This window comes from Molothrus aeneus, unplaced genomic scaffold (genome assembly GCF_037042795.1).
Source record: "Molothrus aeneus isolate 106 unplaced genomic scaffold, BPBGC_Maene_1.0 scaffold_35, whole genome shotgun sequence".
Classification (NCBI taxonomy): Eukaryota; Metazoa; Chordata; class Aves; order Passeriformes; family Icteridae; genus Molothrus; species Molothrus aeneus.
Window position 1 is genome coordinate 263682 of NW_027099016.1, and position 447764 is coordinate 711445.

General features: G+C 51.0%; 11 protein-coding genes, 1 long non-coding RNA gene and 5 pseudogenes across 24 annotated transcripts; 10 read left to right on the forward strand and 7 right to left on the reverse strand.

Moving 5' to 3' along the window:
* The first annotated feature begins 4242 nt into the window (after positions 1–4242).
* Positions 4243–5255, forward strand: LOC136570678 (zinc finger protein 436-like). Its single transcript, XM_066571146.1, has one exon. The coding sequence runs from the start codon at positions 4573–4575 to the stop codon at positions 5233–5235; it is 663 nt and encodes a 220-aa protein (XP_066427243.1). The 5' UTR covers positions 4243–4572; the 3' UTR covers positions 5236–5255.
* A 5074-nt stretch (positions 5256–10329) lies between these two features.
* LOC136570685 (zinc finger protein 850-like) lies at positions 10330–20007 on the reverse strand. The gene is given in 4 exon segments (XM_066571150.1): positions 10330–11982; positions 11984–13043; positions 18274–19374; positions 19863–20007. Coding segments are annotated over 3 exon segments (2271 nt in total). The 5' UTR covers positions 19365–19374; positions 19863–20007; the 3' UTR covers positions 10330–11862.
* A 19801-nt stretch (positions 20008–39808) lies between these two features.
* Positions 39809–51918, reverse strand: LOC136570583 (zinc finger protein 70-like). The gene is given in 4 exon segments (XM_066571047.1): positions 39809–40327; positions 49393–49737; positions 50872–51031; positions 51740–51918. Coding segments are annotated over 4 exon segments (1203 nt in total).
* Positions 40480–47233, reverse strand: LOC136570697 (uncharacterized). Its single transcript, XR_010785553.1, has 4 exons — positions 47201–47233; positions 46182–46466; positions 40909–41015; positions 40480–40498 (listed from the first exon to the last, which is right to left on the reverse strand). It is a non-coding gene; the product is annotated as an uncharacterized lncRNA (long non-coding RNA).
* A 902-nt stretch (positions 51919–52820) lies between the features above and the next one.
* On the forward strand, positions 52821–60587 carry LOC136570668 (zinc finger protein 70-like; annotated as a pseudogene).
* A 7560-nt stretch (positions 60588–68147) lies between these two features.
* LOC136570645 (zinc finger protein 135-like) lies at positions 68148–242587 on the reverse strand. Of its 6 annotated transcripts, none has more exons than XR_010785542.1 (3): positions 242477–242587; positions 232767–232851; positions 229642–232526 (listed from the first exon to the last, which is right to left on the reverse strand). XR_010785542.1 is itself a non-coding variant. In XM_066571091.1 (2 exons), the coding sequence occupies exon 2, from the start codon at positions 69936–69938 to the stop codon at positions 68778–68780; it is 1161 nt and encodes a 386-aa protein (XP_066427188.1). In that variant the 5' UTR covers positions 69939–69965; positions 242477–242587; the 3' UTR covers positions 68148–68777. The 6 variants fall into 6 exon arrangements, 3 of the variants coding, with proteins under 3 accessions (XP_066427188.1, XP_066427189.1, XP_066427187.1); XR_010785541.1 differs by having other exon boundaries at positions 232767–232855; XR_010785543.1 differs by lacking the exon at positions 242477–242587 and adding an exon at positions 233215–233397.
* LOC136570663 (class I histocompatibility antigen, F10 alpha chain-like) lies at positions 88036–98326 on the forward strand. 5 transcript variants are annotated; one of them, XM_066571132.1, is made up of 8 exons: positions 88036–88120; positions 89647–89910; positions 91162–91437; positions 91830–92100; positions 92157–92263; positions 92362–92397; positions 92517–92549; positions 93046–93281. In XM_066571132.1, exons 1-8 carry the CDS (start codon positions 88051–88053, stop codon positions 93057–93059), a joined length of 1071 nt encoding a protein of 356 aa, XP_066427229.1. In that variant the 5' UTR covers positions 88036–88050; the 3' UTR covers positions 93060–93281. The 5 variants fall into 5 exon arrangements, with proteins under 5 accessions (XP_066427229.1, XP_066427228.1, XP_066427227.1 ...); XM_066571131.1 differs by lacking the exon at positions 93046–93281 and adding an exon at positions 98207–98256 and having other exon boundaries at positions 88079–88116; positions 91830–92102; positions 92244–92263; XM_066571130.1 differs by having other exon boundaries at positions 88079–88116; positions 91830–92102; positions 92244–92263.
* LOC136570660 (zinc finger protein 180-like) lies at positions 101390–111141 on the forward strand (annotated as a pseudogene).
* Positions 146207–150027, forward strand: LOC136570688 (class I histocompatibility antigen, F10 alpha chain-like; annotated as a pseudogene).
* Positions 178341–265120, forward strand: LOC136570621 (uncharacterized). The gene is given in 14 exon segments (XM_066571070.1): positions 178341–178375; positions 178377–178416; positions 178760–178844; positions 181187–181918; positions 182110–182173; positions 183005–183053; positions 184093–184202; positions 184960–185077; positions 185471–185570; positions 185989–186185; positions 187094–187231; positions 190160–190303; positions 190378–190456; positions 264942–265120. Coding segments are annotated over 14 exon segments (2070 nt in total).
* LOC136570541 (zinc finger protein 135-like) lies at positions 190723–199361 on the forward strand (annotated as a pseudogene).
* On the reverse strand, positions 254577–263919 carry LOC136570542 (serine/threonine-protein kinase PAK 3-like). Its single transcript, XM_066571019.1, has 10 exons — positions 263843–263919; positions 260892–261073; positions 260161–260224; positions 259298–259346; positions 258146–258255; positions 257271–257388; positions 256778–256877; positions 256158–256354; positions 255113–255250; positions 254577–254666 (listed from the first exon to the last, which is right to left on the reverse strand). Exons 1-10 carry the CDS (start codon positions 263917–263919, stop codon positions 254577–254579), a joined length of 1125 nt encoding a protein of 374 aa, XP_066427116.1.
* A 779-nt stretch (positions 265121–265899) lies between the features above and the next one.
* On the forward strand, positions 265900–273993 carry LOC136570655 (zinc finger protein 436-like). Of its 4 annotated transcripts, XM_066571116.1 has the most exons (4): positions 265900–265915; positions 266749–266868; positions 272627–273545; positions 273741–273993. In XM_066571116.1, the coding sequence occupies exons 3-4, from the start codon at positions 272641–272643 to the stop codon at positions 273976–273978; spliced, it is 1143 nt and encodes a 380-aa protein (XP_066427213.1). In that variant the 5' UTR covers positions 265900–265915; positions 266749–266868; positions 272627–272640; the 3' UTR covers positions 273979–273993. The 4 variants fall into 4 exon arrangements, with proteins under 4 accessions (XP_066427213.1, XP_066427216.1, XP_066427215.1 ...); XM_066571119.1 differs by lacking the exons at positions 265900–265915; positions 266749–266868 and adding an exon at positions 271216–271466; XM_066571118.1 differs by lacking the exons at positions 265900–265915; positions 266749–266868 and adding an exon at positions 272235–272396.
* Positions 273994–280623: 6630 nt separating this feature from the next.
* LOC136570584 (zinc finger protein 436-like) lies at positions 280624–283612 on the forward strand. The gene is made up of 3 exons (XM_066571048.1): positions 280624–281195; positions 281296–281418; positions 283414–283612. The coding sequence occupies exons 1-3, from the start codon at positions 280624–280626 to the stop codon at positions 283610–283612; spliced, it is 894 nt and encodes a 297-aa protein (XP_066427145.1).
* A 37602-nt stretch (positions 283613–321214) lies between these two features.
* LOC136570586 (uncharacterized) lies at positions 321215–434851 on the reverse strand (annotated as a pseudogene).
* Positions 341329–355239, reverse strand: LOC136570543 (serine/threonine-protein kinase PAK 3-like). The gene is made up of 12 exons (XM_066571020.1): positions 355096–355239; positions 353827–354011; positions 351436–351510; positions 347681–347862; positions 346920–346983; positions 346041–346089; positions 344893–345002; positions 344018–344135; positions 343525–343624; positions 342910–343106; positions 341865–342002; positions 341329–341418 (listed from the first exon to the last, which is right to left on the reverse strand). The coding sequence occupies exons 1-12, from the start codon at positions 355237–355239 to the stop codon at positions 341329–341331; spliced, it is 1452 nt and encodes a 483-aa protein (XP_066427117.1).
* LOC136570665 (zinc finger protein 892-like) lies at positions 404853–407160 on the forward strand. Its single transcript, XM_066571133.1, has one exon. The coding sequence runs from the start codon at positions 405368–405370 to the stop codon at positions 406274–406276; it is 909 nt and encodes a 302-aa protein (XP_066427230.1). The 5' UTR covers positions 404853–405367; the 3' UTR covers positions 406277–407160.
* Positions 434852–447764: the final 12913 nt, after the last annotated feature.

Here is a 447764-nt window from a genome sequence, read left to right on the forward strand (position 1 = left end):
GGATCTTAGAAGCATTTGGTTTCCTATAGGACCCGGATTTCTTTGCTTCTGATGTTAATTAGGTCCACACTCCTGGATTTCCTTCTCAGCCTTTTCCAGACCAGGTGTCGCCAGCTGTGCCGGGGGCAGTGTCTGGGGTAGCTGTTGGTTGCTGTTTGCTGCTGGGCGTTGATGTTTTGTTGCTGGTCGTTATCTCTGTGGGTGTCTTTTGGGCTATTCCCAGTCTGTGGGGATGTTGAACTCATCTCCATTGAGTGCTGTAACACCCCTTAAATAAAACCTTTAAAATTTCTTTCCGCAAGGCAAAGACAAACCAAGCCTCAGTAGAGAAATAAGATTTAGAAGACATAAACTTGCTATATTTTGCAGCAATGCAATCGCAGTCAGCCCAGAGTGTGGGTGTGAGTGAACCCCAGAGTGGAATTGTGCCGTGGTGCTCCCCAGCAGCTGTGGCAGTGCAGGCCCAGCCAGCGCTGAAGCTGCAGCAGTGGCAGCAAGGCTTGGCCGCAGTGGCTGGAGGTGCCAGAGGAGGGTGGCCAGGATTTCCCAGGGTTTGAGCAGAGGATCTGTGGGCAGGCCCAGGGGCTTGGCCCGCTGTGGAGCCCTGGCTGCTGCTGCGTTGCCTTCAGGGCAGGCTCAGGGGCGGCTCCCATGGTCCTGCTGCAGGCGGGAAGTGCAAATCTCCGGGGCTTCAGAGCCCCTGAGGCCAGGCTGAGGGGTCCCCCCGTGTTCAGCTGTGCTGGCGGCTGTTTCTGGCCTCAGGGACACTTGGCATGGGCCCCTTGGCCACCAGTGGTGCTGCTTTGCACTCCTTAGGCAGGAGCCGATGTCCTGGCTGGGTGTTGGCAACAGCAAAGTCCCAAGGTGGATGTGTCTCATCAATCTCTCTCAGCCTGGGTCGGGAGCTCTGTCCCTTGAATGCAGTCCTGGGTTTCTTGCCAGCCCCTCTCCAGGCTGTTCAAACAGGAGGCTGGGTTAAACTCTTCCCCTGTCCTCAGTTCTAAATCCTCCTGGTGCCACTGAACAAGTTTCATACTGTAATAACCGTGCCCTGCTCATCCATTTAGAGGCTCTTTTGGTTATCCAAGCTTTACCTTGATGCCAGACTTGAACAATGAGTTCCTGCTGTTAACAGTTTTCAGGCCTCAGTTCCCAGTGGGGCCGGGGCTGCACAATTGTGCAGACAATGAGGCCACTCTCTGGCCACTGGGTTAAGCGTTTTAGCAGAAGGATTCCTTTGGCACGGCCCTGTTTAACATACAATTCAAATTCTTATTCCCTGTCTGGAAGGCCCAGGCCAGCAGCCTCAGTTAATCTTCACTTTAATACTTGAAAATTCTGTTTTCCTCCTCCTGTCCATCCATCCAGGTTGTTGACTGGCAGGATAGGAGTGTTGTAGGGAGACATCCCTGGCTCCAAAAGCCCTGCCTTGAACAGGGACTCAGTACCAGGCTGTGAGCCCTTCCTTCTTTCCCACCCTTGGAACAGGGTGTTGCTTTTATACACTTCTTGTCCTGGTTGCTTCAAAGTAATTTGGAGAGGCTCCATATTAAATTGTCTGTGTTTTCCTGGGGCTGCCCACACTTCGGGGCTCAGTTTAGCACAGGCCTTGCCACTCATCTGACACCAAGATACATCATTAGCCTCTGTTTTATCTTTTAGAATACAAATCTGTATTTCCACATTAGCCATTGAATCCCTTCCCAGTAAATTATAATCACAATTAGGAGGAAGTAGAAACCCATGCATTTCAAATCTATCTCCCACATCTACTGATAGTGGTTGAAGAAAACACACCTGCTCATCTTTCCCACTTAGCCCCTGAATGATCAAACAACTTTTTGACAATTTTCCTGCCTTGCATCTGAGATTCAGAGTGGATTGAGAGGGCCCCTGTGTCCATCAGGGGAGGCCTCCTCTCAATGCAGACCCACCTGAATGTTCTCAAGGGCTCCAGTGTGGAGGGTCCCTGGTGTGATGGGAGCTGTGACAGCCCTGCCAATCCATGTCCATCAAGGGGTGGACTTGCTGGTCCTGCGGGTGCTGCTGTCTGTGCTTGCAGTGTCCTTGTGCCCTGCAGCTGGAGCCCTGATTCCTTGCCAGGGGCTGTTTGGGTGGGCTGTCCCCTGCCGAGGAGGGCAATGCCTCTGCCGGGTGCTTGTGGCCGAGCCCGTGCCCTGGGTGCTGGGGCCCCCTTGGGCCCTGGGGTTGATCCCTCAGGGGCTGTAGGAACTCTGCCCTGGCCTTTGCCTTCAGCTTGGCCTTTTTCTGCTCCCTTCTTGCATTCACCTGCTGGGCCTTTGTGCCCAAGTGCTGCAGGGCCTTCTTCTGTCCCTCCTGCAGCCCCCCTCAGTGTCTGTGGGTGCTCATCCTCTGAGAGCTGCTGAGCTTTCTGCAAAATCATTCGTTTCTCCAGTGATCCCAACAAAATCCTTAAAAGAAAATCTCGATCCTTCCATGTATAATCCACATTTCCCAGATGTTCCTTGCTCCTCGTCCCTGTGCTCAGGGTGCCCTCCCCAGCCCGTATCCCAGAGCCGCTCCCTGTCCTGCCGCAGTGTCCAAAGGCGCCCCCCGGCGGGCAGGGCCGGCAGCTCCACGGGGCCGGGCAGCGGCCGGGGCGTCCCGCAGCCTCCTGGGGGCCGGGGGCCACTGCCGGCCCTGCCCGGGGCTGGTGGGGTCAGGCAGCGCCCGGCGCTGAGCCCCGGCTGCCCCACAGCCCTGGCCCGGCCCCGCAGCTCCCCCCAGGCCCCCAGCCCGTGCTCCCGGTCCCGCACCTCTGCGCCCGGTGCTGCCGCTGCCCCCCACAGAGAAACCCCCTGAAACCCTGACCTCCTTGTTTTCCTCTCCGGGAAACCGGGGATGCAAATGATCAGCTGGCAAATGTTGAGGGTAAGACCCCGCTGAAAAACATCCCTGTCCTCAGTATTTTTCTCTTCCTCCTCTTTTTCGTCATCATTTTTCTTACCACATTGATTCCTCCTGCAGCTTTTCGCCTTAACCATATTCCTGCACACTCCCCTTCACCCAATCCCTTCCCAGCACACCAACACCATCCATCCCCTGTTGTCCAAATCCCTTCTCCACTTCCCTCATTGCCCCCCTGGGTGTCCGTGTCCTGAATTACCTCTGGGAGAATGTGCAAACCACCTCAACGATCTCCCCTTTTGTATAAAATACAATATTCACGGTTCTGCTAAATCTTTGTTCTCCTCCACAAAGTTCAGGAATTTAGCAGGACCTTGGCTGAGCAGCATTTCCTGTTGATTAATAACAATTTCTGAAACTGATGGTTTCTCCTGTCACTTCCTTATCTACCTCAAAGGAGATTCACACCATATGTTTGTAAAGACACTTTCATTTCATTCTGTTCAACACGATGGGAAAATGGGGGAGAAGCCATAAAAGGGCATTTAGGACACCAGAACTTTGAGGGACAGGGGAGGGTCAGCCCTAAACTGAGCCAGAGGGGAGCTGGGATTTAGAGGGGATGATAGACAAAGGATAGGAGTGGTGGATAGCGGGAGGGGAAACAGCAGGAAAGGGGTTCCTGTGGTGGTCCCTTTGTGTCCCCATCACTCAATCCCTGGAGCAATTCCCCAGGGCTGTGGGAGGGGATGGATCCACACTGGGGGGTTCCCCAAACTCCCTGTCCATCTTCTGGGAGCTCCTTGGGCTGGTTCCCCCCACCCAGCAGCCGGTGATGCTTTTTCAGTGTGGGGCAGAGGGAGGTGGGAAAGGGGGATCTGGGTTGGTCACAGAGGAGGAGGGGAGGGGGAGAGGAGAAGGAGGAGCAGAAGGAGAAGCACAAGTTTCCATCCTGCTGGTGACTAAGGAGGGGGAGCTCACCCCAAATGTATCAGGGAGTCCTCCAGAAGAGAGGTTGTTCTAAGGGAAGTGTTTGGAGTTGGCAGATTCCAGAATCAAGACCCAAATATCTTGGTGGTCCCTGAGAGGGTTTGTTTTTTTGTGGGTATATATGGATCTTGCAGGACCCCAAAGCTGATCCTCCTTTTGGGGATAATTAGGGGTCCTCATGGCAATCACCAGGTACTGGTAGGGAGAGGACATCGGTCTTGGGACCCCCCCAAAAGATCAGTGGAGTGGAACCTCAAGACCTCTGGAGTGGGAAAAGGTGAGAGGGGTGGTTCCAGACTCGGGTGAGACCCAGCAGCCTGAAGGGGGGAGGGAGGGGCCTGGGGTGTGGGGACCCCTGGGATCTGTGGAATCCTGGAGCAGAGAATCAGGGGAGAACGGAGCCCTGGGACCCTCAAAATCCCCTGAGTCATCTGTATGCAAGACTCCAGAGAGGGGGAGCTCCAGGAGCCACGGGACTCCCATCAGCTCAAGGAAGAGAAACCACCAAACCCCAGACTGAAGAGACAAGAGGGGCAGATCTCCTATGAGGGTCATTTTGGGAGCTATATCTTGGTGCTTTGCAGATTTTTTTGAACTCAGAATCCCTGGAGACTTCCAGAGGTGGTCCTCTGCAGGAGGAACCCCCAGCCCAAGGCTCTCACCCCTTGTTTTTTCCCCCCAAACCAGGATTTGTCATTCCCAAGCTGTGGACAGATGGAGAAGAAAAAGCCCCAGAGATCCCGCACGAGGAGGGGCTGCAAACCCAGCCCAGCGAGGTTTGAGGAGGAAGGAGCCCCCCTGAGCCAGGAAGGCGGCCGGAGATCCAGGCAGAGCTCAGAGCTGGTGGAGAAGCCTCAGGCTGGAGAGAGGCCCCACAAGTGCTTGGAATGTGGGAAGGGTTTCAGGTACAGCTCCCATCTGAGGGAGCACCAGGTGATCCACACAGGGGAAAAGCCCTACAAGTGTGGGGAATGTGGGAAGGGCTTCAGCAAGAGCTGCAACCTCATCAGCCACAGCAAGATCCATACTGGGGAACGGCCTCACACCTGCCTGGAATGTGGGAAGAGCTTCGTGCGGAGCTCCAGCCTGAGGGAGCACCAGATGCTGCACGCTGGGGAGAGGCCCTTCGAGTGTCCCCAGTGTGGGAAGAGGTTTCTGAGGCCATCCCGTCTCCTCCTGCACCAGCGCATTCACAGAGAGGAGAGGCCCTTCTGCTGCCCTGACTGTGGGAAGGGCTTCAAGCACAACTCCACCCTCCTGAACTGGCGCCTGCACACTGGGGAGAGGCCCTGGGAGTGCCCCGAGTGTGGGAAGAGCTTAGTGCGCTGTTCCAGCTCCACCCCCCATGGAGCATCCACGGTTGATGATCCCCAGTGACCCCATTTGGGCAGAGCCCTGGTGATCCATGATCCTGATGATCCCTGCTGGGTGTGGGGAAGGTGTTAGAGAGATTTCTTTCCCTTCTCCTTGTGCTGCTGTGATTTGGTTGGTAATAAATTCCCTCCGTGTGCCCAGGCTGGGTCTGTTGTGCCCATGCTGGTGCTCAGGGCAGAATCCCTCCCGTTCCCTCTCAGCCTCCCCAGTGCCCACTTTGGGGCCGGGCCGTGCCCCAGTGCCGGCTCAGGGGCTGCTCCAGGCTGACGTGCAGCCTGGCAGCTGGAGGTGACCCCACACTGAGGGGGGTTTCCAGCAGCACCAGGAGCTGGTAGGTCCAGTCCCCATTGGGGACCACATCAGTAGCCAACACAGAGCTCCTGCTGGCCCTGGAACCACCTCACCTGGATGGCAGCAGGGTAGAAATCCATCACGGAGCAGAGCAGGCAGCCGGGACCGGGCTGGGAGCTCGAAGGGGGCACCAGCGAGATGGACACGCTGGGGGGCACTGGGAGAGAGCAGGGACACACTGGGATCAGCTGGGGGAAACTGGGAGAGAGAGGGGAGGGGTGGAATGGCCTTGAGAGGGACTGGGAGTGCACTTCGAGAACTGTGGAGCACTGAGAGAATGGGTGAAGGTCTCGGAGGGAAATTAGAAGTTCTGGGAATGGACTGGTATTGAACTGGGAAAGAGATGAAAGTGACTGGGAGGGAGTTTGTGGACACTGAGGGGGCGGCACTGGGAGGAACTGGGAATGGCGTGCGCGGCACTGGGAGGCCGAGTCCAGAGCGGGGCACTGGGGGCTGCGGGTGTGCCCGGCAACTGATGAGTCATCAGAGATCCGCGCTCTGATTGGCTGAGGGGCGGCAGCACAACGCGCGGCTGAGACGGACACGCGGGGGGGCACTGGGAGTGACTGGGAATGGACTGGGAGAGCCACGGGAGCCACTGGAACGGAGAGGAGGCCGCGGGGACGGTCACAAGGAAGGCTGAGGGCTCTGGGGTGATTCCCAGGGAGGTTATGAGGGGACATGCTCGGGCCCCTCTCTATGCCCCAGGAGCTGCGGGCAGGAAAATCCAGGAGTGAAGCACCCGACACCCCAGACTGCCGGAGCCCTGCACCCCTGCGCTTCCTAAACGATTTCAGGGCTGTGCCAGAGCCAGCAGCCAGCCCTTTGTCATCTCAGTCACCCTTGGCTGTCACCCCCTGAGAAACCCAAACCCCATCAGTGCCCGGCTCTGATGTGAGTCCATCCCATGGGCAGCACCCCCCTCACCCGACTGCAGCCCCGGGGCCACTGTGCCACAGGGTCAGTCCTGCCAGGACAGGCAGCTCCAGCGGGAGCCCCTCCGGCCACGGGGTTCCCACGGGGTCACAGCCACCTCTCAGGCACCCCCCTGCACCAGGGGGCTGGTCCAGGGACTGTGGGGAGAACTCTGCATCCAGCACCTCCGTCTTTAGAACCACCAGGGAATTGCTCTGCTGGACACTGAGGACACTTCCAGCAGCTTCTCTCAGAGCCCGCCCCACTACCACAACCAGTTCATACAAACGCAATACATTCCAAAAAATGGAGTCCCAGATATCCAAGAACTCGGATGCGCCCCAGAATGGGGATGGAGATGTCCAGGGACTCAGGTGTGCCCATAAATGAGGCCCCAGCTGAGGGCATTCTCTGCTTGGCTGAGTGCTGCCTGAGGGCTGGGGCTGCAGAAGGGGGGACGCCCTCCTCCTGCGGGGGAAGCCCCACAAGCCCCTCGGAACCCCGGAGCTGGGCTGGTCCTGCCAGAATGCCGGGAGCCACCAAAACTGCTCCATCCCTGCCCTCTGCAGCTGCACAGGGAGAGGAAATACAAGGAAAGGCCCAGAAGCTGAGAAGGAATGGGAGAGATCCTGCCCTGAGCACCAGCATGGGCACAAGAGACCCGGCCTGGGCACAGAGAGTGAGTTTATTACCAACCATATCACAGCAGCACAAGGAGAAGGGAAAGATATCTCTCCAACACCTTCTTCCCACTGAACACAGATCCCCAGGATCACAGAACACCAGGGCTCTGCCCAAATGGGGTCACTGGGGATCATCCGACACGGATCCTCCCATGGGGGATGGAGCTGGAGCAGCGCACAAAGCTCTTCCTGCACTCGAGGCACTCACAGGGCTTCCCTTAGTGGCGCCTCCGTTGGTGTTGGGTCAAGTGAGAGCTCTGTGAGAAGCCCTTCCCGCACTCCCCAAGCCTGTAGGGCCTCTCCCCAGTGTGGATCTTGTGGTCCTTAATGCGGTGGGAGTTCTTGCTGAAGCTCTTCCCACATTCCAAGGCCCAGCAGGGATGTTCCTTGGTTTGGATCTCCTGATGCCAGATCAGGTGGGAGCTCTGGCTGTAGCTCATTCCACATTGCAAGCACTTGTAGGGTGTCTCAGCTTGAGAGATGATTTAAAAGAGGACACTCTGGAGTGAGTGTTGTCCCCTCTACAGGGTTCCAATTATCCCTTTCCACCAACAGGATATGAATGCTAATAAGTGAAATTTAAAAAAACAAAAAAAAAACAACCAAACAAAAAAAAAAAAAAAAAAAACCACAACAACTCCGACAGTTTATTAACAAACAGAATGCCCACAAGGCAAGAATATTAATTTTTAAAAGTAAACAACTGCTAGATATTAAATTGTCAGCCCTTAGTCCCCCCACACACTCTGGGATGAAAGACCCAAAATGCCAGAGAAATCACCGCTCGCGACACGGGGTACAGGCGGCACCGGCTTCTCCCGCAGGGGAAAAGCCGACCAGGGGCCGTCCCGAAGGAGATGAAAGCCCGGGGCTCGCCCGGCGTTGGGCTCCTCCCCAGCCGGGCTCCGCGGGCACGGTCCCGGCAGCTGAAGCAGCGGCGCTGCAGCCTCGGGCTGTTTTCTCTCCCGGCTCGGCCCGGCTCGCAGCGGCTTTGGGCGGCAGCGGCGCCGCTCCGCTCCTGCCCGCGCGGAGCCCCCGGGCTGCGGCACAGCCGCTGCTCAGTTCCTCCAGGCACTCCGAGGCTCGCGCTGCAGCCTCTCCCAACCAAGGAAAGGGAAAATCCTTTCTTTGCCTGGCCCAAAAAAGCTTTTCAGCCACACAGAAAACCACGGGGCACAGAGAGAGCCGCGGAAAACCCGAGCAGCGAGGCTTCAAAACGCCCGCGCAGCGAACAAGGAGCCGCTCCCGCCCCGGCCCCACACACGGCCCGTCCCGGCTCCCGGGGGTTAAAGACACAATAACCATTCTTTGGGCACAAAGCATGGAATGTGCCATCACAGCAACTCACTCCGAGACAATTGCATATACAATAATTACAGTTCTCTAGCTATCTATCTATCTATAAAAGCACGTACTGAACTCTGGATACAGCAATGTGCACCAGGACAGGAGTGGAGAGGCTGAACGGACACCAGGGGAGATGGGGAATGTACGGACAGAGCAAACCCTCCAAGGGCTTTAACCTGACTCCCAGCTTTTCCGTGTTTCAAGGGCTTTGACTGCTGGATTTGAAAGAACTGGGATCTCACCGTGAAAAGCAGAGCAGTCTGGAACCAGACACTGCTGTTGGAGTCAAAGTCTGGACTTGTGACATCTCAGTTTTGAAAATACATTGAATAAAAAACTCCATTACCCACAACCTTTCCCAGCCCATCCCTCCGGATATATAACAAAAAGTGATTAATCTCATTTTAAAGGGAGAAAATATTGTAAAATGGATGTAAAAAATGTTCCCTCATAAAAACTCACATTGAGAAAATACAGAATAATGAAGTGTGTCTAGAAAAACGTGCTGTCATTTCTCAGGTGTTCTCAGGCTCAGAGTCAGCTCAGAGCCGGGCTCTGTCTCCCAGGTGCCCGAGTCCCCGGGCCAGCTCTGAGCAGCCTCTCTCGGCTCTCCAGCCCGGCTCTCCCCGGCTGTGCCCCGGGCAGGCACTCGGTGTTTCCGTGCTGCCCCTGCCCCGCTCAGCTCCCCGTGCCCTGCCAAGGCGCCCAGGCTGCGCTCGGTGCCCCCGGGTGTCCCTGAGCGAGGCAGGGCCGAGCGCCGGTGCCCCGGCAGAGCCCTGAGGGACCCCCCTCGGCCCCGGCCTCCCGCGGGACACGGAGCCACTGCCCGCACGGCCCCGGCACGTCCGGCCGGCCAATTCCTGCTCCCCCAACAGCCCGGGCTGCAGCCCCGGGGCTCTGCAGGGCGGGGCTGCGGCTGTCGCTGGCACCGTGGCCAAAGCCTGCCAGGACTCTGGGCACCGCAGGGGCTGCAAGGCCACAGGGCCGGGGCTGCTCCGTGCCCCTTCCAGTCTGTCCCTCTGCTGCTGGGTGCCGGGTGTGGCCCTTTGTGACACGGGCCCGTGTCAGGGCCCTCGGTGATGTGAGACATGGTGGGGCAGTCATGAATCAGAGTTGTAGGAGCGTTGGGGGGTAGGATGGTCAGGACGGATGGAGACGAGAGATCTCTGCAGCCAGGTTGTGGAACTTGTGGTTTATTGCAAAGGGCCTGGGGGCAGGGCCCTGCTTGGAGCTGCCAGCCACAGATCAGAGCAGGCCTGAGAGAAGAGAGGGGTAGAGAGGATGAGACGGTAAGAGAGTAAGAGAGGCAAAAGAGTAAAAGGGGTAAGAGAGTGAGGTTCCTGTTACAATACAATAAATCTTCTTCTGTGTTGAATATTCTGATTCTCACTAACCAATCTAGTACAATATACAAATCCTAGAGCATTTACATACAGCCGATAAGAATCATTACATTACCATAATGTGTTTCCTTTTAAACCCTAAAAACTCCTCTTTGGACCCCTTCTGCCAAGCTGGCAGGGTCTGCTCCGACCCTTGGACCTGTCTGCAAGCAGAGGGTATTGTTTTATCAAAAGGGGATTACCTTCAGCTGGCCACACCATTGTTTTCCCGTTATTCAGTAACTAAGGGATCTCAAAGCTTGCTTTCATTTCAATCTTGCTTACAGTTTCTATATTCTCAAAATCTTTTGCCAGACAATCATATTTATAAGGCTTTCCTGTTTCATCTTCCCCAACTAGAGTGTTTGAGATTGCTTAAAAATCAGTGGCAAGGGCATGAGCAAAAGTCAGATTTCATGTTTAGCAACAAAGCACAATAAATTTATTGGCAAGATTCACTCTACTGCCTACAGGACAGCTAAGGCACAAGGGAAAACAAGTAACAACAAAACCAAACAAAATCCAGTCAATCAAAACAGAAATGCACTGAGAACTCTCTAAGAGAGTATGAGTGGATGTGTGTTGTGTTTAGGTGCATGGGACAAAAGACAGTTTGGGCAGGGATTAAAAGGAACAAGGCCTAAAAGTTAACAACACTGAGCAGCACTTCAAATTCTACCTTAATTTATAACCTAACTTATACCTTACAGCTAGCAATTCAACAGAGCAATAACACTCAGCATTTAACCTAACTTACAGCTATAACTTCCACATTCTATTTAGAAACATAACAGAAAAACAACACTTAACTTATAACTTACATTTAACAACTGAGCAAAAGAACAATACTTAGCAGCATTTAAGTAAGTTCATAACTATAACTGAACCTTGCTTACAGGCCTAACTTAGATATCCAAGGTACTTACACATCTAAGAAAGCATTATTTCTCCCAGATTTCCTATGGCATATGTGCAGGAGCACACACACAAACAGAAACAGTCAGTGCAAGCAAGGTATCTGTGAAAAATTCCCCTCGGAGGTCACAGAAATCCTCCCTTCAGATGCTTTTGCATCTCCCGCTGTGTGAAGGTTGGGGCCTTGAGGAGTGAGGGTGTCAGCCCAGGACACGTTTCAGTGATCCTGCAGGGAGAGCAAACCCAAGGGTTTGCTGGCTCTGAGAGGCCCCCTCAGAGGGAGACTGAGGGTCACAGCCCACAGTGGCCCAGGAGAGCTCAAAGGGTCTCCTTTTGGACCTCTATTGATAGGGCCACAAGAGAGTGGGCTTCAGTCACAAGGATGTTTCATTCCAGCCACAGTTTGGCTTGGCACTTCCTCTAAAAGTGTGAGAAAGGAATGTTGTGCCATTCAGGCAAGAGGAATATTTTCCAAGGCTGGCCATAAGGAAAACAGGAGCCTTTTAGCAGTTCCTGGGAGCGGACAATATTTCTGATAAGCTTGGAAAGAGCAAAACCCAGGTGCTGTTTCCAAGGACAAGACCTAACAAGCATTTCTCAGATCACACTGCAGCCTGGAAAGGAGGAGGGGGCAATGCACCACCACACTGGGATCTCAGGGGTGCCCATGGCCTGGGTGATGCTGCCTGATGTCAGCCACCCACCAAAGCCACTCTGTCCCTGCCTCCCACAGCTGCACAAGGCAGAGAATATTTAACCAAGAATTCCTGTTTAAGACGGGGAGAGATCCCTTACTAAATACCAAAATGGGCATCAGAGACCCAGCCTGGGCACAGGGAGGGAATTTATTACCAACCAAATCACACCAGGACAAGGAGAGGGGAAAGAAATTTCTCCAACACCTTCCCTCCACACAACAGGATCTTGAGGACCATGAATAACCAGAGCTCTGCCCAACGGGGGTCACTGGGCATCATCCAATGCTGCTCCTTCCATGGGGAATGGAGCTGGTGCAGTGCACGAAGCTCTTCCCACACTCAGGGCCTCTCCCTGGCGTGGATGTGCTGGTGCCTCATGAGGTGGAAGTTGCGGTTAAAGCCCTTCCCACATTCCAAGCACCTGTAGGGCCGTTCCCCAGTGTGGGTTGTCTGGTGGTGGATGTGGTCTGGAGCTATGGCTGAAGCTCTTCCCACATTCCCCACATTCATAGGGTCAATCCCCAGTGTGGATTCTCTGGTGCTTAATGAGGTCGGGGCTCCAGCTGAAGCTCTTCCCACATTCCAAGCATTCATACGGCCATTCACGTTTTCCGGTGTGGATCTTTTGGTGGTTGATAATGTGAGAGCTCTGTCTGAAGCTCTTCCCACATTCCTCACATTTGTAGGGCCGTTCCCCAGTGTGGGTCTTGAGGTGTTTGTTGAGGTTGGAGTTCCGGTTGAAGCTCTTCCCACATTCCTCACACTTACCGGGCCGTTTCCCAGTGTGAATGTTCTGGTGCTGGATCAGGTCGGAGCTCATGCTTAAGCTCTTCCCACACTCCCCACACTTGTAGGGCTTCTCCCCGGTGTGGATGCCACGATGGCTGACCAGGTGGGAGCTGCGGCTGAAGCCCTTCCCGCAGTCGGGGCAGTGGAAAGGCCTCTCCCCTGTATGTGTTGGCTGATGTTGCAGGAGTTTCTTGGTGGTCCGAAACCTCTTCCCACACTCGGGACACTCGTAGGGCTTCTCCCCAGTGTGGATGCGCCAGTGGACATTTAGGCTGGAGCTCCGTCTAAAGCTCTTCCCACACTCCAAGCCCTTGTAGGGCCATTCCCCGGTGTGGCAGCACAGGTGCCTGATGAGGTGGAAGTTGCGATTAAAATGCTTCCCACATTTCAAGCACTGGTAGGGCCTTTCCCCAGTGTGGGTTGTTTGGTGCTGGATGAGTCTGGAGCTCAGGCTGAAGCTTTTCCCACATTCCCTACAATCATAGGGCCGTTCCCCAGTGTGGATCTTGTGGTGCTTGTTGAGGTCCGAGCTCCACCTGAAGCTCTTCCCACGTTCCATGCACTCATAGGGCTTTTCCCTACTGTGGATCACCTGGTGCCGAGTCAGGTGGGAGCTCTGTCTGAAGCTCTTCCCACAATCCAAGCAGGTGTAGGGTCGTTCTTCAGTGTGGATCACCTGGTGCCGGATCAGGTTGGAGCTCTGGATGAAACCCTTCCCACATTCCAAGCACCTGTAAGGCTTCTCCCCACCATGAGGCTTCTCCACCAGCTGTGAGCTCTGGCTGGATCTCCGGCCGCCTTCCTGGCTCAGGGAGGCTCTTTCCTCCTCACAGCTCCCTGGGCTGGGTTTGCAGCCCCTCCTCATGTGGAATCTCCAGGGCTTTTCCTCCTCTTCCAGCCGGCCACAGCTTGGGAATGACAAATCCTGGTTTGAGAGGAAAAACAAGGGCTGAGTGCCTTGGCATGGGAGTTTCTACTGCCCAAGTCCATCTCAGGAAGTCACTGGGCATGTTGTGTCCCTAAAACTCTTTAAACTACCAAGATTCAGCCCAAAAAATCCTCCCAGGAGTTCCCCCTCTGTGATCTTCACACTTTGATGTTTCATGGGTCCCCCTTCCTGTGCTGATGGGGGTCCTGTGACTCTTGCTGTCCTCCCTCTCCAGGGTCTCGCTTAGGGATGATCCGGCGATCCCACAGGCCCCTGCCCTCGCTCTGCCTGCAGCGACCACCTGCGCCCCTCCCCATCCCCCAGGAAAAAACCCCAAGCCGCTGTGGACCCCCATTATCCACCAAGGGGCATTTGCGGTTTAGCCTGGGGCTCCTCCAAGGTCCAAATAGCCACAACCCCCAGAAAACCCGCCAAGAACCCCCCGCTATATCTGGGGCGAGCTTCCCCTCCCAACTCGCCCGCAGCATACGGGGGGAGTGGGGACATGCTCCAGGGGCCGAAGCTGCTGCGGACGCAGCGGGCTCTGGGACCGAGAATTCCCGGCTCTTCCTTTTCCGTTTTCTGCTCCTCCTCTTCTTCTCTCCCTCTTCTTCCTCCCGCTGCTCTCCCGTCTCTTTCTCCACTGCTCCTCCCGCTCCTCCTCGTTCGTAACGCCGCCTCAGCGGGGCTGGGGGGACACGGGACCCCCCCAAAGTCAGCGGAGCGGGGACGGAGCGGGGGGTCCCGGCCGGGCCCGAGCCTACGGGGAGGGGCTGCGGCCTCCGCCGGCTCAGGAGCTCTGTGGGCAGAGAAAAGGGGGTGACACCGGGCTGGGGGGAGCACACACACTTTGGGGGATGGGGGACACGACCCCCAGAACCCCCCCTCACCTGCTTGCACAAGTGGAAGCTGAGCCCCAGCGCCAGGAAGACGAAGCCCAACACGGAGACCCCGATCCCCGTCAGCATCTTGGGGGAGCTTTCAGTGACTGCTCGTGGGCAGGATCCCGAAACGGCGGCGGCTGCCCCGAAGGGTCCGGGACGGAATGTGACAGGCTGGGATGGACTGGGGCAGACTGGGACACCAGGATATACCTGGGCCAGGACACCAGGGTATACCAGCGGGACCAGATTTTGGGCACCAGGGATCATACTGGGATATACTGGGACCACATTGAGGGCTACTGCAAACATGCTGAGGGCAACTGGGTGTTTCTGGGATATAGTGGGCATGATTGGGATCATACTGGGACTGACTGGAGCCATAGTAGTGGTGAAAAGGCACAATTGGAGTAATGCAGGAGGCAGCTGGGATCCTATTGGGAGCAGCTGGCCCATGCTGGAGTCATACTGGGACTGACAGGGTCATACTTGGAGTGACTGGTGTAGTACTGAGAGTGTCTGGAACCATAGTAGTGGTGAAAAAGCACAATTGGAATAATGCAGGAGGCAACTGGGATCACACTGGGAGCAACTGGTCCATGTTGTAATAGCGGGACTGACAGTGTCATACTTGGAGTGACTGAAATAATGTATCTGTGATTATCTGGGTGTGACTGGGATCATACTGGGGCTGACTGGACTCACACTGGGATCATGCTAGGAGGAACTGGGGCCATGATGTGGGCAAATGACATTCTAGGAGTGACTGGGACTGACTGGGCTCATACTGGAAGTGACTGGGGCCATACTGGACTCCTACTGGGAGGGACTGAGATTGGAAGGAACTATACAGGGCCAAACTGGGAGAAACTGGGACCATGTTTGGGACAACTGGGATCTTACTAGGAGTGACTGGAAACATAAAAGCTTGAATGGAGTTTCTATCCCGTGACATTCCTGGGGAGCAGTGGCAGCTCCACGCCCCCAGCCTGGGGGGTCAGAGCAGGGGGAACTTCTGGCAGCACCTTCGGGACACAGCTGAGGGCTGGGGGGCTCCTCCCCTGACTTCATTTTCTCTCCCCAATTCAAATCATCCCCTCCCATTCAAATCCCCTCCATTTACATTTTCTCCCCACAATAAAAGTTTCCTCACCCCAGTTAAACTTTTCTGCCTAATTAGGCTCTGAGCCCCCTCCCCACCCCCGGCTCCTCCCAGCAGGACCCGGCTGGGACCTTCTGGAAAGAGTGGAAAGAGTTAAAAAATTCATTATTATTTTCTTGGTTTCTGGGGGATTTTCCTGTGGCTTTCCTGCAAAAAGCCCTTCCTTTCCGGGTGAAGACTAAGGGATCCCCTCAGGCTCCCCTCCCTTTCCAGTCCCTTTTCCAGCTCTTTTCCTCAACTGACCCAAATCTGCAGATTTTGGGGACTGGGAGGGGTCGCTCTGCTCAGGAGTCTTGGAGGTGTCCCCAGGGAGACCCCGAGGCCCCAGCGCAGTTCCCTCCGGCCCCTTGGAGCATTTGGAATCTCCAACTCTCAGCCAGTACTTCCCCTGGGATTCAATCCCCCCTGCAGGGTTTTCCCGCAGACCGGCTTTATTTCCAGAGGGTTTTGTGGTTTCCCTTGGAGCCAGGCCCTGGTGGCACCGGAGCGGCCACGGGTGAGAGGGTAAATAGACAATAAACACGGGATTATAAAAAAAAAAAAAAAGAAAAAGCAAAGAAGTTAAACGTATCTAAAATAAAATAAAATAAAATAAAATAAAATAAAATAAACTCCGAAAAATAAAAAGTAACGGCAGAGCTTTTTCTGCTGGGACTTTGGGTTTTTTGTCCACGTTTCAAGCTGGTTCTGAGCCAGAAACCAGTGACTGGGAGAGACATTGCTGCTGAAGGGCCTGATATTGCCAAAACTAAAGTGCCGAGTATCAAGTAACACCTTGAGATTACGAAAGTCTCAGCATCCACGTTGGATTTCCTCGTTTCAAGATGAAAGCTCAGCTCCACATGGGGCCGGTCCCTGCTCTGTCCAGCGGGGTCCCCCCAGCCCGTGCGGTCCCTCCTGGGCTCGGCCCTGAGGTTCGTGCGGGGCAGGAGCGGCACAAGGAGCGGTGGCAGGGGCTCAATCCCGTCCGGAGGAAGAAGAGGAAGAAGAGGAAGAAGAAGGGGCTGGGGCCGCCTGCGGTGTCCGATCGCCGTGGAACAGCGGCGGGCGGGGCCCTTTGATGCCAATTTCCTGTCACAGCCCCGCCCTGAGGTGCTGACTCAGGGTCTTGTGCTTGATGCCTTGGGGCGGATTCCAGTGAAAGGACTTAGAAGGACTGGTTTGTATAAAACCAGAAATGTTTATAAAAGGCACGAGCCCTGCTGAGCTTTGCAGCCCAGGAAATCCCACTTGGGAGAGTTTTGCTCTCTGTTCATGACGTGGTTTGAGCGCAGCAGAGAGCAGAGCCAGGAAACGTCGCCGCCCATTTGTGCAGGCGGTTGTTGTGCAGCGACAGTGCTTCCACATCCGCCCCCGCTGGCTCCCGCATCCTCCACCTGAGCATCTCTCCCGGCCCCCAGGTCAGAATTTGATGGCTTCCCTCTGACAGATCCAGTGCGAAGCCGAGCCGCAGTCCTGAGGAATGATTCTGTTGTCACTAACCGCCCCACAATCGCCAGGTTGCTCCCTGGGATCCACCTGAAACCTGCAGGTGCAGGAGGGAGCCCGGGTCACCCCTGGGCGTCCCTCGGGGGACAGGAGGGTGCCCCCATTGGCCCCAGCGCTGCCTCCGGTGCTCGCTGGGGCCGGTCCAGGCGGGAGCCGTTCAGCCACGCCCGGCCCGTCCGGCCGCGGGCACTGAGAGCCCGATCCAGAGGTAGCGCAGGGCTTCTGCAGGGTTTCATTCAGGAGTTCCTGGGGGAGAGGAAGAAGTGGTGACACTGATGGGCCATGGATAGTCCCCCCAAAATGGGCTCTGTCATCCACGCCCGGGGCAGCCCCATGGCCCCCACGGCAGCTCCAAGGCTCCTCCAGCCGGGATGGAACGTGGCACGGGGAGCAGGGGAAGGGACGGGGCTGCCGGCGCCAGGGGAACACGAGGGACACCGGGGGCACTTCACAAGCATCTAATGCAAAAGATAAAATCATAAGGAAGGCAAAAGGAACAGCACCTGCGTCACCATAGCACAGGGCCACACGAGGACATGTCCCACTGGAGTGCGGTGACGCTGGCCGGATGCTGGGCACCCACCAAAGCCGCTCTCTCACTGCCCTCCACAGCCGGACAGAGGAGACAAAATGTAACCAAGGGTTCAGGAGTTGAGATAAGGACCGGGAGAGATCCCGCATCAAACATCATCATGGGCAGAACAGGCTCAAAACTGGAGATATGAGTTGAATTTATTGGTTACAAACTGGGGACTAATAGAAGTAGTAGACTAGTAGAAGTAGATGAAAACCCCTTCAAAACACCTTCCCCCACCATTCCCTCCTTCCAGCTCTACCTCCTACTTCAACAGTCCAGGGAGACAGGGAATGGCGCCTTGCTCAGTTCATGCCCCGTGGCTTCTCCCTCTGCTCAGGGACAGGAATCATTTCCCTGCTCACTACTGGAGTGCCTCCCATAGGAAAGTTCCACAGGAACTTCTCCAACCTGAGTCCATCCCATGGGGCACAACCCCCCTCAAACTGCTACAGCGTGGGTCACTGTGCCCCGGGGTCAGTCCTGCCAGGACAGGCTGCTCCAGCGGGGCCCCTCTGGCCACGGGGTCACAGCCTCCTCTCAGACATCCTGGTGCTCCAGGGGGCTGCTCCAAGGGCTGCAGGGGGATCTCTGCATCCCCATGGATCTGCAGGGGCCATCAGTCTGCAATTCCCACTCTCAGTCTGCATCCCAACGGATGTTTCTGCCCCTACATTCATCCAGATGCCCATGAGGAGACAGGAAAATGTGGAGCACCCCCAGCCTGGACCACAGATCACCAGGGCTCTGCCCAACAGGGATCACCGGGGATCATCCAACGCGGATCCTCCCTTGGGGGATGGAGCTGGAGCAGCGCACGAAGCTCTTCCTGCACGTGGGGCACTCGCAGGGCTTCCCTTAGTGGTGCCTCTGTTGGTGTTTGGTCAAGTAAGAGCTCTTGGTGAAGCTCTTCCCACACTCCCCACACTTGTGGGGCTTCTCCCCAGTGTGGATGCGCTGGTGGATGGTGAGGGAGGAGCTGCGTTTGAAACTCTTCCCACAGTCGGGGCAGCAGAAGGGCCTCTCCTCAGTGTGTATTGGCTGATGATGGAGGAGATGGGCCCGGAGCCGAAATCTCTTCCCACACTCAGGACACTCATGGGGCCTCTGCCCGGTGTGGATCCTCTGGTGGCGGCTGAGGTAGGACATGAGCTTGAACCTCTTCCCACAGTCCTCACACTGGTAGGGCCGTTCCTCAGAGTGCAGGCGCTGGTGGTTGATGAGGTTGGAGTAGTCACTGAAGCTCTTCAGACATTTTCTGCACGTGTAGGGCCGTTCCCCTGTGTGAATTATCCGGTGGCGAATCAGACAAAAGCTATCGCTGAAGCTCTTCTCACATTCCAAGCATTTATAGGGCCGTTCCCCAGTATGGACCTTCTGGTGGCTGAGCAGGCTGGACTTGTGGCTGAAGCTCTTCCCACATTCCAAACATTCATAAGGTTGCTCTCCAGTGTGAATTCTCTGGTGGTGAATCAGGGCAAACCTCTCATTGAAGCTTTTCCCACACTCCAAGCACTCATAGGGCTTTTCCCCTCTATGGATCCTCCGGTGCTTGGTCAGATTGGAGCTCCAGCTGAACCTCTGCCCACACTCCAAGCACTCATAGGGCTTTTCCCCAGTGTGGATCCTCTGGTGCTGGAACAGGCTGGAGCTACACTTGAAGCTCTTCCCACACTCCAAGCACTCATAGGGCTTTTCCCCAGTGTGGATCCTCTGGTGCTGGAACAGGCTGGAGCTACACTTGAAGCTCTTCCCACATTCTCCACACTTGTGGGGCCATTCGCTTGTATGGATCACCTGGTGTTTCTTCAGACAGGAGTTGTAGCTGTAGCTCTTCCCACATTCCAAGCACTTGTGGGGCTTCTCCCCACCATGAGGCTTCTCCACCAGCTCTGAGCTCTGGCTGGATCTCCGGCCGCCTTCCTGGCTCAGGGGGACTCTTTCCTCCTCACAGCTCCCTAGGCTGGGTTTGCAGCTCCTCCTCGTGCGGAATCTCCAGGGCTTTTCCTCCTCCTGCATCTGGCCACAGCTTGGGAATAAAAAATCCTGGTTTAGGTGAAAAAACAAGATGAGAGTGCCTTGGGATGGGGGTTTCTACTGCCCAAGAACATCTCAGGAAGTCACTGGGTGTTTTGTGTTCATAGAAGTCTTCAAACTACCAAGATTCAGCCCAAAAACCCCTCCCAGGAGTTCCCCCTCTGTGATCTTCACACTTTGATGTTTCGCGGGTCCCCTTTCCCGTGCTGATGGGGATCCCCTGGCTCCTGCTGTCCCCCCTCTCTAGGGTCTCGCTTAGGGATGATCCGGCGATCCCACAGGCCCCTGCCCGCGCTCTGCCGGCAGCGACCACCTGCGCCCCCTTCCTTCCAAAAACCCCCAACCGGTCGTGGGCCCTCATTATCCACCAACGGGCATTTGCGGTTTACCTTTGGAATTCTCCTCTAAATATCCACCCCCCAAAAAAGCCCGCCAGGAACTCCCCGATATATTTGGGGCAAGCCCCCCCTCCCAGCTCACCTGCGAGATGAAGAGGGGGAGGGAGAGTAGGCGCTCCCGGGGCCTGCAGGGCCGCACACTCAACGGGGAGCACACCTCGAACGTTCTTCTTCTTCCTCCTCCTCTTCCTGCTCCTCCTCTTCCTCTCTCCCTCCTCTTCTCCCCGCTCCTCCCCCATCTTTCCTCCCACTCGTCCTCCTGTTGCTAATCCCGCCTCCTTCTCCTCTTCCTCTAATCCCGGCCCTTCTCAAGCTCCTTTGTCTTCCCGCCTCCTTCTCCTCCATCTCTTCTCGTGCTCCCCCTGGGCCCAGCGCCCGCGCTTTGTCCTCATGTCGGCTTCCACCTGTGCAAGAAGGTGACGGGGGTTTGGTTCCCGGGGGTCGTGTCCCCCCTCCCCGGAGCGTGTGCGCTCCCGCCGGGGCCCCCAGCCCGGTGTCACCCCCTTTTCTCTGCCCACAGAGCTCCTGAGCCGGCGGCGGCCGCAGCCCCTCCCCGTGGGCTCGGGCCCGGCCGGGAGCCCCCGCTCCGTCCCCGCTCTGATTTTGGGGCGTTCGTGTGTCCCCTCAGCCCAGCTGGAGCTCTGCCCCCACCCGGCTGCTCCCAGTGTTCCCAATAAAACTTCCCAGTTAAACCCAGTCCAGTTTTTTGGGGGGACTCGGGGGACCCCGCGGGGACTCGAGATTAGGAGGGGGCAGAACCGACACCGGGATGGATCGGGAATGGGGACCCCCGTGTGTCCCCCTGTGTATCCCCGCTGTGGGGGGCCTTGATAGGAACCCCAGCAGGGCACCCAGCGAACCCCGAAAGGCGCCAAGACCCTCCTAAGTCGCCCCACAGGCCCCAAGGACCCCCAAACCCCACAGAAAAATTCTACCGAAAAAAAAATCTGCGGAAAGCAGTCAGTCAGAGAAGGCGTTGAACATTTTTTTATTAAAACAGGGCGCTGGGCGCTGATGACTCCCCAGATGACAGGCCGGGCCCCAGAGCCCAGCGCTGCCCCAGCCCGACCTGCCCCAGCTCCATCCCGCCTCCTCCCGGGGGAAGCGACGGCGTTGAGATAAGGAGGGGGCAAGGCCCGGCGGGAGCAGGGGAAGGGATGGAGGAGGAGGAGGAAGGCAGAGGAAGGAACGGGAGAAGGACCAGAAAGAAGAGAAGGAGGTGGAATTGGGAAGGAGGGGAAGCGGGAGGAGACGGCGGAGGAGGAGTCCCCATCCCAAGGTGCTAACCCCTTGTTTTTCCTCTCAAATTAGGATTTGTCAATCCCAAACTGTAGCCGGATGGAGGAGGAGGAAAAGCCCCAGAGATCCCGCACAAGGAGTGGCTGCAAACCCAGCCCAGGAAGCTGCAGGGAGGAAAGAGCCCCCCTGAGCCAGGAAGGCAGCCGGAGATCCAGCCAGAGCTCAGAGCTGGTGGAGAAGCCTCATGGCAGGGAGAAGCCACACAAGTGCTTGGAATGTGGGAAGGGTTTCATCCAGAGCTCCCACCTGACACAGCACCAGATGATTCACAGTGGGGAAAAGCCCTATGAGTGCTTGGAATGTGGGAAGAGCTTCAGCTGGAGCCCCGACCTCATTAAGCACCAGAGAATCCACACTGGGGATTGACCCTATGAATGTGGGGAATGTGGGAAGAGCTTCAGCCATAGCTCCAGACCACATCCACCACCAGACAACCCACACTGGGGAACGGCCCTACAGGTGCTTGGAATGTGGGAAGGGCTTTAACCGCAACTTCCACCTCATGAGGCACCAGCACATCCACGCCAGGGAGAGGCCCTGAGTGTGGGAAGAGCTTCGTGCACTGCACCAGCTCCATTCCCCATGGAAGGAGCAGCATTGGATGATGCCCAGTGACCCCCGTTGGGCAGAGCTCTGGTTATTCATGGTCCTCAAGATCCTGTTGTGTGGAGGGAAGGTGTTGGAGAAATTTCTTTCCCCTCTCCTTGTCCTGGTGTGATTTGGTTGGTAATAAATTCCCTCCCTGTGCCCAGGCTGGGTCTCTGATGCCCATTTTGGTATTTAGTAAGGGATCTCTCCCCGTCTTAAACAGGAATTCTTGGTTAAATATTCTCTGCCTTGTGCAGCTGTGGGAGGCAGGGACAGAGTGGCTTTGGTGGGTGGCTGACATCAGGCAGCATCACCCAGGCCATGGGCACCCCTGAGATCCCAGTGTGGTGGTGCATTGCCCCCTCCTCCTTTCCAGGCTGCAGTGTGATCTGAGAAATGCTTGTTAGGTCTTGTCCTTGGAAACAGCACCTGGGTTTTGCTCTTTCCAAGCTTATCAGAAATATTGTCCGCTCCCAGGAACTGCTAAAAGGCTCCTGTTTTCCTTATGGCCAGCCTTGGAAAATATTCCTCTTGCCTGAATGGCACAACATTCCTTTCTCACACTTTTAGAGGAAGTGCCAAGCCAAACTGTGGCTGGAATGAAACATCCTTGTGACTGAAGCCCACTCTCTTGTGGCCCTATCAATAGAGGTCCAAAAGGAGACCCTTTGAGCTCTCCTGGGCCACTGTGGGCTGTGACCCTCAGTCTCCCTCTGAGGGGGCCTCTCAGAGCCAGCAAACCCTTGGGTTTGCTCTCCCTGCAGGATCACTGAAACGTGTCCTGGGCTGACACCCTCACTCCTCAAGGCCCCAACCTTCACACAGCGGGAGATGCAAAAGCATCTGAAGGGAGGATTTCTGTGACCTCCTGAAGCCCCTAAAACAGTTACTTTCAAGAGATGATGGGTTAAAGCATAGAATATAAAGCGGTTACGGGAAATATTCAATGTTAGGAAATCACATAGAGCAATAAATTGGGTAAGGTGTGGAACACAATGACAGGGAAAAGATAAGGACAGACAGTGATAAGTTCAGTGCATTTCAGAGCCAAGAAGAACTGCTGGGTAAGGCACGTTTAGGGCCAACATGTCAAATTGACCCTAAGACCCCTGCCAAGGCCTGGAGGCTAAGCCAACTACACCGGGAATTGACCAAATTTGGGGAGAGGTTCAAAAGTTTAAAGAGGAAGACTCCTCGAAGCTGATGAAGGCCGACCGGAACGACCCCTGAGAAGATCCTCAAAAGAGAAGTCCCCGCCCACGCTCCGCCTACACCACTCCCCATATGTATATGCATGAATATGATGTAATCCCAAACCTAAAATTGTATAAAAAGGTACGCTTTTGCTGTAAAGATTCAGAAATCCCATTTTAGGATTTCTCCGACGTCGTAATAAAATACCTCCTGCTTATTTGACTGAGTCTCTTAAGCAGTAATTTCTCGCCTTTTGGGGCAAAAATCGGCATCATTTCTGGCGACCCAGATGGGACGAAGCAGGGGATCCAGGATCTGAGGAGTCCCCTCGCTGGGTCCGGGGCTGGGACCCTCTGGGCGCCCCTGACGACTTTTTGTCAGAAGAGACTCCCCCTCGGACCAAGCGCTCTTTGGTGGACGAAGAGTTCCCTGCATCTCCTGCTTCTCCTGCTCCAAATTAAAGAGGTATTTTTTATCATTGTTCATTGGTTTTAGGATAAAGCGCTTTATGGGAACACGGGGTCAGACGTGACCACCGGAGGGTAAACCAGAGGACGCTCTGGTAAAGAATCCCTAATTGGTATTTTTGGGTACCTTTTGGTAATTGGTGTCTTTGCTAACCAGTAATTGATGCCTTTGGTGGGTACCTTTTGGTAATTGGTGTCTTTGCTAACCAGTAATTGATGCCTTTGGTGGGTACCTTTTGGTAATTGGTGTCTTTGCTAACCAGTAATTGATGCCTTTGGTGGGTACCTTTTGGTAATTGGTGTCTTTGCTAACCAGTAATTGATGCCTTTGGTGGGTACCTTTTGGTAATTGGTGTCTTTGCTAACCAGTAATTGATGCCTTTGGTGGGTACCTTTTGGTAATTGGTGTCTTTGCTAACCAGTAATTGATGCCTTTGGTGGGTACCTTTTGGTAATTGGTGTCTTTGCTAACCAGTAATTGATGCCTTTGGTGGGTACCTTTTGGTAATTGGAAGAAAAAAAAAAAGAAAAAAAAAAAAGAGGAAAAAAGAAAAAAAAAAAAAAAAAAAAAAGAGAAAAAAAAAAAAAAATAATAATAAGGAGAGTAAGAAAAAAGAGGCAAGACTCTGATGCACTTTTTCTTCTTGCATTGATCTTGTTGGTTTGTTTGAAACTGTGATTTAAGGGTTAAAAAGAGTGGTCAGTTTTTGTTTTTATTTGAACTGAACTAAATTCCGGGACTCGGTCCAATTTTCTCCACTCCCTTGGAGGAACTTGGAAGGAGTGTATATGTTTTATACCTTTGTTTAACCCTGTTGTATGCTTTGATGTATTGACTGTAAGATTTTTGCAAAGGGACGAGTTTAGTGGTTTTTATGTTGTCTGAAATTTGTTGTGATATTATCGGCAAAACCGTACTATTGATTTACAGTTTTGCGAGTGTGTGACGGCCTGGAGCCGACCAATATCGGTATCTTACGGTCTGCCGGCGACATCTTACGGTAAAGCAGTGTATTCTGATAGAACGGAAAGGTAGGACAGTTTGAATGAATTGGCACCGTGTATGAGAGAGCGTGTCTGAGACGCAGCCCGGCTGCGAAGCGAGTGGGAGTCCGGCTCTGCAGTTCCTGTCCCTCGCGAGAGGCCAGGTCAGAAAAGGACGAAGCGCTTGGATATTGTATGAATGAGGTGCTAAGATAAACTGGTATATAGTGCTTGTGGGAAGGAGATTTACTTGGTGGGATAAGAAACACCGACCCAGAAAATAGCAATGGGGAGTCAACCGAGCAAAGATATAAATATGAAAACCCCCTTAGGATGTATTCTGAAGCATTGGAAGGACTTGGGGGGGATTCCAGGAGGAAATATAAGTAAAAAGACACTCCTTAAATACTGCACGCAGTGGTGGCCGTTGTATAAATTGGATGATGGTGAGAAATGGCCACCAGAGGGGACAATTAATTACAATACCATTTTACAACTAATGCTCTTCCTCCGCCGGCTCAATAAATGGGATGAGGTGATGTATGCAGACATGTTCTTCACCCTGAGGAATAAACCTGAGTGGCAAAAGGAGTGTGGAATTAATCCAGCCCCCCAAGACCCTCTGGTACTAGCCCTGGAAAAGGATAAGAAAGGCTCAAAACCTAAAGAACGTTGCTGCGATGCATGTAGCATTGGGCAGCGATGTCTTAAGCTAACAAGGAGGGACAGTGGAAAAGAGAGTGAAATAAGCCTGTGGGAATACCATCCAGGGCCCCTCCCCAAACCAGGAGAGGAACGAGAGGATCCGACCCCATTAAAAGAACTGGAACGATGGTGGAAATCTAAGTTTGAGTGCAGCCCTGATAAGTTAGACAAGAGTTGGGGGAAGGCTAGCCCGTTAAGGTCGGAAGATAACAGGGGAGAAGGCAACCCACAGGGATTGGATAGTCCGCAGGGGTCGGGAAGCTACAGAGATGCTGGAAGCCCACCTAGATTAGAGATTGAGAGAGAGGAAGGCAGTCCGCCGGGAGCAGAGAGCCGAGGGGAGACGCGTAGCCCCCCCGAACTAAGCTTGTATGGGGACGGTAGCACACCCAGGAATGGAGGTGCTCGTAAAATGGAAACCAGCACACCAAAGACTGGGGACGAAAGCAACTCATCGGGAGGTGATGTCCCCAAATTGAGATACGGTGAAGAGAACAGTAATGAGACATGCGAGAGCGAGGCAGGGAGCAACTCACAGAGACTGAACATAGTAATTCAGATAGAGGATAAGAGAAGTGTAAGCGGAGTAGAAGATGAGAGGGACAGCAGCCCGGGACAGGATAAGAGCCGGCAGATACAAAGGAGGCAACAGACGCAGAACGAGAATCGGGTGGATTGTGTAATAGAGATAGGAGAGGAGACTGAAGAGCAGGAAGGGGGAAAAAGAAAAGAGAAGAGAAAGAATCGAGAAGGCACCGAGGTACAGGAAGAAGATCCCGGGGAAGGGATCAGCCACTCGTATTATACCAGATCTGTGGCACGGGAGGAAGCAAAGCAAAGAGAGGGGGGGAACCACACGATAGCTCCCCTCCGACAAGTTGTGCCAATGGTAGGGGAAAGGACAAGAGTAAAGGTGCCGTTCTCGACCAATGACTTAAATAATTGGAGGGATGAGGCAAAGAATTTTAGAAGGAATCCGGAGGGAGTAGCAAAGAGGTTTGAATTAATGGTAAAGAATTTGGATATTGATTGGGAGGATATAGAGGTGATGTTGTCAGAGCTGACAGATACAGAAAGGGAACTCGTATTGGAAGCAGGAAAGCGACATGCTCAACTATTATCGGGGAGACTAGAAGATAATTTTCCCAGCAGCAAACCAGAATGGGACCCGGGCAATGCAGACCACTATCAGCGGTTAGTGCAGTATAGAAAACTGATAGCAATGGGCTTGCGTAACGCGATCCCCAAGGCTATCAATTGGTCAATGCTATATGACATCAGGCAGGGAAAGGATGAGACCCCATCAGAGTTCTTGGATAGACTTAGGGCAGCCATGAGACAATACACACCCCTGGACCCAGCGACGGAAGAAGGGAAACAACACCTGTTAGGATTAATGATGGGACAAAGTAATCCAGACATCAGGAAGAAATTGCAAAAGCTTGAGCATCCAGCAAATAAAAACCTGGAGACACTGCTAAATGAGGCATGGAAGGTGTATAATAATAGGGAAATTGAGGAGAAGAAAAAGGAGGACAGGAGGATAGCTCGAGTGGTGGCTGTAGCCGTGGCAGCTCAGAATACAGGTTACTCGGGACCTGGAACCAGGGGAAGAGGTAGAGGCAATCCGGCAAGAGGGGGGGGGAGACTCCAACCCCATCCAACTAGAGTGGGGCCAAACCAGTGTGCGTACTGCCTGAAAATGGGACACTGGAAGCAGGAATGCCCCCAGTTAAGGGAGAGACTATTGGGCACTACTATGGCCACACAACAGGATAAAGACTGAGGGGGACCGGTGGGCCGTTCCCTAGCAGACCCACTGGTTAAAATGGAGCTAGGGGAAGGTGAAAAGGAATTGGACTTTTTGATTGATACGGGAGCAACCTTTTCGGTTCTAAATCAGGAATTGGTACCTAAAAGTGATGAATTTGTGCAAGTTGTGGGAGCAACAGGCCAACCAGAAAAAGCTTACTTTTTGAAACCCATCAAATACAAAATTGGGAAACAAATGGGAATTCATCAGTTCCTGTATTTACCAAATTCGCCAAAGCCCTTATTGGGGAGAGACCTATTGGAGAATTTGAGAGCCATAATAAAGTTCAACAAAGACAAATTGGAATTCCAAGTAAATGAGGAACAGCTGATCACAGCTCTAAGCCTGACAATCAGCTGTGTGGAACCCAAGCCTGAGAATCACAACATCAGGCGAATCCTAAGTGAAGTATACCCACTAGTATGGGCTACTGATACACCTGGGAAATCAAAACAAGCAACACCTATCATTATTGAACTTATACCTGGAGCAAGGCCGGTGGTTAGGAAACAATACCCACTGAGGTTAGAGGATAGAAAGGGAATCGAGCCCATAATTAAAAGGTTCTTAGAATTAGGATTATTGATAGAATGTGAATCAGATTTTAACACCCCAATTCTGCCAGTAAAGAAACCTAACGGAACTTATAGATTAGTCCAAGACTTGAGAGCAGTAAATGAGATAACCAAGACATTACATCCGGTAGTTGCTAACCCATACACGCTTTTAACTAAACTGAAAGATAGTTTGACATGGTTCACCGTATTGGATTTGAAAGACGCATTCTTCTGCCTTCCTTTAGCTCCTGAGAGTCAAAAGATTTTTGCCTTTGAGTGGGAATTTGTGGATAGAGGAAGAAAGACCCAACTTACGTGGACAGTATTGCCCCAAGGATGGTGTAACTCCCCCACGATTTTCGGGAATCAGTTAGCCAAAGAGTTAGAGCAGTGGGAAAGGCCGCTGGGAGATGGCACTCTCCTACAGTACGTAGACGACCTCCTAATAGCAACAGTGACAGAAGAAGAGTGCATTGCATGGACTATTTCCCTGTTAAACTTTCTGGGTTTAAGTGGATATCGAGTCTCCCAACAGAAAGCGCAGCTGGTGCAAAAAGAAGTGGTGTACCTGGGATACGAAGTCTCCAGAGGACAGCGATCCCTGGGAGCAGCCAGAAAAGAGGCCATCTGCCAGATGCCTAAACCAGAGACGGTGAGAGAACTGCGTGCCTTCCTGGGGATGACAGGTTGGTGTCGGCTATGGATCTACCAGTACGGGATGCTCGCTAAACCGCTGTATGATTTGTTGAAGGAGACCAAGAGTGTCCTAGTTTGGACTCCCGAAGCAGAGGGGGCCTTCAAAAAGCTGAAACAGGAGCTAATGAGAGCACCAGCTTTAGGTCTCCCAGATGTATCAAAACCATTCTGGCTGTTCTCCCACGAGCGACAGGGGATGGCCCTAGGAGTCCTGGCACAGCAGTTAGGACCACGTAAGAGAGCTGTGGCCTACTTCTCCAAACAGTTGGATGAAGTAAGCAAGGGATGGCCTGGCTGCCTGAGAGCGGTGGCCGCAGTAATCATTAATATCGAAGAGGCCAGGAAACTCACGCTCGGCCAAAAGGTAACGGTGCTGGTGTCTCACACCGTCTCAGCTGTGTTGGAGCAGAAAGGTAACCACTGGCTGTCACCTTCCAGATTTTTAAAATACCAGGCCATTTTGGCTGAGTCAGATGACGTGACTATTCAGGTCACTAACATTGTGAACCCAGCTTTATTCCTAGAAGGGAGAGCCCCAGCAGAGCCGATCGAGCACGACTGCCTGGAAACAATTGAGGCCGTCTACTCCAGCCGCCCGGACCTCAAAGAAGAACCATTCGAAGATGCGGACGACTGGTTCACGGATGGAAGCAGCTTCGTGAGGCAGGGAGTGAGAATGGCCGGCTATGCAATTACCACCGCAGAAGAGGTAATTGAGTCGAACCCTTTACCCGCAGGGACTTCAGCCCAGAAGGCAGAACTGATAGCTCTGATTCGAGCCCTGGAATTGGCGGAGAACATGCGGATCAACATATGGACAGACTCTAAGTATGCCTTTTCCGTCGTACATGCTCATGGGGCCATCTGGAAAGAAAGGGGACTGTTAACTGCTCAAGGAAAAACAGTCAAACACGCAAAAGAGGTCCTGCGACTGCTGGAAGCAGTCCAGCTCCCAGCACAGGTGGCCATAATGCATTGTAAGGGACATTTAAAGGGGGACACTATCCCGGAGATAGGGAATAGAAAAGCAGACGCAGAGGCTAAATCAGCTGCTGCAAGAACTGAAGAAATAAAAGTAGCAGCTCTAGTACCAGGTGAGTTAGACACAAATTTTCGGCCAGAATATCAGGAGTCAGATCACAGGTGGATTCAGAGAAATAAAGGTAAAATGTTAGAGAATGGTTGGGGTCAATTGGAAACGGGACAGTTAATAATACCAGGGAATACGATGTGGCAGTTTGTGAAAGCAGAACACGAGAAAGCCCATTGGAGTTTGGACCCGCTATACCAGTATTTGCAGGCTCGGATAGCAGGACCAAAATTGTTCACCACTGTAAAACATGTCACATCCCAGTGTGAGAGGTGCCTGAAGAACAACCCGAATACAGGAACTAAGATACATCCAGGGGCCATAAATCGAGGTAAATTCCCAGGTGAAGTGTGGCAAATTGATTTTTCTGAGCTCCCAAGAAAAGGAGGGTTCCGATATTTGCTAGTATTAACTGATACATTTTCTGGGTGGCCTGAAGCATTCCCTTGCAGAACAAATAAGGAAAGAGAAGTGACCAAAGTACTGTTGAATGAAATCATTCCACGGTTTGGGGTACCGAAGAGCATTTCTTCGGATAGGGGTACACATTTCTGTGCAAAAGTGGTAAGGACAATAAGCAAAGCACTACAAATCAAATGGCAATTACACACGCCCTATCGCCCACAGGCCAGCGGCCAGGTGGAAAAGATGAACCATCTTATTAAGCAGCAGATTGCCAAAATATGCCAGGAGACTAATTTGCATTGGTATCAAGCTTTGCCTATTGCTCTGCTTAGACTGAGGGTCAAGCCAAGATCGAAAGAAAGGCTAAGCCCATTTGAAATTCTGTACGGCAGACCTTATGCTATGCAAACTGTAAATGGGGACGCTGTAGATCAAATAGGTAATCAGTATATTTATGACTATGTGATTATGGTAGGGAAGCAATTTGACAAGAATGCTGCGGTGGTGATTGACCACCAACCTAAACAACCTAACTGTAAGTTGCATCCTTTTAATCCCGGTGATTGGGTGTATGTTAAGAATCTTTCAGGAAAACCCCTACAAGAAAAGTGGGAGGGACCTTTCCAAGTGCTGCTGACCACCTTCACCGCGGTTCGAATTAAGGAGCGACCTACGTGGATCCATTACTCGCGGGTCAAGAAAGCACCGGGGAGTAAACAAGAGGAGTAGACACCGTGACCCGGATTCCACTCCAGACCCCTACTAACCTGATCATCAGACCCTTGGGGTTCCATATGAATGCCAGCCAAGTTCTGTTTGGATCCCAGTTAAATGGATAAGACCTGCCTTGGATGTGGAGCTTTCTGAATCAGCTGACCCCTCGGGATCACGAGAGAATCCAGCACAAACTGACATTAACTTTACCGAAACTTTTGTTTCCCATAGCAGAGTTTAATGCTGAAGCTAGAGCTGCACTAGACAGCGCACCGCTATCGTGGACAACGTGGATTGAAACATACAGTCATCAGGGGCCGGACCCACAGGAACCTGTCTACGACCAACCGTGTTACTGCTGTGGTAAAAAGAATTGTGTTGGACAGATTGGTTTTCTTTGTGGCGGGTGTGATAGGAAATTTTGGAATGTGCAAAGCAATTTAGGGGATCTTCAATGTTATGAATGTATTTCCAAAGAAATAAGAGATGATGATCCTTATTTAGCTTTGGAAAAGTTTGCTAATAAGTCTATTTTGGATGCCAGAGAATTGTATGAAGCCCCTGAACAAGTGGTATTAGGGTGGTGTTTTTGGAAAGCGCAACGCTGGTTTCAAAAGTGTTTAAAGCTTAGTCGCTCTAAAGTATTGACAGCCCGATGTCATGCATCTGTTCCAAAACATTCTTTTACAATTGAACAAATAGGACCATTTAAGAAACAGAGAAATTTGGACTCAGAATTAGAAAAGGTTATTATACGAGTTAACCAAATTTATTTTAGGCAATATAGACGTCAGAATTCAGCACCACCCACACTAAGGAAATACAAATGGTAGGAAGATCAATGGGGGAAACCATACTTATGATAGTTATTTTTCTAACATCCATACAATTCGGGCAGAATGTAGTTTTTCCTCGAAACTCTGCCCCAATAGACCCATGGTCCAATGCACACCAGTGTATTCACCCGGAGTCAGGGATGAAGGGGCCCTATTTCGAGGTTTATGCCTTACGTAACAATCAGCCATACCCAAAAGAGGAATGGGATAAGCGGACATACCTAGTGGCACAGAAGGGAGATCAAATCCAAATTGGGTGCCGGGAACTTGACCCAGTAGAAGGAAAAACAAGGCGGCTGGTATTAACAATCCAACCCTTGATGCCAACTTTTAAACATAATCTGATTACCTTTAGTCCAGTGAAAATGGGCAAGCCCACCGTTTGGATCCAGCAAAAGGGCCCAATTTCATGCCTGTGGAGTGACTTCAGGGAAGACCCACCTGGATCACAACCCCGAAACTCGGTAATTTATAGAGAAGATTCACTTGGGGAACTACATCCTCAAAATATAACCTTTGACCCTCACCCTCTCCTCTTTCCTGTGGGAAAGATCGTAGCATCTAGCGGTCCCGAGGAAGGGAAAGCACAGTGTGAGATGGCATTTAGATTAGATCAGTCGATGACGTTCGCATGTGAAAGGGAGTCGAAAACGCTGGAACAGAGTACTAGTTTCCCCAGACGTGTTACCAGATACGAAGTGGCATCACCGGAAGATGTGATCTCCTTATATCCAAATTTAGACTTGCCCCAAGAAATTACTCCACCAATTGAATGTAGAAAGGCGCATAACTTAACCTTTATCGGGCCCCAGGTAGTAAGGAGGTCAAATGAACTGAAACTGCTGCTAGACCCCACGTACTCTCTGAAAAAGGTGCAGATGAATATTCAGACTAACATTACCCATCTGCAAAAGGACTGTCAACCGTTCATACAACAAAGCCTTAAAGGATGGGAGGCATGGCTAGCTACTAGGTCTTATCACAGGCGGGCGCAAAGGGATATAAGTGGATGGGTCGGCACTGGATTTGGAATACTGAATACCATAGATCAAGAGGTATTGGTTAACAAATTGAGTACTGTCACCACCAACTTAGGAAAACTTAAAGTGCCCCTGAGTTCATCTATGCTTACATTGGCAGAAACACAATCACTGGTAGTTAGGTTACTAACCCTGGTAGCAAATCACACTGCTGAAGATTTTGCTAGAATTGCCGGCTATACAGGAGACATTAGCAAGGAAATTGCGCTTGCTATCCAATGCACACAAACACAACAGTGGGTACAGTCAGTGGCAGCAGGGATAATAAGAGAAGGAACGTCAGGAACGCTGTCCCAGGAAATAAGAGAGACGATACTGAAGGATAGTCGTACTACACAATTTGAAAGGGACCATCAAGCCTGGTGGCAATTAGTAAACTTTACTTATGTACCACAGCATGAGCACATTGAAGCCTATGTTCTTACCATCAGTGCTGCAGAGGAAAGGGCGATTTTCCCTATCCTTACCTTAGGGACCATACATCAGAATGTCCTTGTTAGGCCAGTAGATCATAATGTTTGGGCGAGTTATGATGACGCCAAAAATAAGTGGCAGTCTGTTAGTACAGAAGCATGTATTCCTAGGGGGCAACTAGGATACATATGTGAAAATGCTATAGTAGATACAGAAGATTTATGCTTAGATGCTGAAAATAGTGTATGCACTTTTGAAATGCTTCCACACAATAGAGTACGGTCGCAGGTTTATTATGTAGGGAATGGATGTGCCTGCGTCAGAACAGCTTGCAGTAACGTAACTGTAGATAGTTGCCAAGAGGAAACTAACAATACTAACTTTTGTGTATGTAACTTTACCAAGATTATAGGTTGTGATTTTAACTATACCACTCCTGTAACCACCCAGCAGCTAATTAATGCAGACTACGACCTGTATCATGAGTTGCCAAAATTACAGATAGGTATGGATGTTGAGGTTCTTAAGGCGATGCTCGTGCATCCAGAAGTAAGAAGACTGGTGCAAAAAGTGAACCAAACAGTTAAGCGCATGGTCCTACAGGTGGAGCACAACTCAGAAAGAATAAAAAACATCCTGACTGAAGTAGAACAAGTAGGCCAACATCACTGGTGGGACGTTTTCACAGGATTTTCCCCAACAGCAACACAGGTCTTTCATTACCTGGTACACCCGATACTAATTTTAACTATAGCAATGCTTATACTGACTTTTATGAACCTATGCTTGTGGTGGAGGCTGAAATCCTTGATGAGTAAGATCCAAATGATTTGGGCGATGGTGCGGGCGTATCAACGCCCCGAAGGATTAGAACTTGACGAAAGAATTCGTAAGTTATAAGAAAAGGAGGGAAATGAAGCCCCTAAAACAGTTACTTTCAAGAGATGATGGGTTAAAGCATAGAATATAAAGCGGTTACGGGAAATATTCAATGTTAGGAAATCACATAGAGCAATAAATTGGGTAAGGTGTGGAACACAATGACAGGGAAAAGATAAGGACAGACAGTGATAAGTTCAGTGCATTTCAGAGCCAAGAAGAACTGCTGGGTAAGGCACGTTTAGGGCCAACATGTCAAATTGACCCTAAGACCCCTGCCAAGGCCTGGAGGCTAAGCCAACTACACCGGGAATTGACCAAATTTGGGGAGAGGTTCAAAAGTTTAAAGAGGAAGACTCCTCGAAGCTGATGAAGGCCGACCGGAACGACCCCTGAGAAGATCCTCAAAAGAGAAGTCCCCGCCCACGCTCCGCCTACACCACTCCCCATATGTATATGCATGAATATGATGTAATCCCAAACCTAAAATTGTATAAAAAGGTACGCTTTTGCTGTAAAGATTCAGAAATCCCATTTTAGGATTTCTCCGACGTCGTAATAAAATACCTCCTGCTTATTTGACTGAGTCTCTTAAGCAGTAATTTCTCGCCTTTTGGGGCAAAAATCGGCATCACTCCGAGGGGAATTTTTCACAGATACCTTGCTTGCACTGACTGTTTCTGTTTGTGTGTGTGCTCCTGCACATATGCCATAGGAAATCTGGGAGAAATAATGCTTTCTTAGATGTGTAAGTACCTTGGATATCTAAGTTAGGCCTGTAAGCAAGGTTCAGTTATAGTTATGAACTTACTTAAATGCTGCTAAGTATTGTTCTTTTGCTCAGTTGTTAAATGTAAGTTATAAGTTAAGTGTTGTTTTTCTGTTATGTTTCTAAATAGAATGTGGAAGTTATAGCTGTAAGTTAGGTTAAATGCTGAGTGTTATTGCTCTGTTGAATTGCTAGCTGTAAGGTATAAGTTAGGTTATAAATTAAGGTAGAATTTGAAGTGCTGCTCAGTGTTGTTAACTTTTAGGCCTTGTTCCTTTTAATCCCTGCCCAAACTGTCTTTTGTCCCATGCACCTAAACACAACACACATCCACTCATACTCTCTTAGAGAGTTCTCAGTGCATTTCTGTTTTGATTGACTGGATTTTGTTTGGTTTTGTTGTTACTTGTTTTCCCTTGTGCCTTAGCTGTCCTGTAGGCAGTAGAGTGAATCTTGCCAATAAATTTATTGTGCTTTGTTGCTAAACATGAAATCTGACTTTTGCTCATGCCCTTGCCACTGATTTTTAAGCAATCTCAAACACTCTAGTTGGGGAAGATGAAACAGGAAAGCCTTATAAATATGATTGTCTGGCAAAAGATTTTGAGAATATAGAAACTGTAAGCAAGATTGAAATGAAAGCAAGCTTTGAGATCCCTTAGTTACTGAATAACGGGAAAACAATGGTGTGGCCAGCTGAAGGTAATCCCCTTTTGATAAAACAATACCCTCTGCTTGCAGACAGGTCCAAGGGTCGGAGCAGACCCTGCCAGCTTGGCAGAAGGGGTCCAAAGAGGAGTTTTTAGGGTTTAAAAGGAAACACATTATGGTAATGTAATGATTCTTATCGGCTGTATGTAAATGCTCTAGGATTTGTATATTGTACTAGATTGGTTAGTGAGAATCAGAATATTCAACACAGAAGAAGATTTATTGTATTGTAACAGGAACCTCACTCTCTTACCCCTTTTACTCTTTTGCCTCTCTTACTCTCTTACCGTCTCATCCTCTCTACCCCTCTCTTCTCTCAGGCCTGCTCTGATCTGTGGCTGGCAGCTCCAAGCAGGGCCCTGCCCCCAGGCCCTTTGCAATAAACCACAAGTTCCACAACCTGGCTGCAGAGATCTCTCGTCTCCATCCGTCCTGACCATCCTACCCCCCAACGCTCCTACAACTCTGATTCATGACTGCCCCACCATGTCTCACATCACCGAGGGCCCTGACACGGGCCCGTGTCACAAAGGGCCACACCCGGCACCCAGCAGCAGAGGGACAGACTGGAAGGGGCACGGAGCAGCCCCGGCCCTGTGGCCTTGCAGCCCCTGCGGTGCCCAGAGTCCTGGCAGGCTTTGGCCACGGTGCCAGCAACAGCCGCAGCCCCGCCCTGCAGAGCCCCGGGGCTGCAGCCCGGGCTGTTGGGGGAGCAGGAATTGGCCGGCCGGACGTGCCGGGGCCGTGCGGGCAGTGGCTCCGTGTCCCGCGGGAGGCCGGGGCCGAGGGGGGTCCCTCAGGGCTCTGCCGGGGCACCGGCGCTCGGCCCTGCCTCGCTCAGGGACACCCGGGGGCACCGAGCGCAGCCTGGGCGCCTTGGCAGGGCACGGGGAGCTGAGCGGGGCAGGGGCAGCACGGAAACACCGAGTGCCTGCCCGGGGCACAGCCGGGGAGAGCCGGGCTGGAGAGCCGAGAGAGGCTGCTCAGAGCTGGCCCGGGGACTCGGGCACCTGGGAGACAGAGCCCGGCTCTGAGCTGACTCTGAGCCTGAGAACACCTGAGAAATGACAGCACGTTTTTCTAGACACACTTCATTATTCTGTATTTTCTCAATGTGAGTTTTTATGAGGGAACATTTTTTACATCCATTTTACAATATTTTCTCCCTTTAAAATGAGATTAATCACTTTTTGTTATATATCCGGAGGGATGGGCTGGGAAAGGTTGTGGGTAATGGAGTTTTTTATTCAATGTATTTTCAAAACTGAGATGTCACAAGTCCAGACTTTGACTGCAACAGCAGTGTCTGGTTCCAGACTGCTCTGCTTTTCACGGTGAGATCCCAGTTCTTTCAAATCCAGCAGTCAAAGCCCTTGAAACACGGAAAAGCTGGGAGTCAGGTTAAAGCCCTTGGAGGGTTTGCTCTGTCCGTACATTCCCCATCTCCCCTGGTGTCCGTTCAGCCTCTCCACTCCTGTCCTGGTGCACATTGCTGTATCCAGAGTTCAGTACGTGCTTTTATAGATAGATAGATAGATAGATAGAGAACTGTAATTATTGTATATGCAATTGTCTCGGAGTGAGTTGCTGTGATGGCACATTCCATGCTTTGTGCCCAAAGAATGGTTATTGTGTCTTTAACCCCCGGGAGCCGGGACGGGCCGTGTGTGGGGCCGGGGCGGGAGCGGCTCCTTGTTCGCTGCGCGGGCGTTTTGAAGCCTCGCTGCTCGAGTTTTCCGCGGCTCTCTCTGTGCCCCGTGGTTTTCTGTGTGGCTGAAAAGTTTTTTTGGGCCAGGCAAAGAAAGGATTTTCCCTTTCCTTGGTTGGGAGAGGCTGCAGCGCGAGCCTCGGAGTGCCTGGAGGAACTGAGCAGCGGCTGTGCCGCAGCCCGGGGGCTCCGCGCGGGCAGGAGCGGAGCGGCACCGCTGCCGCCCAAAGCCGCTGCGAGCCGGGCCGAGCCGGGAGAGAAAACAGCCCGAGGCTGCAGCGCCGCTGCTTCAGCTGCCGGGACCGTGCCCGCGGAGCCCGGCTGGGGAGGAGCCCAACGCCGGGCGAGCCCCGGGCTTTCATCTCCTTCGGGACGGCGCCTGGTCGGCTTTTCCCCTGCGGGAGAAGCCGGTGCCGCCTGTACCCCGTGTCGCGAGCGGTGATTTCTCTGGCATTTTGGGTCTTTCATCCCAGAGTGTGTGGGGGGATTAAGGGCTGACAATTTAATATCTAGCAGTTGTTTACTTTTAAAAATTAATATTCTTGCCTTGTGGGCATTCTGTTTGTTAATAAACTGTCGGAGTTGTTTTTTTGGTTTTTTTTTTTTTTTGGTTGTTTTTTTTTTGTTTTTTTAAATTTCACTTATTAGCATTCATATCCTGTTGGTGGAAAGGGATAATTGGAACCCTGTAGAGGGGACAACACTCACTCCAGAGTGTCCTCTTTTAAATCATCTCTCAAGCTGAGACACCCTACAAGTGCTTGCAATGTGGAATGAGCTACAGCCAGAGCTCCCACCTGATCTGGCATCAGGAGATCCAAACCAAGGAACATCCCTGCTGGGCCTTGGAATGTGGGAAGAGCTTCAGCAAGAACTCCCACCGCATTAAGGACCACAAGATCCACACTGGGGAGAGGCCCTACAGGCTTGGGGAGTGCGGGAAGGGCTTCTCACAGAGCTCTCACTTGACCCAACACCAACGGAGGCGCCACTAAGGGAAGCCCTGTGAGTGCCTCGAGTGCAGGAAGAGCTTTGTGCGCTGCTCCAGCTCCATCCCCCATGGGAGGATCCGTGTCGGATGATCCCCAGTGACCCCATTTGGGCAGAGCCCTGGTGTTCTGTGATCCTGGGGATCTGTGTTCAGTGGGAAGAAGGTGTTGGAGAGATATCTTTCCCTTCTCCTTGTGCTGCTGTGATATGGTTGGTAATAAACTCACTCTCTGTGCCCAGGCCGGGTCTCTTGTGCCCATGCTGGTGCTCAGGGCAGGATCTCTCCCATTCCTTCTCAGCTTCTGGGCCTTTCCTTGTATTTCCTCTCCCTGTGCAGCTGCAGAGGGCAGGGATGGAGCAGTTTTGGTGGCTCCTGGCATTCTGGCAGGACCAGCCCAGCTCCGGGGTTCCGAGGGGCTTGTGGGGCTTCCCCCGCAGGAGGAGGGCGTCCCCCCTTCTGCAGCCCCAGCCCTCAGGCAGCACTCAGCCAAGCAGAGAATGCCCTCAGCTGGGGCCTCATTTATGGGCACACCTGAGTCCCTGGACATCTCCATCCCCATTCTGGGGCGCATCCGAGTTCTTGGATATCTGGGACTCCATTTTTTGGAATGTATTGCGTTTGTATGAACTGGTTGTGGTAGTGGGGCGGGCTCTGAGAGAAGCTGCTGGAAGTGTCCTCAGTGTCCAGCAGAGCAATTCCCTGGTGGTTCTAAAGACGGAGGTGCTGGATGCAGAGTTCTCCCCACAGTCCCTGGACCAGCCCCCTGGTGCAGGGGGGTGCCTGAGAGGTGGCTGTGACCCCGTGGGAACCCCGTGGCCGGAGGGGCTCCCGCTGGAGCTGCCTGTCCTGGCAGGACTGACCCTGTGGCACAGTGGCCCCGGGGCTGCAGTCGGGTGAGGGGGGTGCTGCCCATGGGATGGACTCACATCAGAGCCGGGCACTGATGGGGTTTGGGTTTCTCAGGGGGTGACAGCCAAGGGTGACTGAGATGACAAAGGGCTGGCTGCTGGCTCTGGCACAGCCCTGAAATCGTTTAGGAAGCGCAGGGGTGCAGGGCTCCGGCAGTCTGGGGTGTCGGGTGCTTCACTCCTGGATTTTCCTGCCCGCAGCTCCTGGGGCATAGAGAGGGGCCCGAGCATGTCCCCTCATAACCTCCCTGGGAATCACCCCAGAGCCCTCAGCCTTCCTTGTGACCGTCCCCGCGGCCTCCTCTCCGTTCCAGTGGCTCCCGTGGCTCTCCCAGTCCATTCCCAGTCACTCCCAGTGCCCCCCCGCGTGTCCGTCTCAGCCGCGCGTTGTGCTGCCGCCCCTCAGCCAATCAGAGCGCGGATCTCTGATGACTCATCAGTTGCCGGGCACACCCGCAGCCCCCAGTGCCCCGCTCTGGACTCGGCCTCCCAGTGCCGCGCACGCCATTCCCAGTTCCTCCCAGTGCCGCCCCCTCAGTGTCCACAAACTCCCTCCCAGTCACTTTCATCTCTTTCCCAGTTCAATACCAGTCCATTCCCAGTACTTCTAATTTCCCTCCGAGACCTTCACCCATTCTCTCAGTGCTCCACAGTTCTCGAAGTGCACTCCCAGTCCCTCTCAAGGCCATTCCACCCCTCCCCTCTCTCTCCCAGTTTCCCCCAGCTGATCCCAGTGTGTCCCCGCTCTCTCCCAGTGCCCCCCAGCGTGTCCATCTCGCTGGCGCCCCCTTCGAGCTCCCAGCCCGGTCCCGGCTGCCTGCTCTGCTCCGTGATGGATTTCTACCCTGCTGCCATCCAGGTGAGGTGGTTCCAGGGCCAGCAGGAGCTCTTTGTTGGCTACTGATGTGGTCCCCAATGGGGACTGGACCTACCAGCTCCTGGTGCTGCTGGAAACCCCCCTCAGTGTGGGGTCACCTCCAGCTGCCAGGCTGCACGTCAGCCTGGAGCAGCCCCTGAGCCGGCACTGGGGCACGGCCCGGCCCCAAAGTGGGCACTGGGGAGGCTGAGAGGGAACGGGAGGGATTCCGCCCTGAGCACCAGCATGGGCACAACAGACCCAGCCTGGGCACACGGAGGGAATTTATTACCAACCAAATCACAGCAGCACAAGGAGAAGGGAAAGAAATCTCTCTAACACCTTCCCCACACCCAGCAGGGATCATCAGGATCATGGATCACCAGGGCTCTGCCCAAATGGGGTCACTGGGGATCATCAACCGTGGATGCTCCATGGGGCGTGGAGCTGGAACAGCGCACTAAGCTCTTCCCACACTCGGGGCACTCCCAGGGCCTCTCCCCAGTGTGCAGGCGCCAGTTCAGGAGGGTGGAGTTGTGCTTGAAGCCCTTCCCACAGTCAGGGCAGCAGAAGGGCCTCTCCTCTCTGTGAATGCGCTGGTGCAGGAGGAGACGGGATGGCCTCAGAAACCTCTTCCCACACTGGGGACACTCGAAGGGCCTCTCCCCAGCGTGCAGCATCTGGTGCTCCCTCAGGCTGGAGCTCCGCACGAAGCTCTTCCCACATTCCAGGCAGGTGTGAGGCCGTTCCCCAGTATGGATCTTGCTGTGGCTGATGAGGTTGCAGCTCTTGCTGAAGCCCTTCCCACATTCCCCACACTTGTAGGGCTTTTCCCCTGTGTGGATCACCTGGTGCTCCCTCAGATGGGAGCTGTACCTGAAACCCTTCCCACATTCCAAGCACTTGTGGGGCCTCTCTCCAGCCTGAGGCTTCTCCACCAGCTCTGAGCTCTGCCTGGATCTCCGGCCGCCTTCCTGGCTCAGGGGGGCTCCTTCCTCCTCAAACCTCGCTGGGCTGGGTTTGCAGCCCCTCCTCGTGCGGGATCTCTGGGGCTTTTTCTTCTCCATCTGTCCACAGCTTGGGAATGACAAATCCTGGTTTGGGGGGAAAAAACAAGGGGTGAGAGCCTTGGGCTGGGGGTTCCTCCTGCAGAGGACCACCTCTGGAAGTCTCCAGGGATTCTGAGTTCAAAAAAATCTGCAAAGCACCAAGATATAGCTCCCAAAATGACCCTCATAGGAGATCTGCCCCTCTTGTCTCTTCAGTCTGGGGTTTGGTGGTTTCTCTTCCTTGAGCTGATGGGAGTCCCGTGGCTCCTGGAGCTCCCCCTCTCTGGAGTCTTGCATACAGATGACTCAGGGGATTTTGAGGGTCCCAGGGCTCCGTTCTCCCCTGATTCTCTGCTCCAGGATTCCACAGATCCCAGGGGTCCCCACACCCCAGGCCCCTCCCTCCCCCCTTCAGGCTGCTGGGTCTCACCCGAGTCTGGAACCACCCCTCTCACCTTTTCCCACTCCAGAGGTCTTGAGGTTCCACTCCACTGATCTTCTGGGGGGGTCCCAAGACCGATGTCCTCTCCCTACCAGTACCTGGTGATTGCCATGAGGACCCCTAATTATCCCCAAAAGGAGGATCAGCTTTGGGGTCCTGCAAGATCCATATATACCCACAAAAAACCAAACCCTCTCAGGGACCACCAAGATATTTGGGTAATTCCTGAACTTTGTGGAGGAGAACAAAGATTTAGCAGAACCGTGAATATTGTATTTTATACAAAAGGGGAGATCGTTGAGGTGGTTTGCACATTCTCCCAGAGGTAATTCAGGACACGGACACCCAGGGGGGCAATAGGAGAAGTGGAGAAGGGATTTGGACAACAGGGGATGAATGGTGTTGGTGTGCTGGGAAGGGATTGGGTGAAGGGGAGTGTGCAGGAATATGGTTAAGGCGAAAAGCTGCAGGAGGAATCTATGTGGTAAGAAAAATGATGACGAAAAAGAGGAGGAAGAGAAAAATACTGAGGACAGGGATGTTTTTCAGCGGGGTCTTACCCTCAACATTTGCCAGCTGATCATTTGTATCCCCGGTTTCCCGGAGAGGAAAACAAGGAGGTCAGGGTTTCAGGGGGTTTCTCTGTGGGGGGCAGCGGCAGCACCGGGCGCAGAGGTGCGGGACCGGGAGCACGGGCTGGGGGCCTGGGGGGAGCTGCGGGGCCGGGCCGGGGCTGTGGGGCAGCCGGGGCTCAGCGCCGGGCGCTGCCTGACCCCACCAGCCCCGGGCAGGGCCGGCAGTGGCCCCCGGCCCCCAGGAGGCTGCGGGACGCCCCGGCCGCTGCCCGGCCCCGTGGAGCTGCCGGCCCTGCCCGCCGGGGGGCGCCTTTGGACACTGCGGCAGGACAGGGAGCGGCTCTGGGATACGGGCTGGGGAGGGCACCCTGAGCACAGGGACGAGGAGCAAGGAACACCTGGGAAATGTGCATTATACATGGAAGGATCGAGATTTTCTTTTAAGGATTTTGTTGGGATCACTGGAGAAACGAATGATTTTGCAGAAAGCTCAGCAGCTGTCAAGAGGATGAGCACCCACAGACACTGAGGGGGGCTGCAGGAGGGACAGAAGAAGGCCCTGCAGCACTTGGGCACAAAGGCCCAGCAGGTGAATGCAAGAAGGGAGCAGCAAAAGGCCAAGCTGAAGGCAAAGGCCAGGGCAGAGTTCCTACAGCCCCTGAGGGATCAAGCCCAGGGCCCAAGGGGGCCCCAGCACCCAGGGCACGGGCTCAGCCACAAGCACCCGGCAGAGGCATTGCCCTCCTCGGCAGGGGACAGCCCACCCAAACAGCCCCTGGCAAGGAATCAGGGCTCCAGCTGCAGGGCACAAGGACACTGCAAGCACAGACAGCAGCACCCGCAGGACCAGCAAGTCCACCCCTTGATGGACATGGATTGGCAGGGCTGTCACAGCTCCCATCACACCAGGGACCCTCCACACTGGAGCTCTTGAGAACATTCAGGTGGGTCTGCATTGAGAGGAGGCCTCCCCTGATGGACACAGGGGCCCTCTCAATCCACTCTGAATCTCAGATGCAAGGCAGGAAAATTGTCAAAAAGTTGTTTGATCATTCAGGGGCTAAGTGGGAAAGATGAGCAGGTGTGTTTTCTTCAACCACTATCAGTAGATGTGGGAGATAGATTTGAAATGCATGGGTTTCTACTTCCTCCTAATTGTGATTATCATTTACTGGGAAGGGATTCAATGGCTAATGTGGAAATACAGATTTGTATTCTAAAAGATAAAACAGAGGCTAATGATGTATCTTGGTGTCAGATGAGTGGCAAGGCCTGTGCTAAACTGAGCCCTGAAGTGTGGGCAGCCCCAGGAAAACACAGACAATTTAATATGGAGCCTCTCCAAATTACTTTGAAGCAACCAGGACAAGAAGTGTATAAAAGCAACACCCTGTTCCAAGGGTGGGAAAGAAGGAAGGGCTCACAGCCTGGTACTGAGTCCCTGTTCAAGGCAGGGCTTTTGGAGCCAGGGATGTCTCCCTACAACACTCCTATCCTGCCAGTCAACAACCTGGATGGATGGACAGGAGGAGGAAAACAGAATTTTCAAGTATTAAAGTGAAGATTAACTGAGGCTGCTGGCCTGGGCCTTCCAGACAGGGAATAAGAATTTGAATTGTATGTTAAACAGGGCCGTGCCAAAGGAATCCTTCTGCTAAAACGCTTAACCCAGTGGCCAGAGAGTGGCCTCATTGTCTGCACAATTGTGCAGCCCTGGCCCCACTGGGAACTGAGGCCTGAAAACTGATAACAGCAGGAACTCTCATTGTTCAAGTCTGGCATCAAGGTAAAGCTTGGATAACCAAAAGAGCCTCTAAATGGATGAGCAGGGCTCGGTTATTACAGTATGAAACTTGTTCAGTGGCACCAGGAGGATTTAGAACTGAGGACAGGGGAAGAGTTTAACCCAGCCTCCTGTTTGAACAGCCTGGAGAGGGGCTGGCAAGAAACCCAGGACTGCATTCAAGGGACAGAGCTCCCGACCCAGGCTGAGAGAGATTGATGAGACACATCCACCTTGGGACTTTGCTGTTGCCAACACCCAGCCAGGACATCGGCTCCTGCCTAAGGAGTGCAAAGCAGCACCACTGGTGGCCAAGGGGCCCATGCCAAGTGTCCCTGAGGCCAGAAACAGCCGCCAGCACAGCTGAACACGGGGGGACCCCTCAGCCTGGCCTCAGGGGCTCTGAAGCCCCGGAGATTTGCACTTCCCGCCTGCAGCAGGACCATGGGAGCCGCCACTGAGCCTGCCCTGAAGGCAACGCAGCAGCAGCCAGGGCTCCACAGCGGGCCAAGCCCCTGGGCCTGCCCACAGATCCTCTGCTCAAACCCTCGGAAATCCTGGCCACCCTCCTCTGGCACCTCCAGCCACTGCGGCCAAGCCTTGCTGCCACTGCTGCAGCTTCAGCGCTGGCTGGGCCTGCACTGCCACAGCTGCTGGGGAGCACCACGGCACAATTCCACTCTGGGGCTCACTCACACCCACACTCTGGGCTGACTGCGATTGCATTGCTGCAAAATATAGCCAGTTTATGTCTTCTAAATCTTATTTCTCTACTCTGGCTTGGTGTGCTTTTGCCTTGGGGAAAGGAATTTTAAAGGTTTTATTTAAAGGATGTTACACCACTCAACAGAGATGAGTTCAACATCCCCACAGACTGGGAATAGCCCAAAAGACACCCACAGAGATAACGACCAGCAACAAAACATCAACGCCCAGCAGCAAACAGCAACCAACAGCTACCCCAGACACTGCCCCCGGCACAGCTGGAGACACCTGGTCTGGAAAAGGCTGAGAAGGAAATCCAGGAGTGTGGACCTAATTAACATCAGAAGCAAAGAAATCCGGGTCCTATAGGAAACCAAATACTAAGAATGACCCAACTTTGAAGCAATGAATATTAAACCAATGGATTTAGATTGGTTTAAGATTGTAGAAAGTTTAGGGAAAATCGAGTAAAACTCACTCATGGAATGATTTTTTCTGCACAGCCGGGCTATGTGTGAATGAAATGATTTCTGTTGCACATCCTGGCCACAATCAAGTAATGCCTTGATTTTCTAACACTAAAGATATTGTTGGAGAGTTTTTGTTCTTCCTCCAGATTCAGTGCTAAGACTACAACATGGGAATGTTTTTTTCTTAATAATCCTACTTCTATATTGTCAGTTAGGTTTGGGCCAGGGGTATAAAAACCAACTTTTATTCCTAAGGGAAGTAGCAGAAATTTTTATTCCTTTGGGGGGGATTTTGTATATGTGTATGCATAGCCCTTCGTGATGGCAAAATTTTGGTATGGGTTCTGTGATATTCAATTTAGGCTGCATTTTAAGAACCTAGAAGAGCTTTAAAGGTGACCTTTTAACTTGTAAACAGTTAACAGAATATCGTTAAAAAAAAGCAGAAAAATAAAAGCAGTGGAGGGGAGGGAACACATGAGATACCAGATTGCTGCACTGGAACACAAGGTTCACTTTAACACTTCTGGGGCAAAGTGTGGACAATGTACCTGGGTCACTTATGGGGGGGCGGGGGGGGTGGGTGGAGGAGAATTGGGCTGATTCCCTCTGCCCCTCACCCCAAGCCCTGCCTGTTTGCACTGATGGAATTTGCACAGCTAAAGGCAGAGCCCAGGGTGAGGATATCTGACCCTGCAACAGAAACGGGTGAAGCTGCAAAGGGAAACAGCAAAAGGAGAAAGTTGTGAAAACTTCACTAAAATAAGTGCGGGGGAATTATTTCTCTGCCCACTCCAACATGTGCTGTCACTGTCTGTGTTATATAGGGTGTATTAGAGCACTGGGGATTTTTTCCTACCAAAAATTCAGGGAAATCAGTTGGGAATCCAAGTACTTGATGATTTAATTAGAGAAAAGCAGTCAATTGATGAAGTCCTGGCTCCTGAGGAAGTGCCCAAAACTGGGGAAAAGATGAAAAGCTACCAGAACAAATCCTACAACACCATGGACCAGCCCCTGGGAACCCAAACCAATTCATATCAGGAGCCACAGAACCCATTTCTCATTTCAATGGCATCATTAGATTACAAGCTGCCCTCGGAATAACCAACCAGACAGCTCCAGCTCCTGACCTTCCTGGTGAGCAATCCACTGAAATGAGGAACACAACACCTCACCATTGGACGGGATCAGATCATCTGTTAGCAGAAAAAAGACGAGTTTGTGGAAAATTAAATTATTCAAACTGCTGTTTGCAAGGAGATGACAATGGAAAAGTAGAGAAACAGATAACAAAGGAAATAAGAAAGCAGCTCATGCACCAATCCAAACATGGAAAGGATGAGAATGGGATGCATTTTCGTGGCTTCCTGGCAGAGTATGGGTTAAACGAATGCTTTTTTTCCTCTGATGTGCTACAGCAACTCTTATCTTTTTACCATGCTCAACACATTGAGAGTGCAGCTCATTCAGAAGGTGAGCAAGGAGACTGTTATAGATGGGTAATATGACAATTGGCTCTTGGAATTAAGGGATGAATATTTTGTGTATGTTAAGAGAAGTTTTGTTGATGTATGGTTATGTTACTGTAGTTTGTTATTTGGACAGCCTCTGTTCTCCTTGTTGTCCCCTATCCCCTCCTGTACTGCTGCCACTGGAGAGCCTCGGTTGCCTGGGTTGTCGGGGCCACGTGGAGGGAGGGTGGGCACATGTGCCCCTTGCATAGGACAGGTAGAAATGGGGAACACCTCACCTCCAATCGAGTTGCATGAAGTTCTCCACCAATGACGGCAAGGAAGAGTTGACTGGCATTTGGGAGGTGCCAGGGTTGACTGATGAGACACCAGCGTAGAAAAGTGGAGCAGCCATTTAGTGGATCAGCATCTGGCGGACAGCCATGCAGGCACCGCTCTTCCTTTTCCCTTATTCAGTCCTTTGTTGTGTTTGTTTTAGTTTAATAAACCTTTAAAATTTTAAAGTGAGTGGTCGTTCATCACAGGTATCCTGGTGGCAGCCAGGCCTTCTGATCCAGAAACGGCTACAGAAGGACAGGGAATGAGGTAATTGAAAATAATCCCAAAACCAAAGAGGACCCAGTAAGAAAAAATAGTCAATATGAGAATCTGCTGGGAAATAGGGCCAGTGACTTGTAGAAACAGGAGAAACCATCAGTTTCAGAAAATGTTACTAATTAACACAGACTGCTGCTCAGACAAAGTCCCGCTAAATTCCTGAGCCTCGATAAGAAAAAAGACTTAACAGAGCCACGAATATCATATCGGATGCTATATGAGGGGGAGGGTTTACATCTTAAGAGAGACATACTTTGAACCCTCCCAGTACCTCAGCAAGTGGGCAAAGGGAGACGGAGATACTGCTGGGGAAATATAAAGGAGCCTGCATTTAAGAGACACCCGAAGGAAATGCCCCACGGCCTCTCCCTCTGCTCAGCAATAAAGTCACTTGTACAGGACTCCTCTGTCTCCTCGGGGCACAGAAACCTCCGGCCATGTGAATTTCCCCGCACAGCCCCGGGCACGGGGCAGCCGCCTCTGTCCCAGCCACAGGAACCGGGCCGAGCCAGCGCTGCTCCGGCAGCGGCTCCTGCCGAGGCAGCGGCCGCAAGGAGACCGCGGGCAGCCGCTCCCGCAGCGCCCTCACGCCAGCGGCAACACGCGCCGGACACGGCACAACGAACCCGCCTGAGCCCCCTGCCGCCCCCGAGGCCCGCAGCGAGCCCCGAGCCCCCGCACAACCCAGCGCGCCTCCCACCTGCGCTGCGGCCGCCTCCCAGCTCCGCCGCCGCCTCACCGCGCTCCGGCCGCTGCCGCCGCTCCCGGACCCGCACAGACGCTCCGCCAGTGGCGCCGCTGCCGAGCCACGGCCGCCCTCAGGCCGCCACCGGGGCCCTGCCCCGCCCCGCTCCCACCAATCAGCGCGCCAGGACCACGACTGACGGCACCGTCGCCCAATCGCAGCCGGGGGCGGGCTCTGCACACGGCACAGCCTCGCCCCGCGCTCTCAGGGCCCCCCGGGCTGCGTGAGGGCAGAGCCGGAGATAGGGAACAGCCCTGGAACGGGCCCGGGCCCGAGCCCGAGGGGGATTGAGCTGAAAACACAAACAAACTTCTCCGCACCTCCCGCCACGGCTTTCCCGGCACTGCCGCTTCGGTAGCACTGGCTGAGCGGGAAGCCCTGGAGCCTCACTTCTCCTACCCCTAATTAGGAGCATCGGTGCATCGCTTTGATTTCCCCCAAAATGGAAAACTGCCCCAAACCTTGTAGATTAGTGGGGGAGTGGAGAGATTTATGTCAGAAAACTCCCAAAATTTTCTTCCCGAGTCTGGAAAGAAGCAGCCAAACTGAACTGATGTGGAGCCCCCAGCAGCGCCTCTCTGCCGTCCCAGCTGCAGCCCTCGCTGGCTGCTCCAGCCTCAAGGGCAGACCGGGAGCTCTGGGAAGGGGTCTCGGCTCGGGGGGCAGCCCCCGGGGCAGCCCCATGGCCCCCACGGCAGCTCCAAGGCTCCTCCAGCCGGGATGGAACGTGGCACGGGGAGCAGGGGAAGGGACGGGGCTGCCGGCGCCAGGGGAACACGAGGGACACCGGGGGCACTTCACAAGCATCTAATGCAAAAGATAACATCATAAGGAAGGCAAAAGGAACAGCACCTGCGTCACCATAGCACAGGGCCACACGAGGACATGTCCCACTGGAGTGCGGTGACGCTGGCCGGATGCTGGGCACCCACCAAAGCCGCTCTCTCACTGCCCTCCACAGCCGGACAGAGGAGACAAAATGTAACCAAGGGTTCAGGAGTTGAGATAAGGACCGGGAGAGATCCCGCATCAAACATCATCATGGGCAGAACAGGCTCAAAACTGGAGATATGAATTGAATTTTTTGCTAACAAATTCAGAGAAGGACAGTGAAAAGTAAAGGAAAACCCTTCATAACAGTTTCCCCCACTATTCCCTCCTTCCAGCTCTTCCTCCTACTATGACAGTGCTGGAGACAGGGAATGGGGCCGTACTCAGTTCATCTCCCGGTGCTTCTCCCTCTGCTCAGGGACAGGAATCATTTCTCTGCTCAGTACCGGAGTCCCTCCCACAGGAAAGTTCTCCAGGAACTTCTCCAACCTGAGTCCATCCCATGGGGCACAGCCAAGTGCTGCAGCGTGGGTCACTGTGCCATGAGTTCAGTCCTTCCAGGACAGGCTGCTCCAGCAGGGCCCTATGACCATGGGGTGACAGCCCTCTGCTCCAGTGCGGGCTCTTCCGGGGGCTGTGGGGTGATCTCTGTATCCCCGTGAATCTCTGCAGCTGGCACTTCCATCTTTGGAGCCACCAGGAAGATTCCAGCAGCTTCTCTCAGAAACCACACCTGTATGCCCCTCTACCACAACCAGACCAAGTAAACCCCATACAGCTCCAAAAATGGGGCTTCATCTCCAGAAGCTCAATCCCAAAACAGAGATGGAGATGTCCAGAAGCTCAGGTGTGCCCATAAATGAGGCCCCAGGTGAGGGCATCCTCTGCTTTGCTGAGCGCTGCCTGAGGGCTGGGCTGCAGCAAGGGGGGACACTCTCCTCCAGCCGGGATGTCCCGCAAATGGGGCAACCCCCAAAAAATCCCTTGGAACCCTGGGGCTCAGCTGGTCCTGCCAGAATGCCAGGAACCACCAAAACCTCTCTGTCCTTGCCCTGTGCGACTACACAGGGACCGTAAATACAAGGAAATGGCCAGAAAAGCCAAGAAAGACCAGGAGAGATCCCACCCTGAGCACCAGCAGGGGCAAAACAGACCCAGCCAGGGTACAGCGAGAGAATGTATCACCAACCAAATCAGAGCAGGACAAGGAGAAAGGCAGGAAATCTCTCCAACACATTCCTTCCACAAAACACGGATCACCAGGACCACGTATTACCAGGGCTCTGCTCAATGGGGCTCAATGGGGATCATCCAGCGCGGATCCTCCCATGGTGGATGGAGCTGGAGCAGTGCACAAAGCTCTTCCTGCACTCGGCGCACTCACAGGGCCTCTCCCCGGAGTGGATGTGGCAGCGTGCCCTCAGGTCGGAGCTGCTGCTGAAGCTCTTCCCACACTCCCCACACTTGTAGGGCTTTTCCCCAGTGGGGATCTTGAGATGTTTGAAGAGGGGGGAGCTCTGGCTGAAGCTCTTCCCACAAAGTTACCTGCACTCGAAGGGCCATTCCCCAGCGTGGACCACCTGGTGCTGGATCAGGTTGGAGCTGTACCCGAAGCCCTTCCCACATTCCAAACACTTGTGTGGCTTCTCCCCAGCCTGAAGCTTCTCCACCAGCTCAAAGCTCCAGCTGGATCTCTAGCTGCCTGATCCTCCTGGTGAGGGTGGGGGTGTGTGAGTGTGTGTCTTCTCTCCTGATTCTCTGGTTGTCCTAGGGTGACGTTATGATGCTTGTGTCACCAATCTGTGTGTATGTTCTGTTTATGCTGGATATTATATTCTGTGCCTTCAAGACTGGCTCTGAGAGTGAAGGTGGGGAGAAGAAGCAGCACAGAGTTTGTTATCAGCCTGCTCTTGCTCCTCCGCATTCTGCTGGAGCACAGAACTCCACTGTGATGTCTGGGCATGGATGGGGCAGAACATGGTGCTCCTTTGCTTTTTAGTTTAGCTAGCTGAGGCAGAGAAGTTTCCCTGGACTGTTTTTCTTTCCCTTTTCTTGGAACTGTTCAAACCTGCTCCGGACTGGGACCTGGGGAGCACTGAGAGCTTGCACTTTGTGGCCTATGGGGATCTGCTCTGGGCAGCAGCCTTTCCCAGTGCCGGAGGGATTGATAACAGAGCAAGCATTCACAGGAGAGACTTTCTGAATTTGTCATCTTTTCAGAGCGACAAGTGAGTTTTGTCATCTGGTATTGTTCATGTTGTGTGCTGGGGAGTGCTTTGTCTGTAAAATAAACAGGTTCTTTCCACTTCTCTCTGAGGAAATTTTCCCGGATTATTTGGGGGAGGGGGGCATGTGGGTTGGCTTTCTGGGGGGACCCTTTTGGAGGTTTTCACCCAAATTTGCCCTAAAGCAGGACACTGGTCCAGCGTTCCAGGGATCCCAGGGGTCTCCCTTATCCAGGCGCTCCCCTCTCTCCAGGCTGCCGGGGGTTCCCCAGCTCCGGGATCGCCCCTCTCCACTCACCCTGTCCCGGGGCTCCCGGCGTTCCCCTCTGCCACTCTCCCGGGTGGGCCCCAAGATTGATGTCGCCTTCCCAGCCCGGCACTGGGCGATCGCCAGGTGAACCTCTCAAAATATTCCCCAAAGGAGCATTTGCGGCTCAGCTTTGGGGCCCCACAAGATCCAAACATCCCCCTCCACAAAATGAAACCCTCCCCGAGATCCTTAACGACACTTGGGGCTCGTTTCAGGAAGCTGCCAGCTCCAAACACCCCCCAGGGAAAATCGGCACGTACCCTTGGCCCCTCCTTATCCCAACGCCGTCGCTTCCCGTGGGAGGAGCCGGGATGGAGCCGGGGCAGGTCGGGCTGGGGCAGCGCTGGGCTCTGGGCTCGGCCTCCCCAAACAGACCCGGCGGGGGGCGCAGGTGGGGTCTGGGTGGGGAGCGCTGCGGATCTGCCCGGCAACTGGAGAGTCATCAACGGTCCGCGCTCCCATTGGCTGGAGGTTGTATAGCGCATTCTCCGATTGGCTCCTTTTCACGGGTTTATTTTCAGGATAATTATTCTGTGAGGTTTGGGGGCCTTGGGCGCTGTGCGTCGGTGTAGAGGGGTCCCAGCGCCTTTTGGGGTTCGCTGGGTGCCGTGTTGAGGTTCAGACTCTCCCGAGGAGTCTTGAGAACGGAGAGAATGGGGGTGACACACGAGTGTCCCCAGTCCCTATAAATCCCGGAGCCGGGATCCCTTCCCAGAGCTCCCATTCTGCCCATGCAGCCTGGAGCAGCCAGGGAGGGCTTCAGCTGTGACGGCAGAGAGGCGCTGCTGGGGCGTCCCACACCAGCTCGGTTTGGCTGGTTCTTTCCAGCCTGTGGAAAAAACACTTTTGGGAGTTTTCTGCCAGAGATCTCTCCCACTCGTCCAGAGAGGTTTGGGGTGGTTTTCCCTTTTTGGGGGAAATCAAAGCGATGCACCGATGCTCCTAATTAGGGGTAGGAGAAGTGAGGCTCCAGGGCTTCCCGCTCAGCCGGAGCCACCGGAGCCGGAGTGCTGGGAAAGCCGTGGCGGGAGGTGCGGAGAAGTTTGTTTGTGTTTTCAGCTCAATCCCCCTCGGGCCCGGGCCCGGGCCCGTTCCAGGGCTGTTCCCCATCTCCGGCTCTGCCCTCACGCAGCCCGGGGGGCCCTGAGAGCGCGGGGCGAGGCTGTGCCGTGTGCAGAGCCCGCCCCCGGCTGCGATTGGGCGACGGTGCCGTCAGTCGTGGTCCTGGCGCGCTGATTGGTGGGATCGGGGCGGAGCAGGGCCGCGGTGGCGGCCTGAGGGCGGCCGTGGCTCGGCAGCGGCGCCATTGGCGGAGCGTCTGTGCGGGCCCGGGAGCGGCGGCAGCGGCCGGAGCGCGGTGAGGCGGCGGCGGAGCTGGGAGGCGGCCGCAGCGCAGGTGGGAGGCGCGCTGGGTTGTGCGGGGGCTCGGGGCTCGCTGCGGGCCTCGGGGGCGGCAGGGGGCTCAGGCGGGTTCGTTGTGTCGTGTCCGGCGCGTGTTGCCGCTGGCGTGAGGGCGCTGCGGGAGCGGCTGCCCGCGGTCTCCTTGCGGCCGCTGCCTCGGCAGGAGCCGCTGCCGGATCAGCGCTGGCTCGGCCCGGTTGCTGTGGCTGGGACAGAGGCGGCTGCCCCGTGCCCGGGGCTGTGCGGGGAAATTGACGTGGCCGGAGGTTTCTGTGCCCCGAGGAGACAGAGGAGTCCTGTACAAGTGACTTTATTGCTGAGCAGAGGGAGAGGCGCAATTTGCCTTGCGCTCTCTGCCATTGTTGTAGTTCGCAGCTTCCTTTTTATCCTCATTTTCCCGGCCTCATCTCCCTCTCCCTTTGCCCACTGGCTGAGGTACTTGGAAGGTTCAGACTTCCCGATCCGCCAACTGCATGTCCTCGTTACTGTCACCCCCACTTTTGTAGAACAGCCGATATTTTTGTATTTTTGGCTCTGTTAAGTCTTAACTCTTCTGGAAGTTCAGGAATTCAGCGGGACTTTGTCTGAGCAGCAGTCCATGTTAATTAGTAAAATTTTTTAATTTTTTGAAACTGATGGTTTCTCCCTTCCTTATCTACATGTCCCTGACCCAGTCTCCAGGCAGATTCACTCAGTGAATTTTTCTTTTTCTTTTTCTTTTTCTTTTTCTTTTTCTTTTTCTTTTTCTTTTCTTTTCCTTTTTTTTTTTTTTTTTTTTCCTTACTAGGTCTAGGTCTTCTTTGGTTTTGGGATTATTCTCAGTGCCCTCATTCCCTGCCCTTCTGTAGCTGTTTCTGGATCAGGAGGCCTGGCTGCCACCTGCATCCCCTCGCTCAGCTGCTGAATGAGCTGCACTCTCAAGGTGTGGAGCATGGTAAAAAGGTGAGAGTTGCTGTAGCACATCAGAGGAGAAACAGCATTAGTTTAACCCATGGTCTGCCAGGAAACCACAAAACCGTGTCCCATTCCCTCCTTTCCACATTTGGATCGGTGCATGAGCTGCTTTCTTTTTCCTTTGTTACCTGTTTCTCCACTTTTCCATTGTCATCTATTTGCCAACAGCAGTTTGAGTCATTTAATTTTCCAGAAACTCCTCCTTTGTCTGCTAACAGATAATCTGATCCCATCCCATGGTGAAATGTTGTGTTCCTCATTTCAGTGGATTGGTCAGCAGGAAGGTCAGGAGCTGGATCTGTCTGGTTGGTTATTATTTTGAGAACGTCTTCTAATCTAATGATGCCATTTGTAATATATGGTATGGAATAATTCATGCTTATAGAGAGAATGTATTTTATAATACTAATAATATTGTGAAATCCAAACGAGTCTCTGACCACTAGCAGCCCCAGCGACAGATGTCCGCTTCAGAATCCTAAAATTCCTGAAGGCATCAGGACAACAATACCCCCGTTTAATACAGTTTTTTATGCCCAAGGCAGAGGAGTCCCAATTTCTTTTGTAACCCAGCATAGTTTCTTTCACTGTGCAGACCTGGACAATTGCTGTTTCCTGAGTAGTGGCAGGTGCTGATTGGCTGATCATGTCAGGGGAAGTCACATATTCAGATGTATCTTTCTGGCAACATCTGTTATCTTAATAGATGGTGTCAACTGAGTGATGATCACCCTTGGGTGTTTCCTGATTATTTTGGAGGAAGATGGATCATACTAGCCTCATCGAATTATGGGTAAACAGGGGTATTGTTCTGCTGCCTTCAGGAATTTCAAGATTCCGAAGTAGACACCTGTCCCTGGGCTTCTTGTGGTCAGAGACTTGTTTGGATTTCACAATCTTATAAAATACATTCTCTCTTTAAGCACGAATTATTTCATAACATATATTACATTGCTGAACCAGTCAGATTTGCTTTTGCCCCCCTGTTAGGTGCCATGGTGTCAGCAGAAGATATTGAAGCCTTCCTGCTCAGGGCATTTCAGTGCCAGGCTCTTACAAGCACCCAGAGCTCGGCGGGTTGAGCTGAGCATGGGGCGGTGACCTGCGCATTGTCTGATTCCCCTTCCTTCCCTCCCCTGGAACAGGCTGTTGCTTTTAGACACCACTTGTCCTGGTTGCTTCAAAGTAATTTGGAGAGGCTCCATATTCTAATTTTCCATATTTCCCTGGGACTGCCCACACTTCTGGGTTCACTTCAGCACAGGCCTTGCCAGAGGTCTGACACAGTGGTACAACAGAACTAGCCTATGTATCACCTTTTATAAAATTAATTTCCATTCCAAATTTAGCAATGAAATCCCTTCCCTGTAAATTATAATCACAATTAGGAGTAAATCAAAATTCATGCATTTCAAACCCATCTTCCACATCTTCTAATAGTGATTGAATAAAACCACTCTTCTTGCTGACTTATCCCCTGAATAATTAGACAGTTTTGGCAATTTTCACTCTTATGTCTGAGATTCAGAGTGGATTGAGAGGCCCCTGTGTCCATCAGGAAAGGCCTCCTCTCAATGCAGACCCACCTGAATATTCTCAAGGGCTCCAGTGTGGAGGGTCCCTAGTGTGATGGGAGCTGTGACAGCCCTGCCAATCCATGTCCATCAAGGGGTGGACTTGCTGGTCCTGAGGGTGCTGCTGTCTGTGCTTGCAGTGTCCTTGTGCCCTGCAGCTGGAGCCCTGATTCCTTGCCAGGGGCTGTTTGGGTGGGCTGTCCCCTGCCGAGGAGGGCAATGCCTCTGCCGGGTGCTTGTGGCCGAGCCCGTGCCCTGGGTGCTGGGGCCCCCTTGGGCCCTGGGGTTGATCCCTCAGGGGCTGTAGGAGCTCTGCCCTGGCCTTTGCCTTCAGCTTGGCCTTTTGCTGCTCCCTTCTTGCATTCACCTGCTGGGCCTTTGTGCCCAGGTGCTGCAGGGCCTTCTTCTGTCCCTCCTGCAGCCCCCCTCAGTGTCTGTGGGTGCTCATCCTCTGAGAGCTGCTGAGCTTTCTGCAAAATCATTCGTTTCTCCAGTGATCCCAACAAAATCCTTAAAAGAAAATCTCGATCCTTCCATGTATAATGCACATTTCCCAGGTGTTCCTTGCTCCTCGTCCCTGTGCTCAGGGTGCCCTCCCCAGCCCGTATCCCAGAGCCGCTCCCTGTCCTGCCGCAGTGTCCAAAGGCGCCCCCCCGGCGGGCAGGGCCGGCAGCTCCACGGGGCCGGGCAGCGGCCGAGGCGTCCCGCAGCCTCCTGGGGGCCGGGGGCCACTGCCGGCCCTGCCCGGGGCTGGTGGGGTCAGGCAGCGCCCGGCGCTGAGCCCCGGCTGCCCCACAGCCCCGGCCCGGCCCCGCAGCTCCCCCCAGGCCCCCAGCCCGTGCTCCCGGTCCCGCACCTCTGCGCCCGGTGCTGCCGCTGCCCCCCACAGAGAAACCCCCTGAAACCCTGACCTCCTTGTTTTCCTCTCTGGGAAACCGGGGATACAAAAGATCTGAATCAGAAGTTTTGAGGCTAAGACCCCGCTGAAAAACATCCCAATCCTCAGTATTTTTCTCTTCCTCCCCTTTTCCATCATCTTTTTTCTTGCCACATAGATTCCTCCTGCTGCTTCTTGCCTTAACCATATTGCTGCACACTCCCCTTCACCCAATCCCTTCCCAGCACACCAACACCATCCATCCCCTGTTGTCCATATCACTTCTCGACTTTCCCTTATTGCCCCCCCTGGGTGTCCAAGTCCTTAATTGCCTCTGAGGGAGTGTGCAAACTACCTCAACCTTCTCCCAAGGGACCCTTCAGAGATATTTTGGGATCATCATCCCTTTGGCACAGGACCCCTTCTTGGCTTTCCCTTTTCTGTCTCCATGGGTGCCCTGCCGTGCTCACTCCCCAAAGATCCCAGTGCACTCACTGATGAGATTTTCAGTGCTCTCTCCCTGCTGACTCTTCACAGCCCCCCCGATGTGTCACTCGTCTGTCTCCTGTCACTCTCAGGTACCCAATCAGTCCCCGGTGCTGCCGCCCCCAAGGGGGCCGATCACCCAAACTGGGTGAGGCACCTTCAGCTGCACTCACTGCCCGCTGCCCCAGACGGTGGATAGAATTCCAGACGAGTCCCAAGGTGTGTGGAAAAATTGACATCACCAGAGGATTCTGTCCACAAAGCAGACAGAGGAGTCCTGTAAAAGTAATTTCATTCCTCAAAATAGGGAGAGCCATGGGACATTTCCCACAGGGTCTCTCCATTTGTTGGAGGATACAGCTTCCTTTTCATCCTTCTTTTCCTGACCACATCTCCCTCTCCCTTTCCCCACTGGCTGAAGTACTTAAGAGCTACAGTTTTCCCAATCCACCTACTATATACTCCTGCTTTATATGCTCCCCAGTTTTGTATAGCAAATGATATTCATGTCTCTGTGAAGTTGTCACGATCTGTCCTTACAAACGGGTTTCTTGATGGTTCTTAGGGTGATCTCAGGGTGCAAAATCCGACATGGCACAGGGGATTTGCAGTAATAATCAACAAGTGCAACTTTATTGAAATAACCACAGCAGAAATGCGTTGGGGAGGGAACCGGGGAAAAAAGGAGAAAAAGAGGGAGGAAGAAGAGGAGTGGGTTATAGCTACCAAATGTGGTACTGCGTTGTCCTTCGGGGTCCAGCCAATGGAGTCTGCCATGTCACGTCCAGGGAGATCTCGGAGGCACAGTTCATCTGGACCCCAATTATACTCTTTTTCATTGGGGGAAGGGGGAATAAATTCCGTAACCAAAACAAAGGTCTTCAGTGGGGAAGAATAGCACTTAAAAGGGGTGTACACAAAGTCCAAGCTAGGCAGCAGGGGAGAGCCATTGTTTTCGTGGTCCACTGCCTACACCTACAACATCCATCTTGCTTTGGGCAGCTTTCCTTCCCCCCCCACTGCACACCTCCCCCGAATTGGGGGTTTCAGTCCCAGTCTCTGGAAGAAGGTGAGAGGGGGCCTTCGCACATAAGGATTTCATGTCTCAGTCCCTTGATGAAGAGGCTTCTTACATCTCTACTTGTCTGTCAGGATGGTTAAGGATGGGCGAGAGGGGTCTTCTCTTGGAGGAGGGACAACCCTGAAGCTCAAACCAGCCAGGCCGAGAGGTGGGGAGGATTCCAGAGCTATTGTGCAAAAAGGGCAGGGTGCCCTGCGAGCTCAGTGTAGCATATAGCAAACAACACCTGTGGAAAAAAGTAAGCTAGCAATACTTTCAGGCCTCAGGCACATCACATTCCCCCCACACTGGCTCAGCAAAGAGGGGTTTTAATTTTGTGGTGTTCTCTCTCCATGGCAATCGTGAGGCAGATGAAGGATATTTCTGACAGACTCTCACAGAAGTCTTTGTTGTTCTTCTCGAAGTTCATGAATTTAGCAGGACCTTGGCTGAGCAGCAGTCTGTGTCATCAATTAATAGCATTTTCTGAAACTGATGGCTTCTCCTGTCACTTCCTTATCTACAAGTCGCTGGCTCTATCTCTGAGCAGATTCACAGCATCTGTTTGTAAATACACTTTCCTCTTCTTCCTTTCATGGGGTTTCCCCCGTTTGTGGGACATCCCCCCTGGAGCAGGGTGTCCCCCCTTGCTGCAGCCCCAGCCCTCAGGCAGCGCTCAGCCAATCAGAGCACGCGGCTCTGATGACTCAGCAGTTGCCAGGCAGACCCGCAGCTCTCAGCGTTCCCCACCTGCGCCCAGCGCCCCCCTCGGCCCCAGCGCCCCCCTCGAGGGGTATTTGGGGAGGTGGGAGTGGGGCAGCGCCAAGACCGGGCCCCCCCGCGCTGTCCTGGCGGGAGCGGCTGCAGTGGGGACCGAGTGCGGGCGGGAGCGGCCGAGAGCCCAGCGCTGCCCCAGCCCGACCTGCCCCAGCTCCATCCCTGCCCCTGCCGTGGGATGCTGTGGGTTTGGGGGCAAGAGGGAGCCGGCAGCGGGTGCTGGGCCTGGGGCAGGAGGAGAAGGGAAGGAGAAGCAGGGTTGAGGAACAAAATGTTGAAACCCTGCACGTGGGAGGAAAAGGTGGGATTGTGCAGGAGAGGGAGGAATAGCAGAAGGAAGAGGAGTGTGAGGAAGAGCAGGGACACAGAAGGAGGAGGAGCAGGAACAGGAGGCATCACAGGGTTCCACCTCTCCCTGTATCTGCAGCCTCCTCCCCAGCCCCAGGAGCATTGCGCCCCCACGTGCAGCTCCCTGGGGAAGGGGGATCTACGATTTTCATGGTGGTGAATCTTGGTGTTTCTGAGATTTATTGGGCTAAATATTGGTACTTTGATGTTTTGCAGAGGCTGAATCTTTATATTTTGGAGGGGCTTCTGGCTGAACCTTGATGTTTGGCAGCTATTGATCTGTGCCGTGGTGCTTGCAGGATTTTTGTGCTGAATCATGGTGTTTTGGCAGTTCTTAAAGATGCAATATCCCCAATGACTTCCTGAGATGAACTCAGGCAAGGAGCAACCCCCAGCCCAAGGTGCTCTCATTTTTGTTTTTTTTTTTCCCAAACCAGGATTTTTCATTCCGAGGCTGTGGCCAGATGGAGGAGGAGGAAAATCCCTGGAGACGCCGCACAAGGAGGGGCTGCAAGGAGGAAAGAGCCCCCCTGAGCCAGGAAGGCAGCCAGAGATCCAGCCGGAGCTCAGAGCTGGTGGAGCAGCCTCTTGGCAGGGAGAAGCCACAAAAGTGCTTGGAATGGGGGAAGGGCTTCAGCCATAGCTCCAACCTGAGGAAACACGAAAGGATCCACACTGGGGAAAAGCCCTATGAGTGTGTGGAATGTGGGAAGAGCTTCAGCTAGAGCTTCCACCTGAGGGAACACCAGAGAATCCACACTGGGGAAAAGCCCTTTGAGTGTGGGGAATGTGGGAAGACCTCCAGGAAGATCTCTGGTCTGATCCAGCACCAGGTGATCCACACTGGCAAACAGCCTTATGAATGCTTGGAGTGTGGGAAGAGCTTTGGGTGGAGCTATGCCCTGAGAAACCACCACTGGCACATCCACACTGGGGAGAGGCCCTACGAGTGTCCTGAGTGTGGGAAAAGGTTTCAGTCCAGCTCCAATCTCCTCGTACATCAGCAGATTCACACAGATGAGAGGCCCTTCCGCTGCCCCGAGTGCGGGAAGGGCTTCAAGTGCAACTCATACCTCATCCTGCACCAGCGCATCCACACTGGGGAGAGACCTACGAGTGTCCTGAGTGTGGGAAGAGGTTTCAAAGGAGCTCCAATCTCCTCGTACATGAGCGGATTCACACAGAGGAGAGGCCCTTCCACTGCCCTGACTGCAGGAAAGGCTTCAAGCACAACTCTACCCTCATCAAGCACCGGCGCATCCACACTGGGGAGAGGCCCTACGAGTGTGAGGAGTGTGGGAAGAGTTTCTCCAGCAGTTCTAACTTGACCCAACACCAATGGAGGTGCCACTAAGGGAAGCCCTGTGAGTGCCCCAAGTGCCGGAAGAGCTTCGTGCACAGCTCCAGCTCCATTCCTCATGGGAGGATCCACACTGGATGATCCTCAGTGACCCTCGTTGGGGAGAGCCGTGGTGATCCATGGTCCTGGTGATCTGTGTTTGGAAGACACCTGGCTTGGAGGCTCCACATCTTCCTGGCTCCCATGGGCACCTGGATGAATGCAGGGGCAGGAACATCCATTGGGACACAGACCAACAATGTAAATTCCTTGGGGACAGTGGATTTGTCGACTTTCAATCCCAGAAAATCTTTTGCGTTCAGTCATATTTTCTGGTGGCATCAAGGAATACTGAATGGTCTTGGAGGTTTTTAGGTAATATGGAGGGGGAGAAGCACTGGAGACAAAAGCCACTCACTCTGATGTTCATGTTGCAACGGGACTCATTTTTTCCCAAGTCCTCTCTTATAAAGGGCATTGAAAGATCCTGTCTGGATGCCCTCATTGGTTTGAACTCCACACCCCTATGGGTCCTGGCCAGTGAGATGCCTGCAGCCTTGGGAGATATGTGATTGGGCGAGGCCCTTGTCAATCATGGTAACATCTCACCCTTCTTGTCTTTATAAATTTTTGTGAAGTGCTCTCTGTCATCCATCTGCAAGCGCCCTTTGCAAACAGGGCAACAGAAAACAGCATGGATCTAATTTACACTGGAGCTGCAGCATTCACTTCCAGAACCTGTTGGGGGAACTCAGGCCACAGGCATAATGCTTATTGGTTACAAATTACAACTTATCTCTACAAGCAGAAAGCTTAACACATTTAACCCTTAGAGAAAAACCCAACTATTAAAAAACAAGCTGTAACCCTGTTATCCCTTGGAGAAAAAAACAATTCCCAGAAAACAGAAAACAGTTTTTTAAACAGGAAAACAGTTTATAAACATGAGAAAAAATTTGTAAACAAATCAAGTCCTTATATGAACTGTGCATGAGGTAGGTGATCATTTGTGATCTACTATTTTGTTGAGGCGACATACGGATGCCATCTGTGATTTTCAGTGTCCATTGAAATGTAATTTAGGCAGCTGAATATCATAGGGTTATTGTACTGTTGTATTATTTATTGTAAAACATGAGAGAACATGATACTACTTAAAATTCATTGTGGGTGTGTACTTTCCCCCCAACTTTTTTCCCCTTTTTTCTTTGTATAATAAATAAAAATAGGAACACAACATGAAATTTGAATACTATTACTTAGGGAGTTACTGAGGGGGGTCTCTTTTTCACTATCAGGGCTTGAAAAAACCTCTTCCAGATGAGGCTTTCTCATTTATCTCAATGGAAGAAGCGTTTAACTTCTGCAAAGTTTCATCTAGGTTTAATAATATATTTTTCTTTACCAGCCAGGTACATGGCTTGATCAGCACAATAACCTTGGTTGGGAGATGTTTTCTGTATATATGTATTTAAAAACAAGCTTTTATTAATATCTAGTGCAAGAAGAATTTTTAGCATGAATAACAGCGCAAGCAATATACTTTTCCCCCTTTGTTAGAAGTTAGAAATTTTTTAATTGACTTTAATAGATTACTTTTAACGTTTAAAATGATGACAAGTGTCAGAATTTCAGTTCAAAAACTTTGCAAATGAAATTTGCTTATGATAAATTGATGTTCTATTCTTTGAATCTTACCCATTCATCTTGAAGCAATGCAAGGATAGTTACTAGGAGTACTAAGAAAAGACATGTTAACACACATACTCGAGTTTCTTTAGGACACAGTAGTACCTGCCTAAGACAGAACTGTAATATTTTCCAAATAACTTTAGCAGAACTAGCCATCACAGGTTAATCCATTTTGGTTTTAGCAGATGCAAACAATAATTATAAGTATTGTACTATGAACTCTAAGGCAGATTTTACAAACAGTTGTACATTTTTGTAACTCTTGTGTGATAACCCTTCAAGATTTTTACTCTTGGCATATGTTATTAGTTTATTAGGGTCCTTAGAATATGAAAACCTTGATATATATCAGGAGGTAAGGTGGTTGTGAGGCTCTTGAGAGGTGGAAACTTGGTGTTTGTTTGCCTTCTCATCATCCATTTGCAGGGAAAAGCTGGCTTCTCACTGGACTGGGTGAGAGGGCGTGTTGATTTCAGCTGCTGTGAAACAGTTATCTCATGCATCCAGCCCCATCTCTTCGGGCAGATTTGAATGTTTCTGCTTTCACAGCACCAAACCCCCACACATTTCTTCCCATCTTTTTTAGCTGGGCCGGATCCTCTCAGGGGCTTTTCCCATGCTCTCCTTCTGGGAGTGAGGTTTGCAGGAGCTCCTGGTGGTGCCATTCCCAGCCCTGCCCTGGAGGCAGGGTTGGAGGCAGGGCCATTCCCACTGGAGGCACGTCTGCGTTCCACGGAGGCTGCCTTGGGTGCAGGGCCCTACCCCTGTTGCAGGCGGGATTGGGGGTGTAGGCTCATCCTCTGATGCAGGCACAGCCAGGCTCTGCAGAGGCGCAGCTCTGGAGCCCACTCGGTTTCCATGGCCGTGGGAAGTGCGGGTAGCCCCGTCTCAGCGGCATGGCATGGTGTCCTGCCCACCCCATGCTCCGTTCCCCCGATTAGGGCGGCGTGCTGTGCCCACCCGGGTCGGCGATACAGCAGCCCGGGGTGGCTGCTTGGTGATTGCAGCAGTCCTGAGGGGACACGGGGCATCTTGGAGCTGCCAGGTCTGTGGTGGCCGCCATCTCTCCACATGGCTGAATTGAGCAACTGGGTCTGCCGGCTCCCTGGGGAATGTCGGCATCCCCATGTAATATATGTTAGGAATAAATCATGCTATTAAAGAACGTGTTTTATAAAGATTGTGAAATCTGAACGTGTCTCTGACCACACACGGTCTGAGAGCAGACGTCTATTCAGATTCTAAAGATTCCTGTTGACACTTTAGCGTAAGAATGGAGGCTCCCAGCACGATGATCACCAGTATCTCGAGTCTTCGGAAAGCGCCTAAGAGCGATCATTGTCCAGCAGATAACATCAATCAAGATAGCCAGGGACACCAGAGTTATACATGTGAATACATGGCTTCCCCAAAGTCTATCAACACTGACTGTCCATCTGGAGACGATCTTTGTCCAGCTCTGCATGCTGAAAGAAACAGCTATGAATGTGAAGAGTTACAAAAGAAATTTGGACTCCTTCGCCTCGGGCACAATAAACTGTATAAAACCTTGGTGCTAGAAGTGGCTCTCGTGAATAGGGTGGGGGGATTCAATGCAATAGAGGTCAGATCCAGGTTCACCCAGCGCCCACCCCGGGTTCAACGCTGTCTCTTTGGCTGCGGTGGTTTTGAGGACCGTATTTCGGTTGCACAAAAAGAGAAATCTTTTTGCATTTTTGATAATTTGGCTCACAATTGATCATTTATAACATCCGGCTCGGGCAGCCTGTGGATCTCCGTTTGCCAGGATTCCCGCACTCCCCGGGGCTGTGACGCTCCCCACGGTCGCTCCACAGTTCAGCCGCAGTCCCAATGTAGCAGGACACATTTTCACAGTGGCTGGGGCCCGCCGGCTCCTGCACGGCGTTACACAAAGGAGCGGCTGTGCTGCTGCTCTTCCCCCTTTGCCTCTCATATTCCAATTGTTTTAGCAAGTCCATAATTGCTGACCAAGGCTTTATAACACTGATGGCTGTGTCCTCACCATTAGAGGTTGCTGCAAATATATATTGTCCAGCTCCCTCCCAAAAGTGCAAATCTAAAATGGTCCCTTCTGATACATCCAGCTGATGGCTTTCACACCATGTGAACCAAGCTTGTAGGGCTCATTCATTGTAATCAATCCCTCTCCTTTTGAAGAAGAAAATCTACAGAGTTTTCTGGTGCTGACATCCAAGCTCCCATGGTCTCGTAGGTGATTCCACTCCACAAAAACAGGACTCGAAACCTCACAGCACTTTCCAATGTCTACTTAGCAAAGTCCCGGTTTTTCACTGTGCCGGCTTGCCCGCCCGATTCCCAGGTTTACGCTGTATTTATTCTGGTTCTAGCACTGATTCCAGCTCTAGGCCACTCGTAACCCGGTTCTACACTGATTCCCAGCTTTTACACTGCTTGTAACCCAGTTCTACACCAATTCCCAGCTTTACACTGTAATATTCCCAGTTCTAAACACTGTACTGAGTTTTGGCCGTCTGTCTCCTTTGCTCTGTGCCAGGTTATGGCTGAGTCCCGATCACTTGGAGGTCACCAAGTGTTAGGTCATGTGCAATGGGAGAGGGCACAGGAGACAGAGACCACTCACCCCCAATTTCATGTGGCAACAGAAGCGGTTTATTTCCCAAGCCCCCCTTATACAGTGCATTTGAAAGACCCAGTCTGGATGCTCTCATTTGTTTGAACTCCATGCCCCTTCAGGTCCTGGCCACTGAGATGGCTGCAGCCTTGGGAGATATTTTATTGGACAAGACCCTTTTCAATCACAGTCACAAGTGCAGGGGCATGCATACAGACAGAAACAGTCAGTGCAAGCAAGGTATCTGTGAAAAATTCCCCTCGGAGGTCACGGAAATCCTCCCTTCAGACGCTTTTGCATCTCCCGCTGTGTGAAGGTTGGGGCCTTGAGGAGTGAGGGTGTCAGCCCAGGACACGTTTCAGTGATCCTGCAGGCAGAGCAAACCCAAGGGTTTGCTGGCTCTGAGAGGCCCCCTCAGAGGGAGACTGAGGGTCACAGCCCACAGTGGCCCAGGAGAGCTCAAAGGGTCTCCTTTTGGACCTCTATTGATAGGGCCACAAGAGAGTGGGCTTCAGTCACAAGGATGTTTCATCCCAGCCACAGTTTGGCTTGGCACTTCCTCTAAAAGTGTGAGAAAGGAATGTTGTACCATTCAGGCAAGAGGAATATTTTCCAAGGCTGGCCATAAGGAAAACAGGAGCCTTTTAGCAGTTCCTGGGAGCGGACAATATTTCTGATAAGCTTGGAAAGAGCAAAACCCAGGTGCTGTTTCCAAGGACAAGACCTAACAAGCATTTCTCAGATCACACTGCAGCCTGGAAAGGAGGAGGGGGCAATGCACCACCACACTGGGATCTCAGGGGTGCCCATGGCCTGGGTGATGCTGCCTGATGTCAGCCACCCACCAAAGCCACTCTGTCCCTGCCTCCCACAGCTGCACAGGGCAGAGAAAATTTAACCAAGAGTTCCTGGGTTGGGATAAGATGGGGAGAGATCCCTTACTAAATACCAAAATGGGCATCAGAGACCCAGCCTGGGCACAGGGAGGGAATTTATTACCAACCAAATCACACCAGGACAAGGAGAGGGGAAAGAAATTTCTCCAACACCTTCCCTCCACACAACAGGATCTTGAGGACCATGAATAACCAGAGCTCTGCCCAGCAGGGGTCACTGGGGATCATCCAATGCGGATCCTCCCATGGGGGATGGAGTTGGAGCAACTCCAAAGCTCTTTCTGCACTTGGGGCACTCAGAGGACTTCCCTTACCAGTGCCTCCATTGGTGTTGGGTCAAGTGAGAGCTCCTGGAGTAGCTCTTCCCACACTCAGGACACTCGTAGGGCCTCTCCCAGGTGTGGATGCACGGGTGGAGTTGCAGTTAACGCCCTTCCTGCAGGTGGGGCAGAGGAAGGGCCTCTCCTCCTTGTGAATCTGCTCATGTAGGAGGAGATGGGAGCTGGTCCAAATTCTCTTCCCACACTCAGAACACTCGTATGGCACCTCCCCGCTGTGGATCTTGCAGTGATTGATGAGGCTGGAGCTCTGCCCAAAGCCCTTCCCACAGTCCCCACACTCTTAGGGCCACTCCTTCTGTGTGGATCACCTGGTGGTGGATCAGGTTGCAGCTCTGAAGCTCCCTCTGAAGTCCTTCCCACATTCCAAGCACTTTTTGAGGTTCTCCCCACCCTGAGGCTTCTCCACCAGCTCTGAGCTCTGGCTGGATCTCCCTCTGGCCACCTTCCCAGAACAGGAAGAGTCTTTCCTCCTCACAGCTCCTGGGGCCAGGTTTGCAGCCCCTCCTTGTGTGGGATCTCCAGGGCTTTTCCTCCCTGTTGGATTCCTGTGATGTGGAGCCACTCAAAACGGCCTCTTCCATGAGGTTTTGCCATGGGGATTTGTCCTCCCTGGTCTCCCTCTGCAGTTCAGTGCCTGGGGTAAGGAAAGAAAAGGAGAGGAAGGAATGAAGAAGGAAAAAGGACAGAATGAGGAGAGGAAGGAGGGTGGACAAGGAGAGGATGGGATTTACCACTGTACCAGAAGGAAGGGGAAGGAGATCCACCCAGTATATTGTTGTGGTTCGTTTTGCGTTTGTTCTGTTCACCCCCATTGTTCATGTTAAAAGGTCCTGCCCCAATCCCAGTTAACTGTCAATCCCCAGACCCCTCCCCAGTTTCTATGGTTATCATATGTATCCTTTTGTTCTCCACCCCCGGTTGCCTGCCTGTCACTCGGCACCCCTGCCTCCTTTTCCAGAAGCTTCTGGCCAGGGTGTCGGGTGATTGGCTCAGGGGCCGGGGCCCCTCCCTTAGTTGTACATGATTGGTTTTATCATTCTGTCAATCCCCAATGTATCTTTCCCTTCCCTCTCCTGATTTGTTACCCTTCACCCCTCCCACCTTCTTTAAAACCCGAGGTTTTGCTCGCCTGGGGGCTCTTAGCTCTCTGCTCTCATCCCCTGGACCCATTGGGAGTGTTTGGTCCCTTGGGACCTAATAAACCCGATCATACTAAAAGACTGAGAGACGCCTCTTCTTCCTGCAGCTCGGAGTCTTCAGCGGCCAACGTCCGGAAGGCAGTTTAGTGCCTTAGGCGCGGTACCTAGCTTCGTGTTGGGGAAGTGCCCCTTTGGCTGGAGGCGGGCTGGTCATCCTAGCCTGGGCGTGTTTCTACCGGCCACACCGCTCCTGTATATCCCGATCAGGATAGAAGGGGGGATTGTCCTGCAGCTGAGGGCGATCCTGGGCTGGGACATAAAGCAGAGGAGTGGGGGGAAAGTGGCAGTGACTTCCTCCTCACCTGCCTCAGTGTCCCATGCCATCCTCCTTTTTCTCGCAGCCTCCTCCTCCTTCTCCATCTGGACAAAGTTTGGGATTGACAAATCTTGACTTGGGGGAAAAACAATGTGTTAGCACCTTGTTCATCAAGTCCAGCTCCAGAAGTCACTGCCCCATTCACTGTCGGCAGGCCCAGACCCTGCTCATCTCCAGCCTCCCCCACCCCTCCAGGCTGCTGGGATCCCCCAGCTCCAGGATTGTTCCTCCTTGCTCTCCTTACTCCCAGTGAGCCCCAAAACCGACGTCACACCCCTAGCCCTGCTGGTACCAGGCAATCACCACGTGGGTCCTCCAAGACCCCTCCAAGGTGCATTTGTGTCTCAGCTGATGGGTTCTGTGAGATCCAAACATCCCCTCCCTTGCAAAAAGCCCTCCTGGACACTCCCTGAGAGATGTGGGACGAGCTCCCCCTCCCTGCTCACCTGGAGGACGTGGAGGGGGGATCGATGCTGCCAGGACCAGGGGGAGCTGCAGACTCAGTGGGTGGGGAACTGTGTGGTTCTCCTGCTGCTCCTCCTCTTCCTGGTCCTTTTCCTGCTCCTCCTTTTCCTCCTCCTCATCATCTCTCCCTCCTCTTCCTCTTGCTCCTCCTCCCTGCCCACCCCAGACCCTTTCTCCCCACCACCCCTCCCCCACAGTCACAGCACCACCAGCTTTTAGGTGGAGGGAACCCCCCATGAGCCCCCCAGGGATGGGCAGGAAGCTTGGGGACCTGCCCAGTGCAGATCCATTCCCCCCCAGAGCCTCAGGGAATTACTCCAGGGATTGAGTGATGGAGACACAAAGGGATCCCCATGGAACTGCCCTTTTTCTCTGCCATCCCCAACTTTCCCTCCCATCTCAAATCATTCCCCCAACCCAGAGACCCCTCCAAACTCAATCTGGGGGTCCCATCCCTCTCCCGCTCTCTCAGAATCTTCTTTTCCAGGCTTTTCTACCTTTCCCCCAACATCTCGTCAGCCCCAACCCTTGCCTCTGTGCTTGGTTTTGGGGGTTGCAGGCCCCTCCTACTCAGTCTGGGGGGCCCATCTCCCCTTTCCCTCAATTATGGCAGCTCCTAGCTGCTTTTTCCTGGGAGGAATCCCTCAGTTTTGGGACTTTTGGGGTGTAGCTTAGAAGTGTGACAGCTCTGTCTGGCTTTCCCCTCCCTGTTGTTGCCTCTCAGCTGCCCCTGACACCCTGGGGGTGCTGGGATTTCCCTCCTGGGGACAAGGATGTTCATCCCCTTCCAGGAGCCCAATGCCCGGCTGGGGCTCCAGTTCAGGGGGTCCTTGAGCAGTTGCCCCAGAACCTCCCCCAAGGTCTCCCAGCACAGCCAGAGCCACTTGGCCTGGGGTCCCCAAAGGCCTCAGCAAGCCCCAAATCCCTCCCAGGAACCCTCAACTCCCTCAAACCCAGCATCCCCCACATCCCCTGCAAGTTCCCCCCATGGCACCAGCCATGGCCATGTCCCCACGTCACTGCCCATGTCCCACCATGTCCTCACCCATGGCTGTCTCCCCACAATGTTTCCATCCTTATCATTGGCCCCACATCTCCATCCATGCCCATGTCGCCCCATGTCCCCATTCCCATCCATGACCATATGTCCCCATGTTGCTCTCCATGTCTGTATCCTACCATGACCACATGCATATCTTAATTCAATGTCTTTATTTTTACCCCAATATCAGATATTTTAAAGGGATGAAGATAAATGAAAAGAAAATCAAGGCCAAAAGAAAAGGATTTCTGTGTCCATGCTGGCAGAGGACCTATGTGCTTGGTGTGAGGGAAGAACCTTTTTTTGGTGGAGTTTCCACCCCACTGTCTCAAAAGTCTTGGTCTTTTCCCCACTTTTTCACCATTTGGCTGCCAAAGACACCTTTGGGCAATAGGAAATCAAAATCATGGAATCCCTGAAATTGGAAAAGACCTCCAAGACCATTCAGTATTCCTTGATGCCACCAGAAGATAGGATTGAATGCAAAAGATTTTGTGGGGGTGGAAGTCAACAAATCCGCTCTCCCCAAGGAATTCCCATTGTTGGTCTGTGTCCCAATGGATGTTCCTGCCCCTGTATACATCCATGTGCCCACGGGAAGCCAGGAAGATGTGGAGCCACCCAGCCTGGTGTCTTCCCAACACAGAACACCAGGACCATGGATCATCATGGCTCTGCCCAACGAGGGTCACTGGGGACCATCCAATGTGGATTCTCCCATGGGGGATAGAGTTGGAGGAGTGCACGAAGCTCTTCCTGAACTCGGGGTATTCACAGGGCTTCCCTTAGTGGCGCCTCCGTTGGTGTTTGGTCAAGACTGAGCTCGTGGAGAATCTCATCCCACACTCAGGACACTTGTACGGCCTCTCCCCAGTGTGGATGCGCCGGTGGATGGTGAGTTTGGTGTTTTGCTTGAAGCCCTTCCCGCAGTCGGAGCAGCGGAAGGGCCTCTCCTCTGTGTGACTCCGCTGATGTACGAGGAGACTGGAGCTGATCTGAAACCTCTTCCCACACTCAGGACACTTGTAGGGCTTCTCCCCAGAGTGGGTGCGCTGGTGTTTTCTCAGGTCAGAGTGCCACCCATAGCTCTTCCCACATTCCAAGCAGGTGTAGGGCCGTTCCCCCGTGTGGATCACCTGGTGCCGTATCAGGGCCGAGCTTCCTCTGAAGCTCTTCGGACATTCCCCACACTTGTAGGGCTTTTCCCCAGTGTGGATCTTCTGGTGTTCTGTCAGCTGGCACTTGATGCTGAAGCTCTTCTCACACTCCCCACACTCATAGGGTTTTTCCCCAGTGTGGATCCTCTCATGTTTCCTCAGGCCAGAGCTCTGGCTGAAGCTCTTCCCACATTCCCCACACTCAAAGGGCTTCCCTCCAGTGTGGATCCTCTGGTGTTGCATCAGGTGGCCCTTCTGGCTGAAGCTCATCCCACATTCTCCACACTCATAAGGCCGGTCTCCAGTGTGGATCATCTGGTGTTGCTTAAGTTGGCCCCTCTGCCTGAAGCTCTTCCCACATTCCCCACACTCAAAGGGCTTTTCCCCAGTGTGGATCCTCTGGTGTTGCATCAGAACGGAGCTCTGGCTGAAGCTCTTCCCACACTCCTCACACTCAAAGGGCCTCTCCCCAGTGTGGATCACCTGGTGCCGCCTCAGGCTGGAGCTCCAGCTAAAACGCTTCCCACATTCCTCACACTCATAGGGCTGTTCCCCAGTGTGGATCACCTGGTGCTCGGTCAGGTCTAAGCTCCGACTAAAACCCTTCCCACATTCCAAGCACTTGTGTGGCTTCTCCCTGCCATGAGGCTTCTCCACCAGCTCTGAGCTCTGGCTGGATCTCCGGCCGCCTTCCTGGCTCAGGGGGGCTCTTTCCTCCCCGCAGCTCCCTGGGCTGGGTTTGCAGCCCCTCCTTGTGCAGTATTTCCAGGGCTTTTCCTCGTCCTCCATCCAGACACGCCCTGGGAATGAAAAATCCTGGTATGGGTAAAAACAAAATGAGAGCATCTTGGACTGGGAGGTCTTCCTTGCCCAAGTTTATTTCAGAAAGTCATTGGGCATATTGTGTATCTAAGAACCTCCAAAACACCACGATACAGCACAAAAATCCTGCAAACTTCAAGACACAGATTAAAAACTCCAAAAACAGCACGATTCAGCAAAACCCCCCTCCAAAATATAAAGATTCACACTCCAAAATACCCAAAGCAACAACAATTAGCCCAATGAAGCTCGGAAACACCAAGATACAGCACCGTGAAAATTGTGGATTCCCCTTCCCTGGTAACCTGCTGCAAGGTGGGGGAGAATGCTACTGGGGCTGCAGGGAAACTTCATATACAGGGAGAAGTGGAACCTTGTGGTGCCTCCTGTTTCTGCTCCTCCTACGCTTGACACTGACCAGACAGAATCCTTTGTTTGGATGGAATTTATGTATCATGTATGAGATGTATGAATATGCAACGGGCTATGGTTTTTCAGGGTTAATCTTCTGTGTAACGAGCGTCCTTTTTTGGGCTTATTTTGTCCAGAAAAAGGTACCTGGACCGTCCGTAACTCTTTGTTTTCATTGTCTTGTATTGTCCTAAATCCTAATTGTCCAAATTTTTATTACTCTAATTGTATTACTATTTTTATAACCATTTTATTACTATTAAAATTCTAAAAAATTAAAAACAAGTGATTGGCATTTTTCACAATTATGGTAGCAGAGGATGGTTACTAACACCTCACTGCCGGTGCTTTAGGAGAGTCAGAGTGGGGAAGGCGCACCCTGCCCTCTTCGGCAGCCTCACTCTGTTTGCCCTGGGGTGACCGACAGACGCAGGTTACGATCGGTGGACAAAAAGAGACAAAAAACAGAGAGAAGGGAAAAAGGCTCCCTACAACAGTGGTAACTGGCCCCCTAAGACTAGTAGTGCGCAAGAAGAACCCGGGAAGGAAAAGGGATTGGTAAGTACTTTTCAGGGGGGCAGGTATGGGGGGATGAATGTTTGTGAATGAGAGGCGGGCTGGTTGTCCCAGACCTGCCAAGTGAGTGCTGGAGTCTCCCGTGCTTTGTTTCTGACTTTCTGTGCAGAAAGCAGCCAGTAAAGAGACGAAGCGAGTGATAAGAGGAGTGAAAGAACCCCCTGGGGTAACTGGGACTGGGTCTCAGAGAGGGGTTGGACCTCTCAGAGGAAGGGAGCAGAGGAGTTTCCTAGCCCAATCCACTAGGACATGGGACAAAATGGGCCCATAAAAACCTGCTGGATTGAGGGATAAGAGTGCCCAAGACCATCCATAATTAATACCTGCTGGCTTAAGGGATTAACATTCCAAGAGCACCCAGTGTTGAGCAAAATTCTGCTGGATTGAGGATATGCTCAAGAGCATCTGGGATTGGACAACACAGCTGGATTGAGGGATAAAAAAATGCCCAAGTATTGGGGAAGATGAAACAGGAAAGCCTTATAAATATGATTGTCTGGCAAAAGATTTTGAGAATATAGAAACTATAAGCGAGATTGAAATGAAAGCAAGCTTTGAGATCCCTTAGTTACTGAACAACTCGAAAACAATGGTATGGCTGGCTGAAGGTAATCCCCTTTTGATAAAACAATACCCTCTGCTTGCAGACAGGTCCAAGGGTCAGAGCAGACCCTACCAGCTTGGCAGAAGGGGCCCAAAGAGGAGTTTTTAGGGTTTAAAAGGAAACACATTATGGTAATGTAATGATTCTTATAGGCTGTATGTAAATGCTCTAGGTTTTGTATATTGTACTAGATTGGTTAGTGAGAATTAGAATTTTCAACACAGAAGATTTATTGCATTGTAATGGGAACCTCGCTCTCTTACGCTTTTGCTCTCTTACGCTTTTACTCTCTTACCCTCTCATCCTCTCTACCCCTCTCTTCTCTCGGGCCTGCTCCAAGCTGTGGCTGGTAGCTCCAAGCAGGGCCCTGCACCCGGGCCCTTTGCAATAAACCACAAGTTCCACGGCCTGGCTGCAGAGATCTCTCGTCTCCGTCCGTCCCGACCGTCCTACCCCCTGACGCTCCTACACCCAAGACCATCTGGGGTTGGCCAACACAGCTGGGTTGAGGGATATCCAAGAGCACCAGGACTAGCCAGAAACATCTAAAATTGTAATAGGTGATTTGAAAGTAAAAGGTACCTTATTGTTGTCTTTTTTGTGTGTGAGAGTGAGTCACACACAAAATCAGCCTCAGCTTCCCTGGCAGGTGGGAAGGAGGGGCTGTGGAAAGAGGCGTGTGTGACCCACAAATAAGCCATTGTCCCTTTGGGTGGGTGGGGGCTGTGGCTTAAGGTATAGGTGACCTGCAAATGGGCTACTGTCCCCCCGGGCGGGTGGGGGCTGTGGCAGAACATGTGTGTGACCTGCAAACAGGCCATTGTCACCCTGGGTGTGTGAGGGTGCTGTGGCTAAAGAGTGTGAGTGACACACAAATCAGCCTCACAGGTGAACGGACACCTCCCAGGAGACCCAGAGATACTGAGACCCAGAGGCCAACGCCAAGGGGAGGGGGCCACAGGGACCCGCGATTCTCTGTTGACAGGAATCCACTTTCTGTCCTGAGGGTGTGAAAGAATGTGTGGAAGTGAATGAGAAATAGAAGTGAGTGAATGTAGACAAATGAAAGTTTATGTAATGTAGATTGTGTATTTTAAGCTTCACTCTATCTCCTTGGAGGGAGGTGTATTGTATGGAACGTAGTGTGAGAAAAAGGTTTTTTATTTTTGTGTGTTTAGTTGAAAGAAAAGTGGTATTTAGGTTGTTGGTGAAAGTGAAAAACAGAGGCAAAAGATGAATAGATAAGATCTTGAAAAATGAGACAGAAAACCAGTAAGTTGGATACAGGAAAAAAAAAAGAAAAAAAAAAAAGAGGGAATACAAGCATACTAGCAGAGATACCCCAAAATAGTCCTTTGGCAGTTATGTTAGCTAACAGAGATACAACTCCTTGCAAAAGGAGAAAATAGAGTGTAGAGAGCTTTTTGGATAATTAGTTAGCTGAGAAAGGACATTTCAATGTGATACCGATGGATAAGGATAGGGGAAACAAGCTGGGGATTATGTAACCAGTGTCCAATCACTGACAAAGGTCATAGTGACCTTCGCTGAAACGGGAAGACGGGGGAGAAAATTGCTTGCCAGAAAATGTAGATATCCTAGGTAGAGAAGCTAGAAGAATGCAAACATAGAAACAAAATAATCATTAGAGCGTAGAAGTAGGTGTGGTTGATCTAAGTGTGCTTTAACCAATAATGAGCTCAGCTTTTGCAATATGTATAAGCTTCATTAACACCAATATAAATATGTGTGAGCTTTCAATAAACTTTGGGATTTGCCATTCACACATATTGTGTGAGGCATTTCTTCCGCCGTTCGCGACAAATGGTGAACCCCGGACGTTCTTCTTCAACGGTAGCCACGGTCGAGCGGCGTAAGAAGTTCGGGTCCTATCGCAGCTGAGGACGGCAAAAGCACCGCTGAAAAAGGGAAAGTGCAGTGCCCCGGGTGACCTCACAGGAGAGCCCGGCCGAGACGTGCTGCCGGAGTCTGAAAGGGCTGCAAGAAGCGCACTGTTATCTTTAACACGGATAAAGAAAGGCAAGCAGCATATGATTTATTTCCTAGCTTTTTATAAAAGCGTAAGGTTAAGGGTATAGATTTGCAGAAAGAGCTTCATGGGTTGTTAGCTCATGAGTATGCACAAAGACTGTTTTAAAATCCTCACGCAGTGCATAGGTTATCAGACTGCCATATATTTAGGAATAAGTTGTGGCAGGCAGTCATAGATGATGATAAAGCCGCGAGAAAGTTGGGAAACTTATGGCGAGTCGTGCATGATGAATTGTTGAAATACCAGTCAGAGGAAAGAGCTGCCCAGCAGGCTAGTGCAGCCCATGAAAGAAACAGGAATTACGGAGAATGGTTTGGTGCCCCGCTACCCCCTGTTACGTCCACGGTCAATCTGCCGCCGGCATCGCCTTTTGCTCTAAATAGCAGTTCCCCACCCCCATCGGCGCCTGTTTTAAGTGGCACCCCCTCGCCAACTTCGGTTCCTGCCTCATACGGCGGTCCCCTGCGGGCACCGGCATCTACATTAAGCGGCGGCTCCCCGCCGACACTAGCTCCTGCTCTAAACAGCAGCTCCCTGCAGCTATCATCTCCTGCCTCAGGCGGCAGTCCCCCCCCCGCGCGTACTCCAGCCGTGCCGTCCGCGCCGCCTGCCCCGGTGTCGAACCCTACACCTCCTCCGCCTAGTAACGCGCCCATCCCCGGGTCAGAGAGTGACCTAGCAGGGGCCGTTGCACAGCAGCGAAGGGAGGCTCATGCCCACCCCGGCCCTGAGCGGCTTAGCAGCTGCAGCGCGGCCGCCTCCCGCTCCGCTCCGCAGCCGCCCCGACCCCCGAGCCGGGGAGGCGGCAGGACGGACCTCCCCCCCCGTGGGGAAGCGGGCTCCGGTGAGTCCGCCCGCCCCGCGGCTGCCCGGCGCAGTTCTGCTTCCCGGTCACCAGCCGCTGCGCCCGGACACGAGTAGCAGCTGTCACCGCTTCAGCTCAACCTGCCTCCAGCCCGCCACCACCGGGAGCCTCAGATTGGACCTGGCAGCCGTAGCCACAGTAACCCTGCTGTCTACTCACCCAGAAAAGGTTCCAACTGGGGTAAAAGGACCACTCATTATTGATGGATTACCTATGGGAGCTTTGCTTTTAGGATGTTCCTCGGCTACAATGATGGGATTATTTGTTTTATCTGGAATAATGGACGCTGGCTATATAGGGGAGAGTTCTATTATGCTGCATACTCTTTTTCCACCTACGCGAATCGAAAAAGGACAAAGGATAGCTCAATTGATTCCTTTGCAACAGTTGGCTAAAACTATGCCCCCTCGTCAGGCACAGTCGAGAGGAGAGCATGGATTTGGATCCACGGGGGGTCTTATCTTACTCTTTTAACAATGAACTGTTAGATGAACTTCGACCTTTGTTAAAGGGAACTGATCCGGCACAGCCTGTTCATATAACCCCTGAACAGGCTGAGACACTGCAGCAGGTATTGGACTGTGTTACACAAGGCAGTGTTCAGAGATGTGATTTTGATCTTCCTATACAGCTGACAGTTTGGTGTGGACCAAAATTTTTACTGGGTGCACTTACTCAGCATGACAGAAAAACGGGGGAGATATGGGCCTTGGAATGGATATCTCCTCCACTTCAACAACATAAAACCCTTCTTCAGAAAATTGAAATTTTAGCTGATTTGCTCAAAAAGGGTCGTGATAGGACAATGGGGTTGGATTCAATGCCCAAAAAGATCACTAAAGCCCTTATCGGATGCTATAACTGCTTACACAGATGCAGGAAGAAAATCCAAAACTGCTGCAGTGACCTGGCAACAAGAGGGACAATGGCATCATCATATACTCCGAGCTACTGAGTTGGACACTTTGAAAACGATGGAGCTATTGGCTGTTGTATGGGCCATGATGCATTTCTCTGGACCTCTTAACATTGTAACAGATTCTTTGTATGTTGCCCGCGTGTGTGAGCGAATAGAGGATGCCTCTATAAAAGAGGTTCAGAACAGGAGGTTACATGAGCTGTTTATGCAACTGCAGAGAGCAATTAAGCTAAGAAAGCATTCTTTTTGTGTTATCCATATCAGAAGTCACAAATGGGATATTGGTCTGGGAGAAGGTAACATGCGAGCAGATAAATTAGTCTCAATCACACAAGCAACTCCGATTCCCAAACAAACCATAGCCAGAGAGGCACACTCCATGTTCCACCAGAATGCAAAAGGCCTTCATAGAGAATTTCAGATATCTATGGAGGAGGCACGGGCAATAGTCAAAGCCTGTCCTATATGTAGTCATCATAATGGAGGCTGTGGTTTAGGTCTGGGAGTTAACCCAAGAGGGCTGAGCACAAACGAGACCTGGCAGATGGATGTCACACATGTGGCAGAGTTTGGGAGGTTGAAGTACGTACATGTTACCATAGACACTTACAGTCATTTTATATGGGCCACAGCGCATCAAAACGGATAATGGGCCTGCTTACTGTAGCAAAAGAATAAAGCAAGTCATGCAGATGTGGGGGATAGAACACGTAACAGGCATCCCCAATTCTCCTACAGGGAAAGTGATTGTGGAGAGAGCAAATGGTACTTTGAAAAGATACTTGAGTAAATATATGGATACCAGAGAGCCACAAGAAAGATTGTTAAAGTGTTTGTTTGTTTTGAACCACTTATGTGTTTTTGGGGAAAATAAGGTTCCTGCTGTGATTCGTCGCTATGTACAAGAAACAGATGGTGTAAAAAGAGATGTATGGGTGAGATACAGGGATCCCAAAACAGGACAATGGCAAGGTCCTGCTAAGGTGTTATATTGGGGCCGCAGATATCTTTGTGTTTCTACCCCTACAGGATCTCTGTGAGTACCTGCTAAATGGACCCGAGCAGCTGTATTTGATGGAAACTTTATGTTATCGCTTTATTAGTTTTTGCTTCCTTTGTGGACAGTGTAGACCATCAGGCATGGGCCCCATCTCAGCCCAAGACTAACATATGGGTCACCCTGGCAAACTTGACTAAACAGGAGACTATTTGCCTGTCATTATCTTCTCCTGGCAATCCATTCACAACCTGTTTGGTTGGATTACCAGCAGATCCCTGGCCGTGCCCTTCACATGTACCAACTTGTAAGGTCAGCAATGCCAGGACGAGTGTGGATAATTGGGATCAGTGGATTTCCCACTTTCCTATAGCACCACAAGAGCCCCAAGAGTTAGAGTTGTTAGAGTCAGTGATGGCAGATGCATGCATTCATTTTAACCATAGAAGCCTGCTGTCAGTCAAGAACCATTCTAATGTTGTAACTTCTAGCATGGCTGTCTACCAAAATGCATTGGCCTGGTGCAATTATACAACAAAGAGAGTGTCAGTCTCATCAAATGACCCTATTCAATTGCCAGCAGGATATTTCCTGATATGTAGAGACCGTGCTTGGGCCGGTATCCCATCAATGCTGCACGGGGGACCATGTACACTTGGACGGCTGTCTCTACTTACACCCAACACGTCCATGATACTGAACATGAGCCGCCGCCATCATAGAGGCAGACGAATGGCTCATACATTTGCAGCTGACTGCCGGGACAATGTAAAGTTTTGGTCCCCAGCGGCCATAGTTGCAGCATCTTTCTTAGCTCCAGGGGTATCAGCAGCACGTGCTCATGCTATTTTAAATAGGTTAGGGTGTTGGCTTGCTAAACAAACAAATGCAACTTCTTTAGCAATTTCCAGTCTTTTGCTTGATGTTGATTCTATTCGCCATGCGACACTTCAAAATACAGCTGCAATTGATTTTCTCTTACTTGCACAAGGCCATGGTTGTGAAGAATTTGAAGGCATGTGTTGCATGAATCTTTCTGATCATGCACAGTCTGTTCACTCACAGCTCTCTGAGTTACGGAGGTTAACTGGGAACTTACAGGTAGAATCAGGCCTTGGTATTGATGGATGGCTCAAATCTTTAAGCTCAGGGTCATGGTTACGTTCTATTGTTAAGGTTAGCATTGTAGTAGCTATTGTAGCTTTGTTCTTAATATTAATTTTGCCATGTTTTTGTATATGCTTACAGAATATGGTGCGAAAGATGATATCTACCGCATTTAATTAAACCATCCTTGTTCAACAGAAAAACGGGGGAAATGTAGAGAGCTTTTTGGATAATTGGTTAGCTGAGAAAGGACATTTCGATGTGATACCAATGGATAAGGATAGGGGAAACAAGCTGGGGATTATGTAACCAGTGTCCAATCACTGACAAAGGTCATAGTGACCTTCGCTGAAACGGGAAGACGGGGGAGAAAATTGCTTGCCAGAAAATGTAGATATCCTAGGTAGAGAAGCTAGAAGAATGCAAACATAGAAACAAAATAATCATTAGAGCGTAGAAGTAGGTGTGGTTGATCTACGTGTGCTTTAACCAATAATGAGCTCAGCTTTTGCAATATGTATAAGCTTCATTAACACCAATATAAATATGTGTGAGCTTTCAATAAACTTTGGGATTTGCCATTCACGCATATTGTGTGAGGCAATTCTTCCACCGTTCGCGACAATAGAGGGTATGTAGTAGTTGATGGGAAAAACATGCAAACTATGGAAAAAGGGAAATTAACCTTAAACTAGTAAGCTCAAACTTGTGAATTATATACTTTAAAAAGAGCACTAGAATATTTAAGTCAAAATAAAGAACTATATATACTGATTGAAGGTATGCCTTTAGCATAGTACATACCTTTAAAAATTTGGAAAGGAAAAAGAATACTTAATTCAAGAGGAAAAGGTTTAGTACATGAGGAACTTATTTTAGAGGTTTTAGAGGCATTAAAATTACCTAAAACAGATAGCTATAGTACATATTAAGGAACCCCAAAAGGAAAAGACCCCAGAAATAAGAGGAAATAATTTGGCAGATGACGAAGCCAAGGATGCAGCAGAAAGTGGAGCTGAGTGAGTTATGTTAATATTAACTCCAAACGAGGAAAAACTGGAAATTCCAAAGTTTAGGGAAGCCGAGAAAAAAGAATGAAACAAGACAGGAAGTGAACAAGATAAATCAGGGAAATGGAAACTTCTTGATGGAAGACAATTACTTAATAAAATGTGCTTACTAGGAAAATATTAGAAGACATGCATCAGAAAACTGAGGCCTGAAAACTGATGACAACAGGAGGATCTCCTAGAGTTCAAGTCTGGCATCAAGTTAAAGCTCTGACAACCAAAAGAGCCTCTAAATGGATGAGCAGGGCTCGGTTATTACAGTATGAAACTTGTTCAGTGGCACAGGAGGATTCAGAACTGAGGACAGGGCAAGGGTTTAACCCAGCTCCTGTTTGAACAGCCTGGAGAGGGGCTGGCAAGAAACCCAGGACTGCACTCAAGGGACAGAGCTCCAGGCCCAGGCTGGGAGAGATTGATGAGACAATCCCTGGACTGAGGGAGAAAATGTGTTTGTGGATGGCTCTGAGAGGGCAGCAGAAGGGAAAAGAGCTACAAGACAGGCTGTTATTAAGGAAGGGGAATCAGACAAAGCGCAGGTCACCGCCCCATGCTCAGCTCAACCCGCCGAGCTCTGGGTGCTTGTAAGAGCCTGGCACTGAAATGCCCTGGGCAGGAAGGCTTCAATATCTTCTGCTGACACCATGGCACCTAACAGGGGGCAAAAGCAATTCTGACTGCTTCAATCTGACTGATGCAATCACTGCATCACTTATTAGGGTATTTCTGAAATAATTAATTCATAGAGAAGGGATTGTGGAAGAATAGACTCAGAAAGAAGAACTCATTTTACTCAAAAGATCCTTCAGGAGGTTATGGCAGCTTTAGGAATACAATGGGACCTCCATGACCCCTGGCACCCCCAGAGCTCAGGTCAGGAGAAATAAACACTTTTGGAAGCTGGTGATAGAAACCAAGATGCCGTGGGTACAGCTTTTGCCATTGGCTATGGCAAGAAGAAGAACCAAACCCAGGGCAGATATTCAATTATCTCCCTTGGAATTGATGTCTGGAATTCCTTACCCTGGTAATTCGCCACCTTGTGCAGGGTGGAGATAAGGGATGTATGTTTCAAGCAGTCTGTGGCCAGAATCCTGTCTCTTGTGAAATCTCTCCCACAGGAAGCTGGGCTGGCACAGAGCCTGCCCTGGGACTTTGCTGTTGCCAACACCCAGCCAGGACATCGGCTCCTGCCTAAGGAGTGCAAAGCAGCACCACTGGTGGCCAAGGGGCCCATGCCAAGTGTCCCTGAGGCCAGAAACAGCCGCCAGCACAACTGAACACGGGGGGACCCCTCAGCCTGGCCTCAGGGGCTCTGAAGCCCCGGAGATTTGCACTTCCCGCCTGCAGCAGGACCATGGGAGCCGCCCCCGAGCCTGCCCTGAAGGCAACGCAGCAGCAGCCAGGGCTCCACAGCGGGCCAAGCCCCTGGGCCTGCCCACAGATCCTCTGCTCAAACCCTGGGAAATCCTGGCCACCCTCCTCTGGCACCTCCAGCCACTGCGGCCAAGCCTTGCTGCCACTGCTGCAGCTTCAGCGCTGGCTGGGCCTGCACTGCCACAGCTGCTGGGGAGCACCACGGCACAATTCCACTCTGGGGCTCACTCACACCCACACTCTGGGCTGACTGCGACTGCATTGCTGCAAAATGTACCCATTTTGGTTCTTTTAAATCTTCTTTCTCTGCTCAGAATGGTTTCTCTACTCAAAGGTTTGCCTTTGGCTTGGGGAAAGGAATTTTAAAGGTTTTATTTAAGGGCTGTTAACGCCACTCAACAGAGATGAGTTCAACATCTCCACAGACTGGGAATAGCCCAAAAGACACCCACAGAGATAACGACCAGCAACAAAACATCAACGCCCAGCAGCAAACAGCAACCAACAGCTACCCCAGACACTGCCCCCGGCACAGCTGGAGACACCTGGTCTGGAAAAGGCTGAGAAGGAAATCCAGGAGTGTGGACCGAATTCACATCAGAGGCAAAGAAATCCGGGTCCAATAGGAAACCAAATACTAAAAACTACACAACTTGGAAGCAATGAACATTAAACCAATGGATTTAGATTGGTTCAGATTGTAGAAAGTTTAGGAAAAATCTAGTAAAACTCACTGTCATGGAATGATTTTCTCTGCCCACTCGGGCTATGTGTGAAAGAAATGATTTCTGTTGCACATCCTGGCCAAAATCAAGTAATGCCTTGACTCTCTAAGACTAAAGAGATTCTTGTAGAGCTTTTGTTTTCCCTGCAGCTTCAGTGACAAAATTACAACAAGAGAAAAAAATTTTGTAGTATTCCCACTTTATATTGCCAGGTAGGTTTGAGACAAAAGTGTGAGAATCAATTTTTGGTCTGGGTTTTTCCATGTTCACATTTATGTTCATTTTGCAAAATTGAACAGCTTTAAACCTAACACTTTAAACTCGTAAATAGTTAATACTTTTTTTTAAAAAAAGCAGATTCTGGTGGGGGGAGGGAAGGGGCACATATGACTCACCAGATGGCTGCCCTGGAAGAGAAGCTTCATTCCAGGCAGCCTGCAGAGGAGCTTTAGAAATGCAAATGAACACTGCTGGGCAAAGCCTGGACAATGTACCTGGGTCTCTTGCCTGGGGCAGGAATTGGGCTGATTCCCTCTGCCCCTCACCCCAAGCTCTGCCTGCTTGCGCTGATGGAATTTGCACAGCTCAAGGCAGAGCCCAGGGTGAGGATATCTGACCCTGCAACAGAAACGGGCGAAGCTGCAAAGGGAAACAGCAAATGAAGAATGTTGGGAAAACTTCACTAAAAGAACTGGGTGAGGAATCATCCCTCTGCCCACTCCAACATGTGCTGTCACTGTCAGTGTTATACAGGGTGCATTACAGCACGGTGGCTGTTGCTACCACAAGTTCAGGAAAGCAGCTGAGAATCCAAGTATTTGATGTTTAAATGACAAAAAAAAATCGGCCAATTGATGCAGCCCTGGCTCCTGAGGCAGTGCAAACAATGGGAAAAACATCAACGCCCACCAGAACAAATCTTACAACACCATGGACCAGCCCCTGGGAACCCAAACCAATTCATATCAGGAGCCACAGAACCCATTTCTCATTTCAATGGCATCATTAGATTACAAGCTGTCCTTGAAATAACCAACCAGACAGCTCCAGCTCCTGACCTTCCTGCTGACCAATCCACTGAAATGAGGAACACAACATTTCACCATGGGATGGGATCAGATCATCTGTTAGCAGACAAAGGAGGAGTTTCTGGAAAATGAAATAACTCAAACTGTTGTTGGCAAATAGATGAAAAAGGAAAATGGTGAAACAGATAACAAAGGAAATAAAAAAGCAACTCATGTACCGGTCCACACATGGAAAGGATGGGAATGGGACACGGTTTTGAGGCTCCCTGGCAGACCATGGATTTAACTAATGCTGTTTCTCCTCTGATGTGCTACAGCAACTTTCATCTTTTTACCATGCTCCACACCTTGAGAGTGCAGCTCATTCAGCAGGAGAGCGAGAGGATGCAGGTGGCAGCCAGGCCTCCTGATCCAGAAACGGCTACAGAAGGGCAGGGAATGAGGGCACTGAGAATAATCCCAAAACTAAAGAGGACTCAGGAAAAAAAATTTGAGTCAATGGCAATTAATATTTGTAAAGACAAGTATTGAAAAAAAACAATAGGAGGACGGATTGCAAGGAATAAAATGAATGTGTCGTTAGAAAAAGATCGTGTGTATCTGCTTTGAGATTGGGCTGGAGACTTGTAGAGTTTTAAAAGAGTTCTAATTGACACGGACTGCTGCTCAGCCAAGATCCAGCTAAATTCCTGAACTTTAGGGGAAGAACAAAGACTTAATGCAGTTATGAATTTAGGGTGTTATACTAAAGGGTGGGGGGTGCATAGTAAAGAGCACATACAGTAGGTAGATCGAGCAGCCTTGTACCTTCCAAGTACCTCAGCCAGTGGGGAAAGGGAGAGGGAGAAGTGGACAGACAATTAGGATAAAAAACAAGGCTACGTTTTAAAGATCTCCTGGGAAATGCCCCACGGCCTCTCCCTCTGCTCAGCAATAAAGTCACTTGTACAGGACTCCTCTGTCTCCTCGGGGCACAGAAACCTCCGGCCACGTCAATTTCCCCGCACAGCCCCGGGCACGGGGCAGCCGCCTCTGTCCCAGCCACAGGAACCGGGCCGAGCCAGCGCTGCACCGGCAGCGGCTCCTGCCGAGGCAGCGGCCGCAAGGAGACCGCGGGCAGGGGATGCCCGAGAGAGGCCCCGAGCCCCTGGGAAGCCCCTGCAGAGCCATGGAAGCGGCTCCTGGCGGCACCTGTGAGCCCGGGGGGGATCCTCGTGGAGCAGCCCGTTCCCGAGGGACCGTGTCCCGTGGGAGGGACCCCAGGCTGGAGCAGGACGAGGATTCCTGTCCCTGAGGGGAGGCTGGGACATGACCGGGCTGTGACCCCTGTCCCCTGCGCCTCCGGATGGGGAGAAGGGAGAGAATGCAGGATGGAGTTAAGCCCGGGAAGGAGAGAGAAGTGGGGGGAGGATATTTCCGTAGAAATTATTTCAGTTCTCGTTCTCTTGCCCTGCTATGTTTGATAATAAATTCAATTAATTTCCCCAAGTCAAGTGTGAGAGGAATGATGGATTTTGTCCTTACAAACAGGCTGTGGGTCTGCTGGTAGATCAAACCAGCACTGAGAGATAAAAGAAACAATGGGAAAGATTCTACTGATTGATGAACGGGAAAAGATATTTGCTTTTACAAACAAACTTTAGTTTGCTGATAAATGAAATTGAACATTAAAAGATGAAAGAAACAATGAGGGAAAACCCTAAATACCATAAGAATTAAAAATTAAAAGGGACTGTTATACATTAGAGGGAAATCTTCAATATCAGGCCTATCGGAAAGCCTGAACCTCTCAAGTACCTCAGCCAATGGGGAAAGAGAGAAGGGAAATGCGGCCGGGAAACTGGGATAAAAAGGGAGGCTGCGTCCTCCAAAAATTGGAGAGACCCCAGGGGAATGCCTCATGGCCTCTCCCTCTATTCGAATAAAGTAAAAGGACTCCTCTGTCTCCTTTCTGAACATAAACCTCTGATGTTTATGGATTAATTTTCCTGACAAGTGCGCTGTGCCCTTTACCAGTGATTGAATTGTCCTCATCCTTACCCAGACCCTCGAGCCTTTCCTTACGTGCTCTGTTCCCTGCCCAAGGGGAGGAGGGAAGTGACAGAAAGGTTTTGGCCTCTCTCCAGCATCCCCGGCTCCGGCCTGGGCTCCTGCCGGGGCTGCAGGTGGGTCCCTCCTCCGTCCCGCACTCACCCCAGCTCCCAGCGCCCTCACGGCCCGGTCACGCCGAGCTCTCGGCGGTTCGGGGCAGCAGCAGCGGCTCCTTGGCCTCCTGCCCGGGCCGGGCCCAGCGCCAGGCCCGCTCCTCAACCGCGGCTGCCGGGAAATGCCGGAGTTCGGGGAAAGGGAGACGAGGCCGTGCCGTGTGCAGAGCCCGCCCCTCGCTGCGATTGGCTGATTCTGCCGTCACTCCTCGTTCTGGTCTCTGATTGGTCACAGCCGGGCTAAGCACGGCCCCCGGTGCCGCCCTGAGGGCGCCCCTGGCTCGGCAGAGCCACCATCAGCGGAGCGTCCGTGCGGGCCCGGGAGGGGCGCCAGCGGCCGGAGCCTGGTGAGGCGGCGGCGGCGGCGGCGGCGGAGCTCGGAGGCGGCCCCAGCGCAGCCTCCGGGGACGGGGCAGCCTCCTCTGTCCCAGCCACAGGAACCGGGCCGAGCCAGCGCTGCTCCGGCAGCGGCTCCTGCCGAGGCAGCGGCCGCAAGGAGACCGCGGGCAGCCGCTCCCGCAGCGCCCTCGCGCCAGCGGCAACACGCGCCGGACACGGCACAACGAACCCGCCTGAGCCCCCTGCCGCCCCCGAGGCCCGCAGCGAGCCCCGAGCCCCCGCACAACCCAGCGCGCCTCCCACCTGCGCTGCGGCCGCCTCCCAGCTCCGCCGCCGCCTCACCGGTGGGTCCCGGTCACCCCCTGGATGATCCCGGTCACTCCCAGTATGTTCAGAATCACTCCCGGTAGGATCGCAGTTGCCCCCAACACGGTCCCAGTGGTCCCAGTCATGCCCTGTATGGTTCCTTTCACTCTCAGTCCCTCTCAGTAAGAGCCCAGTGGGGCCCCAGATCACTTCAGTATGAGCCCAGTCACACCTTACCCGATGCCATTTGCCCCTGCTGTGGTCCCAGTTGCTCCCAGTATAAGTCCAGTCACCTCCAGTATGATCCCAGTTACTCCCAGTAGTATGCTAGTCACTCCAAGTGTGACCCCGTCAGTCCCAGTATGATCCCAGCATGGGCCAGCTGCTCCCAGTATGATCCCAGTTGCTCCCTGCATTATTCCAGTTTCTCCTCTTCACCCCTACTACAGATCTGATCACTCCCAATATGATTCCAGTCAGTCCCAGGATTATCCAAACCATTCCCAGCCCCTCCCAGTATGTCTCAATTGTCCCCTGCATGTTCCCAGTAGCCCTCAGTGTGGTCCCAGTATATCCCAGTATGATCCCTGGTGTCTCAGTTCTGCTTCCAGTGGGTTCTTTTCCCAGTCTGTCCCAGTCCATCCCAGTCCCTCCCCAGCAGCTGCTGCTGTTTCCCAGATCCTGTCGTCCCCCCTCATCATTCCTGGGCACTGGGATCCCCCTGCACCTGCTTATCCTGCACCAACACCCCCTGCACCCCCTTTCCGGGGTATCCTCCTCTCCCAGCCCCTGGATCCCCCGTTTCCATGACCCCGGGGACACCCGGGCCCCCATTCCCGGCCAGCCCAGGGCACCTCAGCCCCAGCCTCCCTTTGCTGGGAAACCCGGCCTGGGCATGGCTCTGAGATTTATGATCTGCCAAAGGAAAGGGAGAGAACAGCAGAGAGAGAGAGAAGGAGTTACATTTCTGGGCACCGGGAACCCCCTAAACCTCCATTCCCAGTCAGGGAAACCCACCCATACCCCCATTTTGGGTCCTGTGACCCCCCTCAATCCCCTTCCCCAGCACCAGGACCCCCCTGTACCCCCTCATCTGGCACCAGGACCCCCCTGAACCCCCATTTCTGGTCACCGGTGCCCCTGGAACCGCCATTCCAGATACTGGGACCCCCTCGAACCCCGAATTCTGGGAAGGAAACTCCCCCTGAACCCGCATTCCCCGGCACGGGAAGCCCCATTTCTGGGCACTGGGACGCCCCTGCCCCCCCTTATCCAGGACTGGGATTTCCCGCACCCCCACAGTGCTCTGGGACTCCCTGCACCCCCATTCCCAGCCATCCCGCCCTTCCCAGACCCCAGACCCGGCCTTTTCCTCGGCTTTTTCACCCCCAGATCTCCCAAATTTCTGCATCTCCCCATTCTCCATTCCCAGCGCTTCCTGGAAGGGGTTCCAGGGGGTCCCGGAGGGTCTCCCGGGGGTCCCAGGGGGTCTCAGCGAGGATCCAGTGGGATCCAGATGAATTTCCTGGAATTCCCCTTTTCCCCGTCTCACTTTTCCATCTCCCAAGCTGCGTCCCCTTATCCACCCACCTCTCCCAGCCCCAGAGCCCCCTTTCCGTGACCCAGGGACCCCCTGAACCCCCTTTTCTGCCTTTCCCAGCTCCCAGACCCCACTTCCCTCAACACTGGAGACTCCTGGACCCCCTTTGGTGGGCACAGGGACCCCCTGGATCCCCCATCCCGCCTCTCACAGTCCCTTCCTGGAACCTTGGACCCTTCCCGGTTCTCCCGGTTCTGCTTCCCAGCTCTCGGACGCCCCCAGACCGCCCAATCTCTGCGTGCCCCCAGTTCTCCACCCCCTGCGCGTCCTCTGGGGGGTCCTGGCAGGTCCCGGGGGGGTTCAGGGGAATTCCCAGGGTTTGCTCTGTCCCCTCTCCCTCCCCGCGCTGCCCCGGTCACTTTCGCGTCTCCCAAGCTGCGGCACCGGGACCGACCCGCCCGGGGACCGGGGACTGCCCCGGCACCGGGACCCCCCTGAACCGCAATTCCTGGGCACGGGGACCCCCCGAACTTCCATTTCCGGGCGAACTCCCCTTCCTGGGCACAGAGACCGCCTTGAACGCTAATTTCGGGGCACTGGGAGCCTCCCTGTACCCCCTTCCCCAGCCCCGATAATCCCTGCACCCCTTATCTGGAGACTGGAACCCCCTAAATCCCCATTCCCGGGCACGGAAACCGCCCTGAAGCCCCATTTCTGGGCACCGGGACCCCTCCCCCAAACCCCCATTTCTAGGAACTGGAACTCTTCTGAACGTCAATTTTCAGGCACCAGGACCCCTTGAACCCCGAAATCCTGGAAGGGAACCCCCCTGAACCCCATTTCCTGGGCATCCCGTTATCTGGCACCAGGCCCCCTGAACCTCCATTCCACTGCACCAGGACCCCCTCGAGCCCCCCATTTCTGTGAACGTGGACCCCCTGCACCGCTTCCACAGCACCGGATCCCAGCCAGGCCATCATCTGGCACCGGGACCCCCCTGAATCCCGACTTCTAGGAAGGTACTACCCCGGGAACCCTATTTCCTGGGCACCGGGACCCCACTCTATCCCCTTATGCAGAACCGTTACCCCCTGAACCCCCATTCCGCTGCACCAGGACGCCCATTCACGCCCATATCCAGGACTGGAACCCTCCCAAACCCTCCATTCTCAGGCAGAGGGACCCCCCCGCACCCCCTTATCCAGCCCCAATGCCCCCCCCCAAACCCCCTGTCGCAGCCCTCCCCCTCTCAGACACCCCAGCCCCCGCTTTTCCTTGACCGCGGCACCCCCTGCACCCCCACTCCTGCCTTCCCCAGCCCCCACCCACCACCTTCCTCAACACCGGGGGCCCGTGCACCCCCTTTCCTAGGCACAGGGACCCCTTGGAACTTCCATTGCCCTCAGCCCCCTTTCCTTGACCTGGGACCCCCTGAACCTCCGTTCCTGGGCATGGAGACCCCCCTGCACTCCCTAATCCGGGACTGGGACCCCTCCTGGACCCCCCCCCCCACGTGTTCTGGGACCCCCTGCACCCCTCCCCGGCCCTCCCGCCGTTCCCAGACCGCAGACCCGCCCTTTTCCTTCACCTTTGCACCCCAGATCTCCCAAATTTCCCGATCCCCTCAGTTCTCCACTCCCGGCACTTTCTTAAGGGGGTTCCAGGGGGTTCCAGGTGCTTCTCCGAGGGCTCCAGGGTGGTCGCAGCGGGGATCCAGAGGGATCCTGAGGGATTCTCAGGGATTCTCTGGAATTCCCCCGTCCTCTCCCCGCCCTCCTCGGTCCCTTTCGCTTCCGCGTCCCAACCTGCGAGACCGGGATCAGCCCGGCGATCGATGACGTCACTGACAGATCGGGCTGCCATTGGCAGAAAAGAAATAGCGGCGCCAATGGCAAGGCCGGAGGTGGCTCTGGGGGCTGGGTTGGACCGGGCTGTGGGCGGGGCCGCAGCCGAGCAGCGCCATGGCTCCAGCGCTGGGTCTGGGGCTGCTCTTGGGGCTCCTGGGGGACGCGGGGGGCGTGACCAAGGTGAGTGGGAACCCCGAAACCGGGAACTCCCTGAACCGCAATTTCTGGGCACGGGTAACCCCCTGAATTTCCATTTCCGGGAATCGGAACCTCCCTAAAACTCCATTCTCGGGCAGGGGAATACCCCTGAACCTGCATTTTGGGTCCTGTGATCCCCCCCCATCCCCTTCCCTAGAACTGTGACTCCCCTGAACCCCCGTTCCTGGGCACGGGGACCCCGTGAACGTTTTCATGGCAGTAGGACCTCCCCCTGCACCCGCTTATCTGGCCCCGGGACCCACCGGATCTCCCATTCCTGGGGTTCGGGATCCCTTTGAATCCCGAATCTCGGCACGGGAACCCCCCCGAACCCCCATTCCTGGGCACTGGAACACCCCAGAATCTCCATTTCGGGACACTGGGACCCCCCTGCACCCCCTTATCTGGGACTGCGATCCCCCACACCCCTGTCAGTGCTCTGGGACCCTCCTGCTCCCCCTTTTCGAGCATTCCGCTTTTCCCAGATCCCAGACCCTTTGGTCTTTGGACCTCCCAGATCTCCCAACTTTCCGTGTCCCCCCCGTTTTCCACTCCCGTCGCTTCCCGAAACTGGGTCCCATAGGGTCCCAGGGGTCTCACGGGGGTCGCAGCGGGGATCCAGAGGGATCCAGATGAACTCCCTGGAATTCCCCCTTTCCGTCCATCCCCTCCCCCCCGCATTCCCTCGGTCTCTTTCCTGTCTCCCAAGCTGCACCCCCGGGATCCGCCCGCCTCTCCCAGCCCCAGACCCCCCTTTCCCATGACCCAGGGACCCCCTGGATCCCTTATCCTGCCTCTCCCAGTCCCTTCCCTGAGCCTTGGACCCTTCCCGGCTCTCCTGGTTCCAGTTCCTGCCTCCTAGATGCTCCCAGACCCCCCAGTCTCTGCATCCCCCCAGTTCTTCACCCCCTGCTTGTCCTGCAGGGGGTCCCAGGGGGTCCAGGAAGGTCCAAGGAGGGATTCTGGGCCCTGGAAACCCCCTGAATTTCCAGTTCTGGGCACTGGGACCTCCCTGCACCCTCTTATCCAGTACCAATCACCCTGCACCCCATTTCCCATCCATCCTTCCTTCCCCAGTCCCCCTTTTCCTTGTCTCTGAGATCACCTGGACCCCATTCCTGCTTTTCTCAGCCCCCAGCCCCCCCTTTCCTCTGCTTCAAGGTCCCCCAGCCTCCCATTCTGAGGCTCACAAGGTCCCACCTTGTGACCCCTTTCCTTGGCACTGAGGACTCCTGGACCCCCTTTCCTGTGGACAGTGATCCCCTGGAACCCCCATCCGGCCTCTCCCTGTCCCTGCACCCCTCACCCCCTTTCCATAACCCTGGAACCCCCTGAGCCCCCATTCCTGGACACCAGGACCCCCTGCAGGCCCTTTCCTGTCCATCCCACCTCTCCCACCCTGTACATCCTTTCCTTGGCCCCAGGATCCCCAAACCCCTTCCCAGCTCTCCCAGTTCCCCTTTCATTGATCCATGATCTCCTCAATCCCCCCAAATCTCCGTGTCCCCCCAGTTCTCCACTCCCTGCACTATCTGCAAGTGGCGGTGTCAGAGCCCAGCCCGGGGATCCCCCAGTTCATGTCCATTGGGTACCTGGATGGGATCCCCTTTGTGCGCTACAACAGCGAGCGGGGCCGGGTGGAGCCACTGACGCAGTGGATAAAGGATGGAGTCGAGGAGGAATATTGGGACAGGGAGACCCAGATCAATGTGAGGAACCAGCAGGTGGCTGCTGGGCACCTGGATGTACTGCGGGAGTGGTACAACCAGAGCAGGGGTGAGTGGGGGGAGCTGTGGGGCTGGGATGGCATTTGGGGGGGTGAGATGGGACATATGGGCTGGGATGGGATCTATAAGTCTCAGACATGGACTCACAAGGCTCCAGGTGGCTGAAAATGGGGGTCCATTGGGCTGGGATGGGATAGCTTGTCATCCATTGGGTTGGGATGTGGATCCATGGAGCTGGGATGGGATCTGTGGGCTTGGGTTGGGATCCATGGGGCTGGAATGGGAACTGTAGGGCTGGGATGAGGATCCATGGGGCTGGGATGGGTTCTGTGGGGCTGGGATAGAAACTGTAGGACTAAGATGGGGATCCATGGGGTTAGGATGGGGATCCATGGGGCTGGAATGGCATCTGTAGGGCTGGGTTGAGGATCCATAGGACTTGGATGAGGATCTATAAGTCTTAGGTGTGCATTCACAGGGCTCCAAGAGGCTGAAACGGGGATTCATTAGGCTGGGATGGGATCTGTGGGGCTGGAATGAGAACTGTGGGGCTGGGGTGGGGATCCATGGGGCTGGGATGGGAACTGTAGGTCTCAGAGATGGACTCACAGGGCTCCAAGGGGCTGAAAACAGGGATCCATTAGGTTGGGATGGTATATCTTGTGATCCATGGGTTGGGATATGGGTCCATGGGGCTGGGATGGGATCTGTGGGGCTGGGATATGGGTCCATGGGGCTGAGATGGGAACTGTGGGGCTAGGATAGAAACTGTAGGGCTTGGATGGGGATCCAAGGGGCTGAGATGGGAACTGTGGGGCTGGGATGGGATCTATAGGTCTCCAATGTGGATTCACAGGGATCCAAGGGGCTGAAATGGGGATCCATTAGGCTGGTATGGGATAGCTTGTGATCCATGGGGTTGGGAGGGGATGTGTGGGGCTGAGATAAAAACTGTAGGGGTGAGATGGGGATCTGTGGGGCTGGAATGGGACCTGTGGGGCTGGAATGGGGCCTATGGGGCTGGGATGGAAACTGTAGGGCTGGGATCTACAGGTCATGGGGCTCTGAGGGGCTGAAATGGGGGTCCATTAGGCTGAGATGGGATAGCTTGTGATCCATGGGGCTGGGATTGGGTCCATGCAACTGGGATGTGGATCCATGGGGCTAGGATGGGATCCATGGGCTTGGGTTGGGATCCATGGGGTTGGGATGTGGAGCCATGGGACTCCAAGGGGCTGGAATGGGGCTCTGTGGGGCTGGGATGCAATTCCATGGGTCTCTGTGGGTACAATCCCCCCAGGTCCCCACACAAATTTGATAGTTCGTGGCTGTGATCTCCTGTCCGATGGGAGTGTTCGTGGATCTGAGCGGCACAGCTACAATGGACGGGATTTCATCTCCTTTGACCTGGGATCCGGGAGATTTGTGGTGGCCGACAGCGCTGCTGAGATCACCAGGAGGCGCTGGGAACAGGATGGCACCGTGGCTGAGGCACGGATGAATTGCCTGAAGCACGAATGCCCAGAATGGCTCCGGAAATACGTCGGGTACGGGCAGAAGGAGCTGGAGCGCAAAGGTGGGAGCAGAATTCCTGTGGGGATTTGGGATTTGGGAATGGAGGACTTGGGAACATGGTAATTCCTGTGGAAATTCTATGGATAGATCTTATCTCCATCCCATTCCCATAGAATTCCATGGTCAGATCTCACCCCAATCACATTCCTGTAGGAATTCCATGAGTAGATGTCACTCTCATTGCATTCCCATGGAATTCCACAGTCAGATTTCACCCCCATCCAATTCCCATGGAATTTCATGAGCAGATCTCGCCCCCATCCCATTCCCATGGAATTCCATAGGCAGATCTCATCTCCATCCCATTCCAGTGGGAATTCCGTGGGCAGATCTCACTCTCATCCCATTCCAATGGGAATTCCATGGATATTCCTCACCATTATTCCATTCCAGAGCCCTCTGATGTCCATGTGTCCAGAAGAGAGGAACACGGGACGCTGATCCTGTCCTGCCACGTGTACGGATTCTACCCCAACACAATCGCAGTCAGCTGGATGAAGGGGGGTGAAACCTTGGATCAGGAGACGGAGTGGGGCGGGATCGTTCCCAACAGCGATGGCACCTTCCACACCTGGGCCAGGATCGAGGCGCTGCCGGAGGAGCGGGAGCAGTACCGGTGCAGGGTGGAGCATCCCGGAATGCCAGCGCCCAGGATCTTCGCTTGGGGTGAGGCTGGGAATGTGGGGATTGGGAATTTGGAATTCCTAAATGGGGATTCCCCTCCCCCTCCTCACTATCCCATCTCTCCGTGGTGGTCGCTGTGTCTGTCATCGCTGCCATCCTCATCCTCATCTTCATCGGATTCAGTGTCTGGAAGCTCCAATCCGGTAACACACGGGATGGGGGTCAGGAAGGGACACGGATCCACCCGGCACCGTTCTGGGAATCCTGTGACACCGATGCTGATCCCACTTTGTTTCCATAGGGAGGAGGGACAGGAATGGATACAACCCAGCAGCCGGTGAGTTCCAATGGCGGATCCAGCTCTGGATCCCCTCTGTGTGGATCCCAGGATGGATCCTGGGGTTAATCCCAGTGTGTGATCCGTGCTGGAATCTCATGGATCTTCTCTCTCTGCAGGAAAAGATGTGAGAACCAATGGCTTGACCACAGGTACAGAGCAGGATCAGGGTGGGATTCCAGAGAGGGATCAGGGCAGGATGGATGGACTGGGATCAAGGAAGGATTCTGGATCAGAGCAGGGTCCAGAGTGGGATCAGGTGGAATTGTAGAGTGGGATTTGGGCTGGATTGTGGAGTGGGATCAGGAGGGATGGATGGAGCAGGATTGGTGTGGGAGGGATGGAGTGGGATCAGGGCTGGATTCCAGACAACAATCAGGTGGGATGGAATGGAGCAGGATCAGGTTGGGATTCCAGAGAAGGACTGGGGCAGGATGGATGGGCTGGAATGGGGTCGGATGGATGGAGCAGGGCTGGGGCAGAATAGATGGAGTGGGAACAGGTGGGATGGATGGAGCAGGATTGCAGCAGGATTGGTGTGGGATCACGTGGGATTCCAGAGCAGCTCCTGCTCTCCATGGACTCCAGACAGGTCCATCCTGTGGAATGGGGACAGGGTGACACTGTGACCCTCGCTCATTCTGGCAGGAATTACCGCCTGAGCAATCCATGGAGCTGGATCCTGCCCCTTCCCTCTTCCCGGGAAAGCTGAGAGCTGCCAGCAGAGCTCATCTTGCTGCTCCCACCCACCCCACAGCTCTTGCTAATGTATCCATATCCCATTTTCCAATGTTTTAAAGGCAAGAACCACAAATATTCATGATGCTTCACTTCTGGTGTGAAATTATCCTGCTTTGGGCAATAAATCCTGCTTGGGGCAATAAAGCCTCCTTGGGGCAATGTGAGAATCATAAATCAGAGTGTTTTGGGAAAGCTGCAAAAGGCAGGCCTCAGCGACACCAGAACTGTGATTAGAGCTAAGCAGTAGCCATGAGATAGGTCAGCAGTAAAAAGTAGAAAAGTAAGGATAAATAGAACAATGCTCTGTGTATTAATGCTTGTCTAGAATAACTCCCTAATCTACAGAAATGTATATCTAGCAAGATATTAGGAAATTCTAAGCTTAATAATGGAGGTCTGTGCATTGTGGTTTAAGGCTTACAAGTAGGTATTGTATTCAAAATAAGCAAGCATTGTTTTAACTGAAGGTATGTGTGCTTATAGTGGTTGGATAGAACTACTGTCAATATGCTTTTGCTTTGTGTGATTGGTCAAAAAGCTTATAAAGTAAGTTGTAACATTAAGTTCTTGGTCTGCTGCCTGGGATGTGAGCTGCTGGCATCTTCCCATTGTCGTAACCAGTAATGACACTGATGCTGGAAAATAAAACAGCTCAAGGTACATTCCTTGCAGGCCTGTCCTGTTTGTGATTTGTACATAGCCCCTGGCCAGCAATAGTAGAAATCATAGCATATATTTGTCCATTATAGGCTCAGTCAATAACACCAGGGTACACAAAGATACCTTCCATTGTATCACTAGACCTTCCAGTCAATAGTGCACTTAATCCTTTCCCAATAGGTCCTTGTGCTTCAACAGGAATCTTAGGCACCTTTGGGTTGCATATGGTTACTGTGTCAGATGTGAATACATCCATTCCAGCTGCTTCTTGAGTCCTTCCTGTGTGCTGATCACATGAGCCTTCACAGGAAGGTGAGGAAATGCTTTTGTCTTTGTGCATCCCCTCCTCACCTGAGTCATTTGTTTCCCTGGTCCTTGAGAGGATTTGTGGGTTTGCAGGAACTATTTGTTTTCAGATGGCCTTGCTGTTTATATTTACAATACTGAGGTGACACTCTTACAGCAGCCCTATTGAGTTGCCTAGTAAGGTCACATTGTGGGAATGAGAACCTACTTTAGCACAGGCATTTATGAATTCATTTAGTGATGGATTTTCCTTGGGTAATAGTTCTAAGATTTTCTGCAGTCTTCGTTGGTGTTATCTTTTGCTAACTGTAAAATTAGGTGATTTTTGATCTCTACATTAACAATTTGTTTCTGCATTGCATCTTGCCATCTCTCTAACTGCAGATATGGTTCATTAACTCCCTGCTTAATCTTTGAATATGTTTGGGTCGGATTTGCCATATTTGCTACCTTAAATAAAGCTTGCGTACCTAGTCCTTTGACCTGTGCTAGCACCAGTGGGTGTAGCCTAGCCTGGAGTTGTGGATCACCCACTGGTGGCAGCTCCAGGAGCTGAGACCCCTGCCTCATAACGTGGATCTTCATTTAGGAAAATCTAGATTTTTTTAATTGCTGTTTTTCTGCACTGCTTTTCCATGCAGATTCAAACACCATATATTGGACTGTTGAAAACATTAATTTAACAAGCTGCTTTATATCAAATGGAGTTACCGCCTCTGTTGTTAAGAAATGTACCATGTTAGCAACAGCAGGCGAACCTAAACCGTGTTTGGTAACAAGCTGGCACAGCTTGGAAAGAACTGGCCACTGGAAAGGGGCGTACTTATCTAGAGCAGTTCTACTGCCTCTTACCATGGGGAAAACTGCTAATGTCCCGTCCTCTGGCTCCCAGCCCCCAGACATAGGCACATTAATGAGTTCTGCCCCTTTGAAGTCCCTATCTGCAATAGCGACTTGTTTTATCTTCTGCAAAACAGACACTGGATCGAACGATGTTTGTGGCAGTAAGGCAAGGGCAGTGTTATCACGGTGTCCCGCAGATGGATGGGCTGTTCAGAGTCTCTGCCAGTGTCCCTTGCTGGCATACATTCAAGGGCCAGCTCCAGCTCTGGTGAACTCTTGGCAGTGGCAGCGGCAATTTGGGGATTCCCGGACTCTCTGCTGCTTCCGGGCGTGATGTTTGGCTGGGACTCAGGTCTGGGAGGAAGCAGTTCTGGTGTGCTTGGGGTCTTTGCAGGCGTTGCTGGAACTGTGAATTTCTCCATTGCCACGGGAACCGTGCAATCAGCACAACTAAGCGCTGTCTCAGAATACGTGCTTGTGACAGCCACAGAGCTTGGATCCGCCGCAGGCAGGGCTTGGTGGCGCACCTGGCAGCAGGCTTGGGCAGCTCTATAGCAGCCAGGAGTAGTTCTGCAGCCAGGTGCGCCCCAACAGGGGCTGGGCCCTGTTGTGCCAGGGCCAGGCACAGTCTTGCTGCTGCTAGGTACATATGTAGGGGTGTTTTCAAGCACAGCAAAGCACAGAGAGGTAGCTTTGCTGCGGGCAGAGACAGATACAGGGATTTCAACCAGTGCTTCATGGCACAGAGGATCTGGAATCTCTCTGGGGCCAGGTGCCGCTTCTGTTATCTCAGCCAGGGTGGCAGGGTATGGTGGAGCGGTAGCAACCCCTGCTTTGCGGCCATGCACCATCCCACAGGTGCGAGGCATCTTGCAGCAGCGGCGGTTGGGTGCCTTGCAGTGGCTGCAGCAGCAACGCACCTTCCTGTCGCTACCAAGCACCACTTCTGGGGTCTCAGCCGGGTCAGCAGGGCATGGCAGAGCAGCAGAGCACCTCTGCAGCACTGCATCTCTCTGCCCTCTGAATCGACAGCAGTGCGTTCTAGTGACAATGCATGCTGCTCTTGGGCAGTTACGGAAGTTTCTGCCAGCACAGCAGAACTACGGGCATTAGCACAGAGAAGGAAAGTGGCCAGTTGTTTCAGAGGTCTTGGCAGCCGCAGCAGGGCACAGAGGGGCTGTAGAGTGCCCATTTAACACAGCACAGCCGCTTGGGGCGGTTTCGCTGATGGCCTCAGGGACGGGTCCTGGAGGGTGTCAGGGCGCTCCCCGGGTAGGTCACCCTCGCTTGGGGAGGCTCCACAGCTCCGCCCGTAGACCTCCCCGCACGTTGTACTTTCTGTACCCATCCTTTTCCTTCTCGCATCCAGCACAACGTCTGCCTGCCCCACTTCCTCCCTTGGTGCCGTGCTTTTGCCATTCACCTCGGCAGACAGTACCAGTTGTGATTCCTCTGCCGTTCTCACCACCTGCTTGCTCTGCAACATTTTTATCACGTTCATTATGAGTCTCCATGGTTTAATAACATAAATGGCAGAGTCATCTCCTGTGGAGGCAGCTGTAAGGATATGTCAGCCAGCCCGCTCTCAAGTTTTTAAATCTAGGACAGCCCATTCTAATACATCCAGTCCGTGGCTCTCACACCACGTTATGAAGGCTAATAAAGACCATTCCTCATATTTTTCAAATCTTTTCTTTAAAATGGGAAACCATACCTTCAGGAGGGGGTCCTCTGGTGTTGAAGACCATGCTCCCATGCTGGTGGTGTCTTCCACTTACAAAAAGAAAAAAGAAAAAAAGAAAAGAAAAAATAAAGAGGGTCCAGACTAATCACAGCTCTATATGCCGTTCTTCGCAGCTCAGAGGCTGCAAGCAACTCCTCCTGGTTGCCCCGTCTGTCTCCCTGCTCTATTGGCAGCAGCTGTTGCAATCACATCAGGGTCCACCAATTGTCACAGTTTCAGAGACAGACCAGTGACAAGACACACTGAGTTCATGCAGCAACAGTTCACTCTATTCAGATCTTGCTCCCTTATACACCTTAGGAGCCCATGAGGTTAATCCTCATTGGCTGAGCCAATTACTTCCTGGTCAGCCAGCCAACAGAAGCCTGAGTCTCCAATGGCCTGGGCCTGCTGTCAAGGTTTGACGCTGGCGCAATGCCAGTCCCCCCATGAAAATATATTCTCCCTGGTGTCTGCTGTGAGATGTGACCAGGAATAGAGCAAAGCAGGCTCCAATTTAGGAATAAAGGAAAAAAAAAAAAAAAACACTTTATCAACCTACAACTATATCTAAAAAGAAACACACACAGAACTCAGAATGAAAACCCTCCAAAAACATTCCTCCTCCCCCCACCAAATTTCCAATACATCACAGTAAGACCAAAACCTTGGATTCTCAATTCAGTTACCACCCCTCAGATCACTAACTCTCAGTCCATCACCACCCTTTAGATAATCAATTCTCAGTTTATCAAGAAGAGAGGAGTCCCTCTTGTACCATAGGCTTCCCCAGGAAACACAGTTGAAACCTCTTGTGTTTCCATGTCACACATGGCACCGCCTGGAGAACATTTGCCATCATGACATCTTCCTTCCATGCCCAGTGCTCTCACCACTGTACATGGACCAAAGCTGCTTCTGGGGTTCCCCTTTTAAGGATGCTTTGCCCAGTTCCAAAAAAGCCCAGTCTCTCACTTTTGGGACACCTGTCCCCTCCAAATTCACCCCCTGGGGCCGAGGGGTCTCGAGAACAGAGATCTTCTTCACTGAAGATCAAGGGCACCACCACACCCTCCTCACCTGTTGTCTCTGTTCACACACTCCTTCACATAACATCACTGCACTCTCTTGGCTCCAAGCCATTGCCTCCCCCCTTCATGCAGTGTCTGTGTCACAGGAAAAATGGTTCTGTCCATGGCTATACAAGAAAAGTCCAGCCAAAGGCCACTCCATCATCCACCCACCAAGATTCTTCTCAACTTCTCTCGTGGCCCATTTCCTCTTATCTCATCTCTATTTCTCTTCTCATTCAACTCCAGGAGGATCAGCATTTGTAAGGCTTCCATCATCCAAGAAAAGGGTTAAAAATCTCAGGCTCTGCCTGTCCAGAACTCATCCCCCCGCCCTTCTCCTCCGGCGGTGCTATCAAATTTCAAGGTGGCACAGACACAGACACCGACTCTCTCTCTCTCCTGGGGTGGGGGTGGAGTGGCTGCCCGATCCCTCTCAGTGATCCTCTACCCTTCCATCCTGCAGGGGCCTTCACCTCCCTTCTCTGTCCAAGGCCCGGCTCACCTCACCCGGCCACATGGCTTCCCCTCCCGCACCGAGCCCGCAGCCGGGCAGGGCAGCTCTGAACCTTTCACCAACCGGAACCAAGAGAGCTTCCCCTGGGCGTTCTCTGCTTTTAACCCCCGTGTTCTCAGAGGCATATCCACGTCCTCAGCGGCCACACCAGGTGCCAATATTCAAATCTGAGCACCTATTGGTTTGACCACTGCATCCCAAAAAACTTACTTCTTTTTCAAACCTGGACATGTGTTGTGCATTATAATGTTAACTTTTGCAGAAGTAGCTGTAGTTGTCACATAAGAACTAATGCTTTTATTTTTCTAACTAATTGACAATAATGAGAATAACTCAGAGATATTTGTGAAAGAGCTAATGTTGGCTTAAAGGACTTGTGGAAATAGCTAAAACCGTCTGCAGGGTCAGATAACATCTAAGGAAGGGATGTGATGAGGCCCCTGCCATTGACCTTTCCACTGTCAATAACTGTCACCTGCTGAAACCACAGAACAGGGGCCCCTTGTGAGAGAGTGACACACAACCCTCAAAACAACAATCCACGATTCCTGCACGTGCTCTAAAAAGGCGAGCTGGGGGTCAAACCAACCTAAAGAATTCCTGGAACATGTAAATGAGTTCAAAGAAATGTTTGAATATGTACAATCATTATGAATATGTATTTCAACAATACAATGGAAAAAGTAGACAAGAAGAGTTGCTGTGGTTAACCGGTGTGCCTCTGGCCATTGCCAAACACCAGTGCTGTTATTAATTTGTCTTTAATTAGCCGTTGTTAAACTTTAAAAAATTCTAAAGAGTAAGGTTGCTTTCTCACAAAACCCATGGTGTTCACCCCTTGTTGTTCCCCCAAGCCAGAAACTCTCAATCCTAAACTTGGTCTGTGTGGAAGAGAAGGAGGCTGCAAAGAAAAGGATACTACACTGATGTGGAGGCCCAGGGGCTTAACAGCAGTCGCAGCTCTACAGCTGTGGAGGACTGGTCCCAAAGAAGAAGAATAGATTTCAAAGTTATGGTGAGAAGCTTGCTTCTTCCATAGATCTTTGCAGGCACATGCTGATTTATGGAAAGTATGCTCTGTCATTGGCCCATTGGCTAATTACCCTAGTTCAACCCCTATTACCCATCTTTGGTTAGTCCCTAGAATGTTCTCTCTCTCTGTCCCTCCATTGGCCCCAGTTTACTGCATTCCTCTGCCACTGCTTCGCTATTAGCTGTCCTGACCCTTAACCCCTCCTTTGCCCCATTTTCCCCCATATCCATTGGACCCTGACCCTCAGCTCCACCCTCACTACCCCATATAAAAAACCCCTGTGCCCTTGGCTTGCACCCTGTCTTTGTCCCTGGACCCTGTTCAGCTCTGTCCCCTGTTCCTGTACCAATAAACCCAGTTTGCTGAGATCATACCCAGACCCATCCTGCCGACTTTGTCAGCTTTATAAAGCAGCCGTGAGCTCCGGGCTCCTGAGTGCCGGATGCTCCAAGGGCCTCGGCAGCGCCAGGATGCTCCAGACTGGGACAGCCAGGCAGGGCAGGAGGAATCACTGCCCCTTTCCCCTCCCTGCTGCTCCATCTCCCAGCCCAGCATCGCTGCAGGACAGCCTCACTGCCAACGCCATCCTGCCAGGGATGGACTGGGGGGATCTCCTTCCCCTTCCCTCTGGCATGGAGGCAAATCCCATCTTCTCCTTCTCCGCCCTCCTCCCTCTCCCCCTTCTGTCCTTCATCCATCCACGTTCCTTTCCCATCTCCTTCCTCCCTTGTTCCTCCTTCTTCCTTCCTCTCCATCTGCCTTTTCCCCTTTCCCTTCTCCCTGTCTCTTCCTCTCCTTGTCCTTCCTCCTCCAGGAACTGAGCTGCAGACAGAGACCAGGGAGAACAAATCCCTGCCACAGAACCTTGTGGAAGAGGCCATTTGGAACGGCTCCACGGCGCAGGAATCCAACGGGGAAGAAAAGGCCCAGAAATCCCACACAAAGAGGGGCTGCAAACCCAGCTTGGGGAGCTGTGAGGAGGTAAAAGCCTCCCTGTGCCGGGAAGGGTGTGGGGAATGTGAGAAGAGCTTCAGGCAGAGCTCAGGCTATTCCTGGTGCCTCCAAAAACGGCGGTGCCAGATGCAGAGATCCCCCTGCAGATCCATGGGGATGCAGAGATCCCCCTGCAGATCCATGGGGATGCAGAGATCCCCATGCGGATCCATGGGGATGCAGAGATCCCCCTGCAGCCCCCGGAGCAGCCACGCTGGAGCACGGGGATGCCTGAGAGGAGGCTGTGACCCCGTGGCCAGAGGGGCCCCGCTGGAGCAGCCTGTCCTGGCAGGACTGACCCCGGGGCACAGTGACCCACGCTGCAGCACTTGGAGGGGGGCTGTGCCCCGTGGGATGGACTCAGCTTGGAGAAGTTCCTGGAGAAGCCTCCGGTGGGAGAGAGCCCAGGGTGCAGCAGGGGAACGACTCCTGTCCCTGAGCAGAGGGAGAAGCCCCGGGGCATGAAGTGAGCACGGCCCCATTCCCTGTCTCCAGCACTGCCGGGGTAGGAGGTGCAGCTGGAAGGAGGGAGGCGTAGGGGAAAGCGGGATTTAAGGGTCTTCACTTACTTCTCATTATCCTGCTCTGAGTTTTTAGTTTTCTGTCAGAAATCTCTCCCCTCCCCCACTCATCCACAGAGGTTTTGAGCAGTTTTCCCTATTTGAGGGAAATCAAAACGATGCACTGATGCTCCTAATTAGGGGTAGCAGTAGTGAGGCTCCAGGGCTTCCCGCTGAGCCGGAGCCACCGGCGCCGCAGTGCTTCGGGAAAGCCGTGGCGGGAGGTGCGGAGAAGTTTGTTTGTGTTTTCAGCTCAATCCCGCTCGGGCCCGGGCCCGTTCCAGGGCTGTTCCTCATCTCCGGCTCTGCCCTCACGCAGCCCGGGGGGCCCTGAGAGCGCGGGGCGAGGCTGTGCCGTGTGCAGAGCCCGCCCCTGGCTGCGATTGGGCGACGGTGCCGTCAGTCGTGGTTCTGGCGCGCTGATTGGTGGGATCGGGGCGGGGCAGGGCCCCGGTGGCGGCCTGAGAGCGGCCGTGGCTCGGCAGCGGCGCCATTGGCGGAGCGTCTGTGCGGGCCCGGGAGTGGCGGCAGCGGCCGGAGCGCGGTGAGGCGGCGGCGGCGGCGACGGCGGCGGAGCTGGGAGGCGGCCGCAGCGCAGGTGGGAGCCGCGCTGGGTTGTGCGGGGGCTCGGGGCTCGCTGCGGGCCTCGGGGGCGGCAGGGGGCTCAGGCGGGTTCGTTGTGCTGTGTCCGGCCCGTGTTGCCGCTGGCGTGAGGGCGCTGCGGGAGCGGCTGCCCGCGGTCTCCTTGCGGCCGCTGCCTCGGCAGGAGCCGCTGCCGGAGCAGCGCTGGCTCGGCCCGGTTGCTGTGGCTGGGACAGAGGGGGCTGCCCCGTGCCCGGGGCTGTGCGGGGAAATTGACGTGGCCGGAGGTTTCTGTGCCCCGAGGAGACAGAGTCCTGTACAAGTGACTTTATTGCTGAGCAGAGGGAGAGGCCGTGGCGCATTTGCCGTGCGCTCGCTGCCATTGTTGTAGTTCGCAGCCTCCTTTTTATCCTCATTTTCCCGGCCGATTCTCTCTCTCCCTTTGCCCACTGGCTGAGGTACTTGGAAGGTTCAGACTTCCCGATCCGCCAACTGCATGTCCTCGTTAATGTGCACCCCCACTTTTGTAGAACAGCCGATATTCCTGGCTCTGTTAAGTCTTTGTTCTTTTCCTCGAAGTTCATGAATTTAGAGGAATTTTGAGCAGCAGTCCGTGTCAGTTTGTTCTATTGTCTGAAACTGATGTTTTTTCCCGTTACTTCCTTCTCTACAAGTCCCTGGCCCTATCTCCATGCAGATTGACTCATTGACTCTGTTTTTTTTCTTACTGAGTCTTCTTTGGTTTTGGAATTATTCTCAGTGCCCTCATTCCCTGTCCTTCTCTAGGCATTCCTGGATCAGGAGGCCTGGTTGCCACCTGCATCCCCTCGCTCACCTGCTGAATGAGCTGCATCCACAACATTCTCCATTTGCTGTTTCCTTTTGCAGCTGTACCAATTTCTGTTGCAGAGTCAGATATCCTCACCATGGGCTCTGCCTTTAGCTGTGCAAATTCCATCTGTGCAAGCGGGCAGAGGGAATCAGCCCAATTCCTGCCCCGGGTAGGAAGACCCAGGTACATTGTCCAGGCTTTGCCCCAGCAGGGTTAATTTGCATTTCTGAAGCTCCTCTCTAGGCTGCCTGGAATGAAGCTTCTTTTCCAGAGCAGCGATGCAGCCCCCCCCCCCCAATTTGCTTTTTTAGTTGTTGTTGTTTTTGGTTTTGTTTGTTTTTTATTTATTTGTTTGGTTGGTTGGTTTTTTGTTTTGTTATGGTTTTAGGTAGGGGGATGTTTTTTGTTTGTTTTTTAAACAATATTTAAACAAACTATTAACTGTTTCTGAGTTAAATGGTCACCTTTAAAGTAGTTCTAGGTGAACGTTGAAAAACCCATAACAAAACTTGATTCTCACACTTCTGTCCCAAACCTACCTAACCATATAAAGTAGGATTATTTTGAAAAACGATTCTCATGTTGTATTCTTGTCACTGAAACTGCGGGGGAAACAAAAACCCTCCAACAATATCTTTAGTGTTAGAGAGTCAAGGCATTACTTGGTTTTGGCAAAGATATGCAGCACACATCATTCCATCCACACATAGCCCGAGTGTGCAGAGAAGATCATTCCATGACACGTGAGATTTATTAGTTTTTTCCTAAACTTTATGTAGTCTGAACCAATCTAAATCCATTGGTTTAATGTTCATTGCTTCCAAGTGGTGTAGTTTTTAGTATTTGGTTTCCTATTAGATCCGGATTCCTTCCCCTCTGGAGTTAATTAGGTCCACACTCCTGGATGTCCTTCTCAGCCTTTTCCAGAGCAGGTGTCTCCAGCTGTGCCGGGGGCAGTGTCTGGGGTAGCTGTTGGTTGCTGTTTGCTGCTGGGCGTTGATGTTTCATTGCTGGTCGTTATCTCTGTGGGTGTCTTTTGGGCTATTCCCAGTCTGTGGAGATGTTGAACTCATCTCTGTTGAGTGGTGTAACATCCTTTAAATAAAACCTTTAAAATTCCTTTCCCCAAGGCAAAGACAAACGAGCCTGAGAGAAAGAAGATTTAAAAGAAACAAAATGGGTACATTTTGCAGCAATGCAATCCCAGGCAGCCCAGAGTGTGGGTGTGAGTGAGCCCCAGAGTGGAATTGTGCCGTGGTGCTCCCCAGCAGCTGTGGCAGTGCAGGCCCAGCCAGCGCTGAAGCTGCAGCAGTGGCAGCAAGGCTTGGCCGCAGTGGCTGGAGGTGCCAGAGGAGGGTGGCCAGGATTTCCGAGGGTTTGAGCAGAGGATCTGTGGGCAGGCCCAGGGGCTTGGCCCGCTGTGGAGCCCTGGCTGCTGCTGCGTTGCCTTCAGGGCAGGCTCAGTGGGGGCTCCCATGGTCCTGCTGCAGGCGGGAAGTGCAAATCTCCGGGGCTTCAGAGCCCCTGAGGCCAGGCTGAGGGGTCCCCCCGTGTTCAGCTGTGCTGGCGGCTGTTTCTGGCCTCAGGGACACTTGGCATGGGCCCCTTGGCCACCAGTGGTGCTGCTTTGCACTCCTTAGGCAGGAGCCGATGTCCTGGCTGGGTGTTGGCAACAGCAAAGTCCCAGGGCAGGCTCTGTGCCAGCCCAGCTTCCTGTGGGAGAGATTTCACAAGAGACGGGATTCTGGCCACAGACTGCTTGAAACATACATCCCTTATCTCCACCCTGCACAAGGTGGAGAATTACCAGGGTAAGGAATTCCAGACATCAATTCAGAGGGAGATAATTGAATATCTGCCCTGGGTCTGGTTCTTCTTCTTGCCATAGCCAATGGCAAAAGCTGTACCCACGGCATCTTGGTTTCTATTACCAGCTTCCAAAAGTGTTTCTTTATTTCTCCTGACCTGAGCTCTGGGGGTGCCAGGGGTTATGAAGGTCCCATTGTATTCCTAAAGCTGCCATAACCTCCTGAAGGATCTTTTGAGTAAAATGAGTTCTTCTTTCTGAGTCTATTGCTTCCACAATCCCTTCTCTATGAATTAATTATTTTAGAAATACCTTAATAAGTGATGCAGTGGTTGCTGAAGCAGTCAGAATTGCTTTTGCCCCCCTGTTAGGTGCCATGGTGTCAGCAGAAGATATTGAAGCCTTCCTGCTCAGGGCATTTCAGTGCCAGGCTCTTAAAAGCACCCAGAGCTCTGCGGGTTGAGCTGAGCATGGGGCGGTGACCTGCGCTTTGTCTGATTCCCCTTCCTTAATAACAGCCTGTCTTGTAGCTCTTTTCCCTTCTGTTGCCCTTGCAGAGCCATCCAGAAACACATTTTCTCCTGCAGTCCAGGGATTGTCTCATCAATCTCTCCCAGCCTGGGTCTGGAGCTCTGTCCCTTGAATGCAGTCTTGGGTGTCTCGGTCTCTCTGCGAGCCTCTCAGGAACCCCGGGCCAGTCCCGAGTCGGCAGACACCGGGGAGGGCAGCCCCGACACGGCCGACAGCGGGGAGACACTCTCTGTGCCCCGAGGGTACTGAGGGCACCTGGGCTGGTCACCTTCACAGCACAAGAGACCCCAGAGACAGCGGTAGAAGATAAAGGGCCGACTCTTAGCAGGGGTTAATCCAAGGTTTTATTAGGAGTCCCAAAGGAGCTCCTGCACCTCAGGAGGCCTCCTGTCCAGAGCCCAGGAGATGTGCCAAGGTCACATTTAAAGGGAGGTGGAAACCAAAAGCAGATAACATTTTACCAACCTGTAAGTGACCCTAAGGGATGGATGCTGGGGGATAAACATATAGGACAGCGTATGGGGCAAGGCTTGGGGGGCTGACCCCTGGCCTCTGGCTAATCACTCAATGACCTGGACTGAAACTTCTGGATGGAGGGGATGGGATGCTGAGTGATTGACAGAGAGCCAGGGTGGGGGTTTGGGGATGATCTCATCCCGGGAGAGGGATTACACAGGTAAAGGGAGAGGGGTACAGTTTGGGATAAACCATTTGGGAAAAATATGGGGATACAAAACAAAACTACTTCAAAGTATTACAAAGTATAAAAACGCACTACAACACCTGAGTTTCTTGCCAGCCCCTCTCCAGGCTGTTCAAACAGGAGGCTGAGTTAAACCCTTGCCCTGTCCTCAGTTCTGAATCCTCCTGCGCCACTGAACAAGTTTCATACTGTAATAACTGAGCCCTGCTCATCCATTTAGAGGCTCTTTTGGTTGTCAAAGCTGTAATTGATGCCAGATGTGAACAATAGGAGATCCTCCTGTTGTCATCAGTTTTCAGGCCTCAGTTCCTATGAAAGCTGTGGCTGCACAATTCTGCAGACATTGAGGCCACTCTGGCCACTGGGTTAAACATTTTAACACAAGAATTCTTCAGCATGGCCCTGTTTAACATCCCCCTACAATTCAAATTCTTTCTCCCTGTTTAGGAGGGCCAGGCCAGGAGCCTCAGTTAATCTGCTTTTTAACACTTGAAAATTCTGTGATTCCTCCTTGTGTCCATCAATCCAGTTTCTTGACTGGAGTGTTGTAGGGAGAGATCCCTGGCTCCAAAACCCTGCCTTTAAGAGAGAGTCAGTAATAAGCTGTAAGCCCTTCCTTCCCTCTCTTGGAAGAGGGTATTGATTTTAAATCAATACAAGCAACCTCTTGTCCTTGTTGCTTCAAAGTAATTTGGTGAGGCTCCATATCTAATTTTCCCTCTTTCCCTGGACTGTCCACATTTGTGGGTTCACTTCAGCATAGGCCTTGCCAGACATTTGACACATAAGTACAACATCATAAGCCTCTGTATCATCTTTTACAATATAAAAATCCAGCCACCAATTCCTTCCCAGTAAATTGCAATCAAGTAGGAAGAAAAAGAAATTAATTTATTTCAAACGTATCCCCTACATCTCCTAGTAGTGGTTGATGAAATCATACCTGCTCATCTTTCCCACTTATTCCCTTAATAATTAAACCATGCCTTTCCTATTTTGCCCATTAGGTCTAAGATTCAGAGTGGATTGAGAGGCCCCTGTGTCCATCAGGAAAGGCCTCCTCTCAATGCCAACCCACCCTGAATGTTCTCAAGGGCTCCAGTGTGGAGGGTCCCTGGTGTGATGGGAGCTGTGACAGCCCTGCCAATCCATGTCCATCAAGGGGTGGACTTGCTGGTCCTGAGGGTGCTGCTGTCTGTGCTTGCAGTGTCCTTGTGCCCTGCAGCTGGAGCCCTGATTCCTTGCCAGGGGCTGTTTGGGTGGGCTGTCCCCTGCCGAGGAGGGCAATGCCTCTGCCGGGTGCTTGTGGCCGAGCCCGTGCCCTGGGTGCTGGGGCCCCCTTGGGCCCTGGGGTTGATCCCTCAGGGGCTGTAGGAACTCTGCCCTGGCCTTTGCCTTCAGCTTGGCCTTTTGCTGCTCCCTTCTTGCATTCACCTGCTGGGCCTTTGTGCCCAAGTGCTGCAGGGCCTTCTTCTGTCCCTCCTGCAGCCCCCCTCAGTGCCTGTGGGTGCTCATCCTCTGAGAGCTGCTGAGCTTTCTGCAAAATTACTTGTTTTCCAGCGACCCAAACAATGTCTCGATCCTTCCATGTATAATCCACATTTCCCAGGTGTTCCTTGCTCCTCGTCCCTGTGCTCAGGGTGCCCTCCCCAGCCCGTATCCCAGAGCCGCTCCCTGTCCTGCCGCAGTGTCCAAAGGCGCCCCCCCGGCGGGCAGGGCCGGCAGCTCCACGGGGCCGGGCAGCGGCCGGGGCGTCCCGCAGCCTCCTGGGGGCCGGGGGCCACTGCCGGCCCTGCCCGGGGCTGGTGGGGTCAGGCAGCGCCCGGCGCTGAGCCCCGGCTGCCCCACAGCCCCGGCCCGGCCCCGCAGCTCCCCCCAGGCCCCCAGCCCGTGCTCCCGGTCCCGCACCTCTGCGCCCGGTGCTGCCGCTGCCCCCCACAGAGAAACCCCCTGAAACCCTGACCTCCTTGTTTTCCTCTCCGGGAAACCGGGGATGCAAATGATCAGCTGGCAAATTTTGAGGCTAAGACCCTGCTGAAAAAAAAACCCCAATCCTCAGTATTTTTCTCTTCCTCCTCTTTTCTTTTTCTTACCACATAGATTCTTCCTGCTGCTTCCTGCCTTAACCATATTCATGCACACTCCCCTTCACCCAGTCTCTTCCCAGCACACCAATGCCATCCATCCCCTGTTGTCCAAATCCCTTCTCCACTTCTCTTATTGCCCCCCTGGGTGTCCAAGTCCTTAATTGCCTCTGAGGGAGTGTGCAATCTACCTCAACCTTCTCCCAAGGGACCCTTCAGAGATATTTTGGGATCATCATCCCTTTGGCACAGGACCCCTTCCTGGCTTTCCCTTTTCTGTCTCCATGGGTGCCCTGCCATGCTCACTCCCCAAAGATCCCAGTGCACTCACTGATGAGATTTTCAGTGCTCTCTCCCTGCTGACTCTTCACAGCCCTCCCGATGTGTCACTCGTCTGTCTCCTGGTCACTCTCAGGTACCCAATCAGTCCCCGGTGCTGCCGCCCCCAAGGGGGCCGATCACCCAAACTGGGTGAGGCACCTTCAGCTGCACTCACTGCCCGCTGCCCCAGACGGTGGAAGGAATTCCGGACGAGTCCCAAGCTGTGTGGAAAAATTGACATCACCAGAGGATTCTGTCCACAAAGCAGACAGAGGAGTCCTGTAAAAGTAATTTCATTCCTAAAGAAAGGGAGAGGCCATGGGACATTTCCTACAGAGTCTTTCCGGTTGGTGGAGGACACAGCCTCCTGTTCATCCTAATTTTCCCAGCTGCATCTCCCTCTTCCTTTCCTCATTGGGTGGTGTACTTGAGAGGAAGAGACTTCCCAATCCACTTACTACATATCCCCTTGATATGCTCCCTACTTTTGTGTAGCAACCGATATTCATGGCTCTGTGAAGTCTTTGTTCTTCTTGAAGTTCATGAATGTGGCAGGACCTTGGCTGAGCAGCAGTCTGTGTCATCAGTTAACAACATTTTCTTAAACTGATGGCTTCTCCTGTCGCTTCCTTACGTACAAGTTCCTGGGTCTATCTCTCAGCAGATTCACAGCATCTGATTGTAAAGACACTTTCCTCTTCTTCCTTTCATGGGGATCCCGCGTTTGTGGGACATCCCCCCTGGAGCAGGGTGTCCCCCCTTGCTGCAGCCCCAGCCCTCAGGCAGCGCTCAGCCAATCAGAGCACGCGGCTTTGATGACTCAGCAGTTGCCAGGCAGACCCGCAGCTCTCAGCGTTCCCCACCTGCGCCCAGCGCCCCCCTCGGCCCCAGCGCCCCCCTCGAGGGGAATTTGGGGAGGTGGGAGTGGGGCAGCGCCAAGGCCGGGCCCCCCGCGCTGTCCTGGCGGGAGCGGTTGCAGTGGGGACCGAGTGCGGGCGGGAGCGGCCGAGAGCCCAGCGCTGCCCCAGCCCGACCTGCCCCAGCTCCATCCCTGCCCCTGCCATGGGATGCTGTGGGTTTGGGGGCAAGAGGGAGCCGGCAGCGGGTGCTGGGCCTGGGGCAGGAGGAGAAGGGAAGGAGAAGCAGGGTTGAAGAACAAAATGGTGAAACCCTGGACATGGGAGGAAAAGGTGGGATTGTGCAGGAGAAGGAGGAGTTGTAGGAGGAAGAAGAGTGTGAGGAAGAGCAGGAACGGAGGAGGAGGAGCAGAAAGAGGCGGCACCACACGGTTCTGCCTCTCCCTGTATCTGCAGCCTCCCCCCCAGCCCCAGGAGCTTTGTCCGTATGCAGCAGGTGACCAGGGGAGGGGGAATCCATGATTTTCACAGAGGCTGAATCTTGGGGTTTCTGAGCTTTACTGGGCAAATGTTGGTGCTTTTGTTTTTTGTGAGGGCTGAATCTCTGTATTTTGGAGGGGGTTTTTGCTGAATATTGATGTTGGGGAAGTTTTTGATCTGCATCTTGATGTTTAAAGGATTTTTGACTTTCCCAGATGAACTTGGGCATGGAGGCTTTCCCAGTCCAAGCTGCTCTCCTCTTGATTTTTTCTGCAAACCAGGATTTTTAATTCCCAGGGTGTGGCCTGATGGAAGAGGAGGAAAAGACCCGAATGTACCTCATGAAGAGGGGCTGCAAACCGTGCCCAGGGAGTTCTGGGGAGGAAAGAGCCCCTGTGAGCCAGGAATGCATCCTGGGATCCAGCCAGAGCTTGGAGCTGGTGGAGAAGCCTCATGGCAGGGAGAAGCCACACAGGTGCTTGGAATGTGGGAAATGTTTCAGCTGGAGCTCCACCCTGAGGCAGCACCAGGTGATCCACACTGGGGAGAGGCCCTTTGAGTGTGGGGAATGTGGGAGGAGTTTCAGCCACAACTCCATCCTGATCCAACACCAGAGGATCCACACTGGGGAAAAGCCCTTTGAGTGTGGGGAATGTGGGAAGAGCTTCAGGCAGAGGGGCCAACTGATACGACACCAGGTGATCCACACTGGGGAAAAGCCCTATGAGTGTGGGGAGTGTGGGATAAGCTTCAGCCAGAAGGGCTACCTGACGGAACACCAGAAGATCCACACTGGGGAAAAGCCCTTTGAGTGTGGGGAATGTGGGAGGAGCTTCAGAGGAAGCTCAGCCCTAATTCGGCACCAGGTCATCCACACGGGGGAACGGCCCTACACCTGCTTGGAATGTGGGAAGAGCTATGGGTGGAACTCTGACCTGAGAAAACACCAGCGCACCCACTCTGGGGAGAGGCCCTACGAGTGTCCTGAGTGTGGGAAGAGGTTTCACAGGAGCTCCGATCTCCTCAAACATGAGCGGATTCACACAGAGGAGAGGCCCTTCCGCTGCCCCGACTGTGGGAAGGGCTTCAAGCAAAACTGCAAACTCACCATCCACCGGCGCATCCACACTGGAGAGAGGCCCTACGAGTGTCCTGAGTGTGGGATGAGATTCTCACAGAGCTGTCACTTGACAGAACACCAACGGAGGCGCCACTAAGGGAAGCCCTGTGAGTGCCCCAAGTGTAGGAAAAGCTTTGTGTGCTGCTCCAGCTCTGTCCCCCATGAGACGATCCATGTTGAATGATCCCCAGTGAGCGTTGTTGGGCAGAGCCCTGGTGATCCATGGTCCTGGTGATCCGTGTTGGGAAGACACCTGGCTTGGAGGCTCCACATCTTCCTGGTTCCCTGTGGGCAGCTAGATAAACCCAGCAGCAGGAACATCCATTGGGACACAGACCTACAATGGGAATTCCTTGGGGAGGGCAGATTTGTTGACTTTCATCCCCATAAAATCTTTTGCATTCAATCCTATCTTCTGGTGATATCAGGGACTACTGAATGGTGTTGAAGATATGTTCGGAGTGGACTATATGATGTTTGTATCCTCAGTCTGTTCTGTTTATGCTGAATAATAAGTTTTGTAACTTCAAGACCTGTCCTGAGAGTGAAGGGGTAGAGAAGCAGCATGCTGTTTGTTTTCAGAAACTGCACTCACTCCTCCACATTCCTGCTCCTATACTGTGTTGTCTGCGGATGGACAGACAGCGGGACAGAGCTCTCCTTTGCTTTTAGTTAGTTTTAGCTAGCTGAGGCAAAGAAGTTCTCTGGACTGTGGGTTTTTTGCCCTTTTCTTTGGACCTGTTTAAACCTGCTGTGGCCTGAACACCAGAAGAGCACGGGCAGCTCACACCTGTGCCCCACCAGGCCGGGCCTGGGCTGCGGCATTTCCAGCACCAGAGGGACTGATAAGGGACTGAGTGACCTGAGCTACAGCCCACAGAGGGACTTGGTGAGTTTGTCTCTCTTTTAGAGCAGCAAGAGGTTTTATTGTTTAATATTGTTTAGGTTTTATTGTATAATAAACAGTTTTTTCCACTTTTCTTCAAAGAGTTATTTTATTTTTCCTGAAGCAGTTGGGGGAGGGGCTGATTGAATCTGCTTTCTAGAGAAACTCCTTTGGGGGTTCTCTCCCAAATTTGCCCTGAACCAGGACAAGGTCCTTTCTAACTTCAGGGATTACATGATTTTGATTTCCTATTGCCCAAAGGTGTCTTCCGTAGCCAAATGGTGGAAAACTGGGGAAAAGACTAAGATTTTGGAGACAGTGGGATAGAAACTCCACCAGAAAAGGTTCTTGCCTTCTACCCAAGCATGTGGATGCTCAGCCAGCATGGACACTGAAATCCTTTTCTTTTGGTCTTGATTTTCTTTTAATTTCTCTTCATCCCTTTAAAATATGCAGTCTTGGTGTAAAAGTAGACATTGAACTAAGACATGGGTGTAGTCATGGTAGAACACAGATATGGTGGGACAGACATGGAGAGTAACATGGTGACGCATGGACATGGAGGGGGACATAGCCATTCATGGGGATGTGGGTGGACACAGGCATGGATGGAGATGTGGGGAACAATGACAGGGATGGAAACATGGTGGGGAGACAGCCGTGGGTGAGGACATGGTGGGACATGGCCAGTGACATGTGGGGACATGGCCATGGCTGGTGCCATGGGGGGAACTTGCAGGGGATGTGGGGGATGCTGGGTTTGAGGGAGTTGAGGGTTCCTGGGAGGGATTTGGGGCTTGCTGAGGCCTTTGGGGACCCCAGGCCAAGTGGCTCTGGCTGTGCTGGGAGACCCTGGGGGAGGTTCTGGGGCAGCTGCTCAAGGACCCCCTGAACTGGAGCCCCAGCTGGGCATTGGGCTCCTGGAAGGGGATGAACATCTTTGTCCCCAGGAGGGAAATCCCAGCACCCCCAGGGTGTCAGGGGCAGCTGAGAGGCCACAGCAGGGAAGGGAAAGCCAGACAGAGCTGTCACACTCTTAAACTACACCCCAAAAGTCCCAAAACTGAGGGATTCTTCCCAGGAAAAAGCAGCTAGGAGCTGCCAGAATTGAGGGAAAGGGGGGATGTGACCCCCCAGACTGAGCAGGAGGGACCTGCATCCCCCAAAACCAAAAAGGGACGAGAGGTGGAACTGAAGGCACGATGGGAAAGGGGTGGGAGTGCAGGGAAAAAGAGGATTCAGAGTGGGAGAGGGATGGGATCCCCAGATTGAGTTGGGAGGGGTCCTTGGGTTGGGGGAATGATGGGAGAGGGGGGGAAAGTTGGGGATAGGATAGAAAAAGGGTGGTTCCGTGGGGATCCCACTGTGTCCCCATCGCTTGATCCCTGGAGTGATTCCCTGGGGCTCTGGAGGGGAATGGATCTGCACTGGGTGGATTCCCAAGCCCCCTGCCCATCCCTGGGGGGCTCATGGGGGTTTCCCTGGTTCCCTCCACCCAAATGCTGCAGCCATGGGAGAGAGAAGGGTGTGAAAGGAGGATCTGGATTGGGCACAGAGGAGGAGCAATAGGAAGAGGAGGGAGAGAAGAAGCGGAGGATGGGCAAAGGAAGAGCAGGAAGAAGAATAGAAAGAGGAGGAGCCGCAGCAGAACCACGCTGTTTTCCCACTCGCCCGCTGAGTCTGCAGCTCCCCTGGCCCTGGCAGCACCTATCCCCCCAGATCTCACAGGTGAGTGGGGAGGGGGAACTCACCCCAAATCCATTGGAGGATCTCTGGGAGGGTTTGTTTCAGGGGAGGGGATGTTTGGATCTTGCAGGGCCCCAAGGGTGAGACACAGATGCCCCTTTGGAGAACTGTGGAAGGTTCCTGTAGCAAACTGTCTGTACTGGCTGGGGCAGTGGTACCAGCTGGGGGGGACATTGGTGTTGGGACTCTGATTGGCATCAGAGTGGGGAGAGCAACGAAGGCCAATCCTGGAGCTGGGGGATCCTGTCAGCCTGGAGGGGTGGGGGAGGCTGGAGATGAGCAGGGTCTGGGCCCATCCAACTGTGAACAGGGCAGTTACTTTTTGAGCTGGACTTGGGAAGCAGGACCAAGGGCCTCACCTGTTGTTTTTCCCCCAAGCCAGGATTTGTCAATCCCAATCTTTGTCTGGATGGAGCTGGAGGAGGCTGCGAGGAAAAGGAAGATGGCCTGGGACACTGAGGCAGGCAAGGAGGAAGTCACTGCCCCTTTCCCCCTCTCCTCTGTTTCATGTCTCAGCCCAACATTTCCTCTGGCTGCAGGACAACCCCGCTACCAATGCCGTCCTGCCAGGGATGAACTGGGGGGATCTCCTTCCCCTTCCCTCTGGCACAGAGGCAAATCCCATCCTGTCCTTGTCCACAGCTCCTTCCCCTTCTCATTCTGTCCTTCTTCCTTCCTCATTCCTTCCTCTTCTTTCCTTTCCTTCCCCAGGCACTGAGCTGCAGATGGAGACCAGGGAGAGCAAATCCCTGCTGCAGAACCTCATGGAAAAGGCCGTTTTGAGCAGCTCCATGGCATGGGAATCCAATGGGGAGGATAAGCCCTGGAGATCCCACACAAGGAGGGGTTGCAAACCCAGCCCTGGCAGCTGTGAGGAGGAAAGATGCCCCCTGTGTCCAGAAGGCAGCCAGAGATTGATTCAGAACTCAGAGGTGGTGGAGACAACTCGTGGCTGGCAGAAACCCCACAAGTGCTTGGAATGTGGGAAGGGCTTCAGCCGGAGCTCTGGAGCTCAGATGTGATCTGGCTCCAGGTGATCCACATGGGGAAATGGCCCTACAAGTGTGGGGAGTGTGGGAAGGGCTTTGGGTGGAGCTCCAACCTCATCAATCACTGCAAGATCCACACTGGGGAGAGAACCTATGAGTGTCCCGAGTGTAGGAAGTGGTTTCTGAGCAGCTCCAATCTCATCATAATGAGTCAAGGGATCAGCTGGAAATGTATTTACGAAAATTGAAAACTGTGGTAAGTCGAGGAGCTAACTGGGAGTATAAATGAGATAGTAGAAGATTACATATTTTAGTTAAGATTTTAAAATTAGTTAAGAAGGTAAGTTAGCTAGCAAAAATCACATAGGTTAGTGAAAGAGTAACAAATATATTAGAAAGTAAAGCTCGGAGTGACAGGGATAGATGTAGCAATTGCGGAGGAGCAGAGACCATAGAAATATCTTGCCTTAAGAATAATCAGTTTGGAGAGGCTTGGACCATGACCAGCAGATCAAAAAGTCCTGCAAACTCGCCATGGGTGAAGAGTTTACCATGAGGAAGAGAGCTTTCTTCTTCCCATATGCCCATTCCCTTATTTCAAAATCCCACAGACCCAATTAAGGGAGTACAGTTGCACAGCCATATTAGATATTCAGCTGATTATAATACAAAGTAGGCAGGTAATGATTCTATATTATGCATCCTTAGAAACTGCTTGGATATGTAAAACCTTTTCTGTATAAATAGAGAGCAGGAGTCTGCAACTCCTTGCACATCCATTTGGAAATGATTCCTTATATGTCCAGCACTGCGATAAAATACCCTTCTTTTCAACTTTAATTAGTTGAAGAGTTGTCTGTCTGTGCTTCAGTACATCAGCAGATTCACACTGAGGAGAGGCCCTTCCACTGCCCCGACTGCGGGAAGGGCTTCAGGCGCAACTCCACCCTCGTCACCCACAGGCACATCCACACTGGGGAGAGGCCCAATGAGTGTCCTGTGTGTGGGAAGAGATTCTCCAGAAGCTCTCACTTGGGCCAACACAAATGGAGGCACCATTAAGGGAAGCCCTGCCAGTGTCCCCCATCCCGGTGTCACCCCCTTTTTTCTGCCCTCAGAGCTCCTGAGCCAGTGGCAGCTGCAGCCCCTTCCCGTGGCCTTGCACCTGACTGGGACCTCCTGTGATTGCGCAGGGAGGATTGGGGCTGTGACTGAGCAGGGAGGGTGGGGGCCAGGGAACACTGGGTGCTGTGGGTCTGCCCAGCAACTGGTGAGTCATCAGAACTGCTCTCTCTGATTGGCTGATCCTTGTTCATTGCATTCTCTTGTTGCCTGTGGAGAGGCCTGGGAGTTGAGAGAAGGAATGGGACAAATCCCACCCCGAGCACTGGCACAGGGAGAACAGACCCAGCCTGGGCACAGGGAGTGAATTTATTACCGACCAAATCACATCAGGACAAAGAGAAGGGAAAGGAATCTCTCCAACATCTTCCCCCCACCTAGGGGGATTAATGATGATGGAGAGATGGGGACATCTGAGTTTAGATCAGAAGCCAATTTTATTGAGTATGCCAGGGATTTATATGGGGTTTTACTTGTATGGTAGTTATATAGGGCTCCATTTTTTGTAACAATTTCCCATTGGTTATACATTCTTCAGGACATCAGGTCACCTGGTAACATTATCTTATCACTAAGTTTCACATCTTGTTTCTTGGTCCCCTCTTGCCCAGGGAGCCTTAATCTGTGTCTGTCCCTCCCACAGTTTCTTCTCAATCAGGCCTAAGATATCAGGCCCCTTCATCAGTTCCACTGTACTTTTTGTTTTATTCCCCATACCTCCCCCTATCCATTCAAACAAAAATACACTCTTAAGTGACTTGTCTATTAATTTTGTCACGCACTGTAAAATACAAGGAATAACCATAACAATACATAATACAATGCCTAATACATAGAAGCCTATTTTAACTAAATTTTTTATCCATCCACCAAGTCTCCAATCCCCCAGAAGTTTTCCTAGCCCTGTAAACCCTGATACCACTGGGTAATCTTAACCATTTTCCCAAGGACATAAGTCTGTTAGAGGTTAAACAGGCGCTGGTGTGGTGGTGAGGTCCTATTCACAAGGGTTCTCCGCCAATGTTGGTGTTCAAGGTGAATCTTCAGGTGATGCACTCAAAGATTCTTAAAAACGGCTTCACATTCTTTGCTGGAATCCACTCGGGACCATTCTCTGTGGAGACACAAGCAAAACCTCTACCCCAGGTGGCCTAAGGATAAGGCCCCAATATCTTACCAGATTCTGGATCCTTCACTTCTGCAGGGGTTTCTTTCCTTTTGTTGCAATTGTGAATCATGATTAAAATGTCAAACAATCGGTGGGTTGGGGTCCATCAAAGAACAATTCAAAAAGTTGATCACATAAAGGGCTTTCTGCAGTCTCTTGGCAGGGTTGCCATCTCTGACCCCCCTTTGTGTTGTACCAAGAGATGTTTGAGGGAGCCATGAGCCTGTGACAGATTGGCCTGTTGGGGAATGAGGAATACCTGTTTTGTGCATAATTCCCCAGAAGGCAAAAGAGTTAGCAACTCAACAGGAAATATAAACTGGGCCATTGCCTGTCTTCACTTCAGATGTATACCAAGAGTGGCAAAAGCAGCAGTGAAGTGTCTAGAGACATCGTAAGCTGTTTTCCCTGAATGGGCAGATGCAAAAAGAGCACCAGAAAAGGTATCAATAGAGGAATGAATGTATTTTAAATGACCAAATTCAGAAAAATGGGTAACGTCTGATGCCAGACTTTAAGGCTCTGAAGCCCTCTGGGATTAATACTTCCTGCAATAGAGAGAAAAGAACACCTTTGGCAATCAGGACAAACAGCAATAATTCTTGAAGCTTAGGCTTTACTAATGCCAAAGTGCCAAATCAAAGTGACACCATTTTGGTGAAAAAACAAATGGATCAATTTAGGCTGTTCTATCTCATTAGGCAGAACAGATTGTTGTACAGGCATTGTTAAAAGGCCAGCTTGCCTGTTCCCTTCAGCTAAAAATCTGGGACGGTCTGTATGTGAACAAATATGCATAACAAAGTAAGGAAATGTTCAATTTTCTAAGGAAAAAACAAGGAGCTGCAACCAATAAAATTGTTGTGAATTTTCAACTCTTTCTAAACTGATGCTTTGGTTCTCATCACTATTCCTGCAACATAAGCTGAATCTGTAAGCAGATTAAAAGGAACAGAAAATTTTTGAAAAGCTCTGACAACAGCAGCAAGTTCAACAATTGGGGGGGACCACTCAGATATGGATAAATCTGCTCTCCATTAGACCCACTAGAAGAGGGGTCTCTCCATACTACCACAGATTTCTGAGAGTGACCAGAACCATCTGTGAATACTGTTAAGGCTTGAAGTGGAACCTCACTCCTCTTGGGTTTCTCTGTCAATTGAAAAAAATATAAAAGCTTAAAAAAAGCTTTTAAAAGCTGTTAAAACAACTCATGTTTTGGAGGACGTATTGAGATTTGTCCACTGAATTCAGGAAGGGCCATCTGAAGAACCTCTGATTCCTGAAATATCCAATTCAAATAAAAGGTGGTTAAAGGTAGGAAAAGAGTGGAAAATTCCCCTCCTGCAAGAGAAACGAGTCTCTGTCAAGCCTTAACAACCAGTTGGGCCATCATTTCATGTTGGGTACTGATGGTTTTAGTAATTTGGGGTGTAAGTAAATCCATTCAGTGATAAGCAAAGAGTCTGGTGCATTGGGGTCCCATTGAAACATCAAGGCATGGGCTGTTTTGCTGGATGCAAGATTATTAAAAAGAAAAGCAGCTCAGGTGCCCAGTGTGCAGCTTGTTGGTTTATTATGACATCAGCTGGGCATTGCAGCGCCTGCTGAACTTGAAATGTAAGTTGTCTAGGTGATAAAAGGTCTGAATCTCCTTTTAATCATTCAAACAAAGGACTTTTAGCTTTGTATTTGAATTCCCTAACAAGGAGTGCACCCAGTTGATTGTTCCCAAACATTTTTGTGCATCATGTAAGGTGCAAATATTTGTCTGAATTTGAAGAGCTTGGGGAGAAATTGAAGAGACTCCAATGCACCACCCCAAATACCTCCACGAAGGATGTTTTTGTACCTTTTGGGAGCTATGCAAAGCCCTGCCTGATTTACAGCTTTGGTGACAAGGGCTAACTAAGGCTTTCTCCATGACTTCCTGTTGTTCAGCTGTTACAAAAATATCATCCATAGAATGGTGCAAAAGAACATTAGGCATTTGTTGATGAACAGAATTGAGGACCTGGCTGTAAGGCCTCTGTGTCCTCCCTAGCTGCATTATTTTTCAAAGATCATGGAGTAAGCGCCATTTGCCAGTTTGTTTTTTGATAACAAACATGAGAGAATTCCAAGGATGGTTAGAAAGGACAAAATGCTCTTTCTGGAGTTGTTGTTGGAGCAACTCTGTTAATACACAAAGTTTTTGCAGTGGTAGGGGCCATTGATCCACCCAAACAATTTTCCTTGTTTTCCAGGTTAGTTTTAAAGTGTTGCTCTCCAACGGCCCCCTTTAAAAAGCTGATTGAATCCTAAAGCCCCATTGGGAGAGAACATCCCCCACCACAGTACCATTGGTACTGTTAATACAAACAGTATGATTGAGCACGGTGTCCCTCGGGCCCTTTGATCTGTATCCAGTGGTGGGTTTGACAGCTGTGGCTGCTTCCTCCAATGCCTGAAAGTGCCTGGAGCACTTTAGCAAGGGACCACTGTGAGGGCCATTTGGCTTGAGAGATAACTAACTTCAACCCCTGTGTCTATGAGGCTGTCAAGTGTTATCTTTTGCCCTTTTAATGTCAGGGTACACCAGCATGTGGGGTATTGTTCTAGTATAGGTTGTACCCAACATATTTGGGGTGTTCCAGTAGACCCAAATCCCCTTTTTCACATTATGTCTGTAAAAGGTATGCTCATGGTTTGGGGCAATAAAATCAGTTGAGCTATTCAAGTTCCTTGGGGAACAGTGAAAGGCAGTTGGAGTGTCCAGGCCATGATCATAATCTCATTATCAGAGTCTATAACCCCAAGGAGAACAAAAAGTCCCATCAAAGAGGTGGATGACCAACCTAAAAACAATGCATGCATACGCTGCCTGGATGGTCCTAAAACTCCTGTGGGAAGCAAATGAACTGATGACTTAAGTAACGTTAATGTGATGGAGGTTGCCAGGTCCAGTCCGGTGCTCCCTGCTGTGGATGGTTTTAAATTGGCGATGGTCAGGCAAAGGCTGCTTGTGGCAGCTGGGCAGGGGCTTGCTGTGGTCTGCTCTGAGGCATCAGCTGGGGCATTTGTGTCTGTGCATCGTGCCATCCTGCACTTCAGCTCCTGTTTCCCAATATCAAATACTCTTCAAAATCCACGACTTGGAACATTGTTGATTAGCATAATGCCTTCCATTACGGCACCGAGGGCAAATACTAGGAGCTTTGGATCTGGCCTCCCCCTTTCCAAAGCACTCCTTTTTCAAATGCCCAGATTTCCTGACCCTGAAGCACGTTCAGGGGTCCCCTGGCATAGTCTTCAAAGCTGCAAAGGTGTCACTGTCGAGTCAGTCACAACACAAAGCAGAGACTAGAAGCAGTCTCAGATGGCAACTCTTTATTATCGAACATGGCTGACCTTTTATACACTTTCTAATAGTTTATACTACTTCTACCCTAACTATTGGCCACAATAAATCAACATAACATCATTAGTAATAAGTTACAGTGACTTCAGCTTTCTAAAAATACTTAGTCCAGCTGCAAAGTTCTCTTCTTACCTTTCTTCAGTTCCTCACTCCTCTTGGTGTCCTTGGTTACAGCCTTGGAGAGAGCTCCTTATCAGCTTCTTCTTGCTTCTCAGCTTTCTTCTCACTCCTTTAGCTAACAGGCCTTCTGTTAGCCCCTTCCACAATTCCTCCTTTTTTGTTTTTGAACTGTAAATACAACTGCTATGGATTTTTGCAGGGCCCTTTGCAAAAATCCAAGCAGACAGGAGAAACACAAAACAACAATCACAACCATCAACAAAATTAACATTCCCATTCTTAATACAATCATTCCTGTCCTTCATCTATAAGTGTTTTTAAATTTCTTAACTATTTTATCCTATAAAGTTATATGTCTAATACTCAAACCTTAAACTAGAACCACTCCTAAGTTCTCAAAAGGAGATGCAGGAATACTAGAACAAAAATTCCAAAAACCTGCATTGTTCTGATCAGCAAACCAAAATCATACCCTTTAATTACTATGAATGCACACTGATGAAATACATGTCCTGATATATGGCCTTAGCTAGTGTCATCTGCACATTCTGCTTCAGCTACAGAACATCCATCCTGTCCCTTCCTGTGAGCTCCAGATAAGGTTGAACACAGCGAGGAGGAATCCATCGAGGACCATTATCTGTCAAAACACAAGCACAACCCCTTTCCCAGGTTATTAGTTCCTCTGGACCAGACCACATACCAGTAATTAAATCCTTGACCCATACCTTGACATTTCAACAGAAATCTGGTTGCTTAGAATTCAAAGAGGGAAAATGGTAAAAGATTGGAGATAACTGTGAGTCAGGTAGGGGACGCAAAAAGTTTAACACATAAACAGCTTTCTCTAATCTCACTTGAGGTGACTCCTGTTGCATTCCCCCTTTTTGTTTTTGAACCTGATGTTTAAGAAGACCATGAGCCCTTTCAATGATTGCTTGGCCTGTGGGGACGTGTGGAATGCCTGTTGAATGCTCAATGCCCCAAGCACGAAAGAATGTTTGCATTTTCTGTGAAGCATATGCTAGGCCATTTAACGTTTTACATGACATGGAACACCTAGAATAGAAAAGGCATGATAAAAATGACAAATAACATCACGAGTTTTTTCTCCTGTGAATGCTAAAGCAACCATTGCATGAGAAAAGGTATCAACTGTGACATAAATATACTTAAAGTGACCAAATTCTGGCATTTTAGTAACATCAGTTTGCCATTCCTCTAAAGCAGAAAGACCCCTAGGGTTGGTACCATAATACTGAGTGACACGAGTCATGTGACAGTCAGGACAAGAAGAAAGAATTGATTTTGCTTCACCAGCAGACAATTTAAATTGCTGCTGTAAAGCTTGAGCACTCTGATGAAAAATTTGATGAGATAAAATTGTCTGCTGCAACACATTAGGTACAGTCTTGATTGCAGCAGCAACTACAGAGAATCTTCATAGGCATTGCCTTCAACAAAAAATCCAGGTAATGATGTATGCTACAAATATGCATGATGAAGTAAGGATCTTTTCGAGTGCCAATAACTGTCCATAACTTCACTAACATGATAAACAACGGTTTCTCTTTAATATTATTCAAGACTGCTTGATCTAAATGCTTAACCAAATTGGCAAAATAAATGGAATCAGTAACTATATTTACAGAATCAGGAAATAAAGTAAAAGCCAAAAGAACAGCACAAAGTTCAACCAATTGAGGAGATCTTTGATGAATCTTTGTCTCATATCGGCAGCGATCATCCTTTTTCCAGGCCACAGCTGCTTTTCCCGTTTTCCCGGATCCATCTGTAAAAACTATTATACCTTCCACTGGAACAGGGGAACAAATTTGTTTCCCTTCAAAACGAATTCCTTTGGCCAGTTTTAGAACAGGATGAGAAGACAAATGGTATTTTATTTAGCCTGGAAAACAAGATAAGGCAGATTGCAACTCATTATTTTTTTGAAAGCACCATTCAAAATACCACTGTTGTACAGGTATCACAAAGGTCACAGGGTCATGTCCCAAAATCTTATGACAACGCCTGCGGCCTTTGATGATAATATCTGCAAAAAGCTCATAAAGTCCTGGAGCTGTTTTCCGAGATCTGAAAGATCAAAATATCCATTCCAGAATATGCAGTTGATCTTCCCAATTATCACTCCATTGACACGGTATTCCACATGGTATTTCATGGTCCTTCAAAATAAACAATTTAACACCAACATAGGTATCTATTCTGTTAACAAATTTGTGTGCTAAGGCTAATTCAATTTCTTCTAGGGTCTTTTTTGCTGCTGGAGTAAATTGCCTCTCATCAGTAGAGGAAGTGATGCCTGACAGCAAATCAAACAATGGCTGCATCTGATGATTAGTTATGCCTAAATATGAATGAATCCAACCTATTAAACCAACCAATTTCTGTACATCAGTAGCAGTTTTAACATCAATGTCTCACTTCACAGGTTGAGGAATAACTTGAGTGTTAGTCACCAACATGCCTAGATATTTCCAAGGCATGTGTTCCTGCACTTTCTCTGGGGCAATGATCAGACCAAAAGCTTTCAAATTTGTCACAGCACATTGTTTAAGAGCTGATAACTGTTATCAGATGCCAACAAGATATCATCCATGTAATGATAACAGTAGCAGTTTTTAAATTGCTCCCGCACTTTTGACAAGGCCTGTGCCACAAATCATTGGCAAATAGCTGGCGACTTTTCATGTCTTGGGGAAGTACCCTCCATTGATATCTTTTATTGGGTTCAGCATGATTTATGGAAGGCACAGTAAAAGCACATTTTTCTTTGTCTTGCTCAGCCAATGGAATAGTGAAGAAACAATCTTTCAAACCAATGACAACTATTTGCCATTCCTGTGGAATCATTGTAGGTGTAGGAAGGCCTGGTTGTAAAGCTCCCATTGTTGCCATTACAGCACTTATCTGCCGTAAATCATGTAAAAGTCTCCATTTTCCCAATTTCTTTTTTTATTACAAAAACAGAGGTATTCCAGGGGCTGAATGATTCTTCAATATTTCCTGCTTGAAATTGTTCTGTGACTAATTCTTGCAGGGCAGTAAGCTTTTCGGTAGTAAGGGGCCACTGGCCAACCCAGACAGGTTCATCTGTCAACCATATCAAGGCTACAACTGGACGTTCATTGCCCTGCATCACAGTGGCCCCTATTAAAAATCCGTATTTTAACACCCCATTGAGATAAACAATGTCGTCCCCACAAACTTTGAGGAGCATCGGCAACATAGAGTCTGATGTTAGCTTGTTGGCCATCAGGATGTTTCACATTAATTACAATGGCTGACAAACCACCTGTTGTAGCACCACCCAACCCCAGAAGTCCAAAACTTGCATGAGTGAGAGGCCACGATTGAGGCCAGCAAAGTCATGAGAGTATTGTGACATCTGCTCCAGTATCAATCAAGGTTGTTAATGATATGGTTCCTGGATGACATCCACTGGCAGTGAGGATGCATGTCTTTTCTGGACAGCTCTCCGTTACTTTCTCAGCCCAGAACACTTGAGGTACCCCTGTTGATCCAAAACTTCCTGTGCCGCGACTTCGGTCCACTGTATTCAGAACAGAACTCACAAAAGGTACAATTTGAGCAATGCAAGTTCCTTTCTGAATAGTGACAGGAGGGTCATCAATGGATACCATAGCATGAATCTGTCCTAAATAATCAGCATCAATAAGTCCTAGATGCACATGAATAACTTTTAATTATAGTACTTGATCTTCCTATCAAAAACGCACTCAATCCCCGTTCCATTCAACCATAGGCATTGAGGGGCACTTTGCACATTTCTTTTGTCAGAATGGTTACTGTGTCAGCGGTGGGTATATCAATCCCTGCAGACCCACTTGTTGCCCCTGAGTATTGTTCACAAATGTTTGGCTTTGCAGTGCTGGGGAGGCCCATATTTGCTGCTGTAGTTGTTGGGGTATTTGTTTTCCCACATGCCCATTCGCGCTCTTCTTCCTGTTTCCCTGCAATAGCTGACCATTTGCATGATATTTACTCCTGCATTGTTGAGCATAGTGCCCAAATTTAGCACAGCAATTGCACACAACATTGCTGTTTGCGCTTGGCTTAGATGTTATTTTCTGGGTATTACACTGTGCCATTACTTGCCCTTGCTGTCCACAATTATAGCATTTCGATGAAGGTCTTAGAACTGCAGCAAGAGCTGCTATTTTATGCTCTACTGAACCAACTTTTGAGCAAGCAGTAATCATTTGAGGCAATGTGGGTTCTCCAGGTAAACTGTCAATAATCTTTCTGCAGTCTGAGTTTGCATTTTCTTTAGCCAAATGTATACAGAATTTGTGTCGCAAAGATTCATCATCTCCCTGTTTTTCAATGGCTGCAGCAAGCTCTTCCACAAATTGCAAAAATGGTTCTCTCATCTCTTGTTGTATAGTATCATATCTCTGTTTTGGAGCTGCCATTTCCATTGATTTAATTAAAGCACTCGTGCCAATTTGCTGAGCTTGTGCCAAAATTGAAGGATCCCACCTTGCCTGTGAATCTGGGTTAGCAAAAGGTCCAGTGCCCAGTAGGGCATCAACACCCACAGCATGATGAGGGTCGTGTTGAGGCAACTGCATATTTGTTACAGCTGTCTGCTCAGCCACTCGCCTCCAAGTTTCTTGAAATACACCGTATTGTATTGGCTGGAATGAAATAGTAGCAATATGCATGATGTCATAAGGTGCAAGCATATCTGCATTAATTACACATATTAATTGCATTACCTCTGAGGAATTAATGCCATACTGAGCCACTTTGGATTGGAGATCTTGCACAACCTTCCAGGCAAAGACGTGATGACTGTCATCCTGCCCTCTTCCAGGAGCTGCTTTAAAACCTGGAAAAGCCATAGATAGGGTTATCACAGGCAACATTTGCATTAGCACTGTTCTCCTGAGGTACTCTTGGAGCACCTAATCTTTCTATCATGTCCCAATTCTTTTCTTCAGCTGCTTTCTTCCTAACAAATTCCCAAAACTCCTGAGTGTCCAGGTTTAGAGCAAATTTGGGAGAGAATCCCCCAAAGGAGCTCCAGTAGGAAAGCAGATCCAATCTGCTCTTCTCCCCCCAACTGGTCTGGGAGAAAATACCTCCTTGGAGAAAGGTGGAAAAAACCTGTCTATTAAACAATAAAACCTTAACAATATCAAACAATAAAATCTCTTGCCACTCCAAAAGAAATAACAAACTGAGAAAGTCCCTCCCCGGGTTGCGGCTCAGCTCACTCTGTCTCTGATCAGTCCCTCCGGTGCTGGAAATGTTGCAGGCCAGGCCCGGCCTGGTGGGCCACAGATGCAGCTGCCCGTGCTCCCCTGGGTGTTCAGTCCAGAGCAGGTTTCAAGAGCTCCAAGGAAAAGGGAAAAAAACAAAAGTCCCCACAGTAGAGAACTTCTTTGCCTCAGCTAGCTAAAACTAATTTAAAAGCAAAAGAGAGCTCTGTCCCACTGTTTGTCCATCCGCAGACAACAACAGACAAGGAGCAGAAATGTGGAGGAGTGAGTATGGTGTCTGAAAAAAAACTGCTGCTTCTTCTCTCCCGCTGCTTCACTCTCTGGAACACTCTTAAAGGTGCAAAACTTATTATTCAACATCATATAAGGTGCAAAACTTATTATTCAGCATAACATAATTGGGGATAAAAGCGTCATATAGTCAACCCAGGACACTGAGGCTGTCAAGGAAGCCCAGTTACTTGACGTGTGGGCAAAGTCCATGGGGCAGTAGGGCTACAGCTATTAGAAGGTGACCTGTCAATAGTTCCCGGCCCCAACTCTGATGTTACTGCGGGAGACTCATCACTTGATTCGCTGTCGCTGTCACTGTCAGGTAACGGAGGATACGACCTTGCAGATTGTTCAGGCAGCTCAGAGGGGAGCGAGGGGGCAGATGGCTGGGCTAGAGCAGAGGGAAGCAGGGGGGCAGAAGACTGGGTTTGTCTCTCTGCTAAAGACATTTCAGCTACCTGGTGCAGTGGTGTGGTGTATACAGGCACCATTGCGAGCTGCTGCGCAGCTGTGACATAAAGAGGTTTAGGAGTCTGAGAAGGAGATACTATGGCAGTTTGCCCAGAAGCTTTGGCAGCTGTCCCAGAAGCTTTGGCATCCAGCCCAGAAGCTCTGGCAGCTTTCCTGGAAGCTTTGGTAGCCTGCCTGGTAACTTGCATGGCACTTGCACCTTCTTCAAGGATAGATTCACCAAGTTCCCCATCAGAGGCCCCCTCTGCCTCATCCCCTTCATCAGTTTCTGTTATCAACCCCGATTCTTCATCCACGTCCTGCTCTGTTTGTTCTCACTTGCTTTTCCATTCTTTTAATGCCTCAAAAAGCAATCCCCAGGTAACAGCTAGATCAACAACAGTTTTATCTCCCACTCAGATGACTTCCTACAGTCTGTCCCCGACTTTTTCCCATGCTTTAACACTAAATGCTGTGTCAGGATCAGTGCCAAAATCCTGTGATTTAGCCCACAGCAATATACTACGAAGGGCATAGTCTGAAGTATTAATTCCCTTATTTCTTAACAAAACTTTCCATGTAGCCAAACAGTCTCTTCTTCATTAGATAAATTATTTCCCATTATTACTAGTTGGTGGCTCACCTACTTCCAGGTGTCTTGATAGGAGAAAATCAGGTCTGGACTTCCCTGTGGCTTCCACCCGCCATTCTCAGCTGCACCAACGCCGCCTCCCCAATACGTCCCAGTGAGTCACATTTGCCAGTCGCAAGGACCCCGTTTGGGTCCAGATCAAGTATGTTCTTAAGGGTGTTGAATCACATCGGGGTCACCAGATGTCACTGTCAAGGCAGTCATGACACAAGGCAGAGACCACAAGCAGTCTCAGATGGCAACTCTTTATTATCGAACATGGCTGACCTTTTATACACTTTCTAATTGTTTATACTTCTTCTACCCTAACTATTGGCCACAATAAATCAACATAATATCATTGGTAATAAGTTACAGTGACTTTAACTGACTTTCTAAAAATACTTCATCCAGCTGCAGAGTTCTCTTCTTATCTTTCTTCAATTCCTCACTTCTCTTGGTCTCCTTAGTTACAGCCTTGGAGAGAGCTCCTTATCAACTTCTTGCTTCTTACCTTTCTTCTCACTCCTTTAGCTAACAGACCCGCTGTTGGCCCCTTCCACACAAAGGCATTTGCTATTCCAGCCCCCACAGTAAGGTTCATTAGTAACGGTTGCCCTATGCTGAAGGTACACAGGTGGTTACATGCCTCATTTACAGCAGGGTGGGTTCCTCCTTAGACAAGGACTTCAGAAGTTTTTTACAATTCTCATTAGCATTTTCAGCAGCTAATTTTGAAAGCAACACCTCTCTGGCAATGTCATTCTCAATTTGTCTTTTAAGAGCTTGTTTCAAGCAGCCATTGAATTGCATATAAGGCTCCGCCAGTCCTTGTTTTACATAAGTAAATACTTTTTGGGGGGCTCACAGCATCAGGAACCTTTAAAAATGTGCTATGCACAGCTTCAGTAATACCCTCAAGGGCTTCACTAGGAATGTGGGTTTGCCCAACAGGGTCTGAGTGGCTTCCTTCTCCAGCCAGGTGGTCAATCATGAGGGCTGCAATATTCTGGTTTGCATGTCCCACAAATTTCACAAGCAAAGCTTCGAACCCCTTTTTCTACTGAGCGTCTGTGGAGGCCGGTGGGCCTACAGAACAAAGGCCATTATAGACCTTTGGACAGACAGACAGACCCCAAGTTGGAGAAATCTCCCCTGTTCAGGGCAATTGAGCAGACCCTCTTCCAGGATGCTTTGTTGTATATGCAAATGTACCCAGTTCTACCTCCCTGGTTGTACTGTTGGCCTCTCCCTCCCTTTTTCCTTATATTTATGTCCTTGAATGTTCTCCCTTCCCTGCTTATCCATTGGCCCCATATTGCCTCAGTGTCCCACCCTCTTTACCCTATTGGCTGCCACCCCTTGTCTCCCCTCTGTGCTGCCCTGAGCCCTCAGCCCATTGGCGCTGATGCTCTGCTCTGCCCCTCTTTTCCCCTGTATTTAAACCCAGACCTTCCACTGTTCTTTTTGTCTTTGTCCCTGGACCCCTTTGTGCGTGGCTGGAATAAACCTCCTTCTCTGGTGTCCATACAAAGACCCTTCCCATTTCTTTGTCGTTGGTGATTCTACGAGAGAAGTGTGTGCTGCAGTGATTGTGTGTGTGTGTGCCTGTGCCACCGAGCGGCTTCATTACTGGAGACACTTCTGGAAGGTCACGGCTCTGCTGCCTCTCGCTCCACCACCAACGGGCTTGCGGCTTGCGACAGCTGGCAGCCTGAACAGGGACCTGTTCGGAGCATTCCTGGAGGTGTCTTCAGTAGCTTTTTTGCTACTGAAGTTAAGCCATGTTTGGAGCAGCCAATTCCCAGAGGAGACTCCTAAGTTTTATTGGGGGAATCGCACAGGCGACCAGCAATCTTCTTGAGGCGAGAAGATCGGTTGAAGCTGACGGACAACCTGGAGAGGTTTTGTTGACCCACTGTCATGTGAGTACTATATTTGGGGGTCACCCTTTTTTGTCTTTCCTTTGCCTTCTTTTCCTCTTGGATGTTGGGAGGAAGTGTGGGGATGGGAGCCAAACTGATCCACCCACACAGGGAAGTTTATACCCAAGTTAAAGGAATCCTTGTTGGAGAAAATTTTCATTTTTCAAAGGGAGATTTAAAATGTTTTATTCATTGATTGTTCAAGTATTTTCCTGATGTTATGAGGGAATTCATTCTAATGAGTTCTGGGACCATATAGGGAAAAGGTTCTATGTTCTTTGAGTTAAAGGGGATCTTTCAGTGGGGAAATTTTATCCTTTGGCCTTATTGTTACGTCTGTAGAAAATGCTGGGAAACATTCAGGACCCCTGTTTAACACCCCTTCTCCCTGTTCCTCCCCTCGCATCCCTAAACCCTCTTCCCTGCCTCAGGGAGGATCGGGAGATGGATCCTGCCAGCAGGCGCAGGGTTGCTACCATCACCCTGACATCTCCCAGTGTCCTCTGTCCCCTCTCCAGGGCAGCACTGGCCATGCTGCCTTGGGCTCTCTCCTAACCCTCTTACCAATGCCCATGTACCCAGTTCTACTACCCCCAGCTGTTCTCCCAGATGGTGCCAGGAATGTGGCCAGCCCCTCCATCTTGTCTTCTCCCTCTCCAAGTTTTTCTGCCCTTTCTCCACAAAATGGTGCTGACCCCACAAAGGCGATGGCCATTTTGTCACCTCCCTGTTCTGCCAAAAATGACGCCTCTGACCCTCCTCCCACTTTCTCTATTCCTGTAATCGCGCCCTGCCCCTCCCTTCTGTGTCAGGAAGTGTGTCCATGTTGGGACTTCCCCTCTCTATTGGGAATCCTTCCCCATTGTGCACACCCCATCCCTACACCCTCTTCTCTTGACTCCTCTCCTGATGGTCCCTCCCATTCCCATTCCCACAACACTGGAGTCAGAAGTGGTGATGACAGCGACCAGAAGGAGCCCATATTGGCTTCCACAGCCGCCCACAAACAGGCAGATTCTGGCTGCCCCAAGAGGCCCCATGCAGTCATCAAGTGCCCTCCATCCTCCTCGGAGGATGAAAATAGGGATTCTGCAGACCCGGATTCCAGTCCTGAGTCTGAGGATCACTGGGCCAAGCTGCAGAGGGAAGCCACTGGGAGGGCTCAGAGCTCACCAAAAAGATTGTGGGCTTGCCAATTATATGTAAACACAGCAGAAGGGTGACTGCAATCAATTCCTGGGAGCCGATCCACTATGGGGAATTGAAGGAGCTCTGCAAAGTGGCTAAGGAATATGGTTGGGGGTTGCATTTCTTAAAAAACTTTCTGGAAGCCACCTTCTCTGACCGTGTCTTGGTCATGCATGAAAATAAAAATATCATGAATTGCCTACTCTCCCCATGTCACAATCCGTCCTTACGAACGGGTTTCGTGATTGCTCGTGGATTTGATCTCAGGGTGCAAAAAACCGACACGGCACAGGGGGGTTTGCAGTGATAATCAAAACAAATGCACCTTTATTGAATAACCACAGCCAAATGTGTTGGGGAGGAATTGGGGAAAAAAGGGAAAAATAAGGAAAAGAGGGAGGAAGAGAAAGGAAGGTATATAGCTACCAAACATAGAACAGCCAAGTCCTTTGATGTCCAGCCAATGGAGTTCACCAGGTCACGTCTGGGGAGATCTTGAAATCTCTCGCTAACTCAGAGGTTTTTATTATGATAACTCTATTGAAAATTGTGAGGGAGGGGGGGAAACAGATACAATAAAGAATAGATGTAACAGGTAGTCCATGTTCTCAGCAGTAAACGAGAGCCATTGTCTTCTTGGTCCAGCAGTCACAACCTGCAGGCAAACATCTCACTTTGGTCAGCTTGCCTCCCCCACACACCTGCCCCGGGCTGGGGGTTTCCATCCCAGTCCTTGGAAGGCGCAGAGGGGCCTTTTCACATGGGGGTTTCATGTCTCAGTCCTTGATGGAGAGGCTCCTTACATCTCAGTCTGTCTGTCACGGTGGTTGTAAAACAGGTGAGGATCTTCTGTGAGGGACCACCCAAGACTCAGGAGAAGTCCAGCCAGGCTGAGAGGTGGGACAGCTTCCAAGGCTATTGCTGCAAAAAGGCAAGATGCCCCCTTCTTCTTTCATTGGGCTCAGTGCAGCATACAGCAAACAACACCTGTGAACAATAGCTTAGCACTGTGCTCAGGTCTCAGAGCCGTTGGCACCTAACTTTCTCCAACAGGGCCAGAAACTTCAGACAAGGGTCTTTTCTTCAGTGGTCCCCAATGACGATTGTGAGGCAGATGAGAGAAACTTTGGACAGAGACTCACACCCCGGTCGAGTACATGCTGTGGGAGAGGCAGTAAAAAAGGCATCTCAAATCACTGGTGGACACATATTCAAAAGATGCCAACAAACCAAATTTAACCCTTGAACAAATGGCAGGAGAAGGTGACTTCCAGAAGCCACAAGACCAAGCAAAGGATTTACAAGAAGCTGCACTTGGTGACATCACCACTGCTGCAAAGACATCCCTGCTCCTCACTCTCGACAACACCCTACATACACAGAGCTTCACTAACATTAAACAAGGGCAAGTGAAATTTTCATGAAATTTGTAGACAGACTTAAAGTTGCACTTGAGTGACAAATAGAAGGCCCAGAGGCCAAGAAGGAAGTGCTAAATAAAATGGCCTTGGCAAAGGCAAACAATGAGTGCAAAACGATATTAAGACCCAGAACCTACAATCAACCAGATGGATGAGGCCTGCACCAAATTATCTTCCACTGAACACACCGTGGCAAGGGCAATCTCTAAAGGAGAGGGCCTTTTTAACATCCCAAGATGCTGCAAAATGTTTTAATTGTGGGGAACTGGGCCTTTTTTTGAAGGACTGTCCAGAATACAAAATGCCTAAAGACCAGCAGCCACCAAAGGGGTGCCATTCATCACACTGTATGGATTGCAACAGACATTCTAACAACTGTTCTCAGTTTTGTTATCACCAGTAACCTCACCACCACCAGCACCATTATCAGCCAAAAAACTTCCAACAGACTGCAGGGTGGCCCCGTGTGAAGACAGCAAATGGAAAGCTGTTTCACTGTACCCTCCCCACTATTCTGGAGGTCCAATACGTGGGAAATTCCCGTGGAGCTCTTCATACTCCGAACAACAGACCAGAGTCACCAAGGCTTTCCAGCAAGTTCAGGTCAGGACCTGACACCAACTGGTGAGTGCTTTGTCTATACAATTTGATGACTCTGCTTTCTATCGTATTCCCACCAGAAAATATGGACCCCTAGAGGGCCTGAGGGATGTGCTGGTAATAGGTAATGTATTCATGGACCAAATGAAATACATATTATAGTGGAAGTACAAACTGTTGGGCCAACTGACGAAATCACAGTCACTTTCTGCTGCACAAAACCACCACACTTCCTGCACAGAGAGACTGTGATCGCCCAAGCCTTTTTATTGCCATTAAGCATAGACAATATCCTAGAGCACCCAATGGCATTCTGGGTTGAAATCATGGGCCAAGACAAGCCCCTTATAAAGTGCAGTCAGTTGAATAAAGGTAATAACATCCACCTACAAGGGATGCTGGACACAGGGGCCAACGTTACTATCATTACACAACCTCAATGGCCCCTGAACCAGGAGCTGACTCCTGTCACTGGAGTCATCTCAGTGATTGGAGGAGCTGCCATCTCCATGAGGAGCGAGCGTATTATCACAACAGAGGGACTGGAGGGCCAAACTGCCACCATCAGGCCATTTGTAGTCAGGGCACCCACCACCCTGTGGGCCAGGGACCTGTTGTCCCAGTGGGGAGCTTGACTTGATATTCCACCTCTGTCCCGGGATTTCTATTTGGGGCCACTGCAGAGTGCACCACTCCACAATCACCTGGAAGACTGACGCCCCACCGTGGGTGGATCAGTGGCCACTCTCAACAGAGAAATTACATATCCTTGAGCTTCTTGTGGAGGAGCAGCTCTCCAAGGGCCACATCGTACCTTCCAACAGCCCTTAGAACTGCCCTGTCTTTGTTCTTAAAACACCTGGCAAGGACAGGTGGACACTCCTCCATGATCTTTGTAAAATTAACGAGGTCATTGCAGTCTGGCCTCTCTCCCTTCATGCTTCCCCATGATTGGAGACTGGTGGTCATAGATATCAAAGGCCACTTTTTAAACATCCCTCTCTATCCTCGAGATGCTCCCAGATTCTCTTTTTCCATCCCCTCCCTGAACAGGCACATCTGAAGCGGTACCACTGGCGAGTCCCCCCACAAAGTGAGAAAAACTCACCCTCTGTGCCAGTGGTACATGGACAATGTCTTATCTCCCACCCAAAGGACCTTCCCAGATGCCATCATACTACATTATATGGATGACATTCCATCGTGGTTTGAAAAGACAGGTGTCTGCTAAGGAAGGCAGGAGCTTCCTGTGAAATGGAAAATGTAATCTCCCTCCCTCTGAATTATTATAATTTAAATTAAAAAGCTCTCAAGCAAAGATATGGAATAAGAATAACAGTTCTTTGCTAGGAAATCTAAAAATACAAATGCAATAGTACAAACAAAAAACCCCACTGGCAGAGTCAGAATATGACCTGACACCCTGTGGGTCAGTGTCGTTACAGGGTATGACACAGTATAAAAGTACACGACTCCATCAAATGGGTGCAAGAGAGAAATTTATTAAACCAACGTAGCTTTTATAGTTCTTCCAGATATTTACACCCATCTAACACATATACAATGCCCATTGGCCATAAAAGAGAAACAAAGTGCCTAGTAGGCGACCAGGGAGCCACGTCACTCTGCGAGCCAGCCAGAGTCCATATCTCCCAACTTTCTCTCCTTCCTCTGGTCTCCATGGTAATGACCTTGGTTTTCCTTCAGGAGAGATATAGGGCTTGTCCTTATCTTCAGGAGGCCTTGCTAGCTCACAAGGACAGCACAGAATGTCTTTCCCAAAGGGCAGGATGGTGGTAGCAGTCCAATTAAATGGAGGCTGCTGTGCTCCTGGAGTGACAGGTGGGGTTTTGTTGAAGCAGTGATCCTGTAGAAGGGTGGAGTTTTCCTCTGAAGGTCCAGTGGTGGCGTAGATGGGCCTGGACTTCCTCTGGGAATGCAGTGGAAAAGAAAGCTGCTCCTCTGGGAATCCAGTGGGAAAAGGCTGTCTCTCTTCTTCCAAATGTCAAATTATGTCCAGGTAGGAATACTTGGCTCCTCCCTCTGGCCGGAGCATCTCACAATGGGATGATGAATTTTTTATCAGTCATGCAGTGACACTCAAGGGCCCAATAACAGAAGATATCTCCCAGAGGGGGGATTGTTGAGGAAGAGATAAAGTAAACTGTTGTAAGAGACGGTCCAAAGTTTCCCTTATTTGCCTCACGACCGTCACAAGGACAGAGAGGAAGACCCTGAAGACCCTGGCTGGAGTTCTGGCCTGGTTGGGGTGGATGCTCGCCAAGTGATTGTTTGCAGCTGTGCTTGCTGTGCCCCCACGTTACAACTGCTTCGAGCAGGGGCTGACAGGGAGCGGCTTGCTCTGTACACTTACACCTGCTTCACGATCCCCGCTCATCACAATGGCCCATGAATTTCCCCACCTCTTGGCCAGATGCCACTTGCTTTAGACAAGGTAACTTTGGTGATCCCCCCATAGAAGATCCCTCATCTGCCTCACAAGCGCTGTAAGGGAAGCCTCCTCCCAAGGACTGAGACTGAGACCCTTAAAATTCTAACACAGGGGCACTGGCCTGACTGAAGTGGGATGTTTGCCAAGTGTTGCCTGCAGGTGTGTTTGCGGGGCCAAGACTGGTTTCTCATAGACACCAATCCTGAAAACAATGGGTCTCGATCACCGCTGAGATTGATTTGTCTGGTTTTGGAACATGGACTGTCTTACTCATTTTCAATAGACTAATTCTCCATTGTCTTTTATCTGTTCTCTCCTTGGTGGATGACTATAAAAGACCCCTGAGTTAACCAAAGATTTTGAGATTCTCCCCAACGTGACAAGATGGATCTATTGGCTGGACCACGAGGATTTTGTCTCTCCATTGGTAGCTATTCCCACCCCGGTCTTTTTCTCTCTCCCTCTATCCTTTATCTCCTTTCTAATCTTTCTATCGCATTTGCTGTGGGCACTCAATAAAGGTGCATTTCTTTTGATTAAGACTGAAATCCCCTCTGTGTTGTTTTTGCACTCTGAGATCAGTTAATGAACCATCACAACCCCACTTGTATGAGTGGATCGTGACATTAAATTGCCATCATGAACAGGATACTGACAGACAGGGGTTTGCAGGGTTGTGTGTTGTCTGTAACAGGGGAAGGATGTTTCACTCCAGCTGCACCGAGCCTGACACCCTGAAAGGGGTGAGCGGTTGTCTAAAAAGGAAAGGGAGTGACTCAAATTTCCCACAAATTGCACACGCCGAGGTGAAAAGCACCCCCATACTCAATTGAGGGCTCTGTCTTCAGAATTTCACAACAGATCTCTTAGTGCAAAAAGGGAAACTGTTTTTGTGTATGTGTGAATCTGGACTGTCTGGGAAGTGAAGGGACTACTTGAAGTAACTGAGTAGAACCTCCCAGGCACACTTAGTCTTTTCACCCACCCAGGGAAGCAAGGGAAACACAGCAGAGGCTGTGTGGTTGTGTACCTTAAGTCTACACCTCCCTGTCATGGGTTTGGTCCCTTCACAAAATGACGGAAAACCTCAGCGCAAAAGTTAAAGCTGAATTTTATTCTCTCCTAGCCAAACACAATGCCAAACCTTCTCCCGGAGGAGAAGAACGGGCACAAAGTAATTTATTTAATTTGGAAAATGTTATTGATGGAGTATGTTCCTTACAACATGAAATAACTGTCCATTTAAGCTATAATGGACTCCCTTCAAAGCCTAGTTGAAATTTGGAAAAACAATTAAATGAAGAAAGGAATGAGATCCATCTGTTACGAGCTGCCCTTAGAGAGGAACATGTTAAGAATTCACTGAATGCTGATTCCTCAACACAGGCAGAGGAAAAGAAACTCCTCACATTAAACAGATTTATCTCCATAAGGAACTAGAGGCAGTAAAAAAACTGTGGAGAAAATTGCTGCCCTCATTTGAGACCCCTGGATAAAACAGAATATAATTATATTAATGATGAAGATTTTGAACCACATATCACAACTAAACAAATACCATTCAGCAATACCAAATTGGCTAAGCTGAAGAAAGAATTTGGGCACCTCCCACAAGAATCGGAGACAGAATATGTCTTCCAAGTGTCCCTCACTGGTGGAGATCAAATTAAATTAACTGAACAGGAGGCCAGTGGGTACTGGGGACATGGAGTTTTCTTAACAACAGGAGATAAGCGTGACACATGGTCCCTGACACAATGTGTGCCTTTCTGGGCCGGGGGAATTAATCCTTTGGAAAGGGGAGACCCTTTACCTATAGTCAGTACCCCCGACCAGCTTTTCAAAGGTGCTCACAAAGCCACCTGCCTGCAAATGATTCATGAAAAAGGTTGATTTTCAGTCACCAGTGCAATTACCTGTAAAGCCTGAAATTATGACTCCTTTAATTTGAGGGTTTCCTAAACCTACAGCAATTATTTTACAGAAAACCATAATGGCCTTGGGTCCCATAGAGAGACTAGATAGATTCCTTGGTAACCCCACTGACCAAACTGGATCTACTGATCCTGGTTTCACTCCATACTCCATCCCCTCACAGCCCCCAGCTTCTCAATCTGATTCACCTGCCAGTAGCCGTAAAATTTGGACATGGAGTGAGGTTGCAGTAGATTTGATTAATTACAGTAGATGAGATGGACCTGTAAAAACCCTGGAAGAGAAATCAGAAAAAACAAACGGTGTTTGGTTTATCAGGGGTCCTCACAGTGAAAATTTAGGGAAGGGAAACCAGATCTCTAACTGCCAACGTTGGTGGTTGTTGGAAGTTAAAAGGGGGGTCCCCAGAGAGGTGATGGATGGTTTGCCCCTTGATAAATTACAGAAAATAATAACTAATTGGCACTATCAGAAACCGAATTTATCAGTTCAACCCAGTGCACCCCTCCCTTCTCAGAATCCAGCCAGTGAGCCAAAAGAAACCCTCTCCCAGCCTCTCCCTCAGAATTTAGGATGTGAGCCAAAGCAAACACAGAACCAGAGAAACTAGGCTCTCCATCCCTTATAGGTGAGCGAAGGGCTGGAGCATGGATGTATCTGAGAATGCTCACTAAACATAAATCAGGAGATATACTGATCACAGCTATCACAGGCCTCAAACAGGCACTTGTAACCTTTCTGATTGACACTGGGGCACAAATCTCTGCACTAACAAAAAGGATGCCCAGAAGTGTAGAATTGTTCCAACAAAGAAATAATGTTGTGTTTTAAACATCCTAGGAACTACAGAATCTATGAATGTGGCCTTAATAAAACTCACGCTCCATGGAGAGGAGTGTGGGAAAGACATTCTGTGCTGTCCTTGTGAGCTGTCAGGGCCTCCTGAAGATAAGGAGAAGCCCCATATCTCTCCTGAAGGAACACCATGGTCGTTACCATGGAGACCAGAGGAAGGAGAGAAAGTTGGGAGATATGGACTCTGGCTGGCTCCCAGAGTGTCGCGGCTCCCTGGTCGCCTGCTGGGAACTTTGTTTCTCTTTTATCACCAATGGGCATTGTATATGTGTTAGATGGGTGTAAATATCTGGAAGTACTATAAAAGCTATGTTGGTTTAATAAATTTCTCTCTTGCACCCTTTTGATGGAGTCGTGTATTATTGTACTGTGTTGTGCTCTATAACGACAGAGGAGAATGAATTAGTTCTCAAAATGGTAATTGGGGATATTCCAAACAATTAGGGATGGATATTCTTGCTGGGAGGCAGTGGGAAGATTCTGAGGGATTCCTGTGGTCATTTGGTGTGCCACGTCTTAACGTTAGACTGCTCCAAGCTGCATCCTCCTCACTGTCTAGCAAAATTACTCATGTAAAACAATACCCTCCACCTGGTGGTGCCAAAGAGGGCATCAAACCAGTTATACAGGACTTGTGAGACCAATGAGTGATAGTCAATACCCATTCTCTTTTCAACTTGCCAGTGTGGCCAGTTTGGAAACCCAATGAGAAGTGGAGGCTGACAGTAGACTTCTGCAGGCTTAATGCCAACACAGACCCTCTTACAGCAGCGGTCCCAAATTTGGCTGAATTAATGACATCAATTCAAGAAAAAGCTCACTCAATCATGGCAACTATAGATGTCAAAGACATGTTTTTTATGATACCTACACAGCCAGAAGATATGGACCGTTTTTCCTTCACATGGGAAGGACCGCAATACACTTTCACTAGGCTTCCCCAAGGCTACAAACACTCCCCCACTTTGGCCCACCCTACTTTAGCCCAGGAATTAGAAAAAATACCCAAACCTGATCCTGTAGCTGTTTATCAATACATGATGATATCCTTGTGGGAGGAGATTAAATAGAAGCAGTGGGAGATACCCAACAAAAAATAATCTCCCATTTAGAAAGTCTTGGTTTGCAAATTCCCCCAGAGAAAATTCAAAAGCCTTCTCAGGAAGAGAAGTTTTTGGGAATTTGCTGGAAAGGAGGTATGACATGTATTCCACCTGATATCCTAACCTCTTTAGATCAGATCAAAATGCCTGAATCCAGGAAAGATCTCCTGCAAGCTCTAGGATTATTAGTGCTCTGGAGAAAGCATTCCAGATCTTTCAATAATTGCCAGGCCCCTTTATGACTTGCTGAGGAAAGGGGTGAAATGGGATTGGACTCCTTCTCAGGAGGAAGCATTGCAATTGCTGATTTTTGAAGCAACAGCTCACCAAGCACTGGACCCTGTCCATCCCACAGATCCCTTTCAGCTGGAATGGGGATTTGCCTCCTCAGGGCTGTCAGTACACATTTGGCAGCGGGGTCCTTAGGGTCCGATGCGGCCTCCTGGTTTCTATTCCCATGGTTTCAAAGATACTGAGAAAAGATACACTACCTGGGAAAAAGGATTGTTTGTGGTTAGCTTAGCTTTCATAGAAGTGGAAAAAATTGCACGACAACAACCAATTGCCTTGAGAGGCCCTTTCAAAGTTACTAAGACAGTCACTACTGGGACCCCCCACCCCACCCCCAACACGGTGGCCCAAAGTGCCTCAGTTGCAAACTGGTATGCTCAGATTGAACATTACTGTAACATTTTCTCAATAACAGAAGATGCTGTAAAAAATTTAGCGATCCAAGAAACTGAGAACTTGGGCAGTAGCCATGACAAACCTGCCTCTGTAATTAAAACATCCCCTCCTTTCTCCACCAAACGATCAGAAAATTCTTGGTTCCCTGATGCCTCTGCTAAACGGGAGGGGAAGGTGTGGAGATACAGGGCAGCAGCCCTCCACATTTCCTCTGGTGAACGAATCATTACCGAGGGAGAAGGCAGTGCTCAGGTTGGGGAGCTGAGAGCTGTTTGGAGTGCTTTCCAACATGAGGTACAGAATACCTCTCCTGTCTGCATCTACACGGACTCCTATGCTGTGTATAAAGGATGTACTGAGTGGCTTCCTTTTTGCAGCAAAATTATTGGGAAGTTAACAGAATTCCAGTATGGCAAAAGGAAAAGTGGCAAGAAATTTTGAACATCACAAGCCAAGGGAACTTTGTTGGGGTAGGCAGCCTTTCATCAGACAGATGGAAATCCAGCAGGAGAGTGGAACAATAAAGCTGATGATTTAGAAAGACTAAGTCCCCTGAAAAGGAACAAATTACAGACGACTGGGATCAACTATTAGAATGGCTGCATGTAAAGAGACAGCACACAGGTGCGAAAGATTTGTACAAGGAAGCTCTGGCCCAGCGTTGGCCTGTCACCAAGGAAAGGTGTAAAACATGTGTATCAGCCTGTGAGCAATCGCAGACTGGAGACTGGAGAGACATCCTTTGGAAGATGACCCTCTGCATTTCAGAAAGGGTGAAGGCTTATGGGACGCGTGGCAGGTAGACTATATTGGACCCTTTAAGAAGTCAGGAGTTAAACACTTTGTGCTGGTAGGAGTAGAAATTGTATCTGGGATGGTCCAGGCCAATGCTTTTAAAAGAGCTACAGGAGATAATACTGTTAAAGCATTGCAGGGATGGTTTGGAATTTTCCCAAAACCACAGGAAATTCAATCTGATAATGGGTCCCACTTCACTGCTAGAATTGTACAGGATTTGGCAAAAAATGAAGGAATTAAATGGACTTTTCACACCCCTTAGTACCCTCAAGCTAATGGGATCGTGGAAAGGATCAATGTTCTTTTGAAATGACTTTTGAAACCAGAGGAGGGAAATTGGGATGTTCGGTTATGGGAAGCTGTGAAAAGTGTGAATGACAGATGGGGAGTAAATGGGTGTCCCAAAATCACTGTTTTTTGCCCCATAGCTCCAAGCATAATTGCCTCTCTAGGGAGACCAGATGATTTCAAGATTCCAGCACATTACCCTGGACAACCTGTTATGGTGGACCTCCCTACTGTAGGGGAAGTACCACTAGTGCTAAAAACCCCTCTGAATAAACATGCATGGGTAGCCTCTGATGCTCTAGGGAGAGAGCATTGGATAAATACACACTGGATAATTCCATCATTCTAACTTTTTCTGTCCCTTAGTGGCAGGATTCTGTCGTGTTTACTTTTACAGAAGAACCCTGAGGGTCATGAGGATCATCTGAACCATGATAACACTGGTGATACTTTTCTGCATCCTACCACAATTCCGTGGACAGAATCCTGCTGAGTGGTTGTGGTCTGAAGCTACCATCCATCACACTAATGTTCTAGGATCATATCCCAAGGGTCGCCACCTGAACCTAGAGCCTATCGTGCTGCATGACTCTGAGATATATCGCCCAAGTGAGTGGGGATGGGATCAGAAGGACTGGACTAGAACCCTAACTGGAACAATTGGTGAGTCGATTGTGGTAGCGTGCAGAAAAGTGGAAGGATCTCTCTATGAGAAAGCCACCTCCATTGCAGGTGCTGGAAATTTTTTAGAACCAGATGGAAAAAACTATTTGCACATCCCTACAACAGAACTGTGTCCTACGACAAAGTGGCAGTGTACCAAACAAATTCCCCTCACTCTGTGCTGCCGGCAGGAGTACGTTGGTAACTACACTTTAGGCCCCAGAACCAACAATGCAATTACAAAGGATTGTAGAAATGAGTCTACTGCTTGCTGGCATAATTTTACCTTAACCAAACCAACTTATGTGCCAACGCTGTTGGCAAATTACTTGACAAATCCATAAAGTTTAAAAGGCCTGGTTTACAAATTTAAGATAAACACTATAACAAAGTCCACATTGAGTACAGTAGTCACACCCCAGTGGGTAGAAAGGACTGAGAGCACCCTTAGTCAACTTGATACTGAATGGCCTTGGTCCCAGGCTTTTGTTCATTTTTCCAGATCCACAGGAAATGTGAAGGATTTAAAACTATCAACTGTTGTTACGCATGAAAATCAGATATACACTAGGCACGAATGGGAAAACCAAAAAACCTGGCAGCTTCAAGGGATAGTGGGGAAAAAAATTAGTACAGGATCCAAATGATTAACGGAACTACCCAGAGTAACGCAACCTCAATCGGTGTTTTGACAGATCAAACAAATAAGCATGAAAAGGTTTGTACGCACCCAAGCTTACAGGATTGTTGGCACAATTTTACATTGGCACAAACCATAGAAGTGGTTTGTCTTTGGTCCAAAAAATGTAGGCCTGTAGGGCCTACATTTTAAGTTTATAGTAAATGCTATAGCCCAACTTGTTACAATTTACACCACCACCACTCCAGCCCAACCACCGCTTATGCTTAGCCCAAGAATTTTTGAAAATGAACCATATACAATTAGGAAAACAGGACAACAACAAATACTGTTCAATCCGGCATGGTCTCTTAAACAAGTCAAATTGCTGATGCAAAATAATGTCTCAGAAATTCAGCCGGCCTGTTCGCCTTTTTTGCAAACTTCTTTTGAGGGTTGGATGACCTGGTTGCAAAAGCAGAACTCTTTTAAAAGACGGACGCTAAGAGACATAACCGGTGTTGTGGGAACAGGATTGGGAATTCTAAAGAGTATTGATTCAGAAGTATTAATGAATAAAATTGGCTGCTACAACTAGAGATTTGACCAAATTACAACCACCACTGCAGTCATTGGCTTTAGGAACACACCAGTGGTTGCTATCAAACATTTTGCCAAATTGGGAAAAGGTAAATGTAAATGACCACAAATTGGTAAATGATGCACTCGGTGCTACACAAAACAACATTTCTTTGGCTCTCAGCTGTATCCAGGCACAATTGTGGATGCAGTCAGTTGCTGCCTCAATGATAAGAGAAGGTGAAGAAGGCACTTTTCCTACTGAAATTGGGAAAATAATTTGGGACAGTGCCACTATTTTGAAAGAGAATTCCAATCCTGGTGGAACTTAGTGAATTTAACTTACAATCCCATTACAAACACAGCCATGGCTTTTGTGTTAACCATACGTAATGCCTCAATGCATTTGATATTTCCTATGATTGCATTAGGGCTGAATGATGATGGAGCTGTTCTCTATCCTTATGAGCATTGGGAATGGGCCCGTCAAATGGGTGAGAAATGGCAAACTGTTAATTTAGAATCTTGTCTTGTCCGAGAACAACAAGGGCTCATCTGTGAAAGCAATGCAATCATAGCTCAAGACATTTGTTTAGACACAGAGCAAAATATCTCTCATTTTGAAATTCATCCTAATGAGGCTTCTGAAACAGTCCTTGTATATATAGGCAACAGGTGTGCATGCTTCAGAACTGCTTGTGATTTTGTATTCATAGAGAATATTGTAGTAGATACTAAAAATTATTCAAATGTTTGTGCTTGTAACTTTACCAAGATTACAGGATGTGATTTCTTTTATGAAGCTCCAGTTACCTCTCACTACCTATTGCAATCCAACTACACACTGATTCACAAACTGATGCCTACTCCTATCAGGATGAACCTCACTTTGGTAAGTCAAGTGCTGCTCCATCAAGCCTTGGTAGAAATCCTCAAAAAGATAAAGAAAAACGGACAGAAGACCTGGTGACTGTTCATCATAATGTGAGACAGATACACTGTGTTATGGAGAGGGTAAAGAAAGATGCCGAGCACAGGTGGTGGGATACCCTCTTTGGGTGGTCACCTACTGCCACGAGTGTCCTGAACACTGTGTGTCAACCCATCGTTACCCTTTTGATTCTAATTGTGCTTGGTTTTATCTTGTCATCAGTCCCATTCGTTATGAATTGGAGGATGATGAAACGGCTGACAAGATTGATGTCTATAGTCAATGCACACAACTGGGCTGATGTCCTCTACACTGTGGACATCCCCAAGTCAATTGACACAAGGCAATTACGAATTAAGCATTTGCGTTTTAAAGCAATCCTTGATTCCCATTTATGATTTTGTGAGAATTACTTTCAATTTTTACTGAATTGTTTTAGAAAATAATTTTAAAGTTAATGCTTATATTATGATTTGTTTATTGTTTTGCTTTTGATTATTTGTTATTTGTTTCAACCATTTGAAAATTGTTACAAAAATAATACTATTTTAATTAATTAACTATTAGAGTTAATTCCCAATATTGCCGGATGGAACGTGCCTGGGGTCATCTGGCCTTGCTGCTGGACCAAAGGTGGCAGCTGTGGTGGTCTCACCCCAGAGACACCCCTGGCTAGCTGGGTATTGAAGCTGGCGCTTGGGACAAGTCCAGGCAAGCAGGAACTCAGGTTTACCTCTGGTGGAAAGACTTTAGGCGATGGTGAAGGTAAAAGGAGACGGGTCCTGCTGGAGGTTTTGATCCAGAGCTTTATTCCTAAGTCACAGACCTCTGAATGTTGCAACAGCTCCAACAGAACTCAGAGCCACGTGGTCGCTGTGTATTTTAAGCCCGGGGAGAGGGGGAGGGAAGGGGTAGGTATGGCACCAACCAGGTGTGAGGGGGGAAGTCTCAGGGGACAAGTGACACCTGGATAGCCCAATGTTGCCAGGGCTGAGAAGCATCTTTTGAACTTTGCCAATCAGATGATGCCCTTGCTGGAATGTTAAGCTTGACGGACAGCACTTAGCAAGGGGGCAAGGGGGAGGGGAAGGGAGAGGTTGTTGGCACACCTGAGGGAGGAACTGGGATAGCTGAAACAGAGTATTACATCACACTGCAACAATTAAGCATTTTGAAAATTGTTATGAAAATAATACTGTTATAATCAATATTAATTATGTTTGTTTATTGTCTCCCTTTCCCCCCTCTTTTTCCTATCCTTTCTTTTCCTCCTTTTTCTCTCTCTCTCTCTCTTTCTTCTCTCTGTCATACTGTCCCTATTTTTCCGGGTTATACTACCAACGTACGGCCAGTCCTGAAGACTCATCAATGATACTCCAGAGCGCTGCTGATAAAGATCCCTCAAGACAATTGTGAGTCACGGGGTCATGTGAGAGTCTGTCTGAAATATCCCTCATCTGTCTCACGATCGTCATTGCAGGGGGGCACTGAAAAAAAGACCCCTCCTGTGGGATCTCAGCACATCGTTCCCGATGTCCAGAGATGCCAGGAGAACCCTTGGGGGTCTTGAAAATCCTGGAATGTTGCCAAGAGTGTTTGGTGGCTTGATTTTGATCCATCCACAGAAGTGACAAGAATTTGAGGACATGAGAATCACTTTAGAGTGAAGGGTGTAAAAGGGACACATTTAGAGGGTGAAATATAGACTTTAAAGTTTTTGGTACAGGGGGGTTATGGAGACAAGATGGAGGGATCAGGGCGTGTCTCGTCCTTCTTTCTTCTTCTTGTCTTCCATCTCCTGTGGTGATGTTGGCACTTGGGGATTAGTTTATGGTGAAAGTGCACTTGCTAACATGAGTGAAAAGTATTAGAAAATAAAGGTAAATATTATGTACGTAGATTTTAGTATAAAAAGACATGACCGCCCCGTGAGTGGTCAGAGAGTGCCCTTGGCTGCCTTGCAGATCAGACCTCTGTTGGGCAGACAGAAAATTTTGTAGATAAGAAACAATAAACAATCTGAAGATTGAAAAGCTGAAGAGTCCAGACTCGTCCTTTGGAACGCGTGCCACCCAAGAACCACCCTACCCATGTCGGAGCAGAGACAGACAGCCGAACCCGACACCCTCCTGTCTGAAGTTTCTGATCCTGTAGGGGAAAGTCCTATGCCTGAGACCTGAGAGTGTTGCTCAATTATTGTTTTCACAGGTGCATTTGCTATATGCTACCCTGAGCTCAAAGGGCATTTTGCCCTTTTGCACAATAGCTCTGGAATTCTCCCCGCCTCTCGGCCTGGCTGAACTTCTCCTAGGCTTTAGGGTAGTTCCCCCCAAAGAAGATGCCTCTCGCTCGTTCATAACCACCATGACAGACAAACCGAGATGTAAGAAGCCTCTTCATCAAGAGACCAAGACATGAAATCCCCATGTGCGAAGGCCCCCTCTCACCTTCTTCCAGAGACTGGGACTGAAACCCCCAACCTGGGAGAGGTGTGCAGTGGCGGGGGAAGGAAAGCTGCCCAAAGCAAGATGGATGTTGCAGGTGCAGGCAGTCAACCACGAAAACAATGGCTCTCACCTACTGCCAAACATGGACTGTGTTTACCCCTTTCCAAACACCATTCTTTCCCCCTGAAGATACAGTAAACTACCTTTGATTTGGTTGCAAAATCCATCCCCCCTTCCCCCATCAAAAAAGAGTGTAATTGGGGTCCAGATGAACTGCGCCTCTGAGATCTCCCTGGACGCGGCCTGGTGAACTCCATGGGCTGGACATGGAGGGACTTGGCAGTTTGACGTTTGGTAGCTATATACCCATTCTTTTTCCTCCCTCTTTTCCCTTATTTTTTCCTTTTTTCCCTGATTCCTTCCCAAGGCATTTTTGCTGTGGTTATTTCAATAAAGGTGCATTTGTTTTGATTGTCACTGCAAACCCCCTTGTACCATGTCAGTTCTTTTGCACCCTGAGATCAATCCATGAACCATCACGAAACCCATTCATAAGGACGGATCGTGACACACCCAAGCTGCGTCCCCGGCATCCGCCCGCCTCTCCCAGCCCCAGAGCCCCTTTCCGTGACCCAGGGACCCCCTGAACCCCCTTTTCTGCCTTTCCCAGCTCCCAGACCCCACTTCCCTGAACAATGGAGACTCCTGGACCCCTTTTCTGGGCTCAGGGACCCCCTGGATCCCCCAGCCCACCTCTCACAGTCCCTTCCTGGAACCTTGGACCCTTCCCGGCTCTCCCGGTTCTGCTTCCCGGCTCTCGGACGCCCCCAGACCGCCCAATCTCTGCGTGCCCCCAGTTCTCCACCCCCTGTGCGTCCTGCGGGGACGTCCTGGCAGGTCCCGGGGGGGTTCAGGGGAATTCCCAGGGTTTGCTCTGTCCCCTCTCCCTCCCCGCGCTGCCCCGGTCACTTTCGCGTCTCCCCAGCTGCGGCACCGGGACCCGCCCGAGGACCGGGGACTGCCCCGGCACCGGGACCCCCCTGAACCGCAATTCCTGGGCATGGGGACCCCCGAACTTCCATTTCCAGGCGAACCCCCCTTCCTGGGCACAGAGACCGCCTTGAACGTTCATTTCGGGACACTGGGAGCCTCCCTGTACCCCCTTCCCCAGCCCCGATAACCCCTGCACCCCCTTATCTGGAGCCTGGAACCCCCTGAACCCCAAATCCCGGGCATGGAAACCCCCCCGAACCCCCATTTCTGGGCACCGGGACCCCACTGCATCCCCTTATACAGCACTGGGAGTCCTTGACCCCCCCATTCTGCTGCACCAGGACCCCCGTGCACCCCCATATCCAGGACTGGAACCCTCCCAAACCCTCCATTCTCAGGCACAGGGACCCCCCTGCACCCCCTTATCCGGCACCAAAGCCCCCCTGCACCCCCTTTCCTGGCCCTCCCCCATCTCAGACACCCCAGCCCCCGCTTTTCCTTGGGGCGGGGCCAGGGCTGTGGGCGGGGCCGCAGCGGAGCAGCGCCATGGCTCCAGCGCTGGCTCTGGGGCTGCTCTTGGGGCTCCTGGGGGACCCGGGGGGCGCGACCAAAGGTGAGTGGGAACCCCGAAACGGGGAAACTCCTGAAGTTCCATTTCCGGCCACCGGGAACGCCCTAGACTTCCATTCCTGGGCAGGGGAACCCCCCTGTACCCCAATTTTGAGTCTACTGACCCCTCTCAACCCCCTTCGCCAGACCCGGAACCCCATTCCTGGACAGGAAAACCCTCCCGAACCGCCATTCCCAGGCATCAGAATCCACTGAGCCCCCATTCCTGGGCGCCCATGTCCAGGCACCGAGACCCCCCCGTACCCTCTTCCCCGGCACCGGGACCTGCTCGTCCTGCGGGGGGAGGTGTCTCAGGATGTCCAGGAGGGTCCCTGGGGGGATTCTGGGCCCCAGGACCCCCCTGAATTTTCAGTTCTGGGCACTGGGACCCCCCTGCACCCCCTTATCCAGTACCAGTTCCCCCCTGCAACCCCTTTCCCATCCATCCTGCCTTCCCCAGTCCCCAGACCCCTCTTTTCCTTGATCCTGAGACCCCTGGACTTCCATTCCTTCTTTTCTCAGTCCCCAGCCCCCCCCCCCCCCATTTCTCTGCATCAAGGACCCCCAGATTCCTATTCCCAGGTCTCCCCACCCTGTGACCCCTCATTCCTTGGCACTGGGGACCCCTGGATCCCCTTTCCTGGGCACAGGCATCCCCTGGAACCCCCATCCCACTTTCCCAGTCCCTGTACCTCCTCTCCCCCTTTCCATAACCCTGGAACCCCCTGAGCCCCCATTCCTAGACACCAGGACCCCCTGCAGGCCCTTTCCTGTCCATCCCACCTCTCCCACCCTGCACACCCTTTCCTTGGCCCCAGGATCCCCAAACCCCTTCCCAGCTCTCCCAGTTCCCCTTTCATTGATCCATGATCTCCTCAATCCCCCCAAATCTCCGTGTCCCCCCAGTTCTCCACTCCCTGCGTTACCTGCACGTGGTGGTGTCAGAGCCCAGCCCGGGGATCCCCCAGTTCATGTCCATTGGGTACCTGGATGGGATCCCCTTCGTGCACTACGACAGCGAGCGGGGCCGGAAAGTGCCGCTGATGCAGTGGATAAAGGATGGAGTCAAGCCAGAATATTGGATATGGGGACCCAGACCAATGTGAGGAACCAGCACAGTGATGTCAGGAACCTGAAGATACTGCGTGAGCGGTACAACCAGAGCAGCGATGAGTGAGGGGAGCTGTGGGACTGGAATGGGGATCCATAGGGCTGGAATGGGATCTGTAGGGCTGGGATCCATGGGGCTGGGATGGGATCTGTGGGGCTTGAATGGGAACTGTAGGGCTGGGGATTGGATCCATGGGGCTGGAATGGGATCTATAGGTCTCAGATGTGGATTCACAGGGCTCTAAGTGGCTGAAATGGGGATCCATTAGGTTGGAATGGGATATTTTGTGATATACGGGTTGGGATATGGATCCATGGGGCTGGGATGAAATCCATGGGGCTGGGTTGGGATCCATGGCGTTGGGATGGGATCTGTGGGGCTGGAATGGGAACTGTAGGGCTGAGATGGGGATCGATGGGGCTGAGATGGGGATCCATTAGACTGGGATGGGATAGCTTGTCATTCATGGAGCTGGGATGGGATCTGTGCACTTGGGTTGGAATCCATGGGGGTGGGATGTGGATTCATGGGGCTGGGATGGGAACTGTAGATCCCCAATGTGGATTCACAGGACTCCAAGGGACTGAAATGGGGATCCATTAAGCTGGGATGGGATATTTTGTGATCCATGGGTTGGGATATGGATCCATGGGGCTGGGATGGGATCCATGGGGCTGGGATATGAATCCATGGGGCTGGGATGGGATCTGTGGGGCTGGAATGGGATCTGTGGGACTTGGGTACAGATCTATGGGGCTGGGATGGGATCTGTAGATCTTGGATGTGGATTCACAGGGCTCCAAGGGGCTGAAAATGGAGATCCATTAGACTGGGATAGGATAGCTTGTGATCCATAGGGCTGGAATGGGATCTATGGGGCTGGAATGGGAACTGTAGAGCTGGGATGGGATCTGTGGGGCTAGGATAAGAACTGTAGGGCTGAGATGGGGATCCGTGGGGTTAGGATGGGGATCTGTGGGGCTGGGATGGGATCTGTGGGGCTGGAGTGGGGTCTGTAGGTTTGGGGTGAGCATCCATGGGGCTGGGATGGGATCTATAGGTGTCAGATGTGGATTCATAGGGCTCCAAGGGGCTGCAATGGGGATCCATTAGACTGGGATGGAATATCTTGTGATCCATGGGGCTGGGATTGGATCCATGGGGCTGGGATCTGTGGAGCTGGGATGGGATCTGTTGGGTTGACTTCCATGGGGTTGGGATGTGGATCCATGGGGCTCCAAGGGGCTGGGATGAGGCTCTGTGGGTCTCCATCAGACTCTGCGGCTCCAAAGGGCTGGAATGGGGCTCTGTGGGGCTGGGACACAATTCCAGGGGTCTCTGTGGGTACAATCCCCCCAGGTCTCCACACAAGGTTGAGGTCTCCACACAAGGTTGACAGTTTATGGCTGTGACTTCCTGTCCAATGGGAGTGTCCGTGGATCCCACCAGATTGGCTACGATGGGTGGGATCATATCTCCTTTGACCTGGGATTCAGGAGATTCGTGCTGGCCGACGGCGCTGCTGAGAACATCAGGAGACGCTGGGAACAGGAATTGAATGGGGTTGAGATGTGGACAAATTATCTGAACCACATCTGCCCAAAATGGCTCCAGAGGCACATCAGATATGGGCAGAAGGAGCTGGAGTGCAAAGGTGGGAGTAGAATTCCTGTGAGGGATTTGGGAATGGAGGACTTGGGAACACAGTATTTCCAATGGGAATTCTATGGTCAGATCTCATCCCAATCCCATTGCAGTGTGAATTCCATGGTCAGATCTCACCCCGATCCCATTCCACTGGGAATTCCATGGGCAGATGTCACTCTCATGCTATTCCAGTGGGAATTCCATAGGTAGAACTCACCCCAGTCCCGTTCCAATGGGATGTCCCTCACCATTCCATGGATGTCCCTCACCATTATTCCATTCCAGAGTCCCCTGATGTCCACGTGTCCGGAAGAGAGGAACACAGGACGCTGATCCTGTCCTGCCACGTGTACGGATTCTACCCCAACACAATCGCAGTCAGCTGGATGAAGGGGGGTGAAACCTTGGATCAGGAGACGGAGTGGGGCGGGATCATTCCCAACAGCGACAGCACCTTCCACACCTGGGCCAGGATCGAGGCGCTGCCGGAGGAGCGGGAGCAGTACCGGTGCAGGGTGGAGCATCCCGGAATGCCAGAGCCCGGGATCTTCGCTTGGGGTGAGGCTGGGAATGTGGGGATTGGGAATTTGGAATTCCTAAATGGGGATTCCCCTCCCCCTCCTCACTATCCCATCTCTCCGTGATGGTCGCTGTGTCTGTCATCGCTGCCATCCTCATCCTCATCGTTGTCCTCATCAGATTCGGCGTCTGGAAGCTCCAATCTGGTAACACACGGGATGGGGGTCGGGAAGGGACACGGATCCACCCAGCACCGTTCTGGGAATCCTGTGACACCGATGCTGATCCCACTTTGTTTCCACAGGGAGGAGGGACAGGAATGGATACAACCAGGCAGCCGGTGAGTTCCAATGGCGGATCCAGCTCTGGATCCCCTCTGTGCGGATCCCAGGATGGATCCTGGGGTTAATCCCAGTGTGTGATCCGTGCTGGAATCTCATGGATCTTCTCTCTCTGCAGGAAAAGACATGGGAATGAATGGCTCCACTGCAGATACAGCATGGGATCAGGGTGGAATTCCAGAGGGAGATTGGGGCAGGATGGACAGACTGGGATTGGGGAGGGATTTTGGATCAGGGCAGGGGTCTAGAGTGGGATCAGGTGGAATTGTAAAGTGGGATTGGAGCTGGATTCTGGAGCAGTATCAGAAGGGATGGATGGAGCAGGATAGGGGCAGGAGTAATGGAGTGGGATCAGGGAGGGATTCCAGTGCAAGATTGGGTAGAATGGATGGAGCTGGATCAGGTGGGATCGATGGAGCAGGACTGGGACAGGACTGGGGCAGGATCAGGTGGGATAGATGGATGGAGCAGGATTGGGGTGGGGTCAGGTAGGATTCTGGAGCAGCTCCCTCTCCCAAGGGGCTCCAGCCAGGTCCATCCTGTGGAATGGGCACAGGGACAGGGTGACACTGTGACCCTCTCTCATCTGGTAGTAATCACTACCTGAGGGACCCATGGGACTGGATCCGGCCCCTTCCCTCTTCCTGGGAAAGCTGAGAGCTGCCAGCAGAGCTCATCCCACTGCTCCCACCCACCTCGCAGCTCTTGGTAACAGATCCATTTCCCCTTTTCCATGTCCCAGTGTTTTAAAGTCAATAACCACAAATATTCACAATGCTTCAATTCTGGTGTGAAATTATCCTGCTTGGGGCAATAAGTTCTGCCTGGGGCAATGTCCTGGATTGTCAAGCAAATTGTATTCTATTTGCCACCTGTATGGCAGTTGTCTTCTGTTAAGTAGGCAGTTTTCCTTATCTCTTCCACAACTGGGGAGACATCCGTTGATAACAGGCTATTGAATGTCACTGCACAACTGATAAGAACTACAGCATCCCAGTGTGAGATGCTCCACCCAGAGGGGAGAGCCAAGCATTCCTACCTGGATATAATCTTGAGTTTCTGGAACACCAGCATGGCTTTCTCCACTGGATTTCCCAGAGGAAACAGCTGCTCTCTTCCCCTAGAGCTTCAGAGGAAGACTACACGCTTCTACAGGATCCCTGCTCCAACAGAACCCACCTGACACTCTAGGAGGGCTGCAGCCACGATTCCAACTGGACTGCTACCAATACCCTGACCCACAGGGTGTCAGGTTGTGTTCTGACTCTGTCAGTGTTGTTTTAGTTTACTGCATTGTTTATTTTATGTTGCAGTGTGTTTTGTTAAGTTATTAGGTTGGTTTGTTCCAATCCCCTTCTGTCTGAAAATGGTTCTGCCCCAGTTCTCCCTTCCCGCCTTTGGAGCTGTCTGTCTTCCTGGCTCCACCTCAGCCAACAATGTATCCCCTAAACTCCGCCCTGGTTTCCCTGGAAACCCTTGTATTTTTTCTTCTGATCCCTCCCCAGTGCCCCGCCAATCACTCTCACTCCCCACCCTTACTGCTAGAATATTCCAGCAGGGGAGTTCGATGGTTGGCTGAGGAACCGGGGCCCCTCCCCAGAATGTTTCCCGTTGGTGTTGCCCACGTGTCAATCCCTTGGACCCCACTCCCCACTGCACCCCCATTGGCCCAATGCCTGGCACCTCCCTACCCCTTAAAACTTGCTGTCAGCCCCCCCCCCCCCCCCCCCCCCCATCTTCTCCTGTCAGTCCCTCCGGGATTCATTAAAGCCTGGATTAAGCCACAGTTGGAGTCCGCCGTCTTCTTTCCGCTGGTTGCAGCCTTTACTAGACTCCGTCCTGCACAAGGTGTGCCTACAGCCGCAAGCTGGGCACTGCCTTAGGCGCTATCCCGAAGCCAGCTCTCGGGAGAAGTGCCCCCTCGTGCTGCTAGCAGTGCTGGAGCTAGCTGGACGCTGACAATTCAGTCACACTGCTGCAGTTCTTGGCGCCCAACGTGGGGCTCCGAGGACATCGCTGGACCCTGCGGACAGGATTTTTAATTCCACTGGCCGCCGGACTACCCCTGTGGGAGCAGACCCCTTTTTGGTGGGTGGTGCTCCAGGGGACTGGGGACGGCAGCTCCTTGCGCCCGAGGAGTCGTCCCTGCAGCGGAAATCACCACCCTTGGATTTCTTTTAGCCCTCGCCAGGATTGGTGAGCATTTCTCTCTTTTCCCTGTCTTTCTAACTAATTTGTCCCCAAGTGGACTCTCTCTCCTTTTCTCGCTGCGCAGCTCTTTCTCGGCAGGGACCGGTGGGGGGCTCTTTCTTGTTTTCTTTACTCATTCTTCCCGGGTGGTGTGCACTGCGAGCCGCAGATTTTAACATCTTTCACCATGGGTGCACAGTTGTCTGCGGCACAGAAGACAGCTTCTGTCCAAGTTGTGGGGATCCTTTCTGGGAGGGGTTTTGTTGTTCATAAAAAAGTATTAAAAAAGTTAGTGAAGTGGATATTTTCCCAATTTCCTGACGCTTCCCCAGAGCAGTTTTGTGACTCCCGCTTTTGGGACGCAGTTTACAGCAAATTACAAAAGGAAATTAAATCCGGGGATTGCTCTCTAGCTGAGATCAATTATTGGGTATTCCAAATCAGGCTAGTGTTAAGATCTTCGAAATTGGGAAAAGGTTCCACGAGTTCTACTTTGTCCCCTTGTTCTCCCTGCCCTTCCACCCCTAACCCTCCTTCCTCCCCTGCTCTTCCTAAAGCTGGGATCTTGAGAGGAGCAGCTCGCCCCAGCATGGCGCAGGGTGGCCACCATTCCCCTGGCTGCTCTCAAGGCTCCCAATCCCCCTGCCCGAGGAGTCCTGGCCAGACTTCTCGGGGTTCTTCCCACTCCCCTGCTACCCCAGTTCAAAAAACCCCTGTTAAAACCCCTGTTCAAAAAACCCCTGTTAAAACCCCAGTTCAAAAAATCCCTGTTAAAAACTCCTCTGTTCAGTCTCAGCTCCCTCCACAAGATGGCTCCTGTGGAGCCCAAGATGGAGGGGGCCACATGGTCTTTCCCGCCTTTTCTCCTTCTTTCTCCCAGAACCCCCTCCTGTCCCTCAACCCCTCCCAGCTTCCCTCTGCCCCTCCTCCCTTGTCGGTACCTCCCACCCCTCCTCCCTCTTACTTAACCCCGCCCCCTGACTCCTCCCTTGGGGCGGGAACTTTGACATCTGTGTTTCCCGCCCAGCTTGCCCAGTCCTCCGCCCAGTCCTTCAGCCACTCCCCCTCCTCTCTCCCTTCCGGTTCCCACGCTCCCCCTTCTGGTTCCCACGCTTCGGCGTCCAGGGGGAGAGGGGTGGGAACCCCTGAGCCAGAGCCTGCTCCTATTCCATCAGCAGCTCCAGTTACTTACCATCCAGGAGGGGAGAGAGGAGTGGTGGCTCAGTGGACTCCCTTCCCACACCATCAGATTAAAGAGCTCTGTAAGGCCCAAAAGGATTTCTCCTGGGAGAGTGAGTACTTCCGGGGGATCCTGAAGGCCACAATAGCAGGGCCGGAGGTCACCCCTAGTGATCTCCGAACCCTTTTCTCCTGTCTTCTGAACCCAACTGAATTATCTTTATGGGAGACAATATGGAGAAGGGAAGTGGTAGAGGTGCTACCATCATTGTGGGAAAATCCCCGCACTGGGCTTGACTCAAATGGGGAGATGATTTCAATTGATCTTATGTGTGGCGTGGGGAATTGGGCAGACGGGCACACTCAGGCGAGGGTCATCCCTCCTGAGGCATTGCGGGAAAGCAGTAAGGCGGCAGAAAGAGCCTTCCTGAGATTACCATCAACTGCACCCCCCATTTCCTACTCAATAATTAAGCAATGTGCAGATGTTCATTGTATTTGTGGAAAGGCTTCGCAAATCTATTGAGTTGCAGGTGAAAAGCGAGGGAACCAGAGCGGAGCTCTTAAAGGAGGTGGCCCGTACTAACGCCAATCCTGCTTGCAAGGAGGCTATCCTTAGCCTCCCACCAGATCCTCCGCCAACCCTGCAGCAAATGATTGAAGTCTGCGTGCACCGGGTCGCCATAACAGCAGAAGACCCGGACCAGAGGGCCCGCATGCCACCCTGTCAAACAGCTGCTGCTGCTGATACCCTGGATGATTCCTTAGTAGACGCCACTCCTGTCAACGACCACCCAACACCCCGATCTGCCCCGGGACCACATGGGAAGGCAGTCTCTCCGTGCCACCTGTGCAGCAAGCTGGGGCACTGGATGCCAGACTGCCCCCTAAGGTGGGAGTTCATGGATTTTAAAAGGGGGAAATCACAGAGGGGGAATCCCCCACAAAAAAAACTAAAGACTGAGCGCAGTCCCCCCCTGCGCTACGATAAAAATAAGGCGGGTTCAATAACATCTTGCGGGGAGGGGAAAGGGGGAGAACCGCCTGTGCCCAATGCTATTTTCTCACCAGACTTGACCTGTTTAGCCTGTCTTGAGCCACAGCCTATTCTGACCACAACATCTAAATCTGCTCCCTATAGGTTGCAGCTGACTTGACCTCTGCATCTAAGAAACTGATTTCCAGCTGGTGACCGTGTGCCCAGAGTGCCCCGGCCAGTGGAGACGGCTCGGACGTTGTGGGTATGTCGTTGTCAGAGACACAAAATTCACTCCACTCGAGATCAATGTCATCCCGGGCTTGTTGGCAGCTGACCCAGGGAAGTTCTCGATGGGGCTGTACTGTGTCCGCCCTCCCCTCTTCCTCCCCAAAGGCCAAGTGGTGGCACAAGCCATCCCAGTGCCAGAGCTGAAGCTGAGTCCAGAGCTACTTTCACCATCTCAACAGAACACCCCTCCAACAGTAGCCTGGGCTCAAGTCTTGGGGAGAGAAAAGCCCCGAATTACTTGCCAGCTCTCGAGGGGAGGGGACCACAGATCAATCAGAGGTCTCCTGGACACAGGGGCAGATGTGACAATCATTCCCTCTCGGGAATGGCCGTCACATTGGGAACTGCAGGACATGGCTGGGCGTGTACAAGGTGTTGGGGGTATGCAATTGGCCCGACAATCCAAGAGCGTCGTCCAAATTCGGGGTCCGGATGGGCAATTGGCGTCAGTACGCCCATTCATTTTAGACTACACGGAACCCCTGTGGGGGAAAGGTCTCCTCGCCCAATGGGGAGCCAGAATTGATCTCCTGACGGCTCCCCAGATTTTTCGGGCAGTGGCCACTGAAGAGCACTCTACCCAGAAACTGAATTGGAAATCAAATGAACCAGTATGGGTAGAACAGTGGCCGCTCAACAAACAAAAATTGAAAGCGCTCAATGAGCTCGTCCAGGAGCAGTTACTTAAAGGAAACCTGGTGGAGTCCATGTCAGCTTGGAACTCCCCAGTGTTTGTGATAAAAAAACTAATAAAGACAAGTGGCGGCTCCTTCACGACCTCCGCAAAATTAACAACATCATTGAAGACATGGGATCTCTCCAACCAGGGATGCCGTTCTCAGCGATGCTCCCACAAAATTGGAATCTGGCTGTCGTAGATATAAAGGACTGTTTCTTCCAAATTCCCTTACACCCTGATGACGCACCACGTTTTGCCTTCACGGTTCCTTCCATCAACCGTGAAGCCCCAAGGAAACGCTACCATTGGCGTGTTCTTCCACAAGGAACAAAGAACAGCCCTGTCATTTGCCAGTGGTATGTGGCTTCCTTGCTGTCCCCAATTCGTACAGCCGTGGAGGACGTTATCATCTATCACTATATGGATGACATATTAGTTTGTGCTCCGACCGATGACATACTTGCCCATGCGCTTGACCTGACAATCTATGCATTGATTGCTGCAGGGTTCAAGCTCCAACAGGACAAGATTCAGCGGATGCCACCCTGGAAGTACCTGGGTTTGGAAATCACCAAGCGGACCATTGTTCCGCAAAAATTGGCTATTAAAACGAAGGTAAAGACCTTAGCAGATGTCCATCAACTGTCTGGGTCTTTAAATTGGGTGAGGCCTTGGCTAGGCATTCCAACCGAAGACCTAGCCCCCCTTTTCAATTTGTTGAAAGGGGAAGAGGAGCTCAGCTCTCCCAGGTCACTCACCCCAGAGGCCCAGGCAGCATTGGAGAAAATCCAGGAATCCATCTCGGCCAGGCAGGCCCACAGATATCAACCAGGTCTGCCATTCAGGTTCATAGTTTTGGGGAAACTGCCACACTTACATGGTATGATCTTTCAATGGGACAAACCAGTTAGGGGCAAGGACCAAGGCTCGAGAGACCCTCTTCTGATTATAGAGTGGGTTTTTCTCAGTCATCACCGGTCCAAGAGAATGACACAGCCACAGGAGCTGGTGGCAGAACTCGTCTGCAAAGCAAGATCGCGGATCAGGGAGCTTGCAGGCTGTGATTTTGACTGCATTCACATTCCCATTCAATTGCGATCGGGCCAATTCAAAAAGAAAACCCTTGAGAGGCTGCTTGAGGAAAACGAGATGCTACAATTTGCACTGGACAGTTACACCGGTCAAATTGCTGTTGATCGGCCGGCCCATAAATTATTTAATCAGGACGTCCAATTCACATTATCAATAAAAAAGGTTCAGAGTCAAACCCCTCTGAAAGCCCTGACCGTTTTCACTGACGTGTCCGGAGCATCCCATAAGTCTGTAATGACTTGGAAGGATCCTCAAACTCAGCAGTGGGAGGCTGATGTTGCTAAGGTGGAGGGTTCTCCACAAGTATGAGTTGGACGCTGTCGTCAGAGCCTTCGAGAGGTTCTCTGAACCATTCAATTTGGTTACAGATTCTTCATATGTCGCAGGTGTAGTGTCCAGAGCAGAGAATGCAGTCCTTCAAGAGGTGTCTAACATACCTTTGTTTAATTTGCTCTCAAGGTTGATTACTTTAGTCTCCCACCGAGAGCAACCTTTCTTTGTGATGCACGTCAGATCACACACTGACCTGCCGGGGTTCATTGCAGAGGGCAATCGAAAAGCTGATGCCCTTGCTGCTGCAGCCCAGATGGCCCCACTCCCTGACATATTCAATCAAACAAAGATTAGCCACCAGCTGTTCCATCAGAATGCCCCTGGCCTTGTTCGTCAATTCCAACTCACGCGAGAGCAGGCCAAGGCAATTGTGGCTACATGCCCCCAATGCCAATCTCATCAGCTTCCGTCCCTCAGCTCTGGGGCAAACCCCAGAGGCTTGTCTAGCTGTGAAGTGTGGCAGATGGATGTGACTCACGTCCCCTCCTTTGGCTGGCTCAGTTATGTTCACGTCTCTGTTGACACTTTCTCCGGTGCTGTCTATGCTTCTGCCCACACAGGGGAAAGGGCAGCAGATGCAAAAAAACATCTTGTGCAGGCCTTCGCTGTTCTGGGCATCCCTAAGGTCATCAAAACTGATAACGGCCCAGCGTACAAGTCCAGGGAGCTAAGGAGCTTCCTGCAGCAATGGGGAGTAGAGCACAAGACCGGCATCCCCTATTCCCCGACAGGCCAAGCCGTGGTAGAGAGGACCCACCAGAGCCTTAAAAGGGTACTCGAACAACAACGAATGGCTGTGAAGGTGGAGTCCCCTCACGTCCGGCTGTCGAAGGCACTCTTTACCATCAACTTTTTGAACTGTTCATTTGATAACTTAAATCCCCCAACTGTGTGGCACTTCGGTCACCATGAGCAGCTGCACCTAAAGGCCAGGCCTCCGGTTTTAGTCAAAGATCCGGAGACCTGGAAGACAGAAGGGCCATACGACCTGGTCACCTGGGGAAGGGGATATGCCTGCGTATCCACCCCCTCAGGTTTAAGGTGGGTGCCATCAAAGTGGGTCAGGCCCTTCCTCCCTAAGCAGTCAAGACAAACTGGCAGTGTGGCACAGGTGGAGGAGGTCTGCTGGAGAAGGAAGCGGAAACCCTCCTATTCAAGCCTCACCCCACTCTGAGGGCAGAACCAAACCTCAAGCTTTGTTTTGTTAACTCTGTTCTCTTGCTGTTTTAGTTATTCCCTCCGGATGGCTCCCCATTCAGTTATGTTCCTGCTGGCCATCATTCTGTGGCCCGTTATCCCACCTGTGAGCCTGTGGATCATCCCCCAGCCAAGGGCCAACGTTTGGAGAACTCTCGCCAACGCCCTCGGCCAAGAACACATTTGCCTCAGTATGGCATCAGCAGAGGACCCAATGTCGACCTGCCTCATGGGGATCCCTCTCTCTCCCGGCGAGTTGCCCTCCCCTTTCAACTCCTCCCTTGTCCCATTCGTGACCCAAACCCTTTCTCACCGTAGGAATCCCAGCAATGTCTGGAGGGACGGAATCAAAGGGCTGGCCCCTTTGACCTCTGAACCTCCAGAACTGGATTTGCTCGGCTCCGCTAATGCCTCGCTTTGTTTTCTGTTTTGGTTTTCCCCAGTCCCTTGGGACAGCAGGTATACTCATATAAAACCAATAAAGAACGAATACGTTGCTGCCCAGTGGTGTGAGACGGCCGTTAAAATACGCATTGCTTCCACCCTGGGAAGCAAGCCGCTGTCCCTACCCCGGGGAATTTTCTTTATTTGCGGAGACTGAGCGTGGGCAGGCATCCCCTCTCACCTGGTCGGAGGTCCTTGTACTTTGGGTCGGCTGTCGCTGTTTACACCCAACCTGACCAAAATTAATGATTGGAAGGTGAAAAGAGCCGCCCCGGAATCAGTCCGGTCCAAAAGAGACCTTAAGGATCTCGATCCGGAGTGTGACTCTGAAATTATCCATTGGTCCAAGCCAAAAATTGTAGCTGCCACCTTGTTTTTACCTTGGGTGTCGGTGGCTAAGTCACTAGGAGAATTGGCTCGCCTAGAGTGTTGGGTTGCTAAGCAAGCCAATCTTACATCAGCCACCTTATCAGACCTCCTATCAGATGAGGAAATAACGAGGAAGGCAACGCTCCAGAATAGGGCAGCAATTGATTTCCTGTTGCTTTTACATAACCATCGGTGCGAAGAGTTCGAGGGCCTCTGCTGCTTGAACCTATCATCCTGGGCCGAGGACGCGAGAACCTCCATTCAAAAAATGCAGGACATGGTCCATCAGATCAAGCAAGACACATCGGATTGGCTGGGGGACCTTTTCAAAAACTGGGGGCTCTCCGGTTGGATCGGCTCAATCTTAAAGACAGCTTTGCTAGTCCTGTTAGTTATACTTGCAGTTTTGGTTGCGTCAACGGTTGTTTGGAGATTAGTTAAAGGAGTTTTAGTTAAGTTGACGTCCCCCCCTAATGTTAATCAAGTGTTGGCCGAAGAAGAGGGACAGTCTATTGAGTTACAAGACGCTGAAGACTTACACATGGACTCTGAACTTGAAGGTCAAGACCCGCAAGATGTGTGTTAAGCCTTCACTTGATTTTTCTTTTTTTTAAACGAAAAAGGGGGAGATGTTGCACTGTGTTTTGTTAAGTTATTAGGTTGGTTTATTCCAATCCCCTTCTGTCTGAAAATGGTTCTGCCCCAGTTCTCCCTTCCCGCCTTTGGAGCTGTCTGTCTTCCTGGCTCCACCTCAGCCAACAATGTATCCCCTAAACTCCGCCCTGGTTTCCCTGGAAACCCTTGTATTTTTTCTTCTGATCCCTCCCCAGTGCCCCGCCAATCACTCTCACTCCCCACCCTTACTGCTAGAATGTTCCAGCAGGGGAGTTCGATGGTTGGCTGAGGAACCGGGGCCCCTCCCCAGAATGTTTCCTGTTGGTGTTGCCCACGTGTCAATCCCTTGGACCCCACTCCCCACTGCACCCCCATTGGCCCAATGCCTGGCACCTCCCTACCCCTTAAAACTTGCTGTCAGGGCCCCCCCCCCCCCCCCCCCCACCCCCGTCTTCTCCTGTCGGTCCCTCCGGGATTCATTAAAACCTGGATTAAGCCACAGTTGGAGTCCGCCATCTTCTTTCCGCTGGTTGCAGCCTTTACTAGACTCCGTCCTGCACAAGGTGTGCCTACAGCCGCAAGCTGGGCACTGCCTTAGGCGCTATCCCGAAGCCAGCTCTCGGGAGAAGTGCCCCCTCGTGCTGCTAGCAGTGCTGGAGCTAGCTGGACGCTGACAATTCAGTCGCACTGCTGCAATTTTATCCTTTTATTTTCTTCCCTACTAAAGAACTGTTATCCCTGCTCCCATATTTTTTGCCTGAGGGCCCCTTAGTTTAAAATTTATAGCAATTTGGAAGGAGGGGGTTTACATTCTCCATTTCAGGGGAGGCTCCTGCCTTCCTTAGGAGACTCCTGTCTTTCCAAACCAAGACAGATTTTGGTGCTTAACGTGAGGCTCGAGGGCACAGAAATAAAAAGGAAATAACAGTTCTTGAGTAATCTAATTTTTGTACGCTGCTACAGAAACCTTGTTAAGCTGTCATCATGTGGTCCAGCTTACCTTGGTTTGGGTGGCATGTGGTTGTGGCTACATTTCTCCCATTTGCAGGCCCTTATCTAAACATGGGTCCTATAACCAAGGCTACTGTGGCTGTTATCCAGTTTGTTTTATGGGTGAATAAGGGGAGGAATTAATGGATTTTTAACTTCCTCTGGAAAGCAGGCACATGGATTCACAGCTATCACACCCTAACTGTATGTTTTTGGGGTTACTTCAATAATGGCACCTGCTGTGAGGAAATGACACCAGGGGAAATCTTCTCCCAACCCTTTAGCCATCTCTTTGGGTCTGCTCTACCAGTTTTTGAAGGGTTCAGATCCACTCTAAATACTAATGATATCATACAGTGGCTGGTGTTGCTGGAAGGCTTGTTCTGTTTAGCATTTAGAGATAAGAGAAGATTAACTTGGATAACCACCCTGACACCTACCCCAAAGACAAGGGATGCTGCCCCAGAGCCTGACCCTGCCCCACAGCCCACCTCAGCTATAAACTACCCAGATTGGATGGGGGTTCTGGTGAAGGAGATAAACGAGGTGAGCCAAATGCTGAAGGAGCACATTTCCCAAGCTCGTGAGAAGCCCTCCCAGTGCCTCGAAGAGGGAGAGTCTAATAGTGCAGCAGTGGAACCCACAGATGTTACAACTGTCCAGGTTCCAGCTGAACTGCAAAGGCAGACACAGCCAGCAGCAGTTGCTCCTGTGGAAACAAGGAGATCTAAGATGAAAGCAGGGCACCCAGATAAGGGAGGGCCCTCACAACCCTCAGGAGACCCAGAGGTTGAGATCGTCACCGAGTCCCTGACGTACGAGAATCTCCAAAATCTGCACAAAGACATTGTATGATGGGGATATGAGACTTATACAACCTGGCTACTTTGGGTCTGGGACCTTATAAGTACAGGTGTGCAACTGGATGGTGGTGAGGCAAGAAATTTGGGACCCTCAACCCAGGACTCAGGTATCAATCAGATTTTTGTAAGGGAGCCAGGGTCCCTTTCCCTCTAGGAGCGGCTTTTAATGAGTGTCAGAGAGAGGTTTGTCCACAGGGAGAGCATGCAGGAGCACCACCATAGAATGTGCTGGAAGACCCTTGAGGAAGGGATCCAACAGCTGAGAGAAGTAGCAGTACTGGAGGTACTCTTTGGGAGGGATGGACAGCATGAAAATGACCCCGACAAGGTCGGGTGCACAGGGTAAATGTTGTGGAGCCTGGCAAATCTGGGGCCATCTCAATACACCGCCTTCATTGCAATGATTAATGCAGATACCAACCAAGAGACAGTGGGCTCTGTCACCAACAAGCTTAGAAAGATGAGAGTATGATCAATGGCCCAATGCTGGCTCATGTCTCTGCTGTGATTAAAAATCTCAAAGAGGAGATGAAGGAGATGAGGGAGGGGTGAGGTGTCACAGACATGTTTTATGAAAAATCCCTTCCCTAGGATTTTTTCCTCCTGAGAAGCCAGGAGGCCTCAGGAACAAAATGTAAACAATAATTATCTGCTGCTGTGGAATTAACAGGTGGATCTGTGATTGGTCTCATGTGGTTATTTCTAATTACTGGCCAATCACAGTCCAGCTGTCTGAACTGTCTTGGTCAGTCACAAGCCTTTGTTACTCATTCTTTTTCTATTCTTAGCTAGCCTTCTGATGAAATCCTTTCTTCTATTCTTTTAGTATAGTTTTAATATAATATATATCATAAAATAATAAATCAAGCCGCCTGACTTCTGTGGAGTCAACATTCTCGTCTCTTCCCTCATCCTGGGACCCCTGCGAACACCACCACAGCGAGGAGCAACAGTTCCCATATGGCACCAGTGCAAGTCACAGCCCCAAAGTCAGAGCCCAATATTCCCCAGCTAGACAGAGAGGGTACACCCCAGGGGCTGACGTGTGGTTCTCCCTGCATGACCATGGGGAAGACATGGGAAGGTGGGATGGAAAACCCACTTCTGTCCTGGCAGCACGGGTGCATCAACTCACCGAGGGAAACACTAATCAAGGGAACTCCAGTAAAGTGAAGGTAGCCTCAACCTCCCATGAGCGAGCTGCTGGGTATGATCTATCAGATCTCCTTGAAGGAGAGAACCTCTAGCATGCGTGCCCAGGAAAGAAATAATAAACAGGATTAGGGGGGCCCTGCCTGTAGCCAGGAAGAGGCATGGGAAAACTGGCTCTTTTAGACGGTGTGGATCTGATGGCCTGGCACATCAAAGCCACAAAAATATGATGCCTTAGTTGATACTGGTGTGCAGTGTACTCTAATACCATCGGGACATGTGGGTGCAGAACCTGTTTCCATTGCCAGGGTGACGGGGATTGACTGTGTTGGAAGCCGAGGTGAGCCTGACTGGGAAAGAGGGGCAGAAACATCCTATTGTGACTGGCCCAGAGGCCCTGTGTGTTCTGGGCATAGACTTCCTCTGGAATGGCTTTACAAAGACCCAGAAAGACTCAAGTGAGCTTTTGGAATAGCTGCTGTAGAGGCAGAGAACATGAAGCAGTTGAACACCTTGCCTGGACTATCAGAAAACCCATCTGCAACAGGACTTCTGAAGGTGGAAGAGCAACGAGTGCAATTGCCACCTCGACAGTGCACCACCGGCAGTATCGGACAAATTGGGATGCTGCGATCCCCATGCACAAAATGATCCGTGAGCTGGAGAGCCAAGGGGTGGTCAGCAAAACCCACTCACCCTTCAACAGTCCCATCTGGCCTGTGTGCAAGTCTGACAGAGAATGGAGATTGACTGTGGACTATCGTGGCTTGAGAGATTGACTGTGGACTATCGTGGCTTGAATGAAGTGACTCCACCACTGAGTGCTGCTGTGCTGGACATGCTGGAACTCCAGGACAAGCTGGAGTCCAAGGCAGCAAAGGGGTACGCCACCATTGACAATGCTAAGGTGATCTTCTCCATTCCTCTGGCAGCAGAATGCAGGCCTCAGTTTGCTTTCACCTGGAGGGGTGTGCAGTACACCTGGAACCGACTGCCCCAGGGGTGGAAGCACAGCCCCATCATCTGCCATGGACTGATCCAGAGTGCACTGGAAAAGGGTGAGGCTCCAGAGAACTTGCAGTACATCAATGGCATCATTGTGTGGGGGAACACAGCGATGGAAGTGTTTGAGAAAGGAGAGAGGATCATCCAGATTCTGCTGGAAGCTGGCTTTGCCACCAAGAAAAGCAAAGTCAAGGGACCCACCCAAAAGATCCAGTTCCTGGAGTAAAGTGGCAAGATGGACAGTGTCAGATTCCCACTGAGGTCATCAACAAGATCACAGCAATGTCTCCACCAACCAGCAAGAAGGAAACACAAGCTTTCCTAGACGCGATAGGTTTTTGGAGAATGCACATTCCCGAGTACAGTCAGACTGTGAGCCCTCTCTACCTGGTCACCTGCAAGAAGAACGATTTCCCCTGGGGCCCTGAGCAGCAACAAGCCTTTGCACAGATCAAGCAGAAGATCACTCATGCTGTAGCCCTTGGCCCAGTCAGGACAGGACCAGAGGTGCAGAACGTGCTCTGCTCTGTAGCCGGGAACAATGGTGTGTCCTGGAGCCTTTGGCAGAAGATGCCTGGGGAGACTCGAGGCCAACCAACTTCTAGAGCAGAAGTTACAGAAGATCCAAAGCCAACTACACTTCCACAGAGAGGAAAATCTTGGCTGCCTATGAAGGAGTCCAGGCTGCCTCAGAGGTGATTGGCACAAAAGCGCAACTCCTCCTGGCACTCCAACTACCAGTACTGGGGTGGATGTTTAAAGGAAAGGTTCCCACCTCCCACCACGCCACTGACACCACATGGAGTAAATGGATTGCTCTCATCACACAGTGCGCCCATATTGGAAACTGAATCATCCTGGGATTTTGACAATAATTACAAACTGGCCAGAAGGTGAGAACTTTGGTCTCACTGATGAAGAGGAACAAGAACCAGTGACATGCTGAAGAAGCTCCTCCCTATGACCAACTGCCCCCAGAGGAAACGTGCTACGCTCTTTTCACTGACGGTTCCTGTCGCATCGTAGGGATGAACTGGAAGTGGAAAGCAGCCGTATGGAGCCCCACACGACAGGTTGCAGAGGCCACTGAAGAAGAAGGTGAATCAAGTCAACTTGCTGAACTCAAAGCTGTTCAGCTGGCCCTGGACATTGCTGAAAGAGAGAAGTGGCCAAAACTCTACCTTTATACTGATTCATGGATGGTAACCAATGCTCTGTGGGGATGGTTGGAGAGGTGGAAAGAGTCCAACTGGCAGCGTAGAGGAAAACCAATTTGGGCTGCTGATGAGTGGAAAGACATTGAAGCCCCTAAAATGAAGCCCCTAAAACAGTTACTTTCAAGAGATGATGGGTTAAAGCATAGAATATAAAGCGGTTACGGGAAATATTCAATGTTAGGAAATCACATAGAGCAATAAATTGGGTAAGGTGTGGAACACAATGACAGGGAAGAGATAAGGACAGACAGTGATAAGTTAAGAACTGCTGGGTAAAGCACGTTTAGGGCCAACATGTCAAATTGACCCTGAGACCCCTGCCAAGGCCTGGAGGCTAAGCCAACTACACCGGGAATTGACCAAATTTGGGGAGAGGTTCAAAAGTTTAAAGAGGAAGACTCCTCGAAGCTGATGAAGGCCGACCGGAACGACCCCTGAGAAGATCCTCAAAAGAGAAGTCCCCGCCCACGCTCCGCCTACACCACTCCCCATATGTATATGCATGAATATGATGTAATCCCAAACCTAAAACTGTATAAAAAGGTACGCTTTTGCTGTAAAGATTTAGAAATCCCATTTTAGGATTTCTCCGACGTCGTAATAAAATACCTCCTGCTTATTTGACTGAGTCTCTTAAGCAGTAATTTCTCGCCTTTTGGGGCAAAAATCGGCATCATTTCTGGCGACCCAGATGGGACGAAGCAGGGGATCCAGGATCTGAGGAGTCCCCTCGCTGGGTCCGGGGCTGGGACCCTCTGGGCGCCCCTGACGACTTTTTGTCAGAAGAGACTCCCCCTCGGACCAAGCGCTCTTTGGTGGACGAAGAGTTCCCTGCATCTCCTGCTTCTCCTGCTCCAAATTAAAGAGGTATTTTTATCATTGTTCATTGGTTTTAGGATAAAGCGCTTTATGGGAACACGGGGTCAGACGTGACCACCGGAGGGTAAACCAGAGGACGCTCTGGTAAAGAATCCCTAATTGGTATTTTTGGGTACCTTTTGGTAATTGGTGTCTTTGCTAACCAGTAATTGATGCCTTTGGTGGGTACCTTTTGGTAATTGGTGTCTTTGCTAACCAGTAATTGATGCCTTTGGTGGGTACCTTTTGGTAATTGGTGTCTTTGCTAACCAGTAATTGATGCCTTTGGTGGGTACCTTTTGGTAATTGGTGTCTTTGCTAACCAGTAATTGATGCCTTTGGTGGGTACCTTTTGGTAATTGGAAGAAAAAAAGAAAAAAAAAAAAAAGGAAAAAAAAAAAAAAAAAAAAAAGAGGAAAAAAAAAAAAAAGAAAAATAATAAGGAGAGTAAGAAAAAAAGAGGCAAGACTCTGATGCACTTGTTCTTCTTGTATTGATCTTGTTGGTTTGTTTGAAACTGTGATTTAAGGGTTAAAAAGAGTGGTCAGTTTTTGTTTTTATCTGAACTGAACTAAATTCCGGGACTCGGTCCAATTTTCTCCACTCCCTTGGAGGAACTTGGAAGGAGTGTATACGTTTTATACCTTTGTTTAACCCTGTTGTATGCTTTGATGTATTGACTGTAAGATTTTTGCAAAGGGACGAGTTTAGTGGTTTTTATGTTGTCTGAAATTTGTTGTGATATTATCGGCAAAACCGTACTATTGATTTACAGTTTTGCGAGTGTGTGACGGCCTGGAGCCGACCAATATCGGTATCTTACGGTCTGCCGGCAACATCTTACGGTAAAGCAGTGTATTCTGATAGAACGGAAAGGTAGGACAGTTTGAATGAATTGGCACCGTGTATGAGAGAGTGTGTCTGAGACGCAGCCCGGCTGCGAAGCGAGTGGGAGTCCGGCTCTGCAGTTCCTGTCCCTCGCGAGAGGCCAGGTCAGAAAAGGACGAAGCGCTTGGATATTGTATGAATGAGGTGTTAAGATAAACTGGTATATAGTGCTTGTGGGAAGGAGATTTACTTAGTGAGATAAGAAACACCGACCCAGAAAATAGCAATGGGGAGTCAACCGAGCAAAGATATAAATATGAAAACCCCCTTAGGATGTATTCTGAAGCATTGGAAGGACTTAGGGGGGATTCCAGAAGGAAATATAAGTAAAAAGACACTCCTTAAATACTGCACGCAGTGGTGGCCGTTGTATAAATTGGATGATGGTGAGAAATGGCCACCAGAGGGGACAATTAATTATAATACCATTTTACAACTAATGCTCTTCCTCCGCCGGCTCAATAAATGGGATGAGGTGATGTATGCAGACATGTTCTTCACCCTGAGGAATAAACCTGAGTGGCAAAAGGAGTGTGGAATTAATGCAGCCCCTCAAGACCCTCTGGCACTAGCCCTGGAAAAGGATAAGAAAGGCTCAAAATCTAAAAAACGTTGCTGCGATGCATGTAGCATTGGGCAGCGATGTCTTAAGCTAACAAGGAGGGACAATGGAAAAGAGAGTGAAATAAGCCTGTGGGAATACCATCCAGGGCCCCTCCCCAAACCAGGAGTTAGATAAGAGTTGGGGGAAGGCTAGCCCGTTAAGGTCGGAAGAAAGAGAAAGAATCGAGAAGGCACCGAGGTACAGGAAGAAGATCCCGGGGAAGGGATCAGCCACTCGTATTATACCAGATCTGTGGCACGGGAGGAAGCAAAGTAAAGAGGGGGGGGGAACCACACGATAGCTCCCCTCCGACAAGTTGTGCCAATGGTAGGGGAAAGGACAAGAGTAAAGGTGCCGTTCTCGACCAATGATTTAAATAATTGGAGGGATGAGGCAAAGAATTTTAGAAGGAATCCGGAGGGAGTAGCAAAGAGGTTTGAATTAATGGTAAAGAATTTGGATATTGATTGGGAGGATATAGAGGTGATGTTGTCAGAGCTGACAGATACAGAAAGGGAACTCGTATTGGAAACAGGAAAGCGACATGCTCAACTATTATCGGGGAGACTAGAAGATAATTTTCCCAGCAGCAAACCAGAATGGGACCCGGGCAATGCAGACCACTATCAGCGGTTAGTGCAGTATAGAAAACTGATAGCAATGGGCTTGCGTAACGCGATCCCCAAGGCTATCAATTGGTCAATGCTATATGACATCAGGCAGGGAAAGGATGAGACCCCATCAGAGTTCTTGGATAGACTTAGGGCAGCCATGAGACAATACACACCCCTGGACCCAGCGACGGAAGAAGGGAAACAACACCTGTTAGGATTAATGATGGGACAAAGTAATCCAGACATCAGGAAGAAATTGCAAAAGCTTGAGCATCCAGCAAATAAAAACCTGGAGACACTGCTAAATGAGGCATGGAAGGTGTATAATAATAGAGAAATTGAGGAGAAGAAAAAGGAGGACAGGAGGATAGCTCGAGTGGTGGCTGTAGCCGTGGCAGCTCAGAATACAAGTTACTCGGGACCTGGAACCAGGGGAAGAGGTAGAGGCAATCCGGCAAGAAGGGGGGGGAGACTCCAACCCCACCCAACTAGAGTGGGGCCAAACCAGTGTGCGTACTGCCTGAAAATGGGACACTAGAAGCAGGAATGCCCCCAGTTAAGGGAGAGACTATTGGGCACTACTACGGCCACACAACAAGATAACGACTGAGGGGGACTGGTGGGCCGTTCCCTAGCAGACCCACTGGTTAAAATAGAGCTAGGAGAAGGTGAAAAGGAATTGGACTTTTTGATTGATACGGGAGCAACCTTTTCGGTTCTAAATCAGGAATTGGTACCTAAAAGTGATGAATTTGTGCAAGTTGTGGGAGCAACAGGCCAACCAGAAAAAGCTTACTTTTTGAAACCCATCAAATACAAAATTGGGAAACAAATGAGAATTCATCAGTTCCTGTATTTACCAAATTCGCCAAAGCCCTTATTGGAGAGAGATCTATTGGAAAATTTGAGAGCTATAATAAAGTTCAACAAAGACAAATTGGAATTCCAAGTAAGTGAAGAACAGCTGATCACAGCTCTAAGCCTGACAATCAGCTGTGTAGAACCAAAGCCTGAGAATCATGACATCAGGCGAATCCTAAGTGAAGTATACCCACTAGTATGAGCTACTGATACACCTGGGAAATCAAAACAAGCAACACCTATCATTATTGAACTTATACCTGGAGCAAGGCCGGTGGTTAGGAAACAATACCCACTGAAGTTAGAAGATAGAAAGGGAATCGAGCCCATAATTAAAAAGTTCTTAGAATTAGGATTATTGATAGAATGTGAATCAGATTTTAACACCCCAATTCTGCCAGTAAAGAAACCTAATGGAACTTATAGATTAGTCCCAAGACTTGAGAGCAGTAAATAAGATAACCAAGACATTACATCCGGTAGTTGCTAACCCATACACGCTTTTAACTAAACTGAAAGATAGTTTGACATGGTTCACCGTATTGGATTTGAAAGACGCATTCTTCTGCCTTCTTTTAGCTCCTGAGAGTCAAAAGATTTTTGCCTTTGAGTGGGAATTTGTGGATAGAGGAAGAAAGACCCAACTTACGTGGACAGTATTACCCCAAGGATGGTGTAACTCCCCCACGATTTTCGGGAATCAGTTAGCCAAAGAGTTAGAACAGTGGGAAAGGCCGCTGGGAGATGGCACTCTCCTACAGTACGTAGACGACCTCCTAATAGCAACAGTGACAGAGGAAGAGTGCATTGCATGGACTATTTCCCTGTTAAACTTTCTGGGTTTAAGTGGATATCGAGTCTCCCAACAGAAAGCGCAGCTGGTGCAAAAAGAAGTGGTGTACCTGAGATGCGAAGTCTCCAGAGGACAGCGATCCCTGGGAGCAGCCAGAAAAGAGGCCATCTGCCAGATGCCTAAACCAGAGACGGTGAGAGAACTGCGTGCCTTCCTGGGGATGACAGGTTGGTGTCGGCTATGGATCTACCAGTACGGGATGCTCGCTAAACCGCTGTATGATTTGTTGAAAGAGACCAAGAGTGTCCTAGTTTGGACTCCCGAAGCAGAGGGGGCCTTCAAAAAGCTGAAACAGGAGCTAATGAGAGCACCAGCTTTAGGTCTCCCAGATGTATCAAAACCATTCTGGCTGTTCTCCCACGAGCGACAGGGGATGGCCCTAGGAGTCCTGGCACAGCAGTTAGGACCACGTAAGAGAGCTGTGGCCTACTTCTCCAAACAGTTGGATGAAGTAAGCAAGGGATGGCCTGGCTGCCTGAGAGCGGTGGCCGCAGTAATCATTAAAATCGAAGAGGCCAGGAAACTCACGCTCGGCCAAAAGGTAACGGTGCTGGTGTCTCACACCGTCTCAGCTGTGTTGGAGCAGAAAAGTAACCACTGGCTGTCACCTTCCAGATTTTTAAAATACCAGGCCATTTTGACTGAGTCAGATGACGTGACTATTCAGGTCACTAACATTGTGAACCCAGCTTTATTCCTAGAAGGGAGAGCCCCAGCAGAGCCGATCGAGCACGACTGCCTGGAAACAATTGAGGCCGTCTACTCCAGCCGCCCGGACCTCAAAGAAGAACCATTCGAAGATGCGGACGACTGGTTCACGGATGGAAGCAGCTTCGTGAGGCAGGGAGTGAGAATGGCCGGCTATGCAATTACCACCGCAGAAGAGGTAATTGAGTCGAACCCTTTACCCGCAGGGACTTCAGCCCAGAAGGCAGAACTGATAGCTCTGATTCGAGCCCTGGAATTGGCGGAGAACATGCGGATCAACATATGGACAGACTCTAAGTATGCCTTTTCCGTCGTACATGCTCATGGGGCCATCTGGAAAGAAAGGGGACTGTTAACTGCTCAAGGAAAAACAGTCAAACACGCAAAAGAGGTCCTGCGACTGCTGGAAGCAGTCCAGCTCCCAGCACAGGTGGCCATAATGCATTGTAAGGGACATTTAAAGGGGGACACTATCCCGGAGATAGGGAATAGAAAAGCAGACGCAGAGGCTAAATTAGCTGCTGCAAGAACTGAAGAAATAAAAGTAGCAGCTCTAGTACCAGGTGAGTTAGACACAAATTTTCGGCCAGAATATCAGGAGTCAGATCACAGGTGGATTCAGAAAAATAAAGGTAAAATGTTAGAGAATGATTGGGGTCAATTGGAAACGGGACAGTTAATAATACCAGGGAATACGATGTGGCAGTTTGTGAAAGCAGAACACGAGAAAGCCCATTGGAGTTTGGACCCGCTATACCAGTATTTGCAGGCTCGGATAGCAGGACCAAAATTGTTCACCACTGTAAAACATGTCACATCCCAGTGTGAGAGGTGCCTGAAGAACAACCCGAATACAGGAACTAAGATACATCCAGGGGCCATAAATCGAGGTAAATTCCCAGGTGAAGTGTGGCAAATTGATTTTTTTTGAGCTCCCAAGAAAAGGAGGGTTTCGATATTTGCTGGCATTAACTGATACATTTTCTGGGTGGCCTGAAGCATTCCCTTGCAGAACAAATAAGGAAAGAGAAGTGACCAAAGTACTGTTAAATGAAATCATTCCACGGTTTGGGGTACCGAAGAGCATTTCTTCGGATAGGGGTACACATTTCTGTGCAAAAGTGGTAAGGGCAATAAGCAAAGCACTACAAATCAAATGGCAATTACACACGCCCTATCGCCCACAGGCCAGCGGCCAGGTGGAAAAGATGAACCATCTTATTAAGCAGCAGATTGCCAAAATATGCCAGGAGACTAATTTGCATTGGTATCAAGCTTTGCCTATTGCTCTGCTTAGACTGAGAGTCAAGCCAAGATCGAAAGAAAGGCTAAGCCCATTTGAAATTCTGTACGGCAGACCTTATGCTATGCAAACTGTAAATGGGGACGCTGTAGATCAAATAGGTAATCAGTATATTTATGACTATGTGATTATGGTGGGGAAGCAATTTGACAAGAATGCTGCGGTGGTGATTGACCACCAACCTAAACAACCTAACTGTAAGTTGCATCCTTTTAATCCCGGTGATTAGGTGTATGTTAAGAATCTTTTAGGAAAACCCCTACAAGAAAAGTGGGAGGGACCTTTCCAAGTACTGCTGACCACCTTCACCGCGGTTCGAATCAAGGAGCGACCTACGTGGATCCATTACTCACGGGTCAAGAAAGCACCGGGGAGTAAACAAGAGGAGTAGACACCGTGACCCGGATTCCACTCCAGACCCCTACTATCCTGATCATCAGACCCTTGGGGTTCCATATGAATGCCAGCCAAGTTCTCTTTGGATCCCAGCTAAATGGATAAGACCTGCCTTGGATGTGGAGCCTTCTGAATCAGCTGACCCCTCGGGATCACGAGAGAATCCAGCACAAACTGACATTAAATACAAATGGTAGGAAGATCAATGGGGGAAACCATACTTATGATAGTTATTTTTCTAACATCCATACAATTCGGGCAGAATGTAGTTTTTCCTCGAAACTCTGCCCCAATAGACCCATGGTCCAATGCACACCAGTGTATTCACCCGGAGTCAGGGATGAAGGGGCCCTATTTTGAGGTTTATGCCTTACGTAACAATCAGCCATACCCAAAAGAGGAATGGGATAAGCGGACATACCTAGTGGCACAGAAGGGAGATCAAATCCAAATTGGGTGCCGGGAACTTGACCCAGTAGAAGGAAAAACAAGGCGGCTGGTATTAACAATCCAACCCTTGATGCCAACTTTTAAACATAATCTGATTACCTTTAGTCCAGTGAAAATGGGCAAGCCCACCGTTTGGATCCAGCAAAAGGGCCCAATTTCATGCCTGTGGAGTGACTTCAGGGAAGACCCACCTGGATCACAACCCCGAAACTCGGTAATTTATAGAGAAGATTCACTTGGGGAACTACATCCTCAAAATATAACCTTTGACCCTCACCCTCTCCTCTTTCCTGTGGGAAAGATCGTAGCATCTAGCGGTCCCGAGGAAGGGAAAGCACAGTGTGAGATGGCATTTAGATTAGATCAGTCGATGACGTTCGCATGTGAAAGGGAGTCGAAAACGCTGGAACAGAGTACTAGTTTCCCCAGATGTGTTACCAGATACGAAGTGGCATCACCGGAAGATGTGATCTCCTTATATCCAAATTTAGACTTGCCCCAAGAAATTACTCCACCAATTGAATGTAGAAAGGTGCATAACTTAACCTTTATCGGGCCCCAGGTAGTAAGGAGGTCAAATGAACTGAAACTGCTGCTAGACCCCACGTACTCTCTGAAAAAGGTGCAGATGAATATTCAGACTAACATTACCCATCTGCAAAAGGACTGTCAACCGTTCATACAACAAAGCCTTAAAGGATGGGAGGCATGGCTAGCTACTAGGTCTTATCACAGGCGGGCGCAAAGGGATATAAGTGGATGGGTCAGCACTGGATTTGGAATACTGAATACCATAGATCAAGAGGTATTGGTTAACAAATTGAGTACTGTCACCACCAACTTAGGAAAACTTAAAGTGCCCCTGAGTTCATCTATGCTTACATTGGCAGAAACACAATCACTGGTAGTTAGGTTACTAACCCTGGTAGCAAATCACACTGCTGAAGATTTTGCTAGAATTGCCGGCTATACAGGAGACATTAGCAAGGAAATTGCGCTTGCTATCCAATGCACACAAACACAACAGTGGGTACAGTCAGTGGCAGCAGGAATAATAAGAGAAGGAACGTCAGGAACGCTGTCCCAGGAAATAAGAGAGACGATACTGAAGGATAGTCGTACTACACAATTTGAAAGGGACCATCAAGCCTGGTGGCAATTAGTAAACTTTACTTATGTACCACAGCATGAGCACATTGAAGCCTATGTTCTTACCATCAGTGCTGCAGAGGAAAGGGCGATTTTCCCTATCCTTACCTTAGGGACCATACATCAGAATGTCCTTGTTAGGCCAGTAGATCATAATGTTTGGGCGAGTTATGATGACGCCAAAAATAAGTGGCAGTCTGTTAGTACAGAAGCATGTATTCCTAGGGGGCAACTAGGATACACATGTAAAAATGCTATAGTAGAGACAGAAGATTTATGCTTAGATGCTGAAAATAGTGTATGCACTTTTGAAATGCTTCCACACAATAGAGTACGGTCGCAGGTTTATTATGTAGAGAATGGATGCGCCTGCGTCAGAACAGCTTGCAGTAACGTAACTGTAGATAGTTGCCAAGAGGAAACTAACAATACTAACTTTTGTGTATGTAATTTTACCAAGATTATAGGTTGTGATTTTAACTATACCGCTCCTGTAACCACCCAGCAGCTAATTAATGCAGACTACGACCTGTATCATGAGTTGCCAAAATTACAGATAGGTATGGATGTCGAGGTTCTTAAGGCGATGCTCGTGCATCCAGAAGTAAGAAGACTGGTGCAAAAAGTGAACCAAACAGTTAAGCGCATGGTCCTACAGGTGGAGCACAACTCAGAAAGAATAAAAAACATCCTGACTGAAGTAGAACAAGTAGGCCAACATCACTGGTGGGACGTTTTCACAGGATTTTCCCCAACAGCAACACAGGTCTTTCATTACCTGGTACACCCGATACTAATTTTAACTATAGCAATGTTTATACTGACTTTTATGAACCTATGCTTGTGGTGGAGGCTGAAATCCTTGATGAGTAAGATCCAAATGATTTGGGCGATGGTGCGGGCGTATCAACGCCCCGAAGGATTAGAACTTGACGAAAGAATTCGTAAGTTATAAGAAAAGGAGGGAAATGAAGCCCCTAAAATGAAGCCCCTAAAACAGTTACTTTCAAGAGATGATGGGTTAAAGCATAGAATATAAAGCGGTTACGGGAAATATTCAATGTTAGGAAATCACATAGAGCAATAAATTGGGTAAGGTGTGGAACACAATGACAGGGAAGAGATAAGGACAGACAGTGATAAGTTAAGAACTGCTGGGTAAAGCACGTTTAGGGCCAACATGTCAAATTGACCCTGAGACCCCTGCCAAGGCCTGGAGGCTAAGCCAACTACACCGGGAATTGACCAAATTTGGGGAGAGGTTCAAAAGTTTAAAGAGGAAGACTCCTCGAAGCTGATGAAGGCCGACCGGAACGACCCCTGAGAAGATCCTCAAAAGAGAAGTCCCCGCCCACGCTCCGCCTACACCACTCCCCATATGTATATGCATGAATATGATGTAATCCCAAACCTAAAACTGTATAAAAAGGTACGCTTTTGCTGTAAAGATTTAGAAATCCCATTTTAGGATTTCTCCGACGTCGTAATAAAATACCTCCTGCTTATTTGACTGAGTCTCTTAAGCAGTAATTTCTCGCCTTTTGGGGCAAAAATCGGCATCAACATCGCTACCAGGGTAGGGAGGCTACCTGTGAAAGTCCACCATGTAGATGCTCATGTTCCCAAGAGTAGAGCTAATGAGGAACACTGAAACAATGAGCAGGTAGACCAGGCTGCAAAAATAGAGGTGTCGAAGATAGACTTAGATTGGCAACATAAGGGGGAGTTGTTCCTAGCTCGATGGGCCCATGATGCCTCAGGCCATCAGGGCAGAGATGCCACCTATAAGTGGGCACAAGACCGAGGGGTGGATCTAACCATGGACAGTATTTCACAGGTTATCCATGACTGTGAGACGTGTGCTGCCCTCAAGCAGGCCAAGCGAGTGAAGCCCCTATGGTATGGTGGGCGGTGGTCCAAGTACAAGTATGGGGAGGCCTGGCAGATTGACTCCATCCCACTGCCCCAGACACGCAAGGGCAAGCGCTACCTGCTGACCATGGTGGAAGCCATGACTGGATGGTTGGAAACCTACCCTGTGTCTCATGCTAATGCCTGGAACACCATCCTGGGCCTTGAAAACCAGGTCCTTTGGAGGCATGGTACCCCTGAGAGGATTGAGTCAGACAACGGGACCCATTTCAAGAATGGCTTTAACACCTGGGCCAGGGAACATAGTATTGAATGGATATACCATATCCTCTATCATGCACCAACTGCTGGGAAAGTTGATCGGTGCAATGGACTACTTAAAACTACCCTTCAGGCACTCAGTGGGGGGACTTTTAGAAATTGGGAAATGAACTTAGCAAAAGCCACCTGGATGGTCAACACCAGAGGGTCCATAAATTGAGCTGGTCCTGCCCAGTCTGAACCCCTGCACACAGTGGAGGGAGATAAAGTTCCTGTGGTACATATGAAAGGCATTTTAGGGAAGACTGTTTGGATTAATCCCACCTCAGGCAAAGACAAACCCATCCGTGGAATTGTTTTTGCTCAAGGACCTGGTTACTCTTGATGGGTAATGCAGAAAGATGGAGAAAGCCATTGTGGACCACAGGGAAACCTAGTCTTAAGTGAGAACTCTGTGTAAGGTTTCATTGTGATGCAGATGGAAATAGAATAAGGGGTGGGTAATGTCCTGACTGCCAAGCAAGATGTTTTCTATTTGCCATCTGAATGGCAGTTGTCTTCTGTTTTCCTTATCTTTTCCACAACCAATCCTCCCTCAGGGGAGACATCTGTTGTTAATAGGCTGTTGAATGTCACTGCATGGCAGATAAGATCTACAGCATCCCACTGGGAGATGTGAGCCCAGAGAGAGGAGCCAAGCATTGCTACCCAGATATAATCTTGAGATTCTGGAACACCAGCATGGCTTTCTCCACTGGATCCCCAGAGGAAACAGCTGCCTCTTCCACTGGATATTCAGAGGAAGACTTCACCCTTTCTACAGGACCACTGCTCCAACAAAACCATATCTGCTACTCCAGGAGGACTGCAGGCACATTTCCACTTGGACTGCTACCAACACCCTGAACAACAGGATGTCAGGTTGTGTTCTGACTCTGGCAGTGTTGGTTGGATTTACTGCATTGTTTATTTTGTCCTTTTATTTTTTTCCCTAATAAAGAACTCTTATCCCTGCTCCCATATATTTGCCTGTGAGCCCCCTTAATTTCAAATTCATAACAATTCAGAGGGAGGAGGTTTACATTTTCCATTTCAGGGGAGGCTCCTGCCTTCCTTAAGCAGATACCTGTCTTTCCAAACCAAGACAGGAATATTTTCCAAGGCTGGTCATAAGGAAAACAGGAACCTTTTAGCAGTTCCTGGGAGCAGACAGTGTTTCTGATAAGTTTGGAAAGAGCAAAACCCAGGTGCTGTTTCCAAGGACAAGACCTAACAAGCATTTCTCAGATCACACTGCAGCCTGGAAAGGAGGAGGGGGCAATGCACCACCACACTGGGATCTCAGGGGTGCCCATGGCCTGGGTGATGCTGCCTGATGTCAGCCACCCACCAAAGCCACTCTGTCCCTGCCTCCCACAGCTGCACAGGTCAGAGAAAATTTAACCAAGAGTTCCTGGGTTGGGATAAGACAGGGAGAGATCCCTCATCCAACACCAAAATGGGCATCACAGGCCCAGCCTGGGCACAGGGAGGGAATTTATTACCAACCAAATCACAGCAGCACAAGGAGAGGGGAAATAAATTTCTCCAACACCTTCCCCCCACCCAACAAGGGTCACCCAGAATGGGCATAACCAGGGCTCTGCCCAACGGGGGTCACTGGGGATCATCCAATGGGGATCCTCCCATGGGGGATTGTTGTATTGCACTAAAGATGGAGCTGGAACAGCGTATAAAGCTCTTCCTGCAATCAGGGCACTCGCAGGGCCTCTCCCGGAATGGATGTGGCAGCGTGCCCTTAGGTCGGAGCTGTTGCTGAAGCTCTTCTCACACTCCCCACCCTCGCAGGGCTTTTCCCCAGTGGGGATCTGGCGATGACTGAAGAAGGGGGAGCTCGGGGATAGAGGCGAGGCGGGTCGGGCTGGGACAGCGCTGGGCTCTGGGCCCGACCTGGGCGCCCCCCACGCGCCCCTTCCCCGAACAGCCCCGGCGGGGGACGCAGGTGGGGTCCGGGCGGGGGGCGCTGGGTTCCTGTTTTGGGGTCCCACTCTCCCCTTTTCCCCACTTTCCCACCGTCTCCCACCCCTTCCTCACCTCCCCCCAATCCTCAGCCCCTCCCGCTCGGCCTTTGGGGGGTCCCCTCCTCCTCCCCCTCCATTCCGGGCTCCCCCCTTCGCCTCCTTTTCCCCCTTCTCCCCCCCTGTCCCAGCGCCTCCCGCTCCCCGCTCACCCGAGAGCTCCGCGCCCGCAGCCGGGGGGGCTCCCAGCACCACCAGTGCCACCAGTAGGGCCCCAGCTGCCGCCCCTCGCCCCATGGCCGGGGCCGGGCAGGGAGCAGCAGCCCCAAAGCAGCCGCGCTGCGCTGGCAGCACCAGTCCGGAGCAGGGCGGGCTCGGCAGCGCCGCGCGCTCTCATTGGCTGCCGCCACTTTTGGGGACCCGATCGCAGAGGCTCCGCCACACAACTGATGACTCTTCAACGCCCCGCGTTCTCATTGGCTGCAGCGCGTTTTGGCTGTTTTTTGATTGGCTGAGGCCTTTCCGGGCCGCTGCAGCCCCGGGCTGGGGGTTTTTTGGGGAGGGGGAACCTTGGGGCGCTGGGCCGGTGGGAGCTCAGGTGAGCCCAGCAGTGCGTGCCCAGGGGCGCGGGATCTCAGCGGTGCCCGTGGCGAGCGGTGACGCTGGCCCGATGCCAGGCACCCCCAGAGCCGCTCTGTCCCTGCCCCTGCAGCCGCACAGGGACAGAAAATGGAACCGAGGGATCCTGGCTGGGGACAAGGACCGGGAGAAATCCCTCAGCAAATCCGGCACGGGCACAACAGACCCGGCCTGGGCACACGGAGGGAATTTATTACCAACTAAATCACAGCAGCACAAGGAGAAGGGAAAGAAATCTCTCCAACACCTTCCCCCCATCCCAACACGGATCACCCAGAACAGGGGTCACCAGGGCTCTGCCCAACGGGGGTCACTGGGGATCATCCAGCACGGATCCTCCCATGGGGGATGGAGCTGGAGCAGCGCACGAAGCTCTTCCCACACTCGGGACACTCGCAGGGCTTTCCCTGGTGTGGAAGTGCTGGTGAGTGACGATCTCTGAATCCCACCTGAAGCTTCTCTGACATTCCAAGCACTCCTAGGGCCATTCCCCAGTGTGGATCTTGTGGTGCGTGGTGAGGCCGGAGGTCCAACTGAAGCTCTTCCCACATTCCCCACACTCCCAGGGCCTCTCCCCAGGGTGGATGTTCAGGTGTTCCATCAGGGTGGAGCTGTAGCTGAAACCCTTCCCACATTCCAAGCACTTGTGGAGCTTCTCCCTGCCATGAGGCTTCTCCACCAGCTCTGAGCTCTGGCTGGATCTCCGGCCACCTTCCTGGCTCAGGGGGGCTCTTTCCTCCCTGCAGCTCCCTGGGCTGGGTTTGCAGCCCCTCCTCATGAGGGATCTCTGGGGCTTTTCCTCCTCTGCCATCTGGCCACAGCTTGGGAATGACAGATCCTGGTTTGGGGGAAACCAAGGTGGGAACACCTTGGAGTAGAGGCTCCTCCTGCCCAATTCCATCTGTGGAAGTCAGCAGGAGTCTTGTGTCCATGAAAATCTCCACAATGTCAAGGTTCAGCCCAAAAAGCTCTCCCAGGATTTCCCTATCACTCATCTCTCCACTTCTGGTGTTCCAGAGGTTTCCTGATTTCCTTTCCTTGGGATCATGGGGGTCCAGTGGTTCCAGGGCTTCTCCATTCTCCAGCGTCCTGCTCAGGGATGATTCAGGGGCTTTTGGGGGTCCATGGGGGCCCTTCTCCCCCGATGCTCTACTCTGAGATCCCAGGGGTCCCAGGGGTCCCTCCTCTCCAGGCTCCCCCCCTTTCCAGTCTGCCGGGGTCCCCCAGCTCTGAGATCTCCCCTCTCTGCTCTCCCCACTCTGGGGGTCCCAGGGGTTCCCCTCCTCTGCTCTCCCAGGGGTCCCCAGGACCAATGTCCTCCCCTGCCCATACTGGGCAATGGCCACGTGGGCCCCCAAAGATCCCCCAAGGGGCTCAGCTTTGGGCTCCTGCAAGATCCAAACCTACACACACAGAGAAAACAAAACCTCCCAGAGACACCAGATGATATTTGGGGTCAATTCCACAATCTACAAGTTCCAAATACCCCCCCAATAAAAAACCCTCTCAGGGACTCCTGGATAGATTTGGGACGAGCTCCCCCTCCCCACTGAGCTGCAAGACGAGGTGGGGGCGATGGTCCCGTGGCTGCGGCCACAGGGGGCACTGGAACCTCCTGTTCCTGCTGTTCCTGCTCCTGCTCCTCCTCTTCCTGCTCCCCGTTTTCCTCTCTCCCTCCTCCTCCTCCTCCTTCCTAATCCCGCCTCCTCCCCAGTTCCTGCCTTCTGTGTATTTAGAGTGGAGAACCTTGCTTGTTTTTAGAACTAGAACAAAGATCCCAGATGGAACAAGGCTTGCTGCTTTTAGTCAGAAGTATCAGTGACTAAAGGTCACGTTTCCTTTGCTTTGGTCCTGTCCTTGTTCTCCTCAGTGTTCAGGCTGGGCTATGGGGTGTCCTTGTTTGCTGCATTTTCCGAGTTCCTCTTGCATCCTTTGGGCCATGGGCTGTGCCCTGGGAGGGTTCTTTGTGCTCCTTTGTGACACAGGAGAACCTTCCAGGCGGTTTCTGTGTGAGCTGCTGCTGGGATGTCACAGGAACAGCGCCACGTCGCCGTGGTGTTCCCGTTGCTGTGGGACACGGAGGCCTCAGTGCCCAGAGTGGCTCTGGGCTCGCTGCCGGAGGATCCTCCTGCCCGAGGCATTCTCAGCAGCCAGCCCAGCCCTGTCCTTCTGTGCTTGCAGGGCTACAGGCTGCAGGCGTGTGCAGCGCAGCCAAAATGATCCAGCACGTGGCTGCTGCAGTTTGCACTCTGTACTCTGTGGCTTATTCGGGGTATTTTTTAACCCACTTGGCATGTAAGTTGAGGTTTTCCCTCGGTACAGCATCTGTGGCTTTGGGCTTGCTGTGTGCTTTCTGTTCTTCCTCTGGAGCTGAGTTGACTTTGGAACCAAATGGCCATGAAGACACCATTGCTTTGGGAGAGCTCCTGCCAGCAGCTGCAGCTGAAAAAGGGGGTGTCTGCAGCCAGCGGGGCGTGCACAGCATCTGCAATGAGCCCTGGGGGGTTCTGTTCCCTCAAGCAGGGAGTCTGTGCCAGCAGAGCCTGGAACTCCCTCCCTTTGCTGCTCCAGCCAAGAACTGACCCAGCCCAGTGTTTTGTGCTTGTTCTCTTGCTTGCTGTGGGCAGGGACTGTGGCTCCTGGAGGGATGCAGTGAAAGCAAAATGCTCTCTTGGGGTTGCCTTGCTCCGTGGCATTTCCCAGCACTGGCAGTTTTTCTCCCAACAGCATCTGGTTCATGTTCCCTCTCCCATTGCAGGGCACCTCCTGTCTGGATTCCAAGCAGCTCCTCCTTCGGTGAGTGGGAAAGGAACCTTTGGTGTTTGGAATTGTGCAGCAAGTTGTGAGCTTGGCATGTGGCAGTCGAGGGCCAGCCTGGGAGGCTGAAGGAAAGTTCCTGTCAGTGTCTTTGCAGCAGCAGCAGCAGCAAAGGAATTCCCATCAGTTTTCTCCTTTTCTGCTGAAGAGCTTTTGAAGAGCTGCAGGTCTGGTTTTGCAGGCAGAGGATTGCTTGCTGGCTTTAGCCATGGTGGAATATCGAATTCCCAACAATAAGTGGCAATGTCGACTTTAGCCCATTGTTAGTTGGAACAGCTCCAAACCCCATTTCTGCTTAGTGCAGCTGGATGTGCAGCTGAGGATAAATAAGGTGATAACTGAGATAGAACTTCCCGTCCCTCACGCTGCCGTCTGTCCACAGGGCACAGAAGCAGCACCAGCACCTCCTGGGGCTCCCTCTGCTTCCAAAGAGGAGGCCCAAGAGGAAGAAGACAGCAGTGAGCTTCCCGCTGCTCTGGGGGATGATGGTGAACTTCCCTCAGTGCCGGGAGATGACAGTGAACTTCCCGCTGCTCTGGGAGACGAGGGCGAACATCCCGCGGTGTGGGAATGCAACGGCGAGGCTCCCGCGGGGTGGGACAAGGACAGGGGACATCTCCCGGCCTGGGACGAGGATGGTGGATGTCCCCTGGTGTGGGACCAGAGTGGCCAAGCTCCCACGGAGTGGGATGAGGACAATGGACATCTCCCAGTGTGGGATGAGGATGGAGGACATCTCCCATCTCCCATGCTCCTCCCACAGGATGGAGGACATCCTGTGGCTTGGGAAGAGGAGAGTGAACATCTCCCAGCATGGGAAGTGGACAGCGAACATCCCCTGGCTTGGAAATATGATGACAAACCTGCAGCGTGTTGGGAAGAGGATGGAGAAGCTGCAGCATTTTGGGAAGAGGATGGAGAAGCTGCAGCATTTTGGGGAGAGGATGGAGAACCTTTCTCTGCTTGGGAAGAGGACAATGAACCTCCCTCCGCTGTGGGATCCTGGGCTGAACCTTCTGACAGCAGCACAGCCGGGCAGCCAGAGGGGAGAGGGGAGTGGTGCCTGATGCAGCTGAGTACGTCTGCTCTGTTCCTGGGTGCCTGAGCAGGTGCTGTGTGTGTGTCTGGGCATCAGCTGCACCCAGTGTTGCTCTGCAGCTGAATGTCACCGAGCCATTGATTGTCCTTCCCCAGCTGACACCAAGGGGCTCACAGCCCCAGGGAGTGGGGCTGGTTGTGGCTCTGCTGCAAGGCGGGGTCTCACTCTGGGAGGGAGCGTCTTCCACGTGGTTTCTTTCAGGGAACACCGTGAGCGAGGAGGAGCCTGCCGAGAAATACCTGGAAGTGGAGCAGATTGGCCAAGGGTAAGTGCACGGCAGCTGCTGCTGCACAAGCAGGGCCGGGTGTTGTGCTGGTGCAGGATCAAGTGAGAAGTCAGGAGAGCTCCAAGCACCTTCAGACACTGGGCTACCATCCTGCTGTCTCTCAGTCCTGATCAGAATTGATAACTGTGGTCAGAAGGCGCCGTCAAAGGCCCCTGAGGCTGGCAGTGTCCTGCATGCAGCAAGGAGCAGGACCTGGAAGATCATCTGTCTCTGGAACTGGATTGCCTAAAAGAGCAACTCACCATGTGGTGACTGTCAGAAAACAGTTCTCAAGAAGATTTATTTCAAATATTTTCCTTCAAAAAATATCCACTGGTCAGGATTATCAACCTAATGGTTTAGAAACAGAAATCAGAGATGAACTAATAAGTGCTCTATTCTAGCACAGGTAGCAGACCCCATCCATTCAGTAACAGACACAGAGCTGATGCACTCTGGGGGAAAAAGCATCACCTGCCTGATGGCAGGGCCCTTGTGGAACCTGCAGGTCTTAGGCAGGAAATGGAAAAGGATGAAATGCATTCTTTTCCAGTTCTTTAGACACCCATTTCTCCTCCTAGCTTTGGAACTAAAGCAATTCAGGGTGGATATTTGGGATTTGCTCCAGCCCAATTCCTTCGTGTTGGGTCTCAGTTTTCTCCTGCACACCTTGCATGGCAGAGGGCTGGTGGCTGCTGTGCTGTTGTTGGAAGGGTCGATGCACCCAGGTGTTTGTGAACGCTGCAGGCAGCAGAGATCTCCTGTCTGGGCTGGCTTTCACTGCCAGGGCCTAAAGCACTACTTCTTTATTCTCTGCTGTTTTGTCTCCAGGGCTTTTGGAACCGTTTATAAAGGACTCGACAGGGCCACTGGAGGAGAGGTCAGTGCCAACACGCCCAGCACGCCTGGCAGCTCTCCAGGGCTTTCCCCTCTGCTGGGAGCTGTGGCTGCAGCTTTGGGGGCCAGCAGAGCTTTCCTGCCCAGGCTGCTCCTCTGAAGGCAGAGCAGTGTCAGCCTGCAGAGCACAGCTGGGACAGACTTGGTCCTTCTGAAGCGCCAAAGGAATGCAAGGAGGGCAGCGGTGTCTGTCAGAGCAGGACACGCTGGCTTGGCCTTCATATCTAAAAGTGTGAATGCATCAGCTGCTGGAGACCGAGGCCCAATTTATCTTCATCCCAGCCTCAGACAGGAACATTATTTAGCTATTCTTAGCTAAACTATAACACTATTATTTCCATCCTGCCTTTTATCTTCAAAGGATACCTCAAGGCCTGATTAGGGAGAGATCCTGCTTGGGCTCAATTTGGGGTTTTAGTCCTACTTCAGCTGTTCACAGAGAGTGAGGGAGAGAAATGAGAAGACGAATGTCCAGAGCAAAGCTCTCTCCTAATCCTGCAGTTGTGTTTGGGTCTGGTGTCAGTGACAGCCTGTGACAGGGATCACCTGAGCAATGGGTGTGCGTGTCTGCTTTGTTGTGCAATCCCAAACAGAGCAGTTGCATCTGAAATCATGACCAAATCCCATAGAATTGCTAAAGGGTTCCTGGCTGTTTTGCTTTGTTTTCAGAGAACCAGAATTAACTCCTGCTTGCAAAATGGGTTTGAATAATAATAATAAGAGTGTTGAGGCCATTTGAGAAGACTGTAGGTGCAGAGAATGTTGTTAGAGCTTTGAGGCTGACAGCTGAGGGACCATTTCTGCAGAGCTTGCAAGGCCAAATGTCTCTGGCCATGTGTCCTGTAAGCAGCCCCCAGCTGGCAGAGCAATGGGCTGTGGGAATGGCCCTTGCTGAGCTCTGGTGCCCCATCCCAAGGCAGTTTGGCACAGCCCGGCTCCGTTGCTCCACAAAGACTCGCTCTGTGTTTGCTGTGGCCTTCTGCCACAGACTCCTCCAGTTAAAGGCTGCAATGTCCCTTCAGGTGGCCATCAAGAAAATGAGTCTCAGAGGGCAGAACAGGGAACGAGCTGTGAATGAGATCCTGCTCCTGAAGGACAAGAAGAACCCCAACATTGTCAACTCTTTGGACAGGTGAGTGTTTCAGCTCTGATCCCGTGCCCGGGCCCTGCGTTAACTTTTCCTGGCATCCGGAGTCTGTAGCCTGTTTTGAAAATGCCTGACCCAGCCACATCTTCCCAAACCAACAGCCTGGCAGTTCACTCCCTCCATGTGCTTTTGTTGCTTTGCTTTGGTTTTTCCTTCAAGTTGACCCCGTTTGCTGTGTCTCCCAGCAAGTGCTGATAAACCACAGCAGAAATTATTTCCCTTGGCTTCTTCTTCCCAGCCCTTTTCCTTTGCTAAAGATGCCAGTAAGACCAAGTTCTTGTTTCCAGAAATGCCTCATTTGCCCATTTTTCACTGGCCTTGCCTGTTTCTGAAGGGACTTTCTGAAAGGTTTTCTGACTGCTTTGGTCCCAAGTGCTGCACGGCCTCCTCCCCTGGATAACCCTGGCAGTTGTGTTGCCTTGTTCTGGAGGGAATGGTGGAACTGATGAGTTCAGAAGCTGAACCAGCTGGGGCCAAGTGTTGTGATTCCACATCGATCTGGGCTGTTGCTAAACTGCATTTTTCACCTGCTTGCCATCCAAGGCCTCTCCTTTCTCACAGGTGTCTCCGTCTCCTTTAGACTGTGAAGATTCCAAGGACTGTGCAGCCTGGCAGGAATGTCTCTCCATCTGATTCTGTCCTCACTGACAAGTGACCTGGAAACAAAACTCCACTCCAGGCTTTTCCATGGGGGAATTGAGCTCTGCACTTTCATCTCCATGCCATTGCTTTCCTCTTCCAGCTTCCTTGTGGATGGAGATCTCTGGCTGGTGATGGAATACATTGATGGAGGAACTTTGCGGGACGTTGTCAGACAGATACGCATGGCTGAAGGAGAGATGGCAGCTGTCAGTCGGGAGGTGAGGGATCCTGCTTGTCACTCCCATGGCTGGGACACGATGGTCCTTCCAAACAGGGCGTGAGAACAGGAGTGGCTCCATGTTCAGGGCTTTGTTTCTGTGTTGTTTTCATGAGCTGGAGAAGAAAGAGCCTCTGCAGTGAACGGCCTGCCAGCATCACTGCACTTCTACTCTGTTCTTGTTCTCTCTCCTGCTGTTGTGGTACTCTCTGTGTGCTTTGGATTTGATTTGCTGTTCTCAGCTTTGCCTTGAACCGTTTGCCTGGAGCTTGTGTGCACTGCACTCCTGGCCTGTCACAGCAAAGCTGCTGCTGGCAGAATTCTGAGCTGTCCTTTCTGGTGTGATATATTCCAGCCATTGGTTTTTGCCCTCATGTTTCTTGTTCTCTCTCAGTGTCTGCAGGGCCTGGATTTCCTCCATTCCAACTGGGTGATCCATAGGGATCTGAAGAGCTCCAACATCCTCCTGGGCATGGACGGCTCTGTCAGGCTGGGTGGGTGTTCCTGGCCAGGCACGGCGCTCCCGGGCTGCGGGGCTGGGGCTGCTTCCCAGGGAGGGCCAGAGCCCCACAAGGGCTGCTGGGGGCACTGCCCGGCCCCTGCTGCCAGCTGAGAGCGGCTGCCCCTGCAGAGAGCTCAGGAGAGGAGCAGGGGGCCAGCAGTGCCTTTGTTCTGGCCATGGCCCTTCCAGAGGGGCAGCAGTGGGAATCTAAAGCTCCAAGGGAATCAGTAAAAGCCACTGCAGGAAAGCTGAGGGTTTCTTGAAGGGTCCAGTTCCATCTTTCCTTGGCTACAGCCCTGAGGGCTTTTCCAGCTGACTTCACTACTGCACTCTCAGACTGAGCATGGGGAATCTTTGTGCTTGGTTTCTTCATTCCAGCTGCCTTTGACAGGGTTTATTTCTGTCCTCAGCTGATTTTGGCCTCTGCGCTCAGCTCAGCCCTGAGCAGGACCAGCGCAGCTCCATGGTGGGCACTGCTCACTGGATGGCCCCAGAAGTTGTGACCAGATCTCCTTATGGCCCCAAGGTGGACATCTGGTCCTTCGGCATTGTGACCATCGAGATGGTGGAAGGAGAACCTCCTTACTTCAGGGAAACGGCGGCCATGGTAAGAGGCAAATTCTCCAGGGGCTGCAGAGGCTGCGAGCACAGGGGGACCCTGCACTGGGAGCAGCAGCTGGAGGTTTCTGCACATGGGAAGGGAATTCCCAGAGGACTTGTGCCTCCACACAGACAAATTTTCTGCAGTCTCCAGCAACAATTTGCTTTGGGCTTTTCGTTGTTGCAGCTCTTCTGGCTGTGAGGATGACCTGGAAATATGAAGCAAGTGCATCAGCTCTAATGTTATCTTGCAAGAAAACCCCACACCATCCCCAAATCCCAGCCCCAAACCCAACAAGATTTCTGCAGGAGTTTCTAAAAGACATTTTGCAAGATGATCTCCCCCTGATTCTTCTTATTGGGAAACTTGTTGAAAACATGAAGATGATGGTTTAACATCCCCATAGTCTAACATATTTCTTTCCTAGTCCAAGCTACTTTTTCTGTGTCACCAAGCCTGAGCTTTCAGCATCACAAACCTCCTGTTTCTAGCCTGGCAGTTTCTGGGATGGGGCATCAGGAATGCATTTACTTGAGTGTCAGTGGCACTGCAGAGATGCATTTGATGGAAGAATCCTCTGAAATAACACAGGCAGACCACACTGAATTTGGAAAATGGCCTGTAAAGCTGGTGTCCATATTTGGAGAAGCAAAATGGGCTATTTCTGATGGAGGTTCCTACTAACAAAGCCAGCCAATGAAACTGGCTCTCAAGGCGAGATCATTTGGATGTTGCAGTGGCTGTGGCAGCCGCAGGGTTTGGGTTTTTTGCTTGGCATAGCAAAATGAGCTCTGAGCAGCATCTCTGGCAGGGAGGAAAGTGCCCCTGGAGCTGGGGCTGAGGCCCCGGGGTGGATGTGAGCCCGTGTGGGTGTGAAGGAAGCTGGCAGAGCTCTGAGTTTGCTTTCCCTGCAGGCTCGCGCTCTGATCCGGCAGAACGGGACCCCGCAGCTGCAGGAGCCCCGGCGCCTGTCGGCTCTGCTGCGGGACTTCCTCGAGTGCAGCCTGGAGCCGGACGAGGAGCGGCGCTGGGCTGCCCAGGAGCTGCTGCAGGTGAGAGCCAAGGGCTGCAGGGGAAGCAGCAGCGCCAGGGAGGGGTTTTCTTGTGGGGCCCCCTCCGATAGTCTCCAGTCTCGCTGCGTTCCACGCGCAGAGCGAGCAGAATCCTCGCCTGCTGTGGCCTGGCAGGCTCCTTTCGAGCTCATCTGGACCTGGTGCCCCACAGCGAGCAGGGACATCTTCAAGCAGCTCAGGGGGCTCAGAGCCCTGCCTCACCTGAGCTTGGATGTTTCCAGGCAGGAGGCACCTCCCACATCTCTGGGCACCTCCTGTCAGTGTTTCCCCACTCTCCTGGTTAAAAAATTCTTCCTTAGATCTAAACTGAGCCTGCTTCCCTCGATTTTCAAACCATTTCCCTTTGTCCTGTTGCAACAGAGCCTGTGAGGAACTTGACTCTGGAAAGTAACAGTTCATTTCTTTATTTTTTATCCTTTGGACAGCACCCGTTTTTATCATCAGCCAAGCCTCTCTCCAGCCTGACCCCTCTGATCGCTGCAGCAAAGCAACTGAGGGAGCAGCAGAGCAGATGAAGCACTTGAGGACAGCTTCTTCTTACAGTAGTTAGGACAACTAGTTAGTTATGGTAGTTAGCATTGCTAGTTAGTCATGGTAGTTAGCACTGGTAGTTAGTTATGGTAGTTAGAGCAGCCTATTTGTTATGAAAGTTTTATGAATAAAAACTCTCTTAAACCTCAACTCCCTTGACGTGTCCCTTCCCTCTCTCGCCGTGACTCAGCTGCCCGGAGCAATGTGAGGGGAGAGCGGGCCCAGCCTGGCCCAGAGCTGAGCCCCAGCAGAGCCCTGGCAGAGCCCAGAGCAGCCTCGGCACCTGCAGAGTCAGCCTGGAAGGAGGCGCTTGGAGCCTTCTCGGCTGCACCCGGCTCTTGGTTACAAACTGTGTGTGCTGGAAAATGCCACCGGCTCTGCAGGAGGGCAGAAGGGGCCTGGGGAAGGCCCAGGTGCTCCATGCAAGGGAAAAACCTGCCCTGGGTTTGTTATAAATAACTAGGTAGTGCTGGCTTTTGCTATTATGTATTGACTTCTGCAAAATATTCTTAATCACAACGAGTTTGATATAGTAGAGTTTGTAATCACTTTTCACTGCTTTTGCTATAGTATAATTTGTCAGCTCTTTGTGGCCAATGCCTGGCCCATGTGTAGCTCATATCCTCAGAACATCATTTATGGATGATATTTTATTTAGTGGACAGTGTGAAAAACATACATTATAGTTTTGGCTTTTGCAAAATATTAAAGTGGATGCTATGGGTGGTGCATTATAATGTTAACTTTTGCAGAAATAGCCGTAATTGTGAAATAATAACTAATGCTTTTATTTTTCTGACTAACTGACAATACTGAGAATGACTCAGAGATATTTGTGAAATAGCTAATGTTGGTTTAAAGTACTTGTGGAAGTAGCTAAAACCGTCTGCATGGTCAGATAACATTTAAGGAAGGGATGTGATGAGGACCCCTGCCACTGACCCTTCCACTGTCAATAACTGTCACCTGCTGAAACCACAGAACAGGGGCCCTTGTGAGGCAGTGACACACAACCCTCAAAACAGCAATCCACGATTCCTGCACATGCTCTAAAAAGGCGAGTTGGGGGTCAAATCAACCTAAAGAATTCCTGGAACATGTAAATGTGTTCAAAGAAATGTTTGAATATGTATAATCATTATGAATACGTATTTGAACAATACAATGGAAAAAGTAGACAAGAGGAGTTGCTGTGGTTAACCGGTGTGCCTCTGGCCATTGCCAACACCCAGCACTGTTACTGATTTGTCCCTTATTATTCCTTATTAAACTTTTAAAAATTCTAAAGAGTGAGGCTCATTTCTCACAAAACCCAAGGTGCTCACCCCTTGTTGCTCTCCTAAACCAGATTTGTCAATCCTAAATTTTGTCTGAGCGGCGGAGGAGGAGGCTGCAAGGAAAAGAAGGATGTACTGGTGTGGAGGCCCAGGACTCTACCATCAGAGTCTCAATTCCAGAGCTATGGAGGACTGGTCCCCAAAGAGAAGAATAGATTTCAAGGTTATGGTGAGAAGCTTGCTTCTCCCACAGATCTTTGCTGGCACATGCTGATTTATGGAAAGTTCTGTTACCCCATTGGCCCATTGGCCTAATTACCCAAGTTCACCCCCTCTTACCCATCTCTGGTTAGTCCCTAGAATGTTCTCCCTCTCTGTCCCTCCATTGGCCGCAGTTTACTGCATTCCTCTGCCCCTGTTTCCCTATTAGCTGTCCTGACCCTTAACCCCTCCTTTGCCCCATTTTCCCCCATATCCATTGGACCCTGACCCTCAGCTCCACCCTCATTACCCCATATAAAAACCCCCTGTGCCCTCGGCTTGCACCCTGTCTTTGTCCCTGGACCCTGTTCAGCTCTGTCCCCTGTTCCTGTACCAATAAACCCAGTTTGCTGAGATCATACCCAGACCCATCCTGCCGACTTTGTCAGCTTTATAAAGCAGCCGTGAGCTCCGGGCTCCTGAGTGCCGGACGCTCCAAGGGCCTCGGCAGCACCAGGACGCTCCAGACTGGGACAGCCAGGCAGGGCAGGAGGAATCACTGCCCCTTTCCCCTCCCTGCTGCTCCATCTCCCAGCCCAGCATCGCTGCAGGACAGCCTCACTGCCAACGCCATCCTGCCAGGGATGGACTGGGGGGATCTCCTTCCCCTTCCCTCTGGCATGGAGGCAAATCCCATCTTCTCCTTGTCCACCCTCCTTCCTCTCCTCATTCTGTCCTTCATCCATCCACGTTCCTTTTCCATCTCCTTCCTCCCTTGTTCCTTCTTCCTTCCTCTCCTCCTGCCTTTTCCCTTCTCCCTGTCTCTTCCTCTCCTTGTCTTCCTCCCCCAGGCACTGAGCTGTGGACAGAGACCAGGGAGAACAAAGCCCTGCCACAGAACCTCGTGGAAGAGGCCATTTGGAACGGCTCCACAGGGCAGGAATCCAACGGGGGGGAAAAGCCCCAGAGACCGCACACGAGGAGGGGCTGCAAACCCAGCCTGGGGAGCTGTGAGGAGGCAAAAGCTTCCCTGTGCCAGGAAGGGTGTGGGGAATGTGAGAAGAGCTTCAGGCAGAACTCAAGCTATTCCTGGTGCCTCCAAAGACGGTGGTGCCCGATGCAGAGATCCCCCTCCAGATCCATGGGGTAGCAGAGATCCCCCTGCAGATCCATGGGGATGCAGAGATCCCCCTGCAGCCCCCGGAGCAGCCACGCTGGAGCACGGGGATGCCTGAGAGGAGGCTGTGACCCCGTGACCAGAGGGGCCCCGCTGGAGCAGCCTGTCCTGGCAGGACTGACCCCGGGGCACAGTGACCCACGCTGCAGCACTTGGAGGGGGGCTGTGCCCCGTGGGATGGACTCAGCTTGGAGAAGTTCCTGGAGAAGTCTCCGGTGGGAGAGAGCCCAGGGTGCAGCAGGGGAACGACTCCTGTCCCTGAGCAGAGGGAGAAGCCCCGGGGCATGAAGTGAGCACGGCCCCTTTCCCTGTCTCCGGCACTGCCGGGGTAGGAGGTGCAGCTGGAAGGAGGGAGCCGTGGGGGAAGGCTGGATTTAAGGCTCTTCACTTACTCCTCATTATCCTGCTCTGAATTTTTGGAGTTCTCTGTCAGAAATCTCTCCCCTCGCCCACTCATCCACAGGGGTTTGGGGCGGTTTTCCCTATTTGAGGGAAATCAAAGCGATGCACTGATGCTCCTAATTAGGGGTAGGAGAAGTGAGGCTTCTGGCTTCCCGCTGAGCCGGAGCCACCGGAGCCGCAGTGCCGGGAAAGCCGTGGCGGGAGGTGCGGAGAAGTTTGTTTGTGTTTTCAGCTCAATCCCGCTCGGGCCCGGGCCCGGGCCCGTTCCATGGCTGTTCCCCATCTCCGGCTCTGCCCTCACGCAGCCCGGGGGCCCCTGAGAGCGCGGGGCGAGGCTGTGCCGTGTGCAGAGCCCGCCCCTGGCTGCGATTGGGCGACGGTGCCGTCAGTCGTAGTTCTGGCGCGCTGATTGGTGGGATCGGGGCGGGGCAGGGCCCCGGTGGCGGCCTGAGGGCGGCCGTGGCTCGGCAGCGGCGCCATTGCCGGGGTGTGTGTGCGGGCCCGAGAGCGGCGGCAGCGGCCGGAGCGCGGTGAGGCGGCGGCGGCGGCGGCGGCGGCGGCGGCGGCGGCGGCGGCGGCGGCGGCGGCGGCGGCGGCGGCGGCGGAGGCGGAGCTGGGAGGCGGCCGCAGCGCAGGTGGGAGCCGCGCTGGGTTGTGCGGGGGCTCGGGGCTCGCTGCGGGCCTCGGGGGCGGCAGGGGGCTCAGGCGGGTTCGTTGTGCCGTGTCCGGCGCGTGTTGCCGCTGGCGTGAGGGCGCTGCGGGAGCGGCTGCCCGCAGTCTCCTTGCGGCCGCTGCCTCGGCAGGAGCCGCTGCCGGAGCAGCGCTGGCTCGGCCCGGTTGCTGTGGCTGGGACAGAGGCGGCTGCCCCGTGCCCGGGGCTGTGCGGGGAAATTGACGTGGCCGGAGGTTTCTGTGCCCCGAGTAGACAGAGGAGTCCTGTACAAGTGACTTTATTGCTGAGCAGAGGGAGAGGCCGTGGCGCATTTGCCGTGCGCTCTCTGCCATTGTAGTTCGCAGCCTCCTTTTTATCCTCATTTTCCCGGCCTCATCTCCCTCTCCCTTTGCCCACTGGCTGCGGTACTTGGACGGTTCAGACTTCCCGATCCGCCAACTGCATGTCCTCGTTAATGTGCACTCCCACTCTTTTAGAACAGCCGATATTCCTGGCTCTGTTAAGTCTTTGTTCTTTTCCTCGAAGTTCACGAATTTAGAGGAATTTTGAGCAGCAGTCCGTGTCAGTTTGTTCTATTGTCTGAAACTGATGGTTTTTCCCGTTACTTCCTTCTCTACAAGTCCCTGGCCCTATCTCCACGCAGATTGACTCAATGACTGGTTTTTTTCGTACTGAGTCTTGTTTGGTTTTGGAATTATTCTCAGTGCCCTCATTCCCTGTCCTTCTGTAGCCGTTTCTGGATCAGGAGGCCTGGTTGCCACCTGCATCCCCTCGCTCACCTGCTGAATGAGCTGCATCCACAACATTCTCCATTTGCTGTTTCGTTTTGCAGCTTCACCCGTTTCTGTTGCAGGGTCAGATATCCTCACCATGGGCTCTGCTTTTAGCTGTGCAAATTCCATCTGTGCAAGCGGGCAGAGCTTGGGCTGAGGGGCAGAGGGAATCAGCCCAATTCCTGCCCCGGGTAGGAATACCCAGGTACATTGTCCAGGCTTTGCCCCAGCAGTGTTAATTTGCATTTCTAAAGCTCCTCTCGTGGCTGCCTGGAATAAAGCTTCTCTTCCGGAGCAGCTATGTAGCCCCCCCACAGAACCTGCCTTTTTAGTTGTTGTTTTTGGTTTTGTTTGTTTTTTATTTATTTGTTTGGTTGGTTGGTTTTTTGTTTTGTTATGGTTTTAGGTAGGGGGATGTTTTTTGTTTGTTTTTTAAACAATATTTAAACAAACTATTAACTGTTTCTGAGTTAAATGGTCACCTTTAAAGTAGTTCTAGGTGAACGTTGAAAAACCCATAACAAAACTTGATTCTCACACTTCTGTCCCAAACCTACCTAACCATATAAAGTAGGATTATTTTGAAAAACGATTCTCCTGTTGTATTCTTGTCACTGAAACTGCGGGGAAAACAAAAACCCTCCAACAATATCTTTAGTGTTAGAGAGTCAAGGCATTACTTGGTTTTGGCAAAGATATGCAGCACACATCATTCCATCCACACATAGCCCGAGTGTGCAGAGAAGATCATTCCATGACACGTGAGATTTATTAGTTTTTTCCTAAACTTTATGTAGTCTGAACCAATCTAAATCCATTGGTTTAATGTTCATTGCTTCCAAGTGGTGTAGTTTTTAGTATTTGGTTTCCTATTAGATCCGGATTCCTTCCCCTTTGGAGTTAATTAGGTCCACACTCCTGGATTTCCTTCTCAGCCTTTTCCAGACCAGGTGTCTCCAGCTGTGCCGGGGGCAGTGTCTGGGGTAGCTGTTGGTTGCTGTTTGCTGCTGGGCGTTGATGTTTCGTTGCTGGTCGTTATCTCTGTGGGTGTCTTTTGGGCTATTCCCAGTCTGTGGAGATGTTGAACTCATCTCTGTTGAGTGGTGTAACATCCTTTAAATAAAACCTTTAAAATTCCTTTCCCCAAGCCAAAGACAAACCAAGCCTGAGTAGCGAAAGAAGATTTAAAAGAAACAAAATGGGTACATTTTGCAGCAATGCAATCCCAGGCAGCCCAGAGTGTGGGTGTGAGTGAGCCCCAGAGTGGAATTGTGCCGTGGTGCTCCCCAGCAGCTGTGGCAGTGCAGGCCCAGCCAGCGCTGAAGCTGCAGCAGTGGCAGCAAGGCTTGGCCGCAGTGGCTGGAGGTGCCAGAGGAGGGTGGCCAGGATTTCCCAGGGTTTGAGCAGAGGATCTGTGGGCAGGCCCAGGGGCTTGGCCCGCTGTGGAGCCCTGGCTGCTGCTGCGTTGCCTTCAGGGCAGGCTCAGGGGCGGCTCCCATGGTCCTGCTGCAGGCGGGAAGTGCAAATCTCCGGGGCTTCAGAGCCCCTGAGGCCAGGCTGAGGGGTCCCCCCGTGTTCAGCTGTGCTGGCGGCTGTTTCTGGCCTCAGGGACACTTGGCATGGGCCCCTTGGCCACCAGTGGTGCTGCTTTGCACTCCTTAGGCAGGAGCCGATGTCCTGGCTGGGTGTTGGCAACAGCAAAGTCCCAGGGCAGGCTCTGTGCCAGCCCAGCTTCCTGTGGGAGAGATTTCACAAGAGACAGGATTCTGGCCACGGTCTGCCTTAAATGTACATCCCTTATCTCCACCCTGCACAAGGTGGAGAATTACCAGGGTAAGGAATTCCAGACATCAATTCCAGGGGAGGTAATTGAATATCTGCTGTGAGTCTGTCTCTTCTTCTTGCCATAGCCAATGGCAAAAGCCATGCCCATGGCATCTTGGTTTCTGTCACCAGCTTCCATAGGTGTTTCTTTCTTTCCCTATTTATTCTTTCTACTGACCTGAGCTCAGGGGGTGCCAGGGGTTATGGAGGTTCCATTGTATTCTTAAAGCTGCCATAACCCCCTAAAGGATCTTTCCTGTAAAATGAGTTCCTCTATCTGCGTCTATTGTTTCCACAATCCCTAATCTTGCATTTGTTTTAGAAATAATCTAATAAGTGATGAAGTGCTTGCTGAAGCAGTCAGAATTGCTTTTGCCCCCTGTTAGGTGCCATGGCTTCAATCAGCAGAAGATATTGAAGCCTTCCTGCTCAGGGCATTTCAGTGCCAGGCTCTTACAAGCACCCACAGCTCCTTGGGTTGAGCCGAGCATGGGGTGGTGACCTGCGCTTTGTCTGATTCCCCTTCCTTCCCTCCCCTGGAACAGGCTGTTGCTTTTAGACACCACTTGTCCTGGTTGCTTCAGAGTACTTTGGAGAGGCTCCATATCTAATTTTCCCCTTTTCTCTGGTGCTGCCCACACCTCAGGGTTCACTTCAGCATGGGTCTTGCCAGACGTCTGACTCAGTGGTACAACAGAACTGGCCTCTATATCACCTTTTATGAAATAATTTGTGTTCCCAGTTTAGCAATCAAATCCCTTCCCAGTAAATCATCATAAAAATTAGGAGCAAATAAAAATTCATGCATTTCAAATCCATCTCCAAAATTTGCTAACAGAGGTTGAATCAAATCACTCCTCTTTTCCACTTATCCCCTCACTAATCAAACATATTTCTAGCATTTTCCCCCCATAGGTCTAAGATTCAGAGTGCATTGAGAGGCCCCTGTGTCCATCAGGAGAGGCCTCCTCTCAATGCCAACCCACCCTGAATGTTCTCAAGGGCTCCAGTGTGGAGGGTCCCTGGTGTGATGGGAGCTGTGACAGCCCTGCCAATCCATGTCCATCAAGGGGTGGACTTGCTGGTCCTGAGGGTGCTGCTGTCTGTGCTTGCAGTGTCCTTGTGCCCTGCAGCTGGAGCCCTGATTCCTTGCCAGGGGCTGTTTGGGTGGGCTGTCCCCTGCCGAGGAGGGCAATGCCTCTGCCGGGTGCTTGTGGCCGAGCCCGTGCCCTGGGTGCTGGGGCCCCCTTGGGCCCTGGGGTTGATCCCTCAGGGGCTGTAGGAACTCTGCCCTGGCCTTTGCCTTCAGCTTGGCCTTTTGCTACTCCCTTCTTGCATTCACCTGCTGGGCCTTTGTGCCCAAGTGCTGCAGGGCCTTCTTCTGCCCCTCCTGCAGCCCCCCTCAGTGCCTGTGGGTGCTCATCCTCTTGACAGCTCCTGAGCTTTCTGCAAAATAATTTGTTTTCCAGCGACCCAAACAATGTCTCGATCCTTCCATGTATAATGCACATTTCCCAGGTGTTCCTTGCTCCTCGTCCCTGTGCTCAGGGTGCCCTCCCCAGCCCGTATCCCAAAGCCGCTCCCTGTCCTGCCGCAGTGTCCAAAGGCGCCCCCCCGGCGGGCAGGGCCGGCAGCTCCACGGGGCCGGGCAGCGGCCGGGGCGTCCCGCAGCCTCCTGGGGGCCGGGGGCCACTGCCGGCCCTGCCCGGGGCTGGTGGGGTCAGGCAGCGCCCGGCGCTGAGCCCCGGCTGCCCCACAGCCCCGGCCCGGCCCCGCAGCTCCCCCCAGGCCCCCAGCCCGTGCTCCCGGTCCCGCACCTCTGCGCCCGGTGCTGCCGCTGCCCCCCACAGAGAAACCCCCTGAAACCCTGACCTCCTTGTTTTCCTCTCCTGGAAACCGGGGATGCAAAAGATCAGCCGGCAAATGTTGAGGATAAGACCCTGCTGAAAAACATCTAAATTCTGAGTATTTTTCTCTTCCTCCTCCTTTCTATTATACTTTTTCATTGATTCCTGCTGCTGCCTCTTGTCTTAACCATATTCTTGCACACTCCCCTTCACCCAGTCTCTTCCCAGCACACCAATGCCATCCATCCCCTGTTGTCCAAATCCCTTCTCCACTTCCCTTATTGCCCCCCTGGCTGTCCATGCCCTTAATTACCTCTGAGGGAGTGTGCAATCTACCTCAACCTTCTCCCAAGGGACCCTTCAGAGATATTTTGGGATCATCATGCCTTTGGCACAGGACCCCTTCCTGGCTTTCCCTTTTCTACCCTCTACCCTTTTTTCCATCATCCCTTTTCCTTCCCACATAGATTCCTCCTGCTGCTTCCTACCTTAACCATATTGCTGCACACTCCCCTTCACCCAATCCCTTCCCAACACACCAACATTATCCATGCCCTGTTCTCCAAATGTGAGGGGAATTTGGGGAGGTGGGAGTGGGGCAGCGCCAAGGCCGGGCCCCCCCGCGCTGTCCTGGCGGGAGCGGCTGCAGTGGGGACTGAGTGCGGGTGGGAGCGGCCGAGAGCCCAGCGCTGCCCCAGCCCGACCTGCCCCAGCTCCATCCCTGCCCCTGCTGTGGGATGCTGTGGGTTTGGGGGCAAGAGGGAGCCGGCAGCGGGTGCTGGGCCTGGGGCAGGAGGAGAAGGGAAGGAGAAGCAGGGTTGAAGAACAAAATGGTGAAACGCTGCACGTGGGAGGAGAAGGTGGGATTGTGCAGGAGAAGGAGGAATAGCAGGAGGAAGAGGAGTGTGAGGAAGAGTGGGGATGCAGGAACAGGAAGAGGAAGCAGCACAAGGTTCCACCTCTCCCTGTGTCTGCAGCTTCTGATCCCAGCCCCAGGAGCGTTGCCCCCCCCCCCCCCCAATGCAGCAGGTGACAGGGGATTGGGATCCACGATTTTCCTGGGAGTGAATCTTGGTGTTTCTGAGCTTTCTTGGGCTAATTGTTGGTGCTTTGTTTTTTGTGGGGGCTGAATCTTTTTATTTGGAGGGGGCTTTTGCTGAATCTTGATGTTTGGAAAGTTTTTGATCTGTGTCTTGATGTTAGGAGGACTTTTGTGCTGAATCGTGGTGTTTTGGAGGTTCTTAGAGACACAAGATGCCCAATGACTTAATGAGATGAACTTGGGCAAGGAGGAACTCCCAGTCCAAGGCACTCTCATCTTGTTTTTTTCCCCAAACCAGGATTTTTCATTCCTAGGACATGTCTGGATGGAGGAGGAGGAAAAGCCCTGGAGATTCCGCACGAGGAGGGGCTGCAAACCCAGCCCAGGGAGCTGTGGGAAGGAAAGAGCCCCCCTGAGCCAGGAAGCGGCCGGAGATCCAGCCAGAGCTTGGAGCTGGTGGAGAAGCCTCATGGCAGAGAGAAGCCCCACAAGTGCTTGGAATGTGGGAAGAAGTTCAGCCGGAGATTGCACCTGATCCAGCACCAGGTGATCCACTGGGGAGCAGCCCTATGAGTGTGAGGAATGTGGGAAGCGTTTTAGCTGGAGCTCCAGCCTGAGGCAGCATCAGGTGATCCACACTGGGGAGAGGCCCTTTGAGTGTGAGGAGTGTGGGAAGAGCTTCAGCCACAGCTCCATCCTGATCCAACACCAGAGGATCCACACTGGGGAAAAGCCCTTTGAGTGTGGGGAATGTGGGAAGAGCTTCAGGCAGAGGGGCCAGCTGATGCAACACAAGATGATCCACACTGGAGACCGGCCTTATGAGTGTGGGGAATGTGGGATGAGCTTCTGCCAGAAGGGGAGCCTGATGCAACACCAGAGGATCCACACTGGGGGAAAGCCCTGTGAGTTTGTGGATTGTGGGAAGTGCTTCAGCCAGAGCTCTGGCCTGAGGAAACATGAGAGGATCCACACTGGGGAAAAACCCTATGAGTGTGGGGAGTGTGGGAAGAGCTTCAGCATCAAGTGCCAGCTGACGGAACACCAGAAGATCCACACTGGGGAAAAGCCCTACAAGTGTGGGGAATGTGGGAGGAGCTTCAGAGGAAGCTCGGCATTGATTCGGCACCAGGTCATCCACACGGGGGAATGGCCCTACACCTGCTTGGAATGTGGGAAGAGCTATGGGTGGCACTTTGACCTGAGAAACCACCAGCGCACCCACACTGGGGAGAAGCCCTACAAGTGTCCCCAATGTGGGAAGAGGTTTCACAGGAGCTCTGATCTTCTCAAACATGAGCGGAGTCACACTGAGGAGAGGCCCTTCCGCTGCCCCGACTGTGGGAAGGGCTTCAAACAAAACTCCAAACTCATCATCCACCAGCGCATCCACACTGGGGAGAGGCCCTACGAGTGTCCTGAGTGTGGGAAGAGCTTCTCACAGAGCTCAGTCTTGACCTGAGATTAGTGGAGGCGCCATTAAGGGAAGCCCTTGTGAGTGCCCCAAATGTGGGAAGAGCTTTGTGCGCTGCTCCAGCTCCATCCTCCATGAGAGGATCCACGTGGGATGATCCCCAGTGACCCCCGTTGGGGAGAGCCCTGATGATCCGTGGTCCTGGTGATGAAAGTTGAAAGGCATCTGGCTGGGAGGCTCCATATCTTTCTGGTTCCCTGAGAGTACCTAGATAAACCCAGCAGCAGGAACCTCCATCGGGACGCAGGCCAACAATGGGAATTCCTTGGGAAGAGCAGATTTGTTGACTTTCAACCCCATAAAATCTTTTGCATTCAACCCTGCTGACATCAGGGAGTACTGAATGGTCTTGGAAGTATATTCTGGGTTGACTATATGATGCTTGTATCCCCAGTCATCTGTTCTGTTTATGCTGAATAATAAGTTTTGTACCTTCAAGACTTGTCCTGAGAGTGAAGGGGGAGAGAAGAAGTGCGGAGTTTGTTTTCAGAAACTGCACTCGCTCTTCCACATTCCTGCTCTGGGACTGTGTTGTCTGCGGATGGACAGACAGCGGGACAGAGCTCTCCTTTGCTTTTAGTTAGTTTTAGCTAGCTGAACCAAACAAGTTCCCTGAACTGTGGAGTTTTTCCCCTTTTCTTTGGACCTGTTTAAACCTGCTGTGGCCTGAACACCAGAAGAGCACGGGCAGCTCACACCTGTGCCCCACCGGGCCGGGCCTGGGCCGCGGCATTTCCAGCACCAGAGGGACTGATAAGGGACTGAGTGAGCTGAGCTACAGCCCACAGAGGGACTTGGTGAGTTTGTCTCTCTTTTAGAGCAGCAAGAGGTTTTATTGTTTAATATTGTTTAGGTTTTATTGTGTAATAAACAGTTTTTTCCACTTTTCTCCAAGGAGGTATTTTATTTTTCCTGAACCAGCTGGGGGAGAGGCTGATTGAATATGCTTTCTAGAGAAACTCCTTTGGAGGTTCTCTCCCAGATTTGCCCTGAACCAGGACAAGGTCTTTTCCAACTTCAGGGATTCCATGATTTTGATTTCCTATTGCCCAAGAGTGTCTTCTGCAGCCAAATGGTGAAAAACTGGGCAAAAGACCAAGATTTTAGAGACAGTGGGATAGAAATTCCATCAAAAATGTTCTTTCCTTCTACCTAAGCAGTGGATCCTCAGCTGGTATGGACAAGGAAAACCTTTTCTTTTGCCTTGATTTTGTTTCCATTTCTCTTTATCCCTTTAAAATACCCAATATTGAGGTAAAAATAGACATTGAACTAAGATGTGGGTGTGGTCATGGTAGGACACATGGATACATGGAGAGTGACATGGGGACACATGGATATGAAGAGGGATGGGGCCATTTGTGGGGACACAGGGGGACACAGGCATGGATGGAGATGTGGGGGACAATGACAGGGATGGAAACATGGTGGGGAGACAGCCGTGGGTGAGGACATGGTGGGACATGGCCAGTGACATGTGGGGACATGGCCATGGCTGGTGCCATGGGGGGAACTTGCAGGGGATGTGGGGGATGCTGGGTTTGAGGGAGTTGAGGGTTCCTGGGAGGGATTTGGGGCTTGCTGAGGCCTTTGGGGACCCCAGGCCAAGTGGCTCTGGCTGTGCTGGGAGACCCTGGGGGAGGTTCTGGGGCAGCTGCTCAAGGACCCCCTGAACTGGAGCCCCAGCCGGGCATTGGGCTCCTGGAAGGGAATGAACATCCTCGTCCCCAGGAAGAAAATCCCAGCACCCCCAGGGTGTCAGAGGCACTTGAGAGGCCACAGCAGGGAAGGGAAAGCCAGACAGAGCTGTCACACTTTTAAGCTAAACCCCAAAAGTCCCAAAACTGAGGGATTCCTCCCAGGAAAAAGCAGCCAAGAGCTGCCAGAATTGAGGGAAAGGGGGGATGTGACCCCCCAGACTGAGCCAGAGGGGCCTGGAGCCCCCAAAACCAAGCACAGGGGTGAGGGTTGGGGCTGGAGGCACAATAGGGAAGGGGTGGAAGAGCAGGGGAAAAGAGGATTCAGAGCACGGGAGGGCTGGCACCCACAAATTGAGGGTGGGTCTTTGGGTTGGGGGAATGATGGGTATGGAGAGGGAAAGGTAGGGATGGAACAGAAAAAGAGCAATTTCATGGGGATCCCATTGTGTCCCCATCATTCAATTCCTGGAGTGATTCCCTGGGACTCTGGGGGGAAAAGGATCCACACTGAGTGGGTCCCCAAGCCCCCTGCCCATCCCTGGGGGGCTCATGGGGGGTTCCCTCCACCCAAATGCCACTGGTGCTGCAGCCATGGGGAGAGGTGGGATTTGGAGTGGATCTGGAAGGAGGAGCAATAGGAAGAGGTGGGAGAGGAGGAGGAGGAACAGGAGGAGGAACAGGAGGAGCCCCAGCAGAACCACACCCATTTCCCCACCTGCCCGCTGAGTCTGCAGCTCCCCTGGCCATGACAGCATCTATCCCCCCAGATCCCTCAGGTGAGCAGGGAGGGGGAGCTTGCCCCAAATCCATTGGGGTGGTTTTTTGTTTTTAGAGGAGGGGATGTTTGGATCTTGCAGGGCTCCGAAGTTGAGATGCAGATGTCTCTTTGGAGAATTGTGGAGGGTTCCTGTGGCAAACTGTCTGTACTGGCTGGGGCAGTGGTACCAGCTGGGGGGGACATTGGTGTTGGGACTCTGATTGGCATCAGAGTGGGGAGAGCAGCAAAGACCAATCCTGGAGTTGAGGGATCCTGTCAGCCTGGAGGGGTGGGGGAGGCTGGAGATGAGCAGGGTCTGGGCCCATCCAACTGTGAACAGGGCGGTTACTTCTGGAGCTGGACTTGGGAAGCAGGACCAAGGGCCTCACCTGTTGTTTTTCCCCCAAGCCAGGATTTGTCAATCCCAATCTTTGTCTGGATGGAGCTGGAGGAGGCTGCAAGGAAAAGGAAGATGGCATAAGAGACTGAGGCTGGTGAGGAGGAAGTCACTGCCCCTTTCCCCCTCTCCTCTTCTCCATGTCTCAGCCCAGCATTGCCCTTGGCTGCAGGACAATCCCACTGCTGACACCATCCTGCCAGGGATGAACTGGTGGGATCCCTTTCCCTTCCCTCTAGCATGGAGGCAAATCCCATCCTGTCCTTGTCCACAGCTCCTTCCCCTTCTCATTCTGTCCTTCTTCCTTCCTCATTCCTTCCTCTCCTTTTCTTTTCTTACTGCAGGCACTGAGCTGCATATGGAGACCAGGGAGAACAAATCCCTGTGGTATTCATATTTCTTTGAATAGAGACATAATTCTTTCTCACAGGATTTTTCCTGGGAAGCTGTGGAAAGGCTGAGAAAGCTCAGAGAGGAAGAAAACAATTCTTATCTCACTTGTTGCTCCTGTTGTTTGGCACATGTGGAATGTGTTATGGAGATTGTTTACCAAGAGTGATTTGTTAATTGGACACTGGTGATGGTTGTTTGGACTGATTGACCAATTAGGTCAAAGCTGGGTCGTGACTGTCTGTAAAGGGTCAGAGGTTTTTCTTTAGTATGTAATTTAGTATAGATTTAGTATAGCAATAGTCTAATGTAGTATAATATAGTATAGAATAAAGCATCTGTTCAGCATTTGAAATCATGGAGTCAGAGCACATCATTCCTTGGATGGGTGAGACAAAGTAGAAATTTAACAGGATAGAAATACATTTTTGGATTTAGGTGAAATGTGCTGTTCTGAGCCTGTAACTTGTTTATCTGTGCTTAAGACTCCCTGTTCTCGCAAAAGAGAAAAAAAAAAACAAAGAAAAAATCTTGTGCTCGCAGAATGGCCTCGACCAAGAGAAGGAATTCAAACTCCTGAGATAAGCAGAGGTGTCTTTGTCGGGGGCAAAGGCTGAGGCTGACCAGAGAGCTCTCTGCGCAAAGCGCAAGGACTGATAAAAACTAATTGCAACTTGCAATGTGAAATCAGTAAAATGAATATGAATGACACTATATGCATGTGTATAAGCAAGGGGGAATTCTCAGGAGTGCGCATGTCCTTTAGGGAGAACAGCGATTTTCACATGCACCTAGCACTGTAATAAACATACTGGCTTAATGACTTTCTACAAAGTTGTGGAGTATCTCTTTTTTTTCCACTAATCATTTTGGCGAGCCAGCCAGGAGATTGTCTGTCCTCTCAGGGGCGGAAGGGAGGACGGACTCCTGGGTGCACCCTGGGATTTTCCTGGAGGAGCTCTGCTCCATCTCGGCTTGCCTCCTGGAGATACAGACAACGATCTGCTGGTGTGTGGATACACGGTATGTCTGTCAAAGGGCCCGGGGGAGACAGGGCTGCTGATAAGTCACTCAGAGATGTCTGAGTGCACAGCCTCGTCCCTGTGCTTGCAGGCAGACATCGACCAGGAGCATGGTTGGCGGCAGAGGTTCCCGATTGATAGCGTGACTGGGAACGAGCTCATTGTTCAATAGAGCGGCCGCTAGCGACTCTGGGGTGAGCTGAGTGAACCTGAACTTTGTGTGCTTGTGGTGTCTGGACATTGTATGGTTAATGCAGTGTGTGGTTAATGTTAGTGTGTTTGTAATCGTGTGAGTGCGTGGTGTATAAAAGAGACTGAGCGAGCAAGCGAGTGTACCCACAGCGTGCAGGGGCAGTTCTACCCCTGTCTGAAGCGTCCAGGTGAGGCCCGGAGCACCGGCTGGGGCAGGCTGTGGGGGCAGGGAACACCCCACGGAGTAGTGGAACAAGTGGAGAAAACGTGGGTGAGGACATTCATTTATTGTGTTTAAAGGTGGTGATGTGTGATTTGTGTAGATTGTGCACATTTTAACTGTGGCTAGATGAACTCAGGGGATTCCTCTGCCGCAGTAGTTTGGACTTGGTCCCTGGAATTTTACTGTGGGCTGTTATTTTGATTGTGTCCAGAGTGTGTGAGGACCAGAAGAAGCTGATAAGCTGATGTGGGTAGATGCTGAAGTGTTGTATGTTGGGTTGTGTCAAGAAAAGTGGGCACTTCTAAGAGATACCCCTTTCCCAGTGAGTTTGTGTGGTTCTTCCCCCACATTGTGGTAATTTGATTCTTGGTATTGTAGGCTTGTGAAGATTTTAGGATTTTGTTTGCAAAAAGTGTAGCATTTTACATGGAAAAACTGCAGTATGGTGATTTATATTTAACTGTGGTAAAACAAATTAAAGGAATTCCAGGAATTCCCCTCCCACAGCAACCTAAGCCCTGACTCTTGTGAATTTGAGATGTGGGGGGTGTGTGTCTGTGTCTGTGTTTTTGGGCTTATCAGAGTTTTTGCTGTAATAGGCACAGCTTTTTGCAAGCCAGCCAAGTGAGTGTCAGTAGAAACAATGCTTGAATTAGATTGTGCGGGAAGAGAACTGGAAAAGAATGAGATTTTGTAAAGCAGAGTTTGAGTGGAAGAGACCAAGACAGGCACTCTATAATTTATGTTATTCTAAGGAAACAAAGGCTACTCAGAGAGCTCTAAGGAATTTAGTAGCAACCGGTCACGAGAAGCAAAGTAACAGGGTGTTTGAATTATTAGAAAAGAGAGTTTCAAGTAATGTAAGAAACCTAGCAGAAATAATTAAAGCTGAGTGCGCTCAGCCTATTTTATACCCCAAGACTTTGAATTAAGGCAAAGAGATGGGATGGGGTAGAAAGATGGGAACTAAGATGGACATTTTAGTAGACACGGGGGCAGCAAACTCAGTGTTAAATAAAGCCTTGATGCCTATAACAGATGATTATGTTATGGTAAGGGGGCAACTGGCCAATCTGAAAAATCATATTTTGCAAACCATCAAAATATTCTTAGTTTTTTGTATTTGCCCAACTCTTCAAAGGCCCTGTTGAGTAGGGACTTGTTGGAGCAGCTGGAAGCAAAGATCGCATTTAAAGATGGGGAGATTATTTTAGGGGTAAAGGATCAAGAAGATGTAGATACACTGAGCTTAATTTTAACAATTAGTGAAACTGAAATTGAAAATAAGGATGAAATTAACAAGAAAATAATGGATCCAGTGTTTCCTGGGGTATGGGCCTCTAACATAGCAGGGAGGGCAGAGAATGCACCTTCTGTGCAAGTTAAGGAAAACAACCAGCTAGGGTCAGGCAGTACACCTTGTGGCAAACCCATACACCCTACTAACATGTTTGGCACCTGAGCTAACCTAGTTTGCTGTTTTAGATCTGAAAGATGCCTTCTTTAGCCTCCCTATCCATTAAGCCAACCAGAAAATTTTTGCATTCAAATGAGAAAACCCTAAAAGCAGGCGCAAAACCCAGCTCACATAGATTGTGTTGCCTCAAGGCCTTCAAGGCTTCAAAATTCCCTTACTCTGGAGAACAACTTACAAAAGACCTAGAGTCCTGGGAAGCTCCACAAGAAGAAGGAAGGCTATTGCAGTACGTGGATGATCTCCTGATAGCCACTCAGATGAGGGAAGCATGTGTGGCCTGGACAGTGAGCCTTTTGAATTTCCTGGGGCTCCAAGGGTACAGAGTATCAAAAAAAAAAGGCACAGGTAGTGAAACAGAAAGTAATCTACCTGGGGTATGAGGTCAATGCTGGGCAAAGGACTCTGTAGTCACTAACCTTGTGAACCCAGCTTCTTTTCTCAGTGGGATCAAGGAGAAGCAGTACACCACGATTGATTGCCTGGAGACCATTGAAGCTACTTACTCCAGATGCCCAGACTTGAAGGACACTCCTTTGGATGGTGCAGAGACCTGGTTCACTGATGGGAGTAGCCACGTTGCCAGTGGAAAGCGACACGCTGGATATGCAGTCACTACCTGCAGAGAGGGCCTGGACAGCAGTGGCAAATTGACTTTTCAGAACTCCCAAGGAAAGGGGGGTACTGGTATTTATTGGTATTGACAGATACATTTCCAGGATGGCCAGAAGGGTTCCCCACCAGAACTGTCAAGGCTTGAGAGGTGACCAGGGTATTATTACAAGAAATAATACCACACTTCAGAGTTCCAGCCACAATATCCTTGGATAGAGGATCACATTTCATTTCCAGAATAGTGCAACAGATGAGTAGCCACCTGGGCATAGATTGGGAACTTCACACTCCATACTGCCCCAATTGAGCAGCCAAGAAAATGAATCATCTGATAAAGCAGCAAATTTTAAGACTGGGACAGGAAGTTAGTCTGTCTTGGCCCCAAGCTCTTCCACTGGCACTGTTGCGAATTCAGACTAAACCTAGAGCTAAAGAAAGGCTGAGTCCCTTTGAAATACTTTATGGAACACAAAAGGAAATGTCCACCCACATTGGGGAGGTAGCATTGGCCACCTACATGGTGGCTTTAACTAAACAGCTCAGAGTAAATGAAAAACATGTGGCTGGAACTCAGAGCAGGGAGCTAGATGGACCAGTACACAACATACAGCCTGGGGATTATGTATACGTTAAGTCTCTTACAGAAAACACTTTGAAACCACAGTGGGAAGGACCATTCCAGGTGCTTCTCACCATCTTCACTGCAATCAAGATTAAGAAGCAGAATGCCCAGATCCACCACACTCGAATGAAGCAGGCCTCAGGAGCCCCTTGGAAATTGACACCAAGAGACAATGAACTGAGACTGAAATTTACTTGGGCAAAATGAGTGTATTGCACTGGGGGGGGGGGGTGTAGTTTGTAATTTTATTTATAGAATAGTTTTGTATATAATTGTAATTGAAGTCTTGGAGTACCTCTGTCCAAGACAATGCTGAATGACCTTGGTGCCAGGTTTTAATCAGTATACTGGATCTATGAGAAAGCTGGCCACTGCAGCAGGTGGCCTAGCAAAATTGAAGCAGCCTTTACAGTCATCTCTATTGGCATTAGGAAATAGCCAGTGGCAGATTTCAAAAGTCAAAAGTACTGCCAAAGTGGGAAAAGGCCGGGGACCAAGACCACAAGCTAATAGTAGAAGTGCTTAGTATGGTTCAAGATAATGTATCTTTAGCTTTCAGTTGTATACAAGCACAGTTATGGATGCAGGCAACAGCAGCTCTGCTCATATGGGAAGGGGGTGAAGGTGATTTTCCAGCTGAAATTCAGAAGATTGTCTGGGATAATGTGATTGATTCTGAAAGGAAGTTTCAGTCCTGGTGGTCTATGGTAAATTTCACCTATGATCCTGCTTCTAATGTGGCCACTGCCTTTGTGCTTACCATATGTAATGCCACTGTTTACGTTATCCACCCCATCATTGCACTAGGATTAAATAATGGAAAATGGTTCTCTACCCTTCAGAACATAGGGTGTGGGCATGAAAGGTGAATGAAAGGTGGCAAACAGTAAACTTAGAATCTTGTATTACTAGGGAACAACTAGGAAGCAATACTATTAATGCTCAAGATGTGTGTCTTGACACTGAACCAAGTTTTTGCCACTTTGAGATTCAACCAGAAAACCAGGCTTGTATATACTGGTAAAGATTGTGTATGCTTGAGAAATGTCCTTATCAAATGTACAGGGTAAAGCATTAAGGCACGCTAATTGTCGTAGGGATTTGCATTAAATAAAAGAATTTACTTCTTCCTTTTAGGAAAGGGGGGAATGAGACAGAGTGGAAATTTTCCAGAGTAGAAATCCATTTTGATTTAGGTGAAATGTACATCTTTGAATTAAGACTGTAGCTTGCAAACATAGCTGTTTAGTCTGACTGCCTATTCTCGCAAAGAGCCTATACTCAGAGAAACTGCTTCAGCTGAAGGACAAGACATAAGGGGGGGTCCCTTGAACTCTGAAACATGGAGAGGCTGCTACGGGGAAAAAGGGCAGGATGACCCAGGAATTCTTTCTGATAAAGAAAAAATAGTGGCAAATGTCACGCAAAATCAATAGAATTAATATGTATGAACCTGTGACTGTGGTCACAAGGGTTTTCAGGATGAAGAAGAGACGAGAATGTTGACTCCATGATCAGAAGGCTTGATTTATTATTTTATGATATATGTTACATTAAGACTATACTAAAAAGCAACAGAAAGGAAAGGTTTCTTGAGAAGCTAGCTAAGCTAAGAATAGAAAAGAATGAATAACAAAGATCTGTGTCTCAGACAGAGCAAGAGCCAGCTCTGCCATGAGTGGTCAAGAAATCCAAACACCCACAGGAGACCAATCACCTGTTGCATTCCACAGCAGCAGATAACCATTGTTTACTTTGGTTACTGAAACTGCAGCTTCTCACAAGGAAAAATCCTAAGAAAGGATTTTTCATCAAAGATGTCTGCGACATGTCACCTTTTTTTATTTAGTTAAATTAAAAGGAAAAAGTGTTTGTAATTTTCTCTGCTGTACTCACGCCAAAGAAAAGACAAACACTTGACAGGTTATCTGTTGCAAATCAAACTCCACTCAAGTGCTCCTGTGGAATGCACTGGGAATTTCTTCACCTGTAGAACATAAAATTCTATCATATTACTAAAACAATTCTATAATATAAGAAAATGCAAAAACAATGCAAAGAAAATTCAAGTCCAAGCAGCTGAGTTTCAGGAAAAGTCCATGGCTTGAAGATGTTCCTCTTTGCCATATCTGAAAGTTTCTTTTGGTCCTGAAACAGGCTTGCTACAGAAAAAGTCCATCAATAGTTATCAAAAGTACATTGACAGTCTTCAAAGAATTTTGAGAAAATTTCTGAAATGTCTTGCCACAGCCCTTTATTGAACAACTTGGGCTGAAGCCAATTCCTGGCTCCTCAATGCCTCTGAGCTGCTGCTGCCAGCTCTTTCACCCTTTTTTATTCAATTTAATTTTTTTTCTTTTTTTTTTTTTTTTTTTTTTTGGTCAGAAAGAGCAGCAGCAGCAGAGGAGCAAGAGAGAGGAGCAAGAGAGAGGCCCTTGGGGGCCCTGGCCCATGTGGAAGGATCAGGAACCCCAGACCTGGCCCACAGAAAGGTGGCCCTGGACCAGAAGGGGGAAGCAAAGCCCCCAAACCCAACAGGAGGCCGGGAGGTGGCCCCGGCCCAAGCAACCAAGCCAGACAGCCCAGGCCCAGCCCCCGAGGCAGGCTCTGCATTGGCACAGACCCGCACCCTGCTGCCAGTACAATGGCAGAAGGGGTGACCAAACGCTTCCTTTCCCCAAAATCACCGAGGCATGCCGGCAATGGGAAGACAGAAACTGTCCCAAGAAACTTCGTCTCGGGTCTGGGGATGTCCTTTCCCCACAGCAGACAAGCGATGCTCGCTTCCTGCTGTGCCCTCTGCCTCTGCAATGCAAATGCACCAGGTGTTCCTCCCATCTGCCTCATGGCACCACCTCCACCCCCTCTGGGCTGGGGACCAGGGGCAGAACTTTCGGGACCCAGCTCCCCCTCGCCACTGGGGCGCGCGAGGGGCGGCAGAGAGATTCACATCCCCCAGGGGGAAACCCCGGACCAAACGCCCCCAACCCGCCAAAAATGCTGATCTTGAAAACAGGCAGCCGGGCTGCGCCCACAGCCAGCTGTCGGGCCATGCCTCCTCCACGGAAGGACAGGCTGACGCCCTCTTCCCCTGTCCCAGCTCCCCCCGTAGAGGCAGCCCCGGGACAACCCGAAAAACTCGGGGAAGAAGTCACGCTGGATGCAGGAGGCGCCGCTGCAGCTGCCGCCGGCTCCAGGGCAGCCTCTAACGCAGACATGGAGGACGGAGTCCCCACAGGCGCGGGCAGCGGGGCCGCCTGGGGAGGCGGCGGGGGCGGCACGGGGTCGGCAGCTTCTTCTGCGCCGGACATCAGCCGCAGAGGCGCAGTCACAGAAGGCGGCGGGACGGTCAGGGGGAGCGGTGGATCGCTGTTGCCCAGCAACATCGGCGCAGCCGCGGGAAGCGGTGTCTCTGAGGCCTCAGATGCAGGCAGGGAAGCCGGCGGAACCGCGGCCGGAGCGCCCACAGGCTCTGCTGGAGGGACAGCGGCGGGAGGGGCCGCGCGGGAAGCGCCCGCACCCGCGGGGTGGGCTGGGGCGGCGCTCGCGGCGCTGGCTGGGGTGGCATCGCCCACTCCCATCCCCCCTGAGAGCAACGGGAGGGGGGAACAAACGGCTCCGTCTGAGCATGCTCCGAAGACGCGGTAAAAAAAACTTCGGCTGCGGGCGAAACTTCGCCCCCCCACTGTGGTTCAGGGGGGCTGGAAAGCAGCAGAGCGTCCCTCTCCAAAGGGTCTTCCCTCGGAATTGGGGGGAACGGAGCTTTCCCCTTGCAGTTAGCAATCCAGGGAAAAACAGCTGCTCTCCGTTTCAAGACTAGAAAGAGCTTCAAAAAGGTTGGATAAATCGAGGGGCATCCGAACCCACGGTATAAAAAGAATTGGATAATGGAGCCCATACACTCCCAGACGAACATATCGAGGGCATATAGCACATTCGTAAAAAACCCAAAGAGCTTTGCCCATCGAAAAAACTCATAGAGATGTGCCTCCAACAGGAGAATTCTGTCCTCTTCACCCCATTTTTGCCAGAGGGCAATAAGTTTCTCCTCTGAGGGGGAGAATGGAACCTCATCCTCTAGGGGAGGAGTCCTCCAGATGAGCAGCCACAAACTGCGAATGGCCTCATCTTTAGGAGGGGAAAAACCAACAGTACCTTGTGACAGTGTCCAGGACTCTCTGGCTATCTGCATGGTTCTGCTGAGCTTTCCGAACATCTTCCTGGAGGCTTTTCAGAAGGTTCTCTTTGTGGTCAGCCTTGCTGTGAACTCTGTCCAAATTTGGATCTTCAGTTCTTCAGCTCCTGGCTAGAATCCACTTCTGTGGTCACTTGTGAAGCTACCATCAATGCCACACATTCAGGGTTTACCCAGTGCAGCAATGCTCCTCTGGTGGTCTCACCAAGTGATGATTGTCCTCCTCAGTCGAGGATCACCCATTGTGACTGTGGTCACAAGGGTTTTCAGGATGAAGAAGAGACGAGAATGTTGACTCCATGATCAGAAGGCTTGATTTATTATTTTATGATATATGTTACATTAAGACTATACTAAAAAGCAACAGAAAGGAAAGGTTTCTTGAGAAGCTAGCTAAGCTAAGAATAGAAAAGAATGAATAACAAAGATCTGTGTCTCAGACAGAGCAAGAGCCAGCTCTGCCATGAGTGGTCAAGAAATCCAAACACCCACAGGAGACCAATCATGGGTCTACCTGTTGCATTCCACAGCAGCAGATAACCATTGTTTACTTTGGTTACTGAAACTGCAGCTTCTCACAAGGAAAAATCCTAAGAAAGGATTTTTCATCAAAGATGTCTGCGACATGAACCTATTGTGAAATTGCATGCATGTGTATTTGAGAGTGAGATAAAAAAGGATCTGGAGTTCCCAGAGGTACACATGTCATTTTAGGAGAACGATTCCCACATGCATCCAGTGCTGTAATAAACACACCGGCTTTACAACTTTCACAAAAGTTGTGGAGTTTGTTTGCTTCCGCAAATCAGACAGACATGCTGGAACTCCAGTACGAGCTGGAGTCCAAGGCAGCAAAGGGGTACGCCACCATTGACATTGCTAAGGTGCTTTTCTCCATTCCTCTGGCAGCAGAATGCAGGCCTCAGTTTGCTTTCACCTGGAGGGGTGTGTGGCACACCTGGAACCGACTGCCCCAGGGGTGGAAGCACAGCCCCATCATCTGCTATAGACTGATCCAGAGTGCACTGGAAAAGGGTAAAGCTGCAGAACACCTGCAGTATATTGGTGACATCATTGTGTGTGGGAACATGGCAATGGAAGTATTTGAGAAAGGAGAGAGGATCATCCAGATTCTGCTGGAAGCCAGTTTTGCCACCAAGAAAAGCAAAGTCAAGGGATCTGCCCGAGAGATCCAGTTCCTAGGAGTAAAGTGGCAAGATGGATGGCGTCAGATTCCCACTGAGGTCATCAACAAGATCACAGCAATGTCTTCACCAACCAGCAAGAAGGAAACACAAGCTTTCCTAGGTGCTGTAGGCTTTTGGAGAATGCACATTCCCGAGTACAGTCAGACTGTGAGCCCTCTCTACCTGGTCACCCGCAAGAAGAACGATTTCCCCTGGGGCCTTGAGCAACAACAAGCCTTTGCACAGATCAAGCAGAAGATCACTCATGCAGTAGCCCTTGGCCCAGTCAGGACAGGACCAGAGGTGCAGAACGTGCTCTGCTCTGCATCTGGGAGCGATGGTTTCTCCTGGAGCCTTTGGCAGAAGATGCCTGGGGAGACTCGAGGCTGACCACTGGGATTTTGGAGTCAAAGCTACAGAGGGTCTGAAGCCAACTACACTCCCACAGAGAAAGAAATCTTGGCTGTCTATGAAGGAGTCCAAGCCACCTCAGAAGTGATTGACATGGAAGCACAACTTCTCCTGGCACCCAGACTACCAGTCCTGGGGTGGAAAGGTTAAAAGGAAAGGTTCCCTCTACCCGCCATGCCACCAGTGCTACATGGAGTAAATGGATTGCTCTCATCACACAGCACACCCATACTGGAAACCCGAATCGCCGTGGGATTTTGGAGATAATTACAAACTGGCTGAAAGGTGAGAACTTTGGTCTCATTGATGAAGAGGAACAAGAACCAGTGACATGTGCTGAAGAAGCTCCACCATACAACCATCTACCAGCAGAGGAAACATGCTAACGCTCTTTTCACTGACAGTTCCTTTCGCATCATAGGTGTGAAAAATACATATTATATGTATTGGCTTTTCACAAATATTAAACTGAATACTATATGTGTTATGTTAGAATGTTATGTTGTGTTAATTATTATTAATATTTTGATAGTATGGTGAATGTAGTTTTGTGGTTAAAATGTAGTTTTTGTAGTTAAAATAGAGACTATGTATGTGGGATAATTTTTAAGGAGAGGAAGTGGGTACTCGCACATACTATTTATATAACAATTTGTCACAGACGTCTTTTATGAAAAATCCTTTCCTTAGGATTTTTCCTCCTGAGAAGCTGAGAGGCCTCAGGAACAAAATGTAAACAATGGTTATCTGCTGCTGTGGAATGCAACAGGTGGGTCTTTGATTGGCCTATGTTAGTTGTTTCTAACTAATGGCCAATCACAGTCAGCTGGCTCAGACTTTCTGTCAGAGCCACAAGCCTTTGTTATCATTCTTTCTTTTTCTATTCTTAGCTAGCCTTCTGATGAAATCCTTTCTTTTATTCTTTTAGTATAGTTTTAATATATGTCATAAATTAATAAATCAAGCCTTCTGAAACATGGAGTCAGATCATCGTCTCTTCCCTCATCCTAAGACCCGTGTGAACACAGTCACAACAATTTTATTACTATTAAACTCTAAAAATTTTAAAAACAAGTGATTGGCATTTTTCACAATTATGGTAACAGAGGATGGTTATAATACCTCGCTGCCGGTGCCTTAGGGAAGTCAGGGTGAGGAAGGCGCGCCCTGCCCTATTTGGCAGCCTCACTCTGTGTTCCTCTAATGTGACTGACAGACGCAGCTTACTATCTGGACAAAAGGAGGCAATAAAACAAACAAAAGGGAAAGGATTCCTAAAACCGCAGTAATTGGGCACTAAAATGAAAATGTACATGAAGAACAAAGATTAAGGACAAAGGATAGGTAAGTACTTGCTTGAACGGGGACAGATAAGGGGGGGAAATGTGTGTGTGTGGCTGAGAGGCAGGCTGCTGATCCCAGACCTGCCAAGTGAGTGAGGAGTCTCCCATGCTGCATTTTTGTTTTTTCGCAAGAAAAACGGCCAGTACAGAGATGAAGTGACAGATAAAAAGAGTGAGAGGACCCCTCCTGGGGAAACTGGGACTGGGTCTTAGGCAAGGGGTGGGACCCCATGGAGAGAGGAAGCCGAGGGTTTTCCTGGCATAATCCACTGGAAGAGTGAAAATAAATTAAAAAGTGTGGAAGGGGCCCCTAAAAATTCTGCTGGATTGAGGGATAAGAGTGCTCGAGAGCATCCAGAATTGAACCTGCTGGGTTGAGGGATTAACATTCCAAGAGCATTCAGGGTTAAGCAAAATTCTGCTAAACTGAGGTTAGACCCAAGAGAATCTGGGGTTGTACAACACGGGTAGATTGAGGAATAAAAATGCCCAAGAGAATCTGGGGTTGGACAACACAGCTGGATTGAGGGATACCCAAGAGCACTGGGACTGGCCAGTGGCACCTAAAATTGTATTACATGGTTTGAAAGTAAAAGGTACCTTATTGTTTTCTTGTGTGTGAGAGTGAGTCATGCACAAAATTAGCCTCAACTTAGGGCAGGTGGGGGCTGTGACATAAGGTATAGGTGACCTGCAAATAAGCCATTGTTCCCCGGGGCAGGTGGGGGCTGTGACAGAGCATGTGTGTGACTGCAAACGGGCCATTGTCCACCTGTACATGTGAGGGGGCCGTAGCTGAAGGGTGTGAGTGACACAAATCAGCCTCACCGGTGAACGGGCACCGGAGGCAGCAGAGTCAGGGCCCTCCCAGGAGGCCGGGAGATACTGAGACCCAGAGGCCAACGCCAAGGGGAGGGGGCCACAGGGACCCGCGATTCTCTGTCAACAGGGATCCACTTTGTGTCCTGAGCGTGTGAAAGAATGTGTGGAGGTGAATGAGAAATTAGAAGTGTGTGAATGTAGACAAATAGGAAGTATTTGTCTACATTAGACAAATATACTACATATTTCTACTTGTAGAAAGTATATGTAGTGTAGATTGTTTATTTTAAAACTCCCTGTATCTCCTTGGAGGGAGGTGTATTGTATTAAATAGTTTTGTGAGGAAAAGGGGATTTTTTTTTTTTTTGTGGTCGGAAGAAAGTGGTATTTAGGTTGTTAAAGAATGTGAAAAACAGAGGCAGGGGATGAATAGATAAGATCTTGAAAAATGGGACAGAAAACCAGTAATTTGGATACCAGGGAAAAAAAAAAAAAAAAAGGAGTAAAAAGCATACTAGCAGGGATACCCCAAAATTACCCTTTGGGAGTTATGTTAGCTAACAGAGACACAAATCCTTGCAAAAGGAGAAAATACAGGATATGCAGTAGTTGATGGGAAAAACATGCAAATTATTCAAAAAGAGAACTTAACCTTAAACTGGTAAGCTCAAACTTGTGAATTATATGCTCTAAAAAGAGCACTGGAATATTTAGCACACAAGAAAGGAATTATATATAGTGATTCAAGGTATGCCTTTGGAGTAGTACATACCTTTAGAAAAATTTGGAAAGAAAGAGGAGATCACTTAATTCAAGAGGAAAGCGATTAGTACATAAGATACTTATTTTAGAAGTTTTAGACGCATTAAAATTACCTGAAAGAGATAGCTATAGTACATATTAAGGGACACCAAAAGGGAATTACCCCAGAAATAAAAGGAAATAATTTGGCAGACCAGGAAGCTAAAAATGTAGCCGAAAATGGGCCGAAAGAGTTATGTTAATATTAACTCCAACCTCTATGACATCGAATCCCCCCCTGTTCATGAGAGTCACTTCTATCGGGGATGTTTTATACAGTTTATTGTGCCTGAGGCAAAGGAGTCCCAATTTCTTTTGTAACTCTTCACATTCATTGTTAGTTCTTTCACTGTGCAGAGCTGGACAAAGGCAGTCTCCTGGCTGATAGCCAGCGTTTATCGATCGAATCCGGGGAAGTAATGTATTCACATGTATCTTCCTGGCGACTCTGGCTATCTTGATTGATGCTATCGGTGGGACAATGATCACTCTTAGGCAGTTTCGATGACTCGAGATACCAGTGATTATCGGGTTAGATGCGTCTATTCTTGGGCTAAAGTGCCGATCCTTATCTAGCCTGACTCTTGGAATTTTAGAGCTTGAATAGGCATCCGCCTCTCGCGCTGCTTGTGGTCAGAGACTCGTCTGGATTTCACAATCTTTATAAAATACATTCTTTGATAGCATGAATTATTTCTACCATATATTACAATCCCTCCCCTTTAATATCACCACATTAATTCATGCTCCTTCTATAACCCAAATTGCTAAAATCTATTCATTTCTACATCTACCCACCACCTTTATGGGTCTTCCACAAAGAGAACAAAACTTTATTAAATCATCCCATGCTCTCCTTGTGGAATCCCTTGATAATCAGTATTGTTTACACTCGTTTTGACTCATTTCTCAAACTTTGCCAATACTTCTGCAGCATTGCTCACATACTTTCTCTCTCCCAGGCTCATGATTTTAGATGTGTTTCTTCTGGAAGCCAATTCTGGGTCCATGGGTACAATTGCTATCTGCATCCCCTGTACCACGGAATGAATCAGTCTAATAAAACAAGGAATTAGACATGGAAGAAATAGGATTACGGCTACTGAACACAGCACAAAGAATATTATTTTGTTCCACCAGGCCCCATCAAACAATCTGCCCCACCATGATGATTGTAAAATCGAATTCTATTTTTGAACCAGGACATGGGCCACCCTCTTGATCTCGGCTGCCAATCCTCTTATGGTTTCCCCATAATCATCAATTTCAGTACAACATTCTGATTCGTTGAACTTCCCACACACTCCCCCTTCTTTGGCCAGCAAATAGTCTAAAGCTTTTCGATTTTGGTACACAAATGCCCATACCTGGGTGTGCTGCCAACTTAGTAAATCCAGGGCCTCTGAGGTGTGATTTGATACAATTTCTACCACTGCCTGCAGCCTGATCAGTCGGCTCAGTAGATAAATTGGAGTCTTATATCTGTAGCTTCCATCTTGAGCCCACGTGGCTGACCCATAATAATCAATTATTCTCGCTGCTGGCCACTCTTCCTCCCCCCAAGTTTGCCTACCACTTATGACAGGTATCATCTTTTTCAGACTTCTTCTCTCTCCTCAGGAGCCTCTAGCAGGTTACTTTTTGTTTGAGGGAGAGTGAAGAACACCGGCTGGATCATGCCCAAAGTGCATGATCCTTTCCACCTTGGGGGTAATTCACTGTATGCCTTTTTCCCGCAAATCCAATAGATTCCATCCGGAGCTTTCCATCTAATGTTAGTTTTCCCTGGGTCTCCCCAGTATTCTCTCAGGCCCTCCAAGGATTGATAAGGGTTGGCTCCAGGACTTTTGATCCAGCAAAGTGCTATCCTTTTGTTCCATTCACAATTTGTCTCATTTTTCCGGCTCCAATACCCTGTAGGGGGTTCTGGCTGCCAGACCTTGCCCTTATTGTTTGAATTTACCATCAGGGTAGTTACACACAGAGTGTATCCCACCATTTTGGTATATTCCTTTCCTTCCTGACTGATGCAAATGGTTCCAATCACTCTTTGATCCAACACCCACCCCTCAGGTCTCTGTGCCAATTTTGAGACCCTCGGATTGTCCCATTTCAGAAGTTATTCTGGAGCCAAACCTTCCCCTTTCCATGGCCACTTTTCTGCTGACTTCAGCCCCCCGCAAATCCACCAATTTGACAATTCCAGTTCTGTTGCAATTTCTTGCATTAAATCAATAAATAAGTTTCAATCGGGGGAAGGTAGTTCCCCATCAGCGTGTTGTTTTTCAAGCAGTTCATACTGCTCTCCCAAGGTTTTCAATCTCTCTTGCTCTATTCTTTTCTTCCTCAATTCTGACTCCCTTCTTTTCAGTTCCTGAGTAATTTCCCTCATTTTTCCCTCAGGATCCGCACCGTCTTTGTTTTTCGCAAAGCAGACAACCCTATCATATTGCAGGCATACTCTATCATCGTTCGCCTGTGCTAAATCAAATACGATCAGTTCCCTGCTTAGGGCGAATTTGCTGTCAAATTTAACATTTCTTCCCACCCGGTACATTTTTCCATTCATCACACACATCCCCAGTCTCGCATTGTCATAACACAATGGATTCACCTGGTGATATGCAACAAAAATTGATTCTATTTCTCCCCCAACCCACATAGTTCGATTACATAGATTGCAAACAGGGATTGAGATTATTTCCACATTCCTTTTCCATATCTGATGTTGGTGCTTGCCTGACTGCCCGTTCTGTGTCCCTGCCTCTGGATTGAAACACCAGATTCCTTTGTCCAATTTACACAATTTGACCCTTGTGCCGTTCACCCAAAAGTATCTGCCAGGCTCCCTGATGCATTCCTCCGGGGCTTGGTATGCTGAGGGTTCCCCGGCCCTTTGTTCAGTCGGGACCACCTGAGTGCATTTATTGCACTCGTCCGTGGAGTTTTCATTTCTACCACTCATCAAGACCTCAGTGTGCAGACTCTGTGTCCTGCACATGGCTACGCTCAGGCCAATCAGGATTCCCACCAGGCGTACTCCTCTGCCTTTGCCTCCACTCCCTGGGGTGCCACCAGTGGTGAGGAAGACCATCTTCACAGCAGCAGGAGTATTCTTCAGGGAATATATTCTCTGACCTCGCTGCATACCTCCTTTTGAAGGCGCCCCACCATGAAACTTTGATGGCATCTGAGCTGCACAGTACTTTGATTAATTTCTGGCACTTCACATCCAGAATCTCTGCCTTAGACCTGAACTTTCGATGCACCCCATTCTGAAAAATGTGAAACCACTCCTGCGAATCCAATTCAATGATTCCTAAATTTGTGGCTAGGGTTAGAATATGGTCAGTCAGCTCAAGCTCCTCTTCCAGACACTGTCTGCACAATCCCTTTGGCCTCTGTCCCCTTCTGCAGCGTACAACAAAAACACCCTGACAATACTCACACTTAAAATGTACAGACAGATAGCATACACAGTCAGACAGTATACAACCTACCCGTTTGCTGCGGTCATTTACAAGTATGTTGGAGTTTGATTTTCAAGTCGCCTGGGGAAGAAGTGACCCTCCACTTAGGCGCTTCCTCCTGATGTTCGACTTTCATCACCCTAGACGCGTGTGTCCAGCCTTTCTCTGCAGTCCGAATGGCCGTGTCTGTTGTCAGAAGGACAAGAAGGGGGCCTTCCCAGTGTGGGGAGAGGGGTACATCTTTCCACGTTTTCACAAGCACTCTGTCACCTGGTTGGATTTTGTGGATAGCAAATCCCAGAGGAGTGCTTTGAGATACTATCCCTTGTTTTCTTAGTTCCTGTACATTTTTGTTGATTGCAACCAAATATGGTTGAATCTGGCTGTCCTCAAGCCTGGGGTGTCCCACTGGCATCCCATGTCTATATGGCATCCCATATAGCATTTCAAACGGTAAGAGCCCCGTCTCCAAATGAGGCATTGTCCTGATATTAAGCAAGGCTAAAGGTAGGCATTTCAGCCAAGACATCAGAGTTTCTAAAACTAATTTAGATAACTGCGCTTTCAAAGTCTGATTCATCCTTTCCATCTGTTCTGAGCTCTGGGAATGCCACAGAGTGTGGTATTCCCACCGAATGCCTAGTGCCTCTGCCATCTGCTTAATAATTTTTGATGTAAAAGGAGTTCCTTGGTCCAAATCAATGTAATTCACCACCCCATATCGGGGCACAATTTCCTCCAGTAATTTTCTGGACACTGTCTGAGCCGTTGCCCATGAACTGGGAAAAGCCTCCACCCAATGGGTCAATTTGTCCACGATTACCAGCACAAATTTGAACCTCCCCACTTTGGGCAATTCAGTGAAATCGACTTGAATCTTTTCAAATGGTCGGTACGCAATGGGGCGACTCCCCAGGATGGCCTGTCTTGCCTTGCTCTTGTTAATTTTCTGACAAATCAGGCATCCTTGTGCCTCTTGTTTGGCCAATTCGTAAATTCCCCTGCACCTGAAAAATTTCAAAAATTGTTCTGCCAGGACCTGTGCCCCCCAGTGTGTTTGCTGATGCAGTTTCCTCAAAATCCTCCTCGTAAAACCTTTAGATACTAGTTCTCTCCCATCTGGCAATTTCCACTTACCTTCTTTCAATTTCCCCCCGGTCTTCTCATAGCTTTCAATCTCCTTTTGGGAGGGTTGAGGAGGGTCGTCTGGGACCTCGATCCCTTCAATCTCCGGGGTACTCATCAGTGCCGCGGTCTTGGCTTCCTGGTCTGCCAAATTGTTTCCCTGGGTTCGGAACTGCATCCCTTCCTGGTGTCCCTTCATGTGGACCACCTCAATTTCTTCCGGCTCCCTTATTGCTTCCAAAATTTGCTGGATCAATTCCCTGTGCATCAGTCCCCATCCCCATGTGTTGATCAACCCCCTTTCTTCCCAGATTTTCCCAAAGGTGTGAACCACCCCAAAGGCATACCTAGAGTCTGTAAAAATTGTTCCCTTCTTCCCCTTCAGTCCTTTCAAGGCTCTCAGAACTGCGTACAGTTTGCAAGCCTGTGCAGACTAACCCATGCTCAGGGGACCTGCTTCAATCACTTTTCCTGTTCCTCCATCCACAACTGCGTACCCTGACTTTTTTTTCCCATCAATCACCCTGCTTGACCCATCTATAAACCATTTTTCCCCTTAATCTAATTCTTCCTCCTCCAAATCCTCTCCAATTTTCATCTGCAACTCAACCACTTCCACACAATCATGAATGAGTTCCTCTGAAGCTTCCCCAAACCAAAATTTCGCAGGGTTCTGCACGGTTGTTGTTCGCAATTCCAAATCCTGTGAATTAATCAAAATGGCCTCATATGTTAGCAATCTAGCATCAGTGAGCCATTTATCTGCTTTCTGTTGTAGTATGCCCCGCATATTGTGCGGTGCAAATACTACCAAAGGTGCCCCGAAAGTTACTTTCTTAGCTTCCTCCACCAGCAATGCTACAGCGACAATCACCTGCAAGCAGGTGGGCCAGCCCCTGCTGACCGGGTCCAAAAGCCTCGACAAGTAACCCACAGGTTTCCTGACCCCTGCCCAGTCCTGTGTCAGCACCCCATGTGCTGTGTGATTGCTCACGTCCACAACAACTGGAATGGTCGCTTCACATCAGGGAGACTCAGCACTGGTGCTGCTGTGAGTGCTTCCTTGTTTCCCTAAACTCGTCCTCATCTTTTTCCATCCTATTGACTCTGTCCGTGGTGAGTTTCTTGTATAGAAACTTCACCTTCTCACTGTATCCTTCAATCCGCTGCCGGCAATATCCCAACAACCCCAAAAGTTGTCTGACTTCCATTTTGTTTGCGGGGCTGGTAAGGCAATAATCTCTGCCACCCTTTCAGGATCCAATTTCTTTTTTCCCTTGGTTACCCAATGTCCCAACTACCTGACTTCAGTCTCTGTGAATTGCAACTTCAACATCAACACCTTCAACCCCTTTTCCCGTAAAAAGTTCAAAAGTTCAATGGTACTGCCCTCACAACCTCCTCCCTCGGACCTGCAACCAACAAATCATCCACATATTGTAGCAATTTTGTCCCCTCCATTGGTACAAAGTGACTCAGCACCTGCTCAAGTGCTTGCCCGAAAAGGTTTGGGGAATCAACAAAGCCCTGAGGCAACTATGTCCATCTGAGCTACTGCTTTCTGTTTGTTTCTGGGTCTTCCCACTGAAACGCAAAGTAATCTCTGCTGTCCTCTGCTAAAGGACAGGTCCAAAAAGCATCCTTCAAATCAATCATGCTGTACCATGTGTCCTCAGGAGAAATGTTATTCAGCAGGGTGTGAGGATTCGAGACCATGGGGAACAAAGTCTTAGTTCTCTGATTCACAGCACTTAAATCTTGCACCAGCCTGTAGCTACCGTCCATCTTTTTCACAGCCAGAATTGGGGTGTTGTGCCGGGACATGCACGGCTCCAATGTTCCTTTCTTTATTAATTCATCAATCACTGGTTTCAATCCCTTCCTCCCTTGCATGGGGATGGGATACTGTTTGACCTGAATGGGGTCCTCTGGTCTCTCAATTTCAACATGGATTGGCTCTATGTCCAGCCTCCTGGCCTCCCCTTGGACATACCAAACCTTCGGATCTATTTTCTCCTCGTCCTGGGTGGTAAGTTTTTACATTCTCACCCTGAGCCGGGAATCTTCCACTGCCAAGCCGATTTCTAGGGCTACCATCAAGTCCCGCCCTAGCAAATTAAAGTCTGCGTCCCTTATCAATAATATATTTCCTGTACATCTTTTGTTTTCCGTCTCTATCTCAACATCTTTTATGATCGGAACCTTGGAGGTTCCCCTTTTGCCCCAATTAAATCACTGAGTCGTCACTCAGAGAACACCCTTGTGGTAGCTGCTGCACTGCGGTTCGTTCCACCCCAGAATCTACTAAAAACCACAACTCTTGCCTGTGGGGTCCTATTCTTAATTTTATCAAGGGCTCTCTCAGTGTTCCAGACCCCAAACTGAAAAGCCCCTGACACCCCTAATCTTCCTGAAACATCGCCTGGTCCTTGGCTTTGTTGAGACAATTCCTTCGGATGTGTCCCTTTTGCTTTCAGTAATAGCACTCAAAGTCCTTCTTTTGGTTGCTTGATCCTTTTCCTTGGGAAGAGCTTTGCTTCTTTGCCGGCGCTGCTTTCGCCTTGTCTTTGACCTGTTCCTGTTTCTGTGACTCCCTCACTGCAGCTACCAATACCTTTGCTTGAATCTTCTGTTTTTCTTCATCTCTTCTCATGTAGACCTTCTGGGCATCTCGGAGCAATTCCTGCAATCCCTTGTCCTGCCATCCACCTATCTTTTCTAACTTTTTCTGTATGTCCTCCCAAGATTTTGCCACAAACTGAGTTTTCAACAAAATCGCCCCAATCGGAGAATTGGGATCAGTCCCCGAATACATTCTCAGGCTCTTTCAGAGCCTCTCCAACCACTCCATGGGCATCCTGTGCTTTCCCTGGCATTCTCTGAGTACCTTACTCATGTTCTGCCCCTTGGATACCGCTTCTCTGATACCCTGAATTATCATGTTCCTTAGATTTATCATTTTCTGCCTCCCCTCCTCCATCTGGGCACTCCAGGATGGTTTCTGTTTTGGCCACCTCTCATCTCCGCTTCCCCATTGGGGTTTCTCTTTTCTCAATCTTTGATTGTGGCTTGTCTGATCATGTCCATCTCCTCATTGATGAACAGGGACCTCAGGATCGCATTGAGATCCTCATAAGTGTAGGTGCTGATCCCTAGAAACTCATCTAGTCTTTCTGCCACCCCCAAAGGATTGTCCATCAATTTTCCCATCTCTTTCTTGAACGCCCTCACGTCTCCAGTATCAATCGGCGTGTGTATGAAACCGATAGCTCCTGAAGCTGTTGGCACTTTCCGTAAAAGAAAGATGCCAGGCTTCTCCTCCTCATCCTCACTGTCTCCAGTGGTTGCCCTCCTTGTTTGCTGCCTCATTCGATGGGCCAGGGGAGAGCTGACTTTCTTGGGGAAAATTACCTGTTTTTCTTTGGTGTTGGGGAGGGTTGGTGGCTGCGGCTGCTCACATGGGAGAGAAGGCGCCGCAGCCAGCTCTGGTGGGTGCGGTGGTGCTGAGACCTGTCCCTGCGGGATCGCCGCCTCGGGAGGCAAGGCGGGCACCTTCGGTACCTGGGCCGGTCTGGGGTGGAGGGACAAGGTAGGGGGGTGGAAACTTGTCCAGGGGTTCCCACTCTTTTTCCCCAGTTTGCCGTCTGTCTGAGAGCTCGTACCAGGTATAAACTTGTACAAGCGTACCTCCACATTTTGTCATACTCAATTTCCTCGAAATCCTGCGGGCAGTGATCGGATACGTGGTCGTACAGGGACTCACATGTCCATGCCTCAAAAGTGCCAAACACTAGCCAAACCATACATTTTCTGATCTCTTTCCCTCCCAATTTTTCCATGCAAAAATGTATCATTTTCCCCTTGGACCTCCCCGCTTTCCTGGGGCTGTCACCCCAGTGTTCTAACATCCATCCCAATGGACTTTCCCTTGGAATTTCTGGCAGAACCTTCCTGGGACCCTGAGGAGATTTTTGTTGGGGCTTTTTCTGGAACCTGCTTTTTCCCAACCCCATTTTTCCAAAAATCCCGCCTGCAAATTTTTCTCACCTTGTCTCCTCTGGTTGGGACGCTCAATGTGGGTCCCGAGTCTCTGTCTGATCTTGATTTCCTGAGCTTGCAAAATGCCCACCAGTCTTACTCAGTCACGCAGAGAACCGTTCCTCGGACTTTTCGACTGGTCTCAGATGTTCTTACCTGTTCCTCCAGATCAGAAGGCAGACAGGCTCCTAGAATTTTCCAGGACCATCTTTTTTTCCCCTTTCTCACCCAACTGTGACTGATTCCCCCTGAACGCCCTACAAGTCCTGAGTCCCACGTGTGTTAAGAAAAAGTGTCCGCTTCCCCCTTGACCGACTACGTCCCTTGTGGGATGGTGGAAATGCGATCATGGGGTCCACATGCGCTTCGTGATAGAATCAGATCTTACACACACGCTCGGTCACACCCCACTCAACCACGTGATACTCACGGTTCCTTTTCTGCGTGGATTCTTCGTGCACGTCGATTTCTGAGTGGAATAAAGCACCTCGGTCTCAAAGATCCCCTCTGGATCATACCAAGTTTCCAAGAACTGGGCCTATTTTTATCCCTCTTTGGCTGTGGCTCTGGTTTCGGTTCGGTGATTTTTGATTGGTCTCGTGAACTCTCAATCCCGTTCAGACTGCTGAAATCAGTGGGGTGCCTTCTGGCCGGGAAGGGGTCCCCAAACCCCAAATTCAAATCACATAGGGGTCACCAGAATTGTTATATATGATAACTCATGAGCCAAATTATCAAAAATTGCAAAAAGATTTACTAATCTTTCTGCGCGACTGAATTACGGTCTCTGAAACCACCACAGACAAAGAAGCAGCGTCGAGCCCCGGATCGGCGCTGGGTGAAGCTGGATCTGACTTCCATCGCGTCAGAATCCCCCCTGTTCAAGAGAACCGTTTCTTGTGGCGAGGTTTTATACAGTTTATTGTGCCTGAGGTGAAGGAGTCCCAATTTTTTTTGTAACTCTTCACATTCATCGCTGTTCCTTTAGTGTGCAGAGCTGGACAAAGATCGGCTCCAGGTGGATAGTCAGTGTTGATGGGCTCCAGGGAAGCCATGTATTCAGATGTGTAATTCTGGCATCCCTGGCTATCTTGATTGATGCAATCGGCAGGGCAATGATCGCTCTTAGGCAGTTTCTGATGACTCAAGATACCGGTGATCATCATCCTGGAAGTGTCTATTCTTACACTAAAGCATCGATCGTTATCTTAGCCATGTCCGGGAATTCGTTGGAATCTGAATCGACATCTGCTCTCGGGCTGGGGTGGTCAGAGACACATTTTGGATTTTACAATCTTTATAACATACATTCTTTAATAGCATGAATTATTTCTACTATATATTACAATATAGTAATATATTGTACACACACACAAGGAATAAAATTTTTATATAGAAAATTAACAAAGGAAAATGATCTTAAATTAGAAGAGTGGAAGTTAAAATTAGCCTAAGTACCAACGTTAAGCTTATCCTTGTTAGAAAAACCCTTTTCATTTGTACATAAATGTAGAAAATGGAATAGATCATAAAATTTTAATTCAGGAGTGGGAAGGAGTAAAGAGACCAGTAGCTCATTTATCAGAGATGTTAGACCCAGTAAGCCACAGCTGGCCAGTATGTATTTAAGCTATAACAGCTACTGCAATCCTAGTAAAAGGAAGTTGTAAGCTTACTTTTGGAAGTAAACTAGTTGTGTGTATACCTTGTACAGTCCAAGGTGTGTTGAATCAAAGAAAAGAGAAAAAGATAGGGAAAAGAAAAGAGAAGAAAGAGAGAAGTTGAAGAAGGGGGAGGGGTAGTTAGCAGACTCTGGAATGTTAGAATGAAGAGTGATGATGTCTTGGTGCTGGAGGAGAACAGAAGTGTGAATGCAGTTTCTGCACAAAGGACAGGGAAGTGTCTTAACACATGGCTGCTATATGGTTATTCAATGCCGAACTGGGGTCTGGAAAAGGTTTATCAGAACGGGCCCTCCTTGAATGGAAAAGAGGATAAGAAGGAAAAAAGGAAAAAAGAATGTCAGGAGCACCTGAGGACACCAAGTTTAGGGTTGTCAAGGCTGGGAGGTGTCTGACCACTCCTGTACGAGCTGCGGGGTCCTGAGTCCAGGATGGCAGCACTGGCCTAGGCAAGTTGGTAGAGAGAGAAAGAGAGAGAAGAGAGAGAGAGGGGGTGAAAAGACCCAAGGCATGCCCCCAGGGTCCCCATGCCTGTGGCTGTCTGTAAGTTCTGCCCGGCTCCCACTGGGGCAGGATCTGCCCTGGCTGGGGCCCTGCAGTAAAGTGGCAGCAGTGGGGGAAGGGTGAGGAACAGCACTGAAATAAATGTGGTGAAAAAAGAAAGAAATGTGGTGGGAAAAAAAGGGAAAGAGGAGGCTTTTTTTTCTGAGGAATGGGTCTGTAAGGCTAAAAGAGTTAAATGTTGTCCAAAAAGTAAAAAGCAATAGATGTGATTCATCTCGTGTTAAAATTGGCCTGGCCTTTCTTGTTTAACTAACTGTAGCTCACAGAAAGAAGAATTTGCCTCTGCAGCTGTTAGCACAGCTGGATACAAGAAGAAGAGGCAGCTGTGGAGGAAGCTTTTAGCTAAACCCAGAAAGTTTTGAAGAAAGCCAATGGTAAAAGTTAATGCAGTATTGTCTTTCTTTTATCACTGTGCTATTAAGAATTCCTTTCCAGGTACTACTGAAGCAGCAATCTGAATCACAGAAAGAGGGTGAATTCAAGCCAGCAGAATCAAAGGACTTGTGAAGGAATTTGAGGAATGGACTAACCATTGATACCAAACCAGGTGATACTAAATTGAATTTCAAACGGGGACTGGGTGGTAATGGTTTGGGAAAACCCAAATGATCCAAGAAATGTACAAAGAATAACACCTAATTAAGAAATAAGGCAAACTTTACATTACTGGTCTTAAGCACTGCCTGAATAAAACATCTCCCTGGGGAGGAATACTTCAGATAGAAGGATCAAGACTGTTTTAGTCAAAGAGTTCTTGTATTCTGACTTTAGCCTGTGAATTGTACAGGGAAGAAGGGAAATTACCATCTCCATTAGTACCATACTGTAAACTTTATTTGATTCATTCTGATACTGGACATGCTAGCTGGGTTATAAGTAAATGCTTGAATTGTGGGAATAATTAGTATTGTAGTTCACAAAATTTATGCTCTTACTTCAAAAAGTGTTAAAGTAATTACTTTGTTTTGTGGATGGGAATTGTTAGTGCCTGTTGAATGAGAGATAACCGAGGAACGGTGGGAAACCACAGTTAAAGGGCGTCAAAAACAATTTGCTTGGAAATTAGTTAAGAGAAAGTGACAAGGAAATAGAGGGCAAGACCAGATTGGCCTCTGTATTTCGCCACCGAGAAGATCAAATACACCTGCTGTGGGCTGCAACCTCACAGGCATGGGAGGTGGGAGTATAAGCCATACTGGAGCTCTGTTATTCCTGTTTCTGGCACTCATTTGTTGTCTTTTCCCTTTTGGGATACCAGCAAGATCGTGTCACAAATACTATGGAAAGCATCACATAGAAAGAAACCAAAGTTCCTCTTTTATTACACACACCCATGTCAACAGCCATTGTTATAACCCATCCAAATTAAGAACCTGTAAGCAAAATGGAGAAAATTATTGGATTACAAGAAACTTAGGATAAAGTGGTAATAGAATTGGAATTGAATGTCCAAAAGGAGAGAGATGGATTTGGTTTACCTTTAATCCTTAAGATACAGTTGAGGATTTGGTAAAAAAACAAATAGTAAATGAAAAGGTAAAACCAGAACAGCAATTTAACTCTGTATTGACCCCAATTTATCTGTTGAGTCGTATTACAAGACTCCAAGCAGTTATGGAAATGATAGCAAATGGAGCCGCCCAGGCATTAGAGTTATTATCAAGTCAGCAAAGCCAAACAAAAACTGTAGTGTATCAGAATAGGTTGGCTTTAGATTATTTATTGGCTAAAGACGAGGGTGTTTGTGGAAAGTTTAATATATCAGATTGTTGAAAATTGATGACCACAGAAAAGTCATTCTAGAAAAAGCAAAAGAAATCAGGAGAAAAAAAAAAAAACCAAAGCAGGTACCAGTCCAAAAATTAGAAAACAATGTTAAAACCTAGCTGCTGGAGTAATGTATTAGAAGAAATTAGGAGTTTTCATTTTATGTGTTACAACTGTTTTGATATTTCTTCCTTGTGTAATCCCCTGTTTTATTTTGCCAGCATAGTCCAGAAGATGCAAGTAGACAAGAAATATTGCTCAAGCCAAATAATTTACAAAGAATAAGAGTGGGGATTGGGAAAAATGAGTATTTTATGATTGGCTTTTCGCAAATATTAAAATGAATATTATATGTGTTGTGTTAGAAAGTAATGCTGTATTAATTCTCTTAAGAAGTGTGTTAAATACAGTTTTAGGTTATAAAAAATGTTAAAATATAAACGATGCTATGTAGGATACTTTTTTAAAAGAAAGGACTTGAAGCAAGATAGCAGCCACAGGACACCTAAATCTTTCAGAGAAAAAGAATTTATTGCCCTCTTATCAGAAGAAACAAACTTCTTCCCACCTCAAAGGCGCCGTTAAGATTCAGAAGAAGAAGTTGAGATGACCAGACAGAATCCTCCATTTGAATGGAATTTATGCATCATGTATGAAGTGTATGAATATGCAACAGCCTATTGCTTTTAAGGGTTAATCCTTTGTTAACGGGTGTAATTTTTCAGACAGAAAAAGGACACAGGAAGGACACTGCCCAGAAAAAGGTACCCAGACGTCTGTAACTCTTTGGTTCTATTGTCTCATATTGTCCTAATTCAAATTGTCCGAATTATTATTACTCTAATTGTATTACTATTTTTATAACCATTTTATTACTATTAAACTTTTAAAATTAAAAAAAACAACAAGCGATTGGCGCTTTTCACAGCAGTTCTCAGCCGCAGTCCCAATGTAGCAGGACACGGCCCGCCGGCTCCCGCACGGTGTCACACAAAGGAGCGGCTGCGCTGCTGCTCTTCCTCCTTTGCCTCTCATATTCCAACTGTTTTAGAAAGTCCATAATTGCTGACCAAGGCTTTATAACACCGATGTCTTCACCATTAGAGGCTGCTGCAAATATATATTGTCCAGCTCCCTCCCAAAAGTGCAAATCTAAAATGGTCCCTTCTGATACATCCAGCTGATGGCTTTCACACCATGTGAACAAAGCTTGTAGGGCTCATTCATCGTAATCAATCCCTCTCCTTTTAAAGAAGAAAATCAGTACCTTCATTACAGAGTTTTCTGGTGCTGACATCCAAACTCCCATGGTCTCCTAGGTGATTCCAGTCCACAAAAACAGGACTAGAAACCTCACAGCACTTTCTGCTGTCTATTTAGCAAAGTTCTGTTTTTTCACCATGCTGGCTGTCCTGCCGATTCCCAGTTTTATGCTGTATTTATTCCAGTTCCCACACTGATTCCCAGCTCTTACACAGCTTGTAACCCGGTTCTACACCAATTCCCAGCTTTACACTGTAATATTCCTGGTTCTAAACACCGTACCGGCTTTTTGCTGTCTGTCTCCTTTGCTCTGTGCCAGGTTATGGCTGAGTCCCGATCACTTGGAGGTCACCACGTGTTAGGTCATGTGCAAGGAGAGAGGGCACAGGAGACAGAGACCACTCACCCCCAGTTTCATGTGGCAACAGAGGCAGTTTATTTCCCAAGCCCCCCTTATACAGTGCATTTGAAAGATCGGGTCTGGATGCTCTCATTCATTTGAACTCCATGCCTCTTCTGGTCCTGGCCAATGAGATGGCTGCAGCCTTGGGAGATATTTAATTGGACAAGACCCTTTTCAATCATGGTTACAAATATGTTTAGGGGCACACATACAGACAGAAACAGTCAGTGCAAGCAAGGTATCTGTGAAAAATTCCCCTCGGGGGTCACTGAAATCCTCCCTTCAGATGCTCTTGCATCTCCCACTGGGTGAAGGATGGGCGCTGTGGGGCCGGATTTCTTTGGCCCAACTGGCTCCCAGCACCATCGGCGAGAGTGGGCTGTCCCCAGGTAGCTGTTAAACTGGGGTGCAGCCGTAGGGCACAGCTGCTCTACGGCACAGGTGGACTGCGCTGGGGATAGGACTGCACCGAGGGCAGGGACAAGGAACAGGGAAAGGTCTTCTCTATGTTTTTCAAAGGGGTTCATTCCCTGAAGGGCCAGGGACAGAAAGACACCCATGGCATGGGTGATGCTGGCCTGATGTCAGGCACCAAGACACCTGTCATGGTTTGACACTGGCACAATGCCAGTGCCCCCATGAAGATACCCTCTCCCTGGTAGCTGCTGTGAGATGTGACCAGGAATAAGCAAAGCAGGCTCCTACTTAGGAAAGAAAAGAAAACAGAACTTTATTAACTACTCTACAACTACAAATAAAAAGGAACACACACACAGGGAAAATGAAAACCTTACAAATACATTTCCTCCTCCCCCCACCAAATTTCCAACACAATACATTTATTCCTCAAATCACCAACTCTCGGTCCAGCACCACTTTTTAGACAATCAATCCTCAGTTCATCAAGAGGAGAGGAGACCTTCTTGTACCATGGGCTTCCCCTGGAAACACAGCTGAAGCCTCGTGTGTTTCCGTGTCACTCGTGGCACCGCCCGGAGTGCATCTGCCGTCGTGACCTCTTCCTTTCATGTCCAGTGCTCTCACCACTGAACATGGACCAGAGCTGCTTCTAGGGTTGTCTTTTTAAGGATGCTTTGTCCCGTTCCAAAAAAGGCACAGTCTCTCCTTTGGGACACCTGTCCCCACAATCTCTCCTTTGGGACACCTGTCCCCCCCATATTTTTTCACCCCCTGGGGTCGAGGGGCACCAACACTGAACCCCCTTGGTTCTGTGGCCATTGCCTCCCCCTAGAATGCAGTCTCTGTATCACAAGGAACATGGTTCTGTCCATGGCTGTACAAAAAGAGTCCAGCAAAAGCCACTCCATCATCTCTTCCCACTAGGATTCTTCTCTACTACTATCTCTCGCTCGCCCAGACCTCTCTCACACTTGCACATTTCCTACCTCATCTTCCACTCTATCTTCCAGGAGAGGTCAATGATCTGTAAAGTTCTCATTCTCCAAAAAGGGGTTAAAAGCTCCTACAAGTGGCCGGCTGAACCCCCCTTTCTTCTCCTTCCCAGCCGTGCTGCTGGCACAGGCCCATGTTTATCAAGTTTCAAGGTTACAGTCCCAGGCAGCGGCTCTCTCTCTCTTTCTCTCTCTCTGTGTCTCTCGGGGGGGCTGCCCGGTGGCTCCCGGTGTCTCTCTCTCTCTCTTCCACCCTTCCACCCCCGGGCTCAGGCCTACCTCTCCCGGCCACATGGCTTTCCCCTCCCCCTGCCCAGCCAGCAGCTGGGCCGGGGGAGAGACCCGAACTCTTTCCCTCCGGAAACCCAAGAGGAGGCTCCCAGGGGAGAGCTTTGCTTTTAACCCTGTTGGAGCGGTGGCCGGTGGAAAGTAAAATGCCCAGGCTAGATGAGAGTCCAGCCAACCTCCAGCCAGTAAGGCACTTCCCCAACACAAAGTCAGGGCCCGGTGCCTAGCGATGACAGGCTTACGGACGAGTGGCCGCAGTAGAGAGCTCTGAAGTCGCAGGATGAAATGAAGAGGCGACTCTCAGTTTCTTCAGGGAGGGTGGTTTTATTGGTAGGGGAACGTGGAGGGTTTTTGGAGAAGGAGCTGAGAGCCCTGAGGCAAGAAAGCCCCGGGTTTTAAAGAGGGTGGGGGGGGGTGAAAGCTAGCAAATCAGAGAAGGATACATTAAGGATTGGCATAATCGGAGAACCAATCAAACACAGTTGTGGGAGGGACCCTGGCCCCTAACCCAATCACCCGACACCCTGGCCCGAACTTTCTAGAAAAAGAGGCAGGGGTGTCGAGTAACAGGCAGGCAGCCAGGGGTGGGGGACAAGAAAGATACATTTAGTAACCAAGACAACTGGGGAGGGGTTTGGGGATTGACACAAACTGGTAACAGGGCAGGACCTTCTGAGAGAACAATGGGGGGAAAACTGAACAAACATAAACCACACCACAACACCCCGTGTTCTCAGAGGCGGACCCATGTCCTAATGGCCAGGTTAAATGCCAATATTAAAGTCTGAATATCCATTGGCCAAAAACACAGCATCCCAAAAAACACATTTCCTGTCAAACCTCCACAACACCAAAGCCACTCTGTCCCTGCCCCCTGCAGGGGCACAGGGGAGAGAAAATTTAACCAAGAGTTCCTGGGTCAGGATAAGATGAGAAGAGATTCCTCACTAAACACCAAAATGGGCATCACAGACCCAGCCTGGGCACAGGGAAGGAATTTATTACCAACCAAATCAAACCAGGACAAGGAGAGAGGAAATAAATCTCTCTAACACCTTCCCCCCACCTAACACAGGCATAACCAGGGCTCTGCCAAACAGGGATCACTGGGGATCATCCAGTGTGGATCCTCCCATGGGGGATTGTTGTATTGCACTAAAGATGGAGCTGGAGCAGCACACAAAGCTCTTCCAGCACTCAGAGACTCACAGGGCTTTCCTTACAGGTGCCTCCGTTGGTGTTGGGTCAAGTGAGAGCTCCTGGAGAAGCTCTTCCCACACTCGGGACACTTGTAGGGCCTCTCCCAGGTGTGGATGCACGGGTGGAGTTGCAGTTAACGCCCTTCCTGCAGGTGGGGCAGAGGAAGGGCCTCTCCTCCTTGTGAATCTGCTCATGTACGAGGAGATGGGAGCTGGTCCAAATCCTCTTCCCACACTCAGAACACTCGTATGGCACCTCCCTGCTGTGGATCTTGCGGTGATTGATGAGGCTGGAGCTCTGCCCAAAGCCCTTCCCACATTCCCCACACTCTAAGAGCCATTCCCTCTGTGTGGATCACCTGGTGCTGGTTCAGGTCGCAGCTCCGAAGCTCCCTCTGAAGCCCTTCCCACATTCCAAGCACTTGTAGAGGTTCTCCCCACCATGAGGCTTCTCCGCCAGCTCCAAGCTCTGTCTGGATCTCCCTCTGGCTGCCTTCCCCAGCACATGGAGGGTCTTTCCTCCTCACAGCTTCCCGGGCTGGGTTTGCAGCCCCTCCTTGTGTGGGATCTCCAGGGCTTTTCCTCCCCATTGGATTCCTGTGCTGTGCCATGGAGCTGCTCAAAACAGCCTCTTCCATGAGGTTCTGCCATGGGGATTTGTCTTTTCTGGTGTCTGTCTGCAGTTCAGTGCCTGGGATAAGGAAAGAAAAGGAGAGGAAGGAATAAAGGAGGACAGAATGAGGAAAGGAAGGAGGGTGGACAAGGAGAGGATGGGATTTGCCTCCGTGCCAGAGGGAGGGGGAAGGAGATCCACCCAATGCATCCCTGGCAGGACGGTGTCAGCAGTGGGGTTATCCTGCAGCCAGGGGTGATGCTGGGCTGGGAGATGGAACAGAGGGGAGGGGAAAAGGAGCAGTGACTTCCTCCTCACCTGCCTCAGTGTTCCATGCCATCTTCCTTTTCTTCAGAGCCTCCTCCTCCTTTTCCATCTGGACAAAGTTTGGGATTGACAAATCCTGACTTGGGAGAAAAACAACGGGTGAGCACCTTGGTCCTTCTGATCAAGTGCAGCTCCAGAAGTCACCGCCCCATTTACTGGCCCAGACCCTGCTCATCTCCAGCCTCCCCCACCCCTCCAGGCTGCTGGGTTCCCCAGCTCCGGGATTGCTTCTCCCTGCTCTCTCACTCCCAGTGAGCCCCAAAATCGACCTCACGCCTGTACCCCTGCTGGTACCAGGCAATCACCATGTGGGTCCTCCAGGACCCCCCCAAAGGGGCATTTGCAGCTCAGCTGTGAGATCCAAACATCCCCTCCCTTGCAAAAAGCCATCCTGGACACTCCCTGAGAGATGTAGGATGAGCTCCCTCTCCCTGCTCACCTGCAGGATGTGGAGGGGGGATCGATGCTGCCAGGACCAGGGGGAGCTGCAGACTCAGTGGGTGGGCGGGGGAACCGCATAGTTCTCCTGCTGCTCCTCCTCTTCCTGGTCCTGTTCCTGCTCCTCCTTTTCCTCCTCCTTGCCTCCACCTCATCCTCTCTCCCTCCTCTTCCTCTTGCTCCTCCTCCCTGCCCACCCCAGATCCCCCTTTCCCCACCACAGCTCCCCCACAGTCACAGCACCACCAGCTTTTGGGTGGAGGGAACCCCCCATGAGCCCCCCACATTAGGCAGGGGGCTTGGGGACCTGCCTAGTGTGGATCCATTCCCCCCCAGAGCCTCAGGGAATCACTCCAGGGATCAAGTGATGGGGACACAAAGGGATCCTCATGGAATTGGCCTTTTTCTGTTCCATCCCCACCTTTTTCTCCCCTCTCCCATCATTCCCCCAAACTAAAGATCCCTCCCAACTCAGTTTTGGGGTCCCATTCCTCCCCCACTCTCTTTGAATCCTCTTTTGCCCTGCTCTTCTGCCCCTTTGCCATCGCCCCTCCAGTCCCAACCCTCACCCTCGTGCTTGGTTTTGGGGGAACCAGGCACCTCTTGCTCAGTCTGGGGGGTCACATTCCCCCTTTCCCTGAAATCTGGCAGCTCCTGGCTCCTTTTTCCTGGGAGCAATCCCTCAGTTTTGGGACGTTTGGGGTGCAGTTTTGGAGGGGAACAGCTCTGTCTGGCTTTCCCCTCCCTGTTGTGGCCTCTCAGCTGCCCCTGACACCCTGGGGGTGCTGGGATTTCCCTCCTGGGGACAAGGATGTTCATCCCCTTCCAGGAGCCCAATGCCCGGCTGGGGCTCCAGTTCAGGGGGTCCTTGAGCAGCTGCCCCAGAACCTCCCCCAGGGTCTCCCAGCACAGCCAGAGCCACTTGGCCTGGGGTCCCCAAAGGCCTCAGCAAGCCCCAAATCCCTCCCAGGAACCCTCAACTCCCTCAAACCCAGCATCCCCCACATCCCCTGCAAGTTCCCCCCATGGCACCAGCCATGGCCATGTCCCCACATGTCACTGGCCATGTCCCACCATGTCCTCACCCATGGCTGTCTCCCCACCATGTTTCCATCCCTGTCATGGTTCCCCACATCTCCATCCATGCCTGTGTCCCCCATGTCCCCATGAATGGCTATGTCCCCCTCCATGTCCATGTGTCCCCATGTTGCTCTCCATGTCTCTGTCCCACTATGACCACACCCATGTCTTAGTTCGATGTCTTTATTTTTACCCCTGTGTTGGATATTTTAAAGGGATGAAGAGAAATAAAAGAAAATCAAGTTTAAAAGAAAAGAATTTCCGTGTCCGTGCCGGCTGAGGTTCCACCTGCTTGGGTGGGAGGGAAGAACCTTTTTTGGTGGAGTTTCCAAAAACTGTCTCCAAAATTTTGGCCTTTTCCTCACTTTTTCATCATCTGCCTGTGGAAGACGCCCTTAGGCAACAGGAAATTAAAATCATGGAATCCCTGAAGTTAGAAAAGACCTCCAAGACCATCAAGAACTCCTTGATGCCACCAGAAGATAGGACTGAACACAAAAGATGTTCTGGGGTTGAAAGTCAAGAAATCTACTCTCCCCAAGGAATTCCCATTGTTGTTCTACATCCTGATGGATGTTCTGCTCCCTGCATTCGTCCAAGTGCCCAGAGGGAGTCAGGAAGATGTGGAGCCCCCCAGCCAGGTGTTATCCCAACAGGGATCACCAGGGCACTGCCCAAAAATGGTCACTGGGGATCATCCAATGTGAATTCTCTGATGGGGGATGGAGCTGGAGCAGTGCACGAAGCTCTTCCCACACTCAGGGCACTCACAGGGCTTCTCTTAGTGGCACCTCCGTTGGTGTTTGGTCAAGGTTGAGCTCGGGGAGAAGCTCATCCCACACTCCCCACACTCTTAGGGCCTCTCCCTGGAGTGGATGCGCTGGTGGGAGACGAGGGCGAATTTGCGGTTGAAGCCCTTCCCGCAATCGGGGCAGCGGAAGGGCCTCTCCTCTGTGTGAATCCGCTCATGTACGAGGAGAGTGGAGCTGATGTGAAACCTCTTCCCACACTCGGGACACTCGTAGGGCCTCTCCCCAGTGTGGGTGCGCTGGTGTTTTCTCAGGTCTGAGCTCCACCCATAGCTCTTCCCACATTCCAAGCAGGTGTAGGGCCGTTCCCCTGTGTGGATCCTCTGGTGCTGGATCAGGTGGGATCTCTGGTTGAAGCTTTTCCCACATTCCCCACATCCATAGGGCTTTTCGCCAGTGTGGATCATCTGGTGCCGGATCAGGTCAGAGCTGTCTCTGAAGCTTTTCCAACAATCCCCACATTTGTAGGGCCGTACCCCAGTGTGGATCACCTGGTGCTGAATTAGGCCAGAGCTCTGTCTGAAGCTCTTCCCACACTCCTCACACTTGTAGGGCCTCTCCCCAGTGTGGATCCTTTGGTGCTGGATCAGGTTGCACCTCTGGCTGAAGCCCTTCCCACATTCCAAGCACTTGTGTGGCTTCACCCTGCCATGAGGCTTCTCCACCAGCTCCAAGCTCTGGCTGGATCTCCGGCCGCATTCCTGGCTCAGGGGGGCTCTTTCCTCCCTGCAGCTCCCTGGGCTGGGTTTGCAGCCACTCCTTGTGCGGGATCTCCAGGGCTTCTCCTCCTGTTCCATAAGGCCAAGCTTTGGGAAAAAAAAATCCTGGTTTGGGTTAAAAAAAACCAAAAAACAACAGAGTGCCTTGTACTGGGAGTTCCTCCTTGCCCAACTACATCTCAGAAACTAATTGGACATCTTGTGCCTGTAAGAACCTCCAAAACACCGAGATTCAGCACAAAAATTCTCCCAACACCAAGACACAGATCAAAAACTCCCCAAACATCATTATTGAACAAAAACCCCTCCAAAAGATAAAGATTCAACCCCTACAAAAAACCAAAGCACCAACATTTAGCCCAAGAAAGCTCAGAAACACCAAGATTCACCCCTGGGAAAATCGTGGACCTCCCTCCCCCGGTCACCTGCTGCATGTGGGGGGGGCAACGCTCCTGGGGCTGGGGTCAGAGGCTTCAGACACAGGGAGAGGTGGAACCTTGTGCTGCTTCCTCTTCCTGTTCCTCCTCCTGTGTCCCTACTCTTCCTCACACTCCTCTTCCTCCTGCTATTCCTCTTCTTCCTCCTGCTATTCCTCCTTCTCCTGCACAATCCCACCTTTTCCTCCCACGTCCAGGGTTTCACCATTTTGTTCCTCAACCCCGCTTCTCCTTCCCTTCTCCTCCTGCCCCAGGCCCAGCACCCGCTGCCGGCTCCCTCTTGCCCCCAAACCCACAGCATCCCACGGCAGGGGCAGGGATGGAGCTGGGGCAGGTCGGGCTGGGGCAGCGCTGGGCTCTCGGCCGCTGCCGCCCGCACTCGGTCCCCACTGCAGCCGCTCCCGCCAGGACAGCGCGGGGGGGCCCGGCCTTGGCGCTGCCCCACTCCCACCTCCCCAAATTCCGCTCGCGGGGGGCGCTGGGGCCGAGGAGGGCGCTGGGCGCAGGTGGGGAACGCTGGGAGCTGTGGGTCTGCCTGGCAACTGCTGAGTCATCAGAGCCTCGTGCTCTGATTGGCTGAGCGCTGCCTGAGGGCTGGAGGCTGGGGCTGCAGCAAGGGGGGACACCCTGCTCCAGGGGGGATGGGGACCCCTACAAAAGGAACAAGAGGAAAGTGTCTTTAGAAAGAGAAGCTGTGTATGTGATTGGACATAGGGCCAGGGACTTGTAGAAAAGGAAGTGACAGGAGAATCCATCAGTTTCAGAAAATGTTATTAATTGATGACACTGGTGCTCAGCCATGGTCCTGCTGAATTCATGAACTTCGAGGAAAACAACAAAGACTTCACAGAGCCATGAATATCGTTTGCTATACAAAAGTGGGGAGCATATTAAGGGGAGAGGTAGTAAGTGGATGTAGGTAGGTGTAAATGGGTATAATAGAGTCTGTACCTCTCAAGTACTTGAGCCAATGGGGAAAGGGAGATGTAGCCAGGAAATTAGGATGAACAGGAGGCTGTGTCCTCCACCAACTGGAGAGACCACATGGGAAATGTTCCATGGCATCTCCCTTTTTTATAAATTTAATTACTTTTACAGGACTCCTCTGTCTGCTTTGTGGACAGAATCCTCTGGTGATGTCAAATTTTCCACACACCTTGGGACTCGTCTGGAATTCTATCCACCGTCTGGGGCAGCGGGCAGTGAGTGCAGCTGAAGGTGCCTCACCCAGTTTGGGTGATCGGCCCCCTTGGGGGCGGCAGCACCGGGGACTGATTGGGTACCTGAGAGTGACCAGGAGACAGACGAGTGACACATCGGGGGGGCTGTGAAGAGTCAGCAGGGAGAGAGCACTGAAAATCTCATCAGTGAGTGCACTGGGATCTTTGGGGAGTGAGCATGGCAGGGCACCCATGGAGACAGAAAAGGGAAAGCCAGGAAGGGGTCCTGTGCCAAAGGGATGATGATCCCAAAATATCTCTGAAGGGTCCCTTGGGAGAAGGTTGAGGTAGATTGCACACTCCCTCAGAGGCAATTAAGGACTTGGACACCCAGGGGGGCAATAAGAGAAGTGGAGAAGGGATTTGGACAACAGGGGATGGATGGCATTGGTGTGCTGGGAAGAGACTGGGTGAAGGGGAGTGTGCAGGAATATGGTTAAGACAAGAGGCAGTAGCAGGAATCAATGAAAAAGTATGATAGAAAGGAGGAGGAAGAGAAAAATACTGAGGATTGGGATATTTTTCAACAGGGTTTTATCCTCAACATTTGCCGGCTGATCATTTGTATCCCCGGTTTCCCGGAGAGGAAAACAAGGAGGTCAGGGTTTCAGGGGGTTTCTCTGTGGGGGGCAGCGGCAGCACCGGGCGCAGAGGTGCGGGACCGGGAGCACGGGCTGGGGGCCTGGGGGGAGCTGCGGGGCCGGGCCGGGGCTGTGGGGCAGCCGGGGCTCAGCGCCGGGCGCTGCCTGACCCCACCAGCCCCGGGCAGGGCCGGCAGTGGCCCCCGGCCCCCAGGAGGCTGCGGGACGCCCCGGCCGCTGCCCGGCCCCGTGGAGCTGCCGGCCCTGCCCGCCGGGGGGGCGCCTTTGGACACTGCGGCAGGACAGGGAGCGGCTCTGGGATACGGGCTGGGGAGGGCACCCTGAGCACAGGGACGAGGAGCAAGGAACACCTGGGAAATGTGGATTAACATGGAAGGATCGAGATTTTCTTTTAAGGATTTTGTTGGGATCACCACAGAAAAGAAAGATTTTGCAGAAAGCTCAGGAGCTGTCAAGAGGATGAGCACCCACAGGCACTGAGGGGGGCTGCAGGAGGGGCAGAAGAAGGCCCTGCACCACTTGGGCACAAAGGCCCAGCAGGTGAATGCAAGAAGGGAGCAGCAAAAGGCCAAGCTGAAGGCAAAGGCCAGGGCAGAGCTCCTACAGCCCCTGAGGGATCAACCCCAGGGCCCAAGGGGGCCCCAGCACCCAGGGCACGGGCTCGGCCACAAGCACCCGGCAGAGGCATTGCCCTCCTCGGCAGGGCACAGCCCACCCAAACAGCCCCTGGCAAGGAATCAGGGCTCCAGCTGCAGGGCACAAGGACACTGCAAGCACAGACAGCAGCACCCTCAGGACCAGCAAGTCCACCCCTTGATGGACATGGATTGGCAGGGCTGTCACAGCTGGCATCACACCAGGGACCCTCCACACTGGAGCCCTTGAGAACATTCAGGGTGGGTCTGCATTGAGAGGAGGCCTTTCCTGATGGACACAGGGGCCTCTCAATCCACTCTGAATCTTAGAACTAAGGGGGGAAAACGCTAGAAATATGTTTGATTAGTGAGGGGATAAGTGGAAAAGAGGAGTGATTTGATTCAACCTCTGTTAGCAAATTTTGGAGATGGATTTGAAATGCATGAATTTTTATTTGCTCCTAATTTTTATGATGATTTACTGGGAAGGGATTTGATTGCTAAACTGGGAACACAAATTATTTCATAAAAGGTGATATAGAGGCCAGTTCTGTTGTACCTCTGTGTCATATGTCTGTCTGGGCCTGCACTCGCCACAGCTGCTGGGGAACAACACGGCACAATTCCACTCTGGGGCTCAGTTACACTCACACACTGGGCTGGCTGGAATAAGATTACACCATGAGAATGTTGTTTCTAATTAATGCTACTTTGATATTGTCAGTTAGGTTTGGGCCAGGGGTGCAAGAGTCAATTTTTATTCTTAGCAGAAGAAGTAGAAAAAATCTGTATTGCTTTGGATTCTTTTTCCCGTGTGTTTGTGTGGCTGTTGGATATTGCAAAATTTTGGTCTGGATTTTCTGGTGTTTACCTTCAGGCTGCATTTTGCAAAACTAGAAGAGCTTTAAAGGTGACCCTTTAACTCATAAACCATTAATAGAACACTCTTCAAAAAAACCCCCAAAGATTAAAAACACAGCAAACCCTGGCTTTTTGCGGGGGGGGTGGGGGGGGGCATATGTGAGTCACGCCCTGGAAGGGAAGCTTTAGAAATGCAAATGAACCCTGCTGGGCAAAGCCTGGACAATGTACCTGGGTCTCTTGCCTGGGGCAGGAATTGGGCTGATTCCCTCTGCCCCTCACCCCAAGCTCTGCCTGCTTGCACTGATGGAATTTGCACAGCTAAAGGCAGAGCCCAGGGTGAGGATATCTGACCCTGCAACAGAAACGGGCAAAGCTGCACAGGGGAACAGCAAATGGAGAATGTTGGGAAAACTTCACTATAAATAAATGGGGGGGGGAATCATCCCTCTGCCCACTCCAACATGTGCTGTCACTGTCTCTATGTTATATAGGGTGTATTAGAGCACTGAAATGTTCTGGCTATCACAAGTTCAGGGAAATCAGTTTGGAATCCAAGTATTTGATGATTTAATTAGAGAAAAGTGGTCATTTGATGCAGTCTTGTCTAAAGGGAGTGCCCAAAAATGGGGAAAAGATGAAAGGCCACCAGAACAAATCCTACAACACCATGCACCAGCCCCTGGGAACCCAAACCAATTCATGTCAGGAGCCACAGAACCCATTTCTCATTTCAATGGCATCATTAGATTACAAGCTGCCCTGGGAATAACCAACCAGACAGCTCCAGCTCCTGACCTTCCTGCTGACCAATCCACTGAAATGAGGAACACAACACCTCACCATTGGATGGGATCAGATCATCTGTTAGCAGAAAAAGGAGGAGTTAATGAAAAATTAAATGACTCAAACTGCTGTTGGCAAATAGATGACAAAGGAAAAGTGCTGAAACAGATAACAAAGGAAACAAGAAAGCAGCTCATGTACCAGTCCAAACGTGGAAAGGATGGGAATGGGACACGGTTTTGTGGCTCCCTGGCAGACCATGGGTTAAATGAATGCTGTTTCTCCTCTGATGTGCTACAGCAACTTTCATCTTTTTACCACGCTCCACACCTTGAGAGTGCAGCTCATTCAGCAGCTGAGCGAGGGGATGCAGGTGGCAGCCAGGCCTCCTGATCCAGAAACGGCTACAGAAGGGCAGGGAATGAGGGCACTGAGAACAATCCCAAAAGCAAAGAGGACCCAGGAAGAAAAAACAGAGTCAATGAGTGAATCTGCTTGGAGATAGGGTCGGGGACTTGTAGATAAGGAAGTAATGGGAGAAGCCATCAGTTTCAGAAAATGTTAGAAATCGACACGGAAAGTTCCTCACAGTCACGCTAAATTCCTGAATTTCCAGAAGAGTAAAGACTTAACAGAGCCGTGAATATCGGCTGTTATACAAAAGTGGGGGTGCACATTAACGAGGACATGCAGTTGGCAGATGGGGAAGTCTGAACCTTGCAAGTACCTCAGCCAGTGGGCAAAGAGAGAGGGAGATGAGGCCGGGAAAATGAGGATAAAAAGGAGGCTGCGAACTACAACAATGGCAGAGAGCGCACGGCAAATGCGCCACGGCCTCTCCCTCTGCTCAGCAATAAAGTCACTTGTACAGGACTCCTCTGTCTCCTCGGGGCACAGAAACCTCCGGCCACGTCAATTTCCCCGCACAGCCCCGGGCACGGGGCAGCCGCCTCTGTCCCAGCCACAGCAACCGGGCCGAGCCAGCGCTGCTCCGGCAGCGGCTCCTGCCGAGGCAGCGGCCGCAAGGAGACCGCGGGCAGGGGATGCCCGAGAGAGGCCCCGAGCCCCTGGGAAGCCCCTGCAGAGCCATGGAAGCGGCTCCTGGCGGCACCTGTGAGCCCGGGGGGGATCCTCGTGGAGCAGCCCGTTCCCGAGGGACCGTGTCCCGTGGGAGGGACCCCAGGCTGGAGCAGGACGAGGATTCCTGTCCCTGAGGGGAGGCTGGGACATGACCGGGCTGTGACCCCCGTCCCCTGCGCCTCTGGATGTGGAGAAGGGAGAGAATGCAGGATGGAGTTAAGCCCGGGAAGGAGAGAGAGGTGGGGGGAGGATATTTGCGTAGGAATTGTTTCAGTTCTCGTTCTCTTGCCCTGCTATGTTTGATAATAAATTCAATTAATTTCCCCAAGTCAAGTGTGAGAGGAATGATGGATTTTGTCCTTACAAACAGGCTGTGGGTCTGCTGGTAGATCAAACCAGCACTGAGAGATAAAAGAAACAATGGGAAAGATTCTACTGATTGATGAACGGGAAAAGATATTTGCTTTTACAAACAAACTTTAGGTTTGCTGATAAATGAAATTGAACTTCGAAAGATGAAAGAAACAATGAGGGAAATCCCTAAATACCATAAGAATTAAAAATTAAAAGGGACTGTTATACATTAGAGGGAAATCTTCAATATCAGGCCTATCGGAAAGCCTGAACCTCTCACATACCTCAGCCAATGGGGAAAGAGAGAAGGGAAATGCGGCCGGGAAACTGGGATAAAAAGGGAGGCTGCGTCCTCCAAAAATTGGAGAGACCCCAGGGGAATGCCCCATGGCCTCTCCCTCTATTCGAATAAAGTAAAAGGACTCCTCTGTCTCCTTTTGGGACATAAACCTCTGATGTTTATGGATTAATTTTCCTGACAAGTGCGCTGTGCCCTTTACCAGTGATTGAATTGTCCTCATCCTTACCCAGACCCTCGAGCCTTTCCTTACGTGCTCTGTTCCCTGCCCAAGGGGAGGAGGGAAGTGACAGAAAGGTTTTGGCCTCTCTCCAGCATCCCCGGCTCCGGCCTGGGCTCCTGCCGGGGCTGCAGGTGGGTCCCTCCTCCGTCCCGCACTCACCCCAGCTCCCAGCGCCCTCAGGTCCCGGTCACGCCGAGCTCTCGGCAGTTCGGGGCAGCAGCAGCGGCTCCTCGGCCTCCTGCCCGGGCCGGGCCCAGGCCCGCTCCTCAACCGCGGCTGCCGGGAAATGCCGGAGTTCGGGGAAAGGGAGACGAGGCCGTGCCGTGTGCAGAGCTCGCCCCTCGCTGCGATTGGCTGATTCTGCCGTCCCTTCTGCTTCTGGCCGCTGATTGGTCACAGCCGGGCTAAGCACGGCCCCCGGTGCCGCCCTGAGGGCGCCCCTGGCTCGGCAGAGCCGCCATCAGCGGAGCGTCCGTGCGGGCCCGGGAAGGGCGCCAGCGGCCGGAGCCTGGTGAGGCGGCGGCGGAGCTCGGAGGCGGCCCCAGCGCAACCTCCGGGCACGGGGCAGCCCCCTCTGTCCCAGCCACAGCAACCGGGCCGAGCCAGCGCTGCTCCGGCAGCGGCTCCTGCCGAGGCAGCGGCCGCAAGGAGACCGCGGGCAGCCGCTCCCGCAGCGCCCTCACGCCAGCGGCAACACGCGCCGGACACGGCACAACGAACCCGCCTGAGCCCCCTGCCGCCCCCGAGGCCCGCAGCGAGCCCCGAGCCCCCGCACAACCCAGCGCGCCTCCCACCTGCGCTGCGGCCGCCTCCCAGCTCCGCCGCCGCCTCACCGGTGGGTCCCGGTCACCCCCTGGATGATCCCGGTCACTCCCAGTATGTTCAGAATCACTCCCGGTAGGATCGCAGTTGCCCCCAACACGGTCCCAGTGGTCCCAGTCATGCCCTGTATGGTTCCTTTCACTCTCAGTCCCTCTCAGAGCCCAGTGGGGCCCCAGGTCACTTCAGTATGAGCCCAGTCACACCTTACCCGATGCCATTTGCCCCTGCTGCGGTCCCAGTTGCTCCCAGTATAAGTCCAGTCACCTCCAGTATGATCCCAGTTACTCCCAGACACTCCCAGTACTATGCCAGTCACTCCAAGTGTGACCCCATCAGTCCCAGTATGATCCCAGTATGATCCCTGCATAGGCCAGCTGCTCCCAGTATGATCCCAGTTGCTCCCTGCATTATTCAAGTTTCTCCTCTTCACCCCTACTACAGACTTGATCACTCCCAGTATGATTCCAGTCAGTCCCAGGATGATTCAAACCACTCCCAGTCTCTCCCAGTATATCTCAATTGTCCCCTGCATGCTCCCAGTTGCTCCCAATAGCCCCCAGTGTGGTCCCAGTATGATCCCTGGTGCCCCAGTTCTGCTTCCAGTGGGTTCTTTTCCCAGTCTGTCCCAGTCTGTCCCAGTCCTTCCCCAGCAGCTGCTGCCGTTTCCCAGATTCTGCCCCCCCCACCCCATTCCCAGGCATTGGGACCCCCCTGCACCCCCTTATCCTGCACCAACACCCCCTGTACCCCCTTATCCTGCACCAACACCCCCCTGCACCCCCTTTCCCGGGTATCCTCCTCTCCCAGCCCCTGGATCCCCCGTTTCCGGGACCCCGGGGACCCCCGGGCCCCCATTCCAGGCCAGCCCGGGCACCTCAGCCCCAGCCTCCCTTTGCTGGGAAACCCGGCCTGGGCACGGGGCTCTGCGGCCGCTCTGGGATTTATGATCCCCCAGAAGAAAGGGAGAGAACAGCAGAGGGAGGGAGAGAAGGAGATTGGGAATCAGGGATCGGGTCCCAGCGCCCAGCCCTGCTCCGCCGGGGGTGGGACCCGCACCCGCAGGAAAAATTGGCTCCGCTGCTCCCGATGCTTGCCCGGCTTTGGGCCGAGCCCAGCGGGGTCCGGGCAGAGTTTGAGCGCAGGACCGGGAGTTCAGCACAGCCCGGCCCGGGGGTCCCGCAGGGCGCGGCCCTGGAGGGTCCCAGACGGATCCCCGAGGGATCCAGAGGGGTGCCAGGAGGGGATCCAGGTGAATTCCCTGGAATTCGCCCTTTCCCCCTCCCCCTTTTCCCCTCCCCACGCGCTCCCTCGAGCACTTTCGCTTTCGCGTCTCTCCAGCTGCGCCACAGCCGCGATCGGGGTCGGCTGCGATGGCTCCAGCGCTGGGGCTGGGGGTGCTCTGGGGGCTCCTGGGACTCCTGGGGAACCCAGGGTGTGCGACCAAAGGTGAGCGGGACCCCCCGAAACCGGGACCCCCCCGAACTTCCATTTCCGGGCACCGGGAACCCTCTAAACCTCTATTCCCGGGCAGGGGAACCCCCATGAACCCCCATTTTGGGTCCTGTGACCCCCCTTCCCCCCTTTATCCGGCACTGGGATTCCCCGCACCCCCGTCAGTGCTCTGGGACCCCCTGCACCCCCATTCCCGGCCATCCCGCCCTTTCCAGATCCCAGACCCGCCCCTTTCCTCGGCTTTTGGACCCTCAGATCTCCCAAATTTCTGCGTCCACCCCGTTCTCCATTCCCGGCGCTTCCTGGAAGGGGTTCCAGGGGTTCCCCGAGGGTCCCCCGGGGGTCCCAGGGGGTCTCAGCGAGGATCCAGTGGGATCCAGATGAATTCCCTGGAATTCCCCTTTTCCCCGTCTCGCTTTCCCTTCTCCCAAGCTGTGTCCCGGGGATCCGCCCGCCTCTCCCAGCCCCAGACCTCCCTTTCCGTGACCCAGGAACCCCCTGCACCCCCATTCCTGCCTTTCCCAGCTCCCAGACCCCACTTCCCTCAACACCGGGGACCCCTGGACCCCCTTTGGTGGGCACAGGGACCCCCTGGATCCCCCATCCCGCCTCTCCCAGTCCCTTCCTTGAGCCTTGGACCCTTCCCGGCTCTCCCGGTTCCCATTTCTGCTCCCCCCAAATCTCCGTATCCCCCCAGTTCTCCACTCCCTGCGTTACCTGTACGTGGCAGTGTCAGAGCCCAGCCCGGGGATCCCCCAGTTCATGTCCATTGGGTACCTGGATGGGATCCCCTTCACGCGCTTCGACAGCGAGCGGGGCTGGGTGGAGCCGCTGATGCAGTGGATAAAGGATGGAGCCGAGCAGGAGTATTGGGAGAGGGAGACCCAGATCAATGTGAAGAACCAGCACATCAATCTCCATTCCCAAATCCCCACAGGAATTCTGCTCCCACCTTTGCGCTCCAGCTCCTTCTGCCCATATCCATTCTGGAGTCATTCTGGGCATTCGTGCTTCAGGTAATTCATCCAATACTCAGCAATGGTCCCTTCCTGTTCCCAGGGCTCAAGATCTCGAAGTTCCCTGGCCATGACCATGGCCATGACACAAGCACAAGATGGCCGTGAGATGAAAGTGACCATGAGTGACACAACCCTGAAATGACCATGACAATGGGATGGCCATGACTGTGACCATGACCATGACACAACCACAACCCTGACTATGAGATGATTTAGACCAAGAGATGACCGAGTGTTTGCCATGGCACAACCACAGCCTTGAGGTGACCCTGACATGATCAAGGCCATGAGGTGACAATGAAGTGACAATGACATGATCATGAGATGACCATTACGGTGAGATGACCCTGAGCATAAATTTGATGGTGATCAGGAAATGACTACGACATGACTATGACCATGATCATGACATGACTGTGGCCTTGAGTTAACCACAAGATGACCATGACCATTTAATGACCATGAGCATTTCATGATCATGACACAGCTGTGAGGTGATCAAGGTCATGAGGTGACCATGACTTAACCATGGCCATGGGGTCATAAAGACCATGAGATGAGCCAGAGATGACCATGGCCATGCTACGATAATGGCCATGAAATGACCATAACAATGAGACAACCATGAGCATGAGATGATTGTGACCAAGAGATGACCATGAGATGACCACAACACAACCATGGCCATGAGACCATTGTGAGCATGAGGTGATTCTGAGATGATCATGACCATGTAATGACCATGACCGTGAGATAATCACGACCATGACCATGACACGATCAAGACCATGACATGATAGAGACAATGAGATGGCCACAAGATAATCGTGTAATGACCATGACACAACCATGATCTCGAGATGACGATGGCCATGAGATAATGGTGATCAGGAAATGGCTGTGACCATGAGATGACCGTGACCATGACACAACGACAGCCATGAGATGACCGTGATATGATTGTGGCCATGAGTTGACCATGAGATGATCATGAGATGACCATGAGCATGAGATGACCGTGACCATACAATGACTTTGACTGTGACCATGAGATGGTCATGGTCATGAGATGACCATTATAATGAGATGACCATGAATGTGAGACTACTGTAAGCATGTGATGACTGTGACCCAAAGATGGCCGTGAGATGGCTGTGCTCATGATCTGTTTGCAAATAGAGATGGGTTAGTGGGAGATGTGGGGGCTGGAGGCCACTTGGGGCAGAGTGATCATGAAATGATAAAATTCTCAATATTTGGTGAAGTCAAGAGGAACATTAATAAGACTTTTACACTGGACTTTTGGGGGGCAGACTTTGGGCTATTCAGGAGACTTATTTAGACAGTCCTTGGGAAGTAGTCCTTAAAAACAAAAGAGTGCAGGAAGGGTGGGCATACTTCAAAATTGAGATCTTGAGGGCACAGGAACAGACTGTCCCTTTGATCCAAAAGATGAGTTGAAGAGGCAAATGTCCTGCCTGGATGGGCAAGGAGGTTTTGGAGGAACTCAGGAATAAAAAAAGGATGTATTATCTTTGGAAGGAGGGTCAGGTCTCTCAGGAAGTATTTAAGGGGGCTTCTAGAGGATGCAGGAAAAAAATTAGGGAGGCTAAAGCTCAGTTTGAACTTAAAATAGCGACTTTTGTAAAGGATAACAAAAAATGTTTTATATGTATATTAATGTTGAAGAGTAAGAGCAACCTTTATTCTTTATCAGATGCTGAAGGGAACTTTATAACTGCAGATTAGAAGTCAGAGGTGCCTAATGCCTTCTTTGCCTCAGTTTTTAGTGAGAAGACTTGCCTTCAGGATAACTGTCCTCTTGGGTTGCTCAGTGGTATCAGGGAGCAGAATGGTCCCCCCATTATCCAAGAGGAGGCAGTCAGAGAACTGCTGAGCCACATGGATATTCATAAATCCATGGGACCAGATGGGATCCATCTCAGGGTGATGAGGGAGCTGGCAGATGAGTTTGTGAAGCCGCTCTCCATCATTTACCAGCAGTCCTGGCTCACTGGTGAGGTTCCAGATGACTGAAGCTGGCCAATGTGACACCCATTCAAAAAAGGGTGGGAAGGAAGATCCAGGTAATTATAGGCCAGTCAGTCTGACCTCAGTACCAGGTAATGTAATGGAAAAGTTCATACTGAGAGTCATCACACAGAACTTACAGGATGGCCAGGGTATAAGACCCAGCCACGGGGGTTTTAGGAGGGGTAGGGTCATGTTTGACCAGCCTGATCTCCTTTTATAGCCAGGTGGCCCTCCTGGTGGATGTGGGAAAGGCTGTGGATGTTGTGTACCTGGACTTCAGCAAGGCCTTTGACACTGTCTCCCACAGCACACTCCTGGAAAAGCTGCAACCCATAGCTTGGACAAGAGCACTCTGTGCTGGGTTAGGAACTGCTGGATGGCCGGGCCCAGAGTGTGGTGGTGAACAGTGCTGCATCCCACTGGCAGCCAGTCACCAGTGGTGTCCCTCAGGGGTCTGTGCTGGAGCCAGTTCTCTTTAATATCGTCATTGATGGTGTGGATGAGGGGATTGTCTTTCATTAATAAGTTTGCGGACAACACTAATCTGGGAGCGTGTGTCCATCAGGAGGAAGGTGAGAGGGCTCTGCAGACAGACTTGGAATGGTTGAATGGATGGGCAGAGTCTAACAGGATGAAGATTAATAAATCCAAGTGCTGAGTCCTACATTTTGGCTGGGGACAGTGTGGCTGGATAGTGTCCAGGCAGAAAGGGACCTGGGGGTACTGGTTGACAGTTGGCTGAACATGAGCCAGCAGAGTGCCCTGGTGGCCAAGAAGGCCAATGGCTCCTGGCCTGGATCAGGAATGGTGTGACCAGCAGGAACAGGGAGGTCATCTTTCCCCTGTACTCAGCACTGGTGAGGCCACACCTTGACTGCTGTGTCCAGTTCTGGGCCCCTCAGTTTGGGAAGGATGTTGGGACACTCAAGAGTGTCCAGAGGAGGCAACAAGGCTGGTGAGGGGCTTGGAACACAAGCCCTGTGAGGAATGACCAAGGGACCTGGGGTTGTTTAGCCTGGAGAAAAGGAGACTCAGAGGTGACCTTATCACTCTCTACAACTTCCTGAAAGGTGGTTGTAGTCAGGTGGGGTTGGTCTCTTTCTCCAGGCAGCACTGACAGAATCAGAGGACACAGTCTCAAGCTGTGTCAAGGGAAATATAGGTTGGATATTAGGAAAAGTTTTTTTACAGAAAGGGTGATAAAGTTCTGGAATGGTCTGCCCAGGGAGGTGGTAGAGTCACCATCCCTGGATGTATTTAAGAAAAGACTGGAAGTGGCGCTCAGTGCCATGGTTTAGTTGAGGTGTTGGGGCATGGGTTGGACTCAATGATCTTTAAGGTCTCTTCCAACCTTGTGATTCTCGGAATTCTGTGACCATGAGATGGCCACGAGGTGACCATGATGTGATTGTGGCTATGAGATGAGCATAACAATGAGATGACTGAGAGGATGAGATGATGACTATCAGCAAATGACCATGACCATGTGATGGCCATGAGATGACTGTGATCATGAGATAACCACAACCATGACCCAACTACAGCTGAGAGATGACCATGATAAGATTGTGGCAACTGAGTTGAATGTGAGATGATCATAAAATGACCATGACAAGGCAATGACCATGACCGTGACCATGACACAACCAGGACCATGGGATGACCATTACAATGAGATGACCATGAGCATGTGATAATTGTGACAAAGAGATGACCATGAGATGATCAAAACACACCATGTGTTGTGTTGTGTCTGTATAAGTTGGACTGTTCTGTTCCCCCCTATCATGTAATGGTTCTGCCCTGGTTCTCCCCTCCCTCCCTTGTACTGCCAGTTATCCCAACTCCTCCCCAGTTGCCTTGGAGATTAATGTTTCTTTCTCAAATCCCTCCCAGCCTTCTTTCTAGAGCTCTCTAGAAACTTCCAGCTGGAGCATGGAGTGATTTGCTCAGGGGCCAGGGCTCCACCCTCAAGTTATCCCCATTGGTGTTCTCCCTAAGTCAATCTTTTGTATCCCACTCCCCTCTGAAACCCTATTCGTCCAAGGACTGACTCCTCCCTTGTTTCCTTCCTTTCTTATAAGCTATTACAACTTCCTCCTCTTCCTCTTCGGCTCTTGGTTTCCCCTGGGACTCAATAAACCTGCATTCACCACAGCTGGGGAGCGCTCTCTTCTTTTTCTGCTGACTGTAGCCATAAGCCAAGCCACATCCTACCACAAGGTAGCGCTGCTGTCATAGCACAGACCATTTGCCTTAGGTGCTGTCCCGAACCACGGAGATTGGGATAATGCCTTGTTACTGCTAGTGGTGCTGGATAGCTAGCCGGGACGTCCAAGAAGGACAATCTTTCTCCAGCTGAACCACTTCAGTTCTGGCGCCCAACGTGAGGCCTGAGGGCATCTCCAGACCCCACAGATGAGGCTGTAAATCTCCTTGGCCATCAAACTCCCCCAGAAAAGGTGACCCCTTTTTGGTGGGTGGTGCTCTGGGGGATTGGGAACAGCAGCTCCTCGCACTCGAGTCATTCCCCCAGCAGAAACCATCGCTCCCAGATTTCTTTTGGCTTTCGCTGGATTGTAACTATTTCTCTCCCTGTCTTTCTATTCTGTTTATCCCCCGGTGCCGTGCGGCATTTTCCTCTGACGCTTTTCGTGCGTGTGGTTTCGCAACTGCGGCACGTTCTCTCCCTGCCCCTCCCCTGTGCAGCTTTTCAGCACAGGGGCGTCTTTCCCACCGCAGCTTTTCAGCGTGGGGTGGTTTTCCTGCCACCGCTTCTTCAGCACAGCCAGCCCCCGCCGCTGCTTTTTCAGCGCGGCCGGCCCCTGCCACCGCTTTTTTGGTGCGCGTGGGCTCCTGCCGCCGTTTTCAGCGTGTGCAGGCTCCCGCCACCGCTTTTGGCGCATGCGGGCTCCCGCCGCGGCGGCAGAGCATTGGCACGGGCTGCTCTGAGCTCCCGTGTGGGGACCACATGGCGTGGGGGGGCTGGCAGCCACCGCCCGCCATTTTAAGAGCCGCGTGGCATGGCGCGGGGGCTCCGCAGCTGCTGTTTGCCATTTTCTGCGCGGTGTGCTAGAGGGCTCACTTTGCTGCACAGCTTTCTCCTTTTTCTGACAGGGGCTGGTGTGGGGCTTTTCGTTCTTTTCTTTCAAGTTTTTCTGGGGAGGTGGGTGGACTGAGTTGCACCACATAATATCTTTATAATGGGTGCTCATTTTTCTGCGGCTCAGAAGAGAGCTTTTACCCAAGTTGCAGGAATCCTTGTTGGGGGGGATGTTAAAGTTCAGAAAAAAGGCATTAAAAAAATTAGTAAAAGGGCTGTTTTCCCAATTTCCAGAAATTTCCCCGACCAAATTTATGACCCTGGTTTCTGGGATGTTAATCATAAATTACAAGATTCTGTTAAGTCGGGGGACTCTTCTTTGTTAAAAATAATATTTTGGACTTCTCAAATTAGATCAGTGTTAAAATCCAGCTCAAAATTGGGAAGACAGTCATCTTTACAGAGCTTAATCCCCAGTTCTCCCTGTTCCCCTGCTCCTAGCCCTTTTCCCTCTCCTACTTGCCCTAAAAGTGGGATTTTGAGAGAAGCAGCCCACTCCAGCACAGCGCAGGGTGTCCACCATTCCCCTGGCTCCCCTCAAAGCTCCCAATCCCCCTGCCCAAGGAGTCCTGGCCATACTCTTTGGGGTTCCTTTCCTTCCCCCTCTAACCCAGTTAATAAATCCCCAGTTTGTAAACCCTCAGTTCGGTTTTGTCTCCCTTCCCAATATGGCTCCCATGGAGCACAAGATGGAGGGAGCCAGATGGTTTTTCCCACCCTTTCTCTTCTTCATCCCACAATCCTTTTTGTTCCCCCAAAGACCCCTTCCTGTCCCTAGACTCCTCCCAACTTCCTTCCACCCCTCCTCCCTTTGTAGTAAACCCCATAAGTTTGGGAAAAGCACCATGGAGAATACGAACTATAGGAATGCTGAAACAGCAAAAGAAAATTCCTGTTTCCCTGTCCTCCGCCCTTAACCTATCTCTGTAACCCTATAAGGCAATGTCATGTTAACCCCTTACCATTGGTCAAGCTTGGATCCTTTCCAACCCTATAAAAGAAGCATACTGTACCCCATTAGTTGGAAGAAGAAGAGCAGAGACCCTTCATGGACCTCCCCAAATAAAGCCATCTTCGTGGAACAGCCTGAGCCTTCTCCTGCTCCTCTCTCTCCATCTGCTGCAGCCTCAAGGCTGGGGCACCACTACCTAGCAAGCAAAGCTGAAATCCTGAGAGCTTGCTAATGGCTATAGAGCTGATAATCACCATGCTTGCTAGATGGTAGCCCCGCGGCGTTGGCATGAGCGAGCGAGCTTCGGGCACCCGGTCCCTACCCAGGGACTGAGCTCCTGAGCCCTATTGCTCTGCATTATGATAAGGCCGATCAGAGGCTTTATCACTGGGCTGGGTTGGCAGCCCCTCCTCATGTGGGATCTCTGGGGCTTTTCCTCCCCATTAGATTCCTGCACCTTGGAGCCGTTCCAAATGGCCTCTTCCACGAGGTTCTGTGGCAGGGCTTTGTTCTCCCTGGTCTCTGTCCACAGCTCAGTGCCTGGGGGAGGAAGGACAAGGAGAGGAAGAGACAGGGAGAAGGGAAAAGGAAAAGGCAGAAGGAGAGGAAGGAAGAAGAAGGAACAAAGGAGGAAGGAAATGGGAAAGGAACGTTGATGGATGTAGGACAGAATGAGGAGAGGAAGGAGGGCAGAGAAGGAGAAGATGGGATTTGCCTCCATGCCAGAGGGAAGGGGAAGGAGATCCCCCCAGTCCATCCCTGGCAGGATGGCGTTGGCAGTGAGGCTGTCCTGCAGCGATGCTGGGCTGGGAGATGGAGCAGCAGGGAGGGGAAAGGGGCAGTGATTCCTCCTGCCCTGCCTGGCTGTCCCAGTCTGGAGCGTCCTGGCGCTGCCGAGGCCCTTGGAGCGTCCGGCACTCAGGAGCCTGGAGCTCACGGCTGCTTTATAAAGCTGACAAAGTCGGCAGGATGGGTCTGGGTATGATCTGCAGCAAACTGGGTTTATTGGTACAGGAACAGGGGACAGAGCTGAATAGGGTCCAGGGACAGAGACAGAGTGCCAGCTGAGGGCACAGGGGGTTTTTATATGGGGTAGTGAGGATGGAGCTGAGGGTCAGGGTCCAATGGATATGGGGGAAAATGTGCAAAGGAGGGGTTAAGGGTCAGGACAGCTAATAGGGAAACAGGGGCAGAGGAATGCAGTATACTAGGGCCAATGGAGGGACAGAGAGGGAGAACATTCTAGGGACTAACCAGAGATGGGTAATAGGGGTGAACTAGGATAATTAGCCAATGGGCCAATGGGGTAACATAACTTTACATAAATCAGCATGTGCCTGAGCAAGCTCCTCACCATAACCTTGAAATCTATTCTTCTTCTTTGGGACCAGTCCTCCACAGGTGTGGAATTTAGACTCTGATATTATGCCTCTGGGCTTCCACATCAGTGTAGTATCCTATTCTTTGCAGCCTCCTTCTCTTCCACACAGACCAAGTTTAGGATTGAGAGATTCTGGCTTGGGGGAGTAACAAGGTGTGAGCACCTTGGGTTTTGTGATAAAGGAACCTCACTCTTTAGAATTTTTAAGAGTTTTACAAGGGATAATTAAAGACAAATCAATAACAGCCCTGGGTGCTTGGTGATGGCCAGAGGCACACTGGTTAACCAAGGCAACTCTTCTTGTCTACTTTTTCCATTGTGTTATTCAAATACATATTCATAATGATTACACATATTCAAACATTTCTTTGAACACATTTACATGTTCCAGGAATTCTTTAGGTTGGTTTGACCCCCAACTCGCCTTTTTAGAGCACGTGCAGGAATCGTGGATTGCTGTTTTGAGGGTTGTGTGTCACTGCCTCACAAGGGCCCCTGGTCTGTGGTTTCAGCAGGTGACAGTTATTGACAGTGGAAGGGTCAGTGGCAGGGGCCTCATCACATCACTTCCATAGATGTTATCTGACCACGCAGAGGGTTTTAGCTACTTCCACAAGTCCTTTAAGCCAACATTAGCTATTTCACAAATATCTCTGAGTGCTTCTCATTGTTGTCAGTTAGTCAGAAAAAAAAAGCATTAGTTCTTATTTAACAACTATGGCTACTTCTGCAAAAGTTAACATTATAATGCACCACCCATAGCATCCACTTTAATATTTTGCAAAAGCCAAAACTATAATGTATGTTTTTCACACTGTCCACAAGCTAAAATATCATCCATAAATGATGTTCTGAGGATATGAGCTACACAGGGGCCAGGGCATTGGCCACAAAAAGTTGACAAATTGTACTATAGCAAAAGCAGTTAAAAGTGATTACAAACTGTACTATATCAAACTCGTTGTGATTAAGAATATTTTGCAGAAGTCAATACCTAATAGCAAAAGGCAACACTACCTAGTTATTTATAACAAACCCAGGGCAGGTTTTTCCCTTGCATGGAGCACCTGGGCCTTCCCCAGGCCCCTTCTGCCCTCCTGCAGAGCCGGTGGCATTTTCCAGCACACACAGTTTGTAACCAAGAGCCGGGTGCAGCCGAGAAGGCTCCAAGCGCCTCCTTCCAGGCTGACTCTGCAGGTGCCGAGGCTGCTCTAGGCTCTGCCAGGGCTCTGCTGGGGCTCAGCTCTGGGCCAGGCTGGGCCCGCTCTCCCCTCACATTGCTCCGGGCAGCTGAGTCACGGCGGGAGAGGGAAGGGACACGTCAAGGGAGTTGAGGTTTAAGAGAGTTTTTATTCAAAAAACTGCCATAACAAACAGGCTGCTCTAACTACCATAACTAACTAGCAATGCTAACTACCCTAACTAACTGCCAGTGCTAACTACCATGACTAACTAGTTGTCCTAACTACTGTAAGAAGAAGCTGTCCTCAAGTCCTTCATCTGCTCTGCTGCTCCCTCAGTTGCTTTGCTGCAGCGATCAGAGGGGTCAGGCTGGAGAGAGGCTTGGCTGATGATAAAAATGGGTGCTGTCCAAAGGATAAAAAATAAAGAAATTAACTGTTACTTTCCAGAGTCAAGTTCCTCACAGGCTCTGTTGCAACAGGACAAAGGGAAATGGTTTGAAAATCGAGGGAAGCAGGCTCAGATTAGATCTAAGGAAGAATTTTTTAACCAGGAGAGTGGGGAAACACTGACAGGAGGTGCCCAGAGATGTGGGAGGTGCCTCCTGCCTGGAAACATCCAAGCTCAGGTGAGGCAGGGCTCTGAGCCCCCTGAGCTGCTTGAAGATGTCCCTGCTCGCTGTGGGGCACCAGGTCCAGATGAGCTCGAAAGGAGCCTGCCAGGCCACAGCAGGCGAGGATTCTGCTCGCTCTGCGCGTGGAACGCAGCGAGACTGGAGACTATCGGAGGGGGCCCCACAAGAAAACCCCTCCCTGGCGCTGCTGCTTCCCCTGCAGCCCTTGGCTCTCACCTGCAGCAGCTCCTGGGCAGCCCAGCGCCGCTCCTCGTCCGGCTCCAGGCTGCACTCGAGGAAGTCCCGCAGCAGAGCCGACAGGCGCCGGGGCTCCTGCAGCTGCGGGGTCCCGTTCTGCCGGATCAGAGCGCGAGCCTGCAGGGAAAGCAAACTCAGCGCTCTGCCAGCTTCCTTCACACCCACACGGGCTCACATCCACCCCGGGGCCTCAGCCCCAGCGCCAGGGGCACTTTCCTCCCTGCCAGAGATGCTGCTCAGAGCTCATTTTGCTATGCCAAGCAAAAAACCCAAACCCTGCGGCTGCCACAGCCACTGCAACATCCAAATGATCTCGCCTTGAGAGCCAGTTTCATTGGCTGGCTTTGTTAGTAGGAACCTCCATCAGAAATAGCCCATTTTGCTTCTCCAAATATGGACACCAGCTTTACAGGCCATTTTCCAGATTCAGTGTGGTCTGCCTGTGTTATTTCAGAGGATTCTTCCATCAAGCGCATCTCTGCAGTGCCACTGACACTCAAGTAAATGCATTCCTGATGCCCCATCCCAGAAACTGCCAGGCAAGAAACAGGAGGTTTGTGATGCTGAAAGCTCAGGCTTTGTGACACGGAAAAAGTAGCTTGGACTAGGAAAGAAATACATTAGACTATGAGGATGTTAAACCATCATCTTCATGTTTTCAACAAGTTTCCCAGTGAGAAGAATCAGGGGAGATCATCTTGCAAAATGTCTTTTAGAAACTCCTGCAGAAATCTTGTTGGGTTTGGGGCTGGGATTTGCAGATGGTGTGGGGTTTTCTTGCAAGATAACATTAGAGCTGATGCATTTGCTTCATATTTCCAGGTCATCCTCACAGCTAGAAGAGCTGCAACAATGAAAAGCCCAAAGCAAATTGTTGCTGGAGACTGCAGAACATTCATCTGTGTGGAGGCACAAGTCCTCTGGGAATTCCCTTCCCATGTGCAGAAACCTCCAGCTGCTGCTCCCAGTGCAGGGTCCCCCTGTGCTCGCAGCCTCTGCAGCCCCTGGAGAATTTGCCTCTTACCATGGCCGCCGTTTCCCTGAAGTAAGGAGGTTCTCCTTCCACCATCTCGATGGTCACAATGCCGAAGGACCAGATGTCCACCTTGGGGCCATAAGGAGATCTGGTCACAACTTCTGGGGCCATCCAGTGAGCAGTGCCCACCATGGAGCTGCGCTGGTCCTGCTCAGGGCTGAGCTGAGCGCAGAGGCCAAAATCAGCTGAGGACAGAAACAAACCCTGTCAAAGGCAGCTGCAATGAGGAAACCAAGCACAAAGATTCCCCACGCTCAGTCTGAGAATGCAGTAGTGAAGTCAGCTGAAAAAGTCCTTAGGGCTGTAGCCAAGGAAAGGAAAGATGGAACTGGGTCCTTCAAGAAACCCTCAGCTTTCCTGCAGTGGCTTTTACTGATTCCCTTGGAGCTTTAGATTCCCACTGCTGCCCCTCTGGAAGGGCCATGGCCAGAGCAAAGGCACTGCTGGCCCCCTGCTCCTCTCCTGAGCTCTCTGCTGGGGCAGCTGCTCTCAGCTGGCAGCAGGGGCCGGGCAGTGCCCCCAGCAGCCCTTGTGGGGCTCTGGCCCTCCCTGGGAAGCAGCCCCAGCCCCGCAGCCCAGGAGCGCCGTGCCTGGCCAGGAACACCCACCCAGCCTGACAGAGCCATCCATGCCCAGGAGGATGTTGGAGCTCTTCAGATCCCTGTGGATCACCCGGTTGGAATGGAGGAAATCCAGGCCCTGCAGACACTGAGAGAGAACAAGAAACATGAGGGCAAAAACCAATGGCTGGAATATATCACACCAGAAAGGACAGCTCAGAATTCTGCCAGCAGCAGCTTTGCTGTGACAGGCCAGGAGTGCAGTGCACACAAGCTCCAGGCAAAGGGCTCAAGGCAAAGCTGAGAACAGCAAATCAAATCCAAAGCACACAGAAAGTACCACAACAGCAGGAGAGAGAACAAGAACAGAGTAGAAGTGCAGTGATGCTGGCAGGCCGTTCACTGCAGAGGCTCTTTCTTCTCCAGCTCATAAAAACAACTCAGAAACAAAGCCCTGAACATGGAGCCACTCCTGTTCTCACGCCCTGTTTGGAAGGACCATCGTGTCCCAGCCATGGGAGTGACAAGCAGGATCCCTCACCTCCCGACTGACAGCTGCCATCTCTCCTTCAGCCATGCGTGTCTGTCTGACAACGTCCCGCAAAGTTCCTCCATCCATGTATTCCATCACCAGCCAGAGATCTCCATCCACAAGGAAGCTGGAAGAGGAAAGCAATGGCATGGAGATGAAAGTGCAGAGCTCAATTCCCCCATGGAAAAGCCTGGAGTGGAGTTTTGTTTCCAGGTCACTTGTCAGTGAGGACAGAATCAGATGGAGAGACATTCCTGCCAGGCTGCACAGCCCTTGGAATCTGCACAGTCTAAAGGGGAAGGAGACACCTGTGAGAAAGGAGAGGCCTTGGATGGCAAGCAGGTGAAAAATGCAGTTTAGCAACAGCCCAGATCAATGTGGAACCACAACCCTTGGCCCCAGCTGGTTCAGCTTCTGAACTCATCAGTTCCACCATTCCCTCCAGAACAAGGCAACACAACTGCCAGGGTTATCCAGGGGAGGAGGCCGTGCAGCACTTGGGACAAAAGCAGTCAGAAAACCTTTCAGAAAGTCCCTTCAGAAACAGGCAAGGCCAGTGAAAAATGGGCAAATGAGGCATTTCTGGAAACAAGAACCCGATCTTCCTGGCATCTGTAGCAATGGAAAAGGGCTGGGAAGAAGAAGCCAAGGGAAATAATTTCTGCTGTGGTTTATCAGCACTTGCTGAGAGACACAGCAAACGGGGTCAACTTGAAGGAAAAACCAAAGCAAAGCAACAAAAGCACGTGGAGGGAGTGAACTGCCAGGCTGTTGGTTTGGGAAGATGTGGCTGGGTCAGGCATTTTCAAACCAGGCTACAGACTCCGGATGCCAGGAAAGGTTAACGCAGGGCCCGGGCTTGGGATCAGAGCTGAATCACTCACCTGTCCAAAGAGTTGACAATGTTGGGGTTCTTCTTGTCGTTCAGGAGCAGGATCTCATTCACAGCTCGTTCCCTGTTCTGCCCTCTGAGACTCATTTTCTTGATGGCCACCTGAAGGGACATTGCAGCCTTTAACTGGAGGAGTCTGTGGCAGGAGGCCACAGCAAACACGGAGCGAGTCTTTGTGGAGCAACGGAGCCGGGCTGTGCCAAACTGCCTTGGGATGGGACACCAGAGCTCAGCAAGGGCCATTCCCACAGCCCATTGCTCTGCCAGCTGGGGGCTGCTTACAGGACACATGGCCAGAGACATTTGGCCTTGCAAGCTCTGCAGAAATGGTCCCTCAGCTGTCAGCCTCAAAGCTCTAACAACATTCTCTGCACCTACAGTCTTCTCAAATGGCCTCAACACTCTTATTATTATTATAATTCAAACCCATTTTGCAAGCAGGAGGTAATTCTGGTTCTCTGAAAACAAAGCAGAACAGCCAGGAACCCTTTAGCAATTCTATGGGATTTGGTCATGATTTCAGATGCAACTGCTCTGTTTGGGATTGCACAACAAAGCAGACACGCACACCCATTGCTCAGGTGATCCCTGTCACAGGCTGTCACTGACACCAGACCCAAACACAACTGCAGGATTAGGAGAGAGCTTTGCTCTGGACATTCGTCTTCTCATTTCTCTCCCTCACTCTCTGTGAACAGCTGAAGTAGGACTAAAACCCCAAATTGAGCCCAAGCAGGATCTCTCCCTAATTAGGCCTTGATGTATCCTTTGAAAATGAAAGGCAGGATGGAAATTATATTGTTATAGTTTAGCTAAGAATAGCTAAATAGTGTTCCTGTCTGAGGTTGGGATGAAGATAAATTGGGCCTCAGTCTCCAGCAGCTGATGCATTCACACTTTTAGATATGAAGGCCAAGCCAGCGTGTCCTGCTCTGACAGACACCGCTGCCCTCCTTGCATTCCTTTGGCGCTTCAGAAGGACCAAGTCTGTCCCAGCTGTGCTCTGCAGGCTGACACTGCTCTGCCTTCAGAGGAGCAGCCTGGGCAGGAAAGCTCTGCTGGCCCCCAAAGCTGCAGCCACAGCTCCCAGCAGAGGGGAAAGCCCTGGAGAGCTGCCAGGCGTGCTGGGTGTGTTGGCACTGACCTCTCCTCCAGTGGCCCTGTCGAGTCCTTTATAAACAGTTCCAAAAGCCCTGGAGACAAAACAGCAGAGAAGAAAGAAGCAGCGCTTTAGGCCCTGGCAGGGAAAGCCAGCCCAGACAGGAGATCTCTGCTGCCTGCAGCGTTCACAAACACCTGGGTGCATCGACCCTTCCAACAACAGCACAGCAGCCACCAGCCCTCTGCCATGCAAGGTGTGCAGGAGAAAACTGAGACCCAACATGAAGGAATTGGCCTGGAGCAAATCCCAAATATCCACCCTGAATTGCTTTAGTTCAAAACCTGAGGTGAGAGATGGCTGTCTAAAGAACTGGAAAAGAATGCATTTCATCCTTTTCCATTTCCTGCCTAAGACCTGCAGGTTCCATAAGGGCCCTGCCATCAGGCAGGTGATGCTTTTTCCCCTCAGAGTGCATCAGCTCTGTGTCTGTTACTGAATGGATGGGGTCTGCTACCTGTGCTAGAATAGAGCACTTATTAGTTCCTCTCTGGTTTCTGTTTCTAAACCATTAGGTTGATAATCCTGACCAGTGGATATTTTTTGAAGCAAAATACTTGAACGAAATCTTCTTGAGAACTATTTTCTGACAGTCACCAGATGGTGAGTTGCTCTTTTAGGCAATCCAGTTCCAGGTCCTGCTCCTTGCTGCATGCAGGACACTGCCAGCCTCAGGGGCCTTTGACGGCGCCTTCTGACCACAGTTATCAATTCTGATCAGGACTGAGAGATAGCAGGATGGTAGCCCAGTGTCTGAAGGTGTTTGGAGCTCTCCTGACTTCTCACTTGATCCTGCACCAGCACAACACCCGGCCCTGCTTGTGCAGCAGCAGCTGCCGTGCACTTACCCTTGGCCAATCTGCTCCACTTCCAGGTATTTCTCGGCAGGCTCCTCCTCGCTCACGGTGTTCCCTGAAAGAAACCACGTGGAAGACGCTCCCTCCCAGAGTGAGACCCCCCCTTGCAGCAGAGCCACAACCAGCCCCACTCCCTGGGGCCGTGAGCCCCTTGGTGTCAGCTGGGGAAGGACAATCAATGGCTCGGTGACATTCAGCTGCAGAGCAACACTGGGTGCAGCTGATGCCCAGACACACACACAGCACCTGCTCAGGCACCGAGGAACAGAGCAGACGTACTCAGCTGCATCAGGCACCACTCCCCTCTCCCCTCTGGCTGCCCGGCTGTGCTGCTGTCAGAATGTTCAGCCCAGGATCCCACAGCGGAGGGAGGTTCATTGTCCTCTTCCCAAGCAGAGGGAGCTTCTCCATCCTCTTCCCAAAATGCTGCAGCTTCTCCATCCTCTTCCAAACACACTGCAGGTTTGTCATCATCTTTCCAAGACAGGGGATGTTTGCTGTCCACTTCCCATGCTGGGGGATGTTCACTCTCCTCTTCCCATGCCACAGGATATCCTCCATCCTCATCCCACACTGGGAGATGTCCATTGTCCTCATCCCACTCCGTGGGAGCTTGGCCACTCTGGTCCCACACCAGGGGACATCCACCGTCCTTGTCCCAGGCCGGGAGATGTCCCCTGTCCTTGTCCCACCCCGCGGGAGCCTCGCCGTTGCATTCCCACCCCGCGGGATGTTCACCCTCGTCTCCCAGAGCAGCGGGAAGTTCACTGTCATCTCCCGGCACTGAGGGATGTTCACCATCGTCCCCCAGAGCAGCGGGAAGCTCACTGCTGTCTTCTTCCTCTTGGGCCTCCTCTTTGGAAGCAGAGGGAGCCCCAGGAGGTGCTGGTGCTGCTTTTGTGCCCTGTGGACAGACGGCAGTGTGAGGGACGGGAAATTCTATCTCAGTTATCACCTTATTTATCCTCAGCTGCACATCCAGCTGCACTAAGCAGAAATTGGGTTTAGAGCTGTTCCAACTAACAATGGGCTAAAGTCGACATTGCCACTTATTGTTGGAAATTCCATATTCCACCATGGCTAAAGCCAGCAAGCAATCCTCTGCCTGCAAAACCAGACCTGCAGCTCTTCAAAAGCTCTTCAGCAGAAAAGGAGAAAACTGATGGGAATTCCTTTGCTGCTGCTGCTGCAAAGACACTGACACGAATTTTCCTTCAGCCTCCCAGGCTGGCCCTCGACTGCCACATGCCGAGCTCACAACTTGCTGCACAATTCCAAACACCAAAGGTTCCTTTCCCACTCACCGAAGGAGGAGCTGCTCGGAATCCAGACAGGAGGTGCCCTGCAATGGGAGAGGGAACATGAACCAGATGCTGTTAGGAGAAAAACTGCCAGTGCTGGGAAATGCCACGGAGCAAGGCAACCCCAAGAGAGCATTTTGCTTTCACTGCATCCCTCCAGGAGCCACAGTCCCTTCCCACAGCAAGCAAGAGAACAAGCACAAAACACTGGGCTGGGTCAGTTCTTGGCTGGAGCAGCAAAGGGAGGGAGTTCCAGGCTCTGCTGGCACAGACTCCCTGCTTGAGGGAACAGAACCCCCCAGGGCTCATTGCAGATGCTGTGCATGCCCCGCTGGCTGCAGACACTCCCTTTTTCAGCTGCAGCTGCTGGCAGGAGCTCTCCCAAAGCAATGGTGTCTTCATGGCCATTTGGTTCCAAAGTCAACTCAGCTCCAGAGGAAGAACAGAAAGCACACAGCAAGCCCAAAGCCACAGATGCTGTACCGAGGGAAAACCTCAACTTACGTGCCAAGTGGGTTAAAAAATACCCCGAATAAGCCACAGAGTACAGAGTGCAAACTGCAGCAGCCACGTGCTGGATCATTTTGGCTGCGCTGCACACGCCTGCAGCCTGTAGCCCTGCAAGCACAGAAGGACAGGGCTGGGCTGGCTGCTGAGAATGCCTCGGGCAGGAGGATCCTCCGGCAGCGAGCCCAGAGCCACTCTGGGCACTGAGGCCTCCGTGTCCCACAGCAACGGGAACATCACGGGGATGTGGCGCTGTTCCTGTGACATCCCAGCAGCAGCTCACGCAGAAACCACCTGGAAGGTTCTCCTGTGTCACAAAGGAGCACAAAGAACCCTCCCAGGGCACAGCCCATGGCCCAAAGGATGCAAGAAGAACTTGGAAAATGCAGCAAACAAGGACACCCCATAGCCCAGCCTGAACACTGAGGAGGAACAAGGACGGGACCAAAGCAAAGGAAACGTGACCTTTAGTCACTGATACTTCTGACTAAAAGCAGCAAGCCTTGTTCCATCTGAGATCTTTGTTCTAGTTCTAAAAACAAGCAAGGTTCTCCACTCTAAATACACAGAAGGCAGGAACTGGGGAGGAGGTGGGATTAGGAAGGAGGAGGAGGAGGAGGAGGGAGAGAGGAAAAGGAGGAGCAGGAAGAGGAGGAGCAGGAGCAGGAACAGGAGGAACAGGAGGTTCCAGTGCCCCCTGTGGCCGCAGCCACGGGACCATCGCCCCCACCTCGTCTTGCAGGTGAGCGGGGAGGGGGGAGCTCGTCCCAAATCTATCCAGGAGTCCCTGAGAGGGTTTTTTATTGGGGTGTGTTTGGAGCTCGCAGATTGTGGAATTGACCCCAAATATCATCTGGTGTCTCTGGGAGGTTTTGTTTTCTCTGTGTGTGTAGGTTTGGATCTTGCAGGACCCCAAAGCTGAGCCCCTTGGGGGGATCTTTGGGGGCCCACGTGGCTATTGCCCAGTATGGGCAGGGGAGGACATTGGTCCTGGGGACTGCCGGGAGAGCAGAGGAGGGGAACCCCTGGGACCCCCAGAGTGGGGAGAGCAGAGAGGGGCGATCCCAGAGCTGGGGGACCCCGGCAGACTGGAAAGGGGGGGAGCCTGGAGAGGAGGGACCCCTGGGATCCCTGGGATCTCAGAGCAGAGCATCAGGGGAGAAGAGCCCCCATGGACCCCCAAAAGCCCCTGAATCATCCCTGAGCAGGACGCTGGAGAATGGAGAACCCCTGGAACCATTGGACTCCCATGATCCTAAGGAAAGGAAACCTCTGGAACCCCAAAAGTGGAGAGATCAGCAATAGGGAGCTGCTGGGAGAGTTTTTTCGGGCTGAATCTTGACATTGTGGGGATTTTCATGGACAGAAGAGTCCTGCTGACTTCTAGAGATGGACCTGGCCAGGAGGAGCCTCTACTCCAAGGCGCTCCCACCTTGGTTTCCCCAAACCAGGGTCTGTCATTCCCAAGCTGTGGCTGGATGGAGGAGGACGAAAAGGCCCAGAGATCCCTCACGAGGAGGGGCTGCAAACCCAGCCCAGGGAGGTGTGAGGAGGAAAGAGCCCCCCTGAGCCAGGAAGGCAGCCTGAGATCCAGCCAGAGCTCAGAGCTGGTGGAGAAGCCTCATGGCAGGGAGAAGCCCCACAAGTGCTTGTAATGTGGGAAGGGTTTCAGCTACAGCTCCACCCTGATGGAACACCTGAACATCCACCCTGGGGAGAGGCCCTGGGAGTGTGGGGAATGTGGGAAGAGCTTCAGTGGGACCTCTGACCTGAGCAAGCACCACAAGATCCACACTGGGGAATGGCCCTAGGACTGCTTGGAATGTCAGAAGAGCTTCAAGTGGGATTCAGAGATCGTCACTCACCAGCACTTCCACACCAGGGAGAGGCCCTGCGAGTGTCCCGAGTGTGGGAAGAGCTTCGTGTGCTGCTGCAGCTCCATTCCCGATGGGAGGATCCATGCTGGATGATCCCCAGCGACCCCCGTTGGGCAGAGCCCTGGTGACCCCTGTTCTGGGTGATCCCTGTTGGGTGGGGGGAAGGTGTTGGAGAGATTTCTTTCCCTTCTCCTTGTGGTGCTGTGATTTGGTTGGTAATAAATTCCCTCCCTGTGTCCAGGGCAGGTCAGTTGTGCCCGTGCTGGATTTGCTGAGGGATCTCTCCCGGTCCTTGTACTCACCCACGTCATTGTCAAAGTGCATGAACAGTTGCCGGTTGTAGATGAACCTTACCTGTCCCCTGTTCCTGTACCAATAAACCCAGTTTGCTGAGATCATACCCAGACCCATCCTGCCGACTTTGTCAGCTTTATAAAGCAGCCGTGAGCTCCGGGCTCCTGAGTGCCAGACGCTCCAAGGGCCTCGGCAGCGCCAGGACGCTCCAGACTGGGACAGCCAGGCAGGGGAGGAGGAATCACTGCCCCTTTCCCCTCCCTGCTGCTCCATCTCCCAGCCCAGCATCGCTGCAGGACAGCCTCACTGCCAACGCCATCCTGCCAGGGATGGACTGAGGGGATCTCCTTCCCCTTCCCTCTGCCATGGAGGCAAATCCCATCTTCTCCTTGTCCACCCTCCTTCTTCTCCTCATTCTGTCCTACATCCATCTATGTTCCTTTCCCATCTCCTTCCTCTCCTCCTGCCTTTTCCTTTTACCTTCTCCCTGTCTCTTACTCTCCTTATCCTTCCTCCCCCAGGCACTGAGCTGTGGACAGAGACCAGGGAGAACAAAGCCCTGCCACAGAACCTCGTGGAAGAGGCCATTTGGAACGGCTCCACCGCGCAGGAATCCAATGGGGAGGAAAAGCCCCAGAGATCCCACACGAGGAGGGGCTGCAAACCCAGCCTGGGGAGCTGTGAGGAGGTAAAAGCCTCCCTGTGCCTGGAAGGGTGTGGGGAATGTGAGAAGAGCTTCAGGCAGAGCTCAGCCTATTCCTGGCGCCTCCAAAAACGGTGGTGCCAGATGCAGAGATCCATGGGGCTGCAGAGATCCCCCTGCAGATCCATGGGGATGCAGAGATCCCCCTGCAGCCCCCGGAGCAGCCACGCTGGAGCACGGGGATGCCTGAGAGGAGGCTGTGACCCCGTGGCCAGAGGGGCCCCGCTGGAGCAGCCTGTCCTGGCAGGACTGACCCCGGGGCACAGTGACCCACGCTGCAGCACTTGGAGGGGGGCTGTGCCCCGTGAGATGGACTCAGCTTGGAGAAGTTCCTGGAGAAGTCTCCGGTGGGAGAGAGCCCAGGGTGCAGCAGGGGAACGACTCCTGTCCCTGAGCAGAGGGAGAAGCCCCGGGGCATGAAGTGAGCACGGCCCCATTCCCTGTCTCCGGCACTGCCGGGGTAGGAGGTGCAGCTGGAAGGAGGGAGGCGTGGGGGAAGGCTGGATTTAAGGCTCTTCACTTACTTCTCATTATCCTGCTCTAAGATTTTGGAGTTTTCTGTCAGAAATCTCTCCCCTCGCCCACTCATCCACAGGGTTGGGGCAGTTTTCCCTTTTTGGGGGAAATCAAAGCGATTCCTTTATGCTCCTAATTAGAGGTAGCAGTAGTGAGGCTCCGGGGCTTCCCGCTGACCGGAGCCACCGAAGCCGCAGTGCTTCGGGAAAGCCATGGAGGGAGCTGCGGAGAAGTTTGTTTGTGTTTTCAGCTCAATCCCCCTCGGGCTCAGGCCCGGGCCCGTTCCAGGGCTGTTCCTCATCTCCGGCTCTGCCCTCACGCAGCCCGGGGGTCCCTGAGAGCGCGGGGCGAGGCTGTGCCGTGTGCAGAGCCCGCCCCTGGCTGCGATTGGGCGACGGTGCCGTCAGTCGTGGTTCTGGCGCGCTGATTGGTGGGAGCGGGGCGGAGCAGGGCTCCGGTGGCGGCCTGAGGGCGGCCGTGGCTCGGCAGCGGCGCCATTGGCGGAGCGTCTGTGCGGGCCCGGGAGCGGCGGCAGCGGCCGGAGCGCGGTGAGGCGGCGGCGGAGCTGGGAGGCGCGCTGGGTTGTGCGGGGGCTCGGGGCTCGCTGCGGGTCTCGGGGGCGGCAGGGGGCTCAGGCGGGTTCGTTGTGCCGTGTCCGGCGCGTGTTGCCGCTGGCGTGAGGGCGCTGCGGGAGCGGCTGCCCGCGGTCTCCTTGCGGCCGCTGCCTCGGCAGGAGCCGCTGCCGGAGCAGCGCTGGCTCGGCCCGGTTGCTGTGGCTGGGACAGAGGCGGCTGCCCCGTGCCCGGGGCTGTGCGGGGAAATTCACGTGGCCGGAGGTTTCTGTGTCCCGAGGAGACAGAGGAGTCCTGTACAAGTGACTTTATTGCTGAGCAGAGGGAGAGGCCGTGGGGCATTTGCCTTGCGCTCTCTGCCATTGTTGTAGTTCGCAGTCTCCTTTTTATCCTCATTTTCCCGGCCTCATCTCCCTTTCCCTTTGCCCACTGGCTGAGGTACTTGCAAGGTTCAGACCTCCCGATCCGCCAACTGCATGTCCTCGTTAATGTGCACCTCCACTTTTGTAGAACAGCCGATATTCATGGCTGTGTTAAGTCTTTGTTCTTTTGGAAGTTCAGGAATTTAGCGTGACTTTCTGTGAGCAGCAGTCCATGTTAATTAGTAACATTTTTTGATACAGATGGTTTCTCCCTTCCTTGTCTACGAGTCCCTGACCCAATCTCCAGGCCGATTCACTCAGTGAATTACTTTCTTTTCTTTTCTTTTCTTTTCTTTTCTTTTCTTTTCTTTTCTTTTCTTTTCTTTTCTTTTCTTTTCTTTTCTTTTTTCCTTACTGAATCTCTTGTGGTTTTGGGATTGTTCTCAGTGCCCTCATTCCCTGTCCTTCTGTAGCCGTTTCTGGATCAGGAGGCCTGGCTGCCACCTGCATCCCCTCGCTCAGCTGCTGAATGAGCTGCACTCTCAAGGTGTGGAGCATGGTAAAAAGGTGAGAGTTGCTGTAGCGCATAAGAGGAGAAACAGCATTCGTTTAACCCATGGTCTGCCAGAGATCCACAAAACCGTGTCCCATTCCCATCCTTTCCACGTTTGGACTGGTACATGAGCTGCTTTCTTGTTTCCGTTGGTTTTTTTTCCCACCACTTTTCCTTTGTCATCTATTTGCCAACAACAGATTGGCAAATAGAGTTTGAGTTATTTCATTTTTCACAAACTCCTCTTTTTTCGGCTAAAAGGTAATCTGATCCCATCCAATGGTGAGGTGTTGTGTTCCTCATTTCAGTGGATTGGTCAGCAGGAAGGTCAGGAGCTGGAGCTGTCTGGTTGGTTATTCCCAGGGCAGCTTGTAATCTAATGATGCCATTGAAATGAGAAATGGGTTCTGTGGCTCCTGACATGAATTGGTTTGGGTTCCCAGGGGCTGGTGCATGGTGTTGTAGGATTTGTTCTGGTGGCCGTTCATCTTTTCCCCATTTTTGGCCGCGCTCTCCAGCAAGGACTGCATCAATTGACTGCTTTTCTCTACTTAAATTATCAAATACTTGGATTCCCAACTGATTTCCCTGAACTTGTGGTAGCAAGAACATTTCAGTGCTCTAATACACCCTATATAACACAGACAGTGACAGCACATGTTGGAGTGGGCAGAGGGATGATTGCCCCCATTTATTTATAGTGAAGTTTTCCCAACATTCTCCATTTGCTGTTTCCCTGTGCAGCTTCGCCCGTTTCTGTTGCAGGGTCAGATATCCTCACCCTGGGCTCTGCCTTGAGCTGTGCAAATTCCATCAGTGCAAGCAGGCAGAGCTTGGGGTGAGGGCAGAGGGAATCAGCCCAACTCCTGCCCCAGGCAAGAGACCCAGGTACATTGTCCAGGCTTTGCCCAGCAGGGTTCATTTGCATTTCTAAAGCTCCTCTCCAGGCTGCCTGGAATGAAGTTTCTCTTCCAGAGCATGACTCATATGCGCCCCACCCCAAAAGCCAGGGTTTGGGGTATTTTTAATTTTTGGGGTTTTTTTTGAAGAGTGTTCTATTAACGGTTTGTGAGTTAAAGGGTCACCTTTAAAGCTCTTCTAAACGCAGCCTGGAGGTAAACACCAGAAAACGCGGGCCAAAATTTTGCCATCTCCACCAGCCAGGCAAACACACACTGAAAAAGAATCCAAAGCAATAAAGATATTTTCTACTTCTTCTGCCGAGAATAAAAACTGATTCTCACCCCCAAACCTAACTGACAATATGAAAGTAGGATTATTTAGAAAAAACATTCTCATGATGTAATCTTATTCCAGGCAGCCCAGAGTGTGGGTGTGAGTGAGCCCCAGAGTGGAATTGTGCCGTGGTGCTCCCCAGCAGCTGTGGCAGTGCAGGCCCAGCCAGCGCTGAAGCTGCAGCAGTGGCAGCAAGGCTTGGCCGCAGTGGCTGGAGGTGCCAGAGGAGGGTGGCCAGGATTTCCGAGGGTTTGAGCAGAGGATCTGTGGGCAGGCCCAGGGGCTTGGCCCGCTGTGGAGCCCTGGCTGCTGCTGCGTTGCCTTCAGGGCAGGCTCAGTGGCGGCTCCCATGGTCCTGCTGCAGGCGGGAAGTGCAAATCTCCGGGGCTTCAGAGCCCCTGAGGCCAGGCTGAGGGGTCCCCCCGTGTTCAGCTGTGCTGGCGGCTGTTTCTGGCCTCAGGGACACTTGGCATGGGCCCCTTGGCCACCAGTGGTGCTGCTTTGCGCTCCTTAGGCAGGAGCCGATGTCCTGGCTGGGTGTTGGCAACAGCAAAGTCCCAGGGCAGGCTCTGTGCCAGCCCAGCTTCCTGTGGGAGAGATTTCACAAGAGACAGGATTCTGGCCACAGACTGCCTTAAATGTACATCCCTTATCTCCACCCTGCACTAGGTGGACAGTTACCAGGGTAAGGAATTCCAGACATCAATTCCAAGGGAGGTAATTGAATATCTGCCCTGGGTCTGGTTCTTCTTCTTGCCATAGCCAATGGCAAAAGCTGTACCCACGGCATCTTGGTTTTTATCACCAGCTTCCAAAAGTGTTTCTTTATTTCTCCTGACCTGAGCTCAGGGGGTGCCAGGGGTTATGAAGGTCCCATTGTATTCCTAAAGTTGCCATAACCCCCTGAAGGATCTTTTGAGTAAAATTAGTTCTTCTTTCTGAGTCTATTGCTTCCACAATCCCTTCTCTATTAAATAATTATTTCAGAAATACCCTAATAAGTGATGCAGAATGCTTAAGCAGTAAGAATTGCTTTTGCCCCCTGTTAGGTGCCATGGTGTCAGCAGAAGATATTGAAGCCTTCCTGCTCAGGGCATTTCAGTGCCAGGCTCTTACAAGCACCCACAGCTCCGCGGGTTGAGCTGAGCATGGGGCGGTGACCTGCGCTTTGTCTGATTCCCCTTCCTTCCCTCCCCTGGAACAGGCTGTTGCTTTTAGACACCACTTGTCCTGGTTGCTTCAGAGTACTTTGGAGAGGCTCCATGTCTAATTTTCCCTATTTCCCTGGGGCTGCCCACACTTCAGGGTTCACTTCAGCATAGGCCTGGCCAGACATTTGACACAGAGGTACAACAGAACTGGCCTCTGTATCACCTTTTATAATATTAAGTTGCGTTCCAAATTTAGGGATCAAATCCCTTCCCAGTAAATCATGATAGCAATTAGGAGCAAATAAAACTTCATGCATTTCAAATCCATCTCCCAGATCTACTAATAGTGGTTGAATAAAACCATACATCTTTCCCACTTATGCCATGAATAATCAAAGACATTTTTGGCATTTCTCCCTCCCTTAGGTCTAAGATTCAGAGTGGATTGAGAGGCCCCTGTGTCCATCAGGAGAGGCCTCCTCTCAATGCAGACCCACCTGAATGTTCTCAAGGGCTCCAGTGTGGAGGGTCCCTGGTGTGATGGGAGCTGTGACAGCCCTGCCAATCCATGTCCATCAAGGGGTGGACTTGCTGGTCCTGAGGGTGCTGCTGTCTGTGCTTGCAGTGTCCTTGTGCCCTGCAGCTGGAGCCCTGATTCCTTGCCAGGGGCTGTTTGGGTGGGCTGTCCCCTGCCGAGGAGGGCAATGCCTCTGCCGGGTGCTTGTGGCCGAGCCCGTGCCCTGGGTGCTGGGGCCCCCTTGGGCCCTGGGGTTGATCCTTCAGGGGCTGTAGGAGCTCTGCCCTGGCCTTTGCCTTCAGCTTGGCCTTTTGCTGCTCCCTTCTTGCATTCACCTGCTGGGCCTTTGTGCCCAAGTGCTGCAGGGCCTTCTTCTGCCCCTCCTGCAGCCCCCCTCAGTGTCTGTGGGTGTTTGTCTTGCTTTACAAGACAGGTGTCTGCTTGGGAAGGCAGAAAAAGGCTCTCTTGGAATGGAGAATGCAAGCCCCCTCCCTCTTAATTTTTACAATAGTGAAATCAAGGGTCTCTCAGGCAAAGCTATGGGAATAGGAATACCATTTTTTTACTAGTGTGTATAATAAAGCAAACAAACAACACCAGCTCCGGCAGTGACAACAAACAGAGCCCGGAGCCAGTCCCGGCCTTTCAGCTGCGGCGCTTTCCCCTTGGGTGCAGTTCCGGGCACGGCCGGCAGGGGCGCTGGTGGCTCCCGCGGGGCAGGGCAGCGCATCCCTGCCATGGGAACCTCTCTTAACGGAAATAGAGCAATCCCTTCATCTAACTCTGTCACTTTTTTACCTTCCATAGCCTTTCTCCTGTGTTTTGAGAAAGAATTTGGAGAGGGCTGCCTTTTAACTGAGCTCCTAGTGGTTAGATTAGGCGCTTCCTGTAGAGAGAGAGTTTCCCTGAATAGCCAGAGCTGTGGTTACCAAGGGGATGTAACTCAGAGCAGGTCGGTTTCAGGGGAGGATATCCCGCCGAGGCTCGGTGGGAGTGTGGGCAGGGTCTGCTGCCGGAATCGCCAGAGGGGGATCTTCCCATGGAGACCAAACCGGAGCATGGCAGCCCCCACATGGCTTATGGCGGCTGATCCGGCAGCTCCCGGCAGAGAAAAGGCAGGTGGGAGACCCCGGCAGCAGCAGCGGCGGTGCCCAGCGCAGCTGGCACGGGCAGGGCAGCCGGGGATGGGATGGCTGGGACCCGCCCTCGGTGCGGTCGGCGCGGTGACCTCGGCCCACGCAGCAAGACAGAGCAACCCCATCTTCCCCAGCATGGCCGGCAGAGCGGCCGCGGGCCGGGCAGGGGGAGCAGGGCACACAAATTCACCGCCAGCGCCGGGGCAGGTGGAGCTGCCCTGGGCAGTGAGCCCGCACCTGGGATGGAAACCGGGGCAGGCGGAGCTGAGGCGGGCAGCGAGCCGGGACCCGGGACAGGCGCCACGGCCGCGAACGGAGGGGGCAAGAGCTGCAGAGGATCCCACTCTCTTTCTGACTTTTCCTCTTGTTTCCCTCCCTTTCATTTCCCCTTTTTCTTTTCCTGTTTTGTCTAGGGGGTTTCTCATACTTTAAAGATTTTTATTCCCCTAAAATCTCCTGTCTAACATATGGCATATTCTCTTTCTTCTAGATTAAACGGGGTTTTTTTGCAAATAAATTCAGAACCTAACAAATCTAAACTTCTGCTTGGATACTTTGATAGGGTCGATGAGGTAACTCACGACCTCCTAATGTTGTTTTTCTCATCACCTTTTTATTATACTTTGGCAAATTAAGCATCTTTCAGTTACTTGTTTTGCTACTCCAAAAATCCCAGTGCACCCATAGTTCCTTAGAAGATGATCACACAAAGCTTGATTACCCCAGTGGGTTTTCTGATGCATGTCTTCTAATATTTTCCTAGTAAGCACATTTTACTAAGTAATTGTCTTCCATCAAGAAGTTTCCATTTCCCTGATTTATCTTGTTCACTTCCTGTCTTGTTTCATTCTTTTTTCTTGGCTTCCCTAAACATTGGAATTTCCAGTTTTTCCTCGTTTGGAGTTAATATTAACATAACTCACTCAGCTCCATTTTCTGCTGCATCCTTAGCTTTGTGATGTGCCCCCAGTTTGCCCAGTTTGCCTCTCCTTTGGCCCGGGCCGGGTTCCCCCCACCCGCAGCGGCTGAGAGCAGCCGAGAGCCCCGCGCTGCCCATCCCGACCTGTCCCGGCTCCATCGCCGCTGCTGCCGCGGGCTGCGAGGGCTGCGGGAACGGGCACCGAGGGTGTGGCTGCTGCTGGGGGAGGAGGAGGAGGCAGGGAAGGGCAGGGATGAAGGGGGAAAAGGAGGTGGGGTTAGGGGGGAGGAGCAGGGGGAGGAGGGATGGAAGAGGAGGGATGAAGGCGGAGAGGGAGCAGTGATGGAAGGAGGAGAAGGAGGTGGGGTTGGCGAGGAGGAGGAGGAGAAGGGATGGAAGGGGAGGGATGGAAGAGGAGAAGGAGGTGGGGATGACACAGAGGAGCGGGAGAGGGATGGAAGAGGAGGAGCGGGAGGAAGAGGAGGGACAAAGGTGGATCAAGGATGAGCTGAAGGAGCCACGCTCGAGCCCTGCCTGAATTCGCAGCCCCCACCTGTGGGATCATCGCCCCCCCATCGCGCCGGTGAGCGGGGAGGGGGAGCTGGGCCCGGATATCCCTGGGGGTCCCTGGCTTGGGGTTTTTGGGGAATGTTTGGAGAATGAAGAAGTCCAAGGCTGAGCAGAAAAGGCCCCTTGGGGGGACATCGGGGGGGTGCCGGTGCCATCCTGCCGGCGATGCCCTCGGGGGATCTCCTTGCCCTTGTCTGTAGCATGGAGGCAAATCCCATGCTGTCCTTGTCCTTCCTCCCCCAGAGCAGGAGCTGAGCATGGAGAGCAGGGAGGACAAATCCCCGCAGCAGAACCTGGTGGCAGAGGCCATTTTGAGCGACTCCACGGCGCAGGAAGCCAACGGGGAGGAAAAGCCCCAGAGCTGCCGCACGAGGAGGGGCTGCAAACGCAGATGGCGGGGATGTGAGGGGGAAAGAGCCAGCCTGGGCTGGGAAGGCGGCCGGAGATGGAGCCAGAGCTCGGAGCTGGTGCTCCATGAGCAGCTCCATGATGGGGAGAAGCCCCACACGTGTGTGGAGTGTGGGAAGAGCTTCAGGTGGAACTGCGACCTGATTGTGCACCAGAGGATCCACACTGGGGAACGGCCCTACGAGTGTGGGGAATGTGGGAAGAGCTTTAGCCGGAGCTCCAGCCTAATCAGGCACCAGAGGACCCACACTGGAGAGAAGCCCTACGAGTGTGGGGAGTGTGGGAAGAGCTTCAGGTGGAACTGCGACCTGATTGTGCACAAGAGGAGCCACACTGGGGAACGGCCCTACAAGTGTGGGGAGTGTGGGAAGAGCTTCAAGTGGAGCTGCGACCTGATCAACCACCAGAGGAGCCACTCTGGGGAAAGGCCCTATGTGTGTGGGGAGTGTGGGCAGAACTTCAGCCGGAGCTGCCACCTAATCCAGCATCAGGTGATCCACACTCGGGAGAGGCCCTTCGAGTGTTCCGTGTGTGGGAAGAGATTTCAGACCAGCTTCCGTCTCCTCCGGCACTTTCAGAGTCACACAGAGGAGAGGCCCTTCCGCTGCCCCGAGTGTGGGAAGGGATTCAAGCACAACTCCACTCTTGTCAAGCACCGGCGCATCCACACAGGGGAGAGGCCCTACGAGTGTCCCCAGTGTGGGAAGAGCTTCTCACAGAGCTCTAACTTGACCAGACACCAACGGAGGCACCGGTAAGGGAAGCCCTGCGAGTGCCCCGAGTGTGGGAAGAGCTTTGTGCACTGCTCCAGCTCCATCCCCCACTGGAGGAGGCACTTTGGGCACAGCCCTGGTCACGCACATTCCCTGTGATCCATGTTAGGAACACACCTGGCTGCTTCTACTTTTCGTTTCGCATTAATTTTTTTATCCTCTCCCTCTCTCTGCAGTCCAAAATCCAAGGAGGATGGATCTGTCACCTCAAATCCCAGTGAAAACAGCTCAATCTTACCCCAAAAGGGCTCAAACCCACCTCAAAAAACTCAACCCCACACCAAACTCACTCGATTCCACAGCCACCAGGCTGAGATGGGGTTGGGAGGTGATTTAGAGTCATGGGATCTCAATGAGTGGTGGGATGGGGATCGTGTGGGGCTGGGTGTGTGGGATGTATTTGATAGCAAATAAAACTCTCAGACTTACTGATTTCTCTCCCGTTCATGTTCAGTCCATTGCAGTTCTGTTTGCAGAGTGCCACCTTCTCAGCTCACTGTCTTTGTGTCCCCTTTTCTCTCCTGCCTCTCTTTGCCTGCTCTGTTTCTCTCTCAGTGTCTCCCTTGACCCAGGCACCACCAGAGACCCTCCCTATATTTAATTGCATCAGGGACCACCAAATACTCTCCCCTGATTTAATTGACCCCATCCCTGATTTAATTGACCTCTACCCTGTTTTAATTGATCCCTCTGCTACCAAAGATCTTCCCCTGATTTAAGTGACCCCTGTCCTGATTTAACTGCCCCCTTCCCTGATTTAATTGACCCTGCATTGATTTAATTGACCCCTCTGTCCCCACAGACCCTCCCCTGATTATTTATTATTTTATTTCCCAATTTTTATTTTAATTCCCAGTCCCAGGAGCTGAAGTCCTGAAGGCTGGCAGGGAAATGTCTCTGTAGGATTTTGCTCCATTTGCCTTCATGGGCGGGAACATCTTTTCCTGGCTGGGAGCTGGGATTTCAGACTTTTGGAATGTGTGCAGGGCAATATGGACTGGGATCAAATATGGACTGGGATCAAATATGGACTGGGATCAAGTAGGGACTGGGATCAAATAGGGACTGGGATCAATTATTCACTGGGATCAAATATGAACTGGGATCAGATAGGAACTCAGATCAAACATGGACTGGATCAACTATGACTGGCGTCAAATACGGACTGGGATCAAATACTGACCGGGATCAAATATTGACTGGGATTGTACAGATTGGGATAAACTAGACTGAGATTATTTAGACTAGGATCAAATATGAACTGGGATAAAATATGGACTGAGATGCTATGGGTTGGGTCAAATGGATTGGGACCATACAGACTGGGATAAACTGGACTGGGATCAAATATGGACTGAGATCAAATAGGGACTAGGATCAAATATGGACTGGGATCAAATGTGGACTGGGATAATCCTGACTGGGATAAAGTGGACAGAGATTATATGGACTGGGGTCAAATATGGACTGGGATTAAATATGGATTAGGATCAAATATGGACTGGGATTGTACAGACTGGGATAAACTGGACTGAGATTATTTAGACTAGGATCAAATATGGACTGGGATCAACTGTTGACTGAGATCCTACAGAGTGGGATAAACTGGACTGAGCTTATATAGACTGGGATCAAATATGGCCTGAGATCAAATATGAATTAGGATAAAAAATGGACTGGGATCAAATATGGACTAAAATCAACTATGGACTGGGATAAACGGGACTGAGATTATATAGACTGGGATCAAATATGGGCTAGAATGAAATATGGGCTGGGATCAAATATGCATTAAGATCTGCTATGGACTGGGCTCAAATATGGACTGGGCTCAAATATGGACTGCGATCAAGTGTGGACTGGGATCAAATGGATTTGGATCAAATATGGACTGGGATCAAATCGTTTGGGATTAAATAGGGGCTGGGATCAAATATGTACTGGGATCATCCTGACTGGGATAAACTGGACTGAGATTATATAGACTGGGATCAGATATGGACTGGGATCTACAGTGGACTGGGATCAAATATGGACTAAAATCAACTATGGACTGGGATCAAATCAGGACTGGGATCAAATCAGGACTGGGATAAACTTTGGACTGGGATCAAATATGGCCTGGGATTAAATATGGACTGGGATCAAATATGGATTGGGATCAAATGGACTGGGTTCCTACAGACTGGGATAAACTGGACTGAGATTATTTAGACTAGGATCAAATATGGACTAAGATCAACTATGGACTGGGATTAAATATGGACTGGGATCAAATAGGGAGTGGGATCAAATATGGACTGGGACCATCCGGACCAGGATGGCTGAACCAGTTCTCCCCGTTGTCCCTAGCATAGACCTAGGCACTCCCAGTATGATCCCAGTCTCTCCCAGCAGGGCCCCAGTCACTCCCACTTGCCCCCAGCGTGTTCCCAGTTCCCCCAGCACATTTCCAGTCGCTCCCAGTCTGGTCCCAGTCCCACAGCCTTGGGACCCTCCCAGTATATCCCAGTTGCGCTGAACATTCTGGCAGTTGTTGCCAGGCACTCCCAGTCACCTCAGTGTTGTTCATGTGCCGCCAGTTGTCTCCCAGTTGCTCCCAGTTCCTCTAATTAAGTCCCCAGTTGGCTCCCAGCATGGGCCTGGTAGCTCCCAGTAACCCCCAGTCAGGGTCCAATCAGACCCACTCTAATCCCAGTATGAGTGTAGCCACTCCCAGTATGATCCCAGTCACTTGCAGTCTAATCCCAGTTGCTCCCAGACACTCCCAGTACAACTCCAGTGCCTCCAGTGTGATCCCAGTTGCTCCCTGTCAATGCCAGCATGACCCCAGTAGCCTCCAGTATAATCCCAGTGATTCCCTGTCTCTCCCAGTTTATCCCAGTTGCTTCCAGTTTGTTCCCAGTCACTCCCACCTCTTCTCAGTTTATTTCAGCACCATCCCAGTTACTCCCAGTCAATGCCAGCATGATTCCAGTCACCCTCAGAGTGATCCCAGTTGCTCCCAGCATGGGCCCAGCTGTTCCCAGTGTGCTTCCATTACTCCACTGTGGTTACAGACACTCCCAGTATGGTCCCAGTTGAACCCAGTTGCCCCTGCTATAGTCTCAATCACTCCCCATATGGTCCCAGTCCCTCTCAGTATGATGCCACTTGCTCCCGGTTGCCCCCAGCATGGTCCCGGTTGTTCCCTGTGTGATTCCAGTTAGCCCAGTGTGGTTCCAGACACTCCCAGTATATCCCAGTTGCCCCCAGAATGTCTGTAGTCATTTCCAGACACTGCCAGTGGCCCCAGTAAGGTGTTAGTTCTCCCAGTATGATCCCCCAGTCATGCCCAGTATATCCCAGTTGCCTTCAGCAGGCATCCAGTCCTTCCGAGCTGCTCCAATTGGCTTGCAGCATGATCCCAGTTTCCCTCAGTATGGAATATTAATTCCAGTATTTTCAGGTGGGACGTGCCTGGCCCCGTCTGACCCTTGCTGCTGGGCCAAAGGCGGCAGCTGTGATGTTTCACCTCAGAGATACCTTTGGCCGGCTGGGTGCTGCAGCTGGGCACTCGGAACAAATCCAGGCATAGTAGGAACTCAGTTTACCTCTGGTGGAAAAGGTTCAGGCGATGGTGAAGAGAAAGGAGAGGATTCTATCGTAGAGTTTTAATCCAGAGTTTTATTCCAGGATGACAGACCTCTGAATCTTGTAACAGCTCCCAATAGAATCCAGACCGCATGGTCCCGTCTCTTTTAAAGCCCGGGGACAGGGGGAGGGGAAGGGACAGGTAAGAGCCAACCAGGTGGGAGAAGGGGAAGGCTCAAGGGATAAAGGCGCTTGGACAGGCCAATGAGCCCGGACTTGAGGGGCATCTTTTGAACTTCTGCCAACCACATGACGCCCTTGCTGGAATGTTAAGATTGATGGGCAGCTCTAAGCAAGAGGGAAAAGGGGAAAGGAAAGGTTGGCACATCTGAGGGGTTGGGATAAGTGAAACAGGAAATGGCATCACACTGCAACACCTCAGTTGCTCCCAGTAGCCCAAAGTGTGATCCCAGTCACTTCTTTTCAACCCCAAATATGATCCCAGTAAGCTACACTGTGATCCCAGTCACATGCCAGCCTGCCCAGCGTGGTCCCAGTATAATCCAAGTTGCTTTCAATCTCTCCCAGTATGGTCCCAGCTGCCTCCAGCATGGTCCCAGTTGCTTCCTAGATCAGCCCAGTCAGTCCCAGTATGAGCCCATTTGCTTGCAGCAGGCTCCCAGTTGCTCCCAGTCTTGCCCAGTATGGAGGATGATGTGCATGGTATGTTCCCAGTCACTCTCAGTTAGTCCCAGTATTAGTCCAGTCACTCCCAGTATGATCCAAATATGGCCCCAGTGTGCTCCCAGTCACTGCCAGAACAAACCAGTTTTGCTCTACATGGTTTCAGTTGCTCTCTTTCACCCTCAATCCCACTCACTCCCAGTATCTCCCAGGGTACCCCAGTTCCCTCCAGCATCTTTCCAGTTCCTTCCGGTATGATCCCATTTGCTCACAAGCACTCCCAGTCAGCCTCAGTGTAGTGGAACTCACTGCCACTACAGTCCCAGTCACTCCCAGTGCAATCCCAGTGCAGCCCAGTCCCTGGCAGTGCTGCCACTGCTGGGATCCCCCAGCCCTGTGTGCGTTCCCCCCTGGCGGATGTGCCGAGAGGAGCCCCAAGGGCTGGCAGTGGCCAGGCAGGGTCCCCAGCAAGGCCAAGTTTGGATGTGCAGCCCCCAGTTTGCCCAGTTTGCCTCTCCTTTGGCCCAGGCCGGGTTCCCCCTGCCCGCAGCGGCTGGGAGCAGCCGAGAGCCCCGCGCTGCCCATCCCGACCTGTCCCGGCTCCATCCCCGCTCCTGCCGCGGGCTGCGAGGGCTGCGGGAACGGGGCACCGAGGGTGTGGCTGCTGCTGGGGGAGGAGGAGGAGGCAGGTAAGGGCAGGGATGAAGGGGGAAAAGGAGGTGGGGTTAGGGGGGAGGAGCAGGGGGAGGAGGGATGGAAGAGGAGGGATGAAGGCAGAGAGAGCAGTGATGGAATGAGTAGAAGGAAGTGGGGTTGGCAAGGAGGATGAGAAGGGATGGAAGGGGAGGGATGGAAGAGGAGAAGGAGGTGGAGATAAGACAGAGCAGGAGGATGAGAGGGATGGAAGAGGAGGAGCGGGAGGAAGAGGAAGAGGAGGGACAAAGGCGGATTGAGGCTGAGCTGAGGGAGCCAGGCCGTCGATCCCTGCCTGAATTCGCAGCCCCCACCTGTGGGATCATCGCTCTCCCCATGGCTCCTGTGAGTGGGGAGGGGGAGCTCGGCCCAGATAGCCTGGGGGGGTCCCTGGGTTGGGTTTTTTGGGGGGATGTTTGGAGAATGAAGAAGTCCAAAGCTCAGCGGAAAAGGCCCCTTGGGGGGACATCGGGGGGTGGCGGTGGCGGCTGCCGGCAGAGGCAGCCTGGAGGAGCAGAGCCCTGTGTGCCCCAGGAGCCCAAAGTGGGGAGCCCAGAGAGGGGGGAGCGCCGCCATTGGCGGGAGCCTCAAGAGCCTGGAGAGGGGCAGGGGGGACTCCTTGGAGCCGCTGCAGCCCAGAGCAGAGAATGAGGGGAGAAGGGAGCCCGGGAGCCCAAACAGCCCCGGCATCCCGAAATGGGGAGAGCGAAGCGGGGGGAGCTTTTGGCATTGCTGGGACTGCCCGCAGCCTGGGCAGGGCGGGCACCGAGGAGTAGGGGGACCCCCAATCCAAGCGTGACCCCAGCAGCTGGGACAGGGGGGAAACCCCAAAGAGCAGAGGGGAGGGACCAGGGACAAGGAACTCCTAGGACGCTTTTTCAGAGCTGAATCTTGGTGTTTGGCAAGTTTTTCTGGAGCCCCATGGCCGGTGACTTGTAGAGATGGAGTCAGGCAGAGGGACCTTCAAACTCAATGTGTGTTGGGGACGGTGAAACAGGAAAGCCTTATAAATATGATTGTCTGGCAAAAGATTTTGACAATATAGAAAGTATAAGGAAGATTGAAATGAAAGCAAATTTTGAGATACCTCAGTTACTGAACAACTGGAAAACAATGGTGTGGCCCAACTGAAGGTAATCCCCTTTTAATGAAACAATACCCTCTGCTTGCAGACAGATCCAAGGGTCAGAGCAGACCCCACTAGCTCAGGAGAAGGGATCCAAAGAGGAGTTTTTAGGGTTTAAAATGTAACACAGTATGGTGATGTAATGATTCTTACAGGCTGTATGCAAATGCTATAGGACTTGTATATTGTACAAGATTGGTTAGTGAGAAATAAAATATTCAATACAGAAGAAGATTTATTGTATTGTAACGGGAACCTCGCTCTCTTACGTTTTTCCCCTTTTACTCTCTTACCCTGTCATCCTCTCTACCCCTCTCTTCTCTCGGGCCTGCTCCGAGCTGTGCCTGGCAGCTCCAAGCAGGGCCCTGCCCCCAGGCCCTTTGCAATAAACCGCAAGTTCCAGGGCCTGGCTGCAGAGATCTCTCGTCTCCGTCCGTCCCGACCGTCCTACCCCCTGACGCTCCTACAAACGTGCTCATCCCTTGTTTTCCCCAAACCAGGATTTCCCATTGCCAACCCCAGGGAGGCTGTGAGGAAGAGGAAGATGGCCCGGGACACTGGGGCAGGTGAGGAGGAAGTCAGTGCCCCTTTCCCCTCTGTGCTGCTCCATCTCCCAGCCCAGCACAGCCCCTGGCTGCAGCTCAGCCCTGGGGGGATCTCCTTGCCCTTGCCTGTGGCACGGAGGCAAATCCCATCCTGTCCTTGTCCTTCCTCCCCCAGAGCAGGAGCTGAGCATGGAGAGCAGGGAGGACAAATCCCCGTGGCAGAACCTGGTGGCAGAGGCCGTTTTGAGCGGCTCCATGGCGCAGGAAGCCAACGGGGAGGAAAAGCCCCGGAGCTGCCGCACGAGGAGGGGCTGCAAATGCAGATGGCGGGGATGTGAGGGGGAAAGAGCCAGCCTGGGCTGGGAAAGCGGCCGGAGATGGAGCCAGAGCTCGGAGCTGGTGCTCCATGAGCAGCTCCATGATGGGGAGAAGCCCCACATGTGCGTGGAGTGTGGGAAGAGCTTCAGGTGGAACTGCGACCTGATTGTGCACCAGAGGATCCACACTGGGGAACGGCCCTACGAGTGTGGGGAGTGTGGGAAGAGCTTCAGCCTGAGCTCCAGCCTAATCAGGCACCAGAGGACCCACACTGGAGAGAAGCCCTACGAGTGTGGGGAGTGTGGGAAGAGCTTCAGGTGGAACTGCGACCTGATTGTGCACAAGAGGAGCCACACTGGGGAACGGCCCTACAAGTGTGGGGAGTATGGGCAGAACTTCAGCCGGAGCTGCCACCTAATCCAGCATCAGGTGATCCACACTCGGGAGAGGCCCTTCGAGTGTTCCGTGTGTGGGAAGAGATTTCAGACCAGCTTCCGTCTCCTCTGGCACTTTCAGAGTCACACAGAGGAGAGGCCCTTCCGCTGCCCCGAGTGTGGGAAGGGATTCAAGCACAACTCCACTCTTGTCAAGCACCGGCGCATCCACACTGGGGAGAGGCCCTACGAGCGTCCCCAGTGTGGGAAGAGCTTCTCACAGAGCTCTAACTTGACCAGACACCAACGGAGGCACCGGTAAGGGCAGCTTCAGCCAGAGCTCCAGCCTGATCCTGCACCAGTGGATCCACACTTGAGAAGGGCCATAAAAGTGTTCCGAGTGTGGGATGTGCTTCAGCCAGAGGTTAAACCTGATCACACAACAGATGACCCACACTGAGGAGAGGCCCTACGAGTGTTCCGAGTGTGGGAAGAGCTTCTCCAGGAGCTCTCACTTTACCCAACGCCAACGGAGGCACCGGTAAGGGAAGCCCTGTGAGTGCCCCGAGTGCGGGCAGAGCTTCATGCGCTGCTCCAGCTCCATCCCCCACTGGAGGAGGCACTTTGGGCACAGCCCTGGTCACGCACATTCCCTGTGATCCATGTTGGGAACAGCCCTGGCTGCTTCTCCTTTTGGTTTGGCCTTAATTTTCCTCTGCTTACCCTCATCCTTTAAAAACACCCCAAACTGGGTTAAATGAAGGAAATTGATCGAATATATCTGCAGTTCCATTATTTCTCAGTTGTTTTAGAGGGAATTTAGGATGTGGGGACACATTCTGTGTAGAGTGCTGCTGTTGCTAAGAGGCAGGAATTTGATCTCACCCTTCTTGTGTTGCTGAGAACTCCTCCCGTGACCCAAACCTCAACTCCACCCTTGGGATACCCTATAAAAACCCCACCGCCCTGCCTTTGCCCTGTCTTTGGGGGGTAAGAAATGGATTCCCAGAGGATCAGCCCTTTTCTCACTGCATTCCCAAAGGATCAGCCTCATTCTTCACTGGATTCCTAGAGGGCCAGCCCTTTCTCACTGGATTCCCAGATGATCAACCTTTTTCACTGGATTCCCAGAGGATTCTGCCATAACAACCTTTGCTCGATGATCTTAGTCTCCCATGACATCAGCCTATTGCATATTCATAGACTTTTTGCATATCCATAAAGTACTTTACATTTTCCAGGAACAAAATTGGCTTAATCCTGTTTGGGGGTCCCACCCCCCTCCCAGCTCAATTTTGGGGTCCCAGCCCCCTCTTTTCCCCATTCTCCCTCCCCTTTCCGATCATTTCCTCAATTCCCTCCCCCGTGTTTGGTTTTGGGGGCTCCAGGCCCCTCCTGCTCCGTTTTGGGGTCCCGACCCCTTTTTGGATTATTTTGGGGTCCCCAGCCCATCCCCAGGGTCACCTTCCCTCCCTCTCCAAATTCCGCTCCTCGCAACTGATGAGTCATCAGCGAGACACGCTCTGATTGGCTGGAAATTACCCCGCGCCGTCTCTGATTATTGAACGCAGTGAGAGGCCTTGGTCTGTGCCTGGCAACTGATGAGTCAGAGTCGGCCCGGGCGGTGATTGGCTGAAAATCGCTGAGTGGGGCCAGTGCTCTGAGTTTCTGCCCAGCAACTGGATTGTCATCAGTGCTGCACGTTCTGATTGGTCGGGATCCGTTTTGGGGTGGGAATTGAGGAACTGGGGTTACTTGGGGTTTCTTTGGGTTTATTTGGCGTTATTTATGGACTATTTGGGGTTTATCTTGGGTTTTACTTGGTTTATTTTTGTTTCTTTGGGGTTATTTGGAATTAGTTGGGTTTATTTGGAAGTATTTGGGTTTGTTTGGGCTTATTTGGAAATATTTGTTGTTCTTGGGGTTTATGTTGGTGTATATGGGGTTTTTTAGGTTTAGTTGAAATAATTTCGGGTTTTTTGGGTTTGATTTGTTTTTTTGGGGGTTTTTGGGGGGTTTTCTGGATTTGTTTGGGGTTATTTGGGGGCATTTAGGTATTGTTTGCGGTTATTTGGGGTTTATTTTGAGTGTTTTGCGGTTAATTTGAATTTATATCGAATCTTTTGGGGTTATTTGGGGTCATGTGGAGTCAAAAAATCCAGGAATGTTTCTCCTGCAAAACGGGAATTTTTCCTTAAGAATCGGAGAGTTTTTCCCCAAGAAACTGGGAACGTTCCCTTAAAAATTCCAGACTTTTCTCAGCCTATAGCGGCGCGCCCTGCCCCAAACCATCCAATCACCGCGCTTCATCTCCCAAAATAACGAATCACGGTGCACCCCGCCCTAAACTAACCAATCACCACGAGTCTCCCCTCTGGAACACCCCGTGCGCCGATCCAACCAATCACCGCACACCTCCCCTCAGCAAAGCCCGCCTCCCCTGCCCCTCTCCTGTCAATCACTGCGCCCTCTATGAAACCAACCAATCACCTCGCATCTCCCTTCAACCACTCCCACCCTCCCCATGCCGCTCCAGCCAATCAGAGCTGAGCCCGAAGCGGCGCCCACTGACCCCGGGGCCGGGCATGGAGCGGGTGCCCCCTCCCCCCCCGCCGCCCCCCGGGACCCCCTCAGGGACCCCCGGGAGCCGCCCCGGGCTCGGGCGGGTCCTGCGGGAGGCGCTGGAGAGAGCGGGGGAGGCGCTGGGAGAGGACGGGGGCTCCGGGAGCTGCTGAGGAGGCGCAGGAACAGGTGAGGGGTCCTGGAGGGGTCGTAAGGGGAATTTGGGGAGGGGTCTTGAGGACGTTTGGGGTGGATTTTAGCGGGGTCTGAGGGTGCTGGGGGGACTTTGTGGGGGAATTTGGGGAGGGGTCCTCAGGGGGTGTCTCGATCCATCATCACGGACGGGTTTCGTGATGGTTCATGGATTTGATCTCAGGGTGCAAAAAGAAGCGACACGGTACAAGGGGGTTTGCAATGATAATTGAAACAAATGCACCTTTATTGAATGACCACAGCAAAATGTGAGAGAGGGATTAAGGGAGAGAAAAAGATAGAGGAAGAGACAGAGACAAAAGAGAGAGAGAGAGAGAAAGAGAGAGGGGATAGAGCTACCAAACGTAGAGACGAAGTCCTTTGGTCCAGTCCAGTCGAGGATCCGCCTGTTACGTCGAGGAGATCTCAAAGTCTCTTGCTAACTCAGAGGTTTTTATTAGGATAACTCTATTGGAAATTGCGAGGTGGGGGAAACAGATACAATAAAGAATAGATGTAGCAGGTAGTCCATGCTCTCAGCAGTAAACGAGAGCCATTGTCTTCTTGGTCCAGCGGTCACAACCTGCAGGCAAACATCTCACTTTGGTCAGCTTGCCTCCCCCACACACCTTCCCCGGGCTGGGGGTTTCAGTCCCAGTCCTTGGAAGGAGCAGAGGGGCCTTTTCACATGGGGGTTTCATGTCTCACTCCTTGATGGAGAGGCTCCTTACATCTCAGTCTGTCACGGTGCTGAGTATGATCTGTCAGATCCCCTTGAAGGAACCTATACCATGTATGCCCAGGAAAGAAATAATAACCAGGTTTAGGGGGACCCTGCCTGTAGCCAGGAAGAGGCACGGGAAAACCGGATCTTCTGGATGGTGTGGATCCGATTGCCTGGCACATCAGAACCATGAAAGTATGACGCCTTAGTTGATACTGGTGTGCAGTGTACCCTGATACCATCGGGACATGTGGGGGTGGAACCTGTTTCCATTGTTAGGGTGACGGGGGGATCCCAGCAATTGACCCTGTTGGAAGCCGAGGTGAGCCTGACTGGGAAGGAGTGGCAGAAACATCCTATTGTGACTGGCCCAGAGGCCCCGTGTATTCTGGGCATAGATTTCCTCTGGAATGGCTTTACAAAGACCCAAAGGGACTCAGGTGGGCTTTTGGCATAGCTGCTGTGGAAGGAGAAAACATCAAGCAGTTGAACACTTTGCCTGGACTATCAGAAAGCCTATCTGCAGCAGGTCTCCTCAGGGTAGAATAGCAACAAATACCAATTGCCACCTCGACAGTGCACCTCTGGCAGTATTGGACAAATCAGGATGCCGTGATCCCCATCTAAAAAATGATCTGCGAGCTGGAGAGCCGAGGGGTGGTCAGCAAAACCCACTCACCCTTCAACAGTCCCATCTGGCCTGTGTGCAAGTCTGACGGAGAATGGAGATTGACTGTGGACTATCGTGGCTTGAATGAAGTGACTCCACCACTGAGTGCTGCTGTGCTGGACATGCTGGAACTCCAGGACAAGCTGGAGTCCAAGGCAGCAAAGGGGTATGCCACCATTGACAATGCTAAGGTGCTCTTCTCCATTCCTCTGGCAGCAGAATGCAGGCCTCAGTTTGCTTTCACCTGGAGGGGCGCGCAGTACACCTGGAACCGACTGCCCCAGGGGTGGAAGCACAGCCCCATCATCTGCCATGGACTGATCCAGAGTGCACTGGAAAAGGGTGAGGCTCCAGAGAACTTGCAGTACATCAATGGCATCATTGTGTGGGGGAACACAGCGATGGAAGTGTTTGAGAAAGGAGAGAGGATCATCCAGATTCTGCTGGAAGCTGTCTTTGCCATCAAGAAGAGCAAAGTCAAAGGACCTGCTCAAGAGATCCAGGTCCTGGGAGTAAAGTGGCAAGATGGAGGACATCAGATTCCCACTGAGGTCATCAATAAGATCACTGCAATGTCTCCACCAACCAGCAAGAAGGAAACACAAGCTTTCCTAGGCACCATAGATTTTTGGAGAATTCACATTCCTGAATACAGCCAGATTTTAAGCTCCCTGTACCTGGATACCCACAAGAAGAACAATTCCCACTGGGGCCCTGGTTTTTTAAGATTTTCTAAGCCTTCTGATGTTGACATTATTGTAGTGAACTTTTAACTTGAAGTTATTTATTTTCTGTAAATATTCCATTGTTTTGCATTCCTTTATGGAGGAGGAGAAAGTTGATGGACTGTTGGTTTGACCAGTGTCATTGGAGAGGTGGCACTGTCACCCTCCAATCCACTGTCACTCTTGGGAAACTATAAATGTTGGAATCAGAAAATAAACTTCCCTTTTTTCCTTCACCTTGAGAACAGCGGTGTGAGCTTGTGTTTTTTCGTGTCCGATAGTGACATCTGGTGACCGCCAAAGTGTGCTGCAGCCTAGGCTGAGAGACAGAGTCCGGAGTGCCAGTGAGGTCGTGTTGTCCTCCCCCTCTTTGGTGCTTTGCCTGCTGTTCTTGTGGTATTGGCAACCTCTGTGGGTTTCGAGGAGGATTCCCTCCTTTTGGACCTCTGGAGGGGGGTCCTGGAGTGGAAACAGGTCTCCGTTTCCTGGAGTGATTTTGAGAGGTTATTCCTCTGGGCCAGAGAGCGGGGATTCTTTTTGGTCCCTGCGAAGGCGTTCTCCAGGGAGTCGTGGTCTCTCGTGGGGGTCCGCCTCATGGAGGCCCTATTTGATGATTGTACTGTAGACGTGGGATCGCTGCTGGTGCAGTGGAAAAAGTGTGAGGAGCTTTGGCCGGGGTCTGGTTCTTGTACCCCTCGGAGTTCCCAGGGGAGCCCTTCTGTCGCGGACGTGGACGAGGGGGAGTTTGAGTTTCTGTGCGATGTGGAGTCCCCCTCCCTGCCCTGGGACGGTGTGCTGGGGGTGGCGATTTTTCCCCCGGGGTGGACTGGGCTCACAGCCAGCTGGTCCTGGGTCCGGGGGGCAGAGCCCCGTGGGCTTCTGGGGGCTCTGTGGATTCAGCGGGCTGTCCTCACCCCGCCCCGCATGGGTGGCGGGGCGGGGGACGTGCTGCCCACTCTTTGTGCCTTCCCGGCCTTTGAGGGTCAGCCTCCGCCTCGGATTGAGTCTGATTCGGTGACGACTTTTTGTCCGAACTGTGGCGTTTCCACCACATTCCCCATGAGCGCGGCTGGGGCAGGTTCGCCCACCCCTGAGTCGGGCTCCTCAGCGGTGGGGGGGGGGCGACTTTGCCCATCTCTGGGCCGGCGCAGCCTGCTGGGCATGCGCAGTCGGTGGAAGCAGCCGGGGGCGGGGCGTCGGTCGGTGTTCTGTCCGGCCCCGCCCCGGCAGGCGGGCAGCCCGCCCCTCTCCGCTCGGTGGGGGCGGTGCCCGCTGTGGAGTCTTGTGGCTCAGGATGGACGCTCACAGGGGCTGTGCCGGGCTCCCTCCGTGCGCCGCGCCTCTCTCGGTGTCCGTCCCCTCTCCCGTGTCGGGGGCCGGACGCCCTGCGCTGGCCTGCACCGGGTTTGCGGGCCGTGCCGGCACCTGCGTCCGCCGAGGCATCCCCTGCTGGGGCTGCGGCACGAAGGGGCGCTGAGGTGTTTACCTTTAGCACGACTGCTGACACAGCCAGCGGGAGACCGGTGGGTGCCCGGAGCCATGGGGCTTCCTCGTCGAATTTGTGGACGCTTCCCTCGTGCCAGGTGACCGTGCGTCCAAGGAACCCCGAGCGTTTCTGGTGAGAAGCCAAAACTAAGACCAACTGTCTCGGTCTCTCTGCGAGCCTCTCAGGAACCCTCGGCCAGTCCCGAGTCGGCAGACACCAGGGGGCAGCCCCGACACGGCCGACAGCGGGGAGATACTCTCTGTGCCCCGAGGGTACTGAGGGCACCTGGGCTGGTCGCCTTCGCAGCACAAGAGACACCAGAGACAGCGGTAGAAGAGAAAAGGGCTGACTCTTAGCAGGGGTTAATCCAAGGTTTTATTAGGAGTCCCAAAGGAGCTCCTGCAAGTCCTTGTATAGATTTGCACTCACCACCTCAGTGCAACCCACATGATAACTTGGGTTTTTCTCTTCCCAATACCTGAGTCCAGCAGGCATTGGGATGGAGTTTATCTTTGAGGGTGTCTGCCTGCTCCTGGTCCCATGGAGGCTCAGGCACTGGGATGGCTTGGGCTATTATTTGGTGCTTGGGCAAGTACATGGGTGGGTGAGTACAGTGGAGCCAAATGACAAACTGTTTCGGGTCTGATGATATGAGACCCGGAGGAATATTAATTTCCTGGGGTGTATGTTTTGTGTCCCCAAGGACGACATACTTACTGCCAAGAGCCCCGGGAGATGTGCCAAGGTTACATTTAAAGGGAGGTGGAAACCAAAAGTAGATAACATTTTACCAACCTGTAAGTGACCCTAAGGGATGGATGCTGGGGGATAAACATATAGGACAGCGTATGGGGCAAGGCTTGGGGGGCTGACCCCTGGCCTCTGGCTAATCACTTGATGACCTGGACTGAAACTTCTGGATGGAGGGGATGGGATGCTGAGTGATTGACAGAGAGCCAGGGAGGGGTTTGGGGATGATCTCATCCCGGGAGAGGGATAACACAGGTAAATGTGCGGCTGCGCTGGCTGCTGCTGAGTTGGTGGAAGCCCGGCGGATTCACAGCCCAGACCGCAGTGGGGAGCGCTTGCCTGACGCAAAGTCAGTTCCGCGCTTGTGGGTCCAAACCGCACGCAGGTGGCCGCCAAGGAGAGCGCGAAGAAATAAAGGAGGGACTCTAGTGCCAGTAGACAGGGTTGGGTTTATTCCAGCCCAACCAGGGCAAGAGCAGGAACGGAGAGCAGGAGCGCCGAGGGAGGGGAGGCACTAGAGCAAGGAATAATGGGATGACACGAGCTTATAAAAACTGGGGGTGGGAGTGGGTGGATACAGCCGACAACCAATTGGGGAATAAAAAAATTGATACATAGAAAACTGACACGCCAGGCTAGCAACCAGGCAAACCTTGAGGAGGGGCCGCAGCTCCTGCCCAATCACCCGATGCCCTGGTGAGAAGATTCTAGAGAAATAGGATGGGCTGCTGGGTGACGGACAAGGAACCTGGGGTGGGGAAAACAGAGATACATTTACGAAACCAGGGCAACTGGGGAGGGGCAGGAGGATTGACAAGTAACAGTCAGGGGTAGGGGAATTCCAGAGCAGAACTACCTTAAATGAATAAGGGAGAACTGGGATAAATCAAACTGAGACACCACATCTCCCCCTTTTTTGTTTAAAAGAGAGAGGAGATGTGGAAACAATAATTTTTTTTTTTTTAAACTTGGGACAACTACTGAAGTAAAAGGTTTTGAGTTGAAACACTCTTAAGAAACAGTTTCTGGGATATCTTCACATGGGGCGTCGACGTAGGTTGTGTAGAAGTAGGGCTCTTCTTGAATGGAAGTTTCTTCCCAGGAGTTCTCTTCGGGGAGGTTGCCGGAAGCTTCTACACGGAAAACATCTGGAGCTTGAGCGACTTTGGCGATCAATCTCTTGACAAGACCCCAGAGGATCACCCCAGCAATCAAAACAATGGTCAATGTAATACAGACATACAGGATGCTTCTTAGAACTGACCCGACCCAGCCCGAAAGCCCCCACCCTGCAAACAGGTCCCCCAACCAGTCTGAAGTTTGCTGTTTAATGTTGGAAATGAGGCCATGCATTTTGTCGATGGCGACTCTCGCGTCTTCAGCTCGGGACGACAAGTTCATGCAGCAGAGACCCTCAAATTCTTCGCATCGATGGTTGTGGAGCAGTAATAGGAAGTCTATCGCTGCTCTGTTTTGAAGAGTCGCCTTCCTTGTTATTTCCTCATCAGATAGGAGGTCTGAAAGTGCGGCTGAGGTAAAATTGGCTTGCTTTTCCACCCAACACTCTAGGCGGGCCAATTCACCTAGAGATTTTGCGATAGACACCCACGGCAAAAGGATTGTGAGTGCTACGATTTTTGGCTTTGCCCAATGTTCGATGACAGAGTCGCAGTCTGGGTCTAAATCTTTTAGATCTCTTTTTGCGCGGGTCAAATTGGAAGTCAAATCACGACTGTGACTCTTGTTCCGCCAATCATAAATTTGGGTGATGTTGGGGGTCAGCAGCGACAACCGCCCGAAAGCGCAAGGCCCTCCTATATGGTGAGAGGGGATACCTGCCCACGCTCGGTCACCGCAAATCATAAAAATGCGTCGGGGAAGGGCTAATGGTTTTCCACCTGGGGTGGAAGAAAGTGGGATTTTAATGGGCTTCTTGCACCACTGGGCAGCTTGGTATTTGGTATCAGCTGGATTCAGCACTGTGTAGCCTTTTTCCGCGGGACTGGGAGTAAACCGAAATAAAATGCATACAGGGGCAACGGCGGAGCCGAGTAGGTGGAGCTCTTGGGGTTCGGAATCCAAGGTGGCTAGCCCTCGGACTCCATCTCTCCAGGCACTCCAAAAAACAGCAATGGCATCACAGGTAGTAGATAGGGAAAAGGCATAATTGAAGGGAGGGGGCAACTCGTTGGGAGGGAGAGGGATCCCCACAAGGCACGACGACATGGGGTCTTCTGCTGCGCCGGTGTCTAGGCAGATGTGATCTTGTCCCAAAGCTTCTGCGAGAGTACGCCAGACGTTTGCCTTCGGCTGGGGGACGATCCACGCGTGGGTTGTTTGAAGCGTGGACCACAGCATGACGAAGAGCAAGGCGAGGCAGGCTTGAGTATGGGCCATTCCTAGAATAGAACTGAAAACAAACAGGGTCAAGCATGAGGTAACTTAAAGATCGGGTAGTTCCGCAAGGAACGAGTGGTGCAGGTCGAGAAAAGGAGAAGGGGGCTCAGGGGGCCTCCGTCTCCGCCTCCAACACGCGACCTTGACTTGGCCGACTGTGTCCTTGTGTTTCACCTCTTTTGGCAAGTAAGGTCGAACCCACTTGGAGGGGACCCACTTGGGGCCTGAGGGAGTGGAGACGCAAGCGTACCCTCTCCCCCAGGTCACCAGGTTGAAAGGCCCCTCTTTTTTCCAGGTCTCCAGGTCTCTGATAAGGACCGGAGGCCTGGATTTGGGCTGCAACTGGTCATGCTTACCGAAGTGCCGTACTATGGGAGGGTTAAGGTTCTCAAATGAACAATTTAAAAAGTTCAGGGTGAACATTGCTCGTGCGAGGCGGATGTGGGGGGGCTCAACCTTCATTGCCGTTTTTTGACGTTCAAGAACCTTTTTCAGGCTCTGGTGGGCCCTCTCCACCATGGCTTGGCCTGTCGGGGAATAGGGGATGCCGGTCTTGTGCTCTATTCCCCATTGCTGCAGGAACTGGCGCAATTCTTTGGAAGTGTACGCTGGCCCGTTATCTGTTTTGATGAGTTTAGGGATGCCCAGGACAGCGAATGCTTGAAGCAAATGCTTCTCGCAGTCCGCTGCCCTCTCTCCTGTGTGGGTGGAGGCGTAGACGGGGCCGGAAAAGGTGTCAATGGAGACGTGAACGAAGTTCAGTCGGCCAAACGCGGGGATATGCGTGACATCAGTTTGCCACACTTCACAGCTTGACAAACCGCGAGGATTTGTCCCCAGACTCATTGATGGTAGCTGGTGGGACTGGCATTGGGGACATGTCGCCACAATCGCCCTGGCCTGTTCGCGGGTGAGATTGAACTGGCGAACCAGGCCAGGAGCATTTTGATGGAAGCATTGGTGGCTGATCTTGGCCTGTCCGAAAAGATCAGGGAGCGGGGCTACTTGAACAGGAGAGGCAAGGGCGTCTGCACGCCGGTTGCCCTCTGCCACGAACCCCGGCAAATCAGTGTGCGACCGAACATGCATCACGTAAAATGGTTGCTCTCGGTGGGAGACTAAAGTGACAAGTTTTGAGAGCAACTCGAAGAGCTGAATGTTTGAAACGTCCTGGAGGATAGCACCTTCTGCTCTGGACACTACACCGGCTACGTAAGCGGAGTCGGTAACTAAATTGAAAGGTTCAGGGAACCTCTCAAATGCTCTAACGACAGCGTCTAACTCAGCTACTTGTGGTGAGCCTTCAACTATGGCAATGTCTGCCTCCCACCGCTGAGTCTGAGGACCTCGCCAAGTCACTACTGACTTGTAAGATACTCCAGACGCGTCTGTGAAAACTGTCAGGGCATCAAGAGGGGTTCTACTCTGAACTGACTTGAGAGTCAATGTGAACTCTTGATTAAATAATTTGTGGGCTGGCCGATTAACATCAATTTGACCGGTGTAACTGTCCAGGGCTAGCTGTAACATTTCGTTGGTTTCGAAGACGTTTTCAAACATTCTCATTTTTAGATGGCCCGAATCGAATTTTATGGGGATGTGAATGCAGTCTAGATCGCCACCTGCTAGCTCTCTGATACGCGATCTCGCTTTTCGGATTAGATCTGCCACCAACTCGAGTGGCTGCATCATCCTCTTGGACCTGTGATGGCTGAGGAACACCCACTCTATAATTAAGAGGGGGTCCCCCGAGCCTCGGCCCTTGCTTTTCTTGATGTCACTGTCCCATTGGAAAATCAAGCCATGAAGATGTGGCAGTTTCCCTAAGACGATGAAACAGAAGGGCAGGCCCGGTTGATAGCGGTGAGCTTGCCTGGCCGAAATTGCGCTCTGGATCTTTCCCAGTGCTGCCTGGGCCTCCGGGGTAAGGGTCCTGGGAGAACACAGCTCCTCTCCCCCTTTCAATAAATTGAAAAGGGGGGCTAGGTCTTCGGTGGGAATGCCCAGCCAAGGTCTCACCCAATTCAATGACCCACACAGCTGGTGGACATCGGCTAAACTCTTGATATTTGTTTTTATTGCCAATTTTTGCGGAACAATGGTCCGCTTTGTGATCTCAAGGCCAAGGTACCTCCAAGGGGGCATCCTTTGAATTTTGTCTTGCGCTAGTTCGAACCCTGCTGCAATCAACGCATCGGTTGTCAAGTCAAGCGCATGGGCTAGCAGGTCATCGGTCGGCTCACAAATTAAAATGTCATCCATATAATGATGGATGATGATGTCTCCCACGGTTGCATGAATCGGGGACAGCAGGGAAGCGACATACCACTGACAGATCACAGGGCTGTTTTTCATGCCCTGTGGAAGGACTCGCCAGTGGTAGCGCTTGCCTGGGGCTTCACGGTTGATGGAGGGAACCGTGAAGGCAAAACGCGGTGCATCGTCCGGGTGAAGGGGAATTTGGAAAAAACAGTCCTTTTTATCAACGACAGCCAGATGCCAATTTCGGGGGAGCATTGCTGGGGAGGGCATCCCTGGTTGAAGAGATCCCATGTCTTTGATAATAGCATGAATTCGTCTGAGGTCGTGCAAGAGCCGCCACTTTTCTTTGTTGGGCTTTTTAATAACAAACACTAGGGAGTTCCATGGCGACGTGGACTCCACCAGGTGGCCCTTGAGCACTTGCTCCTGCACAAGCTCGTTGAGCGCCGCTAATTTTTGTTTATTGAGCGGCCACTGTGCCACTTGTACTGGTGTATCAGAAAGCCAATCCAGTTTCCAGGTGGGGCGCTCATCAGTGGCCGCTGCCCGAAAAACCTGGGGAGCTACTGGCAGGTCAATTCTGGCTCCCCACTGGGCCAACAGGTCTCTTCCCCACAGGGGCTCTGTGTAGTCTAAAACAAACGGACGAACTGAAGCCAATTGTCCGTCTGGCCCCGTAATTTGCACAATGCTCTTAGATTGTCGGACTAATTGAAGACCCCCTACACCACGGATTTGCCCAGGAACGTTTTGCAAATCCCAATGTGATGGCCATTCCCGAGAGAGAAGGACGGTGACATCTGCCCCGGTGTCTAACAAGCCGCGCATTGCGACTTGCTCTCCTCCTCTCGCAAGCTGGCAGGTGATTTTCGGTTTTTCTTGACTAAGCACTTGCGCCCAGGCTACAGAGTGTTGAGGCTCACCGGGCGAAGATGACGACTCCAGGCTTTCAGATGGTGATGGCGCTCGGATGGCCTGAGCGATGATCTGCCCCTTGGGCAGGAAGAGAGGAGGACAGACACAGTGCAACAGAAGCAAGAATTGTTCCGGGTCTGCTGGCAACAGGCCCGGGACAATGTTCACTTCTGGCGGGGTCATCTTTGTGTCACCGACCACAACATACCTGCAGCGCATCCGCTCCCAACTGTCTGGGCACTCTGGTAGCACGGTGATTAAGTGGTAATCAGCGGAGCGAAGATGGACTGGTTCCGCGAGCTGCAGCCTGAAGGATGAAACACAAGACGAGGATGTTAAAATTGGTCGAAACCGGTTTTTGGTCAAGTCAGGTAAAGTGTCAAGTCTGGCTGTTAGCGGTAAATTCTCTTTATTCCCCCCTTTTTTGCAAGATGTTTCAGCACCAAGGCCCGCCTCATTTTTGTCCTGGCGCAGGGGGGCGCTGCACTGTTGAACTAGTTTTTTTGCGCTTTCCCTCCAGATGCCCTTTGCTGCCCCCTTTTAAACTCATAAAACTCTTTTCGGAGCGGGCACTGGGGCATCCAGTGGCCAACCTTGCCACACAAGTGACATGGTGCAGCAGGTTGAGTGGATGCTGGGACACCTGGCTGCGATGGCGGTTGGCTGGCAGGACAGCAGTCTGTAGATGGCATCTCATCGACTGCGGCGACGGAGTGGTGTGGTGGCTGCTTGGGGCGGCTGTTGACAACTGGCGGCGCTCCAGTGGGAGATGGTACCAAAACCTTTTTTCCGCACACCTCGAGCATTGCTCGCAGAGTGGGCAGCGGCTCCATGGGAAGGCTGTTAATCGCATCGCGGCAAGCTGAGTTGGCGTTTAGAAATGCTACTTTCAGTAACTTGGCTCGCACGCTTTCTCCTTCAACTTGATGGTTTATCGATTTCCGGAGCCGCTCTACGAACTCTAGGAAGGGTTCTTCTGCGCCCTGCAATACTCGAGAATACGGGATTTGGGGAGCTGCCGCGCGCAGCCCTAAAAATGCCTTTTCGGCTGCCCTGGCCGTCTGCTGGAGTGCCTCTAAAGGGATGGTCCTCGCTTGGGAGGGGCCATCTGCCCAATTTCCTGTCCCCAACAGATGTTCAACTGAAAGCACTCCCCCATCTGTATCAAGGCTGGAGTTCGGGTTGTCCCAAAGGGATGGAAGGATTTTCAGGACTTCTTTTCTCCATGCTCCCTCCCAGAGCACTTGCTCTGTAGGGTTGAGGAGGCAGGAGAACACCCGGCGGAGGTCAGCCGGTGTAATTGCCGACTCCGCCAGGGCAGCTTGGAGAAGTCCCCGGAAGTATTCGGACTCCCTCCCGAACTCTTTTTGGGCCTTGCACAGTTCCTTCATTAAGGAATAGGGGAAGGGGACCCACTGCGCTAGCGTCCTGCCATCCCCCACTGGGTGGAAAACAACCGGGGCCGCTGATGGTATGGCGGCAGGCTCTGGCTCCCGGACCCTCACTTCCCCCCCTCTAGGCACCAAACCGTGGGAACCGGAAGGGGAGGCGTGGGAACCGGAAGTGGAGGAGGCGGGGGTGTAGCCTGGGAACTGGGTGGGAGGTTCTGCAACAGATGGCGCCACCTCTTGGGCGGAGTTAGGTGCTTCAGGAAGAAGGGCAGGGGGTGGCGGAAGGAGAGGGGACGGAGGGGGAGTTGAGGGTGGAGACGGAGGAGGAGGTAGGGAAGGAGAAGGAGGTGGGGCTGGGGAGGGGTAGGGGTTGGGACTAGGGCAGGGAGGGTGGCGGGAAGAAGACAGGGATTTTCCCGCCCTCACCACGCGGTCTCCGCCATCTTGTGGTTTTGAGAGGCCATTTTGGTGGCGGAGACGAGAACTAACTTTGGGACGCGCAACTGGGGAAGAGGGAGCGGGTGTAGAGGGAATAGGGACAGTCTCCCTAGAGGCTTGGCCGGAACTCCTAGGGCTGGGGGACCGAGTTAACTGTGGAGAGCCCGGGAAAAGATGGACACCCAGCGCGGGGCTGGCGTGGGCTGCTCTCCTCAGGAACTCGGCACGGGAAGAAGGGACCGAGGAGCGCGAGGTGGGAGCAGGGGAGCGGGCAGAACTGGGGCATAACTGGGAATTCGGTGGCTGTCTTTTAAAATCTCCTTTAGGTCTGGAAACTGACACAAGGAGGGAGACCCAATAAAAATGCTTGCCTAGAGAATTGTTCCCAGATTGGATCTCTCTCTGGAGCCTGGCTTGAACTCTTCGCCAAAAAACAGAATCGAGAGCTAGATCTGGGGAAACGTCTGGGAAATTTGAGAACAGCCACTGAACTAAAAGTTTAATTTCTCTTTTCTTAACTTTGAACCCCCCCCCCACTAGGGAACCCACAACTTGGTGAAATACCCCCTTCTGTGCAGCAGACAGACTGGCGCCCATCCCGGTGAGTTAGTAAACGGGATAAATCTGCTGCACTCTCTACCACAACTGATGCAGGGAAGAGACAAAGAAACAGTAATAAGGAAAAATAAGGGAGTCCCAAACCGGCCCCTGCCCCGAGTGAGGAAATCGGGATAAAACCGAAAGAAGGCAGGGTGGTGACCGCCGCAAACGGCCCCAACGAAACTCACCACGCCGTCGGGACAAACTGAAGCAGCGTCAGCGGGGAGATCTCCGCGCGAAGGACAGTCTCTTCGGCACCAAAGAGGTCGCTGTCCTTGTCCCCTAGGAGCACCACGCCCTTAAAACAGGGGCGTGCTACACTGAGGGGTGATTTGGCGTCCACGAGGAAACAAATTCCAATTCCGCGAGGCAACAAGGCACCGGTCCGGACTGCAGCTCTCTGGGGGAATTCCCAGGCAGTCTGCGAAGCTGAGTCCAGGCGCTGGCGTCGACTGGTCGCCCCACGTTGGGCGCCAAACCTGCGGCTGCGCTGGCTGCTGCTGAGTTGGTGGAAGCCCGGCGGATTCACAGCCCAGACCGCAGTGTGGAGTGCTTGCCTGACGCAAAGTCAGTTCCGCGCTTGTGGGTCCAAACCGCACGCAGGTGGCCGCCAAGGAGAGCGCGAAGAAATAAAGGAGGGACTCTAGTGCCAGTAGACAGGGTTGGGTTTATTCCAGCCCAACCAGGGCGAGAGCAGGAACGGAGAGCAGGAGCGTCGAGGGAGGGGAGGCACTAGAGCAAGGAATAATGGGATGACACGAGCTTATAAAAACTGGGGGTGGGAGTGGGTGGATACAGCCGACAACCAATTGGGGAATAAAAAAATTGATACATAGAAAACTGACACGCCAGGCTAGCAACCAGGCAAACCTTGAGGAGGGGCCGCAGCTCCTGCCCAATCACCTGATGCCCTGGTGAGAAGATTCTAGAGAAATAGGATGGGCTGCTGGGTGACGGACAAGGAACCTGGGGTGGGGAAAACAGAGATACATTTACGAAACCAGGGCAACTGGGGAGGGGCAGGAGGATTGACAAGTAACAGTCAGGGGTAGGGGAATTCCAGAGCAGAACTACTTTAAATGAACAAGGGAGAACTGGGATAAATCAAACTGAGACACCACATAAATGGAGAGGGGTACAGTTTGGGATAAACCATTTGGGAAAAATATGGGGATACAAAACAAAACTACTTCGAAGTATTACAAAGTATAAAAACGCACTACAGCAACCGACAAGATGACTGAGCCTGTCTCCTTGCAGCATCTGCAGGGTCGCAGAGTGGGCTCCTCTGGCTCTGCCGGTGCTGCAGGAGGTGCAGGGGTGAGTGGTGTTGACCTGGCTCCCAGTCAATCATCTCCTCTTGTCCCCGTGGGGCCCAAGGACCGGGACACAGCAGCTGCGGTGGCTTTGTCAGGGGGTTCCCAGGCTTTCCCTGTGCTCAGGGGTGTTACTCATAACACCCATGAACCCCTTTCATATAAGCTGGAGAGGGAAGTCCGTGAAGCAGTTGCTCAGCGTGGTTTGGGGTCTGCTGAGGTTATGCAGACTCTCCAGAGGGTTGCTACGGACGTGCTGACACCTCACGATCTCCGTTGTGTGGCATGCTCTCTTTTTGACCCTGTGCAGTTTGATGTTTTTGAGACCAAGTGGGCTCATTTGGCAGCCCAAGCGGTGGTGCAGAATGCTGCACTGGTGCTGCAGGACCCCAGGCGTGGGGTTGTTGCTGACATGCTGATGGGGACAGGGCTTTATGAAAATGTTCAGGGGCAGATTGGATTCAATCCCCTTGTGCTTGATCAGTGCCAGGCACTGCGCATGGCAGCGATTGTTCAGACCCTGGAAATGGCTGTTCTGAAGCAGCCGTTTGCGACCATTGTCCAGGGAAGTGATGGGCCTTTCATGGCATTTGTGGCAAGGCTGACTGTGTCTGTGGAGAGGCAGGTGCCTGATCCTGTGGCAAGGAGGGTTGTGATTGCAAACCTTGTGAGGTGTAATTGCAATGCTGCTTGTAGGAGGGTCATAGTGGCTCTGCCTGGTTTTCCTACTGTCTCCGAGATGGGGGAGGCCTGTGCAGACATCGTCCCCCAGGTCAGAAGTTGGCTGCTGTGGCTGCCGCTGTGCAGCCAGTTTGGGTGGCACTGCAGGGCGGGTGGCCACAGCAGGGGACTGCACAGGCTGGCAAGAAGGGGGGAAAGAAAGCACAGAAGGTCAAATTCCCCATGTTCTTGTGCAGTTGGTGTGGTAGGCCAAATCACGTCCAATGTTTGCAAGGCAACTGTTTGTGTTAATGGCCAGGCTTTACCTGGCTCGGGAAATAAGAAGTGGAGCGCGCAGGAGGGACATGCCCAGACACAAGCTTCTCTCCAGACCCCAGAGCCAATGGAGGTCTCCTTTGCTGGCTTGCAGCCAGCACCCACAGCTCAGCAGGTGTGGATGTCTGCACCACAGCAACAGTTGTCTTAGAATCTTGTAAAATATACAAGCTTCCCCTGGATGCCTTTGGTCCCTTGGGTGAGGGCATGAGTGCTCTCCTTATGGGGAGGTCTAGTGCCACCCTTCAGGGCATTATTGTGCACCTGGGGCTCATTGATGCAGATTTCACGGGACAGATTTGTGCCATGGTCTCCACACCCAGCTCCCCGTCACTATCCCAGAAGGGATGAGGATTGCTCAGCTTGTGCCTTTTAAGTCCTCTGTTCGCAGGTCAGCTGACCGGTCACGTGGAGCTGGCGGTTTTGGCTCCACTGGGCCACCTCAAGTTCACTGGGCTGCTGTCCTGACCAAGGACCGTCCTGAGATGCTGTGCACCCTGTCTGTTCCTGGTGCGACACCGTCGGAAATCCACCTCCACGGGCTTCTCGACAGCGGTGCTGATGTCACAGTTCTCTCCCTTGCCCCCTGGCCCCGGAGTGACCCTTGGATCCAGTGGGGATGCCTGTCGCGGGCCTGGGAGGGACGGCACAATGCTACGTGAGCCAGCGGCCTGTGCTGGTCGTGAACCCAGAGGGACAGACAGCCTGGGTTAGGCCTCATGTTACTTCTACTCCTGCCAACCTCTGGGGAAAGGATGTTCTGTCGGTCTGGGGGATGTGCATCGGGATGGATTTTTGATGGGGGCCACTGCACTGAAGGGCACAGAGTGTCCTACACCTCCTATAGGGTGGCTGGTGGACTAACCTGTCTGGGAGAAGCAGTGGCCCCTCCCTCAAGATAAATTGGATGCCCTTTGGAATCTGGTGCAGGAGCAGTTGGACCAGGGTCATCTGGAGCCTTCTACCAGTCCCTAGAACACTCCTCTCTTCTGCATCAAAAAGAAATCTGGGAAATGGAGGTTGTTGCAAGACCTCCAAAAGGTCAATGTAGTGATGGAAAGCATGGGAATATTGCAGGCAGGCCTGCCATTGCCTACCATGCTTCCCACAGACTGGCTGGTCCTCATTGTGGATCTGAAGGATTGTTTCTTTACAATTCCTTTGCATCCCCATGACAGACCAAAGTCTGCCTTCTCAGTGCCAGCGATTAACGAGGCTGAGCCTGCACAGAGGTATCAATGGAGGACATTGCCTCAGGGCATGCGCAATTCTCCGGCCATATGCCAATGGTATGTGGCCCGTGCCTTGTCTGGAGTTCGCAAGCAGTTTCCTGATGCCCATCTTTACCATTATATGGACGACATTTTGGTGGCTGCATCCACCCAGAATGAGCTGCTGAGGATTCAGCCTCAGTTGCTCGATGCTTTGCATGCTCATGAGCTACAGGTGGCTCCAGAAAAGGTTCAACAACAACCACCTTGGAAGTACTTGGAGGTCAAAATTCTGGAACGGACAATCCATCACCAGGAGGTGCAATTTGTGCATTTGGTGAAGACACTGAACGATGTTCAGAAATTGGTAGGTGTCATCACTTGGTTACATCTGTACTTGGAACTAACTGATGCACAGCTGTCTCCTCTGTATGATTTGTTGAAAGGAGACTCTGATCTAAGGTCACCTCGCACACTGACCCCTGAGGCATGTAAGGCGTTGGAGGTGGTTCAGCGAGCTGTTTCGGCTTGCCAGGTTCATTGCATTGATCCCTCCATTGATGTCACTGTGTTCATCACCACTCCAGATTTGCATCCCACAGGCATCATTGGCCAATGGAGTGACAATTGGTCCGATTCCTTGCACATTTTGGAATGGGTTTTCCTGCCCCATCAGCCGCAGAGACGGCAACTGCATTGTTTGAGCTGATTGCTCACTTGATAATCAAATGCCGGCAACAGTGTTTGCAATTGATGGGTGCGGATCCCGCAAAGATCATACTCCCGGTGCAACGGGAGGATTTTGACTGGAGCTTTGCAAACAGTGTGTCCCTGCAGAGTGCTCTGGAAAATTTTTCAGGGCAGATAATTTATCATCTGCCCAGTCATAGGCTACTGCATATGGCAAAATTCACACAAATCTCTTTGCGGCCCAAAAATAGCCAGGAACCCATGCAAGGACCCACAATCTTCACTGACGGTTCAGGGAAAACAGGAAAGGCCATTGTTACTTGGAGGATGGATCTGAGTGGCAGGTTCTGGAAGGTCATGAGGATGGGTCAGCCCAATTGGTTGAATTGAGGGTTGCTGTCATGGCATTTGAGAAATTTTCCCAGGAACCTTTCAACTTGGTCATGGATTCCGCCCATGTGGCTGATACCGCACAGCAGTTGGGTCATTCGGTTTTGAAGGAGGTCAGTAATCCTGCCTTGTTTCATTTACTGAAGACCTTGTGGTGTGCCATTCAGGCCTGGGTTCATCCATTCTATGTGAGGAGTCACACCACTTTGCCGGGCTTTATAGTGGAAGGTAACGCGAGGGCTGACAAGCTGGCTAACCCAGCGTGGGCAGCGCCTCAGCCTGATACACTCGCGCAGGCCAAGGCATCGCATGGGTTTTCCCACCAAAATGCACATATCCTACAGAAGCATTTCAGCTGGTGCCAACTGAGGCTCATGACATTATCAAGTCATGTGATGACTGCCATGCACTTGCTCCGCTTTTGCCGGCAGGGGTAAACCCCAGAGGCCTTAGGGCCTTGGAGCTTTGGCAGTCCGAGGTCACCCAGATTGCCGAGTTTGGCTGGCTCAAGTATGCGCATGTCACGGTGGACACGTTCTCCTCTGTGATGTGGGCTTCGGCTCACACTGGGGAGAAGGCCCGCGATGTCCTTGCCCACTGGAGGCAGGCCTTTGCCGTTCTGGGCATACCTTCTGCTGTGAAAACCGACAATGGTCCTGCTTACGCATCGCAAAAGGTGCGGCAGTTCCTGCAGTTGTGGGGTGTTTCGCACAAGTTCGGGATCCCTCATTCCCCGACTGGTCAAGCTATTGTAGAACGCGGTCATGGTACTCTGAAGCGGGTTCTTCAAAAACAAAAACGGGGAATGCAGGGTGAAACCCCGCACAGTCGGTTGGCAAAAGCTTTGTACACCATCAATCATCTCACTGTGCCGCAGAACTCAAATAACCCTGTCATTTTGAATCACCGTCTCTCGTTGCAGGCTGCGGACGAGGCACATCAGCCTCGAGCAAAGGCTCAGGTGTGGAATTTAATCACCAAACAGTGGGAGGGTCCCTATGAGCTTATCGCTTCAGGGCGTGGGTATGCTTGTGTATCCACAGATACTGGGGTACGCTGGGTACCTTCGAAATGTGTTTGCCCTGACCTGCGACCACAGAGGCAGAATCCAGCCGACGAGCAAGATGGAAACCATGACCAACCTGAAAGGCATCAAGCGGGTGAATTATTGAGTGATGACTCGGATGCAGATGATGAGAGTGTTCACTCTGATGATTCCTCCGCAAATGGACACTGAACATTGTTCATGTTTTCTTTTTCACATTGTTCATTTTCTTTTCTCTTTTTCTTTTTTAAACAGAAAAGGGCGAGATGTCACCCTGGTTTTTTAAGATTTTCTAAGCATTCTGATGTTGACATTCTTGTAGTGAACTTTCTCACACACTTTCTGTAAATAACTCATTGTTTTGCATTCCTTTATGGAGGAGGAGAAAGTTGATGGACTTTTGGTTTGACCAGTGTCATTGGAGAGGTGGCACTATCACTCTCCAATCCACTGTCACTCTTGGAAAACTATAAATGTTGAAGTCAGAAAATAAACTTCCCTTTTCCTTCACCTTGAGAACAGCGGTGTGCGCTTGTGTTTTTTCGTGTCCTATAGCGACACCAATCTATTCTGATACATTATGAGTTTTGTTTGGCTGTTAATTCTAATGCCCATCTGGTTATGTTTGTTATTATCTCTACAACTGTTTGGAGTCTTATAATAGTTCAGCATATTAATTGGGGCTGATACAGAGTCAGATTGCTGTGCTGGTTTTGCCTTTTTGTTTACTAATTGTTATTTTACCAAATCATTGACTCCACCCCTAAGGGTAAATGTGAAACAAATCCATCTCTCCCCTTTCGGACATTCACTTCCCAATATCTTCTCACTTTTTCCTAAGTTTCGAGCAATGCAGTATTTTCCCCATTTTGCATACAGGTACTTAATTTGGATGGGTCATAGCAGTGACTGCTGACATGGGTGTGTGTAATAAAAGAGGAACTTTGATTTCTTTCCATGTAATGCTTTTGACAGCATTTGTGACACGATTTTGCTGGTATCCCTAAAGGGAAAAGACAGAAGATGAGTGACAGAAAAAGGAATAACAGAGGTCTGGTATGGCTTATACCCCCACCTGCCATGCCTATGGGGTTGCTGCCCACAGCAGGTGTACTTGATCTTCTCGGTGGCGAGTACAGCGGCCAATCCAGTCTTGCCCTCTTCTCTTTGTCACTCCCTTTTTGCTAATTTCCAGGCAAATCCCTTTTTACACTCTGTAATTGTCGTTTCCCACTGTACCTCAGGTATCTCCTGCTCAACAGGCACTAATAATTCCCATCCATAAAACAAAGTTATTATTTCAGTTGTTCTGAGTTCTATCTGGATAGGGGATAGATTTGGTACTCGACACTTCCTGCAACATGAGCATCGATTGTGTAAACTACAATACCAATTTTTCCCACAATTTAAACATTTACATTTAACCCAGCATTTTAACCCAGCATGTCTGGTATTAGGATGAAGCAAACAGGGTATATGGTATGGCCCTGATGGAAGTTGCAATTCCTCCTCTTTGTAGAAGTCACAGGCCAAGGCCAGAACATGAGAATTCTCCGACCAAAATAGTCCTGATGCTCCTGTTTGGAGTGGAAGTATTCCTCCCCAAATTGGATATCTGACATGTCTCAGGACTTGTCCAGATGGCACTTGAAACCACTGATACAAGCTTGGCCTTGTTTCTCAATTAGCTGTGATTCTTTGTACATTCCTTGCATCATTTGGGTCATCGCAGTTCGTTACCACCCAGTCCCAACTTAGGAGCCAATTTGGTATCACCCGGTTTAAATGTGCTAGTCCACTCCTCAGGTTCCTTTACAGCTCCTTTGATTCTGCTGGCCTGGATCCACTCTCTTTTCCCTTGACTTGGATTGCTGCCTCATTTGTCAGTAGTACCTGAAAAGGACTTCTCAATAGCACAGGACAGTGACTGGAGGAAAGGCAACTCTACATCAGGATTTGCCATTAGCATTCTTCAAAACTTCCCGGGTTTAGCAACAAGTTGGGCTTTTTGGGTTTTTTTTTGGCCACAGCTGTTTGTTCTTCTTGTACCCAGCTGAGTCTTGAGCTGCGCTAGGCTGTTCAGCTCTTGGGATCACGTAAAGGACAGTTCTCCTAGAGAAAAAGGGACTTGCCATGCTTAGGATGCTTCCCTTTCTTTCTAAGGCAGGAAACCTTAACAGCACTGAAGGGAAAACTCAGAGGCAAATTCCTCTTCTTGTGAGCTACAATTAGTTGAACAAAAAAAAAACCCAAACAAAAAACCAACAAAACAAAAAAACAAAACAACAACAAAAAAGAACCAGGCCAGTCTTAACATCTTTTGCCTTTTATTGTCTGAGCATTATTTAGCTGTTTAGTCTTCACAGATCCATTCTTTTAACAACTTCTAGAAACAAACCCCCCGGATGAAAGAAGAAAAGGTCAGCTGGGGAGGAGCCACAGCAGGGACGGGAGTGATCATGCCCGGTGTGGGTGAGGAGGGCTGGAGCTCTTGGCTCAGACAGAGAAGCTGGTATGGGTAGGGAGACTGGAGCTTCTGGCATGAGCAGAGAAACTGGAGACAGGGAGAGACACTATAGGAAAGACATTTTCATGCTGTTCTTGTGAGCCAGCGAAGGCTTACGGAAGAAAAGGAAAGCCTCGTATCTCTCTCAAGGAAGGTACCAAGGCTATCACCATGACAATATGAAGAAAGAGAGAAAGTCAAAAGATACCGACTGTGGTTGGCTCACAGAGTGACATGGCTCCTTTTCACCTATTGAGAGTTCTGTTTCCTTTTCATGACCAATGGGCAGTGTATGTGTTTGTTAAGCAAATGTAAATATCCTGTAAAAGTATAAAAGCAACATGTTGCTTTAATAAATAGCCCTATACAGCCTTCTGATCTGAGTCTTGGTGCTTGTGCCATGTTGTGCTCTGTAGCGACATCACAGTATTTCCAGACGGTCCCCGCTCTCTTCTCTGGTTCCTTATCTCATTTCCCCAGGACTCCACCCACTCATCCCTGCTGCAATCCATTCCCCTGACAGCTTGAACATTCCTCACAGTACAGAAAATCCTTCCTTTCTGATATTACCCCACACAATCCACCTTCTTCTAGAAAATAAAGTTAAGTAATCTGTATTACATATACTTTCATTCATTCATTCACTCACTGTTATTTATTTAAAACGTCTCACTCATTCCCACTCACAACAGGCCAACACAAAAATAAGGTACCTTTCTTCTCAAGTCACTTGTTAATATCCACCCACGGGCATTATAGAATCTCAAAATGTTCCTGGCCAACCCCAGATTTTCTTGGGTATCCCTCAATCCAGCTGTGTTGTTCAACCCTGGATGCTCTTGGGCATCTTTATCCCTCAATCCAGTTGTGTTGTTCAATCCTGGGTGCTCTTGGGTGTAGGAGAGACATTCTGTGCTGTTCTTGTGAGCCAGTAAAGGCTTTCTGATGATAAGGAAAGCCCCATATCTCTCCTGAGGAAGACACCAAGGTTGTCACCATGGAGACATGATGAAGGAAAGTTAAGTGATACAGACTCTAGCTGGCTCACAGAATGGTGTGGCTCCTTGGTCACCCACTGAGAACTTTGTTTCTTTCCTATAACCAATGGGCAGTGAATGTGTGTGTTAAGTGAATGTAAATATCATTTAAAAGTATAAAAGCAACATGTTGCTATAATAAATCTCTCTTGCACCCTTCTGATGGAGTTGTGGTACTCTGTGCTGTGTCGTGCTCTATAACAACACTTGGGCATCTTTATCCCTCAATCCAGCAAAATATTAGGGGTCTCCTCCACTTTTTATCCCACTTTCCCAGTTGTCCTGGTTGAGGGCAAATTTGGTAGAGAATTTCCAAAGGGGGGCCCCTCCAGAAAGCAAATCCACATGGCCCCTCCCCCCATCCGGTTCAGGAAGAATTCCTCGGAGAGAAGTGGAAAGAACCTGTTTATTTAACAGGCACAGCACCCCCCAGCACACAGAATGAACAATACCAGATGACACCACTCTGAAAAAAGATGACAAATTCAGAAAGTCTCTCTCAGGGGTGGTCGCTCTGTTATCAGTCCCTCCGGTGCTGGGGCAGCTGCTGCAGCCACAAGGTGCAAACTCTCGGTGTTCCCAGGTCCCAGTCCGGAGCAGGTTCGAGATGGTCAAAAAAAGGAGAGGAGAAACAATTCAGGAAGAAATTTGGACTGTTTAGCTAAACTAGCTAATGAGCAAAAGCAAAAGCAAGCAGAAGCAAAGCAGAAGCAAGAGCAAGAGCAAAGCGAAAGGCAAGAGGAAAAAAGCAAAAGCAGCACTATGGTACTGCCCTGCCTCTGTGTCCTGCCAGGCTGATAAGAAAACCCAAACAAAACTTTCTCTCTTCAGAGCCAGTCTTAAAGGCACAGAACATAATATCCAGCATAAACGGAACACATGAATGGGGATACAAGCATCATAATGTCACCCTAGGACATTCCACCCCTTATCCCCGTATCATCAAAATACTACCACGCATCATGCATTGATTCACACAGAATTTCCATCTGTTCCCCCAGAATTTACAAGCAATACCCATCATGCCCTCATCACATCCCCACACTGGACCACTGAATGCAGGCCCTATACTACAGAGCTGCAGGATTCCCCCCTTTCACTTTACTCACTCAAAGCTCCATCTATCACTTGCCGAGACTTTCAACACTTACACATTTCCTTCTATCTCCTGTCTGTGTGGTTTAATGTACAGACAATGGCAGTAACATCCGACAAACAGTGATATTGCATATCATTCTCACCCCACAATCAGATCTCCCTGAGGTACACATCGTGTTGTTCCATCTCTTTGCATTATCCACCATGTGCAACCTGGTCCCTGAGCAAAGACAACCCCACGAATGGGTTTGTTTGTACTCGAGGCAGAACTGATCCACACTGTCTTCCCTAACAAACCTCTGACAGGTATCACTGGGACTTTATCTCCATCTATTATAGTCAGGGACACAGACTGGGCAGGACCTGCTTGGTTGGTGGAACCTCGGGTGTTAACTAACCAGGTGGCCTTTGCTAAATGCTGCTCCCAATTTTTGAAAGATCCCCCACCCAAAGCTTTCAACTGGGTTTTTAGTAGTCCGTTGTACCTCTCTACTTTGCCTGCAGCTGGTGCATGGTAGGGGATATGGTACACCCACTCAATGCCATGTTCGCTAGCCCAGGTGTTGATAAGGCTGTTCTTGAAATGAGTCCCATTGTCTGACTCAATCCTCTCAGGGGTGCCATGTCTCCACAGGACCTGCTTTTCCAGGCCCAGGATGGTGTTCCAGACAGTGGCATGAGACACATGGTGAGTTTCCAACCATCCAGTGGTGGCTTCCACCATGGTCAGCACGTAGTGCTTGCCCTGGCGTGTCTGGGGCAGTGGGATGGAGTCAATCTGCCAGGCCTCCCCATACTTGTACTTGGACCATCGCCCACCATACCATAGGGGCTTCACTCGCTTGGCCTGCTTGATGGCAGCACACGTCTCACAGTCATGGATAACCTGTGAAATACCGTCCATGCTTCAATCCACCCCTCGGTCTCATGCCCACTTATAGGTGGCATCTCTGCCCTGATGGCCTGAGGCATCATGGGCCCATCAAGCTAGGGATATCTCTCCCTTGTGTTCCCAATCTAGGTCTATCTTGGACACCCCTATCTTTGAAGCCTGGTCTACCTGCTCATTGATTTGGTGTTCCTCATTACCTCTACTCTTGGGGACGTGGGCATCTACATGGCGTACTTTCACAGGTAGCCTCCCTACCCTGGTAGCAATGTCTTTCCACTCATCAGCAGCCCAAATTGGTTTTCCTCTACGCTGCCAGTTGGACTCTTTCCACCTCTCCAGCCATCCCCACAGAGCATTGGCTACCATCCATGAATCAGTGTAGAGGTAGAGCTTTGGCCACTTCTCTATTTCTGCAATGTCCAGGGCCAGCTGAACAGCTTTGCGTTCTGCAAGTTGACTTGATTCACCTTCTCCTTCAGTGGCCTCTGCAACCTGTCGTGTGGGGCTCCATACGGCTGCTTTCCACTTCCAGTTCATCCCTACGATGCAACAGGAACCGTCAGTGAAAAGAGCGTAGCGCGTTTCCTCTGGGGGCAGTTGGTCATAGGGAGGAGCTTCCTCAGCTCATGTCACTGGTTCTTGTTTTTGGTCTGTGACACCAAAATTCTCACCTTTGGGCCAATTGGTAATTACCTCCAAAATCCCAGGGCGATTCAGTTTACCTGTACGGGTGTGCTGGGTGATAAGAGCAAACCACTTGCTCCATGTGGCACTGGTGGCATGGTGAGTGGAAGGAACCTCACCTTTGAACATCCACCCCAGCACTGGTAGTCGGGGTGCCAGGAGGAGTTGTGCTTCTGTACCAATCACCTCTGAGGCAGCTTGGACTCCATAGGCAGCCAAGATTTCTTTCTCTGTTGGGGTGTAATTGGCTTCTCACCCTCTGTAGCTTTGACCATAAAATCTCAGTGGTTGGCCTCGAGTCTCCCCAGACACCTTCTCCCAAAGGCTCCAGGACAAGCCATGGTTCCCAGCTGCAGAGTAGAGCACATTCTGCACCTCTGGTCCTGTCCTGACTGGGCCAAGGGCTACGGCATGAGCGATCTCCTGCTTGATCTGTGCAAAGGCTTGTTGCTGCTCAGGGCCCTAGTGGAACTCATTCTTCTTGCGGGTGACCAGGTAAAGAGGGCTCACGATCTGACTGTACTCAGGAATGTGCAACCTCCAAAAGCCTATGGCAGCCACGAAAGGTTGTGTTTCCTTCCTGTTGGTTGACGGAGACATTGCTGTGATCTTGTTGATGGCATTGGTGGGAATCTGACGCCGTCCCTCTTGCCACTTCAGTCCCAGAAATTGGATCTCTTGAGCAGATCCCTTTCCTATGCTCTTCTTGATGGAGAAGCTGGCTTTCAGGAGAATCTGGATGATCCTCTCTCCTTTCTCAAACACTTCTGCTGCCGTCTTCCCTCACACAACTATGTCATCAATATACTGCAGGTGTTTTGGAGCCTCACCCTTTTCCAGTGCACTCTGGATCAGTCTATAGCAGATGATGGGGCTGTGCTTCCACCCCTGGGGCAGTTGGTTCCAGGTGTACTGCACACCCCTCCAGGTGAAAGCAAACTGAGGCCTGCATTCTGCTGCCAGAGGAATGGAGAAAAACACGTTAGCAATACCAATGGTGGTGTACCAGTTTGCTGCCTTGGACTCCAGCTCATACTGGCGTTCCAGCATGTCTGGCACATCAGTGCTCTATTGCCATTACATTCCAAAGGTTCCATATTGCTGGAGTTTCGTACCTCCTTGACATTTCTGGTAGGCAGCTCCTCTAGGCACTGACTCTTCCTTGCCCTCACAGTGGCCAACTGACTCCAGTTCCCACCAATCCACTCTTTTATAACACTCTTCTTATTGGCTACAGCTGTGGCCTGTTAACATCAGGCCTGCTCCTAATCTTTAGCAATTGGTTCAGCTGCAACTCTTTAGGGGATAAGATTACATTCTATACCACCTTCATTTACCCATACTGTATCCCCCTACAGTGCTCAGCAGTGGAGTCCATTAATTCAAGGCACAGTCCCTGAATGCACAAGATAGTCCACAGTCAATCTCCATTCTCTGTCAGACTTGCACACAGGCCAGAAGGGACTGTTGAAGGGTGAGTGGGTTTTGCTGACCACCCTTCAGCTCTCCAGCTCGCAGATCATTTTTTAGATGGGGATCACAGCATCCTGATTTGCCCAATACTGCCAGAGGTGTTCTGTTGAGGTGGCAATTGGTATTTGTTGCTATTCTACCCTCAGGAGTCCTACTGCAGATGGGTTTTCTGATAGTCCAGGCAAGGTGTTCAACTGCTTCATGTTCTCTGCCTCTACAGCAGCTATGCCAAAAGCCCACCTGAGTCCCTTTGGGTCTTTGTAAAGCCATTCTGGAGGAATTCTGAATATGCCCAGAATACACGGGGCCTCTGGGCCAGTCACAATTGGATGTTTCTGCCACTCCTTCCCAGTCTGGCTCACCTCAGCTTCCAACAGGGTCAATTGTTGTTATAAATGATCAATGAGAAGCCAAATTAATGAATGCAAAAGATTTTATTTCCACGACTGAAAATACGGTCCTCGATAGCCACAGTGAAAGAGACAGAGTTGAGCCCGGGGTCGGCGCTGGGTGAACCTAGATCTGACCTCTATTGCATCGGACCTCCCTCTGTTCACAAATGCTGTCTCCAGCAGGGCTGTTTTACACATTTTTTTCTGCCTGAGGCAGAGGTGCCCCGATTTCTTTTGTTATCCTGCTATGTATGAAGTTTCTTTGTACGGGCCTGGACAATGCTGTTTCTTGGGTGGTGGTGGGCGCTGATCATGTCAGGAGAAGTCGTGTATTCAGATGTATGTTCTTGGCAACTTCAGTTATCTTGATTGATGATACTTATCAAGTACTGATCATCCTCTGGTGTTCCCGGGGAAGCCCATCTCCGCACCAGCCATGTCCTTTTTACTTCTTAACAAGGCATTATTTTCTGCTGCCACCAGGAGTTTTGCAACTTCGGTGGCAATCTGTCTCTGGGTAGTCAGTGGTCAGAGGCTTGTTGGAAGTTTAATTTATTTTACAATTTTTATTTTATATGTTTTCCACCTAAGCATGAATTACTTTACATTACACGTTACATTGTGATCCCCCTGTCACCCCCGGAAACAGGTTCTGCCCCCACATGCCCCGATGGTATCAGGGTACACTGCACACCAGTATCAACTAAGGCATCGTATTTTTGTGGCTCTGATGTGCCAGGCCATTGGATCCACACTGTCCAAAAGATCCGGTTTTCCTGTGCCTCCTCCTGGCTACAGGCAGGGCTCATCTAACCCTGGTTATTATTTCTTTCTTGGGCATACATGCTGGAGGTACCTTAAGTGGAACTCCCTTGGTTAGTGTTTCCCTCCTTGAGTTCATGCACCCATGATGTCAGGACAGAAGTGGGTTTCCCATTGCACCTTCCTGTGTCTTCCCCATGGTCATGCAGGGAGAACCACAGGTTACACCCTAACCTGGGGTGTACCCTCTCTGTCTAACTGGAGGACATTGGGCTCTGACTCTGGGGCCTGTGACTTGCACTACTGGGATGTGGGAATTGTTTCTCCTCACCTCCTCCCTCATCTCCTCTTTGAGTTCCTTGACCACGGCAGAGACATGAGCCTGCATTGGGCCATTGATCATACTCTCATCATTTCTGAGCTTGTTGGTGACAGAGCCCACTGTCTCTCAGTTGGTATCGGCGTCAATCATTGCAATGAAGGCGGTGTATTGAGATGGCCTCAGATTTGCCAGGCTCCACAACATTTACCCTGTGCACCTGACCTTGTCAGGGTCATTTTCATGCTGTCCATCCCTCCCAAAGAGTCCCTCCAATACTGCTACTTCTCTCAGCTGTTGAATCCTCACAGAGTTTTTCAGCACATTCTATGGTGGCGCTCCTGCAGTCTCTCCCTGTGGACAAACCTCTCTCTGGCACTCATTAAAAGCCACTCCCAGAGGGAAGGGGACCCTGGCTCCTTACAAAAATCTGATTGATACCAGGGTCAAGGGTCCCAAATTCCTTGCCTCACTGTAGTAAACCCCATAGATTTAGGAAAAGCACCATGGAGGATATGAACAATAGGAATGCTGAAACAGCAAAAGAAAATTCCTGTTTTCTTGTCCTCCACCCCTTAACCTACCTCTGTAACCCTATAAGGCAATGTCATGTTAACCCCTTACCCATTGGTCAAGCTTGGATCCTTTCCAACCCTATAAAAGAAGCATACTGTACCCCATTAGGGGAGAAAGAAGAAGAGCAGAGACCCTTCATGGACCTCCCCAAATAAAGCCATCTTCGTGGAACAGCCTGCGCCTTCTCCTTCTCCTCTCTCTCCGTCTGCTGCAGCCTCAAGCCCAGGGCACCACTACCTAGCAAGCAAAGCTGAAATCCTGAGAGCTTGCTAATCACGATAGAGCTGATAATCACCATGCTTGCTAGATGGTAGCCCTGCGGCCTTGGCATGAGCGAGCTAGCTTTGGGCACCCGGTCCCTACCCAGGGACTGAGCTCCTGAGCCCTAGTGCTCTGCATTATGATAAGGCCAAATAAGAGGCTTTATTACCTCACCACCATCCAGTTGTACACCTGTACCCATAAGGTCCCAGATGCAAAGTAGCCAGGTTGTGTAAGCCTCACGTCCCCTTCATACAATGTCTTTGTGCAGATTTCAGAGATTTTGTACGTCAGGGACTTGGTGATGATTGCAACCTCTGGGTCTCCTGAGGGTTGTGAGGGCCCTCCCCTCTCTGGGTGCTCTGATTTCATCCTAGATCTCCTTGTTTCCACAGGAGCAACTGCTGCTGCCTGTGGCTGCCCTTGCAGTTCAGCTGGAACCTGGACAGTTGCAGCATCTGTGGGTTCCACTGCTGCACTATTAGACTCTCCCTCTTCAAGGCATGGGGAGGGTTTCTCACCAGCTGGGGAAGTGTATTCCTTCAGCATCCGGCCTATCTCCTTCACCAGACCCTCCAGCAATCTGGGTGGTTCGTATCTGAGGTGGGCTGTGGGGCAGGGTCAGGCTCTGGGGCAGCAGCATCCCTAGACTCTGGTGGTGTGTTAGGTTCTGGCGTAGGAGTCAGGGTGGTTATCCAGGTTAGTCTCCCCTTCTCTCTAAATGCTAAATAGAGCAGGCCTGTCAGCAACACCAGCCACTGTATGATATCATTAATATTTAGAGTGGATCTCAACCCTTAAAAGACTGGTAGAGCAGACCCAAAGAGATGGCTAAAGGGTTGGGAGAAGATTTCCCCTGGTGTCATTTCCTTACAGCAGGTGCCATTATTAAAGTAACCCCAAAAACATACAGTTAGGGTGTGATAGCTGTGAATCCATGTGCCTGCTTTCCAGAGGAAGTTAAAAATCCATGAATTCCTCCCCTTATTCACCCATAAAACAAACTGGATAACAGCCACAGTAGCCTTGGTTATAGGACCCATGTTTAGATAAGGGCCTACCAATGGGAGCAATACAGCCACGATCACGTGCCACCCAAACCAAGGCAAGCTGGACCACAGGGGGTCACTTAATGAGGTTTCCATAGCCGCACACAAAAAATTAGATTACTCAAGAACTGTTATTCTCTTTTTGTTTCTGTGCCCTCTCTCCGCACGTTGCACGCCAGAATATGTCTTGGTTTGGAAAGACAGGAGTCTGCCTAGGAAGGCAGGAGCCTCCCCTGATATGGAGAATGTAAGCCCTCCCCACCCCTCTGAATTGCTATAAATTTTTAAATTAAGAGGCTCTTAGGCAAAAAATACGGGAGCAGGAAATAACAGATCCTTAATAGGGAAGAAAACATAAAAGGATAAAATAAAGAATGCAGTACACTAGAACAACACTGACAGAGTCAGAACCCAACCTGACACCCTGTGGGGTGTTGGTGGCAGTCCAATTGGAAATGTGGCTGCAGCCCTCCTGAAGTGTCAGGGGTGGTTCTGTTGGAGCAGGGGGGTCCTGTAGAGATGGATGTGTTCTTCCTCTGAAGATCCACTGGAAGAAGAGGCAGCTGCTGTTCCTCTGGGGAATCCCGTGAGAAAGCCACACTGGTGTCTCAAAAACCTCTGGATTATATCTGGGTAGCAATGCTTGGCTCCTCCCTCTGGGCTGAGCATCTCCCAATGGGATGTTATAGTTCTTATCAGTCATGCAGTGACATTCAATAGTCTGTTATCAACAGATGTCCCCTCCCGAGGGAGGTGTGATTGTGGTCACTCAAAGAGAGAGATAAGGCAAACTGCCTGCTTGACAAAAGATAATCTGCCATACAGATGGTCATGGAAAACATCTTGCATGCAATGTTCAACAGTAGGATATTTTTTAAAGAAAGGAATGAGGTATTCACACCAGAAAGCAGCCACAGGACAGCTAAATCTTTCAGAAAAAAAGAATTTATTGCTCCATTATCAGAAGAAACTAACTTTTTCCCACCTTGCTCAGCCCTGAAGACTTCATTAGGATTCAAAGGAAGAAATTGACACTGCCCAGATAGAATCCTTTGTTTGAATAGAATTTATGCATCATGTATAAGATGTATGAATATGCAATAGGCTATTGCTTTTAAAGGTTAACCTCTGTTCATGTGTGTCCTTGTTTGGGCTTATTTTGCCCAGAAAAAGGTACCTGGAGCATCAGTAACTCTTTGTTCTTATTGCCTCGTATCATCCTAAATCTCAGTTATTCAAAATTTTATTACTCTAATTATATTACTATTTTTATAACCATTTTACTATAACCATATTACTATTTTATAACCATTACTATTATACTTTTAAAATTCTAAAACCAAGTGATTGGCGTTTTTCACAAGTACAACCTCCAGCTGAGCCAAGTGAATGGACTATAGCCAACAGAAACAGTAAAGAGTTGAAACTGGTCCTTGCAAGTCTGTCCGAATTTTCCCTCACCTGCCCCATGATCGTCATTTGGGGACCACTGAAGAGAAGACCCCCCCCCCCGCCATCTGAAAATCTCGGGCTTTGTAGGAGAAAGTTACACACGCCAACGGCCCCAAGACCTGAGAGCACAGTGCTAAGTTACTGTTTTCACAGGTGTTGTTTGCTGTACGCTCACTGAGCCCAATGAGAAGAAGAAGGAAGCACCGTGCCCTTTGTGCAACAACAGCCTTGGGAGCTGTCCCACCTCTCGGCCTGGCTCGATTCTCCCGAGTTCTGGGTGGTCCCCCCACAGAAGACCCTCACCTGTTTTACAACCACCGTGACAGACAGACTGAGATGTAAGGAGCCTCTCCATCAAGGACTGAGACATGAAACCCCCATGTGAAAAGGCCCCTCTGCTCCTTCCAAGGACTGGGACTGAAACCCCCAGCCCGGGGAAGGTGTTTGGGGGAGGCAAGCTGACCAAAGCGAGATGTTTGCCTGCAGGTTGTGACCGCTGGACCAAGAAGACAATGGCTCTCGTTTACTGCTGAGAACATGGACTACCTGCTACATCTATTCCTTATTGTATCTGTTTACCCCCCTTCGCCATTTCCAATAGAGTTATCATAATAAAAACCTCTGAGTTAGCCAGAGACTTCGAGATCTCCCTGACATAACAGGCGGATCCTCGACTGGACTGGACCAAAGGACTTCGTCTCTACGTTTGGTAGCTCTATCCCCCTCTTTCTCTCTCTCTCTCTTTTGTCTCTCTCTTCCTCTATCTTTTTCTCTCCCTTAATCCCTCTATTGCATTTTGCGGTGGTCATTCAATAAAGGTGCATTTGTTTCGATTATCATTGCAAACCCCCTTGTACCGTGTTGGTTCTTTTTGCACCCTGAGATCAAATCCACGAACCATCACAAAACCCATCTGTGAGGATGGATCGTGACAGCCCCCGAGGACCCCTCCCCAAATTCCCCCCCAAAGCCCCCCCAGCACCCCCAGACCCCGCTAAAACCCCCTCAAGTTCCCCCCAGACCCTCCCCAAATCCCCCCCAAACGTCCTCAAGACCCCTCCCCAAATTCCCCTTACGACCTCTCCAGGACCCCTCACCTGTTCCTGCGCCTCCTCAGCAGCGCCCGGAGCCCCCGTCCTCTCCCAGCGCCTCCCCCGCTCTCTCCAGCGCCTCCCGCAGGACCCGCCCGAGCCCGGGGCGGCTCCCGGGGGTCCCTGAGGGGGTCCCGGGGGGCAGCGGGGGGGGGAGGGGGTGCCCGCTCCATGCCCGGGCCCGGGGTCAGGGGGCGCCGCATTGGGCTCTGCTCTGATTGGCTGGAGCGGCGCGGGGAGGGCAGGAGTTGCTGAGGGAAGACGCCCGGTGATTTATTTTCATAGAGGATGTGGTGATTGACAGGAGAGGGGCGGGAGAGACAGGCTTTGTCGAGAGGAGGCGTGCGGTGATTGGTTGGATAGAGGCAAAGAAGGCGGGCATTGCTGAGGGGAGACGCCCGGTGATTGGTTGGTTCTGCTCGAGAGAGGTGGGAGTAGGTGAGGGGAGACCTGCTGATCCTTGGTTGGATCAGCGCAAGGGGAGGCCTGTTTTCCTGAGAGGAGACTTGTGGTGATTGGATGGTTTGGGGCGGGGTGCGCCGTGATTCGTTAATTTGGGAGATGAAGCGCGGTGATTGATTGTTTTGGGGCGGGGCATGCTGCTATTGGCTGGGAAAAGTCCGGGATTTTTAAGGGAACATTCCTGGTTTTTTGGGGAAAAACTCCCGGATTTTTAAGGAAAAATTCACGTTTTTTGCAGGAGAAACATTCCCATATTTTTTGACCCCACATGACCCCAAATAACCTGAAAACACTCAAAATAAACCCCAAAAACTGTGGGAACTCAGCACATCGTTCCCGATGTCCAGAGATGCCAGGAGAACCCTTGGGGGTCTCGGAAATCCTGGAATGTTGCCAAGAGTGCTTGGTGGCTTGATTTTGATCCATCCACAGAAGTGACAGCAGTTTGAGGACATGAGAATCACTTTAGAGTGAAGGGTGTAAAAGGGACACATTTAGAGGGTGAAATATAAACTTTAAGGTTTTTGGTACAGGGGGGTTATGGAGACAAGATGGAGGGATCAGGGCGTGTCTCGTCCTTCTTTCTTCTTCTTGTCTTCCATCTCCTGTGGTGATGTTGGCACTTGGGGATTGGTTTATGGTGAAAGTGCACTTGCCAACATGGGTGAAAAGTATTGGAAAATAAAGGTAAATATCATGTACGTAGATTTTAGTATAAAAAGACATGACCGCCTCGTGGGTGGTCAGAGTGCCTTTGGCTGCCTTGCAGATCAGACCTCTGTTGGGCAGACAGAAAATTTTGTAGATAAGAAACAATAAACAATCTGAAGACCGAAAAGCTGAAGAGTCCAGACTCGTCCTTTGAAACGCGTGCCACCCAAGAACCACCCTACCCGTGTCCGGGCAGAGACAGACAGCCGGACCCGACATTTGGCGTCCCTGCGTGGGCACCCACTGGGTGATCCGGGGGGCTACCCAGCGGCGACCGGCGACCCAGCAGCATCCGGCGGGCACTCGCTGAGCCACGGTGAGCTCTGGTGTGCACCTCTCGCACAGGGGCAGCCTTGAAGTGCCGAGTGGGCAGCTCCCGAGCTGGACTCATTCCCAGGAGAGCACTGGTAACTCCTGAGGAAAGAAGCCAGAAAGCAGCCAGGAGGGTCTGGAGATGCAGCAGCCACTGAGAACATCGCACTCCACTTCGGCCGAAGAAAGTTCGTAGCAGGACAGCCCGGATCGGAATCGGAAAGGCGCCTCCGAATCCATCTCCTGTGAGCTGCGGGCCAGTAACCAGGAGCCTTCGGACTGCTCTGACGACAAAATTCGGTAAGAAGGTCAAGAATTAAGAACATGGGGGGTACACTTTCCCAGGAACAAATAGAGATTCTGTCCGACCTACAGGGCGTGGCAGACACACACACACTAAGGGGATCCCAAAGAAAAAATTTACAGAGTTATTGTTGTGGGTGCCGTGTAATTACCCATACTCAGAGACACATTTGTTATTTGAAGTAGGTTTTTGGCAAGAAGTTAATAGACACCTATATTTTCTAGCCACCAATGATGATAAGACAGCCTTGAAATTGCTGTCTTCAGCAAGAATTATGTTAGAGGCGACCTCAACTCAATTTAGAGGGTCAGCCAGGCAACAACTTGTTGCGAGTCCCACAGGGAAGGAGGGAGCAGAGCAAGGCTTGAAACAGAGATTGGCTCTGATCCCGATTGGCCCAGGGGAAAAGGTGCCCGAGAAAGGGGGACAAGGAAAAATGTCATTGCCTTCAGTCCCACCATCCCGAAGTCCCAAGGGAACCCCAAAACGTTCTGAGACCCCAGAGAGTGCAGGAACTTCAGGCTCCGACTCAGACGCAGATGATACCATTCCACTCCCTGATGAAATGAGGTTTTCTCCCAGCGATATCGAGGAGGCAGGTCGCTCTTTAGGAGCATACCTCCCCGATTCGCAGGAGTCAGAGGGAGAGGAGGTGGCAAAAGTGGCGGAGTCGGGGAGGGGGGTTCAAAGGGAACAAGAGGGAAGAAGGGATGCGCTCTCTCACGGCAGGCGCGGCAGCGCGGCGGCAGCTGACGAGGGGGCATGGAAGCGATGGGGGACACGGGTTCTGGTGTGGCTTTTGCAAGCGCAACGCCGAGAGCGGCGGCAGCCTCAGCTGGCGCGGTGCCAAAAGCGCGTGTGACGAGCAAGGCTCCCGGGATAGCCGGGGAGGGCTATCAAACCGACGTGGCAGCGTCAGACACGGGCAGTGAGGGTGGAGCAGCTGCAGGGCTCTGGCAGGCTACCGTGGGGGGACGCAGGGGACGCGCGAGGGTGACGTCAGACCTGGAAGTCTGGACCCGGAGATTGGCTCGGATTGCGGCGCGAAAGAGGGTGCCCCCAGGGGGAGGGCTGCACGCTTCGGCGGGGGATTGGATACAGCGTCAGAGGAGGAGGAGAGAGGGACAGGAACAGACAATAGGGAGGAGACTTCGGAGGTGGAGAGGGACGGAGACAGTGACGTCAGTACAGGGGAGGCAGGGGGCGTTCCCGAAGGCACGCATGCGCAGGAGGTGCGTGCGGAGCGAGGCCGGGGGCGGGTCCGATCCCCTGTGACGTCTCGGGCAAAGAGGAGGGGCCACGCTTGGGGTTCGACATCCCCGGGCTCCACCCCCTCTCCGGTCCCAATGCCTTTAGCCTCAATCCTTATGGTTCAAACCTCTTCCACTCAAAAGAAACATTCAAGTATTCAACCCTCAATGCCAGCTCAGTCAACAGCCATGCAAACTTGGTCTCAAACACGATTGCAAGCGTTGCAGTCTGACAAGCAGGAACCGATCGAGTTCATGGCAGCATCACAGTTGTCCAGGCAGGCGACAGCGCCACCTCGTGGAGGGACGACCACATTGCAGGACATGTCGGACCTGCTCGACAGCGCCACCACATCACCTGCTGGCCAAACTGCAACAATGCAACAATTTTTTCCAACGATATATAAAAAGAAAACCACATTAAAGAAAACAAAAACAACAACAACAACACAATAAAAGGATAATTTTCCGTCAACTTCAGGATTATATGAAGTTGAAGACAGCTCAGATGAAGCACAGCCACAAGAAGAAGAAATGATACACATTACAGCAAGAGAGGCAATTCCAGCATGGATGCTTTCAGCAGTGGAAGCAGCAAGAAATCTTCTGCAGTCTTTTGATGCAGCAAAAAGAACGCGTTCAAGAGAACCTCAAGTTTCTTTTTAAGCTTTAGGAGCAAGACCGAAAACCTCAAGTCAAAGAACATGGAGCGAAGGATCACCAAGAGCCTCCACGATTCCATTGTGCAGGCAATGGCCAATGGAGTTTCCAGAGGAGGAAGAAGAACGACCGATAGAACCAATAGACTGGAAGGAAATTAGAAATGAATTATCAAAAGAAAAGGGTCTGATCAGAGGATCAGGAGACATAATAATGCCAGTGACATATGATGCGCAAGGTCAAAATCCAAGGTGGGAAAGGTTGGGTCATGAAGTGATCAAAGACTTATCAAAGGCCATTCAGAACAACGGTCTGAATTCACAATTCTTCAAACAGCTCCTGAAGGGGACATTCAATACGTATGATTTCACGCCATTTGACATTCGATGTCTTGTGTCAATGATTCTCACTGACACACAAAGTCTTATCTGGGACAGAAGATGGCGAAGATATCTCACAGAGTTGAGAGCCAGCTATCAAGGTGGGCCAAATGCAAACCTCACAGAAGCACAGTTGGCAGGAGATCCACCAGATGACAATCCAGTGGAGCAAGCAGCACGGCTTCCACGACAGGTGTTGAATGACATCAAAGAAGCAGCACGCAAAGCGATCTTGCAGATTGCTCCGGCGGGAGTTCCGGACGTCCCATTCTCATGCGTCAGGCAAGGTCCCACAGAACCATTCTCATCTTTCATAGATCGACTCTCGCAAGCTGTGGATCGACAGGTGACGATTGACGAGGTGAAGCAACCTCTCATGGAAAGTCTAGCTTTCAGCAATGCCAACCCGGATTGTCAACGGGTCATCAGCGCAATGCCAGGACGGCCATCCTTGGCAGAGATGGTGGAGGCATGCAGCAGAGTGGGAACACCTCAGCACGTCACGTTGATCGTGAGGGATGAGCTGAGAGGAGAATGGGGAGAACAGATAAGAAACCCGGAGAGGCAGTCAGAAGATAAGGACAAGGTAGTTGAAAAGATGCTGGAAAAGGTACTCCAACAACAGAATGAAAACATAAATAAAGTTCTTGCAACCATCCAGAAGAAGAACAATCCATCAGGAGGACAATGCTACAAATGTGGGGTGTTTGGACACTTGAAAATGAATTGTCCACAAGCGCACGCACAAGTGCAGACACAAAAACCTGCAAAGCCACTCTGTGCGTGGTGCGGAAGAGGAAGACACTCTGTGAAGGAATGTTATTCCCAGACAGACGTGGAAGGGAATCCTTACCACTTCCGGGAAACGGGAGAAGGAGTGCGCCCACAAACCGTCAGCGCGCGTCGACACAAGTGATGGCGGTGACACAACAACCAGCAGGACAATCATCGGGGATCGTCAAGCAGACGCCCTCAGCAAACTCCTCAGTCGATTCTCAAGCGACCCAGAGCTCCTTCCACCAGGAGCACAGTGCACAATGGCAACTTCCAAATAAATTTGCTTTCTGGATGAAAGTCATGCGGAGGTTCCAACAGGGATCCACGGAGATTCATACAAAAACCAAGATTTCTTAATAATAGGACAGGACAGGAGCAGAATCCTTGGACTTATTGTTTCTCCATCAGTTGTTTCCGCAGACAAAAATGCGGAACTGACAGTTCTAGCAAAAGCACTTCGTCCACCATTGACCGTGGCGGAAAACACTCAGATCGCGAGAACTTTTGCTCTGCCACCACACGCCATTGAAGTCATGTCAATCTTCGATGGAGAAGGGCTTCCTTTGAGGGAACATGTCGAAATACATACCACATGGATAAAACACATAGGTCGAGATTGACCCACGCTCACATGCCAATTAACTTGTGGAGACAGAACAATAGAGGTCAGAGGCATGCTCGACACCGGGGCAGATGTCACAGTAATATCCTACATCTTTTGGCCTCGCAACTGGAGCTTGATTGCACCCTTGGGATCTCTCTCAGGCATAGGGGGAGTTTCTCTGTGTCTGCAGAGTGAGAATGCCATCGTTGTCACGGGACCAGGAAACAAGACAGCGATCATTCGTCCTTTCGTTGTGCAGAAGCCAATCACAGTTTGGGGACGAGATCTCTTGGCACAATGGGGCACGAAGATCGAGGTGGATTTTTAGTCGGGGTCACTGTGGCACTCGCCACATTGAAGTTGACTTGGAAAACGGATGATCCAGTCTGGGTGGATCACTGGCCCCTGGAGCGAAAAAAGTTGAGTGCATTGAAAACCCTGGTCCAAGAACAGTTGCAGACGGGACACATCAAGCCAACAAACAGCCCTTGGAATTCTCCAGTGTTCGTCATCAAAAAGAAGCTGTCAGGCAAATGGAGGCTGTTGCATGATCTCAGGAAGATCAATGAAGTCCTCGAAGGCATGGGACCGCTTCAGCTGGGTCTTCCATCTGTTTCGATGATTCCCAGAGATTGGCCGCTTGTGGTCATTGACCTCAAGGACTGTTTCTTCAGCATTCAGCTTCATCCGGATGATGCTCCGAGGCTTGCCTTTTCAGTTCCAAGTATCAACAAGGAAACGCCTCTGCAGCGGTACCATTGGGTGGTCCTTCCTCAAGGCCTCAAAAACTCGCCAACAATCTGCCAATGGTACGTGGCACAAGCTTTGTCACCAGCGCGGAAGAAATTCCCGAAGGTGAGAATCATTCACTATATGGATGATTTGCTCATTGCGGCGTCGACACAACAAGAGCTGCAAAAGGCTCGTGACTGTGTGATTGCAGAAGTGCAAAAGGCCGGTCTGGAAATCAGTGTTTCAAAGATTCAGGAGGTCACGCCTTGGAAATATCTAGGGTGGAAGATCTCGGAGAAAACAATAAGGCCTCAAAAGATGGAAATCAGCACAAGAGTCAACAATCTGCATGATTTACAACAACTTTTAGGGGAAATCAACTGGATGAGGTCGATTTTGGGAATCACAAACAGCGACATTCCAGCGTTGCTTGATCTCTTCAGAGAAGATGCAGACATTCGATCTCCCAGGACGCTCACAGAGGAAGCGAAGAAGGAGTTGGAAAAAGTTACAGATGCCATTCAGAAGAGACAGGCACATCGATTCGTTGAATCGTTGCCTTTCCAATTAGCAGTGTTGGGAAAGAAAGCACAATTCCATGGTTTGATCTTCCAAAGGGATGCGTCTCAGAGAGATCCTTTGATAATCATAGAGTGGATTTTTTTACCGTATAGGCCTTCAAAGACAATTCTGACAGATTTGGAGATGGCAGCACAGATCATCATAAAGGGGAGAACAAGATTGCTGACAATGGCGGGACGAGAATTTTCAAAGATTTATCTGCCTTTGAAGAAAGATTATTTCGATTGGGCGATGCAGAAATCAAAAGATTTGTTAATTGCGTTGTTAGCTTTTCCAGGAGCTTGCACCATCAACTTTCCGCAACATAGAATGTTGCAGTCGCAAATATGCTACAGAGCAAAGCCAAAAATAAGTGAAGAACCTCTGGACGGGATCACAGTGTTCACTGATGGCTCAGGGAAGACACACAAGTCAGTAATCATGTGGATAAACTCAACGACAGGGGAATGGGAATCAAACATGAAGACGGTTCAAGGCTCTCCACAAATTGTGGAATTGGCAGCTGTTGTCCGAGCATTTCAGTTGTTCCAACAACCTCTCAATTTGGTCACGGACTCTGCATACGTTGCAAGTGTGGTCAAGCGATTGGAAGGTTCGCTCTTGAAAGAAGTCAGCAACGAAGTTTTATATTCCTATCTAGCAAGCATGAAAACAGTGCTAGAAAGCAGGAAAGAAGAATATTTCATCACTCACATCAGAGCGCACACAACACTTCCAGGATTTCTAGCAGAAGGGAATGCTCAGGCAGACAGAGTGACAATGCCCATTTCACAAACACTTCTGGACATTTTTGAGCAAGCACGACTGAGTCATGCATTTTTTCATCAGAATGTGCAGGCGCTGATGGAATCCTTTCGTCTCACAAAAACTCAGGCGAGGGAAATCATTAGTGCTTGTCCAGATTGTCAACTCGTGCAACCACCTGCTTCAACAGGAGCAGTCAGCCCACGAGGACTGCAAAGTCTTCAGCTGTGGCAAACAGATGTCACAAAATATCCATCATTTGGGAGACTCAAAAATGTTCATGTTTCAGTAGATACATTCTCAGGGGCAGTCTTTGCTTCAGCACATGCAGGGGAAACAGCAGAACATGCTTGTCGACATTTTTTACAAGCGTTTGCATCATTAGGTGTACCTCAAGAAATAAAAATGGATAACGGTCCAACATATACAGGCAGGGTGCTTGACAGATTCCTGAAAAGATGGGGTGTCAGACACACATTTGGCATTCCACATTCACCCACAGGTCAGGCAATCATTGAAAGAACACACCACACCCTGAAATCCCTTTTGGACAGGCAGAAAAGGGGGGAGCCAGAGGCGACACCACACATGAAGTTAAACAAAGCATTGTATGTGTTGAATTTTCTTAACAGTTCATCTTCTGAACCCAATCCACCAATCATGAGGCATTTTTCAAACAGCTCTCAGGCAAAACTAAGGGACAATCCTTTAGTTTTGATCAGAAACCCAGAGACAGGACAAATAGAGGGTCCTTTCAAACTAATCACTTGGGGCAAGGGTTTCGCTTGTGTTTCCACAGGGCGAGGGCTGAAGTGGGTGTCAGCGCGACACGTGAAGCCATTTCGGACAAGAGAGCAAGAGAGCACGGATCCCAGAAGCAGAGAAACGAGCACACAGAAGGAGGAAGAAACTCAAGTTGTGAGCAACAACTCAGAAGAGGGACAAAAAGAATAAAAACTTTGGGGGTTTTTCCTTTGTGGCTTTGAGTGAGAGCATGACAATGATTTTTCATAAGGGTGAAGTCATGGGCTTCATGATGCTCATGCTTTTATCTGTTGCTTTAAGCAATGGAGAAAATCTACCCATCAATCAGCCAAAACAAAATGTTTGGGAAACTTTAGCCCAGGCAGCAAACTTAGAAAGTATCTGCCTGACACATTCGAAACCAGGGAAACCATTCACAGCATGCATGGTTGGGTTGCCAGTGAGTGAATGGCCAATTCCAGGACACTCTCCAATGGAGATTTCGCAGGTCATCAAAGATCCTGTGAATGAATGGTGTGCTTGGACACATCTTTTACCTGTGGCTTCTACCGAACCGCAGGAATTGGAAATTTTCGGGTCCACAACAATGGAACTATGCATGAAATTCGAAATTTCGAATGTGTCAAGGACAAACAAAAGCGTTGATGTCACTCCAAATCACAAATTTTATAGAAACGCGTCATCTTGGTGCAATCACACCGAGACGACAGCCAAAGGATCAATCCAGGTCCCAGTGCAATTGCCACGTGGGTTGTTTTTAATTTGTGGGGACAGAATTTGGCACGGCATTCCTGCAAATGCCAAGGGAGGTCCATGCAGCATTGGGAGGATTTCAATGTTATCACCAGATTTGAAAGTATTGAGAGAGCAAAAACATAAAGAGAAAAGGTCCTTGAAACATTACAGTGCAAACTGTGATGATGAAGTATACACCTCGGACAAGGCAAGGAGAATTGCGGCAGCAATTTTCTCACCTCCGACAGCGTCGGGGGTGGCCTTGACTCAACTGGACCACATGAGTTGTTGGTTGAGCAAGCATGCTCAATCAGTCTCTCTCGCTTTGAGTGATATGTTAAAAGACATAAATAGTGTGAGAGAGGCAACTCTTCAAAATAGGGCAGCAATCTTCTTGGTGCAAACAGAATGGGGAGATGTGGGAACTCAGCACATTGCTCCCGATGTCCAGAGATGCCAGGAGAACCCTTGGGGGTCTCGAAAATCCTGGAATGTTGCCAAGAGTGCTTGGTGGCTTGATTTTGATCCATCCACAGAAGTGACAGCAGTTTGAGGACATGAGAATCACTTTAGAGTGAAGGGTGTAAAAGGGACACATTTAGAGGGTGAAATATAAACTTTAAGGTTTTTGGTACAGGGGGGTTATGGAGACAAGATGGAGGGATCAGGGTGTGTCTCGTCCTTCTTTCTTCTTCTTGTCTTCCATCTCCTGTGGTGATGTTGGCATTTGGGGATTGGTTTATGGTGAAAGTGCACTTGCCAACATGGGTGAAAAGTATTGGAAAATAAAGGTAAATATCATGTACATAGATTTTAGTATAAAAAGACATGACCGCCTCGTGGGTGGTCAGAGTGCCCTTGGCTGCCTTGCAGATCAGACCTCTGTTGGGCAGACAGAAAATTTTGTAGATAAGAAACAATAAACAATCTGAAGATCGAAAAGCTGAAGAGTCCAGACTCGTCCGGGCAGAGACAGACAGCCGAACCCGACAAAAAAACTCCAAAAAATGCCAAACAATACGTAAAAGTCCCCCAAATAACCCCAAACAAATCCAAATAACCACAAAAAAAACAAAACAAAAAAAGCGCCAAATTTAACCCAAAAAATCCCAAATGATTTCAAATACACCTAAAAAAACCCCATATAAATCAACATAAACCCCAAGAACCCCAAATATTTCCAAATAAGCCCAAATATTTCCAAATAAGCCCAAACAAACCCAAATACTTCCAAATAAACCAAATTAATTCCAAAGAAGCCCAAAGAAACAAAAATAAACCAAGTAAAACCCAAGATAAACCCCAAATAGTCCATAAATAACACCAAATAAACCCAAAGAAACCCCAAGTAACCCCAGTTCCTTAATCCCCACCCCAAAACAGATACTGACTGATGCCGAATTTTGCCCCAAAAGGCGAGAATAAGCTGCCCAGAGACTGGATTTGAGGTCTATAGGCAGGAGGTATTTATTGGCAACGCGTTGGAGAAATCGCTAAATGGATTTCCAAATTGTGTACAGCAAAAGCAGGTTTTTATACAATTTTGAAAAAGGATTACATCATTATTACATGCATATTCATAGGTAGGCAGGAGTACAGTCGGAGTCTTCCAGGAATTCTTGGTCTTCCTTAGTTAAATTTTAAGCTTTTCCTAATTTGGGCAGTTTCCTGTTATTCTTGGCATGTTTTTCCATGGCTTGGCAGAAGTTATTGTTGTAGTTGGCTTGATTCTAATGGCTTGGCAGGTCACTTTAAATTATTGGCTTCCATTTCTGCTTTTCTTTTCAAATATTCTAATTCCAATGTTTCCTCTTCAAATATTCTAATTCCAAAGTTTCTTCTGTGTGTGTTTTTTGGTTAACTTATCTAGATATCTGATCAAAGTTAGGGCTCCCTAACAGTGTATTTTAGGTTATTTATTAACTTATCCAAATATCTGATCAAAGCTCTTCCTAATAGTGTATTTTAGGTTATTTATTAACTTCTGCGATTCCCTTGATATACTTTTAAGTGTCTTTTAATTCTTTTATTTCTCAAAAACTTATTGTTCAATATAATGAATGGCTTCATTCCCCCCTTTTCTTATAACTTAGGAATTCTTTCGTCAAATTCTAATCCTATAGGGCGCTGATACGCTCGTACCATAGCCCAAATCATTTGGGTCCTTCTCATTATGATTCTTAGTCTCCACCACATACAAATATTTGTGAGAGTTAATAGTAACAGAATTACAATTACTATTAGCATTGGGTGTACCAGGTAGTTGAAGACCTGTGTAGCTGTTGGGGAGTATCCTATAAAGATATCCCACCAATGATGCTGGCCTACTTGTTCCACTTCGGTCAGGACATTCTTTATTTTTTCTGAATTATGTTCTACCTGCCATACCATTCGTTTAGTTGTTTGATTCACCTTTTGCACCAATTTCTTTACTTTAGGATGTGCGAGCATTGCTTTAAGAACTTTGACGTCCATCCCTATTTGTAATTTCGGTATCTCTCGATATAGGTTAAAATCTGCGTTAATTAGCTGTTGAGTAGTTATTGGGACAGTATAATGAAAATCACAACCTACTATCTTGGTGAAGTTGCATACACAGAAGTTAGTATTGTTAGTCTCCATTTGGCAATTATCTATAGTGATGTTGTCACAAGCTGTCCTTACGCAAGCGCACCCATTCCCTATATAGTAAACTTGTGATTGTGTTCTATTATGCGGAAGCATTTCAAATGTACATACACTATTTTCGGCATCTAAGCATAAGTCTTCTGCTTCTACTACAGCGTTCTCGCAGACATAGCCTAATTGTCCTCTAGGAATACATGCTTCTGTGCTAACCGATTGCCACCTATTTTTGGTATTATCATAACTGGCCCAGACATTATGGTCTATTGGCCTGACAATGACATCTTGATGTATTGTCCCAAGAGTGAGGATAGGAAAGATAGCTCTTTCCTCTGCTGCACTAATGGTGAGGACATAGGCTTCAATGTGTTCTTGTTGAGGCTCATAAGTGAAATTTACTAATTGCCACCAGGCTTGGTGGTCCTTCTCAAATTGTGTAGTATGATTGTCCTTTAATATTGTTTCTCTTATCTCTTGAGGTAATATACCTGACGTTCCTTCTCTCATTATTCCTGCTGCTACTGATTGTACCCATTGTTGCGTCTGAGGGCATTGGATAGCTAGTGCAATTTCTTTGCTAAGTTCCCCTGTATAGTCAGCAAACTTTGCGAAATCCTCTGCAGTGTTGTTTGCTACCATGGTTAGCAATTTTACTACTAGCGATTGTGTTTCTGCTAATGTGATCATGGATGAACTGAGAGGCATTTTAAGCTTCCCCAGGTTCGGCGTGACAGTACTCAATTTGTTTACTAACACTTCTTGATCTATCGTGTTTAATATACCAAATCCGGTGCCAATCCACCCACTTACATCTCTTTGTGCTCTTCTGTGATGAGACCTTGTTGCTAACCATGCATTCCATCCCTTAAGGCTTTGCTGTATAAATGGTTGGCAATCCTTCTGCAAATATGTAATATCGGTGTGGATGTTCATCTGTACCTTTTTCAGGGAATAAGTGGGGTCTAACAATAATTTTTGTTCATTAGATTTTCTTATCACCTGAGGCCCTATAAAGGTTAGGTTATGTACTGCTATACATTCCACCAGTGGAGTGGTTTCTTGGGGCAAGTCTAGATCTGGGTACAATGGGATCACGTCTTCTGGTAATGCCACCTTATATCCGACAGCACGCTTAGGGAAGCTAGAACCCAGTTCCAGCATTTTCAACTCTCTTTCACATGTGAACGTCATCGACTGATCCAATCTAAATGCCATCTCACACTGTGCTTTCCCTTCCTCAGGACCACTAGATGCTACAATCTTTCCTGCAGAAAAGAGAAGAGGGTGAAGGTCAAGGGTTATGTTTTGAGGATGTAGTTCCCCAAGCGGATCTTCTGTATAAATTACTGAGTCTCGGGGTTGTGATCCGGGTGGATCTTCCCTGAAGTCACTCCACTGACATGAAATTGGGCCCTTTTGCTGAATCCAGACGGTGGGCTTGCCCATTTTCACTGGACTAAAAGTAATTAGGTTATGTTCAGAGGCTGCCATCAAGGGATGAATTGTTAATACTAGCCGCCTTGTTTTTCCTTCTACTGGGTCAAGCTCTCGACACCCAATTTGGATTAGGTCTCCCTTGTATGCTACCATGGTGGGCTGATTCCACGCTTTACTTGCGTATGGCTGATTGTTACGTAAGGCATAAACCTCAAAATAGGGTCCCTTCGGTTACGTTTCCATCTCCGGGTGGATACACTGGTGTGCATTAGACCATGGGTCTATTGGGGCAGAGTCTTGGGGAAGAACTATACTTATCGAGAGTCCAATGATCAGGGTTGTGAAGGTCTGAGGTGGAGTCAGGATCATGATATCTGTTCCTCTTGTTTATTCTCCGGAGCCTTCTTGACCCGAGAGTAATGAATCCACGTGGGTCGCTCCTTGATCCGAACCGCGGTGAAGGTAGTCAGCAGCACTTGGAAAGGTCCCTCCCACTTCTCTTGTAGGGGTTTTCCTAAAAGATTCTTAACATACACCCAATCACCGGGATTAAACGGATGCAATTTGCAATCAGGTTGTTTAGGTTGGTGCTCTATCACCACAGCAGCATTCTTATTGAACTGTTTCCCCACCGTAATTACATAATCATAAATGTACTGGTTACCGATTTGGTCTATAGCGTCCCCATTTACAATTTGCATAGCATAAGGTCTACCATACAAAATTTCAAATGGGCTTAACTTTTCTTTTGATCTTGGTTTGACTCTCAGCCTAAGCAGAGCAATAGGCAAAGCTTGATACCACTGCAAATTAGTCTCCTGGCATATTTTGGCAATTTGCTGTTTGATGAGATGATTAATCTTTTCCACTTGCCCACTGGCCTGTGGACGGTAAGGCGTGTGTAATTGCCATTTGATTTGTAATGCTTTGCTTATTGCTCTCACCACTTTTGCACAGAAATGTGTACCCCTATCCGAAGAAATGCTCTTCGGTACCCCAAACCGTGGAATAATTTCATTCAACAGTACTTTAGTTACTTCCCTTTCCTTATTTGTCCTACAAGGGAATGCTTCAGGCCACCCAGAAAATGTATCAGTTAATACCAACAGATACCGAAACCCCCCTTTTCTTGGGAGTTCAGAAAAATCAATTTGCCATACTTCACCTGGGAATTTACCTCGATTTATGGCTCCTTGGTGTACCTTGGTCCCCGTATTTGGGTTGTTTTTCAGACACCGCTCGCACTGGGATGTAACGTGTTTTACGGTAGTAAATAATTTCGGTCCTGCTATCCTGGCTTGCAAATATTGGTAAAGCGGATCTAGACCCCAATGGGCCTTTTCATGCTCTGTCTTTACAATCTGCCACATTAGGTTCCCTGGTATTATCAACTGTCCTGTCTCCAATTGTCCCCATCCACTGTCTAACAGTTTACCTTTATTCCTTTGAATCCATCTATGATCTGATTCCTGATAATTTGGTTGGAGGTTTACATCCAGCTCTCCTGGTATTAGAGCTGTTATATTTACCTCTCTGGTCCTTGCAGCAGCTAATTTAGCTTCTGCATCTGCCTTTCTATTCCCAACTTCTGGAGTAGTGTTACCTTTTAGGTGTCCTTTACAATGCATTATGGCCACTTGTGCTGGGAGTTGGACTGCTTCTAGCAATCATAGGATTTCCTCTGCATGTTTGACTATTTTCCCTTGAGTAGTCAACAGTCCTCTTTCTTTCCAGATGGCTCCATGAGCGTGCACAACAGAAAAGGCATATTTAGAGTCTGTCCAAATATTTATTCGCATGTTCTCTGCCAATTCCAGAGCTCGAGTCAGAGCTATCAATTCTGCCTTCTGGGCTGAGGTCCCTGCAGGCAAAGGGTTTGACTCGATTACCTCTTCTGTGGTAGTTACTGCATAACCAGCCATTCTTACTCCTTGTTTTACGAAGCTGCTACCATCCGAGAACCAGTCATCTGCATCTTCGAATGGCTCTTCTTTGAGATCCGGGCGACTGGAGTAAACGGCTTCGATTGTTTCCAGGCAATCATGCTCGATGGGTTCTGCTGAAGTCTTCCCTTCTAGGAATGAAGCTGGGTTCACAACGTTAGTTACCTGGATAGTAACATCATCTGACTCAGCCAAGATAGCTTGGTACTTTAGGAATCTGGAAGGTGACAGCCAGTGATTTCCTTTCTGCTCTAACACAGCAGACACAGTGTGAGCTACTAACACAGTCATTTTCTGGCCCAGAGTGAGCTTTCTGGCTTCTTCAATGTTGATTATCACTGCGGCTACTGCTCTTAGACAGCCAGGCCATCCTTTACTCACTTCATCCAACTGTTTGGAGAAGTAGGCCACAGCCCTTTTGTGCGGTCCTAACTGTTGTGCTAGGACTCCTAGGGCCATTCCTTGTCGCTCATGAGAAAACAGCCAGAATGGTTTTGTCACGTCTGGAAGACCCAAGGCTGGTGCTCTCATGAGTTCCTGTTTCAGTCTCTTATAGGCTCCCTTTGCCTCGGGAGTCCAAACTAGAACACCCTTACTTTCCTTTAGTAAGTCATAGAGTGGTTTGGCGAGTATTCCGTATTGATAGATCCATAACCGACACCAACCGGTCATCCCCAGGAAGGCACGCAAATCTCTTACCGTCTCTGGTTTAGGCATTTGGCAGATGGCTTCTTTCCTGGCTGCTCCCAGGGATCGCTGTCCTCTGGAAACTTCATATCCCAGATACACCACTTCTTCTTGTACCAGCTGTGCTTTCTGTTGAGAAACTCGATATCCACTTAAACCCAGAAAGTTTAACAGGGAAATAGTCCATTCAATGCATTCTTCTTCTGTTTCTGTTGCTATTAGGAGGTCATCTACATATTGCAAGAGAGTACCATCTCCCAGCGGCCTTTCCCACTGTTCTAGTTCTTTGGCTAGTTGATTCCCAAAAATTGTAGGGCTGTTTTTGTATCCTTGTGGCAACACCGTCCAGGTGAGTTGGGTTTTTCTTCCCCTATCTACAGATTCCCATTCAAATGCAAAGATCTTTTGGCTCTCCGGAGCTAAAGGAAGGCAGAAGAATGCGTCTTTTAAATCTAACACTGTGAACCATGTCAAATTATCTTTTAATTTAGTTAAGAGTGTGTAAGGGTTAGCAACTACCGGATGTAGTGTCTTGGTTATTTCATTTACTGCCCTCAGGTCTTGGACTAATCTATAAGTTCCATTAGGTTTCTTTACTGGCAGGATTGGGGTGTTAAAATCTGATTCACATTCTATCAATAACCCTAATTCTAAAAACCTTGTGATTATGGGCTCAATTCCCTTTCTATCTTCTAACCTCAGTGGGTATTGTTTCCTACTTACCGGCCTTGCTCCAGGTATAAGTTCAATAATGATAGGTGTTGCTTGTTGTGATTTCCCAGGTATATCAGTAGCCCATACTAATGGATATGTTTCACTCAGGATACGCTCAATATTGTGACTTTCAGGCTTCAGTTCTATACAACTGATTGTTAGGCTTAGGGCTGTAATCAGTTGCTCTTCCCTTACTTGAAATTCCAATTTGTCTTTGTTGAATTTTATTACGGCTCCCAAGTTCTCCAGTAAGTCTCTTCCTAATAGAGGCTTTGGTGAATTTGGCAAATACAGAAACTGGTGAATCCCCATTTGTTTCCCAATTTTGTATTTGATAGGTCTCAAAAAGTAAGCTTTTTCTGGTTGGCCTGTTGCTCCCACAACTTGTACAAATTCATCACTCTTAGGTACCAATTCTTGATTTAAAACCGAAAATGTTGCTCCTGTATCAATCAAAAAATCCAATTCCTTTTTACCTTCCCCTAGCTCCATTTTAACCAGTGGGTCTGCTAGGGTACGGCCCACCAGTCCCCCTCATTCACTGCCCTGATGTGCGATAGTTGTAGTGTCCATTGATCTTTCTCTTAGTTGAGGGCACTCACGTTTCCAGTGTCCCGTTTGGAAGCAATAGGCACACTGGTTTGGCCCTATTCTAGCTGGGTGGGGTTGGAACCTCCCTCCCCCTCTCACTGGGTAGCCTCTTCCCCTACCCCTGGTATTAGGTCCCAAATGGTTTGTATTTTGAGCTGTTATTGCTGCAGCCACTATTCGACCTAGCCTCTTATCTTCCTTTTTCTTTTCCTCTATTTCTCTATTATTATACACTTTCCACGCCTCATTCAGCAATGCCTCCAGGTTTTTGTTTGCTGGATGCTCAAGCTTTTGTAATCTCTTCCTAATGTCTGGGTTACTCTGTCCCATCATTAATCCTAACAGGTGTTGTTTCCCTTCTTCCGTTGCTGGGTCCAGGGGTGTGTATTGTCTCATGGCTGCCCGAAGTCTATCCAAAAACTCTGATGGGGTCTCATCTTTTCCCTGCCTGATGTCATATAGCATCGACCAATTGATAGCCTTAGGGATCGCATTACGCAAGCCCATCGCTATCAGTTTTCTATACTGCACCAGCCTCCGATAATGCTCTTCATTGCCCGGGTCCCATTCTGGTTTACTGCTGGGGAAATTATCTTCTAGTCTCCCCGATAACACTTGAGCATGTCGTTTTCCTGTTTCCAATACGAGTTCCCTTTCTGTATCTGTCAACTCTGACAGCATCACCTCTATATCTTCCCAATCAATATCCAAATTCTTTGCCATTAATTCAAACCTCTTCGCTACTCCCTCTGGATTCCTCCTGAAGTTCCTTGCCTCATCCCTCCAATTGTTCAGATCACTTGTTGAGAACGGCACCTTTATTCTAGTCCTCTCCCCTACCATTGGCATAAGTTGTCGGAGAGGAGCTATCGTATGGTTCCCCTCCTCTCTTTGCTCTGCTTCCCTCCGTGCCACAGATCTGGTATAATACGAGTGACTAGTCCCCTCCCCGGGATCTTCTTCCAACCGCCTCTCACTCTGCATCTGTCGCCTTTCTTCCCGCATCTGCCGGTGCCTATCCTGTTCCGGGCTACCGTCCTCCTCATCTTCTGTTCCCCTTCCATCTCTCTTATCCTCTATACGAATTACTATATTCAGCTTCTGTGAGTTGTTCTCGGCCCCCCTTTCGCATGTCTCATTGTCATTCTTTTCACTATATTTCAACTTAGAGACGTCGCCCCCCAGTGAGTCACCTTTGTCTCCAGTCCTCGGTGTGCTGGTTTCCATTCTACAGGTACCTGATTTCCTTAAACTTCCATTCCTAGGTGTGCCACTATCCCCACATGGACTTAGTTCAGGCAGGCTGCGTGTCTCCCCTCGGCTCTCTTCTCCATGTGGACTGCCCCCTTCCCTCTCAACTTCTAGTCTGGGTGGGCTGCCAACATCCCTGTAGCTCCCCGACCCCTGTGGACTATCCAGTCCCTGTGGGCTGCTTTCCCTCTTGTTAGTCCCCGATTTTAATGGGCCACCCCCCTCCCAGCTGTTGTCTAGCTTCTGAGGGCTGTGCCCAAACTTAGATTTCCACCATCGTTCCAGTTCCTTTAATGGGCTAGGATCCCCTTGTTCCTCTTTTGGCCTGGGAAGAGGCCCTTCCCGTCCTGGGGCGAATGGATGGTATTCCCACAGGCTTATTTCGCTCTCCTTCCCACTGTCCCTTCTTGTTAACTTAAGACATCGTTGCCCAATGCTACATGCATCACAGCAACGTTCTTTAGGCTTTGAGCCTTTCTTATCTTTTTCCAGGGCTAGTACTAGGGGGTCCTGAGGTGCTACGTTTACCCCGCACTCTTTTTGCCACTCCGGTTTATTTCTTAAGGTAAAGAACATATCAGCATACATCACTTCGTCCCATTTATTAAGTTGACGAAGGAAAAGCATCAGTTGTAAGATAGTGTTATAATTAGTTGTTCCCTCCGGCGGCCATTTCTCATCGTCATCTAACTTATACAATGGCCACCACTGTGTGCAATATTTAAGGAGTGTCTTTTTACTTATGTTTCCCCCCGGAATCCCTCCCAAGTCCTTCCAGTGCTTTAGGATACATCCTAAGGGGGTTTTCATATTTACGTCCTTACTCTGTTGACCTCCCATTACTATTCCCTGTGGCTGTGTTTACTGTTTAACCGGATCAGTCCCTTTCCCGCAAGTACTGTTTGCCAATTTATTGCAACACTTCACACACACAATTTCCAATCGCTTCGTCCGTTTCCGACCTGGCTTCTCGCGAAGAACAGGAACTGCGGAGCGGGACTCCCTCTCGCTTCGCAGCGATGCTGCGTCTCATTCACTCTCATCCATACCCACACACCTTTATCTACAAGATTACATAGAGTGACAAAATGTCTCCTGTAAGATTTGCAACAGACACATAGAACACCACAAACTGACCGAAAATGTCTCCTGTAAGATTTGTAACAGACACATAGAACACCACAAACTGACCGACCTCTCTCCCGGTCTCAGAGAGCAATTAATTCACAGTAAATATAACATTAAACACAATATTAAAACAGTTTCCCACACAACAAGAAGAACCCAAAAATACCAAGATAAATGAAAAACAAATATTCCTTCCAGCAGGACTCTAACCTGCGTTTCTAATATTCCTTCCAGCAGGACTCTAACCTGCGTTTCTATTACCGGGACTCTAACCCAGCTGGGATTTTTTTACCAGGGCGTCCCCTGGAATCCCTTCGAGCGGTCACGTCTGACCCTCGTTTCCCAATAAAGCGCTTTACCATAAAACGTATAAGCAAAGATAAATACCTCTTAATTTGGAGCAGGAGATGCAGAAAGTTCTTGTCCACCGATGCGCGTTGGCTGGGGGATGGGGGTCTCTTCTGACAGAATTCCGTCAGGGGCCCTGAAGAGGTCCCGGTCCCCCGAGTCAAGGCTCGGACGGACCCTTTTCTGTCCTGCTGCGGTCGCCAAAAATGATGCCGAATTTTGCCCCAAAAGGCGAGAATAAGCTGCCCAGAGACTGGATTTGAGGTCTATAGGCAGGAGGTATTTATTGGCAACGCGTTGGAGAAATCGCTAAATGGATTTCCAAATTGTGTACAGCAAAAGCAGGTTTTTATACAATTTTGAAAAAGGATTACATCATTATTACATGCATATTCATAGGTAGGCAGGAGTACAGTCGGAGTCTTCCAGGAATTCTTGGTCTTCCTTAGTTAAATTTTAAGCTTTTCCTAATTTGGGCAGTTTCCTGTTATTCTTGGCATGTTTTTCCATGGCTTGGCAGAAGTTATTGTTGTAGTTGGCTTGATTCTAATGGCTTGGCAGGTCACTTTAACTTATTGGCTTCCATTTCTGCTTTTCTCTTCAAATATTCTAATTCCAATGTTTCCTCTTCAAATATTCTAATTCCAAAGTTTCTTCTGTGTGTGTTTTTTGGTTAACTTATCTAGATATCTGATCAAAGTTAGGGCTCCCTAACAGTGTATTTTAGGTTATTTATTAACTTATCCAAATATCTGATCAAAGTTCTTCCTAATAGTGTATTTTAGGTTATTTATTAACTTCTGCGATTCCCTTGATATACTTTTAAGTGTCTTTTAATTCTTTTATTTCTCAAAAACTTATTGTTCAATATAATGAATGGCTTCATGACCAATCAGAACGCGCAGCACGGATGACAATCCAGTTGCTGGGCAGAAACTCAGAGCACTGGCCCCACTCAGCGATTTTCAGCCAATCAGCGCCCGGCCCGACTCTGACTCATCAGTTGCCAGGCACAGACCAAGGCCTCTCACTGCGTTCAATAATCAGAGACGGCGCGGGGTAATTTCCAGCCAATCAGAGCGTGTCTCGCTGATGACTCATCAGTTGCGAGGAGCGGAATTTGGGGAGGGAGGGAAGGTGACCCTGGGGATGGGCTGGGGACCCCAAATTAATCCAAAACGGGGTTGGGACCCCAAAACGGAGCAGGAGGGGCCTGGAGCCCCCAAAACCAAACCCGGGGAAGGGAATTGAGGAAACGATCGGAAAGGGGAGGGAGAATGGGGAAAAGAGGGGGCTGGGACCCCCAAATTGAGCTGGGAGGGGGATGGGATCCCCAAACAGGATGATGCCAATTTTCTTCCTGGAATATGTAAAGTAGTTTATGGATATGCATGAGGCTCTATGAATATACAATAGGCTAATGTCATGGGAGACAAGGACCATCGAGCAAAGGTTGTTATGGCCACCAAGACCCCCCAGTTATTTTCGGAGACACCCCTTAATTAATCTGGTTTTAAGTACATCAGCCTGTTGCATATTCATAGACCCTCATGCATATTGATAAACTCATTTACATATTTCAGGAACTATTTTACATGGCCTGTCCTTGGGGGTGTCTCCCCATTTCAGGAGCCTCCACTGAAATGGAAAATGCCAACCCCATTCCTTTGATTAGTCATAATAATAATAATAATAATAATAATAATAATAATAATAATAATAATAATAATAATAATAATAATAATAATAACAGAAATAAGAATATTATTAATATATTCTATTAAAATAATTTGAAATTAAGGGTCTCTCAGGCAAAGTTATGGGAGTAAAAATAACAGTTCTTTATTAGGAAAAATTCAAAATACAAATGCATTAGTACAAACAAAAAAAAAACAGTGACAGAGTCAGAATCCTCTGGGAATCCAGTGAAGAAGGTCGATCCTCTTGGAATCCTGTGGCAAAATGGCTGATCTTCTGGGAACCCAGTGGGAAAAGGCTGATCCTCTGGGAATCCAGTGGGAAAGGGCTGATTCTCTGGGAATCCAATGGGAAAAGCTCAAATTTGGGGAATCCAGTGAGAAAAGGGCTGATCCTCTGGGAATCCATTTCTTACCCCCCAAAGACAGGGCAAAAGGGCTGTGGAGTTTTTATAGGGTATCCCAAGGGTGGAGTTGGGGTTTGGGTCAGGGGAGGAGTTCTTAGCAACACAAGAAGGTTGAGATCAAATTCCTGCCTCTTAGCAACAGCAGCACTCCACACAGAACGTGTCCCCACATCCTAAATTTCCTCTAAAACAACTGAGAAATTATGGAACTGCAGATATATTCAATCAATTTCCTTCATTTAACCCACTTTTGGGTGTTTTTAAAGGATGAAGGTGAAGCAGAAGAAAATTAAGGCCAAACCAAAAGGAGAAGCAGCCAGGTGTGTTCCCAACATGGATCACAGGGAATGTGCGTGACCAGGGCTGTGCCCAAAGTGCCTCCTCCAGTGGGGGATGGAGCTGGAGCAGCGCACGAAGCTCTGCCTGCACTCAGGGCACTCACAGGGCTTCCCTTACCGGTGCCTCCGTTGGTGTCTGGTCAAGTTAGAGCTCTGTGAGAAGCTCTTCCCACACTGGGGACACTCGTAGGGCCTCTCCCCTGTGTGGATGCGCTGGTGGGTGATGAGGTGGGAGTTCTGCCTGAATCCCTTCCCACAGTCGGGGCAGTGAAAGGGCCTCTCCTCTGTGTGAATCCGATAGTGCAGGAAGAGAGAGGAGCTGGTCAGAAACCTCCTACTACATTTATCACACTCGTAGGGCCTCTCCCCAGTGTGGATGCGCCGGTGGGTGACAAGGGTGGAGTTCTGCCTGAATCCCTTCCCACACTCAGGGCATTGGAAGGGCCTCTCCTCCGTGTGAATCCGATAGTGCAGGAGGAGATTGGAGCTGGTCTGAAACCTCTTCCTGCATTTATCACACTCGTAGGGCCTCTCCCCAGTGTGGGTCATCTGGTGCCTGATCAGGCTGATCCTCTGGCTGAAGTGCATTCCACACTCAGAACACTTGCACGGCCTTTCTCCAGTGTGGATCCTCTGGTGCTTGATCAGGCTGGAGCTCAAGCTGAAGCTTCTACCACACTCCCCACACTCGTAGGGCTTCTATCCAGTGTGGGTCCTCTGGTGCTTGATCAGGCTGGAGCTCTGGCTGAAGCTCTTCCCACACTCCCCACACTCGTAGGGCCTCTCCCCAGTGTGGGTTCTCTGGTGCACAATCAGGTCGCAGTTCCACCTGAAGCTCTTCCCACAATCCACGCATGTATGGGGCTTCTCCCAGTCATGGAGCACCAGCTCCGAGCTCTGGCTCCACCTCCGGCCGTCTTCCCGGCCCAGGCTGGTTCTTTCCCCCTCACATCCCCGCCATCTGTGTTTGCAGCCCCTCCTCGTGCGGCATCTCCGGGGCTTTTCCTCCCCGTTGGCTTCAAGCACTGTGGAGCTGCTCAAAACGGCCTCTGCCACCAGGTTCTGCCGCGGGCATTTGTCCTCCCTGCTCTCCATGCTCAGCTCCTGTGCTGGGGGAGGAAGGACAAGGACAGCATGGGATTTGCCTCCGTGCCACAGGCAAGGGCAAGGGGATCCCCCCAGGGCTGAGCTGCAGCCAGGGGCTGTGCTGGGCTGGGAGATGGAGCAGCACAGAGGGGAAAGGGGCACTGACTTCCTCCTCACCTGCCTCAGTGTCCTGGGGCATCTTCCTCTTCCTCGCAGCCTCCCTGGGGTTGGCAATGGGAAATCCTGGTTTGGGGAAAACAAGGGATGAGCACGTTTGTAGGAGCGTCAGGGGGTAGGATGGTCGGGATGGACGGAGACGAGAGATCTCTGCAGCCAGGCCCTGGAACTTGCGGTTTATTGCAAAGGGCCTGGGTGCAGGGCCCTGCTTGGAGCTGCCAGGCACAGCTCGGAGCAGGCCCGAGAGAAGAGAGGGGTAGAGAGGGTGACAGGGTAAGACAGTAAAAGGGGAAGAGCGTAAGAGAGTAAGGTTCCCATTACAATACAATAAATCTTCTTCTGTGTTGAATATTCTATTTCTCACTAACCAATCTAGTACAAGATACAAATCCTAGAGCATTTACATACAGCCTGTAAGAATCACTACATCACCATACTGTGTTACATTTTAAATGCTAAAAACTCCTCTTTGGACCCCTTCTGCTGAGCTAGTAGGGTCTGCTCTGACCCTTGGATCTGTCTGCAAGCAGAGGGAATTGTTCCATCAAAAGGGGATTACCTTCAGTTGGGCCACACCATTGTTTTCCAGTTGTTCACTAACTGAGGTATCTCAAAGCTTGCTTTCATTTCAATCTTCCTTATACTTTCTATATTGTCAAAATCTTTTGCCAGACAATCATATTTATAAGGCTTTCCTGTTTCATCTTCCCCAACACACGTTGAGTTTGAAGGTCCCTCTGCCCGACTCCATCTCTACAAGTCACTGGCCATCTGGGCTCCAGAAAAACCTCCCAAACACCAAGATTCAGCCCTGAAAAAGCCACCCAGGAGTTCCCCGGCCCTGGTCCCTCCCCTCTGGTGTTCGGGGGTTCCCCCCTGTCCCAGCTGCTGGGGTCACGCTTGGATTGGGGGTCCCCCTTCTCCTCGGTGCCCGCCCTGCCCAGGCTGCTGGCAGTCCCAGCAATGCCAAAAGCTCCCCCCGCTTCGCTCTCCCCATTTCGGGATGCCGGGGCTGTTTGGGCTCCCGGGCTCCCTTCTCCCCTCATTCTCTGCTCTGGGCTGCAGCGGCTCCAAGGAGTCCCCCCTGCCCCTCTCCAGGCTCTTGAGGCTCCCGCCAATGGCGGCGCTCCCCCTCTCTGGGCTCCCCACTTTGGGCTCCTGGGGCACACAGGGCTCTGCTCCTCCAGGCTGCCTCTGCCGGCAGCCGCCACCGCCACCCCCCGATGTCCCCCCAAGGGGCCTTTTCTGCTCAGCCTTGGACTTCTTCATTCTCCAAACATCCCCCCAAAAACCCAACCCAGGGACCCCCCGGGATATCCGGGCCGAGCTCCCCCTCCCCACTCACAGGAGCCATGGGGGGGGGGCGATGATCCCACAGGTGGGGGCTGCGAATTCAGGCAGAGATCGATGGCCTGCCTCCCTCAGTTCAGCCTCGATCCGCCTTTGTCCCTCCTCTTCCTCAAATACATATTCATAATGATTATACATATTAAAACATTTCCTTGAACTCATTTACATGTTCCAGGAATTCTTTAGGTTGGTTTGACCCCCAACTCGCCTTTTTAGAGCACGTGCAGGAATCCTGGATTGCTGTTTTGAGGGTTGTGTGTCACTGCCTCACAAGGGCCCCTGTTCTGTGGTTTCAGCAGGTGACAGTTATTGACAGTGGAAGGGTCAGTGGCAGGGGTCCTCATCACATCCCTTCCTTAGATGTTGTCTGACCATGCAGACGCTTTTAGCTATTTCCACAAGTACTTTAAATGAACATTAGCTATTTCACAAATATCTCTGAGTTGTTATTGTCAGTTAGTTACAAAAATAAAAGCATTAGTTCTTATTTCCCAACTACAGCTACATCTGTAAAAGTTAACATTCTAATGCACAACACATTGCATCCACTTTAATATTTTGCAAAAGCCAAAACTATAATGTATGTTTTTCACACTGTCCACTAACTAAAAAATCATCCATAAATGATGTTCTGAGGATATGAGCTACACAGGGGCCAGGGCATTGGCCACAAAAAGCTGACAAATTATACTATAGCAAAAGCAGTGAAAAGTGATTACAAACTGTACTATATCAAATTTGTTGTGATTAAGAATATTTTGCAGAAGTCAATACCTAATAGCAAAAGGCAACACTACCTAGTTATTTATAACATACCCAGGGCAGGTTTTTCCCTTGCATGGAGCACCTGGGCCTTCCCCAGGCCCCTTCTGCCCTCCTGCAGAGCCGGTGGCATTTTCCAGCACACACAGTTTGTAACCAAGAGCCGGGTGCAGCCGAGAAGGCTCCAAGCGCCTCCTTCCAGGCTGACTCTGCAGGTGCCGAGGCTGCTCTGGGCTCTGCCAGGGCTCTGCTGGGGCTCAGCTCTGGGCCAGGCTGGGCCCGCTCTCCCCTCACATTGCTCCGGGCAGCTGAGTCACGGCGGGAGAGGGAAGGGACACGTCAAGGGAGTTGAGGTTTAAGAGAGTTTTTATTCATAAAACTGCCATAACAAACAGGCTGCTCTAACTACCATAACTAACTAGCAATGCTAACTACCCTAACTAACTACCAGTGCTAACTACCATAATTAACTACCAGTGCTTACTACCATGACTAACTAGTTGTCCTAACTACTGGAACAAGAAGCTGTCCTCAAGTACTTCATCTGCTCTGCTGCTCCCTCAGTTGCTTTGCTGCAGTGATCAGAGGGGTCAGGCTGGAGAGAGGCTTGGCTGATGATAAAAATGGGTGCTGCCCAAAGGATAAAAAATAAAGAAATGAACAGTTACTTCCAGAGTCAAGTTCCTCACAGGCTCTGTTCCAGGAGAGGGACAGGGAAATGGTTTGAAAATCGAGGGAAGCAGGCTCAGATTAGATCTAAGGAAGAATTTTTTAACCGGGAGAGTGGGGAAACACTGACAGAAGGTGCCCAGAGATGTGGGAGGTGCCTCCTGCCTGGAAACATCCAAGCTCAGGTGAGGCAGGGCTCTGAGCCCCCTGAGCTTCTTGAAGATGTCCCTGCTTGCTGTGGGGCACCAGGTCCAGATGAGCTCGAAAGGAGCCTGCCAGGCCACAGCAGGCGAGGATTCTGCTCGCTCTGCGCGTGGAACGCAGCGAGACTGGAGACTATCGGAGGGGGCCCCACAAGAAAACCCCTCCCTGGCGCTGCTGCTTCCCCTGCAGCCCTTGGCTCTCACCTGCAGCAGCTCCTGGGCAGCCCAGCGCCGCTCCTCGTCTGGCTCCAGGCTGCACTCGAGGAAGTCCCGCAGCAGAGCCGACAGGCGCCGGGGCTCCTGCAGCTGCGGGGTCCCGTTCTGCCGGATCAGAGCGCGAGCCTGCAGGGAAAGCAAACTCAGCGCTCTGACAGCTCCCTTCACACCCACACGGGCTCACATCCACCCCGGGGCCTCAGCCCCAGCGCCAGGGGCACTTTCCTCCCTGCCAGAGATGCTGCTCAGAGCTCATTTTGCTATGCCAAGCAAAAAACCCAAACCCTGCGGCTTCCACAGCCACTGCAACATCCAAATGATCTCGCCTTGAGATCCAGTTTCATTGGCGGGCTTTGTTAGTAGGAACCTCCATCAGAAATAGCCCATTTTGCTTCTCCAAATATGGACACCAGCTTTAAAAGCCATTTTCCAGATTCAGTGTGGTCTGCTTGTGTTATTGCAGAGGATTCTTCCATCAAGTGCATCTCTGCAGTGCCACTGACACTCAAGTAAATGCATTCCTGATGCCCCATCCCAGAAACTGCCAGGCAAGAAACAGGAGGTTTGTGATGCTGAAAGCTCAGGCTTGGTGACATGGAAAAAGTAGCTTGGACTAGGAAAGAAATACGTTAGACTATGAGGATGTTAAACCATCATCTTCAGGTTTTAGACAAGTTTCCCAGTGAGAAGAATCAGGGGTGATCATCTTGCAAAATGTCTTTTAGAAACTCCTGCAGAAATCTTGTTGGGTTTGGGGCTGGGATTCGGGGACGGTGTGGGGTTTTCTTGCAAGATAACATTAGAGCTGATGCACTTGCTTCATATTTCCAGGTCATCCTCTCAGCTAGAAGAGCTGCAACAATGAAAAGCCCAAAGCAAATTGTTGCTGGAGACTGCAGAAAATTTGTCTGTGTGGAGGCACAAGTCCTCTGGGAATTCCCTTCCCATGTGCAGAAACCTCCAGCTGCTGCTCCCAGTGCAGGGTCCCCCTGTGCTCGCAGCCTCTGCAGCCCCTGGAGAATTTGCCTCTTACCATGGCCGCCGTTTCCCTGAAGTAAGGAGGTTCTCCTTCCGCCATCTCGATGGTCACAATGCCAAAGGACCAGATGTCCACCTTGGGGCCATAAGGAGATCTGGTCACAACTTCTGGGGCCATCCAGTGAGCAGTGCCCACCATGGAGCTGCGCTGGTCCTGCTCAGGGCTGAGCTGAGCGCAGAGGCCAAAATCAGCTGAGGACAGAAACAAACCCTGTCAAAGGCAGCTGCAATGAGGAAACCAAGCACAAAGATTCCCCACGCTCAGTCTGAGAGTGCAGTAGTGAAGTCAGCTGGAAAAGCCCTCAGGGCTGTAGCCAAGGAAAGATGGAACAGGGCCCTTCAAGAAACCCTCAGCTTTCCTGCAGTGGCTTTTACTGATTCCCTTGGAGCTTTAGATTCCCACTGCTGCCCCTCTGGAAGGGCCATGGCCAGAGCAAAGGCACTGCTGGCCCCCTGCTCCTCTCCTGAGCTCTCTGCTGGGGCAGCCGCTCTCAGCTGGCAGCAGGGGCCGGGCAGTGCCCCCAGCAGCCCTTGTGGGGCTCTGGCCCTCCCTGGGAAGCAGCCCCAGCCCCGCAGCCCGGGAGCGCCGTGCCTGGCCAGGAACACCCACCCAGCCTGACAGAGCCGTCCATGCCCAGGAGGATGTTGGAGCTCTTCAGATCCCTGTGGATCACCCGGTTGGAATGGAGGAAATCCAGGCCCTGCAGACACTGAGAGAGAACAAGAAACATGAGGGCAAAAACCAATGGCTGGAATATATCACACCAGAAAGGACAGCTCAGAATTCTGCCAGCAGCAGCTTTGCTGTGACAGGCCAGGAGTGCAGTGCACACAAGCTCCAGGCAAAGGGCTCAAGGCAAAGCTGAGAACAGCAAATCAAATCCAAAGCAGACAGAGAGTACCACAACAGCAGGAGAGAGAACAAGAACAGAGTAGAAGTGCAGTGATGCTGGCAGGCCGTTCACTGCAGAGGCTCTTTCTTCTCCAGCTCATGAAAACAACACAGAAACAAAGCCCTGAGCATGGAGCCACTCCTGTTCTCACGTCCTGTTTGGAAGGACCATTGTGTCCCAGCCATGGGAGTGACAAGCAGGATCCCTCACCTCCCGACTGACAGCTGCCATCTCTCCTTCAGCCATGCGCGTCTGTCTGACAACGTCCCGCAAAGTTCCTCCATCCATGTATTCCATCACCAGCCAGAGATCTCCATCCACAAGGAAGCTGGAAGAGGAAAGCAATGGCATGGAGATGAAAGTGCAGAGCTCAATTCCCCCATGGAAAAGCCTGGAGTGGAGTTTTGTTTCCAGGTCACTTGTCAGTGAGGACAGAATCAGATGGAGAGACATTCCTGCCAGGCTGCACAGCCCTTGGAATCTGCACAGTCTAAAGGGGAAGGAGACACCTGTGAGAAAGGAGAGGCCTTAGATGGCAAGCAGGTGAAAAATGCAGTTTAGCAACAGCCCAGATCAATGTGGAATCACAACACTTGGCCCCAGCTGGTTCAGCTTCTGAACTCATCAGTTCCACCATTCCCTCCAGAACAAGGCAACACAACTGCCAGGGTTATCCAGGGCAGGAGGCCGTGCAGCACTTGGGACAAAAGCAGTCAGAAAACCTTTCAGAAAGTCCCTTCAGAAACAGGCAAGGCCAGTGAAAAATGGGCAAATGAGGCATTTCTGGAAACAAGAACTTGGTCTTACTGGCATCTTTAGCAATGGAAAAGGGCTGGGAAGAAGAAGCCAAGGGAAATAATTTCTGCTGTGGTTTATCAGCACTTGCTGGGAGACACAGCAAACGGGGTCAACTTGAAGGAAAAACCAAAGCAAAGCAACAAAAGTACGTGGAGGGAGCGAACTGCCAGGCTGTTGGTTTGGGAAGATGTGGCTGGGTCAGGCATTTTCAAACCAGGCTACAGACTCCGGATGCCAGGAAAGGTTAACGCAGGGCCCGGGCTCGGGATCAGAGCTGAAGCACTCACCTGTCCAAAGAGTTGACAATGTTGGGGTTCTTCTTGTCCTTCAGGAGCAGGATCTCATTCACAGCTTGTTCCCTGTTCTGCCCTCTGAGACTCATTCTCTTGATGGCCATCTGAAGGGACATTGCAGCCTTTAACTGGAGGAGTCTGTGGCAGGAGGCCACAGCAAACACGGAGCGAGTCTTTTTGGAGTGATGGAGCCAGGCTGTGCCAAACTGCCTTGGGATGGGACACAGAGCTCAGCAAGGGACATTCCCACAGCCCATTGCTCTGCCAGCTGGGGGCTGCTTACAAGACACATGGCCAGAGACATTTGGCCTTGCAAGCTCTGCAGAAATGGTCCCTCAGCTGTCAGCCTCAAAGCTCTAACAACATTCTCTGCACCTACAGTCTTCTCAAATGGCCTCAACACTCCGACTATTATTATTCAAACCCATTTTGCAAGCAGGAGGTAATTCTGGTTCTGTGAAAACAGAGCAAAGCAGCCAGGAACCCCTTAGCAATTCTATGGGATTTGGTCATGATTTCAGATCCAGCTGCTCTGTTTGGGATTGCAGAACAAAGCAGACACGCACACCCATTGCTCAGGTGATCCCTGTCACAGGCTGTCACTGACACAAGACCCAAACACAACTGCAGGATTAGGAGAGAGCTTTGCTCTGGACATTCGTCTTCTCATTTCTCTCCCTCACTCTCTGTGAACAGCTGAAGTAGGACTAAAACCCCAAATTGAGCCCAAGCAGGATCTCTCCCTAATCAGGCCTTGAGGTATCCTTTGAAGATAAAAGGCAGGATGGAAATAATAGTGTTATAGTTTAGCTAAGAATAGCTAAATAATGTTCCTGTCTGAGGCTGGGATGAAGATAAATTGGGCCTCAGTCTCCAGCAGCTGATGCACTCACACTTTTAGATATGAAGGCCAAGCCAGCGTGTCCTGCTCTGACAGACACCGCTGCCCTCCTTGCATTCCTTTGGCGCTTCAGAAGGACCAAGTCTGTCCCAGCTGTGCTCTGCAGGCTGACACTGCTCTGCCTTCAGAGGAGCAGCCTGGGCAGGAAAGCTCTGCTGGCCCCCAAAGCTGCAGCCACAGCTCCCAGCAGAGGGGAAAGCCCTGGAGAGCTGCCAGGCGTGCTGGGCGTGTTGGCACTGACCTCTCCTCCAGTGGCCCTGTCGAGTCCTTTATAAACGGTTCCAAAAGCCCTGGAGACAAAACAGCAGAGAAGAAAGAAGCAGTGCTTTAGGCCCTGGCAGTGAAAGCCAGCCCAGACAGGAGATCTCTGCTGCCTGCAGCGTTCACAAACACCTGGGTGCATCGACCCTTCCAACAACAGCACAGCAGCCACCAGCCCTCTGCCATGCAAGGTGTGCAGGAGAAAACTGAGACCCAACATGAAGGAATTGGCCTGGAGCAAATCCCAATGTCCACGCTGAATTGCTTTAGTTCAGAACCTGAGGTGAGAAATGGGTGTCTAAAGAACTGGAAAAGAATGCATTTCATCCTTTTCCATTTCCTGCCTAAGATCTGCAGGTTCCATAAGGGCCCTGCCATCAGGCAGGTGATGCATTTTCCCCCCAAGTGCATCAGCTCTATGTCTGTTACTGAATGGATGGGGTCTGCTACCTGTGCTAGAATAGAGCACTTATTAGTTCATCTCTGGTTTCTGTTTCTAAACCATTAGGTTGATAACCCTGACCAGTGGATATTTTTTGAAGGAAAATATTTGAAAGAAATCTTCTTGAGAACTGTTTTCTGACAGTCACCAGATGGTGAGTTGCTCTTTTAGTCAATCCAGTTCCAGGGACAGAAGATCTTCCAGGTCCTGCTCCTTGCTGCAGGCAGGACACTGCCAGCCTCAGGGGCCTTTGACGGCGCCTTCTGACCACAGTTATCAATTCTGATCAGGACTGAGAGACAGCAGGATGGTAGCCCAGTGTCTGAAGGTGTTTGGAGCTCTCCTGACTTCTCACTTGATCCTGCACCAGCACAACACCCGGCCCTGCTTGTGCAGCAGCAGCTGCCGTGCACTTACCCTTGGCCAATCTGCTCCACTTCCAGGTATTTCTCGGCAGGCTCCTCCTCGCTCACGGTGTTCCCTGAAAGAAACCACGTGGAAGACGCTCCCTCCCAGAGTGAGACCCCGCCTTGCAGCAGAGCCACAACCAGCCCCACTCCCTGGGGCCGTGAGCCCCTTGGTGTCAGCTGGGGAAGGACAATCAATGGCTTGGTGACATTCAGCTGCAGAGCAACACTGGGTGCAGCTGATGCCCAAACACACACACAGCACCTGCTTGGGCACCCAGGAACAGAGCAGACGTACTCAGCTGCATCAGGCACCACTCCCCTCTCCCCTCTGGCTGCCCGGCTGTGCTGCTGTCAGAATGTTCAGCCCAGGATCCCACAGCGGAGGGAGGTTCATTGTCCTCTTCCCAAGCAGAGGGAGCTTCTCCATCCTCTTCCCAAAATGCTGCAGCTTCTCCATCCTCTTCCCAAAATGCTGCAGCTTCTCCATCCTCTTCCCAACACGCTGGAGGTTTGTCATCATCTTTCCAAGCCAGGGGATGTTCGCTGTCTACTTCCCATGCTGGGGGATGTTCACTCTCCTCTTCCCAAGCCACAGGATATCCTCCATCCTCATCCCACACTGGGAGACGTCCATTGTCCTCATCCCACTCCGTGGGAGCTTGGCCACTCTGGTCCCACACCAGGGGACATCCACCGTCCTCGTCCCAGGCCGGGAGATGTCCCCTGTCCTTGTCCCACCCCGCGGGAGCCTCGCCGTTGCATTCCCACCCCGCGGGATGTTCACCCTCGTCTCCCAGAGCAGCGGGAAGTTCACTGTCATCTCCCGGCACTGAGGGAAGTTCACCATCGTCCCCCAGAGCAGCGGGAAGCTCACTGCTGTCTTCCTCCTCTTGGGCCTCCTCTTCGGAAGCAGAGGGAGCCCCAGGAGGTGCTGGTGCTGCTTCTGTGCCCTGTGGACAGACGGCAGCGTGAGGGACGGGAAGTTCTATCTCAGTTATCACCTTATTTATCCTCAGCTGCACATCCAGCTGCACTAAGCAGAAATGGGGTTTGGAGCTGTTCCAACTAACAATGGGCTAAAGTCGACATTGCCACTTATTGTTGGGAATTCGATATTCCACCATGGCTAAAGCCAGCAAGCAATCCTCTGCCTGCAAAACCAGACCTGCAGCTCTTCAAAAGCTCTTCAGCAGAAAACGAGAAAACTGATGGGAATTCCTTTGCTGCTGCTGCTGCTGCCGCAAAGACACTGACAGGAACTTTCCTTCAGCCTCCCAGGCTGGCCCTTGACTGCCACATGCAGAGCTCACAACTTGCTGCACAATTCCAAACACCAAAGGTTCCTTTCCCACTCACCGAAGGAGGAGCTGCTCGGAATCCAGACAGGAGGTGCCCTGCAATGGGAGAGGGAACATGAACCAGATGCTGTTAGGAGAAAAACTGCCAGTGCTGGGAAATGCCATGGAGCAAGGCAACCCCGAGAGAGCATTTTGCTTTCACTGCATCCCTCCAGGAGCCACAGTCCCTTCCCACAGCAAGCAAGAGAACAAGCACAAAACACTGGGCTGGGTCAGTTCTTGGCTGGAGCAGCAAAGGGAGGGAGTTCCAGGCTCTGCTGGCACAGACTCCCTGCTTGAGGGAACAGAACCCCCCAGGGCTCATTGCAGATGCTGTGCACGCCCCGCTGGCTGCAGACACCGCCTTTTTCAGCTGCAGCTGCTGGCAGGAGCTCTCCCAAAGCAATGGTGTCTTCATGGCCATTTGGTTCCAAAGTCAACTCAGCTCCAGAGGAAGAACAGAAAGCACACAGTAAGCCCAAAGCCACAGATGCTGCACTGAGGGAAAACCTCGACTTACGTGCCAAGTGGGTTAAAAAATACCCCGAATAAGCCACAGAGTACAGAGTGCAAACTGCAGCAGCCACGTGCTGGATCATTTTGGCTGCGCTGCACACGCCTGCAGCCTGTAGCCCTGCAAGCACAGAAGGACAGGGCTGGGCTGGCTGCTGAGAATGCCTCGGGCAGGAGGATCCTCCGGCAGCGAGCCCAGAGCCACTCTGGGCACTGAGGCCTCCGTGTCCCACAGCAACGGGAACACCACGGCGACGTGGCGCTGTTCCTGTGACATCCCAGCAGCAGCTCACGCAGAAACTGCCTGGAAGGTTCTCCTGTGTCACAAAGGAGCACAAAGAACCCTCCCAGGGCACAGCCCATGGCCTAAAGGATGCAAGAGGAACTCGGAAAATGCAGCAAACAAGGACACCCCATAGCCCAGCCTGAACACTGAGGAGAACAAGGACAGCAAAAGCAAAGGAAACGTGACCTTTAGTCACTGATACTCCTGACTAAAAGCAGCAAGCCTTGTTCCATCTGGGATCTTTGTTCTAGTTCTAAAAACAAGCAAGGTCCTCCAGTCTAAATACACAGAAGGCAGGAACTGGGGAGGAGGTGGGATTAGGAAGGAGGAGGAGGAGGAGGGAGAGAGGAAAAGGGGGAGCAGGAAGAGGAGGAGCAGGAGCAGGAACAGCAGGAACAGGAGGTTCCAGTGCCCCCTGTGGCCGCAGCCGCGGGACCATCGCCCCCACCTCGTCCTGCAGCTCAGTGGGGAGGGGGAGCTCGTCCCAAATCTATCCAGGAGTCCCTGAGAGGGTTTTTTATTGGGGGGATATTTGGAACTTGTAGATTGTGGAATTGACCCCAAATATCATCTGGTGTCTCTGGGAGGTTTTGTTTTCTCTGTGTGTGTAGGTTTGGATCTTGCAGGAGCCCAAAGCTGAGCCCCTTGGGGGGATCTTTGGGGGCCCACGTGGCCATTGCCCAGTATGGGCAGGGGAGGACATTGGTCCTGGGGACCCCTGGGAGAGCAGAGGAGGGGAACCCCTGGGACCCCCAGAGTGGGGAGAGCAGAGGGGAGAGATCTCAGAGCTGGGGGACCCCGGCAGACTGGAAAGGGGGGGAGCCTGGAGAGGAGGGACCCCTGGGATCCCTGGGATCTCAAAGTAGAATATCAGGGGAGAAGGGCCCCCATGGACCCCCAAAAGCCCCTGAATCATCCCTGAGCAGGACGCCGGAGAATGGAGAACCCCTGGAACCATTGGACCCCCATGATCCCAAGGAAAAGAAATCAGGAAACCTCTGGAACACCAGAAGTGGAGAGATGAGTGATAGGGAAATCCTGGGAGAGCTTTTTGGGCTGAACCTTGACATTGTGAAGGTTTTCATGGACACAAGACTCCTGCTGACTTCTACAGATGGAATTGGGCAGGAGGAGCCTCTACTCCAAGGTGTTCCCACCTTGGTTTCCCCCAAACCAGGATCTGTCATTCCCAAGCTGTGGCCAGATGGCAGAGGAAAAGCCCCAGAGATCCCTCACGAGGAGGGGCTGCAAACCCAGCCCAGGGAGCTGCAGGGAGGAAAGAGCCCCCCTGAGCCAGGAAGGAGGCCGGAGATCCAGCAGAGCTCAGAGCTGGTGGAGAAGCCTCATGGCAGGGAGAAGCCCCACAAATGCTTGGAATGTGGGAAGGGTTTCAGCTACAGCTCCACCCTGATGGAACACCTGAACATCCACCCTGGGGAGAGGCCCTGGGAGTGTGGGGAATGTGGGAAGGGCTTCAGTGGGACCTCCGGCCTCAGCAAGCACCACAAGATCCACACTGGGGAATGGCCCTAGGAGTGCTTGGAATGTCAGAGGAGCTTCAGGTGGGATTCAGAGATGATCACTCACCAGCACTTCCACACCAGGGAGAGCCCTGCGAGTGTCCCGAGTGTGGGAAGAGCTTCGTGCGCTGCTCCAGCTCCATCCCCCATGGGAGGATCCGTGCTGGATGATCCCCAGTGACCCCCGTTGGGCAGAGCCCTGGTGACCCCTGTTCTGGGTGATCCCCGTTGGGTGGGGGGAAGGTGTTGGAGAGATTTCTTTCCCTTCTCCTTGTGCTGCTGTGATTTGGTTGGTAATAAATTCCCTCCGTGTGCCCAGGCCGGGTCTGTTGTGCCCGTGCCGGATTTGCTGAGGGATTTCTCCCGGTCCTTGTACTGACCCAGCCAGGATCCCTCGGTTCCATTTTCTCTCCCTGTGCGGCTGCAGGGGCAGGGACAGAGCGGCTCTGGGGGTGCCTGGCATCGGGCCAGCGTCACCGCTCGCCACGGGCACCGCTGAGATCCCGCGCCCCTGGGCACGCACTGCTGGGCTCACCTGAGCTCCCACCGGCCCAGCGCCCCAAGGTTCCCCCTCCCCAAAAAACCCCCAGCCCGGGGCTGCAGCGGCCCGGAAAGGCCTCAGCCAATCAAAACACAGCCAAAACGCGCCGCAGCCAATGAGAACGCGGGGCGTTGAAGAGTCATCAGTTGTGTGGCGGAGCCTCTGCGATCGGGTCCCCAAAAGTGGCGGCAGCCAATGAGAGCGCGTGGCGCTGCCGAGCCCGCCCTGCTCCGGACTGGTGCTGCCAGCGCAGCGCGGCTGCTTTGGGGCTGCTGCTCCCTGCCCGGCCCCGGCCATGGGGCGAGGGGCGGCAGCTGGGGCCCTACTGGTGGCACTGGTGGTGCTGGGAGCCCCCCCGGGTGCGGGCGCGGAGCTCTCGGGTGAGCGGGGGGCGGGAGGCGCTGGGACAGGGGGGGAGAAGGGGGAAAAGGGGGCGAAGGGGGGAGCCCGGAATGGAGGGGGAGGAGGAGGGGACCCCCCAAAGGCCGAGCGGGAGGGGCTGAGGATTGGGGGGAGGTGAGGAAGGGGTGGGAGACGGTGGGAAAGTGGGGAAAAGGGGAGAGTGGGACCCCAAAACAGGAACCCAGCGCCCCCCGCCCGGACCCCACCTGCGTCCCCCGCCGGGGCTGTTCGGGGAAGGGGCGCATGGGGGGCGCCCAGGTCGGGCCCAGAGCCCAGCGCTGCCCCAGCCCGACCTGCCTCGCCTCTATCCCCGAGCTCCCCCTTCTTCAGTCATCGCCAGATCCCCACTGGGGAAAAGCCCTGCGAGGGTGGGGAGTGTGAGAAGAGCTTCAGCAACAGCTCCGACCTAAGGGCACGCTGCCACATCCATTCCGGGAGAGGCCCTGCGAGTGCCCTGATTGCAGGAAGAGCTTTATACCTTGTTCCAGCTCCATCTTTAGTGCAATACAACAATCCCTAATGGGAGGATCCCCATTGGATGATCCCCAGTGACCCCCGTTGGGCAGAGCCCTGGTTATGCCCATTCTGGGTGACCCTTGTTGGGTGGGGGGAAGGTGTTGGAGAAATTTATTTCCCCTCTCCTTGTGCTGCTGTGATTTGGTTGGTAATAAATTCCCTCCGTGTGCCCAGGCTGGGCCTGTGATGCCCATTTTGGTGTTGGATGAGGGATCTCTCCCTGTCTTATCCCAACCCAGGAACTCTTGGTTAAATTTTCTCTGCCCTGTGCAGCTGTGGGAGGCAGGGACAGAGTGGCTTTGGTGGGTGGCTGACATCAGGCAGCATCACCCAGGCCATGGGCACCCCTGAGATCCCAGTGTGGTGGTGCATTGCCCCCTCCTTTCCAGGCTGCACTGTGATCTGAGAAATGCTTGTTAGGTCTTGTCCTTGGAAACAGCACCTGGGTTTTGCTCTTTCCAAACTTATCAGAAACACTGTCTGCTCCCAGGAACTGCTAAAAGGTTCCTGTTTTCCTTATGACCAGCCTTGGAAAATATTCCTGTCTTGGTTTGGAAAGACAGGTATCTGCTTAAGGAAGGCAGGAGCCTCCCCTGAAATGGAAAATGTAAACCTCCTCCCTCTGAATTGTTATGAATTTGAAATTAAGGGGGCTCGCAGGCAAATATATGGGAGCAGGGATAAGAGTTCTTTATTAGGGAAAAAAATACAAGGACAAAATAAACAATGCAGTAAATCCAACCAACACTGCAGAGTCAGAACACAACCTGACATCCTGTTGTTCAGGGTGTTGGTAGCAGTCCAAGTGGAAATGTGCCTGCAGTCCTCCTGGAGTAGCAGATACGGTTTTGTTGGAGCAGTGGTCCTGTAGAAAGGGTGAAGTCTTCCTCTGAATATCCAGTGGAAGAGGCAGCTGTTTCCTCTGGGGATCCAGTGGAGAAAGCCATGCTGGTGTTCCAGAATCTCAAGATTATATCTGGGTAGCAATGCTTGGCTCCTCTCTCTGGGCTCACATCTCCCAGTGGGATGCTGTAGATCTTATCTGCCATGCAGTGACATTCAACAGCCTATTAACAACAGATGTCTCCCCTGAGGGAGGATTGGTTGTGGAAAAGATAAGGAAAACAGAAGACAACTGCCATTCAGATGGCAAATAGAAAACATCTTGCTTGGCAGTCAGGACATTACCCACCCCTTATTCTATTTCCATCTGCATCACAATGAAACCTTACACAGAGTTCTCACTTAAGACTAGGTTTCCCTGTGGTCCACAATGGCTTTCTCCATCTTTCTGCATTACCCATCAAGTGTAACCAGGTCCTTGAGCAAAAACAATTCCACGGATGGGTTTGTCTTTGCCTGAGGTGGGATTAATCCAAACAGTCTTCCCTAAAATGCCTTTCATATGTACCACAGGAACTTTATCTCCCTCCACTGTGTGCAGGGGTTCAGACTGAGCAGGACCAGCTCGATTTATGGACCCTCTGGTGTTGACCATCCAGGTGGCTTTTGCTAAGTTCATTTCCCAATTTCTAAAAGTCCCCCCACTGAGTGCCTGAAGGGTAGTTTTAAGTAGTCCATTGCACCGATCAACTTTCCCAGCAGTTGGTGCATGATAGAGGATATGGTATATCCATTCAATACTATGTTCCCTGGCCCAGGTGTTAAAGCCATTCTTGAAATGGGTCCCGTTGTCTGACTCAATCCTCTCAGGGGTACCATGCCTCCAAAGGACCTGGTTTTCAAGGCCCAGGATGGTGTTCCAGGCATTAGCATGAGACACAGGGTAGGTTTCCAACCATCCAGTGGTGGCTTCCACCATGGTCAGCAGGTAGCGCTTGCCCTGGCGTGTCTGGGGCAGTGCAATGGAGTCAATCTGCCAGGCCTCCCCATACTTGTACTTGGACCACCGCCCACCATACCATAGGGGCTTCACTCGCTTGGCCTGCTTGAGGGCAGCACACGTCTCACAGTCATGGATAACCTGTGAAATACCGTCCATGCTTCAATCCACCCCTCGGTCTCGTGCCCACTTATAGGTGGCATCTCTGCCCTGATGGCCTGAGGCATCATGGGCCCATCGAGCTAGGAACAACTCCCCCTTATGTTGCCAATCTAAGTCTATCTTCGACACCTCTATTTTTGCAGCCTGGTCTACCTGCTCATTGTTTCAGTGTTCCTCATTAGCTCTACTCTTGGGAACATGAGCATCTACATGGTGGACTTTCACAGGTAGCCTCCCTACCCTGGTAGCGATGTCTTTCCACTCATCAGCAGCCCAAATTGGTTTTCCTCTACGCTGCCAGTTGGACTCTTTCCACCTCTCCAGCCATCCCCACAGAGCATTGGCTACCATCCATGAATCAGTATAAAGGTAGAGTTTTGGCCACTTCTCTCTTTCAGCAATGTCCAGGGCCAGCTGAACAGCTTTGAGTTCAGCAAGTTGACTTGATTCACCTTCTCCTTCAGTGGCCTCTGCAACCTGTCGTGTGGGGCTCCATACGGCTGCTTTCCACTTCCAGTTCATCCCTACGATGCAACAGGAACCATCAGTGAAAAGAGCGTAGCGCGTTTCCTCTGGGGGCAGTTGGTCATAGGGAGGAGCTTCCTCAGTTCATGTCACTGGTTCTTGTTCCTCTTCATCAGTGAGACCAAAGTTCTCACCTTCTGGCCAGTTTGTAATTATTGCCAAAATCCCAGGGTGATTCAGTTTCCAATATGGGCGCACTGTGTGATGAGAGCAATCCATTTACTCCATGTGGTGTCAGTGGCGTGGTGGGAGGTGGGAACCTTTCCTTTAAACATCCACCCCAGTACTGGTAGTTGGGGTGCCAGGAGGAGTTGCGCTTTTGTGCCAATCACCTTTGAGGCAGCCTGGACTCCTTCATAGGCAGCCAAGATTTTCCTCTCTGTGGAAGTGTAGTTGGCTTTGGATCTTCTGTAACTTCTGCTCTAGAAGTTGGTTGGCCACGAGTCTCCCCAGGCATCTTCTGCCAAAGGCTCCAGGACACACCATTGTTCCCGGCTACAGAGCAGAGCACGTTCTGCACCTCTGGTCCCGTCCTGACTGGGCCAAGGGCTACAGCATGAGTGATCTTCTGCTTGATCTGTGCAAAGGCTTGTAGCTGCTCAGGGCCCCAGGGGAAATCGTTCTTCTTGCGGGTGACCAGGTAGAGAGGGCTCACAGTCTGACTGTACTCGGGAATGTGCATTCTCCAAAAACCTATCGCGTCTAGGAGAGCTTGTGTTTCCTTCTTGCTGGTTGGTGGAGACATTGCTGTGATCTTGTTGATGACCTCAGTGGGAATCTGACACCATCCATCTTGCCACTTTACTCCAGGAACTGGATCTTTTGGGTGGGTCCCTTGATTTTGCTCTTCTTGATAGCGAAGCCGGCTTCCAGCAGAATCTGGATGATCCTCTCTCCTTTCTCAAACACTTCCATCGCTGTGTTCCCCCACACAATGATGCCATTGATGTACTGCAAGTTCTCTGGAGCCTCACCCTTTTCCAGTGCACTCTGGATCAGTCCATGGCAGATGATGGGGCTGTGCTTCCACCCCTGGGGCAGTCGGTTCCAGGTGTACTGCACACCCCTCCAGGTGAAAGCAAACTGAGGCCTGCATTCTGCTGCCAGAGGAATGGAGAAGAGCACCTTAGCATTGTCAATGGTGGCGTACCCCTTTGCTGCCTTGGACTCCAGCTCGTACTGGAGTTCCAGCATGTCCAGCACAGCAGCACTCAGTGGTGGAGTCACTTCATTCAAGCCACGATAGTCCACAGTCAATCTCTCAAGCCACGATAGTCCACAGTCAATCTCCATTCTCCGTCAGACTTGCACACAGGCCAGATGGGACTGTTGAAGGGTGAGTGGGTTTTGCTGACCACCCCTTGGCTCTCCAGCTCACGGATCATTTTGTGCATGGGGATCGCAGCATCCCAATTTGTCCGATACTGCCGGTGGTGCACTGTCGAGGTGGCAATTGCACTCGTTGCTCTTCCACCTTCAGAAGTCCTATTGCAGATGGGTTTTCTGATAGTCCAGGCAAGGTGTTCAACTGCTTCATGTTCTCTGCCTCTACAGCAGCTATTCCAAAAGCTCACTTGAGTCTTTCTGGGTCTTTGTAAAGCCATTCCAGAGGAAGTCTATGCCCAGAACACACAGGACCTCTGGGCCAGTCACAATAGGATGTTTCTGCCCCTCTTTCCCAGTCAGGCTCACCTCGGCTTCCAACACAGTCAATCCCCGTCAGCCTGGCAATGGAAACAGGTTCCGCCCCAATGTGTCCCGATGGTATTAGAGTACACTGCACACCAGTATCAACTAAGGCATCATATTTTTGTGGCTTTGATGTGCCAGGCCATCAGATCCACACCGTCTAAAAGAGCCAGTTTTCCCATGCCTCTTCCTGGCTACAGGCAGGGCCCCCCTAATCCTGGTTATTATTTCTTTCCTGGGCACGCATGCTAGAGGTTCTCTCCTTCAAGGAGATCTGATAGATCATACCCAGCAGCTCGGTCATGGGAGGTTGAGGCTACCTTCACTTTACTGGAGTTCCCTTGATTAGTGTTTCCCTCGGTGAGTTGATGCACCCGTGCTGCCAGGACAGAAGTGGGTTTTCCATCCCACCTTCCCATGTCTTCCCCATGGTCATGCAGGGAGAATCACACGTCAGCCCCTGGGGTGTACCCTCTCTGTCTAGCTGGGGAATATTGGGCTCTGACTTTGGGGCTGTGATTTGCACTGGTGCCATATGGGAACTGTTGCTCCTCGCTGTGGTGGTGTTCGCAGGGGTCCCAGGATGAGGGAAGAGACGAGAATGTTGACTCCACAGAAGTCAGGCGGCTTGATTTATTATTTTATGATATATATTATATTAAAACTATACTAAAAGAATAGAAGAAAGGATTTCATCAGAAGGCTAGCTAAGAATAGAAAAAGAATGAGTAACAAAGGCTTGTGACTGACCAAGACAGTCCAGACAGCTGGACTGTGATTGGCCAGTAATTAGAAATAACCACATGAGACCAATCACAGATCCACCTGTTAATTCCACAGCAGCAGATAATTATTTGTGGAGAGCTTTGTGGATAATTGGCTAGCTGAGAAAGGCCACTTCGATGTGATACCGTTGGATAAGGATAAGGGAAACAAGCTGGGGATTAAGTAACCAGTGTCCAATCACTGACAGAGGTCATGGTGACCTTCGCTGAAACAGGAAGATGGGGGAGAAAATCGCTTGCCAGAAAATGAAGATAGCCTAGGTAGAGTAGTTATAAGAATGTAAACATAGAAACAAAATAATCATTAGAGCATAGAAGTAGGTGTGGTTGATCTAAGTGTGCTTTAACCAATAATGAGCTCAGCTTTTGCAATATGTATAAGCTTCATTAACACCAATATAAATATGTGTGAGCTATCAATAAACTTTGGGATTTGCTGTTCACGCATATTGTGTGAGGCAATTCTTCCACCGTTCACGACAATTATTGTTTACATTTTGTTCCTGAGGCCTCTCGGCTTCTCAGGAGGAAAAAATCCTAAGGAAAGGATTTTTCATAAAATATGTCTGTGACACCTCACCCTCCCTCATCTCCTTCATCTCCTCTTTGAGATTTTTAATCACAGCAGAGACATGAGCCAGCATTGGGCCATTGATCATAGTCTCATCTTTCTAAGCTTGTTGGCGACAGAGCCCACTGTCTCTTGGTTGGTATCTGCATTAATCATTGCAATGAAGGTGGTGTATTGAGATGGCCTCAGATTTGCCAGGCTCCACAACATTTACCCTGTGCACCTGACCTTGTCAGGGTCATTTTCATGCTGTCCATCCCTCCCAAAGAGTACCTCCAATGCTGCCACTTCTCTCAGCTGTTGGATCCCTTCCTCAAGGGTCTTCCAGCACATTCTATGGTGGTGCTCCTGCATGCTCTCCCTGTGGACAAACCTCTCTCTGACACTCATTAAAAGCCGCTCCTAGAGGGAAGGGGACCCAGGCTCCCTTACAAAAATCTGATTGATACCTGAGTCCTGGGTTGAGGGTCCCAAATTTCTTGCCTCACCACCATCCAGTTGCACACCTGTACTTATAAGGTCCCAGACCCAAAGTAGCCAGGTTGTATAAGTCTCATATCCCCATCATACAATGTCTTTGTGCAGATTTTGGAGATTTTCATACGTCAGGGACTCAGTGACGATCTCAACCTCTGGGTCTCCTGAGGGTTGTGAGGGCCCTCCCTTATCTGGGTGCCCTGCTTTCATCTTAGATCTCCTTGTTTCCACAGGAGCAACTGCTGCTGGCTGTGTCTGCCTTTGCAGTTCAGCTGGAACCTGGACAGTTGTAACATCTGTGGGTTCCACTGCTGCACTATTAGACTCTCCCTCTTCGAGGCACTGGGAGGGCTTCTCACGAGCTTGGGAAATGTGCTCCTTCAGCATTTGGCTCACCTCGTTTATCTCCTTCACCAGAACCCCCATCCAATCTGGATAGTTTATAGCTGAGGTGGGCTGTGGGGCAGGGTCAGGCTCTGGGGCAGCATCCCTTGTCTTTGGGGTAGGTGTCAGGGTGGTTATCCAAGTTAATCTTCTCTTATCTCTAAATGCTAAACAGAACAAGCCTTCCAGCAACACCAGCCACTGTATGATATCATTAGTATTTAGAGTGGATCTGAACCCTTCAAAAACTGGTAGAGCAGACCCAAAGAGATGGCTAAAGGGTTGGGAGAAGATTTCCCCTGGTGTCATTTCCTCACAGCAGGTGCTAATATTAAAGTAACCCCAAAAACATACAGTTAGTGTGTGATAGCTGTGAATCCATGTGCCTGCTTTCCAGAGGAAGTTAAAAATCCATGAATTCCTCCCCTTATTCACCCATAAAACAAACTGGATAACAGCCACAGTAGCCTTGGTTATAGGACCCATGTTTAGATAAGGGCCTGCAAATGGGAGAAATGTAGCCACAACCACATGCCACCCTGTTGCCTTCTTGTGAAGGCCGCGATGACCTGGTTTCGGAGTCCAGCACGGCGATCCCCTCCTTGGGATCCCTCGGGGCCAATAACGGACGCTGACACCAATGTGGTGGACGGTTAAAGGCGTTTATTGAGGGGTCTCGAGGGTATTTATGGACTAAGGGGTTTCTCTACGTCAGACAGGGGTTTGGCTATTCTTTCTAGGGTTAGTATGGAGTGGAAAGTTACTGGCATGCATAGGTTAGGGGGGCTACACGTTTGGCTACATTCCAAGGGTGATCCTTATCTATGGGGAGAGGGGCAGAAGGATTCCTGTAATTTTCCGTCACAGCCCGAAATCTTCCGAACGCCTGTCCCTAGCCTACCACACTTCCCCCCCCTCTTTCACAAATGAACGAGGTAGTCTTATACATAGGCACTGAAATGAGGTAGGAGGTTGAGATCTGACTAGGGAAAAGGGTCTTGGGAAACCTGAGTAAGTTTCTGCCAGGCAAGTCTCTCGTGACTGGCAGTGTTCTCTGTTGAATTCACAGTAACTGTTGCTGTCCCACGAACAGGATGTTAGTCCATTCTAGGCGGGCCTGAACAAATGAGACTAGCTTGTTCAGCAGGCATGGCCCGAAGGTAATAGCTAAAAGCAGCATTGCCAATGGACCTATTAGGGTAGACATCAGGGTGGTTAACCATGGTGATTGATTGTACCAGGATTCGAACCAGCCCTGTTGGGCTTCCCTGTCTTTCTGTCTCTGAGCCAGTCTGTTTCGGAGTTCTGCCATGGAGTCTCTAACGACTCCTGTGTGGTCAGCGTAGAAACAACATTCCTCTTTCAAGGCAGCACACAGGCCCCCTTGCTGCATGAACAGGAGATCCAGTCCTCGCCTGTTCTGCAGGACCACTTCTGAGAGCGAGGAGACTGACTTTTCTAGAAAGGAAATGGATTTCTCGATCCTCTGCAGGTCCTCATCGATGGTCATCTGCAGCTGAGACAGTCCTTGGTGTTGAGTTGCTAGGGCTGAGACACCTGTTGCTGTTCCAGCCGCTCCTAGGCCGAGCAGCATTGCGATAGTTATACCTGTTAATATCTCTCTCTTGTGGAGCCGGCTGTTTTCCTCGAGAAGGTGGTACACCTCCTCGTCTGAGTGATACAGGATCCTAGGGATGATCAGAACTTGGACACAAAAGTCGTTAGAGTTATCGAATTTGGCAAGAGACACGCAGGGACTCACTCCAGATCTCTGGCAAACCCACATTCCAGATGCGGATGGGACTACCCCCTTATTATTCTTCCTGTCGGGCTCAACTACTTCGGTGCAGACGTCGCCTTTCCGCTTAGCTAGGGTTGCATTGCCAAAGCATCTGCCTTGACCTGTGACTTGACTCAGGGTAATTCCTTTGCGGGGTGTGTCCCATCTGCACTGGCGAGGGGCATCGGCTGTGGAATAGCTGAAGGGGGTATCTAAAGCGATTCCTTCGTAAAAGGGGGGTTTAACATCGTAACAAAGCCAGCAGGAGTCGGTTAGGTTAGGGTTAGATTCATTCAGGGATAGAAAGGTAGCTTCTAACATGCGAAGGATTGGGTCCGGGTCCAACCTGGCTGAGCGGCCTATCTGGAAGGCTTCCTCATCGCCAGTCGGGACCTCGGTGACCCTTGTGGGCAAGGGTTTGGGGTAGGTCATGTTCCTCCCTTTCTGTGTGTTTTTGATTACTTTGTTGGGCCCAACTGCTCTGGGTGCTGACGGTTGGAGTCTGGTAATTCGCACATTCACCCATTTTCCTGACCCTTGAAGGACTACCGTCCACGTTTTGCCCACGGCCCAGCTAGGGTGATTTGGCTGCAAGACTGTCATGTTATAGTGAGTGCATTTCCGGAATTTGGGGACTTTATGGTGGTTTCGATAGAAACTTCCCTGAAGGAAGATGGGTGTTTTGCAACCTGCGGGTGCCCAGGTGAACTGTAGGAATCTGTCGGGCTCTTGTGGGTCCCACCCAGGTCCTGATGGCCTGGCGTCTGTAACTATTGTTTCGCAGCCCCAGTGCCCACAGTATCCCCACCCTGGGCGATTGCAATAACTTTTTCCTGGGTTTGATGCTGGGCACCAGTAAGTTAGGTACATGTGTGTGGCGTGTGAAGAATGGGGGTCTACCTTTGGCTGTTCCGGAAACAGGCTGGTGATGCTAAGCACGAAGGACGGGGCGTTTGGCGTGGTGATGTCTCTGAGCATCTTGTCACCATCAAGATGCTGCATGACCCACCTGAAGGGCTGGTGAGGGTAGTGGTCTGGGCCGGCTTGTCCTCTGGCAACAAGCCCCAATAGCATAATCACACAGAAACACCGTTGTAGCTTGGGTCTCGCCCGTGCGGGTCTCTCGGGTGCTGTCCGGCGGCTCGGTGGACTGTCACTTTCCTCTGGGAGGGGAACATACGCATCCCGGGGACGACCCATAAGCATGTCCTGTAAATAGAAACTCACAATTCTCATCAATCTTGTCCCGCCCAGTGTGAAGGTCGGGCTTGATCGACCTAAGCGGACACCACCTAATTTCGCCGTCCTTTTTGACAGCCGCGTACCCTCGTCCCGTGAGCATCAACCTCCAGCCCTGTTCCCATTCGCCTAGCTCATTTCTAATTGCAACCTGTGGGCCTTCCTCTAACGCCTTGGTGGCCCAGTGTTTCTGGATGGGGCTGTTTGTTTCATCCCCCCTAGGGAATTGATTCAGTGCTAGCAAGGCGGTTGCTAGTATGTGTGCCTGATCTCCCGGGGGAATAGAATTGGCAAAACCCTCTGCTTTTGCCAACACCTCCAGCCTGGTTTTCAGGGTTTGATTCGCCCGCTCGACTATGGCCTGCCCGGTACTGTTGTACGGGATACCCTGTACTAATGTGATGCCCCATTTCGAGGCGAATTCTTGTACTGGTTTGGAGGTGAAATTGGAACCGTTGTCAGTTTTGATCTGTTTGGGGATGCCAAGCCACGCCATGGCCGTCAGCCAGTGCTGAATTGTGGCTTTAGAGTTAGTTTTGGGGTGCTGTGTGGCCACGATCATTCCGCTGAAAGTGTCCACCGTCACAGCAAGCCACGCTCGGGGCTTCAGCAGTTGACACAAGGTGAAGTCTGACTGCCAGATTTGTGAAGGCTTGAGACCTCTCGGGTTGACTCTACTGGTCCACAGGGGTGATTTCTGGCAGTAAGGACAGGTCGCCACCACATGTCTTGCGTCTGCTGTAGAAATCCCACACCTCTTCGCCAGGGCCTTGGCCCCGATATGGAGTGATTCATGCAGCTGACGAGCTTCCTGCAACGTCCATACGCCTTTTGCTGCGGCGTCCGCCTTGTCGTTGCCTATCTGGAAGTAACCTTTGATCGGGTCGTGGCTGTTGGCGTGAATGATGGACACGGTGCCCTGTCGTGAGGAGAGCGCTTCTTCCAGCATTAGGGCTGCTGTAGATGTTGACACACCTGGTCCTGCCATGGCTAGGCAAAGCCTCGCCACGAATATAGAGTCCGTTACTATATTGAGGTGCTCATCTTTGAAAAGTCCACACGCTAAGACCACTGCTGCTGCTTCCAGTTGCTGCACTGACAGTGTGGGGTCACACGCTTTGATGCAATGCCATTGCTCCCCTGCCTGCCACACTGCCGTCGCAGTAGAAGTCGTGGAGGAAGCGTCCGTGAAGACCGTTGGTCCTGGCTGCGGTCGGTCCTTGACCTTTAGTGGTATGTCTATGTCGACGATGGTCAGCAGCTGAGTCCAGGGTGGTTTTGCAGAGTAGGAGATTTCTCCTCCGAAGCCGGTGAGAGCAAGGGCTAGGTGTTCTGAAATTGCGGGTGACTCCACAGACGGTTGCTTGCGAAAGGGAAGGTGTATTCTCGTTGGCTCAGTTCCTAGGTGTCTCAAGGCCAGTTTCCTGCCTTTTCTGATGAGGTTGGCGACGCATTCGATTCCCGGGGAGAATGCACGAGCAGGTCTCCCGAGAACTACCCATTGGATCGGTCGGGATTTTTCGGAAGGTCCTTGTGCTAGTGCTCCCACTCCGCCCTTTGGTGTGAAGTGAACGTATAAGTCCAGGGGCATGGCCGGGTTCCACCTGGCTAGCGTGCTAGTGGACATCTGCTGGTCGATGAAATCGAGGGAGCTCGCCGCTTGTGGTGTCAGTTCCTTGGGTTCCCAGGGGTGTTGTCCCTTCAGGAGGTCATATAAAGGGTCCATGACCTCGGGGGGGATCAGGACGACGTTGCGGACCCACTGCAACGATCCCACCAGGCGTTGCACATCGTGAAGTGTCTTGATATCCCGGTTGATCTTTACCTTGGGAGGAGTCACGTAGGAACTCGTGATTCCCACTCCTAGGAAGGTCATGCAGGGTCCTCTCTTGACCTTTGCGCTTGCGATCTCGAAGCCGTTGGCCCGGAGGGTTTCTGTGATTGTAGACACCAGGTGGTCCACCTGGCTCGTCGATGGTGCAGCGACCAGGATGTCGTCCATGTATTGGATGATGGTTGTGGCAGGGTAGGAATGTCGGACTGGCATCAGTGCTCTGTCCACGGTGATCTGGCAGATAACAGGACTGTCCACTAGGCCTTGTGGAAGCACCCTCCACTGGAAACGGAGGTTAGGCTGATTACCGTTCGGAAATGCCACGGAAAAGGCAAAGCGTTCTCTGTCGTCCGGATGCAGGGGTATCGAGAAGAAGCAGTCTTTGATGTCCAGCACTGCGCACGGCTGTCCTTCAGGGATAGCTGAATTCATGGGTAGCAGTGTCTGGACTGGGCCCATGGGTTGAATCATCTTGTTCACTTCTCTCAGGTTGTGGACGAGACGATAACCCTCTCCGGACCTTTTGGGGATTACAAACACAGGGGTGTTCCACGGACTGGTGGAGGGTTCTATGTGACCCTTTTGCAGTTCGCGGTTGACCAGTTCCAGCAAAGCTGCCACTCGAGGCTCTGACAAAGGCCACTGCTCCCTCCAAATAGGATCTGACGATTTCCAAGTCAATTTGATTGGCAGCTGAGGGTGTACAGCAGTGGCCCCTATGATAAATTTGTAATCTTGACTCCTAGCATAGCAAGGACGTCCCTCCCTATTAGTGGCGGAGAGTTTTGCAAAATGTAGGGGTAAATTGCTACTGTTTGTTCTGGTCCCTTGTTCGTGTGAAGTGTTATAGCCACCAGCTGGGTGCTTTTCCGTTATTGCCCCCTCCCCCCGCTGTGGCGTGATTAACAGACAGGAGCGCGCAGTGTTCCACGCCTCCTGTTCTTCTAATGCTTTGCGTAGGGCGGCTTCTGCCTTCCCCCACGCTTTCAAGCTTTTGCTGCTGCCTGTGGCTTTTGTGTCCTCTGCTAGCGCGACAGTACATTTCTGCCACACTTCAGAGTGCAATATATCTATGGGTCGAGCAATGACCCCAAGCTCCAAGAGTCTCGTCAATGCGAGATTAAAATTCTTGAGCTCACATTTGATTCCCCATTGCATATGTATCAAACTTACGACCTTCACTATTGCTTCCATACGAATCGCGATTCTTTGGGGCGTCCCCCTGTTTCGCCACAGTCGTTCCCGCACTGTGGACGCTGTCCCCTGGCCAGGAGTTCCCCCGTCGCCCGGACTCGTTGATCCCGGGTTTCGGCACCACTATGTTGCCTTCTTGTGAAGGCCGCGGTGACCTGGTTTCGGAGTCCAGCACGGCGATCCCCTCCTTGGGATCCCTCGGGGCCAATAACGGACGCTGACACCAATGTGGTGGACGGTTAAAGGCGTTTATTGAGGGGTCTCGAGGGTATTTATGGACTAAGGGGTTTCTCTACGTCAGACAGGGGTTTGGCTATTCTTTCTAGGGTTAGTATGGAGTGGAAAGTTACTGGCATGCATAGGTTAGGGGGGCTACACGTTTGGCTACATTCCAAGGGTGATCCTTATCTATGGGGAGAGGGGCAGAAGGATTCCTGTAATTTTCCGTCACAGCCCGAAATCTTCCGAACGCCTGTCCCTAGCCTACCACACCACCCAAACCAAGGTAAGCTGGACCACATGATGACAGCTTAACAAGGTTTCTGTAGCAGCGTACAAAAATTAGATTACTCAAGAACTGTTATTTCCTTTTTATTTCTGTGCCCTTGAGCCTCACGTTAAGCACCAAAATCTGTCTTGGTTTGGAAAGACAGGAGTCTCCTAAGGAAGGCAGGAGCCTCCCCTGAAATGGAGAATGTAAACCCCCTCCTTCCAAATTGCTATAAATTTTAAATTAAGGGGCCCTCAGGCAAAAAATATGGGAGCAGGGATAACAGTTCTTTAGTAGGGAAGAAAATAAAAGGATAAAATAAACAATGCAATAAACTAAAACAACACTGACAGAGTCAGAACACAACCTGACACCCTGTGGGTCAGGGTATTGGTAGCAGTCCAATTGGAATCGTGGCTGCAGCCCTCCTAGAGTGTCAGGTGGGTTCTGTTGGAGCAGGGATCCTGTAGAAGAGTGTAGTCTTCCTCTGAAGATCTAGGGGAAGAGAGCAGCTGTTTCCTCTGGGAAATCCAGTGGAGGAAGCCATGCTGGTGTTCCAGAAATGCAAGATTATATCCAGGTAGGAATGCTTGGCTCTCCCCTCTGGGTGGAGCATCTCACACTGGGATGCTGTAGTTCTTATCAGTTGTGCAGTGACATTCAATAGCCTGTTATCAATGGATGTCTCCCCAGTTGTGGAAGAGATAAGGAAAACTGCCTACTTAACAGAAGACAACTGCCATACAGATGGCAAATAGAATACAATTTGCTTGACAATCCAGGACATTGCCCCAAGCAGAATTTATTGCCCCAAGCAGGATAATTTCACACCAGAACTGAAGCATTGTGAATATTTGTGGTTATTGGCTTTAAAACACTGGGACATGGAAAAGGGGAAATGGATCTGTTACCAAGAGCTGTGAGGTGGGTGGGAGCAGTGGGATGAGCTCTGCTGGCAGCTCTCAGCTTTCCCAGGAAGAGGGAAGGAGCCGGATCCAGCCCCATGGATCCCTCAGGTAGTGATTACTACCAGATGAGAGAGGGTCACAGTGTCACCCTGTCCCTGTCCCCATTCCACAGGATGGACCTGGCTGGAGCCCCTTGGGAGAGGGAGCTGCTCCAGAATCCTACCTGACCCCACCCCAATCCTGCTCCATCCATCTATCCCACTTGATCCTGCCCCAGTCCTGCCCCAATCCTGCTCCATCGATCCCACCTGATCCTGCTCCATCCATTCTACCCAATCCTGCACTGGAATCCCTCCCTGATCCCACTCCATCACTCCTGCCCCAATCCTGCTCCATCCATCCCTTCTGATACTGCTCCAGAATCCAGCTCCAATCCCACTTTACAATTCCACCTGATCCCACTCTAGACCCCTGCCCTGATCCAAAATCCCTCCCCAATCCCAGTCTGTCCATCCTGCCCCAATCTCCCTCTGGAATCCCACCCTGATCCCATGCTGTATCTGCAGTGGAGCCATTCATTCCCATGTCTTTTCCTGCAGAGAGAGAAGATCCATGAGATTCCAGCATGGATCACACACTGGGATTAACCCCAGGATCCATCCTGGGATCCGCACAGAGGGGATCCAGAGCTGGATCCGCCATTGGAACTCACCGGCTGCCGGGTTGTATCCATTCCTGTCCCTCCTCCCTGTGGAAACAAAGTGGGATCAGCATCAGTGGCACAGGATTCCCAGAACGGTGCTGGGTGGATCCGTGTCCCTTCCCGACCCCCATCCCGTGTGTTACCAGATTGGAGCTTCCAGACGCCGAATCTGATGAGGACAACGATGAGGATGAGGATGGCAGCGATGACAGACACAGCGACCACCACGGAGAGATGGGATAGTGAGGAGGGGGAGGGGAATCCCCATTTAGGAATTCCAAATTCCCAATCCCCACATTCCCAGCCTCACCCCAAGCGAAGATCCTGGGCGCTGGCATTCCGGGATGCTCCACCCTGCACCGGTACTGCTCCCGCTCCTCCGGCAGCGCCTCGATCCTGGCCCAGGTGTGGAAGGTGCCATCGCTGTTGGGAACGATCCCGCCCCACTCCGTCTCCTGATCCAAGGTTTCACCCCCCTTCATCCAGCTGACTGCGATTGTGTTGGGGTAGAATCCGTACACGTGGCAGGACAGGATCAGCGTCCTGTGTTCCTCTCTTCCGGACACATGGACATCAGGGGGCTCTGGAATGGGATAATGGTGAGGGACATCCATGGAATGGTGAGGGACATCCCATTGGAACGGGACTGGGGTGAGTTCTACCTATGGAATTCCCACTGGAATAGCATGAGACAGACATCTGCCCATGGAATTCCCAGTGGAATGGGATCGGGGTGAGATCTGACCATGGAATTCCCAGTGGAATGGGATTGGGATGAGATCTGACCATAGAATTCCCACTGGAAATACTGTGTTCCCAAGTCCTCCATTCCCAAATCCCTCACAGGAATTCTGCTCCCACCTTTGCACTCCAGCTCCTTCTGCCCATATCTGATGTGCCTCTGGAGCCATTTTGGGCAGATGTGGTTCAGATAATTTGTCCACATCTCAACCCCGTTCAATTCCTGTTCCCAGCGTCTCCTGGTGATCTCAGCAGCGCCGTCGGCCGGCACGAATCTCCTGAATCCCAGGTCAAAGGAGATATGATCCCACCCATCGTAGCCAATCTGGTGGGATCCACGGACACTCCCATTGGACAGGAAGTCACAGCCATAAACTGTCAACCTTGTGTGGAGACCTCAACCTTGTGTGGAGACCTGGGGGGATTGTACCCACAGAGACCCCTGGAATTGTGTCCCAGCCCCACAGAGCCCCATTCCAGCCCTTTGGAGCCGCAGAGTCTGATGGAGACCCACAGAGCCTCATCCCAGCCCCTTGGAGCCCCATGGATCCACATCCCAACCCCATGGAAGTCAACCCAACAGATCCCATCCCAGCTCCACAGATCCCAGCCCCATGGATCCAATCCCAGCCCCATGGATCACAAGATATTCCATCCCAGTCTAATGGATCCCCATTGCAGCCCCTTGGAGCCCTATGAATCCACATCTGACACCTATAGATCCCATTCCAGCCCCATGGATGCTCACCCCAGCCCTACAGACCCCACTCCAGCCCCATAGATCCCATCCCAGCCCCACGGATCCCCATCCTAACCCCATGGATCCCCATCTCAGCCCTACAGTTCCCATTCCAGCCCCATAGATCCCATTCCAGCCCTATGGATCACAAGCTATCCTGTCCCAGTCTAATGGATCTCCATTTTCAGCCCCTTGGAGCCCTGTGAATCCACATCCAAGATCTACAGATCCCATCCCAGCCCCATAGATCTGTACCCAAGTCCCACAGATCCCATTCCAGCCCCACAGATCCCATCCCAGCCCCATGGATTCATATCCCAGCCCCATGGATCCCATCCCAGCTCAACAGATCCCATCCCAGCCCCATGGATCCATATCCCAACCCATGGATCACAAAATATCCCATCCCAGCTTAATGGATCCCCATTTCAGTCCCTTGGAGTCCTGTGAATCCACACTGGGGATCTACAGTTCCCATCCCAGCCCCATGGATTCCAACCCAAGTGCACAGATCCCATCCCAGCTCCATGAATGACAAGCTATCCCATCCCAGTCTAATGGATCCCCATCTCAGCCCCATCGATCCCCATCTCAGCCCTACAGTTCCCATTCCAGCCCCACAGATCCCATCCCAACGCCATGGATCCCAACCCAGCCCCATGGATCTCATCCCAGCCCCATGGATCCATATCCCAACCCGTGGATCACAAAATATCCCATTCCAACCTAATGGATCCCCATTTCAGCCACTTAGAGCCCTGTGAATCCACATCTGAGACCTATAGATCCCATTCCAGCCCCATGGATCCAATCCCCAGCCCTACAGTTCCCATTCAAGCCCCACAGATCCCATCCCAGCCCCATGGATCCCAGCCCTACAGATCCCATTCCAGCCCTATGGATCCCCATTCCAGTCCCACAGCTCCCCTCACTCATCGCCGCTCTGGTTGTACCGCTCACGCAGTATCTTCAGGTTCCTGACATCACTGTGCTGGTTCCTCACATTGGTCTGGGTCCCCATATCCAATATTCTGGCTTGACTCCATCCTTTATCCACTGCATCAGCGGCACTTTCCGGCCCCGCTCGCTGTCGTAGTGCACGAAGGGGATCCCATCCAGGTACCCAATGGACATGAACTGGGGGATCCCCGGGCTGGGCTCTGACACCACCACGTGCAGGTAACGCAGGGAGTGGAGAACTGGGGGGACACGGAGATTTGGGGGGATTGAGGAGATCATGGATCAATGAAAGGGGAACTGGGAGAGCTGGGAAGGGGTTTGGGGATCCTGGGGCCAAGGAAAGGGTGTGCAGGGTGGGAGAGGTGGGATGGACAGGAAAGGGCCTGCAGGGGGTCCTGGTGTCTAGGAATGGGGGCTCAGGGGGTTCCAGGGTTATGGAAAGGGGGAGAGGAGGTACAGGGACTGGGAAAGTGGCATGGGGGTTCCAGGGGATGCATATGCCCAGGAAAGGGGATCCAGGGGTCCCCAGTGCCAAGGAATGAGGGGTCACAGGGTGGGGAGACCTGGGAATAGGAATCTGGGGGTCCTTGATGCAGAGAAATGGGGGGGCTGGGGACTGAGAAAAGAAGGAATGGAAGTCCAGGGGTCTCAGGATCAAGGAAAAGAGGGGTCTGGGGACTGGGGAAGGCAGGATGGATGGGAAAGGGGTTGCAGGGGGGAATTGGTACTGGATAAGGGGGTGCAGGGGGGTCCCAGTGCCCAGAACTGAAAATTCAGGGGGGTCCTGGGGCCCAGAATCCCCCCAGGGACCCTCCTGGACATCCTGAGACACCTCCCCCCGCAGGACGAGCAGGTCCCGGTGCCGGGGAAGAGGGTACAGGGGGGTCTCGGTGCCCGGACATGGGCGCCCAGGAATGGGGGCTCAGTGGATTCTGATGCCTGGGAATGGCGGTTCGGGAGGGTTTTCCTGTCCAGGAATGGGGTTCCGGGTCTGGCGAAGGGGGTTGAGAGGGGTCAGTAGACTCAAAATTGGGGTACAGGGGGGTTCCCCTGCCCAGGAATGGAAGTCTAGGGCATTTCCGGTGGCCGGAAATGGAACTTCAGGAGTTTCCCCGTTTCGGGGTTCCCACTCACCTTTGGTCGCGCCCCCCGGGTCCCCCAGGAGCCCCAGGAGCAGCCCCAGAGCCAGCGCTGGAGCCATGGCGCTGCTCCGCTGCGGCCCCGCCCACAGCCCTGGCCCCGCCCAAGGAAAAGCGGGGGCTGGGGTGTCTGAGATGGGGGAGGGCCAGGAAAGGGGGTGCAGGGGGGCTTTGGTGCCGGATAAGGGGGTGCAGGGGGGTGCCTGTGCCTGAGAATGGAGGGTTTGGGAGGGTTCCAGTCCTGGATATGGGGGTGCACGGGGGTCCTGGTGCAGCAGAATGGGGGGGTCAAGGACTCCCAGTGCTGTATAAGGGGATGCAGTGGGGTCCCGGTGCCCATAAATGGGGGTTCAGGGGGGTTTCCATGCCCGGGATTTGGGGTTCAGGGGGTTCCAGGCTCCAGATAAGGGGGTGCAGGGGTTATTGGGGCTGGGGAAGGGGGTACAGGGATGCTCCCAGTGCCCCGAAATGAACGTTCAAGGCGGTCTCTGTGCCCAGGAAGGGGGGTTCGCCCGGAAATGGAAGTTCGGGGGTCCCCATGCCCAGGAATTGCGGTTCAGGGGGGTCCCGGTGCCGGGGCAGTCCCCGGTCCCCGGGCGGGTCCCGGTGCCGCAGCTTGGGAGACGCGAAAGTGACCGGGGCAGCGCGGGGAGGGAGAGGGGACAGAGCAAACCCTGGGAATTCCCCTGAACCCCCCCGGGACCTGCCAGGACCCCCCCGCAGGACGCACAGGGGGTGGAGAACTGGGGGCACGCAGAGATTGGGCGGTCTGGGGGCGTCCGAGAGCCGGGAAGCAGAACCGGGAGAGCCGGGAAGGGTCCAAGGTTCCAGGAAGGGACTGTGAGAGGCGGGCTGGGGGATCCAGGGGGTCCCTGAGCCCAGAAAAGGGGTCCAGGAGTCTCCATTGTTCAGGGAAGTGGGGTCTGGGAGCTGGGAAAGGCAGAAAAGGGGGTTCAGGGGGTCCCTGGGTCACGGAAAGGGGGCTCTGGGGCTGGGAGAGGCGGGCGGATGCCGGGGACGCAGCTTGGGTGTGTCACGATCCGTCCTTATGAATGGGTTTCGTGATGGTTCGTGGATTGATCTCAGGGTGCAAAAGAACTGACATGGTACAAGGGGGTTTGCAGTGACAATCAAAACAAATGCACCTTTATTGAAATAACCACAGCAAAAATGCCTTGGGAAGGAATCAGGGAAAAAAGGAAAAAATAAGGGAAAAGAGGGAGGAAAAAGAATGGGTATATAGCTACCAAACGTCAAACTGCCAAGTCCCTCCATGTCCAGCCCATGGAGTTCACCAGGCCGCGTCCAGGGAGATCTCAGAGGTGCAGTTCATCTGGACCCCAATTACACTCTTTTTTGATGGGGGAAGGGGGGATGGATTTTGCAACCAAATCAAAGGTAGTTTACTGTATCTTCAGGGGGAAAGAATGGTGTTTGGAAAGGGGTACACACAGTCCATGTTTGGCAGTAGGTGAGAGCCATTGTTTTCGTGGTTGACTGCCTGCACCTGCAACATCCATCTTGCTTTGGGCAGCTTTCCTTCCCCCGCCACTGCACACCTCTCCCGGGTTGGGGGTTTCAGTCCCAGTCTCTGGAAGAAGGTGAGAGGGGGCCTTCTCACATGGGGATTTCATGTCTCGGTCTCTTGATGAAGAGGCTTCTTACATCTCGGTTTGTCTGTCATGGTGGTTATGAACGAGCGAGAGGCATCTTCTTTGGGGGGAACCACCCTAAAGCCTAGGAGAAGTTCAGCCAGGCCGAGAGGCGGGGAGAATTCCAGAGCTATTGTGCAAAAGGGCAAAATGCCCTTTGAGCTCAGGGTAGCATATAGCAAATGCACCTGTGAAAACAATAATTGAGCAACACTCTCAGGTCTCAGGCATATGACTTTCCCCTACAGGATCAGAAACTTCAGACAGGAGGGGTCTGTTTTTCAGTGCCCCCCGCAATGACGATCGTGAGGCAGATGAGGGATATTTCAGACAGACTCTCACACGACCCCGTGACTCACAATTGTCTTGAGGGATCTTTATCAGCAGCGCTCTGGAGTATCATTGATGAGTCTTCAGGACTGGCCGTACGTTGGTAGTATAACCCGGAAAAATAGGGACAGTATGACAGAGAGAAGAAAGAGAGAGAAAGAGAAAAAGGAGGAAAAGAAAGGATAGGAAAAAGAGGGGGGAAAGGGAGACAATAAACAAACATAATTAATATCGATTATAACAGTATTATTTTCATAACAATTTTCAAAATGCTTAATTGTTGCAGTGTGATGTAATACTCTGTTTCAGCTATCCCAGTTCCTCCCTCAGGTGTGCCAACAACCTCTCCCTTCCCCTCCCCCTTGCCCCCTTGCTAAGTGCTGTCCGTCAAGCTTAACATTCCAGCAAGGGCATCATCTGATTGGCAAAGTTCAAAAGATGCTTCTCAGCCCTGGCAACATTGGGCTATCCAGGTGTCACTTGTCCCCTGAGACTTCCCCCCTCCCACCTGGTTGGTGCCATACCTACCCCTTCCCTCCCCCTCTCCCCGGGCTTAAAATACACAGCGACCACGTGGTTCTGAGTTCTGTTGGAGCTGTTGCAACATTCAGAGGTCTGTGACTTAGGAATAAAGCTCTGGATCAAAACCTCCAGCAGGACCCGTCTCCTTTTACCTTCACCATCGCCTAAAGTCTTTCCACCAGAGGTAAACCTGAGTTCCTGCTTGCCTGGACTTGTCCCAAGCGCCAGCTTCAATACCCAGCTAGCCAGGGGTGTCTCTGGGGTGAGACCACCACAGCTGCCACCTTTGGTCCAGCAGCAAGGCCAGACGACCCCAGGCACGTTCCATCCGGCAATATTGGGAATTAACTCTAATAGTTAATTAATTAAAATAGTATTATTTTTGTAACAATTTTCAAATGGTTGAAACAAATAACAAATAATCAAAAGCAAAACAATGAACAAATCATAATATAAGCATTAACTTTAAAATTATTTTCTAAAACAATTCACTAAAAATTGAAAGTAATTCTCACAAAATCATAAATGGGAATCAAGGATTGCTTTAAAACGCAAATGCTTAATTCGTAATTGCCTTGTGCCAATTGACTTGGGGATGTCCACAGTGTAGAGGACATCAGCCAAGTTGTGTGCATTGACTATAGACATCAATCTTGTCAGCCGTTTCATCATCCTCCAATTCATAACGAATGGGGCTGATGACAAGATAAAACCAAGCACAATTAGAATCAAAAGGGTAACGATGGGTTGACACACACTGTTCAGGACACTCGTGGCAGTAGGTGACCACCCAAAGAGGGTATCCCACCACCTGTGCTCGGCATCTTTCTTTACCCTCTCCATAACACAGTGTATCTGTCTCACATTATGATGAACAGTCACCAGGTCTTCTGTCCGTTTTTCTTTATCTTTTTGAGGATTTCTACCAAGGGTTGATGGAGCAGCAGTTGTCTTACCAAAGTGAGGTTCATCCTGATAGGAGTAGGCATCAGTTTGTGAATCAGTGTGTAGTTGGATTGCAATAGGTAGTGAGAGGTAACTGGAGCTTCATAAAAGAAATCACATCCTGTAATCTTGGTAAAGTTACAAGCACAAACATTTGAATAATTTTTAGTATCTACTACAACATTCTCTACTAATACCAAATCACAAGCAGTTCTGAAGCATGCACACCTGTTGCCTATATATACAAGGACTGTTTCAGAAGCCTCATTAGGATGAATTTCAAAATGACAGATATTTTGCTCTGTGTCTGAAAAAATGTCTTGAGCTATGATTGCATTGCTTTCACAGATGAGCCCTTGTTGTTCTCGGACAAGACAAGATTCTAAATTAACATTTTGCCATTTCTCACCCATTTGACGGGCCCATTCCTGATGCTCATAAGGATAGAGAACAGCTCCATCATCATTCAGCCCTAATGCAATCATAGGAAATATCAAATGCACTGAGGCATTACGTATGGTTAACACAAAAGCCATGGCTGTGTTTGTAATGGGATTGTAAGTTAAATTCACTAAGTTCCACCAGGATTGGAATTCTCTTTCAAAATCAGTGGCACTGTCCCAGATTATTTTCCCAATTTCAGTAGGAAAAGTGCCTTCTTCACCTTCTCTTATAATTGAGGCAGCAACTGACTGCATCCACAATTGTGCCTGGATACAGCTGAGAGCCAAAGAAATGTTGTTTTGTGTAGCACCGAGTGTATCAATTACCAATTTGTGGTCATTTACATTTATCTTTTCCCAATTTGGCAAAATGTTTGATAGCAGCCACTGGTGTGTTCCTAAAGCCAATGACTGCAGTGGTTGTTGTAATTTGGTCAAATCTCTAGTTGTAGCAGCCAATTTTATTCATTAATACTTCTGAATCAATACTCTTTAGAATTCCCAATCCTGTTCCCACAACACCGGTTATGTCTCTTAGCGTCCGTCTTTTAAAAGAGTTCCGCTTTTGCAACCAGGTCATCCAACCCTCAAAGGAAGTTTGCAAAAAAGGCGAACAGGCCGGCTGAATTTCTGAGACATTATTTTGCATCAGCAATTTGACTTGTTTAAGAGACCATGCTGGATTGAACAGTATTTGTTGTTGTCCTGTTTTCCTAATTATATCTGGTCCATTTTCAAAAATTCTTGGGCTAAGCATAAGCGGTGGTTGGGCTGGAGTGGTGGTGGTGTAAATTGTAACAAGTTGGGCTATAGCATTTACTATAAACTTAAAATGTAGGCCCTACAGGCCTTCATTTTTTGGACCAAAGTCAAACCACTTCTATGGTTTGTGCCAATGTAAAATTGTGCCAACAATCCTGTAAGCTTGGGTGCGTACAAACCTTTTCATGCTTATTTGTTTGATCTGTCAAAACACCGATTGAGATTGTTTTACTATGGGTAGTTCCGTTAATCATTTGGATCCTATACTAATTTTTTTCCCCACTATCCCTTGAAGCTGCCAGGTTTTTTGGTTTTCCCATTCCTGCCTAGTGTATATCTGATTTTCATGCATAATGACAGTTGATAGGTTTAAATCCCTCACGTTTCCCATGGATCTGGAAAAATGAACAAAAGCCTGGGACCAAGGCCATTCAGTATCAAGTTGACTAAGGGTGCTCTCAGTCCTTTCTACCCACTGGGGTGTGACTACTGTACTCAATGTGGACTTTGTTATAGTGTTTATCTTAAATTTGTAAACCAGGCCTTTTAAACTTTATGGATTTGTCAAGTTATTTTGCCAACGGCATGTCACATAAGTTGGTTTGGCTAAAGTAAAATTATGCCAGCAAGCAGTAGACTCATTTCTACAATCCTTTGTAATTGCATTGTTGGTTCTGGGGCCTAAAGTGTAGTTACCAACGTACTCCTGCCGGCAGCACAGAGTGAGGGGAATTTGTTTGGTACACTCCCACTTTGTCGTAGGACACAGTTCTGTTGTAGGGATGTGCAAATAGTTTTTTCCAGCTGGTTCTAAAAAATTTCCAGCACCTGCAATGGAGGTGGCTTTCTCATAGAGAGATCCTTCCACTTTTCTGCACGCTACCACAATCGACTCACCAATTGTTCCAGTTAGGGTTCTAGTCCAGTCCTTCTGATCCCATCCCCACTCACTTGGGCGATATATCTCAGAGTCATGCAGCACTATAGGCTCTAGGTTCAGGTGGTGACACTGGGGATATGATCCTAGAACATTAGTGTGATGGATGGTAGCTTCAGACCACGACCACTCAGCAGGATTCTGTCCATGGAATTGTGGTAGGATGCAGAAAAGTATCACCAGTGTTATCATGGTTCAGATGATCCTCATGACCCTCAGTGTTCTTCTGTAAAAGTAAACACGACAGAATCCTGCCACTAAGGGACAGAAAAAGTTAGAATGATGGAATTATCCAGTGTGTATTTATCCAATGCTCTCTCCCTAGAGCATCAGAGGCTACCCATGCATGTTTATTCAGAGGGGTTTTTAGCACTAGTGGTAGTTCCCCTACAGTAGGGAGGTCCACCAGAACAGGTTGTCCAGGGTAATGTGCTGGAATCTTGAAATCATCTGGTCTCCCTAGAGAGGCAATTATCTTGGAGCTATGGGGCAAAAGGCAGTGATTTTGGGACACCCATTTACCCCCCCATCTGTCATTCACACTTTTCACAGCTTCCCATAACCGAACATCCCAATTTCCCTCCTCTGGTTTCAAAAGTCATTCCAAAAGACCATTGGTCCTTTCCACGATCCCGTTAGCTTGAGGGTAGTAAGGAGTGTGAAAAGTCCATTTAATTCCTTCATTTTTTGCCAAATCCTGTACAATTCTAGCAGTGAAGTGGGACCCATTATCAGATTGAATTTCCTGTGGTTTTGGGAAAATTCCAAACCATCCCTGCAATGCTTTAACAGTATTATCACCTGTAGCTCTTTTAAAAGCATTGGCCTGGACCATCCCAGATACATTTCTACTCCTACCAGCACAAAGTGTTTAACTCCTGACTTCTTAAAGGGTCCAATATAGTCTACCTGCCACGCGTCCCATAAGCCTTCACCCTTTCTGAAATGCAGAGGGTCATCTTCCAAAGGATGTCTCTCCAGTCTCCAGTCTGCGATTGCTCACAGGCTGATACGCATGTTTTACACCTTTCCTTGGTGACAGGCCAACGCTGGGCCAGAGCTTCCTTGTACAAATCTTTCACACCTGTGTGCTGTCTTTTTACATGCAGCTATTCTAATAGTTTGTGGGAACTCAGCACATCGCTCCCGATGTCCAGAGATGCCAGGAGAACCCTTGGGGGTCTCGGAAATCCTGGAATGTTGCCAAGAGTGTTTGGTGGCTTGATTTTGATCCATCCACAGAAGTGACAGCAGTTTGAGGACATGAGAATCACTTTAGAGTGAAGGGTGTAAAAGGGACACATTTAGAGGGTGAAATATAAACTTTAAGGTTTTTGGTACAGGGGGGTTATGGAGACAAGATGGAGGGATCAGGGTGTGTCTCGTCCTTCTTTCTTCTTCTTGTCTTCCATCTCCTGTGGTGATGTTGGCACTTGGGGATTGGTTTATGGTGAAAGTGCACTTGCCAACATGGGTGAAAAGTATTGGAAAATAAAGGTAAATATCATGTACAAAGATTTTAGTATAAAAAGACATGACCGCCTCGTGGGTGGTCAGAGTGCCCTTGGCTGCCTTGCAGATCAGACCTCTGTTGGGCAGACAGAAAATTTTGTAGATAAGAAACAATAAACAATCTGAAGATCGAAAAGCTGAAGAGTCCAGACTCATCCGGGCAGAGACAGACAGCCGAACCCGACAAAAAAACCCCAAAAAATGCCAAACAATACGTAAAAGTCCCCCAAATAACCCCAAACAAATCCAAATAACCACAAAAAACCAAAAAAAAAAAGCCAAATTTAACCCAAAAAAATCCCAAATGATTTCAAATACACCTAAAAAAACCCCATATAAATCAACATAAACCCCAAGAACCCCCAATATTTCCAAATAAGCCTAAATATTTCCAAATAAGCCCAAACAAACCCAAATACTTCCAAATAAACCAAATTAATTCCAAAGAAGCCCAAAGAAACAAAAATAAACCAAGTAAAACCCAAGATAAACCCCAAATAGTCCATAAATAATGCCAAATAAACCCAAAGAAACCCCAAGTAACCCCAGTTCCTTAATCCCCACCCCAAAACAGATACTGACCAATCAGAACGTGCAGCACGGATGACAATCCAGTTGCTGGGCAGAAACTCAGAGCACTGGCCCCGCTCAGCGATTTTCAGCCAATCAGCGCCCGGGCCGACTCTGACTCATCAGTTGCCAGGCACAGACCAAGGCCTCTCACCGCGTTCAATAATCAGAGACGGCGCGGGGTAATTTCCAGCCAATCAGAGCGTGTCTCGCTGATGACTCATCAGTTGCCAGGAGCGGAATTTGGGGAGGGGGGGAAGGTGACCCTGGGGATGGGCTGGGGACCCCAAAATAATCCAAAACGGGGTCGGGACCCCAAAACGGAGCAGGAGGGGCCTGGAGCCCCCAAAACCAAACCCGGGGAAGGGAATTGAGGAAACGATCGGAAAGGGGAGGGAGAATGGGGATAAGAGGGGGCTGGGACCCCAAAATTGAGCTGGGAGGGGGATGGGACCCCCAAATTGAGGTGGGAGGGGAATGGGCCCCCCAGCTGAGCTGGGATGAGTACGGGATCCCAAAACTGAGCTGGGAGGGGGGTGGGACCCCCAAACAGGATGATGCCAATTTTCTTCCTGGAATATGTAAAGTAGTTTATGGATATGCATGAGGGTCTATGAATATACAATAGGCTAATGTCATGGGAGACAAGGACCATCGAGCAAAGGTTGTTATGGCTACCAAGACCCCCCAGTTATTTTCGGGGACACCCCTTAATTAATCTGGTTTTAAGTACATCAGCCTGTTGCATATTCATAGACCCTCATGCATGTTGAGAAACTCATTTACATATTTCAGGAACTATTTTACATGGCCTGTCCTTGGGGGTGTCTCCCCATTTCAGGAGCCTCCACTGAAATGGAAAATGCAAACGCCATCCCTTTGATTAGTAATAATAATAATAATAATAATAATAATAATAATAATAGAAATAAGAATATTATTAATATATTCTATTAAAATAATTTGAAATTAAGGGTCTCTCAGGCAAAGTTATGGGAGTAAAAATAACAGTTCTTTATTAGGAAAAATTCAAAATACAAATGCATTAGTACAAACAAAAAAAAACCAGTGACAGAGTCAGAATCCTCTGGGAATCCAGTGAAGAAGGTCGATCCTCTTGGAATCCTGTGGCAAAATGGCTGATCTTCTGGGAATCCAGTGGGAAAAGGCTGATCCTCTGGGAATCCATTTCTTACCCCCCAAAGACAGGGCAAAAGGGCTGTGGAGTTTTTATAGGGTATCCCAAGGGTGGAGTTGGGGTTTGGGTCAGGGGAGGAGTTCTTAGCAACACAAGAAGGTTGAGATCAAATTCCCGCCTCTTAGCAACAGCAGCACTCCACACAGAACGTGTCCCCACATCCTAAATTCCCTCTAAAACAACTGAGAAATTATGGAACTGCAGATATATTCAATCAATTTCCTTCATTTAACCCACTTTTGGGTGTTTTTAAAGGATGAAGGTGAAGCAGAAGAAAATTAAGGCCAAACCAAAAGGAGAAGCAGCCAGGTGTGTTCCCAACATGGATCACAGGGAATGTGAGTGACCAGGGCTGTGCCCAAAGTGCCTCCTCCAGTGGGGGATGGAGCTGGAGCAGCACACGAAGCTCTGCCCGCACTCGGGGCACTCACAGGGCTTCCCTTACCGGTGCCTCCGTTGGTGTCTGGTCAAGTTAGAGCTCTGTGAGAAGCTCTTCCCACACTGGGGACACTCATAGGGCCTCTCCCCTGTGTGGATGCGCTGGTGGGTGATGAGGTGGGAGTTCTGCCTGAATCCCTTCCCACAGTCGGGGCAGTGAAAGGGCCTCTCCTCTGTGTGAATCCGATAGTGCAGGAAGAGAGAGGAGCTGGTCAGAAACCTCCTACTACATTTATCACACTCGTAGGGCCTCTCCCCAGTGTGGATGCGCCGGTGGGTGACAAGGGTGACTTCTGCCTGAATCCCTTCCCACACTCAGGGCTTTGGAAGGGCCTCTCCTCCGTGTGAATCCAATAGTGCAGGAGGAGATTGGAGCTGGTCTGAAACCTCTTCCTGCATTTATCACACTCGTAGGGCCTCTCCCCAGTGTGGGTCATCTGGTGCCTGATCAGGCTGATCCTCTGGCTGAAGTGCATCCCACACTCAGAACACTTGTACGGCCTTTCTCCAGTGTGGATCCTCTGGTGCTTGATCAGGCTGGAGCTCTGGCTGAAGCTCTTCCCACACTCCCCACACTCGTAGGGCCGTTCCCCAGTGTGGGTTCTCTGGTGCACAATCAGGTCACAGTTCCACCTGAAGCTCTTCCCACAATCCACGCATGTATGGGGCTTCTCCCAGTCATGGAGCACCAGCTCCGAGCTCTGGCTCCATCTCCGGCCGCCTTCCCGGCCCAGGCTGGTTCTTTCCCCCTCACATCCCTGCCATCTGCGTTTGCAGCCCGTCCTCGTGCGGCATCTCCGGGGCTTTTCCTCCCCGTTGGCTTCCTGCGCCGTGGAGCTGCTCAAAACGGCCTCTGCCACCAGGTTCTGCTGCAGGCATTTGTCCTCCCTGCTCTCCATGCTCAGCTCCTGCTCTGGGGGAGGAAGTACAAGGACAGGATGGGATTTGCCTCCGTGCCACAGGCAAGGGCAAGGAGATCCCCCCCAGGGCTGAGCTGCAGCCAGGGGCTGTGCTGGGCTGGGAGATGGAGCAGCACAGAGGGGAAAGGGGCACTGACTTCCTCCTCACCTGCCCCAGTGTCCTGGGGCATCTTCCTCTTCCTCGCAGCTTCCCTGGGGTTGGCAATGGGAAATCCTGGTTTGGGGAAAACAAGGGATGAGTGCGTTTGTAGGAGCGTCGGGGGGTAGGACGGTTGGGACGGACGGAGATGAGAGATCTCTGCAGCCAGGCCCTGGAACTTGCGGTTTATTGCAAAGGGCCTGGGGGCAGGGCCCTGCTTGGAGCTGCCAGGCACAGCTCAGAGCAGGCCCGAGAGAAGAGAGGGGTAGAGAGGGTGACAGGGTAAGACAGTAAAAGGGGAAGAGCGTAAGAGAGTAAGGTTCCCGTTACAATACAATAAATCTTCTTCTGTGTTGAATATTCTATTTCTCACTAACCAATCTAGTACAAGATACAAATCCTAGAGCATTTACATACAGCCTGTAAGAATCACTACATCACCATACTGTGTTACATTTTAAATGCTAAAAACTCCTCTTTGGACCCCTTCTGCTGAGCTAGTAGGGTCTGCTCTGACCCTTGGATCTGTCTGCAAGCAGAGGGAATTGTTCCATCAAAAGGGGATTACCTTCAGTTGGGCCACACCATTGTTTTCCAGTTGTTCACTAACTGAGGTATCTCAAAGCTTGCTTTCATTTCAATCTTCCTTATACTTTCTATATTGTCAAAATCTTTTGCCAGACAATCATATTTATAAGGCTTTCCTGTTTCATCTTCCCCAACACACGTTGAGTTTGAAGGTCCCTCTGCCCGACTCCATCTCTACAAGTCACCGGCCATCTGGGCTCCAGAAAAACCTCCCAAACACCAAGATTCAGCCCTGAAAAAGCCACCCAGGAGTTCCCTGGCCCTGGTCCCTCCCCTCTGGTGTTCGGGGGTTCCCCCCTGTCCCAGCTGCTGGGCTCACGCTTGGATTGGGGGTCCCCCTACTCCTCGGTGCCCGCCCTGCCCAGGCTGCTGGCAGTCCCAGCAATGCCAAAAGCTCCCCCCGCTTCGCTCTCCCCATTTCGGGATGCCGGGGCTGTTTGGGCTCCCGGGCTCCCTTCTCCCCTCATTCTCTGCTCTGGGCTGCAGCGGCTCCAAGGAGTCCCCCCTGCCCCTCTCCAGGCTCTCGAGGCTCCCGCCAATGGCGGCGCTCCCCCTCTCTGGGCTCCCCACTTTGGGCTCCTGGGGCACACAGGGCTCTGCTCCTCCAGGCTGCCTCTGCCGGCAGCCGCCACCGCCACCCCCCGATGTCCCCCCAAGGGGCCTTTTCTGCTCAGCCTTGGACTTCTTCATTCTCCAAACATCCCCCCAAAAACCCCAACCCAGGGACCCCCCGGGATATCCGGGCCGAGCTCCCCCTCCCCATTCACCGGCGCGATGGGGAGGGTGATGATCCCACAGGTGGGGGCTGCGAATTCAGGCAGAGATCGATGGCCTGGCTCCCTCAGTTCAGCCTCGATCTGCCTTTGTCCCTCCTCTTCCTCAAATACATATTCATAATGATTATACATATTAAAACATTTCCTTGAACTCATTTACATGTTCCAGGAATTCTTTAGGTTGGTTTGACCCCCAGGTCGCCTTTTTAGAGCACGTGCAGGAATCGTGGTTTGCTGTTTTGAGGGTTGTGTGTCACTGCCTCACAAGGGCCCCTGTTCTGTGGTTTCAGCAGGTGACAGTTATTGACAGTGGAAGGGTCAGTGGCAGGGGTCCTCATCACATCCCTTCCTTAGATGTTGTCTGACCATGCAGACGCTTTTAGCTATTTCCACAAGTACTTTAAATGAACATTAGCTCTTTCACAAATATCTCTGAGTTGTTATTGTCAGTTAGTTACAAAAATAAAAGCATTAGTTCTTATTTCCCAACTACAGCTACATCTGTAAAAGTTAACATTCTAATGCACAACACATTGCATCCACTTTAATATTTTGCAAAAGCCAAAACTATAAAGTATGTTTTTCACACTGTCCACTAACTAAAATATCATCCATAAATGATGTTCTGAGGATATGAGCTACACAGGGGCCAGGGCATTGGCCACAAAAAGCTGACAAATTATACTATAGCAAAAGCAGTGAAAAGTGATTACAAACTGTACTATATCAAATTTGTTGTGATTAAGAATATTTTGCAGAAGTCAAAGTAGCAAAAGCCAACACTACCTAGTTATTTATAACAAACCCAGGGCAGGTTTTTCCCTTGCATGGAGCACCTGGGCCTTCCCCAGGCCCCTTCTGCCCTCCTGCAGAGCCGGTGGCATTTTCCAGCACACACAGTTTGTAACCAAGAACCGGGTGCAGCCGAGAAGGCTCCAAGCGCCTCCTTCCAGGCTGACTCTGCAGGTGCCGAGGCTGCTCTGGGCTCTGCCAGGGCTCTGCTGGGGCTCAGCTCTGGGCCAGGCTGGGCCCGCTCTCCCCTCACATTGCTCCGGGCAGCTGAGTCACAGCGGGAGTGGGAAGGGACACGTCAAGGGAGTTGAGGTTTAAGAGAGTTTTTATTCAAAAAACTGCCATAACAAACAGGCTGCTCTAACTACCATAACTAACTAGCAATGCTAACTACCCTAACTAACTGCCAGTGCTAACTACCATAATTAACTACCAGTGCTTACTACCATGACTAACTAGTTGTCCTAACTACTGTAACAAGAAGCTGTCCTCAAGTACTTCATCTCCTCTGCTGCTCCCTCAGTTGCTTTGCTGCAGTGATCACAAGTGCCAGGCTGGAGAGAGGCTTGGCTGATGATAAAAATGGGTGCTGTCCAAAGGATAAAAAATAAAGAAATGAACTGTTACTTTCCAGAGTCAAGTTCCTCACAGGCTCTGTTCCAGGAGAGGGACAGGGAAATGGTTTGAAAATCGAGGGAAGCAGGCTCAGATTAGATCTAAGGAAGAATTTTTTAACCGGGAGAGTGGGGAAACACTGACAGAAGGTGCCCAGAGATGTGGGAGGTGCCTCCTGCCTGGAAACATCCAAGCTCAGGTGAGGCAGGGCCCTGAGCCCCCTGAGCTGCTTGAAGATGTCCCTGCTCGCTGTGGGGCACCAGGTCCAGATGAGCTCGAAAGGAGCCTGCCAGGCCACAGCAGGCGAGGATTCTGCTCGCTCTGCGCGTGGAACGCAGCGAGACTGGAGACTATCGGAGGGGGCCCCACAAGAAAACCCCTCCCTGGCGCTGCTGCTTCCCCTGCAGCCCTTGGCTCTCACCTGCAGCAGCTCCTGGGCAGCCCAGCGCCGCTCCTCGTCCGGCTCCAGGCTGCACTCGAGGAAGTCCCGCAGCAGAGCCGACAGGCGCCGGGGCTCCTGCAGCTGCGGGGTCCCGTTCTGCCGGATCAGAGCGCGAGCCTGCAGGGAAAGCAAACTCAGCGCTCTGCCAGCTTCCTTCACACCCACACGGGCTCACATCCACCCCGGGGCCTCAGCCCCAGCGCCAGGGGCACTTTCCTCCCTGCCAGAGATGCTGCTCAGAGCTCATTTTGCTATGCCAAGCAAAAAACCCAAACCCTGCGGCTGCCACAGCCACTGCAACATCCAAATGATCTCGCCTTGAGAGCCAGTTTCATTGGCGGGCTTTGTTAGTAGGAACCTCCATCAGAAATAGCCCATTTTGCTTCTCCAAATATGGACACCAGCTTTAAAAGCCATTTTCCAGATTCAGTGTGGACTGCCTGTGTTATTGCAGAGGATTCTTCCATCAAGCGCATCTCTGCAGTGCCACTGACACTCAAGTAAATGCATTCCTGATGCCCCATCCCAGAAACTGCCAGGCAAGAAACAGGAGGTTTGTGATGCTGAAAGCTCAGGCTTGGTGACACAGAAAAAGTAGCTTGGACTAGGAAAGAAATATGTTAGACTATGAGGATGTTAAACCATCATCTTCATGTTTTCAACAAGTTTCCCAGTGAGAAGAATCAGGGGAGATCATCTTGCAAAATGTCTTTTAGAAACTCCTGCAGAAATCTTGTTGGGTTTGGGGCTGGGATTTGGGGATGGTGTGGGGTTTTCTTGCAAGATAACATTAGAGCTGATGCACTTGCTTCATATTTCCAGGTCATCCTCTCAGCTAGAAGAGCTGCAACAATGAAAAGCCCAAAGCAAATTGTTGCTGGAGACTGCAGAACATTTGTCTGTGTGGAGGCACAAGTCCTCTGGGAATTCCCTTCCCATGTGCAGAAACCTCCAGCTGCTGCTCCCAGTGCAGGGTCCCCCTGTGCTCGCAGCCTCTGCAGCCCCTGGAGAATTTGCCTCTTACCATGGCCGCCGTTTCCCTGAAGTAAGGAGGTTCTCCTTCCACCATCTCGATGGTCACAATGCCGAAGGACCAGATGTCCACCTTGGGGCCATAAGGAGATCTGGTCACAACTTCTGGGGCCATCCAGTGAGCAGTGCCCACCATGGAGCTGCGCTGGTCCTGCTCAGGGCTGAGCTGAGCGCAGAGGCCAAAATCAGCTGAGGACAGAAACAAACCCTGTCAAAGGCAGCTGCAATGAGGAAACCAAGCACAAAGATTCCCCATGCTCAGTCTGAGAATGCAGTAGTGAAGTCAGCTGGAAAAGCCCTCAGGGCTGTAGCCAAGGAAAGATGGAACTGGGTCCTTCAAGAAACCCTCAGCTTTCCTGCAGTGGCTTTTACTGATTCCCTTGGAGCTTTAGATTCCCACTGCTGCCCCTCTGGAAGGGCCATGGCCAGAGCAAAGGCACTGCTGGCCCCCTGCTCCTCTCCTGAGCTCTCTGCTGGGGCAGCCGCTCTCAGCTGGCAGCAGGGGCCGGGCAGTGCCCCCAGCAGCCCTTGTGGGGCTCTGGCCCTCCCTGGGAAGCAGCCCCAGCCCCGCAGCCCGGGAGCGCCGTGCCTGGCCAGGAACACCCACCCAGCCTGACAGAGCCGTCCATGCCCAGGAGGATGTTGGAGCTCTTCAGATCCCTGTGGATCACCCGGTTGGAATGGAGGAAATCCAGGCCCTGCAGACACTGAGAGAGAACAAGAAACACAAGGGCAAAAATCAAGGGCCGGAATATATCACACCAAGAAGGACAGCTCAGAATTCTGCCAGCAGCAGCTTTGCTGTGACAGGCCAGGAGTGCAGTGCACACAAGCTCCAGGCAAACGGTTCAAGGCAAAGCTGAGAACAGCAAATCAAATCCAAAGCACACAGAGAGTACCACAACAGCAGGAGAGAGAACAAGAACAGAGTAGAAGTGCAGTGATGCTGGCAGGCCGTTCACTGCAGAGGCTCTTTCTTCTCCAGCTCATGAAAACAACTCAGAAACAAAGCCCTGAGCATGGAGCCACTCCTGTTCTCACGCCCTGTTTGGAAGGACCATCATGTCCCAGCCATGGGAGTGACAAGCAGGATCCCTCACCTCCCGACTGACAGCTGCCATCTCTCCTTCAGCCATGCGTGTCTGTCTGACAACGTCCCGCAAAGTTCCTCCATCCATGTATTCCATCACCAGCCAGAGATCTCCATCCACAAGGAAGCTGGAAGAGGAAAGCAATGGCATGGAGATGAAAGTGCAGAGCTCAATTCCCCCATGGAAAAGCCTGGAGTGGAGTTTTGTTTCCAGGTCACTTGTCAGTGAGGACAGAATCAGATGGAGAGACACTCCTGCCAGGCTGCCCAGCCCTTGGAATCTGCACAGTCTAAAGGGGAAGGAGACACCTGTGAGAAAGGAGAGGCCTTAGATGGCAAGCAGGTGAAAAATGCAGTTTAGCAACAGCCCAGATCAATATGGAATCACAACACTTGGCCCCAGCTGGTTCAGCTTCTGAACTCATCAGTTCCACCATTCCCTCCAGAACAAGGCAACACAACTGCCAGGGTTATCCAGGGGAGGAGGCTGTGCAGCACTTGGGACAAAAGCAGTCAGAAAACCTTTCAGAAAGTCCCTTCAGAAACAGGCAAGGCCAGTGAAAAATGGGCAAATGAGGCATTTCTGGAAACAAGAACCCGATCTTCCTGGCATCTGTAGCAATGGAAAAGGGCTGGGAAGAAGAAGCCAAGGGAAATAATTTCTGCTGTGGTTTATCAGCACTTGCTGAGAGACACAGCAAACGGGGTCAACTTGAAGGAAAAACCAAAGCAAAGCAACAAAAGCACATGGAGGGAGTGAACTGCCAGGCTGTTGGTTTGGGAAGATGTGGCTGGGTCAGGCATTTTCAAAACAGGCTACAGACTCCGGATGCCAGGAAAGGTCAACGCAGGGCCCGGGCTCGGGATCAGAGCTGAAGCACTCACCTGTCCAAAGAGTTGACAATGTTGGGGTTCTTCTTGTCCTTCAGGAGCAGGATCTCATTCACAGCTCGTTCCCTGTTCTGCCCTCTGAGACTCATTTTCTTGATGGCCCCCTGAAGGGACATTGCAGCCTTTAACTGGAGGAGTCTGTGGCAGGAGGCCACAGCAAACACAGAGCGAGTCTTTTTGGAGCAAGGGAGCCAGGCTGTGCCAAACTGCCTTGGGATGGGACACAGAGCTCAGCAAGGGCCATTCCCACAGCCCATTGCTCTGCCAGCTGGGGGCTGCTTACAGGACACATGGCCAGAGACATTTGGCCTTGCAAGCTCTGCAGAAATGGTCCCTCAGCTGTCAGCCTCAAAGCTCTAACAACATTCTCTGCACCTACAGTCTTCTCAAATGGCCTCAACACTCTTATTATTATTATTATTCAAACCCATTTTGCAAGCAGGAGGTAATTCTGGTTCTGTGAAAACAGAGCAAAACAGCCAGGAACCCCTTAGCAATTCTATGGGATTTGGTCATGATTTCAGATCCAGCTGCTCTGTTTGGGATTGCACAACAAAGCAGACACGCACACCCATTGCTCAGGTGATCCCTGTCACAGGCTGTCACTGACACCAGACCCAAACACAACTGCAGGATTAGGAGAGAGCTTTGCTCTGGACATTTGTCTTCTCATTTCTCTCCCTCTCTCTCTGTGAACAGCTGAAGGAGGACTAAAACCCCAAATTGAGCCCAAGCAGGATCTCTCCCTAATCAGGCCTTGAGGTATCCTTTGAAGATAAAAGGCAGGATGGAAATAATATTGTTATAGTTTAGCTAAGAATAGCTAAATAATGTTCCTGTCTAAGGTTGGGATGAAGATAAATTGGGCCTCAGTCTCCAGCAGCTGATGCATTCACACTTTTAGATATGAAGGCCAAGCCAGCGTGTCCTGCTCTGACAGACACCGCTGCCCTCCTTGCATTCCTTTGGCGCTTCAGAAGGACCAAGTCTGTCCCAGCTGTGCTCTGCAGGCTGACGCTGCTCTGCCTTCAGAGGAGCAGCCTGGGCAGGAAAGCTCTGCTGGCCCCCAAAGCTGCAGCCACAGCTCCCAGCAGAGGGGAAAGCCCTGGAGAGCTGCCAGGCGTGCTGGGCGTGTTGGCACTGACCTCTCCTCCAGTGGCCCTGTCGAGTCCTTTATAAACGGTTCCAAAAGCCCTGGAGACAAAACAGCAGAGAAGAAAGAAGCAGCGCTTTAGGCCCTGGCAGGGAAAGCCAGCCCAGACAGGAGATCTCTGCTGCCTGCAGCGTTCACAAACACCTGGGTGCATCGACCCTTCCAACAACAGCACAGCAGCCACCAGCCCTCTGCCATGCAAGGTGTGCAGGAGAAAACTGAGACCCAACACAAAGGAATTGGGCTGGAGAAAATCCCAATGTCCACGCTGAATTGCTTTAGTTCAAAACCTGAGGTGAGAAATGGGTGTCTAAAGACCTGGAAAAGAATCCATTTCATCCTTTTCCATTTCCTGCCTAAGATCTGCAGGTTCCACAAGGGCCCTGCCATCAGGCAGGTGATGCTTTTTCCCCCAGAGTGCATCAGCTCTGTGTCTGTTACTGAATGGATGGGGTCTGCTACCTGTGCTAGAATAGAGCACTTATTAGTTCATCTCTGGTTTCTGTTTCTAAACCATTAGGTTGATAATCCTGACCAGTGGATAGTTTTTGAAGGAAAATATTTGAAAGAAATCTTCTTGAGAACTGTTTTCTGACAGTCACCACATGGTGAGTTGCTCTTTTAGGCAATCCAGTTCCAGGGACAGAAGATCTTCCAGGTCCTGCTCCTTGCTGCAGGCAGGACACTGCCAGCCTCAGGGGCCTTTGACGGCGCCTTCTGACCACAGTTATCAATTCTGATCAGGACTGAGAGACAGCAGGATGGTAGCCCAGTGTCTGAAGGTGCTTGGAGCTCTCCTGACTTCTCACTTGATCCTGCACCAGCACAACACCCGGCCCTGCTTGTGCAGCAGCAGCTGCCGTGCACTTACCCTTGGCCAATCTGCTCCACTTCCAGGTATTTCTCGGCAGGCTCCTCCTCGCTCACGGTGTTCCCTGAAAGAAACCACGTGGAAGACGCTCCCTCCCAGAGTGAGACCCTGCCTTGCAGCAGAGCCACAACCAGCCCCACTCCCTGGGGCCGTGAGCCCCTTGGTGTCAGCTGGGGAAGGACAATCAATGGCTTGGTGACATTCAGCTGCAGAGCAACACTGGGTGCAGCTGATGCCCAGACACACACACAGCACCTGCTTGGGCACCCAGGAACAGAGCAGACGTACTCAGCTGCATCAGGCACCACTCCCCTCTCCCCTCTGGCTGCCCGGCTGTGCTGCTGTCAGAATGTTCCGCCCAGGATCCCACAGCGGAGGGAGGTTCATTGTCCTCTTCCCAAGCAGAGGGAGCTTCTCCATCCTCTTCCCAAAATGCTGCAGCTTCTCCATCCTCTTCCCAAAATGCTGCAGGTTCGCCATCCTCTTTCCAAGCCAGGGGATGTTCGCTGTCCACTTCCCATGCTGGGAGATGTTCACTCTCCTCTTCCCAAGCCACAGGATGTCCTCCATCCTCATCCCACACTGGGAGATGTCCATTGTCCTCATCCCACTCCGTGGGAGCTTGGCCACTCTGGTCCCACACCAGGGGACATCCACCGTCCTCGTCCCAGGCCGGGAGATGTCCCCTGTCCTTGTCCCACCCCGCGGGAGCCTCGCCATTGCATTCCCACCCCGCGGGATGTTCGCCCTCCTCTCCCAGGGCAGCGGGAAGTTCACTGTCATCTCCCGGCACTGAGGGAAGTTCACCATCGTCCCCCAGAGCAGCGGGAAGCTCACTGCTGTCTTCCTCCTCTTGGGCCTCCTCTTCGGAAGCAGAGGGAGCCCCAGGAGGTGCTGGTGCTGCTTCTGTGCCCTGTGGACAGACGGCAGCGTGAGGGACGGGAAGTTCTATCTCAGTTATCACCTTATTTATCCTCAGCTGCACATCCAGCTGCACTAAGCAGAAATGGGGTTTGGAGCTGTTCCAACTAACAATGGGCTAAAGTCGACATTGCCACTTATTGTTGGGAATTCCATATTCCACCATGGCTAAAGCCAGCAAGCAATCCTCTGCCTGCAAAACCAGACCTGCAGCTCTTCAAAAGCTCTTCAGCAGAAAACGAGAAAACTGATCGGAATTCCTTTGCTGCTGCTGCTGCTGCTGCAAAGACACTGACAGGAACTTTCCTTCAGCCTCCCAGGCTGGCCCTTGACTGCCACATGCCGAGCTCACAACTTGCTGCACAATTCCAAACACCAAAGGTTCCTTTCCCACTCACCGAAGGAGGAGCTGCTCGGAATCCAGACAGGAGGTGCCCTGCAATGGGAGAGGGAACATGAACCAGATGCTCTTAGGAGAAAAACTGCCAGTGCTGGGGAATGCCACGGAGCAAGGCAACCCCAAGAGAGCATTTTGCTTTCACTGCATCCCTCCAGGAGCCACAGTCCCTTCCCACAGCAAGCAAGAGAACAAGCACAAAACACTGGGCTGGGTCAGTTCTTGGCTGGAGCAGCAAAGGGAGGCAGTTCCAGGCTCTGCTGGCACAGACTCCCTGCTTGAGGGAACAGAACCCCCCAGGGCTCATTGCAGATGCTGTGCACGCCCCACTGGCTGCAGACACCCCCTTTTTCAGCTGCAGCTGCTGGCAGGAGCTCTCCCAAAGCAATGGTGTCTTCATGGCCATTTGGTTCCAAAGTCAACTCAGCTCCAGAGGAAGAACAGAAAGCACACAGCAAGCCCAAAGCCACAGATGCTGCACCGAGGGAAAACCTCAACTTACGTGCCAAGTGGGTTAAAAAATACCCCGAATAAGCCACAGAGTACAGAGTGCAAACTGCAGCAGCCACGTGCTGGATCATTTTGGCTGCGCTGCACACGCCTGCAGCCTGTAGCCCTGCAAGCACAGAAGGACAGGGCTGGGCTGGCTGCTGAGAATGCCTCGGGCAGGAGGATCCTCCGGCAGCGAGCCCAGAGCCACTCTGGGCACTGAGGCCTCCGTGTCCCACAGCAACGGGAACACCACGGCGACGTGGCGCTGTTCCTGTGACATCCCAGCAGCAGCTCACGCAGAAACTGCCTGGAAGGTTCTCCTGTGTCACAAAGGAGCACAAAGAACCCTCCCAGGGCACAGCCCATGGCCCAAAGGATGCAAGAGGAACTCGGAAAATGCAGCAAACAAGGACACCCCATAGCCCAGCCTGAATACTGAGGAGAACAAGGACAGCAAAAGCAAAGGAAACGTGACCTTTAGTCACTGATACTTCTGACTAAAAGCAGCAAGCCTTGTTCCATCTGGGATCTTTGTTCTAGTTCTAAAAACAAGCAAGGTCCTCCACTCTAAATACACAGAAGGCAGGAACTGGGGAGGAGGTGGGATTAGGAAGGAGGAGGAGGAGGAGGGAGAGAGGAAAAGGGGGAGCAGGAAGAGGAGGAGCAGGAGCAGGAACAGGAGGAACAGGAGGTTCCAGTTCCCCCTGTGGCCGCAGCTGCGGGACCATCGCCCCCACCTCGTCCTGCAGGTGAGCGGGGAGGGGGAGCTCGTCCCAAATCTATCGGGGGGTCCCCGAGAGGGTTTTTTATTGGGGTGTGTTTGGAGCTCGCAGATTGTGGAATTGACCCCAAATATCATCTGGTGTCTCTGGGAGGTTTTGTTTTCTCTGTGTGTGTAGGTTTGGATCTTGCAGGAGCCCAAAGCTGAGCCCCTTGGGGGATCTTTGGGGGCCCACTTGGCCATTGCCCAGTATGGGCAGGGGAGGACATTGGTCCTGGGGACCCCTGGGAGAGCAGAGGAGGGGAACCCCTGGGACCCCCAGAGTGGGGAGAGCAGAGAGGGGCAATCCCAGAGCTGGGGGACCCCGGCAGACTGGAAAGGGGGGGAGCCTGGAGAGGAGGGACCCCTGGGATCCCTGGGATCTCAAAGTAGAATATCAGGGGAGAAGAGCCCCCATGGACCCCCAAAAGCCCCTGAATCATCCCTGAGCAGGACGCTGGAGAATGGAGAACCCCTGGAACCATTGGACCCCCATGATCCTAAGGAAAGGAAACCTCTGGAACCCCAAAAGTGGAGAGATCAGCAATAGGGAACTGCTGGGAGAGTTTTTTGGGGCTGAATCTTGACATTGTGGGGATTTTCATGGACAGAAGACTCCTGCTGACTTCTAGAGATGGACCTGGCCAGGAGGAGCCTCTACTCCAAGGCGCTCCCACCTTGGTTTCCCCAAACCTGTCATTCCCAAGCTGTGGCTGGACGGAGGAGGAGGAAAAGCCCCAGAGATTCCGCACGAGGAGGGGCTGCAAACCCAGCCCAGGGAGCTGCAGGGAGGAAAGAGCCCCCCTGAGCCAGGAAGGCAGCCGGAGATCCAGCCAGAGCTCAGAGCTGGTGGAGAAGCCTCATGGCAGGGAGAAGCCCCACAAATGCTTGGAATGTGGGAAGGGTTTCAGCTACAGGTCCACCCTGATGGAACACCTGAACATCCACCCTGGGGAGAGGCCCTGGGAGTGTGGGGAATGTGGGAAGAGCTTCAGTGGGACCTCCGACCTCAGCAAGCACCACAAGACCCACACTGGGGAATGGCCCTAGGACTGCTTGGAATGTCAGAAGAGCTTCAAGTGGGATTCAGAGATGATCACTCACCAGCACTTCCACACCAGGGAGAGGCCCTGCGAGTGTCCCGAGTGTGGGAAGGGCTTCGTGCGCTGCTGCAGCTCCATCCCCGATGGGAGGATCCGTGCTGGATGATCCCCAGTGATCCCCGTTGGGCAGAGCCCTGGTGACCCCTATTCTGGGTGATCCGTGTTGGGTGGGGGGAAGGTGTTGGAGAGATTTCTTTCCCTTCTCCTTGTGCTGCTGTGATTTGGTTGGTAATAAATTCCCTCCCTGTGTCCTGGCCAGGTCTGTTGTGCCCGTGCCGGATTTGCTGAGGGATCTCTCCCGGTCCTTGTACTGAACCACGTCATTGTCAAAGTGCATGAACAGTTGCCGGTTGTAGATGAACCTTACCTGTCCCCTGTTCCTGTACCAATAAACCCAGTTTGCTGAGATCATACCCAGACCCATCCTGCCGACTTTGTCAGCTTTATAAAGCAGCCGTGAGCTCCGGGCTCCTGAGTGCCGGACGCTCCAAGGGCCTCGGCAGCGCCAGGACGCTCCAGACTGGGACAGCCAGGCAGGGCAGGAGGAATCACTGCCCCTTTCCCCTCCCTGCTGCTCCATCTCCCAGCCCAGCATCGCTGCAGGACAGCCTCACTGCCAACGCCATCCTGCCAGGGATGGACTGGGGGGATCTCCTTCCCCTTCCCTCTGGCATGGAGGCAAATCCCATCTTCTCCTTGTCCACCCTCCTTCTTCTCCTCATTCTGTCCTACATCCATCTATGTTCCTTTCCCATCTCCTTCCTCCCTTGTTCCTGCCTTTTCCTTTTCCCTTCTCCCTGTCTCTTCCTCACCTTGTCCTTCCTCCCTCACACACTGAGCTGCGGACAGAGACCAGGGAGAACAAATCCCTGCCACAGAACCTCGTGGAAGAGGCCATTTGGAACGGCTCCACCGCGCAGGAATCCAATGGGGAGGAAAAGCCCCAGAGATCCCACACGAGGAGGGGCTACCAACCCAGCCTGGGGAGCTGTGAGGAGGTAAAAGCTTCCCTGTGCCGGGAAGGGTGTGAGGAATGTGAGAAGAGCTTCAGGCAGAGCTCAGCCTATTCCTGGTGCCTCCAAAAATGGCGGTGCCAGATGCAGAGATCCATGGGGTAGCAGAGATCCCCCTGCAGATCCATGGGGATGCAGAGATCCCCCTGCAGCCCCCAGAGCAGCCACGCTGGAGCACGGGGATGCCTGAGAGGAGGCTGTGACCCCGTGGCCAGAGGGGCCCCGCTGGAGCAGCCTGTCCTGGCAGGACTGACCCCGGGGCACAGTGACCCACGCTGCAGCACTTGGAGGGGGGCTGTGCCCCGTGGGATGGACTCAGCTTGGAGAAGTTCCTGGAGAAGTCTCCGGTGGGAGAGAGCCCAGGGTGCAGCAGGGGAACGACTCCTGTCCCTGAGCAGAGGGAGAAGCCCCGGGGCATGAAGTGAGCACGGCCCCATTCCCTGTCTCCGGCACTGCCGGGGTAGGAGGTGCAGCTGGAAGGAGGGAGGCGTGGGGGAAGGCTGGATTTAAGGCTCTTCACTTACTTCTCATTATCCTGCTCTGAGTTTTTGGAGTTCTCTGTCAGAAATCTCTCCCCTCCCCCACTCATCCACAGGGTTGGGGCAGTTTTCCCTTTTTGGGGGAAATCAAAGCGATTCCTTGATGCTCCTAATTAGGGGTAGCAGTAGTGAGGCTCCGGGACTTCTCGCTGACCGGAGCCACAGAAGCCGCAGTGCTTCGGGAAAGCCATGGCGGGAGGTGCGGAGAAGTTTGTTTGTGTTTTCAGCTCAATCCCGCTCGGGCCCGGGCCCGTTCCAGGGCTGTTCCTCATCTCCGGCTCTGCCCTCACGCAGCCCGGGGGGCCTTGAGAGCGCGGGGCGAGGCTGTGCCGTGTGCAGAGCCCGCCCCCGGCTGCGATTGGGCGACGGTGCCGTCAGTCGTGGTTCTGGCGCGCTGATTGGTGGGAGCGGGGCGGGGCAGGGCCCCGGTGGCGGCCTGAGGGCGGCCGTGGCTCGGCAGCGGCGCCACTGGCGGAGCGTCGGTGCGGGCCCGGGAGCGGCGGCAGCGGCCGGAGCGCGGTGAGGCGGCGGCGGCGGCGGAGCTGGGAGGCGGCCGCAGCGCAGGTGGGAGGCGCGCTGGGTTGTGCGGGGGCTCGGGGCTCGCTGCGGGCCTCGGGGGCGGCAGGGGGCTCAGGCGGGTTCGTTGTGCCGTGTCCGGCGCGTGTTGCCGCTGGCGTGAGGGCGCTGCGGGAGCGGCTGCCCGCGGTCTCCTTGCGGCCGCTGCCTCGGCAGGAGCCGCTGCCGGAGCAGCGCTGGCTCGGCCCGGTTGCTGTGGCTGGGACAGAGGCGGCTGCCCCGTGCCCGGGGCTGTGCGGGGAAATTGACGTGGCCGGAGGTTTCTGTGCCCCGAGGAGACAGAGGAGTCCTGTACAAGTGACTTTATTGCTGAGCAGAGGGAGAGGCCGTGGCGCATTTCCCATGCGCTCTCTGCCATTGTAGTTCGCAGCCTCCTTTTTATCTTCATTTTCCTGGCCGATTCTCTCTCTCCCTTTGCCCACTGGCTGAGGTATTTGGACGGTTCAGACTTCCCGATCCGCCAACTGTATGTCCTCGTTAATGTGCACCCCCACTTTTGTAGAACAGCCGATATTCCTGGCTCTGTTAAGTCTTTGTTCTTTTTCTCAAAGTTCATGAATTTAGAGGAATTTTGAGCAGCAGTCCGTGTCAGTTTGTTCTATTTTCTGAAACTGATGGTTTTTCCCGTTACTTACTTCTCTACAAGTCCCTGGCCCTATCTCCACGCAGATTGACTCATTGACTCTGGTTTTTTCTTACTGAGTCTTCTTTGGTTTTGGAATTATTCTGAGTGCCCTCATTCCCTGTCCTTCTCTAGGCATTCCTGGATCAGGAGGCCTGGCTGCCACCTGCATCCCCTCGCTCACCTGCTGAATGAGCTGCATCCACAACATTCTCCATTTGCTGTTTCCTTTTGCAGCTGTACCAATTTCTGTTGCAGAGTCAGATATGCTCACCATGGGCTCTGCCTTTAGCTGTGCAAATTCCATCTGTGCAAGCGGGCAGAGGGAATCAGCCCAATTCCTGTCCCGGGTAGGAAGACCCAGGTACATTGTCCAGGCTTTGCCCCAGCAGGGTTAATTTGCATTTCTAAAGCTCCTCTCCGGGCTACCTGGAATGAAGCTTCTCTTCCAGAGCAGCCATGCAGCCCACCCCACCCCCCCCAGAATCTGCTTTTTAGTTGTTGTTTTTGGTGGGTTTTGTTTGTTTTTTATTTATTTGTTTGGTTGGTTTTTTGTTTTGTTATGGTTTTAGGTGGGGGGAGGGTTTTTTGTTTGTTTTTTAAACAATATTTAAACAAACTATTAACTGTTTCTGAGTTAAACGGTCCCCTTTAAAGCAGTTCTAGGTGAACGTTGAAAAACCCATAGCAAAACTTGATTCTCACACTTCTGTCCCAAACCTACCTAACCATATAAAGTAGGATTATTTTGAAAAACGATTCTCATGTTGTATTCTTGTCACTGAAACTGCGGGGGAAGCAAAAACCCTCCAACAATATCTTTAGTGTTAGAGAGTCAAGGCATTACTTGGTTTTGGCAAAGATATGCAGCACACATCATTCCATCCACACATAGCCCGAGTGTGCAGAGAAGATCATTCCATGACACGTGAGATTTATTAGTTTTTTCCTAAACTTTCTACAGTCAGAACCAATCTAAATCCATTGGTTTAATGTTCATTGCTTCCAAGTGGTGTAGTTTTTAGTATTTGGTTTCCTATTAGATCCAGATTCCTTCCCCTTTGGAGTTAATTAGCTCCACACTCCTGGATTTCCTTCTCAGCCTTTTCCAGACCAGGTGTCTCCAGCTGTGCCGGGGGCAGTGTCTGGGGTAGCTGTTGGTTGCTGTTTGCTGCTGGGCGTTGATGTTTCGTTGCTGGTCGTTATCTCTGTGGGTGTCTTTTGGGCTATTCCCAGTCTGTGGAGATGTTGAACTCATCTCTGTTGAGTGGTGTAACATCCTTTAAATAAAACCTTTAAAATTCCTTTCCCCAAGGCAGAGACAAACGAGCCTGAGAGAAAGAAGATTTAAAAGAACCAAAATGGGTACATTTTGCAGCAATGCAGTCGCAGTCAGCCCAGAGTGTGGGTGTGAGTGAGCCCCAGAGTGGAATTGTGCCGTGGTGCTCCCCAGCAGCTGTGGCAGTGCAGGCCCAGCCAGCGCTGAAGCTGCAGCAGTGGCAGCAAGGCTTGGCCGCAGTGGCTGGAGGTGCCAGAGAAGGGTGGCCAGGATTTCCCAGGGTTTGAGCAGAGGATCTGTGGGCAGGCCCAGGGGCTTGGCCTGCTGTGGAGCCCTGGCTGCTGCTGCGTTGCCTTCAGGGCAGGCTCAGTGGGGGCTCCCATGGTCCTGCTGCAGGCGGGAAGTGCAAATCTCCGGGGCTTCAGAGCCCCTGAGGCCAGGCTGAGGGGTCCCCCCGTGTTCAGCTGTGCTGGCGGCTGTTTCTGGCCTCAGGGACACTTGGCATGGGCCCCTTGGCCACCAGTGGTGCTGCTTTGCACTCCTTAGGCAGGAGCCGATGTCCTGGCTGGGTGTTGGCAACAGCAAAGTCCCAGGGCAGGCTCTGTGCCAGCCCAGCTTCCTGTGGGAGAGATTTCACAAGAGACAGGATTCTGGCCACGGACTGCTTGAAACATACGTCCCTTATCTCCACCCTGCACTAGGTGGAGAGTTACCAGGGTAAGGAATTCCAGACATCAATTCCAAGGGAGATAATTGAATATCTGCCCTGGGTTTGGTTCTTCTTCTTGCCATAGCCAATGGCAAAAGCTGTACCCACGGCATCTTGGTTTTTATCACCAGCTTCCATAGGTGTTTCTTTATTTCTCCTGACCTGAGCTCAGGGGATGCCAGGGGTTATGGAGGTCCCATTGTATTCCTAAAGCTGCCATAACCCCCTGAAGGATCTTTCGAGTAAAATTAGTTCTTCTTTCTGAGTCTATTGCTTCCACAATCCCTTCTCTATGAATTAATTATTTCAGAAATACCCTAATAAGTGATGCAGTGATTGCATCAGTCAGATTGAAGCAGTCAGAATTGCTTTTGCCCCTCTGTTATGTGCCATGGTGTCATCAGAAGATATTGAAGCCTTCCTGCCCAGGGCATTTCAGTGCCAGGCTCTTACAAGCACCCAGAGCTCCGCGGGTTGAGCTGAGCATGGGGCGTTGACCTGCGCTTTGACTGATTCCCCTTCCTTAATAACAGCCTGTCTTGTAGCTCTTTTCCCTTCTGCTGCCCTCTCAGAGCCATCCACAAACACATTTTCTCCCTCAGTCCAGGGATTGTCTCATCAATCTCTCCCAGCCTGGGTCTGGAGCTCTGTCCTGTCGCAGACATCTTTCATGAAAAATCCTTTCTTAGGATTTTTCCTTGTGACAAGCTGCAGTTCAGCAACCAAAGTAAACAATGGTTATCTGCTGCTGTGGAATGCAACAGGTGATTGGTCTCCTGTGGGTGTTTGGATTTCTTGACCACTCATGGCAGAGCTGGCTCTTGCTCTGTCTGAGACACAGATCTTTGTTATTCATTCTTTTCTATTCTTAGCTTAGCTAGCTTCTCAAGAAACTTTTCCTTTCTATTGCTTTTTAGTATAGTCTAATGTAACATATATCATAAAATAATAAATCAAGCCTTCTGATCATGGAGCCAACATTCTCGTCTCTTCTTCATCCTGAAAACCCTTGTGACCACAGTCACAATTGGTGACCCCCGACTGAGGAGGACAATCATCACTTGGTGAGACCACCAGAGGAGCATTGCTGCACTGGGTAAACCCTGAATGTGTGGCATTGATGGTTGCTTCGCAAGTGACCACAGAAGTGGATTCTAGCCAGGAGCTGAAGAACTGAAGATCCGAATTTGGACAGAGTTCACAGCAAGGCTGACCACAAAGGGAACCTTCTGAAAAGCCTCCAGGAAGATGTTCGGAAAGCTCAGCAGAACCATGCAGATAGCCAGAGAGTCCTGGACACTGTCACAAGGTACTGTTGGTTTTTCCCCTCCTAAAGATGAGGTCATTCGCAGTTTGTGGCTGCTCATCTGGAGGACTCCTCCCCTAGAGGATGAGGTTCCATTCTCCCCTTCAGAGGAGAAACTTATTGCCCTCTGGCAAAAATGGTGTGAAGAGGACAGAATTCTCCTGTTGGAGGTAGATCTCTATGAGTTTTTTCGATGGGCAAAGCTCTTTGGTTTTTTTACGAATGTGCTATATGCCCTCGATATGTTTGTCTGGGAGTGTATGGGCTCCATTTTCCAATTCTTTTTATACCGGGGGTTCGGATGCCCCTTGATTTATCCAACCTTTTTGAAGCTCTTTCTAGTCTTGAAACGGAGAGCAGCTGTTTTTCCCTGGATTGCTAACTGCAAGGGCAAAGCCCCGTTCCCCCCAATTCCGGGGGAAGACCCTTTGGAGGGGGACGCTCTGCTGCTTTCCAGCCCCCCTGAACCACAGTGGGGGGGCGAAGTTTCGCCCGCAGCCGAAGTTTTTTTTACTGCGTCTTCGGAGCATGCTCAGACGGAGCCGTTTGTTCCCCCCTCCCGTTGCTCTCAGGGGGGATGGGAGTGGGCGGCGCTGCCCCGGCCAGCGCCACGGGCACCGCCCCGCCCAGCGCCACGGGCACCGCCCCGCCCAGCGCCACGGGCACCGCCCCAACCCGCCCCGCGGGTGCGGGCGGTTCCCCGCGCGGCCCATCCCGCGGCCGCCCCTCCGGGGGAGCCTGTGGGCGCTCCGGCCGCGGTTCCACCGGCTTTCCTGCCTGCATCTATCTCAGAGACACCGCTTCCCGCGGCTGCGCCGATGTTGCTGGGCAACAGCGATCCACCGCTCCCCCCGGCCGTCCCGCCGCCTTCTGCGACTGCGGTTCCGCGGCCGACGTCAGAGTCCGGCGCAGAAGATGCTGCCGACCCCGTGCCGCCCCCGCCGCCCCCGCCGCCTCCCCAGGCGGCCCCGCTGCCCGCCCCTGCGGGGACTCTGTTCTCCATGCCTGCGTCAGAGGCTGCCTTGGAGCCGGCGGCAGCAGCAGAGGCGCCTCCTGCATCCAGCGTGACTTCCTCCCCGAGTTTTTCGGGTTGTCCCGGGGCTGCCCCTACGGGGGGAGCTGGGACAGGGGAAGAGGGCGTCAGCCTGTCCTTCCGTGGAGGAGGCATGGCCCGACAGCTGGCTGTGGGCGCAGCGCGGCTGCCTGTTTTCAAGATCAGCATTCTTGGCGGGTTGGGGGGTGTTTGGTCCGGGGTTTCCCCCTGGGGGATGCGAATCTCTCTGCCGCCCCTCGCGCGCCCCAGCGGCGAGGGGAAGGTGGGTCCCGAAAGTTCTGCCCCTGGTCCCCAGCCCAGAGGGGGTGGCGGTGGTGCCGTGAGGCAGATGGGAGGAACACCTGGTGCATTTGCATTGCAGAGGCAGAGGGCACAGCAGGAAGCGAGCATCGCTTGTCTGCTGTGGGGAAAGGACATCCCCAGACCCGAGACGAAGTTTCTCGGGACAGCTTCTGTCTTCCCATTGCCGGCATGCCTCGGTGGTTTTGGGGAAAGGAAGCGTTTGGTCACCCCTTCTGCCATTGTACTGGCAGCAGGGTGCGGGTCTGTGCCAATGCAGAGCCTGCCTCGGGGGCTGGGCCTGGGCTGTCTGCCTTGGTTGCTTGGGCCAGGGCCACCTCCCGGCCTCCTGTTGGGTTTGGGGGCTTTGCTTCCCCCTTCTGGTCCTGGGCCACCTTTCTGTGGGCCAGGTCTGGGGTTCCTGATCCTTCCACATGGGCCAGGGCCCCCAAGGGCCTCTCTCTGGCTCCTCTGCTGCTGCTGCTGCTCTTTCCGACAAGACAAACAAAAAAAAAAAAAAAAAAAAAAAAAAAAAAAAAAAAAATTTAAATTGAATAAAAAAGGGTGAAAGAGCTGGCAGCAGCTCAGAGGCATTGAGGAGCCAGGGATTGGCTTCAGCCCAAGTTGTTCAATGAAGGGCTGTGGCAAGACATTTCAGAAATTTTCTAATTTTCTCAAAATTGTTTGAAGACTGTCAATGGACTTTTGATAAATATTGATGGACCTTTTTCTGTAGCAAGCCTGTTTCAGGACCAAAAGAAACTTTCAGATATGGCAAAGAGGAACATCTTCAAGCCATGGACTTTTCCTGAAACTCAGCTGCTTGGACTTGAATTTTCTTTGCATTGTTTTTGCATTTTCTTATATTATAGAATTGTTTTAGTAATATGATAGAATTTTATGTTCTACAGGTGAAGAAATTCCCAGTGCATTCCACAGGAGCACTTGAGTGGAGTTTGATTGGCAACAGATAACCTGTCAAGTGTTTGTCTTTTTCTTCGGCATCAGTACAGCAGAGAAAATTACAAACACTTTTTCCTTTTAATTTAACTAAATAAAAAAAGGTGACATGTCGCAGACATCTTTCATGAAAAATCCTTTCTTAGGATTTTTCCTTGTGACAAGCTGCAGTTCAGCAACCAAAGTAAACAATGGTTATCTGCTGCTGTGGAATGCAACAGGTGATTGGTCTCCTGTGGGTGTTTGGATTTCTTGACCACTCATGGCAGAGCTGGCTCTTGCTCTGTCTGAGACACAGATCTTTGTTATTCATTCTTTTCTATTCTTAGCTTAGCTAGCTTCTCAAGAAACTTTTCCTTTCTATTGCTTTTTAGTATAGTCTAATGTAACATATATCATAAAATAATAAATCAAGCCTTCTGATCATGGAGCCAACATTCTCGTCTCTTCTTCATCCTGAAAACCCTTGTGACCACAGTCACACTGTCCCTTGAATGCAGTCCTGGGTTTCTTGCCAGCCCCTCTCCAGGCTGTTCAAACAGGAGCTGGGTTAAACCCTTGCCCTGTCCTCAGTTCTGAATCCTCCTGTGCCACTGAACAAGTTTCATACTGTAATAACCGAGCCCTGCTCATCCATTTAGAGGCTCTTTTGGTTGTCAGAGCTTTAACTTGATGCCAGACTTGAACTCTAGGAGATCCTCCTGTTGTCATCAGTTTTCAGGCCTCAGTTCCCATGTGAGCTGTGTCTGCACAATTCTGCAGACATTGAGGCCACTCTGGCCACTGGGTTAAACATTTTAACACAAGAATTCTTCAGCACGGCCCTGTTTAACATCCACCTATAATTAAAATTCTTTCTCCCTATCTAGGAAGGCCAGGGCAGGAGCCTCAGTTAATCTGCTTTTTAACACTTGAAAATTCTGTGATTCCTCCTTGTGTCCATCCATCCAGTTTCTTGACTGGAGTGTTGTAGGGAGAGATCCCTGGCTCCAAAGCCCTGCCTTTAAGAGAGAGTCAGTAATAAGCTGTAAGCCCTTCCTTCCCTCTCTTGGAATAGGGTATTGATTTAAATCAATACAAGCAACCTCTTGTCCTTGTTGCTTCAAAGTAATTTGGTGAGGCTCCATATCTAATTTTCCCTCTTTCCCTGGACTGTCCACATTTCTGGGTTCACTTCAGCATAGGCCTTGCCAGACATTTGACACATAAGTACAACATCATAAGCCTCTGTATCAACTTTTACAATATAAAAATCCAGCCACCAAATTCCTTCCCAGTAAATTGCAATCACAGTAGGAAGAAAAAGAAATTAATTTATTTCAAGCGTATCCCCTACATCTCCTAGTAGTGGTTGATGAAATCATACCTGCTCATCTTTCCCACTTATTCCCTTAATAATTAAACCATGCCTTTCCTATTTTGCCCATTAGGTCTAAGATTCAGAGTGGATTGAGAGGCCCCTGTGTCCATCAGGAGAGGCCTCCTCTCAATGCCAACCCACCCTGAATGTTCTCAAGGGCTCCAGTGTGGAGGGTCCCTGGTGTGATGGGAGCTGTGACAGCCCTGCCAATCCATGTCCATCAAGGGGTGGACTTGCTGGTCCTGAGGGTGCTGCTGTCTGTGCTTGCAGTGTCCTTGTGCCCTGCAGCTGGAGCCCTGATTCCTTGCCAGGGGCTGTTTGGGTGGGCTGTCCCCTGCCGAGGAGGGCAATGCCTCTGCCGGGTGCTTGTGGCTGAGCCCGTGCCCTGGGTGCTGGGGCCCCCTTGGGCCCTGGGGCTGATCCCTCAGGGGCTGTAGGAACTCTGCCCTGGCCTTTGCCTTCAGCTTGGCCTTTTGCTGCTCCCTTCTTGCATTCACCTGCTGGGCCTTTGTGCCCAAGTGCTGCAGGGCCTTCTTGTGCCCCTCCTGCAGCCCCCCTCAGTGCCTGTGGGTGCTCATCCTCTGAGAGCTGCTGAGCTTTCTGCAATATCATTCGTTTCTGTGGTGATCCCAACAAAAGAAAAGAAAAGAAAATCTCGATCCTTCCATGTATAATCCACATTTCCCAGATGTTCCTTGCTCCTCGTCCCTGTGCTCAGGGTGCCCTCCCCAGCCCGTATCCCAGAGCCGCTCCCTGTCCTGCCGCAGTGTCCAAAGGCGCCCCCCCGGCGGGCAGGGCCGGCAGCTCCACGGGGCCGGGCAGCGGCCGGGGCGTCCCGCAGCCTCCTGGGGGCCGGGGGCCACTGCCGGCCCTGCCCGGGGCTGGTGGGGTCAGGCAGCGCCCGGCGCTGAGCCCCGGCTGCCCCACAGCCCCGGCCCGGCCCCGCAGCTCCCCCCAGGCCCCCAGCCCGTGCTCCCGGTCCCGCACCTCTGCGCCCGGTGCTGCCGCTGCCCCCCACAGAGAAACCCCCTGAAACCCTGACCTCCTTGTTTTCCTCTCCGGGAAACCGGGGATACAAATGATCAGCCGGCAAATGTTGAGGATAAGACTCTGCTGAAAAACATCCAAATTCTGAGTATTTTTCTCTTCCTCCCCTTTTCTTTTTCTCACCACATAGATTCCTCCTGCTGCTTCCTGCCTTAACCGTATTCATGCACACTCCCCTTCACCCAGTCTCTTCCCAGCACACCAACGCCATCCATCCCCTGTTGTCCAAATCCCTTCTCCACTTCTCTTATTGCCCCCCTGGGTGTCCAAGTCCTTAATTGCCTCTGAGGGAGTGTGCAATCTACCTCAACCTTCTCCCAAGGGACCCTTCAGAGATATTTTGGGATCATCATCCCTTTGGCACAGGACCCCTTCCTGGCTTTCCCTTTTCTGTCTCCATGGGTGCCCTGCCATGCTCACTCCCCAAAGATCCCAGTGCACTCACTGATGAGATTTTCAGTGCTCTCTCCCTGCTGACTCTTCACAGCCCCCCCGATGTGTCACTCGTCTGTCTCCTGGTCACTCTCAGGTACCCAATCAGTCCCCGGTGCTGCCGCCCCCAAGGGGGCCGATCACCCAAACTGGGTGAGGCACCTTCAGCTGCACTCACTGCCCGCTGCCCCAGACGGTGGAAGGAATTCCGGACGAGTCCCAAGGTGTGTGGAAAAATTGACATCACCAGAGGATTCTGTCCACAAAGCAGACAGAGGAGTCCTGTAAAAGTAATTTCATTCCTAAAGAAAGGGAGAGGCCATGGGACATTTCCTACAGGGTCTCTCCAGTTGGTGGAGGACACAGCCTCCTGTTCATCCTAATTTTCCCAGCTGCATCTCCCTCTTCCTTTCCTCATTGGGTGGTGTACTTGAGAGGAAGAGACTTCCCAATCCACTTACATATCCCCTTGATATGCTCCCTACTTTTGTGTAGCAACCGATATTCATGACTCCGTGAAGTCTTTGTTGTTCTTCTTCTCGAAGTTCATGAATGTGGCAGGACCTTGGCTGAGCAGCAGTCTGTGTCATCAGTCAACAACATTTTCTTAAACTGATGGCTTCTCCTGTCGCTTCCTTACGTACAAGTTCCTGGCTCTATCTCTCAGCAGATTCACAGCATCTGATTGTAAAGACACTTTCCTCTTCTTCCTTTCATGGGGATCCCGCGTTTGTGGGACATCCCCCCTGGAGCAGGGTGTCCCCGCCTTGCTGCAGCCCCAGCCCTCAGGCAGCGCTCAGCCAATCAGAGCACGCGGCTCTGATGACTCAGCAGTTGCCAGGCAGACCCGCAGCTCTCAGCGTTCCCCACCTGCGCCCAGCGCTCCCCTCGGCCCCAGCGCCCCCCTCGAGGGGAATTTGGGGAGGTGGGAGTGGGGCAGCGCCAAGGCCGGGCCCCCCCGCGCTGTCCTGGCGGGAGCGGCTGCAGTGGGGACCGAGTGCGGGCGGGAGCGGCCGGGAGCCCAGCGCTGCCCCCGCCCGACCTGCCCCAGCTCCATCCCTGCCCCTGCCGTGGGATGCTGTGGGTTTGGGGGCAAGAGGGAGCCGGCAGCGGGTGCTGGGCCTGGGGCAGGAGGAGAAGGGAAGGAGAAGCAGGGTTGAGGAACAAAATGGTGAAACCCTGGACGTGGGAGGAAAAGGTGGGATTGTGCAGGAGAAGGAGGAATAGCAGGAGGAAGAAGAGTGTGAGGAAGAGCAGGAACAGAGGAGGAGGAGGAGGAGCAGAAAGAGGCGGCACCACACGGTTCTACTCTTCCCTGTATCTGCAGCCTCCCCCCCAGCCCCAGGAGCTTTGTCCGTATGCAGCAGGTGACCAGGGGAGGGGGAATCCATGATTTTCACAGAGGCTGAATCTTGGGGTTTCTGAGCTTTACTGGGCAAATGTTGGTGCTTTTGTTTTTTGTGAGGGCTGAATCTCTGTATTTTGAAGGAGGTTTTTGCTGAATATTGACGTTGGGGAAGTTTTTGATCTGCATCTTGATGTTTAGAGGATTTTTGTGCTGAATCATGGTATTTTGGAGGTTCTTTCAGACACAAGATGCCCAATGACTTTCCCAGATGAACTTGGGCATGGAGGTTTTCCCAGTCCAAGCTGCTCTCCTCTTGATTTTTTTCTGCAAACCAGGATTTTTAATTCTCAGGGTGTGGCCTGATGGAGGAGGAGGAAAAGCCCCGAATGTACCTCATGAAGAGGGGCTGCAAACCCTGCCCAGGGAGTTCTGGGGAGGAAAGAGCCCCCATGAGCCAGGAATGCATCCTGGGATCCAGCCAGAGCTTGGAGCTGGTGGAGAAGCCTCATGGCAGGGAGAAGCCACACAGGTGCTTGGAATGTGGGAAATGTTTCAGCTGGAGCTCCAGCCTGAGGCAGCACCAGGTGATCCACACTGGGGAGAGGCCCTTTGAGTGTGAGGAATGTGGGAGGAGTTTCAGCCACAACTCCATCCTGATGCAACACCAGGTGATCCACACTGGGGAAAAGCCCTTTGAGTGTGGGGAATGTGGGAAGAGCTTCAGGCAGAGGGGCCAACTGATACGACACCAGGTGATCCACACTGGGGAAAAGCCCTATGAGTGTGGGGAGTGTGGGATGAGCTTCAGGCAGAAGGGCCACCTGACGGAACACCAGAAGATCCACACTGGGGAAAAGCCCTTTGAGTGTGGGGAGTGTGGGAGGAGCTTCAGAGGAAGCTCAGCCCTGATTCGGCACCAGGTCATCCACACGGGGGAACGGCCCTACACCTGCTTGGAATGTGGGAAGAGCTATGGGTGGAACTCTGACCTGAGAAAACACCAGCGCACCCACTCTGGGGAGAGGCCCTACGAGTGTCCTGAGTGTGGGAAGAGGTTTCACAGGAGCTCCGATCTCCTCAAACATGAGCGGATTCACACAGAGGAGAGGCCCTTCCGCTGCCCCGACTGTGGGAAGGGCTTTAAGGAAAACGCCAAACTCACCATCCACTGGCGCATCCACACTGGAGAGAGGCCCTACGAGTGTCCTGAGTGTGGGAAGAGCTTCTCACAGAGCTCTCACTTGACAGAACACCAACGGAGGCGCCACTAAGGGAAGTCCTGTGAGTGCCCCACGTGAGGGAAGAGCTTTGTGCGCTGCTCCAGCTCTGTCCCCCATGAGACGATCTACATTGGATGATCCTCAGTGAGCGTTGTTGGGCAGAGCCCTGGTGATCCATGGTCCTGGTGATCCGTGTTGGGAAGACACCTGGCTTGGAGGCTCCGCATCTTCCTGGTTCCCTGTGGGCAGCTAGATAAACCCAGCAGCAGGAGCATCCATTGGGACACAGACCTACAATGGGAATTCCTTGGGGGGGAGGGCAGATTTGTTGACTTTCAACCCCATAAAATCTTTTGCATTCAATCCTATCTTCTGGTGACATCAGGGAGTACTGAATGGTGTTGAAGGTATGTTCAGGGTGGACTATATGATGTTTGTATCCCCAGTCTGTTCTCTTTATGCTGAATAATAAGTTTTGTACCTTTAAGACTTGTCCTGAGAGTGAAGAGGGAGAGAAGAAATGCGGTATTTGTTTTCAGAAACTGCACTCACTCCTCCACATTCCTACTCCTGCACTGTGTTGTCTGCCATGGACAGACAGCGGGACAGAGCTCTCCTTTGCTTTTAGTTAGTTTTAGCTAACTGAGGTAAAGTAGTTCCCTACTGTGGATTGTTTTTCCCTTTTCTTTGGACCTGTTTAAACCTGCTCTGGCCTGAACACCAGAAGAGCATGGGCAGCTCACACCTGTGCCCCACCAGGCCAGGCCTGGGCCGCGGCATTTCCAGCACCAGAGGGACTGATAAGGGACTGAGTGAGCTGAGCTACAGCCCACAGAGGGACTTGGTGAGTTTGTCTCTCTTTTAGAGCAGCAAGAGGTTTTATTGTTTAATATTGTTTAGGTTTTATTGTGTAATAAACAGTTTTTTCCACTTTTCTCCAAAGAGGTATTTTATTTTTCCTGAACCAGCTGGGGGACACATGGACATGGAGGGGGACATAGCCATTCATGGGGATGTGGGTGGACACAGGCATGGATGGAGATGTGGGGAACAATGACAGGGATGGAAACATGGTGGGGAGACAGCCATGGGTGAGGACATGGTGGGACATGGCCAGTGACATGTGGGGACATGGCCATGGCTGGTGCCATGGGGGGAACTTGCAGGGGATGTGGGGGATGCTGGGTTTGAGGGAGTTGAGGGTTCCTGGGAGGGATTTGGGGCTTGCTGAGGCCTTTGGGGACCCCAGGCCAACTGGCTCTGGCTGTGCTGGGAGACCCTGGGGGAGGTTCTGGGGCAGCTGCTCAAGGACCCCCTGAACTGGAGCCCCAGCCGGGCATTGGGCTCCTGGAAGGGGATGAACATCTTTGTCCCCAGGAAGAAAATCCCAGCACCCCCAGGGTGTCAGGGGCAGCTGAGAGGCCACAACAGGAGGGGAAAGCCAGACAGAGCTGTCACACTCTTAAACTACACCCCAAAAGTCCCAAAACTGAGGGATTGCTCCCAGGAAAAAGCAGCCAGGAGATGCATGAATTGAGGGAAAGGGGGGATGTGACCCCCCAGACTGAGCAGGAGGGACCTGCATCCCCCAAAACCAAATAGGGACGAGAGGTGGAGCTGAAGGCACGATGGGAAAGGGGTGGGAGTGCAGGGAAAAAGAGGATTCAGAGTAGGAGAGGGATGGGATTCCCAGATTGAGTTGGGAGGGGTCCTTGGGTTGGGGGAACAATAGGAGAGGGGAGGGAAAGTTGGGGATGGGATAGAAAAAGGGTGGTTCCGTGGGGATCCCACTGTGTCCCCATCGCTTGATCCCTGGAGTGATTGCCTGGGGCTCTGGAGGGGAATGGATCTGCACTGGGTGGATTCCCAAGTCCCCTGCCCATCCCTGGGGGGCTCATGGGGGTTTCCCTGGTTCCCTCCACCCAAATGCTGCAGCCATGGGAGAGAGAAGGGTGTGAAAGGAGGATCTGGATTGGGCACAGAGGAGGAGCAATAGGAAGAGGAGGGAGAGAAGAAGCGGAGGATGGGCAAAGGAAGAGCAGGAAGAAGAATAGAAAGAGGAGGAGCCGCAGCAGAACCACGCCATTTTCCCACTCGCCCGCTGAGTCTGCAGCTCCCCTGGCCCTGGCAGCATCTATCCCCCCAGATCTCACAGGTGAGTGGGGAGGGGGAACTCACCCCAAATCCATTGGAGGATCTCTGGGAGGGTTTGTTTCAGGGGAGGGGATGTTTGGATCTTGCAGGGCCCCAAGGGTGAGACACAGATGCCCCTTTGGAGAACTGTGGAAGGTTCCTGTGGCAAACTGTCTGTACTGGCTGGGGCAGTGGTACCAGTTGGGGGGGACATTGGTGTTGGGACTCTGATTGGCATCAGAGTGGGGAGAGCAACGAAGGCCAATCCTGGAGCTGGGGGATCCTGTCAGCCTGGAGGGGTGGGGGAGGCTGGAGATGAGCAGGGTCTGGGCCCATCCAACTGTGAACAGGGCGGTTGCTTTTTGAGCTGGACTTGGGAAGCAGGACCAAGGGCCTCACCTGTTGTTTTTCCCCCAAGCCAGGATTTGTCAATCCCAGTCTTTGTCTGGATGGAGCTGGAGGAGGCTGCGAGGAAAAGGAAGATGGCCTGGGACACTGAGGCAGGCAAGGAGGAAGTCACTGCCCCTTTCCCCCTCTCCTCTGTTTCATGTCTCAGCCCAACATTTCCTCTGGCTGCAGGACAACCCCGCTACCAATGCCGTCCTGCCAAGGATGAACTGGGGGGATCTCCTTCCCCTTCCCTCTGGCACAGAGGCAAATCCCATCCTGTCCTTGTCCACAGCTCCTTCCCCTTCTCATTCTGTCCTTCTTCCTTCCTCATTCCTTCCTCTTCTTTTCTTTCCTTTCCTTCCCCAGGCACTGAGCTGCAGACAGAGACCAGGGAGAGCAAATCCCTGCTGCAGAACCTCATGGAAAAGGCCGTTTTGAGCAGCTCCATGGCATGGGAATCCAATGGGGAGGATAAGCCCTGGAGATCCCCCACAAGGAGGGGTTGCAAACCCAGCCCTGGCAGCTGTGAGGAGGAAAGATGCCCCCTGTGTCCAGAAGGCAGCCAGAGATTGATTCAGAACTCAGAGGTGGTGGAGACAACTCGTGGCTGGCAGAAACCCCACAAGTGCTTGGAATGTGGGAAGGGCTTCAGCCGGAGCTCTGGAGCTCAGATGTGATCTGGCTCCAGGTGATCCACATGGGGAAACGGCCCTACAAGTGTGGGGAGTGTGGGAAGGGCTTTGGGTGGAGCTCCAACCTCATCAATCACTGCAAGATCCACACTGGGGAGAGAACCTATGAGTGTCCTGAGTGTAGGAAGTGGTTTCTGAGTGACCACTGATGAGTGGTTTCTCATCGTAATGAGTCAAGGGATCAGCTGGAAATGTATTTGCGATAATTGAAAACTGTGGATGAGTCAAGGGGCCAGCTGGGAGTATAACTGAGATAGTAGAAGATTACATATTTTAGTTAAGATTTTAAAATTAGTTAAGAAGGTATGTTAGCTAAGCAAAAATCACATAGGTTAGTGAAAGAGTAACAAATATATTAGAAAGTAAAGCTCGGAGTGACAGGGATAGATGTAGCAATTGTGGAGGAGCAGAGACCATAGAAATATCTTGCCTTAAGAATAATCAGTTTGGAGAGGCTTGGACCATGACCAGCAGATCAAAAAGTCCTGCAAACTCGCCATGGGTGAAGAGTTTACCATGAGGAAGAGAGCTTTCTTCTTCACATACGCCCACTCCCTTATTTCAAAATCCCACAGACCCAATTAAGGCAGCGCAATTGCACAGACATATTAGGTATTCAGCTGATTATAATACAAAGTGGGCAGATAATGATTATGTATTGTGCATCCTTAGAAACTGCTTGGATATGTAAAACCTTTTCTGTATAGAGAGCAGGAGTCCGCAACTCCTTGCACATCCATTTGGAAATGATTCCTTATATGTCCAGCACTGCGATAAAATACCCTTCTTTTCAACTTTAATTAGTTGAAGAGTTGTCTGTCTGTGCTTCAGTACATCAGCAGATTCACACTGAGGAGAGGCCCTTCCACTGCCCCGACTGCGGGAAGGGCTTCAGGCGCAACTCCACCCTCGTCACCCACAGGCACATCCACACTGGGGAGAGGCCCAATGAGTGTCCTGTGTGTGGGAAGAGATTCTCCAGAAGCTCTCACTTGGGCCAACGCAAATGGAGGCACCATTAAGGGAAGCCCTGCCAGTGTCCCCCATCCGGGTGTCACCCCCTTTTTTCTGCCCTCAGAGCTCCTGAGCCAGTGGCAGCTGCAGCCCTTTCCCGTGGCCTTGCACCTGACTGGGACCTCCTGTGATTGCGCAGGGAGGATTGGGGCTGTGACTGAGCAGGGAGGGTGGGGGCCAGGGAACACTGGGTGCTGTGGGTCTGCCCAGCAACTGGTGAGTCATCAGAACTGCTCTCTCTGATTGGCTGATTCTTGTTCATTGCATTCTCTTGTTGCCTGTGGAGAGGCCTGGGAGTTGAGAGAAGGAATGGGAGAGATCCCACCCCGAGCACTGCCACAGGGAGAACAGACCCAGCCTGGGCACAGGGAGTGAATTTATTACCGACCAAATCACATCAGGACAAAGAGAAGGGAAAGGAATCTCTCCAACATCTTCCCCCCACCTAGGGGGGTTAATGATGATGGAGAGATGGGGACATCTGAGTTTAGATCAGAAGCCAATTTTATTGAGTATGCCAGGGATTTATATGGGGTTTTACTTGTATGGTAGTTATATAGGGCTCCATTTTTTGTAACAATTTCCCCTTGGTTACACATTCTTCAGGACATCAGGTCACCTGGTAACATTATCTTATCACTAAGTTTCACATCTTGTTTCTTGGTCCCCTCTTGCCCAGGGAGCCTTAATCTGTGTCTGTCCCTCCCACAGTTTCTGCTCAATCAGGCCTAAGATATCAGGCCCCTTCATCAGTTCCACTGTACTTTTTGTTTTATTCCCCATACCTCCCCCTATCCATTCAAACAAAAATACACTCTTAAGTGACTTGTCTATTAATTTTTTCACACACTGTAAAATACAAGGAATAACCATAACAATACATAATACAATGCCTAATACATAGAAGCCTATTTTAACTAAATTTTTTATCCATCCACCAAGTCTCCAATCCCCCAGAAGTTTTCCTAGCCCTGTAAACCCTGATACCACTGGGTAATCTTAACCATTTTCCCAAGGGCATAAGTCTGTTAGAGGTTAAACAGGCGCTGGTGTGGTGGTGAGGTCCTGTTCACAAGGGTTCTCCGCCAATGTTGGTGTTCAAGGTGAATCTTCAGGTGATGCACTCAAAGATTCTTAAAAACGGCTTCACATTCTTTGCTGGAATCCACTCGGGACCATTCTCTGTGGAGACACAAGCAAAACCTCTACCCCAGGTGGCCTAAGGATAAGGCCCCAATATCTTACCAGATTCTGGATCCTTCACTTCTGCAGGGGTTTCTTTCCTTTTGTTGCAATTGTGAATCATGATTAAAATGTCAAACAATCGGTGGGTTGGGCTCCATCAAAGAACAATTCAAAAAGTTGATCACATAAAGGGCTTTCTGCAGTCTCTTGGCAGGGTTCCATCTCTGACCCCCCTTTCTGTTGTACCAAGAGATGTTTGAGGGAGCCATGAGCCTGTGACAGATTGGCCTGTTGGGGAATGAGCAATACCTGTTTTGTGCATAATTCCCCAGAAGGCAAAAGAGTTAGCAACTCAACGGGAAATATAAACTGGGCCATTGTCTTTACTTCAGATGTATACCAAGAGTGGCAAAAGCAGCAGTGAAGTGTCTAGAGACATCGTAAGCTGTTTTCCCTGAATGGGCAGATGCAAAAAGAGCACCAGAAAAGGTATCAATAGAGGAATGAATGTATTTTAAATGACCAAATTCAGTAAAAATGGGTAACGTCTGATGCCAGACTTGAAGGCTCTGAAGCCCTCTGGGATTAATACTTCCTGCAATAGAGAGAAAACAGCACCATTGGCAGCCAGGACAAACAGCAATAATTCTTGAAGCTTGGGCTTTACTAATGCCAAAGTGCCAAATCAAAGTGACACCATTTTGGTGAAATAACAAATGGATCAATTTAGGCTGTTCTATCTTATTAGGCAGAACAGATTGTTGTACAGACAGTTAAAAGGCCAGCTTGCCTGTTCCCTTCAGCTAAAAATCTGGGACGGTCTGTATGTGAACAAATATGCATAACAAAGTAAGGAAATGTTCAATTTTCTAAGGAAAAAACAAGGAGCTGCAACCAATAAAATTGTTGTGAATTTTCAACTCTTTCTAAACTGATGCTTTGGCTCTCATCACTATTCCTGCAACATAAGCTGAATCTGTAAGCAGATTAAAAGGAACAGAAAATTTTTGAAAAGCTCTGACAACAGCAGCAAGTTCAACAATTGGGGGGGACCACTCAGATATGGATAAATCTGCTCTCCATTAGACCCACTAGAAGAGGGGTCTCTCCATACTACCACAGATTTCTGAGAGTGACCAGAACCATCTGTGAATACTGTTAAGGCTTGAAGTGGAACCTCACTCCTCTTGGGTTTCTCTGTCAATTGAAAAAAAAAAAAAAAGCTTAAAAAAAGCTTTTAAAAGCTGTTAAAACAACTCATGTTTTGGAGGACGTATTGAGATTTGTCCACTGAATTCAGGAAAGGCCATCTGAAGAGCCTTGATCCCTGAACTATCCAATTCAAATAAAAGGTGGTTAAAGGTAGGAAAAGAGTGGAAAATTCCCCTCCTGCAAGAGAAACGAGTCTCTGTCAAGCCTTAACAACCAGTTGGGCCATCATTTCATGTTGGGTACTGATGGTTTTAGTCATTTGGTGTGGTAAGTAAATCCATTCAGTGATAAACAAAGAGTCTGGTGCATTGGGGTCCCATTGAAACATCAAGGTATGGGGCTGTTTTGCTGGATGCAAGATTATTAAAAAGAAAAGCAGCTCAGGTGCCCAGTGTGCAGCTTGTTGGTTTATTATGACATCAGCTGGGCATTGCAGCGCCTGCTGAACTTGAAATGTAAGTTGTCTAGGTGATAAAAGGTCTGAATCTCCTTTTAGTCATTCAAACAAAGGACTTTTAGCTTTGTATTTGAATTCCCTAACAAGGAGTGCACCCAGTTGATTGTTCCCAAACATTTCTGTGCATCATGTAAGGTGCAAATATTTGTCTGAATTTGAAGAGCTTGGGGAGAAATTGAAGAGACTCCAATGCACCACCCCAAATACCTCCACGAAGGATGTTTTTGTACCTTTTGGGAGCTATGCAAAGCCCTGCCTGATTTACAGCTTTGGTGACAAGGGCTAACTAAGGCTTTCTCCATGACTTCCTGTTGTTCAGCTGTTACAAAAATATCATCCATAGAATGGTGCAAAAGAACATTAGGCATTTGTTGATGAACAGAATTGAGGACCTAGCAATATACCACTGGCAAATAGTACAGCTGTTTTTCATGCCCTTAGGTAAAACTATCCAGTGATATCGCTCTAAGGGTGCCTGCATTTTTGTGCTTTGAACTGAAAAGGAAAATTTAGGACCATCATCAGGATGTAAAGGAATATCAAAAAACCAATCTTTTAAATCAGTAACAGTCAAGTGCCAATTTTTGGGAATCATGGTAGGAGATGGGAGACCTGGCTGTAAGGCCTCTGTGTCCTCCATAGCTGCATTATTTTTCAAAGATCATGGAGTAAGCGCCATTTGCCAGTTTGTTTTTTGATAACAAACATGTGAGAATTCCAAGGACGGTTAGAAAGGACAAAATGCTCTTTCTGGAGTTGTTGTTGGAGCAACTCTGTTAATACACAAAGTTTTTGCAATGGTAGGGGCCATTGATCCACCCAAACCATTTTCCCTGTTTTCCAGGTTAGTTTTAAAGTGTCGCTCTCCAACGGCCCCCTTTAAAAAGCTGATTGAATCCTAAAGCCCCATTGGGAGAGAACATCCCCCACCACGGTACCATTGGTACTGGTAATACAAACAGTATGATTGAGCACGGTGTCCCTCGGGCCCTTTGATCTGTATCCAGTGGTGGGTTTGACAGCTGCGGCTGCTTCCTCCAATGCCTGAAAGTGCCTGGAGCACTTTAGCAAGGGACCACTGTGAGGGCCATTTGTCTTGAGAGATAACTAACTTCAACCCCTGTGTCTATGAGGCTGTCAAGTGTTATCTTTTGCCCTTTTAATGTCAGAGTACACCAGCATGTGGGGTATTGTTCTAGTATAGGTTGTACCCAACATATTTGGGGTGTTCCAGTAGACCCAAATCCCCTTTTTCATATTACGTCTGTAAAAGGTATGCTCATGGTTTGGGGCAATAAAATCAGTTGAGCTATTCAAGTTCCTTGGGGAACAGTGAAAGGCAGTTGGAATGTCCAGGCCATGATCATAATCTTATTATCAGAGTCTAAAACCCCAAGGAGAACAAAAAGTCCCATCAAAGAGATGGATGACCAACCTAAAAACAATGCATGCATACGCTGCCTGGATGGTCCTAAAACTCCTGTGGGAAGCAAATGAACTGATGACTTAAGTAACGTTAATGTGATGGAGGTTGCCAACCCAGACAGGTTCATCTGTCAACCATATCAAGGCTACAACTGGACATTCATTGCCCTGCATCACAGTGGCCCCTATTAAAAATCCGTATTTTGACACCCCATTGAGATAAACAATGTCATCCCCACAAACTTTGAGGAGCATCGGCAACATAGGGTCTGATGTTAGCTTGTTGGCCATCAGGATGCTTCACATTAATTACAATGGCTGACAGGCCACCTGTTGTAGCACCACCCAACCCCAGAAGTCCAAAACTTGCATGAGTGAGAGGCCATGATTGAGGCCAGCAAAGTCACAAGAGAATTGTGACATCTGCTCCAGTGTCAATCAAGGCTGTTAATGATACGGTTCCTGGATCACATCCACTGGCAGTGAGGATGCATGTCTTTTCTGGATGGTTCTGTACTGCCCTGAGCCCTCAGCCCACTGGCCCTGATGCTCTGCTCCGCCCCTGTTTTCCCCTGTATTTAAACCCAGACCTTCCACTGTTCTTTTTGTCTTTGTCTCTGGCCCCCTTTGTGCGTGGCTGGAATAAATCTCCTTCTCTGGTGTCCGTACAAAGACCCTTCCCATTTCTTTGTCGTTGGTGACTCTACGAGAGAAGTGTGTGCTGCAGTGATTGTGTGTGTGTGTGTGTGTGTGCCTGTGCCGCCGAGCGGCTTCATTACTGGAGACACTTCTGGAAGGTCACGGCTCCGCTGCCTCTCGCTCCACCACCAACGGGCTTGCGGCTTGCAACAGCTGGCAGCCTGAACAGGGACCTGTTCGGAGCATTCCTGGAGGTGGCTTCAGTAGCTTTTTTGCTACTGAAGTTAAGCCATGTTCGGAGCAGCCAATTCCCAGAGGAGACTCCTAAGTTTTATTGGGGGAATCAGACAGGCGACCGGCAATCTTCTTGAGGCGAGAAGATCGGTTGAAGCTGACGGACAACCTGGAGAGGTTTTGTTGACCCACTGTCATGTGAGTACTATATTTGGGGGTCACCCTTTTTTGTCTTTCCTTTGCCTTCTTTTCCTCTTGGATGTTAGGAGGAAGTGTGGGGATGGGAGCCAAACTGATCCACCCACAGAGGGAAGTTTATACCCAAGTTAAAGGAATCCTTGTTGGAGAAAATTTTCATTTTTCAAAGGGAGATTTAAAATGTTTTATTCATTGATTGTTCACGTATTTTCCTGATGTTATGAGGGAATTCATTCTAATGAGTTCTGGGACCATATAGGGAAAAGGTTCTATGTTCTTTGAGTTAAAGGGGATCTTTCAGTGGGGAAATTTTATCCTTTGGCCTTATTGTTACGTCTGTAGAAAATGCTGGGAAACATTCGGGACCCCAGTTTAACACCCCTTCTCCCTGTTCCTCCCCTCACATCCCTAAACCCTCTTCCCTGCCTCAGGGAGGATCGGGAGATGGATCCTGCCAGCAGGCACAGGGTTGCTGCCATCACCCTGACATCTCCCAGTGTCCTCTGTCCCCTCTCCAGGGCAGCACTGGCCATGCTGCCTTGGGCTCTCTCCTAACCCTCTTACCAATGCCCACATACCCAGTTCTACTACCCCCAGCTGTTCTCCCAGATGGTGCCAGGAATGTGGCCAGCCCCACCATCTTGTCTTCTCCCTCTCCAAGTTTTTCTGCCCTTTCTCCACAAAATGGTGCTGACTCCACAAAAGCAATGGCCATTTTGTCACCTCCCTGTTCTGCCAAAAACAACGCCTCTGACCCTCCTCCCACTTTCTCTATTCCTGTAATCGCGCCCTGCCCCTCCCTTCTGTGTCAGGAAGTGTGTCCATGTTGGGACTTCCCCTCTCTATTGGGAATCCCTCCCCATTGTGCACTCCCCATCCCTACACCCTCTTCTCTTGACTCCTCTCCTGATGGTCCCTCCCATTCCCATTCCCACAACACTGGAGTCAGAAGTGGTGATGACAGTGACCAGAAGGAGCCCATATTGGCTTCCACAGCCGCCCACAAACAGGCAGATTCTGGCTGCCCCAAGAGGCTCCATGCAGTCATCAAGTGCCCTCCATCCTCCTCAGAGGATGAGAGTAGGGATTCCGCAGACTTGGATTCCAGTCCTGAGTCTGAGGATCACTGGGCCAAGCTGCAGAGGGAAGCCACTGGGAGGGCTCAGAGCTCACCAAAAAGATTGTGGGCTTGCCAATTATATGTAAACACAGCAGAAGGGTGACTGCAATCAATTCCTGGGAGCCGATCCCATATGGGGAATTGAAGGAGCTCTGCAAAGTGGCTAAGGAATATGGTTGGGGGTTGCATTTCTTCAAAAACTTTCTGGAAGCCACCTTCTCTGACCGTGTCTTGGTCGTGCATGAAAATAAAAATATCATGAATTGCCTACTCTCCCCATGTCACAATCCATCCTTACGAACGGGTTTCGTGATTGTTCGTGGATTTGATCTCAGGGTGCAAAAAACCGACACGGGAGAGGGGGGTTTGCAGTGATAATCAAAACAAATGCACCTCTATTGAATAACCAAATGCATTGGGGAGGAATTGGGGAAAAAAGGGAAAAATAAGGAAAAGAGGGAGGAAGAGAAAGGAAGGTATATAGCTACCAAACATAGAACAGCCAAGTCCTTTGATGTCCAGCCAATGGAGTTCACCAGGTCACGTCTGGGGAGATCTTGAAATCTCTCGCTAACTCAGAGGTTTTTATTATGATAACTCTATTGAAAATTGTGAGGGAGGGGGGGAAACAGATACAATAAGGAATAGATGTAACAGGTAGTCCATGTTCTCAGCAGTAAACAAGAGCCATTGTCTTCTTGGTCCAGCGGTCACAACCTGCAGGCAAACATCTCGCTTTGGTCAGCTTGCCTCCCCCACACACCTGCCCTGGGCTGGGGGTTTCAGTCCCAGTCCTTGGAAGGAGCAGAGGGGCCTTTTCACATGGGGGTTTCATGTCTCACTCCTTGATGGAGAGGCTCCTTACATCTCAGTCTGTCTGTCACGGTGGTTGTAAAACAGGTGAGGGTCTTCTGTGGGGGACCACCCAAGACTCAGGAGAAGTCCAGCCAGGCTGAGAGGTGGGACAGCTTCCAAGGCTATTGCTGCAAAAAGGCAAGATGCCCCCTTCTTCTTTCATTGGGCTCAGTGTAGCATACAGCAAACAACACCTGTGAACAATAGCTTAGCACTGTGCTCAGGTCTCGGAGCCGTTGGCACGTAACTTTCTCCAACAGGGCCAGAAACTTCAGACAAGGGTCTTTTCTTCAGTGGTCCCCAATGACGATCGTGAGGCAGATGAGAGAAACTTTGGACAGAGACTCACACCCCGGTCGAGTACATGCTGTGGGAGAGGCAGTAAAAAAGGCATCTCAAATCACTGGCGGACACATATTCAAAAGATGCCAACAAACCAAATTTAACCCTTGAACAAATGGCAGGAGAAGGTGACTTCCAGAAGCCACAAGACCAAGCAAAGGATTTACAAGAAGCTGCACTTGGTGACATCACCACTGCTGCAAAGACATCCCTGCTCCTCACTCTCAATGACACCCTACATACACAGAGCTTCACTAACATTAAACAAGGGCAAGTGAAATTTTCATGAAATTTGTAGACAGACTTAAAGTTGCACTTGAGTGACAAATAGAAAGCCCAGAGGCCAAGAAGGAAGTGCTAAATAAAATGGCCTTGGCAAAGGCAAACAATGACTGCAAAACAATATTAAGAGCTCTCCCCTTGGACCCAGAACCTACAATCAACCAGATGGACGAGGCCTGCACCAAATTATCTTCCACTGAACACACTGTTGCAAGGGCAATCTCTAAGGGAGAGGGCCTTTTTAACATCCCAAGACGCTGCAAAATGTTTTAATTGTGGGGAACTGGGCCTTTTTTTTGAAGGACTGTCCAGAATACAAAATGCCTAAAGACCAGCAGCCACCAAAGGGGTGCCATTCATCACACTGTATGGATTGCAACAGACATTCTAACAACTGTTCTCAGTTTTGTTATCACCAGTAACCTCACCACCACCAGCACCATTATCAGCCAAAAAACTTCCAACAGACTGCAGGGTGGCCCCGTGTGAAGACAGCAAATGGAAAGCTGTTTCACTGTACCCTCCCCACTATTCTGGAGGTCCAATACGTGGGAAATTCCCGTGGAGCTCTTCATACTCCGAACAACAGACCAGAGTCACCAAGGCTTTCCAGCAAGTTCAGGTCAGGACCTGACACCAACTGGTGAGTGCTTTGTCTATACAATTTGATGACTCTGCTTTCTATCGTATTCCCACCAGAAAATATGGACCCCTAGAGGGCCTGAGGGATGTGCTGGTAATAGGTAATTGTATTCATGGACCAAATGAAATACATATTATAGTGGAAGTACAAACTGTTGGGCCAACTGACGAAATCACAGTCACTTTCTGCTGCACAAAACCACCACACTTCCTGCACAGAGAGACTGTGATCGCCCAAGCCTTTTTATTGCCATTAAGCATAGACAATATCCCAGAGCACCCAATGGCATTCTGGGTTGAAATCATGGGCCAAGACAAGCCCCTTATAAAGTGCAGTCAGTTGAATAAAGGTAATAACATCCACCTACAAGGGATGCTGGACACAGGGGACAACGTTACTATCATTACACAACCTCAATGGCCCCTGAACCAGGAGCTGACTCCTGTCACTGGAGTCATCTCAGTGATCGGAGGAGCCGCCATCTCCATGAGGAGCGAGCGTATTATCACAACAGAGGGACTGGAGGGCCAAACTGCCACCATCAGGCCATTTGTAGTCAGGGCACCCACCACCCTGTGGGCCAGGGACCTGTTGTCCCAGTGGGGAGCTTGACTTGATATTCCACCTCTGTCCCGGGATTTCTATTTGGGGCCACTGCAGAGTGCACCACCCCACAATCACCTGGAAGACTGACGCCCCACCGTGGGTGGATCAGTGGCCCCTCTCAACAGAGAAATTACATATCCTCGAGCTTCTTGTGGAGGAGCAGCTCTCCAAGGGCCACATCGTACCTTCCAACAGCCCTTGGAACTGCCCTGTCTTTGTTCTTAAAACACCTGGCAAGGACAGGTGGACACTCCTCCATGATCTTTGTAAAATTAACGAGGTCATTGCAGTCTGGCCTCTCTCCCTTCATGCTTCCCCATGATTGGAGACTGGTGGTCATAGATATCAAAGGCCACTTTTTAAACACCCCTCTCTATCCTCGAGATGCTCCCAGATTCTCTTTTTCCATCCCCTCCCTGAACAGGCACATCTGAAGCGGTACCACTGGCGAGTCCCCCCACAAAGTGAGAAAAACTCACCCTCTATGCCAGTGGTACATGGCCAATGTCCTATCTCCTATCCAAAGGACTCTCCCAGATGCCATCATACTACATTATATGGATGACATTCCATCATGGTTTGAAAAGACAGGTGTCTGCTAAGGAAGGCAGGAGCTTCCTGTGAAATGGAAAATGTAATCTCCCTCCCTCTGAATTATTATAATTTTGAAATTAAAAAGCTCTCAAGCAAAGATATGGGAATAAGAATAACAGTTCTTTGCCAGGAAAACTAAAAATACAAATGCAATAGTACAAACAAAAAACCCCACTGGCAGAGTCAGAATATGACCTGACACCCTGTGGGTCAGTGTCGTTACAGGGTATGACACAGTATAAAAGTACACGACTCCATCAAATGGGTGCAAGAGAGAAATTTATTAAACCAACATAGCTTTTATAGTTCTCCCAGATATTTACACCCATCTAACACATATACAATGCCCATTGGCCATAAAAGAGAAACAAAGTGCGTACTAGGCGACCAGGGAGCCACGTCACTCTGCGAGCCAGCCAGAGTCCATATCTCCCAACTTTCTCTCCTTCCTCTGGTCTCCATGGTAATGACCTTGGTTTTCCTTCAGGAGAGATATAGGGCTTGTCCTTATCTTCAGGAGGCCTTGCTAGCCCACAAGGACAGCACAGAATGTCTTTCCCAAAGGTCAGGATGGTGGTAGCAGTCCAATTAAATGGAGGCTGCAGTGCTCCTGGAGTGACAGGTGGGGTTTTGTTGAAGCAGTGATCCTGTAGAAGGGTGGAGTTTTCCTCTCAAGGTCCAGTGGTGGCGTAGATGGGCCTGGACTTCCCCTGGGAATGCAGTGGAAAAGAAAGCTGCTCCTCTGGGAATCCAGTGGGAAAAGGCTGTCTCTCTTCTTCCAAATGTCAAATTATGTCCAGGTAGGAATGCTTGGCTCCTCCCTCTGGCCGGAGCATCTCACAATGAGATGATGAAATTGCTATCAGTCATGCAGTGACACTCAAGGGCCCAATAACAGAAGATATCTCCCAGAGGGGGGATTGTTGAGGAAGAGATAAAGTAAACTGCTCTAAGAGACGGTCCAAAGTTTCCCTTATTTGCCTCACGACCGTCACAAGGACAGAGAGGAAGACCCTGAAGACCCTGGCTGGAGTTCTGGCCTGGTTGGGGTGGATGCTCGCCAAGTGATTGTTTGCAGCTGTGCTTGCTGTGCCCCCACGTTACAACTGCTTCGAGCAGGGGCTGACAGGGAGCGGCTTGCTCTGTACACTTACACCTGCTTCACGATCCCTGCTCATCACAATGGCCCATGAATTTCCCCACCTCTTGGCCAGATGAACTTTCTGGGGTAACTCTGGTGATCCCCCCATAGAAGATCCCTCATCTGCCTCACAAGCGCTGTAAGGGAAGCCTCCTCCCAAGGACTGAGACTGAGACCCTTAAAATTCTAACACAGGGGCAGTGGCCTGACTGAAGTGGGATGTTTGCCAAGTGTTGCCTGCAGGTGTGTTTGCTGGACCAAGACTGGTTTCTCATAGACACCAATCCTGAAAACAATGGGTCTCGCTCACTGCTGAGATTGATTTGTCCTGTTTTGGAACATGGACTTTCTGTACTCATTTTCAATAGACTAATTCTCCATTGTCTTTTATCTGTTCTCCCCTTGGTGGATGACTATAAAAGACCCCTGAGTTAACCAAAGAATTTGAGATTCTCCCCAACGTGACAAGATGGATCTATTGGCTGGAACACGAGGATTTTGTCTCTCCATTGGTAGCTATTCCCACCCCTGTCTTTTTCTCTCTCCCTCTATCCTGTATCTCCTTTCTAATATTTCTATCGTATTTGCTGTGGGCACTCAATAAAAGGTGCATTTCTTTTGTTTAAGACTGAAATCCCCTCTGTGTTGTTTTTGCACTCTGAGATCAGTTAATGAACCATCACAACCCCACTTGTACGAGTGGATCGTGACATTAAATTGCCATCATGAACAGGATTCTGACAGACAGAGGGGTTTGCAGGGTTGTGTGTAGTCTGTAACAGGGGAAGGATGTTTCACTCCAGCCGCACCGAGCCCGATACCCTGAAAGGGGTGAGCGGTTGTCTAGAAAGCAAGGGAGGGTGACTTGAATTTCCCACAAATTGCACACGCCTAGGTGAAAAGCACCCCCATACTCAATTGAGGGCTCTGCCTTCAGAATTTCACAAAAGATCTCTTAGTGCAAAAAGGGAAACTGTTTTTGTGTATGTGTGAATCTGGACTGTCTGGGAAGTGAAGGGACTCCTTGAAGTAACTGAGTAGAACCTCCCAGGCACTTTAAGTCTCTTCACCCACCCAGGGAAGCAAGGGAAACACAGCAGAGGCTGTGTGGTTGTGTACCTTAAGTCTACACCTCCCTGTCATGGGTTTGGTCCCTTCACAAAATGACGGAAAACCTCAGCGCAAAAGTTAAAGCTGAATTTTATTCTCTCCTAGCCAAACACAATGCCAAACCTTCTCCCGGAGGAGAAGAACGGGCACAAAGTAACTGATTTAATTTGGAAAATTTATTGATAGAGTATGTTCTTTACAACATGAAATAAAATTTAAACTGGGCAAAAATAAAACTATTCTCTGCTCAGTTTTGGGAGCTTGTCTCACAGCAGCTATAAAAACTCTCTTAAAGTGAAGAAGTGAGGAAAAAGCTATAATGGACTCCCTTCAAAGCCTAGTTGAAATTTGGAAAAACAATTAAATGAAGAAAGGAATGAGATCCATCTGTTACGAGCTGCCCTTAGAGAGGAACATGTTAAGAATTCACTGAATGCTGATTCCTCAACACAGGCAGAGGAAAAGAAACTCCTCACATTAAACAGATTTATCCCCATAAGGAACTAGAGGCAGTAAAAAAACTGTGGAGAAAACTGCTGCCCTCATTTGAGACCCTTGGTTAAAACAGAATATAATTATATTAATGATGAAGATTTTGAACCACATATCACAACTAAACAAATACCATTCAGCACTACCAAATTGGCTAAGCTGAAGAAAGAATTTGGGTGCCTCCCACAAGAATCGGAGGCAGAATATGTCTTCCAAGTGTCCCTCACTGGTGGAGATCAAATTAAATTAACTGAACAGGAGGCCCGTGGGTACTGGGGACATGGAGTTTTCTTAACAACAGGAGATAAGCGTGACACGTGGTCCCTGACACAATGTGTGCCTTTCTGGGCCAGGGGAATTAATCCTTTGGAAAGGGGAGACCCTTTAGCTATAGTCAGTGCCCCCGACCAGCTTTTGGAAGGCGCCCACAAAGCCACCTGCCTGCAAATGATTCATGAAAAAGGTTGATTCCTGGTTTTCAGTCACCAATGCAATTACCTGTAAAGCCTGAAATTATGACTCCTTTAATTTGAGGGCTTCCTAAACCTACAGCAATTATTTTACAGAAAACCATAATGGCCTTGGGTCCTGTAGAGAGACTAGATAGATTCCTTGGTAACCCCACTGACCAAACTGGATCTACTGATCCTGGTTTCACTCCATACTCCATCCCCTCACAGCCCCCAGCTTCTCAATCTGATTCACCTGCCAGTAGCCGTAAAGTTTGGACATGGAGCGAGGTTGCAGTAGATTTGATTAATTACAGTAGATGATATGGACCTGTAAAAACCCTGGAGGAGAAATCAGAAAAAACAAACGGTGTTTGGTTTATCAGGGCTCCTCACGGTGAAAATTTAGGGAAGGGAAACCAGATCTCTAACTGCCAACGTTGGTGGTTGTTGGAAGTTAAAAGGGGGGTCCCCAGAGAGGTGATGGATGGTTTGCCCCTTGATAAATTACAGAAAATAATAACTAATTGGCACTATCAGAAACCGAATTTATCAGTTCAACCCAGTGCACCCCTCCCTTCTCAGAATCCAGCCAGTGAGCCAAAAGAAACCCTCTCCCAGCCTCTCCCTCAGAATTTAGGATGTGAGCCAAAGCAAACACAGAACCAGAGAAACTAGGCTCTCCATCCCTTATAGGTGAGCGAAGGGCTGGAGCATGGATGTATCTGAGAATGCTCACTAAACATAAATCAGGAGATATACTGATCACAGCTATCACAGGCCTCAAACAGGCACTTGTAACCTTTCTGATTGACACTGGGGCACAAATCTCTGCACTAACAAAAAGGATGCCCAGAAGTGTAGAATTGTTCCAACAAAGAAATAATGTTGTGTTTTAAACATCCTAGGAACTACAGAATCTATGAATGTGGCCTTAATAAAACTCACGCTCCATGGAGAGGAGTGTAGGAAAGACATTCTGTGCTGTCCTTGTGAGCTGTCAGGGCCTCCTGAAGATAAGGAGAAGCCCCATATCTCTCCTGAAGGAACACCAAGATCGTTACCATGGAGACCAGAGGAAGGAGAGAAAGTTGGGAGATATGGACTCTGGCTGGCTCCCAGAGTGTCGCGGCTCCCTGGTCGCCTGCTGGGAACTTTGTTTCTCTTTTATGGCCAATGGGCACTGTATACGTGTTAGATGGGTGTAAATATCTGGAAGTACTATAAAAGCTATGTTGGTTTAATAAATTTCGCTCTTGCACCCTTTTGATGGAGTCGTGTATTATTGTACTGTGTTGTGCTCTATAACGACAGAGGAGAATGAATTAGTTCTCAAAATGGTAATTGGGGATATTCCAAACAATTAGGGATGGATATTCTTGCTGGGAGGCAGTGGGAAGATTCTGAGGGATTCCTGTGGTCATTTGGTGTGCCATGTCTTAACATTAGACTGCTCCAAGCTGCATCCTCCTCACTGTCTAGCAAAATTACTCATGTAAAACAATACCCTCTACATTCTGGTGCCAAAGAGGGCATCAAACCAGTTATACAGGACTTGTGAGACCAAGGGGTGATAGTCAATACCCATTCTCTTTTCAACTTGCCAGTGTGGCCAGTTTGGAAACCCAATGAGAAGTGGAGGATGGCAGTAGACTTCTGCAGGCTTAATGCCAACACAGACCCTCTTACAGCAGCGGTCCCAAATTTGGCTGAATTAATGACATCAATTCAAGAAAAAGCTCACTCAATCATGGCAACTATAGATGTCAAAGACATGTTTTTTATGATACAGCCAGAAGGTATGGATCAATTTGCCTTCACATGGGAAGGACAGCAATACACTTTCACTAGGCTTCCCCAAGGCTACAAACACTCCCCCACTTTGGCCCACCCTACTTTAGCCCAGGAATTAGAAAAAATACCCAAACCTGATCCTGTAGCTGTTTATCAATACATGATGATATCCTTGTGGGAGGAGATTAAATAGAAGCAGTGGGAGATACCCAACAAAAAATAATCTCCCATTTAGAAAGTCTTGGTTTGCAAATTCCCCCCGAGAAAATTCAAAAGCCTTCTCAGGAAGAGAAGTTTTTGGGAATTTGCTGGAAAGGAGGTATGACATGTATTCCACCTGATATCCTAACCTCTTTAGATCAGATCAAAATGCCTGAATCCAGGAAAGATCTCCTGCAAGCTCTAGGATTATTAGTGCTCTGGAGAAAACACATTCCAGATCTTTCAATAATTGCCAGGCCCCTTTATGACTTGCTGAGGAAAGGGGTGAAATGGGATTGGACTCCTTCTCAGGAGGAAGCATTGCAATTGCTGATTTTTGAAGCAACAGCTCACCAAGCACTGGACTCTGTCCATCCCACAGATCCCTTTCAGCTGGAATGGGGATTTGCCTCCTCAGGGCTGTCAGTACACATTTGGCAGCAGGGTCCTGAGGGTCTGATGCGGCCTCCTGGTTTCCATTCCCATGGTTTCAAAGATACTGAGAAAAGATACACTACCTGGGAAAAAGGATTGTTTGTGGTTAGCTTAGCTTTCATAGAAGTGGAAAAAATTGCACGACAACAACCAGTTGCCTTGAGAGGCCCTTTCAAAGTTATTAAGACAGTCACTACTGGGACCTCCCTCCCCGCCCCCAACACGGTGGCCCAAAGGGCCTCAGTTGCAAACTGGTATGCTCAGATTGAACATTACTGTAACATTTTCTCAATAACAGAAGATGCTGTAAAAAATTTAGCGATCCAAGAAACTGAGAACTTGGGCAGCAGCCATGACAAACCTGCCTCTGTAATTAAAACATCCCCTCCTTTCTCCCCCAAACGATCAGAAAATTCTTGGTTCCCTGATGCCTCTGCTAAACGGGAGGGGAAGGTGTGGAGATACAGGGCAGCAGCCCTCCACATTTCCTCTGGTGAACGAATCATTACCGAGGGAGAAGGCAGTGCTCAGGTTGGGGAGCTGAGAGCTGTTTGGAGTGCTTTCCAACATGAGGTACAGAATACCTCTCCTGTCTGCATCTACACGGACTCCTATGCTGTGTATAAAGGATGTACTGAGTGGCTTCCTTTTTGCAGCAAAATGATTGGGAAGTTAACAGAATTCCAGTATGACAAAAGGAAAAGTGGCAAGAAATTTTCAACATCGCAAGCCAAGGGAACTTTGTTGGGGTGGGCAGCCTTTCATCAGACAGATGGAAATCCAGCAGGAGAGTGGAACAATAAAGCTGATGGTTTAGCAAGACTAAGTCCCCTGAAAAGGAACAAATTACAGAGGACTGGGATCAACTATTAGAATGGCTGCATGTAAAGAGACAGCACACAGGTGCGAAAGATTTGTACAAGGAAGCTCTGGCCCAGCGTTGGCCTGTCACCAAGGAAAGGTGTAAAACATGTGTATCAGCCTGTGAGCAATCGCAGACTGGAGACTGGAGAGACATCCTTTGGAAGATGACCCTCTGCATTTCAGAAAGGGTGAAGGCTTATGGGACGCGTGGCAGGTAGACTATCTTGGACCCTTTAAGAAGTCAGGAGTTAAACACTTTGTGCTGGTAGGAGTAGAAATTGTATCTGGGATGGTCCAGGCCAATGCTTTTAAAAGAGCTACAGGAGATAATACTGTTAAAGCATTGCAGGGATGGTTTGGAATTTTCCCAAAACCACAGGAAATTCAATCTGATAATGGGTCCCACTTCACTGCTAGAATTGTACAGGATTTGGCAAAAAATGAAGGAATTAAATGGACTTTTCACACCCCTTAGTACCCTCAAGCTAACGGGATCGTGGAAAGGACCAATGGTCTTTTGAATGAGTTTTGAAACCAGAGGAGGGAAATTGGGATGTTCGGTTATGGGAAGCTGTGAAAAGTGTGAATGACAGATGGGGAGTAAATGGGTGTCCCAAAATCACTGTTTTTTGCCCCATAGCTCCAAGCATAATTGCCTCTCTAGGGAGACCAGCTGATTTCAAGATTCCAGCACATTACCCTGGACAACCTGTTCTGGTGGGCCTCCCTACTGTAGGGGAAGTACCACTAGTGCTAAAAACCCCTCTGAATAAACATGCATGGGTAGCCTCTGATGCTCTAGGGAGAGAGCATCGGATAAATACACATTGGATAATTCCATCATTCTAACTTTTTCTGTCCCTTAGTGGCAGGATTCTGTTGTGTTTACTTTTACAGAAGAACCCTGAGGGACATGAGGATCATCTGAACCATGATAACACTGGTGATACTTTTCTGCATCCTACCACAATTCCGTGGACAGAATCCTGCTGAGTGGTCGTGGTCTGAAGCTACCATCCATCACACTAATGTTCTAGGATCATATCCCAAGGGTCGCCACCTGAACCTAGAGCCTATAGTGCTGCATGACTCTGAGATATATCGCCCAAGTGAGTGGGGATGGGATCAGAAGGACTGGACTAGAACCCTAACTGGAACAATTGGTGAGTCGATTGTGGTAGCGTGCAGAAAAGTGGAAGGATCTCTCTATGAGAAAGCCACCTCCATTGCAGGTGCTGGAAATTTTTTAGAACCAGATGGAAAAAACTATTTGCACATCCCTACAACAGAACTGTGTCCTACGACAAAGTGGGAGTGTACCAAAAAAATTCCCCTCACTCTGTGCTGCCGGCAGGAGTACGTTGGTAACTACACTTCAGGCCCCAGAACCAACAATGCAATTACAAAGGATTGTAGAAATTAATCAACTGATTGCTGGCATAATTTTACTTTAGCCAAACCAACTTATGTGACACGCCGTTGGCAAAATAACTTGACAAATCTATAAAGTTTAAAAGGCCTGGTTTACAAATTTAAGATAAACACTATAACAAAGTCCACACTGAGTACAGTAGTCACACCCCAGTGGGTAGAAGGGACTGAGAGCACCCTTAGTCAACTTGATACTGAATGGCCTTGGTCCCAGGCTTTTGTTCATTTTTCCGGATCCACAGGAAATGTGAGGGATTTAAAACTATCAACTGTCATTATGCATGAAAATCAGATATACACTAGGCAGGAATGGGAAAACCAAAAAACCTGGCAGCTTCAAGGGATAGTGGGGAAAAAAATTAGTACAGGATCCCAATGATTAACGGAACTACCCATAGTAACACAACCTCAATCGGTGTTTTGACAGATCAAACAAATAAGCATGAAAAGGTTTGTACGCACCCAAGCTTACAGGATTGTTGGCACAATTTTACATTGGCACAAACCATAGAAGTGGTTTGTCTTTGGTCCAAAAAATGTAGGCCTGTAGGTCCTACATTTTAAGTTTATAGTAAATGCTATAGCCCAACTTGTTACAATTTGCACCACCACCACTCCAGCCCAACCACCGCTTATGCTTAGCCCAAGAATTTTTGAAAATGGACCAGATATAATTAGGAAAACAGGACAACAACAAATACTGTTCAATCCAGCATGGTCTCTTAAACAAGTCAAATTGCTGATGCAAAGTAATGTCTCAGAAATTCAGCCGGCCTGTTTGCCTTTTTTACAAACTTCCTTTGAGGGCTGGATGACCTGGTTGCAAAAGCGGAACTCTTTTAAAAGACGGACGCTAAGAGACATAACCGGTGTTGTGGGAACAGGATTGGGAATTCTAAAGAGTATTGATTCAGAAGTATTAATGAATAAAATTGGCTGCTACAACTAGAGATTTGACCAAATTACAACCACCACTGCAGTCATTGGCTTTAGGAACACACCAGTGGCTGCTATCAAACATTTTGCCAAATTGGGAAAAGGTAAATGTAAATGACCACAAATTGGTAAATGATGCACTCGGTGCTACACAAAACAGCATTTCTTTGGCTCTCAGCTGTATCCAGGCACAATTGTGGATGCAGTCAGTTGCTGCCTCAATGATAAGAGAAGGTGAAGAAGGCACTTTTCCTACTGAAATTTGGAAAATAATTTGGGACAGTGCCACTGATTTTGCAAGAGAATTCCAATCCTGGTTGAACTTAGTGAATTTAACTTACAATCCCATTACAAACGCAGCCATGGCTTTTGTGTTAACCATACGTAATGCCTCAGTGCATTTGATATTTCCTATGCTTGCATTAGGGCTGGATGATGATGGAGCTGTTCTCTATCCTTATGAGCATTGGGAATGGGCCCGTCAAATGGGTGAGAAATGGCAAACTGTTAATTTAGAATCTTGTATTGTCCGAGAACAACAAGGGCTCATCTGTGAAAGCAATGCAATCATAGGTCAAGACATTTTTTCAGACACAGAGCAAAATATCTGTCATTTTGAAATTCATCCTAATGAGACTTCTGAAACAGTCCTTATATATATAGGCAATAGATGTGCATGCTTCAGACCTGCTTGTGATTTTGTATCTGTAGAGAATGTTGTAGTAGATACTAAAAATTATTCAAATGTTTGTGCTTGTAACTTTACCAAGATTACAGGATGTGATTTCTCTTATGAAGCTCCAGTTACCTCTCACTACCTATTGCAATCCAACTACACACTGATTCACAAACTGATGCCTACTCCTATTTGGATGGATCTCACTTTGGTAAGACAACTGCTGCTCCATCGAGACTTAGTTGAAATCCTTGAGAAGATTGAGAAAAACGCACAGAAAGCCCTGATGACTGTTCATCACAATGTGAGACAGATACCCCGTGTCATGGAAAGGGTGGAGAAAGATGCCGAGCACAGGGGGTGGGATACTCTTTTAGGTGGTCTCCTACTGCCACGGGTGTCCTGAGCAGTCTGTGTCATCCCATTGTTATCCTTTTGATACCAATTCTGCTTGGTTTTATTTTATCAGCAGTCCCATTCGTTATGAATTGGAGCATGAAACAGCTGACAAGATTGACGTCGATAGTTAATGCACACAACTTGGCTGATGTCCCATGCACTGTGGACATCCCCAAGACTTTGACACAAGGCAATTATGAATAAGCATATGTGTTTTGGAATAATCCTAATTTCCATTTATGATTTTGTGGGAATTACTTTTGATTTTTAGTGAATTGGTTTAGAAAATAATTTTAAAGTTAGTGCTTATATTATGATTTGTTTATTGCTTTTGCTTTTGATATTTGTGATTTGTTTTGACCATTTGAGAATGGTTATAAAAATAATACTATTTTAATTAATTAACCATTTGAAAATAGTTATAAAATTGATACTGTTGTGATCAATATTAATTATGTTTGTTTATTGTCTCTCTTTTTTTTCCCCTCTTCTTCCTATCCTTTCTTTTCCTCCTTTCTCTCTCTCTCTCTCTGTCATGCTGTCCCTATTCTTCCGGGTTATACTACCAATGTACAGCGAGTCATGAAGACCTATCAGCGACACTCCAGAGCCCTGCTGATGACGATCCCTTCAAGACAATTGTGAGTCACGGGGTCGTGTGAGAGTCTGTCTGAAATATCCCTCATCTGCCTCACAATCGTCACTGGGGACCACTGAAAATCTCGGGCTTTGTAGGAGAAAGTTACACAAGCCAAAGGCTTCAAGACCTGAGAGCACAATGTTAGGTTATTGTTTTCACAGGTGTTGTTTGCTGTATGCTACACTGAGCCCAATGAGAAGAAGAAGGAAGCACCGTGCCCTTTGTGCAACAACAGCCTTGGGAGCTGTCCCACCTCTCGGCCTGGCTGGACTTCTCCTGAGTTCTGGGTGGTCCCCCCACAGAAGACCCTCACCTGTTTTACAACCACCGTGACAGACAGACTGAGATGTAAGGAGCCTCTCCATCAAGGACTGAGACATGAAACCCCCATGTGAAAAGGCCCCTCTGCTCCTTCCAAGGACTGGGACTGAAACCCCCAGCCCGGGGCAGGTGTGTGGGGGAGGCAAGCTGACCAAAGCGAGATGTTTGCCTGCAGGTTGTGACCGCTGGACCAAGAACACAATGGCTCTCGTTTACTGCTGAGAACATGGACTACCTGTTACATCTATTCCTTATTGTATCTGTTTCCCCCCTGCCTTGCAATTTCCAATAGAGTTATCATAATAAAAACCTCTGCGTTAGCCAGAGATTTCAAGATCTCCCCGACATAACAGGCGGATCCTCGACTGGACTGGACCAACGGACTTCGTCTCTACGTTTGGTAGCTCTATCCCCCTCTTTCTCTCTCTCTCTCTTTTGTCTCTCTCTTCCTCTATCTTTTTCTCTCCCTTAATCCCTCTCTCACATTTTGCTGTGGTCATTCAATAAAGGTGCATTTGTTTCGATTATCACTGCAAACCCCCTTGTACCGTGTTGGTTCTTTTTGCACCCTGAGATCAAATCCACGAACCATCACAAAACCCGTCTGTTAGGACGGATCGTGACACCCCCCGAAGAACCCTCCCCAAATTCCCCCCAAAGCCCCCCCAGCACCCCCAGACCCCGCTAAAACCCCTTCAATTCCCCCCAGACCCTCCCCAAATCCCCCTAAACGTCCTCAAGACGCCTCCCCAAATTCCCCTTACGACCCCTCCAGGAGCCCTCACCTGTTCCTGCGCCTCCTCAGCAGCGCCCGGAGCCCCCGTCCTCTCCCAGCGCCTCCCCCGCTCTCTCCAGCGCCTCCCGCGGGACCCGCCCGAGCCCGGGGCGGCTCCCGGGGGTCCCTGCGGGGGTCCCGGGGGGCGGCGGGGGGAAAAGGGGGCGCCCGCTCCATGCCCGGCCCTGGGGTCAGGGGGCGCCGCTTCAGGCTCGGCTCTGATTGGCTGGAGCGGCGCGGGGAGGGCCGGAATTGCAATGGAAAGACGCCCAGTGATTGGTTGTTTTCGTCGAGGGCGCGGTGATTGACAGGAGGGGCGGGAGAGGCGGGCTTTGCTGAGGGGAGGTGCGCGGTGATTGGTTAGTTCAGCTCGAGACAGGCGGGCATTGCTGAGGGGATACCTGCGGTGATTGGTTGGTTCGGCACATCAGAGGCGGGCGTATCTGACGGGAGGTGTGCGGTGATTGGTTGGATTGGCGCACGGGGAGGCCGGTGTTCCTGAGGGGAGGTGATTGGTTGGTTTGGGGCGGGGCGTCCACTATTGGCTGGGAAAAGTCCGGGATTTTTAAGAGAACATTCCCGGTTTTCTGGGGAAAACCTTTCAGATTATTAAGGAAAAATTCCCGTTTTTTGAAGGAGAAACATTCCCTGATTTTTTTGTCGCCACATGACCCCCAATAACCCAAAAAACCCCGAAACACTCGAAATAAACCCCAAATAACCCTAAAAAAATCCCAAACAATACCTAAAAGTCCGCCAAATAACCCCAAAAAAATCCAAATAACCCCCAAAAACAAAAAAACCCCCTCAAATTAAACATAAAAAACCCCAAATGATTTCAAGTACACCTAAAAAAACCCATATACACCAACATAAACCCCAAGAACCCCAAATAATTCCAAATAAACCCAAATTAACCCAAATAAACCCAAATAATTCCAAAGAACCCCAAATAAATAGAAATAAACCAAGTAAAACCCAAGATAAACCCCAAATAGTCCATAAATAACCATAAATAAACCCCAAACAAACCCTAAATAAACCCAAAGAAACCCCAAGTAAGCCCAGTTCCTCCCGTCCCCACGCCATAACAGATCCCGACCAATCAGAACGTGCAGCACTGATGACAATCCAGTTGCTGGGCAGAAACTCAGAGCACTGGCCCCGCTCAGCGATTTTCAGCCAATCAGCGCCCGGCCCGACTCTGACTCATCAGTTGCCAGGCACAGACCAAGGCCTCTCACTGCGTTCAATAATCAGAGACGGCGCGGGGTAATTTCCAGCCAATCAGAGCGTGTCTCGCTGATGACTCATCAGTTGCGAGGAGCGGAATTTGGGGAGCGGGGGAAGGTGACCCTGAGGATGGGCTGGGGGACCCAAATTAATCCAAAACGGGGTCGGGACCCCAAAAAGGAGCAGGTGGGCCCTGGAGCCCCCAAAACCAAACACAGGGGAGGGTATTGGGGGAACGATCGGAAAGGGGAAGGAGAGAGGGGAAAAGAGGGGGGTGGGACCCCCAAATTGAGCTGAGAGGGGGATGGGACACCCCAAATTGAGCTGGAAGGGGGTGGGACCCCCAAACAGGATGAAGCCAATTTTGCTCCTGGAATATGTAAAGTAGTTTATGGATATGCAAAAAGTCTATGAATATGCAACAGGCTGATGTCATGGGAGACAAGGACCATCCAGCAAAGGTTGTTATGGCCACTGAGACCTCCGAGTTATTTCCGGGGACACCCCTTAATTAATCTGGTTTTAATTCCATCAGTCTGTTGCATATTCATAGACCCTCATGCATATCGACAAACTCATTTACATATTTCAGGAACTATTTTACATGTCCTGTCTTTGGCAGTGTCTCCCCATTTCAGGAGCCTCCACTGAAATGGAAAATGTAAACCTCCTCCCTTAGAAGACGAAGAAGAAGAAGAAGAAAAGAAGAAGAAGAAGGAGGAGAAGGAGAAGGAGAAGAAAAGCTGAAATTTTGGGAATCCAGTGGGAAAATGGCTGATCCTCTGGGAATCCATTTCTTACCCCCCAAAGACAGGGCAAAGGCAGGGCAGTGGGGTTTTTATAGGGTATCCCAAGGGTGTAGTTGGGGTTTGGGTCAGGGGAGGAGTACTTAGCAACACAAGAAGGATGAGATCAAATTCCTGCCTCTTAGCAACAGCAGCATTCCACAAAGAACAAGTCCCTAAATCCTAAATTTCCTCTAAAACAACTGAGAAATTATGGAACTGCAGATATATTCGATCAATTTCCTTCATTTAACCCAGTTTGGGGTGTTTTTAAAGGATGAAGGTGAAGCAGAGGAAAATTAAGGCCAAACCAAAAGGAGAAGCAGCCAGGGCTGTTCCCAACATGGATCAGAGGGAATGTGAGTGACCAGGGCTGTGCCCAAAGTGCCTCCTCCAGTGGGGGATGGAGCTGGAACAGCGCACGAAGCTCTGCCCGCACTCGGGGCACTCGCAGGGCTTCCCTTACCGGTGCCTCCGTTGGTGTCTGGTCAAGTTAGAGCTCCTGGAGAAGCTCTTCCCACACTGGGGACACTCGTAGGGCCTCTCCCTGGTGTGGATGCACTGGTGAGTGATGAGGGTGGAGTTGTGCTTGAATCCCTTCCCGCAGCTGGGGCACTGGAAGGGCCTCTCCTCTGTGTGAACCCGATAGTGCAGGAGAAGATGGGAGCTGGTCTGAATCTCTTCCCACACTCCCCACACTCGTAGGGCCTCTCCCCAGTGTGGATCCTCTGGTGCACAATCAGGTCACAGTTCCACCTGAAGCTCTTCCCAATCTCCACGCACGTGTGCGGCTTCTCCCCATCATGGAGCTGCTCATGGAGCACCAGCTCCGAGCTCTGGCTCCATCTCCGGCCGCCTTCCCGGCCCAGGCTGGCTCTTTCCCCCTCACATCCCTGCCATCTGCGTTTGCAGCCCCTCCTCATGTGGCATCTCCGGGGCTTTTCCTCCCCGTTGGCTTCCTGCGCCGTGGAGCCGCTCAAAACGGCCTCTGCCACCAGGTTCTGCTGCGGGCATTTGTCCTCCCTGCTCTCCATGCTCAGCTCCTGCTCTGGGGAAGGAAGGACAAGGACAGGATGGGATTTGCCTCCGTGCCACAGGCAAGGGCAAGGAGATCCCCCCAGGGCTGAGCTGCAGCCAGGGGCCCTGCTGGGCAGGGAGATGGAGCAGCACAGAGGGGAAAGGGGCACTGACTTCCTCCTCACCTGCCTCAGTGTCCCGGGGCATCTTCCTCTTCCTCGCAGCCTCCCTGGGGTTGGCAATGGGAAATCCTGGTTTGGGGAAAACAAGGGATGAGTGCGTTTGTAGGAGCGTCAGGGGGTAGGACGGTCGGGATGGACGGAGACGAGAGATCTCTGCAGCCAGGCCGTGGAACTTGCGGTTTATTGCAAAGGGCCTGGGTGCAGGGCCCTGCTTGGAGCTGCCAGGCACAGCTCGGAGCAGGCCCGAGAGAAGAGAGGGGTAGAGAGGATGAGAGGGTAAGAGAGTAAGAGGGGAAGAGCCTAAGAGAGTAAGGTTCCTGTTACAACACAATAAATCTTCTTCTGTGTTGAATATTCTATTTCTCACTAACCAATCTAGTACAAGATACAAATCCTAGAGCATTTACATACAGCCTGTAAGAATCACTACATCACCATACTGTGTTACATTTTAAATGCTAAAACCTCCTCTTTGGACCCCTTCTGCTGAGCTAGTAGGGTCTGCTCTGACCCTTGGATCTGTCTGCAAGCAGAGGGAATTGTTTCATTAAAAGGGGATTACCTTCAGTTGGGCCACACCATTGTTTTCCAGTTGTTCACTAACTGAGGTATCTGAAAGCTTGCTTTGATTTCAATCTTCCTTATAGTTTCTATATTGTCAAAATCTTTTGCCAGACAATCATATTTATAAGGCTTTCCTGTTTCATCTTCCCCAACACACACTGAGTTTGAAGGTCCCTCTGCCCAACTCCATCTCTACAAGTCAGTGGCCATCTGGGCTCCAGAAAAACCTCCCAAACACCAAGATTCAGCCCTGAAAAAGCCACCCAGGAGTTCCCTGTCCCTGGTCCCTCCCCTCTCCTGTTCGGGGGTTCCCCCCTGTCCCAGCTACTGGGGGTCACGCTTGGATTGGGGGTCCCCCTTCTCCTCGGTGCCCGCCCTGCCCAGGCTGCTGGCAGTCCCAGCAATGCCAAAAGCTCCCCCCGCTTCGCTCTCCCCATTTCGGGATGCCAGGGCTGTTTGGGCTCCCGGGCTCCCTTCTCCCCTCATTCTCTGCTCTGGGCTGCAGCGGCTCCAAGGAGTCCCCCCTGCCCCTCTCCAGGCTCTTGAGGCTCCCGCCAATGGCGGCGCTCCCCCCTCTCTGGGCTCCCCACTTTGGGCTCCTGGGGCACACAGGGCTCTGCTCCTCCAGGCTGCCTCTGCCGGCAGCCGCCACCGCCACCCCCCGATGTCCCCCCAAGGGGCCTTTTCCACTCAGCCTTGGACTTCTTCATTCTCCAAACATCCCCCCAAAAACCCAACCCAGGGACCCCCCAGGATATCCAGACCGAGCTCCCCCTCCCCGTTCACCAGTGTGATGGGGGCGGCGATGATCCCACGGGAGGAGGAGGAGGAGGAGGGACAAAGGCGGATCAAGGCTGAGCTGAGGGAGCCAGGCAGGGATCGACGGCCTGGCTCCCTCAGCTCAGCCTTGATCTGCCTTTGTCCCTCCTCCTCCTCCTCGTCCTCCTCCTCCTCCTCCTCCTCCTCCTCCTCCTCCTCCTCGTCCTCCTCCTCCTCCTCCTCCTCCTCCTCCTCCTCGTCCTCCTCCTCCTCCTCCTCCTCCTCATCCTCCTCCTCCTCCTCCTCGTCCTCCTCGTCCTCGTCCTCGTCCTCGTCCTCCTCGTCCTCCTCCTCCTCCTCCTCCTCCTCCTCCTCGTCCTCGTCCTCCTCCTCCTCCTCGTCCTCCTCCTCCTCCTCCTCCTCCTCCTCCTCGTCCTCCTCCTCCTCCTCCTCCTCCTCGTCCTCGTCCTCGTCCTCCTCGTCCTCCTCGTCCTCCTCGTCCTCGTCCTCGTCCTCGTCCTCGTCCTCGTCCTCGTCCTCGTCCTCCTCGTCCTCCTCCTCGTCCTCCTCGTCCTCCTCGTCCTCGTCCTCGTCCTCGTCCTCGTCCTCGTCCTCGTCCTCCTCGTCCTCCTCCTCGTCCTCCTCGTCCTCCTCGTCCTCCTCGTCCTCGTCCTCGTCCTCGTCCTCGTCCTCGTCCTCCTCGTCCTCCTCCTCGTCCTCCTCCTCGTCCTCCTCCTCGTCCTCGTCCTCGTCCTCGTCCTCCTCCTCCTCCTCCCCCCTAACCCCACCTCCTTTTCCCCCTTCTTCCCTGCCCTTCCCTGCCTCCTCCTCCTCCCCCAGCAGCAGCCACACCCTCGGTGCCCGTTCCCGCAGCCCGCGGCTGGAGCGGGGATGGAGCCGGGACAGGTCGGACAGGTCGGGATGGGCAGCGTGGGGCTCTCGGCTGCTCCCAGCTGCTGCGGGCGGGGGGAACCCGGCCCGGGCCAAAGGAGAGGCAAACTGGGCAAACTGGGGGCTGCACATCCAAACTGGGCCTTGCTGGGGACCCTGCCTGGCCACTGCCAGCCCTTGGGGCTCCTCTCGGCACATCCGCCAGGGGGGAACGCACACAGGGCTGGGGGATCCCAGCAGTGGCAGCACTGCCAGGGACTGGGCTGCACTGGGATCGTACTGGGAGTGACTGGGGCTGTACTGGGTTTGTACTGACATCATACTGGGATCATACTGGGAGTGACTGGGACTGTACTGGGTTTGTACTGACATCATACTGGGATCATACTGGGATCATGATGGGTCTGTACTGGGTTTGTATTGACATTATTCTGGGATCATATTGCCATGCCAGGGCAGACTGTGATCGTACTGATGGACCCTGGGATCATACTGGGAGTGATTTGGACTTTACTGGCTTTGTATTGACATCCTATTGGCATCATACTGGGATTGTACTGAGTTTGTACTGACTCCATACTGCGATCATACTGGGATCATGCTGAGATCACACTGGGAATGAGTAGGAGCCTGGGGGGGGCAATTGAGACCATGTCAGGGGTAAATGGGATATACTGGGATGAACTGGGATTTTGCTGAGGATGGCTAGGATCATACTGGCAGTGAGTGCCACTACACTGAGGCTAACTGCGAGTGCTTGTGAGCAAATGGGATCATACTGGAAGGAACTGGAAAGATGCTGGAGGGAACTGGGGTACCCTGGGAGATTTTGGAAGTGACTGGAAGGAAAGTGAGGGTGAAAGAGACCAACTGGAACCATGTGGAGCAAAACTGGTTTATTCTGTCAGTGACTGGGAGCACACTGGGGCCATCTTTGGATCATACTGGGAGTGACTGGACTAATACTGGGACTAACTGAGAGTGACTGGGAACATACCCTGCACATCATCCCCCATACTGGGCAAGACTGGGAGCAACTGGGAGCAACTGGGAGCACGCTGCGAGAAAATGGGCTCATACTGGGACTGACTGGGCTGATCTAGGAAGCAACTGGGGCCACGCTGGAGGCAGCTGGGACCATACTGGGAGAGATTGGGAGCAACTGGGATTATACTGGGACCACGCTGGGCGGGCTGGCATGTGACTGGGATCAAACTGGAGCTTACTGGGATCATATTTGGAGTCAAAAGGAAGTGACTGGGATCACACTTTGGGCTACTGGGAGCAACTGAGGGAAACTGGAATCATGCTGCAAGCAAATTGGAGGAACTGGGAAGGACTGGATGCATGCTGGAGGCAACTGGGATATACTGGGCATAACTAACACCTTACTGGGGCTACTGGCAGTGTCTACATGACACTGCCAGAAATGACTACAGACATTCTGGGGGCAACTGGGATATACTGGGAGTGTCTGGAACCACACTGGGGGGACTGGAATCACACAGGGAACAACCGGGACCATGCTGGGGAGAACTGGGACCATGCTGGAGGCAACCGGGAGTGAGTGGGATCATACTGGGAGGGACTGGGATCATATGGGGAGGGACTGTGACTAGAGCAGGGGCAACAGGGTTCAACTGGGACCATACTGGGAGTGTCTGTAACCACAGTGGAGTGATGGAAGCACACTGGGAACAGCTGGGCCCATGCTGGGAGCAACTGGGATCACTCTGAGGGTGACTGGAATCATGCTGGCATTGACTGGGAGTAACTGGGATGGTGCTGAAATAAACTGAGAAGAGGTGGGAGTGACTGGGAACAAACTGGAAGCAACTGGGATAAACTGGGAGAGACAGGGAATCACTGGGATTATACTGGAGGGTACTGGGGTCATGCTGGCATTGACAGGGAGCAACTGGGATCACACTGGAGGCACTGGAGTTGTACTGGGAGTGTCTGGGAGCAACTGGGATTAGACTGCAAGTGACTGGGATCATACTGGGAGTGGCTACACTCATACTGGGATTAGAGTGGGTGTGATTGGACCCTGACTGGGGGTTACTGGGAGCTACCAGGCCCATGCTGGGAGCCAACTGGGGACTTAATTAGAGGAACTGGGAACAACTGGGAGACAACTGGCGGCACATGAACAACACTGAGGTGACTGGGAGTGCCTTGCAACAACTGCCAGAATGTTCAGCGCAACTGGGATATACTGGGAGGGTCTGAGACCACAAGGCTGTGGGACTGGGACCAGACTGGGAGCGACTGGAAATGTGCTGGGGGAACTGGGAACACGCTGGGGGCAAGTGGGAGTGACTGGGGCCCTGCTGGGAGAGACTGGGATCATACTGGGTTTGCCTAGGTCTATGCTAGGGACAACTGGGAGAACTGGTTCAGCCGTCCTGGTCCGGATGGTCCCAGTCCATATTTGATCCCACTCCCTATTTGATCCCAGTCCATATTTAATCCAAGTCCATATTTGATCCCAGTCTATATAATCTCTGTCCAGTTTATCTCAGTCTGTGGGATCCCAGTCCATATTTGATGCCAGTCCATATTTGATCCCAGTCCATTTGATCAAAGTCCATATTCGATCCCAATCCATATTTAATCCCTGTCTATATTTGCTCTCAATTCATATTTCATCCCATTCCAAATTTAATCCCAGTCCATATTTGATCCTACTTCCATATTTGATCCCAGTCCAAATTATACCAGTCCATATTTATCCCAGTCCATATATGATCCCAGTCCAGTTTATCCCAGTCTATATGGTCCCAATCCATAGGATCCCAATCCATAGGATACCAGTCCATATTTGATCCCAGTCTAAATAATCTCAGTCCAGTTTATCCCAGTCTGTACAATCCCAGTCAATATTTGATCCCAGTCCATGTTTGATCTGTGTTCCTATCTGATCCCAGTCCATATTTGATCAAGTCCCTATTTGATCCCAGTTCCTATTTGATCCCAGTCTGTATTTGACCCCGGTCTGTATTTGATCCCAGTCCATATTGGATTCCAGTCAGTATGATCCCAGTCCATATTTGATCCCAGTCCGTATTTGATCTGTCCCTATTTTATCCCACTCTGTAGGATCCCAGACCCTATTTGACCCCAGTCCATATTTGATCCTAGTCCATATTTGATCCCAACCCCTATTTGATCCCAGTCCATATTTGGTCCCAGTTCATATTTTATCCCAATCTATATTTTATCCCAATCCATATTTAATCCCAGCCCACATTTGATCCCTGTTACCTCTGCTGAGGTGTGATGACCTGGTTCAGGAACGGCACGGTAGCAAACCTCCAGCTGCTTGGGCCATGTGCTCACAGACACCAATATGGTGGATGGCAAAATGGCGTTTATTAACTGGTTACATGGGGTTATATAACCTCGGTTCTGCTTGTGTCATAAATGGGGCTTAGGTAACTTTAACAGCTGAGGGGAGGGGTTCTGTCTGCCCGTACAACGCGATATCTTCCGATCGCCTGTCCCTAACTTCCCACATTTCCCCCTTCCCTCATGATTAATTAAAACACACACGAAGTGTAAAGGTTATAAAAATGCAAAGGCTGTTAAACTGATTTATGGTAAAACTGACAAATGGTAAAAGGCAATGCAACATATCCGCAACAAGCGTGCCTCAAAGCAATTGTTGGTGGTCAACAAATAAAATGTTAAGTTTTTCTAAACGGTTTTTAACAAACAACACTAATTTGTTCAATATGCAAGGCCCAAAAATCAATGTCAGGAGTATCATAGTAAGAGGGCCTATTAAAGTGGAAACAAGGGTAGTCAGCCATGGGAACTGATTGAACCATGACTCGAACCATCCTTGTTGAGCTTCTCTTTTGCTCTTTCTCTGGGCTAGCCTTTCCCTTAGTTCAGCCATCGAGTCTCGTATGACCCTGGTATGGTCTGCATAAAAACAACATTGTTCCTTCTAGGCGACACACAGGCCTCCTTGTTGCACGAACAAGAGGTCTAATCCTCGTTTGTTCTGCAGGACAACCTCTGAAAGCGAGGAGAGGGATTTCTCTAGAAAGGAGATGGATTTTTCAATTCTCTGTAAGTCCTCATCGATGGTCATCTGCAGTTGAGAAAGTTCTTGGTGTGGAGGTACATGGCCGAGACACCTGTGGCTGTGCCAGTAGCTCCTAGACCAAAGAGCATTGCAATGGTTATGCCCTTTATTACTTCCCTTCTGTGGAGCCGGTTGGATTCCTCTAAAAGTTGATACACTTCTTCTTCTCGGTGGTACAGGACTCTAGGAACAATTAGAACTTGGACACAAAAATCAACAGAGTTATTGAATTTATCAAGGAGCACACAGGGGCTTACTCCAGATTGCTGACAGACCCACATTCCTAAAGTAGTCGGAATCGCCCACTTATAGATCCTTCCATTAGGTTCGATAAATTCAGTGCAGATGTTGCCCATCTGCCTTGCTAAAATTGCATTGCCGAAGCACTTGCCTTGGCCTGTGACCTGACTCGCGGTGTCCCACCTGCACTGATGTGGATTCTCTGCTATCAAATAGTTAAAGGGGACATTAAGGGCAACACCCTCATAAAAAGGGGGCTTTGCATCATAGCATAACCAGCATGATTTTGTAAGGTTTGGGTTAGATTGGTTCAGTGATAAAAAGGTGGCATTTAATACATCAAGAAACTAATTGTAAGGAGCTTGTACATTAAGGGTAAAATTGGCGCTAGTTGTGATCCGCCTCTTGGAGCCGTAAGAATTAGATTGGGTCCGATTGATTGGGATACTGATGGTAGAAGCCTGATAATTTTTATGTTCACACAAGTGTCGTGAAAGGTGCGGACAAACACTGACCACACCTTACCAGTGGTCCAACTCTCATGGGTCGGCTGCAAAATTGTCATTGTGTCATTGTGTAGCTCGTACAATTGTGTTTTCTCCCGTCTTGGGGCGTGTATATTTGATTGTGTCTTCTAAATTTTGGTTCCAGACAACCATGGGGAGCATACCTGACTTGCAGGAACTTATCAGGTTGCTGTGGTTGCTACCTGTCGCTTGTCATGATAGTTTCACACCCCCAATATCTGCAATATCCATACCCTGGATAGTTACAGAAACTTTTGCCTGGGTTGGAAGCAGGGCACCAATAGGTCTGGTATAGTGATAAATCTCTAAAATCAGGGAATCCTAGCCGTGGGGGAAAAATGTCCCTTAGCTGAAACTCAAAAGATGGGCTGTCAGGTGTGATGGTTTCTTTGATAGCATTATCGCTTGAGAGATGGCGTAAAACCCACCTGAATGGCTGGTGAGGGTAATGCCCTGCATCGGCCTGCCCTCTGCCAATTAACCCTAAAAGCAAGATCACACAGAGATACCATTGCCGCTTGGATCTCACTGGTGTGGGATTCTTGGGAGCTGTCAGGCTGCTTGGTGATTTGTCGCTTTCTTCAGGTACTGGGGTATATGGGTTGTGGGGATGTCCAAGGATCCAGTCCTGCAAATAAAACTTCACAATTCTCATTAGTTCAACTCTGAAGGTCTGGTTTGATAGACTTAAGTGGGCACCATTTGACTATACCGGCTTTTTTAACAGCTGCGTACCCTCGCCCCGTGAGCACTGGTCTCCAACCTCGCTCCCATTCCCCTAGTTCATTTCTAATTATAACCTGTGGGCCTTCCTCTAGCGCTCAGGTGGCCCATTGTCTCTGGGCGGGGCTGCTTGTTTCATCCCCCCTAGGGAATTGATTTAATGCTAACAGAGAGGTTGCCAGTATGCGCGCTTGGTCTCTCGGGGGAATGGAGTTAGTAAAACCCTCTGTTTTAGCCAATACCTCCTTGGCTCAGAGGTTTTAGCCAATACCTCAATTTGGCTTTCAGAGTTTGATTTGCTCGCTCAACAATGGCCTGCCCGGTGCTATTGTATGAGATGCCATGTACTGAAGTGATACCCCATTTTGAAACGAATGCTTGGATCAATTTTGAAACAAAATTTGGGCCATTGTCTGTCTTGATCTGTTTTGGAACACCAAGCCACGCCATGGCCATTAACCAATGTTGGATGGTTGCTTTGGAGTCAGTTTTTTGATGTTGTGTGTCCATGTGGCCACGATCACCCCGCTATATGTATCCACAGTCACCACGAGCCACGCTTGGGGTCTTAGCAGCTGACATTATGTAAAGTCTGTCTGCCATATTTCTGCGGCTTTGAGGCCTCTGGGGTTGATGCCGCTAGACCACAGTGGTGATTTTTGGCAGTGGGGACATGTGGCGACAACGTGCTTTGAATCAGCAGCCGAAATCCTGCATTTTTTCGCAAGTGCTTTAGCTCCGATATGAAGGGACTCATGTAGTTGACCGGCATCTCTCAGCGTTCACAGTCCTCTTGCGGCAGCGTCTGCCTTGTCGTTGCCGATTTGAAAGAATCCCTTAACCGGATTATGGCTGTTAACGTGGATGATAGATATGGTGCCTTTTTGCGAAAAAAGTGCCTCTTCAAGCATAATCACCACTGTGGACACTGATATGCCGGGTCCAGACATGGCTAGGCAGAGTTTACCCACAAATATAGAGTCCGTTACAACATTGAGGTGCTCTTCTGGGAACAGTCCACATGCTAGTACTACTGTGGCTGCTTTGAGTTGCTGGACTGAAAGCGTAGGGTCAGTGGTTTTGATGCATTGCCACTGTACCCCTGACTGCCATCCCCCTGCTGCGGTGGAGGTTAGCGAAGATGCGTCCGTGAAGACCCTGGGTCCTGCTCGTGGCCGATCCATTATTTTTGATGGGAGATCAATGTCGACGATCGCAAGCAGCTGAGTCCAAGCGGGTTTTGCTGCGTAGCGAATCTCTCCTCCAAATCCAGCAAGGCTAGATGCTCTGATATTGACGCTGACTGCGTGGAAAGCTATTTGCGGATGGGCAGATATATCTTGGCGGGTTCGATGCCCAAATGCCTTAGGGCGAGTTTCCTGCCTTTCATGATAAGGCTGCTAAAGCACTCAACTCCTGGGGAAAAAGTGCGTGATGGTTTTCCTAAGATTACCCATTGTATTGGTTGGGCTTTGTCAGGAGCCCTTGGGCTAGCGCTCCTACTCCCCCTTTCTTTGTAAAGTGGACATACAAGTCAATTGGTGCGCCTGGGTCCCATCTGGAGAGCGTGCTTACCGACATTTGATGTTCAATAAAATTGAGCGAGCTCATCGCTTCCAGTGTCAGAGTTTTCTGCTCCCATGGGTTTTTCCCTCTCAGGAGGTCGTTTAGGGGGTCCATGACCTCGGGAGGGATCAGGATGATATTGCGGAGCCATTGTAGGGATCCTACCAGCTGCTGCATGCCATGGAGTGCCTTGATGTCTCGTTGAATTTTTATTTGGGGAGGGGTTATATAGGAGTTCGAAATTCCCACCCCTAAAAAGGTTATGCACGATCCCTTTTTTATTTTTGCACTCACGATTTTGAACCCATTTATTTTCAAGGTCTCCAAGACTTGGAGAAGGTCTCTCTCCAAGCTAGGTCGACACTAGCTGGTCTACTTGGCTCGCTGATGGCACAGCGATCAGAATGTTGTCGAACGATGGTCGCAGTCGGATCGCTCTGCCAGACTGGCGCTAGTGCTCAGTCTACCGTGATTTGACAAATGGTTGGGGAGTTGACCGTTCCTTGGGGCAATACTCTCCACTGGAATCGCAGGTTGGGCCGCTGGCTGTTCAGGAAGATGACAGAAAAGGCAAACCACTCTTTGTCTTCATCGTGCAGAGGAATGGAAAAGAAACAGTCTTTAATGTCAAGCACCGCACAGGGCTGTCCTCTTGGTATCATCAAATTCATCGGCAACAAAGTTTGTACAGGACCCATTGGTTGAATTCTTTTGTTCACCTTTCGCAGGTCATGCAGGAGGCGGAAGTCCTCACCAGATCATTTGGGTATCACAAAGATTGGGATGTTCCATGGGCTTGAGGAGGGTTCTATGTGGTTCCGCTGTAGCTCACGGCTAATTAGCTCAAGAAGGGCAATCATTCGAGGCTTTGACAAGGGTCACTGCTTGACCCACACTGGGTCCACTGATTTCCATGTTAGTTTGATAGGTAGCAGCGGGTATGCAGCAGTGGTCCTTAGACTAAATTTATCATCCTGACATCCAACAGGGCTAGGGCATCCCTCCCCAGCAAGGGTGGGCATTCTGACATGACATTATGGGGAAAGGGTGATAGTTCTCCCCAGTCCTCTTTCGGTGCAGAGCGTTATCGCTACCGGTTGGGTGCTTTTTCAGGCCCGGGACAGCCCTCCAGCCCTGCCCACCATGGGGGCTTCTTCCAGTTTCCACTGTGAAGGCCAGTGTATGTTCGGGATGATGGTAACGTCTGATCCTGTATCAACCCAAAAGGGGAGGCAGATAGCAGAATCATCAGGGTTGTTATAGAGATGGCAAACTGCCCTCACTATCAGCGGGTGCCTGCCCACCTTCACGGCAAAGGCCACCCAGGGGTCCCGCTCCCATGCTTTCATGGCCAGGGCCACCCAGGGTCCTCGCCCCCAGGGAGCCATTCTTGGCATTCCTGGGGTGTTGATGGGTTTGGCTGAGCCGTTGGTTGAATTGCAAAATTGGTCATTGGAGGGGGCAGTGGGTGCGGGAGCTCCGTGCCCCATTGAAAATTGGTGTAACTGGGCCGCTTCATGTCCCAGGTGGGAGGGAGCTGTGTGCGGCCCGGGTGCCCCCTCCCCCTCCCGCTTCCCTGATGTTTAGATCTGCACTCTTTGGCAAAATGCCACTTTTTCCCACATGCCCAGCATGGCCCCCTAGGTCTCGTCTGGCATGGGGGAACAGCTGTTAGTGGATGCCCTGACTGGGGGCAATTCATTGCAACGTGACCTGCCTGGCCACACTTAAAGCATGCTATCACACTGGTTATTGCAGTGCGGACGGCTGCCTGGATTGGAGCTAGATGTTCTTCTTTTGTGACATGCCTAATCATGTCCGCGATGTTAGACCGGGGCCGTAATGACTGTAAAACGTCCTTAGTAGCTGAATTGCATTGTTGGCGCAAACACTCCGCTAACACAGGGCCCTTCTCTTCCGAGGGTAAAGCCGAGGAATTGAGTGCTGCCTGGAGGTGGTCCACAAATTGTGTAAAACTTTCACTATCGCTTTGCTTTATAGGAGACCATGGCAATGGTCTAGCAATGACCTTAGAAGCAGAGTAGATAGCCTCTCTAGTGGCGCGGGTAGTTGTCATAACCTCATGGGCCTGAAGGCCCTCGGCCTGTGCCTGGGGGGTGATCATGGTTGGGTCTGTGCCCATTAGTCGCTGTATACTGGAACCGTGCAGCGGGTGGTCTGCCCCAGTCACTAAGGCCAGCTGCTTTGTGCAGTTGTCCTCCCATTCCTGTTTGAAGACGATCATCCCCGCCCCGTCAAAAATTAATCTGCAGGTTTGTTTAATGTCAAATGGGAGCATGTTATCTCCTCCAAAAACACTATCGATAAGAGTGGAAACCATAGCTGAATTAATCCCTCTGTCTGCAATTGCTTTAACAATGGCTTGCACATCCTTGGGGTTTACCAGTGAGTAGGTCCTCTGGTTTCTGCCTTGCCCCCCCACTTGGACCGGGAACGCTAGCGTGACTGATGGGGCTTAATCGGCGCATGCAATTTTTATTTTCCTCCAGTCTGTAAGCAGGGTTCGTTTCTTTCCTAACTTCCCCTTGACCAAAGCAGGAGCATTGTGATTACTAATCTTGTATACTCTCACTCCCTCTTTATCAGAGTTGGGAGTTGGCTACGGACCACTTGTCAAACCATTCGTCCCAGCTCGAGTCTGACTCGGGTCCGGAAGTCGACTGACTGGATACTTCCAGACTCCAGGACCTTTTTGCCAGGCTTCGACCCTGCCCCTTTTAACTAGCATTGGGCCGCTCCTTCCCTCTAGGCTTGCCCCGCCTCCTGCTGGGTGAGGCTCGTGTCTTATATGAATATGTTTTCAGACAAACACTCTGAGTGGGCCTAATTCCCCCTCCGCGTCTCCCCTCTTTCCTGCTCGCGCGTGTCTGCGTTATTTGGCAGACCTTCTCTGTCCCTGCCAACCGCGTCCGCATCCCTGCCATCTCCCTGGGGTTCGGCACCACCCTGCGGCGCGTAGGGCGGAGGTCCCTCCCAGGCCCCCTCAGACTCCAATGGCGGCGCTCCTCGCCTCCTTTGCCAGCCCGTCCCAAAAAGACCGTGCCTGCTCTTTTCCCTCAGCCGGTGGGCTTGGGCTCAAGAGCTGCGAAGAGCGTCCCCGTAGCTGCAAATCCCTGCGCTCAGCAGGACCGCAATCGCCCATAGTCTGCGTAGCCGCCTCCATCCCCAGCCAGGGCACGGCCAGCAAACAGTCCCATGCGGCTTTCCAAGTTTCCTGCTCTTGCCGAGCCTTTTGGAGAGCCTGTACGAC

Coding starts and splice junctions, on each gene's coding strand:
- LOC136570543 (XM_066571020.1), bottom strand. CDS start 355,239: ATGCACATTCCCGAGTACAGTCAGACTGTGAGCCCTCTCTACCTGGTC. Junction 343,625..344,017: donor TGGCAGCTGTCAGTCGGGAG/GTGAGGGATCCT, acceptor GTTCTCTCTCAG/TGTCTGCAGGGCCTGGATTT. Junction 341,419..341,864: donor CTGCCCAGGAGCTGCTGCAG/GTGAGAGCCAAG, acceptor TCCTTTGGGCAG/CACCCATTTTTATCATCAGC.
- LOC136570645 (XM_066571091.1), bottom strand. CDS start 69,938: ATGGAGGACGAGGAAAAGCCCTGGAAATACTGCACAAGGAGGGGCTGC.
- LOC136570584 (XM_066571048.1), top strand. CDS start 280,624: ATGTGCGTGGAGTGTGGGAAGAGCTTCAGGTGGAACTGCGACCTGATT. Junction 281,196..281,295: donor AGACACCAACGGAGGCACCG/GTAAGGGCAGCT, acceptor GATGTGCTTCAG/CCAGAGGTTAAACCTGATCA. Junction 281,419..283,413: donor CAACGCCAACGGAGGCACCG/GTAAGGGAAGCC, acceptor ATGCCGCTCCAG/CCAATCAGAGCTGAGCCCGA.
- LOC136570663 (XM_066571132.1), top strand. CDS start 88,051: ATGGCTCCAGCGCTGGGTCTGGGGCTGCTCTTGGGGCTCCTGGGGGAC. Junction 88,121..89,646: donor GGGGGGCGTGACCAAGGTGA/GTGGGAACCCCG, acceptor GTGTCCCCCCAG/TTCTCCACTCCCTGCACTAT. Junction 92,398..92,516: donor TGGATACAACCCAGCAGCCG/GTGAGTTCCAAT, acceptor CTCTCTCTGCAG/GAAAAGATGTGAGAACCAAT.
- LOC136570542 (XM_066571019.1), bottom strand. CDS start 263,919: ATGGAGCTGCAGCAGCACACGAAGCTCTTCCCACACTCGGGACACTCG. Junction 256,878..257,270: donor TGGCAGCTGTCAGTCGGGAG/GTGAGGGATCCT, acceptor GTTCTCTCTCAG/TGTCTGCAGGGCCTGGATTT. Junction 255,251..256,157: donor TCAGGGAAACGGCGGCCATG/GTAAGAGGCAAA, acceptor CTTTCCCTGCAG/GCTCGCGCTCTGATCCGGCA.
- LOC136570655 (XM_066571116.1), top strand. CDS start 272,641: ATGGAGAGCAGGGAGGACAAATCCCCGCAGCAGAACCTGGTGGCAGAG. Junction 273,546..273,740: donor AGACACCAACGGAGGCACCG/GTAAGGGAAGCC, acceptor CTCTCTCTGCAG/TCCAAAATCCAAGGAGGATG.
- LOC136570678 (XM_066571146.1), top strand. CDS start 4,573: ATGGAGAAGAAAAAGCCCCAGAGATCCCGCACGAGGAGGGGCTGCAAA.
- LOC136570665 (XM_066571133.1), top strand. CDS start 405,368: ATGGAGGAGGAGGAAAAGCCCCGAATGTACCTCATGAAGAGGGGCTGC.